This window comes from Siniperca chuatsi, linkage group LG18 (genome assembly GCF_020085105.1).
Source record: "Siniperca chuatsi isolate FFG_IHB_CAS linkage group LG18, ASM2008510v1, whole genome shotgun sequence".
NCBI lineage: Eukaryota > Metazoa > Chordata > Actinopteri > Centrarchiformes > Sinipercidae > Siniperca > Siniperca chuatsi.
In genome coordinates, this window is record NC_058059.1 from 8041342 (window position 1) to 8579967 (window position 538626).

At 40.3% G+C, this 538626-nt stretch overlaps 26 protein-coding genes and 2 non-coding genes across 82 annotated transcripts; 10 read left to right on the forward strand and 18 right to left on the reverse strand.

Annotated features, from left to right (window-relative positions):
- Positions 1–1191: 1191 nt before the first annotated feature.
- Positions 1192–7061, forward strand: phyhd1 (phytanoyl-CoA dioxygenase domain containing 1). Of its 2 annotated transcripts, XM_044174477.1 has the most exons (12): positions 1218–1350; positions 2565–2645; positions 3201–3359; positions 3729–3804; positions 3897–3944; positions 4017–4072; positions 4157–4219; positions 4336–4357; positions 4465–4593; positions 4785–4901; positions 5853–5979; positions 6680–7061. In XM_044174477.1, exons 3-12 carry the CDS (start codon positions 3204–3206, stop codon positions 6726–6728), a joined length of 843 nt encoding a protein of 280 aa, XP_044030412.1. In that variant the 5' UTR covers positions 1218–1350; positions 2565–2645; positions 3201–3203; the 3' UTR covers positions 6729–7061. The 2 variants fall into 2 exon arrangements, with proteins under 2 accessions (XP_044030411.1, XP_044030412.1); XM_044174476.1 differs by lacking the exon at positions 2565–2645 and having other exon boundaries at positions 1192–1350.
- A 24-nt stretch (positions 7062–7085) lies between these two features.
- Positions 7086–11337, reverse strand: dolk (dolichol kinase). The gene is made up of 2 exons (XM_044174475.1): positions 11110–11337; positions 7086–10611 (listed from the first exon to the last, which is right to left on the reverse strand). The coding sequence occupies exon 2, from the start codon at positions 10469–10471 to the stop codon at positions 8900–8902; it is 1572 nt and encodes a 523-aa protein (XP_044030410.1). The 5' UTR covers positions 10472–10611; positions 11110–11337; the 3' UTR covers positions 7086–8899.
- Positions 11338–11493: 156 nt separating this feature from the next.
- On the forward strand, positions 11494–28172 carry nup188 (nucleoporin 188). 2 transcript variants are annotated; one of them, XM_044174468.1, is made up of 43 exons: positions 11494–11637; positions 12818–12872; positions 13166–13239; positions 13322–13406; positions 13517–13597; positions 13752–13796; positions 13917–14009; positions 14099–14218; positions 14314–14525; positions 14709–14823; positions 15065–15265; positions 16107–16187; positions 16295–16387; positions 16476–16595; positions 16686–16812; positions 17005–17163; positions 18072–18198; positions 18322–18409; positions 18525–18601; positions 18712–18826; positions 19027–19147; positions 19250–19316; positions 20070–20195; positions 20346–20586; positions 20708–20914; positions 21036–21205; positions 21319–21388; positions 21481–21548; positions 21641–21836; positions 22343–22420; positions 22545–22630; positions 22760–22905; positions 23003–23181; positions 23649–23849; positions 24471–24563; positions 24679–24831; positions 25542–25679; positions 25793–25867; positions 25956–26171; positions 26306–26437; positions 26524–26597; positions 26838–26967; positions 27347–28172. In XM_044174468.1, exons 1-43 carry the CDS (start codon positions 11597–11599, stop codon positions 27524–27526), a joined length of 5256 nt encoding a protein of 1751 aa, XP_044030403.1. In that variant the 5' UTR covers positions 11494–11596; the 3' UTR covers positions 27527–28172. The 2 variants fall into 2 exon arrangements, with proteins under 2 accessions (XP_044030403.1, XP_044030404.1); XM_044174469.1 differs by lacking the exon at positions 11494–11637 and adding an exon at positions 11793–11889.
- On the reverse strand, positions 28173–64278 carry cdk5rap2 (CDK5 regulatory subunit associated protein 2). Of its 13 annotated transcripts, XM_044174461.1 has the most exons (53): positions 64060–64278; positions 60666–60721; positions 57831–57892; positions 56913–57023; positions 56367–56443; positions 56059–56182; positions 55428–55600; positions 55175–55322; positions 54943–54996; positions 51424–52257; positions 51159–51281; positions 50950–51069; positions 50706–50798; positions 50245–50463; positions 49919–50089; positions 49662–49772; positions 49444–49581; positions 49127–49306; positions 48771–48965; positions 48172–48363; positions 47873–48002; positions 47635–47774; positions 47424–47540; positions 47161–47301; positions 46932–47044; positions 46710–46849; positions 44523–44663; positions 44321–44430; positions 44013–44156; positions 43378–43479; positions 43057–43244; positions 42641–42968; positions 40959–42534; positions 40628–40729; positions 40028–40176; positions 38517–38920; positions 38180–38412; positions 37808–37859; positions 36228–36400; positions 35023–35352; positions 34251–34376; positions 34026–34142; positions 33615–33804; positions 32318–32439; positions 31342–31557; positions 31146–31235; positions 30778–31037; positions 30526–30675; positions 30292–30430; positions 29896–29942; positions 29711–29765; positions 28615–28688; positions 28173–28544 (listed from the first exon to the last, which is right to left on the reverse strand). In XM_044174461.1, exons 1-53 carry the CDS (start codon positions 64110–64112, stop codon positions 28503–28505), a joined length of 9675 nt encoding a protein of 3224 aa, XP_044030396.1. In that variant the 5' UTR covers positions 64113–64278; the 3' UTR covers positions 28173–28502. The 13 variants fall into 13 exon arrangements, 12 of the variants coding, with proteins under 12 accessions (XP_044030396.1, XP_044030393.1, XP_044030395.1 ...); XR_006375524.1 differs by lacking the exon at positions 29711–29765; XM_044174458.1 differs by having other exon boundaries at positions 28173–28688; positions 43378–43476.
- Positions 64279–66431: 2153 nt separating this feature from the next.
- col27a1a (collagen, type XXVII, alpha 1a) lies at positions 66432–136823 on the reverse strand. The gene is made up of 60 exons (XM_044174545.1): positions 136370–136823; positions 131528–131598; positions 123655–125162; positions 119553–119606; positions 113144–113197; positions 110969–111022; positions 110767–110820; positions 104279–104323; positions 101561–101614; positions 100983–101027; positions 99744–99797; positions 99000–99044; positions 95581–95634; positions 93536–93580; positions 91345–91398; positions 91023–91067; positions 89453–89506; positions 88980–89033; positions 88506–88559; positions 88364–88417; positions 88069–88122; positions 87876–87920; positions 85860–85913; positions 85709–85753; positions 85573–85626; positions 85420–85473; positions 83878–83931; positions 83095–83148; positions 79388–79441; positions 79040–79084; positions 78371–78415; positions 77968–78021; positions 76516–76569; positions 76058–76111; positions 75827–75880; positions 75669–75722; positions 75401–75508; positions 75232–75285; positions 75007–75114; positions 74842–74895; positions 74668–74721; positions 74105–74161; positions 73944–73997; positions 73812–73865; positions 73636–73689; positions 73349–73402; positions 72961–73068; positions 72274–72381; positions 71928–72035; positions 71764–71817; positions 70689–70751; positions 70548–70601; positions 70426–70461; positions 70283–70300; positions 70133–70168; positions 70002–70028; positions 69588–69756; positions 69367–69476; positions 69024–69242; positions 66432–68889 (listed from the first exon to the last, which is right to left on the reverse strand). Exons 1-60 carry the CDS (start codon positions 136420–136422, stop codon positions 68743–68745), a joined length of 5241 nt encoding a protein of 1746 aa, XP_044030480.1. The 5' UTR covers positions 136423–136823; the 3' UTR covers positions 66432–68742.
- A 28826-nt stretch (positions 136824–165649) lies between these two features.
- Positions 165650–167664, reverse strand: LOC122865529 (beta-1,3-galactosyltransferase 9). The gene is made up of 2 exons (XM_044174089.1): positions 167586–167664; positions 165650–167489 (listed from the first exon to the last, which is right to left on the reverse strand). Exons 1-2 carry the CDS (start codon positions 167589–167591, stop codon positions 166383–166385), a joined length of 1113 nt encoding a protein of 370 aa, XP_044030024.1. The 5' UTR covers positions 167592–167664; the 3' UTR covers positions 165650–166382.
- Positions 167665–169785: 2121 nt separating this feature from the next.
- Positions 169786–175134, forward strand: psmd5 (proteasome 26S subunit, non-ATPase 5). Its single transcript, XM_044174643.1, has 10 exons — positions 169786–170034; positions 170654–170798; positions 170917–171030; positions 171111–171239; positions 171702–171811; positions 172014–172156; positions 172457–172648; positions 172777–172886; positions 172994–173134; positions 173364–175134. The coding sequence occupies exons 1-10, from the start codon at positions 169862–169864 to the stop codon at positions 173619–173621; spliced, it is 1515 nt and encodes a 504-aa protein (XP_044030578.1). The 5' UTR covers positions 169786–169861; the 3' UTR covers positions 173622–175134.
- A 4424-nt stretch (positions 175135–179558) lies between these two features.
- Positions 179559–213389, forward strand: kcnt1a (potassium sodium-activated channel subfamily T member 1a). Of its 3 annotated transcripts, none has more exons than XM_044174881.1 (31): positions 179559–180044; positions 183272–183436; positions 190280–190359; positions 190695–190842; positions 192099–192146; positions 192506–192554; positions 192739–192798; positions 193100–193174; positions 194250–194333; positions 194742–194836; positions 195989–196169; positions 196255–196419; positions 196631–196767; positions 199195–199258; positions 199446–199554; positions 200741–200849; positions 202036–202185; positions 203249–203478; positions 203605–203821; positions 205045–205150; positions 205294–205466; positions 206418–206489; positions 206703–206837; positions 207053–207164; positions 207309–207458; positions 207708–207791; positions 207900–208028; positions 208576–208870; positions 208990–209052; positions 209133–209217; positions 210160–213389. In XM_044174881.1, exons 1-31 carry the CDS (start codon positions 179878–179880, stop codon positions 210275–210277), a joined length of 3855 nt encoding a protein of 1284 aa, XP_044030816.1. In that variant the 5' UTR covers positions 179559–179877; the 3' UTR covers positions 210278–213389. The 3 variants fall into 3 exon arrangements, with proteins under 3 accessions (XP_044030816.1, XP_044030817.1, XP_044030818.1); XM_044174882.1 differs by having other exon boundaries at positions 207357–207458; XM_044174883.1 differs by lacking the exons at positions 179559–180044; positions 183272–183436 and adding an exon at positions 187450–187671.
- Positions 213390–214694: 1305 nt separating this feature from the next.
- Positions 214695–239384, reverse strand: LOC122865630 (calmodulin-regulated spectrin-associated protein 1-B-like). 6 transcript variants are annotated; one of them, XM_044174323.1, is made up of 20 exons: positions 238996–239384; positions 238256–238437; positions 231987–232249; positions 230093–230254; positions 229810–229890; positions 227775–227834; positions 227245–227386; positions 226634–226773; positions 226440–226536; positions 226194–226320; positions 225136–225221; positions 223835–223919; positions 221319–223680; positions 221059–221195; positions 220736–220944; positions 220017–220079; positions 219563–219650; positions 218735–218856; positions 218157–218275; positions 214695–217952 (listed from the first exon to the last, which is right to left on the reverse strand). In XM_044174323.1, the coding sequence occupies exons 2-20, from the start codon at positions 238434–238436 to the stop codon at positions 217662–217664; spliced, it is 4815 nt and encodes a 1604-aa protein (XP_044030258.1). In that variant the 5' UTR covers position 238437; positions 238996–239384; the 3' UTR covers positions 214695–217661. The 6 variants fall into 6 exon arrangements, with proteins under 6 accessions (XP_044030258.1, XP_044030259.1, XP_044030260.1 ...); XM_044174324.1 differs by lacking the exon at positions 227775–227834 and adding an exon at positions 228359–228391; XM_044174325.1 differs by lacking the exon at positions 227775–227834.
- Positions 239385–241080: 1696 nt separating this feature from the next.
- Positions 241081–265636, reverse strand: notch1a (notch receptor 1a). Its single transcript, XM_044174037.1, has 34 exons — positions 265367–265636; positions 264108–264189; positions 256528–256790; positions 256090–256428; positions 254896–255018; positions 254536–254769; positions 254266–254421; positions 253963–254148; positions 253695–253808; positions 252957–253070; positions 252607–252840; positions 252396–252506; positions 250988–251180; positions 250730–250875; positions 250494–250607; positions 249757–249876; positions 249486–249638; positions 249159–249387; positions 248866–249067; positions 248605–248758; positions 248297–248481; positions 248008–248140; positions 247641–247898; positions 247429–247541; positions 246740–247311; positions 246175–246615; positions 245888–246033; positions 245561–245774; positions 245316–245400; positions 245029–245191; positions 244174–244472; positions 243918–244065; positions 243723–243820; positions 241081–243617 (listed from the first exon to the last, which is right to left on the reverse strand). Exons 1-34 carry the CDS (start codon positions 265422–265424, stop codon positions 242382–242384), a joined length of 7416 nt encoding a protein of 2471 aa, XP_044029972.1. The 5' UTR covers positions 265425–265636; the 3' UTR covers positions 241081–242381.
- Positions 265637–280676: 15040 nt separating this feature from the next.
- sec16a (SEC16 homolog A, endoplasmic reticulum export factor) lies at positions 280677–299489 on the forward strand. 5 transcript variants are annotated; one of them, XM_044175273.1, is made up of 32 exons: positions 280677–280791; positions 282528–284824; positions 285431–285955; positions 286135–286286; positions 286544–286632; positions 286812–286935; positions 287253–287451; positions 288333–288516; positions 288698–288840; positions 289556–289617; positions 290178–290316; positions 290421–290663; positions 290753–290850; positions 290968–291049; positions 291204–291321; positions 291440–291551; positions 291681–291786; positions 291982–292122; positions 292240–292353; positions 292676–292877; positions 292984–293444; positions 293600–293647; positions 294338–294502; positions 294588–294668; positions 294801–294857; positions 294992–295112; positions 295318–295455; positions 295609–295691; positions 296214–296285; positions 296712–296771; positions 297859–297927; positions 298025–299489. In XM_044175273.1, the coding sequence occupies exons 2-32, from the start codon at positions 282602–282604 to the stop codon at positions 298097–298099; spliced, it is 6486 nt and encodes a 2161-aa protein (XP_044031208.1). In that variant the 5' UTR covers positions 280677–280791; positions 282528–282601; the 3' UTR covers positions 298100–299489. The 5 variants fall into 5 exon arrangements, with proteins under 5 accessions (XP_044031208.1, XP_044031204.1, XP_044031203.1 ...); XM_044175269.1 differs by having other exon boundaries at positions 282528–285955; XM_044175268.1 differs by having other exon boundaries at positions 280705–280831; positions 282528–285955.
- Positions 299490–301468: 1979 nt separating this feature from the next.
- Positions 301469–305769, reverse strand: LOC122866086. Its single transcript, XM_044175274.1, has 6 exons — positions 305338–305769; positions 305108–305222; positions 304615–304727; positions 303503–303602; positions 303141–303262; positions 301469–302947 (listed from the first exon to the last, which is right to left on the reverse strand). Exons 1-6 carry the CDS (start codon positions 305426–305428, stop codon positions 302844–302846), a joined length of 645 nt encoding a protein of 214 aa, XP_044031209.1. The 5' UTR covers positions 305429–305769; the 3' UTR covers positions 301469–302843.
- Positions 305770–306006: 237 nt separating this feature from the next.
- On the forward strand, positions 306007–308312 carry rpl28 (ribosomal protein L28). Of its 2 annotated transcripts, none has more exons than XM_044175275.1 (5): positions 306007–306056; positions 306622–306709; positions 307307–307430; positions 307923–308041; positions 308178–308312. In XM_044175275.1, the coding sequence occupies exons 2-5, from the start codon at positions 306629–306631 to the stop codon at positions 308265–308267; spliced, it is 414 nt and encodes a 137-aa protein (XP_044031210.1). In that variant the 5' UTR covers positions 306007–306056; positions 306622–306628; the 3' UTR covers positions 308268–308312. The 2 variants fall into 2 exon arrangements, with proteins under 2 accessions (XP_044031210.1, XP_044031211.1); XM_044175276.1 differs by lacking the exon at positions 306007–306056 and adding an exon at positions 306090–306138.
- Positions 308313–312422: 4110 nt separating this feature from the next.
- On the reverse strand, positions 312423–328806 carry pdcl (phosducin-like). Its single transcript, XM_044175089.1, has 14 exons — positions 328574–328806; positions 328401–328484; positions 325759–325875; positions 324013–324153; positions 323775–323918; positions 322338–322519; positions 321655–321738; positions 320988–321234; positions 320148–320434; positions 319043–319190; positions 317921–318275; positions 315084–315268; positions 314399–314580; positions 312423–313509 (listed from the first exon to the last, which is right to left on the reverse strand). Exons 1-14 carry the CDS (start codon positions 328578–328580, stop codon positions 312946–312948), a joined length of 2727 nt encoding a protein of 908 aa, XP_044031024.1. The 5' UTR covers positions 328581–328806; the 3' UTR covers positions 312423–312945.
- A 2496-nt stretch (positions 328807–331302) lies between these two features.
- rpl37 (ribosomal protein L37) lies at positions 331303–334867 on the reverse strand. The gene is made up of 4 exons (XM_044174365.1): positions 334722–334867; positions 333813–333948; positions 333220–333304; positions 331303–331413 (listed from the first exon to the last, which is right to left on the reverse strand). The coding sequence occupies exons 1-4, from the start codon at positions 334722–334724 to the stop codon at positions 331344–331346; spliced, it is 294 nt and encodes a 97-aa protein (XP_044030300.1). The 5' UTR covers positions 334725–334867; the 3' UTR covers positions 331303–331343.
- Positions 332112–332191, reverse strand: LOC122866198. Its single transcript, XR_006375638.1, has one exon. It is a non-coding gene; the product is annotated as a small nucleolar RNA SNORD72 (small nucleolar RNA).
- LOC122866199 lies at positions 334022–334101 on the reverse strand. Its single transcript, XR_006375639.1, has one exon. It is a non-coding gene; the product is annotated as a small nucleolar RNA SNORD72 (small nucleolar RNA).
- Positions 334868–337072: 2205 nt separating the features above from the next.
- On the forward strand, positions 337073–354203 carry st8sia5 (ST8 alpha-N-acetyl-neuraminide alpha-2,8-sialyltransferase 5). Of its 5 annotated transcripts, none has more exons than XM_044174517.1 (9): positions 337073–337781; positions 342828–342935; positions 343258–343353; positions 347134–347226; positions 348757–348918; positions 349938–350082; positions 350271–350383; positions 351759–351851; positions 351981–354203. In XM_044174517.1, exons 1-9 carry the CDS (start codon positions 337636–337638, stop codon positions 352441–352443), a joined length of 1419 nt encoding a protein of 472 aa, XP_044030452.1. In that variant the 5' UTR covers positions 337073–337635; the 3' UTR covers positions 352444–354203. The 5 variants fall into 5 exon arrangements, with proteins under 5 accessions (XP_044030452.1, XP_044030453.1, XP_044030454.1 ...); XM_044174518.1 differs by having other exon boundaries at positions 337075–337781; positions 348832–348918; XM_044174519.1 differs by lacking the exon at positions 343258–343353 and having other exon boundaries at positions 337075–337781.
- A 2225-nt stretch (positions 354204–356428) lies between these two features.
- On the forward strand, positions 356429–389347 carry LOC122865908 (lipoxygenase homology domain-containing protein 1-like). 4 transcript variants are annotated; one of them, XM_044174928.1, is made up of 42 exons: positions 356429–357450; positions 360422–360536; positions 360798–360809; positions 362313–362393; positions 364106–364290; positions 365200–365298; positions 365818–365966; positions 366058–366181; positions 367652–367902; positions 367982–368117; positions 368277–368437; positions 368574–368660; positions 369051–369186; positions 369404–369558; positions 369663–369823; positions 371360–371436; positions 371554–371750; positions 371858–372050; positions 372196–372356; positions 372445–372781; positions 372946–373097; positions 374167–374300; positions 374710–374858; positions 374935–375039; positions 375128–375256; positions 375360–375527; positions 375634–375815; positions 375969–376085; positions 376976–377138; positions 377548–377702; positions 377856–378065; positions 378917–379043; positions 379188–379396; positions 379553–379738; positions 381080–381207; positions 381306–381423; positions 383936–384110; positions 385760–385945; positions 386714–386884; positions 387646–387784; positions 388075–388230; positions 388344–389347. In XM_044174928.1, the coding sequence occupies exons 1-42, from the start codon at positions 356718–356720 to the stop codon at positions 388822–388824; spliced, it is 7290 nt and encodes a 2429-aa protein (XP_044030863.1). In that variant the 5' UTR covers positions 356429–356717; the 3' UTR covers positions 388825–389347. The 4 variants fall into 4 exon arrangements, with proteins under 4 accessions (XP_044030863.1, XP_044030866.1, XP_044030865.1 ...); XM_044174931.1 differs by lacking the exons at positions 356429–357450; positions 360422–360536; positions 360798–360809; ... (9 more) ...; positions 369051–369186; positions 369404–369558 and having other exon boundaries at positions 369730–369764; XM_044174930.1 differs by lacking the exons at positions 356429–357450; positions 360422–360536; positions 360798–360809; ... (10 more) ...; positions 369404–369558; positions 369663–369823 and adding an exon at positions 369997–370032.
- Positions 389348–389753: 406 nt separating this feature from the next.
- Positions 389754–405888, reverse strand: rnf165a (ring finger protein 165a). Of its 4 annotated transcripts, XM_044173176.1 has the most exons (10): positions 405572–405878; positions 403141–404546; positions 402922–403016; positions 398176–398476; positions 397960–398088; positions 397686–397815; positions 396579–396683; positions 395980–396075; positions 395758–395858; positions 389754–394594 (listed from the first exon to the last, which is right to left on the reverse strand). In XM_044173176.1, exons 3-10 carry the CDS (start codon positions 402941–402943, stop codon positions 394477–394479), a joined length of 1002 nt encoding a protein of 333 aa, XP_044029111.1. In that variant the 5' UTR covers positions 402944–403016; positions 403141–404546; positions 405572–405878; the 3' UTR covers positions 389754–394476. The 4 variants fall into 4 exon arrangements, with proteins under 4 accessions (XP_044029111.1, XP_044029110.1, XP_044029109.1 ...); XM_044173175.1 differs by lacking the exons at positions 402922–403016; positions 403141–404546 and having other exon boundaries at positions 395980–396072; positions 405572–405880; XM_044173174.1 differs by lacking the exons at positions 402922–403016; positions 403141–404546 and having other exon boundaries at positions 405572–405876.
- A 2877-nt stretch (positions 405889–408765) lies between these two features.
- On the reverse strand, positions 408766–419331 carry lg18h18orf25 (linkage group 18 C18orf25 homolog). 6 transcript variants are annotated; one of them, XM_044173167.1, is made up of 5 exons: positions 419119–419331; positions 417222–418118; positions 412160–412330; positions 411606–411720; positions 408766–411526 (listed from the first exon to the last, which is right to left on the reverse strand). In XM_044173167.1, exons 2-5 carry the CDS (start codon positions 418051–418053, stop codon positions 411337–411339), a joined length of 1308 nt encoding a protein of 435 aa, XP_044029102.1. In that variant the 5' UTR covers positions 418054–418118; positions 419119–419331; the 3' UTR covers positions 408766–411336. The 6 variants fall into 6 exon arrangements, with proteins under 6 accessions (XP_044029102.1, XP_044029101.1, XP_044029106.1 ...); XM_044173166.1 differs by having other exon boundaries at positions 417222–418121; XM_044173171.1 differs by lacking the exon at positions 412160–412330 and having other exon boundaries at positions 419119–419330.
- A 2353-nt stretch (positions 419332–421684) lies between these two features.
- Positions 421685–427132, forward strand: atp5fa1 (ATP synthase F1 subunit alpha). Its single transcript, XM_044174546.1, has 11 exons — positions 421685–421837; positions 423154–423229; positions 423353–423522; positions 424042–424215; positions 424868–425034; positions 425485–425785; positions 425911–426135; positions 426214–426321; positions 426410–426554; positions 426658–426808; positions 426903–427132. Exons 1-11 carry the CDS (start codon positions 421778–421780, stop codon positions 426979–426981), a joined length of 1656 nt encoding a protein of 551 aa, XP_044030481.1. The 5' UTR covers positions 421685–421777; the 3' UTR covers positions 426982–427132.
- Positions 427133–428527: 1395 nt separating this feature from the next.
- hwa (huluwa) lies at positions 428528–432263 on the reverse strand. Of its 2 annotated transcripts, none has more exons than XM_044174093.1 (3): positions 431161–432263; positions 430394–430589; positions 428528–429111 (listed from the first exon to the last, which is right to left on the reverse strand). In XM_044174093.1, the coding sequence occupies exons 1-3, from the start codon at positions 431731–431733 to the stop codon at positions 428945–428947; spliced, it is 936 nt and encodes a 311-aa protein (XP_044030028.1). In that variant the 5' UTR covers positions 431734–432263; the 3' UTR covers positions 428528–428944. The 2 variants fall into 2 exon arrangements, with proteins under 2 accessions (XP_044030028.1, XP_044030026.1); XM_044174091.1 differs by having other exon boundaries at positions 430394–430592; positions 431161–432262.
- A 672-nt stretch (positions 432264–432935) lies between these two features.
- Positions 432936–437129, reverse strand: zgc:122979 (uncharacterized protein LOC641576 homolog). The gene is made up of 4 exons (XM_044174090.1): positions 436658–437129; positions 435722–435980; positions 434802–435355; positions 432936–433841 (listed from the first exon to the last, which is right to left on the reverse strand). The coding sequence occupies exons 1-4, from the start codon at positions 436763–436765 to the stop codon at positions 433608–433610; spliced, it is 1155 nt and encodes a 384-aa protein (XP_044030025.1). The 5' UTR covers positions 436766–437129; the 3' UTR covers positions 432936–433607.
- Positions 437130–442900: 5771 nt separating this feature from the next.
- On the reverse strand, positions 442901–451197 carry LOC122865533 (urea transporter 1-like). 10 transcript variants are annotated; one of them, XM_044174098.1, is made up of 12 exons: positions 450232–450881; positions 449973–450138; positions 449819–449843; positions 446911–447027; positions 446617–446806; positions 446279–446407; positions 444654–444783; positions 444483–444551; positions 444209–444356; positions 443835–443987; positions 443691–443740; positions 442901–443599 (listed from the first exon to the last, which is right to left on the reverse strand). In XM_044174098.1, the coding sequence occupies exons 4-12, from the start codon at positions 447020–447022 to the stop codon at positions 443333–443335; spliced, it is 1248 nt and encodes a 415-aa protein (XP_044030033.1). In that variant the 5' UTR covers positions 447023–447027; positions 449819–449843; positions 449973–450138; positions 450232–450881; the 3' UTR covers positions 442901–443332. The 10 variants fall into 10 exon arrangements, with proteins under 10 accessions (XP_044030033.1, XP_044030034.1, XP_044030032.1 ...); XM_044174099.1 differs by lacking the exon at positions 449819–449843; XM_044174097.1 differs by lacking the exons at positions 449819–449843; positions 449973–450138; positions 450232–450881 and adding an exon at positions 450949–451197.
- A 233-nt stretch (positions 451198–451430) lies between these two features.
- On the reverse strand, positions 451431–468449 carry thbs4b (thrombospondin 4b). Its single transcript, XM_044174094.1, has 22 exons — positions 468108–468449; positions 464525–464722; positions 463525–463775; positions 463306–463408; positions 463059–463141; positions 462893–462944; positions 462619–462770; positions 461148–461285; positions 459669–459746; positions 459404–459556; positions 459183–459287; positions 458983–459090; positions 458458–458617; positions 457080–457198; positions 456190–456242; positions 455885–456078; positions 454492–454670; positions 453812–453860; positions 453507–453703; positions 453186–453358; positions 452591–452730; positions 451431–452370 (listed from the first exon to the last, which is right to left on the reverse strand). Exons 1-22 carry the CDS (start codon positions 468184–468186, stop codon positions 452312–452314), a joined length of 2823 nt encoding a protein of 940 aa, XP_044030029.1. The 5' UTR covers positions 468187–468449; the 3' UTR covers positions 451431–452311.
- A 7214-nt stretch (positions 468450–475663) lies between these two features.
- Positions 475664–484061, reverse strand: zgc:73226 (uncharacterized protein LOC402792 homolog). The gene is made up of 6 exons (XM_044174583.1): positions 483843–484061; positions 480178–480328; positions 479838–479919; positions 479325–479398; positions 478252–478398; positions 475664–476442 (listed from the first exon to the last, which is right to left on the reverse strand). The coding sequence occupies exons 1-6, from the start codon at positions 483883–483885 to the stop codon at positions 476394–476396; spliced, it is 546 nt and encodes a 181-aa protein (XP_044030518.1). The 5' UTR covers positions 483886–484061; the 3' UTR covers positions 475664–476393.
- Positions 484062–492557: 8496 nt separating this feature from the next.
- LOC122865746 (proline-rich protein 36) lies at positions 492558–530575 on the forward strand. 4 transcript variants are annotated; one of them, XM_044174580.1, is made up of 5 exons: positions 492559–493134; positions 494436–494501; positions 498880–502693; positions 505627–505701; positions 529578–530575. In XM_044174580.1, the coding sequence occupies exons 3-5, from the start codon at positions 499725–499727 to the stop codon at positions 529765–529767; spliced, it is 3234 nt and encodes a 1077-aa protein (XP_044030515.1). In that variant the 5' UTR covers positions 492559–493134; positions 494436–494501; positions 498880–499724; the 3' UTR covers positions 529768–530575. The 4 variants fall into 4 exon arrangements, with proteins under 4 accessions (XP_044030517.1, XP_044030515.1, XP_044030516.1 ...); XM_044174581.1 differs by having other exon boundaries at positions 494460–494501; XM_044174582.1 differs by lacking the exon at positions 494436–494501 and having other exon boundaries at positions 492558–493134; positions 505630–505701.
- Positions 530576–538626: the final 8051 nt, after the last annotated feature.

Below are 538626 nucleotides of genomic sequence, written 5' to 3' on the forward strand. Positions count from 1 at the left end.
TCAAAAGTAAAAATACTCAATGCAGAAAAATGACCCCTGTGAGTGGTTTACTATTATATATTATATTTCTGAATTATCATTACTGATGCATGTGTTAGTAGCATTTTACTGTTAATCAAGGTGGAGGTAATTTTAACTATCAATATTATTTAAATATTCTGTTGGGTATTTTAATCTATAACAGTGCATCACGTTTATATAAACTCATCTATGTTTTGTATGTTTTGTAAAATCTTAATCTGTAAAGTAACTGTCAAATAAATTAAGTGGAGCAAAAAGTATTTACGTCTGAACTGTATTGGATTAGAAGTATAAAGTAGCATGAAATGGAAATCCTCAAGTACCATAACCTCACATTTGTACAGTACCTGAGTAAATGTACTTAGTTACATTCCACCACTGCATCAGTGGCCACAAGAAAGTGCTGTAGCTCATTTGTGCTTATTTCCATGTTACAGCAACGACATGAGCGACATCTAGAGGTCATCCTGGGCTACTACAGCCCCACCATGAGCGGCGCGAATGGGCCTCTGTTTTGCACCAAAAGAGTTAAAGTCCAAAATCCTATTACTGCCTCTGCACTTTAATTGATTTAGACACGTCACATGGTCGGAAATCAGGGCCTTCCAGAGTTGCCAATTTGGCGACTTTGTCACTAGATTTAGCGACTTTTCAGACCCTCTTAGCGACTTTATTTCTAAAAAGCGACTAGCGACAAATTTAGCGACTTATTCAGACCATCAGTGAAAAGGCGAGAAATATATTCAAATATATTGTAGTTCATCCTCACGCATGCTGCGGCTCTTCTGCCAACAGTGTCTCTCTTCCGCTCCTCAGGCAGGCAGTGTGTGCGACAGCTTCACTCTTTCTAGGATGTTATAGCGTGTAAACATGTAAACAGTTCGCCTGTGCTTCTCTCTCACTCTTTCTCTCTGGATTAAAATGTTACTACAAGTTGTAAATATTTAAATTGTTCGTTTGATCTTCTCACTCCCTTTGTAGATTTTTTAAATTTGTGTTTGACTTGTTTTTTTTAATTCAAATACACCATCGTGAGTTTGTGATTATTTTGGCCAAAGATTTCTCTATCTACGTTTTATATGTCTTGAATTAAGGAGATCTCTCCCTCACTGCACTAAACTGTAAACAGATTAGTGCGCGATGACGTCATCGATATGTAAATGAGCGTATGGCGTCATCTGGCGACGTTCAGCGACTTTGGAGCTAGTGCTAACAGTGGTCCCTTCACGCTGTACGTTACCCGGATAATACACATCGTATCTGTCACATGAGCTGGACTTCTCCAAGCAGACTACCATGGATTTTATGACAGATCGGGATGTGCAAAAGGTGAACGAAAGTACAGTGAGCTGTAGCTAACTAATATCCCGCACTGTATGCTATAACTTTAATTGCAAATGCTCAGATATATTGTTGTTAATTAGGCTATATTCAAACAAACGTGTAATAGCTGTGTAGAGACCTTTCTTCGTCTAATGTATCATATTCCTGCAAGAGTTTATTGTTTATATTCATGTAGTTTATGTGACAGTGTTTGTGCACATTTCAGGCTCATTACATAACATGCTGCAGCCACAAGTGGCCTATTAAAGGCAGTCCACACGACAAAACGCCTATTTATTCTTGCTGGTAAAGCACCAGATCAGCCTTTTAGAGTACATTTGCCGTTTTGTTTGCATTGCGACATTGAAGAGCACTTTTTCTTCCACCTTTATCTCTCCTATTAGTGTGACTATAAGCAGGGACACAGCCAGGACATAAATACTGAGATCAAGAGACTCTTACCTTTTGCACGTTAGTGTTAGTTCAAGAGCAGACGTCACAAAGTGCTTCATGATAATAATAAAAAAAACGGATCAGACATAAAATACAATAACAACAATTAGTTATGTAACTGAATTGAGAATGCATGAATTGCATCTTTGTGTGAAATGGTGGTGAAGTAGTCGATCCAAAAGCAAATTAAACCCAGACTATTTTGATAATCAATCAATTCATCAATTTAAGCCATTTATCAAGCAAAAATGTCAAGTACTCCCTTGTTCCTGCTTCTTAAAATTGGGGTTTTGGACTGTTACTTAAACAGAAAAAAGCATTTTGATAGCCTCACTTTGGGATTTGGAAATTGTGATGGGCATTTTTGCACAATTTATCTGACATTTTATAGACCACACGATTAATTGAGAAAAGAATTGGCAGATTGATCTATAATGAAAATAAATCTTAGTTACCGCTCTAGTCCCAATTGACAGCAGACTATCATTCAAGATTCACATTCGGCATTTGACTCAAAACTTAAAAATCAAACTAGGTTTCTTGTATAGAATTCTGTATTGTCGTGCTGCCTCATCAACACTTCAGCAGTAAAATCCTGTGTATCACAGTGCTTTATGCTATATCACAAATGACATCATTGTTCTCTGTATCACACGGTTGGATGTATTTCCTTGCTGTCAAGAAGAAATAGCCGTTTCATGTTATTCATCTATAAAGCTCTACTGTTGAAGCTTCCGAATTACCTCACATCTCTCATTTAAATCTAGTAACTACAGCACAAGGTCCAGTAACTACCTAACCTTAGATGTCCCTCATGTACGCACTAATGCTGGCAGAACTGGGTTCAGGTACTGTTCACCTTTTAAATGGAATGAACTGCAAACTGTCCTCACACTAGTCTTACATTCCCCTGGTTTAATTAATTACCTTGTTTATTGTGTGGTTGTGTTGTTTGTGTTTGTGTTCCTGTGAATGTTTCTTGTTCTCAGATCTCTCTTGGAAAAGAGATCTTAATCTCAATGAGACTGCCTGATTAAATAAAGATTAAATAAAAATAAAAGAAAGATCCCACTGCTACATGACTTGCATATTTGTGTGAAAGTGGAAGTGGAAACAGATCAGCTTGTCCCAGCTTTTAATTGAAACTATATAATTTACACTGAGTGAAACTTTCAAACCCAAGACTCCATCCATGATTTTATGGCCAAAACATTCTGTCAAATGGAAATATTCTACATTGAGAATGCACAGTGTGTAAATGCTGTACATTTCACCCAAGATTTGGCCTAAATTTGAGACTTGCATCTTTATGTGAAAAAGTGGAAATATACATGAAAGAAAACTAGTGAGGACATGTCTCGACTCCTCAATGATAGCTTCAGCACTTTCCTCCCTCTTTGTAGTACATGGAGGATGGATATGTGGTTCTAGACGGGCTGCTGACCTCCCAGGAGTGTGACGAGCTGAGGCAAAGGATGGCAGAGATAGTGGACGGGATGGCTGTCCCGGAGCACTGTCGCACCATTTTCTCCACCCATCATGATGAGCAGCTCAAAGCACAGGTGACCTAATGCGCAGTACACTGTGAGATGAGTTTTTACACAGTATCAGTGACTCACAGTTTTATCTCACAATATTTCTTACACATGCTTTCCATCATATTGCACTTAAAGATGCAGGTAAGATGCCCACTTACGTATGCAGAAAGTCAGAGTGTTTCCCCTCCATGATCAGGCTCCCGTAGTCTGGAGGTACATTACCCCTCCACCTCACAGTGTTTACTTCGACCCCAAGTGTCCTTCCTCCCAGGCTAATAGCAAACTTTTATGTCAACAGTCTAGTCAGTGTCAGTGGCAGTTGTGTGTCTCCCCTCTGTAATACAGTCATTCCCTGCTGGATCAGGTGACTGATGTTCACCTTTTGACCTGCAGGGAAATGCTGAGTATTTCATCACCAGCGGAGATAAGATCCGCTTTTTCTTTGAGAAAGGAGTTTTTGATGACAAAGGTGAGCTCTGTTGAAATTCTTTCTAGCCTGTCCATTATTTTTTTAATAGCGAAATGCCAAATTAGATGGGTAAAGCATTTCTTGTCTTGCAGGGGAATTCATCGTACCAAAACAGCGGTCGCTAAATAAAGTCGGACATGGTAAGATTTCGAATCTTCATGCACAAAGGGCTTTGCAAAAGTCCAAAACTAATCCCAGTTTTCATCTTTTAGCACTACATGCCTATGAGCCATTGTACAAAAAGGTTACACATTCACCCAAAGTTCAGGTGAGTGAGCTGTTGAACAATATCAGAGAATGATACACTGAGTCACAGAATAACCAACAATCACATTAAATGTCATTCTCTTAGGGCATAGCGAAGAAGCTGGGTCTTGTAAGTCCTGTGATACTGCAAAGCATGTTCATTTTTAAGGTAAAGCATTAAAATCCCTCTATCCATCTATCCATCCATGAAATGTCTTGTAGTGTCAGATGATGCTATATGGGTAGTTCAGAATAAGATATCATTTTTCTTTCTCTCTCTTCCAGCAACCAGGGATTGGTGGGGAAGGTAAGAAAATGAAATAGATTTAAAAAATACAGAAATCTGTATGAAAGATTAATGCAATAAACATTCTTTCCATGAAATATCCTTGTAGTAGATCTTTGTTTTCTTAGTGATGTCACATCAAGACGCCACATTTCTGTACACGGAGCCCCTGGGCAGAGTTATCGGGCTGTGGATCGCTCTGGAAGATGCCACTGTTAACAATGGCTGCCTGTGGTTTATCCCTGGGTCACACAACAGTAAGCTCACAATATAACTAACCTTGCACTGTTGCTTCTAAAGTACTCACTCCACTCAGTACCAAACACTGTATATAAAAATCATTCAGCTATTATTTTATTTCTCCATCATACTGTATGATTTGGTATGTCAGATCATTTTTCTGTACATATTTTTTGCATATTATGGTACATTCCACACCTTTTCCCAGGTGGAATTTCTCGGCGTATGGTGCGTACCCCAAAGGGCACCTTTCCCCTGACGGACTTCACCGGTCGAGAGCAGACCTATGATGATGAGAAGTTTGTTATCACACCTGTTAAAAAAGGTAATTTACTTGTGTCTTTAAATATAAATGGACAAATGACAGGTGATTGAGGAATTCTGACTGAGGCTGTACTGGGGTTATATAGTATGCTACAAAAGGAAAAAAATATCCAGTGATTTGTAAAAGCGCAGGCATTTGTCATGCATTCAGAGAGTTTGTGCATATAATGCAAAGTGTCTATATGCATTATATGCACAATGTGCATTGTATAGTCCTGACACAAATAGTAATTTAAATATTTAAAGGAATAGTTTGACAGTTTGGAAATACACTCATTAATTTTCTTCAATAAATTGTCCCACACATAAAACCCCCCATATAAAACACAAATTGTCATTTTTACAGTTTGGTTTTGTACAAATTAAACAAACAAGATAAAATGTGTTAATTAGTGAGCTTTATAGGTGGTGGTATGTGGATTTTGTTACCTTTGGACAGATCCAGGCTAGCTGTTTCCCCATTTCCAGTCTTTATGATAAGCTAACTGGCTGCTGTACCTTCATATTTACATACAGACACGAGAGTGGTTTCGATCTTCTCATCTAACATAATTCCCCAAATATAAAACAATTCCTTTAATGAATCAGCAGAATATGAACTATTTTATGATAATGGATTGACTATTTAAGGAAATTATCCTGCAAAATGCCAAACAATCGCTGTTTCCAGCTCCTGAAATGTGAGGATTTGATAGATTATATCATTGTAAGTTGTTGTTGGGTTTTTGACAGTTGGTCAGAAGAAACAAGCCATTTGAAGATGCCATCTTGGGCTCTTGGAAATTGTGACAAGAATTTTTCACTTTTTTCTTACATTTTATAAATTAAATGATTAATTTGATTAATTGATTTAAAAAAAACATCCTTAGTACTGTGTAGCACCAAATAAAGCTGTGAGAGTTGATCAGCTGTTGCACATTTCCAACCTATCCGTGAACTGCTCTGTGTTCAGGTGGTGTAGTCCTGATCCACGGGGAAGTGGTGCATCGCAGTGCTGAAAACACCTCAGAAGACTCTCGCCAAGTCTACACCTTCCACATCATGGAATCCCAGGACACCTGCTGGAGCCCTGACAACTGGTGAGAGTTTATTAGAGTTTGGTGGCCTTGTGGTGTTTCTTTTATCTCTATTTTTTGATGTTAATCTGTTCAACACAGTGGTTTTGCTGCTATCCTTACTTGGTCTGGTATGTCCAGTAGCTTATGGTGGCTAATGTCAGCTAATGTTAGCTAATATTAACAAACTCTAGTTACTGTGTAACTGAATATTACACTACTACTACTCTACTTGTGCTGCTGTTACACTGTTTTGGCATGTCACAGCTAAACAATTCAATGCTTTTATCACAAAAGTCAAACAAGAATTAAACATGTTGCGTGCAAACATGCAGAGATGTGTCATTATCTTGTAATTTCTACATTTAGCCCCAGTGGCTGCTGTTCAGCAAAAGTAAAGCAAGACTACGGGACTTTTGCAGCCAACGTAGCTTTAGTGAGACTACATAATGTTTGCTGAACAGCGACCACTGTGGCCACAAGTGACAATTGTGGAATAATGGTAAATGCTAAAACATACTCTAACAGTAACACAAGTAGAGAAGAGTCATCAAACTGACTCAGTAATGTCTGTCGTAGAGCAATACATATCTATAAAGTTAGCATGTTTCATTGCTTATGAATGCAACTTTTAATTTGTTGTCTTCTTTTAAAAATTACATTGTCTCACCAAGACTCAAGATTTAACCCATCTGTCATGTTTCCATCTCTTTGGTCCTTAAAGGTTGCAACCGACTGAAGAACTCCCTTTCCCACCTCTCTACACTAAATAAACGATGTTTTGGGCATTTGGTGCTGCAGTTCATGGAGAGACACAAGATCTTCTCTTTCCTGAAGAAGGACCAACATGCATGAACTGTTTTAACCATAGAAAAGGTGCTGCCATTTCTCATGGCTTGTTTTATATCCAATATGACACCATCTGTTTCTCTGAGCTACGCGTAGACTGGTTTGTAGCCTGATCCAGAATTATTTCAACAGCATAGTCAATACTAGAATTAATGGTGATTAAAAATGTAATTTTTTTATGAATGTATCAATGTTTTTAAATAAGGATTTTGAATAGACTGGAAAATTAATCTGAATAAACATTTTGATCAACTTTCCATGGACAACCCCACAATACAACGGATATTTAGATATACTTTTATTCAGCAACGCCTCATCAACATTGTCACCAACAGGCATTATTCTTGTTCAAGGTAATCTTTTTCAAATTTGTGTCAAAATGAGATGGCAGATTCCTATTTTTACAGAAACAACAGTAAGCATTTCTATTTTCAAGTATGTTCATTTTAAGACATAACTAAAATTGATGCATGAATGATAAATAACCACAACATCAAAACCTCTTATGTTCATTTTAACATCAAACTGCGAAACCAAAGAGTTTGTTGTCAAAGGGCAGTCACTCAATCAGTCACACAGGTCCTGCTTCTCAATCGTCTGATGAGTTTTAAACAAATGGATTAAATTAGGAGCCATATCAATTTTATATTTCTTCACTGATGCACTCAACATGCAATATCACATTTTAAAAAATGTAAGGATGATGGGAAAAACAACATACTAGTAGGATCATGCTAATAAATTGTTACAACATAAATTAAAAAAAAAAAAACACCAAAGAACTTTTACAGATGACCATAAACCAAAGGCTGTTAATTAATTCATGCTGAAAACACCTTTCAGGTTATAAACTGTAGCATCCTCATCTAAGAATGATGAGATAAAACCTGATGACATTTGAGGATATTTCTATAAAGCAAATATGATAATATGGATCAATTGTTGCAAAAAAAAAAGTTGGGCATATGTTCATCATTTTGGCCCAAAGCATATTTACAGACTCCAAAACTTTGCAGGGTTTGAAGGCTCAGTATCACAGGGAAATGTATATATTAACATTACCTCTAAGGGCTGTCCCATCAAACCTCAGAAATACTAAGCAAAGTCAATTTACCAAACAAAAATATAATGCAGGATACGTACATGTTACAGTACTGAATTTCACATTAGTGTCATGCAGGAGCATAATGAGTTTCTGCCATATTGAAGTATAAATCAGCCCTTATAAAGAAGAGTTGAGAGGGGCTGCCATGCTTTCATCTACAGCATCTACAATAGTAGGTAATGTGTGATAGAAAATATACTTCTTAAGGCAAATATTTTCAGCAGTAAGTACTTTATATTGCCATCAGGGAGGCAAAATAATAACAAAAACGTTGATCAAGAAAAGGACATATCAATAAGCTAACCTTAAATAATGTTCTTCAAAGGCAATACAAAAGGCATGTATCCATTTGGGACAAGATACGTAAACCTTCTCACTGATGATCAAAATGTACCATTTAGCAGCGTCTGTACTGTCCAGAATTCTGAAAGTGTTTAAAAGGACATTTTTGCACTTTGCTAAACTATCTCCTGTTGCATAATTCAGGAGTTGTTGGTGTTAGTGGTCGAGTGCCTCGTGGTCAGGACAGTGACACTCAAAGAAACCATACACTGCTGCCGTCACTACAGACGCAGCTCAAAGAATATTTATTAACTCTTGCTCACATTTCTTTGTAACTTATTCTGAAATGATCGTCTCATTTCTCAAAGCAACTGATACTGAAATTACTTGTGATCTGAAGGCAGCAGACTCTAATGTCATGCTAACATCAAGTCTGCCGCCACAAAGTAAGGAGTAGATTTTATTAGTGCCACATTGGTTTGTTGACATAACAATTACCCGGCTTGATTAAGCTGTCAGCTTTTAATTATTCCTTTCTTGTGCTAGTAAAAACGACTCCCCTTTTTGATCAAGTCCACTGATTCCTAAAAGGGACTTCTATGGTCATATTTCTTACACTGTTTCCCCCCATATTCACCATTCTTTCTTCCCCTCAGAAAGTGCTGAAGACAGCAGAGGGATCTGTTTTTGTTTGTGCCATCTGTCCAGTCAAAGCAACAGCAGGATGAAGAGGTAGAGTGGGAGTAAGAGGTTGTCTATTTGGGAGGTGTAGGCTTCCAGCATGGCCACCAGAGTGATGGAGCCAACAATCCATGAGTAGGTGGAGTTCAGATTGATGCTCCCATCAAAGATGAGAAACATGGCCACGGCGATGATCTGAGCAAACACAGATGTTGCAGTCCCCTCCATGGTTTTCTTAGTGCCGGGCCAACGGATCTCCCCCATGGTGCTGCCAAACACAGACGCCACGGTGTCTCCGACTCCCACGGCCAGCACACCTGCATAAGGCACCAGGCCTCCTGCACCAGGAAGTATCCCCTTGGGAGCGCAGGGCCCAGGGAACAGCCATATGGGCAGAGACATGCCCAGCAACAGGTAGATGTGGGTCAGGATAAGAGGCCCAGAGTCCCGCTCATCCAGGAACAAGGTGAGCACCTGCCTGAGCAGCTGACCCAGCGGCCTGATCCGAAAGTAACGCACATACTCCAGGAACAAGAAAACCGCCAAGCAACCCACAGACGCCACGTGGAGCAGCTGCCTGTCATATATCAGCCCTGGAACGTATGTGGCCACTACAATCAGATGGAAGTACTTCCTGACAATAGTGGAGGCCTGGTGCTTCTTGGACCCTGACTGCCGCTGGTAGTTCTGGTGTAACACAACACAAGTGGCCACAACAGCCAGAAACACCCAGTACCCCAGTAGACAGAGTCTTCTGTCATTTAACATGACAAAGTCCAACAGCCACATGATGGGGTGCCGGCTGATGAACAGGGAGAGCCACGGCATGAGGATTCCCAGACCCAGAACGGCTGTCATCATGTGAAAGAAAAGCGATGACACCCAGGTCTCGGACTCCATGAAGCAGAAGAGCAGGGCAAAAAAAACACCCAGCAACAGTGAACCCACCACTACGACTGGCAGGAAATAGTTCACTGGATCACCTTTGACCTCTGCCAGGTTCAGGGAGCGCTTGATGAGCTGGTTGACGATGAAACTGATTCCACCGACAATAAGGAGCGCCTCTCCAGGTGTGAAGCAACGTGGCAGCAGGTAAAGCACAATCAGACAGAGATAAACGAAGATCAACAGCACCTCTAAGACCTCAATGACCTCAGACACTGTCAGCGTCTGTTTTGTCGTGTAGAGAATTGCACTGCCGGCCATGCCTGCGATAACGCAAGTGTTGGTGGGTACGGGTCTCGTGATACCCAGCGCAATCAGGGAGAGAAACAGAGCCAGTATCATGCCTGTGATGGTGACCACCATGGAGAAGCGCTCAAAATAGACATTCCCTGAGGCAGAGCACTTTTCTTTCAGCGCCAGGCCCAGTAAAGGCAACACCATGGAGGCCGGGACGATGCCGCTGTTTGCCGCAGGACGGAACTGGAACACGGCGCCCCCTGATCTCAGCAGACGGTCCCATTTGTGCTGTACGTAGAAAGCCTGGATGAAGAGGGCTATGCTGCACCAAGAGTGCTGGTTCCAGACCGCCATGTGGACACACAGCACCACAGCCAAAACTACAGCGGACTCCACGAACACTGGGTTGATCAGCATGGCTGCGGGATGGAGGCTCACAGGGAGGGAGGAGGTTTGATCTTAACAGATGGTCTGCAACAATGAAGGCCTTCTTCTGTCAGTTCCTCTCTCTGGCACACTTCATCATTTGGCATGCATTTTTCACTTGCTGAGGATCTCTAGAAAAAAAGAGGAACCATTAAATCAGTGAGGTGACCATTCAAGAGTAAATATACAAATCACCACAAAATAGAATAATGAAAATAATAAACAGGCTTTACTGAATCCAGTAGTTGTGAGACTGTGTGCACTGTATTTAAGTCCATGAGTCATACTGGCTTATTTTAAAAGTGAACCTTGGTCATGCTTTATCAGCTTTCTGTCATGAACTATGGCCACAGTGAACATTCACCCAGTCACTGTGAAATCTACACAGCTATGCAAGTACATGGCAATCATGTCCAGTCTTTTGTTACATCCATGCTAATACAGTCCAGTGGGGCCAGCTAACCCTGACTAACGCGTCCTCCTGCAAGTCAAAGATGCTGCAACCTCGGGCAGCATCAAGCTAACGGCAAAATACAGCTGACTCTACCGAGTTAGCATAACGCTACAGAGCATAAAACTGCTGGCGAAATGTAAATAAAAGCCAGGTTGATAAACACAAGCGTACTTACCGCATAAGTGCAGTGTTATTCGGACGAAGGTGCGTTGTGATATGAATCAGTGCCGTCCTTTTTTGACAGATTTCTTTCCTTTGTCAGCTGTCGCTTCTCTCACACCCAGTAGGAGGGTGCCATATTTGACAGCCGGGTCACGTGGTACAACCGTAAAACTATCTCTTAAAGGCGTGGTTTTCATTGTTTTTAATTATTTTTGTAATATTAAATACATTGTTATGGTATTGTGCCGTGAAGAAACCGCATACCGAGTATTTAACATTTTTAATTGTATTTACCTACGCCCTTATTTGCATTATAGCTAGCTAGTTCAGTATAAAACATGAACATATATTAGCATACACGAAAACATAATTATTCTGTAGAATTATTCTTAGAGTACAGTAATGCAAGAAGAAGAAGAAGAAGAAGAAGAAGAAGAAGAAGAAGAAGAAGAAGAAAGTGCCTACGACAGCAATGACGACGCAGCACTACAACCAATCACATGGCAGGAACGAAGATGGCGGACTCGGAGATGAGCGTTAGGTAGGGAGTTAGCTACAAACTTTTGCTAACGTCTACATTGTTGATAGTTTTTTTTTTAGTATTTACCAGTGATTACACATTCCTACGCATCGTGTTTGTTTATTAAAACCTATCAGCAGTAACATTTATATTTGACAATGTTTCTTTTGAGCTGTTAGCACCACGCTAACTTAGCTTAGCAAGTGCTAGCAGTGAGACATTTGAATGGTTTTTCAGCAGCGTGGTGTGTCAGCCTCATGTCAACAACAGCATGTAAACTATAACTCTGGTTATTTAACTAGATAAGGAGCCGCTGCTCATGTTTCTAGGTTAAATGCTTCACAGTTAGCTCAATTAACCGACAATTGTTAGTTGTGACAAAGGAGAAGAAGCTAACGCTTGTGTTTGGGCACGGAGAGGACAATGACTTAGCTAACGTTGTATTATTTGAATGGAAAATATTTTCCTTCGCATTTGCACAGTTTGAAAATGGAACCATGAACCGCCACTGAAACTAACCTTCAACCTGTTAATAAATCGTATGAACTGGATTTTACAGTCAGTGAACTGACAATTTTTATGTTGAGGAAAATTAATGGAGGTGTAACATTAAAGGCTGGTGTTTAAAATGCATCAATGAACTTCACAATCTATCTACAAGTGCACCGCAACACAAAATTGCATGTAAACGCATATATCTGCATGTATTAATCTAATTTTTCAGTAGTTTTGAAGATGTAATGACACATACACTCCACCAAATGTCTGTATCAACGTTGACAAAAACAGTTTCACAGCTGGTACATGGAACTGCCTTAGGGGTGGGGAATATTGAAAAAACGTTATCCGGGTATATCTAATTTTATGTCACGATATTGGTATATATTGTGATATATTAAAATTAAAAGTTGAGAAACTGTTTATAGATAGAATTGCCATGCATACATTTTTCTTTTTCAGTTAAATAACTGACAGAGATATTAAAAGAATAGCTACAACAGTATAAATGTAATAGAAAAATCTCTGACAGCTGACAAAAAATATATCGTCTCTCAGTGTGTATCGTAATATTGCCCATCCCTAATCTGCATATTAGATCAAATTGTACTTTCACATGCAGATTAACTGATGGCTACTTTCCTGCTTCATGTACATTAATTTAAAATATCGCTATGCTAAAATATACCCATTATACTCTTAGGAGCTGTCGAGAATTATGGACCATACTGCTGGGAAGATCTGCATTGCGAGAGCCGGTATGTCTAGCTGCCACATGTCTTGAGGGGTTCAAATGGTCCCATTAGTAATACTTTGATTCTTGTATGTGTAATTGGTGGAAACAGATTTTTTTTTTTTTTTTTGGAGTGAGTTTGGATGTACCAAAATCAATAGTCAATCATTAGACAATTACTTTAATATACTTATGTAAGAAATATATTTGTTGTCCACTCACAGCATATTGTTATTTAGGTAGTACAGAAAATAACACTAGACTCTATGACCCAAGTGATTTTTCCCTCTTCTTATTATGAAATGTTTGACGGCACAGGCTCAGATAGAGGCAGAGCTGGATAGACACTGGGACAGACTGCATCAAGGACTCACTTACTACAAGCCACCCAGGTATCTTACAGTTATTTTGATCATCAAATACACTATTGTTTATTACAATTGAAAGGGTAATTGTCAGTATCACTCATTCTAGCTCATCCTCTGCTGGGAAAGTGAAGGAGAACAAAGATGTTGCACAACCATTGAAGGAGTTTGGCCTGAGGATCAGTAAACTATTGGTAAGTGTTAAAAATGTCTGTCATACGTAAAAGATGTGATTCACTGTCTTCATTTGGTGGTGCATTTCATGATGATTTGATAATGATTTAATGCTATAATAATGTTACAGGGTCTTGATGAGCAGCAGAGTGTGCAGCTTTTACAGTGCTACCTACAGGAGGACTACAGAGGAACCCGTGACTCGTTAAAGGTGTCTGTTTTCAGTGATACTGTGTTTTGTATGTGGGATTTAGTACGGCAGTCACTTGGATTAAGGTTACCATTTTTCATGGTGAACAAAAAAAGATTGTAAGAAGATATAATGAAAGATATTCAGATTGTGGCTAACGGAGTCTTCCATACAGGTTGTCCTCAAGGATGAGCGACAAAGCCAGGCACTGCTGCTGAAGGTCAGTACAGAGATCTGCAGTCATTTACACTTGCTGTATAGTTACACTTGATTTAGCATGACAGTTACATTTCCATATTTAATCCAATAAGTATGAGTGCCTATGTATGTGTATTCACAGATAGCTGACTATTACTACGAGGAGCGTATGTGTCTGCTCAGATGTGTCCTGCTCTTGCTGACATACTTTCAGGATGAGCGACATCCCTACAGGGTGAGAAGCAGCTGGATTTGGGTCACATCAGATAGTTTATTTTTTTATGCTTCTGTAACATAACTATGGGTGTGTTTGTTTTTGTCCAGGCTGAGTACAGTAACTGTGTTAATAAACTGGAGAAGGACCTGGTGAGCAACTACCAGTCGCAGTTTGAGAAACTCTTCAAAGCAGAAGCACCAACATGGGAAACTCACGGAAACCTCATGGTGATTTAGCTTATATGTTTGGTTCAATTTGGTTAATACTGTAATGTAATTTGTCCATCAAAGGATGTAAAATAACTTTTCTTTTGTTTTTTAAGACTGAGAGGCAGGTGTCACTGTGGTTCCTGCAGTGTCTGAAAGAACAGTCTCTGCTGCTGGAGATCATCTTTCTGTATTACGCCTACTTTGAGATGAGCCCGTCCGACCTGCTGAGCTTCACCAAAATGTTCAAAGAAGAAGGCTTTGGGTTGCGGCAGACCAATAGACACTTAGTAGACAAGAGCATGGACTCGCTGGTTGACCGCATTGGGTAAGGACCTCATAGTGTTTGTGTGTATGTGCCGTTCATGTGTTTAAAGTGAGTTGTCCTCCAGGAAGTATAAATAGTCTGTTTGTGGTATGTGACCTTAGTTGCAAACCATATCTAGTACATTGCTTAATGTTTCATTGCTTGTGTAGTATTTAATATCTTGTATGTTTCTCTGGCCTGCAGATATTTGAGCTCTCTCATCCTGGTTGAGGGAATGGACATAGACTTCCTGCACAAGTGTGCCCTGGAAGACTGTACAGAGCAGCATCAGTTCTCCAGTGCTCCTGACATCATCAAGGTTTGACCAGAGTCTTTAAATGCAGCAGACATAAATACGCTCTATTGCAACCGTAGAGCAATAATACCAAACAGTGTATGTGCAGGATGAAAAAACAAAAGCTAAATTAGGCTCAAGGTTGTGCAGAGTTGGATATAGCAATTATCCCACAAAATTGATCACAGACTGAGAGAACTGATTTAGGCACCTAGAATAAACCATACAGACATGTGAACCTCCATATATCCTCTGATTCTTCCAGGAGATGGATCAGCTGCTGCTGACATTTGGTGATATCCCTCATCATGGGCCGGTGCTGCTGGCCTGGGTCCTGCTGAGACACACTCTGCGACCAGACGAGTCCAGCCCCGTGATCAGGAGGATAGGCAATGCTGCCCTGCAGCTGGGGGTGTTCAAGTACATTTCAACCATGCTGAAAGGCCTTGGAGTCTCAGGGAATAATGTAAGAGAACATACATACACACTTGGGTCAGGTCAAACTTAAAGCTCTTAAGAAGGTGGAACGCTTTAGTCAAAGAAAAATTGTTTCTCTTTAATGGTTACTGTCTTGTCACAGCTACTAAAACCATTTTAGAATTTTTGGACACCCTTGCCTCTCTGCTGCTCCCATTACCTAAAACTGCTTAAATGATATCATGTTGCTGTACACTTTTGAATAGAAATACATGAAGTCAAGGAAGTAACATGCCCTTTCACAAGGCAACACACATTCCAATCAAAGGCTATAGAGCCATGGATCTCAAATCTTATCCTAGGGGGTTCAGAGTGCTTCTGGTTTTCTCTACCAGGTAGTTAAATTTAATCACATGGGGCCTCAGACCTAAATCAGTCTCTAATGAGATGGATAGAATGAAAACCACCTGGCAGTAGGGAAACATGCTGTACTGTTTTATAGTCGGAATCTAAGCTAAATCCGACTTTGGGTTTCATAATCATCCCCCTCAAGCTGTGGTTTATATCTGCAGTGCAGCCAGTCATTGAAGTGAAGAAAATGCACTGAAAAAACATACTTGCATTCTAAAAGTCAACAGCTTTGCTAAGCGTTGTTTGCGGGAACATTGAAAATGCCAAAACTGACCAGTGAAAATAACATGTTTCACTAAAAAAGCCATCACATTTTGTGCAACAAAAACTCAAATTTTTTCCTGATTTTTAAAATATATGACACAGCAACACAAACATACACATACCAATACGTACCAACGTCTATTCTCAGATACGTATTTATATTGTTATACTACATTAAATTTTGTCTGTCACTCTTCAATTCTTTTTCTCTCCAGTGCACAGCAAGCACAGCAAAGATGTGTATCTACGGCCTCCTCTCATTTGTGATCACTTCTTTTGAAGAGGAAAGCCTACAGGTATACACCCAGAGTTCACGTGTGTGTGTATATGTTAAATGTTCCTTACTCACATTCTAATTTGTGATCTGTGTTGGTAACTTGCCTTATCATGATGCATGTGACAGACTGACGGTGTGGTGACACAGTGCTCCCACCTAATTGATGCTGCCTGTGAGGTCCTCTCTGCTCCTAGTCTGGCTGAAGTCTTTTGGGAAATGGTGAGGAAAAAACAAAGAAGAGAAGGTTCTTTAGAGATAAAATGTCAAGTGTTGATAATCTGCCCTATTTGTCAAATTGGTAATCCAGAAGCCAAACATGGGATTGGGAATGATCCTGGACAGTGCAGTCGGGATGTTCCCTCATAAGATCGGACCACTGTTACAGCTTCTAACGGCACTTCTGTCAAACAAGTCGACTGTTAAAAAGGTAGATTTCACACACGCACAGACATATACACACTGAACTTTGCCTTATGTAAATGGTTTAACAATGTATTTTTTAACCTCAATGTGACAGGTGTACAACTTTTTGGATAAGATGTCCTTCTACACGCAAGTTTACAAACATAAGCCCAATGACATCATCTCCAAGGATGATGAGACACTGTGGAGGAGACAAACACCAAAACTCCTCTACCCTCTCGGTTCGTTTTTTTTTTGTTTTTTTTTTGGTTGTTACTCTGAGATTTGAATGTAGATACAACATTTAGTGTGCCAAAGAATTTCAAACAGTCTGGTGAATTTTTTGATGTACATTTGTGAATCTAATTATAGAAACTTTAAGATTTTGTTTTGAGTGATGTACCTCCATCATAACATTTCATCTCAACCATCAGGCACAGGGCAGACTAACCTTTGGATGCCACAGGGAGTGCTGGGCCAGGTGATGATTGGAGGCGGGCAGGGCTACATGGTTCGCTGGGACTACTCCTACAGCTCCTGGACTCTGTTCACCTGTGAGGTGGAGATGCTGCTCCATGTTGTTTCAACTGCAGGTACACAGCTGGTCGTTCATATATTCTAACAAGCAGATTGTTAAAGCCTTTAAAAGATAATAAGGCTGTCGATATTCTATGTTTTTGTTATTGTCAACAAATCCCATGAAAAGAGAAAAACCAGCAATGTCTCTCAGTGGTTTCTGGCTCCCCCAGCCTGTCTGTGGCTCTCAGCCCCAAGCCCATTCGTTCCTACTGCAGACATAAATCATTTAATATCCTAAAACAGATTGGCACTGTAGTTTTTAGTACACGTTACTCAAACTGTAGCGCATTTTGTATTTACTGGGGACTACTTGTAGCTGTGGATTTATTGCGGTTGTGAGTATTAATGGCAGCAGAAAGGTGTATGTGGGATCGACTCAAAATAAACTACAGTGCCAATCTTCATCGTAACGAAGGAATACGTCCCCCCGCTGCAATAGTGTGGCTCACTGATGAAGATAATGATGACAGTGAAGCACATAGGAATAAGCTATATCAGGCTTTGGATACACACACACACAGAACTTGTTTTTAGGATCAATTAATTGTTGGTTTTGGTCTTTCATGGGATTTGTTGATGGTAAGAAAACATAGAATGTCACCAGACTTATCCTTTAATTCCCACACAGAAATAATCAAGCTCAGTTACACAATGTTTGCACTATCTGATGTTTTTTTATTAAAGTAATTTAGAAACTTAGAAATCAGTTGTAATTCTTTAAATGAAGGATTTAAAGTCACTGGTTTTGAATTCTCCTTTATGAAATAAGAAAAATAATGCCCAATGATCATCACAAATTACCATCAGAGTCCAAAGTAATGTCATCAAACTGCTGTCTTAGATTAAGCAACAGCCAAAAAGTATTAATTTTATTATGCCCTATGTGTGTGTTTCTATCTTTTTTTTTTTGTGTGTGTGCTAGATGTTTTAGCTCACTGTGCACGTGTGAAGCCCATCCTGGATCTGGTCCATAAGATCATAAGCACAGACTGGACTGTGTCGGATTGTTTATTGCCTCTCACTTCACGCATCTACATGTTGCTACAGAGGTAAACTAACTTTAAAGAGACACTTATCAAACTCTTGAGTGTGTTTATTTTGTAGTTCCTATTTGAAACAAACTTGATTAGACACCAAGAATAAATTTGTCTTGTCATGTGTGTGTCTGTTAGGTTAACGTCAGTCATCAACCCTCCAGTGGATGTGATCGCCTCCTGTGTGAACTGCCTCTCCGTACTGGCTGCAAGGATGCCTGGGAAGGTGGGTATGCTGGGTACTTCCAGTGTGAACAGGAAGTAAAATGAAGGATTTAAAGCCACTGTTCTTGAATCCTCCCCAGACACCTCATCTATCTTTTTTTTTTTTTAACCTTCAGGTGTGGTCCAGTCTGCACCACACAGGTTTCCTCCCCTTTGCCTCCAACCCTTTGACCAGCATGGCTCAGTGTGTAAGGTAAAGTAAAAAGCTCAAACTGCGTGCTGCCTAATGTTTAATTTGCAAAAATCAGACTTTTATTTTTTGGAGAAGTAGTAAAAAGTATTGACCAAAACTGTCTTTTCTAGTGCTGAAGGGATGAAGGCAGGTAACTATGGCAACCTGCTGGTCCAGATTGAGCAGCCCAGGGGCGAGTATTCTGTGACCATCGCCTTCCTTCGTCTCATTACAACCCTGGTCAAGGTAACAACAGGTTTTACTAAATGAGATGTACACAACTGCTTTCTGGCCAGCATTCTGTAGTAGCAGCTGATTGGCCATTTTACATAAAATAAACGATAGAATGTTTTTTGTTTTGGGTTTTTCTTTTTTTTTATGTAGAAATGTGGTGTCCTGCTGCTATAATGTACATCTTATCTCTCTTCTCTCTCTGTTAATTTCAGGGTCAGCTTGGCAGCACTCAGAACAAAGGCCTTATCCCCTGTGTGCTGCTGGTGTTAAAGGAGATGCTGCCCACATACCATAAGTGGCGTTACAACACCTACGGAGTCAGGGAGAGGATAGGTAAGGGGCACATGTCTGACATGACAGTGATGGCAAGTTTCTGTCTTACAGACTAGAAAATAGAAGTTAAAAACTGAATAAACACTTTCTTTGTTGCTGCAGGCTGTCTTATTTTGGAGCTGATCCATGCCATTCTCAATCTGAGCCCAGAGGGAGAAGATCAGGGCAGGTAAGTTTTTTTGGGATTAAAGTGTCTTAATTCTGTTACCTGCACATTTTGGCAAGAAAAAAGAGAAAGAGAGAGAAGGGGTTTGGGGGAAGGGGATAGGGTTAGGGAGGCACAATGCAAAGACCACTTTAAAAAAAAAAAAAATCTTTAATTTTTTTTATAGTAGAATAGTAATTATAGTGTTAATATTAATACATTAGTAATAATAGGAAGGACAGCTATAGGAAGAATAGAAGAATAATGTCAGCATCAGTAACAGAGCCAATAACAACAACTGTAGTAGCAGTTGTCGAACAGGAGCACGGGGGCAGTAGGCGGTCCAGAACCACAGACCCAGACCCCGCAGCTCCAGAGGCAGAAATACCTGCTGAAAGCGACGAAAGGAGAGAGGAGAGAAATGAGAAAGCACAGAACTACGGGAGAGAGAAGATGATGAGTCTGCATCAATTTTAACAATCAATTATTTTTCTTTTTCTTTTTCCAAACAAAACTTAAAACTATTTTTCTGGTTCCAGCTTCTCAAATGTGAATGTGTTGCTGCTTTTTAAAATCTTTGATAGTAAACTGATCACAGATATTTTGGACAAAACAATACATTTAAATGTGTCAACTTTTTCCACTATTTTCTGATATTTTATTGACCAAACCATTAATCAATAATGAAAATGATTGTTGGTTGCCGCCCTGATTAATTCATGTGGTTGTTAATTTATATGTAAAGTTGTTGGTTTACTCTTTTCTTCCTTAATGCAGCACTCCCACCCTGCAGTCTCTGTGCATCTACAGTCTGGCAAACACTGAGGCTGGACAGGCAGTCGTCAATATCATGGGGGTTGGAGTGGACACCATAGATGTGGTCCTAGCTGCACAACCTAGCAGGTGAACAGATAAGAGTTCATACCTACTTTTTCCTTATTATGTTTTCATAGAATTAACCCCAAAACCTTCCATATTTTTGACATAGACTAATTATGTCATGTTTGGAAATTCAATAGTTATATTTTCTTCCCTCTCTCTGCCGTTGTCCAGCTGTGGCTCTGAGGGTCCCGGTCAGATCCTCATCCAGACAGTCAAACTGGCCTTCTCTGTCACCAACAACGTCATCCGTCTGAAGCCGCCGTCTGACGTTGTGTCCCCTCTGGAGCAGGCCCTGACGCAACATGGTGGCCATGGCAACAATCTCATAGTTGTCTTGGCCAAGTATATTTACCACAAACATGACCCAGCGCTACCTCGCCTGGCAATCCAGCTGCTCAAAAGGCTCGCCACAGTAAGGACTTCCAATATATTAATACAGTATATGTTGTAAGTGATGGGTTTGTTTTAGACTTGATGTTTTCTTGTTGTTTTGTACAACAGCACAAATTGATGTTTAATTTATTTGTTTGTAGGTGGCTCCTATGTCAATCTACGCTTGCCTTGGTAACGACGCAGCAGCCATCCGGGATGCATTCCTTACTCGGCTGCAGAGCAAGACAGAAGACATGAGGATCAAGGTCATGATCCTCGAGTTCCTCACCGTTGCCGTGGAAACCCAGCCTGGCCTCATTGAGCTTTTCCTCAACCTGGAAGTCAAAGATGGAAGTGAGGGGTCAAAGGTATGGACTGCAGGGATATGTGTAGTAATAAAAAGAAGTGTATTTGTTTTTATTTTTAGTAGTGCTGCATCTGGATTTAAAATATCTCTGTACTTTTTTTTTTTTTTTTTTTAACCTGTAGGAGTTTCTGCTTGGTGAGTGGAGCTGTCTTCATGTGGTGTTGGACCTGATTGACTCCAAACAGCAGGGGAAATACTGGTGTCCCCCGCTGCTCCACCGAGCGGCCCTTGCCTTCCTCCTTGCCCTCTGGCAGGATCGCAGAGATAGTGCCATCTCTGTCTTACGTAAAAAGTAAGCACATTATCTCAGACAAAATTCTTACTTTGACCTGGGAAAATATGTACAACTGGATGTTTTCAGAGACTGAATGATAGTTTGATAAATATCGCTGCTTTTTTACACAGAGAACGGTTTTGGGAAAATTTGACAACGCCTCTCTTTGGAACCCTCACCCCACCTTCAGATACCACAGAGGTATTTTGCTCTTTTTTACACTGATATAATGATTACTTAATCAGTAATTGGATGTCAAGTATGTCAACTCAAGAATTGTATTTTACCCTCAGCCTTGTGTTCTGGAGACGTGTGCTTTTGTCATGAAAATCATCGGCCTGGAGATCTACTATGCTGTCAGGTAATTTCAGAATCCCTAATATAAGTGTTCCCATATTTATCACTTTCGCTCAAATCTCACATAACTGATGTTAATTGTGTCTGCTGTTACAGTGGTTCCTTGGAGCAGTCTCTGAAGGACGGGCTTCAGAAGTTTTCCAATGCACGACGATATGAGTACTGGTCCCAGTATGTCAAGTCTCTAGTGTGCCATGTGGCAGAGATGGAGGAGGAAGGCATCTGTTACTTTCCCGAGACCCAGATGTTGATCTCTGCCTGGCGAATGCTGCTAATTCTTTCCACTAGCCATGTATGTTACAGCAAGCATAATCATGGTTTTAGTGTTGATGTAACAGCTGGGGTATACTCAGAACTAGTTCTTATGATGTGTTGTCCGATATTTTCTCTCCTGGAAGACATTCATAGTGTTGCACTCAGTTGTTCACATGAAAAATGAAATGAAAAATAGTGTCAAGAATGAAAAAAGAGAGCTAGATAGAGAAGTTCAAACCCTGGCTCCTTTTTCACCTCTGATCATGGCATAAAGTGGGTGTGATTGTTGGTTGTGGACCGTTACAGAAATGGTCAGACAACGTGTGGGGAGAGGGGGGTTTCTGAAGCAATTCGACCATCCGACAAACAATTCTGAGTATTTTAACCCCTTAAGCCTGCCTTAAAGGAATATTTCAACATTTTGGGAAATATGCTTGTTTGCTTTCTTGCCAAGAGTTGGATTAGAATATCAATACCAAGTATTGACTTGACAAAGTGACCTGACAAATTCACTAGTGCTTTTGGTGTATTTTATGCTTTCAGTCGGATGTGATGCAGGTAACAGAAGACTCAACCAAACTGAAGCTTTTTATGGATGTCCTGGATGGGACCAAAGCTGCTGTAAGTCATCATGGCATATCATATTTTCCTTGAATTTATTTCAATTCATTTCTCGTTTTACTACTTTTGTATTTTTCTTCCTTTTATTGCTTTTTTACTTTCTAATTCTTCCTGTGTCTTTCAGCTGACTACACCCATGTCTGTGCCATGTCTTCGTCTTGGATCCATGATGGCCACTCTACTACTCATCCTCCTCAAACAGTGGAGAAGGTGTGTATTCATGCATTTGACAGAGTTTATAGGTTTCCTTAATGTCGTAGTCTACAGTGCAGTGCACATTTGATATATCCTTACTCCTTTATCTCTAATAAACTGTTACTGCTCTCTTCCTGTCTCCAGTGTGGTGGCAACAGCTCCTGACATCCTGTCTCCCCTCTCCCTGATCCTGGAGAGTGTCCTACAAGCTGACCAGCACATGATGGAGAGGACTAAAGCCAAAATCTTCTCTGCACTCATTTCTGTGCTCCAGATTCAGGGACTCAACGGTAAGAGACGTGTATCTGTTGTCTGTGTTTGAATTTTGCAGTGTTTGCAGTAGTCTGTAATTCAGTCTTTTTGTTGATTCATGTTTTTGTCAACTAGGTGGAGATATTTCCCAGTTGCCCCAGCTGTTGCTGTCTGTGTGTGAGACAGTAAAAGACGAGGCCCTGGCACTTATTGACAATACTCGTCACATGAGCCAGACGGGAGACACAGTGGACGACGAGGACAGCATGGAGACAGAATCTCCCCGCGGCCCACAGAAAGACCAAAGAGATGGGGTGAGCCAAGGCAGGATTAATGGATAGAAGATTTTGTTTGTAGATGGTGGTTTTTGCACTTTAGAAGCCTATTATGGTTCCACATGTCCTTCAAGAGGAGTCAAAGAGTCAGTTTCATATTCAAGCCAATGATCTCAATTTTCAACATTTAGCTTCAATCTTTCTAGATGGCAAATGTTTTCTAGGTTATTTAATGGTGAGACACAATGTTGAGGCAGGAGAAAGGCGATGGATATTTGTTTGTTTCCCATTTACAGAGCCAGGGCTGTGTACAAACACCAGAGTTCTTTCAGCTCACACAGAACGGAGAGCTAGTGTACTGTGAGGAAATATGCACTGAATCTGACAAAAAGATGTGTACTGAATTAGAATCGCATACCCTACCTTTTAAACAATGAGTGCATACAGCAATAGTGTAAATCCAACATAAAGTTAATTTTATGCCAATTTCATTCTTTTTTAATCAGGTGTGTGTGCTAGCACTGCACTTAGCGAAGGAGCTGTGTCGCACCGATGAGGATGGTGAGCACTGGGTGTCTGTGATGAGGAAGGTTCCAGTCCTCCCCTCGGTGCTCAGCGCTGTTGAGCTCAGCCTGCGATCCAAACACAACCTCTACTTCACTGAGGCGGCACTTCACCTGCTGCTCACACTGGCCCGCACTCCTCAGGTAAACACAACTTTTCTACTGTGAAATTTAAAGAACAATTCTGATAATATTCCATATTGTTCTTATTGCCAATAAACGCTGTGAAAGGACCAAAACCAGCAATGCATTAGTCCGTCTCTAAATATTTCCAACTTCCCTCATTTGCTCCTTCTGAAGAAATAAATGCAAATAGTTTCATTTTTAAAAAGGCTCAGCAATTTCCCAAAACAGCTGGGCACTGTAGATTTTAGCCAACATTACTCAGACAGGAGTAAATAGTGCATTTTTAGGGGACTTTTTTCAGCTGCACACTAATACACATTTAGTGCTCTATTTTACAGCACCATATAGTGTATGTCGGATTGTCTCAAAATAAACTACAGTGCCCATTTTCATTATAATAAAGGAACATGTCACCCAGTGCAACAGCGTGGCTTATTAATGCTGAGCTCTGGCACAGAGCAATGAGCTGCATCAGGCTTTTGAGACAGACAGTACTTGGTAGTAGGATCAATTCATTGTTGTTTTCATGGGATTAACAATAAGAGAAAAATATAGAATATCACCAGCCTCATCCTTTTTAAATGTTTTTAAATCAATTTAAGATGTCGGATGTTGAGGGTGTCTTCATTTGTCCTCCAGGGGGCAGCAGCTGTTGCTGGAGCAGGAGTCATCCAGACTATCTGCCTCCCTCTTCTGAGTGTCTATGAGGTGTCTTCAAATGGAGCATCACAGGTAATAAAAATTAAATTATAGTGATACCTTTACAGAAACATTTTTCTGCCTTGCATGTAACATAGCACTGCATTAATATGATATAATAACACAGTATATCCATGTCTCTGAGCAGAGTTTTTCCCGAAAGTCCCAGGACACCGCCTGCTGGCCAGGGGTGTACCGCCTCTGCATGTCTTTAATGGAGAGTCTGCTCAAGACTCTGCGTTACAACTTCATCAACGAAGCCCTGGACTTTGTCGGAGTGCATCAAGAACGCATATTACAGGTATGGTACAGGTGATGGCATCAAAGTTGTTTTATTGCATTAATTGATGATCAATCTATTAAATGTCAGAAAATAGTGAAAAATGCTTCTCAGTTTCTTAAATCCTATATATGTTACGTTATTCAAACAACTTGTTTTGTCTGACCAACAGTCCAAATACACAAAGGTGTTCAGTTTAATATAACTCTTTCTACTATAAAAGACCAGCAAATATTCACATTTGAGAACCTGGAACCAGTGAGTTTTGTTTGCATTGTTTTTCTTTAAAAATGACTTAAACAATTATTTGATGATCAAAATTGTTGCTGATTAATGTTCTGTTGACCAAGTAATTACTAGACCTTTCAGCTCGATATTCTTACCTTAATCTGCCATTGCCGCACCCGTTTGTTTTTCTCCCTCTAAGTCTTTATAGCAACATAAATTAAGTCTCTATAAATTGGGCCTTTGTAGCGTATTTCACTAAGCAATATTTTTAGGAAAAAGCACTGAAGCTGCTCACAAGGGAACAAAATACAACAACCAGTAGTAAGACATTTGTAATTGGAGGACAAAAGGGGAGGAAAAACAACAGATTTATGCAGGTAAATTTCACACACCTGCATTCACAACGGTATTCAGGTACTGTTGTAAGCTGGGAGTGTGGGTGTCGTTTTCTTGTTGACAATAGTGTTTCTCATCTTCATGTTTACCTTTTCTCTCGTGCTCAGTGTCTGAATGCAGTGCGAACGGTGCAGAGTCTGGCATGTTTGGACGAGGCTGACCACACGGTCGGTTTCCTCCTGCAGCTCTCGAGCTTCTGTAAGGAGTGGCAGTTTCACCTGCCCAAACTGCTCAGAGATGTACAGGCAAGTCCAGAGTAAAGCTTCACCACAGCAAAGATAACAGCACAGCTCCACTGGTGCAGTTACACTTCAGCATTTAATTGTTCAGTATTTTTCTTTCCGTCTCCTCCATGCAGGTAAACCTGTGTTATCTGTGCCAGACCTGCACATACTTGCTCCACAGCAAGAAGATGCTTCATCACTACCTCCAGGTCAGAAACCAGGAAATGTTCTAGAATTCAGTTTAATTGTTGTAAGATGTTTATTCATTTAGATAAATAACAGCTTGATGTTTTTTAGGCTAAAAACGGTGAGGCGCTGCCCCCTGGTCCCCTTCCCAGGACACAGCGCCCCCCCCAAACCCCGTCTAAAGAAGTAGCAGGTGGAGGGGAGAGAGAGGAAGCCGAGCAGAAGGCCCTGCTGGCTGTGCAGTGCAGTCTTCTAAAGATCCTCAGCAAAACCCTGGCAACTCTGCAGCACTTCACTCCAGACTGCTGCCAGATACTCCTGGACCAGGTCAGCCTGCTTATTCTGCTCTAATAAGCACTTTTGTCTTCAAAATTAGTCTAGTTATTAGTTTTGAGCCTGATTAGTAGCATCAGATGTTGACTTTTATATAAAAGAGAATAAAATGCTGATTTCTGTCTCAGAGTATGGACTTGGCAGAGTATCGAACCCTGTTTGTGCTCAGCTTCACAACTCCAGCGTTTGACCCCGATGTGGCTCCTTCATTTGGAACCCTGCTGGCCACCATCAATGTGGCCCTGAGCATGTTGAGCGAGGTAATGTTCAACGTAATCATGAATAACTTCAGCTACAGTCAGTTTTACAGTAGATCCCTGATTGTTTTTGTGCCATTTGTTCACAGATGGAGAAGAAAAAAGAGCCAGTTTCCTTGAGTATAGCCTCACTGGCCTCATCAGAGGAGATACAAGCTCTGAAGTGAGTAAATGTCAGTCCTGCTACTTTAGGTATTATTTGAATGGAACTTTTTTACCTTCAGTCAGAGCCAGGCATGTTTCCTTCAGCTTGCAGCAAGCTAAGTTAACCGGCTGATGGCTGTAGCTTCATGTGTACAGTTATGAGTGGTATCAATCTTCTCAAGAAAGCGAACAAGCGTATTTCACTTCTTTGTATTGCTTTAGAACATTAAATTTAGATTAACTTTGTTTTTTTCTTCAGGTCATTGCTAATGTTCACCATGGAGAACTGTTTCTACGTGCTGATCTCTCAGGCTGTTCGGTGTCTCAAAGATCCCTCCATAATCCCTCGAGACAAACAGAGGCTCAAACAGGAGCTCAGCTCTGAGCTGGTGAGACATCACATCTCTCTTAACCAGTCTTTCTTTGAATTCTTCTGTATGCTTTTAAAGGATGAGTCTGTTGATATTCTATTTTTTTTTTTATTGTCAATGAATTTATTTTTCTAACAAGTATTACCTGTGTGGCCAAAGACCTTGATTGTTGTCCAAAAACTAGTGTCCAGCTGTTTCAGGAAATTACAGAGCCTTAAAAAAACAAATCTATCTGTCCTGTTAGCCACAGCCAGCAGGGAAGTCGTAAAGTATTGAGATGTACTAACACATTGACGTTATTTTGGATTCCTTTTATTGTCGACCAAAACCATCAGCCTTATCCTTTATAATACATTTAAGAGTATTACCTAACCTCTTTGATTTTCTCCACCACCAGAGCACTCTTCTCTCGAGCCTGTCACGCCACTTCCGAAGGGGCTCTCCATCGTCTCCGGCCAGCGGCATCCTCCCCTCCACCCAGTCCAAAACACCCACACCAGGTTCCAAGGCAAGCCATGAAGGTCAGGAGCCGTTCATCCAGCTTGTTCAGGCCTTTGTCAGACTTGTGCAGAGATAGATGTCCATTTCCAGTAGAAAAAAATGGATCTCAAATACAGAGGTTTTTTCCCCAATATAAATACTCACTGTAGTTTTATCTCCAGTTGTGCAATTGGAAAACAACTTTTTGGTGTTATGCCTAATTTTTATGTACAGTTATTGCAGTAGTTAGCACAAATATTTGACTTGGAGTGAGTGTGTTCATTCTAATATAAATGATTGGAGCCATATTGTGTTGAACATTTCATTTTGCCAAAACTGCCTGATTGTCCAGAAAAACATGTATTATTATATATCTTGAGTCTGTAGAAATGGTGGTGCTACTAAACATCAGTCACTGACTGTGTTCCATCTTTCCAAGGCCTAGTTTTATAGGTCACTTTGACAATACTTAATGACCAGACACGTTTCAAGTGCTACTTAAGAAATTAGACATTTCAAATATAACATTCTCATGTAAATTAACCAAGTGTTGCAGAAATGCTTACTTTGTAAAGCTGCACTATACTTTTTCTATTTCTCTTCATTTTCACTAAATCTTGATCTGAACTTTGCTATTTTCTTATCTCTGCTTATCCATGTACACATTTTTAAAGTGGCTGCCAAGATTTATACTAAAAGGGAAAAAAAAAAGGTATGTTAATAAAGGGACTTTTGTACCACAATTGGGTTTTGTCATTAAACTTTTCTTTACTGCATTTGCACATGATTCCTTGAACACATGGTAGTCCTGAACCATCCTATACATAAACTGACCAGTAAAAACATTAAATCAGTAATAAAATACATTTTCTTATATGCATCATATAAAAAGGACATTTTAAATTGCAGGAATTACTATTTACAAAGGCATTTTCTTTTAAAGGAAAACTTTTACAACTTCAGTACCTAAAATAAATCTAATTATAGGCAGGTCATGCAATTATAGTATAAAAAGGCTTTGATAGCTGGAGAGTAAGGTGACAGTTTTACAGCAGGATAAGGACCGATGAACATTAGGTAGCTACATTATCAAAAGCAGTGTTCGGCATTGAACCAGCAGTTTTAATAGCTGCAGTGTAAAGAGGCGTCACTATTGTGATCCTCTGAGGATCCAGAGTGTCCGCCTGCAGTTTGTCCAGAAACAGGGACACACATCTGCTCAGGCTGAGGGTCCCCTACACGCCATTGACTGGGACCTCCTGAAACAGAAAACACAAGTTGACAACATATTGTAACATCAGACTGAAAACAGGCATACACCAACAGTCACTTTACATATTTGGCCTTAAACATGCAGGGTAAAACCAGTTGGTGCTGAAGGCATTTAAAAAAAAATTAAAAATACTGACATTTTACAACTGCCTGCAGTCACATGCATCTGACATCTTGTTTAACATTTTGGGAAATATGCTTCTTTGCTTTCTTACTGAGCGTTAGATAAGAAGGTGATACCACTCTCATATGTGTCTCAATTTGAAGCTGGAGACAGTTAGCTTAGCATAAAAACTGAAAACGAGGGAAACAGCTAGCCTTGTCCAAAACTAAACAAATCTGCCTGCCAACACACTTTATATCGTTTGTTTAAGTCCTACAAAAACAGAAGTGTAAAGACAGCAGAAGTTATGTGCTCCTGGCCGGTCGCCTTAATGGAATCTTGTCAACACCGTGAGGTTTCCAGGCAACGAGTGGAGAGTCCCCGTAAAACTAAAACTTTTTACACTTGTACAGATAAACAAACGAAATAACATGTTAATAAGTTAGCTTTAGAGGTGCTGGTAGGTGGATTTTTTACCTTTGGACAGAGCCAGGCTAGCTTTTCCAGTCTTTATGCTAAGCTAACAGTCTCCTGGTTGTAGTTTCATATTTAATGGACAGCTATAAGAAAGAAAGCGAATAAGCATATTCCTCTAAATGTTGAACTATTCCTTTAAAGATGCCTCAGCCAAGTAGAAAAGGCTTATCATGCATCATAAATGCAGATTTTCCCAAACAATGATAAATTTCAAGTTTATTAGGTATGGCTGGCTAAATCCTAATGCAAGTAATAACGTGTCTAAAATAGACACACTGGTAGGATTTAGTCACCTCAATAAACTGGCAACTCTGAGTATCTCATGATACATTAATAGTTTGGTATTTGTTTCATGCAATAGATAAAATCAAATCAACAGGGTTTCATGCATCAGATCACCCTCAAAGCCTGCAACTCAACCACACTAACCTTCGTCTGGTCCTCCAGACAGGCCTTTCAGGCCAAAGAGGGTACAGTAATTTGTCTATCATTACATCACATAGAGGGTGAGAAGGAAAAGAAGATTTACTGAAGGAGAATTTACCACTGCGGGCAAGAACATTAGTTTGACAGTTTATAAACTGGGGCGTGTTTTTTTTTTTTGGTAAACTCACCTCTAAATTCCCCCTGGCTTTCTTCAACACTCCGTGGGTTACACACACTAGATTGGGGAAAATAATATGAAGTCACATATCTCTGTGTATGTATATAAGAGCTGAAACTAATTATTTTTCTGATTTATTGTTTAGTCTATAGAATGGAGGACATTTTCAGATTTTTTTTCCTCCTGACCACATAAAGATATTCAAATTTACAGTTATATAAAACAAAGAAAAGTAGCAAATCCTCACATTGGAGAAGCTATAAGCAGACTATTTTTGGCTTTATTAATGACTTTAAAAATGTACTGATTATCAAAGTAGCTTTTTTCAATTGACTACTTGTTTTAGGCCTACTATACAGTATAATAAACTAGTGTAAACTGTCTAAATAAAACAAGATAATCTTACACTGATCAATGATGACTCTTTCCATTCCCTCTTTGAGCTGGTTGGTTGTTCGGAGGCGTTTAACGGCTCCACTCAGCATCCTCTCCTGCTGTGACAGCCTGCTCTTCAGTCTGGCTATCTCATTTTTCAGCAGCTCATCCTGATATAGAGGATAAAAAGAATAATAAGATTTGGTTTCTGTAGATACTTAATTGGATTGGGTAGATATGGTAGATATGGTTTGTCCATGTCTACCTGCTGGTTGTTGCCGCTGTCCCCTGCTGTGTTACCAGCTGGCAAAGAGACTCTCCACACCAGTTTGAGCATTCGACCAGCCTCCTCTAACACTTGCTGCATGGTGTTCATGCTACCAGACAAACTCTTTAGATGCTGCTGTTCTATCACCTATGAAGATGTACACACAATGGAATTAACACTAATGACTTCTTATTAAGTACACCACAAAGTGCAACTAAAAACATCTTAAACATGATAGTTAGTCAGTACCTTGTTGTCAGAGCCCTGCTGTCTGAGTGTGTGCAGACACTCCTGCAGTTGTGTGTCCATGCTGCGTGACAGCTTACGGCCCTCTGAGATCTGCTTGCGGAGGGCATTGTAGTCCTCAATGAGACCCAAAATATGGCGGCCGTTGCGATTGGCCCACATCCGGTGGCCCGGCACCAGGCGAGAGGGAGTGCCAGAGATGCTGTCACCAGAGCTGCTGCTGAATGACCCGTCCACCTCTGAATGAGCATGACGTGTCTCATCTGAAAAGATTAAAGCAGGTCCAGGTGTTTTGAAATCCAATAATCTGTAAGTGCTTGTGTTTACTGCTATAATATAACATCATGCCAGCTCTGATGTGGTTTTCTTACCATGGAGGACACTGGTGTGTTCGTTGTGACTTTGAAATGAGCGACGGAGAAGATCGCAGCCTTCACGACCTGGTGACCTGCCTCCTTCATCTAAGACAATGAAAAACCAGCACTCACATGACTTGGCAGATTCCTGCATGTGTTTACATGCCTCTGTATATCCTTCAAAGGTAATTAACATGTGCCTTGTGTTTACCTGGGGAGGACAGCAGGTAGTTGATGTTGATGGTTTCAGAGCGGTTGGGTCCTCTGAGCAGCTGCTCCTCCAGTCTCTGTCGCAGTGCCGTGTTGGTCTGGATGCTCCTCTCCAGCTGCAGCCTCAGGTGTCTGATCTCCAACAGCAGCTCACTCAAGTCCACTGAGCCGGAGGAAGGGACAGAGACAGGCTCCTGAGTCGCCTCACTGGATTCTGCTAAGAGGGAAACATCTCATTGGTGTTACAGAACAGGAAATAGAGGTTCAGAACAGAAGCAAACTGGAGAGGAATGTGAGGATTTAAAACCGTCCAACAGCCCCGAGTAAGATACTTCGAGGTGAACACTTCTCTTGTTTTCTTTCCACCACAGAGATTCACTTTATTTAAGTCTACCTGTACATTATGTTTGCTTTCTGCAGACTCAATTTAAAATGTAGTCATCTAGATTATTATATGTGATGAGACAATTTCAAAAAACACAAAAACGATTAAGACATGTGCATCTATCAATCTCTGTGTCAGTACCCCAAAACTTCATATTGGTGATTGGTGAACACTGACAATGCCAATATCTGTGTGGCACATGCCTTTTAAACAGAACCTAAGATCACCATTCCACAATAATACACTACATATCTGTTCCACCCCGAACTGAACACAGGAAGGGGACATTTCAAAGAGTGCAGGGCTTTTTACATTATGCAAGATGCTTTTAAAAAGGAGTCATAAAACCTCTTTTACTGTGTCAAACACATCCCAATAGCAATATTACTGTAAAGTAATAAAAACAGAGGCCACGTCCAAGATAGAAATTAAAAGGAAAATTTGAGTTTGGCTACCAAAAATTATAAATAAAACATTGTAAAATTTAGATGATTTTTAGTTGTTGCTTAGTCACACTGTCTTGTCTCACGCTTACTATTTAAACTACATAACATGGCAATAGGCTCTAAAAAATTAAAATAACTTGCAGTACCTTTGTGTTTCTGAGCTTCGGTCTTCATCTTTTCATAGACATGCAGCTCCACCCGCAGTGACTGCAGAAGATGCTGGGAGTCAGACAGCTGCTGCCTCTGGAGCTTCACCTCACACTGCAATCTGGAAACATCCACACACACACACACACAAAAATATACACCAAATTCAATGATCAGAAAGGTTTAAAAACAAAACTATCAAATAAATGACGATTCATATATATCTACTAAGAGGGAATAGAGAGGGTCATCTACTCTTAACCCATCTATGCACAGAATATGTGGGCTGCTTATTTTTGCTTTTTATTTTTAAAAATAGATGACAATGGGATAAAAAAAATATTTTAATAATTTATTGGGGCATCCTGGTGGTTAAGCCACTTGTACCACACCATGTAATATGTACCATGTCGTATCCCACTCTCTCACCATGTTTCCTGTCTTTTTCTAAACCATCACTATCCAATAAAGGCAAAATGCAACAAAAAAAGCATCTCAAAATGTCTAAAGTGTAAACATTACTGTTTAAAAAATGTATTTGAAGAACTCTCACATAATCAGCAGCTCATTTGTGTTTTGCCGCAATTTTTCTTTTCTATAACCCGAAGAGTTTTCTGAACTAAATATTAGAAAACATCTCTCAGTACAACACAACACAATTCGGCAGCACCACAAACTGAATCAACACTGAGCATTAAAATCCTCATGATGGTAGGATTTATTACTGGACTGCTGTCTAAGACTATAGTATTTATTAGTTTTAGTCAGGTGTACTGGCAACTGAGGGTAAAATCAAATGAAAGTGAAAAATCATCTTAAAAATCAATCTGCTCCTTAATAAAATAAATTAAATACAAAGAAAGAAAAGAATCTGGGTATTTTTCTGCGAAAATCCCTAAAAACAAATACAATGAGCCTTGTGTATTTAGTACACCAAGTCCACAAAACAACACACTCTAAAGAGACAAGGTAAGGAAAGGGAGAGGAGAAGTGATCTGACAGTAAACTAGACTCCAGGTTTCAGGTGTCAGCCTCACTCAACTGTGTCAGTAGGACCCGGGGCAAGAGGTCACATACCACCATTATGGTACGTATGCGTGCATGTGTTCATGGATGAGCCTACAAATGATAGACTATCATGTTTCAGAGTTGTACTAATAGTATGAAATAATGGTAATTAGCGCATTGTGTAGTTTCAGGTTGCATGAAGGAGAGTAGTAATGATAGTATGTGTGTACTGCGAGTAGACGTTTAGTGTGTGCGGTAGTGATGCACTAATGTTACTCGTGTGTGTACCTGTGCAGCTCCTCCTTGCTGTAGTGCAGTGAATCCTGCAGCTGTGAGTTTTCTTGGCTGCTGTGCTCCAGCCTCTCAGCAAGTCGGCTGTTTTCTTGCCTCAGAGCTTCACACTCCCTCCTGCTCTGATCCAGTTTGGCCGTCCGTCTGGTCAGAGTCTCCCGTAACTTCTCGTTCTCCTTCTGCTTGTCTGGAGAAAATAAAAATATCTGTGAGTTAGTGTTGAGCGCCGTATCTGTGATAGATTTGTGTATGTTTTTGATAAAGGCATGGGCAAAACAGCACCAGCCAGGACGGACTGGCAAATGGGTATCTGGAAAAATATTGCCCTTCCACCTCTAATGGACAGAAATGGTGTGCGTGTTCCTGATTATAAGTTCAAATGAGCTTGAATGAACATGTGTGTTTTACCTCTAGACCCCATGTTGAGCTGTTCCTTCAGGGCTTGGTTTTGTCCCCAGAGGAATCGCACTTCATTGGCCAGCTGACCCTGGTCCTCGTTGCCCTGGATGAAGATGTTGGTGGCTGCTGAACAACAATCAACAAACAAGGGCATAAGTACTTTCTAATAATAACACTGATACACAGAGACAGAGAGAGAGAATGAAACACAGACAGATGATTTCAGGTGTGTACCTGGGTCTTTCTCCACCTCAGCTAGTCTCTTCTCCAGCTGTTCCCTGAGACGGTCGTTGGTGCGGATGCTCTCCTCCAGGCGCTGTCGCAAAGCTCGGATCTCCTGTAGATGTTCTGCCAGCAAGTCTGACAGACACACATGCACAAAGCTAGATTAAAAGGGGTACTTTAAGCGGATTTAGTATTGCACTTACATAAAAAAAAAAACAAAAAAAAAAAAAAACAGGGCTTACACGGGACAGAGTAAAAATAGAGTAGCCAAAATCTAGCAAGAGGCCAAGAGAGTTTTAGTCCCTAGGATGGGTCAAGCTACAAAAACACTAGATCCTACATTTCCCATAATGCAACTTCATAACCTCATTTATTAAACCCTCCCTGCATGGTAAATGTCCATGTCTTTCAAACGCCACACCCCAAGTTTGTGAGACAAAAATTTGTATTCAATTTCTAAGCCCAAGCTGAGATAACCCTGACAACATCACTGCGACATTATCAGGGTTAGTTTTCCCCCCCAGACTTTGGAAAGCTTCTCCAGAGCCACAAAAGACATAATTCAACTGTTTTCACAGGCTGAATACTCATTACCAGTAAATTGAATTTTATGTGTAAAATCGGTGGAGTGCCCCTTTAATAAATAATTCTGCATATGTTTATTCAAACAACAAATCAATAAATGGAATTATGAGAGCATTTTGCTTTCTGAATTTGATCTACACTATTGTTGTGTAAAGTGTATTATAAAATAAAAAGTCAAGCTAATATGATGATCAACCTGAATTCATCGTGCGAGGCTGTTCGGCAGCATTCTTTGTTGAGCCAATGTCTCCGTCTCGTTTATGTGTATCCGTCTGAGGCTCTGATCTGTCTTGGTCGTGGCCGGGATCCTGTTCCCGATGGTGGGAGCTGGTCTGGGCCATAATTGAGCGATGCAGGTCCAGTTCACTGCGCAGGGTGGCGTTGAGCTCCTCACTGCCCCTCAGCTGCTCCTGCAGTCGGCCGTTCTCCCTCTGCAGGCCCTGCAGTCTAACGGACACACCTTCCTCCTGAGCTCCTCCTACAGGAGAGACAGCTGCTCCCGTCCAATCAGTGGGGTGTCGCTGGCCTAAACATGTACAGGTAAATAGATTAATAATGAAAGCGGATAAAATAGATATATACTATCAGTTCTTGTGGTCTAAAGGACCTTTTTACATATTTTTTGTGTGAGACCATTCTGTTACCCCTCATCACTCATTATTAATCCCTAAATTAATACTAGGTCATGCTCCACCTACTACAGTTGGAGTTGGTAAATGAAAATGTCATCCACTGCTATATCCTCCACGCTAACACAAGTAGCAACAGAACAAGAACATGAATATTGAACATGAACCACGCTAATGTAAGGAGCAAAACAGGTTGGCAACTATACAGTATAGGGAAATGTGAGTTTGGGTCTACAGGCCCCTCTGCAGGACCTCTCACATATCTACATGCTTAGCTTGTCTCTGTAATAGCCTTCACTGTCTCTTTTCCCAAGGGAAACACAATTTGAAGATTGAACCGGATAGGTGCCACTGAATAATGTAACTTTAAGTGGAGGTGGATTGAAACTGGACACCTGCTCTGCCCTTGGCTGGCATGCTTTGTCCTGCGGGATGCCTCACTGCAACAGAATGGATCTGAGTGGAAAATAAGTGCCATTACAGGCTGTGACTAGGCTGGCCGGGACGGTGGACAAGGACTCAGGTAATCTCAATGATATACCACTGAGGCAAAAAAGAAAGGGGGAAAATATGCATTTTTAAATGGAGCAAACTGAGTTAGTCTTAGTGTGGCCTAAAATAACCAAACAGTCTAGTGCACACTATACCTGGCTGGACCCAGCGTCGGTGACACTTGTCACACTCAATCACAAATAAATTCCAGTATTAAGAGTTATGTTTAAGCATTACATCTAGAACTCAGCAGCTTATATGAACATATCTTTATGCTTACTGTGGGCTTGATTGCCACCTTGTGTGGCCGTGCTGCTGTAGCAGGAGGAGGACGTCTTGTCTGAGTGGTACAGATCAGAGTGAGAGCTGTGGTGGCTGCTGGAACTTTGGCCTCTTAACTGGTTCTGCAGACTCTGGATCAGACAGTTCTTCTCCCGCAGTTCTTTAGCCAACCTGGGAGGAGGAGGAAGAGGAGAGGAATTAGTCATGTTAATACTTGGTCTCCCAGAGGACCCAACAGCTGGATTTTATCCATAACATCGTCTTGCTGGGCATTGGAGAGCAAAACAATGTAAAACAGGGAAGATAAGTACAGAAATGTGAAGAACAGCACCCAAAACAGAGACACAACTTAAGACTGAATACATCAAGAAAAATATGTCCCTAACCAGAGGACTTGCAATCTTCAGTAGAAGCACACAGCTAGAAAATATGAAAGAGGAGTTCACAGCAAACGTCATACGGTCTCTGTCTGGATCAAACCCACTCACAGGTCCAGCTGCTCGCTGGTGCATTGAGCCAGGGTGAGGTTTTGCTGGAAAAGGAGGCTGACGTGCTGCTGCAGCAGCTCTCTCTCGCCCTCTAGCTCCACACGCAGATTATCTATCTCCTGCTGGATTCTAGCCGGGCTGTCAGGAGGATCTCTCATGTCCTCATCATAGGACAGCAGTGACTGTGATCCCTGCTGAAGCTCCTCAAGACTGCCCACATCAGTAATAATATGGATTAACGTGTGTCACTATGAGCAACTTTAATTTCTAATCTAATGATACAAGAGTGCTGTTGAAAAATTCAACTGTTCATGTCATTGTGTAAAGTCAATGTTAATGTGTCAATAAATCAAAATAAAATAGTAAAATTGTAGCATGCATGGTTCTAAGAATTATTATTCCTAATCAAACATAAGGGAAAACTGCACTTGGAGATCTCTGATCATATATTTCCTGCCAATGGTGGGAAATAAAAATGTGTCCAAAAGTGTTAGAAGTTTTGTCCAGAGGGTTAAACTGTACATATATACTTATCTTGGCGTTTTATGCAAATCTTAATATATAATAAGAATAATAATGATGAATTTGCTTTCCGGATTGTATTGCTTGAACTGTGAAGGACATAAATGGATGAACATTGACATGTGGTGTGTGTGTGTTCCACTCTAATTTCTCAGAGACACCAGTGACCCAGTTAGGGGCAATGTAACCTTAATGTTTTGGTTGTCACAGAAAAAAATTAGGTCAACAGCAGGACGCTATTCAAAACCAACAACACACGTACCGCCCAGGGTCATAAGGCAACTGGCTGGGCAGAGGTGGGGGAGGTCTTTAAAAGGGTCATGAGACAAACATCAAAACAGCATAGCTAACAACTCTCAAATCTCAAACAGTAACATGGACATATAACCTAAAAATAAAAAAAACATTCAAAAGAGAGACAAAAAAAACCCAGTAAAATAAATCTTATTAACTTTTAAAACTTACTCAGAACACTTAGTCATATACAGCCAAAACAAAACAAAACAAAAAAAAAAACCCTGAAGGAATTCCCCATTAACAGCATAAGCAAGTGCAGTATGAGACGTACCTGCGCGACAGTTCCAGAGCCGCCACATCCTCGTTATCCAGATGAGACTTTCCTAGCAGACAGAGGAAAAGATGCTGTCAAGGACCTGTCTGTAAAAATCTGTTACGAATGACTGCTCTTGTGTGTTTGTCTGTCTCTGCTGGTGACTCTCTCTTTGTTAAAGCATAAAGACATTTTTGCACAATAGATGAGCACTGTTTTCATATAGTACATTAGTGCCTTTACCTTTATTAAATATTGAGATCAAGTATAAAGTTTGAGAGTGCATGTGCGTTGGCTGGAGTTGTGTGTGTTTCGGCACAGTACTGTATCATGAATCAAATGATTAACTACGAAGACAACGACTGCAATTACGATCGAGGCAGCAGCTACCTTTGTCCAGCCGTCCCTCCAGCCTGTCCAGAATGCCCAGGCTCTTGTTCAGCTGGTCTTTGACCACCTCCCCCATGTAATAGTCGACTTCACTGGCCTGCAGCAGCTCCTTGAAGGCCTTGCTCAGCTCCTCCAGCTGCCGACGCTGCAGGGCTCCCAGCCTACGGCTCTCCTTGATCTGCTGCCTCAGTTGTGACAGCTCCCTGGCCTGCGACTGCACCAGGGAGTCCAGTCTGTGGAGAAGACAGAATGAGGGCAAGTGGGGGGGGGGCAATGAGTCAAGATTAAAAGGTAAAAATAGTATAATATTGATAATGCACTGAAAAAGTCTGTTGACCTAGCAGGTGATGTAGAGCGGCTGCGGGTCTGCTGCAGCGGTTCACTCCTGCTTCTGTTCAGTGTCCTCTCTCTTTCCAGTTCCATATTTAGATGGCTGGTTTTATCCTTCATCGCCTGGTTCTCCCCCTCCTTTTCCTCCCTTAGCTGCACACTTCTGTAGCTCCTATCTTGGCTATGGTCCTCTCTCTGTGTCCCCTCTCGATCTCTGGCAGTTGAGGGATCAGAGGTATTGGCAAATAGGTCACTGGAGAGAGAGTTCCTACGCAGAAGACTTTGCATTTGGACGATGACTTTGGTCTGGTTTTCCAGCTGGACCTTCAGCTCTCTGACTTGTCCCTGAAGCTCTAGAGGGTCCTCAGAAACACCGTACTCGTCATAGACCTGCAGGCTTTTCAGACTGACCTGAAAACAGACAGGAGAGGGTTAACACAATTAAAATATCAGTTTCCGCTGATATTTTGAGTTGCACAATTTCTACAGTGGCAAATTGTCCTTAAATGGTATAACATTGAAAGTGTAGTGTGTGAATTGTTAATTGACAGTCCACTAAGCCCTGCCCCCTTAGTTACTGTTGCTACACCTGTTAAGCCTTCCATTCTCACAGGGCACAAAGACAGTTTACACTTCTTAGTAATTTTGCAAACTGAAATGAAAAACTGTAGCTGGCTAGCTAGCTAATTAAGCTAATGTTAGCTTTGTTCAAAATGCTCCCTGGCTATATACATGAAACATGCTAAAAGACTGAGGCTAACGCCGCATATCCCAGGCAAAAAACATCCTCACCAGCTGATTGGAAGACATGGAAATAATGACATTATTGCAGCGTAGCGCTAGTTAGTCCTAGTATTACAAGTATGATAAGGAAAAATGTAAGATCAGACTGTTAACTTTGTTTGGCTGTTTAGCTTACATACTCGTTCGTATTTTCATATTTTCACTTAACGTAACAAAAGGATGAGGACAAACGTAACGCTATCTCGGGTAACATTTGCTGGGGTTGCTGGAATGCAAACTTCCTCAGATACAATAAAGAATAGGACAGAGCTGCTAACGTTAGCCTACACTCTGATATATTAGTGGCATCCAGGGCAGTGGGGAAATACTACACAGTGGATATGCTTGTCATGAACAAGGATTTTTTTCTTTAAACATAACCTATAACCCTACATACTAATGTAGTAAGTTAATGATGTGATCCTTGGCCTTGGAAGTAACACTTGGCTACTAATGTAGGAAATAAGCTAGTTAGCTGGACATGCTAACAAATTCAGTGTACGTTAGAGTTGACAAACACACTGTTAATGCATTTCTTACAGTTTTGCTCTTGTGTTTTTTGTTTTGGAAAGGCTAAAACTGAGACACCACCCTCCAAACTCTTTAAATATCAAGTATCTTTCTTCTACAGCCCTGTGCACTGCTCAATGTGGAGAAATCCAAAGACTTGCTGTGCCTAGTTACAGTTGCTAAGCTTGTTCAGGGGAGGGGTTTAGCAAAAAGTAAGCTGAATACCTTGGCTGAGCTGAGAGCTGGGGAACTGGGGTACGGGGTGCTGAAGGTTGAGTCCAGGTTTTCAGTAGAGGAGAAGGTGGCCTGCTCATGTTTCAGTAGGGAAGGCAGGCTAGAGGCACTGCAACTAGGATTCCCACCAACCTCTAGATCTGGCAACACAAGGGCCACAGAAACAATCAACTAGGGGACAGGAAAACATTACAAGTTGTGGAAAACAAATGGTGACAGTACCATGTGAGGAAATAAATCATTTAAGATGCACCTGAACTGTGAAATAAGACCAGAAATAAAAGTGAAAGGTTAATGAGTGCTCGAAAGACATTCCCAAACTTCAGAGTGGAAACATGCAAGAATTCGTCAATGCAAAATATTGACAGCCCATTCAAATTTGGGAATAGTGCAGAGAAATACTAGGTTAAAACCAGTAGAGTGTGTGTGGTTATTAGACCCAAAGAGAAAACATTTCCCAAGGTAAGAGACAGTGTGTTACAGTTGCCTTTGTTCACTCCTCATGCAGACATATAGAGAGAATCTATCCACATTTGAGATTAGTGTCCACTCAGCAGACAGACATGCAATGTCTGTCTAAAAGCCGTCTACCTGTGCTACTGCTCTCTTCCCTATCGTTCTCACTCTTGCCACTGGTTTCGTAACCCAGGTCCTGCAAATCCACCTGCACGCCTTTGTCATCATGCTCCAGAGCTGGCATTGGAGGCAATATATGTTTGGTTAGGAAGAAATAATTTAACGTGTACAGAATCTTGTCTCGCTCCTTTATGATGTTCCCGATCAATTTGGATTAACAGAAGGGTTTAACTTTGCATATACATGCCTTTACAGAATCACAAAAATTATTATAAATTTGAATTGTTCATGCACAATTCAAATACGTGTAGCAAAGACACAAACAGCTCAGCATGCGTTATCTTACCTTTCCGTGCAGTTTCAGGGGAGGGTGTCTTGGTAAGAGCAGTGGCCAGTTTCTCTTCCAGGCTTTTACATGCTTTCTTCTTCTCCCTCAGTGCCTTATGGAGAGTCTCCAGTTGGAGCTGAACAATCGGTGTTAATCCCCTGGCATCCTGCACTGTCCTGTGGACCTCACTCTCCTCTCTACGGCCCCTCTCTTCTAGGGAAGCCTGGAGTTCAGAGAGCCTCTGTGAATGATCACTGAAGACCTTGTACAAGCGGCAGAGGTTGTTATGGAGCTCTTGGTGAAGTTGTCCCTTTGTTCCAGATGAAGCATCGGACTGATTGCTGCTGGATTTGGTGGTTGGCTGGGTGGGTTCTCCCAGTTCCTTCCTCTTTTGCAGGGCTCTCTGAAGTTTGTCTAAGTTCATCTGCAGGTCAGGGCTGGTCTGTGATGATCTACCAGAAGCCAAAGAGCTGGTATTTGTACAGTGGGATGCCAGAGAGGCAACGGCAGACTCTGCTGCACTAAGGCAGTTCAATAGAACTTTGGTCGTCTCCTGATTTAAACTGACATTTTCACAACTTCCTATTTCCCATTGGTGTTCCTTTGACTCCTTTTCTGATTCTGCGACTATCTGCCTCGAACATTTACCATGCTGGTCAGGACTGTTACTGTTGTAGCCATGTTGAGCAGCAGCATCTGCAGCTCTAAGTTTTTCCTGCAGCTCTGCATTAAGCCTATTCTGCTCCCATAGTGCCTCCTGCAAAGAGTCTGTGTGTTGTTGCAACTCCTGCATAGAGTCCTCTGTGCTTCCAAAAACACCTCTCAAGCTCCTTCTATTTGAAAATGCATTGACCTGCTGCAAGGCCGTCTCTATCTTCAAACATAAATCACTGTTTTCTGGATTCTTTTCTTGGTTGTCAGGGGAGGTGATGGCTTTCTCTGCCATGCTCAGAAGCTGTATAAGCTGGTTGTTGAGCTCCTCCTTCTCCTGTAGTGCTTTTTGCAGCTCAATGCATCTGCCGTGGAGGGCAGCATCTGAATCCACAGGGCCAGAACCTGTACACGAATTGGTGTGCGTCCCAAATCCTCCCTGGCTGTCCAGACTGCAGGCAGTCAGGTAAGCAATGGTGGATTCTGCAGCCTGTAAGGCCTCCACGTATTGGCGATTGAGACGGTCCTTTTCCTGGAGCTGAGCGTGGAGCTCTTCCCAATCCGCTAACTGCTTGCTTAGCTTGTGGATCAGGGCTTCTTTCTCCTGACACTCCTGGTGAAGAAGCTCCAGCTGAGTGAAAAGCTCAGCAGAGTCAGCCTGGGTCTGATCCAGTGTCTCTCTGGCTTCAGAGCCCTTGTCTGATTCTACTGGAATACTGCTACAATGTGCATATCTGGGTGTGGAAGAAGAGGAAGTGCTGTGCTGGGGTGACATGGGGGAGTTGGAGTCTGCATGCAGTTGCTGGTCAGACCCATATACATCATCCATGTGAAGGTGCTGAAGTGCATCAGTTTTCAGACAGTCAGAGGTTACAGACTGCCTGCTGCTGCTAGCCTCCACTCTCAGCCTTACAGGGACCGGGAGGCGAGATTTCACACCAGCCTGCAATTGAAACAAATGGAACAGATATTAAAAACACTGAGGGTTAGACTTCATGCAGAAAGCAATGTGGTGTTTCTTTACACTCTTACCATAATACAAAACTTACCCCATGTCTTGGGGCATGCTGCTTTGCACTCTTACTGTGTGACTCGTCTTCAGTTTGTGGCCTCTCCGTCCCCTCTGTGGTACTGACAATTAGCTCAATGGTGACAGGGGTCTCTCCATCTGACACCTCCTTCAACAGATTGATGACCTTAGAGTGACCTTTTGACTCGGCCTGCAGAGTTTCCACACTCTTTCTCAATTCAGCCTGTCCATCACTGTTGTTGCCTGAGGCATCAGTGCTCTCTTTCTCTTTACACTCAGTAGATTGTTGTTCTTTCAGGAGACCCCGCAGCTCCACATTTTCAGATCTAAGTCTGAGCAGCTCCTGTCTGCAATAAGGGAAATTTGATTAGTTTACTCTTAAGTTAGAGTGAATATAAGGAGTAAGATCTGGACACTGCTGAAGAAAAGACCCACCTAAGGTGTGAGACTGATGTGGCCCCACATTCAGTCAGCAGGGATTTAAGTGCCATTACATGTGTGTTCCCCTCTCTAGAGTCTTTCTCTCTTGTGTCCAAGGTGTCGTTTCCAGACTGAGCATGCTCTCTACTCTGGCCAAGGCCACTGTCCATACTCATCTCAACCAACAGCTTTCCAGACACCATCTAAAAAGGGATAGTTTAGTACATGAAAGTTACATGAAAAAAAAGGGATTTCCCCGTAGTACTTACATTAAATTTTGTCTTAAAATATTTAAATAGCTCTTCAAAATTTAATAAACGATCATCTACTTCATACCTGTCCTATTTTGATGTCTGTCTGACTCTCTTTATCCTGACCAGATTGATGTGTCTGCTCTCTGTGAGCCACAGGCTGCATCTCCTGCATCTTCTCGAGCTGCTAGAGTAATGGGATGGGAGGCGAGTATGACACACATGGCTCGGTAAAAGAAAACTTAATGAGGGAACAGAATCCATAAAACACTGCACAGCAACAGCAGAATGGTATGAAGTGTCTAATGTGGCATGGTGGAGAGAGACCATTTCATGGGACACAGATAAAAAAAACAAAAAAAACAACAAAAAAAAACAGGGACTCATTAGGAAAGGTGAAGGAGAAAAAGAGGGTATCTTCTACTACAGACAAGTAACACACTTGTTAGAGAAATAAGACACACAGTACCAGAGTAAAGCAACATTAGCAACAGGCTAGACAGAGCAAAGGTTAAGATGTAGGTTCAAGGGTTATAAAGGAGCTTATAAAGGTGGATGTTAGACAATGACTCAGACATAATTTATCAAGTATTTGGAAATTGTGGACATACTGTACAAACATTTGCTGATAAACGACAGAAAGCTTTAGGAAATAAACTTTGACGTCTCAACTTCAAGTACAACTTCCTCCATTTGCAGCTGTCTTTTATGGCCTCTAACCTGTTTCCAGGGGCTATTGCTGGCCAAGTCTTTGTCTTCCTTGTCATAAGCGTCATGCTCTGACATCTCCAATAGTGACAGCCGGTTCTGCAGCTCGTTGTTTAAAGTCTGCAGTCTGCTGACACAATCCTGGAGCTCCACCACCTAAGGCCCAAAAGGACTCATTTTTATCCATTTGCATGATTGTCTTCCTGTTTTACGTATTTGGGTGACATGTCTTACCAACTTCTTAAAGTCTACTGTTATATTCATTAGATAGAGAGACAATTCTTTTTTCCAAACATTATTTGGTTTGAAAAGGAATTCACCTTGTGCCTGAGCTCCTGTGCAGAGAGTAGAGACAAGCTGTCATCCTGCCCCTCTCCCACACAGATACTCATGTAGGAAGTCTGATCTCCAATGAAACTCAAAGTGTCACCTGAAAAAAACATTAGAGTCACATGTAACAAAAGTACTCCCTTTTACCAAAACTCTGGAATAATATATCAGGTGTATTTTTTCTACTCTTACCACCATCATTGGCCCCACCAACCCCTCCTCCACGGTTCTGTATGGCTCCTAAGCGAGCCTGCAGAGAAGCATTCCAGCGCTGTGCATCTTCTAGCTGATGTCTCATGCTCTCCAGTTCTTTAGGATCAATCAGGCCCATACCTGAACAGACACACAGAGGGTTACACACAGCAATGTGTCTGGTGTGACAGGAAAGTACATTTCTGCATAGGTTAGTGTACTACTGTCAGAATGTTTCTAACTTAACATAGATTCACCATGATTCACACACTGCATCATTAGTAAAGTCTTTGACTTTATGTGAAAGGGGTCATTAAGTTACTGTACGCTGCAGTCATTTTTAAAAACACTGGCGTCATGCATGCGTAGACTCGCCAAGAGAAACAGATTTTACATAGGATGACATGAAGTTCTGGAGAAAAATATGAGACCAAATTGAAATTTTATATTTCATAGTTTATGGTATGTATCTGTGTAAAATCAAACTTTTGATCATTTAAATAGGGACTAAATTTAATCCAATTTCAAACCAAAAAATAAAAAATAAAAATCACATGGAGCATTTATTTTTGTAAAGTAAAAACTGGTACAAATACCAAAAATGCATAATTCTTCTGTACATCTATCCATGCCTTATGAATGCAAACTAAACCAGTTGATATTTTTTCTTGAGTCAGGTAAGCTAGTGGTGGAATTTAACAAAAAGCTGCAGAGTGTTAAGAGAAGTTTGGGATCTGCAGTCACAGAAAAATACATTCAAAAAATAGATATATTTTATATATATATATATTTAGCATTTATAAGTCTGTATATAAACATTTAATAAATGGTTCATAACACACTATAATGTAGTTGTAAGCAGATATGTGTTTATTAATGTAGTTGTTGACAACTTTTATGTAACTTCATTACATTAATAAACACTTAAAATGTCCTTATAGCTGCATACAACTACATAATGTGTTATAAACCATTTATTAAATGTGTGTATACTGCTTATACAGGCTAAATAGGGGGCCTTGAAGTAAAGTGTTACCATGTATACACATAATAACTATGTTTGTGTTTGTCTACATGTAGCATGCACACATAGTATGTACTGTATATTATAATAACCATATAACCATATAACCAAAACAAGAAATGTGGAAATTTAATCAGTGGTAATTACTGTAGCTACATCTATCTTGGATTCAGTGTGCATGTGAGCCTTGGGCCTGTTACTTACAGCTGACCTATTTATACACCTGGCTCTATTTAGACAGGGGCGGGGGATGATCATGCACACATAGGCGAGCACACACACACGCATTTGGACAGACACTGAAGTAATTTGGCTTAGACGACTACCTGAGCGTACAGTGACACTTTCAATCAGTCTCAAGGCTGCACCCTGATGTCACACTACATCTGAAGCACTAAGTGTGATAAATTTCATTAACTATGTGATTTCATAAAATAATAAACTTAAGACTAGGAGCTATTCTACAGTAAGATACCATGTGATTCTATAGCAGTATAACAACCTTTAATAACTTTCCTAAAGTAGTTATATAATGACATGCTTATGCAATGAAATCTAACTCATATGACAGATGGTTGGATTAATAACCAGAGGGGTGATAGAGAGGTGATGCAGTCAACCAAATGTTTTAATGGGACAGTCAAAACAAGCAGACAACATGTTAAAAGTGAGAGACAGGAAGACCGGCCAACAGCAGCCTTTATTCACTTTTCTTATAAAAAGGACAGAAAAACTGAGGGTGGATGAGTGTGAAGCCATTACATTTAAAGAGTGACAGAGAAAACAGGTAGCAACTCTACTATGGACAAAACATGCAGATGAGGAGGTGATGATGAAAAGAACAATGAACATAAAAGTGCACAAAGATGAGGAGTGGAAGGACCAGGTGTGTGCGTGCTGAATAAAGTGACAGATAAAGAGGAGATGTGAGCTTGTCAGCAGATATTACTGGAGTAAACACACAGGACAAAGACAGGTGTGCTTGTGCATGTGTGTGTTTTCCCTAGGAGCTATGGATACGCGTCTCAGTTTCCTAACTCTTCTAACAACTTTAGTGATAAACATGCTCTTTCCTTTTCTTTTTTCTTTCGTGTTTTTTATTTGTTTATTTTCTTTCATTCATTTCCCATCGTCAGTTACCACCCAGTGTGTTTGCACTGCACCTTCTCTGAGCTTCGCTCTCTGTATCTCTCTCTCCAGGTCGTCCCTTAGCTCCTCATTAGTTTTGATGCTCTCCTCTAGCTGCTGCCTGAGGAGCTGCACTGCTGTCAGCTCCAGCTGCAGAGCATGCAGACGCTGGGCACTGCAAAACACAAAGTAAGGTATATTCATCAAAAACGTCAAATCTTTTCATTTTTACTAACTGCAATGATTACATTTGTTACCTATCCTGCTCCTTTACAGTCCTGACCAGGCTGGAGTAGAGCTGTTGTTCGGCTCTCAGGGCTTTGTTCAGAGCATCATGCTCCTGTTGCAAGGCTGTAAGGTTAGGCAAAGCCTTAAGGGAGACAGAAAATGAAAAGGCAAATGGTTAATGTCAAAGCATTAAGTGTAAAGTATGTTGTTTTCTGGTTTTTCCATTCAGGAGAAAAGTTGGTAAAGTTTATAGTTTACTTCTTGCTGGCTGTCTCCACCAATCATGGTTCTCTCTCTCTGAGGGAGCCCGGGGAGTCTCTCCATGCCAGTGCCAATAACCTGATCCTGGGTATGCTCAGCCCGACTGTCCCCTCTCTGACCGAGGCGCTGGTGGAGAACCTGCTCAGAGACAAACTAAACATGAGAACTGCTGGAGAAGAGGCCACTGAGTTCAAATGCAGTCAGAATCAAAGTTGCTGTGTGTTTCATTGAGTGACTAGAGTTTGACTCTGAATCCTTACATTGATAATCTCATCCTTGGTCGTCAGTGTGGCAGTCAGGGACTCAATATGAGCAGCCTGACCTTCATTACGACCCTCCAGCTCAGATAGCAATGACTGTAGCTCTGCCAAAGAAATCTGGACATCAAGAAAATAAAATTACACAAAAAGACACTTGTTAGCAAGTTTCCTGATTATGGACAGTTAGTTAAAATGCTTATAAAAATCTGACCTTCAGTTCATTCTCCCTCTTCAGTGCTTTGTTCAGTGCCTCGGTTTTCTGTGCTAGCTCCTTCTTTAGGACAACAACTGTCTTCTTGGAAAGAGAAATGTTCTCCACATTATCCTCACTGTTCCTCCTGGACAGCTCAGCTTCAGTGCAGACAAAACAGAAAACAAATATAGGACCGACATGTACTCTTAACTTATAAATATCCAGTGAGAAGATTTAAAAGGTCTAAAGGCCTCACCTTCCCTCTCGTCCAACTTCTCCTGCATGATCTGGATAGTTTGTCTGAGCTCCAACACATGATCCGGCTCCTCCTTCTGCCTCATCTCTGTCAGAAACTGGTCTCTCTCCTGACCACGCTGCAGAAGCTTCTGCAAAATTACAAAGATAACAACACAGCCATGTACAACTGATAAATTTTGTCCAGAAATCAAAGGAGAGGAGTATTGTTTTTAGTGTTGTTCTCCTTGGGAGTTTTGATTTCCTAAGTCGAGCACATTTTACAGCTGAGTAACTGTGTTGTATCCCAGAGGAACTTACATTGATGAGGCTCTCTTTTTCAGCAAGCAGGGCTTTGAGCTCTGCAGTCTCTAAATAACCCTCTTGTGCTTTTGTGGAGCTCTGCTTCTCAGCAGTGGCAAGCTGCTGCTGCCTATCAGACAGCTGCTTCCTCAGTTGCTCAATCTCTTGAGCACGCTCAGACAGCATGCGGTTGTAGTGCTCTGCAGACTCCTGGGGGAAAAGAAAAAACAAATAAAAGTAATGAGAGTTAGTGATGTTTGCCCACATTATGAACATACAAATGCCCTTTTGTAGATCTGTTAATGTGAATACATACCATGCACATTGTATGTCTGTATAATGTGTAAATTCACTTTTCTAAAACTGTAAAGAATTTGTAATTTTTTTTTAATTAGCTGCACAAATTACATTTTTGTTCATGCATGCAGGCTAATTCATTTTTAAAAATATATTATAATCCATATGTTCATACCTAATTAATTATCTAACTTGCATGTTACTTTATTCTTATTGCTATTATGTTTTCTTTGCTATATTCTATCACTATTTGTTACAACAAAGTTTCCCTGAGCTGATCCCTGAAACCAATGAAAATGTTTTCATAATTAAATGTTGACCTTGAGGAGCTGGTCCTTGCTGCCGATTGTAGCCAACAGTCCTTCCACAGCACTCTCATTGTCAGCAACCAGCCTTTCCCTGGCCTTCACAGCCTCAGCCAACATAGCCTCTGTGACCTTTAACCTCTGGCCCATCTGTTCAGCGAGGTCACGTGCATGAGTCTGTGACTGGCTGAGCATTGATTTGGCCATTTCCTACAAACAAAGGTTGAGTTAGAAAAATTACCACAAAGAAAGATCTATAAATAAAGTGTTTGTATATGTAAACTTCTCGAGTCAGAATGGTAAAAAACACAATGAACATGGCTGAAAATACAGCAGAGGGTGTGTGAAGGTGGCGGTCTTTGTTAACTAACCTCCATATCCTTTGTCTTGCCCTCCAGGGAGAGCTGTAGCTGGCTGATGATGGAGTCCTTCTCCCTCAGTGATCTGTTCAAGTTATCTTCTACATCTTGCTTGGCTCTCTGCAGGTTCTTAAGTGTGTTTGCAAGATGCTGCAGTTCCACATCCTTCCCCTTGATCAGACTGTCAAAACTCTGAAAGGAGAGGAATGAGCAGACATCAGATTGAAGTCCAACCTCCCAAAAACAATTTCATCACTGATTACTGGAAAAGGCTCATTGCCTCAGTTTCTGATATTATTTCCCAATCAAACATGGTCATAGCTTCTTACATTGATGGTTTCCTCGTTGTGAGAAAGCAAGTTATTGAGCCTATCCAGGTCTCTTTCCTTCTCCCTAAGAGACAGCTGCAGCTGGTGTATCTCATTGTCTTTCTCCTCAATGGCAGCAAATTTCTCATCCAGCGCTTGCTGTGAGAGCGCAAACAGAAGAACGTCACAATCAAATTATAGTCACTTTGGTGAGAAGATTACACAGAAGACATGCCCACCTCCAGAGCCCTCTCCTTTTCTTTCAACCTTTGCCGCAGCTTGGAAAGCACATTATCATTTCCTCCTGGGCTTTTGCTTTGCTCGAAGTCTCTGATCATGTTTATGTACTCCTGATGAACACAGAGAAAAACAACGTAAAAAGCCAACTATCTGAAAATATTCGATGGCAGATTTTCCAATGCAAAAATTAATACACAAGAAAATTGTATGTTTTGGTCTAGAATCAGTCTGTATATGTTCAATGTTGTTGTATCACCTGTAGCTGCTGCTCTTTATCAGCCAAAGTGGATGTAAGCCGCTGGATGGTGACCTCATGGGCCTGCAGTTTCCTTTTGGTTTGATCCAGCAGTTCCTGGTACTGCTGCTCCAGAGCACTCTCCCTGTCCCCGATCTCACCACTCAGTTTTTTGAGCTGATTGTTCATATCCTGGGAAAGAATAATACCGTCACACAAAAGGTCTATATTTGAATGGTGACAGACGACAGAAAAGATTTTTGAAAATGCCTGATGGCTTTGTTCTGGTGACTCTGGGAGTTTTATTTGGAAATATTTACTAGACAACCACTGTCCAGCTGTCTTACATTCAGGGCCTTGTCTCCCTTCTTCTTCTGCTGTTGCAGGTCCTCCAGTTCCACCTCTAGCTGGTCCTTTGCCTGCTGCAAGTCAGCCAGCTCTTGCTCCTTCCTGTCCAGGGCACGCTGTAGCTTTTGGGCTTCAAGCACCTTGGCATGGTGTTCCCCCTGGAGTTGGGCCAGCTCTGTTTGCTTTTCCATTAATAGATTTTGGTGCTCTTCTACTCCCTGACGGATATATGCAAGAAATGTTTGTCTTTACAGAGGCTGCAATGTGTATTTGTCAATGAGATGGAGATAAAAAAAACAAACAAACAAAAAAAATCCAACAACCTCCTTTCGCTTTACTGTTTCTCTAACATTCTATTAGATACTCACCTCTTAGTAATATAATGCGTGAATGTACAGGCACAGAAAGAGTAAGGACTCTCTTTAAAGTATGGCTCTCTATAAAAAGGTGCAGGACTTGCCTGGTATTTCTGCAGTTGGGCTTTATGTGCTGCCTCTCTAGCCTTGGCCAAAGCATCATCCCTGTCCTCAATCTCATGACACAGTTCTGCAATCTGTGTAATACACAGAGTAAGACAGACAGGTTGGTGTTAGAGCACTGCATAATAGAGAATAGTGAGAACACAGACAGGTGAAGTCTTGTCACAGTTAACTGTTATGATCCCCACAATAAATAAAATGTGTTAATAATAGTATGAACCTTACCTCTTTTTCCTTTTCTCTGAGGACCTGAGTAAGCCCCTGGATTGTTTTGTCTCGCTTCAGAGCATTTTTCTTCTCAGAGTTGAGTTCATTCTCCTTCTCCTCCAACTTCCCTAACATGCTCTGTTTACATAAAGAAGTGATCTTAGACAAAGAAACTTCTCAATCTATTTCAAAAATATTTAACAGAGCAAAATGTTGCCTCCATGTACCTTGTTTTGATTCTGGGTATCCTCCAGTGTTTTAGTCAGGTTCTCATTGGTGTTTTTTTCCTGGGTGAGCTCTTCAGTCAGCAGCTTATTGCAGGACTCCAATCGGCTAACCTCACTCTGCTTCTAAACAAATCCAGAGATCACACAAAACAGGAAAGGAAAAAAATGTATTAATACCAGCAATGTTAAGCAGCAAAGCTGTTGTCTGTGACTCATTACCAGTACTATAGCGTTTTGCCCAGCTGGGATTACTGAAAAGAACTACCTTCACACTGACAGGAGTGTATTCATCATCAAATTCCTCTGTAAGGTCATGCAGAGACTTCCATTCTGCCTCTCTGTGTCTGCGCTTGGCTTGGGGGTTGTGAGGGCCAGAATTTAACCTCTTCAGGACAGGGATGTGGCTCCCTGCAGGGACAGAGACTTGCTGCTTGGAGATGCAGCGCAGGAGCTGGATCAGGTCAGAGATCACAGAAGGCTGACTTGAGGAGCTGCAGAGCAGCGCTCTGGCCTGAACCTTTCCTCCTGGGTCATCGGTGGCACCATGTCTGGCAACAGACACTGCCTCTCTGAGTTTTAGTTTGGGTGGAGGGTCTGGAGGAGTGTCTGAGGAAAAGTCTCTATTGAGGGACTGCAGGGATGTGGAGCGGCTTTTGAATCCAGGTCTAGGCAGTATGCCCTTACGGTGGACAAGGTCAAGGTACATGCTCTGTGAATGGTGGCGTGTGCCTCGGAGACCAAAGCTCTTCATAGAGCCATCGAGCCCTGCCGCTGATCCCAGCCTGCTGCTCCTGAGGCCTGAGCGCCCTGGAAATGCCCCTTTACTAACAATTTGATCCAGACTCACGCACCTTTTCATGCGATTCTCCATGTGACCACTTCCACTCTCCCTGAACTGCTGTCCTTCAGAGGCCAGCTGACAAACAGCCTCATCATCAGGACTGCCCACCCCAGAGGACCTGAGTAGAGTCTTGCAGCTGGTGATCTCATAGTCGCTCTTGTCCAGGCTTGGGTTGTTTTTTTTATAGATGTGGACGATGCACTGGATCAGGTGGTCTTTCTCCGCCTGCAGCTTCTGGATCTGACTGTTGTGTTCATCCTGCAACTGGCTGATGTTAACATCGCATTGTACCACCTTCTCTAACTGGAACACACATTTCCCACAGAGGAACTCTCCACGACCATCACGAGTCACCTCCCAGCCCAGCACATGGGACAAGATGACTTGTAACTTCCTCTTTTCTGATGAGCTGAAGATCCAGCGACACTGGCTTCCCACCGCACGAACACCACATATACGACACGGGTCCCTCATGGTACCTTAGATCTTTAGATTCCAGACTCACCCTCTTAAAACAAGCCCAAAAAGCCTCTCACTGACACACAAACTGTCCAGTGGCCTAATGGTCATCAGCCTGCCAACCAAGGAATAGGCATCTATCATTTTCTCTCACTGCATCAGCATGAGAAGCACAGAGGAGAATGACTGAGTGCAGAACGCTATAAGCCCTAAGCCTTTGATAATCCCTGCTCCCGCCTCTAGTCCACTCTCCCCCACACATTCAATCAGATCAAATCCTCTAGGACTGCTGCAGTGATCTGTGCTATGCCTGGTGCACGACCATCTCTTGAAAACCTTTTCCCAGATGCCCTGATAGGGTATCACATATGAAGGCCCCATACAGATGTTTCTCGAGGGGACTGGTGAAGATGGCAGCAGCCGATCATTCCTATAGTGTCCATCCTGCCTGGCAGTACATCTAAAACAAATCCGCATTAAGATTAGAGGAGGTGTTTTCTGGCAATTGTTGACATCACACATTCCATTACACCGCTATCCTGGAGAGGCCACTGAAAGTCCTGTCATGCCCCAAAAGCATCCCTGGTAGACACATTGTCCCCAATCTTTCAAAATCCTTTGCAATAGCACATTCATTTGTTTACCCAGATCTGACACTGGCAGTTTACAGATTTTTTTTATTTTTTCTTAACCCCATTAATAAAGAAGGATGGACATAAATAACTTTCAGACGAACTGTCTCCAGACAGCATGGTAATCCAGTCTTAACACTGACCTGAGTCCAGACGTCAAGGGCTGATGAGGAAACCATGGACACTTCCCAACTAACAGCTTTCTACTCTGAATGTCGACAACACAGTACTTTCACCAATAGCCTGCATAATGTTTTGATGACCACTTTTTAACTGCATTGCGTTGTCTCTATACAATGGACATTTCTTTCTAAAGTGACAAACTATAAGATATCTTAGATATTTAACTACCATCTATCAAACATTAAAATACATCATATCAGCCCAATCAACAGGGTTCACATTTAATGTTAAGGATGTGTCATTAGCCTGGCATCGCCAGACTAAATTGCAAATGTGGGACCTCTCTCTTACCCCTTTTTCATTTTCGATTTCCAATGGGGGTTTATCAACAGGCGCAGACCAAAATGCTTCTAGACGCAATTGAATAGACAGACAACATCAGAGCAATGAAACGAATGACGTAGCGCTGAGTGACATATGCAAGTTGGTCTGTTTTCAAGCAGGAAAAAAATGGCGGCCTGGTCACAAACTTTCTCACATTACAACTAAACCGTACACTAAAATGTGTTTATGAAAACATTTGAGAAGGGAAATAGGCAATGCAGTAACAGAATCTTGATTTGATTCATATTTGATCAGCACCGCCTAGTTTGACAGTTTGTTCTGAGTTTCATGAGCCTGGTGCATTGCGCTAGACGGACCTGCAGACTGGACGCAGGCCCAGACCTACAACCAATCAGAGCAGCAAACCGTGTGATGTGTGACTTTTCAAATCTGGACCAGTGACGTTCCTCTGTCAGTCATCATATCAAACCGGCCTCGTATTAGATAAAAGGTTGTGATTGACCAGACGGATGGAAATCTGTCAGAATGGGAGGGGGGACAGACGTATCTGCCAGAGCAAGTGAAACATGAGCTCAGCAGATTCTTCTGGTTCACAGGCTAATGTGTCAGTATATTCAGCCCCCAAACCCACAGAATGTAGCTGGTATCGAGAATATAGATAAGAGAATAATTTCCAGAAAAATCCTCCAATACAGGTTTACTGTCATTTAAAGGATTACGGGAAATTGAGAGATTACTCTATAGGTTACAAACATCAATCTAATGTCAGGCAAAACAAGTGATGATCAAGGAGCACCAGCAGTGACTTCTCTAAACTCCCTCCTTCACCAAACTTGTAATAATACAAGCTTCCTATTGTGAAACCAACATTAGACAACAAATTAAAGCCCCAAGATTAACACAACAAAGAGTACTCTGCCTCTTTACTAAAGCAGGAAACAAAAATAAAACTATACCAGGAGACACACAGAGGAAAAAAGCAAGCCATAAAACATGCCAAAGAACATTTCCTGTGACTACCATAGACTCCTCTGAAGTCAACAGTGCCTGCTTTATGCGCACAGCAAAGAACACAGCCCAGGTGCGTCTGTCGGTCTAGTATTTGGGTTTGAATGACACATTAATGCAGTTAAACAAGTTAGCTTTTGGTTTGAGGCAAGACTATTGCTAGGAACAGAATATGAAAATGACATAACACTGATTGACATAAAAAGTCTCCCGCTGGGCAAGACAAAAACAACAACAAAAGACATCAAAAACATGGATAGGTGGAAAGAATCCAAAAAAAAAAGAGGCTAAGCGGTCAGCCAGAAGTCAGTGTCAATGTGCAGTAGTTATGGCAAACCACAAAGAGATTTACTGAGGATATCAACGTTACACCAACCTGATGGTCTGGTGTTGTTTGGTCCTTCTCTCTATGTAGCTCGTCCCGCAGTGCCTGGAAAACGGACAGTCAAAGGTCACTCAACTGTCTTTTCATATTGCAAGTAATGCTGAAACTAAGTTTTAGTTATTTTGTGGCTGGTAATAGTGACAATAAATGTAATCTCTCTGAATATACTGCATGTACTCTCAAAACATGGCTTAAAATATTTTGTAACATACGAAAGTCATACCTCAAGTTCCTGATCTTTCTTGGCGATGAGATCAGATAGCTTTTTAACACAGTCAGGTGATGGTGCATCTGTTGCTTGGTCGGTACATTTCTTCTGATGGATCACAGCTTCCTGGTCCTTTAAAGTGATCTTGAGCTGCTCAATAATACTGGTGTGAGCAAAAAAACAACAACATTAGAAACACTTAGATCTTAATACAGAGAAAATAAAACAAAAAACATAATATGTCTGTGCTTATATCTTGTGTCCCTACTTGTCTTTCTCCTGCAGGGCCACCTGCAGGTCTTGGACTGGGCTGGGGACAGGGATGAAAGTGCTCGGTGGACCCAGGGCGTGAAGCTGCTTCTCCATGTTAATATTCTTAAGCTTCTCCTGCTCAGCGATGGCGGCCATATTCTCAACCTCTTCCTCTGCCGCTCGCAGACACTGACATGAGGCAAAAAAGACCAAGTGAGACAACTACCAAAGCAATTATCACCACATCAGTGCTGATTTTTATGACTGTTCAACACTGGGTAACTTTTTACTGTACTGCATACTGGATAACTAGGGTCTTATATCAGAACAATTTGGACAAATCTTTCCTCTGCAGATTATGTTCACCAACAGCGTGAACATAGGACCAAGGAGTGGGGTTCAATTTAACAACAAATGTAAGTGAAACTAACAATGAACATGAACACAATTTGGTTAATATGACCATTCAAACAATCTAAACACAGGAAACTGGGTTATTGTGATTTTTGAGAGCAAGAGACAGCACTTTATATGGGTTAAAACAGAAAATTACTGCCCTGTGGCAAGTAACAAGTATTTGACTTAACTTAAGTAACTTTATAAAACCAACTCTAACGTTCAATAGGATGAAGTTTTTTTTGACTCACCTGTTCTAGGTGTGCTATCCTCTTGTTGAATGCGTCCCGAAGTGCATCCATCTCTCTCTGAGCTTGCTCTCTCAGACGCTGGGGTTCTCCTGATTCTCGACCAGCCAGACTCTCCAACGCTTTCCTGAAATACATTCACAAGGGGAGGTTAGGTTAGTGCTCATATACATTTTTGCCACTGGGTTTCGACGACATCTTCTTGCCAACTAAGATTTTGTTTTTGTCTGAAATCTTAAAATGACACCAAATGTGAATTTTGCTGACACTGAACGTCAGTACAGTAGGACTGCATAGGAAACAATACTCACGATGCAGACACTAGTAGCTCCTGTTTCTCCGCCAGATCTCTCTTCATAGACTCCAACTCCACTTTCAGCTCAATGTTCTATAAACAGACAAGAGTCAGTCCATTATAGCACTAACTGCACATATGGAGTGGCACAGTGAAAAAATATTCTAGGAGATTCTTAGAGATTGTTCTCCCTGACAGTTGCATTGTTAATATGACCAAATTAATAAATCACAAGGTTTATCTTGGAGTGTATACATAAAGATAACATTCTTACATTACAAATCACTTCTCAAAAATGGTAAAAAGAAACACAATCTGCCCTAATGAGACCAGGAGATTCCAATGTTCTTACATCTCACACAAAAAGGAACAATGAAAAGGCAAGACAGCTGTTCTAAGATCGTAAATGTGGGATTTTGGTTGAACTAAATCCAGCTGCTGTTGTGGCTGAAATTGTGATCTCATTTAGCCCCGGTAAGAAACACTGAGTAACATGCAACCACATAAATGCATGACAAAGACAGGCTAATGCACATTTTGCATACTAAAGTAAATACAACACCGTTTTGAATATGTCCTCAGTGGAGTCGTCACATTTTTGCTGCATGCGCTCCTCCATGAAGTAAATGCGCAGCTTCAGGTTAAAGTTCTCTTTCTTCAGAGCTGTGATTTGCTGCGGATGATTGACAAAAACGTGTTAATATACAGGAAAATAACTAAACAACAAATAACGTTTTAACGTTAACATTTGTTGTAGTCTCCATCCAGCCCAAATTGAAATCTATGCATTTAAATTTACTTATATTAAATGATAACAAAATAATAATAATTTGGGTCAAGGAAAAACAGCAGTTGAAGCACTTTATCTGTGGAGAAAAGTGGGATAACATGTTTACACGGCAGAAAAGGATTGTGTGTATGGTTATTGTTAAAAAGAAGGGAGGCCTTCATGCTTGTGTGTTTGAGTGCATTTGTGTGTGAAGTAGACTGTGAATCATTGTGCTGCAGGGTCAGAACGTCATACATCTGGTAATGGGGGTTGGGTAGACTGTCAAAGGGAGGAGGTAGAAGTCTGGACCCCTCCGTAAACCTCTAATCATGCATCCAGCCAGGCGGCACAAGCCAAAAAATCTGAGCATGCATTCCACTCAAATGCTGAAATATAGGCTTCAGCCCATCTCAATCCTACTCCTACACACTTCATCACTAAATCTCCATAAATGGTCAGCGTGGCTTGGTTTTAGTCAGACTGAGGATCAGGTTTAATAAATTATAATACCCTGTTGGTTGACTGCATAACCTCATACTGACAAGTTCAGCGATTCAACTTATAAACAATAGCATAAATAAGCAAACTAAAATATGAGTCCTATTATAAGTTACCCCTTTTTTGTTATGGCTTTGGATGATCGAAGAGACATATCACTACTTCACAACTCCTCTTTAAGAAACATCATGTCACTTGATACAAATCACTCACGTTCTCATAGTCCTTCATGGTGAGAGCTTTGATTGGGGACATCTTGTCAGGGAAGGACGGAGCTGTAAAACAACAAATATATACATGATACACTTTTACTATAGTTTCTATAGCATAGAGATTCTACCCTGCTTACAAGAATAACACATTCCCCCAGCGTTCAGGAGTCTGTTTATTTTAGGGACAAAAAGAGAAAGAAAAAGCAGAAATGTTTTTCACTGCAGAGGCATCAGAGGTGAGACAGCTTCTGGAGAGCTGCCCTGTTATGACCAGTTGATGATCATGTAACACTCGTCGACAACACATTTCACAACACTAACTCATGATTCACAGTTTGACGGCCTGACAGGAAGAGCTCCATCTCCCCTCACACTTGTATCTGTTGCTTGTTTATGTACATTTTATTGCTAAATCATAGAGATGTTGCTTTCTTCCTTGTTGCCTTCAGTGTATGATAATGTCTTCAATGTAAACATAAATCTAGATCTCTACAGATGGTATTCATAACCCTTAATTCATTACTCCCTTAATTTCTGGATCTAGAATATGACAAAACTACTAAACTAGGAGCGAGCAAAAGTCAGGGACAGGTAGCGAGATAGCAACAAGAGACAAATGGATGCCTTACACTTTGATCTAATTTCTACGATTTAAGTCTGGTTATTTTAAGTATGGGCTATATTTTCCAAAACTGTGCAAACCCGATAATTCTTTAAAAAAATGTCATCACTGGATTTATTGGTGCATTTCATTTTCTTATTTGGACCACAGAGCCGAGGTAGTGTCAGTACAACTCTAGCTATCGGAGTTAAGAAACACATTTCAGAAACACAACACATCTACTATATATATTTTAAGGCAGGGTATCATTCATAATTTTTGGTACTAATGTCGATATGATACCGGAGTTTCAGAACGGCTGGCAAAATAATACTATTTTCAATACATTGCTCTGAGGAATATAAATGTTTTTCTACTACACCCTTTACTCATTTAACAAAAGAAGCCAAGGTTCTCAGATATTAAATGTTGTTTACAGTAAACTACTGTTAACTATTTTGATAACCGATTAATCATTTCTATCATTTTTCAGTCAAAAACTCCAAACATTCCCTGGTTTCAGCTTCTCCAATTTGAGGATCTGCTGCTTTTCTCTTTTTTATATATCATTGCGAACCTAGTATCTTTGGGTTTTGAACTGTTGGTTGGACAAAACAAGCAACTGAAGACTTCTGGGACACTGATCAACATTTTTTCCACAACTTTTTGACTTGAATTTCATAGACTAAACAATGAATCGAGAACATGATCGACAGATTAAATCGATAATGAAAAGATAATCATTAGTTGCAGCCCCAGTTTACACACACATACAAGAACTTTCCTCAGATCTAAGAATAATGGCAATCAGACTAGGGATGGGAAATATGGATAAAAACCTCCTTCACATACAGAGAAAGGTTAATATAGTATATTTTCTGGAAACTCAACTGAGCAACTGCAAATGGATAAAAGATATGGCTGTTATTGGCTAGCTAGCAAATTAAACACCTGATAAATCAAGGTACTTCATCTCATTGATTCAAAAATTATATAAAAATCTAATATTACCATATCCTGCAAATTGATTTGCAGCATTTCCCACAATGGCCGCATACATACAAATATTAAAGAGATAGCTATCATTTCAACTGATAAACCCACTTGGTACTTCACACTTATTTTATTTTATACTTACACCCACCTGGTACTTCATTTATTTTCTGACCTGTTTTATAGTGTATTGTATTATATTTTTTGCTAGTACTTTTTCCTGTGTGCACTGACGTAAAGGCGAGCTGCTGTAACAAAGAGTTTCCCTTCGGGGATCAATAAAGTATTTCTGATTCTGATTGTATCAACAGTATGGCAAAATCTCTGACAGTTGACAAATTTATATAATCTAATGATGTACATAATCATATCGCCCAACTATTTAGTGTATATACAGATGACAAACTTTTATTTTGGTCCCTTTTCTATAATACAGCTAGGGCTGCATGATATGGTAAAAAAAAAAAAAAAAAAAATCATATTGCGATTATTTTGACAGATATTACGATTGTGATATGATTCACGATTAGTGGAAATGATCATTTTTGCATCACAATTTTCATTTTCACTGAGAGAACTATTAAAATCTGTGACATTTGTTGGGGTCTGGGGTCTGTTTTCTTACATCTGGAGAACAAGATTTGCAGGCCAGGGCATCTCTGCAGCACTACAGTACTTCATTATAATGCTGTTTTGTCACACATTTACCTTTATCAAAAAATTGCAGCTTCTGCGATTTGGATATTATACTTGGCCATAATGCGATTTCGACAATATTTTGATTAATTGTGCAATCCTAAATACAGCTGTTGAAATGTGCACATTTTCCTAATATTAAAAAAATTTGAAATGAAAATGAGAATAATGTTATCTTTTAGCTGAACAGTACTATCATAATGTTGCAACAGTCAGTGTTTTGCCTGGATGTGTCTGTGTACTTGTCCACAGAACCAACATGACAGAAAGCGACAGATGCTGACCTCTATCTATAGATCAGTTGTTTACTGGCTTGTATGTTGTTGTAACCCTGAGTATATTGTTGGCACACTACAAGATCTTGACAGTGAATTTGAAACAGGATTAGCTAATTAACATCAACTAGCTAATCCCTCATCACAACTTTGGAGACACAACTGTGGGAGGTCACAGCAACGATTCAACAGCAGTATTAATTAATACACAGGGGAGACACAACCTGAGCAAGAAAAAACAAAAGGAGAACAAAAGAAAGTCTTACTGTACCTGTCATACTGTCTGTGGAATATTCTCCAGCATCTATGGAGTCTGGCAGTCTGCAGCTGGGAACAGAATCATTTTGTTAGCGATGCAGCCTAGTCACTATGAATATATGGAAAAGGGTTAAATTTTCACCACATTCAACAAAGACACTTCACATTTTTAAAAATCACAGGAACCAAATCAAGCTCTGCACTCTATCCTTGCTCAATGTACACACATACATTGATTATTATGGTTTTCGAACAACACAAATGCGCTGTGTTTATGTATTACTCACGCTGGCCAGTTCCACTGGGCCCGAAGAACGCTCCATAAATAGCTTAAGAATGACTCTCTGCTTCATTTACATCCACTCTGGCAGAAACCCTTTCAGTGTGTGTGTGTGTGTGTGTGTGTGTGTGTGTGTGTGTGTGTGTGTGTGTGTGTGAGCGTGTGTATGTGTGCGTGAGCGTGTGTATGCGTGCGTGAGCGTGTGAGACCATGTGCCAGTGGCAGCCTAGCTCTCATGTTCAGACAGACAGGAGGAGAGCAAACAGAGAAACCAGTGGACGGAGAAGGCTTTCTTTGGCAGACAAGTAGACTACTGTCACTCTGATCAGCTAAGCATCACACAGTGATGGGACAGTGGCGACACTCACAGACACACGGCACAATGCACCAAACATCAGCACCACACATCTGGATCACAATGACAAAAGGAACCGGGACTGTACTGCCACCAACAAAAATGTATCCCTTGCACATGTAATGTGCATTAGTGCAATTTTTTCCTTACAAATCTGTTTTAAGAAGGAAACTACTTGCATAAACAAAAGCATCAACTATTTGGGTCGAAGCTCATATGTCTTAACCTTGACCCACGTGTCTAATAATATATATAATGTGCAGCATTGCATAACCTGCCTCCCATATCTCCCCTGGCAGTGGAAGCACAGCCGCTCTGCTGCTTCTTTGGTATATTCCTCAGCAACGATCTACGGCTCCAGCATGATTTGTTTATATTTCATATCTATATATTGATTTGTTTTATGTTCTTTCTATATAGAACTTAGCAGATTGTGCTTTAGCTAAGTATCATAATAAAAAATGGTATTACTATAAAATGATTTTACAAAATAATATTGAAGGATGTATGTGCAAATGACACAATTTAAAACAACAATGTTGCTATTTGCTGTTTTGTATTTCTATAGAAAATTAGATGAGTCAGATGAAAATGACTCAATACATTTTACCCATTTTCACCCCTTTTCCAGGCTGTCTGTGACTCTGGGAACTCTGAATATCACTGCTAGAAATAAACTTTATGTATAGCTTGCACACTGTCAGGCTGCAACAATAAACCATAATGCACTGCTCTTCCCCATCTTTGTTTGTTTTGACCCTCAACACTACAAAGTTAACCAACACGAAACAACATAACACAGTACATTACAGTGGAGATACATGCCAAATGAAATCACTCAGCCGCCTTGGACTTTCACAACATTGAATCACAGTGGATGTCATTAGGATTTTTTTTTTTTTTTTTTTACACTGATCAACAACAAAAAAGACTCTTTAATGGAAAAGTTGTCCTACATTACCAGTGACACAATGTGAAAAATAGAACATGAATATGAGCAGTAAGAGCATAGTAATCCTCCCCAAAACACTGAAGGTCAGTAAAAACGTGTTGACAATTGCTGCATCACTGAGGTTTCACGTGCCAAGCAACCCCTTCCTGTGTTAATGGAGAGGAAGCACTCTACAACAAGAGCCATGATAAGAATAAAAACACCAAACATAAACAAGTGAAACAACTTCCATAGAAACTGTCCCAAATGAAACTCTCATAAAGAATAGATGACACTAAAACCTGTCTGTGTCAGTGTTATTGACACTGCATTGTAGTAACCCCTCCAGCACCCACTGGAAACAATGTAAGAACCTGTAAGCAGTGACTTCCTCATTTTTTCTCATTTTGTTCAACTGCTAGTGACAAACATGAAAGCAGCTAAGCTCAATTAGCTCTAAGCTCAGCAATAATATAAGCGACTAACAGTATGCAAAGCCATATTTTTTTTTTAATTAAAAGAGTAAAGTGAATCAGGTGTCACAATCACCGAATAAGTAATTCACACCACACATATCAAATAACGTCTTGGATTACTGAGGCACGCTTACCACCTGGATGACCGCTTTTACACAGAACTCAGCAGGACTAGGTCCTTTAAAAAGGAAACGAACCAAGGACACAACAAACTTAAGCACAGAGATACTATAACTAGCTTTTCAGTGGAGCAGAAAGAGCTGTAGACTAGCTATGTTAAGCAAACACTATCCAGCAGGAGCAGAGCTAACAATGCACAGTTCACCTACCACAATCACACTCTTCTATCATGCCATGGAGAGCACGCGGAGAAAAAAACAAAACAAATATAACATGTTAACTCCACATTTTGTACAAAAGTGTGTAGGGAGACGTCGCTGCTTCAGTCTGAACCCCGCTGAAAAACTGGCTCTGATAATTTCCGCTTTCTTTCTCTCTCTGAATGACAGGTCAACAAGCCGACCTACCAATCGCAGTAATATCACAGCAACATCCAATGAGCTGAATATGATTTACAACGGTAATAACTAACGTTACTGGTAGTCTATGTATTTCTGCACCAATGTTTCTACAGCACGTATGGTGTATCAGTGAAGGACGGGTCGTTTTGCTTTTTGTCCCCAAATCTTCTCTTAAATTTGGTCTCTGTTTTTGGAAACTGGCAGCAAACAACTGTTTTTTTTTTGTTTGTTTTTTAGGTAGAACTTTTACTAATTTTGATAAAAGCACTCGTTATGTAGTCAGTGTTAAAAGCTAAATTTCGTGCATCAGTAAAATAATGTTTTCCATTAGCTAATGTTAACTGTATAACTTGTAACAAATGTGTTGCCGCAGACACAAAAGCAACCTAAACTGGAAGATCATTGTCTATGTAGACACTAACTCATCTTATTACTAACGTGACCTAACTAGCGTAACTTTACTTTTCCCCAAATAAATAACGGTATCGAAACCGATATTACAGATAGCTTAGTTAGCTGTCATTTCAACATTATGTTAGATATGAAATTGTACAGATAGTTAGTTAGCTAACGTTAGTTGATTTCTCATGAGACCTGCCGTTTTAAAAACTGTAGTTAATTAACGTTACTGGTAGTACACCTGACGTAAGTTAGGGTTAGGGTCAGCATAACGTTAAATCAAAGACATGACCACTTGAAGTGTCTGTGTTGTTCCAGTTAATAGCCAGGGCCCATGCAGCGGTAACTAGTTTCTGATTTCGGATTAGTGTTAGCTATAACGTAACATTAAAGCAATGCTCTTACAAGCTAGCGTTAGCTCGCTAGCTATCGTTGGTAGGTTTACCTTCCGTTGATGTCAACAGGGAGCGTCAAATCGTCGCCAACGACGGAATCCATGATAGCAACTGAGTTATTTTTTCTTTTCTCCAGAATAATTAGACATTATACTGACTAGACGTAGTGTTAACTTCGAAAAGCGGGACGGAATTCAAAATAGTCCAGGCTACCGCCATCATGATATGGTAAACGTCACCATTGTGCACGTTGGAAACTGGTGATGCCTTCAGGCTGTGTAGGAAATATTTGAATTTACGACTGAACCCCAACAGTAGATGCCTTAAAAAGGTGAATATGACGATGTAAAGTTACAACAACAAAGGGTTATTTGCTACGATTATGTTAAGCCCTATCTTGTATTTGTTTACAATGGTGTTTAATTGCAAGTTTATTGTTTACGAGTTCAACATTAAGAAATTTCGTGCAGTAGAAAGGCAGCATAAAACTGGGTGGATACTGGGACAAAGCGATTGGCCAAAACAAACACTTCGGGGAGGTACATAGAGGCTCAAAAATAAAGACGCCGCGGATGAAGAATTTGCTCCTTTGGTATCCAGCCATATAAAAGTCATGTTACCGCCTCAGACAGCACACTTTTAAGAAAAGCGGACGTGTTGTTATTTAGTGGACCCAAGAATCCATATCTTCTTGACCTATAATGTTAACCACGGTCAAAGAGAGGACATGTAACATAATAAATAATACAAAAACTGTGAGTATAAATAAGCAGCATAATTACATTGCTTAAGAGAGAGGGATATATATTTGTGTCATGTGTTTGTCATGCATCCTTAACAAAATATAAACAAATAAATAGGACTCCTTGGATTATCTTGGACTGAAATTGAAGCAGTTTCAAAGTTAACTTTGTGTGTGTCTCTGACATATTCATTAAAGATTATATGCTTAAACATAATTTGTATGTGTGTGGCGAGTGTGTTGGGTGTGTTGCATGGACATTTGCTGCAGTGCGCTAATTATAACATTTAGTTGGAATACAGTCCACAGTAATGACTGCAGTCTGGGTATTTTATCATCCATTTAGCTCAGTTCAGGAAACGGCTGAGACATCTATAACTTCCTTGGTGGTGTAAACAGCTGGTTCAGCCACACATGGAATTTATCCAGACAACAATAGCGACATCAAGTGGCGTAACTCTTAATTTCAGCCAGGATAGAGTACAGTTTCACAATTGACTACTAGGGTGTAAAAATAATCATTATTTTATTATAAGACATAAAACTGTAGTGTGATGCCAGTGATAAAATGTTATATCTGTTCTTCCCCCGGATGCAGTATGTGAGTTTTGCATCTACCAAACTGATGTGCTATTTTATTTTTTTTAATTTATACAAAGTTGAAGTCCTCTGTCCCTCAAACTTTTTTGTCTGTTTTTGTCACACACTCATGCAACACTGGTGTCCAAGGCAAGCACATCATGATGACCATCATTATGAGTTTCTGTGAAACACCCATCACTCCCTTTTCTCCTATAACTGGCTAAACCAAAGCAGGATTACCAACTGAGCAATGTGGGCAACTGTCCGAGGCCCCAGACTCCAAGGGGCCCCATAAGCCTCAGTTTACTGCGTGTCAGTTGGTTTTGGTAATTTGATTAATTGCAAATGTGTTAGGGGATTTGCACCAATAAAGTACATTATCAACTAAGGAGGGTCTTGCATTATTAGGTAATTTTGTGGCCCTGTCATAGAGAGTGCTGTGTGTGTCAAAATGTGGTTAAAAGAGCATTAAAAGAGCATTTTTGTTTATATTGAGCTTACATGGTACATATTCTCAATAAAGTATTATTCCAATATAAGAGTACTGGTTGCACTGGATTTAAAGGAAACTTAAAGGTGGCAGGGTACATACACATTGCAGACAGGGAAGTAGCTGTAGGGTTAGAAGGGGCCCAACAGCAAAATTTTGCATCAGGGCCCTGCCTTACAGGTTAATCTGGCCATAGGCTCAACACATCCTCAACCCCCCCACACAGCCACCCCCCTCCAACTCCTCCATTTCTCCATTGTTTACTGCTGTGACTGCTATGAATCAACTGGAGATGGTGTTTATCTGTCACCTTGTGGGAAAAGTTACACCTGTCTGCAGTCACACAATCCAGCAACGTTAACTAGATGTGCCCATATCATAGTTGTGTTGCAAAACCATTTTAAGATCTTGAGTGAGCATGAATGTGAAATTTTGTTAAAGGTATGCACTTGTTAATTGTAACTTATTAGCCTCGTAAATATATAGTTAAGAGTTTAAAATCTATCTTCAAATTCCTCATAAAATTATTTTACACAAATCAGGTATTTTATTTGATTTGTTGTGGGTATTCCAGCCAGCCAAATAGTTGAAAAGTAATAATCCACACACAAATTGAAAGTATTTATTGAACAAATGGACATTGAACAATGAATAAACAGTATGACAGATAAAGCATGTTGGCACCAGAAATGGTCTTGTTCAGAGTTTGATGATGCTGATATTTCCAATCAGGCTTTAATTAGAAAGGCAACAGAAAATCTTTGCTCCAAGTCATGTGTAAAAATGTGAGGTATTCTTATCTCGTTTTAATGTCTACAACAGATTTACAAAAAGAAGAAATGTTCACATATTTGCATAATTCTTTAAAACACAAGTTATAGTATAGCACAGAGTCCTGGTACAGTACATGGTTGATTATCATAGAGGAAAAACAACATAAAGCAAAATAACAAAAATTAAAAAAATAAAAGATAATTAACATTGCAATAAATTTGTTCTCTGGAGCCCCAAATTTACACATAAAAAAATCTATAAACTCCAAGACCAGTTGGGCAAACTGATATATAAAGTTGTCAGAAAGAGTAGTATTGCTTCAACCAACAGAAATTTGCTCAGTCGGCAACCACGTTAACAACATTAAATAACATTAAATTAGCAAGAGGGGATCCACTGTATACAGCAAGGTTTGCACAATTATACACACTTGTGTCCAGCTACAACAAAGAAACTTTTATTTAATTAAAACTATCTCCACTAGTTGTGTTTCTAAAAATATTACATACAGCTGTGGGGGGCTTTGTACAAAAAAAAAAGAAAACTTTATTCTTAAAAAATACTTCAAACCCTGTGATTGTGATTGTAGTTTTTATAGTTATTTCAAAAATATTTTCAATCAGAATAAGCATCTCTGTAAAATGCAGCATTGGACAAAAACAGTTTTGAATTAACAACAGATGGTTGACTATTAAGGAATTATATAGTTTTGGATGGGATATTAACATTATAGTGCATTATGGAAGCTATGGCAATATATTATATGGACTTTTATATTCATCTAAGCATCATGCACTATAAACATCAGAATATTTTAGCAAAGTGGTGTAATTACAGCACTATGGTTAGCACCTTAGATAATTTACTTAGCACCATGCATTAGAGAGAGGATGGGATAGAAGATGGGGTTTTAATTTTGATTCATGGACCCACTCTCCTCTCTCCTGTGGCTCAGTTTTCCTCTAAGGAATGCCTGTACCTTTAGTCTGTCTATTGTAAGTGGGGTAGAAGAAGAGACGCCTGGTCCCGTGTAGTGCTGAGTAAATAACAACTATTACCCTCCTATCTTTTATCATATAAGGAAGCAAGGAAATGATTTCACACTCCACAGTTGCAGAGAACTTAATACTTAATACTCCATTTCACTCTGACCTCTAATCTCCACAACTGCAGATGTTCTCCCTAATCATCAGTGGCATCCGGTTCAATAATGTATGAGTAATAAGTATAGCAATAAGTATTTAATGTACTGACTTTCCATGTGGACGGCTTGTGTGCATCAGTGTGTTGCTTCAGATGTTATTACAGAGAGTTGACTGGGTGCCACTGGTTTTCCCGCATTAGAGAGGAAACTGAAAGCCATGATTTCCCACTTGGAGCACTAGTAAATACAGATGTGTTGTCTGCTCAAATGAGCAATTAAGCAAATGAGCCTGCCTTTGGATTAATTCACATGGGCAAGATCACAAGGAGATGAGCACCAATGGCAAATAAAATGGCACCCCTGAAAAATCCTTCCATATAAATTTAAAATATCAAATTATCTTCTCATTTTCTATTGCACTTGAAGATTATTTTTTTTTTACATAAGATATACACGTATAAACGTTAATAATAAGCATACATATATGTACATTTAACTGATCCCAATTACTTTAATTCTTCTCTTCTAACAGAATTGAATTCCTGGTATTTCCAAAAAAAGTACACACAGTATACAGACTGTATACAGTTAAAAAAATAAGTTACTGTAATGTCCGCTGATTAACTTGGCCTTGATCTCCCTTCACTTAGTAATGTTCCAGAGAGATTGTGTGGCATAGAGCCTTTTTTTCTCCAAGCGGGCGTACATATGGAGATCCTTCTTGAAGAGCTTGAAGAAGCTTTTGCCGTATGGAGAAGCTATTAGTGCAAGAACTCCCCTGCTCCTCTTCAGCTCTTATTTGTCCCCCCAGCTCCCCGTGCTTCCTCCCTCTGTGTCTGCAGTCCAATGGGAGTTTGGCAGAGTGAAGCAGGATCTGTTTGGAGGGAGGCTTGTACTCGCTTGGATTGTTTTGCCATAGTTAGGAGGAGACTGCTCCGACCTCCACACCTGCATGGGTGATGATCCATCCCTCCATACTCAGACGACTTACACTGCAGGCCTCACAGGAGGCATACAGGACCTACTTCTAGGTGGTAATGGGAGCCAGGAGTAGTATTGGGGAGGTTGTAGATGTCGACCACAGGGAGCAGGGTGGGGTCCAGGAAGTGGAACACAAAATGGGTCTGGTGCCAACGGCCATCTTTTATCTGAAACCCAGATACAGAAGACATTTTTTAGTCCAAAACATGAACGTCATTATTAGGTTAAGTTTGAAAGTCTGAAAGTCAAGAATGATGTCAAGTATAGGGCACAAAGCCAGATGACATCATGTTGGTCCTACCCAGCAGGAGTCTTCTATGACTTCTGGCTCAAGCTCTCCTCCCACCTCGAACACCTCCCCACTCCAGGCCTTGAATCTCACAGACCCCTGGGCAGCTGGCTGATCTTCAGCTGGCCTCCAAACAGAGATGTTCAGGCAGTGGATGATGATGTGCTGCACTGCCTCTGAGCTCAGCAGGTGCAGGAAGTTCATCTGGACACGACCAACGCTCATTGTTGGCTGCTCAAACAGGCAAAACAGGCGCTGGTTAACAAGTCTGGTATGTGCTCTTGTGTGTAATATTTACCATTCAATTCTATAATCTTTGCTGATGTAATTGGGGTTGTTATTATGTTTTAAATACCTTTGATGCTGTTATTGGTTTTAGGCAAGTCTGTCCACCTCGAGTAAAGTTGCAGGAGACTTCTATTGTATCTGATGAGCAGCCCAGGTTGGGATCAATCCAATAAGTGCCTGAAAATACGTAACACATTATAACACATTTGGGATAATTAGTCTTTAATTAATCTAAACATCAAATTGCTCTCCGTCTCTGTCTCCAACACAACACACACACACCCTCACCATCGTTTAACTTCTGTTCACAGCTGTGCAGGTCCCTGCAGATGCGGGCGGGGTTGTCCCGAGTGCCCAGTGGGTTCTTCAGGCTCTGGATCAGGTTACTGAGGTAGTGGAGGGTCTTAAAGATCTCTGTGCCCTGGTCCAGCATTGGCAGGTCCATCACTGGCATATTCTGGATGATAGACAAAAAGCCTGTGAGTCTGTGCAGTTTGCAACACCTTAAAAGACATAACAATACAGAGAAATGTTGACGTCATACTCAACTAACCTCAGTCCTGAGTGGGGTCAGCAAAAACAACAAAATCTTATAATATCTTATTTCATCAGTTTATCTTTCTGGATAACACGTTACAGTATATTTTAACTACTTTAAGCCTTATTAGATCTAATGAAATCAGTAAACATAACATGACTTACAAATGATGGAGGGATACTTGGGGGACCCTAAAGGGAAGAAAAAGAGTTATTCAGACAATGAATCATGCAACTTGAATATGACATTATGTTTGTTTGACATTTGCTTAAACCTATAAATGTGGAAAACTTACTGCAAGTCCAGGGGGTCCACGAGGTCCAGGAGATCCCTAATAAAGATGAAACACACATATGTTGGATGAGGTTATATGTTGTCAATCAAGTGTCCATAGAAAATACAAATGACTTGTAACAACAGAAAAAGACACACTGTGCAAACATACCCTTGGGCCTTGAAATCCCTGTTCAGAGAGAAAAAGGACATATTTTCAGCCTGAATCAAATCTGCTTTTCTTACAGTAGACAATGTAAACAAATTATAAAAAACTGAAAAGAATAGATGTGGTAAGAAGTCAAGAAGACATACAGTCTCTCCACGGTTGCCCTTCTCTCCTCTAGGACCCTGTAAAGAGATGTACACAGTCAGTTGTCTGTAGAATATCAGCAGAGAGAAATGTGAAAACTTATCTCAATCTGTATAATACATACTGCGCTTCCATTGGGACCAATAATTCCCATTGGTCCAGCAACTCCTCCTCTGCCCTGATGGAGAGAAACAGTCGAGAAAAAGAATGAAATATGAGATTCAGTGCATTTCATCAGTGTAATCTAGAACATTAGTCTACTTACTATTGTGCCCTGTGGCCCCTTTGGTCCCCGTATACCCTTTGGCCCAAAGTCTCCTGGAGGCCCCTGAAAACAGCAGTGATAAATATTTATACACACTCATTGCACACTCTCTGCACCTGTTTAAACCTGCAATACTAATGTCAATTTAGCAAAATGTCTTTTTGGACACCAACTCCTACTGTATCTTTAATTATATCTACATCTCATCATGGAACATCTGACATTCACTAACTGTTTCCATATTGAAGACAATGTTTCCAGCTGTCCAAAGAGGCTTTTTTGGCTTTGGGTTCTGTGTAGTGATTTCAGTACAATAGAATAGATTTTTTTACTACCACTGAACCACACGCAGTTGGAATGTGTTTATGGTACATGATGGAAAACTTTGCTTCACACTAGCTGTTGTGTTATTGTTTAAAATCACATGCTCTTAAAACTGGTGTTTGTGGGATTGTTACAGAAAGGAGCAACACAAACAGGTCATGGGCAGGAAGTGAGGAGAAAATTTGTTGGCTTGCTTCAAAGTGTTCTGTTTGTAAATGGGATCTGGTGATGGGAGAGAACAGCCCGTCATTTTGAAAAACTTGTGGACAATGTGCTGAAGCCATCACACAGAGTAACTGTCAATGTTTCTACACTGTTGTCATGTAATAGTAAAGCAGACTTTACACAAAGAATACACATACGTGTGCAAGCAAACATGTAATTATTGTCAAGGCCAGGCGTTGCAACATCCACGCTACACCCGAATCCCTAAACAAGCCATTTGTATAGAAGTGAACTTAGAACTTAGGGCCTAATCCACTTCCTAGGAAGATGCCCCAGGTTTAATTACTAAGGGGGGAGTGATAATGCAGCTGCTACAAATGCTTTGTTACACCTGTAGACTGAGTTCTACTCTTTTTTTTTAAGATCTAGGATCAAAACACCAGCTGGTTTTTAATGGTCATGTGGGTAGTTGAGTTGAGTGTGAAATGTCTGTTGTAGCTCTCATGGGCATTGCATTTTAACAGCCATGTTTTGTTTTGTGCACACAGAATGTGGAAGATGTGCTGCTGTTTGGTGCTGAACATACCCTTGGTCCAAAAACTCCCAGAATTCCTGGAAATCCTGGTTCCCCTGTATCACCCTGAACAAAAATTGTGTCAACCATCAGAAACACAGCGTCTCCAAAAAGAGAATGTCATGAAATCATATCGTTCATATGTTTAAGTGTATGTATCTGTGGCTGACACTCACAGGTTGCCCTTTGGGTCCTTGGTCTCCCTGTGGCCCTGGCAGTCCCATTCCACCTCTGAAGCCTCTTTTCCCTGGAGGTCCACTCTGGCCTCGAAGACCCTGCTCACCCTGGATGGATGAACAAGTGATCAAATGACTGTGTGTAGACCACTCATGGGAAGTTAAATAATTATTTCAACATTCATCTGATAATGAAAGCAGTCATACCAATATATCCCTTGCATGGCAGCACATTACATCTTACATTATATCTTGCTCACTCACTAGCATGTCATTACAGTTAATCTATTTTGTTATGCACTGTTAGCCTAAAAGCACTATACAGCATACTATGTTTGCCTCTTACCTTTGGCCCAATGCCCCCCTGATCTCCTGGGAGTCCTGGAACACCAGTTTTACCATGTGAGCCAGCTTTGCCAGGAAGACCAGCCTCCCCATCATCACCATGCTCTCCCTAGATACATATTATGAAAGCAAGATGAATGAACTTTTATCCTGATATAACTGGGCACTTAAAATGTCAATAATAGTCTGCCCAACTGTCCGTTCATTACTTTGGTCCAGAGCAGGATATCTGCAGGGCAGCTTGCCATGAAATTCACTTCATGCATTCATGCTCTCCAGAGGATAAGACCTTTCCATTGTGGGCACTCTTTAAGCTTTGTTCTAGCATCACTCTCAGGTCAAAATGTCAACTTTTAAAACAAGACATCTCATTATTAGAGATAGAGAGCCATAAAATTCGCTGATTACATTCATGGTTCCAGTGGGATAAACCATTTAGAGCTTCGTGACCCCGTCGACTTTCCTCTAACACCACCCTTAGGACAAACCTGGCATTTCTTTTGGACCACAACAAGTACGTCTCTAAAGATAGCAAATTCATCAAGCTGTTTTTTGTTCTGTCCAGCACATCTGCATTGTGTAGCATAATGAATATATAAGCCTCTAGGGCATGTTAGTTAAGCTAAAGACTCTTGTATAAATAGGATAACTAAGGTTAATGAAGAAGAGATTTCTTTATTTGTCTCACCGGCATGCCTTTACTGCCATCCTTTCCTGGGACTCCATCCACCCCGGGCACACCCTCCTGTCCCTCTCGGCCCACCACACCTCTGGGACCAGGAAGACCACCCCTGCCCTGAGGAGAAGAGAGAACTTATCAGAAATTTAGACTGTGTGTGACAGTGTGTGTAACTGGCTTCTTTTTCATCTGTCTTTACTTGAGTAAATTATCACAATCAGTTATAACTTGTCTAGGTTAATCTATTTACGACTTTTGTTTATGCCTCATTTCCAAGTATTCTAGTCATGAATACAAATTTTTCAAAGGTTGAGAGTATGTAAAGCATCTGCTTTTTGTAATGAAATACTGTAAGTCACTGAAGCAGGTTTGGATGTATGGAGAATCAGTGACTTACCTCTGGTCCTCTGGTTCCTTTTTGTCCTGACTGACCCCTTTTGCCTTTCTGACCCTTAAGAGAGAAACAACATTTCAAAGGTTAAATAAGATTATTATTGATTATTACTGTCCCACATCTGCTGGTTATTGTTTGTCACTGCCAATGACCTACATGACCTAACGCAATACAGACAATAAATAGGACTGCATATCAAACTTTAACTCTTCAAACATGCACACAGAGGCACAATCACCCTCTACCACACACAGCAAACACACAAAATGTTTTTCTTTTGACATCCTTACTTGATCTCCTTTGGCCCCTTTGGGTCCTTGTTGCCCGCGTGGTCCAGGTTGTCCCTGAAATTGCCAGTTATGTTAATGAACACACATAAAGACAACCTGTGTGAGCATGCCTGCAGGTTGTTTATGCAGACTTAATGACAGAGCTGTGTATGGGAATCACAGGTTTCGACACTCACAGGTTGTCCAGGAGCTCCTGATCTGCCTCTCTCTCCATCCACACCAACTTGACCCTGAGAAAGAATATAAACCTCATGAATCCAAATACCCAAATAAATCATTTTAAAATCCCCTGGAGTGATGGTACGTACTTTGTAACCCGGATCTCCTGGTTCCCCTCTCTCTCCTCTGTCACCTGGAGGACCCTGGTAAAACAAGACATATATGAGTAAACAGAAAATTATTTGATTTCTGCAACCTTCACCAGACAAACAGTAGAAGGAGGGAGAAAAGTAAGTCAGGTGTGACTTACTATGTCACCTGGAGGACCAGGAGGACCCTCTACTTTCCCATCATCTCCCTGCTCGCCCTGCAGATGAAAATCAACAGAGAAAATTTAGATGTTTTATATAACACACACATCCCTGATATTACAGTACACTGTATCCAGCTTTTGGAACATCTCCTACAATGTTACATATGTTGGAAAGTTTACTTTGTGTACGCTTTCTTTTAGATGACTGATTATGATGTTGGTGTTACAGTAAAAGTCTAAGACCCTCCTCATGCGTGTAAAATCAGTTCTCTCTGCCTTTGTGTAAAATAAAATCCATGATATATTAACAATGTGTCTTTGAAGAAGGCACTGAGGTATCAAAGCACAGTTGATCAGTACAAGCTGCTTACAGAGAGAGGTGCATTTTGGTATGCTTGTTTCATAGGTCAATGAAAAACATTTGGTGTTATTGATCCACCTTCAGGTGATTTGTGACCAATCCAAGCAGGTGCTGATATATACTGGGAACAGACTGAGTTACTGACAATAAGGAGGAAGAATAAGAGATCAGTGTTACACACAAAGTGAACGAGGTGTACCTTTTCACCTTTTGGTCCTGGAGGCCCCATAGGGCCCTGTGGTCCCTGATGGCCCTGCAAAGACAGACACAAGAAATTGTTATGTGAAATGATACACCAGATGTAAATAACCATAACAGGCCTGTTTAATGTCCATCCACATGCAGACACTTATTTATAATAAGGTAAGCTTACCTCATAACCTGCAAGACCAGGTTCCCCCTGTTGACCCATTCGACCAGGAGCCCCCTAAAGAGAACAAATGTTGTGTCATTCGATGTAATTTAGAATATTAGAGGGCATTCAAACTTATTATAAAAATTAATGAGAAATATCTATATCATTACTGTTCCACTTTACCACATGTCCAATGGTTCCTCTGGACCCCTTTGGCCCAACAAAACCTGGTGGTCCAGTCTTCCCCACTGGCCCAGTCTCCCCAAGGTGACCTTGATGACCTTTGGCACCCTAAACATACACAAAGGATAAGTTACAGAATAGCTGACCACACAACATTTCTATGTCATGAATCCTTTTGGTTTCTGAAGGATTAAACTATCATCAGAGATGATTTGATGTTAATACCTTTGACCCTGGTTTGCCTCTTTCCCCAATTTTGCCAGGTTTGCCTTCTGGACCCTTCAGAGAGAAAACAAAATTAAGAAACAGGTTAAGGTGGGGTTTGAGAGTCTGTGAAAGACAGTTTGAAAAGAATTTGTATGTATGAACTTCACCAGAAAGACAGAGCACTTACTCTGACGCCAGTGAGTCCAGGACTTCCAGGTGGGCCCTCCATTCCCTTTATCCCAGTTTCACCTTTTTCTCCTTTGTCGCCCTCCTGACCCATGTCGCCTTTTTCACCCTGAGCATATGCACACAAAAACATAACTCTATTTAAGTTTCTTCACCTAGAGCATGCAACAAAAAAAAGATTACTAGTGCAGCATAGGGCTGCGTTTTTGAGTTGGTGTCTACACATCCTAATAACATGACATCAAGGATATTTTGGGAAAACACGTCACCTTGGCTCCATCGGGACCAGCTGGACCAGCTTCTCCCTCTAGGCCTGGCTCTCCCTGTTATCCCACACAAACACACACATATACAAATGTTAATGAAATGAACAGCTCTACCTGTTAAGAATGCTAAATATTTGATAGTTTAATGCTGATGAACATACCCGCTGTCCCATTAGTCCCTGCTCGCCGATGTTCCCAGCAGGTCCAATGGCTCCCTGACACACACAGACACAGATATGCACATATGTGCATCAGGGTACAGACAATATTCTTTCTGTCTCTCTTGTGTATTTGTTTGATACTAATCAATGTAGTTTGATCAAATTAGGCATGCAATAGTTTATATTAAACTTTAATGTGAACGTAAAAACTGTAACAATATATTGTCTCACCTTCTCCCCTGGCTCGCCTGGCAGTCCTGGTTCTCCGACCTTGCCTGGAGGACCCTTTATAAACACGTAGAGGTTGGAGAAAGGAAAATGTTGAATGATTTTGGACAAAAATTAAGGGCTAATGACTCTTTGGCATTAGAAATGAACAATATGTCGGGGCTGAGTTCCATTACGTATTGTCATGAGAGAGGGGAGAGAGACAAAGAGAAAGAGGACACCTTTGTAATGTGGGTTAATTAGTTATAATTGGACAGATTACTTCAATCAGAGAGCATTATTGATTCCCTGGTGTAGGGTGTACAACAGATGTCACATATTTAATCATTTAGTCTTCACAATACCCTTTTTATGTGTGCACGGATGAACACCAGTGACCTTATCCATGTGGAATATGCATGCGTGCATATGCCTGAGTGTGTGTGCAAGTGTGTGTGAGCGTGTTTGAAAAAATCACTCACCTTTTGACCAATTTCTCCTAATAGTCCCACAGTCCCTGGTGGCCCAGGTGGTCCCTATAGATGACAACACAAATACAGACTAAAAACCAACATGGGATATTTCACCCTAATCGACATCAGATCTTAATAAGTACAAAACATAGGAAATCTCTGACTAATGTTAACTGTGGATAAGCCAACGGCAGATAAATCCATAAACCATCTGTACACAGTTTGGCTCTGAATGCAATGACTATGTCACTAATTATGCTTCTAAAATATTGATGCTTTGCCATGAATACTTCTTAATCTCAGTGCATATGAAAAACATTTGCTCCCTGGTTGACTTGGATCCAGTCCAAACAATAGTATAACTGAAGTCACCCATGTGGTCTTAAATTCATATTGCTGGTTACGAGCCCAAACAAAGTTAACAAAACTTAGTATTCAGCAAACTGTTAATAGCTCACAAAACTGTGCAGATGAAAACACATATTCTATAGCTTGTAGTCGACATGATCATACAAATGCATATTACTTATTAAAATGCTAATTACACCACTATAAACCAAATACATTTAAAATTCAGTATCTCACATATTTGTCTTTACTATTGTAGGTATAAACAGTCTGCTGTATGAAGTAAACTGCATTCACCTGTCTGAGTGTCCCCTTGAGATAGTAATGATTAGAGATCCATGTTTTATTTAATAGAAAACAGGAGAATATCAGGCTGTGATTCATTCATACCAATGAACACAAAGAGGGAATGAGTGTCTCTAATATTGGTGAGCTAAATTCAACGTGCATGCAAATTGACACATTTTTTAAAACGTCTTTTTCTGTTCCGCCTCTTTTAGTGCCCATAAAATAAAACCACAAGAAGAACAGCAAAACTTTTACAGGAAAGGTTTTATCCATCATGGCAATAATCACATATATTTTCCCTGCGAGTTCAGCAATTTAGCACTTCTATTAATAAGCTGTTTCCTTTTCAAAAAACAGTCTATTCAGTTAGTCACCCAGCATGCTTGCAATTCACTCCCCTGCCACTACAGAACAGATGTGTGAAGAATGAGACAATTCTCTGGCTGCTCTGGAGGAAACATTTAATACAGTCGAATATATTCTTAATAAGTACTAAAATATGTCTCATAAACTTCCTCCTGGCTGTGATATTTTGGAGCTAACAGGGCTGGGAAGAGAGACACAGGTGCTGTTTGTTGCCAAAAAGAGTCTAATAAAACTGGCAAGTATGGTTTCGAAAAGAGGAAAAGACTGATGAGCTGAAGTAAGAATACTGCAAAAGATTGGGCCTCAGCAAAGAAAACAGAGGGAGAGAGCGAAAGAGGGAAAGAGACTGAGGCAGATGAGGTTATCGAGATATGTCAGGGGAGGTGAAAAGATGCAGAGAAGATGAGGAAACAGGTGAGAAATATGTGAAAGGATGGAGACAGGGTTGGAGGGTCATACCGGCTCGCCTGCTATTCCCTTGTCCCCTGGAGGTCCTGAGGGCCCTTGGATACCCTGGAGACAGAACGGTAAGTGAGTTCAGTATACATGCACATGCCCATACATCATCTCACATTCATAAAACGCTGCATACGTATAGTTTTTATGAAGTTATATATATAGCTAACATAACAGTGTGGGTTGTTTACACAGAGCACTTTCACAGATACAGTACATGTCAGTCATTTAATAGATTCCAATATGCATTAACAATTAAATAATATAACTGTATTATATAGTATTTACATACAGTATACTGTATGTGGAACATAAACGCTTGTTTTGGGGCCCATCTGTGCATATAAGTCTCTTAAGTAGTAGAGTATTTGTATATTATTTTTATGTAGGAGAATAGTGAACTCACGGGAAAACCTTTAGGCCCAGTTTCCCCTGTCTCTCCAATCTTCCCCTGTAGGGACACAATAAAAGGAAGACAGGATCAGTTAGATCAGGGCTCATTAGCACATGAATAATACATAAGAACAATATCTGACCATTGTGCAACATAAAACAAAGAGGGGAAAGAGTGTTGTGGCTGTGTGGTCACAAAACTTTAACTTGACCTTGAGCAATGGCAAGTGCACTGGTTTGATAAGATACTTTCTTTTTTTGTATATACAATCTTTTTTCCTGTTTTTATCATTCCATGTCTTTCTCCATCTCTTTCTATTTGCCCCAAAGTTAATGTATTGACCGCTACCACATTAGATTTATAAACCTTTCTGTACATAAAGGTTATTAAAATTTTCAGAAGTGGAGTTTAATTGCAGGCTGAATACCACCAATGAGCCATGCTAAAAACATTGCATTCAACTGTCATGTATGTAAATCTGGCCCACAGTGTGTAGAAACCTCCAAAGAACAGTTCTCTCATCCAAAGTAATATGTTGTTTCTGACTGTGGGCCTACACACTGCTGGTATCATGTGGGTCTTCTAAATCATTCTGATGCCTCGCCTCTCCAGAGGAACATAAGCACCATAAAAATATGAGAGGAAGGACTAGAAAAGTAGAAAAGTACCCCAGTGCTTTACCTGTGGTCCAGGGAAACCTATTTTTCCTGGAGGACCATCAAGACCCTGTGGAGAGAGGGAAGGATGAGGGAAGGATGAGAGATAGTTGTGCGTTGAGACATGTTAGTTTACTGTATATTTCCGGCCTCCTAAGTGGATGGAGAAGATGTGCAGTTTGCTATTTTTGGTGCCCATTTTCCCTCTTAAGAATCTATTATGTATGCAGGACGATATCATTTTGACACTATTAAATGCTAATTTATGGTCATTACTCCTTCGTCTGCACAGTTTGGCTTTGTTAATTTTTCCAGTTTTATATATCAGCTAGGAAATTCCAATAAATACACACAATCAAGACAGAATTCTTACCATCTTGCCCTCTAACCCCATCTCTCCTGTTGGACCGTCAGGCCCTATCGCACCCTGAAACACAAGACAGCTGTCACTTCACCAACAGAGGTCACTGTAACACAGCCAGACAGCCAACAACATATTGTAAGTAAACATCTTTATATAGTGCATTGATAATACCCCCATGCCTGAGGCACCGTGAGGGTTGCTGTGCCAGTAAACTGCACTTTTCAGGGTAAATAAGGAAATAAGTTATGTATAAGTGTGTGTAAAAGTGAATGCGTGTGTGTGTACATAGAGGGACAGTCTGGAAAGAGCTACAAGTCTCTCTATAGGGTGTCACACATGGCAATGAGAGAGGGCATAAAGTCTTGGCACACAAAGACTTTTCACACTTAAACACACACACTGTCAGAATGTCTGACTGTTTAGATTACATGGGTGCAACTGTCAAACATAATCAGTCTAAAGTGCTTAAAGGCCTGCTAGTCCAGAGAGCAGTGATAATAAATGGAAGCCAGGCCATGGACCAATACAGTCCATCTGCTCTGTACCTGTTCCCTCACAGCTTTTCTCATCTATATTGTGAAAAATGCTGGGCTCGGTGATACTGTGAAGATCCTCAATGGCTGATAATGTGATACTCTGTGGGTCAATCTTAGCTAACAGTGATTATAAATAACACGTGGTAAAACATGATTTTCTCAGGATCATAAAGTAGACAACAAATATAACATGACACAGCCACACAGGAGTGTGAGTGGCTGATGACTGAGCACAGTAGGAGTTTGGCTCGTGGTGAACGCCGATAGCTGAAGTGCTATAAGCCTATTATACATAGAGCTGGATAAGCAGCGCTCATTAACATTCCTGTCTGGGGTACCTGTTACCTACTGCTTGCGTTTACATAGCTGGATTAGCCAATGTGTAGGGAAAATATTTCACCCTATCAGGTCCCTGGAAAAACATGTTCACTCAAATATTATGCTTCAAAGTTGATTAATTACACTGAGTAACATTAATGAGTTACATTGATTTGTAACACATGTGTCTGACCCTTTTTAAACAAAGGCAGAAAATGAACACCAGGAGCATGATTTCAAACCAATCAAAAACATCTATTTAAACTAGCTCAATAATAACCACTGACTGCCGAGATCGAGGGATGATGAGATTAATATGCTCTTCAATATGGAAAACATTAGCTGAGGATTTGTAGGTCAGACGTCATGAGGAGTTATTAGATACAAAGCATGATTAGTCAGATTGGTTATTCCTTGTGGCTGACATCCACAAATTTCAATTTCAACAAAGTTCAAATAGGCTTTATACATGCAAATAAAACTTAAACACAGAAAAAACAGAGAGACGATAGTGGTACTAGCTTCCTGGTTTTATCTCTTGTCTCTGATTCCACAGTATTTCCATGTTAGAAAACAGCCCAGTACCAATGTTTCTGAGAGTGAGGCCAGATGTTACATTGCTGTCAACATTAAGGCCTTGTGCCTTAAGCCAAGCAGCTAACATCTAAAAGACATATGGTGTTGAAGTCTGCGTAAAAGTTGTATACAGTCTCATTTAGCACTAAGATGTTTGAGTTGAAATCCACTTTTGAATGACGCAGTCCTTTGTGCTGGACATTAAAAGAAAAACTCCTTTTTGTTTTATCAAAAGAGACGTCAAACGAAACTGTGTGTCTTAACCTTGACTTTAGAGTGTTTTCGGTTATTACAGACAACTCAGTGAGTGGAGACAGCTTGTGTGTGGTTGGGGAGTGGGGGTGAGACACAAGTGTGTGTCTGTGGTTGCACACATTTATGTCTGTGAGAGAACCACCTCTATGTTTTCTGGCTTGCTACACTCAGGTTTCCAAGCTTGAACTACCCAACATAAGTCATGAAGCAGGAGGCAGATTTACCGGCAGTGGATGCTGCTGACATTACTATTAATTGAAAACACAGCTTGAGACATGTGAGTGTGTCCAGGCCAACCACAGTGAGGCCCATCTCCCATGGACACCTCAGATAGAGAAGCTCAATGCTATTTCATCCCACTTTCCAGCAGGCTCAGTAGACCATAGCGATAAAAGACATCTTTTAAAAACCTTTGCAAAAGGTCGGCGACTGGGTCTGAACTCCACAAGAGAGCAAATAAAGGACAGAGGATGTCACTATATCGCTAGGAGAAGCAGATGTGTGACACTGTCAAGCAAAACTGACCCCAAAAACATACATTTTACTGTGTTCCGCATCATTTCCATAGTTACAGCCATCATCGTTCTCAAAATTCATTATCGTCATTAATTAATTATTGCCATTACAGTCTCTTGGAGTCCACTTGAATACCCTCGGTAAACAAGAATTTATTTGCCATATGTTGTTCCAGAGGTCATATTATTTATCTGGTCTAAAATGTCTGTTGGTGGTATTTAGCCAGCTAAAATTCCAGCTTATCCCCTTGTTTTCACCTCTCCCAAAATACTCTGAAGTTGTATAGGATTTCACTTTTATTTAGACTGCAGAGTTGTATTTAACAATCTCAGGTGATTACTGGCATCTGTATCTATAGTGTATTCATTTTCTTTTTGTCGAATGTTCTTGAGTTATGTTACATTTACGTCGATAGACTTTTTTTCCCCAATCAGCAAATTGTTTGACATGTTTTAACAGGAAAAGCACAGGTGTATCTAATTACACTGACTGCTCCAATCACTTTAGGCATGCCAGTGAGTCACCTAAATGGAATGCAGCCATAATTAATGTTATTAGTCACACCTGCATAATGAAAATTGAGATTCTCATTAAGTTCATTTAATTATCATATCATCTATCATATTAGTACTGAAACTGCAATGTACAGTGATGTACAGTACAGGCACAATGTGTTAAGTGTTTTTGGTGTAATGTGAAACGCTTGACTATACTGGAGGCTTTCAGACATTAAATGTCTCAGTCAGGTGTACGCTACAGTGATATGATGAAAAATGACAACAATGAAAAGATTCCACCATTATCTAATAGTCCTTGAGTTGTATTTCCACAGCTGATACTAAAAGGTTAGAGCTGCTATTGTGGTTTTTGTGAATGAGGTTTTATGAGTTTGAAACCTTCTGCTAACCCAAAATGATTGAAAAACATAAAGCTAATGCAAGCCTTTCCAAAGCTAATCCCCACAAAAATCATATTTCCCCAGTTTGCTAGATTTAACTGCAAAGCAACCTCCAGAATAGCCACAAAAGCCAGAACACATTTTCTAATACAAATGTCATGTTGCTGGATTGACGGTGGGTCCTTCCTTTAACAACTATTCATTGTTCCATTAATATGGAATAAAGAAAATGAGCTGGAGCTCTTCCAGCAGTTATAATGAGCACTGACTTCTGAAAAGGATGAAACAGATTCATGCTTTGACTCTGAACCTGAGATTGTGTTATGCAAGAAGCCATATCTATTAAACACACTTGACCTCAGCTCAGAGGCAGTTCCATATGACTTCATTATGTTCACCCACTAAAGTTTTTCCAACAGCTCAACAACAGCAGTGGCACATGGCTCCTATACACATGCACATTACAGCATACACAAAAACAGCAAAGTGATGTGTTGCTACGCTCTTTTGCAAACATTATGATCTGTTCTTAAGGCTGGGAACTATGGTACGCTGACTGCAGAACACCAGTCAACAGCTAAGCTGCAAAAACAACAGGTGTGAAACTTCAAACTTACCCGTAAGCCTTTGGGTCCTCTGGTACCGGCTGGCCCAGTCGCTCCAGGAGGGCCCTGATGAACAAAGGAAAAGAGGGATGAAGAGGAAAAGAGAGGGGGGAAAGGAAACAGGGAAGAGAGATAAAACAAAGATTTACACTGACAGAGCACAGAGCCCCTTGGTTGTTGACCCTGGGGGGCAGCCTGACCTCGGGAACACACTATGGGGTTTGTTGTTAGATCTGTCACTCACTCCAATTAAAGGGCCTGCTCTGGAATCCTGTCCTGCTGCACCCCAGAGCCCCATATTTATGTTTGTTTTGGTCACTCAGTGGCCCCCACCTTCAACCAATGCTCAGTCCTCACTCTGTCAAACCTGACTGTGGCAAGGACACAGCAAGCGGAAATGAAGGGCAGGGGCAGCTTCTAATTGGTTATAGGTGTTGGGCTTTTGACTGACAGGAAGGTAATGCAGGTTCAGCAGGAGGCTGCCAGCTGTCATTATGCTCAGAGAAAGCTTTACTGCAGACTGTGGGACATACTACTATCATCTACAACCGCTAAAAAGATACCTTATTGTACACAGATACAAAGACATCTTTGTTCATCTGTTAGCCTTTTAGCAATTATTGTTTGTCAGTTTTCTCTGACACAGTCATACATATTATTCTAAGCCTCATTCAAAACCTACGTGGAGCCCCTGATGTTGATAGCCATACAGCTCATTGACTATACACTATCATCTGCAAAAGGAAAAGTGAAAAGTGGGGAGAAAGTGCAAAATGAGCAAAAGAGGTGACTTACTGGTCTTCCTGGTGGTCCTGTAGGTCCGATCTCACCTGGTGTCCCTGGGTGACCCTATCATACACAAACACATACACACAGCATAGATTACATAAGTATTGTACAAATGATTAACTCCAACACAATAAGAGTAAGGACTTGGGAAAAATAATGTCATTAGGGAGTATTTTTTGTTGCGACACAAAACTATGATGCTCTGAATTCTGAATTCTACATACATACATACAGTTTGAATTTGTTTGAGGTAACAAACTAGATTTCAGTCACACACACATGCAAACACACACTAGCATACAAGTACAAACATACATCTGCAGAAATGCTCTGCACACTGGAAACCACATCTACTGTAACAATAAGAGAGGAGATAATTTTATATCTGAAAATATACTGCTCTGGGCTGCTTTTCTTTCTCATTTATTGGGTCTCATTTTTTGGCTGGACCATTTGTAAAAGTATGTAATGGGGAGTATTTTCAGTCAGACCACAGTGCAATGAAATCTATCCAATATGCAAAACTATAGCACAGTAGGTAGCTCTGATCTCATGCATCCACAGGGATAAATCATAAATGCCTGCAGTATGAGCTCTCTGTTAGCGGCTATAGATGTCTGCTGGTCAGCTCCCTTCACTTTGTATGATGCAGTCTTTTCCAGAGGGTCTGTTTCTGTTTTGCAGCTGAGAGAGCGGAACAACAGAGAACTTCCTTATAAGTGTGTGTGTGTGTGTGTGTGTGTGTGTGTGTGTGTGTGTGTGTGTGTGGAAGTCCTGAGAGAAATCCAACTGGCTGTCAGCCAGCAGGAAACTTCTCTCTATTTCAGCAAGAATGACGACTAAATTCTTATCCACTCCAGCCAGTCTTAGAGTCAGTATACATTAGATGGCCCATATCTGATAAAGACACTACATGACAGAGAAGCCACTTACTCTGTTTGAAAGAACAAAATAGATGTGTGACAGCAGTAGAGTAAGGCCAATGAAACACAAGACCTTGGGGGGCACTCACGTGTCCTGCAGACTGAAGACATAATATGGATGGATGTCTGAAAATGGATCACCCTTTTTTTTCTTTTCTTTAATCTTTTTTTTCTTTTCTTTAATCTTATAAAATGATACCAGTAGCATTTGGTGTTTCAGAATGATAAGTCAGCACTTCCTGTGGCCATTAAATACTGTCAAGGAGGTAAATCATTGGAAGTGATCCACTGGAACTATTTTCTCCTTTGTTTAAACCAATGTTACGACTTTTTCCAGCAAACGGCCTCCTGCTGAGTGCCAAACCACTGCTTAAAAAACACAGCCATGGGTTGATATGCCTCCTTTCCCCTTTGGCATATTCTTGTGGTATTGACCTAATCCCACACATCAATATATTCCCATGGGAATAACACACACAGTTTAGTTTAAGATGACAATTTCTTAGGATTTTCTTAATGACACCACACCCAGAAAATCCTGTGTAAGCTCATATTTAAGCATTCTCAAATGTTACTCTTTATCAGACTTAAATCCCTTCAATCGACCTTGCTCATCGTGTCTTACCGTTGTTCCCTTTTCTCCAGGTGGTCCGGGAAGGCCCATCTCCCCTCGATCCCCCTAAATATACATGAGCACAACATTCAGTCTTCAAAGTCACCTTGTGAGGACTTGTAACATATAACAATAAATTTACAAGGAAAGAACAAGTTATTTTACCTTCTCTCCTGCCAGTCCTGCCTCTCCCACAGGTCCGATGAAACCCACCAAGCCCTGAAATACAGAGACTCAATGTTGGATGGATGAATGAATAAACATTTGAAAAAATGGAAGTGGTGATTTCAGGGTTTCTTACTCTTTCTCCCATGGTTCCAACTTTTCCTGTGACACCGGTCTCTCCCTGCAGAGACAAACATATTACTAGTAATTTGTTTACAATAATTAAATCAATATTTTTGATATTTTGAGAAAAAGAGAAAAAATATGTGAGCATTGACTTTATTCACCTTAACTCCCTCTGGCCCAACCTTCCCAGGAAATCCTTTTCTGCCCATTCTACCCTGAAAAACATAGCATAGAATAATGAATAGTGAGTTACAGTTATACACCTGCCAGTTAACGCATCATTAACATTCATCACAAATTCTCAATGAATATAAAGAATCTGCTTCCTATAAGATGACAGTTTGAAGAGAGAGCTGGGAAGTAGTCTGCAGCTGTTGCAGCACTGTGTACATGCCACCAAAATATGCAATGGCATGTACAGGTAATGCTGACAGTACATTTTGGCAGGCTGTGAAAGTGTTCAATGACTGTAATGTTCCTCTTGCACAGACAGTAATTCCCGAGGTTAAGAGGGGGGCTAAGTGCTTTTTTACCAGCAATAACTCCAGGTCACAAATGTCTAAGCCAAACTCCTAAAGACTGAGTGACTCAACAATTCCAAAGTTTTACTTCAGAAAGGTTGGCAGCTTTCATAAGACAGCACAGGCTAACACTGTATTTCCCTCAGAAGCACACAATAAAAGTGGATTGTTGAAGTAACATGAGAATTAATATGAGCTATCTAGGATTTGTGACTTCTTATCACCTGATTTAGATTAGATTAGATTTATGTCTGCGGCTGACCGCACTAACCAAAGAAAGAAACAAATACTTAGAGAAAGAATAGACATTGCACTAAGAGCGAGGGATGAAGAGTAACTGAGAAGGTGTGGGAGATGGTAAAAAAAGGAAAACAGATATAAAGAGAGGGTGTCATTCTGAGAAGAGCAGTGAAGCTAAAAGACAGCTGGCTGAGGAGACGGACGAGGTGGAGTAGTAGGAGGACCTGTGGCACCTGGCCAGAGATCAATCACAGCTCCTGAAGGAGTCATACACCACTTCCCCTCGGATGGAGGAGTTAGAGAATGAGATGAGTGAGTGGGTGGGAGACAGGGGGGAGTGTGTAGGGGGCTAAAGTGAAAAATAGTACAGGGTGACTGTGAGTAGGAAGTAGTAAAAGATGAACTGATGAAGAAAAACAGGTAGCATCTGGCATTATGAAAATAATTTGAAAGTTACAAGTATCTGGTTGAAAGCATATATGAAAGCAATTGTAATGATCAATTTTCTTTGTCATTCAATGAAGCAAGAGAAATAAAGTCAACAAATCTTATGTTTCTGCAGTGGCCCATTAACATCTTCTAGCAGTTTATGGCAGCTATAAATCTTGCCACCTATAAACATGGTGATGGCAGTTATCACCCCCTGGTGGCCACGAATATGGATTGCATGCAGTCCGTCGTGACAGTACTATCGTCCTGAGACAAGACATAACAACCTCCATAAAACTCCAACCATACATATCTACATCTTCTCTCGAATGCAAACCATAGAAAAATCTAGTTCATTAACCTCAAATAAATTTCAGATTAACTCTCACTGTGGCACAACAAACTTTGGGATGCATAATTAAAATTCAGCTATTAAATTATACTGCATGCTGTGTAGGCACTAAAAACGAGTTACACATGATTTAGAGTAAAGCATATATTGATCACAGTAGGCTGATATCATGCATCCAATGCCTTTACTGTTTACATTAATGGGCTTTCACTGCAGTGCAGACCAAATAGCGAGCACCATGCAAGGACTTCATTGTTCTGCTAAATCCTGTGAGTTTGTTTGTTGTACTGCAAAGCATGCAAACAGATTTAGCTTCATACTGCAGTTGGGTTTCCATAGACATAGATATTTCTGTCCCTTCCTCCCTCTCTCTCTCGCTCTCTCTCTCTCTCTGATTTGTTTACCCCAGACATACAAAGGATATGGAATGAAACCACAACAATGCACATGATGGTACAGTTTAAACAAACATGCAAACTTACATGAGTGCGTACACAGACACATGGACTCTTTCTTCATGACTAAACACACATGAATGCTCACATGCTATACTCGTAACAGTGATCCCTGTTATCAGCTCTCTCTGGTTCCTTTCCATCAACCACACAACACCAGGTGTTTATCTAATAACTCACCTCAAGTCCTGTTGGGCCTGGTGGTCCAATTGGGCCCTCATCTCCCTGGAAACAGATGATATTGATCTTAGCATGAATTATGTTTGGGGACATAAAGTAGCCTTCAGTAAAGAGACGGCTTGTGCCATAAAACTTTTAATGCCTTTTGGCGCTTTGGGGTCGTTCTGATGTGGGCGGTGTCTGACAGTCTTACCTCCAAGCCAGGCACCCCTCGTGGCCCTGGTAAACCTCTGGCCCCTGGCTTTCCCTAGATGGGTAAAAAGCAGTCAAATGAATGCTAATGTGTAAAGGTAAATGTAGTAATTACACGTAGGTTTTTAGCCACAAGTGCTGTGGCTCTAGAGAAGGCAATATTAGTCTATCGGTCAGTCCACCACTTTGGTCCAGAATGAAATATCTCAACAGGATGGATTACCATAACATTTTGTGCAGACATGAAACATACCCCAGCTGATATACTACTCAGCCAAGATTATGGTTTTACTCACCTTTGGTCCTTCAAGGCCATTCTCTCCCGGTGGTCCCATGTCACCAGGGAAACCCTGCCATGATCAATTAAAAAAAATAAGTTTTCTATTGTCTGTCTGAAATACAAACTCACACATTCAATGCAACAATGTAAATACAAACCTCAGGGCCTGGTGGTCCAGGTGCACCATTAGGGCCTCTCTCTCCTAGCTTGCCCTGTGACAAAGACAAATGAGAACATGAGAAATGTCTTAAAGGAATTGTTGGATATTATGGGAAACACACTTCGCTTTCTTGCAGAGAGTTAGATGAGAAGATCATTACCCTTGCCTTTCTGTCCATTAAATATAAGGCTACAGCTTATAGAGCTTTAGAGGTGCTGGTAGGTGGATTGTGTTACCTTTGAACAGAGCCAGGCTAACTTTTTCCCCTTGTTTCCAGTCTTTATGCTAAGCTAAGCTAATCGGCTGCTGGCTGTAGCCTTATGCTGAACAGACAGATATGCAAGTGTTGTCGATCTTCTGATCTGATTCTCGACAAGAAAGAAAAAACAACAACTAATCCTTCACATGAAAAGTATTACGTTAACTTTTTAGCATTTTAATGTATTGTTATGTCATTAAAGCCAGAGCTAACCTGTGGTCCTGGTTTCCCACGGATGCCTGGTAACCCTGGAGCCCCCTGGATGCCCTGTCCAATACAAACACAACACATAAAAACCAAGACAGACAGTCGGACAGTATTCAGAAGCAAAAAAATAGAACCCTGATTTCTTTTTTAGGGAAGCAGACATTAGACATGCACAACTCTGCTTAGTATTTCTGTTATCTCTTGGGATCACTCTGTTCTATGATGCTAAAAGGGTTAGATTTTGCTTACACACACAGACAAATGAGGAGGGTTTACATAAGAATTTCCACAAGCCGAACAGCACACATCTGGCTAAGTCATTTTGCAAAGGCACAGTCCTGTAACAAGGCTGTGTAACTCTGGATGTGTGTGTTGGAGGCAGCATGCAGGGCAGGGGCTGATGAAGAGGGAAAGAATGGGGGGTTATAGGATGTGTGAACATTTATAACGTGTACATTTGTGTTGTAATGGTGATCTACCTTGTCTCCTTTGTACCCAATCTCCCCTTGCTCTCCAGGAATCCCAATTTCACCCTGATGCAGGAAGGTCGGGGGTATGGACAGAAAGACAGAGAAATGAAGAACATTAGGGGGAATGGTAACTTTCTACTTTGTCAGTCACATTCAGCTTTTTCAACAGACAATCCTAATTACAGGTCTGTACATTATGAACATTCACACACAATGAATCTAGTTCATCGCATTAGCCAAGTTCTTCATGTGGTGTCAATCTGTCTTATGAAATGCATTGATAGAAATTACACCATTCTGTGCACCCACATGGCTTAGAGAATAAGCCAGTGCTCTACAGATTAGTAATCACAGACAATTAATAATTCTCACTCTGGTCTCCTTACAAATAAAAATGTTTTATTCAACTATGGTTCATCGCTAAGATCTTTTCTGTCATTTGCAAATGTGCATTTCTGCTTTGATGTCCTCCAGGCTCGGTTATTGTAATGGACCTTTTTTTAGGAGGAGTAACATCAACTGACTACAGCTAATGCAGAATGATTTTAAGATTTTACTTCTGGTCTTAGCTTAAATCTGTGATTATATCTATGAGTCTGATAATTTCTTGAGATTTTGTTTCAGAGCCTTTCAAGCAGTTCCCAATATTCGACTCGTCAAGGTAGAACAGGCTTTTGCTGTACAGACCTCTAAGTTGTGAATCCTCCTGCCAGAGGAACTCAGACAAGAAAAATCAGTGTTCCTATTTCAAATCTTATGTTCCTATCTTCTGGCATTGTCCTAATTCATTATCTTGACTTAGCTTAAACACTGGAAACAGCTAGCCTGGCGCTGTGTAAAGGTTTTAAAAAATCTGCCTACCAAAACTTCTAAAGCTACACACTTTATATCTTGTTTGTTTAATTTGCACATAAACCTGGAAATAGTCCAAGTGCAGTGACTTGCTAGAGTTTTGTCGTCACTGTGAGGTTGCCAGGCAACCAGTAGAAGTCACTAAGCCAAGAAATAGTCCCACACATACACATAACATCACAATTTTTTTTTACAGATTAAACAAACAAGGTATAATGTGTTAATAAGTGAGCTTTAGAGGTGCAAGTAGGCAGATTTTGTTAGCTTTGGACAGGGCCAAGCTAGCTGTTTCCCCCTGTTTTATGATATTTATGCTAAGCTAACGGTCTCCTGGCTCCAGCTTCATACTGATAGACAGATATGAAAGTGGTATTGGCAAGAAATCAAATAAACGTATTCCCCAAAATGTCCAACTTTAAGTTGATTCAACAGACTGCCTAAAATGAAAGTGGGGTGGGTGTAGGTTCCTTTCACACATATCACACAATGGATTTCATTGAAATGACATAGGACGGACTAATATTAGTGGAAATTAGAGAAACCTGTCAAATTTATGCTTTATATGAGTAAAAAAAATCATCAGAAGTTTGTATCGTGCAGTTGAAGTTAATGAAATCATGCTCTATGTCTAAAGGTTGGACAGAGATGGCTACAGTAGGATGCAAAGGATTACATATCCATCACATGCTGCTCAAACACAGGCCAATAACAGGAATATTCAGATCACCTTATCACCTTTCAGTCCTGGTTCTCCTGGATTTCCGGGCACCCCCTAGAACAAGCACCAACAGATGGGTTAGAAAGGGACCCACAAAACCAAACCTCAATTCATGCTCATAAGAACATACTAAACAGAACTGTGCAGAACTGAGGAGGTTACTCACTAGCAAATTTGTCTCTCAAACTTTTTCAGACATCGCCAAATACTGCTTATTGGCCACACTTGTATCATATAACACATAATAAAACTAAAAGCCAGTCCAAACAAGACAATACAAGATAAGACAGTGAAGGTAACAGTTTCTATGTGTGTGTGTGAGAGAGATTACCTTCAGTCCATTAGGTCCTGGAAGGCCCATCTCTCCCAAAGGTCCCATATCACCCTGATGCCAGAAGAGGGGACAAATAAGAAACATATTCATATTCAGTGATATCCTATGCATAAAGTACAGAAAAAACACATGGCTCAGACTTTCATTCAACAAATACACACACACACACAATGAGTGCACTTCACTTTGGCATTCATTAAACATAAGAATAAGCCTCATTGTCTAGCTTCCAGACTATCCACGCAGCCATCTCACTGCACACAACACAAAACAGTGGAGGATAATATACAACGAGATAAGGAATAGATCTTGCAGTCTGACGCCAAGATTGTGCAGCCTGAATCAAATGATGTGAATGTAACGAATAAATGCTTGAGGTAACATCTGTTCCATCACTGGAAAAGGAACCAGTACTGGGATTCACGCTCGAGAGCAGAAGAAAGACTGCAGACAAGATTGCAGTCGTAATGGCAAGTGAGAACTGGATTTCATTTTATTCAGTAAGGACCAATTATGCAGAGCGATTAAAGACTTGATTGGATTTTCTGCTTTCTTGTCGGCGTGTGAAAGGAAGAGAGACTATATTGTGGCCATGTTCATGAAATTGCTTGAGAAACATGTCCTCTCCACAGAGAAGCATCACAGGCTGCTAATAGTTATCTCATTTTCATTCTCTGCTGCTCTGCATTTTCTACTTGCAAAGCCCTACAGGGTGATCTTGGCATAGTGTGCTAGATATTTGTCTCTCTGTGAATACTGTAGTATCTGCATGTGTGACAAAGGATGTTACTGAATTATGTACTGCAGAAATGTCCCTCACAACAAGTCACTTCATTTGGTGTTGAGAGTTGAAAGGTTAAAAAGTTTCTACTTCTTCAGATGGGGAAATCTAATGCATTCAAATAAGTGAGAATAAAAAGCTTTATTCAGGATTCAACTGGAGTGATTTGCCTCTAAAAACAACAATATCTGTTCTATGGCTCCAGAGCTGTAGGCCTCTAGAGGGCCCACGGACACTTAACTGTCCCTATAAACCACATATTTCCTGCTTACCTGCAGAAATGCATGAGGAAATACAATATATTATACTATATAATGTTTGTAATTGAATTTTGATTTCTAGGTTTATTATCAATGCATGCCACAGAGGGCGCTCAGGTTCAGTTCCTGGCCAGTACAACAACCTTTTCAACCTCCATTATATCAAAGCAGGATAAGAGGACAACGGTGTGTGTACATGGCCCATGAAAAATATTTTACACTTTACATTTAGAAAGATAGAGAGAAACAAATAAATAAACAAGGGATACTGCTATTCAGAAAGCCCCTCCACTTCTTCTTGATAAGTCGTCTACATGCTAACACTTTCCCTTCTTCAACAATGGCCTGCCTTCACCCTAAGCTGAGGCCTGCAGTCCTCAGAGAAGGGTGTTTGTATATTTATATATTTGAAGTGCAGCTCAGTAGCACTGCACAGTTGTGTACTGTAAAGTATACTGTTGGGTCAGATGGATGCAGAGGACACAGAGCTCAGAGCAGAGCTGTAATCAGAGAATCCTCCAATTACAGGCCTACTACCACCACCGGTGGCCTAGAATAGACCGGGAGCAGCGGTAGTGACGGGTGAAGACGGGACACGACAAGAGAAACTAGGGAGACATTATAATCAGACACAATTATGTGGCTGTCGGGCAGGGCAGGCATGGAGGGCAAGGTGATGGGTGGGCGGGGCGGGGGTCCTGTTCCAAAATAGTTAATAAGAGAGAGATTCAAGAGGAAAACAAAACACTTTGTTAAGGTCTGTTTGATTGATCAAACAGTGGATCACTGTCATGTTTGTCATGAGAGGAAGTGGGAGGGAAAAACTGTATAATTCAGGCTTTACAGTCATGGCGAAAAATAACTTCTGTCTACGATTCTAAAAAGCAGTCACTTCCACTATTTTAAATATGTTTACAGTGGTAAAGAAGCTATGCAGAGTAGTTAGTTTCCCACAAAAGCGGCTGGCAGTGTAAATGATGATGGGAGCTAATTGAGAGTGTTTTTTCAATTAAGCAGGCATATTCTGTTTCGTTTAAATACAGTCCTTTACAGCTATGTATTTATGGCATAAGTGTCTGGGAAACTAGGATGTTTAAATTGAGGACAGCACACAGACTACACACAGAAACACACACAAACTACTCACAATAAGTCCAAGAACTCCGTTTGGACCGGGGGCTCCCATCTCACCCTAGTCAGAGAGGAGGAGAGAGAGTAAGTGAGATGACGGGAGAGGGAGAAGGAGCAAGTTTGCAAGTATTGGCTCTTTTTTAAACAAACATGCTCCAGAAGAGTGGCTCAGTGTTCATGACAGCTTATGAGAGGGGGCTGTGTGCATGTAAGTGTGTATGTGTGCGTGTTTGAGGTGAAGATGGAGGGGGATGTGTGCCCATCGTCCCACTGTGGCTTTTTCAAATCTGCAGGTTCCTTTTCCCTCCAAAAATGAAAGAGATGGATGGATAGAATTTGTGGTCCTCAGATGATGAATCCTAATGACTTTTCCTCTAGCGTCCCCAGCAGGTCAAAGTTTTCACTTGTCCTGTGAAATATCTCAACATCTATACCAGATGAATTGGTACAAACATTCATGGTTTCAAGATGATGTATTCTAGAGACTACTGACTTTTCCTCTAACGCCACTAGGAGGTTGACATATTTGGTTTTTAGTGACATGTCTCGACTATTGGACAGTTTGTCATAAAATTTTGTACAGACATTCATGTTCCTCACATGATGAATTGTTTGGTGAGCCTCTGACTTTTCAACCAGCTCCATATTCATTGGTTTACGACCAAATACCTGCAAAACTAATGACTTTCCCATGAGCCTCAGCTGTGCTTTGTGTTTAGTGCTATTTACCAAATGTTAGTCGCTAATCTATGAAAGTGAACACAATAAATATTATACCTGCTAAACATCCATATGTTAGCATTGTCATTGTGAGTCACTGTCATTTAGCTCACAGCACTGCTGTGCCTAAGTACAGCATCATAGAGCTGCCAGCATAGCTGTAGAGATAATGCTGAAGATAAAAAATGGGATTTTCTGCTTTTTCCTACTTTTTAATTTCCTAAAAAAATTAAGAGACATAAGACAGTAGAGCCTCCTCCCTCTCAGACACGTTCCCCTAGAGTTACCCTGGATGTCTTGCAGGAGAAGTAAAAAGCACAAAGCTTTCTTTTCTCAAATGTAGAGACAACAAATAGTGGCTCATGTGGGGCGGAAATATGTAAAGTATGTCACCTCAGATTTCATAAACCCATTGTATAGATTATTCAAAATATACGCAAACATCTGATGCGTCTGATGCATAATTCATACTCTGGAAGATGAGGCCTTACTCTCAGGAAAAAGAAAAGCAGCAGGACTAAAAAGGATTTATTAGGAGTTTAGTTGCCTGAGCTACAAGACTGAACCACTGGAAAAGTCAGGGATGTGTGAGCACAGTCTTTCCTCAAACATGAATACGCTTCATGTTTATTATGTATTTTAAGAGTTTGTTAAAGAGCAACCCGCTGATGTGTTTATGTTTTTATTTTAGAGCTTTCCACTCTGACTGATGAAGTGCTACATTTGTCAGAACGACAGTGAATATCCAGAAATAGAGAAAATGCCAAGATCAAATAATGTGATGCCTTCCATATGGACACAGACATGCGACAGCCTGTCAAAGAGTCTTTGCTGACCCATCGTTACTTAATTGGGAACAATTACTCAAAACGACATTGTATTACATCATTTACTATTCTTGGATATCACCTCCTAAAAATACTGTATGTGTGTGTTGGTGGCCAGTTTACATTGGTGAATGGAAAAGGTTGCATTTGAAAGCCAGGCCAGCTAACCGGTCCCCCCTTAATACTGTAGGTTTTTGAAAACGAGTGCCAAGCAAAATTATCTACAACAGAGGAAGGCATGGGTTGAAATTAAATACAGCAGTAAAGCTTGTCCGGAGCAAAAAACTAACTTCAAATAAAACTGCTGGACTGCCAGATGATTTACTCACCAGTGCTGCCAAAATGTCAGTACTAGAACACCAGGGTGTGGGTGTGTGAGTGAAACCACTGCTCTCAGTTTGTGTGTGTGTATGTGGGAGGGCTGTGTGTTTGTGCGTGTGAGCATGTGGATTGGTTATGTATTTAGGTATGTGGTTTGTTTGTGAGTAACTGTGAGTGTGAGTGTGTGACATACTGGCTCTCCATCTGGTCCAGGTGGTCCTCTCTCCCCAAAGTCCCCTGGAAACCCCTGAGGAGAGAGAGAGTAGCTTTTATGTTCCGCAGCACACAAACAGTGACAAACAAACTTTTAAAGTGTCCCATTGCTTTATTAAAGCACTGTCTGCTTTATTAAACCTGTAATTACTCCTTTTTTGGACACTTTGGGACAGCGGAAACAAGTTGTGAACACAACAGTCATCACCTTCTAAGTTGATATAGCAAACCTGTTTGCAAACAGTTGCTTATTTACACATCCAGCAGATACGGAGCAACATTAGCTTTCATTTTGAGTCAACTGTTGAATGTAAGTTCAATGTAAGCTCCTTTTCAGCTCTGTTTGGTCCAGCTAGTTGCTAAATTTGTCTGCCTGCTGTTTGGTGCTAGGCAGCTAGTGAACAGTTGGTTTTTTAAGAGCTTTTTTGATGAAAACAGCTGCCTGCTGTGTCTGAAAACAAAACTCTGAGAGCACTGAGAGTGAAACAAAACAGTAAAGTTACGGACCAGAAAACCAAAACAATGAGCTGAAAGATGCTATAAAGCTCCAGAGCTGAGACGAACTGCAGAGCTGGGGGATAATTCTTAGTGGGTTCATCACCACGAGCAATTCCAATAACATAAAAGAAGTAATTTGATATATAATAATATTTTATTTTGGTTGCTGTAATGTACAGTAAGCATAGTTAAAGGCAATGCTAATTGCATTGATTGTGTAAAAACTGCTGCAATAATAAAATCCCATTCCTCAATTACAGAACTAAAGAAACTCATTGTAAAATATGAGAAAAAATGCTTTGAGGAGGGTGCGTAAATCATTATGTCTTTAACTGAGTCAAATTTCCAGAGCATGTTTTCACAAATACCAATGACTGTTCTGCTACTGTAATTGCACAGCAATTATAACAATTTTACAAACATAACATTAGACATAAAGTAATCTGAAATATGTACAAAATAAGAGCATAATGGCCCTATTATACGCATTAAATCTATCAGCTGTTGGGTGTGGGCAGCCAACTGTTCTACTTAGGCTGAGTACACCTTTGAAATGCAACGAGAGAGACCAGCAGCAAAGTAATTACTCTGTCCATTTAGCAGTAAATGGGATGCTAATCTGAGCTATGCTAACAGTTGGTGGTGCTGCAAAAAGAAACATCTGCAGAAAGCACGAGCGCCAATGTATCTTAAACCCAGATCATTCAGAAACACTCGTAATGGCTAGGTTCTGCTATTGTGGCCTCCACACATTGTTTCAAAATGCTAATAACTGTAGATACCTTAAGAAAATGGCAGTTATTTTTGTAATAGAGATGTTTTAGATTTTATCTCTGACTTGCCTTAGAAATAGAATCTGCCGACTAAATGTAACTCTTTGTATTTGAGTTTGCTGTTTTTTGGTTTTTTTTGAAGAAAACCAGTCTGGGATAATTTGGACATTTAGACTTAATATTCAAACAATAATAAATCCTTGTGACTGATGGTATGCAAATGTTCATCTACCGACACATCCCATCAGTACATTTGGGATCCCCCCAAAAGACTGCATGGGACTGCTTTATGGTACTAAGAAATTGCGCGCACAGGGGGAAGCAGAAGTGCAACAGAAATCTATGAAGCATGACAGTGACCCAAAGGATGAATCATACAGCTGTCCCCACTGCCATACAAACTAAGGACAAATGTGGGAAATGTAGCTTTGCCAAGAACAGCACTTTAAAAAGCCTTTGAGGAGAGTCATATGAGCCTTTGGTGTATCTCTGCTTTTACATGATGTCAGAGAAACCTGTTCTTCAACGTCAAGATTAAATAGTAACACACAGTAGCAGCACTCACTGTCAGATACTGGGTTGATGCGAAAAAACGGCAACTGATGACCCTGATAAAGACAACCTCAAAAAGCCAAACAAAGCCAAACCCTAAACTAAATATGCAAAAAAAAAGTTACGTTGAAATGCAGAACTGTTGCCAATGCACTTCGGAAACTTTTTATGCTCGTCACTGTTTTAAATATATCTGTTCCCTCATCACTATTTGGTAGATGGCGGACTGTGTGTGTTTGTGTGTTTCCTCGACAGAGTACAAGCTCTGTGATTAAGGCCAATAAAATGTCTGGCTCCAGTTCAGGGGATTCTTCTGTTCTTTCTTCTCCGTCAGGGAGGAGAGGGATGATCTCTCAGGGATCATCTTATAAGTGTCCTAGCTTTCCATTTTCCATGCAGGAGCACTGAAATCAGATGACGATGACGATATGTGTGTTTTCCAGTTTCATTTAAAGGTCAGTTATCAGGGACTGTAGCAGTTAAAATGACCTTTTACAGAATTTAAAATGTTCAAAAATACAAGACTCCTCTGCTACTCTCTTCTCAGGACAATGCTGTTTAGTATGATTATGCATAAACAATGTTATGGATTATGATACATTGTCATTTTTTTCTTTTCGGTCTTGAATAGCAGTGCTGCTGCTGTCATAAAATCATCCAGGATGTGCTTGGAGCAGAAAAAGACCAAGCTCTGATGACAGCACTTCCATATGAATACTTAGCCTGCATGGCCTGTGCCAAAAACTGTGAAATGGCCTTAACAAGGCTTTTGCTGCAGAAAAGTGTCTTAAAAAGTGAATCCGCTCATGACTCTTATAATGCAGTGAAGAGAACTCACACACTACACAAAAATCAAATGCAAACATGTGTCACACATGGTGAATTTGCATCTACAGCTACTTCTTAATCATTTGTCTAATTACAGAATAAGCTGCAGTTCTCAAAACCTCACACTAAGCGGACACTGGCTTGCATGTGTTCAGACGTTTTGGTCTATAAATGCCTTATTTACTGAAAAGCCAATAAGCAACAGCTGCAGAATGATCTCAGCAGTGAGTTTCAGGGTTATACACTCTGAAACACTGTCAAACTGACTTTGAACACTATCTGACACACACAACAGAACCTTCCTCCAAATGGCTTGGCTCCATGCTGGGGGGGGCATAAGCCCTTTATTGCAACAAAAGCCTTTTTCTTGTTGCATCCAAGACCCCGACATGCGGCTGGTGGGACTACACAGTACTCAGGCTGCAGTTAACCCTTCCAACAGCCATGGAAATACTGAGCTGACTCAAAGAATGACGTAAATGCAAACCTTGTAAATTTTCACATGTAGGTGTTGGAGTCTTTGCACCAAAAGCCCTCAATATCACCCAAATAGAAGAAGAATTATAAAACTTAATTGTAACGCTAATTTATATGTTGTTTAATATCTGTTACAGTCTCCCAAACAGTCTTATCATTCAAAAGTCATTAATAACAGATGATACATTCACAGCCAACCGATAACACTCCCAGCACAATTCATCACACTTTGGAAAGATTATCTGTAAAGTATGTTGAGACAAAACTTTACCGGCCTACCCATCTTGCCCCTCTTCCCTGGTTCGCCAGGAATGCCCTGAAAATCAAAATAAGAGAGAGCAGAGACAGAAAGACAAAGAAGAAAGAGAAAGACAGACATTATGTAAAACACATATCAAAACCAAAGCATAACACTCTTGGGCATAACTGACTGAAGTTGAAAACACACAATTGAAAAACCATAACTGTGAGTTTCTCTCAACTTCTTCTTCAATAGATGTGAGGAACAGCTGACTGCAGCCTATCCAACATTTTCCCAGCCTATTATGAGGGATTTAGGCCTCCATCTCATACATATATATGTTAAATAAACACAAGTTTATCCTGGGAGAAGACAGGCAGACACCGACTCTTGTGTGCAGCTAAGGTGTGAGTCATCTTGCCTGGCCTGCACTGACGTAACCCCCCGGAGCATGTCATAAGTAGGCTAATCGCTTCATGTTTTAGAGGCTTTACAGAAGGAGGAGGCCTTGGTGAGTTCAGGCAGTTCAAAGGCTCTAAGAGGGGGCTTTTATCATATGAGTCATCAACACTCCCACACAGCCTTATACAGCAGCATCTCAGACAGCTGGGGACTGTTTCCCGCATTATAACAACAACAAGACAGCTGAATGAAATGGCAGGAGATGCACTCTTGTCATCTCATAGGGCCATTAGCTGGGTTCAGTTAGTCACTGTACATTTTTGCAATTATTGACTGTGCATGAGAGAAAATACACATTTGACAAGAACTCACTCTTTCGCCATCAGGCCCAGGAAGGCCAAAAAGCCCCGGGATTCCAATGAAACCCTGCAGGAGAGGAGAGGAGAGGAGAGGAGAGGAGAGGAGAGGAGAGGAGAGGAGAGGAGAGGAGAGGAGAGGAGAGAGGACAACAGGAAGAAGAGGAGAGAGGAGGAATATGGGATGTGAGTATTTGGACGCCGTAAAAGCAGCAGGAAGAACAGCAACTCCCATTGACTCTAGGACTGGGTTTCAGGGGCTGAAGGTCCAGCATGGATAGGGTGGGATTCCATGAAGAACCAAGCCATGAGGCAAGTGTATATGCCCATGGACTGCATGGTGCTGGCTTCCACGATGTAGTCCAAGGGCACATACCCTCACGCCAGGGATCTCTGTAGATAGCCAGGACATCAGACTGAGCTGTCGGTACAGGGGAAGACACACACAGAGGAAAACAAGCACAAACACCACAACAGTTGAACACTGGAGGAACAGTTACATGCTAGTTTTAAGGCAAGCACGAGCTGAGTGTGCACAATATGAAGTATGCTGCAAAAGAGAGTGCAGAATATTTGGAAAGGTGGCTCAGTGAGAGAGAGAGAGGACTAGAATGCCTCCTTAAGATAGCAGGGCCTCATACGGAGCTTAAACAGGAAATTCCAGCCAGTGGGGGCAGGGGAGGCTTAGGAGCAGCCAAGGGGAGCTGATAAAGAACCTTTATTGGAACGCAACATAAAAATCACAGTTTGTGTCCATGAGTGTGTGTTTTTTTGTTTGTGTACCTAAAGGGTGTGTGTTTGTACACAGAGGCTTATCAACAGCCAGTCTTTCAGTAAGTGTCTGTATACAGTAATACAATGTTTACATTACAAGTAAAGGCCCCTAAGTTTAGCATACTATTAATAGTGACACACAGTGATTGAGTGAGTGCGTATGAATGTGTTTATGTGTGCAGAGGTGGACGCTGGTGCACCTAAATGCATGCATGCTTTCATACATGCATGCACTTGGATGTTGTTGCATCCAGGTGCACACACATGTTCTCATGCAACAACAGGCTTACAGCACAACATACCACTAGTTTGCAACCTTTAATTGAACAACTTTCTGCATGATTTAACTGCTTCTATAAATATTGCGTAATAAAAAGTGTTAGAAAACTAGCAGGCTGATCGCCTTGCCTATAAATATACTCACCGGTCCTGAAGTACCAATGTTAGTAATTTAGACTGATAAAATTAAGAATTAACTTACCCGAACGCCTTTAGGCCCCACTGGTCCTATGGGCCCTGGTAAACCCTGAAAAACAAAGAGAGGAACTTTATTTCAGCGGTTTATACCTGAAATAACGTGTTTGTGAATGTGTTTGTCATTGTGCATCATGATGGCATTAAGAAGTATCAGGCCAAAGGCTGCAACTTACATTAAAATAAGGTGATACAATACTGTACATCCACATGACTTGCAAACACATGTAAAATGCCACCAGATTGTTTAAATTGTATTCAATTAATTTAGTTAATAAATTATTAGTCCACATACTGTAGAGGGGATGGACACAATAACAGGTAGTCCTGTACAATATAATACATTCCAATACAGTAGCTGTGCAATAAATACCCATTCAGCTTTATGGTCATTTATTAGGCTGTAGCTTGTGATGTTGTTCTCTTGGACCACTTTTTTTTTATATTCCTACACCTCTATACAGTATTTACCCAAATATTTTCCTCCAAGTCAGCTGTTCAACGTAACATAATTCCACTTGGCCCTCTGCCCTTACTATGGGCCTGACTACAACTGTACCAGTCACAGCAGAGGATTTACTGCACCTGCCTGCCAGGATAACCTTTGGCACCTGGGCTTCCGACTGGACCTTGCTCTCCCTGCAGGGAAGAGAGAGAGAGAGAGAGAGGGAGAGAGAGAGAGAGGGAGAGAGAGAGAGAGTAAGAGAGGGGAGAGAGATGGAGAGGTAGAGAGGTTGGGTGGGTGATCAAAATTACAGAAACACAAACACACAGGCAGGGCATTCTGCACAGAGCAGAGGGGACGGACTACAGTTAAAAGAGCCACACTACTGTATAATGAGGAGATGAATATGTTTGCTTTACATAAAAGTGGAGTTTTGTGTTGAGAGTACAAGTACAGTTAGCTGGTGCACTACTGCTGTCATATGAGTGTGTACATAATTTATTGGAATGGAATCTTCTTTGCTTTGATAGCTTAATATTAGGGATGAGCGATATGGAGAAATACTGTATACTGTGGGACAATATAAATGTATTAACCACTCATGTTTACAGGTAATTATCCCTTTATTATCTCTAGTTGTATTAGATGAGTAAGGAAATTATCCCATTGGTTTACTGTTCATTCTGTACATTAATTTATACTTACTGTGTACACTGACAATAAATTTGCATGTAATCTAATCTAAAATTGAATGAAGTGAAGTCATATAAAATTGCATATAGTAAAAGTAGCAATATCACACTAAAAATACTCTAATACAAGTAAAAGTTGTGCATTGGAAACTCTACTTTAGTAAAAATATGTAAGTATTATCAGCAAAATTAACTCAAAGGCATCAAAAGTAAAGCACTCAAGGCCCCTGTGAATGTTATTACTGATACATTGTAAACTGCATTCTTCTTCTGTAGTTAGGAAAGGTGGAGTTAGTTTTAAGTATTTTATATACTGCCAGGTACTTTAATTTATAACAATGCATGACCATAACTGTTAAATAAATGTAGTGGAGAAAAAAGTACAAGATTTGCTTCTGAATTGTAGTGGTGTAGAAGTATAAAGCAGTATGAAATGAAAATACTTAAGTCAAGTACATGTATCTCAAATTGGTACTCAAGTATGGTACTTGATAACATTCCACCACTGCATATCGCCCATTCCTACCAAGTATATCTGTTGGATACCAGGACTCATAGTTACTGCTTTTAGCTAAGTTTAGTTTATACATGTATGTGTGTGTGTGTGTGTGTGTGTGTGTGTGTGTGAGTGTTCATGTATAACTTCCTTTGACACACTCCGGACGTGCGGCCATGTGCACTGCTTGCTATTCCCACTCTTGGATAAATATAGTGCATAATGAAGCCAGTTAAAACCAGACAAGAATTTGGCTGAGTGAGGTTTGGATGTTTAACTGGCCCCGCACTGAGGAGGGGCGCAGAGCACGGCCCATAGTGTATTACAGTAACAAAGAGTCATCGACACTTCATGCACACCAGCTGGCCTTTGCTCTCAATAGCTGGAGAGTCCACACTGCCAAACACTTGTGCTTATTACTCTGTCAGTGGTGCTGCGGTGATTCAGAATCATAGCTAGAGCCGTGATCATCAGCAGCAACAGCTCTGTGGGAAAGAAGGGGGCGTTCGAGGATGGACAGAGTGGAAGGACATGACAGTGAGAGAGAAAAAGTACTCCTTCTCCATGATGAGTAGTGTGGGAACTCCCTGCACTGGTGACGTCACCCCGAGAACGGGGACTTACTTAAAACTGTGTGACAATGAGGAGAATGTTCCACTCTGCTATCCATGACTAAGGCCTTTCCTTAATACCAACAGTAGTAAGACCCAGCCCAACTGAAAATAGCTCTGGACACGAGGCTGGTTGCTCCTTACTTAAAATAGTCCTTTTGGGCTGGACTAAACAGCCAAAGTCATGTCTCCTCCCACTTGTGGCAACGAATAAAAGAGTTCATTGAACTGATTTCTTCAGTTTAAAGAAAGAGGGACATATAGAGGTGGAAGAGAATATAAGAGAAATTAAGTGCACGCTTGAGATTATGAGAGCATCAAGGTAAAATGCCATACGAGAGAGACCGAACATTGAATGACAAATGGCAGGGAACGGTCCAGAGAAAGAAAGTCAGACAAAGGAGAACTTTCTCCAAAGCTGCAGTGTAATAGCCGTGAGTGTATCACTGTTGGCCTAGTTGGCTTATTCCTGTTTCTCTTCTCTCTATTTTCTCTCTCTTTGGCACTGCTTTCTGATATCCTGGAGAGCATCGCTGCAGCACAGCACTTTGGCCAGATGTCTGTCCTCATCAGTGCTTCATAACAGGCTAATCTAATCTGGCTACCCTGCAGGCATGCTTGGTGCACGCATACATACACACACACACACACACACACACACACACACACACACGGACCTAGTGGATGACAACTGGGCTTTTAAAGAATCAGGTGAGATGTGAGAATATGAGAGAGATTCATAGATAAGGGCCTTGATGGTGGACACCATAAGAGCAAAACATTACTAAGACATTCATGAAGGCAAATGCATGAAGTGCACGTAATGGGGTGTGTATCAGGTAGAGGGATGATAGCTACAATATAAACAAGAAACAATGAATGTTAAGCACACTGTAAAATATTATAGAATAACCATCATTTTGGCATGAGTTGCAAGATTTTTCAAGTGTGGGATAAATGGAAAATGATTTGAAGAAAAGCAGTAGCATGGTAGGACAACATTTACAGAGTATCAAAGCCATGGAAAAAGGTATCTGTGAAATGGACAAAGATACTTACAGGCTCTCCAGGGAGTCCAGGTGGACCAGGGTAACCTTTCTGTCCCTAAAGAGACAAACATGAAACATGGGAGATGAGTTGAAGCATGAAATAATGAAGAGGTGAAAGAAAACACACAAATTCTGAACCAGTTCATAGACGAGGAAAAACCTGACAAGCATTGTTGCGGGAATGACAAGTGGAGTTTTGTGCAAAGTGAAATATGCATGTTAACAATAATAGCACCAACAGACAAGTTCAGTGCCATATGCAAGAAATCAATCTGCCCTTCTGTCAAGGGATCAGACTTTCCACTGGCTGTGTTCACTGAGAAACGGTGCTTGGGGAGGCCGCACTAGGATCATGGCATGCTGAGGATATAAATGCCTTCCTGTTTGAGTCAGATACTGTAGTAGGCCCTTCCCTCTGCCTGCAGAGCAGACTACAACACTGAAGACAGCCTGACATAGTGCTTTTCTACAGTTCTGCTGACTCCAGCAACACGGACCCCCAACAAAGAGCGGAGAAAAACTAAATCAAAGGTGGGAAGACATGCCTTTCCAGACCACAGTTTGATAGAGTGAGAGAGTAAGAGAGAAAGGAAAGGAAAGAGGGAGAAAACAAAATAAAAACAGAAGGGCAAAGAAAGGAAATACTCCTGTTGTCCCGTTTTCCTAAACCACAACTCCAGATTACCAAGCCAAGACTCCCTGAGTTCCTGTAAACCATCCTTTAGCCCTGTCATCTGACTGCAGCAGGGGAAGAGGACACAGCATCCCTCTTCTCATTATGTTACATGATCACTCTCACTGGCTTACACCTTCATACCAGCACTTTAAACTGCCACTGTCAGCATTATACTCCACTTTCAGTACTTAAATAGGTACAGCAACTGTGTCAACAATACCTTTGTTTTGCAATATATATACTTATCTATTTTAGTTAAGTTTTCCATCACAGATCTAATCCTTAAACATTACACAATTAGCTCTGTATCTAAGCCAAATCCAAGCTTTCTCTTGGAGAACTTCTATGTCTCACTATCACTTTCCATCATCTGTTGCACATCATCAAAAGACCACTAGGAGGAGACGCTTGGAGCTGGGATCAAAATACATGAGTAATACACATTAAACAAACAGAGATGTCACCAGGTGCTGACAGACCACTGCCATAAGACAGCAACACAAGCAGAAATGTGTGTGTGTTTTCTCCATATTTTTGTAAAAGCCCTATTGGTAAGCAGTGTTGTGGAGAGAACAGGGATGGATGCACTTGGAGACACATGGCGCCTGTGTGTGACCTTTTGAAAATTTCCACTTGTATATTGAACTATTATGAGTTGGGCCTGTTGGTCAGTTATAATATGTTGCTGAACTTGTGTTTGTCTGACTCTGAATGTACATCTGTTGCCATTGGCCTGATTTTCTCCTTTAGGTTGATTTCTGTTTTCCATCCACTTCTCCACTTTTCAGGAGATGTAGTGACCCAATGCCATTGTCAAGGCATGCAAACACATATGCACGTGTGGGCACACAAAGATACATGTACACCATCATCTTATTACATGGCTTATAGTACAAACATGTGTAGCGGCTTATGTTCCCAAGCTATGCTGTGAGGTCCATGAGCCACACACACACGCATGCTGTGGGCCCTGGGTATTAACCATTGCCTCCCAACCCCAGCAAGACCATCTCAGATCCTTATCTCACTCATTATGAGCTCGCTAATGAGAGCGGCCATTACCATTGGCCCGCCAGTGTTTACAATGCCACTTGCTTAACAAGCATGTGTGTTCCATCAGATAAACCCACCAGAATGCTTTTCATTTACAACAGCTCCCCGGTAGCACCCTGTAAGTACTCCCCCTCCCATCCTACCCCACTAAGCCAAAGAGTGCCCCAGATAACTTTAAGCGCATTTTGGCAGAAATAAAATAAAAGACACATTGTGTCTGCAGATGACATGTCATTCCTCTGACTTGTTACTAGCTACCCTGTACACACTTAACTTTGTGGGTGTTCAAATGAGCACAGGTCTGTTTACAACTATATACCACAAATGATGAATATGTGTCTTACACAGTCTGCCTCCATTGGACAGCGCCCTGGTAGCAGAAATATACCGCTCACCTCATTAATTTCCGCTTTCATCTTTCCACCTCTCTCTCTCTCCAAATTCCCTCTACAGCATGGAGCCAGATGATTGCTCAGAGCAATCGTCTGGCTCTATGCCTGTGCTGCATGTACAGCAGAACGTAAAGCCTCCACGTGGATGTCTGGCAGGAACAGACGTAACAAACAATATAACCAGACAATTTGGTTGAAATCGACCTGGCGGAAAAACATCCCTCATCTCATCCTTGAACCGCACTTCAGCAGCATGTTTGCTTGCATGCAGTGTCACTTTTAAACTACTAGCATGGTGGAAGACAGAGCAATGATTTGTTGTTCTTCTTGTGAAACATGCAAAGAAAATGATGGTTGATTTGAATTCTCCCATAATTACAATGATGATGAGCATGTGGATTTGTTAGTTTGAACAGTGGGCAGGAGCTAAATGGAGAGAGTTTGGTTTGGAACAGGTCTTGGGGAGCTTCAGACAGATTCATGTCGTACAATAAACTGTCTTGCATAAATGAATGAAATGAGTATGATTAATACACTGTCTAGCCCTAGGGGAATTTGGACTTAGTTTGAAAAGAAAATGATCTGTACAAAATCTAAACTAGGCAGCAATAGCATCTGGACTATCCACTATGAGGATTATTGTTGACCCTAAAATCGTCACACATAGACGTATGGCACATATGTGAAAAGCACATGTACGCACTTTTTATAAAAAAGGACTCAACATAATGTGTCTCAAGACAGTCATATTTACAGTCTATATGAGTGTTTATGGATTAGTTGACTGTTGTCTAGCTGCATACTGACGCTCTAACTGATCTTTTGGGACAACACTGTTAGTCTTTTCTTCTTCATAACTGCCTGCACCCCTGGCCCAATAACATTTTTTCAGATAGCTAGCTTTTAAAATGCACTGATGACTATGATGATATATGATATATGTTTAAGTTGATTGATTCATTAACTTTCACTTGATGCTGATGACATGGTAATGTTTCACCCACAGCACCTGCATCTGATAGGGAACTACAGCCAGGCTGGAAAAATACCAATGTTATCATAATTCAAAAGAAGAAAAAGACATCAGTTCAATGCCAGAAGCAAAACTATAGCATACAATACAGTATGGAAATATGGATGTTTGATTTCTTGCCAAGAGTTAGATGAGAGGATCTAACCACTCTCAGGTCCGTTTGTTAAGAATAGAGTTTGAGACAGGAGGCTTAGCTAAGCATAAAGACTGGTAGCAGGGGGAAACAGTTAGCCTGGCTCTTTCCAAAGTTAAGTGCCTACCACCACCCCTAAAGCTAACTAGCTAACATGTTGCATCTCATTTGTTTCATCCATACACAAACAGAAATGTAAAAATGGCAATTTTTGGTTTTACAGGGAGTTACATGCTGTTTCTTGGCAAACAACAGCCAGGTGCAAAGACTTCGTTGTGCTAAGCTATGCTATCTCCATCCTGACTCTAGCTCTTAGATGAGTGTCGTATTGATCTTCTAATCTAACTCTTGGCAAGAAAGCAAATAAGCGTGTTTTCAAAAATGTGCAGGAAAACATCTACCAAGGCCTACAGACATAATAAGATTAGATTAACTCCTGGGGTACTGAGCCATACAGTACATTAATATGTTAACAAACACAAACACAAACTGTTCTCAGACCAGCACTTCTTTTAAAGATGTGAAGAAGTTAACCAGATTATCGGAAATTGTAAAATTATGTACTCGAAACCCTGCAACTGAAAGCTAAGTTACGATGCTACTGTACAGTATGTCTTGGCTTTAAGAGAGAATAAGCAGTCGTAGTGTGAAAGACAGATGTAGAAAAGGCTGATAAAAAGAAGAGAAGAGACAGATCAACTAGCAGTGGGAATAGACATAGACGAAAGAAGGATGGAGGCAGTAAGGTGAGACATGTGGCTTGTAATGTGGCCTTGTAGTTGAGGTTTGGCCCTGTGTGTGTCCCCTCTCTCTGACCCTGGCTACCATACTGAAAAGCCATTCAACGTCTGCTTGGTAGAACAAATGTTGTACAGAGTGGAACATGCTTGGCTCGTCTCACGGTGTAAAATCACACTCCCATCGCACGTTCAAAGCACTACTGCTTTCTCCATTAAAGTTTTCCATGGAAAACCAGCAGCCAAATTCCAGAATTCCCGGTTGAAGTGTCAAGCTAAGGCTGATAAAGAGCCTCTATGCGTGTGTGTGTGTGCATCTGGGTGTGTGTGTGAGAGAGGCAGAGAAGGTGAAAGGGAAAAATACAGAGGAGAACAGAGAAAAAGCTGCTGTTGTCCAGTTTTCCTAAACCACAGCTTCAGAGTAACGAGCCAAGCAAGCAAGACAGAGCAAGTCAAACAGCAAGAGAGGTATGAAGAGGAAGAAACAGCACATGTGAGTTTCGGGGTGGCCCACTTCTGCGATGTAATTGTGATGAAAGTTATCATTGCTTTTCAATATTGTATTGACCATGCAGCAGGCCTTAGTGTCTCAGTGGAGAGACCTGCATCAGGACAGGACAAGCCTGGGACTTTCCACCTGAGCTGACTGAAAAAGGAGCGGAACAGAACAAAGCTTTTTTCTAGACAGTCTGCACTACCACAGCACAATTTGGACATTGACTCACATCTCTGTCATAGTAGGATCAAGATTCATTAAAACAAACGGAGTGAAGCACAGCTGAGACCTGAGAGAAGTTATTGTACATTGTTTTCAATGCAGGATGTAAATAGGATACTTAACAGCTCTGTGTTTGTGTATGGAAAGGAAGCTGACTCCTTGCGGTTAATTTAACAAGTTTCCTCTACAGTCATCATGTCTGTGGTTTGTTGACCAATACCTGCTGTAATGATGTCAGAGTTTGTGTTGATGAAGTTGCCATGGCAACAACTTCACAGTCATGAGGATGTGACTTCATTCTGATATACTCTTAAGGAGAAGCTATGATGTACCCTTGGGCCTCATGAGCATCTGCACTGCTCATCTCAGTGTAGACAGGTGGGGAGTGTTGGTATGTACCTTCAGTTTCTGTCCCTGCCAGGTGATTTTACCTTTATGCTAAACAATAATTTGTGGCTAATCTCAGAGTAGTACAAGAGGTCAATCAGCTGTCGGTCTTGGACCTGTACACTCTCACCTGCAGCTCTGATTCACATGTCACTGTCTAACTTGCTGTCAAATCACTGCCAAGACTCATTTAGCTTGAACGAAGTCTGTGAATGTTTTCCACCAGCTTTACATTTTCCATTATGACTGAGTGTGTGTGAAAGAGAGAGAGACAGAGACATACAAATGGACACAGAGACAAACACAGAGAAAAGCAGACTCCTAACAAAAGCCATATGTTAAGCTTGAAGCAGCCATCCAACTAGAGTCTGACACATTGTTACAGAGCACTGTGGCTCTGGGAAGACATGCAAAGGCCATTTACACCTCTGCTTAAATGCATACAATCAACCTGCTATATTCAATTACTTCTTCTACTTTGTTTAAAATGTGTGTTCAATTCTATTTGATACATAATGTGACTGCAAGCAGTTCATGAGGTCTTCTTCTGCCACCACGAGACGTCCTGGATGGGAATCACTGCTGTATTGTATCTAAATGTTTTATGTGCACACACACTGACAAGCACGCTGGAATGCATGCGCACAATCATGTACAAAGACACATACACAACTCAAACTTTCCTCTTGGACTTACTCTTGGTCTGAGCTTGTCCCACTACTGTCTACCAGAAGCTCTGTCCCACTTTTTCTTCCCTACACTCATGAATCACTCAAGTTTGCGACTTAAGTAACATCTAAGACGCTGGTAATTTTGTGTTTGAGCGCATGAGTGCATGCTCCCCATCCTCATTTCCCTGATGACAAAAACCTCCTGCTTCATCCCTCATGACATCCTTCCTGCCAACATTAAGACCCCTTTTTGCTGGATCCAGCAAACACAGATGGAAGAAATGGTAAACACAGCCCAAATGGAGAAAGAGAGATGGAGAGAATTAAGGAGGAGGAGACAAGGAGAGATCTTTACAAAGATGAGAGGGTTTACACACAGACACACACACACACACACACACACACACACACACACACACACACACACACGCATGAACGCATTACAACAGACATAATACAAAAACACAAGGGTTATGAAATGGTCACAGTGACTCATGCAAACCTTCTTTCCTGGGCTTTCCCAAACTTTTCAAGGGTCTCACTATTCAAAGTTTGTAGATGTAAGCACAATGCCCACTCAACATCAACTGGGAAATGGGAGCTCTTATGGTCAGCATTTTTAAGGACATTGAATTTCATTTCATTGGAAGGAATTTGGTGCAAGGATATTCAGAAGCTTTGGGGTGTGCCGGTCTTACCTTCCGACCTTCTTGGCCAGTCAGTCCAACCGGGCCAATAATCCCTGAGTCTCCCTGGAACACAAAGCGAGAATGTCAAAAGGCAGTAATGCAACAATGACTAGTTGTACAAATAGCAATCATAAATATGCTAGGAGCTTGCCAAACAGGACATTGTTACAAATGAATGTTTAATTTAAGAGGAAAAGGAGGGACACAGTACTTTCTCTCCTTTAGGTGCTGGCCCAGGTGAGATGCCAGGGTCTCCTTTTCTCCCCTGATGAAAAGAAAAACACAAAGGAGGACATTGTATAGGTGAAAATGACCCAACTGCACTTCAGTGATTTCAAACTCTGAAAGTATCTGACTAACAATCATATGAACAAAATAAGTTCACTGGCCAACACCTTTCATTTGGACTAAGGAAAAAGTTAAGGCTACAAAAGGTTGCCTCTATAAATACCATACTAGATAATAGGAAGCTACAATTAATGAAAAAGAATAGGACTGAGTTACCATGTGACTGATGAATTCACATAGAAAAATCTGTACAGATGCTTTTCTTAGCCACACAGCATTATGTGCCCCTCCAGTCACACACGCCAAGCTTCATTGTCAGCAGGTAACAATAATGGGGCTTCAGCACATCAAAGCTATGGATCGGAAATTACACTGAGTGCTGACTCCTTCTCTCCCCATGGACCCCTGCTATTTACAACTTTGTTTCATTTAATAACGATGAAAGACCAAAGATTGCAGTGAAAGCCCCAGACATCAAACACTTCAGAATCATTCTCTCAACACACCTGCCAGGTAGAAGAAGCCTACACTGCACCACTCTGCCTTGAATTTACTGAAGTGTTCATTCACTGAGGCAGGGTTTCAAATATTTGGCTTGCTGAATATGTCTACTCCACTTTTTTCCATTAGCACTCCATTAGTGTTCCGTGAGTACTCTTGGATCTGGCATGTTTGTTTGAGTGTAACTTATTATTATTATTATACATTTTTTATATAGTATATTACCATTATATTGTATTATTATGTATGATATGCGTCTTAAAGGAATAGTTCAACCTTTTGAGAAATACTAACACAATCTAATACAAAATCCACTTACTAGCGCCTATAAAGCTCACTAATTATTTTAGTGGCCGGGCATAATGACTTCCTAGAGACTCCAGGAGGTCACTGCTCCCAACCAAGAAATAGTCTGGCACATAACCCCACATAAAACCACAATTTGTCATTTTTACTCTTAGTTTTTTGTATGGATTTAACAAATGCAACCCAATGTGTTAATTAGTGAGCTTTAGAGGCGCTGGTAAGTGAATTTTATAACTTGGACAGAGCCAGGCTAGCTGTTTCCCCCTGTTTCCAGTCTTTATGCTAAGCTAAGCTAAGAAAGAGAAAATTATAAAAAGTGAAGAATGCAACTCAAAAGAAAAGCAAAAGAGAAGGAATAATATACAGTAAATTACAACAGGGAGACAAGGACAAACACGGCCCCTTTAGGATGGGTGAGCAGTGTGACCACATGCAGCTACACAGTTGTCATTTATGCAAAACATTTTTATAATGCACTTTAAATACAGGTGCTCCTCACTATGTACTCAGAGGTACACCCAGAGTTCAAGGGTGTTTGCTAAAGCATACATCAGTCCAGACATAAGATGAGGGATTCAGAGAATTTGTCTTGGGCAGGGTCATCTCCTGTTCACACGGTAAAATTAGACAGATTTATTTGTAGTTCTCATATTACCACTCGTAATGTCATTTCCTGGAGCTCTGATAAATCACTCCCCTGGTGTCGAACCACCCTTCTCTCCTCTCTCCGCTCGAGTTGAAGTGGTAGCACATAGACTCACAGAAACAGCATATAAATGCATAAACATACACACACATTAGAGCATATTTGGAGCTTAAATCGAGCAGATCTCCAAGAATCTGAAAAACCTTAATGAACTTTAAATATAAATGGGACTCCTGACATTCACCTCTGCAGCACACATGTTAAAGTGATACAGTGATACAGCTCTTCAGTATAAGTGCTGTGGTGTTCATAGTGTCTGAAACTGCCAGATGTGGCCGCGCTGCCGTGAACTTGGATGGCCCTGATTCTTCAGCCATAAAGCTCCATTACCCTTGTTGCACTTTATGGATTCCAGCTGATATAGAAAAACTGAAAATGTAACACATCCTCAAAGGATTGTCATTCACGTTAGAGGCAAGAGAAGATCATAAACGTCCTATTATTAAATTAGTAGTAGAGGCAGGTACATAATTGTGTAATGGTTTCATGTGGAAATATCACCATGGCTGCCAGGCTCTTGGCAAAAAAAAGAAAAAAGAAAGGCTCACTTGTGATCATGAGTTAGACTAAGAGTGTGTAAGATACCTTGAGCCCGGGTGGACCATGTCGGCCAGGGTTTCCATGGGGACCAGGGGCGCCCTGTGGAAAAGCCAGAGAGAGGAAAACATAATCAAACAGTGATCGAGCTCTCAATCAGTCTTCTTATTGGGATAGAGCTGATTCAGACTGTGGCTTTGCTACTGTGAATGGGACCAGAGAAGGCGGGGGGGCAAAGTCTGTCTGGAGAACCTCAGCCTTCATGCTACTTGCCTAATTTTCTATACATCAGCTATGTGTGTGTGTGTGTGTGTGTGTGTGTGTGTGTGAGTTGGGTGGTGAGGTATTTGCGGTTGGTGTTGGGGGTAGAAGTTTATGGAAAATGAGGCTCTGTGGAGCTGCTTCACCATATGGATGTGGTTTTCCTGCCCCCTGTTGCCCCCAAACACACACACACAAACAGACATTTGCCAAGAATCTTAATGAGTAATGCAGATCAACTAGTATCATAACATTTTGAATTCCTCCACTGGTGTGTGTTTCTGTCTGCATTGGCTGTTGCTGAGGAAATTAACACAACTGTGTCTAAAAGCAAACAAAGCGAGATCTACAGTAGCAGCATACTGGTAATGTGAACCATCTCTCCCTGTCCAGCATTCCCCATGGGAAGGTTTAGCAGAAAACCTTTGGAAGCCAGAGTATGAATCTACACCAATTTTTCTTTAGTTTAAACAGCAGTCGTCAGACAGAAGCACGGCGGTTGTTGCTATGTCTCCACCATACATTTATCTTTCTGTCTGTCTACTTTCTCATCCTCTGAGTGACTTTTTCCTGTGGATCTCTGACCTCACTCCTGCCCTCCACGTGGTACAGCACCCTTGGGCCCCTAACCTACTCCCGTAGTGGGTCAAGGGTTGAGCAAGTCGGAGAGGGTGGAAAAAGAGCCACGACTGCTTTAAGAGTCGGTCAGCAATTTTCACTGAGGTGTGTCAAAACAAATCAGGAAGCCATTATGTTAGTAATCTGGTCTGCAGCATCAAAAAACAACATCTAGTGACATCCAGACAGGCAGCTCTCTATATTATCCTACAGAGGAAAAAAAGGTAAGCTGGGGTTTGGACTGGGTTATACAGCTCAACAAAAAAGCCCTTTGAGCAAAGTTCAAAAACAGACATACTGGTCGGGTGCAGACATGACAACATAAATGCCTTCTGCTGTAACTGCTCTTCCTGTCAAAGGGTGCTTTGATGACATGTCATGTCTGAGTCACTTGAGACAGGGCTTCTCGTGAATTAAAGAGTTTCCCCTCGGGGATCAATAAAGTATTTTGGTTCTGAATGAACAAGACATTTCTAAGTGTCTGTAAAGGTGTCATCTCTCCATTGTGAATCACAGAACAATCAGGATTTCTACACTCCAAAACAATATTAAAAAAATAAGCCACAGGACTTAAAAATGCTGTTTTGATAAGATCTGAAATAATCGTAAAGCTTCTTGTGTTTTACAAACGACATACTTTCATTCCAAGGATTCTCAAGTTTTAAAGATCTTGCCTCTTTTCCTCTCGCATTCTCTTCCCTTTTCATTTTCAGTTTGTATTCAGCTCCCTCGACAGTTAGTGTGTCCAGATACTGTTGAGGGACGCTGTTGTGCCCTAAATAAACTTAAACAAACTAGACATGTTTGAATTACATGCTTCAAAATTAACCCTGTGGTTTACCGCAGTTTGGGCAGTACACTGGTAGGCACAGGCTGGCACCAACATTTGGCAATGTGCTCTTGCATCCATGTCGTGTGTCCCTTTCTCGCACAACAGGTGTCTAATTAGAGAAGACCAGGGTGGGGCACACACAAGCTGAGGGCTATCAAATGAAAAGCCACCAACCTCTGAACAGCGATTCAGGGCGTTACTGTGGTTCCTGTGGTAATATTGCTGCTTGCTCAATGCAACTCTTTCTAAATTGAGACAAAATGGTCAAAAACTAAACAAATGATAGCTCCTAATGTTTCATGTTATGGTAACATGCATGCTGCCTGCTCTGAGGTATATAAATATTTGTCCTTGAATCTACAAAATTCTATATCAACACCATATGTGTAACTTAAAGCCAAGACATTCTGTATATGTACTTATGGATCTTAAATCTGGATTCATGACATCACTCCCAAGGTTACATTCCCACACAGACAATTTTAGACGAGCCCTTTTAATGGGCTATGCTGTAAACATAGTTTGACTTGCAACACTAGCTTGTAAAAGACAGTTTAAATGTATATACAGTCACCATATTAAAGATAAAAGAGATTCTGTATGATACCATGCCAAATGAGAGCCGAAGGGGCAATGTCTGATAAACTAACATTAGATCAAGAGCATGTGAAACCACTGGACGACTGAAAATTTGCCTCTGAGGATTCAGTAGAATATTTCACTGTTTGTTAGTCGCAATAGCATGCCTTGCCATCACTAAGTGAAAATATCAGAATTTGCAGTCCATAAATTACAGTAAAACGTCATAATAATAATAAACAGAAGCAGACAGGGTGAATGAATTAAGCTGCACTGGTAAAAAGCTAATCATATAAATTTATTTGCATCAAAAGCCAAAAGTTTTTTAGAGCTGAATACATCATGCAGGGACCAGAGTATATGAAAAAGGAAATAGTAAGCAATCCAAAGTATTATTTAGGCATTTACAACAATAACAGTAATAACTCATAATGGCCATGACAAGTTTGAAAATTATGATGGAAACCTAGAGCTAACTTTATGCCAAACTTCTAAAACTTGGTATTAAAAAATGTATTAACGTGCCCAAAGGGGGGATTTCGAAAATAATGAATTGAAGCATGGTCTGTGATTTTTACTGTCCTGGAGATTATTACAGTAATGTTCCAGAGGAGAGATCCATATATACAGTTTACACTGGGGACTATAACAGATCCTTAAAAAGCTGATCTGTTGCCTGGTGTTACCAAAACAGCCCAACACACTGCCCCTAAGTAGAGCTCAACACCTTTACTCATTTTAAAGTTCTTTATAGTCTAGTTTCCCAGGTTTCTATATGAAATGCCCATCTGGGATCTGAATTAGCTTTACGTGCAGGTGAAGCAAGGTGGGGGAATTTGAGGAGAAGCATGAGGAAAGATGGGCGACAGACATTTTCTTCACTCAGACAAAGACCCTTTTGAGCCAGCAGGCTCCAGACGAATACATGCAGCCAGTCTTCAGATAGATACAGGCCTGTGTACTCATGATGCATCCACTGCACGTTTCCTCTCACACCCTTCTACCACGTCGTCATTATACACCTACAAAAGAGTTCACCCTGACTATTCATGGACACCTAGCAAAGGCTTCTGTACTGACAGAGGTTGCCATAGCGATGGCGTCTCACACTCACATGTGTGGGATCAGAGGTCAAGGTTCATGGGTGGTGCTTAGTGGGCTCAATGGTGCTCTGTGTGTCATCATACAGACTTCCAGTAATCCAGGGCTACAGAAGGTCATGCAAAAAACTGGCAAGGCTGCGAACAGCTCTCTCTGCAGCAAAAACCCTGTGAGTGGAATTTAATTTTTCACATAAAGAGATGATGCTTATGATCAAATGATGCCATGCCACCTGCGAGCCTGCAGCCTTAGCAACCTGCAGCGTGAAATCAGATTTGGAGTTAATTATTTCAGTCACAAGTGAATTATCTTTTCCCAAATTGAAACCACACTCATATCTGGCCAAGAGGGGAGAATTTGGACATGAACATGTGTTTGTGAGTGTGTGTTGCAAGTGTGTAAGTATGTGTATATGCAGCTCAGTGTTTGCACATGCACACATGCATGGCAGCAACAATTAAACTTGATAAATGCTTTTGTTTACAGGAAAGCTCCATAATCTGTCTCACTCTTTATATAGGCAGGTCATAAACACAGCCACATATGTCTGTGCTACACGGGCGTGGGATTAGTGCTGTAGCGTGTATACATTTCTGTGTGAGCGCTGGTGTGTACTTGTGTTTGCGTTAAACAAAATGACTGTGAGGTTAGAGTCAGACACTGCCGGCATGTTTGCAAGTGACCCCCGTTAAAGTGGCATCAAAACCAAAGGCCTTTACAAGTGCTTTTTTATTGAAGTGGCATGTTTTCATTGTTTGCGCTTTGCAAACCAACCACTTCCACTGACAATGCCACAGGCAGTTCAGCTGGTTTGCTATGGTTGACAAAGGCCACGTCTAAGACACCAGGATGTAAATCAGTATGAGGTGATTGGTCAATACATACTGCTGATGAATGAGGTTTGAGACAGGCATAGGGGCTTTACCAAGGACAAGTTTGAGTCAAAACTGTATGTGCAACCCTGTCCAGTCTCCAACCTAAGCTGGAGGAAATCTGTAGCAGTGCATATTTGTAACTGTTTTTTCTGTTCATATGTAAGGAAATTTGATTCATGACTTGCTAATCTTCAAAAGAAAAATTCTTCTTAGACCCTCAAATTAAACGTGGTGCATATTTTGAGAAAAAACGCTGCACGGTCACACAAAAATAGTTCCACTTAGAAAGGACTTATATAATACTTGACTTGACCAAGTTCACGCAGCTCTGCGCATAGATTTTTAAGCCCAATTAAAGTTTTATTCCAGGTAAATTTGATTTGGATCATAAGAAATCCACCTAAGCGGGGCTGATGTTGTGGAACTGCTACTGGAGACGGAATGGGAGGTGCTGCTGGGGCTTAAATATCTTTAATTAGAGCCAGACAAAGACCTTCTTATATGTCTATAGTGGTGGGGGAACACAGAGACTTTAGCTTAAGAGTCTCTCAGACACAGACAAACACAAACAGTAAGTAATAATTAAAAAACACACACATTAAAAAGACACAAGCACATGCATCCAAATAAAGCACCAATCATTTACTGTATATTTGATGTATTTATATTATTCTATTGTCTGGACTGATTGAGTAGCTTGTTTGTAGTGTGTCTATTAATTAAAATTGAAAAACAAGGAACCAGAGGCTTCTGTAGTCTGTAATATATATAAAAAACAAGACTAAGAGTCTACAGCCATGCTAGCATGCAGCAGTGCTTTGAACTAAATGCTAACGTCAGCCTGCTAACGTGCACAATGATAACGCTAACATGCTGATGTTAAGCAGGTATAAAGTTTACCATGTTCATTGTATTACTTAGTTTAGTGTGTTAGCATACTAACATTTGCTTAATAGTAAACACAAAGCTGAGGCTGATGGGAATGTCATTAGTTTTGCAGGTATTTTGTCGTGAACAGAAGTTTTGAGCAAATTAAAATTTTGACTTGATGATGGCGCTAGATGAAAAATACAGGGGATTACCAAAGTTATTATAATTCATCCAGAGGGGAACATGAATGTGTGTACTAAATTTCATGGTAATCCATCCAGTAGTTGTCAAGACATTCCAGTCAAAACCATACATTTCAACCTGCTGGTGGTGCTAGAGGAAAAGTCAGGGGATCACCAAAGTATTCAGGTTTCATCCTCTGGGGACCATGAATGACATGTACAAATTTCGGGGCAATTCATCCAATAGTTGTTGAGATATTTCAGTCTGGACCAAAATGGCAGACCAACCAACTGACTTAGAGCCACGTGTGGCTAAAAAACATGTCAGTTTGAATATATATTTTAGAGAGAAACAGAGGGAGTAAAAGAGAATTCCTTGAAGAAGACACACGAATGAGACTATATCTCTTTAACTGCCTTGGAGAAAGAGGCCTTTCACTAGTCCAGAATGGGATTCCTATGAAGTGTCGGTGCAGCCTGCTGCAACAGCTCAGTGAGGAGAAGAAAGTCCAGTGGAGCCATGTGTTCTCTGTCTGTTTACAGTGCTTTTATTAGGCATCCTGTGGCACGGGCTGCCTTTTGAAAGGCAGTCTTTATAGGAGCTTTCCTGTTTATGCTGAGGGGTGGGAGGTCAGCACTCGCAGCCCCGTGCTGAATATGGTCAATCTGCCTGCATAAGAAAACTTTGTGTGTGAGTATGTGTGACTGTGTGTGTGTGTGTGTGTGTGTGTGTGTGTGTGTGTGTCAGCTGGGTGATGGGAGGGATTTAAAGGGATGTGGGAGCCTGGCTTGGCAGGTTATTATTGTAACTTCAGAAAATGGTCCAGGAACACACAGATACAGTCCTCTCTGTCCTTGTCTGTCTGTCTTTCTGAGTCACGTCTCTGCCAAGGGGGTTATTTACTGACTGTTTGTGTTTGAGCTTTCAGTCAACATGTACGTCAGCAGCAGTAGCAAAAACAAAAAGAAACACACACGCATGCAAAGAGATGCCCACAATAAAACTAAATAAAGACACGCTTATTAACATGGTTCCATAAAAAAAAAAATCCTGGAGTCGAACACCAGATAAAATAATTTCTAGAGGTTACAAATGGAAGTGTGTTTGATGTGGCTGGAGAATGACCAAGGAGACTTACCCGAGGACCCCTCTTGCCTGGCAGGCCTGGCTTTCCTGGAGGTCCTGGCAGTCCCTGGAGGGAGAGAGCATTCAGTCAGTGTTGCATACTGACATATACCATACAGATGATCTTATTCAATACCTGAGCAATCTCCTTCTATCAAAACCATCAGGTCTTTAAGACTCCTTTGTATGCTCCCACAGACAGGCTGCACAGTGGCTGCTGGGTAAAAAGTCACAGCTTTTCCCTCTGAAGTAATTCCATCTCAAGGTGATGAGAGTTCAGCCTTATTCATCTGGAAGTTCTGAGCCTGTGTGGCAGGAAACCATAGAAGAACTAGAAATAACAGGTCATATCCTGTGCCACTCAATGCCCCTGTGTGGCTTTATCAGCCTTGTGCTCATTCGTTTTCTTTTAATCAAAAAAGGAAGGAAAAGGAGAGGTTAGGAAAAACAGAGGGCCTGTGGTTGCTGTGGCTAACAAGAGCTACCTGTAGGGCCATGATGTAAATGTGTGTTAAAACCTCTATATGGCATATTTAAAATGTTTTCTTCACTGTAAATAGATTACAGTATTTTTACTATGTTGAGATCTAGTAAAAAAGCAGCAGCATCTACCATAAAGCGCAGTTGTGTGAAAGTTGTTCCCTTTCTGTAGTTTCCTCATCTCAGTTTTCACAAGGCTATGAACTTTAAGAGACAAAGCACAACTTCAAAAACGATTTCAACTTCAAAACAACACCAACCCTCTCATATACACACAAACCTGAGTCTAAAGGTTATAGTGATCCATCCACCTGTGTATAGCAGTCTGTCTGCGATTTGGTTTATATCACTCTGAAAATTAGAATTGGACCCCCACCATCTCTTCCAGGATGACCTCCATGGTTGAGACCACCCCCATTGTTACAGGTGGTGTGTTCTATCAACACACACTCCTGTCTATCTTCACACTTCCACCCCCTGCTTTGGCCCTCCTTACACTTGTTTGTTTGGTTATTCCTACCCTTTTTGCACCTGTCCATCTTTAACATATTTCTTTCTTTCCAAAGAGAATTTGCTTGTTGACTGTTGTCTAGCCAGTGATGTGGCAGTTTCAGGAAATTCCCACATCAAGTATTTTCCAATCACCACACTTCAAACACAGTCTGATGGCAAAGGTTGTTTTCCGTTATGAGGTTTAGACTTGCTGACTGTGCCCATGAGGATTTTAGGGCATGATTTGTGCCACCTGACAACTGAATCGGAATGATGTATTCAGAGTTGTGCTGTGATTTGTGAAAGCAATTGAAAGTTTAAAAAGAATTACTAAAATGTACTTGTTCGACAAAATGATTCAAACAACAATTCAAAACTACTGGAATACACAGCACAAATTTGCAAACTCCCTATAATCTTTACTTCCATCATTTCAAATGAAGCTTTCCAATTGTGGCAACATTTAAGTACTAAGAAGCTTGCAGGTACAATTTCACTGAATACAGAAGTCAGTTCAGGTTTAAATTAAATTTAAACTCACAGCCAGTACAGCTCCAATTAAAAATTAATCAGATTAAAACTCCAACTCTCACTTTCAGCGATCATATAAAAATGCAGAACATATAAATCACATTCAGGTGTGCAGTGGAGCAGATCTCAGAGGAAGTAGTTTTTAAAGCAGCAGTGAGGAGCCAAAGGTGCTTCAGATGGGGAACTGTTGCCATATCTGTGCACTGGATGTTTCCCCTGGCAGTCAGAGTGCAGAATCTGCCAGTGGAAACAAGAGAAATCACAGTTCCATTGTGTCTTTCAGCAGAAGACTCTTAATGCTTTAGACAGCAAGAGTGATGAATGATATTTTAATATTTGTCAAAATGTTTGTGTATGTGTATATATAAGAAAGAGAGTGTGTGTGTACAAGACTGTGCTGTGAGAAGGTGTGAGAGACAGTATGCACATGCCACGTGTGTTTATGAAATCCAAACTATGCTGAAAAGAAAGCGTGACTGGGTTCATCTGGGATCTGCCAAGGCACTACATGGCAACACAGAGACACACACCCACCCACTCACACACACACACACACACACACACACACACACACACACACACACACACACACACACACACACACATATGCGCACACATCCATGCATGCATACATGCACACACACTTTGACAGGAAGCACCTGTTTAATCCCTAATATATTCTCAGAGTAAACAATCCACATGTGAGTCTAAATATGTGATTGTGTCAAATGACTGCATTTAAGTCAGAACCCAGACAAAACACACATTTTTACAAAGATAATGTAATAAGTAAGTAATGTAAAGCCTTGAACATTTATACAGATTCTGAATACTCCTGAGCAATAACTGGAGCACATGCTACAGTTTTTGTGCTGATCCTTTCGTTTCGTTTCGACATTCAGACACAGTTTCGTGTTGAAAGCACTACTCTCAGATTGGTGTAAATTTATGACAAAGCATAGTATCAGCACGTATAAATGTGTCAGACAGTCCTCCAGTAAATTACCTTATAACTTCCCTTAATCATCCTTTGACAATCTCTTTTCTGTGGGAGATTACAGAACATCATATTGAGATTGCAAGTAGTGCTTTCTAAATGGCAGCAATTTGGTTCACTGTAATGACAGTCAAGTCTGGTGTGGACATTAGTATAGATGTAAATTAGCCAACCCTTGACACACCGCACTCTGCAATCTACAGCGGCAAATTACAGACCACTACAAAGAATAAGAATGGCAAACACACAGGCCCTGCTCACACTTTTAAGTTGACTCAATCACAAGGGTAGCTTTAAATAAAAGTACAAACACACCCAGAACGTGCTGAGGAGACATTGAGGTCTGATTACTCAGGCCACATTTGAAAGTGAAGAACTGTGTAGACAATTATGCATAGCTTATAACATGATAAAACTCCCAAACACAGTTGATTCATCTATGCCAAACAACTTGGACAAAATAATGTTTTGGACAAAAAGTAGTTAACAAAGTCCTTTTCTCTGCTCTGTGGCCTAGCACGAATGTGAGTGTGCATGTGTGTATTTTCTATTAAGAAGCAGTCACAGTTTACCCACAAATAAAATCAACTATGAAGCTAAGTTTGATCTCAAGTGGTCAGTCAAGATGCAACTGAGATGCACTTGGATGCTGTGTGAAAATGTGAAAAAATAAGAAAGGTGAAAATAGACCTGCCTGCCACAGTGTTCCTGCTCCTTGTGATATACTATATGCCTGGCCTACCTTTGTGCCTGTATTGGGAAGCTGAATGATGGTGTTTACTGACTGCTTTGACCCTTGACCTAGCTTTGAAAGAGGGCCATGAGATCTCCACTAACCCTCTATGACAGAGGAATCTGGTGCAGAGACGGCAAGGCGTCAGACCTGACACGTCACACCCAGCCTGGAGGGTTCTGTGCACAGAAGGACGAAAGGAGGGAGGAAAAGTAGTGGAAAGGAGATAGTGCCACATTAACCTACATATCTCTGTGGTCTCTTATTTCCAGCCCCAGAGCACTAGAGTCAAACCTGGTCTTTCACTGGTGACAAAGACCAGCACAGACTGCGATGTCCCTAATGGAGCATACTTCACTCACTTTCACCACTTTCCTAAACCATCAAGCTCACCACCAACAATTGCCAACACAAACAGCCGAGACATAAACTGCATGTCTCTTCATCTTGGTTTTGCAAAACCTTTAGTGCTGCAAAATCTCTATATGTGTGTGCTCGCATGCCATCTCTGTCTTTCCTTTAGCAAGTACAAAATGCTACAGCCAGGCAACTGACCAGAGCCAAAAAGGAAACCATAGCACGTCAAATTAGCTATTCTACACTGGCACCTTGTCAGCCTTAGAAACGATTTTATAATGCTCTTTTATAATCCTTGTTTTTTCCATAGTCATCCATAGCCTGGGCCCCTTTTATACTGCTATGCTTCTATGTTCCCCAACAGTCCACCAGGGACCTTACATCTTTAAAAATTGTAGTGTTAGCCAGCCCTTGATCCAAGTCAGAAAAGAGTACTCAAGCACATAGATGCATATGTTGTAAATGTACTTAATTCGCCCTTTTTGTGGCACTAACAAACCAACCCAACAGAGCAGAGGTGCTTACCGCTGGGCCTGCTTCTCCTTTCTGTCCTATAGGTCCAGCCAGCAGGGAGAACTGAGTAGGTGGTACCTCCCAGCTCTGGAAGGCATCAGTAGCGGGTGGTGTTACTGGGTTATACGAAGGTCTGGTTGGTTTCGGGGTGACTGGAGCCTTGGTGGTTTTGACTTGCTTTGTTGATTTGATGACCTGTTTGACTGGCTTGGAGGTTTTAGCAGTTGTAGTTTTGGAGATTGTTGATTTTGAGGGGTTGACTTTGGATATCGTTGGTTTAGAAGGGACAACTTTGACAGAATTTGTTCTGGGTTTGGATGGAGTGGCATCGGATGGCAAAACTTTAGGCTTGGGAGATGTTTTCTTGGCTGTGGTGGGTTGTGGTTTCTTTGGGACTGCAACTTGGTCTGATAAGTCTGACTTTATCTTGAAGGGTTTGGTGCTGGTAGTGGCTGGAATAGTAGGTTTCTTCTTGTTGTCTATTCCGGCTATCGTCTTTTTGGAGCTGTTATGAGGAGTGGGATTTGTGGGAGTGGGTTTGGAGGGTTTCTGATTTGAAGCTTTAGAGGTGGAGGGTCCTGGGTTTGGTGGTTTTGTCAGGGGTTCTCTTGTCCTGAGTGGTGCTGTGACAGTTTCAGTCCTGGCCTTGGGAGACGGGGAGGCCAAACCAAGCTGGACTATGACTGGTATCACAGTTCCCAGCAGGGGTGTATGAATGGTCCCAGGGCTGGGCTTTATTGTTTGGGTGGGAGCCACATATCTGACAGCCGAGGCAGCAGCGGCAACACTCTTGGCAAGGCTCAGCCTCGTGGGCTTCCTCGCTGTTTCCGGGCTACCGCGTTTAGGTGTAGCAGCAGTAGCTGTGATGTTTGTTTCTCGTGGTAGGATAGGCAACAAGGGAGGAAGGTTAGGCCTGTATGTATCAGCTTCCCTGCACTGTTTCTTAATGTACTTGCAGTAGTTGTGAGCTGCCTGTGCAGAAGGGACCAGGTCAAACTGGCAGATGGCTCCTTCAAAGTGGGCTGAGGCTTGTTGCTGGCTTGTCCGCCCAAGCAGGAAGGAGCCCTGGAGCTCTGGAGCCAGTCCCTCCTCACTGTCACACCCAAAGTCTGCATGAACACTCTGCTCTCCGCAGGAGGCATATAGAGTCACTCGCTGTCCATTAATTCCCACCGCCAGCTGGTGCCACTGACCATCATGGGGCTCATAGGGCAATGCCACCGAGGTGTTTGGTCCTGTGTGAAGGACCAGATTGCCCGGTGCAAGCTGCAGACCGAGAAGGAGCTTCCTGCGGCCTGAGAGCAGGGTGAAGAGGAAAGCACTGTTGACACGGTGTGAGCGAACACTCAGGACCAGTGCCAAGTTGGGCCAGATGGCCGCTGGGAAGACTGAGCGCAATGGAGTTTCAATGTGCGCCCGCTGGTTGAGGATGATCCCCGATTTGAATGGAATGACCCCTGCTGGCACCGAGCGTGACGGCTTCTCTCCCTTGAGCCCCAACTTTTGGAGGATGTCCACATCTGGATAGAAGGGAGAGTGGTGTTAGAGGAACAAATACTTATAACATGCTTGTTTATGAAGGTTACAGACCAATGCAGTTAGACAAAAGTGAAAATGAAAATGAAATGAAGACTTCTTCTGATCAGATCTGTTTTGTTGATCCTTGATCATTCTTTTCATATTCCATTATATGTCTATGTCTATGTTCTGTAACCACAATTTACAGCGATGACAATATTTCCTGCCATAATCAGGAACCTGGGAGTACATCATCAGAAACAAGGTACATGCTCTTACATTTGCCTCTGTGAAAAAGAAAAATGGCTACATACATAAATGCCAAGGCATTAAAAAAATTTAAACATCACACAAGGACAACGGCAGGACACAGGAGAGCAATGACTTTTCCACTGAGCATCTGGACTGATAAGAAACTTTTTCTATTGTATGTGCCCAAACTGTGTTGTCCCTAAACGCAACACTAATTCATGCTAACTGTGAGTGAAACACAGGGAAAAATGGACAGGATTACTAGTCCCAGTTTTGTTGATGTAGTAACTCTCAGAAACATGGCTACTTGAGCAACAATTACACACACACATCAACAGTTAGCAGATATGAATGAGAGGAAAACATCTTAAAATTATTAATAGGACATTCTGGACTCATTGTGAGAATTTGCTCTTCCTGAAACAAGTGAGGTTCAGCAAAATATTTTAGCTGTCTTTGACTGTGGCAGTTGGACAGACTATTCTAGCTTGTGAGCCAATTTTCCAATAACTTCCTGATCTTTCAGCCAACACAGAACAGCAGTTCACAAAGTAATGGAGCTCAAAACACTGCAGGGTGATGAGATGGGAAAAAAGATGGTTGAAGCAAAAAAGAAAATACAAAGAATAATAAACTCACTGGGTTTTGAGGCCACCAAACTGCTTCTGTATGCTGTCTAGTGCAATTTTAGGCCAAAACAAATGACTATGTATAGGTCCAGACAGACAAAAACTACGCTGATGATAGGGGAGTATGGAGCGACCTTGACCGGTTGGTCAGTTCATGCTCTCTGAGTGGGTAGATGCTGCACAGAGGTGCTGTGGTGGCCTTTGTTTCAAATGTCAGTGGTTTGCAGCCTTCTCTCCAATATGGCAAGTTGTGGCATCATTTTGACTATATGACTCTCGTGAAGCATAAAACAGCTGGCCATATTTTAACAGCTCCAAAGGGTAACAAAAAACATTTGAGGTTTCAAAGCCGAACCAAAGTACTGTGGTTCCAAATGATTGATGTTTACCTAATTGTGCCTTCCTGCTTTTGGTCGTTGAATTTGGGTTTTGTTCTAGAAAGTGCCATGCTGTCAGGTTCTGCCATTCGAGGAGGCTAAATTAATGTCCAATAAACTTTTAATATATTTTTGGTTTACATGGAGAAAATAAATGAAAGAAGAACATTCATTTGATCGAGAACTCTGACTTGCACTTGCAACATGCAAAGTGATGCAATAGCTATTTAAACAAGAATAATGTCCAGCTTCTGATGCACTTCATGCTTTTTTCTACTTATAATCATGTTACATAAATTCACTAAAATTTGATTCCCCATGCGACAGTGAAAAAATAATGCAGGAAATATATTAATTCCTTCGTCATATCACCATATTCTTGGTAAGGACTGCCAATAACCGGCCCCTTCATCTCCATGGCCATGTGAGGCAGTGAGCAAGACAAGACTTTGTCATTGGTGTTCACTCTGTGCTGATGGAAACATGACGCTTGGTGGAGGTAATTGTGAAGGGAGCTCAGTCAAGGCCAAAGCAGCCAGTGCCAGGAACGCACAATCTAAAGCTAAAGGACCTAATCCTCTCTTACTAACCATCTGGCCAACACACTCCCCTATAAGGGAAAAAGAGACCGTGGATACTGTTTAAAAAAAACAATATGTGTTTGTGAATTTTGAGGCACAAGGGACAGAGTTCAGGTTCTAAATGTACATTTGGTGGCAAAGTTATATAATTTCCACACCAATTAGCACATCTGAGTGCTTGCTGTACTGTATGTTGAAATATATGTGCTGGAAATGTTTGCTTGACTGATATCAAGGCATGGCCTCATTGTTTTAAGGCTATAGGGGATTAATTAGCCAAAGGACGTCGGCATCATCAGACAGCCTCCCCTTTTCCCTTCTCCTCTCTGTCCTTCTCATCAATAGAGTTAGTTTGGAAATTCAGAACATGACCACAATCACCACAAATGTGTACAGCATCTCCCTGCCTGGAGGCAGAACACAGTTTCCAGCCTTTCAGCCAACTTTGACTCTCTTTTCAGTGTTTCAGTCTCAGTGGTCCCAGCGCTCATTCTCTATATGACCTGTGATCTCAGACCCAGGCCCCTCAACATTTTTATTGTCTTTGGGTTCACTCTGACCTGTGGTCACTGGGCCTTGTCTAATTGGGACATGTGTATAGAAGCCCTGCTTGTGAAAAGATAGAAAAAAGGGCAAGCAATGTTGATGAGATGACAGAAAGTGGGAAAGATGAGGGGAAAGACAGATGGGATGTCCTAACAGTTGCTGTACTGGTAAGCCATAGAGAGCAAGGACTTCAATGAGATGCTTGTCTTTCTATAATAGGCTTGCTTCATTAGACCATGGACAGGGGCTCAGACTTTGGAAATATATAATTGCTCGGAAAGTTTAAAAAAACGTTAAGAGTGGGAATCTGATCCCTAGTAATACCGGTAGTTATCAAGGAATTAGACCTGAGGGAGGAAGCAGCTCAGAACTTAAATGTTTTTTGCAGAAAGAGTTCTCACATGTATGATGTCAAACAAAAACTTCACTTAAACTAATCTGTCTACTCTGGAATTATTGAGTGTTATTGATACATACCAGGTTTTAACACATGATGAATCTGATTCCGTAGAACATTGTTCTCAATGACATCTAAACATTTTTTTTTTTGCTCAGTCAGACTGTCAAAATAAGGCAAATGTAGACATGCTTCTCCTATATAGCCAGTTCTTTATGGTCTTTCCATGTTCATGTATAGGGCTGTAAGACTTTCCCCTGCCTTAAAACATTAGGGCTTTATAAAATAGCCTGAGGAAACAAGACCTACATGGGGTATAGTGTATACCCATCCACACAGTGAATTCTCCTCTCTGTGTGGTCTCTTCTGCTGTAAAGGACAATAGGACATGGCAGTGAGGCAGAGGGTGTATTACATGTATCTGTTCTGTACATAGACTCCTGTCTCCAAACTTCTTTATTTAAATACCACTTGTACTATTACTGGGGCATACATTAACCATGTGGTTTTAGATATACAGCATACTGTATGGATGTGAACATACACACACACACACACACACAGACACACACACACACACACAGACAGACTTGTGTTTAACACATGGCTGGAGTTCATAGCCTTGCTCTGTGCCAAGTCACTCAAGTAGGACAGAGAGAAAGTCCAAGGCTCTTCACTCTGTTATGTTATCCCTTGTAGAGGATGAAGTCACAGATTCATTCGAACACACTCGAAAGATCTCTCTTTGGTTGGCCTACGCTACTCTACAGTGAGCCATTTATGATATCTCTGAGCGGAAAAATCATCCCCACAGCAATACATTGCATGTATTCCCACAATATCAGATTTGGAATCAGGGTTTATGATTCATGATTTAAATAAGGGAAAAAACTTCTTCTTTTAAGAGTAATTATTTGATATTTTGCCTTTATTTGGTAGCGACAGTAGAGATACAGACAGGAATGCAGGGAAAGATGTAGACATGCAACAAAGGTCCCTGGCTGGAATCAAACCAGGGACATTGTGGTAATATGGTATGCAACCTAACCACTAGGGCACCAGATGCCCCCATTCACATTTCTTGGGGCATTTTTGCCTTTATTTGACAGTTGACAGTGTAGAGAGAGACAGGAAACAAGGTGAGAGAGGCATGACAGCAGTAAAGGTCCCTGCGATCAAACCATTGCATAAATCGTTAGCCCTCCTCCTTTTACATTTTTCTTCTAAATGTATGCCATTGCAGTGCTGTTATGAACCACATAAAAGCTAACCCCAAAACTCAAAACTGACCATTTTCCCAAATAAAATGATCTTGAGATACAATATGCAGCTCATTGGGTTTGTGCTCCAAAAGGGAACGTTATACAAGCATTTGGTCAGCACTGAGTCAGCTGTCTGCCAAGGGTCCTGAGAATGATCCTATGGCATCCACTGCTTCTTAACAGGGTGATCAGAGAGCAGAGCTACTGTTTCAGAAACTGGCACAGGAAAAATCTTTAAAGAGTACTCCACTGATTCAGCTTTGCACTTCTATAACATGATGCGAATCACGATGGACAGTTTAAAAAAAAAAGTTAAAAATTGATGCAGCAGGACCAGGGTTGTCATCTTTTTTATTCCTTGCATTCTTCTTCCTTGTTAAAACCTGGCGCCTACATTATCCACAATGCAACTTGACCACTGACAGTTTGGTTGGAGATTCAAGTGTGTTATGCTAGTAGCGGCTAATGTAGCCTCGAGCTGCTAATCTCAAGCAGAAATGAGCAGCGGGCTACAGAGGTCTGGTAACCTCACTTCTTGCGAACCCCACACCCCAAGATTCCTTGCAGTCATCAAAGCCAGAAAAGGCTTTATACAACTTTTTTCACATATGCAAGTGTGTATACTCCCTAAAACCTGTAAACAGACCAAAACCAAAAAGATTCTCACTCCAAGCTCTGGTCTGTTTGGATGCCTTTCTCAGCATCTCTATGAGCAGCGCAAGAGTCAGACCAATTTTGACTGTGCCTGTTGAATCTACTCAGGTACGAAAACACTCAGATCTACACTCTTTGAGAAAAAGACCTAAAGCGATGTTTGTCATCAGTGTTTGCAGCACTGATGATGGAAATTCCTACACAGACAGCATCGTTCACCTTCGTTGACCGTGACTGCAGAGACAGTGTTGCCAGATTTGACTGATGCCAAGTAGCCCAATCAGAGCCTAAAACCAGCTATACTGCCATTTTTTATTTCCACTTAGGAAAAGGATTTTTTTTGTCTGTCTGAGATACTTTTAAACTCTGAAACGACAAGCCGGTGTGATGATATTTTCTTAAAATAACACACTAACAGCTTGGTCGCAAATACCTGCACCTAGACCAATCTACATCCAAAACCGTGGTTACAGCTATGAAAAATGATATCTACCAAGTATTTTTGATAATGTTACATCAAATATAAAAAGTTATCTTTTTACCACAGAGCTTTGACTTTATAACTGAATAATAATTGGAATTGGAAAAAAGATTTCAGCTCTGTTGTAATGAACTGAGATGACATTTGGATTTGTCGGTCATCAGTTTTCAGTGACTGCGTGTTGGGCCTATTGAACTCTGTGCCCTGTCAGTCTCAATCATGATAACTGGAGAAGAGAAGGGGCCGATTCACTGGACTGTATCTATAACTTTTCACCAGGGGAAGCCACCAAATGGTTCAAAAAGTAGCTCAAATGAAGTCTCCCAAAACAATTACCTGCCCAATCACATAAAAACTAGCCCAACTCCCAAACTGGCAACTGTCAGTGGACATTGAAACACACCCATTGTTGCACAAGAGACAAAAACGATAAGATTGTATTTTATATATTACACATCCAGCAGTTACAGACCAACATTATCATTAATTTGGGAAATGTAAGTCCAATATTCACTCTCTTTTAGCTCAGTTTTTGGTCTCTACCAACTTCCGAGTGAAATATCAGGCTCTTTAGCTGCTGAATGCTATGTTCGCCAGCTAGTCGCTAACTGTGTCTGTCTGCTGTTTGGTGTTGAGCAGGTAGTGTACAGTGGGTTTTTAGAGCTTTTTTCACTGAAAACAGCTGCTGCTGCCTGCTGCAGCTGAAAACAACGCTATGAGAGCGGTGAGAGTGAACCAAAACAGTAAAGTTCTGGGCCGGTCAGCTAAACAATGAGCTGAAACTCGCTATAAAGCTCCATAAAGCGGAGGGGAGCTGCAGATTCAGGTGATAATTCTCTGTAGGTTCATTACTGTGAGCAGCTCCTTTCACATTGTCACATTGTTTTCACATTGAGAGTATATTTTTTCTATAATGGTCAGCTTTGAATCTATGATCTGATCACTCCCTTGCTCACACAGCTTACTCAACACTTGTCGTCATGACAACGGTTGGCCCAATTCTCATAGCAATGTGTTTACGTGCTTGGGCAATGACCAAACAGGCAAAGAATAAGTCCAAAATCCTCCCAGTGCTCCAATAAGTTTCACAGATTTTTCCACTGGTAAATTTTCAGTAAAAAAGGAAGAGGTGAGAAAGTGAGGTGACTGAACTGAGAGAAGTGGAGGTGACGTTAAGCCATGTCTTACCTTCAGAGTGTACTTGTGTAAGTCCCAGGTAACAAGTACAATATAAAACTGTACAGAGCAATAGGGCTCTCCTGGGGGAAGAGAAGAAAGGACGTTAGAAAGAAGCAGCAGTCACACAGTACGGAATCATACAATTGTTTAACTCTTAAAATAATATGGTGCCATTTTCTAATAAGGAACCCTTTATATAGTTGTTTATGAGTTGTAACTAATGGCTTTAATACATGATTTAAATAATAAATGAAATCTTTACTAATGCTTTATTTACAAGGCATTAATAGGAATACATTTTGGGTTGCCAGGTTGTTAAAAATCCTATTGGCTGATGTTAATCCTTTCTATTATAATAATAATACAGTTATAAATGTTGGTAATCCATTAATAGAGGTTAATGGGTTTCTCACTTTCTATTAACCAATCACTGCTAGATGTTAATAAGTCATTAATTAAGAGTTTTAATCATCAAGTCTTCAGTTGTAAGTATTAATAAGTTGTCTATAAATTAATTTCGATTTTTGATTTTTGATTTTTTTGATTTTTCCAGGTGGTCAAACAGTCCAACAATTCAAAGGGATTTCTCATAACCTGGCAACGCAAAAACTGTCCATATTAATGCTCGTAACAGATCTATAAAGCATTAGTAAATTTTTACTAACCCTTTTATAAAGGGTGCCTTGTTAGAGAGTGGTACCAATAATTGCTTGCATTAGACCCTAAGGGGAACATCTTAAGGAATGCTTTAATCAAGACAAAACTGCAGTCATTAGGAAATATATGGCATGTGTCTTAATAGACTGAAATAGACCGAGATTACAAAACTGAAATTTTAAGTTTCATAAAAGGATAAGGTTAATAATCTGTAATCACTGTTTTTACATCACACCAAAATGCAGATTCAAAAAATCCATATGCTTTGCATTTGAGCTACTGATACCATATGAATAACAAATGGGACCTGGATTCTGCAAATGGGACCTGAAAAGCACTTACAACTCAGAGCAAAGAAGAGCACCTCTCTCCAAAACACACACACACGCAGCTTCAAGTTGTGGTTTGTAAGACAGAAATACTATGGTAGACTTATCCATCAACTCTCCTCCCAAAACCAACATGTGTACGCGCACACACACAAAACAAAATGGTCTCTCTCAACACTCTCACCACATTCAGGTGTGCAGCAGAGCCGAGGAGACTGACTGGCAAGTGGACTGAGCGCTCAGTGGGGGACTGAGATCTGGTGACAGGCAGGGGAGCCACTGTTTACCGCTGGAGGTCATCCAGACACACATGGTCACACATACACATTGGAGGAGGAAATGTGTATAGCAGCTGTGGCTGGAGGGCCAGAGAGAAGCAGGCAGATGGGGGCGTGGGCCAACAGCTCCAAATACATAAATATGCAAAAGACGGTAACTGTTGCATAAACTTATTTACCTGCACTATTCCAGGCAAAGATGTCTCTGTCTCTCTTTAGAAATATTTCTTCAAACAACCTCTGCACTATCCAGCCTCTGCCTCCCCTGCTGGCCTGAATGATTATAATCATGGTGTGTGTACATATCTAAGTGTGTGTGTGTGTGTGTGTGTGTGTGTGTGTGTGTGTGTGTGTGTGTGTGATGGTGTGCTTACATGTGTGTTTGTGGCGTCTATGTCTGCCTCTCTCCCAGTTCCTAGTTGCTAATAAAGCTTCATCACGATCAACCCCACACACAGCTGGCTGTGGTTACTCAGGATGCTTAGTGTGTGTGTGTGTGTGTGTGTGTGTGTGTGTGTGGGTGTGTGTGTGTCTCCCAGACTTCCAGCTGGTTACAGTCTTATTCAGTGTCTTATCAGCTGAGGACAGATCAGCTTTCTAAAAATGAGTCATGAATGCTGAGTTTTTTTACTGCCGCAAAAACGATGCTCCTTCTGTCCCTCAGGCTGTTTACATCTGTGCAAACTGGACCAAGTTTCCCGGGAAACAGCGCTGTTTTCTTTGGCTTTTCATATTAAAAGTTCTCAGTAGCTTATTTAGATTTTCATTAGGGTGCTTTTGAAGTGTATGTAGGGTTTTTTCTTCGGTGGAGCAGTTGAAAATGGTTGCACTGAGGTGGATTTGTACACAGTGGACACTTAAATCAGTGGGGCTGACATCTGTACACTGACCCTGTCTGCTGTGGTTTACATACTGCAACTATGACATGACTTCCTGAGGGAATTCTCGGCCTAGCTGAGTGGACAAAGTACAGGCCAGATGAACAATAACTCCTATTAGTCATCCATTGAACCAGCCAGTATATATTGTGCTTTGAGCCACTGAACTCTTATTTCAAAGACAGAAAGGGGAAGAATGCTGCTGTGTACTGCTGATAACATCTTTCGCTACTCATTAAACTTGTGTTTAGCACACATGTCCTTTGGTATCAAAAAGAGAAGTCGTTTAATGGAAGAAAAATTGTGCATAGACAGATACACAGCGATAAACAACGCAGTGTGACTGAGCAAAAAACTGATGGAGAAAGTGAGTCAGAGTATCTGGATGTTGGTTACAATGTCTGCAAAAGTGGCAAAGAATTTCAGTCACTCTAACTGACACATTGTACAATCTGCAGCAGACATCTACAGATGAAAACTGTCAAATATGTCTCATATTTCCTCAAAACCCATGTTCTCTTTCCCTGCTGTATTTTCTGGCATCATTGTCTTTATTTCTTTTCCTAAACCTGCATTGCCCATGTCTAAACTCTGATTCTAACCTCTCGACCCCCCACAACCACCTCCCTACACACTCCCAAAGAGCAGCCCGTCTGTAGGCTTGAAACCAGTCAAAGGTTGAGAAAAAAAACACTGATAAGCCAGTATAGTTTCTGTCTACACACACATACACACACACAGAAATACTCACACTTACACACACACACACACACACAGTGGAAAATTCCTATGGATGAGCTGACACTAACAGAGGCTGATGAGGAAGAAAGGGTAACTGGAATCTCATAAGACCAGTGGTATACTTGTATGTCCATCATCTGTTCTCTCTGCAGTCAAGTAATCTCTCACTTCAGACTGTTTACTTCCTGCCTCATTTCTACTTATCGAATGACTTACATCAGCCTTGTTTCAACTATTATTATGCCTAAGAGCAGATAAAACATAAAATTGTATGTGACTCATTGTGATACCCTGCTGTACTTGGATTTATTGGCTACTAAAACTATTTATACAAGTTAGAGCAAGAGTGATTGACTCAGAAAGCGTCTGTGTAGCTATATATGATTATATATAACTATATATACTGTTTATATATGGTTGTTTTTTCAATGTAAAAAAAATGTCAACATATAGGAATACATTGCCAGAGAACTAATTGCATGTGAAAAGCCAAGAGTGAGACATAAAGGGCGACACCATGTGGACATGTGGTGAACGATGCTCCATGCACCACGCAGGTATCTTTACTATGTCCCAATCCATGCACATGTTAAATAAATCATGTTGTACCACTGTTGCCTCACTGTTTGTGAGGATGGAAACCGCCTGGAGCCATTTTTTGTTTTTCTTAACGAACGACAGTTTCTGCAAAACATCCAGGCAGGTGTGATAAATAAAGCTGATACCATTTAGCCAACTTGTTTTAATGGAAAATTAGGGGAAGATTGGTCAAATCTCCGGACTTTCCTACTCCCTAGATGACTGCATCCCCACTATCTCGCCACTGATCCATTAACTAAACCAGATGTTAAGTGCGCAATACAACCAAATATCAATCTAAGGTAGGAATGACGCATGCATGTATAAATGAATGAATGAGTAAATGAATGAATGCATGACTTTTCAACGGGAACCGTGCAACAGCTGGCTGCTGCATGTACTTCCCTAAAAAAGTCAACACTGTAGCCAAGTCAAGATCAAATATTCGGTCCATTTATTACAACAGCCCGATGTGTTTTTCACTGTCTGTGAAATCTGTGCTGTAAACATCTGCATTTTATGTCACAGAGTAGTAAAACTCATGTCAGTTGCAGATGTTTTCTTAAACAAATTGATAAGTGGATGTTCTCGGGAAAACTATTGCAAAAGCTGATGTCATGGTAACTGTAACATAATTTTCTTTAAGAGTATCTCATACACATTAAAAAAAATCCCCCTTTGACTACGCTGCGTAAATGTGGCTGTTTACTCTGAATGCGTATAAGGGAAAACATGGAAAGCATCCTAACAAAATCTAACAAACGCTCCAGTGGATGCTGATGAACCCCATGAAACTTTATAGGTCTGGATAATTGCCTGTTTTGCCTGCTCTATCAGATGAGCCAGTTAAGTAAACACTATATGGCAAAGTTCCTGCATGCACCCATTTGCCAAAAAAAAAACAACAACTTTCAAACACTTAGATTAACTATATTTCTTTGAGCAATCACAATCTGTCTTGCACAAACGTGGACAGATAGGAGGGGGTATTTAACACAAATGAACCTGGTGATTATTCTTGGTATTTCTCGTCCAGTTTAATGAAAATAAAAATAGAAATACATATAGGAGAAACAAACATTTGGACAAATTGACTCATTTTGGCAAAGTTATGGTAAATGTCATACAACTGACAAATGACACCCATGGTCCAAACAGACAGGCTCAATAGTCCCCAGTGGACACCACTCCTGCATGGTGAGCTGGACCACAGCCAGTGGTGTTTGCCTCCATGTACCTGTGATGTGCCGGCTATCACAGGTACATGGAGGCAAACAGTTCCTTAAATTGTAGTCCCCGCCAGTGATCCGTCTCACCTCAGCTCTTTCCAACATCCTCTCGTCAGAGCACACAGACACAATCACATAAAAGAAAATAACTGGTACTTACTTTGTGTCTAGATGAGAGGTTCTGCAATCTCTCCTTCGGGTGCCTAAATTCATTTGTATTCATTTGTCCTGGCAGTCAAAAACCTGACCGTTAATCACAGCGTGACTCCTTTGCAAGGGGGGCAGAAGACACCGGTCGCCGTCTTACACATTTGACAAGCTTGAGATGAAGTTCCAGAGGAAAAAACTCATGTTGATTTGCCTGTCAAGCCCGACGTAAATTCCTTCTGGCAGGCTGGTTTGACAGAGAGTTGTCCTGTGCGATTGTCTATCGATATTCCCCTGTGTTTCATTCATTTATGCCGATCCAGATTGAGGGACGCGCAGCCGGAGAGAGAAAGCTGGGTTCTTTTGGAGGGGGGTTACGGAGTCAGGAGCGTTGGACTCATCCCTTTCCTTTTTAAATAGGCTTTCTGTGGGTAAAGCGATGGTAAATGCACCGCACAGCCAGGTGTCAAGTTACAAACCCAGCGGTTGCATCGAGCAACTACACGCCTTCTCCAGGGGGTGGCCACATGGATCTTACCCCGAGCCCCATGCCCCGGTAAACCATATGAATGAACCACGGTGACACACGGTGGGCAGCGCTTCACAGACTGACACTGCCATGCAGGGACGCCTACAGCTACTCCAGAGACTATCCTTTATGTATCCACCTTATTATCCCTCAATGCATGGAATGATTTGGGTGATTGCAAATCATATATGATAGCCCTGAGTCATTCAAGCCACTTCTTTGGAGAAGAACACACAAAGACACACATGTAGTCAGGTTTGAACACTGTGCAAAATCTTGGGTTCGGTTCATACAGATATTTTGCAACATTCTCCTATGTGAGACATCAGCTTTGACATCAGTCTTGCCATTTTGTTAGAGACATGTTAATGGAGGGGGAGCAGCACCTGGATCAGCTCCCATTACTGTAAGAGGGGTCATGGCCTGGTGCAGGATAAGGCCTACCAAAGACCAGGCGCAGCCACAAGAGCCAATAATTACCACCTGACATCTGTTTAAGGTGTTTCATGAATGTCTATGCCTAACAGGGTGATAAGACATTTTGTGATCCTTAAAAATGTGTGCTGAGTGGGAAAAGGGGGAGTCAACAGTTTTCAAAAGGACTATTTCTTAAGTTTAATGTTCAGATGTAAACTGCTCACAGCAAAGTCTGTGGATTATCCAGAGTAATGGGAACATTGTTTGTTGCTGTTGAATTTCTTAAATGTCATTTTTCAATGCACCAGAAAACACATTTTCATTCACCTCCATCATATTGGGGTGGAGGCAAAAATCTCAGAGATAGAAATCTCAAAACCTGGGCAAGTAAAACTAAAACTATTGCTTATTTTATTTTATTTTTTTGTAATTTGGGTGAACAGTTCCTTTGATTGACTGGACAAATGAATGAACAATACTAACTCCCACATCAGCTAAACTAATTGCCTTGGGCATTTCTTAGAAAAACACACCTGCTTGGGCCTCAGCCCTTCATCTCTTGGATCATTATATAAATAAGGAATAATAATTTTTAGCAATCTCGCTTTGATTGTAATTAAATCAATTTGTAGTGGATAAGTGGGTGATTCCTGAGATAGGAGGATGTTATCACCTAAACACCTTAAAGTCATTAAATCTGAATATATTTAGCCAAACAGTCTATGAATTGGTATTACAGCAAACTGCCTGTTCAGATGGATGCTGCACACAGCAACATCAGTGGACAAACAACTAGCTGAGGAGGCTACAGAATAAGGATGTTAGTGACTTGGCTCCATTAGCGCTCGCTCTTTGAGCTGACTGGCCAGAAGCCTTAAGCACTGAAAGGTCGCCTTAAATGACACTCTGTTAGGGTGGGGCCGACTGCGTGTGTCAGATATGGCGATCTCTCCGCATTTCAGCCTAGGGCCGTTGGTCAGCCAGCCCCAGGGGTGGGTGCTAATGGAGGCAAGTCATTAACATACTCTTTACAATCTCCTTCACACACTCTGTGCCTTGTGTTTCAGCGCTTGGTGCCACCCGACCCTCCCATGTACTTCCAATGAGCCACAGCGACTCTGCCCCCTTTCTTCCAAATTACAAACTCTGCGCTCGCTAGTGCGTTCACTGCCACCCCTTAAAGCTGCTTAATTATGGTCATTGGCACCAAGTCTGAAAGCTCCCTTTATCCCCCCCATGCTCCAGAAATAGGCCCTGCTGAAGCACACAGGCAGCCCAGATCAAACGCTCCCCATAGGGAAGGGGTCATTACTGGTACGCAGGGCGGACACAGCCCAATGGGTGCTGTGCCACGCCTTGAGCCCAAATTGCAGCCTGGGCCTAGTGAGGACACAAGACTGCTCTTTGATGCACGGCAAGAGTAACAGCAACACAGGCTGTTTGGATATCAATGTTTACAGTGAGCTGTGTACTGTACATACACATAAACAACCAATAGAGTGTTGTGCAGACTAAAAGCTAAGAAAACTGGGCGCTGGGCTTGGGTGGGTGTTCACATGTTTCTCATGGTTTATATTTATCTGGATGTCACAGCTGTCTTACATAAGTAACATGTTTAGAATTGTTTCCAGGTGACAACAACCTTAAGTAGTAAAAATGACTGAAATTATGCAAAAATGTAAATGATTTTATGAAACTTTTTTTTTAAACATAAGAAAAGATGCCGACTAACATCAACAGTAATGTTTTTAGAGCATGTGTGGACATAAAATAGCCTCATGTCACAAAACGAATAAATAGGTTGTAAAGACAGTCTCCTCTGTGTAGGTGTGTTTTCACGCTGGGCAGTGGCAGAGGTTATGGAGGTGGTGGTGGTGAACCAGACAGTGCTGTCTCTCTCAGCTCCACTGCACACAAGAAGACTGTTCATTCAAGGAATGTGTGTGTATGCCAGTGTGTGAATGTACATGTGCATGCGTGCATATGTGGAGTGTCACTGTGGTTTGTGTTTTTCCTTTACAGGTGGTTCTGTCCACTTGTTTGTGTTCCTGATTCTGTCTCCTTCCTGCGTAGGGATGGTTTGGTGATGCACTGGGAGGTGGAAAGTGGTCAAACAAGCTCCTATCTGCTGTGATTTCTGTCACACTCAGTTCCATGTCGAGATCTTTCTCTTTCTATTTCACTTTTTCTCTTTTCCCTTTTGTGTCACACCCTACTCTACGCTGACTCCTGTATCTCTGTCTCTGTCTCTCTCTCTCTCTCCCTGTCATTCTTTCACCACAAGCATTTCCAGTGCTGGCATACCAGAGTAGACAGCCACCCCGAAAGCAGTGCCACAACCATAATGAGCATGTTGAGTTCTCATAATAACACCAGAATAACCTGCTGAGGGAGACAAGCTCTTTTGGGGGCAGACTCTCAGACCTGGCCACCCTGGATTGAAAGTGTCAACACCACACAGACTTGCACTTGTTGAAGTGTGAAATATGGAGCCGAGTTTCCCCACTGTGTGCTGTTTTTAGATTGATTTCTGCAGTGTTAGCAATTTTCTTACTGTATTTTTGTGTACAGGGTTGAGATGTTGTTGTAAGGTGCTGAAATGATGCACATTTACTGTAATCATAACACAGTGCCTTTCACACCTTGCTCTCTGTTTAGGGACTGTACAAAAATTATTAGGCAGAGGGAGGAAGATTATGTATTTTTTCTTTTTGGTGAAAGGAGGGTAGTCTAAATTTTTTGGGAGAGTCAGGAAGTGATTTAAAGTGACAGTGACATCTCGAGGTTGAAAAAATAAAGAATCGTTGGAATATTTGATAAACAGGATGCATCATTTTGTTATGTTTTCACCTTTCACCCTCTTTTAGCTCTGTTTTTGGTCTCTACCAACTCCTGAGGGAAATATCTGGCTCTTTTTCTGCTAGATGCTCCACTATGTTCACCAGCTAGTTGCTAACTGTGTCTGTCTGCCATTAGGTTCTGAGCAGGTAGTGTACAGTGGAAAACAGCTGCCTGCTGTAGCCAAAAAACGACACTATGAGAGCATTGAGAGTGAACCAAAACAGTAATTTTGGGCTGGACATCTAAACAATGAGCTGAAACTCTCTATAAAGCTGCTTAAAGTTCAGGGGAGCTGCAGATTCAGGCGATAAATCTCTGTAGGTTCATCACTATGAGTGACCCCTTTCACATTGTCACATTGTTTTCACATTGTCATTTGATAAATTGCTAAAATTAAAAATATCTATTGCAATCACTTTAAATTCTTTGTGCACTTTTGGTTATAAATGGCAAAATTAATTGTACCAATTAAATAGTGATATTGTATATTACTTTGAAATATTGTGGGGAGGGTCAAAAGAAGATGTTAAAATTGGGGAGGGCCTGGCTTTTTAAAAAAGTGAAACATAATGTTAAGCCATCCTCCCCACCCTGATAATTTCTGTACAGTCCCTTACATTTTCCTTTTAGGAATACATTTTGTGAATACACTCAAGTGGCAGGTAAGGCTAGTCAGCCTGCAGAGGAAATATCTTGCAAAATGTAAAAGTGGGGCAGAAGGGTCCTGGGCAGTATAGCTTTTGCCTCTTTTCATTCCTGACACATTTTTTGGCAGTCAGAATACTGACACAGGACCAACTTGGCACCATCAGAAAGGTGCAACACACTAGCAAGTTAGTCTGCACCTGTGTGAGTACAACCATAGAAGATGTACTGTATATACATACTGTAAGTGTGTGCACAGGTATGCAGGGTCTTAGATGTGTGAGAAAGAAATTGGCTGGATTGGGTGCTGTGAAATTCCAACTTTCAAGCTCCTCCCTCCATAAACAGTAGACCCTGACAGCATGTACAGTAGGAGAAACACTTACTTTAAATTCCAGGCAAGTTTTTATTCAATTCACAGTATAATGAAATCCCACCTCAGTGTGCGATTCAGCTCGTGATTAAATCCAACTTCAATTTCCGATTCACTACTTATCATCTGTCAAACAGAGCCACAATTCATTCTTATTCTGGACACAAGGCTCTGTATTGAATTTGAATTGGGCCACCAGAGACCTGGGTAGCCTAAGTGGAAACAGCAGGGCCTAGTGAAACCTGCTCTCTCTGGCATAAAATCAGTGTCCAGATTCCAGTGATGCCCTCTGTAAAAGGACTTCATTATGCACTCAGAATATGGACTACACAAATATTTGGCTTGGTCATTATGATGCTGTATCCACTCCCCTCATGGAACCAGGTCCTACACCAGGCTCAGTGTTTCTGCATCCCAGAGATGGCTAGCCCTACGCCCCATCAGCTACTCTCTGTCATGAGCCAATTGGAAAGAAAGGAAAACTAAATACTAAAAACTTTTTTTCTCCACATTACAGGGATATTAAAAGAAAAGAAACAGAGGAACAGAAAGATATTACTGCCACCAGGGAATCATAAAATATTAGGAGTAGAATATCTGTTTTTAATAATCAGATAAAGACCAGTGTTGAACATTAGGGGGGCATTTTGAGGAAGAGTTCCCCTAAACTTTTGAATTACCCTGTAATCTCCATCATTCTGACATAATTCAGAAGTGGTTAGGAAGTGTCACTCCCTCAGACCCCTCAGACCTCCAAACAGATGGTCTTTCACTCGGATTTCATTTCTAAGTGACTGCTCCACTTCTCCTCTCTCTACCCTAACTTACCCTAACCTTCCTCTCTCCACACACACACACACAAACACACACACACAGACACTATATGTAGATTGTTCCACATTTTATAGTATTCGACAACTTCCCCAAACCAACCAACATTCATGCCCACTTCACACAACAATTGGCCAGGTGTGTGGTGAGAAAGTGAGCAGGGTTTGAACTTCTCTCTCTTCCCTCTTTTTTCATTCTTCACACAACTAATTCTGTTATTTTTTGGGTGTACAAATGAGTGCAACTCTATGCCTTCCAGAAGAGACCATGTGCGCCGTTATCTTCATATTTAAATGATTATTGCATCTCACCCCCTCTATGACACCTGGCTTTTCACTCCGCCTTTGAGCATGGCCATTCGGAACAACTATAAACACTTTTGCCTTCCAACATGGTCAGACAACATGTTGTAAGAGCTAGTTTTTACATCCTTTATATTTACTGGACAGATATGAGAGTGGTATCAATCCTCTCATAATCAAGAAATGTTTAACTATTTCTTTAAATAACAGTGACCAGCTGAACTTTTGATAAATATCTGACTGAATGTTCACTAGAACTGAGTGCAAAGATTGGAGACCAGTTTGGTTAATACAGGTACTGCTGCTTGTGTGCATATTACATGCATATTCACTGTTTTTGTGTGCAACCACACTGTACACAAAAACTTTGTGTGTGTGCGTGTGGGTGTGTGTGTGTGTGTGAATTTCTGCCATTAAACTGTCCTGTAAATCAAAACTGTTCTAGGCCACTGGCTGTGCCTGGGAATCACTTTCAGATGGTTCTGATAGTGGGATATTATCCGACTCACTGTGGCCGCAGTGAATGCAGGAAATTGGAGAATTTTCCTATGGACACGAGTCATGGGGCCATTCGACCCTGTGTCCTGCGCACACCAGTGAGATAACTTCCTTTTCCGGACGGTGACACAAGTCATCACCATTGGTATGGCCAAGATGAATGTTTCTTCTTATTAAAGAGACCCTAACTTGGAACCTGGAGTCCTTACACAGCAAAATGTGGCTTACTGTACTCTCTTAGCCTGAAGCACAGGGCTTTCCATTATTGTAATATCTAGCATATCTCATTGGTTTTGCAGATAAGAAGACTATATTTTTGTTCAAATCTGCTATTGTGTAAAATAAATTTGGTTTCCTGCTGCAAAACAAGCCCTTAGGTAAACCTTCCTCATTCACTCCCATTTAATGTATTTATTTCTAAATCTATCAGTTTAGCTTCCATTTATCAAAACCTCTGTAGGAAAAGGGAGAGATTGAACAGATTTAGGATCTATCCATTCAAATTAAAGCCTCCAAGCGGGGAGGTCAGGAGGCTTTTACTTGCTGCTTATTTGGGCAGATGTCCTTGTGCTCGGCTTTGTTGCGTCCAGTGGAGCACGTAGGCCAAGGCCCATGCAGGAGATTGGCAGAGCTCTGACTTTGCTGCCAATCTTAACTCCTTTACCCTCTCTTTCCTGCTCTTTCATTCCTTATGCTGGTTCTCCCTGACTATTTCTGTGACCCTACCTCTACCTCCTGCCTCATATGCCACAAGAGGAAGCCAAGTTTGGAGGGGAGAGAGGAAAAGCTTATCCTTTCTTAAAGTCCATCAAAACTCTCTCTGCAAAAGCCCTCAGGGCTATATAATAAACATTTCATTTCCTCTGGCAAGCAATAGGAAGGCTTATATGATGTAAAAGAGCAGAAATAGTGACTGAAAAATGCTTGTCATTCTGTGTTTCTCAGGCCAGGTTCATTCCTCCATTTGAAGGATTGGATCACTATATGAAGAGGCTTTTCATTCTGAAGGACATTTAGTTTAGAACTGCTTTGTTTTAAATAGAGTAAATAAAAAGGACATGTTTTATTCAAACAGATAGGCCCAAAAGAATCACACAAGGAATGTGTTGGTGTTAGTACACAATTACAAGCAGTAAAAAGTTCAAAGCTCTTCCCATCAGACCTCCACCTTTTTTAGGTCACTATTCCAGTCATATAAATTAGTTTAATTAGTCAGTAACATTTAGCAAAACGTTTCTTGACCAATTACAATCATTTCATGTGATATTCAAACCATTTTGACATGTTAAGTCTTCATCTTTTGACATTTGTTCTTAAAAACTGTTTCAAAATACCTTTTACAAACCTTTGACTATTATTATATATTATTACAGAGTTTGGTTGGCAGATGGGATTTTTTGGATACTGTAAGTTTTTGAATTTGTACAGAGCCAAGCCAAGCCGCACATCCCATGGTCGTGGGAATAAATAAATCTATCATTTTAGAAGGGGACACTAGAGCACTTTGAAGTACTTGGTGAGAGAAACCTTGCTCTGTGCTTTTCCCCATTGGTCTTCCATCATCTCCCACCAAGATCCTCCCTCCATGTAGTTTGAAAAATATTAAGGAAGCCACCCCATCCCATAAACATGCCTCTAGTTGAACTTAATGACCCTAAATTATAACTTTGGAGCATATATAAAGAAGAAGGTATTTTCCCCATCAAAATCAAAGCAATGTGAACAGCAGTGATTGAATTAAAAGCCAGAAAAACATGGAAAAAATTAGAACCAAGCTACCTTGTCAGCTATAGTGATTTTTAATGCCTGTGCAAAGATGCTCGCTTGCAGTTCTGAGCTGGTATTTTCCCGACTTTCAAATGTTTGAACGTTGCTTGCTCATTCACTGGCTCTGGCTAGACTAACACAGGGAACCTTCACACTCTTCTGCCAGACTGACAATTATTCTAACAGATTGTTACACCTCCCTAGCCAAAACTAGATACTAGTAATGATAATACTTAGGTTTCCTGCGTATACCTGCAGTGTATTTAGTTATGAAATACAGACATCTTCCATGCTGCTGCTAAACCATCACGCAGTGATGTGGGATGGCTAAAGGATAAGGTGAATATAATGTTTCCATCAGACTTTATGCTTATTTTCTTCTGGACAAATAAGCACCCATTGCTACTCTCACCCCTTAATTCTTATAGTTTCTAATCTGAGAGCTTCACCGTGCCCTTATCTGCTTTCTCTTTCCCATCTTCAAGGTTGTGTTGCATTATGTAGTCTCCATCTCCCTGGATTTCATCATCTTTTTAGCCACGCTGTCCTGGGATGTTCTAGCTCTAGGGATGGCAATTTTACTCTGTTGGTTGGTCAGTTGGTCCACCACTTTACCATCTCAACAACTATTGGATGGATTGCCATGAAAGTTTGTACAAACATTCGTTTGTACTCTACTGAGGAAATTTGCTTCAGAAATTCAAAGTCCCTTGAGGATGAATCCTGTTGACTTTGGTGATCCTCTGACTTTTTCTCTAGTGGCACCAGTAGGTCAAAGTTTTCATTGATTCAGTGAAGTGAAATAGCTTGACATCTACCAGATGGACTGGCACATCCTCATAGTTGTGGTGAACCTCTGACTTTTCGTCTTGTGCCATCATCAAGTCAAATTTCCACATTGCCAAATACTTGGTATGGTTTATGAACAAATACCTGCAAAACTAATGACATTCCCTCAGCTATACTTTGTGTTTAGTGCTAATTAGCAATTGACACATTGCTAACATGCTAAACTAAGATGGTGAACCATATAAATATTTCCTGCTAAACATCAGCTTGTTAGTATTGTTACTTTGAGCATGTTAGCATGCTGATGTTAGCATTTACTTCAAAGTACCGCTGCACAGCCTCATACAGCCGCTAGCTTGGCTGTAAACTCTTGGTCTTGTTATAGTGCTGTTCCTGAGAACCTACAGTACTATCCTGGACAGCACTAAAAGGTTTGAGTGTTTTTGTCTTTCTTTTTTTAAAAGCCATCATTCCTCTATCCTAAAACTCTTTTGTGTTTTAGCTGTAAAATGAGAGAAGAATTTTCATGTAGCCAGTGGAATACGCAGAGGCATGTCCCTGTGAGAGCATATAAATGATAATGATACAGCAGAATCCAACCTTTAGGATGTAGAGCGGAGAACGGAGGGAGAATTGCTGGGTGTGGAGGGTAAGCCCAGCATGATGTGCCCACAAAGACATCTATGAAAAGGCCTGAGGGCTATTGGATTGGAGAATGACAAAATATTTTAGTTGATTAAAAGCACCATAATTGCACTCATTCGCAGAGGATGTTTTGTAACTTTTTCGTCTTTCCAATAGCATCAGTTCCAAATATTCATATACCATACCATGCTTGATAATCAAATAGGTAATGTCAGGAGTCAGATCATTTCTGTTCCAGCTAAAAACATTATGATATAAAAGACACAAAGACTGTTTGTACAAGCCTGCAGTCATCAAATTAAATCTGCATGATTTCCTTCTTGTAAAAACATCGTTGAATGGTTTTATGACTCAATAAGTGTTAGAATCTGGAAATGATCATTTTTAAAACTCAGCATTAAAACATATGCAAGCTTGGAGGCGAGTAGTACATCATCAAAATATTTAGGAAATAATTACAACACAGTATGAATAATTGCCCTGAGAATAACTCTTGGACAGAAAAAATCAGCTTGTTCCATAACATCACTGTAACTGCTTTTATTGGACATTTCCACCATCATGCCTCACATTGTCTTTATTGTGAGTTTATGCTGGTTTCCACTTTCTCTTCCAGTGAATGACACATGAGAAGATTGATGCCAGTCCCCATACTGGGCAGGGCTAATCTGAATGAGACCATTTTGATGTATGGTGATGAACCTTTAAGCATGTGCATTGGGGTATAATGCACCAAGAATCTGATCTTGACATTTATTTATAGTTTACTTTGTTTTTATTGTCTTACTGTTGGTTCAATGGGTTTCTCAACCTTTTGTGGGATGTGGCCCCTTTTTAGGGCCCAAAAATCTCATAAACCCAAAAGTTTTCCTGCATGTTGAGTTGAGTATAACTTATATACTTATATATATATATATATATATACTTATACTTATATATACTTACATATATATTTTTCTATTCCATTTCAGGAGTACTTTATGCACTCTGACTTTAGGCATACTGCAATAAGAATAAGGGTAAAACTTCGGAGAAAATGCCACATTTTCAGCCTGACAGGAGGATTGTTACGCTGTTTAGTCAGAGTTGTATATACTGTGGTCACGTTATGGTCAAATGACACAAAGCAGGATAGGGCATAAACTACCATTGTGAAAGACACGTACTTCAAGTAATTCCAGTTTCTAGAATGAAGGCTTTTCTGAGTCACATTTTTGGAAATGAAAATCCAGGATTTCCCACAACTAAACAAATAAGGATAACTCTACACTCCTTCTCGCGGGAATAACTCTAACTTTTATGGTAGGGCCATATTTTTTCACAGTAAAAAGTTTAGTCACATCATCACTAAGACTATTTACTGATTCGCTTCAATCTGCAGGCACAATAGGCACACATGCCATTTACTCATTAACATCATTAACTAACCTGTGATGAAGTGTTTGCCATATTGAATGGCTGGGTCACACAGTTTACCATTTTCATCTTCTCTGTGGATGGCCTGAAGCCACAGATCTCTTCTTTTACTGTACTTTGCTGTTTGGGAGAAAAAAAATTATTGTAACTGTGTTTTTTTTTTTTTTAAACTGCAAAATGCGACGCAGCAGCTTTTAGGCTTGGTGCCACTATTTTTTTCAATTCGGCGCTGGCACTTTTACAGCGCTTGTTTTCACCCAAAAGGGGGCGTGGTCGTGCTGAAGACAAGAAAGTGACGTATGCCTGCTCTCATCTATGGCAGTAGACTCTTGTTGTTAAGCACATATTTTTCGTCGCATTTAATATTGACTATATGTATATCAGTGTTGTTCATTGAACGTGCTCATGTTTTTGGTGAATGGTGACCTGAACGTATCCGTTTGCAAGTAATGAACGTGAACGACGCTCACACACTGTGTTTTACAGCACGCAGCATTCCGGTGTTTTGGTACACAGAATCTGATGGGTCACAGATTTTTGAAATGACACAGCGAGCTGAAGCATCTGACCAGTCTTGGGAAATATCTGTGAGTGAATGATGATGACAAGAAATCATTAATGTCAAACACAGCATTTTGTAAAGGAAAAAAAACCCGGAAGAAATGAACTAGAACTAGTTAATTTTTTGGTAAGCCTACTGTAAATTTAGTTAAATATTCTAAATTGTCAACTATGAACGAGAACTAGTTAATTTTAATCTGTGTGAACTTGCACAACACTGATATATCTATGAACTGACAAATGGTTGTCTTGTTATTTCTCCCACAACAATTAGGAATTATAATATAAACATAATATCCTTTGTTCCCAGAGGGCCTCAGAATCATGTATTTATTGCCATAAAATGTATTTATGTATTAGCTACACTAATAAATATTTTCATATGACAATGACAATTTGAAAACTGGGATAAACCTACAGAGAATTATCACTTGAATCTGCAAATCCACTTTGCTTTACAGAGCCTTAGAGCGAGTTTCAGCTCATTGTTTAGCTGACAATGTTTGCTTTACTGTTTTGTTTCACTCTCACTGCTCTCAAAAAGTCGCAGCAGGCAGCTGTTTTCAGCAAAAAATACTCAAAAACCAACTGTACATTACCTGCTCAGCACCAAACAGCAGACAAACAAAGTTAACCACAGCTACTAATTAGTGAACACAGTGGAGCATTTAGCAACAAAAGAGCCAGATATTTCCCTCATGAGTTTGTAGAAACCAAAAACAGGGCTAAAAGGAGAGTGAATATTGGACTTACATTAGCCAGGTGGCCACAAACATGACAAATGATTATGTTGCTCTGTCTGCTCTATGTTGCATCTGCTGGATGTGTAAATAAGCAAATGTATGCAAACAAGTTCACCATGTCAACTTAACAGGTGATAATATGTCAGTTTTGTGTTCACAACTTGTTTCCGCCGACCCCAAGTGGCCAAAAAATCAGTTATTGCAGTTTAAAGGTGGGGTATGCGATTCTGGAGAAATCCAATACCATGACAAATACCAAGATATAGAGCGAACAACAACAGAGCAAGTAATATAACTAACTTTAGCTCGGCTGTGGGTTAGCAAACTGTCACTACAGTTGCTGCTGCGTAGCAGCCAGAGAGGACGAGACGGTTTCCCAGACAGCGATACTCACAACTCTCCTGCTACTATAGCAAAAATCACAACAACAGCATATCTGAGTCAGCGTCTTCTTTTAAGTCTCTTCTCAAAACACATTTTTATCAGAAAGCATATCCTGATTTTTTTCCTGAACTGGCTGTTAATTTTATTGCTTTTGTGTATTTTATGTATTTTATTTCTTTATATTTCATCATTCACTGTGGTATTTTATTTCTCTTGTTGTAAAGCACTTTGTACTTTGTTTTGATAAGTGCTCTATAAATAAAGTTTTATTATTATTATTGTTATTATTCATTATATCTTGGCAAACTAAAACTTAAGCTAAAAGTCACACAAATCATGGCTGGAATGGCATGATAATGGAATAGTGTTTATTTCCCATATACAGAGCCAGGGCTGTGTACAAACACCAACATTTTCTTTCAGCGCACACACAAAACGGACAGCTAGCGGACCGTGAAGAGATATTCGCTGAAATTGACAAAAAGACGTGTACTGGATTAAAATCGCATACCCCACCTTTTAAGTTGTGATTAAATTCAAAGTAATGTTTTAAAACTTATTTTTATCTAGAGAAAACACAGACCGTCCTCCCCAAATACGGCCTTGTAGGTCGCCTATGCAAGCAGCTTATTACGACCCATATTTACGTTTATTGTTAGGCTGCCGAGGACCTCTAGTGGCCGTAGTAAGTAGTAGTTTTGGTGCCTAAACCTAACCAAACTGCTACAGTTTCACAACATTAACCACGTGTTTATTACTGTTACCATGACGACGGTCATATATGTCATTTTGAGAGTTATTGGTAAACGACCTATTTTGTTGTTTATGTATGAGGATGGGTTGGGAGTGTGCAAGTGCACTTTTCAAGCATCATCTTGCATCTACATGCAGCATCTTCCTTGTCAGCTTATGAACTAGTTCAACAGACAGTTGAGTACTTTGCTCAAAAGAATAAAAAAATATTAACTGATGATGACATTTCCTTTTATTCGACATTTCTTTACCCAGATTTCCACAGACTGTCTGGGGATGTTTAACCTCCTGATGTCAGACAGGCTTATCTAACCTCTGGGATATTTCAAAACATGACATCAGCTCCCACTGTGATCCTCTATGTGGGGATAATACACTATCTACAGTTGAATTGGTCTTTATGGAAAAGCAGTGTCCACGCTAATGACAGACAGTATGATTCTCTTCAAACAAACAATCTGTCAGAGCTCATGACTTGCTTTGTGTTGGCCTGGACTCCCACTGTACATGGAGCCATGTTAATCTGTGGCTCTGGCACATGTGACTGACTGTAGCTGGAGTGACTTATACTTACATTGAATACAGTCTCTATGTGCCTCTGTTATTTCTGTGGGAGGGAGGGAGCCAAAGAGACGGGCCATACCAGTGCCATTTCCAGTAGCAGTCAACGAATGCTGGCCCTCTTGCAGAACAGGAGGCTGTGAAACGCTTAGAGCTCCTTGCGTGTTCGAGTAAACACCCTCTTTTGGTCTGGGGCCCCTCCAAGGGTCAATACACTGTTACATCACAAAAGCTGGATTCATGGTTAGTTGCTCCAAGGTCTAGAGGAGGAGAAGAAGGGCACAGTGCTGCCTCTCATGTGCTCTTTGTCACTTTTATATGACAATCTTAGGTATCTCTTCACATCGTTATCCCTCTAATCTCTCAGGCCCTTACTTTCTAATTAAATGAATGTCTTCATTTTATAAGGCTCCCTCCTTTCATTCATACTAATTTTGTCCATGCTGTTTCACTCCTCCTTTCCTGTCTCTTCATTTTTAGCACAACACACACCCTTTCACTGTTTCTTTCTGTCTTCCAATTTTCCTGGATCTAGGTAAATGAAGGCTCTAAGAGAGAGTTTGGTGACTGCGGCCACACGCTGCACACACCACAATGTAAAATGCATAAACCCTTAGGTAGAGGTGGAAGTAGGAGGGAAAAGATGTGTGTCTTTTGTTGACCAACAAATCAGCAGCATCACAACCAGTTTCAAACTTAGAATCGTGCTTTGGACACGTCTGAATCTTCTCTGAATGTTTTACTCAGGAAAATTTCAGCAACTAGAATATATATGAGGAAAATATTGAAGTAAAGACTTGTTTTTTTAAATAAATTTTGCACAAGTGTACATTTTTTTATATGCCTAAACACAGATCAGACTGCAAATGATTATGTACTGCTTTGAGAGTGATGGGCCCGTAGAAGAACAATGCTACCTCTAGTGGTTATATGTGCACAATGCATACTGCAGAATCTGTCAGTCCATTCATTTAAGGTTTAGATATTAGAAAAAAACTCTGGATTTGTGCACCTTGGGATAGAACACAGTTAAATATGATAAAGTGATTTCAGGAAAGAAAATAATCATCAAGTTGAAGACGGTGCATATGACTTTAAAAGCATGAAAAAGGTAATATTTCTACACCAAGAAGCGACTAAACAAATAACGTCCTATAATCCCCCTGTACATGGAGAGGGCTTGTTACAGAAAGTCTAATAGTCAAGAGACAGAGAGAAAATTAGTAGCTAGCTACAGCCTACTATATTTTTCTTTGAGCATATACAATAATTAACTTTATATATATGTTCCCAAACCCAATGCTTAGCCATCCCCAGCTGTGTATTTTTGGTACCAGCAACCAGGCGAGGCCACTGTCATTTCCCAACAAGGATTCAGTCTTATGCAGCCTTGTCTCATATGAAGCCTCATGGCTTAAACCGCCACACTTGTCCCAGTAAACCAAACCTTAATGACAGACTTGTCTAAAGCTGGAGTCTGTAAAAATGCCTCTGGGCACTTCTATTTGTCTATGTCTATTTCCTATATCTTCTGTTCTGAGTTTATGTGCACTTTTCTTCTATATTCCTGGTTTTTGCTTCCGGTTATGGGAGAAAATGTTATTTCAGCCGTAAAAAAAAACTGGCACCCGGGACATTTGTCTTGTGCAGTTTCTGGTTCCAGCTACTGAAATAGAAGATAAGTGTGCAATTTATAAAATTTGATTTCACTCCCTCCTTCTCTCAGCGGCAGGCAGGATGCAAATTCAACTGAAATCCTGTTTTTTTCCTCTTTTTTTTCAGTGCCTATTTTGAATGGGGCCTTTCTACAAAACTCATTAATATCATAGTACAGTCACACCTATATTCGCTAGCTGAACTTCCTGCAGAAATCCAAACAGGTCAGAAAGAGACAGATGGACTTTTGAGAATTCGCCTCCCACTAGAACAGCAGGCCTGTGTAGGGCCAGAGCTCTGCCTTATGAAGGGCACTCACTAAGACATCACTGAGACTCGTTTCACAGAAAACATCCATCAAAAGGCTTCATTTAACTAGAGATGAAAGATGATCCTTTTAACTCCTTCCTCTAACCTAAGCCTGGCCTGTTGACTTTCTCATCTGTTTATGTTTCGACACATAAACATCGAAAGCACCTTCTGTATGCAAGGCTCCTTCCTTCACATGATTAGTGATAGTCTGCATGAAGTCCTCATATTTTCTACATGATGAAAAACTATGGCCCCCACACTGGATCAGATGCTGGCTGTGTTCTGCACAGGGTACTCCTCACTATGTCAACATGCAGCATCACACTTGGTCATATGCACAGTACTTCAATTCCTGGACAGATTTCCTATGCAAGTTATGCGAGTAAAGTTTTCATGTCAAACTCTCCTATATGGTACCTATCACAAAAGTATAATAAGACAAACAAAACAAAACATGCATGTGTGTGAATATTTTTAATTCTTGTTTTATTTCAGACCAACTTGTTCTGTTTTACTGTTAGTGTCATGATGATGTAGCACTATTGTTTTCAACTTCTAGCCAATGGTCAAACCCATTGAACTGAACTGAGTAAGAAATGTATTGTCAAGAAAATTGCTAAGAAATTTCTGTCATTAATGTATTCAGTTTTGCATTTGATTCATTTTCACTTTGCAAATTAAGACAGGAAAGGAAAGACAGTGTCAGTATATAGCTGCCACAGAAAAGCCTCCTTTTCAATCCTAAACATGCATATTGTATTCAGTTAATGTCTGAATGAATATGTTTGAATAAAATTGCAGCAATGGCCGTTCGATCAAAGTGTCCCTGAGCAAGACACTGAACCCCAATTGCTCCCGATGGTTGATGCATGGTAGCTCGCTGCCATTGGTGTGTGTGTGAATGGGTAACTGAGAGGAAACTTGTAAAGCACTATATAAATGCAGTCTACTTACCATTATTTATTTGTTAAACAACATAAAGTAGACAGCAGTCACAAACTCAAAATCGTTAAAGCATTTCTTCCTTTATAGTCAGTGTATGTGAACTAAAGATAACATTACATTTACTCTCATGTTCATTGTGGTCACAAAACATCCCTGACACCCGCAGATGGGATTTAGGTAATTGGATGACAACCTACTCTACCTCTATTTTCATGTGTGTATGTATGGTAATTTCATGGCTCACCATGATATTGTTTATGGTAATGTGGGTGTACATGGTGTCCACAATGTGTCAGTTGTGGATATACGAGGTTATGAGATTAATCCAGAGTCTTCAGGAATCTCACAACAGTCTTGCTAGAATTCAATTCACCATTCAAAACTCAATATCCATTACTTTCCACACTCATCACAGCTATTTCCAGATTAAAAACTAGTTTTGAAATACTACATTTTGTTTGTTAATCAGGTTTGCAGTGCTGTAAACAACTCTATTTTCAAGTTTTTTTGTGTGTTTTCCTCTGTAAAATGTTCCAGTTAACAAGTTGCCATGTGGAAATATTTTGGCACAGCAAGATCATAGCCTTTAGGAAAGAAGGATGTTACTTAGAGTTGGTCAGAGATGGTCAGAAACAGCACAATCATCAACAGACTGTCACAGGGTTGACACATATGACATGAAATTAAGGCTCTTTTACTGAAACAAGTACATACAGTATCCAACATATTCATAAAATTTAGAGCTTTGTACTTAAAAGGGTGGAGCTCTTCCTGCCATTAAAAGACTATATTCAGGCTACCACAGGGTACGAAGGAATTCATGTGGGTGTGTCTGGTGCGTCCACACTGTATGTATAACATAAACTCCAAACATGCATCAAAGGAAATGGCACCCCTGAAGCTAAATATCTAAGCTAAATAACACTGCTCAGACACACACAGCCAAAACTGGTATAACTTGACTTTTATATTCAATACATGTTTCTAAAGCTGCAGTTGGAGAAAAATACAGAGGCAATAGGAAATACAGGTGGAAACACAAAACACCTTTTCACACAGGACATTCTCAATCCTGGATAATATTCAACTCTGAGATTATTGGTTTATATTGATTTATTTAGAGATTAGTGTAATTATATTCACATCACTTGTAGGAGCAAGGTTGTTAGAAGCAACACTTGAGTTGAAAATAGTTCATATAATTCTTCATACAACTCTAATTCATACATTAATTTGTTAAGAGACATGCCAGCTGGATCTTCAGTGCAAAGATTGCACAGTGTCTTATCTGCTAATCACTATACAGTAAACTACACCAGGTCAGTTAAAGGGAAATATTACAGCCATGTAAAATGAGGAGAAACAGACATTAGGGTAAGACATTAGAAAATCTGTATCCCCTTGGTAGATATCTCTGTAGCCAAAAGAATAAAAGCTCTTTTGTGAGAATTGTTGGCTGCTGCATTATCAAAGCTACCTTTTGGTTAACAAGACTTAGAGTCTGCAGCCATGCTAACAGCTCTGTGAGTCTGTAGGCAAAGCAATGCTTTGAGCTAAATGCTAACATCAGCTTGCTAAAATGCCTATACAATGACAATGTTAACATGTTGATGTTTATCAGGTGTAATCTTGATAACATTTGCTAATTAGCACTAATCAAAAAGTACAGCTGAGGCTGATGGGAATGTCATCAATTTTGCAGGTCACAAACCAAAGTATTGGACAAATTAACATTTTGACCTGATGATGACGCTAGATGAAAAATTAAGGAATCACCAAAGTTTTTACAATCCTTATTATTACATCCTGATGGGGGACATGAATGTTTGTACCAGATTTAACCATCCAATAGTTTCACTCACGTCAATCAAAATCACAAATGTCAACTTCATGTTAATGCTAGAGGAAAAGTCAGAGGATCACCAAATTCATTAGCGTTCATCGTCTGGGAACCATGAATGTCTGTACTAAAGTTCATGATAATCCATCCAATAGTTGTTGAGATATTTCCGTCTGGACCAAAGTGGTGGATCAACTGACCAACTACATTGCCATCCCTACGCCACGCTACACCGCGTGGCAAGATCAAGATGTTACCTCAATTTGAATCAGGTTATACTCTACACAACCCTAGAAGCTCTAATCCTTTTTATTTTTTGTCTGGTTTCTACTGACATTACATTAGATACATTACACTTTAATGTCAGATTTCTCTGTTGGCTGTAGAGCATTTAATGTCATTGCTCATTGAACCATGCAACATGACCATACAGTGGAGCAGCCGTGTGAAATGCTGACTCTGAGCCCCAGAAATCAACATTTGTGGTTCTCTACCTGAGATGTGACCTCTGTGTTTGACCTGTTTACAGTTTGTGTTTAATGACAGCTCTCATCTATATTCACTCCTCAGTGGGAAATGACTGAAACAGACAAATATAACAATAGAGTAGCATTTCTGCAGTTGAATAACACACACACACAGGGAGTCTCTAAGAACCTGCATTTACTTGTATTCCCGGAACATGCCCCTAAACTGAGCTGACAGTTTGTGGATGAAGTCGTGCAATTTCCATACCTTATTGTACATCCTTGGCCAGCTTGTGGTCAGTGTAAAGACACAAAGCTTAAAGAGTGTTTTGAGGATGAGATGACTCTCAGAAAATCTGACTTGAAAGAATTTCCCTGCTCACTATAGTTTTTTGTTTAAGGACCCTGCACTGGTACCCCTAAAGATACCTACTGGACTGTCCACCCTTATGTTTACAAAGGAATCACAATAGATGGAAAGCCTTTATAATAAAAAAAAGTAATAATAATTGTCACATTTGGAAATTATAACAACAGTGAATTTCCACCAGAGTTCCCCCTAGCAATGAGGAATTTGGTAGTGTCTAGTGTGACAACATTTTCTTATAAAAATGATTTTAAATTAAATGTTGTTTGTGGGAATTTTTATCCTTTATTGGACAGCCAATAGTGGAGAGATGACAGGAAACTAGGGAACGTTGTGGTTCATGGTCTCCGCTCTAACGTCTAGGCCACCAGGGTGCCTAATTTTAATCATGCTCATGTTCAGCCTGTTTCTGACATAAAGAAATACCCCTAATTAATGACATATTCTACCAAATATTCCTTTAAATGTTGGCTGAAACATCATAACCACAACAATCAGCTTCACTCAGTTGCTGAAAGAGGGAGCTATTTTTGCATTTTTGACATTACGAAAGAAATTAGCTAGGATTAAAGGGGTACTCCAGCAACTTTTGCACTTTCATTAAGTGGGGAATTTACAAGACATATTAAAAAAAAGATTCAAAATTGAAGCACCAGTGGCTGATATATTGTGACTTTTAGCCCCTATATATGGGTCCAAAAACATTGGATCCTACATTTCCTATAATACCATTTAGTAGCATCTTTCATTAGACCCTCCCTGACTGGTAAATGCCCACATCTTTCAAACTTTGTGCCCCCAGCTTGTAATGCTTTCTTTTACACATTTAAAGTCTCCAAGTCCTAGCCATGATAACACTAATGACATCATCAGGGTTGATGATGTTGGCCTAGTGATGACATCTTCAGGATTATTGTCTCAGACTTTGGAAAACTCCCTCCAGAGCCACGGAAGACATTATACAACTGTTTTCACAGGCTGAGTAACACTCTTCGGGACAAGTAAACTGATCTTCATGTGTAAAATAGGTGGAGAGCCCCTTTAAGAAATTAACTTCCAGCAGTGGCCAGGCTGTTGTGGATGAGAGCTAGATGAGATGAGTGAAGACCATTTGACCAGACAATAGAAATGCATGCCCAGCATTCTTTACATAACAGCTAACCAGCGAGGAGTGGACCGGACTACAACCAAACTATCAAACCGGACCCTAAAACATCCCTGGAGCCACAGGAAACAGACTCTGCTCATAGTGCAGCATCACACTGGTACTTGCTAACTGGTCTGTTCATCTTTCTGTTTCACTTGCGTCATTGCATGTCTGGGTGTGTGGATGCAGACATGCAAACGACTGTGAGAAAGACAGCAGTGAAAGTGAGGAAGCATCTTCCAGGATTAAAAGAAGAAGAAAACAGAGACAAAATAAGAGGGTTAGCAAGTTACAATAATCCCAAAACCAGTTCACTGGCACCTGATCCAACAGACAGAATAATTTGGTTCAAGAATAGAGCTTGCATAGCTGAGTGCACCAAGTCAGAGCTATCATTACAGAATAGTTGCTTCTCTTTCACAACAAGAGACAATGGACTGGGTCCAATTTAGCACAGACATGTATTTTCTCAAGCTGTTAGCATACACTGAAAGCTCGATCAAATAAAAATGAAGCTGAAAAGGAATCTCAGTAAAAGAAAATTACAAACACAAGATAAAGTTCTGGCAGGAAGACCAATAAAAAGTATTATAAGATGCCCTATGATATAATGCACAGATAAAAGACACCAGTAAAACCCATTGACCAGCAGAAGCTGCAAATCGCAGTGCTATGAAACCTCTGCCTGCAGCCCTCACAGTGGAAAAGCAGCTTACTGCAGTGTGTCTCACGTCTGGCTGGTTGAAAGTCCTCTCTGAAACAAAACTCTATTCAGGTCAGATTAAGATCACATTCTGATGGAGGACAATGGGACCACTGATCTGGGGCCAGCAGAAATAGAGAAGATTGCTTCACTGACCTCAACATGAGATACACTTTCTTCCAGACGACTGCTGTTGCTAGAAAGCAACCAAAGACAGTGTTACAGACACTTAAGTTAAATCTTCAAGAGTGCAGGGAGTCTAATAGATCCAATTCCACTAATCGTATCAGTTAAACTGACTGTGAAACACTTTTTTGATTACATATGAAGTAGTAGAATGCGTGTAACATAAAAAGGTTTATTAGTTCATAGCAACAATACCCATACAACTTTTTAGTTGATTGTTTATGCTTTGCAGGGCACCCAGGAGAAAAAGATACATCTCAAGTAAGCACAGCTAGATGATCTGCACTACTGACTCTTCAACTATTTAAAGGAATAGTTTGACATTTTTGGAAATACACTTATTTGCTTTCTTTGCCAGAGAGTTCAATGAGAAGATCGATACCACTCTCATATCTGTCCATTAAAGATAAGGCTACAGCCAACAGCTGGTTAGCTTAGATTAGCACAAAGACTGGTAATAGGGGGAAACAGCTAGCCTGGCTCTGTCCAAAGGTTACAAAATCAGCCTACCTGCACCTCTAAAGCTCATTGATGAACACATTATATCTGTTTAAACTGTCCAAAAACTGAGGTGTAGAAACATCAAATTGCTCTTTTAAGGGGCGTTATGTTCTGGACTATTTCTTGGCCTGAGCAGTTGCCAGGCAAGCAGCAGAGACTTCAGGGAGTTACTGGTTGTGACCAAAAAAAAGCTCATAATATCCATGAAACGGTGAATTGTTGTTTTTAACAATTCAGTTTTTGTCCAAATTAAACAAACAAGATATAACGTATTAATTTCCCCGTTTCCAGTCTATGCGCTAAGCTAACCGGAGTGGCCGAGAGTGATATCAATCTTCTCATCTAACTCTCTGCTAGAATACTGTTCATGTATCATTTACCCTGCCCTTCCTTCAGGATCTACAACCAAATGTAAGTAAGTCACTTTAGTAAGTAAGTAACTTTATTTATATAGCACCTTTCAAGAGCAGAACGTCATGAGACAACCAACATAAGTTAAAACACCATAAAACAGAAATAAATTAAAATAAGAGTAAAGTAGAAAATAAGATGCCATGCTGCGGGAAACAACATTGTGCAGGCTGGCAAGCAACATAAGAGTAGGGTGAGATGGTAACTCTTCACTTGAGGCATCTTTTATGTGAGGTTTTGGCCACACTGTGACTTATCATGATGAGGCAGCGGTATTCACATAAACTGCTGAGAATTACAAAACAATATTATAAAAGGATATGGTTGTAGGATGGATTTAGTTCCTATAGTCACACAAAAATAGTAGTGTAAATATGTGGTCAGTTTACTCTATTGGATCTCTAAACCTCAACCATAACCACAAAAGTTAGCTTACTTTTGATATACAGATCCTAAATATGTGGTTAAGGACAGCTATGTTTGACACTGTCATGGATTTTGGACACTGATAACCCATCAGTTCCTGGGGAGCCGCTGAGGAGGAAGCTGTAATGAGACGTGTTGTATGATGAGGTGGTTTTATTGGGAAACCCAGCTTTATAATTACTATTATTACAAGTCAAGCATCCCTGTAAAACACTTACACACACGTATGCTGTCTCTCGCTCTTTGACTCTTTCCTATCCAGCTCGACTATGGTGAATACAACACAGCAGCCTCGTGACTCTTGCAACATGCTACAATGCAAGGCAGGTGAGGGGATGTCACATTATACTACCTCAACCAAAAACCAATGCAATGACAAAAACTGTTACGTATAAAACCATATCTTAGTGGAATAGTGTGCCATATCTTTATATTTCAAGAATCATTAATACTTTACTTTAACCCCCAACCCCATTTAGCAGTTATGAGCAGTATATAAATGACACATTATAAGGACATTTTAAGTGTTTACTAATGTGTGAAGTATCTGTAGCTGGTGTCTAAATAGTAAATGAATGATAGACAATATAACAACACAGTTGTAATCATTTTATGTATATCTACAGTGGTGTGAAAAAGTGTTTGCCCTCTTCCTAATCTCTTATTTTTTTGCATGTTTGTCACACTTATATGTTTCAAACAAATTTAAATATTTGTCAAAGATAACACAAGTAAACACAAAATGCAGTTTTTAAATGAAGGTTGTTATTATTAAGGGAAAACAAAACCTACCTACCTACATGGCCCTGTGTGAAATAGTGATTTCCCCCTGAACCTAATAACTGGTTGGGCCACCCTTAGCAGCAACAACTGCAATCAAGCGTTTGCAATAACTTGCAATGAGTCTTTTGCTGTGGAGCGCTGTGGAGGAATTTTGGCCCACTCATCTTTGCAGAATTGTTGTAATTCAGCCACATTGGAGGGTTTTTGTCCATGAACTGCCTTTTTAAGGTCATGCCACAGCATCTCAATATGATTCAGGTCAGGACTTTGACTAGGCCACTCCATAGTCTTCATTTTGTTCTTCTTCAGCCATTCAGAGACCCCACAACAACATCCAAAGAACTGCAGGCCTCACTTGCCTCAGTTAAGGTCAGTGTTCATGACTCCACCATAAGAAAGAGACTGGGCATGTATTATGTATTTATGAAGTTATTCATCATTATATGTGTTGTATTTATTTATGGGGTATTTATTTATTTCTAAATACTTCACTTCACTCTCATGATAACTGAGCAAACTCTGTCACTGATGAAGGCCATGAGATGTGTCTGAAAGCCCTGGCAGAAATCTAGTAAGTAAACTTTGAGTTAAGATTTTTTTGTCAGATTGTTGTTTCTGAGGTCATGTTTGAACATGTTTGTATGCGTTTTAACTACATTTTAAACAGTTTTAAACTGTGAATTACTGTGAATCATATACTATATAATTAAATATGACAGCCGTGTTACATTGTTTTATTAATCATTCATTAACTGTTTCTAGACCAGTTATGGGCCAGTTATATCTGTGTACAATTGCATTATGGTGTATTATAATAATAATAATAAAAGTGTTTATATACTACTTATAAATGTTCAATAGAGGGGGTTAGAGTAAAGTATTACCAAAGAAATCTTAGCACAAAGACTGGTAATAGGGGGAATCTAAAAAATAGGTTTTGAGAAACAACTAAAGAGATAATTTAGAAGACAAGCTTACAAAACACATAACCTAAATAAGTATTCTTTAGCTTTATTTGCAATATACAGTAGATGTGCAAATGAATTGAGATTTGTTATTTTTTATGTTTTACTGTCAATCATTCTTTTTAATGGCTGTATGTCAAATGTTTGGATGATATTGTAACTGTTTTATTTACTGTACATAGTGTTGGTGTAAAAATTAGATATCAGATATATTAGATATTTTATTCTCACTGACTAATAACACTGTAAAGTAGTCAATGGTTTTGAAAGAAATACACAACCCAAACATTTCTGTTAAAGGGTTAATAGCTGAAAGAGAACAGTGGAGCATTAGTGTTAGCAGATATCTTGATCATCTGGCAGTGAGCATAAGAGACAAAGTGGAGGGGAAGATACCACATAACCACACCAGAGTCCATTAACATATACACTACAAGTCTCTAATAACATGTGATCCGATATGCTCTATTACAGACTGAGTCTCCACCCAGCACTGATCCTGACAGCAGTGACTGATGATCCCTTTGATAAATCAGTCAGTGCCTCAGTACACTGACAGGTCCAGCCCACTGGAGTAAAACTAGTAGTACCAGAAGCAATTCCCAGAAGATTTCATCATTTTGAAAGTACTGCTCACAAATGTCCAGACCTTGGCACTACACAAAAAAGGAGCCAACCACATGTGAACCTGCCAGAAATGTAAGAGAAAACATTGAGGACATTGAGGACACTGAGGTCATATCTTTGGTAATATTTCTGGAAATAATTTGGGGAGAGTATAATGAGTTGAAGAGAAGTTTTAATTCTGAGACTACACACATAGGACACATTACATGTTTTTTGTTTTTTAAGTTTGATTCTGCCATGCTACCATTGTTGCTCAGGGGATGGCAATGTCGTGTTGTTAGACTAAGCTTGATTGTGTTTAAGCAAAAAAAAACTGAATGCATTAAAATCAGAATGAAATGAATTTAGTATTCTCCACCAGACTTACATACCTGGCACCAGGCTAATGCAGGGAGATAGCATTTACAGAAGATATAACACAGTTGAATGCATAAATAAAATGGTTATTACAATGTTTATATACAAAGTTTGGAAGATGGATACAATTTTTTTTAAATGGGTTGGGTTCTGGTGAGAAATTTGGACTAATGATCTCAGTTTTTCTAAAATCCTGCCTATGGCCCTGGGAGTTGCCTATATTTTTTGTTCAGCTGTATCTTGCCATGACTTTGTATGACTTCAGGATACAGACTGTCTCCTGTACAGCCAGTGATTCTGAATAATCTTTCAGCAAAATGGCAGGTTTAGCTTAATAAATGTTATTGTCACCCAAAATAAGAAGTTTATTAATTGTTAAATATTAAATATAAATATGTTTAATACTATGAGAAGTCTTCAGCTGTACTCGTGTTCACCCTAGACCAGTTAGATAGAGAATTTTGCTGAAATATTTTATGTTTAATGCACTGAATTTCATCCAGATGGAGTAGTGTTTGAAAAAAAAAACAGCCAAAAGCTATAGAATATATAATTAAAACACAAGAAATCAAAAGCAACTGCACTGTACGAGAGGCAAAAAAACCCTACTGGTTTGGCAAAGTTACCAAAACCTCAAAGGAAAGATTATGGAGTTTACAAAAAGGGAAAGGAGAAGAAACCACAGATGTCGTCAAAAAGAGGGTTTATCCTTGAGGTTACTGCTTCTACGTAAATGAACGTGGGCTGTAGGGCCACATGAACACTGAGCCTCTGATCTGAACAGAAAACTCACAAGAATCTAATAGGATTGAACACTCGTATAAAAACGCACACTGTATGGTCTCACAAATGACACATGCAAAAACATACAAAATTAAAATGACAGACAATTATTTCTTTCATCAGTTGAGACATTAACTTCAACTGACCCTCCCCTCAAATCAGTGGCCGTGGCTGTGGAGCCCCAGACTTGTTTCGTCAGTGTAAACAGTCCAAATAAAACAGTGTTTCTCTGGTTTGATGCAGAGAGATGCATCTCTCTGAGGGGAGGCATTCATTAGAGCGCTGCACCACCCACATGCAGTTTACCGACCCCTCGACCTCACATTAACAATCTCTGCAGGCTGTTATGAGTGTGTGTGTACGTGTGTGTGCGTGCATGCGTTGAAGTGTACATGTGGTTTGGTGGGTTTGATGGCTTTCCCGCTCTGCAGACCCTGTTTCCACTTTCTCTTGGAAAATCCTGCCAGACCTCGACAGAGTTTTTGAGCCAGTAGGTTATATTGATGACTTTGTATAAAGAATAACTGCACTCACAAATGCTTTTGACAACATTTTTAGTTCCACAGTAGCAAAAAAACAAACACGTTTTAGGTTTTGGTCTTAAGTAAAGTATGTTTTTTTTGTAAGTGTGGACATAAGGCCACAAACCCTGTCATGGACCTTACCTTAAAGTAAAGGTTCAAGTACAATAGTTTTTGGAAATGTGCTTATCCGCTTTCTTGCCACGAATTAGACAAGAAGATACCACTCTCATATCTAACCGTTATGACTCTAATCTGACTCTATTGAAGGTAAAAGAAAATCCAGCTGCTCTAAAGCTAACTAATTAACATCTTATATCTCATTTGTTTAATATGTATAAAAACTGTGTAAAAATGACAAGTTGGGGTTTTATGGGAGGTTAAGTGCTGGTCTGTTCCTTCGCTGGGCACAGTGACTTCCTGGAGTCTCCAATGGTTGCCTTACACAGAGCCAGGCTTAATGTTTCTCCCTGATCACATATGCTAAGCTAAGATAACCATATCCTTTATATTGAACTGACCGATATGAGAGTGGTATCGATCTTCTCAATTAACTTTCTGCAAGAAAGCAAATAAGTCTACAACTATTCCCTTAAGTGTTGACATGCTTCCTTAATGGTTTCTATTCACTATTAGCAGCCCAACAAAAGAGAAAATATATTCCATTCTTCCCAACAGAGTATCCAAACCTGTTGCTATCGGGGTGCTTCACAGGAAATGGCATAAGTGGGATGGTGGCAACGATAAAATGACAACAGTCTAAAACTAAAGCATCATGGGGCCAGTTGTTTGGAATAGACAGACAGAGAGACAAGGTAGAGAGGTTAGAGGCCAGGGATCACGTGGTGCTGAGGCCATGGATGGAAGGTGTTGACGCTAATTAATTCAGATTAATCTTGGAGAGCGATCTGGGTTCACACTGATGGTATGCTAGTCAAATTGTTGCTATGACTGGTCACCAGCCAGAATGATTATAGACATGCTGAGATGTTATTCTTTGAATACCTTGGCCTGATGTGGTGAGACAGGCAGCCAGGGAAAGCATTGCAGACACAATGGAACCTGGCCAAGGTGGAGTAGAGAGTTGTAGTGTGAACCACTGGCAGTAAAACAGAAGAGAAAAAGTTTGTAGAACACCCAAACATTTTGTTTGGTCAGCTTGCGGTGGTGGGATAGAGGCCAGACTTTCCTGTTGTGGAATTTAGCGAAAGAAGCAGTGGTTTGAATAGCATTTAAAGGACATAAAATTGCTGGAAATCTAAAATGGAAGTGAGACAGACTCATTTCCTGCAGAACCAGTACTCACACCTTTCAGTCATGCTAAAACAGTAATGAAAATAATAAGGCAAATCTTTCTACTCTAAAAAAGGGTGGCACACATTTATGTTAATACTAAATGCTGAAAACATTCATGATGATTCTGGTAACTGTTCCCTGTTGATTGATTATTGACTGAAATATTCTATAGGGGGATATATGGCTCCCATTTCCAAATGAGAGATACCAACATTTGGCATAAAAGATTTCAAATGAAGACCCAATGACATGTTCAATGAGAGTGCAAAGCATTTCTGTGAGTTTTCCTCACAGGCTAAACAAAAACTACACTGAGGCAAACATACAGTGTGTGACTTGGTTGCACAGGCAGTGTGCTGCTTTACCTCATGTTGGGCACTAGGTGTCCCCCTTGGTATGGTGTAGTCTGAACTGTATCACAGCCTGGAATTGATTTATCAAATAATATCGTTTCTTCAGTCCATCAGGTTGGTTGGTCCTAAACTGTTTTTTCGGTCATAATCTATTATTCTACTGCTAGAATAAATTAAAATTTCCCTGAAAACAGGAAATACTGATGAAAGAAATGGGACCATGTCTTCAGATAAATTTTATTCTGTGAAATTTTATTGACCAATGTATCAGACCTAGGTCAGATTCTTATGATAAATACCTTATTTTATATTCTATTCTAATTTATTTGTCAGCGGTACGTTTTAAGTAAAAGTGACCTAGATGTCAGAATTCATATTGTACCACAGTTTTTTGTCGTTGTTTTAAAGGGTCTCAACACCAAATGTCCACCCACATAGTTGTTGGCAATCATTTTGCCTGATTACACCTCCTCTCAGGACTGTGTGGGCATGTACAGACTGTGCTTCATTGACATCTCCCTGACTCACCTGCTTGTTCTATTGCATGTGTAATAAGGGAAAGACAACATCTTAAGGCCTTTTTCAAACCAGACATTATTTGTCTTGTCATTAACAGGAAAAGTGCAGGTGTAATTAATAACATTAGTAATTCCAGTGTGCCATGCCTACCATTTTATTATCACATTATAAGTATGGTGAACTCACATAACAGGCCCATTCACAGCAGACAATTTGACGTGTCATGGTAGGAAAAACACAAGCGCTACTAATAACATTAACAAGGGCTCTGTTCCATTCAGCTGTCCCAGTAAGCCATGACAGTGTGTAACATTTTTATCTCTCTGGGCATGTCCATCCCCTCTGCAATGGCTCTGTGCCCCCCAGTTTAGACCTTAGAAAATGACAATGTTGTCTGCTTGGAAATAAACATAACAACTGAATTTTATTTACGTAGCCAATCTGATGTAATATTCACTCGAGGAAAAAAGAATTAATGCTTTCTCTATTGGAGCTCCTGTCCTGTTAGAAGTCACATTTGCACAGAACTTTTATTTACATAAATCTGGCAATGTGGATATACAGTATATTACAGTGTTCCAGGATGAATGTTTCCTTTAGTCATTATAGTGATCTTAGCTGTCGTACAAAGAAATTAACACAGATTTATCTATCAACTATATTGACAGGCAAACGCAAACACTGGTTCACGCATGTGCACAAGGAAAACAAACTTATTTACACACTCTTTCAACCCCACTTCCCGGCAGTCTCGGTTTCTCTTTCACTCCCAAGCACACACATGAACTAACCACACACTCCGTCAATTAACCATGTGATTCAGCTTGACCCTGGGATTTGAAGAAGGACAGTTTTTCCAGGTATGTGAGGACCTTGCAGGTTACCACGCCATAGTAGGTGTGTAACAATGAGCATCTTCCATCCTTCTGTCCCAGGTCTGCCCACACTATATCTAATTCGTGACTTCCCATTCCTGCTGAGCTGAACAGATAGCGGTAACAGCAGGCGTTGTAGCGGATATGTTTCTCTCCTGAGAACCTGGCACTGTGGGTTGGTGCCACACCAGCCTTCTTCGCACAAATGCCCACAAAAACATCAGCTGGCACAGGTGCGCGGACTGCTGCAGATGCTACATACACTTTTCGGACCACATCCTGGGATATAACATAAGTTGTCCCGTCACAGTATTCAGGCAGGTACTTGTCAGGGTAAAGCGCTGGAAGCAGGTATCCAGGACTGTTGGGGTTCCTGTCAGGGGAGTCTCTCTGGATCACCCTACCTAGATATAAGTCCTCTGGGTGTCTGTGCAGCCCGAGTAGGTAACCTCCGATGGCAGGGAGGTTGACAAACACAGAGTCCTTGGTCAGCAGAACAAAGCGTGCCACAGGACAGAAGGTGATCACCCAGCGGAGGGCCAGCACTGTCCTTTCTGTTGGGCCACGGAGGGACGAGTAAGGCACAGCATGACCCTGGACCATGTCCCCATGGCGGTCAAACTCTCTCATGAGGGCCTTTTGTCCAGCAGAAGTCTGAGATGATCCTAAGAAGAACAGGATCCGCACTGGGAAGCCTTGGACGAGTGTTTGGTTGGCCCAAGTCCTCCTGACTGCATCTCTTTGGGTGATATTAGCTGTGGAGCTGAAGACTAGAGTGAGGAGGAAGAGGTCAGAGTTTCTGCAGGCATCCGGGTTAGCGATGCGGTAGGCCTGAGACATGTTCTCCCTGGCATTGCTCAGGTCTAGTTTCCTTGCTTTCTCTCTTACATCAACAACTATGCCATCAGTGTAGACCCCAGGCGTGGGCTGCAGGAGGTACTCCTCGACAAAGTCTGCCCCAAACAACAGGGCATGGAAGAGTAGAACGTTGAAGAGGAGGAAACACCACTGGTGGGTACGCAGCTTGCACAGAGAACACTGGAGCATGAGACAGAAAAAGAGTGTGAATTATCATGAAGGTATCCAATCATACTTAAATTAACATTTATAAACTGTAAAGAATGAACACTGTACCTGCATGATGCCTTAACAGCCTTGTTGTTTCTCTGTGTTTATTAGCTGTATGTGCAGAGGACTTCCAGCTGTAGTCAGTTCTACAACAATACTTGCTGATAGACAGGGTTTCCACTTTCATGAAACTCTAGCAGGATGTAACCCTGCACCCCAACCCCAAAGACGCATGCTTCATCAAGAGGAGTGTATCCTGCATCATGCATACAACATTAATGATACTGAGAAGGAATAGTTTGAATATACCACAAGGACATTAAGGATCCCCTCCTTATGTTTTAAGGCATAAAAATACTCTGCTTTGATTAATGATTTGTGTCTGATATGTTTTTTCCACAAAAAAGTTCAATTACCATGATAGAAATTCTTAAAATAACATCTACTCCTTTTCTCTCATTGAAAAATCCAGGGGCGCCCCGGTAGCTCACATGGTAGAGAGTGCGCACCATGTACTAAGGCTGAGTCCTTACCGCAGCGGCCCAAGTTTGGTTCCAGTCCGGGCCCTCTCTCCCCAGAATCTATGAAAATGCTAATATTTTTCATTTCAAAAGTTTAACTACTGGACACAAGATGTCTCCTACTTCACTTAAAAGTCCATTGTCATTGCACTGTATAGGCTTCAAGATTCCACATCTCACTTGTGTAAGTAGCAAAGTGGACCATGATTGGCTTTGCATCACAAAATCATGCTTGTACGTATACGTGTTAAACTCATATTTAAGGTAACAGAGAAACTTTCCCCTTTCAGCAGATACATGTGAAAACAGCCTTCTAGTGTCAAACTAGACTAACAAGGCACAATAAGCAAAACTAATTTTTAAGTGGAAGGAGAAAAAAATACATTTGACTAAAGCAATCTCTTAAATTTGCAGGATCTTTAGTTGTTACTTGAATATTTTTATCCCACAGAGCAGCAAAGACTCTCGATTTACAGTATGTGCAGAATAGGTCATAGAATAATCTGCAGCAAAAACATAGGTTTGATTATAAAGTTGATTTACTTTTTTGCCCCCTTATGCAATATTAAGCTTTCATGTTTCTAGTCATTGCTTTCTTTGTATTTCTTCATACACTGCATGTATGAATGTATATTTGTATATGTGTTTGTGTTCCTGTGCATATTTATGTTTGTGTGTGTGTGTGTGTGTTCATTAATATTTGCACTATAACATAAAGATATCTTTTGAATTAAAGTCTTAAAATGACAGACATTCACTGGCACTGACTGTGAGAGAAGAGGTTTTTCAAAAAAGAAATATGTCCTTTTCAGATTGATCAATTATTGATGTGTTGATTTTGATTTTGAGTAGCGATCCAGACGCACGTCAATGGTATGGCAGTAAAACTGTTGCTATGACTGGTCACCAGCCTTTATTGTCTGAGCTCTGGCCTGATGTGGAGAGACAGGCAGACAGACAGAAAGCTTTGCAGACACAGTGGAACCTGGCCAAGTTTCAGTAGAGTGTTTTAGTCTGTGAGTCGCTGTGAATCAGAGAAGCAGGGAGGGTCTTTAAACCCAATTACACCCAGCACAAACTAATGCAAATTTAATGCTGATAACAGTGGGACATAATATACAGATGTGATACTTTAAGGAAATCAGCTGTTTCAGGATCTAATTTATTCAGGTTTAAGTTTTATAGCACTTTAGTACAAATTAAATCCATTTACCTTTATCAAGCAATATTCAAAAAAAGACTAATTCTTGTGTTAATATGTCACTTCTCACAGGTAAATCCAATGTTCCCATAAATGAACAGGACAATATCTGGAAGCACTGCAGAGCCCAAACTACATGTAGTAAAATTATATGTTTTCTACCCAATAGTGAAAGAGAGCTGATTTTTCATTTGTGGTTAGTATTTATTTGCGTTTCCTCTATGACAAACATTGGATTCATGAGCTTCAGGTTGGGTTATTTGTTAAAATTGGTCTTAGGTTGAGTATAAAAAGCCAACGTTGGGGAGTATAGCCTGCTTTGGTATATACTTGATCACTATATATATATATATACAAAAAAAAAGAGAAAATGTAGTACCTAACACAAATTTAGGGAGTGGTGGATGAAAATGTCACTTGTATTAGACTGAAGTGGACAGGTTGAAGGCATATCCGAAAAGAAATACTTCATCTGAATTCAAGTGGAGCCTCCCACTCAGTCCAGCAGGTGGCAGAAACGTTTAATGTCAACCGCCATGAATTATGAAGAAGAAGAAGAACAACAAGAAGCAGAAGTCGGCGGATTCGTTTGTCGGTAGTTTCCCCAAACATTGACAGTCATGGCTGCTTCCATCGAGAGTTTACTGGAGGAAATCTCCGGTGTTGAAGATCCAATTGAAGAGCTACAGAGTTTAAAAACAGCTTTATTATCGATACCTCTCAGCGCTTTGAGAGACTCAGTGAGCGGACAGCGTTTCAATGTGATATTCTCTCTGTTAACCTCAAATCAAAGGTTGGTTTGGCACAACGCATCTTGTTCACACTGTTTAGCAAACTGATGGGTGTTAACTGAGTCAGTCACCTGTCAGTATATATAATTAGTACCATTAACAGTTACCTGAACAGTAGGTTATCATGCCAGAAGGGTAAGTTAGCTAGCTGAAAAGGCTGCGTTTACTTGTGCTAGTTATTAGTAAGCTAACTGGCTACAATGCTACCAATATACAGTGCAGTGCAGGTGTGGACAGTGACACTTTTCCGTCATATAGCCATATATTATTTAATATAAAATGAAAATTACATTACTGACTTTCATATTGAGGCGGTTTGGGGGGTGTTCATATGTATATCAGAGCTGGAATCGTTGCCTCAGCGGTTTCACCTTAAATGTGAATATTTTCTGGTTTCCTGAGAATAACATTGGGCTTTAGTGGTCAGACAAAACAAGCAATTTCAATGTCAACTTGTGATCGTATTTTTCATTACTTTATTACATTTTATAGACCAAATGATTCATTAAAGAATTCAGAAACAAATCGCTGAATTAATCATTAATGAAAATAATAATTAGTTGCAGCAATAAAACAAATGCTTAGCAGGTTTAAAGTTACTAATGTGAGCTGTGTTCACAGGGAGCAGGTTGAGCTGTGTGTGGACATCCTTGAACGCATCTTAATGGCCCTCAGCCCTGTAAGCCTGGCCCAGAACTACAGAGTGGAGTTGCAAGAGGGTCTGACTCATCCTAATGAAAAGGTTAAGATACTGGCCTTGACACAGGTAGGCTGCTCGCTCACAGGACACACACACACACACGCACCCACCCACACACACATACACATACACAATTGCCTTTAAACCACTGACCTTGTCAAGTTTTTATGTTTTTCTGTGTCAGATTGGAAGAATAGTGGAGCAACCCGACGCTGCCACTGAAATCCTCAACAACCATGACGTTCTTCGAGCGGTGATCCACTGCATCAGAGAAGAGAAGATGGCTGTGGCAAAGCAGGTGATGACTGAAGCACTGAAATATCCTGGATGAGATTTTAATTAATCTACAGTGGGTGCAGTAATTGTTTTATTTCTTAGGCCATCCAGTCCTTGTCTAAACTGAGTCACTTCAAGCTTGGGCTAGACAAATTGTTCCAGAGCGACCTGCTGAAAGTTATGAAGGATGTGATGGCCACAAGTGACATTGTCAGGTACAGAATATATGAGGTATGTTCAACTGTGTGTCACTTTTAAATTACATTTATTAGGATGGAATCAGTGGAAAAGATGACTAATCATAACAAGAATCCATGCCAGAATGTGTGCACTTAGATTCAATTATATTTAGTTGAGTTTTGTTTCTCTCAGTGTATATTTTTTTCTTTTCATAAAATCATCTTGTAGTCATCTAGCAGACTCTGTAACCTGCTGGGAGATTGCAAACACTACATCACTCAGTTCTGTTTGATGTTGATAATCTTAATCTGTTGCCATGGCAGCAGCAAGGTTGTCTGATAGAAAGACGTGGAGCGTGCCAAATGCAGATTCTCTCTATTGTTCCTGGTTCAACGATTTTTGCTCTGTGACATCTCATGAAATATATGCATGTGTCTGTAATGCGTAGACATAACATACATAAAACAGCTCTCATATTGATTCCCTAATAAAGACTTTTCTTGCTGCTTGTAGCTGGTGGTGGAAATCTCGTCTGTATCTCCCATTTCCCTTGGTTACTGTGCCAACAGTGGCTTCATTTCTCAGCTGATTGGAGAACTGACAGGAGATGATGTATTGATCAGGTAATAAGATTAATCATATCTTAAATACAGAGACGGTAACAGAGAAGTTGTGTGGAAAATTATAATGTAGTTACTGCAAATTAAAAGTTGCTGTATTTTAATGCAAGTTTGCCCGACTGCTTTCAGTCTCTCCCTTTTTAATGAGTGTCTTTACTCTTCTATCATTCTGTAAATTTGTATCTGTTGTTGTCTTTTTCTCCAGAGCCACAGCCATTGAGATGGTGACCACTCTAGCCCACAGTCAGCATGGCCGGCAGTATTTGTCCCAGCAGGGTATAATGGACAAGATCTCCAACATGATCAGAGGAGCAGAGACTGACTCCTTCTCCTCCCTCTACCTTCCTGGTGAATCTCTTTTAGAAAACTGCTCCAAGAAAATACAGAAATACAGTCAGTTCAGTGTACACTTGGCTTTAGTTTTAGGTTCCTTTTATTCGTTTTTATCCATTTAAGCATTCTGTCTAGAACCAATGAGAATTACTGTGTTTTTCCTGCTGTGTTTTTCCAAAAACAAGGGTTGCCACATTTAGAAGCTCTGTTTTCCGTAAAACATTTTTTATGTTTGGGTGGGGTATTCCTTTATTTAATACAACAATTAAATGCTGCATTATTCAGTCCTTTACAGTGCGAATATTATTCTTGTAGGTTTGGTGAAGTTCTTTGGAAACCTGGCCATTATGGACAGCCCACAGCAGGTTTGTGAAACCTACCCGGCCTTCCAGAACAAGGTGTTTGAGATGGCTCTGGACCCGGACCCTGCGATGATCGGCGTGGCTCTGGACACTTTGGGATTACTCGGATCTACTGTGGAGGGGAAGCAGGTGCTTCAGAAAACAGGTTAGTTCTCCCAGGCTTTATTTAATAAAAACCAAAGGTGCCAAGGGCCCCTCTCAGAATGTTTATTTTTCTTGTAAATCTAGCTGGTGTCTTGGGATCTTTGTGACTGATTCTCTGTATGTCTGCAGGAGAAAAGTTCAAGGCTGTGTTGTTAAGAATGAGCCAACTTGCCAGCTCTGGAGCTACAGATCTCAGAGTGCGCAGCTTGGACGCCATATCACACCTTCTCACTTTACAGGTATGTGTGTGCACACTTAAGGAATATTCATTACCATACATTGTCTTTTAAATGCCATCTTCAGAAAAAAAAAGTTGATCAGTTTATGAATCTATAATTCATTGCAGCCAGAGCAGCAGACAGAAGACCTCTTGGCCCTGACAGAGTCCTGGTTCCACCTTTTGTCTAAACAGCCCATGGACATGATTTGCGACATTAGCACTCAGCCATTCCCAGAGCTGCATTGTGGGGCTCTGCGGATATTCACTGTGAGTGCCCAGCTGTTTCTAACTACCAGAATCTCCTCCCTGTGTCACTGACCTTTTGATAACCTGTTAAAAAAAAACAAAAAAAAAAAAAAAAACAGTAGAACTATAGATATTGGAATATTTTGTCTTGTTGTTTGTATGATTACACAAAAGCATAATGCCATCAACATTGCTGCAGTAATATGTGTATCTTCATCAGTGGATATCTTTGTGTGTGTGTGTTTTCCAGGCCATTGCCACTCAGCCATGGGGTCAGAAGTTAATGATCAGCACTCCCAGTTTCATGGAGTTTATTCTGGATCGTTCAACGGGTCAGTCAAAGGAGGCCAAAGATGCTAAGTTTGAACTGGTGGGGTCACTTGTGGGCTCATCAACAGCAGCAGAGATACTGGGCAGCCAGCATTACATCCGTCTGAAGACTTATCTCAGAGAGGGACCTTACTATGTTTCAGCTGTGGCCACAGTGAGCACAGAAGGAGCAGACTGATTCAAACAAACTCAGATACACTTCATGGATTTCTAATTAATGCTTAAGTAAAGGGTAACTTCCTGAATAATCTAACCGTGTGTTAACATATTATACTTTGTCTATTTGTTTTTGTCTATAACTATTTCTCTGATAAATACATAAATAGTTCTAACAAATCAGGACATGGTGTTAACTAGCTCAGTTGATTAAAACTTCTTAATTTTTCAACATAAGTTGACAAAAATGCTTATGAATGTTCACAACTACGACATTAACTCGTAAAAGGATGATTTAAAGGATTGACTTTGAAAGTATTTAGAAACAAATTAGTAATTCATCTTAATTACTTGCTTTGCTTGAGCCTTCAGCTGTTCTTCATTTAGGTTATCTACAGACATTATATTTATCAGTATTTTCTGATAGGACATTAACATTTAACATCTGATCATTATCTTCAGTCATTTTTCTTTATTTAACTAACATGAGTAAATCTAGTATTGTAAATATGTGTATCCTCTAACTAAGGGGGAGTAATGAAAATAAAATGTAAGGTTTCCAAATGTAATTCTACCTTTAAAATTCTTTTGAAATGGTGAAAACAGTGTTCAGGCTAATTCAAGTGGCTGACTCACTTTTAGTAGCTTTATAAACATATGACATGTTGTTTTGGGCAGAGTTTGTTTTTGCCATATTTAGTAACTACAACTGTGGAATAAATATAGTAGAGTGGCAAGTAAAGTATTGAAATGTGAGAGTAAAGGGACAAAATCCCCTCAAACAGTTTTTATTATCAGTACTACTACATTAAAGGGGCACTGTTTTATACATGAAGTTCAGTTTATTCATCATAAGGAGTACTACACAGCCTGTGAAAACAGTTGTATAATGTCATTAGGGTTTTCTCACTTTGGGCTTAGAGACCGCAAATTTTTAACAGAAAGCCTGCATTACAAACTGCAGGCTTGGTGTTTGTAAGACTTGTGCAACTGGAAGACAGGAAAGGTCTAATGAAAGATGTTATTGAGTTGCATTATGGGAAATGTAGGAGCCAGTGTTTTTTGAGCTTGATCCATATTAGAGACTAAAAGTTAAGATATCTCGGAATCTGCTGCTTTGATTTTCTCTTCTAAATCACCCAACTTTATAGAAATGCAACACTAAATCGCTGGAGTGTCCCTTTAACAGTTAATTGCCGTAAGTGCACAAGCAGAATTGGCATTATAAGATGATGGATACCAGTGCACATCACTGTATCTCCACATCATATGACAACAAGTCAGCCTGGTCCACATGGTATGTTAACACATGTTTACATACTGAGTCTTTACCAATTACTTAAGCAATAATTAAAGAACTTACCCTCAAATTATACAGTATCTTTCAAATCAAACTGGATTTGACCAAAAATGCCTTGTTAATTAGATCTCCGCTCTCCAAGTCCTTCAGACTTAATTTGTTTGTATCATATATATTTTTGTTTAGAAAATGTTTTGTTTTTTTGTAATTAAAGAAGATGCATTCTGACAACTGATGTTTGTTTACTTCTTGTTTAATCCCCTCATACATCTGTCAGATTATTTCATAATTTCTTGTGATAATAATAAATTGAACCTGAGTGGTTCATTGGAAGCTACAGTGTCCTGTGAGGACAAAAATATTGATTGAGATGTCTGGATCTATTAATACACCCGGGAATATTATCAATGTGAGGCTTTTCTCAATTAGTTTCACAAAGGTGACAGGAGGAGTTTCCAGTGTTTCTCTGAACAGACAAAGCATTAATCACCTGAAACTGGATGGAAGCAGTATTACATGTGGCTATGAGCAGCAGCTTGACATTGAAAAGCTTCTTAGTTTTGTTCTATTAAGTTTTTGATTCTCCAAAACCATGGAGAATTAACTGCACACGTTTAGTATGTTTGACTAGATTGGTTAAACTTCATTGACAAATCATTTAAGAAGAAATATGATGAAACTATGCTACTTGCCAGTCGCCTTTTATAATTTTCAGATGTTAAAACGTGAGGTGATTTCTATTTGATATATTCATGTCATATACTGCTGTGTATAAAGTAAGTGATACAAAGATACAGTAGCTATAGTTAGCTATCTTTGGGTCTGACTTTGCGATTCAACTGGTGTTCTTTGTTGTTGCCACTATAGGATGACAGTTCAGCTCTGCCTCCCTCAGACAAATCCAGTTTCAGATTATTAATACTTAGTGGTGGAAGAAGTACTCAGATCCTTGTGGTAAAACCACACTGTGAAAATACTCTATTACAAGTATAATTATTACCTTCAAAATCCTACTTGAGTAAAAGTACATAAGTATTATCAGTAAAATATACTTTAAGTATAAAAAAAAGTCCTCCTGTGACATTATTAGATTGACAAAACTGTTGCATCAATGCATAAGCAGCATTTTGCCAATATGTACGCTGAATCACAAATGTCAGCCCCATGGTGGTGCTAGAAGAAAAGTCAGGGGACACCAAAGTCATTAGGATTCATCCTCTGAGAAACATGAATGTACATGTTTTGAGAAATCAGAATCAGAAATACTTTATTGAGGGGAAACTCTTTTGCTACAGCAGCTCACTATCATGTCAGTGCACACAGGAATAGAAGTACTAAGCAAAAAATAGAATACACTATAATACAGGTCAGAAAATAAATTAAGTACCAAGTGGGTATAAGTATAAAATAAAATAAGTGTGAAGTACAAAGTGGGTTTACCAGTTGATGATAATACGGTATACAGTAATAGTGCATGAACTGCCAAGTTAAGTGTAGCTTATTAAGATGATTTTGAGAAGGTGGATATTGCACAGCAGTAATAGAGGTATGAATAAATATCAATAAATAGGGAATTTGAAAGAGTATATTGCAAGGGAGTATTAACAGAGAATATTGCACAATTATGTAAAGTATTGCAGAGATGTAATGATCAATGTCCAGTTTAATGACTTAGGGTCATACAGACTAACCCTTAGAGGGAGGAGTTAAAGAGTTTGATGGCCACAGGCAGGAATGACTTCCTGTGGCGCTCTGTGGTGCTTTTTGGGGGGACGAGTCTTTCGCTGAAGGTACTCCTTTGTTTGACCAGCACGTCATGGAGTGGGTGGGAGACACTGTCCAAGATGGCATGTAGTTTGGCCAGCATCCTCCTCTCTGACACCACCGACGGAGAGTCCAGCTCCACCCCCACAATGTCACTGGCCTTACGGATCAGTTTGTTGAGTCTGTTAGCTACAGCAACAGGCAGCATGCACGTTGGCACATGCACACTAAATCATGCCATATGGCAATCCATCCAATAGTTGTCAAAACAAAAACAAAAAAAGGCAAAAACAAAAAAAGTCAATCTTATGGTGGTGCTAGATGAAGTTAGGTGTCATCCTCTGGGGACCATGAATGTCTGTACAAATTTTCACGGCAATCTATCCAATAGTTGTTGAGATATTTCAGTTTGGACCAAAGTAGTAGTAGTAGACTGCCTGACACTGCCAAGCCATTAGCATGGCTAACTTATATTTCGATTTTATATCAACACCATCTTCTCCTCAAGAATTCAGGATTTCTGATGGGTTTTTTTTTTAAAATCATGTTCTATGATGTTTTTAAATTAAGCTATTTTAAATTACATATAGTTATTATTGTCACGTGGATCTATATGAACATATTCATATTCAACATTATTTCCTTCACAGCGCATCTCCCCTAGTGGGTTAATCTCACAGATGTGGCTTTACTCCTCTCAGCAGTAAAAAAAGACTTCCCACTTTAGTCAGAGCGACTGACTCAATCCCAAACATCCATCATAAGCTTAAAACTCTTCAGCGACCTCATGTCACCGTCACCCCAGTGAATCATATCACCTCTCCCACGTCTCCTCCATAGTTGCTCCAGTTTGCGTCATCAAATAGACAAAGAAATAAATAATAACTTTAAAAAAAAACACCCATTCATTCATTTCATTTCTTCTTCTGGCACTTCTGGGAGCGTAACTCCTTCTCGTATCTTTTAAGATTTTCCTTACTGACCTTCAGTTTTTGTGTCCTTCTCCTGAAGGATAAAACGATTAAATTTATTATTAAAACAGCTAAAGCCATCTCATGTTGCAAAACATTTTTTAAACCTGGTTTGTCTGAAAATGTCATATTCAACTGTTATGCGATTCTTCTTTGTGCAGCTCCATATTTACCAATCTCAGGCTGTGCTGCAATCATCCTCTTTGGTATTTCACAAAAATATGAACTGTAAGCAATCTTATCCCAAGAGCGGCCTGATAATCCCGGTGATGCTGCTGGCCTCTCTACCTTCCCCTGCTGTCTGTCAGACTATGAGACGCCTCCTGGGTTTTTCTCTGTGAGAACGGTGGGACGATCTGCTGCTTAAGCTCAACACACCTGAGAAACACTGACAGCAGGCACAAGGTGGAAGGAAATGTGCAATTTTCAGATTTTACTTGAGAGATGAATCATCCTATCTTCAAGCCATTGTACTTCTTATCCAGCTGTCCTGAAACACACATGGCATATAACTGTGTCGTCTGGGATTAGTTGGTTTATTAGGATCCCCTTTACTTGAGGAAGAAATTCCTGAAGAGCCCCATGTACAGTACAGTGACCTAAGAAGTTGTCTATTTAAAAAAATCAGTTTAAGAATCCTGATTGAGTTGTCTATATGTTGAGTTAACTGAGATTGTTCTTTTGGAAAGATGTATACATTTTTGTTATGTACATGAAATATTTTGAAATATTTATTTTTGAATTTGTGCATCTGCACATTTTGATTTGCCATGTGATCATCTTGGTTGTTGTTTCTGTCTTGTAAATAAATAAATCATTCTCCAACTAATGTAAAAGCTCCTGTTCTGGTCCACACAAAGGTATAAAAATAACACGTTGTGAGTCATTTTTGTATGTGTATGCATCATATTGTTGTATTCTGTATATTAAGCTGAAAAAAGTTATGTTTCTTGTCTAAATTAAGTGGTGGAAACTAACTAAGTACATTTACTCAAGTACTGTACCTAAGTACAATTTTGAGGTACTTGCGTATTTCCATTTTATGCTACTTTATACTTCTACTCCATGACATTTCAGAGGAAAATATTGTACTTTCTACATCACTACATTTATTTGAGAGCTTACTAGTTACTTTTCAGACTCAGATTTGACATTAAAAAACATAATAAGCTTATAGAATACAATACATACAGTAGTTAAAGATTAAACCAGTAGTTCCCAACCTTTTCTGTTTGTGGTCCCTCACAGAAAAACAGTGTGTGGTTTAAAGGGACCCTGGTCACCTTTCAGATATCTATGAATCGTTAGCAGTTCTACCAAAGAGTGATTTCCCCTCTAAACATTACAAATGGTTTCATTTAAATGAGTCTTCGAGGCCCAAAGAGGTACAATTATCCAATATTTCATAAAAACAGCAAAGATTACAAGAATAAAATGCTACTTATGCCTTGATACATCAGTATTACAACCTAATAATATAATATATGATTATATATCAGTCAAGCAGCATTTTGAAATCAGGACTTTTACTTGCAATAGAGCATTTTACGCTGTTGTATTGTTACTTTTACTTAAATAAAGGATCTGAGAACTTCTTCCTCCCTATGTTTGTTTGACATAGAGTGTACACAATAAAAACACTTCTACAATATAATCCAGTAATGCTGTGAGAAATAATAATCTTTTGCTAGTAATTGTATTTTTTTCTCCATTTATGTCACAGTGTTGATTCAGCTCTGTGGTAATTCCTGTCATGTTTTTATTGTGCAAAGTTTGTCTAAATGTCAATGTTCCCTTTCAAACTTCATATTTTCCTTCTAGAGAACTGAAGTTTCCCGCAGCCTCCGACAGATGGCGCTAAATCTCTCTCTCCTCCTCAAGAGTTGGGTGATAATTCAACAGTTATGTCATTAGGTGTACCGCTACCTCAGGAAGGTAAGCTGTCATGTTCACTGCTGCAGACCTGTCCTCTGCATCTCACAGAATATTTTACCCTCACATGTTTTTGACACCCAAATGATTTAATTTGCATCTTTCAGTTCGTCTATTTAAATAGTTAATTAGCCAGTTGTCACTTTGCTCGCAGCTTCTTATCTGCGTAGATTGACAAAAACTCTTCCATACCTCCAAGATGCACCTGAGTAGGTGAGGTGGGCATCCGCACAGGGAGATATCACCCGGGCTTTTAAAAGAGCGCGTCTTTCTCTCCGGGAGTCCGCTCCTTTTTGGCAGATCACCCTCCGATGCAATTAACCCAGGAAGACGACTTTGTCAAGGGGGATTCAACGCCGACCACCGCAGCTCTCCAGTCCGACGGCAGCGCCCGATCTCCGGCCAAAATGTGCAGTGAATGTTACGAGAATCAGTCATTTGTGAACGATGATGGGACCGTGAACGAGCACAAGCCACGGTAAGCAACAACAGCAAACAGACAGGGAAGAAGTAAGAAGACAAACTTTAGGTATCATATGTGGAGATTAGCGATGAATAACTTTTTGGTTATTACTCCTCACATCTCTTAAAGTTGTCGTGTTCACAATCACAGGCGTGCTTTGTAGATGAGGGATTTGTTTGATTAAAAACTGTGAAAATTGTCAAACATCTTTATGAAATATGAATATTTTGTATTCATCCGTTAGCTGTGGTAAACATGCTTATTTTAGTTTGTATCAGTGTTTTTCCAGAGCTCCATCCGCACACTGTCTACCTGTCACCAGTGTTGTTTGTTCAGCTGTTCACTGGCTTGCTCTCTGTCTCTGTCTCAGCTTTCGTTATTACAGCCTGGATATTATTTACTGTAATGTTATGGTTGCATTACTAGAACTAATAATAAACACATAAAATAATGTTATAATTGGACATTTGTGTCACTTTTCTACTAAAAACCCTACATGTTGTGTTAAAATAATGAACATTTAAGGTCCCAAAGAAGACATATAGATGAGTTGTTAAATGACACATGAGCTCAACAATCTTACCATAAAACTTCTCACTCAACATGTTTTGTTTTCTGTTCTGTTCACCTTAAATGGCCCTTAAGCACCAGTGTGTTTTATGAGATCTGAGTGATGCTCTTTGCCATTGGGTTTTGTTTGGTTAAGTTAGATGGATGGATTTCATAAAAAACCACATGGGAAATATACCCTTCATGTATTATGCAATAAGTTTGACAAGCTTAATGGATGACTATAGCAAACAGACAGACACAGAGATGGAGGAAAGAGAGGTTCAAGGCTTTTCTACATTCTGCCTGCCTTGCCTCTCTATAGAAGTTTAGCTGCTTCTTCAGTGATCCGTTTGGAAGAGACTGAAAAAAAGAAAACAGCACCTGCTTCCAATCAAGAGGATTTCACACTAAACCACTTACACTTCATTTGAATCATAAAATACATCTCCAGGGAGAGATGGGGAGTTAATATGCAAAAACTTTAAGTAACTGAAGCTTGTAATCTCTCAAAAATACCCATCCATGCAGTGTACTCAAAATACTAAGGTATAAATCTACCATTCACTTAACACTGGGGTTTCTAATTCATCTCATTCCTTCAAGTGACAGACATCAGTTCATCTAAACAGAGCTACTTATCCTGGGTTCAAAGGTAACAATCAACTATACTGTACTCCTGCTTTGCATGTTACTCACACTGTCGGGCTGTGATTGAATATTGCGTGAACTAGAAGTGGTGACTCAACATCTGCAGGCATTAACGTTACTGTAGAAAATTCAGTTAACCAGATGTTTCTATCCTAGTTTTTATGATTTGATATCAAGATGAATCTGAGTGCGGGATCTATGATTATTATTATATAGGATTATCGATGCATGCCTCAAGCTGAGTGATAGCATGAGTTGAAACCAGTGGTGGAAGAAGCACTCAGATCCTTTACTTAAGTAAAAATACTAATACAACAATGTAAAAATAGTCCATTACAAGTAAAAGTCCTGCATTTAAAATCCTACTTAACTCAAATAAAAGTATTATCAGCAAAATGTACTTAAAGTATCAAAAGTAAAAGCACTCATTCTGCAGTGAGTAAATTATTCTATATTACATTATTAGATTGTTAATACTCATGCAACATTGTGTAAGCAGCATTTTACTGTTGCAGCAGATTGAGGTGGAGCTGGTTTTAACTACTTTATATGCAGTTTGGTATTTTAGTGGTTCTCAACTGCATATAAAGTTGGAAAAGTAACTAGTAAATATAGTTGTAAGATAGTGTGTAAAAAGATAGTGTGTAAAAAGAGTAAAATGTACAATATTTCCCCATGTTATGTAGTGGAGTAGAGATATCATAAAATGGAAAAACTCAATTAAAGCGCCAGTATGTCAAAATGTTACTTAAATACAGTACTTGAGTAAATGAACTTAGTTACTTTCCACCACTGGCTGAAACCTTCCCACACCAAAATAAACAGTAGACGTGATGGGCACTAACTCTAAGTCTACTCTAAACCCTTTATTTCTGGCACATTGAACAGATTTATTATGAGAAACAAAAAGTGTTTCTTTCCATATCAGTGAAATACCTGTGTATATACAATAAAGTCTAAAAAAACAAATTGTACGCTTCTGCTAAAGGTGGGGTATCTGATTCTGGAGAAATCCAATACCATGACAAATTCCTAATATAACTAACAGTAGCTAGGTTGTGGGTTAGCAGACTGTCACTACAGTTGCTGCTACAAAGCTAACAGCCAGAGAGGACGAGACGGTTTCCCAGAGCCAGCACACCAGCTCCAGACAGCGATACTCACAACTCTCCTGCTGCTATAGCTAACGTCACAACAACAGCATATCTTGGCAAACTGGAAAGTAAGCTGAATGTTCGCGGGCAAGTCATTTAATGTTACCTGACACACAAATCATGGCTGGAATAGTGCTGTGTGGCTCGGTCCGAGCCACTTTGTTTATTTGCCATTTACAGAGCCAGGGCTGTGTTCAAACACTGGAGTTTTTTTCAGCGCACACACAGAACGGACAGCTAGCGGACCGTGAGGAGATATTTGCTGAATTTGACAGAAGGACGTGTATTAGATAAGAATAACATCCCCACCTTCAATAGAGTTAAAACCATAAAATCAAGTTGTGGACTAAGAAACAGGATTAAGACTCTGTTCACTCTATGTACCTTACTGCATTACTCTATAATGCATGTCAACTTCCGCTTCTGCTCATTGTGCTTAAATTGTCAAAAATGTATGCTTACAGCCACAGTAGCTGCATTTTATGCCTGCATCTGCAGGTTAGTAAAGCAGTCGATATGCATGATGCTTTAGATGAACATATGTAGGCTGGTTGTGCTTTCTATTGTCTGTATGGCTTCAGGATGTTTTTTGAACAGCTCATATTACAGAACAAGCTGCAAACAGACAGCGAAAGGGGCTCTTTAAATGTAAAGAGCTCTGTGTGGAGAATTTTCTAGACTGGGCTAAAATACTTTCTATTAGTTTGTGATAGTATCTTTTTTCTTTCATATTTTCTCGAACCCTTTCTGCATTTCTGTATCAGTCCACCACCTGCACTTTTACATCCCATGTTTCCTTTCCTTGCTTCATCTCTTTCTCCCTGCGCACCAGTCTTTCTCCTTTCATTTCTCTTCTGCATCTTTACTTTTCTCCTCTCCCTCCTCCAGCTCCTCTCCAGCGCCACTCCAGACCACCATCAATACCAGCGGGGTTATCTTAGACATCTCCACTCTTAAGATGGAGCAGCTGGAGAGTGAGGTGCCTCCGCTGCCGCCCCGCTTCCGCTTCAGAGACCTGCTCCTCGGGGACCAGGGCTTTCCGAATGATGACAGGTAGGCAGCAGTGTGGACGTGAAGAGAAATGGTAACTCACAGAAAGAAGGTTGAGCAGAGCTGTTTGACACGGTCAAAGACATCAGATAAACTCTTAAGAAGTTGTTGTTTTTTATTGTTGTTGTTGATTGTTTGTTTGTTGGTGATGGCCAAAAGTGAAAAAAATTGCTATTATGCTATTTATCCATCTAGATTGTTTTGGTGTGAGTTGCCGAGTTTTGGAGATATCGGCCGTAAGGATGTCTGTGTTTTGTTTTTTAATATAATGGGACTATATGGCACTCAGCTTGTGGTGCTCAAAGCGCCAAAAAATACATTTGAAAAACTCAACAGCAACGTCTTTTTCCAGAAATTATGACCCGGTTACTCAAGATAATCCACAGACCTTGTTGTGAGCTGTTTAATGTAGGCAGAAAGAAAATACATCAATTATTTTAGCTGTTTCACCATTTATTCATTACTTTTAGCTAACTATTTCAACTGTTTAGCCATTAAATGTAGCTATTTTACCATTCATCCATTATTTTTAGCTATTTCGACTGTTTATCCATTACTTTCAGCTAACTGTTAGCTAACTTCTCTGCTTGCACACTAACTAGTGTCATGCACTGTCAACATATGGTGTTTTTATGGAAGCCCATTTCCGCCTATGTGATGAAAAAAAAAGATCTTGTAAGTCATTATAATGGGAAAAATAATGACTTATTATCTCAAAATAATGAGAAACTTTCTCAAAATAATGACTTAGTATTTCAAAAAATGAGTTAGTACCTCAAAATAATGAGAAACCCATTAATCTCATTATTTTGTGATACTAAGTCATTATTTTGAAAAAGGTTTCTCATTATAATGACTTACAGGATCTTTTTTTCATTACACTGGTGGAAATGGGCTTCCATATGTTCGGGTGTTACAGCTGACACAATAAGTGGATGTATTTTTTCAAATGAGCTACGCACAATCTTTTCATGTAAAGTTACTGCCAAGCAACTGCAGAAGCACCCTCGACCAGTGATTCCCAGCCCAACCAGCATGGCTGGTCGATCAACAGAAAATTAATCGGTAACTACGTTAATAATCGATTAATTGTTTAAGTAATTGTTAAAACAAAAATGCTAAAAATTCACTACTGTTGGTTCGGACTGTTGGTTGGTCAAAACAAGATATTTAAAGACAGTACCTCGGGATCTTTGTGATTGGCATTTTTTAATGAAAAAGGATTTGTAACTTCAAAATGACTAAATTGCAAATAGGCCTACTGCTACAAAGAAGGAACATATTGGGCTGTAAGCAAATTAGTCTAGTAGCCTATTTGTCCACCAAACCTCTTTATAGTCTAATAGTCCATCTTCTACTGTTCCTCTTTGTTGATGCCATTTGTCTGCATTTACCATATGTTGTAATTTTTCAGACTATTTCCTCTTTCATATGAAAAAGCATTTTTATTTTGACCAGTGGTGCAGATTATTTGACCTCATTACAGCTCTGTTAGTCATCTCATGTTATTTTCACCTATCAAGAGTGCTGATTACCAGACCTCCCTCTTCTCTTTTTTTTTTTTTTTTTTACAGCTGACAAATGCTCATAATTAGCATTCAGCCCCACTTGACCCACCTTTGAGGCAGTGTTTGTAGCTGTTTTAAAGTTACATCAGAGTTATTGTGCATGGAGTGTTTACCTTGTCTACCCCCTGCAGCCTGAGCATACACAACAACATACACAAGTGCAGTTTGAAGTGTCATCTATCTCTGTTATATGGTCTAAGTGGTGTTTGTGCTTTGGATTTTGTCAGCCTTGAAAGAGGAAATGAAGGCAGAAACATGGCAGAGTTTGGGATGCTGTCCATGATGCTGAATCACTGTGGTTTTTTGAGAAGAAGTTGTGAAGTAGGTTAGGTGTGTGTATGTGTGTGTTTGATACATTCTCCTAAGAATTTGTTTGAAACTTGAAAAAGTTGGATTTGAAACATGTTTTTCAGCCAACAACACTGTGACCTAATTCACAATAAGAATTTAAAATGAGATCTCACCATCCGTCCCTCTGTTAGCTACATTTCCTCATCCACACTTTCTCCTCTTTTACCTTAAGTGCTGTACTCTGCTGCAGCCTCTGAGCGTGATAGACAAGATCAGTAGCAATCTTCTGTTTTCTGAGATCTGCTTCATTTGTTTTCGTCCTGAGATTTGTAACAGTGCTACAGCAAGGATTTAGATAGCTTCTGCTTCTAAAGTCTAAAATAAAGAGTCAAAAAATAGCTTGAAAAAGAAAAACGTGTTCCTTTTTCTGTTATTGCAGTGGTTTTGAAGAGTGTTGAATTCAACAATCTAGAGCAGTTAGTTATCAGCTCATGTTTGCTTTTCTAAAGATATTTATTCAGTATATAATCTGGGGTTCTGCCAGATAGACCTCAGGAGAGTGATGATCAAATGTAATTTTAGATGTGATTACAGCAGCAGCAAACCTTTGAGACCGCAGTGCTGTTTGTAATATTTGACATATCTGTTTGACGAGGAAAAACAACAAGCTCTGCCAACGCTTTCAGTCAAATGTGACCTTTCTCCAGCTGTCCTTGCAACAACCACTCTTTTCTCCACGATAAAGCTGTCTACATTTTCAGCTGCTATTTAGACAGTTATTATCATTTTTCTGTTCTTTCCCTGCAAATTAACCCGTCTCATGTCCCCGGTAGATAGTGTTGTTGGAGGTGAGTGATGCCTCAGGTTAGATTTTCAGTGGTCAGCTTCCAGGCTTGTGTTCAGCAGCTGTCTGTGAACTCCCAAATGTCACTGCCCACATCTGTCCAGGGATCATCCATCACTCAAAGGTTCCTTTTCTCAAAGGCTGGCATGCATGAGAAGAAACACGCAAACAAATATACACAATATTGTCAAACTATTAGCCTTATTTAAACGCTGTCTTTCTCAGGCCCACATTCTCTTTTCTTCTATTCTTCTGCCTTCTGTCTGCAATTCCAGTTTTTTTTTTCAATTTACTGTGTTTATTAAATTTTTTTCCATTTAAAATCTCTTTATTATTCCCAACTAACTCAAGTCTTTCTGAGATAAACGTAGCGATATATAAATATAAAATGCATAAATGAAAATGTCACATATTATACAGGCAGGAGTTATGCCATAAGGGTCTTCTCATGTAACCACATTAAGTGCCGCTACAGTAATAATGTGGGCGAAGGGGTTTCGAGTGGAGTGGCCTCTTCCGGTATTTTCAAAAGCACTGACTCATGGAGGAGGTCGTCTATAAATTACTACTTCAGACCCTTCAAATTAAGAGAAGACAAAAAGGTGGGAGGGACGCAGAAGAGAGAGTGAGACAGACAAAGAGAGAGCAGAGCCTCCTACTTTGTTCTTGATTTTGTTTTTGTCTGCATTTTCAAAATCCAAAAGGAAAAAGCATCTATCTTTCTGTCGCTGTCGTCTGTCACTTATGATGCCAAAACCTCCACATCATCAGCAGAGAGAGCCCGACTACCACCTCTTGTTGCTTTCTCTTGACAGAAGATCAAAACAGAAAAACAGAAAGACAGACGGCGCGTGTCTTTGGGCTTTGTAGGCTATAAGACATGAGGGCTTCAGATGACACATTTGAAACACTTCCATAAGACCCTGTAAATACTGACATGCTGCAGCTCATGATGCCTGATGCCAAAAAAGACAAATCTGTGTTTATCTGCAGCTGATCCATCAGACCATTCCTCCAGTGTGTCACAGTGAATGTTTACATCTCTGTCAGGAGCTGCAGTACTACTGGAGAGGACCATGCTGCAACAGCATCAGTTAGGGTTATTCCTGTCATCGCAACGTTGCTGTGGCAACAGGCCTGCTCACGAGAGAGAAGGAGAGAGAGACTGTATTTCTAAAAATATTCCAATAAGCACTTCATTTCTCAAAATAAATAATTAATCAAATACTGCTTTGTCTTTGAAATCTTTTTTTCAGAGCTTCTTGTTGTAATAGGCGTGTTTTGATTTTTTTCCTTCCCAAAGCTCAAAAATAATTCATTTTCCGACAAACACAGTTAGTGCTTGTGTTATTTTAGAGCTGCGGGGAGGCGTGTTGGCATAAGAAGCTTATACTGTAGGAATTAAGACTGACTGCACGACGCAGCTACAGGTGTCAATGGACAATGGATCATCAGAGGATCATCATCCCAACCTGGATCAATCCGTCCGTGGACACTTGGAGGTTGGACACTTTTGGTAGTGATGCCGGGCAGAGGTAGGGCCACATGGAGCAGTGTCCCTCATTATGGGTTGCCTGATGTCAGTGGAGGGGAGCTGAATTGGAAGCGAGGGTACCACACTGTGAGAAGTTTTTACTGTTATTATTTCTTATTTTATGTTATGCAATATATTCACAGATGAACGATGGAGGAAGTAAACAACGTGCACTCGCTCTAAACAATTTGATAAGCGCACCCAAAAACTGCTGAGATGCACAGGAATGCCTACGTGTTTATTTATTTATAGTTACAAGAACTTGAAAGCCATTTATTTATTTTATTCATGGACACAACTGCTGTTATATTAAGTAGAGCTGCAAAAGTGTCAGAAAATTGGGAATAATTAGGCTACACACAAATTGAAATTAGACCTACTTGTTTTGTAAATAAAGTGTTTGATATTAGGGCTGCAACTAACAATTATTTTCAGTAGCAATTAATTTGCCAGTGTTTTTTCTCAATTTATTGATTAATAGTTGGTTCTGACATGTCAGACAATGGTGAAAACTGTTGTTTCTTAAAGCCCAATGTGATGTCTTCCTATTGCTTGTTTTGTCTGACCAACAGTCCAAAACCAAAAGATATTCAGTTTACTATCACATAAGACAAAGAGAACCAGAAAATATTCAGATTTCAGATGCCACAACCAGTGAATTTTTAGCATTTTTGCTTAAGAAATGAATTAAAAAATTAATCGTTTTTAAGAATAGTTACCAATTACTTTTCTGTCAATTGACTAATCGACTAATCATTTCAGCTCTATTAGGGCTGCGACTTATCTTCCCATTGCTTGTTTTGTCCGACCAACAGTCCAAAACCCAAATATATTCAGTTTACTAACACATAAGACAAAGAATACATAAATTATTAATCAATTAATTTTCTGTCGATTGACTAATTATTATTATTATAATGAATCAACTAATCATTTCAGCTCTCTTTTATATGGTGTCAAAAATATTTTCACGATCATTGCCAAACTCCCTGGTTTTATTTGAAAGTTTTTGTATTCAGAGCAACACGTTTCTTTCTGTTGATGATGAACACCTTGAGGTAAACTGATTTGATAAAAGTAGACCTGTTTCAGAGCTGCAAAATGATTGTACTTGCAGAACTTGCTCAGCCGCAATTGGTAATTTTAAAAGATCTGATTACTCCCAGAGCTATGCATCTTGCATTGCCTGAAACTCTGAAACGCCAATGTGACACCGCAATATGACTAATGTCAGACCTCTTCAGCTAGTAATTGTGTGCTCAACAGGAGCTGATTAAGGGTCATTACTTGCACCATTATCTGTGTGTGTGTGTGTGTGTGTGTGTGTGTGTGTGTGTGTGTGTGTGTGTGTGTGTGTGTGTGTGTGTGTGTGTGTGTGTGTGTGTGTGTGTGTGTGGTGGGTGGGTGGATGGGTGAGACATAAAGACAGATAGACAGAGAACAATCTGTAGGACCCTCATATGTCAGCCAGCTCTCAGTTGAAGTGCCTTTACCTCCACAGCTCATCTCTGCCCTGCTGCTGGCCAGATGTGACAGCTGTTTTCAGATCGCATCACAGAGGATTTCTCTTTTCAGTGTTCTCTGTTTCACCTCTGAAGGGTTTTCTTCACTCTGTGGTGTAGTTTTAGCATCATGAAGTAGTTGTTGCAGTGCACACTGAAGGGATGTCAGTGCATCGAACAACCCACACTGCCTTTTCCTTCCCACGGTGAACCTTTCAGCCACAACACTGAAATTGGGATTACTGCAGCAGCTCAACCTCCCTCAAATTCTCCTAATCTCTCTTATGCTTGCCCTTTGTCTTTTTATTTTTCCCTGTCTGCACTCTCTTCTGAAGGCAGCACTATGAAGATTATACTTAATAATAGTGTAAAGATTTTCCGTCTGTTGCCAAGCTACCTGCTATATGAGTTGTACTTATTCTCTCAAACTTAGAAAAGATAAAATGTAAAAGTTGAAATGAATAATTGAAAGAGGAAAATAAAAACATTTGAAAGAGAAAAATAATTATTAAGATATTAAGTTATGCTTTTGGGTTTTTTTTCATTTTCATCCCCTCTTTCTGCATTTGCCCTTTTCCATTGAACATTTAACACTTTCAATTGTCTTTTCAAGCTGTATGTAAATGAGGAGGCGTGGTCTGAAGAGTGGATGGAGAGTAGCAGAGAAAACTTGCTATTTCACAATATCAGTTTGTCATTTCATTATTTAATGTCCTTTTTCATTTTCATTTAATTATGGCCTGATTTTCCTGGGAAATATAATAATAATACTAATGTGTATACAATTCTTTCTTTTAACTTTTCATTTTCTCTTTTCATTTGAATTCGGGGTAAAATGATCCTCCATACTGTAACAGCAGCTGTTTGGCTCCTTTGGTTTAAGCTGCGTGTCCTACAGTAATCTTGTCTTGTAATTGGGGAACAAAATCAGAGACAGATAATGACCAAACTCTCCTGTGGCAGATGATTAGAAAAACAACATTATGAATATTCATGCTGTGTATAATTTCATACTGTAAAAACTGCTTCGAAAAACATCTGCGTGGCTCCTTCTGTTTCTGCTGCTGATTCTTGTGTGACAGTTCCTCTCCTTCTCTTCCCTGTTAGGGTGCAGGTAGAGTTTTATGTGAATGAAAACACCTTCAAAGAGCGTCTGAAGCTCTTCTTCATCAAAAACCAAAGATCAAGTAAGTAGAAGGTGTAGGCCATCTTCTCACGTCCCGAAACTGGTTGTTGCATAATTGAAAGAGTTCATTAAAGGACATTGCAATAAAAGCAATACCCACAAATTCATGCCTAATGAGACTTGCATATAGAAAACCACAACAGCACTGGAAAATCCTAAAAATTTCTTTCTTAGCAACCACTGTGCTGCACTTACTGTAAATCTACACACACGTGTAAGTGCATAAACACACTGATGTTGCTTAAGAGTCACAATAAATCCCTTATTTGCTGCAGTGCTATAGTGTTGTTTGTGGTGAGTATTTGTTTGGAAAATGGGTCCCTTTCTCGCATTTAGGTCTTAGGATTCGTGTGTTCAACTTCTCCCTGAAGCTGCTCACCTGTCTGCTGTACATCATCCGAGTGGCGACAGACAACCCTGGTCAGGGCGCCAGCGCCAATCACACCGCAGGACAGCAAAACGCTCCCAGTGGCAACAACAAATGGTTTGTTCACACTGAGAGAAAAGTGTCATAAGTCAAGTCAAGATATATTTAAAGCACTTTATCACACAGAAGTGTCTTAAAACCAGTGGTGGAGGAAGTATTCAGATCCTTAACTTAAGCAAAAGTACTAATACCACACTGTAAAAATACTCTGTCACAAGTAACAGTCCTGCATTGAAAATGTTACTTAAGTTAAAGTATGTAAGTGTAATGTGAAAGTGTGAAATGTAGTTAAAGTATTAAAAGTACTCCTTCACCTGTGACTGTTATAGTATTATATATTATATCATTAGATTATTATTACTCATGCATTAATGTAAAGGCAGGATTTTACTGTTCTAGTTGGTTGAAGTGGAGCTCATTTTAAACAATTTTGTGTAGGACTAATGATTTATTTCATTTTGGATCAATCTGCTGATTATTTTCTCAATTCATCGATTGATTGTTTGGTTTGTAAAAAATCACAATTACCCAGAGCCCAATAGTACAAACCTCACAATTATTTTTTAAAAATTAAATTAAGTAAAAGGAAAAGCAACAAGTCCTCACATTTGAGAAGCTGGCACCATGAAATGTTTTTGCATGAAAAATTGATTATTGATATTGGAATGATTATCAAAATAGTTTCTAATTAATTTTCTGTCAATTGACTTTTCAGCTGTACTTGTATTTCATATTGTCACTAAGCTGCCAAACAATTGTTGTAATGAGGTAAAACATTTCCCTCTGAAATGTAGTGGAGTAGAAAGTAGCATGAAATACTCAAGTAAAGTACCACAGTACCACAGTAACAGTACTTGAGTAAATGTACTTAGTTACATTCCACCACTGCTCAACATACAAAGTACAGTGAAAACAACAGAACTAACATACATTACAAATTATAGATTATTGAAAGAAAAAAGTAGAGATAAAACATTAAAATAATGGTAATAAAATGCCAACAGAGTACAAAGAGATGATTTAAACAAACACAGGTGTTTTAACTGTTTTGCTTTGAGAAATTACACAACCATCAAGCAACTAAACATCTTTAAATAAATGTTTTTAGTTTTTTTTTTATCAGTGTTTAACATAAAAAAAGTAGGAAGACATCCAGTTTTTAATTTCAGACAGGCAAGCGTAAATACTTAAGAGACTGATGGATTTACTGGGTTGAATGTATGTATGTATAGAATCTAATGAAAACACTGCTTAAAGTGCATAATTCTGTATCATTTTGTTCTCTTTTCCTTACCATTTTCACTTTTCTGCAGTGTTGACTGCCAGTGGAACGGATCAGTGCAGGACAGAGAAATTAACTGGTAAGCAGCAGAAGGTGTGGCTTCTGTTAATATTATGTAGTTAAGAGCAATATTCTGTGTGTGCACTTTCAGTGTCTTACTAATTTCCAGCACTCACCTTATTACTTAACCTGGCATGAGATCAGTGTTTTTCTTATGAGATCAATGTTGTGGATTGTTAATTGGACAGAATGTCATATCTGTTATCTCTTACTCCATTAATACACATCTAAAGATATAATATTACAGTCTTATTTTGACTGTGTTTATCTCTCCCGGATGGTATAAAAACAGATAGTAATGTATTTCTTCTCTGATGTAGACGATATTTATTGTTAACTGTTAATAAAAGAGTTTCTGTTGTATGCTTTGCGTGACAGGGGGTTAATCTTCTGGGTGGATAGAAAGGTTCCTGTCTGGGCCATTCAAGTGAGTATATATATACAGAGAAGAAGAAGAATTAATTTAAATAAGCAAAACTTTTAGAAACTGAAGTATATGACTTGAGGAGATCAAATATTTCATAAACTACAGATGCTTGACCATCTAAACAAGTGTTAAAACACTGAATTTATGAGTTTGTGTTTATTATTTTCTGGTTTGGTTTGCGCAGGTAATTGTGGCCATCATTAGTTTCCTGGAGACTATGCTACTGATGTATCTGAGCTACAAGGTAACACACACACACACACACACACAGACTACAAGCACATTAGTATGATTACAGAATACAGTCTGTACAATTAGTCACTTACAGTCTGTAAGATTGACAATCCTTAAGTGGCGTAATTAGTCATTTGTCACGGCTACGTTAAGGATAGACAGTGATTACAGGATCTGGTTGATGAGAAGGATAAGGGGTCGTGGAAAGTGACTACAATTAAGAAATGTATCTCTGCAGTGATTCACTGTCTACAGTGTGCTTACAGGTAAAACTTGTCTGTCTAAAAGTCTGTGCATGTTTTTAACTTTAGGGGAACATTTGGGAGCAGATATTCCAGGTGTCCTTCCTTTTGGAGATGATCAATACAGTTCCCTTCATCATTACGGTAAAACTTTTACCATGACAACACTAAAATACTCATTATCTTAACTATCTCCCTCTAGTTAACCACATACTTTTATCTTAAAAGAAATGTTTACTCTGTTTTTTTACTATACTATTTCATATTATTTACAATGTTAGTCATATGAGGCCATATGAATTATTGAGTCAGTCTCTGTTTAATGGACACAGAAAAGTGAACTATACACATTCAAACAGCTAGAAACCAGAGACTGTACAGCTGCACCACAGTTGTTTTGGGTGTTAGGTGTTATAATAGCAGGTTGCAATTTGTACAGGTGAAAAATCTAAATTACAATACATATTTCCCATTAGTGTGGAGTTTTTAGACACGCTGCTGATGGTCTAACACTTTGGTCCAGACTGAAATTTCTCTGGATGGATTGCCATGAAATTTTGTACAGACATTCGTGTCCCTCACAGGATGAATTGTAATCACTCTGGTGATCCCCTGATTTTTCTTCTAGCATCACCATTAGCTTTTAATTTGTCCAATACTTTGGTTTATGACCAAATACCTGCAAAACTACTTACATTCCCATCAACCTCAGCTGTACTTTGTGTTTACTGCTAATTAGCAAAAAAATAGCATGCTAACACGCTAAACTAAGATGATGAATGTGGTAAACATTATACCTGATAAACATCAGCATGTTAGCATTGTCTTTGTGAGCATGTTAAAGTCGCATGCTGACATTAGCATTTAGCTCAAAGCACTGCTGTGCCTCAGCCTCACAGAGTCTCTAACTTAGCTGTAAAATTAGTCTTGTTTTCATATTTGCACAGTGTTCGAGAATAGCAGCCATAAAAGGTATCATAAAAGGTCAGACTGAGCTACATATAGAAATGTAAATGGTTGTACCCCTGCACCACAGTAATTTTGGGTGTTAAAATGTTAGATAATAAGAGCAGGTTGTAATTTTTTCACAGGTGAAGCATTTAAGCCACAATGCATACAGTATTTCCCATTAGTGTGCAGTTTTTAATGCGTAACTGACATGGTTGAAGAAAGGTTTAATTCTGAAATGTTATCCATAAGTGTCTCACTTTCTCCTCAGATCTTCTGGCCCTCAATAAGGAACATCTTCATTCCTGTGTTTCTCAACTGCTGGTTGGCCAAGTGTGCTTTGGAGAACATGATTGTGAGTCAGCAGCATTAGCTTAACTGCTTCTGTTAATGACTTGCTTTTAATCAACATTTTAATGACTTTGTTAAGGCAAGACACCCTGAGTCACAGTTACTGCGGCTGCAACAACACATCCTTCTCCTGCTTTGGTTCTGCTCTGATTGTGTGCACCCTAGAGGTCTTCCACTGGGGGATCATTTGCAGTCGTCTCTGTATTTTATCATTTTGTTCTGTATTTGGAAGCATCCAACAGTAGAACCCTAATGCCATTCTCTATTTGTAATAAATAGCTAAACTAATGATGTGAGAACTGAACTGACATCAATGATCAGAAAAAACATTTAATAGATGCAAGTAGATATCTTTATTTTGTATGAGTTTGTAGCTTCAAAGTCTTTAAAGTCTGCTGTTGTTATTGCGTAGAATGATGTCCACAGAGCAATCCAGAGGACCAACTCAGCCATGTTCAACCAGGTCCTGATTCTCATCTGCACCCTGCTCTGCCTGGTCTTCACTGGGTGAGGCTGCCTCTTAAAGAATCTTTTTTTTTTTAGCTGTTTGTAAGGTCATGTGTATATTTAAATTAACAGGACTGGATGCCAAAAATACTTATAATTAAAAATATATAAAATACTGTCTTATGTAAGTTATAATATAAGTTGTATCTAATGTAATAACCAACACCTCTCTGATGCAGTCTCAACAAGAAATTTACATTTTAAGCTTTATAGGTTGCAGAGCTTTTGTATTATATAGCATTACATTGGAAACATGTCTATGGTAGTGTACATTGTTGCACAGTGATTTGCCAGTGACCATCAGATAGTAACTAGGCATATGCCAATCTCAGCGTCATAAAAGCAACAAGGAAAATTCATCAATGTTGTTGAAACTTTCTTTTTCGGGAGAAAACAGAGCGTGATCACTTGGTACACTTGCAATTAATTCCAAATAATAAGCTAGCTGAGATTTATGGTTAGTTCACTGCAGGTTAGTTGAACATGAAAAAATGGGACTTTTTATACAGGCAAACAGGCAATTTTCCGAATAGATATGAATAGAAATTAGTAGATATTTTTTTGGTTTAAAAGGAATAGCCCTTTAAAGGAAATTCCTGTGGAAATCAATGATAAATTCAACACAACAAATTGAACTTACTAATATAACAGTCTCAGTACTTTGTCTATCTTTCCAGGAAACCTTTAAGAAATAATTAGTAAATAATAGACCTGTAAATACATATAAAGGGAATTGATAAACCATTTGTGCAAAAGAAAAACAGGAAAATGATGGAGTTGAGGATAAAATAAGATAAAAATAATACTAAAAACTAATCAAGTTTTAATTTATTAAGTGACTGTAGGTAGAGGAAGTCAAATCAAGTAATTTTTATTTATATAGCCAAAAATCACAAGCAAAATAAACAAAAAAATAGAAAGCGTTTCATTTTTTCCAACTGATCGTAAGTTCATAAAGCTTTTAATTTCTTTTTGCAATGCATTTTAAATATGTAGATAACTGTATTATTTATTAATATCTTCCATTATACTTCTGACACATCAGATACCCTATTATTGCTTTATGTTGCTGAGTTCATAGTGAATAGTACATCATAAATGCTGGCATCGGGTTTCTTTGTATACATGGTTTATCTAACCTGTTCTAAACAGCACATGTGGAATCCAGCACCTGGAGCGAGCAGGCAAAAACCTCACTCTCTTCAATTCCTTCTATTTCTGCATCGTCACCTTCTCCACCGTGGGCTTTGGAGACGTCACTCCCCGCATATGGCCCTCCCAGCTGCTAGTTGTCATCATGATCTGCGTGGCTCTGGTGGTGCTGCCTCTGCAGGTAGGAAGATGTTGAAATAATCTTTGGTAACTTCTGAGTCTTCCTTTGTGAGTTTTAGTTTCACTCACAGCTTGTTGTGTGTCAGTTTGAGGAGCTGATGTACCTGTGGATGGAGAGACAGAAGTCAGGAGGGAACTACAGCCGCCACAGAGCGCAGACAGAGAAACATGTAGTGCTGTGTGTCAGTGCACTGAAGATAGACCTGCTCATGGATTTTCTCAATGAATTCTACGCCCATCCAAGACTGCAGGTATCAGGGTACACATTTAGGATGTGATAATGGATTGCATGGTGTCTTTCTAAGGATATTTAAAGGGAAAATACTTCTTATGATTCAGACAAGACTGACTAACTGAGACACAGAAGGAAATTTGTAGCCAGATTTTGACATTAACGTCTTCCACATGGTTCTTCATGCATTCCACAGTAGATACTAAAGTTGTTCTTGTGTAATATTAAAGGATTACTATGTGGTGATCCTGTGCCCAAGTGAAATGGACCTCCAGGTGCGGAGAGTGCTGCAGATCCCTTTGTGGTCTCAAAGGGTCATCTATCTGCAAGGATCTGTTCTCAAAGACCAGGACCTGCTAAGAGCCAAGTAAGTGACAGATCCTAAAACCTCTGGGCCCAGAGAAGGACAACTTTTCACAGTTTTGATGATGTATTCACAAACAAAATAATTACATAAATAATAATAATTAGAAAAGAAACATAAAATTATAATAAAAATTATAATAAATAAAAAGGGGAAATAATAATAATAATACGGTTATGGGGTCTTCCTAGCACATTTTACTCTCCATGCACTAAAGTGACAGCTTCTCTACATGTTCCAGGACAGGGGACCTTATGTGTATTGTGTTAAATTTAGCACCTGTTCCACGCAGATAATACTTTATCTTTTCTGACCTCGAAAAAGACAATGCATCCTGAAGCGAGTGTAAGATCAGATTTCTTCCAATGTCGCAACATCAGACGTCTTGCAATTAAGGTCATGAAAGCAAGATCTAATTTGTGTCTGGGTACACCTGTTGCCTTAAGAGAGCAGTGATTGATGATATATGGATTGGGAATCTCACCACCTCAATGACGATTTAAAAACAGACTTCCAGTACAGAGTTATAGAAGGACAAGACCAGAACATAATGTTCCGCCAGGCCCTGGTGGCATCGGCTACATGTAGGGTCAACTTCTGACTATATTTTAGATAGTCAAAGTTTTGTCCAGTGCACCCTGTGTACTATTTTGCATTGAATCCAGAATTAATAACTTTGGTGATCCCTTCACTTTCCATCTAGCGCCATCATCAGGTCAAAATGAAATTTGTCCAGTAGTTTGGTTTAAGACCAAATACCTGCAAAATCATTGGCATTCCCATCAGCCTCAGCTGTACTTACTGTGTTTAGTTCTGATTAGCTAATGTTAGCATGCTAAACTATGGTGAATATGGTAAAAGTTATACATGTTAAATGTCAGCATGTTAGTATTGTCATTGTGTTGTTGATGTTAGCCTTTAACTCAAAGCACCGCTGTGCCTAACCTCACTGAGCCGCTAGCGTGGCTGCAGACTCTAGTCTTGTTGTTGCTGAGACACTGCCAGACACTGGCTGGCAAAGACTTTTCTTTACCACACAAATCCAGCTGTTCTGAGAAATTACACAGATTTTTATAATTGCTATAATTAAAGTTGAAACAAATCATCTAATTTTGATGTCTCCATTACCAATAGGCCTCCTGGAAGGATGATAGATCTTAGTGATTGGTCTGAACAGTGTCTGTATCATTTATATGAATATATGATATTCCTGATGCTTCAGGAAAATAAAGACAACTTCATGGATTCCTTTGATAGTCAATCTGACTTTGCAACATGCACCTGCACTAGCTGCACAGCTTTGTCTCAGATCACATTGTCTATAGTGAATGCTAACATTTTATATTTTGCATTTTGGGCAGGTATAAATAATTTCCGCAAACCATCAGTAGGATATGAATCTCTCTTGTCCTTCCATTCCTTAATGTCACCCAGATATTCTCTCATTCCTTACTCAGTAAATAGGCTTGTCAGAGCTATTGTGTTGCTTCATATTTAAACTACATTGTAATTATTCATTCAAGCTATACCCATTTCTTTTGAGACTCAGCTCTTAAATGGACCACTTACTCTGAGGAAAGCAAAACATGATCTGTCTCAATTTCTTCTGATAATTTTAAGTCATGAAAGTGTTTTGAAAAATGGGGGAAAATTTAACACTGATGAAAAGGACTGAAAAACCTGCTGTCAATCTGTCAAGTTTATTTCCGTAGCCTTAATCACATGCATGTTTCTAAGTACTTTACAGATATACAGCCAAGCTTAAAGGGTAAATCCAACTGATTTTACACATACAGGTCAGTTTACTCGTCATTGGTTGTGGTACACACACTGTGAAAACAGTTAATATCGTATGTGGCTCTGGAGCAATTTTCTCCAGTCTAAGAAAATAACCCTGGCGATATCATCAGAAACCCTGCATTACCAGGAACTAAAACTCCAGGATATCTTCGCCTCTCCTGCTTCCATTCTTTCTTCTCTTTTGAGTCCCCCAAATTTATAAGTGCAATACTAAAACAACAAAAAGCAAAGATATTAAATGGCATGTCAAAAACAATATCAGTCCTGTGCAAAAGTTGTACCATAAGGTATGGAACAACTCACACCAAACAAAGTATTACTTTGATGAAATCGGTTATATAACTTCACTGTATACATTTGGCAAGGTTGTGATAGAGCAATTAGAAGTAGAGGACTGGGTGTGTGTCGAGCTTACATCCTGCATCTGGCACCGTTTCAAATCCTCCCACACTTGTTTTGCAGTCTGCACTTTCCCGGCTGTGTTAATCGTATGCAAAAACAGTTCCACATTCACTGCACATATACAGTACAGAGCATTTTAGATTAATCTTTGTGTGTTTGTTTATATGCAGGCAATGCTGCCTTTGTTTTTCATGAATTTTGACTTGCCAAATTGTCTCGCTGCTGCAGAATGGATGACGCAGAGGCTTGTTTCATTCTAAGCAGTCGTAACGAGGTGGATCGCATGGCTGCGGTAAGAAGAACAACAATGAATTAACTCTCTGCAATAACTCTTTATCAATTATGAGTTGTCGTTCATTTGTTTACAAAGACTCAAGTCATTAATGCTGTCAGTCATAAAGGCAATTACTAATTAATTAAAGGAGATTCATTAGAAAATGCAAGAGTGAAAATGTAAATCTTTGACTGTTTCCCCACAGGACCATCAGACTATCTTGAGAGCCTGGGCAGTGAAGGACTTTGCTCCAAATTGCCCCCTTTATGTCCAGATACTCAAACCTGAAAATAAGTTCCATGTAAAATTTGCAGGTGAGAGTTTCTAATCGCCATTCGCTTTCTGGCCGAGAGTTAGATGAGAAAATTGCTTCCTCTCTTATTTCTGTCCATTAAAGATACAATAGTCATTATTTCTATGTTGATGATGGATCACATGACTAAGAGAATTATCACAGAGAATTATCAGCAAATCTGCAGTTCCCCCAGCTCTACAGAGTCTGTTACATCATAAGGAAGACCAAGCAACTAGTTGGTGAACATAGTGGAACACTTAGCTGCTGAAGAGCCAGATATTTCCCTCAGGAGTTGGTGGAGACAAAAACAGAGTTAAAAGGAGAGGGAATATTACATTATATATACATTCATCAGGCAGCCAGAAACACGACTCCAAATGAATTCTAATGTTGCTTTGTATTTGCTGGATGTGTAAATAGGCAACTGTTTGCTAACAAGTTTGCCATATGAACTAAAAAGGTGATAATACATCAGTGTTTGTGTTCACAGCTTGTTCCTCTTCTCCCAAATGGCCAAAAAATCAACAGGATTAAATATGAGGCTAGAGCTGGAAGTCAATTAGCTTAGCTTAACATAAAGACTGTAAACCAGGGGAAACAGCTAGCCTGGCTCTATCCAAAGGTAACAAAATCTGCCTACCAGCACCTTGAAAGCTCCCTAATTTATATGTTATACCTTGTTTGTTTAATCTGTTTCAAAAACAGAAATGTTTAAACAATAAGTTGTGGTTTTACGGGGAGTTAGGTGCTGCAACTCTCTCTGGGCCAGGTAACCAGTGAAGACTCCAGGAAATCACTACACCACGTAACTCCACACAACATTTTCAAACTTTTCAAACTTGATTTTTCTAAGGATTAAACAAACACAATATAATGTGTTAATTAGCTAGCTTTAGAGGCGTTGGTAGGTCTGTTTCTGAACTTTGGTGAGAGCTAGTCTAATTTAAGATAAGATAAACTTTATTGATCTTATGCTAAGCTAATCGATTCTAAGCACTAGCTAGCTTCACACTTAACAGATGGATAAAAGAAAGGAATCAATCTCCTCATCTTACTCTCGGCCAGAAAGCAAATAAGCATATTTTCCAAAATGTCTAAAAACTATTCCTGTAAAATTTGTTTTCCACCTTTCCAGTGTAACACATGATAATATAACTTCTACTTCTTGGACAGCCCCTCTGATCAGCTCATTTGCTTCTTTTCAGATCATGTTGTGTGTGAGGAGGAGTTCAAGTACGCCATGTTGGCTCTCAACTGTGTGTGTCCTGCCACCTCCACTTTGGTCACACTCCTTGTACACACCTCCCGCGGACGGTCAGTCATCTTGCATAACCAGGGGCCTCCTCTGGCTTTTTCATTTCTCCTTAGTGTGATTGCAATGTTCAAGTTTCTTCACATGTTCATGTCTGCTCTTATACAACGTCCATGGAACTAACACAAAGAGGTGAATAAGCCCAAGCAAAAGTCTTAGTTCGTTGTGGAAAACGGCAGGAAGTAATGAGAGTGCATTACACCAAATGAAGAGAACAGGCGGCACCTAAATGGATTTTTTAGGATACTCTTTAAAATAGTGTGAAAAGCTCTCTGGTGAAAAATTATTTTTCACAGCAGGCAAACAGATCACTTTTAAAAGCTGTTGTCAATGACTGAGGGAAACTGCATTAAATGGGAATCAATTGGCTAAAGCACTTACTGTGTTCCTGACAATTCTTTAGAAAGTGAAACTTTGTGTATTTTTATTAGACAAAGGCCTATGAGCTTTGAGATTGCATACATTAGCCACAAAGGTGTATATGAATGTGTATTATAGTTGATTATAGTCTGACTGTGTATGAGGGAGCATGTTTATGCAAAAGTGCACTTTATGTGTATTGCATGTGTAGACGTCATTGGGTGCACAAGATTTAGAGACATGCAGATCACAAAGGATGTTCAGTGGGAAATAAGTTTAAAAGCGACCAGGAGATATTGATAATAATTAGCATATTGTTTTGTCTTTTACGATGAGTTACAGTATGGAAGCCAGAGAGTGTGAAATAACATTTAGAAGTCATGTTATGTAAATATTAATAGTACTCAGTACTAAAAAACTATTATGTAAACCGCTACCTTGGGGTTGTTCTGAGCATCTCTCGTAGCCCATTAAACTCCATCAAAGCGCTTGAGCAATTACAGTAATTACCGGAAGTCATTGCAAAGAGCATATTAGAGCCAAGCCGACTGACTGACAGATGGATCAAGCTGTCTGCTTTCACCAGAGAACCCAGGAGACCCAGTGCACCCCTAAGGGAATGAAGGGATGTGGAGAGAGGAGATAAAGAGTTTTGCAAATTTTGTTAATGATTGTTCCAGAATAGATGTTCTCAAAAGCAGGGTTTCACTGTTCAGAGTTTGTCAAGACTGCATAAAATAATAGCATATGTGGTAAAAAATAAAAATAAAAGTATCAGGTTCACTGATCCGTCATATGTTTGATTGTATTTTCCCTGAATGAATGCAGAGAAGGACAGCAGTCGCCGGAGCAGTGGCAGAGGATGTACGGATGTTGCTCCGGCAACGAGGTCTACCACATCCGACTATGTGACAGCAAGTTCTTTGGAGAGTATAATGGCAAAAGCTTCACATATGCCTCCTTTCATGCTCACAAGAAGTGAGTTGACATGTAAGCTACAGCATCTTCTTCAGATGCTGACAAGCTGAAAATGTGCCAAAACATTTACAGGGGTTGTTACATATTTCGCTACCGCTCGTTTGTCTGTGTGACCTGGTATAATCTTGTATAATCAAGTACAACAGTAGTGCACTACTATTCTTTTGCCTGATCCTAGTTTGATACCTGTTGTATGCAGATAAATAAATGCAAAAAGAACAACATCTAACTTTTTGATTATACTGTAGATGTTTTTTGTCAAATACGCTGCAGACCACAAAAAAAATTTCAGCTCCCTGCTACAAAAGTTAGCTAAGTCTATCATAAAGACTAAAAACAGGTGGAAACAGCTAACGTTAGCTTGTTTCTTTCTGAAGGTAATAAAATCCACCGAGCACCACCTAATTAACACATTGTATCTCAAGTTTAAAAATGACAAATTGGGTTTTTTTTATGGAGAGTTACGAGAGTTAGTATTTTGGGGAACGCTTAACCGCTTTCTTGCCGAGAGTTAGATGATAAGATTGATACCCCTTGTAATGTCTGTATGCTACATGCTACAACGAGCAGCTCGTTAGCTTAGCTTGGCAGAGAGACTGAAAACGGGGAAACAGCTAGCCTGGCTCCCTCGGACAGTAACAAAATCCACCAAGCAGCACCTCTAAAGCTCACTAATTAACACGTTAAATCTGGTTTGTTTAATCTGTATGAAAACCGAAGTTTAAAAAATGCTGATTTGTGGTTTTACGAGGCATTATATGCCAGACTGTTTCTTGGCTGGACACAGTGACTTGTCTTGACTTCGTCTTGTCGTCATGATGAGGTTGCCAGGCATATAATGTGTTAATTAGTGAGCTTTAGAAGTGTTGGTGGTCTCCAGTCATTATACTAAGCTAAATTTATTTAATTCTCTGCAAAAAAGCGAATATGTGTAAGTGTATTTCCCGAAACATCGAACAGTACCTTTAAGCCCCATGTTTTTATGGCTTTAAATGTAATGACCATATTCTGCTGTCAGATATTTTCCTCAATTGTATGGTAACAGAAGGTATGTGACGTGCAGGTACGGTGTGTGTCTGATCGGTATAAAGAGGGAAGACAACAAGAGCATTCTGCTGAACCCTGGCCCGCACCACATCATGGCTGCCACAGACACCTGCTACTACATCAACATCACCAAGGAGGAGAACTCAGCCTTCATCTTCAACCAGGAGGAGAGGAAGGGCCGCACTGCCGGGGGATTCTATGACGGACCCTCACAGCTTCCTGTGCACAGCATCATCGCTAGCATGGGTGAGAGAGGATGTAGACTGCTCTTGTTGATGTAAGAGGTCTGAAAGGTACTGATGAATTTGGATTGACTGTGGAGACACTGGTTCATTATGTGTGATTTAAAGCTCAGTTGAAAATAATTTACAGGCACTGTTGCCATGGATCTTCAGAATACGAGTCCACCTGACGTCTCAGGTGGTAAACTGGTCCCACCTACAGTGAATGGAACAGGGAGCCGCCGGCCGAGCATCGCTCCAGTTCAGGAGATCGCAGACTCCTCCTCAATTCTGCCATGTGACCTCCTCAGTGACCAATCAGAAGATGACTCTGTCTTCACAGATGAGAAAGGCCACTCGTCTACTGAGTAAGGTTTCTGTTTCTCTGTGTGTACATAAATATCCATACCTTAAGTGTCAGTCTATATGACCTTAAGTCACTAAACTGGACATTGGATCATTAACATCACTGCAATACTTGAAATATTGTGCAATATTCTCTGTTTAATGCTCCTGCGCATAATACTTACTATATACTATTTACTTTGTAAATAAAACTACAAATGTAGTTTCTTCAGATTACTTTGCGCAATAGTTACTAATTTGTCTCCTAGAATTAATGACCCTGATATTATAGACAGGTTGTCTGTATCTTCTAGTGATGGAAAGTAACTACATACAAATTTGACATACTTCAGAGGAAAATACAAATTTACTTAACAGCTATAGCTACTTGTTACTTTGCAGTTAAGTATTTTATACAAAACATAAGATCAGTTTATAAAATATGATACATTGTTATAAATGAAACTTTTCAGCAGTATTAACTGTAAAGTGGTTAAAATTGGCTCCATCTCAACAAACTGCAACAGTACAGCTACTTATTAATGCATATTAATTGAACATATAATCATATAACCTTCACAAGGGGCCATTCTTCTGCACAATTACTTTTACTTTTGATACTTTTAAGTATATCTACAGTATATATCTACTGTATATCTGTACTTTTACTTAAGAAAGACTTTGAATGCAGGACTTCTGCATGTAATGGGGTATATTAACATTGTGCTATTGCAACTTTTACTTACTGTAAGTACCACATCACCACTTTTGTATAAACTGGTCATTTAGTTTTTGTATAAAGTCAAACTCAGCTTCAATCAATTCATTGAAGGTTGAGCCAAACATAATTCGAAACTACAGTCATTTAATATATGCTAAATCTGCAAAATGCAAGATGCAAATTAAGCAAACAATCGTACATAATCCAACTGAGTCGAGTTTCTTTAAAACTATGCAACTTCCCGAAATATGCAATAACAAAATATTTTCCTTACCAGTTCTGTGAATAATTTACCCAGCATGCAGTTGAACATGAATGCTAATTTCACAGGTAACATGAATAAATTTGTGATTTCTGCATATTCAGAAAATGACCTCTAAATGTTCTCTTAACTTCCAAATGGCTTATCTCTGGAAAACATTTTTTGTTACAACAAGAAATTACAACAAGAAAACCTTACCAATTTTTTAAACACAGTATGTTTCCATGAAATGTGTCATTCATGCCTTTTGGATTTGTTGCCAGGTACGTGAAAGGTTATCCCCCTAACTCTCCGTACATTGGGAGCTCGCCCACCTTGTGCCATCTGTTGGCTGAAAAAGCCCCGTTTTGCTGCCTACGACTGGACCAGGTGGGCAGTCACTGTTCCTCCAACTTAGTCACTCAATTACTTACTGCCTCCATCATTCCTTCCATTCCTTCCCTCCTCTCTCTGTCCTTCACTTCATAAAAGCAAACCTAAAATACCTGCCTGTTTTTTTGGTCTCTATGCAGGGTTGCAGGCACAACAGTTTTGAGGATGCTAAGGCTTATGGTTTCAAAAACAAGCTCATCATTGTGTCTGCTGAGACTGCAGGGAATGGTCTCTATAACTTCATAGTGCCTCTCAGAGCTTATTACAGACCCAGGAAAGAACTCAACCCCATTGTCTTGCTGTTGGATAACCCGTGAGTTCACTTTAACACACACACAACACACACATCGTTCTTTTCTCTCCCCTTCACTCTTTTCTTTCACCATCTCACGTCAGCACAGTACTTAGGACAAGGCTGTGGAGGTGGAACTTAATTGTCGGTCCTGATGTTAGGTTACTGCTGCTGCTCACAGTGACAGTGTGTTTTGAGCGACAAAGAAAATAAAAACGCTGCACTCTGTAGCTCCAGACAGTAACCATAGCAACTTGCTTTGCCTTGAACCTGAGTGATATATATTGCTAAAAGGGGAGAAAAAGATGAAGAATTATTTCTTTGGAGAACACCAAGCAGGCTTTCATTGACAACCCTGATGTGTCCCTTTTCAGCCCCCACATGTGAGCTCTCAAGACACTCATAGAAACGCACACATAACAATAAACTCTTTCCCTCCATGCAGCCTCCTCTCCCTGCCTTCCTATCACTGTTGCGCATACACAAATACAAACACCCACACACTTGGATACACCATTCAAGCACTTACGACAGCCTTGGGTCTCTAATCAGCAAGACTGTGCAGATGCATAATGTTCTGTCAGGGGTGGTGGTGGTTGAATACAAGCAATAATAAAGCAACTAAATCTCTCTAAGCACGCTCAGTACCGGACGGACCCATTCCTCAGCCTAAAGACACATCAAGTAGGGACATCAGCCATAACATTATATTTACATTTACGTTACATTGCAAGTAACGTGTTTTAGAGCAACATTTCAAATAAATTGTGCGGCAGCAGAAGAAAAGAAACGCTACAAGACTAAAGTTGATCCTGATTCACTTTTTGTAGTCATATTGAAGGCTTTTTCCTTGAATGACTAACTTAAATGTTAATTGTGTGCATTGTCCATGTTTACAAAATCAATTTCTTTTTGTTTTATCTTACTAAGCAATGTATCGTGACATTACCATATATCATATGTTTCCCGTAGGCCAGATAATCACTTTCTGGAGGCCATCTGCTGTTTTCCTATGGTCTACTACATGGCTGGGACCATAGACAAGTAAGACTGTCACATAACCTTCTGCTTTTCATTATAAATGTATTATATATTACATTTATTTGCTCATTAAAATATATTGAAGAGGAGTTTGGAATTCTCTGAGATTTAATTGGTTATACAGTTATGTTCCAGGTAAATTAGCATCTGCTGTTATTATGCTCGTTGTTTGTGTCTGACTGTTTGCGTGCCTGTGTCTGTGTGTGTGTGTTTCAGTCTGGACAGCCTGCTGCAGTGTGGCATCATCTACGCGGATAATTTGGTTGTTGTGGATAAAGAGAGTACAATGAGTGCCGAGGAGGACTACATGGCTGATGCCAAAACTATTGTCAATGTACAGACAATGTTCAGGTAATTAATCAGATTATATTCATGACATGGTCTTTAATTTTGTAACATCACTTTATCATTAAATTGTTGTGTGTTTATGAGCAGCTGCATTGCTACAAGGCTTTTGAAAGTTTAGTAATAAATTGTGATATTTAGTCTCATCCTCTGACTCTGGTTCACCTGTTTCCTCTTTTTTAATCACTTTGTTTAATGAACATCCTTCTCTCTCGTTGCAGATTGTTTCCCAGTCTCAGTATTATCACAGAGCTTACTCATCCATCCAACATGAGATTCATGCAGTTCAGAGCAAAGGACTGCTATTCACTGGCCCTCTCCAAGCTGGAGAAGGTAAGACATAACAAGAGGGCTTACAGTGAAGTGTGTAGTATGAAAGATGAACATGAATTGTAAAGAGAAGACGTAGAATATAGTATTTTTTATGTGAACATTTTTTAAAATTCACACTGTCATCATGACTTTCTCCACTGTCAGAAAAGTGACAGACTTTTAAATGATGTGGACCCTGGCTCTCCCCCACAGAAAGAGCGTGATAAAGGCTCCAACTTGGCCTTCATGTTTCGCCTACCCTTCGCTGCAGGCAGAGTGTTCAGTATTAGCATGCTGGACACCCTGCTGTATCAGGTTGGTACAAACCTACAGCTAAGCACCTCAGATGACTTTTTTAAATACCATGTGAAACAAATGAATGTGTCTTACAGCAGCAGAGAAGCAGTATCACCTGAAGAAACAGAGCAGCATTACCATCACAAAGCAAAAGTGCCCTCTTGTGTTCAGTCATTGATAGAAAACTCACTTAAGTTTCTTTATGTCCACTGTTTTTTAAGCTGTTACAAAGTTATAAAAGTGTTTTTTTCTGTGATTCCATGTCAGTCTTTTGTGAAGGACTACATGATCCTTATTGCAAGGCTGCTGCTGGGGCTGGACACCACTCCAGGATCAGGATACCTCTGTGCTGTGAGTTAGACAGAAGAAAATAATCTGAAAGAAGAAAGAAATGATCTGACACAATGCCTTACTCCAGTTTATCTAACTAATAGTATACCCATGTATCACTTGTTCCAGATGAAAGTAACCGAGGAAGATCTGTGGATTAGTACTTATGGCAGGCTGTTCCAGAAACTCTGCTCCTCTAGTGCCGAAATTCCTATTGGGATCTATCGGACAGAATCCCATATTTTCACGACTTCTGAGGTGAGATCTCTGACATGATACAGTTGTATCAAGCTAAATATCCATCTCGAATGCAAGAACATGTTTATTATAAATAAGCTTGTAATCTCTGGTTTGAAGCAAAATCTTGAGACAAATAATGTATTAAAGTATATAACAAGACTAAGGGTCTATAGCCATGCTAGCGGCTCTGTGAGGCTGTAAATAGGCACAGCAGTGCTTTGAGTTAAATGCTAACATCAGCATGCTAACATGCTCACAATGACATGCTAATATGCTAATGTTTAGCAGGTAATGTTTACACAAGAGGAAAAGTCAGGGGATGACCAAAGTCATTAGGCTTAAGCCTTTAGGGACCATAAATGTCTGTACAATATTTCTTGGCAATCTATCCATTAGTTGATCAAATATTTCTGGACCAAACCGACATTGCCATCCCTAGAACCATGGCGCTAGCAAGGCTAAGATCTATTATTTACCTCACCTGAGAATTAATGTTTCAGTTTTTCTTAACTTATTATGATGAGCATCCTGGCCGTAAAGTTAACTTCCTGTCTCCCCACCCCAGTCGCAGGTGTCAGTCAGTGTTGACGACTGCGAGGACAACAAGGACAGGGGGGACGAGTCTCGCAGCAATGACCAATCAGATCACCCCCTTCTGAGGAAGAAGAGCATGCAGTGGGCACGGCGTCTGAGTAAGAAAAGCGTGAGGTGGCAGGGAGTGAACCGGGACTCGAGCAAGGACCACGCCCAGCGCATCGCTCAGCAGCGCCTCAATCTCTACCGACGCTCTGAGAGGGAAGAGCTGTCTGAGCTGGTCCGCAACCGCATGAGGCATCTGGGCCTCCCCACCTCCGGATATGGTGAGGATGGACACATCTTTAACTGAGAAAGCCAACTGCTCAGAGCTTTCCTTTCCCAAACTTTCATGTCTTCTTCTGCTTAAAAGTTTGTCTGTTTCATGTCTAACTGCTGTTTGTAGAAGACCTAACTAATCTGACAGCCAGTGACGTCATGAACAGAGTCAATCTGGGATACCTACAAGGTAAGCATTTAAGTTTCGATCCTATGGCAGGCTGAAATTAGATCATAACACCGCTGATTGAGGTGATTTTTCTGTTTCAGATGAGCAGAATGATCACCAAAACACCCTGTCCTACGTCCTGATTAACCCTTCTCCTGACACCAGGCTGGAGCTCAATGACATTGTGTAAGCATTACTCCTTTATTTTGCTCCCGCTGTGTGTGTGTGTTTGTTTTATAATAAACAGACGTGCAAACCCATTGAATAAAATGTATTTTGTGCCTGCACAAAGGGTAATTTGAGGTGTCCCATTGCTGCTGTTTATTTTTCAGTTTTCTCAAAGCTGTCTTATTTTGTAGATGTTCTTGCATGTGTATTACTGTGTACATTTTTTTAAATAATTTTCAGTTGATAGTAACATTGCTCCATGTCTACTGGATGTGTAAATAGGCAATTATTTGATAACACATTCAGCATAAGAACTTTATAAAATATGTCATTGTTGTCCTTACAACTTGGTCCGCTACCCAGTAGGCGATTTGTTTGTGTATTTCTAACAGGGGAGACGGAGGGTTTCCCTGTTCGTTTCATTCACCTGCAACTAGCAAACCGACTCATGGTACCCCCACCCTATATAGTTTAGAGAATATTATAGATCCAAGACGAAACTGACAGAAGGGCGGGACTGAGACAAAAAGTCGCAATTACAAATCCTTCTGCTACTTCAGCACCATGGACAACGCCATGGTCGGGACCATAGATTCTAATTTGCACAAACCTCAGTCAGATAAAGGATCAATGAGTCAGGCAGACTAATGGAAATAATATACAATCACAAGGAAACAACATGAATTATAACACAACAGCTGAGTGAGCAAGGCACCTATCAGTATCCATGGCGACGGCTGTTTCCTGTTCATGATGGAGAGTGGCGAGTGCTTCCCACAGTTTACTTGTTTATTTATCTCTACTTTTAATACAGAGTGCCCTTCATGGCTAAGAGTGTGACTTCTGTAGTGAAGGGTTTGCGACTAGGGAACGGTTTAGGAAAGTGCCTGAATGCTGAGCTCCCAGGTGGCAACTCGTAAAAACTGATGGACATGCTTATGTTCTCTCTCTCTCGCTCAGGTACTTGATTCGTTCAGACCCTCTGGCTCACGTCCCAGAGGAGCCTCCTGTCCACAGCAGCAGTCTGAAAGAGAGACATGAGTCCAGCATAGACACCAGAGAGGACACCCAGCTCTGATACGATGCTGACCTTCACTGGTACTTCATAATGACCCCCTTCAGCTGTCATGGGGGTCTGACTGCTTCCATGCAGGTCCAGTCTGAAAGAGGACAATTTGTGCTACAGTGTTCCAGCATTGCAGTCTACAACTGTATTATATGTAGGGTTGGGTACCTTTCACATTTGAACCGATAACAGTACCGGTACCTGGAATTCGATACCCAACGGTACCTTTTTTCTGTACTTTACTCTCTCTGTAGTAACAAAAATGTAATTTCAGTTCAAACTTCTCAATTTCAACATTGTTATTTATTTAGAACATTTTACCTCACTGCCTCACTTAACGTCATCCATGGAGAGTAAGTTAACTTCTCCCTGCTGGCGTGCTAACATTAGCTGCGGCTGCTGCGGGGGACTTGGCTTTCAGACTATCAAACACAATACCCTCTTCAGCTTTTAGATATATTTTGTGTTTGACCAGGTGTTTCCTCAGGTTAGACGTGTTGCCCTGGCCAGCTTATGCAGTGAGTGTTTTCTGCCTTGAGTTTTGAAAAATGTAACCACACTTGCAACCGCTTTCAGCTCGCCATTGCCCTGACTCAGTAGCCCCCCCCTTTTTTTTTTTTTTTTTTTTTTTTTACACAGAGATCGTGCAATACTGCCGTAAAGAAGAGCCGTCATTATGCCTGCTTTGTTTTTTTTACACTGAACCAAACAACGCAAGTATAATGCTGCCCCAGTGTGTGATTTAGATAGCGGAAAGTCAACGTAGGCGGAGCTGATCGTCATAACTACGCTATTCCAGCAGTTGGGAAACAACAAACAAACACGGGAGCTTTACTTTGGTCTGCTGCCTTTATTCACTGACTGCTTACCTTTACTTCTGCACCACTCGCATTCACCGTCACTCTCTGCCGCTCGCTCTCTCTTGTTCAACCAGCCTCACTAGGCACCCACGTGTCCCTGTGACAGCAGGGGTGACGTAGTCTCACTCTCTCTCTTTCTTTCTATACTTTACTCTCTCACCCAGATGCGCTCAAGTACCAAAATTTGGCACCGATTGATTTAACATGAATCGGTACTCCGTAGTACGGAGTTCGGTCGGTAACCTTAAAGGACAGAGTTCGGTACCCAACCCTAATTATATGAGTGCCTACTGTTTGGCAGATGACATTTGACGTCATCTGTGACATTTTCATCCTCTTGCCACAGACTGTGTTAAGAACAGTGTATTCATGTCTGTGAAAGCTCTCTCAGATGAGCAGTGATGGACAAGCTTGAAACTTTAACAAATGTATTCAGCTAACAGTGTTCCCCTTGGTAAGAGTTAATCTGATCACAGGACCACCCTTATGATTTTCATTGTCATTGAAACCTCATGAGTTTCGGAGTGAATTGTATATTTTGTTTCTGCTCTTTTTGGTTCAGGAAAAGTGCAGGTTGAACATCAGGATCAGATATTTTGTAATGCGGAGGTTAGTGGCCCAGAATGTATCCATCTTTTCTTGACTTTTTGAGATTTCCAGAAAACAGATGCACATATTCTACATTTCCCCTGGGCCATACACTTACCTATTTACCACCAATAACATAAAATCAAACTTAACCTTCAAGACACTTCAACACTATGTGACTTAAATAAAATATGTGCATTGAAGCTTTCCTTCCAAGCTTATTTTTGTAGCTGAACCATAGAAGTAGTTATTCAGTGGTGTAGAGGTCTTAATTAGTAAATCATGTACAAACAATGATGGTTACTTAAATGTTTGCTACTGTACATTTCTTAGTTTGGATGAGGTGTTTGCACTCCAATAGCAACCCTTTAAACTATATGCCATGCCTTATATTCAGTATTGTGCCATAAAGGATTTATTTGATTTGTACTATATTAGTAATCAGAAAACCTCATTTTACTTTCAGCGTTGGTCAGTGAAAGAATTAGCTTATTAAGTCACATTTGTGGCTGTTTGGTCAAGGTATGTATTTCTAAACTGCTACATCCTGTACACAAGAATGTTTGACTTTGATTCTTTGACTTCATACATATTTAAATGTTGTAAATGAGTATTTGAGTTTCATTTTATTTTAATTTGCACATTAAAGTGCTATATTATGAAAAAAGCATGTTAAAACTGTTTTGAGTTGTCTAATAATTTTGCCTTGGTGTTGCTATATGTATTTAACCTAGTAATGGCAATTTAAAAGGAATAGTTTGACATTTTTGGGATTTGCAGAGATTTCGATAAGAAGATTGGTACCACTCTTGTGTATGTACGCTAAATATGAAGCTACAGCCAGGAGAACAGTAGCTTAGCATAGAATAAAGACTGGAGACAGGGAACTGGCTCTGTCCATAAATCTGCCTACCAGCACCTCTAAAGCCCATTAATGTTGAATATCGTTTGTTTAATCCGTACCCAAACCTAAGTGTAAAAACGACAAGTTGTAGTTTTACTGGGGATTATGCATGGATGTATATATGTGCTGGACTATTTGTTAACTTACAGGAGTCTATGGTGGTTGCCTGGCAACCTCACGATGACAACACTCCGGGAAGTCACTCCGGGAAGAATAAGCGTATTTCCCAAAATGTCTATTTAAAACTAAAACTAAACATAATATAATATATGAAACTATTTATTTTACTGGATGTGGATTATTCTTATAATTTTAAAATGAAATATCTCAAATGAATTCTCTCTGACATTGTCTTCTCTACATTTAAACCAGACGTAATTTGAAATATATGTTCATTATGGTTAGAGAAAACAAAAATTTCAAGATGACTCATCAGGTTGAATAACTTGAATTTGAGTAAATGTCTGTTTTGTATTGTTTTTGAGTTGCAGTGGGGATTTAACCTTAAAACACAGTGATGTAGACCTCTTTGCATGATGTAGTCTGAAATCAGACAGTAGATTATCCAATGCAATATTTATATTTACACTCACTTTCTGTTCATCTGTCTTCACAATCAAGCAAACAATTACCACATGATATATAACGATAAACATTTAGACCCACTTACTTTAAAAAATGCTTTCCTTTATTTGTTACATAGGTTAAACCTAGTTATTAATGACTGATGAACACTGATGACTGATGGATAGAGAGGCGCCACGTTTTTACCTTCATTGCAGAGTAAGTCTTAAATTCTGTTAGAGACGTCAGTGGGTTCTTGATTAACTTCCTGACCACGACAATTGTTAGTCTCTTGCTCACCTGGGGCACGTTCCATCTGAAAACGGTTTGCACAGTTTTGCTACTGTTTCCGGGTTGAATGACATGTTTCCTGGTCGTGTCTAGATGGTAACCCTGGATTTGTGAAACTCTCGCGAGATTTGTACGCGTTGTTTCTTCTTTGTGCGCGTTCCTAAACCTAACCAAGTCGTTTTGTTGCCTACACCTAAATCTCGCGAGAGTTTCCGCAAATCGGGCTTTGAGGCACGTTTTCTCTCGTTTGGTGGGTGTGTCAGAGGTGTTACCCAATCACAGCGGCGTCTACATAAACCCACCGTATTAAAAAGGGAGTGGACAACAGGGTGTTTTGCTACATTTGGAAACTGTCAAACTACTGTTTGTATGCCTCACCTTGCATTTTCAAAACTTTTAACCACATGCCTAACCACGTTTACTTTAAAAGTTCAACTCTGTAATTTCAGATTTCAAAGAGCTAAATGACCTCTCAAAATTAAAAATACTCCTAGAAGTGTGTGTGGCCACAACCTGAGGGACAATGAGTGACCTAGACACACACACACACACACACACACATTTACATTCATTAAAAAAAAATAAATGTTGCAGTGTTTATATAGTTCTCTCATTTGTATTCTTTTTTTTACAGCAAGACTATACATTTATTATCTTATTTTATGTAACAATTCTTCTGTTTATGCACATGTTTTTATTTCACACTTGCTTTGGCAATGTAAATGGTCTGTTTCCCATGCCAATAAAGCCCCATTGAATTGAAATTGAATTCCAGTGAGAAATAGCAGCTACTAGTACCCTTAATGCTAACTAAGACTACACACCAAGTTAGCTCCACAAGTAATGAGAAATTAACGAGTACCCCAAAACATCAACTGGCAGCATAGGTTGAAAGCGCAGAAGACCCCTCTCACACGTTAGCGTAAAAAACAGTAATGGTACAACTATGAAATTCCTGCTGTTTGCAGTTAAGAGCACATAACTTTCCTCATTCTGGATATTATATTTTTAATGTGTGAAAATCATGCTGTTTCCTCAAAATATAATAGACACTAGATATGTCAGATATGTTAACATTAGTGCAAATACTCAGAAGACTGCAGTGTGAACAGGCAAAACATCACTCATAAACTGTCAACTTCTGTCAGCTGTCACCAAGTCCCACTGAAACTCTAAACACATGTCAAACTGATTACCAAAGCATTGATCAGAGAGACTGACAAACGCTTGCACAGTTTATTTAGCACCATAAATACACAGTGTATAGCTGTCATACCTTAAAACGAGTTGACATTCCCGTCAGCCTCAGCTGTACTTTGTGTTTAGTGCTAAACATTACCCCTCCCCCCAAACACCAGCATGTTAATATTGTGATCATTATCATTGATCAATTTGAGCATGTTGAGCATATGTGAGCATTTAGTTCAAAGCATGGCTGTGCCTATGCTTTGCAGAGCTTATAGCTACAGGTAATTGGCATAAATTTAGCTCTTCTGTGAACAGAGCTCTGTGGGATAGACAGGTGTGGGCCTTTCTACGACAGTCAGGCAGTTTAATTTGGCACACAGCGTGCTAGTTGTAACAATGGATGGTCAAGGAAACAGTTTGAGCTCAATGTAGATTTGTCAAAGTTAACGGCCTAAATGAGACAACAAAGCTCTGTGAAACTCAGTTCTGTACTAAGAATACTGAATGATAAAATAGCTGGTGAAAGAAAAGGAGATGTTAATGGAAAACAGGAGGGAGAAACAAAGAGAAGGGTGAAGAAGTGTTGATGTGAAAAAAGAAGGAAGGAGCTGCATGACTAAAGTAATGGGAGTCACAGAACTAGCATTGGAGATGAGGTCTAATCACACAGCTCAAGTGAAAACACCTGTGCTGTTTTACTGTGGGTGTAGGGGCTTGATATATTGAATGTAGACGAATTAACAGCAAGAGAGAGAATAGGTGAAGCAGTATGACCTGTAAGAGCAGAGCTGTGTCTAAAATCACCTCTTATTTACTATATAGCACTCTATTTACTGTCTGCCACTTTATTTGAGTGTGAATTTTATGCTCTATGTAGTGCTCTCAAAAATGTCAAACGAAACGAAAAGTAGCGTCCATGGTATGGACAGAGCCATGGTTAAAGTGGCCATAATCAATATCTTTATAATAACAATGTATCAAATGATGTGAAAACAATGTGACAGGAGTCACTTGATGAACCTACAGAGAATTATCACCTTAACTCCCTCAGCTTTACAGAGCTTTATATATATATATGTGTGTGTGTGAGTGTGTGTGCAGGACTGTTTCTTGGCCAGGAGCAGTGACCTCACAGATTTACAAACAACATGTAAATTTGTGAGCTTTTGAGGAGGTAGGTAGGAGTTACACTTGTGCTTTTCCTGAAAAACGCCTATACTGGAAGGAAAGAGTTGTTCTGCCTTAACTGTGTTGTAGAAATTATTTATGGCCCAAACAGAAGTGTGAGTGAGGGTATGATTGTGCATAATAGTGTGTGATAATTTATGTGTGAGAGTAAATATGGTTTATGACCTAAACAGCCTTACAGACCTTTCATAAGCACACTTTTTACCTCTATCACATCCGGAAGAGACAGAGAGAGTGGGAATAGAGAGCAGCAGAAAAACAGAGCCAGAGACAGATGTGACTAAAAAGAGGAGAGTGAAACAGGAAGGCAGATGGTCAAAGAAAGAAAAGGGGAGCAGGAAGGAACAGATGCACATACTGTATGCACGCAAAAATACCCACAGACCACTACAACTTTAGCAAGCACACACATTTCATCAGAAAACATACCTAGTTGCATTTTATTATATCTCTTCAAAATAAATAAACAAAGGAACAATATAACACAATGAAATAAGACTCATAACATCTCTGAAAGCCTGTAACAGAATAAACCTCAAAATAGTGCCTGCTTTTTAGTAAACATAACTTGTACATAATGTACAAAAAATACTACTCAAAAGTGTACAAAATGCAGCAGACAAATATCAAGTATTGTGCAGTTCCCCCTCCACATTATACCAGCTGCTGACAGTCAGTCATTACAGGGAAATTACTAGTGTTGAGCGCCAGAGGCTACATTAAAATCGTACGTCTCAATCAGAATCCAGTGAGCAGTTAATGAGCAGCAAACAGCTCAGTGGCATAGCTGAGTTCATTTTGGTTCAGCAATATGAGCCAGTCAGGGATCTCAGATGGCTCATTTGGGTGGTGGACTATAAATATGAAGTTAATACAATATAATGCACTACTGAAAAGGTATAATGCACTGAGTTTCAAAAGCGCTTCCTGTTTAGAATAAATACTAGTAGAATTTCCCCTACTGTAAAAACATTATTTCTCTTTCACTGTAACAGCAGCACGCAGCTCCCAAACTAGAAAGAAAAAGTTTTGTTGCTTTGCTCTATTGTTCTGTTGCATGACAGACGTTTTAAAGCATAATCAATAGAGTGAGAGAACACATTCAGAGCAGTATGCACAAGCAGTGCATTCAGCTCTCCCCTTCCCTAACACAAAGACTCACACACTTCCCCAAACACACTAAACAGAAAACAAGACTGGACATAATCACTCACTAACATCCATTCCATACTTAGATAAAAAAGTTTGTTCAAAGCTCCCTCTCTTCTTGAAAGCACTGACCAGTAATAGCTACTGGTGAATAATAGGGGCTCTGTATGTGGAGCCTGGATTAATCACAGCAGTAGGGTGTTTTTTTGCCAAGCTGAAATAGCTTTAACTTTACAAGACATTATCAAGTGACTGTTCACCACTGCCTGTCTGTAGTTGCACTTGGTATCAGCAGTGTGCTTGATTCTGAAAGTAGATTCAGTAGTATTTGACTCGAGAGTCCATCTCCTCTTCAATGCTACATAAGAATCAGTCAATCATCAATAGTGCTTAATTAATGTAGGACATACCCACATTTAAGTATGACATGCAAAATAAAAAGCTAACGAGACAAAAAGAAAAAAGCATTCAGTTGGCAGGTGTTTCATATTCTCGCACTGCCAGACTGACATCTCCATTAATGAGAACATCTGATGACCCCCCACCGTCTAATTACATGTCACATGATCACATGTCAATCATCTCAGAGATTATTGGGTCCTGCCCAACAGTAGTAGATAGAACAAAAATTATAACAAGTGTTATTTTTCCCTCCTCCTCTTTCTCACTTCCTCCGTGCACTCCCTGGTCTCTTAACCTGCCAGAGGTGATTGTGGATGGTCAGGGCGTCAACGCTGACCGACACAGACTTGGCGGGGATGACGGTGAACTGCTTGCGGTCCGAGCTGTATTTGTAGAGCTTGTCAATCATCTTCCGGCTGATAGCACGCGGCCCTGTACCTGTGAACTTGATGATCTCCTCGGTGTCCGGTGAGTACGAGTAAATGGCGCGGAACTGGCACCCACCGTCGCGGAAGAGGATGATCAGGTGATTGGACTCGCACTTTTCCAGCTCCTGTGATCAGTGAAACAGACACAAAACATAATTTCTGAATATGGCAAAACATGAGTGAAAAATGTAATGTATGTGAGAGTAATAAGTAATTATAAATAACAACTTACTTTTGCCATGAGTTCACTGATAGCTATATAGGCACAGCTTCTACATATTCACAATAAATCCACCATCAATAAATTCATTTCAAATGATCACACTGACCTCCAGAACAGCATTCTTCTGGGCCTCATTAACCCTTCCAGCCAGACAGCAGTGAGCGATGGCATTGATGATGATTGGCTTGTTGGACTTGGAGCTTGGCTCCTTGAAGAGTTTAGGACCTTTTAACAAACATAACAAAATGATTAATAAGATAAATAAAAGTCTGTAAGTGTTTACAGGAATAGTTTGGGGGAAATACCCATACTTGCTTTCTTGCCAAGTTAGATGAGAAGATCGATACCACTCTCATTACTCTGCATTAAGTATGGAGCTGAAGCCAGTTTAGCATAAAGACTGGAAGCAGGGTCAGGTGCAGTGACTTCCTGGAGTCTCAGTTAGTTTAGTTTTTTTATGTATTAAATAAACGTGTTAAACGCTGAGCTAATCGGCTGCTCGCTCTGGCTTCATATTTACCGGACAGATGTGAGAGTGGTATCGATCTTCTCATCCAACTCCCGGAATATTTCAGAAATCAGAAATATTTTTTATCTTTAGCCTTGGCTAGAAATGTTTCCGCACAAATGATTGCTTTGTGATGGTTAAATAAATATTTACTCTTTTTCTGCATTTCTGCTCACCATTGTACTCCACTGAAGTGATGGAAGAGGCTATAGAGCCATTCTCCCAGTCCCTCTCCATATTCCTGCTAGACGCCCTGCTCAGCATAGGGAACGACTCCATAGAGCACACAGATCCAGCCCTGGAAGACACACTTATAGGTCAATCAAATGACTACATGGATACACAATAGAGATTATCTCCTCTGCTCTTACACACAACACTAATCTCTTTTATTTATTTATTTATTTATTTCATTAATAAAATAACAATACAGATTCAGTATACAGAGGATAGTATACAAATAGAAGAATAACAAAAGAGCCAGGGGTATATCACGCTAGACAAAAATATTATAAAACACACAGATATTAAGTGTTATGATAGCCTTTTTGTTAGTTGAATTAGAAAGTAGTTTCACATATTGCTCAACATCCTTCCGGAAAACAAAAAAAAGTTTTTTTAATTGCTAAATTTACATTTATTAATGAAAAATGTCATCAAAAACATATGGTGCATATGTGAGCTGAGATATTTCCTCAGCCTTAGTAAGACTCTTTGCAACCTCTGATTCAATTTCTTTTGAGTTTTTTGAATAATAGGAGTAAAGTTTAAAGAACAACTTGATTTTTGGTCTTTAGAAATAGAGAGCCCCAAATATATTCTTCCCTTGCAGGGTTTTTAATAGTTAATAGTGTATACAACACAGTCAGCTAACAGCTAAAAGTTCACATTTTTTTATATTCAAACATAGACCAGAAGCCTTGGAAAAGTCATTAATTATATGAAGTGCAACAGGTATCTATCTGCCTTGCATCTTTCAAAAAAAGTATGTTAGGAAGTCTCACCTCTGTGACTCTGCCCCTCCAGAGATGACACTGTCTGCCTCAGTCGCCAAAGAGAGCGTCGATCCTCGATGACTGCAGCTCAGATCAGCTGAAAATGACAGAGACAAAAGGGTTTAGTACCAGTTACTTTACTAAACAAAATAACATTGTTGTTTGCCCATCCCCCACACCTATTCTACTGTATTTTCACATGACAAGCAGTGACCCAAATTGATAATGTAATGTTACTCTAAATACTAAGTTTACAACCTCGTAATTTAAACAAGGGACAGAAGCTGCATAATAGGCAAGACAACAAAATGACAAATGGATCATAGATAAGTCAGCTACTCTAAAAAGACTGATTGATGTTCCTAGTATGTAATACATAGTTGACACCCCAAGGCTTTGTCACTATTTTAATGGGCTGCGTATGGTTAATATCACATCATGCAGAGCAGGTTAGAAGGTTCACCTCCCCTGCAGCCTGCTGCTGAGCTCTTCGCTTTGATCAACATGGACACCTCAGGAGAATTACCTGCATAACACATGTACACACTAAGAGGATGACGACGAATGTACACAAAAGTGAACTAAACTGAAAATATCGTAGAAAAGGTTTCAGTCATATCGTAGAAAAGGTTTCAGTCATAGTCATCTGGACACTGTTTTCAGAATCAAGACGTTTCGACTCCCATCTGGAAGTCATTCTTAATTGTAAAAAATGGACCGGGAACTCAGAAATTTAAGCTACTCTGTGTTACTTAAGCCCTGCCCTCAGGAAGGAGTCTTCCTGAGTATCTGCTGATTACTCTGCCTAGTTTCACCTGAAACTGACCTAATTGTTTCCATGATGGCCCAGTAATCAGTAATCAGGCCTATTGTTTTCTGGCTGCACCTCCCTCATCACTGTTAAGTACCTGATTAGCATATGCTAATTTTTCATAATTGAGATTGACTTCCGGATGGGAGTCGAAATGTCTTGATTCTAAAAACAGTGTCCAGATGACTACGACTGAAACCTTTTCTACGATAGAACACTCCTGGACGAATGAGGGACTACACTATCTAAACTGAAAATACACGCACAAACACAGCCTATCAGCATGCAGACAAACACACTACTCTAAGTTGACAACAAACATAAAGACAACATGAAACACTAGACAAAAATAGTACTAAAGGTGTTCTTACATGTGGTGGATCCTTTGGAGAGGCTGTTGGACTCTTCACGGTGCAGTGATTTAGGCCTGCTCCTGCGGGATTTAGTCCGTGGGCGAGGCTTGACCAGACCCTGCTCTTCCATCAATGCTTGCTGCTTCCTCCGCAGGTATTCCTGCTTAATTAGCTCTCGTCGTGCCTTCTCCTCCTCCTTACGAACACGCTCCTCTTCTGCTTTGCGCCTTGAAGAAAGGGAAGGAGAAATGACAAAGATACACCCTTGCACACACACCTGCAGACTTAGACAATTCCTTATCCTTATAATCAATTTGTGAGCGTGTGAAACCAAAACTTACCTGGCCTCATCACGTTTGAGCTCACTCTCAGCTTCTTGCTGTTGTTTGCGTAGTCTCGACTCTTCAGCTTTGCGTTGCTGTTTGAGGAGGAAGGCAGCACGACGTTTAGCCATTTCATCCTCTGCTTTCTCTTCATCCTGGAAGATAAACAACGGTGGTCATTGATCATTGAATTAGTAGTTATGCTTCTCAGAGGGTACTCTTGATATTCCAAATCACAAGTTACGCACACAAGAAAATGCAGAAATGCTGAATTTTACCTTAAAGAAGAAGCCTAGCACATTCTTCTGCTCGCCCTCTGCTGTGCAGTCTGTAACATCTGCACTGCCATTTTCCAGTGGATCCTTAAGCTGACCTGATAGGTCGACCTCAATCAGTTGACCCTTGAACCTGGTATTCTCATGTCCACCCACAGCCTCTTGCCCTGAGTTGGCAACATTGTTCTCCTCTTGTTCTGTAGCCTGTGTCAGCGACATTGGGTCCTGTGACTTGGTTTCGTCCAAGAAGTCTCCAGTTCCCTCTCCAATGCTGCATTGGTTGGGGTCATCATGGACTCTGAAGGTGGTGTTTCTCTGAATGTTTCTCTCTAGTCTGGAGCTCTCAACAATACTCCCTGTCTTCTGGTCTTCAACAGAGTTTTCTCTAGGAGACTGAATAGTAGACTTGATAGAAACCATCTTGCTGTTGTCTTTACTCTGTTTTTGCTCCGAAGCTTTGCTGCGTTGGCTGGAGCTAAACTTGGGAGGACGGCGAGCAGGGGCAGAGTTGCTGCCACTGATATCTACAAAGTGAACCGCAAAGGATTTGGAGTCTGAGGTAGAGGATGCTGATTGTGTTGTGTTGGGGGTTGTGCTAGGGCTTGATTCTACCTGTTCTGGAGGTGACACCACACGCTTCATCAGCAGGTCTTGCTGTAAAGAGAGCTGCATCATCTGGTGCTGAATGGAACTAATAGCTTCATTGAGTAGATCTATGGAGTGGGAACACTCATTTAAGTCAGGTTCAGCCATATTATCCTGGGACAGGGTGTTCAACCTGTTGTCTCTGTTCATCTGTCTTCCCACTGTTTGACCTGCCTTTGCCTGGACCTTCAGAGCATCAAGACAAGAGTCGTCCTTGCACGGGGTCTTCACTCTACTCCTGTCAGCTAGTTCTGAGGATTCCTGGGAGGGTTTCAGGGGCAGGGGAAGTGTATCACTCTTTCCTCCACCCTTCTTAACAATGTTCAAGAATGCAGCCTTCCCTAGCTTTAGTCGCTGCCGTGCTGATAGGGTCTCCATCTTCTTCTTCTGATACTCAATAGCACGTCTTTGCTCTTCTAGCTGCATGTGAAGTTGCAGCAGCTCTGAAGGCACTACCGGGGGACTTACCACCATATTCTTCCCCAACACAGAACTAGGCTCCTTCCCTATCCAGCTAGAGGTGCAATCACTCCTCAGTTGCCAGGGAGGGCAGGGGGCAACCTCAGAGCCATCTGGTGTGGTTTTCTGAGAGCTGCTGGTACTTGAGAATCCATCACGGAGGCCAAGTTTAAGGAGCTTTCTCTCTGCAAAGCTGGTCATCTTGACACTAGTGCTGCCTGAAGCACTGCAGCTGCTCACCCAGGATATGGTACTGAGGCAAGGGCTTGAGCGTCCACTGCAGTCTTCCTTATCGTCCCGCTCACAGTCTTCCTTATCGTCCCGCTCACTAACCTTCAAATCTTCTCTCAGTTTAGCTGACTCACCCTCTCCAAATTCACACACCTCTCCCCCCTCTAAGTATTTTCCCTTTCCTCTCTTTACCACCTCTTTAGTCAGCTCCATCTGATCGTCCTCCTCATCATCTTCCTCAAGGTCTGCAATGTCAGAGTCAGAGTCTTGCCCTACCTCCAGCGTAGTGGAGAAAGGACTGTGGCGGTCTGGCTCTCCTGACGAATGAAGGAAAAAGCCTTGGGACTGTTTCTTCCCAGACTGAGAGATGTCTATCGACCCCTCTGTGGGTGGCCTAAGAGTGCTAGGGACTGATTCTACCACAAGTATGGGTGTAAAGGTATTTCTGTTTGACTCGGCCGCTGGGGCTTTCCTCTGTGAGGTGCTTGGGACATTGGTGGCTGCTTTCCTGGCAGCAGCTGCTGCTCTACAGCAACTCTCACCACTCTCCTCCTCCTTGTTTAGGCTGATGCTCCTCTCTTTGGCTGGCTTAAGGATGGCAGGCATCAAAGGCTCCAGATAGTAGCTGTCAGCCTGGCGGTCGGGAGTTAAGGGACCCATGTCGAGGCGGGGAGAGCAACGACTATTAGAAACCCTTGAGGTGGAGGTTGCACACTGGATTTCCAGCTCATCCTGCTCCATGTCGCTCCCAAGTCGACGTCGAGAAAATGCAGAAGGGTGGATTATAGAAACCAGTTCTTCCTCCTCTATTTCCTCCTCCTCATCCTCTATGTGCATGTGACTAAGCAGGCTTTGACCACTGAGTCTGTGTTGAGGCAAATGAGGACCTGACCCCAGCATGTGTTTAGGGGTGATGCTCATTATGTTGGAGGCCAAGCTGTCTTTGCTGATGGAGCGAGCAAGACTGATACTGTCTGCATCGTCTTCCAGGGGACAATGCAGGGCGTACGGTACTGGCTGGGATAAAGGCCTGGATAGGAACAGAGGGAGGAATACCATGTATGTGAGCTAAGTATAAGAATCATGGAACAACAACTGTCTGTTATGTCTGTACCAGCTGATACATTAAATTGAATAAGTGTAGTCTGCACAGTAATTGTGAAGGTTGTAATCACACTGCTCACCTTGGTCTCCTCTCTGGCCAGGCCAGTATTGAGCCCTGATGCTGCCCGTCTGTATGTGTCATAGAGTTGGACCTATTTCTCAGTTCTGTAAAAAGAAAATATAATCCACATTACAAAGAGAACTTCTCAAACATGCTAAATTAATTGTGGACGATTTTAATAATCTACACTTGGGGAATGAACTCTCTAGATAGAATATAAAACTGACTCCAAAAAATATGATATAAAAGAAGTGTACTACTTGAAATGTTATTAACACTAAATATTCCCACGAAATGCTTTAATTAACTTATCAAGTGAGGACCTTGTTGTTTTTGTTAGAAGTGGACATGCAAATAAGGAAAGATACACAAACGCAACTTAGGTACATTTCACCTTCAAAGAACAATGTTCTTCAGTTCAGTTCAATGGGGCTTTATTGGCATGGGAAACAGACGTTAACATTGCCAAAGCATGGGTGAAATAAAAACATCTACATAAACAAAAGAAATGTGCTATTACAATATCTATAGATAAGTAGGATAATATAATAATAAGAAGAAGAATCATTATTATTATTATAATGAGAATTTAAAAACAATGTAGACTTGCAGTTAAAAAAATACTGAAATAGTGAAAACCACATAAACACTGCAAAAAAAAGTAGCTTTTTTTAATGTGTGTGTGTGTGTCTAGGTCATTCACTGTCCCTCGGGTTGTGGCATGTTGATACATATTGGGCAGCAAGATATGCTCTATCTCCTTCTCCTAGGAGTATTTTTAATTTTGAGGTCATTTAGCTCTTTGAAATCTGAGAATACTGAGTTGAACTTGTTAAAGTAAATGTTTCCTGTGGAACAGTGACCACATTTTCTGTTTTCTTTTGGTTGGCAGGATTTTTTGTGTCTTCCTTTTTCGACTGCCAGTTTGTGGTCACTGAGCCTGTACTTGGTTAGGATCTGTCTCTGCTTTCTATCTCTGACAGTGGAGAGATATTCTGCCACTTCATAATCTCTTTTTAGGGCCAGATAACATTCTGATCTACTTTGGCTTTAGTGTCGTCTTTCCAATGTTCCAAATAGGTTTCTTTACATTGCGTTATAATTTGGTTTACTCTGATTGGTGTTTGGAAAGCAGTGCTGTTGTGAGACTGGTCAGAGTGTGTCTGAGAGGGGCCAGTTAGTCTCATCACCAAATGACATAGGGGGCTCTTTTCTGGGTTCTTCCTGCTGTCTATCTTCCCTGTACCTTTTCAGTGTTTGAAGAACTTTGTTTGTGACTTAAGCCAGCAAAAACTCTGCACTGGAGCAGGCGGAAATTACCTGAAGTGCTCTCCTCAGCCACTTTCTGTTGTCTCTGTCTCAGAGGCAATAAAGAGTGAGATGGGCTTAACGTGCTTGGTTTAGTGCTGTAAGGGAAAGACAGAGAGGTTTGAGTTTTAAAATTAAATCTGGTTTGATTTTGGCTGCTGAGATGTTAAAAAATGTTATCATATAGAGAAAGCTTCTTTTCCTCGAATAGTGTATATCCAAATTAACACTAATGATTTTACACTTAAAATATTTGTGAAGCACCACACTGTATGTTAAAGGTCCAGTGTGTAACATTTAGGAGAAGCTACTGGCAGAAATGGAATATAATATTTATAAGTATGTTTTCATTAGTGTATAATCACCTGAAAATAAGAATCGTTGTGTTTTCATTACCTTAGAATAAGGCGTTTTTATCTACAGAGGTCGCAGGTCCTCTTCCACAGAGGTCACCATGTTGCACCACCATGTTTCTATAGTAGCCCAGAATGGACAAACCAAACACTGGCTCTAGATAGGGGCGTTCGTGTTTCACGGCCAATGTAGTTTCTCCTACACACTTGGAAGGGGATGGTGAGGCAAGTGGTATTCAAATGATTGCAATCTGCAATTTCACCACTAGATGCCACTAAATCCTACACACTGAACCTTTAAGTGCAGAGGCATTTTTAATATTACAGTTAAAGTGCTGTAATGAACTGTGGGAATGAAAAAAAAAATATTGATACTAACACAGAAAATTACCGACATACTTCAGATTTAAATGTACGTCACACATAGAGGTTGTTCATATTTGTGACTTTTACCATACTAACTTGTGTATGAGTAGTGAGAATGTATCATATAATTCTCTTTAGTACTGTGTTCTATAGTACGTTTTACATTACAAACATAAAAATGTGCAAATGGACAAATGTCAATAGAAAGAACAAAACAAGGTTTAGGCATGAGGCATTTCTCAGAACTCTTATGTGAAAATAAAAACTACAGTACATTAATCAGTAAACCTGTAACTTTAAAGTAAAACTGTCTGTGTGGTGTTGCTGGAAAACACAGTTACTGGATAATACCTGAGGTCAGGGCTCGGGGGCGTGGTCAAGATGTCGGCAGAGTTTGATGAAGTCAGGAAACTACGTTTGGTGACGTTGGAGATGGGAACATGGGGTCGTGAACTCTTAGGCTGCAGCAGCAATCTCACTACAAAAATAGTAGAAGGGGTTAACCATTAGAAGGGATCCTATAACATAGTACGCCATTGTTTAAAAGAACCATTAGCAGTTCAATAAATGACAAGAAAAGTAGAGAGTGTGTTATACCATCTCTGATTTCCTGAAGGTCCCTGGGCTGTACAAACTCTGGCTTCACACTCTCAAACCACCAGAAGAGCTCAGCAATGAAGACCATCACGTTATTCTGCAAGACACAATGATCAAGTTCAATAGAAAGTCATGACAATGTCGTTTGAGGCTGTTTTTTGTAATTTCTGGTTGTAAAGTGTTTGCGGGCTCACCTTTAGTACTGGTGGAGAATACAACATGTCCTCAGGCTTCAGATAGAAGCATTTGTTCAGGTATTCATTAGAAAACTCCTTTAGTAGCTGGATGTTGTACACACTGTCTGCTATGGAGGGAACCTCCTTCAGACAGATGTCTGCACAGAAGACAACAATGGTCATTATTATCAAGTTAATACTGTATACTCTAATAGCTAAGTGGTAAATCAAGATCAATACCACTATCATGTCTAAATATGAGGCTAAGGCCAGCAGGTGATTAGCTTAGTTTAGCATAAACACTTGAAACTGTGAACTTTAGAGGTGCTAGTAGGCTGATTTGTGTACCTTACCCTTACAGCTAGCCAGACTAGCTGTTTCCCCCTCCTTCCAGTCTTAAAACTGAGCTAAGCTCCTGGCTCTAGCTTTATATTTAGTGTCCAGACATGAGAGTGGTATCGATCTACTCATCTAACTCTCAGCAAATAAGCGTATTTCCCAAAATTGAAAACTTAGGCAACATCATATAACCTTCGACAACATAGTGGTGGACTATGGCTCCAGGGAGTGAACAACTATAGTATCTTGTACCTTTCTTCAGAGGATCTAGCAGTCCCATGCTACCATACCTTCCAGTCTAATGAGTTCTGGGCAATAGAAGTGGATCAAAGCCAGCAGAGCCGTGCCGTCAGACATATCCTTCAACAGGTCATCCAACAGAGGGAAGTGCTGAAGTGTCCGACCTGACAGGTGATCTCTGCGGTAACGCACCTACACAGCAAGAGAGGGAATAAGTTTAAACAAAGTACCCAAATGTATCTAATCAGAACACTGAGTCACATGCTCACTTGTCACACACAAACACAGCATTTCTCACTACCAGTAATTCTCTGGCTCTCTTTAACACATATACTGTAGAGTAGGTATCTGTAACTATTTATCTGGTATCAGATTATGTCAGGTGTAGCTTTTCAAAGGCTTAGAGAGGAGCACCTTGTGCATCTGACCTGTCATGGATGTTAACCACTTTCAGGTATAATAATTTAACTAAGACTAAGGTGGGTTTAGTAGTTGGTTTATGTGATAAATGATTAAAAAAAGGGAAAAACAATAAAGGTCAGGATGAAATTAAGACAAGGGTCAATGGTCAGTACATTACCATGTGAGAGAACTCCACAGGCTCCAATAAGCAGTGGGCCAGAGCATGCAATATATCAGGCTGGTGAGGGAAAAGAGAAATGATTGGGAGGAAGTTAATGAAATGAAGCAAGCCGTGACTGGATGAGTGGACATTTTTAAACAGTGGACTCCAGACAGATTACTTTATGGCAACAATGAGTTAGAACTGCCTGGTAGTTCACTTCAGCTTTGGTGGATAAAAAGTGAAAGTGATGAGAAAAAATTGATGAATGTGAAAGCTCAGCTGAAAATTGAAGGAACTGCTTAAGGATTTCATGCAAAGTAAAAGCAAATGAGCAGGGAAAAAAGTCTTATGAACTTGTTATTTCTTCCTTTGCCACCAAGGGGCACTGTGTCATCTTCATTGTATACATCATTGTATTTATACAGTACATCACTGCATTCTCTGTAAAACTGTATTTAAACCATGTTGGGCTTTTTTTGCTGTGTATCACATTAGCTATTATTTTTAGTTTGGCTCCTTTTTGTGCTGTCTGACACACACACACCTCAAACAGACATATACATACGCTCACACAGGCGGTTGCGAGCGGTTGCACTTACAGGTACAAGCTTCCAGTACCATTTGGAGGGAGACTAGTATCCAAGAAGCAAGAAGGGGAGTAAAGTTTGGGGAGACACAAACAGGAAGAGCAGCACACAAGTCAAGGGTCATTTACAGTGACAGTAAATCAGATTATCCCCTGTTACCATGGAGACAGATCTGATCTTAAAGACAACTGGAAAGGGGTAGACAGACAGAGTCAAGAATGTCTAGTTTTACAGAGAAGAGGCAAATGACGAAAAAAACTACAGGCGTTTGTGCATATTGTAATTAAAAGTTCACTTTGTGTTGTCACATTATTTCAGACTAATGCAACCCCATTACCCTCTAAGAAGCAACCAAACAAGACACTGTGCTTACATTTGTCTTTTAACAATACGCCTTTTCTGACTGGTTGATTGGAAACAAGGCAAATCAACATAGTGCAGAGGTTTTCAAACTGTGAGGCGTGCCTCCCCAGAGAGGTGTGGGAGAGTTGAAGGGGAGGCGCAGAGTCATAACTCAATCAAAAATGAACACACAGACATGACAAACATATTTTTAGATTCGCATGACTTACACTTCCCGAGGATATCACTATCTCTAGCTCCTTATGACTCCAGAACTTGCCTGAGAATCATCATGTTTTTAAGTTTCAGTATAAAGTAATCCTGTGATAGATGCAGGAAGAGGAACAGAACTGCTAATAACTAATTCGGCATACTTTTAATGGCGCTAATTTGGCAAAATGTATACAAATATAGGCTAAAAACACAGGGCTCAAGTTGTAGCCCACAGCTAACTAACTAATTCCATTGCAACATTTTACCTCCTGTTTTCATCCCAAAAAGCCCCCAAAGTATGGGAGCTGTAGTTCCAAAACTACAGTTCAGTAAAGTTTAATTCCATTAATATTAACTTTTTTCATGTTACACTATCAATATTTTTTGACACTGCTAAGGCTCAGAATGTCTCAACAACATGGTTCTTATATACCTGGAATACAGACATTCTCCTCTATCTAGAAATATACTTGCCCTGTGTTGAAAACCTGTGGACATATAGACAAAAAGTCAACAATTTAAAATTGCACCTGGGGTGGGGTTGTCTCAATTTTGTCCTGGGGGGGAGTACAGTGTCAGACTTTGAAAACCCCTGACATAGGGGGTCCACACAAAAGACAGAAACGTCATCACAAGGTGATGTGAGGTATTCATCAGATCACAATGCAAGCAAGATCCAATGACTAAACCTACACACCTGACAGTTAATGTACCCAGTGAGGAAAGAATGCATGCGTATGAAATCCAAGCCAGAAGGACAATAAACAAAGGCAACAACATCACTAAAGAAAGACACTATTCAGCAGAGAGGAAGCTTTCTTTCTGAAGCAGTGAGAGAAAGAGACAAAGTGACAGACAAAGAGAGTGTGATACAAGGCTATACAACAAAGAGACACATAGGGTGTTACCTTCTGGTGACCAGGTGACTCCAGCAGATGTTGCTTAATTTTCAGCTCTTTTTCCATGATCTCCCTCATCTTTATGTTCACCTAGAGCGACAAAGATACTGTAGGTCAACACCATAGACTGTAGGTCACCATGTTGCGCTGGTTACATCAGTTGGAGCCAGAGTCTGCGCAGTAGTGATTGGAAATGGAACTGACATGTCGTCCATCTATATATACAGTCTATGGTCAACACAGATAGACAAACGCACAAATGTAAACATTAACACCCCTGTCTAGTTCTTACCTTGTTGATCCAAAAGACCATTGCATCTTCCAGGTCAAAAGGCAGCTCCTTGGAGGCACTGAAGTTGGAAAAACGCTTGACACTGGACACCACCTTCTCTATGCTAATCATCTCCACTGTATAGGCCATCATCAGAGCATCAATAAGGTGGATGTGGGAGCTCTGGAAGAACACGGATTTTGAGCTGTCTTTGAACATTACATCAGAAACATAATTATGGATTTGGCAGGCACTATGTTCAAATGACATTTCCTGCCCCATGTCATGATAATCAATCTCTGCATTAAGTAAAATGTCTGATGTGTACACCGTAAATCTGTATTAGAAACCGTTTATGTTGTATACAATTATTGTACTGCTTTAATAATAATAGTACATGTGTGTGCTTTTCTGCTGACAGTGAAGACAAAGCTGATTTTACAATCACAAGAGATGCTCCATCACTGAGTTGCCATGGAAACAGGGCAGAACTTCTTGACTGAAACATGCAGAGTTCTAACAGCAAAATGCTTCTCAGCCTACACGTGAGACGATCAGAATCAGAATCAGAAATACTTTATTGATCCCCGAGGGGAAACTGTCATCATTGTATGACTCACACACTGTTTTATATGTACAAAAAGGCCAGGGGTGAGCTAAAGCTGTACAAAATGAGTGTGTGTGTGTGTGTGTGTGTGTGTGTGTGTGTGTGTGTGTGTGTGTGTGTGTGTCTTGCTGGAAGCCTGGCATATGGATTTCTTTTTACTTAAAAATGTCATTTCAATATAATGGGAAAGATAGATGTCACCAGATAAACAACTCATTCTCAAACACTTCAAAAGATGACAGTTGGATAGACAGTCTGATTAATGGGTGTCAAAGAATCTATTACATGTAATGATGGTCTCAGAGTCGCTTCAGTGTCTCCACTTGAGCTTAGTACAAATCTATGTAGCAAAGAGCAAAGACTACATTCATATACTGACACATAAACACAGCAAAAAACTGCTGTGTCTCAGCCAGCTTGTTGTCTTTTGTGTTTTGACACCTGTGGGATATGACTAATACCTCTGAAAAGTGGGTTCATATTAAATGACAAATGCTGAGCCTTTGGTTCATTTTACTTCATGAATATTTTAGTTTCACAATCTAAAACCTGCAAAACACTCACATCCACTTGTGCATTATTTATTCCAACTCTTGGCTCATATTTGTCTCTGGAAAGCAAAGTCACATTACTGTAGCTTGTTACCAGATGGCAAGTGTGGGTTGCCAGTTCACTGGGTTATACTACTGCAGAGAATGCACCCTAATTTACATAAAAGTGAACATTTCCTGACCAACTAATTATCTAATAATTTTTAAAGCAGTGTTCATACTTTTTTTTGCAACTTGCAAGTGGAACAAGCTGTAACCCCAACATCGACATATTATCACCATATAAAGTTGTTAAAGTGAATGTGTTGGCAAACTGTACCTAATACACATTCAGCAGAAACGCCGCAACACTGACATTTATTTGGAGTAGTGTGTCTGATCACCTGATGAAAGTAATTCCAACATTCACTCTCCTTTTAGCTCTGTTTTAGTTTCCACTAACTCCTACGGGAAATATCTAGCTGTTTAGCTGCTTAATGTTTCACTTTGTTCACCAACTAGTAGCTAACTTTGTCAATCTAGCGTTTGGTGCTGGGCAGGTACAACTAGATATTGTTCGAAAAACGGTTTTGGCTTTTTAAGATGCAATTAACGATAGCATATATTAACGTTAAAACAAAGTTTGAAAGGAAGGAAATCAAATATAGCCTATAGACAGATTACAGGTTTCAGAATACATTAGGCTAGGTTAAGATACAAAGTACTAATATGCTGAGTTAATGTTTGTCTATAACTACATTAAGATTAAGATACCAACCATTTTGATGGGAGCCGAGCTGAGGTCCAGATCAGAGACAGGTGTGTTGTCTGTCTGCAGGACATAGATGCCTTTCCTGGACAGGGCCTGGATAACAGACTGGTGATTTTGGAGAGAGGCGGCATGCTCAGCGTGTAGGATAAGCCCACACACCCGGCAGTACAGCTCTCCAGACAGCAGCAGGCGGATGATGGGGGGCTTGATGTGTTCTTGCTCATACTGGTCGGTATAGAAGGGGTCCCGCAGGTCTGCAGGGATGTGATCTGGAAAGAATGACAAGCATGCATGTATTATTATATTAATGTCTACTTCATGAGACATTCAGGGTTAGCCAGTGAGGTTTTTTTTACCTATTAAAGTTGTATTAAGTCAGAAATCACACCATGCATCCACATTCAAACTATTTTTGTGCAGACACGTGTCTACCAATGCCTCACTATGTTATGTAACAGAGAAGCTTCCAAGACACAGACTTTCAAGGTATTAGACTGTCTAAGAAGAAACCAGTGCAAGAGGAGAGCACTGAGACAAAGTCAATGGTTAAACAGCATGCTAGGTAGCAACCCTGAAGGCCAATAGGTGGACCAGAGGCTTTAAGCCAACAAGCTAACAGGAATTAGTGGTGATACTTAAGCTGATGGTGTTGTCCCAGCCAGCCTGGTGTTTTCCTGTTCATGGACACAGACATGGGGCAGCTATTTTTATATGCCTTGGACATGTTAATCCAGAGTTAAGGCCTGAAGCACTCATGAAATTTAGCTTCTAGCACTTTCTGGGTAGATTTAGGCAGGAATAAAGAGGCTGTCTGATAGAGTTAGCAACTGGTATAGTTATGCATATGATGAGGACAAAAGAAAAGACAAAAAGAGAAATTGGAATTAAAATAGTTTTGTCCACCACAACAGTCAGTATTGATTAGATTTTACCATCCTGATAAATTAAAGAGATATAGGGACATGCCCACTCCAGTCAACATAGCTTGAAGGAATAGTTAAATATTTTGGCAAATAAGCTTATTCTCTTTCTTACCAAGATTTGAAAAAAATTAAAATATCGATACCACTCTCATGTCTTTACGCTAAGTATGAAACTACAGCAGCCGATTAGCTTACAAGACATAGTCACAAATTGCCATTTTTACACTTTTGTTTTTGTTGTGAGTAAAACAACTAGACATATAACATGTTAAATAGTGAGCTTCAGAGGTGCTGGTTGGCAGATTTTTTTTAACCTTTGGTCAGAGCCAGGCTAGTTTCCCGGCTTCTTCTAGTCTTTATGCTAAGCTAGGCTAACCGCCTGCTGGCTCTAGGTTCACAGTTAAAGCATAGACATGAAAGTAGTATTAATCTTCTCATCTAATTCTTGTCAAACTATTTCTTTGACAATAGAGCAAGCCACATAGGCAGCCAGACTGTTTTAAACCTCCATTAGATTGTGCTGTGCTACGTTCTGGTGCTACTTTGACCTACCATAAAAACTGTAGTTGTGCACACACAGTGTTTTATAATGCATAATGGCCATTTTGTAAACATTCACCATTGGTTTCACTATCAAAATAAGTGGTTTTGAAAAACTGGGTTGTGTCTGTCAAAGTCATGAGTCTCAAGATCTCAGAAATGACACACATTAATAAAAATGTATCTTAAATGATAAGAATCAAGACCAAAACTAAGGAAATAAGATGTAGGCTTTAGAATACCCACATTTAAAAAGAGGATAAATGATGACACAATAATATTCAACCACTTAACAACAGCATCTTTTCTCATTTTGCTTCACATAGAAGCCAGCTGACTGAGACTAAATAAGAGATCCATTAGTGGAAAACACACACACGCACACACAGCAGGCTCAGATTAGAGCTACAACACACTGTGAAAACCTTAGCTTTCACAACAGACTGCTTGCTTGGCACAGTCTACCTACAGTATCTATCTCACTCTCTGCTGTTGTATAGTGCTGCCATATGGCCATGAGAATCCCAGATCATGTGAGAAAATGCTTGTTATACATCCTTCCATGTCTGTCATGAGCTTTCTCATTTGTGTTTCTCAAAAAGCAAAACAAAAGCAAATCTTGCATGTCTTCCTCCCTTCCTCCCACTTCCTCAGCCTCAGCTGTCCCAGAATGCCCTCTCATCCTCCCTGGTTGCCATGGAGATGGTGATGGGGGATGCCAGCATGGCCGGAGGTGGGGGCTGGGTTGCTGTCCCATCCCCTCACCAAGGCATGCTCACTGGATCATTTTATAGTCCCTGACATCAGGAGGTGGGTGTGTGTGTATATGTGTGAGTGGCGTGAAGAACTGGAGGGGGAGGCAGGAGCTCCTCTCCAATCCTAGTTGCTAATACACCTTAGATATTTATTATCCACCTGATCCAAGCGTTAAAGCCCACCCTGGTGTGCATGTGTGTGTGTGTGTGTGTGTGTGTGTGTGTGTGTGTGTGTGTGTAAGAGAGAAATCAAGAGGAGGGGGTGCAGGGAAAGCCTTTGTTCCTATTCTTTCAGACTGATCAGCAGAGATCTTGCTGACAGTCAGGGCAGGGATGTCAGACTCTGGGCTCTGCAAGGGAAAGACTCTCTCCAATAAGAAGGCTTAATGGAGTATCTTGGGAAAACATAGCCTTTAAGCCAATGCACCCTATGGGCACACTCAGAAGTCTGACCCTGCAGAAAAAATAAAGTCTTTATGCTTCATATTTTAGCTAATGGTGTGGTTATTATTCTAACAATAATTCTAAAACATAATTTGGGAAAGAGGAAAGTTTGGCAAAGGTATGTGAAATATGAAACAGTCAGGCTGATCAAGCTTGTCAATATATTTGAGAGCTTCTCACAGCTGTTTGAATGCTTAAATGACAAACTTAAAAGTACAAGAATTTATTCCATCTCTAATCAGAAATAAAATAAAGATGAAGTAACTAATGGCCCTGGTTTCTGGTAATAACATTTAGAAGAGATTTCAAGGTTTCTCCAAAGGCCATCAATAAAACTCATGAGTCTAAACAAACAGGCTGTGTTGAACAAAGAAGCCACAAGCCTTCAGGTCCAATCCCATTAAACATTTAAAACATGTGACTGGCTGACTTTCACACCAGCACACACAGACAACACAGTCCTCCCAGCACTGCTGTGTTGGTTGGTTTGCATGCTAATCTAATTAGAGTGTTTTGGTTCTTCTGACCTCCACACTGACTGTCAATGACCAGGGATTGTATGACAGAAAACAAACATAAAACAGACACATTGTATTTCAACATGAGATACTGTTTCAAAACAGGAACACACCACTGATAACTGTTGGGCTGTTTATTGTAGATATTATAGGATTAACAGGAATATAGCATTCTAAAGCTTTTTAAGTATATATAAAATGCAATTCTGGATTCAGTGCATCAGGTGTCTGTAGGCAGTTTGCCCAAATGCTGCACAGTCCCAGTTATCTGCATTACCTACTATAGACTCAGGATTACCACATAATTCACCAATATGTTGCGAAGAACAGATGAACTAAAATATATTCATAAGCTCCAGTCAATTAACTGTTTTACGGTATCATAGCCTGTTAACCAAAATATTTAATTCCTGCCTAAACCTAAATTCCATATCTGCATCATTGTGATGGTAACACTGAATAAGCAAGTAAGATGTGAGAGAAAGTTGAGTACTAGTCGTGAGTAGGATGCACCAATCCAATATACCGGAATCAGTATCCGCGTTGGTACTGACTGATCCACAGAAAATGCAGTTTCTTTGTCACTGACATTATAAAATTCAGTGTTTCCGCAATCAGTTACATTCATTTAATCATGGCAGGCCGCCAAGACATTTTGACATGCCACAGTAATCCCTGGCCTCATGTTAACTCACATTAAAATTATTCTTTGCAGTGAGGTATACAGAATTTAAATGTCGGAGAAAAGAGCACTGGCATCAGATCGGTACTGGAATCAGTATAAAACGTTGGATCTAGAGCTGTAACAATTAGTCGATCAACAGAAAATGAATCAGCAACTATTTTCATAATCAATTAATTGTATCAGTCACTTTTCAAGCAAGAATGCCAAACATTTCCTGATTCCAGCTCCTTAATTGTGAGGATTTGATGCTTTTCTTTGTGTTATTTGATCGTAAACTAAATATATTTGGGTTTTGGACTATTGGTCGTACAAAATAAGCAATGTGAAGACGCCATCTTAGGCTTCAAGAAACTGTGATTTTTCACTAGTTTCTAACTGGTCTAATTTTGTAGACAAAGTGACAAAATAATTGGCAGATAAATCGATAATGAAAGTAATCATTAGTTGCAGCCCTACACAACATTAAGATGAGCAGGCAAAAAGTCTGAGTAGCATCACTGGCACCTCCAAAGGAAATCAGTGTGAAGCAGGAAGGACTGATAGCTTATCAATTTATTCAGTATGAAGGAGGGTTGCGGAAGGTAAACAAAAATTCTAGTAAGGTTAGGTGAAAATGTATATCTAAAGTGGTATCTACGTGTATTCAAAAAAGCTAAGCTACAGTGCAAAACTAAATGTACTGTACCATCTCTACTCTATGAACTTGTTAAGAGTTATGATAATTGTCAAATCATATAACACTAGTACTGTATTTTCTGTGTGAAAAAGGAGATAGTGTAGTTCGTGCAAGAAATCAGTCTCTTGCTGTAAAAGGCTTCCAGGTGTCCCTGGCACACTGACGTCAGGAGGCGCCAATCAGATTAAGGGAAGCAGGAAGCTAGATGGGGGAAAAGGTGATGGTTTGGTGTTTATTATGGGCATCTGATCTCTGCCCTGGAACAACATAGTGTTGGGTAACAAGAGAGGTAAAGCTTTGACCAGCAAGACAGCGCTCAGGGTATTTTCAACATCGGGGTTAAGCATAAATATGCTCCAGCTGTTTGGAGATTAATGTGATGTCACTCATGCTGATATGGTGCAATACTGGTAGTGGATATTTAAAATTTGGGAAAGTTACATTTAAAAATGAGGTGTGTCTCTGCTGCTGTTTACCTCACCACGTTACAAACTTTGAATTTTAGGGTTTTGCTCCGCTCTCAGTGTCAATTTACTGAGTCATCCACTGCAACACAGGAGACAGCACTGCAGGGCAGGAAACACTTACAGTATGTCCGGCTCATAAAATGGATATGATGACAAAGAGTTTTTCTTTACTGAATCACTGTCTCTGTGTGTCCTTCCAAATGCCTCATTGTCATACTGATAATAAAATCACGGAGACTAGTAGAGGCTTGCATGAACAGCACAGCTGACCCCCTGCTCGCACTCCCCAGAGAGCAATCAGTGAATGACACAAAAACCCACATTCAAGAAGTAATTTCCAGACATTTGCTCACAGCCTGGTGATGTGGAGCAATCATTTTTAATGTTTTAGTAGACCTCATCAGAGCTGTCTTCACTCACAAACATGAAGGACTGGACAGCGGCTATGCTGTCATGGTATGAAAACCTTTTTGACAGTGAAAGACAACAAAGCAAATGGCAATCTGAATGATACTCAATAAGTTTGTGATGACTTATAAATCTATCAATGTAAACAGGAAGGAAGGTATTTCTAAATCACATTATGCATAGTCACATGCATTTGACTACATTATCTACTGCAAAATGGTTTTCATTGATACCAAACTGATGTTGATAGCAGGGTTTTATATCTCACCTTAAAACAAAGACCACTACATACACTTTTATAAAATAAAACATTCATTATTACGAGAGAAGAGCAGATGCACAATTTCACAGAGCAAACTGCATCTATTTAATGAGTGAGCTGCAACTCACATTCGAGAAGCTGGTACTAGGTAAAGTTTGGCATTTTCAGTTGAAAAGTGACTTGTTGTTGTTGTTTTGTTCTTGGCTTAACATTATAAAGGTGTGTTGTTTTTGTTGCTCTCCCAGGCAGCATGCCAGAAAAAGAACTGGTGCAATTGTTCAGGCTCAATTAACAGGACTTGCATCTAGCAAAGTGTTCATGCAACTACAGTACAAATACTACTATACTACATATACTATATTACACAAATACCATACATGTGTAGTAGCTGATATTTTATCAGGATATACACATTTACCCTCTCTAAGTGAACCAGGGCTACATAGCTAGACTAGACAAACTGTCTGAGTTCAGTTCATGCGCATTAGATGTTTGCTCCAATAAATAAATAAATAAAAACACACCATAATATGACTACCATAAGAGAACATGATTCAAAGTCTCCATAGTAAGAGGAAAACACAGAGCAAGCCTTACCTGTACCATGAGCTTTGGCAAACAACCAGCGGAGATTTGCGTCTATTTTGGCTCTTGCAGAGTCGTAGAGCTCCAGCGGCACGACCTGAGCCTCCATGCCCCCTCCTCCTGCATCATCATCTGCTGCTGCTGCTGCTCTCCTCCAGGTATTGTCCCTGGCAGCACTCACCTCCACATCCATCCTGCACGGAGGGACACAGAAACATTACTGCCAGTGGCAACCAACTACATTACATCATCGATATGAAGAACAACAACCAGGGCCTGGCTCGCTGACAGCACCTGCTCTGGTGATTATATGAAATATTACACATAGACTCACCTCCTGCTGGTACTGTAGGTGTCTCTGCTGTCAGTCACCATGATTCGTATGCCTTAACCATATGTATGCACTTTTAAATCCCACACAAACACCATCTATTTGCATATTGTAGCTAACTGATGATCAGCTGATTATGTGTTAGATTGGAGTGAAAGAAAAGCAGCACTTTTGGACATAAATGAGAGCTGCTCTAGGTTTAGTAGCTACCAAAAATTAAATAAAATATTAGCATCTTTGACAGCCGCTGTAAATTATTTTCGAGCTAGGTCCAGTCGAGGATGGACAGGGTGACCAATGAATGACCTGACATTAACCTAGCACCATTAAGTTCATAGTATTAACGTTAGCTAGGTTAGCTAGCTAAACTGCGCACACACACACCCCGAAATTTCAGCCGACAAACATGACAAAGACTCACCTCTAAGAGTGCATTGGGTCCTCTTCACAGCTTTATGTTTGAGATGGACGTGTTGTTAAAACGCCAACATGCTGGCCTGGCTTCAGCTTAACGGTGAAATAACAGAGGACTCCTCCCTGCCCAGCGACACAAATCTCCGGCCTCTCAGGATAAAGCTGCGGCTGACGGCTGGTGGTTAATCCAATAATAAAAAATCTGTTTGGCAACCATCCGGAAGTCTGTTTTCGAGGAAATTATTCATATCCAAAAGCCGGCTGTTTCATATTGACGCTTGCCATCGCCTCCGAGAGAGGACTAGCAGGTCTAACGGCGCACGAGCAGCCCTGTAGTAGGAGCCTGTCTCTATGGGGACGACTGTCAGATCGGCTGCAACACACCTGTTCACCTGCTGGGGGCGCTGTATGCCCATACAGAGAGACAGACAGTTTTTCATGTTTATTTCTGACCTACACCAAAATGCAGGCATTGCATCTGTATAGAACATACAGGAATTTCTTCAAGCAACAATAATCTATAAAATAAATACAACAATAATAAATTAATAAAATAAAAAATAGTTTGTGAACAAAGAACAATAGAAAAAGCAAAAAGAGAGAAAGCAGAAAATTTTGTGGGGGTGGGTGGATTTAATTTGTTGTTATTGCATAATCAAAATCATTGGTGGAAGAAGTATTCAGATATTTTACGTAAGTAAAAGTAGCAATACCACAGTGTGTACAAGTAAATGTTCTGCTTTCAAAATTTTACTCAAGTAAAAGTACAAAAGTCATCAAAATATGCTTAAAGTACCAAAAGTAAAAGTACTCATTATGAAGAATGGCCCATTTCACAATAACGTATGTTATATTATTCGATTATCATTATTGATGTGTTAATGTGTACATCACTTGGATTATTGTCCAACAACAATGGACAACAATTGCATTTTATAAGATGATCATATGTTGATATGTAAAATCTGTAAAGTAACTGTAGCTATAGCTGTCACTTAATTATCGAAGAATAAGGGGATAGAGGGGATACTGTATAATCCATATTCGAGTGATATGGAAGTCCTCCTGAAAATCTGTGAAGGCTGATGGGATATTTTGAGCCCCAAGTAAGCTATAAAAGGTGCTATACAAACCACTAATTACATTTAACACCACCCCCTTTCCCATACATTGTGAATTTCAATTTCAGCTGAAAAGACTGTTAAATAAAAAGCAATAGCCTTAATCAATGGCATGTTTAAGCGATGAATGAATCAAATCTATTGGTTCTATTGTTATGTCTTCTAATTAAACAGCACATATAGCACAGATTTCTGTGATGTGCATGTGCTCACAGCAAGAGGTTCACACAGACTAAGGTCTAGTGGCCCTGGGTTTTCTCAGTATGATTGGAGAGTTGCTCTAAATGGGTTCAAGACTCAAATTAAATTTTAGCTGTACACAATTAGATGTTTTAAATACAATTATACAATCAAGATTCCAAATAGCCCATGGCTTTAATCCATAGATAACAATGCAACCTCAGACAAATATGAAATGCATATACAGTAGCTATTCCAGGTAACCTAAACAATGCCATTTAGTGTGGAGAAATGAGCATGAATGTATATAAAGTATGTCTTTGGGGCTCCATGTGTAGACTCCCATTCTAGCATTTGTTCTTTTCCAGATCAGTCTGAACTAGCTATTTCTGTCTTTTTCCTAGGGATCAAGCACACATCTTTAGAACCACTGAATATCTGCTTTAAGGTATATTTTGTAGGCAAAGGATATCATAAACAGACTGTTACTGGTCGACTGGCTATGTTTTTTATGGTGGCATCCACACATTAATTCAAGTCAAAAATTTCAACTGAAATAAACTGGAATGATTTTCAGCAACAGCAGTGACTTTGTCTTCTCTGTGGTACTATCAGGCTATCACCACTAGAGGGCATCAGACACCAACACCTGTAAGTGATAGAGTGAGTTTAGCTTAACATTAATGCAATGGATGTTGCATTCAATTTGAGGAACTACAGATGAGTTGGCGATACTGTCAGGCACATAATATTTCAGGAAATAAAATTAAAACAAGAAAGGAAGCCATATCTTAAAGCTTAACAGCAGCTTTTATTGAATCAAGACAATTTTTACAAAACATTTTTATCAGGAAATACTTCTTTGCAAACTACAACTTTGCATGAACATTGATTTTGAATTACATCTTTTCTTAAAAACATCTGTATCTCTGAATTAGTTTATAAAACATGACATTTAGACACTTAAACCACACTCCTTTACAAAGTACAGGTGATGTCATTAAACACACAAACATAGGTCACCATTTCTTTCACAATGTTCTCCACCACGAAGATATTTTTTATACAAGAAATCTCACAAATACGTTGCTTTTCTTAGGAAAATCGAAAATCACACTGGCACTAACTGTGGCGAATGTAACATTTCAACTTTCTGCAACAGGTCTGCAATTTAACACTTAACAGGTTAAACATGGTAGCCATAATCACTGATTTGGGATACAATACGAAATAAAGAAACAGTCCTTGCATCATAAATGATCACAAATCAATTACACAGCACCAGCCCAGACCATTATTCAATAAAAAATAGACTCAGGTTGATTTAGATGCATTTTCCACTCATTCTGAAAAGCATCTCTCAACTGATAAGGGATATTTGTTCTGTGCTTTAAGGTCCCAAATCTCAGTAAAGTAAGTAAATTACAAGTTCTCTGTTACCTTCGCTCAGTTACTCTCTTTATCATTTTGCCAAGAGAGGACAGTGTAGCAAGCAACATTATGAAAGGTGACATTTTATATATATATTTGATCATCATCTAACACAGACTCAGTGATAAGACTTAGTGAAATGTAGTTCAGTAACAAAACCTGCGTCGCTTAAAAAGACAAAGGTTAAAATATAATTAATTAATACTGAAAATTTTAAAATAATCTATCAAATTGAAAAAAAATCTGTACAAACATAATGCAATAAAAATCCCAAAAATAAAATTTGGGAAGGCCAAGGCATCAAAAGATCAAAATAAATCCAGTGAATATAGCAACATAAGACACAAATAAATAGCCAGTGTACACATCTAGGAGTCTGTTTTCTGATATACACTCCTTTTAAACAGTTTCTAATCTTCCCATACTTAACAGAACAAAAAAATAAAAAAGCATAAATATAAAAGCATCTTCTTTATATTTCAGGTCAAAAAAAGCACATAAATAAATACAAAATTACTAAAACTCTTATCGTTAGTATAAAAACTGATAATAAAAAAGGAGCATATTCAGTCTTGAGACAGGTTTGTCACTCTCTTTCTGTATGAAATTTGTTTGTTTATATATTTTTTCCACTAAAGAGTTCTGTCCATTTTACAAGTCTCTACTTAAACTGGTCTGGGATCAGATTCATCTGCGAATGGATACTTGTAGGTGGGCTGGAGATGCCTTCTGACCAATCGGACATGTTGGAATGTGGGGACGAGCTGGACCACTGGTCAGGGGAGCCAGGGGAGGGAGTTAGAAACGGGTGGTCAGGCACCTGTAGTTGGTGGTTAGGTGTGTTGTCCATGGGGCCAGAATAGCTGTGCTGGGAGGGAGGGGTGAGAAATTGGGTGCCGAGGATCTGCGTCTCCTGGGGCATTACAGTGTGGATGGGCATAGAGCAGCCGTTGTTTTGCTGCATGTCGGAGCCGTTCAGCTCGACGTTTGGGAAGCTCTGGTTGAGGGACTGCCCGGCTGTGGTGGAGTTGGAGTTCTGGTGCTGGAGCTGCCGCGAGTGAGCCTGCTGCATCATGTGTGCAGATGAGCCGAGGTGGCTGGTCTGCAGATTCTGGTAGCCCATGATGTGAGACAGAGTGGCAGTGCTGACGCCATGCAGAGCACCCATCATGTTGTGGGATATGGGTGGCGCCTGGGTGAAGCTTCCTTGCTGGCCTACACCTGGGTGCATCCTGGAGACCCAGCCACCTATGGATGTTGTGCCCTGGTTGCTGGGGCTGGACACAGGCAGGTGGGAGAGACGGGGTGGGTTAGGGTCAAAAGACATACGTCCCATATCCTTACCCATGCTCATCTGGCCCATATGGGAGTCTCCATTGCCTTGTAGGTGATTTAGAGACATAGGTGGGGACTGCTGGAATGGCGATGTCATGGGAGGAGAGGCCACATCAGACAGGTAGCCATGCGGTGACTCGAGGGAATCAACCGGGGAGAGGACAGCTGATGTGTCTAGCAAATTACCCTTCCCATCCAGTGACTTTTTCTTCTTCACTCTATTATCTTTGCCCCCATCCTTCCCTCCTTTTCCGCTGGAGCTAAGTTTGCGAACCTTCTTGACAGACAGGGTGGGCTTGAGGTTACTAAGGTAGTCATTGGGAGAGCAGAGAGGTGGGGAGAGGCTGGAGGTGCTTAGGGGGATGCTGTGAAGCCCGGGACTCCTAACCACGTTGTACTCATCCAGAAGGCGGACAATGTCATGGTGCATGCGTTCCTGGGCGATATCTCTTGGCAGCTGGTCGAGATGGTCGGTGATCTCACGATTGGCAAAGTGCTCCAGAAGTACCTTGGCTGTCTCGTAGCTTCCTTCACGGGCTGCAAGGAAGAGTGGTGTCTCTTCCTAAAAAGCAAACAAAAAAGGAAACAGTTAATACACTAGGTATACTACTATGAATGTGTAAATACTTGTCAAACAGCTCAATCACAGTCACATCATTTCACATACCTTGTTATCTTGCATGTCTTTGTTGGCACCATTTTTCAGCAGCACCATAGCAGCCTCCACATTGTTTACAGCAGCGGCCCAGTGAAGAGCAGATTTGCCTGCAGGGAGAGTGAAAAGGGAGAGGGTTGATTATCATAACAGCCCAGAACACTGAGGGATCTTTATGGACTGTGGAGATGATAAAACGTTAGCTACCAGAATCATCGGTGGCGTTAGCATCAGCATGGCAGTTGATAAGCTCTTCCACCATGCCCTCAACCGCCAGTCGGGCTGCCAGAATCAGCGGTGTTGTTCCGTCATGCATGCGGGCGTCAAGATCAGTGGCGCGGTTTCGGATTAAAATCTGCAAGGACACAGACTTGTTTAGTTAAGTGCTTTTAAGCTGCTGGACAAACTTTATCAGAAATCAAAGCCTGGAGATATATGAGACTCCTCTAGAGGAAGCAGTTACCTGGAACACTCCCTGTGCATCTGCAGCCACAGCAGCGTGAAGCGGCGTACGGCCCATGTTGTCCTGAACGTTGGCATCGGCGCTGGACTCCAGGAGGCGTTTGGCAGCATCGGAGCGGGCGTACCGAGCGGCCAGATGGAGGGCAGTCTCGCCTGTGCGGTCAGTCTGGTTGTGGAGGTTGGCGCCTTGGTAAATGAAGTCAGAGATGATTTCTGCTGAGGGATCCTCTTCCTCTTCACTATTACCAGTCTCCAGTCCTCCACCACTGCAGGAAGCGATCATCAGGGGAGTGAAACCATCTGAAAAAGGAAGGAAGAGGATTAAAATGTGTCATGTGTCTGTCATTGTTCATAGAAGATTCCAAAATCTTTTAGGGGGTTTTCATGGTGACGACTGATAAATTGGGGTGCACGGTGGCAGAGCGGCTACAGCTCCTGCCTCCCAATAAGGAGATCGTGGGTTCGTGGGTTCGATTCCCGGACCGGACCAACATCACACAATCTCTCTGGGTGGAGTCTGCATGTCCTCCCCGTGTTACCGTGGGTTCTCTCCGGGTTCTCCGGCTTCCTCCCACCGTCCAAAGACATGCATGTGTAGGTTAATTGATAACTCTAAATTGCCCGTATTGAATGAATGTGTGAGTGAATGGTTGTCTGTCCTTGTCTGTGTCTGTGTTCGCCTCTGCGACGAGGTTGGCCACTGTCCAGGTGTGTGCCCTGCCTAAGGCCCGAAGTCACTGGGATAGGCTCCAGTCACCCGCGACCCCCTAACGGGGACCAAGCGGTAGAAAATGGATGGATGGATGGATGGACTGATAAATTATTCTGTAAATCATCCAATGGCAAGTGTACACACCTGGTCCTCTGACATTGACATCCATGCAGTCATTCTCTATCTCTCCCTGAGGAGGGGTAGGAGCGATAGATGCAATACGTAGGTCAGCTGCATCCAGATGCTGCTGTGTCCATTTCCTGTGGTCAGTATGGTCACTCAAATCCAACATGGCTTGTTCCTCAAACTGAAAGACACACCAATCATCACAACGTCAGCATCAGGTAGCGCACATGAAAATGGTTGAGAAGAGACAGTTTGGTAAAACATTTATTTAGACAAGAGGAGTCTCATAACATTGTTTGTCTTACCCTGAACCGCCTGCAGTCTGGATCCTCATCATCCCATTCATTTTGATTGTCATCCATAAGATTGATGTCAGAGTTCTTCATAGGCCTGTTGAAAAGAGGAGGCAGGTTAGACTAGTTACATGACATCAAATAGAAAAGACACATAATGCAGTTCGCTGTTGCCAATCAGGGCTTAGAAAACACCCAGTTGCAGGTTGACTTTAAAGCATAGTTGTCTTCGTATTTCACTTTCAAAGTCTACTTACTTCAATCCAACAGAATCCTCTCCCAATGGCTCTCTGCGTTTCTTTTTGCTGGGCTCTGACACTTTGAATCCCTCAGGAAACCAGAGCTGGCCATGCTCTCGCCGCCGTTTCCGGGACACCAGAACACCAAGGCAGATGAAACCCAAAGCAGCCAAGCCCAAGAAGACTACGTACATGGGGTAGAGCTCTGAACTGGAGGGAGTAGGTCTCACACCTGGGAAGATCGTCAAATTCACTGTGTGTTACTTAGGAGTTCAACTTGGTGACAATTTGTAATATAACAAGTTGAATATATATATATGAAAGGACTGGAGATGAGTTACATACTGGTGACAGCTTCAATATAGGGAACGTTGAGATTCCCACTGGAGGCCAGTGCTCCAAGGAATGCAGCTACATCTGTGGCACTCTGGAAGCATTCACTAGACTGCTGGTAACACTGACGGTTGTCAATCTCCAGGTACACCACTGACCTACAAGCAGAAATGGGTGGAAAAATTAACATTCAACACTTTTCTGTAACTTAAATGCAAATAATTTTATTGCTTAAAATATTATAGATATGTTCTGCTATTGAAAATACACAAGAATTGTGATTTCTTTGTGGTGCCTACCCTTTGACTTGAACAGGATCCAACTCTCTGCGTTTCCGAGGGCTGACCATGGCGGACACGCTTTCCTTCATTTGACCCAAAACATTGGCTGGCATCGAGGCCCACTCAGGCCAGCGATCTGCAGAGCGCTTCAGCACGTTATGTTTAACGAGGTCCTGTTCATTGCCATAGTAAGGGAAGATCATTGGTTCTCCTTTGGCGTCACGGCGAAACACCACGTTGGTGTGGAGAACGCTGCTGAGGTCTCTAAGGAAGGCTGAAGAATGATTTTTAAGCTGCTCTGGGGGAATATGGACAACCAGAACTAAGTGCCCGTCTGCCAGCTTCTCTGGCATGTTGTTGGCACAGTCCAGGCCGTCCCATTCGCATTCTGCATTGTTGCAGCCCTGGTCACAGTGACCGTCAGCATAGTGGTCTTTACAGTACTGGTCATACAGCGGGCTGGAAGAAAGAAAGGAGATTGGGTTAGTATTCTGACTGGCATTTCTGCAAGAACACAAATATATGACAAATCCCAAAATATTTCTACGATACATGAGCATGTTTCTTTGTTTTCTATACTTACTTGCATTGTCCTTCCTGTCCCTGACAATCAAAGCCATCATAGAGACACCCAGGGCTGTTGCACTGGCCATCACACTTCCCATCGTTGAAGTAGCGCCAACACTGCAAGGCCGCGGAGCAGTTTTGCCAAGGATCATCAAAATTAAGTGAGCAGTCTCCTCCATCCCAGCCGCAGGCGTGGTTGTTGCACAGCGAGTCACAGATATGGTTCCCTGCCCACTCGTCACACTGAGGAATCTCGCAGCTCACCTCCACTTCCGGAGGTGGGGTGATGTCCCGGCCAAAGCCTCCGACAAAGGAATAGTCCAGGATGTGGCATAGCAGGCCGTTGAAATTGCTGGGGCAGCTGCACTGGAAGAAAGGCACGTCTGGGGTGATCTGGCAAGTGCCACCATTGTAGCAGGGGTTGGAGATGCAGAGGCTGTCAGTGGGGGTCTGGCACTCAGGCCCTGTGAAGGTTGGTGGACACAGGCAGCGTGGGCCTAGGTGGCCTGACACACATGTACCTCCATTCCTGCAATTCAGACTCCCACAGGAGCGAGAATCATACTCGCAAGAAGAACCGGTGAAGCCCTAGAGGGACAGAAATGGACTGAGGTTATGATCATTGTGCTACACTTGAGAAAAAAGGGATATCAAAAGTATCTCTAAAGACGCAATGGTCTAACTGGATCACACGGCTGTACTCACAGGCGGACATTTGCAGATGAAACCATGAGGTGTGTTACTGGCAACGGCACATGTTCCTCCATTCCTGCAGGGTTTTCCTTTACAGCCATCAAACACCCTGTCACAACGCTGACCTGGAGAACAGAAGCAAAATGTACGTTTCACCATTTGTGCACTATTTAGACACCATTTTATTGCAGTCTTATTACGTGCTGCTAGCTGCACATCTGTACCTGTATATCCAGTGCGGCATTCGCAGCGGTAGCTGTTGGTGAGCTGAATGCAGTTGTAGGACCCTCTGGGGTCACAGGGGTCTGACAAGCACTCGTTGACATCACCTTCACAGCGCTCACCTACGTAGCCTGACGGGCACACACATTGGTAACCTCCAATGCGGTCCACACACTTGCCATTGTTAAAGCACTTGGGCTCGTTGGTCAGTGGGTCAGTGGAGGGAGTGCAGTCATCCAAATTAATCTCACAGTGGACACCTACGGGAGACAGAAACCTATTAGACAATATCCATATCCTAATTTTTCTGGTTATATTTGTTTTCAAATACATTTTTTGCCAATGTGAATGTGCTATGCAGGTATATACCTTGTGTTCCTCTGGGACAGGAGCACTTGTATGTGTTGATGAGGTCGATGCAGGTGCCTCCATTCTGACAGGGCTGTGACTGACATTCATTGATCTCTTTGGAGCAGTTTACACCATGGTAGCCAGGGACGCACTGACAGAGAAAAAGAAATTATAGTTGTTATAATTTGTCATTTAGTAATTTTTTTATGATCACATTTTGTACAATAACTCTCAACTGTACAATAATCTCCCATCATATCTGTAGATTTCCATGCGATTTATTTCATTCCAATTTAAATCAACCTACCTCACAACTGTAGCCTCCCAGATAATCAGTACAGGCAGCGCCGTTCTGGCAAGGATTGGGTGAGCACTCATCCACTTGTTCTTGGCAGTAACTCCCAGTGTAGCCGGCCTGGCAGCGGCAGTAATGTGTGTTTCCAGCATCCAGACACTGGCCTGAGTTCCTGCACAGGTGAGCCACCTCCACCCCTGAAATAAAATGGGAAGAAGTTACAGAATGTACATATCACACACAGGACTTGTAGATTTAAGAAATTTAATATAAAAAGCTATATCCCATGATGGAAAATAACTTTTGTCTAGCTATCGTACCTTGCTGTTTGGCTGCGACCTCACAAGACACACTGGGGATATCACAATAGAGACCAGTCCACCCAGTCTGACACTGGCAGGTGTAAGAGGCTCCCTGCTGCCAGCATGAACCTCCATTTTTACAGGGGGATGAATCACACCAGCGCACAAGATTCTAACAAGGAAACAAAGAAATCAAATACTTAATAAACTGTCTTAGTTGAGACAATGCATGAAACCACCACAGAGCAATTAGCCTGACAAAAGATGATGTCACCCTACCTGACAATTGACTCCTGTGTAGCCATGAGGACAGGTACACTTGTATGTCCCATAACTGTCAAGACAAGTGCCTCCGTTGAGGCACGGTTTGGAGTCACACTCATTGATATCATATTGGCAGTAGCTGCCAGTGAATCCAGGTAGACACAGGCAGGTGAACGCATTAATTCCGTCCACACAGGTGCCACCATTGAAGCAAGAGCTGAAGAAACACAAGAAAATCAAAATGTAGACTTGCTTTGGGTTGATTATTCATCATAAGTACAGTCAATATTTTTGACAAAGTGAGCTACCTGTCAGTGCAGTCGTTGGTGTTAATCTCACAGTTGATGCCACTGAAGCCAGGTGGGCAGGTGCAGGTGTAGCTGTTGACACAGTCGGTGCAGTTGGCGCCATTCCTACAGGGGTTACTCTCACACTCATTTATGTCCTGCTCACATCTGCCGCCACGAAACCCGAGCGGGCAGGTACACGTGAAAGTGTTGATGCCATCATGGCACAGACCACCGTTACTGCAGGGATCTGAAACACAGAAAAGAGGAAATAAAATCACTGTTTCTACTGATGTTTTGATTTGTAAAAAAGGTGTGAACTTGCAATGATGTAAATCTATTCCTTACTTGGTTTGCAGTCATCAGTGTCTGTCTCACACTTCTGGCCAGTGTAACCTGGCTGGCACTTGCACTGATAGCCACCCATAGTGTTATGGCAAATAGCACCATTGCGGCATGGGCTCTTCACACATTCGTTGATATCAATCTCACATGTTTGACCTTGAGGGGAAGAGAAAGATTGTTAAAGAAAAGTTGATCACATTGTCCAGTGGATGGATAGATTAATGGTGACAGATTAAGAGGTGAAACAGAAATGGATGCATGGTTGGATGGATACCTTGCCATCCTTCAGGGCAGATGCAGGAGAAGCTCTGGTAGTCTTCAGCCTCCTTACATACTCCACCGTTTTTACAGGGTCTCGGGCTGCAGGGTGCCAGCAGGGTCTCACAGTTTTCACCTGGTGGCAGAGAAAAGAAAACATCAGTGTTTGCATTGCACTGGTAATATGGAGCAACTGCTTCAGACTTCAATTTCAAACACCAAGTTACACAATTAATTTTGAATTTCCATATGTTTCTAGAGCCCTGTGAAAGATTTCATTTTGAAGAGTGACATCAAATTCTAAATCCCAGTTTCAATCCCATTTCCTTATCCATTTCCATGATGACTTAGCCAAACAGGAAGGTCCTTCCTGTTTCCTGCTATTGTGAGATCACAGACAGGAAACAGGACGTGGCGGAAGTGGGAATAGGGCTTGGAGCAGGATCCAGTTCTCCGGCTTATATTAGCCACTGTGGCTTGTTATTCCAAAACACACACACATACTGTTATCCCTGCAAAGCAGACAGGCAGATCTTTCCACACATAGAAGCCAAAAACAGACATCTCTGTTAGTGGCCATTGGGTGATGTTTTCTAAAACAACATGAGATAGGAGAGGATAAGCCTTCTGTGTGGAAAGTAGAAGAGTGTCTTTACATTTTCAGACCTGTGCAAACAGCTGAGTCAGCAGCTAACTAAATTAAACAATCCATTTAGCAGTCTGATCCTTTGCGTTAAAAATAAGCAGTCATACCAGTGTAGGGCAGCAAACAGTTGCACTTGTATCCAGCCACATCATCAATGCAGGTGCCCTGGTTGAGGCAGGGGTTGGAGGCACACTCGTTGATGTTAGTTTGGCAGTTAGGTCCTACAGTGGCAGGATTAGAGAACACACTTGGCTTAGACAAAGGGTTACAGGACACACACTCACTCTCTATGAGCAGAGAAAAAGAAAGGGAGGGACAAAAAGCCATAAGGGTTATAACTGACCTGTGAAGCCGGCTCTGCATGTGCAGTGGTATCCGCTGGTCATGTCCTTGCAGGTTCCCCCATTCATGCACGGGTTGGACTCACACTCGTTGTTATTGATGTCACAATTTGGGCCACTCCAGCCAGAGTCACAGGTACATTTGTAGCTTCAATGCAAAGGAAATGTCAGGTCAGTGGTGTTTTTTTGTTTTTATTTAATGATTTTTGTCTGTGCCTCTTTTTGCGGCTCACTCATCTTAGAATTGGATCTGTGCTCACCCATTGATGAGGTCTTGGCATCGGCCATGGATACAGGGGTTGCTGCCACACTCATCCACCTGAGACAAACAGGTGGCATCGTTGTAGCCCTCTGGGCACAGGCAGGTAAAGCTGTTAATGCCATCAACGCAAGTGCCCCCGTTGTGACAGGGGTTGATGGCACACTCATCGATGTTGATGTTACACATTGCTCCTGAAATACAATAAGATATGACTTTAGGACAATGCAGCATGAATTCCTTTTGAAAGAATTATGAATTGATAAATATCTACACTGGTCATTATGAATACCCCACAGCTGGACACTTTGCTCTCTGGTGTGGTATTCTTTGAGCCTTTATAAGCTGCTAGCTGAGCTACAATGTGTGGCTTTTAGACAATAGTGAGAGCTAAAGACTCCCTAAACATTCAACATGCAGAAGCTGTAGCAGCTCCCATGTGTGCCTAGCCTGGCGGCCCCTGGAGGCCCCTTTGCCTCTCCTCCATTGATTGAATGGGGCCCTGTTGAATAGGCAGAAGGAGGGTTTCAGCTGGATCTGAGAGGGGGAGGTACTGCCAGATGGGGGGGGGGGTATAGCTACCCTCCCTATTCACACACACGTACCACCCCCCATCCAGGGAGAACTAACCTCACCCAGGGCTGTTTACAAGTACAGAAGGCCAGACCCATTTCACACACAACTAAGTAACAATTAAACCCCCCTCTGATCCCCTACCCAGCTCCCTCCTCCGCTGCTCTTCATCAATCAGGAGAGGAGGGCCCAACTGCCTGATCTTTAGTTACAATAGTCCTCTGTCCCTCTGTGTCTCAGTCCTGCCGTGCCCTCCACACTCACCCCGTCAGCACAAAAAGATGGAGGGGAGGAAGGAGGAGGAGGGATGCACAGAAGCCTGCACACACACACTTGTTCCTCCCTGCCCCCTTTCTAGCATAATCACACAGCCACTACCGGTCAGAACCGGCTCTGCTGGGCCATGAAAGGGAGGAAGACAAGAGCGGTCCACTTGTTGGGATAAGACTAAGTTTTATATATTAGTACATTACAGGTAGGCATGTGTCAGTGAAGTAAGCAATTAAATCTGAGCTATTTATGGGATTTGTCACGCAGTTACACACTAATAAACATCAGATATGCGATTAAAGGCCAGGCTCTTCCTTTTAAAGTATCACCTTACAACTCTTTCCAGGCTCAACGTCACAGCCTTTTCAAATGGCAAACAAAGTTAGTGCTTTGTGTGTGTGATTGTGTATCAGGTTGTGTTCTTTTCTCTATTCTCCCCCATCCCACACAGGCAATCTGACACCATTGTTCTGCAGGAGTGGACCCGCCAGCCACCTGTCGTGCCTGCCCCTCCCAAAGCTCAGGGGACCATCCCCCTGCACCTGTAAACTCCACCCCGTGCTCACCTGTGTAGCCGGGCTCGCATGCACACTCGTAGCCATTGATTTTGTCAATGCACCTCCCGTAGTCGCAGGGTTTGCTCTTACAGTCGTCCAGGTTCACCTCACAATTGAAACCTGTAGATTGGAACACATGTAAGCAAAGGATATGAGGAAAATCTCAAAATCTTAACTGGAAGAGTCCAACAGAGTTGAATGCTGATGTCTAAAGTCTCACCTGCAGTGCCTTTGGGGCAGGCACAAATATATGTGTTCTCCCTGTCCTGACAAGTGCCCCCATTCTTGCAGGGCTGGCTTAGACACTCATTGATGTTGGTCTCACACAGGCGGCCAGTGTAGCCAGGACGGCAGTAGCAGGTGAAGGAGGCTAGGCCATCCTTACAGGTGCCATAGTGGCAGGGGTCAGAGTAGCACTCGTTGATGTCAGTCTCACAGTGCTGCCCTGTGTAACCTAGACAGGAAAAGAGAAATATTTAATAGAATAATGGCAATGTTCATTTGGAGAGAAACTAGAAAAAATGGAAGAAAGTCGCAAAAAAAATCTAAAAGAATAGTTGTTTGGTTTACCTTCAGCACATTCGCAGGTGTACTTGTTGGGACCATCTGTACACTTAGCTCCATTCTTGCAGGGTGTGCTGGCACATTCGTCAATGTCCACCTGACACAGACTCCCTGAAAAACCTGCATGTGCATTGAACAAAATACAGAATTAAACTTTTCTTCAGATTATTATTACTTTAAATGTGTGAAATTTCCAAAAAGTAATTTTGCTCATTATGTTCTGTATATCATGGCTACCGTGTGCATAATGTGAAAATTGAGAACAAAAAAACTAATTTGCATCTGAAGTAGGTCTGCAGGGCACTGAAGGTCCTAACGAACCATTCCACAACACTCCTTCCACCTCCACCCCCCTCCTCCTCAGCTCTTACTGTGCAGTGAAATCTTTCTTTCAAACTACAACACAATGGCCTCCAGCTTACCAGCCAACCAATCCCTGCCCCCCAATTTTGGCGCTAAACTCTAACACAAACTCTCATGCCCGCCAAATATGCTAATGTTTCTGCAACCTGATCCACTCTGTCCTTTTCATCCGAAAACCCTTCAGTGACGAGATTAGAAGAAGTAAATCATTCACATTCAATCTGTGAACCATATACGGTGTGCTATACTCAAGTTAATGATCCACTCCTTTATAGCCTCTTCTCTATCCTTTATAGCCTCTTCTATATCCTAGGATCCAAGAACATATTCCTTTTACTCCATTAACTCTATCATTTTTCACATTCCCTGATATTTTCTCACCTTTGGGGCACTCGCAGTAGAAAGAGTTGATCTTGTCGATGCACTTGCCATTGTTGAGACAAGGTTGGCTGGCACATTCATTTGTGTTGATGTGGCAGAACACACCCTCATATCCTGAAATCCCAGACACATGAGGATAAAAGAGTTATTAGTCAAATCATGTTTATTTTCTTACCCTAGTCACTGTCCCATTGTTTAATAATGATTTAGATTTGTGCATTCAACTTTCCCCTTTCCTTCTCTATGCAATATAATCCAATGCTCTTACCTGGCATACAGATGCAGTGGAACCCTCCAATCTGGTCCAGGCAGGTGGCATCATTATGGCAAGGATTAGACATGCATTCATTGACGTCCATTTCACAACGAGGTCCTTCATATCCTTGAAGACACTTACACTGGAAAGAGCCTTTGGTGTTGAGGCAGCGACCACCGTGTTCACAAGGGTTGGCACCTACAACATTTCAGATGCAAGTTGTCATACATATGTGGTAATCTGTGCATAATAACTGTAAAGGATTTAATTTCTAAACTATACCAGATGAAAGAAACAGCTGACTTTATAACTTACCGAGGGAGCACTCGTCAATGTCCAGGTTGCAGGCTGACCCAGTGTAACCTGGGGGACAGGTGCAGATTGCCTTGCCATTGACTGGGTTGGTGTCACAGTTGGAACCCTTTTGACATGGATTGCTGATGCAGGCATCATCAAGGTGACACAGCAAACCTGTGAGCACCACAAGAACACATTTTCATCAAACTGTATCATTACATTTAATCACTTCATTAAGATCATACACTGTGCATACAGTATGTCTGGAACAGCCATGGATAGTCGTACCTGTGCGCCCATGAGGACACTCGCAGAAAAAGGAGGCTACACGGTCGTGGCAGGTAGCACCATGGTAACAAGCTGCACTGGCACAGTCGTCAATGTTCTCACTGCAGTCGTCACCCGTCCATCCGTTGACGCAAACGCAGTGATAGCTGCCATGAGTGTCATGGCATGTCCCTCCATTCTGGCATGCATTGGGCATCAACTCACACTCATCCACATTTTCTGTGCAATATTGACCTGAAAGATTTATAAAGAAGAAAAAAAAGGGCATAAGCACAGTGTGAGGGGCAGTTTACACTGTAAATGTTTTCTTTGTACTTTTCTGATTTAGAGTACGTAGTTATTCTCTTAGCAAAAGGTCACCTGTGTAATGAGGTGGGCACTGGCAATTGTAGGTGTTCACACCATCCACACACACACCACCATTCTGGCAGTTGTGGCCTGGACAGTCATCAATGTTGTGCTCACAGTGCTGACCTGTGAAGCCTGACAAACAGGGAGAAAACAAGACACAAAGACACAAGATGTGAAAAAGTGGGGAATAACAAAGATACAGAAAAAGATCTGGCAACATTTGCTTTTAGTTAATAATCAGACCCTTTCTTCCTGTCGTTATCACTGTGCACTTAAGCGAAAGATAAGCACTCTACATCCTCGTGGCAGATTGTTTTAATGCCCTGTAGATGACAGTGCAACTTGTGTCCTCCTCAAACATCAAAGGCTTGAGTGGGTGTTTTATAGCCACGATAGTCTGACTAACTATCAACCCGCAGCTCAGCAGGTGCATGTACAGCTTCGCTATCTATCCGCATTCCAGCACGGACACCCACGAGAGAGACACAGCATGGGTTAAACTTTAACACACAGTCCCACAATATCCTTCATTCATCTGCATATCTAAACAACTTGCTTTGTGCTGGTCATAAGTACTCAATCAGACAATAACACAGCCAGCTGAGAGCTTAAATAATGACCAAATATTGAAACGTTCAGAAAGTATAAATGTGCATAGTACGATGTGGTTTGGAGAGGTAAAGTTTCTTCACAGCTGCTGCCCCACCTCTAACAGCAGTAACCACAATTGCCCAAGATTAACCAAAGTTTTACACAACACTGCAACGGTTTTGGGAGCCAACACAATAAAGATGCCAAACAGACAACAGGCTGAATTTAGCTGAAAAACAAGATAGTTTTTGTGTGTGTGACCTCATGAATAGGGTGTGTTTATCTATACGTTTATGTGTATGTGCGTATCCCTGGTGTTTTGGGAGCTTGCTGGTGATTATCAGAAGGAAACGTCTGTGTGACTGCATCCTGCCAGGGCAGGCTAGCAGAGAGAGATGGGAGGGTGGTAACCAGAGACTACTGGTTACTCATTCCACCCATAAGATTTTACTACCATAACAGACATTTTATATTATATTTAGGTCAACTCATACAATAGGAAAACAAAAGTGTGTGTTTTGTTGCTGTACTAGCCATATGCAACTCCATATGTCAACAGAAAAGCTACTAATGTTCTGCTTATTTATGTGTATGTATATGTTTGTGTGTTACCTGGCAGGCAGCTACAATCATAGGTGGTGTCTCCCTTCTGGACACAGGTGCCTCCATTCTGGCATGGTGAGGGGCTGCATGGCATGTAGAGGGTCTCACAGTGTTGGCCAGTGTACTCTTGAAGACAGCGGCAGTTGTATGAGCCCACCTCATTCACACACACACCACCATTGAGACAGGGAGAGGGAGTCTGGGCACACTCGTTGACGTCTTGCTTGCAGGTTTGACCGTGGAAGGCGGGTGGGCAGGTGCAGATGTAGGTGGAATCGAAGGCTGAGCACTGACCACCGTTTGCGCATGGGTTGGAAGCACATGGATTGGCAAGCTGGCAGGTTTTACCTTGAAAACAAAACAAAAAGAGAGCTTCATTAATCATTATGGTCCATGGTGAAATGAGGGAAAGGAGAGTACAAAAAAGGTCAAAATTTATCTACATACCTGACCACCCAGGCGGGCAGCGGCATCGGAAGGCAGTGAGGGTAATGAGATCACATGTTCCTCCATTGCGACAAGGGGAGCTCATGCAGGCATGGTTGGTGGGGGTCAGGCATAGCCGGTCGGTGAAACCCAGGCGGCACACGCAACGGAAATCAAACGTGTTACCATGGGAAACAGCGCGGCACTCGCCACCATTGCGGCAGGGTGAAGGGCTGCAAGGACTTGGATATTGGCACCGATTGCCTACGTAGTCACTGGGACACCTGCGAGTAGACAGTGAAGGGGAAGTAGTGATGATTAGAAAACAGGTATCTTTTTTTGTTTAGGCCTAAATCATGGGAACAATTATCTAAACAAAAGGGGAATAAGGGGAGGGAGTAGTGGAGGGGGACTAAAAGTTTCCCGCCCAGGAAAAGTCCCACTGCAGCGGGACTGGAACGGCATGTTGTTCTAGTGTGTCTCTCTGGATTAGACTCCCTCAGAACCTTGAAAACACATTCTGCTGGGACAACAGACACCACAAAATAGTCTAACAGTAACAGCCCGTTCCTATCTACCTTTCGGCCCCATGCTGTCCACACTCATCCTGAATGACCGTAGAGATCAAAGGGACAGTGCCAGCTCTGGATGTCCTACATGAAGCTCTGCATTCAGGCCCTAAGTCCCTGGGTGCTTCCCTCCCATCCAGACTATGGATGTATGCTGCTACAGTCACACAGTTCAAACTGGCTGATTGTGAGGAGTGAAGACACAAGAAACTCAGGACAGAAACTCAACAAAGATGTGGACTGACCTCCCCTTTTGTATTGTCTGGGGAGTGATACGTTTTCACCCCCAAAAAATAAAAATTTAAGAAATTCAAGAAAGCAATACAAGAAAGATATTAATTTCCAAACTACAAACTGCTTAGACATAATTTGATTTGCAGCTTGTGCATAATGGTGAAGTCCTATCTGTCACATGTAGGAGCATTTAAAGTCAGCAAAAAAGTGTTTATGTTTGAATTGGGGCTTGTGTGAGTGTGTAGTTGTGCATATGAGCGTGTTTATGTGTAAGGGAGGGCATCTGTTGGCCTCTTAGTATCTCCACAGGGAGCAGGTGTGCATGTTAATGAAGGCAGCTGTTGGGCAGGACTCCTCCTTCTCCCCCCTTATCCCTCCTCCCTCCCCTCTGTCCCCTTGTCAGATGGGGGTGTCGACAAGCCAGCCTCTCCTCCAGGGACATAAAGAACCCATGTGAAGTCAGCTGTTGCAACTTCTGTCTCTTCACCCCTGCCTTAACCAACACTCATTCTTAATTCCGCTCTCCCTTACCTGTTCCTCTTTTGATTTCCTTTTTTCCACACTGACTCTTCTTTCCCACTAGTCTTTCACTGCTCTGGTTTCACATTTCTCTCCTGTGTGGACTTTTTTATAACTCGCAGTTTGGTTTTTACAGCATTCCCCTTATGTCACACAGGACTGCTGAAAACTCCCTTGTTGACTTAGTTAGGTGAGACCAATCATGTGCCCCACAGGGAGCCCAGACAATTGGCAGAAGATTGTAAAAGCATTTGGGGTGGCTTTGAAGTTTCCCTGCTTCCCATTTCACTTCACCATGAAAACACACTGAATAATCCCTAAAGGAATTCACTGTTTTGGTATAAAATCCTCAGTTTTGTACAGTATAATGAAACATATGTTATTAATGGCGTGTGTGAGTGTGCACTTGTGTGTGTGTCATCCCACGCTAACTAACTGTAATAGATCCTCTTTGTCCTGAAGTCAGTCCAGTCTGAGATAAAGATCCACCCACATGCTGAAAAGCTAAGCAGCACACACCACGGCAACAGGTCTCTCCCGGCAATGCAATGTCCCCTCAGGCCGGAGCAGATGCTTCCCCGACCTCTGACCCCAAACACTTTTGTGACTGTGGGATGGCCTCTTTGCCTTCTCTCCCTTCTCTCTTGTCTCCCTGCTGGGCCTGATCTACCATCTGCCACTCTGAGGGTGACTTTATCCTCTGACACAAAACCAGACCCACTGTGCGTTGGAAATGCCACTGCTGTGGAAAATGTTATGTAAATGGCTGAGGGTGGTGTACAGTAAGTATGAGCATGAGTATGAGTTTTATATTCTTGGTTTTTCTTACATGTTGTTTATGAAAGTATTGCATCACCATTTCTCTTCTCTCTCTGCAACACTAATGCCCCCCCTTTTCTCTTTAATTTGTTTCTGCCCTTTCCTCCTCATTCATTTTGTCTAGTTAGCTGATGTTCCCTTCAATGTGTCTAATCATTGGCCAAGGTCTGGCCCCTGCGGTCCACATCTGTGAGTAAGACCAAGAACAGAACAGTGAGGCTCTGCTAGAGGAAATGAGAAATGTACTTGGTCTGAAAGGCTCTGAACTCCCACCACAATGATTGATCTGCACTTTACTAGGATCAGTGGGTTTGATACTGCAGGAGGAGATCAACTAAAAGTATGTATAATAGCCATATATACACTAGAATAAGTGAATTATTGAAGCAAGTGAATGAATTCTTATTAAGAGTTCTCCTGTAAAACCATCTCCTCTCACAAGCTGTAATTTTCTAACAGTATAAAGTTTAAACAAAATGCACAGAAATCTTATTTATTTAGTCAATTCCAACAAAGCCATTTAAAACACACTCAGAAAGCCAATGGGAAATTTTAGTATAGTATAGTATTTCAAATATTGTATTGGCTTAGTGGAGTTAACTCTTGCAAAACAAAACAGTTTCTATAAGCAACGGTGTCATAGAAAACGAGGCTCATAAAGAGATCGTTTAGATAGTGATTGAGCTATTTGCTGTCTCACTCTCTAAAAGGAGCGAAGTGGGAAGATCTATGAGGCTCAGTCACAGTGACGAGGACTGAGCACCTGCTTGACTAATGACTGCAAGATCACTTTCACGCACAAAATACCAGTTAACAAACAGCAGGCTCATAACTTCAACAGTGTCTGTGTGTGAGTGAGCGATACACCTTGTTCTACTGGTGGCAGATTAATTTCAGTGGCCGTACTCTCCCAACACTGCGGAGACAAGGAAAAACACCTGCCTTGACACTCCACTTCTTATGGTGGTTATCAGTGACAACACATGTGTTAAAGTACCTCATGAATCAGGTCGCTACATAACATGTAACCACAACATCCTCAGTTTGGAGCTGAACTGGGACCATTATAACATGTAAACCCCCTCTCTTCTTCCCAGTCTTTTTTTTGTTTCTCGTAGCAGATATACCAGTTTGTAATATGGTGACATTACGGATAATGAACGGTAACTAACTGCCCTAACTAATAACATTTCCTCTCATGGAATTAATATTAAAACATAGCAAAGAAAACATGCACACACACGTATGCATCTAACCCATTTACCCCATTGTCCCATGCCCTGTAGTGCATCACTGACCTGCCAGAAGAGTTAGTGTTTCTACATTTGACAGCCTGTGCTGGTGCATGTGAACTTTCAACACCCACTAGAGCCAAATAGCCTCTTATCTCTGTGCTCTGACACAGCTTTGAACGCCCCGCTCTGAGGATCTCCAGACTTACAGGATCCTGATCACTCCTCGGTCTACTCTGAGGCCCCTGTCAATACTAAATGTGGGGAAATATTTTACTAGGTATGGAAGGTTTTCTCCACAATAGCTTTTTGGGGTTGTTCTTAAGACTGAAACTCAAAAGCAACATAAAGTTTAAACACTGCGTCCCACCAACCTCATTCACTGCTTTATCAGAGGAGGCCTGGCATCTAGGGAATGGGCCCGACCAGGGGAGTGGCAGCCTTGGAGCTTAAACTCCAATAAAAGCCCAACAGCAGCAGGCACACTTGACCCAGCCATGCACTTGCATGCTCCTGATTTGCTTAAGCCCACATGGAGCTGAGCCTTAACAGAGACCTGCCCGGTAATCCTATAGGAGGACAAATGAAGAGCAGCATTCCTTGAGGGAGAGTGGAACATCATTTTAGTGGTGCTACGCTCACTCTAGACAGTCTTTACTGGTGAGACATTTTATCATCAATATGCAATTCCAGACAGCTCTGTGCAAGGTCAGAGAGGTCTGATCACACCAACCACTGCAGCATTTCACTCAATTTCCTGTCTCGAGTCTACTCTGTCAGACGTCTTGCAGTATTTGAGACATGTAGCGAGAGAGTTGAGATGTTTTCTGAGTTTATTATTAACAGTCACCTCAGACCGAAACAGTGTCTATTTCAGCAAAGCAGCTTCGACAGTCAGTCAGTCATGCAAAGGCATGGCTGAGGGCAACAACCTTTCAACCTTGCAGTGCCCTCATTACTGTCTCACAAATGGAAACTAAATTTGACTCACACAACGCTGTGCCCTTACACGTTTTTAAGCTGCCTACATAATAAGACGACTACAGCGCCATGGGGAACAGGAAGCCAGACCTTCAGATAACCTCTCACAAATACATCAACCAAGTGCTTCCCCATCACGGTGGCTGGTTGTTTTTCCCATGTGTCTACCACCACACACTTTTATGTCTAGATGAGATTGTGATTTCCCCTGAAGGGAAGCCTGTTATGGATTAATCTCTTGAGTAAATATGATTTTAAAAAATAAGCATAGCAACTGTAAAAATAGTTAGAGTCAAGATAACAATGAGTTGAACAAAATTTCTAAAAAATTCTCTCTGTTCATAGAAATGTAAAATTTCAAAGAAAACAGAGTCAGTAAAGTGAACAGTAAAATTTGCTGTCACAAATAAACACAGCTAAAAACCAAACCATACAGTAAACCACACAGCTAGCTTAAAGCGACAGAGCCAAATCAACCTAAAGCTAGCTGATGAGATAGCCACTGCTATTTTTGGCTAAAGCTACATTTACTCTGCCTAGTTGTTTCCTGTACTAATTGAAATATATCCGTTTTGATGAACAAACATCTCAGTGGTTTGTTATCCCACATAAATACAGCAGTAGCAAAATCCAGTCATGGAGAATAAAAACAGTTAAAAACAGTTATTCTAAAAGGTAAGTAGCCTGGCTTAGCAGACAAACCAATGGTAGAAAGCTAGAACATGTTTTGTTTGTTGATACTGTCTCATTTATGGTCTATACCAATGTTTTTTTTGTTGTTGTTGTTGCTGTAAAATAATGAGCCTTATAATTCATAAAATGAAGGCATTACAAGTTGTCTGTTACCAAGTTTGCCAGACATGGAGCCTGAAAACTTTAAACCCTTTTTTCTTACCTTTAACTTTTCTATTGTTCGTGCTCTCTGTCTTTGTAGGGCAGATACAGGTAACTAGCCTACCCCAGAACAAAAGCTGAGCCCAATCAACCTCAGAGAGATAAATATACAGCAGTTAAATAAACGGGTCACAAACCAGTTCCTGTTTTAGAGATGATCCGTATTGAAAAGATTTAAATTAAGGGTGACTAATTTTAGAGCCAGACAGGACAGAAAACATACTTTCTGCAGGAAGGGGCAATGGAGAACCAGTTTTGTCTCAACAGAGGCTTAATCCCACTAAACCCATCCATAAGACATCTGATTACCACAGTTTACACCAAGCCTAACCTTGTTCTCTCTGACAACATGTGATTTCATTCTCTGTTCTCACACTCATGTGAACTGTGCTGAAAGAGGATTTAAATCTACCTTATCACTCAAATCTGTCACCAATCACCATATACTTACACAGCACTGCACAAACCACAACGCACAACTTGACTCACTAGTGACATCAAGAGCTGCATATGTGGGTTTAAAGCATTTCAGCATTTAAACCTTTGACGTTCCATTTAACATTGCGTGACAGGAACTTCATCTTAACCTCACACAACTCATGCCTAGTCTGAATTTGTGGTGTTGTTTTGCCTCGGTCATCACAGTGCCAGCCCCTTCTTCTTTCCCCAAGCGGACTTTCCATCTATGCCACCACACATTTCCAAACTGAACTTGCAAAGACAGTGTGGCACAAAATTCAAATCATGATGATAAAAACACAACCATTATTGGAAGCCCCTACCCCGGTATAGACGCTACACTCTGACCCCTGAGCACTGGTGCAGAATCTCCCAGTGCACCCCGTGACTGATGGTTGCTTGGCTTGGCAGGGGTGAATGATTAATGAGAGGAAAAGCAAGGAGGAAGAGAGAGAGCGGGTGGGTGAAGTGATGCTCTTATCCTGTCTGTTTTTAATTGGACTGAGCAGAGATGGAGACCACAATAACAGCTTTGTGGAGGAGGAGGGTGGAGGGAGAGTTTCTGTGTGCGAGTGTGTGCACACGTGTGGGGGTCTGTGCGGAGGTCTGTGTGTGTGTGGAGTGTGCAGATTAGATATCGTGAATTGGTGGCCCTGGGCTCGTCAACAGCTCCCCCTTGTCCCTGCAGACCGGAGAAGCGCCTGCCGTGACCACATACCCTGAGGGTAAACCAGGCCACCCCTGAGTGTCTTTAGAGATGGGTAAAAATTATGCCACAACTAGGAATCACAATTAAAATTTGCTGAGTTAAAAAAAACCCTCCTTTGTCTCCCCTTCAGGGCTGTCCATGAGTAAAACCTAAAAACTGACATCCTCTTTTCACCGTGTCTTTTGTCTTCTTGCATCAGAACATTCAATGTGAATCAGCAACCTCACAGACTTACGTGTAGGTCAGCTTAAAGGGAATATGTTGGCATATTAAGTGTCTCACCCACAAACTATTAACTACAGCCTAAATAAATAACGCACAATCTGCCTATCTGTCTGTTCCCACTTGTTTGCCTTCAAATTTCTGCACTTTATTCCAATTAATCTCACTCTCTTGACATCCAATCCAATTACATTTCACAGCCATCTGGCTTTCTAATGGAGATCATAAGCGGGTAAGTTGGGGTGGAGTAGAGGGGAGTGGGGGCTGGGGGTGTATCTATTCAGAAGGCAGGAGTTTGGTGTGTGTTGTGGTGTTTGGGGTGGCTGTGGCATGATGGGAAGCCCCACTCAGATTAGTCACACAGCATTATTCTGACTGCAGGACAATGGGCGACGGGCGGCAGGCGAGCCCCAGCTGTCGCCCATGAAAGGGCAGAAAAACAAGATTTAGGACTGGACGCGTCCTCTCACTTTGCTGGTGAAGGGTCTTGCATTCATTAACGAGCCTACTGATGGGGGTGGGGTGTGTGTGTGGGGGGCTTTTGTCCAGCTACCCTCTCTCACCTCTCTGGAACTGCACTCTTTTTTATTTCTTCACTTCTTAAACTCTTTTCTTTTTAGGGAATGTGTGCAGCCTCACAGAGCAAAGTGGCTCCTAGAGGGGTACAGATGCACACCAGCCCAGAAGAAACTCGAGGGCCTCTGGTTGCTGGGCACAGGGCCCGCTCAAAGGCTGGAATGAAAGGGAGAATATGTGGCCCCTTTTCTTTGAAAACCAAAAAGCACTTTCAAGTACCAAAATTACACTACACTGCACTTCTAAGACTGCAAAAATTCCAAAACACAGCAACAAATGACACACAACACAAAAAAACAAAAAACAAACAGGAAATGCTAATGCTTTGTGGTGGTCTGCAGTGCAACATCTGGTGCTTCAGATGTTGCTGAAGCACCTGTTACTTACTTGCATTCTCCATTTCCATTAGAGGTGGCTTCACATCGTCCTCCATTTAGGCATGATTCAGTGGGTAGGGCACATTTTAGACCTGTTGAATACATGAAGAATATTAAAACAACATCTTTAAACCAACATCAACTCACAAGGCAGCCAGTAGGCTATATGTGACATCTATACTGTTAAACAAGATGTTAGGATTAACAGGGATTAGGTACAGCTGAAATTATTAGTGGGAAATTATTCATCAGTGCGATTTTTAACATATTTATTCACTGGAATTACATTTTGAATGCACATGCGCGCGTGCACATCCTGATATTTAATTGATTTGTTACACAGTTGTCCGTGGGGGATATTGGGAAGCCTGGACACCGGTGAGGCCAGAGCGCGTGGTGCCTGGCTTTTTTGGGAGCTCACGCTTTTGCGGGGAAAGCGCAGCAGCTGCGGGGCTCAAATGCGGAACAAAAGAAATCAGAGTCCAGCACGAGCCATAAAACACTCTCCTCGGGCATTGTTTACCGGCAGACGGGAATAACAGCACCTACTCCACCCCCACACCCTCCACCCGCCACTCACAACACTCTCCCACACATGCAGACAAAAGATGCCCTCCCTCCCCCCTCGCGTCCCCCTGCCCCAACACATGCACCCGCTTCCATTATCTCCCATGTTATTTAAAACCGGTTCTCAGAACAATTTAAAAGTTATAAAGGCCTACATAACAAGATTTTTTAAACTGAGTATAACCAATTAAATATAGTTACAAGCCAAAACAGCCAATACAATTACGTGTTTTGGTCCACATAGTAGGCTAAGTATTTGATCATTTATTGTTGCATTAAAAGTATATAGCTGATTACACTAGAATGAATGGCCTGCCTGTGCAGACAAGGTAAACAGTTAACTTGCGTAAAATAACTCGCAAGCGTACACAAGTCAGCAGCCAAGCTCACCGCAGAGTTTGCACTTGTTTCCACAGTGTTGAATTCATTCCCACGACCAGGAAAGGCTTTTAAAGTAACCCAATAAAAGTTTCTAAGAGATTTACTAGAATTTTTCAGTTTCTTATCTTCAGCTTGTACTTATATAGCTGTTCTGTACTGCTGTATGAATACAAATGAATACAGTTATTACCCATCCACTAATAATTCACTAACTTCTTCAAAGCCCAATTTGAATTGTTCGAGTTTCCTTGCAGCCCCTCAGTCATGCGTTGAAGCCTCTATCGTGATTCTCTGCAACAAATCTTTTTTGAGACATTTTACCTTGTGAGATGACGATTGCAGGAATCAGAAATGTTAGTTTCACAAAGAAACGATACATTCCTCTTCTTCAACTTCACAAATGTGGTTGACTCCCACGTAGGGTTCGCATAGATCCGCAGTTTGGTTATACTCCAGGTGATGGCTTGAAATAAATATCCTTTGTTTAAAAAAGGTAAATCCAGCCGAGAGACAGAGCAATGGTCTTCAAGAGGACTCAGTTCATAGATGTTAACCTGGTGCTTTCCGAGTTCTCAATGAAATCTGCATGCAACTCTACAAGTTCCTCCCACTCCTCCTCCTCCTACTCTCTCCTCCTCCTCCTCAGGCCAAATAAAAGCTGTCCCCCTCTCTCGCTCTCTCCACACGCTGTAGAAGGAACAAACACTCATTCCCCCCTCACTGTAGAATTATTAACATTAGACAGTGGTGGAAAATAATAAACACTTCATCTAATGAGTCTTTCCTGTTGTCCCTATAGGCACTAACAATATGTTTAACACCTAATGAAATCTTTCAAAATACGATTTCAGTGTCATAATAAAATCTCATTTGCTGATGTAACTAAAAATAATTAGATAATTAACTTTTTTCTTAGTGAATAACTGAACCATCATTGCAGTTATCAATGTCACGGTTTTTTCGGCAAATGCATTAATATCCTATTAACTATAATTCAGTTACTGCCAACCCGAGTTTCTTTTCATTATCCTATCACTTAATCGCCTGTGTTTAAAGGCAGGACAGTTGTATATGTTTGTATTAGTAAGAGGATACAGTAAAACTGCATTATAAAATCATTCTGATTAAACAAGTCTGTCTTCTAAACTTTTGGCACTACTTTGGTGTTTTTTGAAAATTACTAAGCCATGTTTCTTATATTATAGAAATTAATTTTTTTGGCTATTGAATGAATAACTACAAAGCTCTTATTGAAGTAAAACCATTGTGTAATTTATTATATTCCATATTACATGTATGTTATATTAACCTATTTGTTGGATAGAGTTCATCATTTTAACACCAATCACACATTAATATATGGATACAGTGGTAATACAGCTTAATACAATTGGAAAAGTTGGACACATTCTTGATGTCTTACAGAATTTGATGTCTTTTTTGTGACGGTAAAGTAATCCTCAGTGTCCATACTGTAACGTTACTAAGGCAAATTTGTGATATTGGGCTATATCAATAAATACGAATTGATTTGAAAAAAAAGGAAAATAATAAGTACATATGCTCAAGTACTGTTCTTAGTTAAGTACAATTTAGACATAGGCCTACGTCATTATTTCCATTTTCTGCTCAACTTTATACATCTACTCTATTTTAGAGGGAAATAATGCACTTTTTACTCCACTATATTTATCTGACAGGAATAAATACATATTACTTTACAAATTAATATTTTACATTTAAGCTTAAGGTACAACTGTAGAAGCCAGTCCATACTACTTTGGTTTCAAAACTCCACACTCCCCATTGTATCTGATGTGAGAATCCTAATCTTAATGTATCTGCTTGAAATTTGATATTTTTGACTCAAAACCACAAAATCTCAATATCAGTACACATGTCAGTTCCTGTTACAGTGTCATTCAAATGTCATAACTGGCTGCATGGTTCCTTGTTCTGCAGAATCTTCACCACAATACTTATCTTTCTAGTGAAGTCTTTCCACAAGCATAGCATCATATTACACTATATTTCTATAGTATTTCACTTACTACATACAGTATTGTACAGACACTGAGAGCATGTCTGTGCCAGATTCCTATTTTCCTCATTTTTTTCTCTCTCTCGGGGCGAGTGAAACTGTCAGGGAGTAGCTGCAGAGTTTCAGCACCCCAGGGCAAAGATTATTTTATTATGAAGCCCACGCACATGCTGGTCCTTCTGTTGGTGTGACTGCCAAATGGACCAAAGCCAAAAGGGGGTAGGTCTCTTGAGGTGCATGTAGTGTGGGAAACACCGGGAGAACAGAGAAGGAAAGAGGGAGTGTAAGCAGTCAGCTACAAATTTATTGCATAACAGAAAGGCAAATGTGAAGGGTTGAGGGAAGGTGTTGGACATATGAAATTGAAGAGATATGTACGGGCATGTACTGTGATAGTAGGAAAACACCTGACCCACCGTGAGAAATGTCAAATCTATCAGGCACACACTCAGCTCAAGTCATGCCTGCTGTTAACACATGCCCTCCTGCATCCTCAATACACATAGTAAGGTGTGGTTTGGTCTTTAAATCACAAAAGTGCTGATTTGTCAGAAGGGCTGGCAGAGCATGCTGTCTTTTATCTGTCACGAAATCGGAGCTCATGTTTTTGCTTGTGAGACTCTTTCTGACTTGAGATACTTATTTGTTTTGGGGGAAAATTTAAGGCCATGAGAAAATGCTCTGTAATGGATTCACAAGGTTGAAGAAGGGAAGACCCAAAGCTCGGAAAACAAACTCTATCAAAGCTTAATATAGAAACAAAACCCGGAGAGGCCAACACAAAGTGCAAGTAAACAGAGTAATTTCATTTGAGATTAAATATAAATGCGACTGCCCTCTGCAGTATGAACCCTGGTCGCTCAGAGCTGCAGAGTCTGACCTGGAGCACGTTGCTATTCCTTTAACTCAGACTCCCTTCCTTCCTTCTCTGGGAGCAGGAATGGAGCGAGGCCAGAGGTTATGATAAAACGTAGCTCTCCTTGACAAGGACTACATGATGTCATCCTACTATCAGACCTCAAAGTCTGACCAGAGCTGAAAGTATTATTCTTGGTTAACACCCAACCAGTTGCAGCAAAGTCTCAAAAAAGCACTATGACACAGAGTATATAACTGGACAAAGCAGTCATTGAAAAGTGTTATTTAGTGTGCAGAATATTATGTAATTCTCTCTAAAACAATGTTTAAATATGGCTTCCAATTACATGAATAATTTAACATGGTTTAACAAGTTTTGCTTTTTTCTATTAAAGTAGAAATGAAAAAAGTTTCAAATTTTCTTTCTTTCTTCTTATATTAATATAGAATACATTTGACGACACAGATTTGACTTGATTTGATATATGAATGTGGCATAAATATGATTTTATTACAACAGTCTTTGTCTCATCACTTTAAATAACACTCAACTTGTATTTCTGTTTGTGTGTGTTGGTTTATTTGTGTTTCCTGAGCTGAACATTAAAACTGACCATAAAAATCACTGAATCACTGAATAAACAACTGAGTGGTTGATCTACCTCGATTATAGCAATATAAATATTGAGATAAGACTCAGGGAAAGTTGCAGGTTTTCTAACAGCTACTGATTTTCTAAAGGCAAGATTTTCTAAATTAAAGGTTATACAATTCCCCAATAATTTAAAAACCCATCATATCAATTTACAACCAAAAAACAATGCCTCTTCTACAGCAATGCTCAGAGATAAGAAAGGCTTTGTGCCTAATCTTGTCTCTGCCAAGCTGATGGCCCAATATTTACCCAAGAGTTTGAACTGAATTGGCTGCTGTTTGTTGGAAAAAAAACCCTCTGTTGGTTATTTTTCACCCCCCCCCTCCATCAAGGGTGGAGCCTCTCCTTGCTTTCTTTCTGGAGTATAGGTGCTGGAGAAGAGAACAGAGGTCCTCAGGTGTCCTAATTATCACCTTCCTCTGATGGCCTTCACATTCTGTTTTTAGACAGGCCTCTCAAGTGTATGTAAGTCATGCCTAGACACTCATTAATGAGAAGAGATCTTATCATCAAGGTGACAGTCTGAGACTAGTCAGACCCCACTTATCACTAATGTATTTTGCTGCATATCTGAATATTGTTAACATTTGAATGTGATGTTTAGAGATATGAAAAGAGCACTCCACTGATTTTGCATTGCACTCCAGTGATATTGTCGGACTGGTGATGTACAGTCAAAAAAAGGTATCAAAATGTTTATTTCAAGTGACATCACTTGAGGCAATTTATCAGATTTTGCACAGCTCCCTCTGGAGCCACAAAAGGCTTTATACAACTTCTTTCACATATGCAGTAGTACTCCCTAACACCTGTAAACAGACTTTGACATGTAAAACTGTTGGAGTTCATCTTAAATATTCATTGGCTACATGTATGTGTTTGCATGTGTAAGTGTCCGTATGTTTGCTAAAGGACAATGAAACGCAGGAAGGGCCTGGCCCCGTGCTGTCCTAGACAAGGCATACATACCTACACACACACAAAAGACAACACTGTTATTTTGGGTCCTTCCCCCACCTATATAGCCCAGAGTGAGAACAGTGCAGGAAATGGGCCCTCATTCACAACCTTGTGACAGAAAGGACAACTGGAGAAACACAATCACACACACCAAAAACAGAAATCAACTGTATCAGCAAATCACCAAAAAAGAACATAAATTAGATTTGCTGCCCCACTAAGCAGATGTACAAGGCCTTTAGAGGGGAACTTTGCCTGGTTTTGGCTGAGGACTGGAGCAGTGCAGCAGGCCATGCAGTTGGCCTTTACAGGCCCACTGATCCGATCCATAATAGCTGCACGAACAGGTCATGGTCACACAGTTGGAGGCCTGTGCTCTGCTTTGTGGCTCACTAGCAACCCATAACCATTCTTGTCTGTCTGCCTGTCTGTCTGTCCACCCAGTCTTTCATATCCACCTCCCCATCCCACCCCAAGGTCTCTCTCTGGGCAGTGTGTCGGTGTGGGTCTCTCCTGCAAGCCAAATGCTGCAAGACTGGAACAAAGATACTCGTTATCCTGCTGAACCCACAGCCCCCCACAACCCATCACACCAAACCCTGAGCCCCTCTAGTGCAGCCAGTCTGTAACTGGGTCTGAATCGTGTCATTCAGTTAAGAGAAATGAGGAGAAAGAGTGAGTGAGAGGCAGACAAGTGAAACAAAAGAGAAAATAAAAGAGAGAAATGAGAATGCGACCTCCATACTGATTTCCTGCTGTCGTGCTGCAAGTCCACAGCAGAGAAAAGACGTAATTTGAAGTCTCAATCTACCAAAGGGATCAAAGACAGGACAGAGCCAGGAAAACTAACTGGAACTGTGTGCCTGGAAGCTCTGTGTGTGTTTGTGTGTGTGTGTGTGTGTGTGTGTGTGTGTGTGCGCGCGTGTGTGTGTGTGTGTGTGTGTGTGCGTGTGAACACAAAGAGTGGGAATATTCACTATGAGAGGAGATATTTGTTCAGCCGAGGAATTTACTGATGAGATTAAGCGCTGGAGCTCTGGTTAGGGGGTTTGGGGGTGTGGAATGTAAACAAGAGGCAAGCGGAGAGAAAGACTTTAGGACAAGATTCAGCCCCCCACCACCACCACCACCACCACCACAACCACCATTATTCTTCCTCCCCCTGTGGCTCCAAAGACATGTGGGGTTCAGGGACTAGCCCCTGTAGCTTGTGTTAACTTTATAAAGTGTGTTTTCTGCAGACATTTGTGTGTGAATTTATGAATACACATATGCACAAGTGAGACGAGGGAGCAGGAAATACTAAAAAACCACAATAGCAACTGAACTAGAGTGGCTGTGCACAGTAATGATGGTGTAGTGACGATACAGCTGGACTGTGTATTAGTCTTGAAAGAGCTCTGAGTACAGTCTAGCTTTTCTTCTCTGTCATAACTAACTGAATGTTGGTGTTCTTCCTACACTTTAGAGAACAGTGACAGTGAATAATGATCTCCCTCTTTCACATACATCACCGATGTTGGTACTAATGGACACTAATGGATGCCAGTACGCTTTCTCCCTCTGTCTTTGAGAGCAGGCCAAGTTTTGGGGTACAAAGAGAGGGTTCATGCTGTCTCAGCCAAATGAGGATGGCAAATTCCATCATTAAAGGATAATTCTGCTGTATTACAACTTGAGTTCGTATTTTTGGCAAAGATAACATTGTACTCACTGGAGAAACACGGTGACATAGCAACAAGGTTCGAGAGGGTAAGAAATGAGCAGACAAGTGACCAGATTTGTGAAACTACTTTATTTGAAGGTAAAACTGAAAGTGAATGCACCCGAAATGTCAGAAATAGCCCTTATTGCACAGGAAAACTGTGTGTGTGCACATCTATGGCAGGTACAGTAGGTCAAAACTGAACCTGGGTAATAATTTTACAGTTCACCTTTGTTTTCTCTTTCCCAAAGCACAGTTTAGCTAAGATGGGGAAACCTGATTGTCTGACTGCTCATGCCCCCGCTGACTTCTTTTTAATTTTGCCGCTTTCCCAGATCTCAGCAATTAACTTGGTAAGTACAGTTTTACTACAGTAATACAGATAGAAGGATGGTCAAAAATACATCAAGAGTGAGAGCCTACAGCCACACTAGCACCTCTGTGAGTTTAAGCACAGCTCTGATTTGAGCTAAAGGCTAATGTGGGCATGCTAACATGCTCACAAAGACAATGCTAACATGTTTAGCAAGTAATTAATTATTTTAGCATGTTAGCTAACTAAAATTCGCTAATTTGCACTAAACACAAAGTACATCTGAGGCTGATGGGAATGTCATTGGTTTTGCAGGTATTTGGTCATAAACCAAAGTATTGGACAAATTAGAATGTTGACCCGATGGTGACCCTAGATGAAACATTAAGAATCACCAAACAACAATTCATCCTGACTTTAATGGCCGTGCCAAATGTCGTGGCAATCCATACAATAGTTGTTGAGACATTTCCTTTAAAACCAAAAATGTCAACCTCACAGTGGCATTAGAAGCATAAATCAGGGGATTACCAAAATCATTGTCATCATCAAATAAATTGTCTGAGAACCATGAATGTTTGTAAAAAATTGTGCCAATCCATGCAGTAGATGTTGAGATATTTCACAGATTAAATTAAAACTGTTATCTGGGCGCTGGTGGCAATATCTCTGGTTCAAAATTGATGCAGCAGAACCAGAGAAATAATTTTTCCCCACATATTCTTCTTCCTTGTAAAAACCTGGCGCCTACATTACCCACAATACAACTCGACCACTGACAGTTCAGTCGATGATTTGGGTGTGTTAGGCTAGTAGCGACTAATGTAGCCTTGAGCTGCTAGCCTCAAGCCACGATGAGGAATGGAATACAGACATCTGGTAAACTCACATGTTTCTAACTCCACACCCCCAGACTTTAAAAATGTTTAAACTTGTAGTCTTCAGCCCCAACCGTTGCTGACTCAAGTGACATCACTTGGGACAATTTATCAGACTTTGCACAGCACCTGCTGGAGCCACAAAAGGCTTTTCACAACAACATTTGCAGTAGTACTCCCCAAGACCTGTAAACAGACTTTGATGTGTGACATCAGTGGAGTTCCCCTTTGACCAAAAAGGTCAACCTCATGGTGTCGCCAGAGGAAAAGTCGGGGCATCATCAAAGTTGTAACACACCGGAATTATCCTTTAACAAAGACATCACTGTACATCAATACACACACATTTCTGTTCAGTCATTGAAACTTGAACATGTGACGTTCACAAAGAGAACATCCTCTACAGGGAAACAGAACACGCACTGTACACAACATATTATGTAGTATCACCCATTATCACGCTACTGCTCAATTCATCCCCTTTATATCTCCTGGAATCCACATGCTGGCACTGAAGGCGTGTGTGGAACTTGTTGGGTCCCATTTGGAGATTGAATATCTGGTGTACAGAGAGCCTCATCCCATTTCCCCGCTGTTTATTTTAGGGACCTCCTGATATGCAGCCTGACTGTGATGAAGGAGGGAAACATTCACCAAGGGTCTCTCATCGTGTCTCCGGGCCCAGGGTGTGCGTGGGTCCAGCAGGATGTATGCAGGAAAGTGACAGGGCTTTCCACAGTGAATATGATTGAAAGAGTTATGGGCACCACATGACTCTGTGGTTACAAGACAACTTCAAGAATCTGTTCTGTGGCCTCAAGATGTTGACTGTAGTGTGAGTGTATGTGTGTGAAAGAGAGATGGGGGAGAGGTAAAGAGACACAGATGCTGAGATTTCCATTTACCACCCAGTTCCACGTTCATTACAAATCCGTCCAGAGCAAAGTGAATGTTAAGACGCTCCAAATTAACCCTGAGAGGGACAGTAGCAGCGTCAGCTGTCTGTGGTATCACTTTCCATCCAAATGGTATGGAAGGGGGTCTGACAACTGTCACCCTGACCTTGCTTTGCTACACCACTCTCCCAAGACTAACTAGACTCTCTGGGGTGGGGTGGGATGAGATTACCAGCATTCACAATCTCCCCTGACTCTCCAAAAACACGGCCATCTGCCAATCACAGATATATACTCATGATGGAATATTTCAAAGCATATGAAGACACTAACAAGTTGGGATCTCAGAGTATGTCTTCAAATGGGTTTATATTTAGGAGAATTGTTTGTGTGCCTCTCTTGCATGTCACCTTGAATCACAGCAGAAGGTGACAACAAGTCCACCAGAAATTGCTGACTGGTTTATTGGCTGATTAGCGAGCCACATCTGATTTGCAGAACTAAATGTCACAGAGATAAGTCACATACTTTCCTCTTTCCACTCTACATTTTCACAAAGTAGCATATTACTTTGCTCTCTCCACTCATCTTCCCTGTACCTTCATTCTCATCTTATCATCTGTCCACGATTGGAGCAGAACTTTTCATAGGTCTTTTATTCCTCCTCTGTCATTATCTGGATCTTATCCCATATCTCTTTCTTATCACTAAACAAGACTGAGAGTCTACAGCCATGCTAGCGGCTCTGTTTTGGGAGCTAAATGGTAACACATCTTAGTTTAGTGTGTTAGCATGCTAACATTTGGTAATTAGCCATTAGGTAACTTTATATAGGATATCTGTACCAAATTTCATGGCAATCCATCTAATAGTTGTGGAGACATGTCACTAAAAAACAAAAATGTCAGCCTGCTGGTACAGCTGCAGGCAAAGTCAGCGGATCCCCAAAGTCATTTTTTGGGAACCATGAATGTTTGTACAAAATTTCAAGACTTTCAATAACTGTCGAGATATTCAGTCTAGACCAAAGTGGTGGACTGACCGACAGACCGAATTGCCGTGCCACTATCTTGGCAAAAAACAGAGGCTGTCATATGCAATCTTGAGCTTAAACTTCACATTGGGTTTTTCCTTGTGCCCCGGTGGTCGTTACAGTAGTCAGGCCAATCAGTGAGAGAGGTGACACCGAAAATGCAGTGACAGGAGCCCTTAATCCTGCTAGTGACAGACATGATATTAGCTGTCACACTAGAATGAATAAAGTCTGTACATGTCCGATGTATACTGTACACACAGAAAGTGGATGCTCTTTGTTGACACTGAATTTACATCTTCAAGCTCAAGCTACATTGGCTGCAGACTGAGTACCATCCGGGAGCAATCAATTAAAGCCAGAACCCTGTCTTCACATTAAACTGGTATCTGATATCCGATCGAGGCTACTGGTTTCAACCAAGGCCAAGTGAAGGGGGCGAGAGGAGGGAGGGCAGGGTCCTCAGGGGGATGCTGGAGGGTGTGTGAAGCAGTGGCCTGCGTGCCGTCGGCCAGCCGCCCGAGGGGGAGGCACATGGTGCCAACAGCTGCCATGGTGAAACGCTAACCCCTCTAAATGCTCAGTCCAGTAAACAACGCTGGGCTGAACACATGCCAACCGGGGAGCCTGGGTGAGGAAGGGGTGAAGAGGGTGAATGGGGCGACCCAGCTGACGCCGTGGAGAAAGGAGAATTGACCCCTGTGAAATGGCTTATTAAAGTGTGGTGGTCACCATTCTGGGGGGCCAACGCAGGACAAGACAGTGAGGGAAACTCAAAACCCTCTTTGGCAAACTGAGCACTGTGCAGGCCACAAGCCGCAGACAGGAAGCCCCAGATTCAAGAGATACTTTTATTGGATGTATTTTCATAGACAGAACACACTGCATGCATGAAATGCTGATGACAGATGCTTTTATTTTCCTTGCCGTACCCAAAGACTAAGCATGCAGAGTTTATTTTATCTCACAACTGGATGATGGGTGGAACAGGATTTTAACCCTGCAAAGTATTCATCCTTTACCCCCTCCAAAAAATACAATGCCTTCAGTCCCATGTATGGCATTTTTTACCTTTTAAATCGATGAATGAAGCGCATTCTGCGAAGCCTGTTGCAACCACTGGAGCTTATGACGGTTCCCATGCTCTCAGGCCTGCTAGGGAGTGGCAGGAACAGATGTGACACACTCCTCCGCTCTGCCTGTCCCTCCTACCCTCAGTCTCTCCCTCTGCTGCTTGTAAAACAATCCATCTTCCACTTGTAAAAACATTACTTTCTACATTGTCTCTTCCCATAACTCTCACTTTCATCAACATGAAAACAAAATTATCCCTAATCTTGTAATAAGATAATTGCATCCAGTCCTCAGTGATGGTTAAATGTGATACAGGACCGTTACAGTAATCTAATAAGTGCCCTTCAATCTGTCATTTTACTCTCACTACTTCTTTTCACTAACATATGCTCTCAATAATGTGCATACACACACAAACACCAAAAAAAACAGGAATTCAATAAGCTCAACAATTTAAAAGAACAAAATTCATACCAATCTTTAACTTCTCTTGAAAATCTAAAATTAAAGAGCTCATCGTCCCAGGCAAAACTATTTCTAAATCAGCACTCTTAATATGTGGCATTTATTGTGGCATTATTCCAGTACTTTTCGTCTGTGTATATTGGCAAGTCAGCTGAATTAACAATTTTTCTATTATAAATCACCTGAGCAACAACGCCCCCATCTGGTAGTGATTTTTTCAAGAGCTATTAGTGACACCTGTGCTTTTCTTGCTACTACAGTACAAGTCAAAATGTATACCGGGAAAAAGGTATTTCTGAAACACTACTATTTATTTCCATTTGAAATGTATCAATGCTACTTATTTTTTAAGAATATTAAAATTCAAAAGCTAAGTCAGTGATTTTTCTACTTTTATTAAGAAGTTAGTAGGAGAATCAGAGATGACCCGGGTTCTCGTAGACAAGAGCCCCAATGGGTTGAGCTTAGACAAGATTTGATTGCATCAAACATCCTCATCATGTTGTGTTACGGTGGCAAACACAAGAATATCTCTAGATAAAGGTGGAATGTAACTAAGTATATTTACTCAAGTACTCAAGATTTGAGGTACTTGTTCTTTATGTCAGCATTTCCATTTTATGCTACTTTACACTTCTACTCCACTACATTTCAGAGGGAAATATTGCACTTTTTTTTCCAATTCTACTACACTTATCTTACAGCTATAGTTACCACTTAGTTTTCAGTTTAAGATTATTTATACAAAACATATGATACGTTTATAAAATATGATGCACTGTTATAGACATTATATAAAGCAGTTACACCATGACCAGCGACAGCTTTAAAGCACTGCTTACATGTTAATGCAGCATAATAATGATCCAATAATATAATGATATAATATTGACAGGGACCATTCTGCATAAGGAGTACTTTTACTTTTAATACTTTTAAGTACATTAAGTACATTTTGTTACTAATACTAGTACTTACTTACTTTTGAATGTAGGACTTTTACTTGTGATGGACTATTTTCATAATGTTTTATTGCAAATCATACTGAAGTAAATCATCTGAATACTTCTTCACTCACTCAAAACACAAACTGAATATGCAATATGTGTTGTGTATTGTATTATGTACAAGACATTTTAGGCCAGAAATTGTGATACTTTCAGTAGTTCTGTTTCATTCTGCTTCCTTCTAAAATGCAAACAGCAGTAGCATGACAGGGGTTTCTCATGCCAGCAACTTGAACACTGGTCTATTATGAAGGGATGTGAGAGATTCTCTGATAGGAGGAGCTCTATACCATCATCCTAATCTTTGCATCCTGTAGTGTAAAACCAGGCCCACACCTGCCCATACAATCTTTTCTATCACTTTATTAACCACAACTGTGTGTGTGTGCGTGGGCGCGTGTGTGTGTGTGAGAGAGAGAGAGAGATAGCGATTAAGAAAGACAAAGAGGATGGGACTCTAGACCTAAATATTTGTTATTCCCTATTCAAAGCATGATCTCTCTGCTGAGCTCCTATCTCAGTCATCACACACCTGCCAAACCTGACAGCTGATTACAAGCATACCTGCCTCAGCAAGGATAAACTCACTTCGGGGCTATTGTTCAGAGACCCTGTGCCATTAACAAACCACAGGGCTCATCAGGGGCTTATCAGGAGTTTAGACAGTGGTTAACTAAACATTAACCACTCTCCTGGCTTTCCTGTAAACACAACCTTAATGTAACGAGTAGCCAGAGTCTCTGAGGACAAACATTGTTTGTGTCACTGTGTACCCACAGGAAGTGATGTAGGCCTCAGATATCGCATATTGGCCATGAACAGCTGTGTTGAAGTGATGAGGTTTGCAGAGTGCCTCTTCATCGGGAGGTACAACTACCACTTTTCATTGAAATATCAACCATGAGAATTAATATGGGTCCCTTAAGAATTTTCAATTAATTTAAAATTAGGTATTTCTACAGTAAGTCATTCATACAAACATGTAACTTACTTTTTAAAATATATTTTAATTTAAACAACTAATTTCTAAGTCTAACTAAGTCTAATTTCCAAATCCTCTTGTATTTCATTCTTCATCACTGCTCTTGAAAATGGAATAAAATTGCCTGTTACAAACTGAGCCAGGGGAAGATGAAACATGAGAACAACGGGTCGTGTGGTTGTGGTGTGCATCTATAGGTAGGGTTGCAGATGTTGTTTTACTGTGGCAGGTAGGCATGTGCATACTGTGTCTGTATGTAAAACCTAAAGTCAATTTCAGTCACAGCACTACATCCTGAGTTGTGTGGTTAGCATTTTATAAACACTACACACACTATAATGTAGGCATATTTTACATTTATATATATATATATACAACTGTGTTTTACTATATTGTCACTTATTATTTGTTTATACAACAGCCTTAAAAATACCTTATATCTGCTTAGAACTACTACTACTATAGTGTGTTATATACAACCATTTATGAAATATTTATATACTGCTTTAATGCTAAATAGTGGGATGGGGGGTTAAAGTAAAGTGTTACCAGTTATGTTTGTGTTATTAATTTCTGTGTGAAGCACTTTTTATTGTGATTATGTATTAAAAAGTGCTATATAAATAATGTTTGATTTATTTAATTTTACAGTGCAGCACCTGGATAATGTAATAATTTATCAAAAAAATTTCCCTCCAATAGCTAGAAAAACCTGACTTTACTAGACTGTATTATAATAGCACATTATTAAATCAAGTAATTATCACTTTAGAAGCGATGGAAAATATTAAGTAATAATATTGAATACTTAAATAGTCACTTGTGTCATTACACATGTGTTATACTTACATGGGATTCCTTACATGTGCATCCTATTATTAACATCCTGACAAGCTGTTACATTATCATCAGCTACAAAGCTTCACACAGATAGAGTTCAGGATTACTCAACACACTCATTCTGCACCAAGAGGACAAGCCAGGGGATTTTAGGTGTAAGCGTGAAGGTCTGTTCCAACCTGCTTTGTGGCCAGTAGTCTCCAGACACATTCTAGTGGGAGGGTAGGTTTCGGTTGACAAGTCTGAGCAAAAGTAGAGGAAAAGGAGGTGTGTGAACAAGACGTAGATCTGCGTGCATTGTGGGAATTCTGCACTGAGAGTTTGTGCTTTCTCTCATTTGTGTTATCTGACCGAAGTTTTTCAAGGTGGATTATTCCAATTCCTTTGAGACAGGGGATGACTTTTATGAATTTTCAAAAGTAGACTACTATTGGATGGAAAGTTAGATAATACATAACTATTACTAAGGTGGAACATATATTTATTATCACTGAGTATTTAAAAACATTTTAGTACAATTGTTCATTTGGATACATACATACAAAATGATTCATTTTGAAATGCACATACATAGAATGAAATATTATAATGTATCAGAATATTAGAGTGAGATGTTTTATAAATAAATCCCAGTTCTCCATATTCTCCATAAATCCCAGTTCCCATATTTAAACAAATCAATCACAGAACCCAAACATTTGCAGTAGTAACCATGCCTTCATTTTTTTATTTTTATTTTTAGATTTTTTCAGTCATTAGTCAGGGATTTAAGAAAAATGCCTGTCTTGCTGATATATTGCTATAAGTCTGTTGCTTTATTCTTTATCAGTGTACCTAAGCAAAAGAGTACTTTGAACTTGCCAAAACGTGTTTTTGATGGCAAGGGGGCCAGGTAGTATTTTAATACACTGCTAGACTACATACAAATATCCAGTGTTCAGTTGCATGACACTAATTAGCAATGAATCAAAACTATTCAAAAAATAACTTCAATAAAAACTGATTTTCCCCCCTATTGGTATGGTTTACCCTCAGTTAGATGGTGGATAATATGTAGATAACACCATAGCGCCCCCAGTGGACGAATGCCATGTCCACATTGCCTGCACTCATTAAATGTTGCTTGTCTTTGAAATTGTGGCTACTATATACACTGTTGTTGCACATACAGATATATCTTGACTTTCTAATGTACAATGATGTGATTTGTGTACTGTTCTTATATAATTTAGAATTTGGTTTTGTTGTATTCTGTTATCTCATATTTTATATATCACACGTTAATGCCATATGTATTGTTATTAGTTCTTATTATATTCATGTTATTTTATGTTTATACATATTATTCTTGAATATAGTTACTATGCATAAATATAACTTTATATAAAAATATATACTTCAAATATACTGTATCTACTATATCACTATATCTGATCTGGAATACAAGGAAACTGCTCTATATGTTTCATTTCTGCACACTGGTGTAGGGTAAATAGCTTTCTAACGTTATTTATTAGTTATTTACCTGTGTTACCTGTGAACTATTGTAACACTTAAATTTGGCCCCATTTGGATAAGTAAAGTCCTATAATAAAATGTGCACATGACATAACAAAGCTGCCTTAGCATTTCACTGTGGACAACCCTTCAGGCATGGACATCTTTTGGCATGCACCACACACACATGTCCACTCCTTGAGAACAGCTAGGGTCAAGAATAAGACTGTTTTTTAGAATTCAGATTCTGGTTTCCATTTGGACTCCAGTTTGCCACACTAAATGGGAGACAACCATTTGCTTTCTGTGGAATGCTAAAAAATGTACTGGGATGACAATAACATAAAACGGCATGCCAATCAATTCTTGGATGCACATTAATTGATTGATTGAGATAAGTACACAGAGATGACCTTTAAGAGGCCCCGCCCTGTGATGACGCAATCGTTGTTTGGCCCGTGACGCTGCTTGTACACGTAGCCTAGTAGGATGTGTTCATTGAAGATGGTGGCGGTGTGTCAGACTCACTGTCCTGCACATTTGTAAGAATTTATTTATATCTATACACATTTCCGACATCGGGTAAGAGTAACTATATACCATCATTAACAATGTTTTACTCTCAACGTTTAAATATGGTATCTATAACATGTAAGAAACTGTTACCCCTTTATAGGCTGGTTAGCCAGCAATGCTAACTAAGCACCAATGCTAACGCTAGCTGACCAGACAGTGAACCTGTTAAATTATGCTCGACGAGTGGCCAGCGACCTTTAAATGCTCGGTGTGTGCCCCTGTTAGCGTTTAATATGTACAAAAATGATAAGTCATTCGGTTTGGATAATCTCTAGAAGTCCTGGCTTCGGGCAAAATCAGGCGACTTTCAGTATGAGTGTTTTGCTGGGTATGGCGTTTATGACATGTAGAGCAATGTAGCGTTACCGTTAGCTGTTGAGTCAAGCACTCTGGACCTTTCCTCGTAGGCAGCTTAATGTGTAACGTTAACTTAAAGTCGTGCCAGATTAAAAGAGTTAGCTACCGGTAAGAGTTCAACAGGTGTGGGATAATGATCAGAAGTCGATAACGTATATCTCAATAGGCTAACTTTGTGAGTTTTGTTTAATGTTGACTGTCGGCGAGTTGTCAAGTCGGCGGTGCTAACGTTAGCTAACTGGGTTGCAACAGTTCCTGCCTAGTGAATTTATAACTCGGGGCGCATGAAAGATCCGGGATCCCGTTGGTAGAGCTCATCTGGCCAAGACTTGCCTACTAGCTCTTTCTGTTATTGATGTTTCTAACATTTCAAAATCTCAATGTCAATCCGTGTTAGCTCCCCTGTACTTCCCACTTGACAGATGCGCATTGTATCTGTCTGATTGATAAAATAATCTCATCAGGGCATAGTCATCGGTTTTACGATCCTATGTTTTGATTTTGTGGCATCTTTATTAAAATGTTTCGCCAATAACTAACGTTACCAACAAAAGCAGTAAAGCTGCACAAGTTAACAGCTGGACTTATTTGGCACTTGTTCTTAAACAGGAACATCTTCAAGTTCCTGTTTAGAAAGGTTCAATCATAAGATCAGCATTCCCTTATATCTTAACAGATTAGGAGTTCTCATCCTTACCAAAACTCAATAAATAACAATAATTCCAATAGCACTATGCTATCTTGTCAATAGTTTCTAGATTAATATTCAAAATTACCTTCTGGCAAAAGCTGACTGTGATCCAAAAGCAGGTTCTTTTCTGATTTTCGTCTGCTGTTGAAAATTGACCTTGTGTTAAAGCAGCTGCACTTGTTGAGGTGATATTAACTTAATTTTATACAAAAAACATTTTCATATAACTGATATTTTTTTCTCATATGGGACATTACAGATATTTTCTTCTCATATGGGACATTACAGTCATTACAATTTTATTTAAAAAAAAATCCCTACAGTATAAAATAAATGTTTACATCCATTTATATTAACATGTTTCTTTTAATTGTTTGAGTAAGACAAGCACCAGACTTTAAAAGAAAAACCATTTGACTCAGATTGTGTGATGTAATCAAAGTTGGCATTCATTACAATCAGTCAATTGTGTTTTACTTAACATAGTACTGTATGTATGTATTCGTGATAACATCTTAGAGCTCATGTAAAAATTGCCACGTTGTACCCTTCGTTTAAATAGGATCACACTATCATACAAATAAAGGTGTGGTAAAGTCCATCAAAGAGGCATTTGTAGCTTTTTGTTAACCACTCCCTCTTTTCTTTACCCAGCTTCGCCTGACTTCACTCTCTTCAGTGACATCTACTAGAGTGACCTGGTCCTCAGACCTGTTAGCTCTGCAGTCATGCAGCCCCCTCCTCGGACTGGACCTCCAGGAGCCTCTGGCCCTCCTCCTTCTGGGCCCAATATGTTCCGCAGGACCAGGCCTCACAAGCATACAGCAGCAGCTACTGCCACAATGCCACCTACTACTCAACCCATGACAAACCCTTTTGCTTTTGTTAGAGCTCCTCCTCCTATGGCTGCAGGTGGTCCCCCAACAATACCCAACAGCAACGCTCCACTAATGCAAGCCCCACCTAACACCATGTACTCTCAAGCTGGCTCAGGGCTGCCTCCACAACCACAGACAATGGAGGATGTCCCAGCTGCTCCCCCTGGTCCCCCATCATCCTCTCTGCCAGGGGTTACCCTTTTCAACCCTCACAGTACAGCATCCACTGGTGTTTTCCCAGCACCTAGTCCCACAGGATATGCATCCTCACATAGTGAACAGGGCTATTTTAATTCAAGAGAACAGACACCATCCATGGCCACAGAGCCACCACCTGTGGCCTCAGCCCCACCTCTTTGTCAGACACCTTTTAACCAGGAATTTCAAGGACAGCCTCCTCCCCAGCCTGTGCCCTTCCAGCCAGTACCTCCCACCACCTCCTCTTCCCAGTGGGCCCCTGATCACGGAAGTCGACCTCCATCAGTTCAGAATTATTTCCAGCCTACTAGTGACCCTCCACCACAGTCTTTTAATTTACCTCCGCACACCCAGATGTACCCCTCCCACACCCCATCACCCCATCACAACACCCCTACCCCTCCAACACAACCTGGACATCCCCAGATCCAGGCTCCTCTTCCTCCACAGAATCCTGTAAATGCCCCTAGTTCTCAATGGCCTGACCCAAATGCACCCCAGCAGCATAATTCCCACTTACAGAGTCAGAGCTACTTCAGTCAGAGCTCTGACCCCCAGGACTCATGGTTCTACCAACCTCCACAGGACCCAGGCTACCACCAAATGGGGACTGGCCTGGGCCATCCTCAGCCCCGGCCTGACTCTGCTGGATCTCAACATGCGTCCAACACTGGGCCTGGGCCTAGTTCTGCCCCTGCCACTGCCCCAGTCCCATACTCTCAGGAGTCTGGAACACTCTCAATGTTCTTCAAAGACAACGATGTGGAAAATGAAGAAACACTGGCTGGAGAAAGAAATAAGGCTGTAAATGGTATTCCTGGATCCTTTCAATATCACAGCAGCCCACAAGCCCACAGTGACCAAGCAGATGTTTCTTTGGATTACCAAGGACCTTCTCTGCAAGATCATTCACACCTACCATACATGAATGATGGCAATCATGCATCCCAGAAGGCCCCTGATTCCCAGTATGACCATGTGGAGAATTTGGAGTGTGTCCCGAACCAGGAAGTATTACCCAGTGAAACCCATGGCAGCCCTGCTGCTACTGCAGCTCATGGAGGAGACCAGTTTGAAACCGGGCCTAACCTGGAGACACCAGATTCTATTCCAAGACCAATGAGATCTGCCAGTGTGTCATCCAACTATAGCAATATGAGCCATGGAAGTGGAACTGGCACTCGTCGGCATCAGGGAGTAGTAGGTACCTTTATTCAGCAGGAAAGTCCACGTCTCACTGATGAAGCTAACCTGTCTGCAGCCGCTGGAGGCTACTTTGAGCAGATTGACACATCTCCAGCTGGAGATATGGGTGCGCAACAGAGCTCCCTGGAGCAGATGTGGCTCCCCACACCTAGCCCTCCCAAACCAACTGGTATCTTTCAGGCCAGTGCTAACAGCTCTTTTGAACCTGTGCGCTCACATGGGGTTGGGGTGCGTCCTCCTGAAGTTGATAAGGCTAAAATGGTAGTGGAAAGGGGTGCAGATTCTACACCTGGCAACCTGGAGCAGCCACCAGATAATATGGAAAATATTTATGGCCCAGGGCACCCCCTACCTGCTGGGGCTGGAGGTGGTATACCTCATCTGACACACCCAGTGGTTCATTCTCACTCTCGACCTTCATCCCGTGCTTTTGGGGCCAGTCAGCCCTGTGAGAGCCCTGCCGCCAGTCTGTGGGCTCAGAGTGATCCTGCTAGCTTGGGTGCTAACATCCTCCTAGCCCCTGCTGCCCCGACAGTTCTTGCCCCTTTACGAGAGCCTAGTGCTGATGTCATCCAACCTCCAGAGGATGGCCCACTGGACCTGCAGCCCTCCCAGAGAATCCAGCCAACTTCACAGCAACAATCAGAGAACCTAGAGAACCCACCAAAGGTGAGTGAGGCAGAGCCAACTGACTCACAAGGCAACCTGGGCTATGCGTCTCTCCTTGTGTCTGACTCGCTCCACCAGCCTGTTTTGATTGCCCCACCAGTTTCCAATTACAGTGTGATTCCCCCCAATATGCCTATTCAAGCAGCCAGTCAAAGTAGCCTTAGGGAAACTACCCCGCCTGTGAGATCACCTGCACAGGGGCAGGGTGCCAATACTTCCCAAACACCTTTATTAACCTCTAATCAGAATCCACTGTTTGCCCCTGGACCATTAAGCTTCATTTCTTCAGTCTCTAACCAGGGCCCGCTCAATCTGACCCGAGACAACACAGAAGCAGCAACATCAGACATCACAGCTCCGCTGCAGTCTCAGCCAGTCCGCCCTCCTCTTTCAAGGGGCCAATCATTGGGTGGAGACAGCCACTCTGCTCTCCAAGTTAATCCACAGGCTTCTCTTGTGACTGCTTCTCTCTCTAATCATAATCAGCCATCAAATTATGAACTACTTGATTTTTCTATGCACCAATCACAAGCCCAAAACCAAGCATCTGGCCATCCTTCCTCTCTGCACGAGTCTCCACAATCTAGTAATGGATTTTACCTACAGGTCACCAAAGATGCTCAGCAGGGGGTAAGAGTGAAAGGGAATGCCCCTGTCCAGACCCTGGCCTCTGTATCTACCCCACAGGTACCACCAGCACCTTCACAAGCAGCTGCAAACACCCAGCCGCCACCAGCTGAACTTCCTAAAACATCAGTTTCTCAGGCTGCACTGCAGGGACAAAATGATGCTCCTCCTGTTCCGGTGAGTGGAGCACAACCCTCCCATGGCCAGTATCCAACTCCAGCACCGGGGCCTGCTGCAGGGAGCACTCTTCCTCCTGCTGCTGCATACCCTCCAGGGCCTCGAGGACCATTACCTCCAGGAGCTTCCCAGCCACCTCCTGCGGAGCCACCTCGACCACCCTCCACCCATAGCCAGCAGGGCTATGGGCCCCCTGCTCCAGTGCCAGGGCAGATGTATGCTGGCTATTATGGTAATTATGGAGAATACCCTGATTGCAGAGCACCTTATCCTCCTGGCCAGTACCCACCTCCACCTGGGGATCCTAGAGCACAGCAATATTATCAAGTATGTGGAAAGTCCTTTTTTTTGTATGCTAGCTTGTGAATGTATTCATCTACCACTTTTTTTGTGAAGATGTACATTTCAAAATGCACGAGAAGATCATACATAGCATGTCAGCAACTGCTGCCATGAAATGTAATAATGTGAACAGAAAATCCCTTATTTTCGCTTTGATCTCTCAGGATGGTCAATACAGGAGCAGAGCGGATCCTTGGTATGGCAGATATGAAGGGCAGACCCCAGCTTATCGTGATCCAAACTACCAGTACAGAGAGCCTCAGCCAGACCGACCCAGCTCCAGGACCAGTCAGTACTCTGACAGGCCCTCATCCAGGTCAGTGAAACTGTTTCTCAGTCTTACACTATCATTTAAATGGGATGTACTTTAAGTCAAGTCAGCACTGTTTTTATCTTAGTCGTTAATTTGTTTATGCAGTTTGAGGTGTCTTATTAAGAGAATATTGAGAACTAGGTAAGGAATCCCTCACAGTGAGTTTGGTTTTGTTTGGAGTAAATGTCTTTTCCAAGTATGTTTAGATGGTTCTTGTACCTGATCTGTAAATCTCACCTTTTGCTTGCTTTCTCTCATAGGCAAGGCTATCCTGACGAGTACCCGAGAGCAAACCGAAGTGCCTATAGTGAATATTATGCAGATTACGCCAAGCACTATGATTATGGAGGTATGAACCACAGAGTTGGAAGCTGTGATTACTTACTACTAAAAATCTGAATGCATTTTCCCCTTTTTGTTCTCTAAATTTGAGTAAATTGGTTCACAAAACACATTAATTTTCTTGTGTATATAAATGGTTTTTGATATAAATCTCCCTCTCTTACACTTTATATTTTCTGTGGGAAGGATACAACTATGGACAGTATGACCCGCGATACAGAGGATACTATGATCAGTCCTACTGGTCTAATTACGATGAGAACTACAGAGGCAGAGACAACTACTATAATCAACAGATGTATCCTGCCAGGTATGCAGAGAAAACCATTTTCACACTCTTAAGTTGTACATGTGAATAAAATTGTTGCTGTGACATTGATGCATATTTGGTAATAGATGGAGCTGTGTTAGAAGGTGTTATAGCTGTTTAGCTGTGCAGTTATGGTGTATAGTTTCTGTCAATGTGTGTGTCTGATACTTTTAGCCTTGCTAAAAATGTTTACTTCTGCTGTGTTTGTTACATTTATGACTTTTCATGGACTATATGCTGCATTGCAACAGGTAGTTTTGCCATATTGCTTGATAAAAAATGTAGTGCTTTACAAACACTGTACACTCTACTCACAGGAAAGAGGGCTATGATGATCAGTGGCGGTACTATCCTGGTTATGATGCCAGTTTTGATGATGATTACCGTCGACGTGGAGAAGTGTACGGCGATGAGTTTGACAGACGCAGCGTCCACAGCGAGCAGTCGGCACACAGTGTGCACAGTTCTCACAGCCACCACAGCAGACGAAGCAGCTTCAGCTCACAGTCACAACAGGTAAATGTGCAGATGTTTCTTGTATGCATTGGTGTTTTTACCTGTTGCAATTATGTGGCATAACCACAATACAGGGGCCCCAAGGATGAGTCACTTGTGGACATACTCTAGATGCCGTGCTCTAAACTGCTGTCAGACAAAAGATGGTGCTCCTCGCACGCCACACAACTTCCTCTTTCCTTCTTTGACACCAACACTCCTGGCTCTCTTTAGCACCACAATGATGAACTCATTCAACTGAAATGCAGGTAGTTGCTGTTAAGGAAAACCACCTTTTACCGTCACAGGCAAATTGTCCCCTAAGGGCTGACACCTCAGTGCTTTCTGCTGGTGACTCCCCACAACTCCGCTTCTCTCCCCAATCCCCTCAGCACTCCCCATTAGTGCTGTTCTTGTTGAACCTGTCCCAGTGACCTTATATGCCTCAATGGGTGGGATTTCTCAGAAAAAGATAAAGACGACATTGTATACACTGCAAAACTCACTTTAACACATGAAAATGTCTAAATTTCAATGTTCTGAAGATTATAGTTTTCAAATAGGCTTTATTCAGTAAGAGTCATGACACCTTGAGTATATGTTGACAGTTCAGACTAACCTCCTTCCACCCTCACTCTAAATGCTTATCAGAGCTGCACCATCTACTCCACACTTACACTATCTGCTTAAAATACAGATACCGACCTGACAGCTCATTCTGAAAGAAAAATGTTTTTGGTATCATACTTAACAAATGGCTAACTCTGCTCTCTTGACATTAGTTAGTGGTGTATTAATTGTTTGTTGTTGTGCAGCTTACAGTATGTGGGTGTTTGCTTCTATGTTTTATTTGTCTTCCTATTTGATAAGTATCTCTGTCTGTTTGTCTTCCCACCCTGCAGAGCCAGGTATACACAAGCCAGCCTGACTTAGTGTCAGCAGTCTATGACACTACAGCATCCACTTTGGCTGTGGACTACTCCTATGGACAGTACCCGAACCAGACTGATGCTTCCCAGAACTACGGCCAGTACCTCTATCCCTCTGAGTACACCGCAGACAGCACCTGGATTGCCCCTGAGCAACGTAAGTACACAATCCTTGGTTTAAAAAAAAAAAAAAAAAGGCATGTATTGATTGGTAATGCTTTAAAAACGGCAACAGAATTTACCAGAGTTCAGTCAAATACTGCTAGATTTGGGCTATTATAAACTGGTTCCTTCTTTTATCTATCCTGCGCTTAGTCTGACCTATGTTTTGCCTCTAGCTCCTCCTCGTCCTGCAACCCCAGAGAAGTTCACCATACCCCACCGTTGTGCCCGCTTTGGACCTGGTGGTCATCTGGTCCAAGTTCTGCCCAATCTCCCCTCAGCTGGACAGCCTGCTCTCGTTGATATCTATAACATGGAGGTACATTTTTAACCGATTGTATTTCAGCACCTTACTGCAGGAAGTTTTGGTCCATTGTGTTTATTTCACGAAGAGCCAACAACAGCAAGAAGTGATTTAAGCAATATAATAATAATATTACTGTTACACTATTTTGATGTTGATTCAGTGTCTACAGAGTGGAAAACAGAACAGAATAAGATGTTTCTGATTCAGGAGTGTTAAAAGATTGTTGTTGTTATGATGATGATGGGTGGATAAGTCTAGCTAGCAAGTGGGCTGATGTGCCATTAAGAAGACTAGTTACTCTTTTTTTTTTTTTTCAAGGAAATGATAAATACAGACAAATAATCTTCCTTAGCAGGCTGAAAATGTATGATTTATAACAGTAAATGTACTAAAACCTTAAAGACTAGTGCTTTTTAAGCATGGTACTGGAAAAATACCTCGTAACCTTTAGCAACCTAACTCTATCTATCTATCTATCTATCTATCTATCTATCTATCTATCTATCTATCTATCTATCTATCTATCTATCTATCTATCTATCTTTCTTTCTTTCTTTCTTTCTGTCTTTCTGTCTTTCTGTCTTTCTTTCTGTCTTTCTGTCTTTCTGTCTTTCTGTCTTGTCTTGTCTTGTCTTGTCTTGTCTTGTCTTTAAGTCAAACATTTCTGCAGTTAGACAATGTTAAGGCTAGGTATAAACTAGTATTTTGAACCATGTCTATATTGCAGACCATGCTGCAGGATACCCCAGATCAGGCAGAACTACGAGCCTTCCCTGGACCTCTTGTTAAGTAAGTATATTCTGCCCTTTTTATCCATCACAAATAGCTTTGACTCACTAACCCTTAAAGGACAAGGCTGGCAAGATTTTATATTTTTGTTATTGTCAACAAATTCCATGAAAAGACCAAAACCGACAATGCATTATTCTCTCTGTCTCTCAGTCCAAAGCTCATTGGTTCCTATTGTAAACGTAAATCTTAAAAAAGTGTCAAGAATATATATAGTTTGTTTATTTATTTTTTTATGTATTAGCAAACAGGAGTTTTGTTGGGGCTTTGGCTACAGAGACAATACTTGGATCAATTCATTGGTTTTGGTCTTTTCATGGGATTTTTTGATAATAAGAAAAACAAAACACTTTATCCATAACACTTTCCCAGCACTCTGCATATTCTTCTCCAAACTACCTATTTACACCAACCTTTAAATAATGCTACAATTATTTGTCCATATCATATATAAATGCGTACAAAACTGTTGTTGCATTCTAGTGTCTTTATCAGTATGTATAACACTGGTTTGAGTGGTCACTGCTAACCCGTCTCACATCTTGTGTCCTGTCTCTCAGGGAGGAGACCCATAAGGTGGACGTGATAAAGTTTTCTCAGAACAAAGCGCTGGAGTGTTCTCGTGATAACAACCTCTTGGACAAGGACTCTACCCGCCTGCTCTGGGACTTCATAATGCTGCTCTGTAGACAGAATGGGGTAAGACTGTGCAGACATAACTGGGAATCTGTCAGACATAGAATTGAAAGCAGGAATGTGACTTTGTATATTTGCCTGAAACAACTCCTACTCTGTTTCTTAAGACTGTGGTCGGCACGGACATCGCTGACCTCTTGTTGAAGGAGCATCGCTCTGTCTGGCTCCCGGGCAAAAGTCCGAACGAAGCCAACTTGATTGATTTTAACAATGAACCACTGGCACGAGCTGAGGAAGAGCCGGGAGCCGGACCGCTATCCCTCCTATCTGACACCTTCATGACTGTCCCAGAGAACGTTGGCAAGGAAACAGAACGCTTCAGGGAGCTGTTACTGTTTGGCCGCAAGAAGGTAAAGAAATATCCTCTTTATCTGTATTCTAGTCATTTAACCAGTATCATGTGAAATCTGAAATGAGTTCCACTTTGTCTGTGGAATAGGATGCGCTAGAAGCAGCTATGAAGGGAGGTCTGTGGGGCCACGCCCTGCTGTTGGCCAGTAAGATGGACAACAGAACACATGCACGTGTCATGACAAGGTAAAGTACCAGTGACATAAAAGGTTGTGACTCATAAACTTGGTTGCACCTTTTATTCTGTGTTAATTTTTTACAGATTTATAGATAATATTTAATTTGTCTGCGTTTCTTGTTTAGGTTTGCCAACAGTTTGCCTATCAATGACCCTCTCCAGACAGTGTACCAGCTGATGTCAGGGAGGATGCCTGCATCAGCCACTGTAAGTATTACTTTGGCTTTCTATCTTTAACCCCTTGCTATTTTTGCACAATTGTTCTGAAGAAGTTGCATAAGCAGTGTATGTTAGGTGTGCAGTCCTGCATGTATTTATTGCCACTTTAGTTTTAGTTTAGATATTTTTTGTATTCATATAGTGCTGTGGTGAGGAGAAGTGGGGTGACTGGCGCCCTCACCTGGCCATGGTGCTGTCTAACCTTACACACACCCTGGACCTGGACACACGCACAATCACCACCATGGGCGACACTCTCGGTAGGATTGCATCAAAAAGACAGTCTCTTACTGCACTGAAATAAAAAGGATTTTCATTCTTCACCACAACAAACACGTTACTTCACATTCTGTCTGCACTCATTATTTATTGGGGCAGCTTCCAGGGGGCTGATTGATGCTGCACACTTCTGCTACTTGATGGCCCAAGTTGGTCTGGGAGTTTTCACAAAGAAGAGCACCAAGATGGTTCTGATTGGCTCCAACCACAGGTTAGAGACAAAGGCAGGCATACACACAAATACACACAAGGGACCTTTGTAAGGGACCTTTTTAGACCACAATACAGTTTGCACTTTATATGCCACACATGTAAGAATATCTTTGTCTCTTCACTTCAGTTTGCCCTTTTACCAATTTGCGACCAATGAAGCAATCCAGAGGACTGAGGCCTATGAGTATGCTCAATCTCTGGGCTCCCAGCCATGCTCACTACCCAATTTCCAGGTAGATTTTTTTGGTATTTACCAACAAATGAATATACCAACAAACACAGTTGGTCTCTTATAGAGGTGTCCTAAAACCTAATAGTTAATTGCACTGACTATAAAGTAAGTTTTTGCATTTCCCTACCTGTATGGCATAGCACATGATTTTGATATTATACTACTAAGGAATAACACTGTTCTCTGCTCTTATTAGGTGTTCAAGTTGATCTATGCATGCCGCTTGGCTGAAGCAGGCCTGAGTGCTCAGGCCTTCCACTACTGTGAAGTTATCTCTAGGGCTGTCCTCACGCAGCCTTCCTACTACTCTCCTGTTTTAATAAGCCAAATCATACAGGTATGTACTTACTCTCCGTCTTCTTTCCCTCTGTACCTCCTCTATTCAGATATGTATAGCTATCTACCAGTTTCAGCATTCTAACCAATGTAATTGTATGGGGTTTTTTGTTGACAGATGTCAGAAAAGCTGCGATTCTTTGATCCACAACTGAAGGAGAAGCCAGAGCAGGAGTTGTTCGATGAGCCTGAATGGCTAATCCACCTCAGACAGCTGGATGGACAGATCAGGGTGAGGAGGAGGAAAAGTGTTTGTGTAATAAAAAAATTAACACATACAACTACAAAGGATATTCAAAAGAAAGCATTTTGTTTTAGTAGTATTTTTTGAGTATTTCCAGTGTGCTTCTTGGACTTAATTGTAACTATAGTCGGAGATGTAGGGCAAGAATTAATCTGTTTTCAAAAATGGTTGTATTTGAAAATTAATTTTATTTATCAGACATTTTATTTGATGCAGTGGTTGTGGAATTTTAGCTTACATTCATGGTATTTGAATAATTCTCTGTAATTTGCATGTAACAAATGATGCTTGTTGTTTTTTGTTTTTTTAGACGGGGGTGATTACATACAGTGAAGACAGAACAACTCCTACACAGTTCGACTGCAGCAGCCCCAGCTCTGACTTGGACCAGCACAGTCCACCTGAACCTTACAGCATGCCTGTGGAGTTGGATGGCCCCACCCCTGACAACCCACTAATGAGCTCATTAATGCCAGGGCCTCCACCGCAGGCAGTACAGCTGATGCCTCCAGGTGTGTAATTGTATTTGTGTGTTCGAAATAGTGCTCTTGTGGTCTCCTTTTTACTATGAGCCAGATTCAAAATGCATCAGATCTGATCTCTTCTACTTTCTCTCAGCTCCGACCTCCATCCTCCAAGATGGGATGGCCCCTCCTCAGCCTTTACCCTCCAACGATGTGCCCCAGTTCTACCCAGTACCCCCCAGTGGACCACCAGGCCAGATCCCCATCTCAGGCTACCCTCCACAGGATCCTGGCTTCGCCCCTCCTCCCCTCCAGCCTCAACCTGAGCAGTCAGAAATGTATCCAGGAGCCCATCAGCAGCCGTGTCCCCCACCTCTTCAAGTGGGCCAAATGTCACCACACATGCCCCCTCAGGTGCCGCATTCACCTGCACGGGTGAACCACCCACCACCCCAGATGCCTCAGCACATGCCTCCTTCTCCTGGGCATATGCCACCCGTACAGCAGATGTCCCAGGCCCCACCAGAGATGATCAGTGCTCAACCAATATCATCTTCCCCACCCAGAAGCTCCTTCACACCGAAGATGGACTTCTATGACCACATGGCTCACATGGTCAGTATCTGGCTGTCTGAATATCTACAAAAAAGGTCCTTAAACCTTCTGTCTTTCAGCAACATCACAATTCTCTGTCTATAGAAGTGTACTTGCTTTTGTGTTGCATACATTTTATAGAAAATGCTAACTGTTGTCTTTTTTTGGCACTGCAGGTTCCTGGAAGGAGATCAAGGACTGCTTCACAATCTTCAATGCATGTGGTGCGTTTGCGTGTCACATATAAACTGTTAAAATACTGCATGAATGAGGGTTCTTCTGTTTAATCTGTCCTGGGCTTGTTTGTCTTTGCACTTGATTTCAGAACCGATATGGAGCAGGTTGTTTTTGCTCATGTGCTCAGTATATAGGGCTGAACAGCTAATCGTACAGGGTATTTTAACTTGGCTTTAGTTTCCAGAAAATGAATTGAATCTCTATAATTTGATTGTTAAGAGTACTCTGTCAATTTAGCATTGCACCTTTAACATTGTCGGACTCACGATCGACAGTAAAAAAGGAAAATAATCAAAATCGATGCAGGAGAACCAGAGATATCATCTTTTTTAATTCTTCCTTGTCAAATCCTGAAGAATATATTTTTTATTGTCCTGTGGGAACATGGAAATGTATCTGTAGTTTTTATATTTTATTTGTATAAACTGACACATAAATGCACAAAACCAGCAGCTTGATTAGTTAGCAGCATATGCAGCCAAGTTAGGAATTCAATATCAGTATCAAGAATTCAATTCAATAATGGCATATGGTATGAAATACCTTCTGTATACAATTAGAGAAAAGGGAACACAGGAACCCCGTCCATGTCAAGGCACCCCAAAAATAAGCTCTTTCTACATCAGTTTAAAAGAAATATATGTATATTTTTCCGACCATTATTTTCTGGTCTACAGACTTCAGGACGTCGCTCTCGCACCACATCTGAATCTTCCACTCACTCTGGCGGAAGAGAGCGGAGCAACTCGTCTGTCAAGCAGGCCTCTCCACCTCCGCCTTCAATTCCTGAACAGCCCCACAGAGAAGAGGCCAAGAAAGTCAAGAAAGACTCCCCGAAAAAGGTTCATATTCACACATAATCATTCAGATTTTCAATCCATGCTCCTAAATCGTTCACTAGTGATCAGTGCAATTTCGTTTACACAGACTGGTGGTGGTGGCTGGCTAAACTGGCTCTATAGGAAGGGGAAGAATGAGGCTCACTTGCCAGATGACAAAAACAAATCTGTAAGTTATAGCAGTTATATGTGCAGGTCTTAATTTAGCAATTTTTCCTCTGTATTCAGTTTCACATTTTTTCATACATATTTATTAACATATGATCAGTACTGATAACAGCGCTATGTTCTTTATTGTCAGATTGTGTGGGATGAAAAGAAGCAGAAATGGGTCGACTTGAATGAGCCTGAAGAGGAGGTCTGTAATGTTGTAAAATTGGTCTACAAGACAGAATTTTTTAAGCAGACTGGCCTTTGTTGTCTGAGCAACTGAAACTGAAAGCTTTATAGATCAACCAGTTCTGATGTTATGGTTTTCTTATAATCTGTCAGAGCAAGCCCCCTCCACCACCTCCCTCTGGCTTCCCCATGATGCCTCAGATGCCTGGCCCTGGAGGGCCTGCCGCACCCCCGAGTGGTGGTCCTGCTGTCAACATGTTCTCCAGGAAGGCAGGTGAGATGAGCGTTATACGCTGTGGCTTTTGACTTCACAAACACCATGCTTGACCTTGCATGATTCTTTTGACAGTTGAATTACAAGTTGTGGAAAAAGCAATCAAGGAGACACCACACATTATAATCGTCCAACAAGTCAGTCAGTCAGCGTTCACACACATTTGCTCTGTTTCTTGCCACTAAGATGTTTTTTTTTTTCTCAGGCACGAGGAGCAGATATGTGGATGTTCTGAACCCCAGTAGAACTGCTAAACCGGGTGGATTAGCCCCTGCTCCTGCAGACATCTTTGCTCCTTTGGCACCAATGGCCATGCCTGCTAACCTATTTGTGCCTAGTTCAGGTGCGTGTCAAAACAAACAGTTAAATGATGATTGTAAAATAAGCAAGGTACCCCTGATGGTTGCAGATGTTTTTTTATTTGATTTTGTAAGGAGGAGCCACTGTACAATTAAGGATTGAAGTAATTAAATATTTGTCTGTATCTCTGGTGTAGCTCCTGACGATCAACAACCTCTAGAGGGCAGTGAAGGAGGAAATCTAGAGCAGAATTCACCAAACACCAGCGCTGCTCCACAGGTTTCTATTTCTCTTTTATTGATGAACCCTGAGTTTTTGTTTTAAAAAAACCTTTTCACATTGTCTGTCTGATGCTGAGATATTGCGGATTTAGATATGTGTCAACATTTTGACGTAATTTTCATCATTCTTCTCAAATAGTGTAATTACTATTGTTGAAATGTGAAATCTCAGAATAAGTTCACTACAATATCCTGTATGTGCTGAACGAGATACATGTTAATTCGTGAGCTTTAGAGGCGGATTTTGTTACCTTTGGACAGAGCTAGGCTAGCTGTTTCCCCCTGTTTCCAGTCTTTATGCTAAGCTAAGTTAGCCAGCTGATAGCAGTAGCTTCATATTTTCCATGAAGATATCATCTAACTCTTGGCAAGAAAGCCATGGAACCATGTCAATATGAAAGGTGATTTTTGTAGAAGTTAAAGGCAGATTAGAGGTAATTTAGGCAGTCAACATGAAGTACAAAGCTGAAGCTCTACTCATCCAGATTCCTTTTTGTTGCACTTTAATTAATCTGTTTAGATGTTCAACCCAACGTTGTTACCACCTGCCCCAGAAGGTCCTCCCGTGCCTGATGGCTCACAGTCCGGAGAGGTAAGACAAATTGTTCCTATTAACTGCTTCTGTAGCTACCATAGTACCATCATGCCACCACTGAATCATGATGCTCGACACCCTAACAGCCAGTGTGTGCAGTTTCCTTATTTGTATGAATGTAAGTTAATGTAAGCGGGTGTATGAAAGAAAATGAGAATGCATGCATGTCAACTTCCCCATAATCATGCTAAATGCACAGCCTTGGTAAAGTGTTAAATCTCTGTTCCATTTGCTGTTATAATCTAATTCTCTCCATGTCTGTTTTTTCAAGAATCATAATTTTCTAACGCTGATTTATTTATGTTCATTCTGAACTGCTGGATAGTGGAAACAGATCTAATCCAATGCATGGGAAATTATTAATATGGGTTTGTGGTTTGTGTTTTTGTTGTCTACTGTTTATTTCCCCTATGCTGTCTTTAGCTCTCACGTTCTAGCTCAATGAGTTCTTTATCACGCGAAGTGAGTCAGCATTTAAACCAGGTACCTCTAGCTGGGCCTCAAATGGTCAACTCTCGCACCTGCCTGCCACCCACCTAGCTCACCACATCACTAGTAGTACGCTTCACCATTTGCACCTGAAGCTTCACTGCCCATCCAACCCAGGATGTCTGTCTGCTCACCTGCCTGCTGTCTCCAGCATGACTAACTTAACTCTTTTATTTTTTATGAACAACCAAACCTGCAAATGTTCAACAAATTAAAACTAGACTTACAGTGACTACAATGAAGTTTCTTATTTTATGCCTTGCTAGCAGTGTGACTCTGTGGATGGCAATGTCAGTCCGTCATTCCACCACTTTGGTCCAGACTGAAATATCTCCGCAACTATCTGAAAGATGGCCATAAAATTTTGAACAGATATTCATGTTCCCCAGAAGATGAACCCTAATGACTCTGATGCTCCCTTTGCTTTCCTTCTAGCACCACCACCAGATCAAAATTTTATTTGGCCAACACTTTGGTTTTGACCAAATACCTGCAAAAATAATGATTTCCCATCAGTGTCAGCTGTACTTTCTGTTTAGTGCTAATTAGCAAATGTTAGCATGCTAACATGCTAAACTAAGATTGTGAACATAGTAAACATTCCCTACATTGTCATTGTGAGCATATTAGCATGCTGATGTTAGCATTTAGCTCAAAGCACTGCTGGCATTAAGTACAGCCTCACAGAGCCGCTAGCATGGCTGTAGACTCTTGGTCTTGGTTATACTACAGTAGTGAACCATCTACTTCACTTGAAAGTCGCTAAGTAACTTTGAGCCATAGATCAGAGTGAAGCATGCTGGAGACTGTTGCAGGACAACTCCCTTGCTTGTTGTCATGGGAACACACAGCTTCACTAACCTGTCATAAAGCTTGCATGGTTATTAAAATAAGTGAAACAGTGGTTTGTAATGCTGCCTCACTGTGGATCCAAGTCCTCATGGCATTACGTTTCCACTTTTCCTTGGCTTGTGTTTTAAAATGTTGTCAAACCATTGTGTGCATCCTCCTCTCTGTCTCTGCCCATAGAAGTAATGGGATAGTAACACTGCACACACTGTAGTAACTCTGTCCTTTGCAGAGTCATCCTGCCCAGGGACCTGCACCCGCTGGAGGCGTCACCTTTTATAACCCTGCACAGTTTGCACAGGTGAGTATTTAAAAAAAGAAAGCTTTAATAGTTTTGCAGTTGTAAAAGGCCTCTCTCATTTGTCTTCCTTTTCACTTACACTTTACCCTTTTCCCAGACAAGTGCACCAACAGGAGGCGGACACCGATCTGGTCGTTTGGGCGGTCAGCGCCAGTACCCAGTGATGAAGTAAACATCATCTTGCAGAGAGATTGTGTAAACAGACTTGTTGGATAGAGTGATATCCTACCTGGTAGCAAATGAAGCACATGGACATACTGCTTTCTGTCTAAAGGACCCTTTCTTTTTGCCCGCACCTAAGAAGAGCATGATCACGGTCTCCATCATGTCGATCTTTGTCCAACAGCTTAACCACTCTTGCATCTTTTTCTTTGGTTCGGTAATTGTCACTGGTGTATTTTTAACAGGCACAGTGTTTCCTTGAAGGGCTTTTGTACAGACAGTTGTAAAATGGGTTTTAACACACACGTAAAGGCTTATCCGTGAATGCATTCATACACAAACTGTATGTTAATGGAGGCATCATTTAGTGTACAATAAATATGTTGCTCCTCTAAGCTGTCCAGCTTCCCCTCAAACATAACACTGTTAACAGAATGAGCATCCCAGGTCCTGTTTTAGGTTTCCCTTTGTGTCTAAAGTCCAAATGTCCATGTTTGATTGACTGTATGTGTGATGGATAGAAAGAGTGACACCTTTTTTTTTTATTGTATATTGTGGACTTGTATGTGCATCTGCAGCTCCTCAGTGTTCCTCTGTCAACTGGAGATAGCAATTGGTGTGAGAATGAATTGTGTCAATAGTGCATTGTCTGCTGTGTTGTTTGCTTTTCCTCAGTCACCCTCCAGTAAAGGAAGGATGTTGGATGATACAGGAAAGAGACTCGTACCTGAGAGTTGGAGAAAATCTGCATTGTTAGGATGCTGCTCGTTTCAGATATTTATTTAAATGTCCTCCCTGCCCATCAGCAACTGTTGACTTTAAAGGTGCGTCAGGGTCTTTCGTCCAAGTTAGGCTTCAAGTTTCTCCTCTGAGAAAAATGACTGTCACTGAAACCAGTGGTGGTCTTCAGAACAGCAGGAATTGGGATGAAACTGCATTTTAAATATCGCTAAAAATAAATCTATCCAAATATTGTTTATCAGATTGATTGTATTTATGAGCTGTTGGCATAAAGGTGTGTGTGTGTGTGTGTGTGTGTGTGTGTGTGTGTGTGTGTGTGTGTGTGTGTGTGTGTGTGTCAGAACTAATTTTTTCTGATTAGCTTTGAAAAAATGGATTTATGATTTACTAGAGATGATGATGATTCATATTCTTGTATTGGCCGCATCTGCAGACAAATAAATCTATCTAAATTGTGAAATGAGAGCTAATTGTACTCTAAGTAATTCCTTTACTGATATGATTTTTAATTCAATCATTTGTCACCCCAAATGTTTCTGATTCAGTTATTTTGTAGACACCAGATTATGGTTTTAAAGAAGTAATTTTCCCCGATGTTTTAGAATTCCTCATGTAAAATTCTTGACATAAAACCGGAAATATTAAAGGTGGAAACGAAATGGTAAAGTTATTTTTTGCGTTCTGTAGCACTTTGAAAGAGATGTCTATTGGTTACATTCAGAATTGTGTGTTTTAAAATAAAGAGATTTATCATTAAATTAAATATTAGAAATGTGTTAAATCTCGAATGCTTAACTTTTTGGCAAGCATGTGTACCTGAGGAAAGTCTACCTGTCAGAATAACAACAAAACCAGTGGAGCTGCAGATATGACTGAAAATAGCTCCAATATGATCAATAACAGTGAATCATACCAAAGGCATTACCGACGCTAAGAAACGAAATTACTGTTGTGTGTGGGAGAGGCAAAGTAAGGCAAATCTTACATGGTGCCAGTGAGGAAATGCAAGCACAAGCTATGCAAAAACATTTTCCCCACATTAATACACACTTAAATATCATGTATTCGATGAAATGATGCAGCCTAGCATTTGGATGGCTGGTGAAGTGATGTAAGGGATTTACAGTTCAATTCCAATATACATGTAAATGCACTGGTGTGACCAATCTAGGGGTCACCATTTTTTAAAACACTTTCACTAAACATTAGCCCTAGTTTGTGTCTGTTTTAGCGGTAATATGAGACAACCATCCATTTAGCTAAAAGATAAATACTCAGGGATGTTTGAAAAAACCCAAAAGGTTGTTTTGGATAAAAAAATGTTAATCTAGTGCACCAGAAAAAATACTTTTAACCCGTTTCCCAAGTTGCAACTTTTGTTTCTTATCCAGGTAGCCACTGGCTGCCATCTTTGTTTGGATAGGAAACAGGCACAACAATGGAAAGTGGTTAAAAAAATATTTTTTCTTCTTTCTGGAAATACCGTCAGAACAACATTAAGTGTTGTTTAAAGACCTTCTGGGTTTTCCAAGCATTGCAGAGTATTTACCTTTTAGAGAAACTGATTCTTCTCTGTGACTCAAAAGTTATGCTAAATACATGAGAGCATAGACTGCATGAGAGGCGCAAACTGGGGCTAGCTAGCTACCAGTTAGTTGACAATTAGAAATACCTGTTTACCCTCAAAAATGAATCCACCATTCTGACATGTTAAACCACTTTAAAAGACTTTATCCACAAACACTTGTGATTTATTTTTTTCTGATTAAATGTTCATCTTGCAGTTGCCAGCCCCTCCAGGCCTGCAGTACACACTGCACTACATTCATCTGTAATTATTCAATTGGCACACTCTAGTCTCCATACTCATGATCTGAAACGCACTGATTATATGTGGATATGAGGCCGAACCAGTAGCTAATGTGATGTTTTGGAGAAATGTAACTAGGCCCTAATCAGGCCTCACACTGTCGCTACAGGTCCAGTCTCGCTCCTCATCTTGTGGACATCAACTTATTTCAAAAAAGAAATAAGTGGATCAGCTCGTAAAATGTTCCTGTCCTGTTTTTGGCAAACTTGTTTAAAGAGAGGCTATGTAACTTTTAAAAGAAGAAAAAACACAATATTTGCAAAATACTTTGTATTGTCACGCAAGGCTTACTTCCTGTTGCCAGTACGTGGCGCAATGACTACAACTCCTAACTGGCATGTAGATATCCTCAGGCCGGGACTCTTATCAAATGTGAAATTTGGAGCCATGTACACTCAAATTACAGCAACTTATTTCTTAGTGAATAATGCGCCGCCATGGCAACGGCGTTTGATGTAAACTCACAATCTTCACAATGAAGCATCATCAAAGTCTGATGACTTTGCTGAACAAATTTGGGGTGGATCTGGTTCATCTGCAGGGAGCAGTATGTAAAACTATAGGGACTGTAACTTCCTGTTGCCAGTAGGTGGTGCTATGAATATGACTGAATATTGGCATGTAGATGTCTTCAGGGAGGGACTCTTATCAAACGTGAAGTTTAGGGCATAATTGAATGTGTACACTGAAGTTACAAGTTACCATTATTGAAATTCGATGCCATGCCACGTACACGCTCTTCAACAAAAAACTCACACTTAGCACAACTTTTAATTGTGAAGCTCTTTAGATTGCACTGCGAAAATCATAGATCAATCAGAAAGTCAGTCTGATTAATTCTCTAGGAGGAGTATGTTAAAGTACAGAGCCTGTAAGTGGCGAAAAATGGCCTAAAATTACACTTTATATTCAAAATGGCTGACTTCCTGTTGGGTTTAGGGTATGGCTCCAAGAGGCTTTTTTGAATGTCTTGAGGCGATACATCGGCCACAGAAAGAGCACATTTAGGCCCTCAAAAATGCAAGCACTTGATAAAAATAATAATTCCTTGCATTACAAAAGGGCCTGTCTGGCCCTAACAAGACAGCCATCCTAGTAGCTCTGCGAGACTGTACTGCTTAGAGCTAACTACTAACATTAGCATGCTAACATGCTCCCAATGACAATGCTAACATGCTGATGCTAAGCAGGTATAATGTTTAGCATGTTCACCATCTCAGTTTAGCATGTTAGCATGATAACATTTGCTAATTACCTAGAACACAAAGTACAGCTGAGGTTGATGGGAATGTCATTAGTTTTACAGGTATACGTTCATAAACCAAAGTATCTGACAAGCTGAAACTTCAACCTGTTGATGATGCTGGATGAAAAGTTAAGGGATCGCCAAAGTTATTAGGATACATTGTCAGGGAACCTGAATATCTGGACAAAATTCTGTGCCGATCCATCAAGTAGATGTTGAGATATTTCACAGGATAAGTGAACCTGGTGGTGCTGCAAAAGTCAGCAGGATTGATCCTCTGGGGACCATGAATGTCTGGACAACATTTCATGGCAAGCCATCCAATAGTTGTTGAGATATTTGGACCAAAGTGGTGAAGCGACAGACCAGCATTGTGGCTAAAAATATGGAGCTTCCTTAGTTTATATATAATCTGCTGTATTTTCTGTTAGCAAAGACATTTCACCACTTTACAGTTACATCATTATGAGTACAGTACAAAAACAAAATCTAATAAATTGTCATAGCATAACTGTTGGCAACACTTAGATAAGCACTTCTTTTATAGCCTTACAAGTAAATCCTCTCTTACAGCCCGCTGTAAACATTTTCATCAAGCAACAATGATTCTGAGCACCCGTATTAGAAAGGGGCAATATCAGTTTCTGCTAAGAAGAGGTTAAATAGACTCTTCAGTTATTTACAGTAAGTCCTGTCAAACTTAGACTGTCCACAGTCCACTCAACAATCAGTATAATACAAAGATAGCTGGTTATGTAATAGGTAACTTGTATTACCATAATCTCCTGGAGTGATATGTCAGCTCTTCCCAGCATTATATTTTCTGAGTTCATTAAAGTCATTCATTTATTAATGTGTTATTCGGTGTGTAAAATGTTGTTGTCTCGTAGAGAGAGTTCAAGTGTCCAGTGCTGCTTGTGCTTTCTGAACAGCACCCTCCAGCATTGTGTGGTCACTGAGCAGCTGCTGGAGAGCAGCTGGGTCCATCTCCAGTAGCATACCTGCACAAATAGATGCATATATCATATGCAATATCATTAGTGATATGCTTATGAGCTATATAGACATTTAGTCTTCATCCACACCTTACAAGGACTATACAATAAGAAAAATGATAAACTTCCAAAGATATTACATCTAGGAAGATGGATGATGTTTACAGAGAATGTCGCTACAGACAGAGTATCAGGTCACCTGTAATATCATTGGCATGAAGTGGATCCAGCTCCTCCACCAGTGAGAAGATCTTCTCTCCCAGCCTCTCTGTGTCATCAGCGTCCGACGAGTCACTGATGTCTGTCTCCTCCACGTTCTGCCTGAAGGGCGACAGCATGAACATTATTTCAAACAAGTGGTTTAATTGTAATTTATCAATGAATATTGGTTCTTTTGTAATATTTTATCTTTAGATTTAAATTGCAAGTGGCCTGTAAGGTATATTCATGATTGGGCTAGAAATGTATGAAGAAGCACTTTGAGAAGGAAAAGAAATGGGTGAGAATGTGTGCTCTTGTAGGCAAATGAGTATATTCTACAATCAGTAATAAGTCACATACTCTTTAAGTGTCTTCAGGGCGAAATTCACCTGCTCTTCCAACAGTTTTGGATTTGAAACAAGGTTTAAAACTGCCTCTTTGTGCTGCTCCAGAAGCATTCCTGTTGAAGAACAGCATCATATTTTAATGCATTACACATTAGTTGCTCATACATTAATTTGCACATAAATTATAACAAGACTAAGAATCCACAGACATGCTAGCAGCTCTGAGTGCTTAAATGCTAACGTTAGCATGGCAACATGCTCACAAAAACATGCTGATATTTAGCAGATGTAGTGTTTACCATGTTCTTAGTTTAACGTGTTAGCATGCTAACATTTTCTAAGTGGCACTAAACACAAACTACAGCTCAGACTGATGGGAATGTCATTAGTTGTGCAGGTATTTGGTAGTGAAGAAAGTATTGGACAAATCAAGATTTTGACCTGATGATGGCGCTAAATGAAGAGTTAAGGGATCACCGAAGTGCTTACAGATGGGAGCATGTATGTATGCACCAAATTTCATGGCAATCCATCCAATAGTTGTTGAGACATTTCACTCAAAACCACAAATATCAACCTCATGGTGGCACTAGAGGGAAAGTCAGGGAATCACCAAAGTCAGTAGGATTTTTTTTCATGGAAATCCATCCAATAGTTGTTGAGATAATTCAGTCTGGACCAAAGTGGCAGCCCGACAGACTGATTGCCATTGCCATCTCTAAAGCCACGCTGCTTGCATGGTTAAAAATGTACTTTGGTTTAAGTGCCTTTCTTAATGCTAGGGTAGCCACAGATACTGGATTTTTTTCATGTTGTTCCCCAGAGCATTTGATTTATTGATTGCTCTCAGGATGTAAAGAGAATTTCAACAAATATAACAAAAATGCTTCTGAAATACATTATCTACCCTAGCTTTAAACAGTTAGTTAAACAGTAAACTGGAAACTCAAACTGAAAAACCAAAACCAGTGTTCTATTCAGCCATTTACCAAATGAAATGAGAAAATTGTTTTAGACAAACCTGTTCCAAAAAATGAAGTGTGTGCAAATTACTCATTAGCTGCATCATGTCTAAGTGGTATTCTAATATTAGGTGTTTGTTGAGTGACAGGACTGGTTGCCTACCTGTGATTTTCTGTGAGTGGCCAGTGTTGTAAACATCCACCAGCTCAAACAGCTGCTCCCCCAGAGAGTCAGAGGACACAGACACATCATCCTCGTCCTTACATGTTACCTTGCTGCAAAGAGGTGCAGTGACATGAGAATACACAATTTGAAAGGCTTTTGATACTCACATATATTCCATACTGTGCCATTTTTAAGAATCTGACATACAGCATATACATCTATTAACTGTTTCTTGTTCCCAAAATAATACACTGACCTAAACTTGGTTGTAAATAGCGTGAAGCATGAAGACATTTCCTCGGACTGTTCAATGGTATAATAGTCTCTGTTACATTAAATATGCACCTAAATACTACCTCACTCCTTTGCTGGGAATGCATCTGGCTCAGAAATGATGGCCTATGAGAACCCACTGCATACTGTCTAAGACCAGCCTAATTAGGATGGAGGGAGGAGATCAGGTCAGGTAACCCCCTGCCCATTGCTGTACCTGGGCTCCTGTGCCAGCTGCAGAGCTCTGAGGGCTTTCTCCACGGCTGCAGTCAGCGTGGCCTCGTCCTGCAGCATCTGACTCAGGACAGGACCTGGCAGCTCCAGCAACATACCTGGAACACACAGGCAGGCTTGGGAACCTTGTTTTTATGTCAGATTTTTTATATAAGAAAAAAATATGTTTAATAATGTCACAAAACAAACAATCTGCCCTGCAGGTCACCTCACCTGTGAGTTTTCCAGCAGTCTCTTTGTGTTTGGGGTAAATTAGATTGTACAGTTGCTCACCAAGTGTCTCCAGGTCTTCTTCTTCATTCATGTTTGACTTCTCACATTAAGACACCGCTTGCAGATGCCATGTTACACCACACTGTAACTTTGTAATGAGCAGTTTTACAGAGGACTTTGACCTCTGACAACTTTTTGGTTTATAGCTTCCAATGACATCAACATTCAGACAACATCCACAAAATACTTAACAAAATCTGCGTCCAAAAAGGCAGATTTTCTCTACAATGATCGTCTTATTTACTCCGTGCTTATCCTCCACATGCACCAATGTTATAATCTAAATTAGGACTGCCGTGTTTGGTGTTAAAACAGGTGACATTTGGAAACTGAATTTTTGACGGCTGGCTGTAAACACGAGGCGCGCATTAATGACGTCAGGCTTTCACCGAGAGGGGTGAGGACGTGTTACTCCGCTGTGCTTGCAGATAACTAGTACTCTGTAAAGTTACATTCAAAATATGGTATAGGGTCATGCTGCTAATGAAACAGCTACTGTGACGATAATGATAATTCCGTGTATGTGTTTTAAATGATTTAAAATGTTGGTTCGATAGCTAATGTTTGATAAAAAAAGTAGCTGTAGGTGCGCAATGATCTGTGACAGAGGTTCCGTAAAGCGGTTTCCGCTCTCTCCGGTCCTTTTCCTCCGCTAAAAGGTAACGTGGTCGCTTCGGCGGCTAATAGCCGGTTACTAAAGTATATTTGTTGTGTCTACTTACTTGCATTTAGTCTCAGAAAGTAAGATACTGTTGTTGTGTTGGTTGTTGTGTACATCCCATGTGGCAGGAAATGTCCTTGTACAGTGTTGAAATGGAAAGATACATTTGTGAACACGTCGCCCAGATTAGGCCTCGTCGTGCTCCATCCGTCCCTTGCGCTGAGCTGTGGAGCTAACTTTAGCAAACTGCTTCAATGTAACAACAGCGCTACAGTGTTTTATAGACATTGGCACAAACGTAAAATACGCAATGTATTTTGTGTTACAATACTTAAACATTGGCTCGTAATTTCTCCACTCAAGCGGTGGCAAACGAAAAAATCGTGAATCCAAGTGAACACGTTTGACCTAGCTGACGTTAGTTGCTAAGAACATGGTAGCAAACATAAACGACGCTTTTCACTTGCAAGCAGTGGCTTTAACGTCACGTCTAATCGCAATTTAAAGTTACTTTCAGCTGGCCTTTTATGATGTTTAGTAACACCTGGTCCTGTTTTGTCCAGGTTCATCATGTCGTCCCATTTGCAGTGGATGGTCATCAGGAACTGCTCCAGCTTCCTCATCAAGAGGAACGGACAGACCTACAGCACTGTGAGTACACTGCCTGTCTCTCTGCTCAGACCACCTGCCTGAAAGACCTGACCAGACCAGTGTCCCAGCTTAACATTACATACCAATTCCAATCAGGGTTTTTCAGTATGTGGTGTGATGATAGTGTTAAACTTGTTCTCAAAAAGTCTGTATTAATACTAAAAGACAATTTGAGTGTGCAGTTAATGTGCAATGTAGTATTGGTCAACAGTGCAATACCCAGAGGTAATGGAGGAAGTGCACAGTTGTAAAATTGCTCGAGGAAGATTTTGTAAAACATTACACATAAAATCTGTTTTCTATTTGAACTTAAATTGGCAGTGGCATTAAAGTCACAATTTGATTGATGTCTGATGGCACTGGTATTGCATAATTTCCTACATTGTACTTCTATTTCTTGCATATTAACAGCAAAGCCTATATACTACTGTAATACTGTCAGTACACTGCAGCAAGTGGTCAGTATGGACCCTGTAGCTAACAGGATATGACGGGACTGGTCTTCACAGTGAAATAAATATGTAATTGTCAGTCAACTGTGACAACAATACAAGCTGTCCAGTGGGGTTATCTGACTTAAATCTATTTATGTGACAGGAGCCCAACAACCTGAAGTCCAGGAACTCTTTCCGCTTTAATGGTTTGGTGCACAAGAAGACTGTAGGTGTGCAGCCAGCGGCCGATGGCAAGGGAGTCGTCGTGGTGCTGAAGAAGCGTGCAGGTAAATATTTTATGCTGTTTCCATCTTCAGGCACTTTGTCTGTAAAAACTGGCTTTACCTAATGTTTACAAGAGGTTCAATCTTCCGACTGAAAACACTGTACATTGCACAACCTTTTTAAGGAAAAATTGACCTGTAATTGTAATCTGCATCTTTCATACATCAGTTGCATTTTTAAGGAACAGCAGCTATTTTTTATGTGATGTATTGATGCTTCCTTGAAGTAGAATAGCTCATACCCTGAAGTGTAGAAAGTCAAGAAATCACATTGACAGTTTTATAAGGTTACAGTCATTGGCAGGAATTTAAATGATGCTTGTCTTTGCACTCACTGTGGATTCCTGGAATCAATTAACATGCACTGAACTGTGAGGGCAAGACACATGGTGCACTTAACGTCAGGCTTTTTGGTCTCAGGTTGCTTGTTGTTTTTGGATCATTAGAGCTAGGGCATTTACATTGGAATATCTATTTTGTTTTCTTGTTGCACAGGCCAGCACAAACCTGCCGGCTCTTACGAAAAGATCACCATCAACAAGAACTCCCGCGCCACCCTCAACAGTCTGAGGCACATCATTCGCAAGAACAAGTACAGGAAGGACCTGCGCATGGTGAGTTTAATCTGTGATTTTACACAGCAAAATTTCAAATTAAATGACCACATTGGTTTGTATGATGGTCTTTTTTTATTTGTAGTTTGTTTCAAAGTTGTCAAGAACATAATTTGAGTCTAATTTGTTTCCCCAGGCTGCCCTGCGTCGTGCCAGTGCCATTCTGAAGAGCCAGAAGCCTGTTGTGGTCAAAAAGAAGCGCACCAGGGCCGCCAAGACAGCATAAACTGATACATGATAAATAAATAAAGCTTGTTGTTTTGAAAGAAAACACCACATTGTTCTGAGTCTTAACTTGTCCCAGGATCCTGATTACATATATGGTTTGTAATATGCAGTATTTTGCAGATATCTGACAACACATTTTCTATGGTAATGAATCAAGTTATTGCATAATTGTCATAGTTATTAATACTTTGGATTTGTGTAAATCAGCACAACTTCTTGGTACGATCAGCCACAATCTGATCAATGAAGGATAAAGTCAGTGTTTAAAAATAGAAGATGCAGACATTTTGTGGTCCAGTTGAGAAAATTATGCATACAAAGGAAAATTTAGGTTTCCCCCCTCTAGCTTGATTGAGTTTTTCTCATGCATGATGATTTTATTGTACAGGTCCTGGATATACATGATTTAAAAAAAAAAAAACAGCATTAGAACAGACAATAAATGCCTGATAAGCAGTACGACTTCATATAAAACACGTTTCTGTAGTATAAATATTTTTTAAATAATTTTGTTGACTTGCTTTTGAGGCATGTGGTATTTCCTGAGCGCCAGACATCCCAAAACCTGATGTAAGTCATTTGGCTGTTGTGGTTAGAAATAGGTCAGTAAGGGGGCACTTAGTTTTACTGATATTTTTGCAGTGATGTTTGTTGCACACTCTGTTAACAGATGTCAGCACCAGACCAACCTCTAGAGTTTGTTTAGTTGAAATCTACACAATTATTCGAGGACTATAATTTCAGCATTTTTTTATGCATGTCAAAACTCAAATATTTATACATGTAGGGACTGGAGACACCTGGTTTCAGTCCGTCCTCTTGACCTCACTGCCCTGATGCCCTGATGTGCATGCTGTACTGCACATGACTGAAATGAGCTGCAACTAATTAACCACCAGGAGGATGTCTGTACTGATTGTCTGTGCACCCAGTTGGCACATTGCTTCCTTTTTTACCCATATATTTGGACTGTATTTTACAAGAACTGAACACTTAAGTTTGTTTACACAGTATAAGTTTAAAGCATCATTTTCATTTGAAGTAGATTATACTGAAGCAAACAGGGCCTCTGTTGCTTTAGTCACTGTGACCACTGATGTGGAAACATTGGATAGATTTTAAAGCAGCCCACTGGCAGCTTTCCACCCAGGGCTTTGGAAAGAAAGAACAAATGGTTGTCACCTCCCCTTGAGTTTAAGCTGATAAAGTATACTGCACCAATCATTTCTGCAGTGAAGCACATCTCTTTCACACGGGATTTGGATGTACCTATGAGAGGGATTGGTGTCTGTGAAGATGTGATAGAGGCTGCGTGCTGTGGTCGCTATGAGGGCACTAAGGCCAGTGCTTTTCTTTATGCCCCTGGCTCTGTTGGTCCTGCAAAGTCAGAGCTTTGAACTACAGGATACAATTCATGCACTGATAGAGGAAAATATCCACCTTCATGACCAGCTGGAGAACCTCACCCAAGCCCTCAGGGAACTCAAACGGATGCTGTGGCATCACTCAAATGGTACTCAAAGTCCTCTTTAACATTTATATATATACAGTATAAATACAGTTATGAGTAAAAACAAAAAAATGTAGAAGCTTTAAGTACTTGCTTTAGTTATTTAAGGAAAATAATTATAGCAGAAAGTTATTTAGGGGTGCAATATTTTTCTATATTGAATAATCTTACATTTTGTTTTCTTTGAATGTTTATCCTTTATATAAATTTTTTCTAATTCTTATTTTTACTCTCATTATTATTAGTCATTGCACCCTATAGTCTTTTAGCAAAACTTTAATAATATGCTAGTCTGCATTTCACTAGACATATTGCTTGTGAAAATGCAAATAAAACCTTTGAATTGAAATTAAAAACACATCACATTATTTAACATTATTTTCTGTTACCACGGAATTTAATCTTAAGACGCAGGATGCTCTAGTCCGTTGTGGGATCACTATTGAAATGCATATTAGTTTTATAAAACGTTGTCCCAAGGTCAAAACAGCTGTTTGCTTTCTCCTTTCATTTTTGTCATCTCCCATACTTTAATTTCCTGTTTGTGTCCTATCTGTTTTCTCTTAATCTTTTCCTTGCTGTCTTCATTCAATCATGTTCTCATGTAGCGTCCTCTTTTTAGTTGTTTGACTTTACCCAGAGGTCTGATATATTTATTCATGTTTTTTTTTCTTTACTTTCCATACATTAGTCTTAAGTGCAGATATTGCAATACGCTTGCATATCTACATCTTGACAAAGCCACTCTGTGTGTTTCATACAGACCCAGATCATCATGAGCACCACGAACATCACAATGAGGATGTCCAGCATCTGTGGGACGAATGGTCAGAACACGGTTTGTATTATGACTAAAACATTTCAGTGAATTCAGAGAGGTCAGGTAGCAGATGTGAAAAGTTTCCAGCAGATTCATTGCATTGAGCGTGCAAGATGTGGCAGCACACCACACCATTAGCTTGCATTGATTTGATGGCCATGTAGGCTGCAGTTAGGCCTACGGGTCAACTGTTTTGTTAATCAACTCACAAATGAGCCTTCTAACAGCAAATAGGGTAAAGGTGATAAATACACCCTGCGTAAGATGATGTAACAGTATTTCTCCTTTCCTGGCAGGCATCAGTGCAGAAACCCATCTCCTGTTGGAACATGCCTTTTGTGGCTCAGCTGCTCCCCTCCTTGAAGAAACAACTCTCCTGCTGCTGGCGTTACCCTGTCTCACCCTGCTGCTGATTCGCAATTTGTAGGCTACATTAGCCTGGTGTCCACTGAAGAGCTACACACAACATTAGCTCTTGTCCATGTCGCTCAGTTTTTCATTCAAATCAAAGTTAGTATCTTGTGCGCAAAGTGCAAACTATACTGTGTAATTTAAAATAATTGAATAGTGAGTTATGGTTACAGAGATTAGCTCTAGCCCTGGCTCTTCCTGTTCAGAGTGATTATTGAGTGGACGGGATTGGATGAGTTGACCTATCCACAATCTGTTAGACTAATCACCTCTGGGGAATTTACTGAACTGGAAAGGAGCCTGTTGATGCTGGTGTATCATCACAGTGGAAGTTGAATTATAGCAGGTTAAACCTGGTGACTCATCTAATTACTTTTTACTAATTACAATTTTTTTTTTTTATTTATCAGTTACTTGTGCAGGAGCTGTTTCAGGGACCACATTTGTGTTGTTATGATAGTGATGATAATAGGATAATTACAGAAAATACTCAACTTTTGGCTTCTCAGTGTACCCAAAAATCTGATTTCGGCTGCTACGCGTTAAGTCCAAATTCCAAGATGTCAAAAAATAAAAAGGTTACTTTTACTATTATTTTTCCAAGTAATTAAGACTACTTATTTCATGAGTATAGATCTTTTCTCGCAGCAGACATTTTGACTTGACAGGAAAAGCACAGGTGGAACTAATAAGATTAACAATGGCTTTGTTCCAATATTTAATAACATTAATTACACTGGTGTTTGACAAGTCAAAATGTCTGCTTTGAAAAAGGTCCATAATGTCTGTAAATACTAGTATTCATCAGAGCTGATCTGTGAATACAATAAATGGCTACAAATGGGATGAAGCAGCAGCCCAATGTGTTTAACCTTTGATTACTAAAATGCTGTTGACTTAACATTGACCAACTGAATGAAAAATTAATATTAAAGTTGCATTTGTTTACTTTTTTTGGCCACGGAGGGACAGCAGAGGAAGCTGTAAACACAACACTGATAATTATCACCATATAAAGTTGGGAGTCATGTTTCTGCCCACCAAACAAATACCAACAATGAATCCCTTCTTAGCGTTGTTTTGGTCTCCACCAACTCCTGAGGGAAACATCTGTCTCTTTTGCTGCTAAATGCAGCACTATGTTCACCAGCTAGTCGCTAACTTTGTCTGTCTGCTGTTTGGTGCTGAGCAGGATATGAACAGTGGGTTTATCAGAGCTCTTTTGCTGAAAACTCAGCTGGAAACAAGGTTGATGAGAGCAGAGATTGTGGGTTGGAGAACTAAAACAATGAGCTTAAAAAGGCTAAAATGCTCTGTAGAGCTGAAGGGAACTGCAGAGCTGGGTGACAATTATCTGTGGGTTTGTTACTACAGGCGACTCCTTTCACATTAAAATAAAAATACAACAGGCAGTGAGTCCAAATATTTGTTTATTTTTCCACTATTTGAAATGGTACAGCACATATAAAAGTTATAAAATTAACTAAAAGCCAGTTTGGGCTAAAGGTTTCGTATTCTACAGAGTGAATACAATGAAGATGCACATGAAACAAAACAGGGAAATGTGTTTTAACACAGAATAAATAGTTGACAGTCATATCTCAAACAAAACATTTAATCTACACCTACATCATTCTCACTGTGTATAACAAAAGGTCCTCGATATTCATAATGGCTAGAATTTACTCTTATTAAATATAACTCATCTTTACCATGGATTGATGTCATCGTGAAACTCACTGGGTCGTGATGTTTTGTGTGCATTTACTTTTGGCTTCAATGCTGGTTGTATGTTGCTGTGTGAGTGGTAACATGGCAATCCTGGCTCAGTCCGTCATCACTACGGGGGTCCACTTACACAAAAATTATCTATAGTCCATGCAGACTGTGTACGCATGTTTCCCAAGAATATAACACATGTTAGATATTACGGCTCTAGTCTATATCAAGGTCGGAGTCCTCATCACTCACAGTGTTCTGTATGATGGCTCCATTGCGAATTGTCTTCGGGACGACGGGGGGCTTGTCAGGCAGCAGGCCGTACTCCTGCAGCAGGGCCTCCAGGTCTACAGCAAAGAAGTCTTCCCCGAGCTGGTCTGTGAGCCGCACGAAGTTGCCGATCAGGTCCCCTCCTTTGTAAACGAGCAGAGCAGGCAGAGCGCTGTCTCTGAACAGTGCGCTGGTGCTGATGGCTGAGCTGCGTACGCTGCAGAACTTGACCAGTGGGTATTCCTGAGCCAGACACAGCAGGCTGCCACTCATGGCCTCACAGCCCGGGACATCCAGCTCGTAGATGTGGATCATGACCAGCGTGCTTTTGTCCTCGTTGTCCAAAGCCTCCAGGAAGTCCTCTCCACTATTAAGCTCATAGACCTGCGCAAAGCGTTTGCCACGGCAGAGCTGGCGGCGCATCTCTTCAATGCGCTGCATACGGTAATGCTGGAGGAAGTCTTCATCATCCTCTTCTTCCTGGAGCATGTTGTACTCTTGCATGGTCATCTGTGAGGTAGAAAAAGAGGAAAACACATAACACATAAGAAATATGCTTTCTTGCCAAGAGTTAGATTAGAAGATTGATACCACTCTCATGTCTGTGCAGTAAATATGAATCTACAGCAGATGGTTATCTTAGTTTAGCACAAAGACTGGAAATGGGGGGGAAACAGCTAGCCTGGCTCTCTCCAAAAGGTAACAGAATCCACCTACCAAGACATCTAAAGCTCATTAAACACGTTATATCACGTTTGTTTAATCCGTACAAAAGCCTAGGCGTAAAAAAAATTATTTTCCGTTTTATGTGGGTTATGTTCTGAACTATTTCCTGGCTAGGACCAGTTTCTAGGCAACCCACAGAGATTATAGGAAGTTATTGGTCCCAGCAAAGAAATAGTGACGTTTTAAACTTCGTAAAAGGATATGTCCCACAATGTTGAAATTTTCCTTTAAAAAGGGCAATCTTTTTTAAAAAGAGCTTCTTTTACAGATGCTCCGATTAATCCAATTTTTCTTCTGTTAGATTGCTGGTCTCTCAATTGGCTAATTATAACTCTATGACAAGAATATATTTGTTTCTCAGGACATAAGATATGTGTATATGTCAAATAGTTGGCAGGTTCATTAACGCAAAGTGAAATCAAGTGTGTCACATATTTCAGTAATCCATAATTAGACTGTGTCTGAAAATAGGGGATGAACGCGCAGGGATTCCACTATGTTAATCAGGTTGTCTTGAATTAATATCTTGCCTGTATTTAGCCTTTTCCCACAGCAACTGTTCCATTTAGCAAGTGTGGCACCCATGCACTGCCAGGATGGTGTGAGAAACATGAAGGGAGCTTTTCACAAGCATTTCTTTCCCATGTATGTATTTTGTCCCCATCATACTTACTTTGCCTTTGATTTTCTCCTGCAGCTCTTTCTGTTTCTCTTTGTCTTTTTCCAAGTCGAGGTCAGAACGGCAGGTCATCGACAGCTTCTTGATCAGTCTTTCCATCTCTTTCTTCTGCTCTTGTTTCTGCTCGACCTCCAGCTGCTTGTACTTCCTCCAGTCATTGATGACACCCTTTGGTCCTGAGAAAGAATAGCCATTGTAACTGCCATCATGGTAACTACTGTAAATTTGTAGTATGCTGTAAGTACTACATTCATATAAATGGATGACCAATTCAAGTGAAAAACCACTACAGATCAATGATGGAAAATGTGTAATTTTTGACAAAAACAAACAAACAAAAAACCTTACATACTAAGTTTACAGTGTCTGTTTTCAAATATTTTGTACTAACCAAAGATTTTCACTATTACCAGTGTTCAACAAATGTTCAAGAACTAGACTGCTTGACAGGACAAAATAGGATCAGTTTATACATTTTAATATCTTTAATACAACGGTGTATTAATAAAAATTGTTTCAATACTGTGGTTTATTGGAATTTTTTTTGGTGATTTTACTGACACTGTGGAAATGATGTGAAGCATGGCCACTGAAAATCTTACCTACTGTTAATTCCTATACAAAATGATGCAGTGGTCTTATCAGGATTTTTTCAGTGTGTATGTGCTTGTATTAGTACCTGTGTTGATAGCACTCCCATCGGCACTGTAGTCTATCTCAGGCTCATTGACGTTAGCGTCCCGGATGGTCTTGTTCTCCCCATCCTCATCCTCGTTGTCGCTGCCTTCGTCCTCACTGCTGCTGTAGTAGTACTGCAGCTTCTCTCCCAGAATCTTGTCATCCAGAGTCGTCATGACAACGGCTCACCTGAGGGGCAGTTATTAATGTGTTAGATAGGGCACAGGTGCAACTCACTTACAACTTTGTCCAGACACAATGCTAAGCTTAATGCTTTCATATGAGATGGTATCATTATGTTTCTGTTTATTAACACGACTGAGAGCTCATCCTTCATCTTAGTACTGCATGCAGAGCAAAGTCTGTGTATTAAGCAACATCAATGTGAACTAATCTAATACATTTATTCCTTAAATTCAGAGTGCATTTAAATATGCACATGAATCTCCATTTTGTTGGGTAATTTGACTAATAATTTGCATGAGCATGGCAGCTGACAGTGAGACAATACTGCCATTTGCTTTATCTTTAAAGCCTCGTAGATAAACCCTCTTCAGATTAACAACAGTTTTGTCTCATAATAGTCCGGCAGAGCACATTAGCCAGTGGAGCATAATAATCCAGACTGACAGCCATCCAAGCTGTCATAGGTCGGGTAGAAAGGGCTTATTTTGGAAATAGGACATCCACAATATTCATAGCTTATACTAAGTGTGTCAACTGACAAAACTTGGGCTGAGATGCCTTTAATGATGCACTGAGCCGTAAGTAAGCCAACCAATGTGCACAGATGGAAAGACAAGGAGGCAGACACCCTACATAAATCCTCTCACTTTTAACAGTGTTCAGGCAGCAAAATGAAAACTAATAGCATGCCGTTTGTTTGATTTGGTTGTCATTTGATGACAATACAAAACGACTTCTCTCACTGCCTTTGAATATAATGTCTCCAACACATAACCATTAGGAGCGAAGGCCTACAGCCAACACCTTAGTTGTCTGAGAATCACTGCCGATGTGACAGCTACGATAGCCAACTCAGCTAGTTATCGTTCGCAACTTCTTAACTGGTATTGTTACTTCCTGAAGTATCTAAACGCTACTGGAAGGAGGATAGAGACAATCCAATTAGCTTGTTTATTAAGTAGGACAAGGGCCGAACCAGTAGGCACTGCTAGCATTTGTGAAAGTGAGCTAGCTAGGTTAGCGTTAGCCAACTGAGCTAGCTTTTCTTACGCTGACTTCCCGTGACAACCAGTAAACATTAGCTAGCAATAAACCGAGTAAAGGTTAAATTTACTTCACTGCTATACAATCATATAAAAGTCAATTACTTATGAATGATTGGTTTTGATCTTACCTTGATTATATGACCAGCTAACTGTAGTAAGATATCACCAACTCCAACTGTTCACTCCAGCTAATCTGCTAGATAGCTGGCTACCGCAAACCACTCTCCCGGAGTGTGATGCCTTAATGGTTCACGGAGGTGTCGTAATTATGATTTATAAGCGCAAAGATAACCGACATTTAGCTCTGAGTTGCAATTTGAGCTATATTTATGGTGTGTGGCTATGAACATACTGAAAGCCGCGTCAATAATCAGTGTTACTCAATCAGTGATGAACATTGTAAACACAAATATAGCCCCAAATGCGCATGTTTGCATTATTTTTGTTACAACTGAAAAACTCAACCACACCACAGCCACTCAAAATTGTTGAGTTGCACATTTTATTCTGGCGTTATTACCACCGAAATTACTATTTCAAAGTACGATATGTGACATTCTGAAGTGATGTACTTTACTGTAAAAAGGATTTTACTGAGAGCACTTAAAGGCAACACGATACCATGAGTTCATCCCACTGACGTAGAAAATGTGGGAAGATGCTGGAAGTGTTATGATGCAGTTCCCACCTCCACAACTAGATGGCGATAAGACTATGAAACATTGCACATACTACTACTACTACAACCACTGCTGGCGGGCTGTGAAACATCATTTACTCACTTTTTTGAAAAATATTTTTACAAAAGGTACCATGATACTAATAATAGAATATGGGTTCACTCTCCTTTTTGTTAATACAAATCACTACAGAATTTAAATAATCTGAAAAGACAGATAGCACACATGTAAGACCAAATGTTGTCAAAAAGTGGATTTATGTGCATTTTCTGGTTGGTCCCTTACATAAATAATCTCATATGTATCCCAATATACCTAAATGTTCTAAGCCACAAGGTAATTGTGTTTCGCTTTAATGTGTTTCTAACCTTGCTGTGCATCATGTTTATTGAAAAAAACGTACACCCTGCTATTGTGTGAGTCTTTCTTCTGTATTCAACCTCAAGCCAAAAGAAACACTGGATTTATGAGAAGCACTAGCTGAGAAGTGGACGTGGGAATAGAGACTCATGAAAGAACAATGGATAGTCAAAACACTAATCACTTTTTTATAATCCACTTTGTGTCTATAGTTTTATTTCATTGAATAGTTATATTGCATTGCAATCATTTCTTTTAAAATAAATCTACAGACAGTACATAATCTTTATTACTGGACTGTAAGAACATGTATTTTGACAGTATTTCAGTCATCAAGCACAAAGTATTTACCAAAAATCATATGTTTACGTCCTCACTGATGTGTTTAAGACACAAGTGTTGAGCTCTGAGTCCCGTGTGATTCTCCAGTGCCGTTAAAACAAGCATTTCTGTATGTTCCCCACACACACATCTTCAACACTTGTTTGTTTTTTAACAGTGGCCTCTTTTACCTTCATATAGGGATCTCAAACCATAAACTTCCAGTGTCTGCTAAGGGTCATAGCTCATCAGTTCTTACTTTACTGTCTACATTCCCTCTTTGCGATCGATCCTCTGTTGGTACTTTAAACGCCACGTAAGGACACGTTCTGGTGTTCAGACAGACCAGCTTCTTCAGTGTGGCAGAGTTCACTATGTCATAGCCGACTTTGCCTCCAAAGGTGCTGGGCTTCCAGTAATCTGGAGAACATATAGGGTTTCCCAGGAGGCCTTTAAGGGAGAAGGGGGCACCCATCTCCACCATGCTCTCTCCAAATATGGCCCCTGGTCGTGTTTGCTCCAACATCATACCAGGGTAAAATTCAAGAGCATCAATGTCACCGTAGAACTCTTCAAGCTCACGGGCTATTTCCTTGTTATCTGCAAATGGTAACCATGAGAATTGCACAGTTAATAAAAATATGTACAATACAGTGGATAATTTATAGGTTTTTAGCCATCCCAGCAGCATAGCACTAGGGATGCCAAAGTCGGTTGGTCCAGACTGAAACATCTTAGCAACTATTGGATGGATTGCCATGAAATTCATGGTCACGGTCCCCAGAGGATGAATCCTACTTACTACGGTGAAAGCTAATGACATTCTCATCAGCCTCAGCTGTTCTTTGTATTTAGTGTTAATTGGCAAATTAACTATAGCTAACATGCTATGCTAAGATGGTGAACACGGTAAGCATTATACCTGCTAAACATCATGTTAGCATTGCCACTGCGAGCATGCTGACATCAGCATGCGAGCATGCTGACATCAGCATTTAGCTCAAAGCACCGCTGTGCCTCTTGTATTCACATATTTTGCTGTGGCAGGGAACTACATGTTGCAAGCCAACATGAAGATAAAATACATAACTGTCCAAGTTGTGCATTTAATGCAGTGAATGTCAAGAAATTCAGAATACATCAACAACTGAAGAATTTTATACAAAAATGTCTTGGAAGACATTGTAATAGCAATTGAAAGCAATGGAGAACAGTGTTTTAAAAAATGCCTTAAAAGGGAGCGGATGCCATTTATTCCAAGAATGTATGTCCAGCTGCTCTCATGGACTTGTAAAAGTCATAAATCACATGCTTTGAAGGTTGCACTTCGTGTTGTGTGGTCTGTACACAGACCAAGTTTTTCTTACCAGTGAATTGTCTGAATGATGTGTACGGCTTAAGATTAAAACGCTTCCTGTACTCATTGAAGGACTGCATGCGGAGTTGACGGGACTCCTTTATGGTCCCCACAGCCACTTTGGTCACCATAGCATTGATGTTATGGCCACCGCCAATCTGTAGGACAAAGGTGTGAGAATTAAGTTTTTCAAATAAAAAATTATTCAAAATACAAAATCTTTTTAAAATCTGAGATGTTTAGTTTATTTAGACTGATTTAAATTCCAGGTGAATATTTAAATGTTCAATAGGAAACAAGCACAAGATTTTTTTTAAATGTATACATCTTTAAAATGTATAAATAAATATATATATATTAATCTTTATATACAACATAATGCTTGTCCTTCATACACAAACTGAACCAGTATAAAGTTTTTATTTTATGAAGTGTTTTGTTTCTACTTTGTTTCTAAAAAAATCTTTTCATTACTGGTTGCATTATGTAACCAAAATGGCAAGGCAAAATGATGGTGATTTTGTTCCACATCACAGTGTTGAATTATGCCTAAAGAATTTTATTATCATAAAAGTAATTCATTAAACAAAGCACTTTGGACACAAAATATTAGAAATGAAATAACTTCAGAGAGACAAGAGCATGTTTTAAAGCTGTCTCCTGATATTTCCCCACAGTGCTAAGCAGCCCATGTGGATGTGCTTTGATTTGTCTGGATGCTGCTGGGTTGTATTATGCAGAAAAGGGAACCCAAAAACAATATTAATATTTGTTTCTGTTCAGCGTATAAGCCATTTGTGTAGCTACGACTGTTATCGCCTTGTCTTCCCTCTTTTTAAAAGGTCTACTTTGTGGTCATATTTATGCCCAACAAGCATAAGCATAAATATAACAATTCCCACCAACCTCAGTTAATCACACAAAAGTACAAACACATTAGCCAAGTCAGTTATCAACAGGATACACATTCAGCAAAACAGGAAGACTAAGTGTGAATGCCAAAAAACACTTTACATGGAAAGCTAGCAATACTGTGGATTATATCCCAACTGTACACAAAAAATGGAATTGATGTCTCTGCATATTTATTATGTTACATTGTCTGTGTTTGTTACCTGGCCAGCAGCTTGCCGAGAGAAGGCATCTACCAGCTTCTCAATGCCGTAGTGTGTGAGAACAGAAGTGTTGAAGAGGAACTGTGTGTATGATAGTTCATCTCCGTTAACAAAGAAGTTGTCAGGCATCAAGGGGTGCCAGTGGTAGAGCTGGCTGAACTCCAGAGAGATACGGTTTGCATATTGGAAGGGGGTGTTAAACAGCAGGGTGGGATCAAACTTCAGCTGCAGCAGGTATCCACTGAGGTGCTGCACATACTCCTCTATCACTATTTTTATTGTCTCACCTGAGAGAAACATGCGGAGACACAAAGAGGGAGGGAAGATAGATTCAAATTAAACCTTGTCTTGTTTGTTTAATCCGTTTTAACAACCAAAGTGTAAAAACAACAATTTGTGGTTTTAAGGGGGTTATGTGCGGGACGATCTCTTGGCCAGGTGCAGTGACTTCCTGGAGTGTAGTCATCACTATGAGGTTGCCGAGCAACCAGCAAAGACTCCAGAAAGTTCCTGTGCCTGGCCAAGAAATAGTCCAGCACATAACCCCCCGTAAAACCACAAATTGTAATTTTTACGCTTAACCAAACAAGATAAAATGTGTTGATTAATGAGCTTTAGAGGTGCTGGTAGATGAATTTTGTTACTTTTGGACAGAGCCAGGCCAGCTGTTTCCCCCTGTTTCCAGTCTTTGTGCTAAGCTAAGCTAACCGGCTGCTGGCTGTAGCCTTATATATAGCAGACAGATATGGAAGTGGTAGCAATCTTTTCATCTAACTCTTAGTGAGAAAATGAGTGTATTTCTCAAAATGTTGAACAATTCCAAAACTGTGTCAAGCTCACCAATGATGATGAGGCGTGTGGTCTGGAAAAGCTGTTCATCATCCCAGGTGGGATGCTCTGACTTCAGGATATCACATACTCGGTTATGCTCCCTCAACCACAGTGTGGCGTACATTCCCAAACCAGGGAGGAGTCCAAACACTTCCTGACCAATAGCCATCTGACTCTCAGGAGGGATCCCGGGGGGGTAGCTCATCTTAACAGGTGCATCAGCTACAGAGGGAGGGTACATCTCGCCATCAATTAACTAATTGGAAAAACAATAAATAATTGTATGATAATTAAATAATTATACATTACAACTCAATGCAAAATCTGTCTTTCCCAACCCTCTCCACTTTATCTGATAGTATAGTGTACTCTATATTCCTACAGCAACATGTCATGGTAAAAAGTATTCAGCATATTGACATCTATGACATTTGGCAGATGCTTTTCAGAGTTAATGATTAAGGCAACACCAGCAGATTAAGTGAAACAATAAAATATTGACAGCACCATTAGCGAGCAACAGATTTGTCTGACGTTGTTTGACATGCTCGTTTGATTAATGAAAATTATATAATATTGTTTCACTCTTCCCTTGGAATGGAAATTACTTGTTCCAATCTTTGTGTCTAAGTCTTTGTGCACATACTTTCTCCATTCACAGTTGTGATTCTTTCACCTGATACTTGAGTTTTCCATCTTTGTGAAGCCTGAGCTGGAGCTGACGTTTCAGGTTGTCTCCATAAATGTGCCCTGCATCTACCTGTATGCGTCCAAGGACAAGACAAAAAATGAAGTGAGAGAATGAGAGGAAATAAATAAAAGTATGGCTAAATATTAGTTGGTGACATTATGATTTACACAATGCAGAGCTGTCACCAGATTTCCTTTTCTATTTCTAGAATAAATCTAGTGCAATTTTATCTCATTTATATCAGCCTCACAGTTCACAGTTCACTCTTTTTAACACTGTATCAGAGCTGTATTATGTTACTGGCAACAATTCTAGCAGTCCAACAGATTTTCTTGTCTGCCTAAATGACATGAAATACTGGATGTCCCGGAAATCCTTAAAATTAAAATTATGATAAATTTGAGGTCACACTGATTGGACCAGCAATTTTTACCAGCCAGTTCAACTACTGCAATGCAATTTTTATTATCATTTAATATGTTGAAAATGATTTAATATTGCCACTTTTACTATTTTATGTTTTATCTACTTTGTTTTAAGTTTGATTTTCATAATCCGTTTTTTTCTTTTTTTTCCCCTTGGAAATTACTTTGTAACTCTGTTAAGAGGAGTGCTATTCAAATAAAGTTTGTTATTATTAAATGGACAAAAGCTATAAATGCACTAACCCCATGCGCTAGAGCCTTGGTGTAGCCCAGACCCATGCGATTGTAAGTCTTAAAGAACTGGTGGGTGAAGTGCTGTGCAAAGAAGGCGAACATGAGGTTGGAGCCCTGGGGGTCAGGTCTGAACGTCCTTCTCTTCAGCAGCCTCTCAACCAGCAGCTCAGGGTCAGGCAGCCCAGCCTTGCCTGAAAAGAAACACAGCAGCGTCAAACACAGTGCAGGGAAAAACACAGATACACCACGCCTCTAGTCATAATACTGAAACAGTGCATCTGTAAAAACAGTACTGATACAGTTAACACATCACACTGCACTTCTGAACAATCCAAGGTCAATAATCTGCATGCATGTGGTTAAAGGTTTAGCTTCAGCTGAAACAACACTGAGCAAAAGACATGTTCTGCATTACATATTATTGATAAGTGGTCACATTTGCACCTCATAATGCATTATAATATCATAATAATGCAGTGGTGGTAAGTACATTTACTCAAGTACCGGACTTAAGTATAATATTAAGGTACTTATAGTTTACCTGAGTATTTCTATTTTATGCTACTTTATACTTCTACTCCGCTACTGTCTACACTTGTCTTAGCTAGTAGATATAACACAAGATCATCTTTTAAAATACAGATTTAACTGTAATTAAACTGTTATAGTTTAAACTACCTAATAATATTCAACATAGTAAAATTAGCTTCCCTTAAGGAAATTATCATAGTATTCTCTAATCTAAGATTAGCAAATTTGATTGATTTAAATCAGGCATAAAAAAAGTAAACATGATGCATCTGACCAGACATTAGTTGCCAGCTTTCTGTAGTTGACAGTGTTCAGTACTGAGCTAAATTTCATTTGCTCCAAAAAAAGTATTGGGGTTCAATACTCAACCCGATAAATAGGAAACATCATTCCACAAACAGAGCTCTTGATTTAAACCTGCATTAATTGCTTTTTTGGCCACTTGGGGGCAGCGCAAAACGTTATTGGGTTACCTATTTACACATTCAGCAGATACAGAGCAACATTAACAGCTGTCCAACATTCACTCTCCTTTTAGCTCTGTCTTGCTCTCCACCAACTCCTGAGGGAAATATCTGGCTCTTTAGCTGTTAAGTGTTCCACCAGCTAGCTGCTAACTTTGTCTGTCTGCTTTGGTGCTAAGCAGGTAGTGAACAGTGGGATTATCAGAGCTTTTTCAATGAAAACAACTGCCCGCTGTTGCTACAAACAGGGTTGATGAGACCAGTGAGAGTGAACCAAAACAGTAAAGTTGCTGGCAAGAAAACCGAAACGAGTTGAAAGATGCTAAAAAAATGCTCTGTAGAGCTGAGTGAGGCCAAAGACTACCTACAAGTGACACCTTTCACATTACACTTAGTGCTTTTATCCGTTGATGATATAAAAATATTGATCAATGCAGCTTAAGTGGCTAACCTTTGACCCCTAGAGGTGTAGGGCAGTCCTCTGGCACTGGGGGCAGAATCCGAGTGTAGTAGCTCAGATTGTAGTAGGATTCCCAGCTGAGGTAGCCATATTTTGAGTTGAAGGTTGGAGGGCTGGGTATTAAGTTGGACCTAACTGTTCATTTAAATAAAACACAAAAGGTTATTTAAAACAATGAATATGTGACAGCCCTGAATTAATTTCTTTGAAAGAACAGCTGACTCTGGACCTGTTAGAACAAGTCGCATGAGAACGTCTCGTAGGAAGGTGTAGTTGATGATGTCCCAGAGCCAGCGGAAATGGGTGAGAATGTAATGCACCACATCTGGGCTGGGTTTCATGAACTGACGCACTCTGGTCCAAAACTCCGCTGTGTTGAAAAACATGACAAAACAATCTTCTTGTTACTGGAAGTCAGGGTGGCTGGGAATTTAAAAATGGAAATTTCCTCAGTATAACAAAGCCATTATACTCATAGTCCAACAGCACTGGACTCAATCCAGACATCTGAATTGCTCAGATTCATTAAATGAAGTGAAACTAAATGGGAATTCAGTCTGATTATTATTATTAGCATCCTGGGGGCAAGGCTGGGTTACCAACCAGGCTACCAACTCCTGAAGGAAATATCAGGCTCCTAGCTGCTAAATGCTCCACAGTGTTACCAGCACTCCACCAGCTAGTCGCTAACTCTGTGCTGAGCAGGTAGTGTACAGTGGGTTTTAGAGCTTTTTTGCTACTTTTTGCTGTGACTGAAAACAATGCTATGCGAGCGGTGAGAGTGAACCAAAACAGTAAAGTTGCCGCACAACTAAACAATGAGCTGTGACTTGGTATAAAGCTCCGTAAAGCCGAGGGGAGCTGCAGATTCAGATGATAATTCTCTGTGGGTTCATCACTACGAGCGACCCCTTTCACATTGTTACATTGTTTTCACATTGTCACTTTATACATTGTTATTGTATAAAACTATCGTTTATAGCCGCTTTAACAGAATAACTAAAATGAAACGCCCAAATACTGTATTAAAGGTGGGGGAATGTGTTTGGGGGGTTTGGATTCATGACTTCAGTATTTCTAAAATCCTGAAGCTCCACAAAGATGTTTCAAAGTTGATTTAGTTTGTCTCGTCTATCTCCTCTCTCCTTCTGTCGCTTTCAGCAGGTATTTCTGCCTCTGGAGCTGCAGAGTCTGGATTATTATTTCATTAATATTAATATTACCACTACCATTTCATTATTAATCAGAATCAGAATCAGAAATACTTTATTGATCCCCAAGGGGAAACTCTTTTGTTACAGCAGCTCACCTTTACGTCAGTGCACACAGGAATAGAAGTACTAGCAAAAAATATAATACTAATAATTAAGTACCAAGTGGGTATAAGTATAAAATAAAATAAGTGTGAAGTACCAAGTGGGTTTACCGGTTGATGATAATACGGTATAAGGTAATAGTGCATAAATAGGTGGAATCCACCCCCCCCGCCTCCACCCTCTCCCCCCTTGCCTTTTCCTTCCTTCTTCTCCCAATCTTTCTTTCTTTTTTTCACTGCACAATCTAAGCAACGGTTAATTGTTATTATGCCTGGCGACTGTGATGTAACTGCATAACTCTCAGCCAAATACATCACATCTGATTAAGGACTAGAGTGTGTGAGGGTCCCTTGTTACTGAGAAGCAGACCGGCAGAGTTAGTAGGTGGTTCAGTAAAGAGATCAGCTCTGATCCAGATGGTCTCTTTCTGGCAGTCTCCTGTTTCTTCAGTTTTAACAAATATTTGGGTCTAGACAAGAAGCCAGGAGCTATCTTGCACTATTTCCTGATTTAACAACAACAAAAGGAAAGAGTCTTTTTCTACCATCTAACCCTTTGCATCCTGTGTACAAAGGAAAAACAGAATATTTCAAATTCCTTAAAAGTGCAATAATATGGGAGGATTTGAGAAATTGTCTCATGAGGATGACTGGACTCACGGATTGTGCAATTTTCTCCATAGTAGCCAGTACGGGTGCAGTCACACTCATACTTGTCTTCACCATACCTCACACACACACTCCAGTGCTGACAGGGGAAATAACAGCATGGGTTCACTGTGGATAACAAGAAGAAGAACTCATGTCAAAGACTGTGAGAAATACATACATGAACTCAGGCAGGCAGATCATATATGATGCTGTGACATTGAAAAAGAGATCAAATATTGACTTGACTGCTTCCTCACCTTACCGCTTTTGGATTTCTACACATTTGCACATTTTTGTATATCAGCTACCCTGCTGTGCACGCTACAAATTCTGCAAATTACATACTTCTTTCCAGGAACATTCCTGGGAAATTATTAGGAATTTATCAACCTGTAAAATAAAGCTTTAAAGCATTTTTTTTACCTGCTTTAAAGCAAAAGTTTGATTTTTTTAAAAATACGCTTATCCACTTTCCGGCATAAAGTTAGCTAGATGAGAAGATCGATACCACTCACATATTTGTTCGTTATATATAAGGTTACAGCCAGCAGCCAGTTAGCTTAGCTTAGCACAAAGACTGGAAACAGGGGGAAACAGTTAGCCTGACTCTGTCCAAAGGTAACAAAATCCCCCTACCAGCAACTTTAAAGCTCACTAATTAACACCTTGTATCTTGTTTGTTTAATCCACACAAAAAACAAAGTGTAAAAACGACAATTTGATGGTCTATTTCTTGGTTCTGAGGAGTTGCCCGAGAGCCAGCGGAAACTCCAGGAAGTTACTGTGCCCTGCCAAGATATACCCTGGCACATAACCCCCCATGAAGGGCAAATTATTGTTTTCACACTTAAGTTTTTGTACAGATTAAACAAACAAGATACAAGGTGTTGATTAATTAGCTTTAGATGTGCTGCAAGGTGGACTGTGTTACCTTTAGATAGAACCAGGCTAGCTATTTCCCCTGTTTCCAGTCGTTATGCTAAGCTAGCTAAACTAAACAGCTACTGGCTGTAGCCTTATATTTAACGGACAGACATGAGAGTGATATCAATCTTCTCATCTAACTCTCAGCCGCAAAGCAAATAAGCATATTTCCCAAAATGTCAAACTATTCCCTTAAGAAGATAAGATTTTAGGAATCAGCAACTTTTTACAATAGATTCTGTATCTAAAACTGAAATTTACAACCACACAGATGTAACAAAGAAAGTTTATGTCTGTATAATCCCTTTACAATTCAAACAAATAAGAAAAAACACTTTTGGCCAATTAAGTGAGCCACATGAAAAGGCCTTTGTTCTTACACATAGAAACAGAGGGAGGAAGAGGGCTGGGGGTTGTCTTACAGCTGTTCTGACAAGATACAACAAGCAACAAGTTCTTGCATGCTAGTTTACGAGTGAGAAAAATTACCTTTAATTACAGCATGATGACAGATAAGACTATTTGTATTAGACATTACTCCATCCTAAGAGTTACGCACAGATACCTTAAATTTGAAATACCTTAGTCCAGGGTGTAGCATTACAGATATGAACGTGTGATAAACTGTAAAACATCCACATAAGGGGCAAGCTCCACTGACAAAAAGAATTACTGCAGAGAACATACACTTCCCTGCACATTCAAAAACATGCCTCTTCTTGCTCGCGCAGCCCCCATCCTTCTCTGTCTCCTAGCAGCACACTCAACAGATCATTAACATCTGACTGCTATGTAAACTACACGGACACTATGGTATTTAACAGGTCAGAATGAGTTCAGATCATACACTTTAACAGGTAAATTCGCCCTACATGCGCCATAGTACTGAAGATATAAAATTGAAAATGAATCACTGTCACTGACTCAACAGTTTCTCCTGTGACTCAGTCTGAGTGCAAGACTTCCTGTTTGGGCCTTAACTTGAAACAGTGACACAGCATCTCATTCAGAAAGCACAAATCTTGCCATCACATAAAAGCATAAGTGAGATGAGAAGAAGGTGGTGAAATGTTTTGTTCACGTGTGCGAGCTGATAACGTTGTCCTGAGGGCAGGGTGGTGTAGTGTATGTAAGGGGGCTGTGGGGAGGGGTTGGTGGGGAGGAAGCAGACATACAGGTCTGTTTGGGGGGCTTCACTACTAGAAATACATGATTTATTCATCTGTCAGTGCTGAGTCTTGAAATTGTATCTTTAGGGAACAAAAATATCAAATACTCCTTTAATTAGTTAAATTAAACGATCTTACTTTAATTTAAGGAAGACCTTTGTAGATTCTGAAACAAGTTGATATGCATTAATAAAAATAATTGGGCCTTTCAATAGTAGGGTTTCCTTATTATAATCAACTTTAAAAAAAAAAAGTTTTCAAACATAAAAAATTAAAAAATTAAAAAAAAAAATTAAAAAATATCTTTTTTTCAGAGCCTCTTCTAGCTGATGAAGTCATGCTATTGGACCAGGAGGAAGCCAGGCGGGGCCTGTCTTTGTTATCAGTATTGCTGAATAGAAGCCTGGTGGAAGACCTGATAAAACCACAGGGATAAAGAAAACGCAAGCATGTACGCACATTGATTCATACCATAACATGCGTTTCCTGCGTCTGACCAGTGGCAGCTGAGACTAACATGTAATTATATTATAGACATAAGACACTGTCCAAACATACCGGTGTTGGAGGTAACCTCATCACCCTGGCATGCAGGCTCCCGCAACAGCATGAGAAGAGCCCAAACTGATCCTAGGACAGAGGCTTCAACAACAGTTTGAAATCAATTTGACTTTAGAAACAGAAAGGTAAAACATATAGCAGACACACAAGCAACAATCAGACATACTTACATCTCATTACAGCAGCCTCAGTTCAGGGAAATTTCATTCAAACAAATAAAACTGTAAGAAAAGTCCAGACTTCGCAGACTTTGCTTCAGAGATCTGTGAGGAGGAGATCCAGCTGATGACAGACAGAGAGTGAGAGTAACAGCCCAGAATTAACTCCTGTCTTCTGTCTCCTGTGAGTGCTGCAGCTCCGTCGCACTGCGCCTTTACCTGCCCTCACACGCAAAAGGAAAAGAGGGACTGAGTATTCAGCCAAGTGCGTGTTTCCAGTTGTTTATCGCCACCTGCAGGCGCACTCTCGTGGTTGAACGCTGTACTGTTGCACTCCTGTCTTTCTATTTAGTATTTAATCAAAGCCTCACTGCAACTTCGTGCTTTCCCATGTTTCATCAGTAGTGGGCTAGACACAGTGGGCTTCAATAGGCATGAAAAATACACATAAAAAGATAGATGTAAAAAGTGAGAAGCAGAATATTCACTTTATTTATTCAATCAACAATGTTTCTATTAAAACAACATGGCAATCTTATTAACAATGCAGAAAATAAACAGGTAAGCTGTAGTGAAACTGGGAGAAGCACAACATTAAAATGTGGAAACAATTCTAGTACAATTATATAGCGCCAATTCATAACTGAAGTTATCTCATTGTACTTTCCTAGAGCAGGTCTAGACCGTACTCTTTATAATATTATCAGAATCAGGATCAGAAATACTTTATTGTTGCCCGAGGGGAAACTCTTTAGTTACAGCTGCTCACTGTCACGTCAGACAGGAATAGAAGTAGCACTAAGCAAATCAAACAATAATACACTATGAAACAGCTAAGATATTTACAGAGATCCAATAACATTATAAAGCTTCATACCGCTTTCACAGAGATGGAAAGTATTTTTGCAACGCGGAGGAGAAACCCCGCGGCAGTAGCAAGTGGTATGTTGAGAAATAACTTACTGCTGACGTTAAATGCTTGAAGGCTTATCTGTGATTGAACGCTCCCCCTCTGCAGCGTGAAGTTGCATATCATGTTACACTTGCCAGATTCATCAACAGATAAAACGATTGCTTTTGTTAGTAGTGCACAGGCAGGTACTGGGTATCAGTGAAAAGGCATCATTTACTTTTTCAGTTCAGTGACAAAGGCTTTACTGTCGTACCTGCCATGTTTTTGAACACACATTTTCCCCAAAGTCTTACGACACATTTTGGTTTTGGATATTCCAAAGACTCAAATGTCTGTGAACTGGAAAGCCAAACACTTCAACCCCTTTTGCCTGCTGTTTTCTTCACTGTGGTCTACTCAGATGCTTTCCAGCTGCAACCATATAATTCAAACTTTTGACTCATTTGTAAACTGACTTCCCCTCTTGTCGTCATCGGAGAGATTTCAATATTGTTTGGCCCCTGGTAAATATTTAGACTCGTTTTGTTATTGAAGATGTTTGGAAACTGCTGCTCTGCCATTAAAGCTGCAGATTGCAAATTATCTTCCAGCAGCATTTTTACTATTGTAGGCAGGAGCACTGCTAGAAGATCTGGACAACTTGAAAACAACTCACCTGAGGCCCTGTGTGTATGTTGCAGGGCCCCTGTCCAGCTTTGGGCCCCCTCACTCTGCAGCCACAGTAGCAGGGCAATGTCCGCTGTTCTGTCAAAGAGCTGTATGGTTGATGTACTGGTATTTAAACGATCTTGCTGTCAATAAATGGCATGGTCTAAATCAGTCTCCAGTGTGTGAAAGAGATGTTCAGTTCAGCACTGAAACAGTTTTTATTCAGCGCTCAAGTGAATAATTTGACTTCACAAGTTTCTTGCACACCCAGACAAACTAGACTGCAAAAATAGTTTTAAGGATGTTATTTTCCAAGGGCCATTTTAGTCAATATACAGTATATTTGATGTAAAAGGATGAAATACCATCACTCTGTTCATTAGGAGCCCTTGTATTGATGTTTTCTGAAATAGTGTTATCAGTGAGGAAGCTTTGCCAAACTGTGAAATATGACTCAAAATGTCCTACATGCCATTCTCAGAGATCTTATAAAACATTGTCTTGCTTCAGTTCTGAATAATGTATTTAACCAACAGCATGAAAAAAATATTTTTGATAAAGTAGCTGTTGATATGGATATTGGACCGAACTCTACCAGAATACAGTTAGTTTGTGCCATTTGTTGCATCTTTGTTTTTGATTAGATGTAATGAGGTACAAATAATTATCATTATCAATAATCATCAAGACTTATTGTCTTAAGTATTTATAATCAAACTTCTCATTTCACTGTGTAAATGCTTTGACGTACACATCTTTCTGCATATTTATTACCCATTCGAAATCTCTGCATCAAACGTTAATTTTCCTTGGAACTACAACTACAGGACTAAAAGAGCACTAACTTTCTTTCCTCCACAATCAGCAGCTTGGCGGAGTGTTCATACATTAATTTTAAGTGTAGCAGTATTTTTAACTCCAAACAGCTCACATCCCACTACAAAACTTTAAAACATTAATACATAAGTTCATGTTTCTGAAAACACCATTTATTTAAAAAGGTTTGTGTTCTTAGTTTTGACAAAACAACTGAAACTTGATTTGCACAAATGAACCAAGTGAGAATAAAGTCTTATCACCCTGTGTATATTAAATCTGTTGATAACATCAATCGTGACCTTTGTCTTTAGCTATGGCTGGTCAGACAATAAGGCTTAAGAGATAGAGACAACACAGAAACTCCTGTTTAACATCACATTTATTTAACCAAAAATGTGTCTTTTAGGATGAGCTGGAGGCGGCCACTGCAGCACGTCTGGGTTTGGGGGTGGTGCCTTCCCGGAAGCCATTCCTTGAAAATAGAAGAAAAATAAAAGTGAGGTTGATGCTGACAAATGCCATGTACGTAGAGTAATGTAACTTAGAGGTAAATGCTGGTGAAAAAGTCACAAGTCACTATACAAATACTTAATCTTTCTTAGATTTATTATCAAATGTACTAAAGTCTTTACTTTGTGCCACAGTTTGCAGTCTACTGCCAGTAGTTACAGGCTCGACAGCTGACTAGCTAGGGAACTGGCTAAAACTACTGCAGCTGATGATTAATTCTACCAACCCTGACCACAAATATTTCTCCTTCACTTGTTTAGACCAAAGGATAAACAGCAAGTCTATGGCACAAATGATGATGTAAGCAAACGCAAATGGCATTTCATTAAAAACATCTAAAGAAACGAGTCATCCAAAAAGAGCCACGAGTTCGACAAATTCAGGTTTACTGAGAGTTGGCATCCAATTTCAGTAAATGGGCCTTTTTCAAAGCAGACATTTTGACTTGTCAGGGGAAGCACAGGTGTAACTGAGAACATTAATGATGGCCCAGTTCCACCGAGTGTCCCAGTTAGCCAGAGAGCCAGCATACACAACACCAGGATCCTGGAACAGCTAAATGAAATGCGGGCATTCAAAGCTTAAGAGACACTGTCTGGGCTCACAGGCACTCCACAGCGTCCATTTTAATGCCACTGCTGTTATTTTCTCTTATAATGATGCTTACCTCAGAGAGAACACTGATATCATATTGAGATCATTTGTTCAGACATTTTTTTCTTCACCATCATTGGTAAGCAGCATTGACAAGTCTTATAACAGGACGATGGACAGGTTGCTAACAGACTCAATACTGTATTTGGCAAAGCACAAACTGCATTTCTCTGCCAAATCGGTTACATTTTTATAGTATTGCTAATGTAATGTGGCAACACAGCCAGCAAACAATATGTTGTGAAAAAGTTGAACTGTTCACAATAAAGTTCAGACTCCCGGCCACTGTTGGGGTGAAAGACACATTACAGATATATACTGTCTTTTATCCCTCTTTCTGACTGAGTGGAAGTGAGTAGGTCGTCTAGTTGAGGCACACTTGTGTAACAGGTCGTGTTATCACAGATATTTAGTTTACAGCTTCATGTTTATAGTCTCCCAGTAAAAAGCTGTGTTGTTAGTACACTCAGTTAAACTATCAAAGCAGCTCAGTAATGACACTAATCTTGAAGTTTTTGTAAACATTTGTTTAAAATTGTTTATACCCATGTTTGTTTGTTTGTTTATATACCTTTTAACAGCAACGTGGGTGATCATATGGTGCTATAATCCAGCATTTTTTATAAACATTTGTCTTTTAACCATTTCACATCACTGCCATGAATTCAATATAACCCACTGAATGGAAAAAAATGATTAGCTTCCTCTTGGCAGTTAAAAGCAAGATGCAGGAAGCGAGATGGGAATATGTCAACACAACTCAAATGCAGATCCAGTGTTTGTAGTTCAAGTTAATAAATCAAAATTTACTACAACCGGGTTTACTTAGGGTTTTTTTTTTTAAACAGTTTTACAAGTGATTTTCACTGTCTTTGAGTTAATTACATTTAACAAAGTCTTTAAGATCAGCATTAAGATGACTATTACTGATGCCAAGTCAATAAAACCCATTTAACCTTTCTGAAATAAAACGCCCAATAACACTAAACTGAAACACAGACAGCAAACAAGTTTTTAATAGAAGAACAGACATAACTAGCAGCTCATCTACATACACTTGTAGTTCTGCTCTGTGTTACCATAGCTGACTAAATTACATCTAAAAAGATCTTACCTGAATCTGCGGTAGACAACCTTCAGGTGTCTCAGACGGCCGGTCCCAGTGGTGTTCCTCCTCTTGGCCTTAGCGCTCCAGTTGTCTACAAAAACAAACATCTGTATCCATAAAGGCAGCCTGGCCATTCACATCAATGTAAAGCTGGACAATGTACCAACAGTGTTATTGTGTAAAGACACTGAGTATAATTTGGAATTTAAATGTTGACTTTCTCTGGTCTGAGACTGTATTATGCACAGTTCATGAGAACTAATATGTTCTACCTGGAGATCATATCTGAGAATAATAATGATATCTTCTCAAATGCAGAAAAAAAAGCCAAACACTTAAGAGTTAATTATTCAGTGAAAGCTCCAACAGCAAAATATCACAATATGTTGGGGCACCATGTCTTAACTAAGACACTGAGGGCTGTTTCACCACACTAAGCCAGTCAAAGCCAAAATCCAAGACCTCTATTTTACATAATTTAAAGAACTGTATTCACCTGCATGTTTACCTGCTCGTTTTAGAGTCAACATCACACTCACATGCAATGTTTTGAATCGAAGAATAATGTTCTTATCAAAACATGTCATTAGGTGCCTTACACTTTCTCTTGCGCTTCTCAGGGTAGCCACACTTGCCACAGGAGGACTTCTGCAGGTGGTAAGCCTTGGACCCACAACGACGGCACAGGGTGTGCGTCTTGTTCCGGCGCTTTCCGAAAGATGATGTTCCCTTCGTCTGAGAGGTAAGAGATTTAGAGGTCAGGAACAACTCTCAAAGACTTCACTACAGTTCAAAGATCTGACAATAGGTCTTGTCTCAGCACAGAAGAATGAATCACAGGAAGTCATTTGTTCAGACATTTGTGTTTAAAAACATCACTGACAAGACTCGTGTGGCAGCAATCACCACTTGATGTTGGATGCGAGGGATGCAATAATATTTAACGTAACCTCAGTGGTCTGATATTTAGGTTGTTATAAAGCCCCGAAAAGGTCGCATTACGTCCAAATTCCTGTTTTCGGGCACAAAAATGCATTTAAGTCTGCATTTGCCACAGTAGCACGCTGGTAGTGTGTACACTGAAGAGGCAGCACATTCAGTGCTACATCAAGTGATTAGCCAGTTATGCTAACAGCTATGGAAAAGCTAGCAAGCCATTAAATTATGTTATTACTTTTATAAGACGAACAATAAAACAAATTCATTCGTGGACACCTGCGGATTTAACCGAAGATATTCGACAGTTATCTTAACATTATCTGGTCGTCTCCCGGCTAAATCAGGCCTATTCAGTACACTGAACCTCAATGCTATGAGCAGCAAATAAACGCTGGAAGGATGCAACAGGAACATCGTTAACTATATTAAAATCAAGCTTCATCTCAAAAAATACTTGGCCCATACAGTAACAATGTTTATGCGACATCGAAACTCCAACAGTCGGCGTCAGATAAACGGCACATTACACAGATGTTAAAAGATTTCTCTCTGCCAGCGTTACAACTTACCATTTTCGTCCGGTGGCTAAGGGAAAAGAGACCGGAAGAGGAGCTTGCGCTGCATCAAATTACATCCGTGCTGCTTCCTGTGTAACAGAGAAATGTGTCCCCATGTAGCATTTTCCTCACCGATCAATTCGAATATATCAATGGAAATATTCAGCGAAAGGAGACGTTAATTTGATTTACCTGCCTATACCTGTATTTAAAGAAAAAATCCGTCATTTCCATATGAAGTGGCTTATCAATTTTATGTAGGCCTATTTAATTATGAACACAGACGGCATCAGGATGCGCCACAAAACCTCATAACCTACTTTATATAGCATTTTAACAATATAGATAAACCAGTGTCATTATAACACCCAGAAATTTAGCCTATTTATTAGGGATTTAGTTGTTTGTGAGGCAGAATAAATACTGAAAAGAAACATTTTGGGACACTCCCTCTCTTCTAAAACTACCTCTACACTTATCCTCAACACATAGGCTACTATAAAAAATTTTTTTATATTAATCATTAATCATAATGTCGAACACAATTAAAAACAGGTAGGCCTATGTTTGATAATTTGTGAATGATCATTCACTGTGATGGTTTGCAGCTGAGAGTGAAGCAGTTGGATGAGGGTAAAGCCACGGTAGGCTACTCGCAATATGATGGATTGGCCCCGTCATTTTGGGATGGTGTTGCTGCCCCAACTGAATGGGTTCAAGTCATGGATGTAAGTATGTTGGTCTTGTTTATAAGTGTAAAATGGAGCATAAGATTTAAAGGTGGATTGGTGTTGTGTTGGTCCTTCATTATCTATCTACATCTTTTCTTGATGACCTTAAAGGTCCCCATGTCAGAATATAGTTTATTATCTTAGTTGATATTGTGCTTATATGGTGCATATTTGAAATTTGTGCTTGAATTAAATTACAGCATTGACACACAGTTTGAGCTTGACAAAATAATCTTAACACAAAGTCTCGCTTTTTCTGGGGCGTTTAGCCATATCTCACATCCTGAGTTTGCTTAGTTGTCATGGAGATGGCTCAGTTGTCATAGGTTCATAATTCTTATAATGCTGCCATGTGTTGTCTCCTTTGTGAACTGTACTTGATGGTACTTGAAACCAACTGAATACGTACACAGGTAGGAAGTGGGAGTCAGGGTTAGGGCCCAACACCTCATTTTTTACCTCAGAGAGGTTAATGTGGCTATATGTTTCAAGCCCATGATGACAAACTCTAGGTAGTGACATAAAGAATAAGATTGTGGATACAAGGCAGAAATGAGCTTCCTTTTGTGGGGTGTCTGGGCTCACTCTGTCAAGAGGAGTGGTTGAAGTCTCTTTCACGCTTGCTTTTGGAGATATTCTGAGCATGTCCAACTGGGAGGAGCCCAAGGGCAGGCCCAGAACGTGCAGGAGGGACTACATATCTAATCTGGCCTCAATCAGGGAGTGCCTCAGGTCCTGAAGGCCACGGCTTGAGAGAAGGATGTGTGGGCTTCTTTGCTCAGCCTGCTGCCTCTATGACCTGGACCCAGATAGGATAAGTGGCAGAAAATCTGGATGGATGGCTAAAAGTGTAATTAAAAAAAAGATTTCTAATTTCACTGACTCCATCTCACTTCTACATAGTTCAATGATGCAGATTACTTAAAGTAACACTACTAAATGATGTGTGTCCCTTGTACAATATGTGTCAGTAAAACTAAAGTGGCAGGCTTAACAGATTTGCAAACACACTCACTCTTGTTAAGGTGTTAATGCATACTGCTGAAGTAACTCAGACTGCACCAGATGATCAAAGTGGACACTGGCAGAAATCAATGGCGCTAATATACTTATCAGCACCAGTGCTAGAAAAATCTGCTGATTTCTGTCAAGAGTTTGGCTCTGAGATGGTGCTGCTGTTGTGGCATCAGGGTTTAGCTTGCCACAAAGTTGCTGTCAAGGTTTGAAATTGTCCCCAGGCCCTAAAACAGTGATTGGAGACATTAAAATTTTGCATGAATACAGTGGAGAAAATCTTTCACGTTGACATTAACTACAATGAATAAAAAGCATAAAGAATACCTAGACATAAAACCAGCTACCTGCCAAAATCTCATTGTCAGTGGTGTTGCAACAGCATCAGATCTGAAGTAATTACAATGAAAGGTAATTTTATATTAATCTACAGTTTAGTGGCTCTGGTAAGGTTTTACCAGCCTAAGGAGGTCAGGTGAATCTGGCTGTTTTCTATATTTTGAGCGCGCAGGTGCATTCATGTAAAGGAGACCACGACCTTGGGTTTTGGCTGAGTGAGCATCCGAATGAAACGCGGCGCGCCCCCGGCTGCCAGGCTGGGAAAAGGCGCACCCTCCTCCTTTTTACATTTCAGTCACGCAGCCATGCTCAGATTTGAGATGTAGCATGAAGGATGTGTTTTTTTTCTGTCGCAGCTCGTATCAGTAATTTAAAGCAAAACATCGCGCTTGGCATCGATATCTTTGATTTATCTGATTTAACATGTAATTTTAGACAAAAAGCCTTCTGAAAGCGTTATTTTGGATCATCTGCATTGCTTGCATCCGATCGACCGACTGCACCTCGTCGAGACGAGTAGCGCGCGATATCCGATAGAAATCAAGAATTTCCTCGGGACATTTCATATTTTTACACCCGTCCATTTGCAAATTAGGCCTATATAAAGATATAGGAATTATTATAGCAGAACTGGGCACAGGTCCATTAATGGTTTGGATTTGAGATCACAACTGGCGATAAATTGCGATGCTTATCATCCAACACCAATGATGCTGCGGTATGAGGAAATAGCCTAGAAAGGTGATGGACAATGACCTGTCCAGCGGGTATAAGACACCGGCGCTCCTGGTCTTGAATGCAGCGGAGAGAGACACCTAACCGGGTGTCACAGTCAGCCCTGGATGCTGCGCCGAAGAATGGGATACTCCGACCCATCGTCGGGTAAAGATATACTTGGCAATAGATCTCTTTGTTTTATATTTATTTGCGCATTTGGACTCGTCACACTATTGCAACAGATTCTCTATGGAAAGAACTACATTAAGAGGTAAGTGTCGGTTATTTCTGTTTGGTCGTCATTAATAATAGGCAATTAGATCGCAGGCCTTGCTGTTGATAGCAGAGTTGTACACACTGTAAGGATAACATTCAGCCTTAAAAAGCATGCTTTCGTAGCCGTTTTGTGTGAGGCTTATTGCTCAGGTTTGATCCCAATTAATGACTGAATGGTGGAAAATAAATTGTGAATGATAAATTGATAAATTGTTCAGTATAAATGGGAGTAGTCTGGATGAACTACATGTCGGGACGCATGGGGAAAACAAGCTTTAATGGCTGGAAAGAAAAATAGCAATTAACCATCCATCTTTCTTCCTAGTGGCATAGAAACAATTTCCATTGGATTTATGTTTTTGATATTTTCTGAAAATGAAGCATCACATTCATACCATACACAGTGCTCCAGCTGTGTATGGTAATGTTTTCCCTTTCTTTTTTCCAAAGATCCTTATTTGATTTTCTTCAGCCTTCTTGACTGGTCTTAGCCTACATCTTACAGAGGCATCAGATTATCATAATGCAACTGAAAGCTTTTGGAGCTGATGATGATTACAGATATCAACATGATGAAGATGATGTGTATTTCTTATTGGTCCCTGTTAAATAAATCATTTTACCAGGCTGCACTCAGTGTACTCACAGCCGCTGCAGAGCCATGTTTTATAATACCTCTGCAACAGCATTCATCTCTCTGGGTTCTTGAGCTCAACCCTGGTTGGAAGTCTGCTTTTGCACTCATCCAAACCCATTTAAAGACCAATTTATCTATTAAATTGCAGCCCCCTTTCTTTTACATTCTGAGACAAAGTTCAGTGTGAGACGAGCAGATGCTGAGAAGCTGGGATGTTTGATCTTTAGGTGGTTTAAAGAATCTCACAAAGAACACCAAATCTCACTCCAAACAAAAGGAACAATCTGAAAACTTTATCCCCACCTCCAGATGTTTTACAGACAGCACATATACAGTATGTTTACTTCAAAGCAAACATATATGTGCTGCAATCTGAAAGCTCCCCACAGCTAACCCCCTCCCCTGCCACCCTGCTGGGCTGGTCTGACAATAGACAATGTGGATTCATGGCATCCCGACCTCTGCGGTAAGATGCATGAATCCAGACCCGACACATGCACCTTTCTTCGCCTGTGCCCTTACTTTGCTCCTAGCGCTCAGCCTAGGAGAGAGGGGGGAGCAAGCTGCACAACAGAAACCAGTGGGCTCAGCGGCAGCCATTTTGCTACAGTCGGTCTGCACACACACCTCAGTGCAAGTGGGGGAGAGAGAGGAAGGAGATGGCGAAAGACTGAGAGGGAGTGATAAAATGACTGTGTGTGTGTGTGTGTGTGTGTGTGTGTGTGTGTGTGAAGCAAAGAGAGAGGGAGAAGAGCAAGAATATGTCATCTTATGATGTCTCTCCAAGCATAAACAACCAGAAGTTGTTGTCCACATGGGTTTGACCACACCCAGCCTCTTCCCCTACCAAACCCAAGCATGAGAACATGCTGGCAGAGTGTTTATCATGGTGTTTCAGGGCATCACAGAAAAATCAACCAAAAATCTAAGCTAGAATGGCAGCAGAGGAGACATTTGGGTGCTTTGATCGAGTAGGGAGTAACAGTTTAGATGTATCATCAGTCTTACACCAGCTGACCAAAGGGCAAAGGGCTCTCCTCTAAATGTATGAGGACGCCCATTAAAGTCAAACGAAGTCACGAACATTGTTGTACTTGATAAATCTGGCCATTGAGTTTCCGTGGAGTCACGTTATAGTGTCACATCAGTCAGCTCCCTGCCTGCCTTCACTCACATGAGGATGAAGCCGATTGTAAAATGGCAGTGCAGGATTCAAGAGGGAAGCTTTTTATATTATCACAGTGAGTGACACACTTATCTAGGAAGGAAGACATAACTTTCACCTCTATGTGACTTGTAGAGGGTGATATCTAAAAATACTCCTCGGCTATAAGGAGTAGCAGCAAAGGCCCCAGACTGGAGTGGGTTGGTAACCATCCCAAAATTAGTAGCTTTGTGAACTGTGAATTTGGCTGCAACTAATGATTCTCTTCATTGTCAGTTAATCTGTCAATATTTTTAATCTATAAAACATCAGAAAAAAGTTTAAAAAAATGAATGAATGAATGAAGAAAAGCAGAACACTCTTCATTAGCATTCAAGATTTGAGAAGCTGAAACCAGCAAATGTTTGGCATTCTTGCTTGGCAAAAGAAATAAAACGATTAACCAGTCATCAAAATTGTTGGCTTTACAGTAAATACTCTGCCAATCGACTAATCGATTAATCAACAAACAAATCACTTCAGCACTTTTGTACACGTGACTGTTTATGAGCTGTTCTTGGTGCATTATGTATTTGGGTTGTATATCCCTGATTCTTCTTCAGATTCCTGTGTTTTTTAGTTTCAACATGCAGTTAACCGAGCTATATGTGGATATATTCATTCTAGCACATAGGAGCACATACAACTGCTAGTTAATAATTTATAAGTCACAGGACTTTCACCATTTACAGGAGTGATTCCCTGTTAAAAGTTAATGTAACGAGGAAACAAGAAAGAGATCAAGAGGAGATCATCTGTTTTCATCAATAACAGCAATGCATCTCCTGTTTTGATAAAGACAACAAAGTACCTCCCCATCTTAAGGAGCCTTTGGTTGATACAGGAAGTACCCCTGGACGTACTAAATGGACATCTGATTTGATGTGCCTGGTCTACCCTAAAACCCAAGCCACATAAACCAATAGTATATAAGTCTTTCCTGCTTCCAAGTCCAATTAACGATGCTCAAGGGCAGAATCAGAGCACATTAGGGCTGCAGAGCAACTTTGTGCTTGTTGTTTGCCTGAACTAATGCGTGGATTACTGTCTGAACTGTGCTCATAATTGAGTCAATTGGAGATAAATGGGCTCATTGAACTAAAGACACTGGATTGATCTGTAAGTCAGAAGTAGTCACATGAGATCGATTAGGGTTTTATTGGTAGCCACAATATTGGAAAATATCAGTATTGTATAAGCTTTATGTGATATTGATCAACCCACAGCATTTTAAATAGTGTTTTGGTGATGATTAATGGTATAAGTGACTAAAAAGGCTGGTTTGATTAGCTTTTCTGTGTAACAGACCTCTTTTAGGCATTAAACCGAGGCACAAACATCTCTCTGATTTTAGTGTGTTCTGTTCTGCAGCCGGTTGCAGAGTGCTATTGAGATGTTGAAGTGGGGCTTAGAGAGGCCAAATGTGCCTGCAGATCAGTATTGACATGAGTCCTCGATGATGAATGTTCTATCACATAATGCACCCAGAAAGGCTCTTTGGGTTCAGTTTCCCTGCTGAATTTAGCACAACGCCTACAGAGCACTCATAGAAATGAGTCACACATGAATACTTGCATAATAATAAGTCAATAATAGGGAAAGTTGTACACTCACTGATATTTTGATGTATGGGATGCAGATATTCGGTTTACAAATGAAGACATCATCACACATCTACCCTTTAATATGTCGAGCAGATTTTTAAAGGCCAAGTCTGGTGATATTCTATATATGTCTTATATATACAGTATAACCCATGAAAATACCAAAACCAAAAATGATTTGATCCCAGGTGTATCCAAAGCCTGATATAGCATATTTCTCTGTTCCATAGACTTCCGTTGTTGTACAAAAGCCAAGTAAAAATAATACATAAATGAACACCATTGCACCAGGTGACATTTTCCTTCATTACAATGATGTTTATTTCGAGTAGAGCCCCACATACACCATCCTGGTACTGTAAATACCAGCCAACACAAAAAATCTGTGGCTAAAAATAGTCCCAACAAATACACAATGTTTGCTATAAACTGCTCAAATGTCCAGCTTTTTAAAGCCTTTTTTTAAATAAAAGTATATTGATCAATGGACCTTGGTGCTGAGAGCCACAGACTAGAGGCTGGAGAACTCAGAAAGTATTGAGAGACAGAGTTACGCATGGTTGGTTTTGGTCTTTTCATGGGATTCGTTGACAATAACAAAAATGTAGAATATCGTCAGTAAGTGTAAGTTTTCCCTTCTTCCAAACCAAAAAAATCTTTGTAGATTACTGTAAACAGGCTCTGAGCATACTGATGCCCCTCATCTCTCTAAAATGAGTTGGTTCATTCAGAATGAACAACATCCTCATGATGTGAGGGCTATGAACCACCTGCACCAAATGGCCTCCTCTGATAAATTCACTGTGATGGTTTTAGTGAAAACCGATGCAGCAGAGGACAAGATATCCTGACTTATAGTCTCTAGTATGGGTCAAGCTTCAAAAACACTGGAACCTACATTTCTGATAATGCAGCCAATAGCATCTTTTCAACAGGCACAGACAAATTTCTGTTACAAATGTGCAGCCTTCAAGTCCAAGTCGAGATACTGTAACCCCTTGGGTTATTTTCTCAGACTGGACAATGCTCCTCCAGAGCCACAGAAAAACTGTTTTCACAGGCTGAGTAGTACTAAACTTGTCTAGTAAACTCATTTCTAAACTCTAAACTCATTTCTATGTGTAAAACCCCATTTAACTAATATCTGCCTGAAACATGGCTATTTTTATACTATCTACATCTGGCATCTCTTCCTAATTTGACATTGGCAGCAACACTGGCAACGATTACTGTTCTTCCCTTAAGTCACTGTGACTTTAATATTTTGAACTACAAGTCTAACACTCCTGCAGACCAATATTGCAGAGTGTGAATGTTTGAATCACACTCAGGATAGTGGCAACAGCCCAGCAGAGCATAAATTAACCATTCAAACCATGATGTCATCAACTGAAAATTCATTCTAACCATGTTTGGTGTCATACTTGACTGTTTTTCTTGAGCCAAAAAGCTGGTCCCCTTAATGCATATGTGTATGTGTGCGTGAATGTGCAAATGTGAGTTTTGTGAGTGAACACACGGGCTTGGTTGTATGTGTTTGACATTTGCACAATGAGGACAATAAATCCCAAATAAACTGACTCATTTTCTTACTAGTGCACAACAGTTTAGCCGACTCAAAGGGGACGAGACAGGAAATTGGACCGGCCCCGTTAATTTCTCGGATGATGGATCTCTGAAGCCTGCCAGAAATGGAAGGAAAAGGTACCTTTCCAGCGTGACTGACTGCACAACACCTCTGAGAAAAGAGAGTGTGAGGGAGAGAAAGAGAGAGATAGCGTAATAGACAACATAAGTTTCAAATCCATCACAATGACGACCCAGCCCTGCATGTGTGGACCGGGCCGCTGATACGCCCACCACTCTCCTCAGATGCTATAGAGAGAACACAAGCTGCAACATATTTACACTTTTTTTGCTCTACTTGTTTTGAAATCTGCAGGTTTAGGAAGTAAGCAGGGGTGGTGATGTCACAAGAACTACATCACACATTTAACTCTAACTTAACCTGTCTGCATGTTGACAGATGTTTCCGTCAGAATTTTCAGCCAGATTCACAGATCTCCGTAATAGTCACACCCTGCCTAGCCGATATTAAGAAGAAAAAAAAACGCTCTCAAAGGTAGGCCAGTTTGAAGGCATTTTTAAGCATTTTCACAGAAACCCAAGAATGCCTCTTTCTTTTTCATTAGTTTGAAAGGTATAAACTCTCATATTTTTTCAGTGGTGGTTGCACTCCAGATTTGCTCTTGCATGTTGTCTGATCCCGTTCACCTCGACCCCAGATTCCCAAACCCCATCCCCTTCAGAAGCTGGTAGAACCACCGTCTCCTGTTGATGTACTGGCTTCTCCTCGTACCTTTGTGTCCCATCAAGCACCCATTTCCAAATGCCTTGTCCTCCTCAGTCTGTGTCTCATGTGTTCTGCACAGCTCTGTGTGTATGCCATGTACATAGTATGGACACTTCTCTCTGCTCCCCCTATCTCCCCTTCTCACATCTGCATTGTCTCTCTCTGCGACCTGGATTTACCCCCTTTTCAACTTTACTTTACTTGTTACAATAAGACAGAAATTTTTCCAAATCCTCATTGCACTGAGCAGTAGATGTCAGCATCTGTGGTAAAATGCTGGTTAGTCTTTCTCATTATCAGTTGGTTTTTAACCAGCACTGTACGGTTAACCTAAGATGCGAGATGAAAGTCATCTGAAGTGAATTACTGCTTTCAGAACTGAACAGAGAACACTTGCAAAGGTTTCATCATCTTAGCTAAAACAAGCATGAATAGCCCTATTCAAGTGTCATATAGATTATATGAAAGAGATCCTCTTCTCAGTAGAACCTCAGAAATACACTGCATCATCAGGTGGATGTAGACAACCAGTTTCATTGTTCCTTATTTGTACAATCATCCCAGCATCTTGTTCCTTTAATGCATCTGTCTATTGTAGTGCTTGTTGTGTTATTATCATTATTAGCATTTTTTTTTAACTCGCCTCATTTACCTCCACAGCCACAGGTAATATTTTGCAATATTATCCATCTTCCAAAACACCACACTACATCTGATCTATCTGATGTGACACCATTCATTCTAACAAATACACATTGCAATTGCTGCGATTTTGGCATTAAATTCCCTCACATTCCCTCAAGAAATGAAAATCTGGAAAACATATTATGACATTTAGAGCTTTCCAAGATTCAGATGTAACTCAGAAGAGGTATATTTTGAAACTATGATTACTCTAGGGATTACTGATTTTAATAAAAGTCAAATAGAAATGTAAAATTTGCTTTATGGATCAATATCTTTATTTATATAAAACACGTTTTTTTTTAATGCAGCCAGAGAGAGATGTTCTGTGGCCTTCTGCCCAAACCTAAAAAGAAAATTATAGATCAGAGCTAAAGAGAGAAACCCTCTCAGGGTGAGACTAATGACAATTGGAACGGGAAAGAATCATTTGGCTGATATAAAAACTTCATGTACATTTCTCACATTTTAGTGCCTGTTGACTCAGGCCTGTGTAGCAAAGATAAACAGCATATTGAAACAATGTTGTATTTGCATGTAAGTTGAAAACATTTCAAAGGCTTTTTCAAGTTATATTTTGAAGCACTTATTTTAGTGATTAGTCAAATGGAATTACAAAACCAAAATCCATCATATTGTTTCCTGCCTCAGATCAAATTAAATTAAATATTTCTCAAATGTTTAGCTTCTATTTTGTCTTCTTATAATTTTTTGCTTTAACTTGAAGTAGCACCTTTCTGTGGTAATTTTACAGTAGACACTTTAGTTTAATTTCCCTCCAAGCACTTGGTTTAAATCAACTGGCGATACAAAATGGTAAAGAAATAAATACAAACAGTTAAGTGTTCAGAATTTGGAAAAAGTCAAGCAACCTTTGGTCTGTAGCATCCAATAAGAAAAATATATTGAATTTAAACTGATCAGGACAACACTAAAGCGCTATGTAACGTTTGCTAAACAGCGGCCACTGTGGTAACTACAAGAAAATGGTTTATTGAATTTGCCTTCATTTTCCAAGATTCTCTTGAGTCAGCTGGTTTACAGACATCATGTTTATCTGTGACATACTGAAATATAATGTAACAGGAGCACAAGTAGAAAAAGAGTCTTAAAGTCACCGAACATACTCATTAATGTCAGTTAGACAGCATATATCTAAAGTTTGCTAACAATTAGGTCAGTTTCAGGTGAAACTAGCTAATCAACAGATACTCAGGTAGACTCCTTCCTAAGGGCAGGGCTTATCTAACACAGAGTAGCTTAAATTTCTAGTTCCCGTCCCATTTTTTCACAATTGAGAATGACTTCCGGATGGGAGCCGAAACGTCTTGATTCTGAAAACAGTGTCCAGATGACTACGACTGAAACCTTTTCTACGATTTGCTGACATTAGTTAAGATAAGCTGGTCATTCCAGACCAAGTAAAACTGTAGCAGCAACAAATTCTGATTGTAATGAAATGAGCAAGTTTTTTTTTTTTTTGTTGCTTATGAATTCAACTTTTCATTTACAAAAGGAAGAATGTGATATTTCTTCTTTCAAAGGTTACATAGTCTCGCTTTAATGTACAATACTCTAAAAAGCAGAAAGCAACTCCAAATTTCAGAATATACATCTCCAACGAGTAACATAGTGCTCCAACTGAACCACTCCATCAGCAAGATGAGTAATTTACACTTCACATTCACATCCACCTACTCCACAAATGTTTCAGCAAAGTGCAGTTATGAAAATTAGCTGTGCTGTTTATGGTTAATCTTTGTAGCTTAATAAAAATCCTAAATTTCCTCTGCCCAACATGATTATAGCACCTTGTAAACATAGAAACCTCCATCCTAACCAACCTCACCCCATCCCAATACACTAACACAAACTCACACACACACATTTTATCCAGACTGCACACTGATTGCATATAAATACAATGTTGTGAGGCATCAGTGCACAGATAAATGGCAACTTATGAAGTCTGAATCCTTTCAACTTTCTTTGCAGAGCCATTTTGTCAAATCCACCAAAACTCAGTCACACCACCCTACTGAGGACATTGTTTTTGTGTGCTTTTGGTTAATGTTGCCATTTCGATGTAATGATTGTTTGAATTTCTCAGATTCTTTAGCTCCATTTAAAAATATTTAATTCAAAGTTTTATTGGTTATTGCCTCTATGATTACCTGTTTGCATAAATATCTGTGCATGTATTTATGCGCACAGTGTATCAAAATATCAAGAAATTAGCCACTGAGTCATACAGTTTTACTTTTATATAAATGTATAAATATATTGTACTGCCTCACACAAAAGCACAGTCACCCTCATACTCATATCCACCAGACGCTACACTGCTATAACCATCCAATCCACCATTTTACCAAGCTATGCACTGGAATCAACCCCTTTCCCCTTTCAAACTGTTTTCGGTTTCTCTTCTAAATTAATACTCAGCATATTTACACATTTTAATCCCAGAATACCTGTATTAAACCATGCAAGTTCTCATCATAACCAACTCAATAAGTGAAAATATGAGAGGTATTATTTTTCTTCAGTTAGTGTATCACATTGGTTTAGACTAAGATGTAATAGAATCTGGTGCAAGTGTCCAGTAAACAGTACGTTACTATCCCATATGTGACACCGAAAATCAGTTTCATAACTTCTGTCATTTGTCATCCCACAATGCTATACTGATATTCTAGTATTTCATAAAGTCAAACCATAGACATTTTGTAGTACATATAAGATATTTTTCTTTACACACTGTTTTATATATTGCGTTGTATCTCCACTGTTTGTTGTTAATTCTGTTGATTCTCTTGTGTGTGGAGAGATTTAGGCAGAGGATGACTGTGTCTATCCCTCCAGGTATCTGGAAAACTATGATGGCTCCTTTGAGTACAACTCCACTGCATGCAGGGAGCTCAGACAGGAGATTATGGACGTCAAAGTCCTGACAATGTGAGTGTTCATTATGACATCGCCAACACCTGTGGTGGACAACCTTATTTAGAAAAACGTCTTTTTTCCCCCCTAAGGTGATCCACAAGCACCAGTCAGGTAGGTGGAGAGAAAATTCACCACCTGAATCCTAAAAAGCTACCAGAAATATTGTCTGTGGGACCTTAAAAAGAATGATGACAGCCTTTAAAATGTTGTCTGTGTTCAGTGAGAACTGTGAAATACATTACTCTTTCAGGTTTAAGCTTGTTGATACCACATTTTTGAGTTCATTATGAGGCTGGAGGTTGGATCATGAATGTCTGCACAAAATTTCATGGCAATCAATCAAATAGTTGTCGAGTTATTTCAGTTTGAACCGAAGTCGTCCAGCTGACTGACAATGCCATCCCTAGAGCCACGCCGCCACCGTGACTAAAAATACACACAAGAGACAACAGAAGTGTATATAGTGTCAATAGATTGGCAGTATATTATTTTGTATACTTTTAAAACCCAGTTATTCAGTTTAGAATTTAATAGTAAGCATGTTAGTTTCAAGATAATGTATAGTAATAATTGACTAAAAATGTGTTGCGATTTGATATTTATGCACATGACAAATATTCTGCTCACAAATATTTACATCATAATCATTGATACATACTGACAATCATTATTTATTGTATATCACTATTCTAGAGTCTGTCAGGTCTTACCTTCGATGCAAACATTTTCCATGACTTTGATAGTAGCATTTTATTAATAAAGAAAAAGATGAAGAACGTGTTGAGCTGAATTCATCTGAATTGATGTTGTGACCTTGAATGGATTTGATGAATATTTCATAAGTTATTTCACTCTGTTCTTTTAAATAATCACTAAGGGATAAAGTGGCAGAGAGTCTATTATTATCTAATACACAGTAAACAGTTGCCCACTGCAAATCTGCAAAAACTGAAGTAAAACTGAAGGAGAGAACAACGCTTAAATCTTGCCACATGACATTCATTTTATCGCAAACATTTTACATTTTATTAACAGCAGCACACTATAAGTAACAGAAAGCTTCACATAATGCAGTAGATTACTGGCCAAAGTCATGGCACTCCTCAACGAGCCAGTTGTGTTAATGGAAATTTGAGCTGCACATTTCCTCTTGTATGAATGTGAACATTGTCCAGTGACCTTTTGTGCGTGTCCCTCAGGCTGCCAAACATTAATGTCGAACGTATTCTTGGAGCTTGATGAAGGGCCATGAGCCACTCTGGCTGAGGCAGAGAGCAACTGCTGTCACTCTGCCAGACAGTCAAAGTAATTGTGCCACCCTGCCTCCCAGAGCAAATCACATCTCCGAATCATCTCAAAGGAAATGCCAGTTCAAGGGCAGCTATTTACAGACATGCTCATGAAGACACTGTCTGTGTATTAACAAGATAGATCGAGTGGCATCAGTAGAGCCATTACCGAGTAATCACTGCAATTTTCTGTCCCCTTGTTTGTCTTTTTGAGTCGTTTTTATGATGTTTCTTCAATTTACTACCCTTGTAGAAACATGGGTAATCGGAAAATACATGGCCATGGGTATCCTTCCTCATTCCACAAGTCTCTCTGCCTGTCTGCCAGGGTGAAAACCTCAGAGCTGTTTGAAAGATGGCGAAACCTGCAGGTGTGTAGATGGGAGCAGAACAAGGAGGAGACAAGCAACTTCAAGTAAGCATTACTCAGTCTCAGCAGAAGAAATGTACATCTGAATGTCTTCATTGCCGCTTAGTTTGCACACTGCACATACCTCTTTTTGTTGTTGTCTCTGTTTCTGAAATGCATTTGCTGCTTTTAACCCCAGTATTCTCATTGGTGTCCTAAACAGTTCAAAAAACATACTTAACAGTGTTTTATCACTTTATCATCACATCACTTTATTTTCTAAAATGTCCTAATTTTTATATGAATTGTTTATAAAACTGAACTAATGATGAACTAATGATAATGTTTCAGAAGTCCGCTGTTTCAGAAGTCCGTCAGAGAAAATTACACATTACTTGTGTTTGAAGTCTCAGAGACTCCAGCTGTAAAACATGGTTAAATACAGTGGATTTTCTCTGTATCTGTGATTGGTGTTAACATAACCTTTTGTGCAGGACTACCCCACCACATCCTAAATAAGTCTATTTTGATTTTTGTTATTGGAGTTTTATAAAAGTTTGCTCATAAGAGGTCAAACAGGGAGTTAGACTCCTGCAGGGTCTAATTGACCCTAAACATAAGTAACATCACTATGTAGGTTAACATACTGTACATTTCTTTGTCTGTAAAAGAGTTTTTGGCAAACAAAAGGATTATATTTGTTCATGCATTGCCCTATAACATATTAAACATAAAATAATTTCTTCACTTGGTGTAATAATAATGCTTTATAGTAATTTTTGCATTTTGTCAAATGTGAAAGCCCAGTTTGTAGCAAAGAGAAGGGTCACCACTTTAATACTGCTCCACATAACATATTGGGTCTAATAAGATCAAAAGAAAAAGATATTTAAAGCAAAAAAAATGGTTGATTTTGCAATTATTATTTTTATACATGCAGAAGTGGGGTCTGTGGGACTCCAGACAATGAGGGGCAAAGCCAATGTCAGCACAATACAAGGGATAAGCTAGTTTTGGTCCTGATGCTGACATGAAGTCTCTTACAAATAAACTAACTCAATCCTCTCCTTGGTGTCCTCCTAAAGGATGTCTCTGTCTCGCTGCTGTAATGCTCCTTCCTTTCTGTTCACCACCAAGAGGAACACTCCTGCAGGGACCAAACTGAGGTACGAGGTTGACACCAGTGGTATTCTTCCCATCACCACTGAGGTCTTCAAGATGTTCCCAGATGTGAGTTCATCGCCTGTTTATGAGTGTTTGCTATGTTAAATATTATTATATATACTAAATATTGGCTTTTTTTTAACTTTACATACTATTGGTCTGATGTTACTAAACCTGGTGATAAGATTAATTTGCTTTCAAGAGCCCTGAATGCTGTCTGTCTGACATTAACAACATGTGTCTGTTTCATCCAGGATATGCCGTATTCCAAATCACAGTACAAGAAATGTGCTGTTATTGGAAATGGCGGCATCATCAAGAACAGCAAATGTGGAAAGGAAATTGACTCAGCAGATTTTGTGTTTAGGTATACAGGATATAATCCTTCAGTGTTTGTTGTGTGAGGGCTGCACAATTATTACAATTAATTTTGCTCACTATTAAGATTGTGAGTATTTATCATGATTGTACATTAACTTTGAGCAGAATAAAATTGTTCTATTGCACTTGGCAGAGAATTACCCTCAGTTTCACTGTGTAATTATGAATCTAAGTAACAATGCCAGCAGAGCAGGCAATCACATAAAAAGACTGACATAGAAAATCTTGTAACATTACACTCTTGTTTGTGACTGGGCAGCATTTTACCTGTGAAAAGGGAGCACCTGATTTGCACCAGAGGAGCCAAGTATTGCACCGAATTTGTCGCTAAGCCCCTTAGTTACTGTTGCTACGCCTATCAAACTTTCTGCTCTCACACATATGGCATTTACAATGATAACGGTGGCAGATTCAACACTTGAAATTCTTTGAAACAATGGGTATTTGATTTCAGACAGAAATAAACAAAAGCAGCTTCTCATTTCTAGCTGGCAAAAAAAATCTTTTGCTGGCAGATTTAGTAGTAGCTAGCTAGCTATTTAAGCTAACGTTATCTCCATGAGTTTATGTGTTAAAAACACCGTCAATGACTGACTTTTACTATTTCAAGGTGACTCGTTTAAAATGGGAATCCTGTAAAAGGGTCTTGAATGTGCACTTGATGGCTACGTACATGATATCATGCTAAAAGTCTGAGGCTAAAGCAGCATGTCCCAGGCAAAAAGTCAGTGGATGAGAGAACAAAGAAATAAAGAAACAAGATTGTTATATTGCACTTTAGCATTAGTTAGTCCTAGTATTACAAGTATGATAAGGAAAAATGCAAGATCGGACTCTTATTTATAGTAGATGTGCTGTTGTTTTTTTTATGTAACCTGTAACTCCACAAAATAATGATGAATTGGAAGCAACACTGTTAGGCTTCTACAGTAGATAGTAAGTTAGTTATCCAAACATGCTAACTTCTGCAGCTTACGTTAGAGTGGACAAACTCACTGTCAACAATTTCTTACACTTAAAGCTCTTGCATTTTTGGTTTTGGAAAGGCTAAATAACATACCACCCTCCAAACTCTTTATACGGACTATCGCTCCACTACAGCCTCATGCAAACTGCTTCAACATGTGGAGAAATCCAAAGTTTGACAGACCTTTCCTAGTTAAGGTTGCTAAGCTATGATTGGAGGGGTTTAGTAAACAGTCAGTTAAGTTTGATTTATTGTAGATGCTCAACTCCTGATCACAACTATTATATGATTAATTGTGCAGCTCTACATTATGTCTTACCAGCATGCCTAGTTTGAAATGTGTCAAGTCAAATACATTTGAACTCCTTTATCTGTGGTCTTTTCTCTCTCGCAGGTGCAACATACCACCCATTAATGAGAAGTACACAGCTGATGTTGGCACTAAAACAGATCTGGTGACAATAAATCCGAGCATTATTACTGAGAGGTACTGTAAATATGGGTCTGAGTGTGAGATCACATCTCTCTCTCTCTTGCTCTCTCCCCCAATCTGTCTCTGTCTTTAGTCTCCTTCTCTTTTTAGCTTTCGTCATCTCATGTTTCACTTCCTCTGCAGATTTCAGAAGCTGGAGAAATGGCGCCGTCCATTTTATGAAGTCCTCCAGAATTACGAGAACTCCTCAGTGGTGCTTCCCGCCTTCTACAACACCCGCAACACCGATGTATCTTTCAGAGTCAAGTACATGCTGGATGACTTCGACTCCCAGAGAGGCGTGTTCTTCTTCCACCCACAGTACCTGCTCAACGTGCAGCGTTTCTGGGCGGTGCAGGGCGTTCGGGCCAAACGGCTCAGCAGCGGCCTGATGCTCGTAACCGCTGCTTTAGAGATGTGCGAGGAAGTCCACCTCTATGGTTTCTGGGCATTTCCCATGAACCCCTCTGGCATCTTCATCACTCACCATTACTATGACAACGTCAAGCCACGGCCGGGCTTCCACGCGATGCCCCATGAAATTTTCAACTTCATTCACATGCATACTCGTGGGATCATCAACGTACACACGGGGCAGTGCACGTGATCCCTTACTCCAACATTCAACAATTTTACCTTTTTAGTTTGTTTACTTTAAATCAGGTTGTGTTTTATGTCAGTGAGACAGTTTTCACTATTTCCTCCCTATTTAAAAAGAGAGTTCAGAGCGTACGCTTCTTTGCTCTCACCAATTCAACGACACGTTGAAGGTTGCTTGCTTTAATTGCCAACATACTTCTCTTTTCAATGTGTATCTTAAGTTGTTTATTTAGCCAATCAAATCACTATGGTTATCTCTGACTCTCTAACCATAGGATGCTTGTTTATAATGTGAAAAGTGGTCTTCATAGTGATGTTGTTTCTGTGAAGTTTTCTAGTGGCTCTGCTGTACAGAGGTGTTGTTTTCTACTCAACGTTGCACAGATATTTATGCTGAAATGGGCCGCAGTGGGTGTCTTTGTGCCCCGTCATTCCCCCTTTCTTCTCTCTTTATCTCGGACACTCTGTGGCTGTGGCAGCTTTTAATGTTTGTGTAGAAGAAAACCTGAACCTTGAAATTAAGCTAATATTAAAAAAAGATGAAAAAAATATTGTAACATCCAATTGTCTACTTTTGTAATCTGTTTCCTATTCACCAGAGTCACTGGTGAATATTTTAAAACACTATTTTTCAATAGTGTTCACTGTTTTCAGTGGCCTACCTTCTCCCATTTAAAAATGTCCTCTGATATTTCTGGTGAAAAAAGGGTGTTTGAGAAGAGGAGTGTTTTGGACAAATGCCAGATAAATATTTTGCAATGACACCGCCTCAGCAAAACTTTGACTTTCCAGGCCGTCCAATTTGTAAAGCAACATAGCACTGTTGAGGGACTCTAGCTGTCATTCATGTCTTAAGCCATGCTGCCTTATGAGATAACAAACCCCTCTATATGATATGCAATGCACCCATGTGTTTTGCTTATCTACAAATGCATTAACATAAAACTAAATCTTAGTTTGTCTCCTTGAATCGAAGGACATTTAAGACCCTCTAAGGTATAGAAATTCATGTGAGGTTCTCAGCTTATAGGAATTAGCAAAGTCTTACTCCCTGTAAACTCCATTCATAATCATGTAATGCTCTGCATGACTTTATACTTGGCTTTGTGTGTGCCTGCTTCAATGATCACTGAAATATGTTTACACTCTACTGAAGCTCACCATGCCTGTGGAGATATATACACAAACCTTTTCACAGAAAGATGAATGGACTCTTCGAAGTGAATTGTATAATAGTGAATGCAGTTCTCATTGATTAAAGATGCAAGAATGAATAATGTTGCTGCCATTTTTGTGAGGTACTACGACACTTTTATTACTAATGTATTATTTCACCTTGCCCTTTGAACTGTGGACATTCAGTTTAGCACTGGAATATTGTGTGGATTTTACTGTTTATTTTGTTGTACACTGAAAAAGAGACTGTAAATTCATATTTTGTCACTCCTCTGTCCATGCTTGGCTGTCCTTTGTAATTGAAGGACATCATTGCTAATAAGATTTAAACATGCTGTTTCTTTCACCATTTATTCAGACTATTGTGTATTTATGCCTAAGAGATATGAGTTCATACAAACACCAAAAAACTTTTGGCTCACCCACTAAATTGTCGTACAGACACAAGTGAATCAAGAATGGAAAAGGAAGGGAACTGGTCTGTGTACTGAATGGAGGTAATATATAACAGTGCTTCTTAACTGACTCTGGATCATTCTTTATACTGGTATTGTGTTTGTAAATAAACTTGTTTGGATTTTCTCACTTGTATTTAATGGATTAATTATTATTGTGTGTGTCCATTAGTGTGAGTGGGGATAGCATATGAGCACTCTGCAGTACCTGAGCTTATTTCATTAATATATTAAAATAATACATTTGCCACAAATAAGGACAGGCATTAATTAATATGTTGCCTGATTTACAAAAATTCCTGATTTTGTGCTGACCACCTGTGCTTGTTCAGGGCCACAGTGGATGCTAATTTAGCAGTCTCATTCAGACCAGTTAACCTGTGGTGTGTCTGCTCGAATCAGCTCATTAAGCAAAGCTACTGTCAACACCTCAATTATTAAGCAGCATCAGTGTCCTCTCACTGGGAGTTTGGCAGATCATATCTGAGTTGTGCTGTATCTGTTGAGGTCTTCTGTCCTGTCGACAAGCACAAGAAAGGTGAATGAATCCAGTTAGAAATTAACATAAGTGAAGCAATTAAAGTTTTATGATGACTGAAGACGGATTTTAGATGGATTTAAGATAGAGAAGTTGAAACTGTTAGCTAAAAGTAATGGATAATAGTAACGGTTGCAGTTTGCTAGAAGTAATGTATAAATGGTTGAAATAGTTAGCTAAATGTAATGGAAACAGTTGAAATAGTTATAAAAGAAATGGATAAAACGTTTAAATAGTTACTGTAGTTATAATGGATAAAAGGTTGAAGCAGATAGCTAGAAGTAATTGATAAACGTTAGCTAAAAGTAATGGATCAAAGGTTGAAATGGTTAGCTAAAACTAGTGGATAAACAGTTGAAATAGTAAGCAAAATAAATTGATACAATGTTTAAATAGTTACTGGTGACTAGTTAAAAATAATGGATAAACGTTAAACTCACTTTAACAATATCCACAGATAATTAATTTTACATTTAAGTGTATTTATATCATCTGATCCCATTATAAAGTCTTATTAGATGAATATCATATATGTGATTAGTTAGGAATGCTGTATCATTTTGTCTTTAATGTTAGGGGAATGATTCCTCAGTGACCTGGGTCAAATGAGGTTTGACTCTCTGCTGTCATCCCTGAGTTGGGTAATCTGATGTTGAAAGATCAATATGACCAAACTCTGCCCTTCCCCTTGATGCCTACATTATCAGGTGTCAGGTGGCAGCAATAAGGCTAATGGGATGATTTGGCTCATCTTCAGGTGCAGATGTGTACGCCAGTGTGATGGAACTGCAATAAACATGTGCATAGAGGAATATTTGCTATTATAAAAACCATCTTGCTAAAGACAAAAGTCACACAAAAATTATTCTGTTGTCTTTCTTACTTTTTAATGTTGATATACAGTTGAAATTAGTCAATGTAATAAGTAAAACTATGCTGGGTAAACATCTGTGGTAAAACAGTACAGTACTGCAAATTAATTATCCATAATTTCTATTATCTATAAAAACTATTTTTCTTCTGATTCATACTGATTATTACTTATTTCAGTGAGAAATTTTAAGCAATTTATGCATTACTGAACTATGATTTCAGATTAATCTTGTCTCAGTAAATTTGGTTAAATCATATTTTGGGGGACAAAATAATAATGTAAATGCATTATTGTGGAAGGCCAGTGCAGCTCCCAGCTCACACTTGAGCTCTTACAGAAACACTTTTTTATGGTGCAACTTAATTTAAATACAGTTACTTCTCCAGACAATATTGCTCTCTCATTAGCCCTTTAAAGGAAGTTGTTGTAGTTGTAAGGTATAGTTACATTAGACAGAACCAGGCTAACTGTTTCCCCCCTGTTTCCAGTCTTTATGCTGAGCTAAGCTAACCACCTGCTAGCTTTAGCTTCATATTTAGGGTACATATATAAGAACTCTCTTGGCAAGAAAGCAAATAAGAATATTTTCCAAAATGTTGGACTGTTCCTTTATGTGGACACCGACGTTGGCTGAAAGCAGCCATGAAAGAAATAAATCATTGCTGCGTGGACATACAGATACAGTCAATTTGTTGCCAGTCATGAGTTTCTTTCACTCAGGATCTCTAAATGTGATTTATACACATTGCTGCACATTATATCAGAATAAACTAAGAGGAGTAGTTGTAAGGGAGAGTTTGTGTGTGTGTTCATGTATATGTCTATCTTTCTGTGTCCGTGTGACTGCATGTAAAAGCGAGATGCCCCCACCCCGTAAAGCGATCCTAACACCATGAATAATGGAGAGTCCTGTTGCAGAGAGGATAAGTTCTCTGTTCAAGGCTCCTTTTTCACAGGGCTTTCTCCCGTGGATCACGTGAGTGCTGAGGTGTAATTTTTCATGAGTAGTGTGTGTTGTATGGCCATAAATTGCCCAGGTAGGGGACGTCCAGACAGCCATCGGTCCCTCTGCGTGTCCTGAGTCTATACACCTGCAGCCGAACACACACCCAGGCTTCTCTGAACCCCATGATCCCAGAACCTCCCTGCAGCCAAGGGTCAAATGAATTGTCTTACACCATTAGAAACTCAAGGTAGTACTTACGAAACTAAAGGCCAGGGAAGTGGATGAATAAAAGATGCCGTCGAAACAGAAAAAATCCACAGCTTCAGAAGAAACCGAAGAGGTCGATGACGAAGTGGAGGAAACCAAGCCAAAGTTAAAGGAGAGGAGCAACGGTGTGACCCATGGGGACACCGCAAAAGGAGAGAAGAGTCGGAAGAAACACAAAAGCGCAGAGAGTACAGAGAATCAGGTGGCCCCAGAGAAAGAGAAAAAGAAAAAAGAGGGTGAAAAAGTAAAAGAGAAAAAGAAGAAAAAGAAACCAGATGATGATGAGGAAGCTAGTGCTGTGATTGAAAATGAAGCTGAGGAGGGTGAGCAGAACAATAATGACCCCACGACCAATTCCAGAAAGAAGAAATCAGAGAAGCTCAAAGAGGAAGTGACTGAGGGAGCAAAGGAGGAAAAGAAGAAAAAGAAGAAAAAATCCTCTGCAGTAAGTCCAGAGGGAGAGGAGGAGATGGGGTCCAAGGATAAGAAGTCAAAAGATGGCAAGAAGAAGAAGAAGTCTCACAATGACGATGATGAGGAGCCCTTGATTAAGGAGCAGGAAGAGGAGGAGGACTCTAAGAAAAAGAAAAAGAAGAAGGCAAAGAAGGGATCGGCGGACAGTGACGAAGATAAAAAGAAAAAGGGGAAGAAATCCAAAAATAAACAGGTGGACTATGCTGCAATCTACCAGAATGAGCTGCTGGACTACAACACAGACTCATCTGACGGATATGAGGATGAGTACTACAAAAAGAAAGGTAAGGATTTGACATTGTAGAGCAGACAGAGAAGCCTCACCTGTTGTATTTTAGGTAAGTCTCAGTTACATGACATACATATGTATGTACCTGTTGGAGTGTCCCAATTGGTCAAATCTTGAATACAGGTTTCCTCCAGTTGCTTTCAGCTCTGAGCAGGAGCACCCCGGGGAATCCCTCTGTGATTGTTCTTGGGTGAAAGCTCAGTTATGTTCCACATGAATGGAGCCAAACAGAAGCTCTGGGGCAGACAGGTGCTGGGTGCCGTCCCAGTCTCAGGGGCTGGGATAAGCGCCGGGTCCAGAGGCAGGGACAGGAGCCCTATCAGAGGTTTCAGGTTTTTCTGACAATATCTGCTCTTGCAATACAATATCCACTCAGCAACTAATGCACAATATTGATTTTTATGGTTATGTTAAGTCACTCACAGTTTTTGGTTACAGTTTGGAAAAGATCGTGGTTTAATATTGAAAAAGTCAAGTGAGTTGAAGCACGAGACAGGAAGTGTTGTCTGTATTAACATTAAACCAAAAACCACAATCTTTCATTAATTTTAACTAAATTCCAGAAACTAATTATTAGTACATAAACGCTACTTCTAGGAGACAGGGTTGCCATAAAAGAGCATTTGGAAAATGCAGCACTCAGCTGTATTCAAAGGTGCTTTGAATGAGGAAATTGCACATAAACATTAAAATGTCTGAACTTAAAAGATTTATATCTCCTTTCCTCCATCATGTTGACAGACAAAGTGCTGTGATATTTCAGTTTATTTTCCTGCATTTTCACTGCCAGATAATTGCTACCATAAAGTAACTGATTAAAGTTAATGTACTTGTAGCGCCTGATCTGTTGCAGATTATGAAAGGAGCAGTAAGTATCATTATTTAGCTTCAGTAGCAGTGATACAGCCTGTGTCTTTCTTACCTCACTGGCTCACTCAGGTCTCTGACACTCCAAGGAGTTTATCAAGGCTCAGTTTTACCAGGCCACCGTCTATCTGATTTTATCAGGTGTCTCTCTTTCTCTTTAATCCGGTTTTAATAGCTCTGCTCACTGTTAATTAGATATCCATGTCCCTATCGGATCGACTTTGGTCAAATTGCTCTTTATCAGCTCTCTGCCTCTCCTTTCCTTCTCTCCTGGATGTTTTTAGGTAATGTGTCTGGGTCTTCTATCTCTGATTCTTCTACATGTCTCCTTCATTTATCCTCTACTTCCAGTTCCTTTATGCATTCCTTAATGGAATTTTTTATACTTATTTACTCCTTCAGTCCATCCTAACTTTTCATAACATTCACCCAGGATACCCTTCCGAGAACCAAGTCTACCAGTCTTCAGACTGGACACCACTTTATCCCTTATTGTTTCTCTGATTAAGTATGACCCAAAGTCCCATAGAGTGTCCCATACCTTCCAGTCTGTCTTCCACAACGCACAGAGAAGAGTTTACATTTACGTACAGTTATACAGCAGGACTATAGAATTACCACTATATAGACCAAGCTATTGAGTCACAGGCAACAGCCAATTGCTGACTAATCTCCTGCTGAAGATTTAATGTTGTTACTGTAACTCAAACACAGGCTGTTTCACAGGTGTGACTTTTAAAATCCTCTCCCAAAAATACACATTCTTTGTTTGTGTGTTGGGAATTACAAATAATTTGAGGAGTCGTTATCAGCTCATTGGATTCATGGTGACAAAATTTGAGTGAAAAGTGACTCACACAATAAGTAGATCTGATTATACGGACCATGATGCATGTTTGTAAGTAAAAAATAGCCCCAAGCATCATCTTACAAGACTAAGAGTCTACAGCCGTGCTAGCAGCTCAGCTTAACATGCCGATGTTAAGCAGGTATAATGTCGACCATGTTTTCCCATCTTTGTTTTGTTAGCATGCTAACATTTGCAAATTAGCACTAAACACAAAGTACTGCTGAGGGTGATGGGAATGTCATTAGTTTTGCAGGTACTTAAGTAATAAAACTATAAAATAAACAAATTGAAATTTTGTTCTGATGGTGGTGCTAGTTGAAAAGTCTGGATACCACCAAAGTTATTACAGATAATCTTGAGAGGGACTTGAATGTTTGTACCAAATTTGATGGTAATGTGACATTTAACTAAAAACCACAAATGTCATGGTGGCACGAGGAAAAGTGAGGGGATCGCCAAAGTCAGTAGTCTTAATCCTCTAGGCACCACCAATGTCTCTATCAAATTTCAAGGGAATCTATCCAATAGTTGTTGAGACATTTAACTAAAAACCACAAATGTCATGGTGGCACAAGAGGAAAAGTGAGGGGAATCGCCAAAGTCAGTAGGCTTAATCCTCTAGGCACCACCAATGTCTCTATCAAATTTCATGGCAATCCATCTAATAGTTACTGAGACATTTCAGTCTGGACCAAAGTGGTCAAACATTGCCATCCCTAGAGTCACCCTGCTAGCGTGGCTAAAAATGTAAACAGACAGTGACCTCAGAAATGTGTGTGTCCACTCTTCTCTTCCCCTCCTCCATACAAACACCTTAAATGACACAAACTGAGGCAGATTTTACAGGCTGCTGAGTCTTCATCCTGTTTACCTTCCCATCAACTCAGTGGCTTGGCTAGACGAAGAGACACATTTGTGAAATGTGAGAGAGGCTTTGCTGGTGTATCACACCAGACATGGATTCGCTGCAGATTCGCCGCATTGAATTACCTGGCAACCGTGCATGGAAGGAAACATAATGCTCCCTAATGTTTATAGATTATTGGACACTGTCTGAGGATGTGACTTTGTGTTTGTCCTTTTATTCAAGTTTTTACTTTTTAAATGATTAAGTCCTTGTTAGACCTCATATAATTTATTTTCTGTATGTGCTCTCATTATTTCAGAATTGTGATATTTATTACAACATGGACACACACATTTTATTCTCTCCTTCTCTTTCTAATCTCCACTCTCCCCTCTCTTTCAGTGTATGAGGTGGTCACTATCACTGGTGATGTAAAGGGAGCTGGGACAGATGCTAATGTGTTTGTTACCCTTTTTGGAGACTTTGGCGTCACTCCCAAGGTGCACCTGGCAAGCAAGTGAGTTTAAAAGGGTTTATGTTGACGTAATTGAATTATAGGATACTTTGATAAATATGTTGTCTCTAAGACTCTAAATCAGATCTCAATGACTCACTCTGCTCTGATTTGCACTTATTATATCAGGTTTTTATGTATAATGCTGTAGCTTTGAGTCAAATGGACTTAATTATTTTTCAGTTAATACATAATGTATGATCAGTAAGCTTTTCAATGTCAACTGTTAACTTTTGATCTTTCTATTCCTCTCTGATCCTTCAGCACAGAAAAGAGGTATTTTCTAATCAGTCTGCTAAAGGATGGTTATGATTCTGTCCTTGTGTTTGGTTGTATTGTGCACATAACACTGTATGAGAGAGCATTCCTGCTCAACATTAACCCAATGCCTGTAGAGCCCATGAATCAAGACAAAATCAGTTTGCACACCAAGGATCTCTTTGACCTGTTTGTCAAAACGGAATCAACCTGAAACTTAAAAATTCTTTCATGTAAGAGAAGCAGTGCATGTTCATAACCAAGGTTTGGTTGTGGTGCAGGAATCTCTCCTCTATACAGTCGTATAAATTGTCGGACACAGAATATCTGGAGTAAGGAGGAACTATGTGACATGGCCGGTCTTCTTTTCTATTCAGAGGCAAATGAAAGAAGACCACGATGTCATTTCTGTGGATGATCAAATGACTCTCAGGGGATCTTATCAGCAGCAGGCACCCTTTATCTCTGCACACATTGATTGACAGATAAGGTTACCTGTGGAGTATATAGGATATACCAACTTATTGTAAGCCACACTGGACCATGTCACCCACACCTTGTGATGGTCTCATTCATCCACTTCAGACAGCATCAACATGCTATGTATTCAGTATCTCCATGCTGTGTGGCTGTAGTGTTGCTCAGTTGATGAAATACTATACATGGACGCTGATGAGTCGCTTTTGTCGTGTAATAAACATACTGCATATTAAGGAGTTTCACCTTACTCCAATATATATTAGGTCCTGCCTGTATTGTGTAATGATCGATTAAAACGTTACAGCATGATACAGGTAAGGGAGGGCTGCTAGCATATTTGCCTGATTGAACAATCGAGGCAGATTAAAAATGCAACTCTTTGGAAATTCAGTGTGATTATAACAAATTCAAATTGCATGAATTCCAAAGTTTGCGTTGGGTTTGCTTTTTCACATAATCAGTGTCTCCCCATCATTCTCTTACAGGTGATTTTACACGGAAACAGAGAACAAGGGCATGTATTCATGTGTGTTGGACACACACATTTCACTCTTGGCAGTTTTATTTTTTTTTACAGTAGATGATAGCATGCACCTTAATTATGGGAGCCTTGGCATTGTCTGTGGGTTGAATATTGCTGGGAGAAGGGAACAGATGGAAATGTGGGTCAGAGACAAAGGCAGGCATTCTCAGTTAATGAAAAAGAGGGTGTCTGATTCGCTGTGGCTGGCAGAGGGTTCGTCTCTGTGAGGGGTAGAAGTCCGTGAGGGAGGAGGATGAGGGAGCGTTGAAGTGGCCGAGCCTCAGGAGGTTTCATATTATACCACTGCCATGAGACCACCAGGGTACCCTAAACCTGATCAGTCAGGAGATGTAATTTACTGTACCAGGGCTCAGTTCAGTTGTCTGTATAGACGGCGTATCTTCAACCCCAGTAATCTCTCCCAATCAAATAGAGCATCTTTCTCTCTCATACACACACACACTCAATTAATCCTTCTCCAAAATTCTGACATTCTTTAATGTTTTCTCAATTTACAGAAGCCGAACTGCATTTGAGAAGAATAAGACTGATATTTTCCGTATCAAAACACACAACGTGGGGCCTCTGAAGAAGCTAAGGTACTGTATAGCAAATTTAATGTGGCAGAAACCCCCTAAGTGTTGACTGTGTGTGATAACTGTCACTATAATGCCCCTTTGGTGTTTGCATGGCTGCAGCAGATACCCAGAATGCACAGCTACAGGTCATGGACAACATCACAGTTTATGCTTCAGTGCTTCATAGTTAAGTATACCTCGCACAGGATAACAGCAGCTTACAGAGAGGATCACACAGGAACATTTCTCACTTATTTTCCAGCTGTGCCGCTGGCCATCAAAGGATTTCATCCAGTGACAGAAGGTTAAGCCCCATCTGTTGTTGGCAGTTAGTGTCTTACTCCAGAGGAGTTACATCACAGGCGCAACACATTAACAGTGAAATGAGGCAGCAGGATACATTTAAAGTCACTGATTGCAAAAAGTGGATATGCTGCACTATGGCTCACAAAAATAAGAATAACGGAAGTGTTGCTTTTTCCCCAGAATGTGCTACATTTTTTGACAAAGCAATCCCAACTCAAAGTTAACTTACCTGCAGTTTTCGTCTCTTTTAACCATATCACTGGACGGAGTTTGCTCAGTTGTCATGGAGATGGATCTGTTGACATGCGAGCTCAATAGCTGCTCTTGGCCATTCTTGACCCCAGAAATAGTAGTTTGTGAAAACAGACAAACAACAACAACAAAGCAATCCTAAATCAAGGTCCACTTACTAACTTTTTCCAGAACATTCAACTACTGTCTTCAAGGTCAAGAATGAACTTTCATGCTTCACTTTTAAGTAAACATTTGCAACATACATTACTATTATTTATTAATTTTTTAGCATCAAACTACTCCCAAAGGATTTGTGCAATAAAAATCATGTGAATAGCAAATTGTGCAGCTTATTAAGCAAATGTGGGCAATTACTTTTGGAATATCAAGTGTATTCCAGCGATTTTATATTGGTTTTTGAAAATCATAATTGTAAGATGGAATTCTATGAGAGGAAACCTACTCAACTTTGAAAGCCTACTGCTCTGTCATACTGGCAGCTACAGAATCTGTTCAAACTTTAAAATGCTCATAAGACGTTGAACTTTCAAAGTTGTAATATGTGTTGAGCAATTTAAGTCAAACATTACTGTTTTTACAGCCATTTTGAGACTTGTATGCCACGTTAGATTTCTTCAAATGCTACCAAAATTGATTTACAGATTGTTCAGATTCTGGAGATCAAATGTTGTAAAACGTTTTGAAATATGTCCACAATTGAGGATGCAGTGACAATAAATGTCTTAGCGTAATATGTACTATAGAAACAACATGTCCTAACTGGCCAAATGTCAGAAAACATTTCTGTGTTGATCACAATCATGTCTGATTTATTTATTTGAGTTTTATCTGTAAATTTGAAATTTTGGTGAATATTTGAACTTTCCACTGCATTAATTCTCATAGTTGTATGTTGTATTTATAATTCAGCCTGTGAAAACAAAAGACATCCAGTAGAAACAATGTGCTTGTATTTCATTGTGGTATTCTACTCCATTTTATTCAGTCCTCATATATTTCTATGTCTGAAGAGCAATGCCTGAAAACAATCTGTCTCTATTGTTTGGTATTTACCACTGCAGAAATTCAAACAAACTAAAAAAACAAAGGCCTTGGTGCATGTGATGTGGAAAACTCATTTGTGATTACCTGCAGGGTGAATTCATGTCACACTATGACGGTTGACTCCCCAGGATCGAGCATGACAACACGGGGATGAACGCCAGCTGGTTCTTGGACAGGGTGGTGGTGACCGACATGAACCGGCCCCATCTGCGCTTCTATTTTGCCTGCAACAACTGGTTGAGTCGGGAGGAGGCTGACAACCTGTTTGTCAGGGACCTGCTGGGCAGCCTGAACCCCATGGACGTCCCGAAATGTAGGTCACTCTGGGACAAACACATAACACAAAGCAGACACAAAGGTTCACAAAGGTTAAAACAAAACAACAGTTGATTAAAATTCCAAATACCTCCAACACATTTCTGAGAAACCACTGGGGTTGAAAATTTCACCAGAAAGACTACAGTTTCTGTAGCCAATATAAAATACAATATACATAAGCCTTGACAGCTCACAACTAATCAGACAGAGCTCTAACTTATGCGAATGTCACTGTCTCCAATTTGACATAAATGTTATATAGGTACCGTTCTTTCTTAATTTAAAAATGTAAGCCCTTTTCAGTTATTTTGCACCACAAATTCTCTGATCAGTTGAATGAGTTGAACCAAATAGAAAGATATATTTTGAAATATTGCCGCCACAAATGAACAAAAAAACTTGACGTCAGTCCCATATGTCTGGCCAGTTGTACACAAAAGTGCCTGATAGCCTACAGATCTTCCTACTGTGTCAGGTTGTAATCCTCAGGTAAACTAGCCCATGTGTCCTCTGTTGCAATGTGATCTAACATCTTAATACCTGCAGTCAATCAAGCAGAGCGTTGTGAAGCCAAGGCTCAGGTAAAGAGATGAGGACACCGTGCTGTGAGGGAGTGGTCAGAGGAATATGGCTGTAACTCACACAACACACACACACACACACACTGTTATGAATATTTAACCTGGAAACCATCTCAGTGTGGATTAGCAAGGAACCTGCCAAATCACAATAGAAAAGTCCAACAAATTCTGATTGATTAGTGCTACTAATTACGTAACTCGCCTAGGTAGAAAATTGGTTTTGACAGATACTGATAATCAACATTTACTACACTGTTAGCCTTTCTGGTGCATTGTAAATCACTGTATTCTTGATTTCCTGTTTCATATTTCATGTTTTGCAGTAAATAAATACATAGTGAGTGTGTTCACTGCTGACATGAAGGGAAGTGGAACTGATGCTGATGTCTTCCTAAACATCTTTGGAGAGAATGGTGACACAGGTACGGCTGCAACTAATGATTTTTTTCATGATCTGTTATTCTGTAGATCATTTTTCTATTAATTGATTAATCACATAGTCTATGAAATGTTGAAAATTGCTTATCTTAATATGCCCATCTTAATTTCCCCTGAGCCACAGGAGACATCTTCAATTGACTTATTTTGTCTCATTTACAGACCAAAACAGTCCAAGACATACAATTTACAATGATATAAACAGAGAAAAGTGGTAAATCCTCACATTTGTGAAGCTGGAACCAGCAAATGTTTGGCATTTTTGCTTGATAAATGACTTAAACAATCAATTGAATATCAAAACAGTAGGCGTTTAAGTTTCTGTTGATCAAATAATCCATTAATCGACTAAATATTTCAATGCTAGATACAGATGGCCAATAGCCCTGACAAATGCTGTTGTATATTTATTGTTACTGTAATGACTTTGGCTACATGTATGTCCTCATTCTGATTTCAATGTGTTTGATTCCCATTCCAAAATTCTTTGTTTAATATGAAAGGAGAGAGACGACTGGACAGTGACAAAGACAACTTTGAACGCGGGTCAGAGGACAAGTTTACGATAGAGTCGCCAAACCTGGGAAGGCTGAGGAAAATCACCATTGGCCACAACAACAGAGGTTCATCAGCTGGATGGTTTCTAGATAAGGCAAGTACAATCTACACATGCATACATAATCTTTACAGACCTGCACACATGCATAAAAACACTCATGATCGTGTATTATGTGTCTCTCTAGGTGGCAGTTGATGATATGGGGAATAAAGAAGTTTATGAGTTCCCAGTTAATCGTTGGTTTGCCATGGATGAAGATGATGGCAAAATACAGAGAGATGTGTTGGTTGGATCCGTGCAACCAATGGGTGAGAACAACACAAGCCATTATTTCATGATATTGAAAGTCGAACTGAAATTTGAATTCTCCACACTTTTTGTGTAAGGAAATATAATCTAAAATTAGACTGCAGCTATTGTGCATAATTTTCCAACTTTCAAAAGAGGATAAAATCGCTTTTGGACATATTTGTGGAAACAGTGTCTAAGCTTCAGGCCTCTGGGGAGGCGTTTACCATGGCAGTGACTGACTTTTGAGGGCAGGAGACGCATTGTCCATTTCCGCAGTGCATTACCGACACGTCATAGCCCTGTATAGTCTATAAACGTTGATACAAGACAGGTTTTCTCCTTTATCAACAAGCCCACATAGTGTTGGTTATGTACTGATAGCGATTTACAGTGGTTGAATGTAACGTAGAGTAAATTTACTGTTACTAAATTTTGAGGTACTTGTACTTCAACTACTTTCTACTTACACGCCACTACATGTTTTTGGATAACTTTAGGTAGTAGTTACTTTGCAGATTCAGATTATTAATACAAAATATAATCAACTAATAAATTATCATATATTAGGTTAAGCTACCCGGCAGTATATAAAGTAGTTGAAATTAGCCCCACCTTTACAAGCAGCAACATTAATGATGCTTACAGATTAATGTATCAATAATTATAATCCAGTGATATAATATATATAATTCTGAAATGGCCCAATCTACATAATGAGTACTTTTACTTTTGGTACTTTAAGTATATTTTGATGCTAAAACTTGTGTACTTTTACTTAAGTAAGATTTTGAATGCAGAACATTTACTTATAACGGAGTATTTTTACACTGTGGTATTGCTTTTACTTAAGTAAAAGATCGGAGTACATTTTCCACCACTGGTGATTTAGGACGTCTGACTCTTTACAACATTCAACATTTAGGAGAACCCATTGTGCCGTTAAGTTTGTATTTCAAAGCTAGACTAGCTTGCTAATGTTAGCACTGATTTCCATTAGCACTATGTTTGTGCTGCATTATAAAAAGGTGGGGGGTCTAGCTAATGTTAGCTGTCTGTAGTGATATTATGAACTATTTTTAGTGCCCGCCTACACAGATATTAGACCAATCAAATTACAGTACTGACATCGTCACCATCGTTGACCAAACAACTACACAAATTATTTTTAATTTCATTATCTATAACCACTTATCCTTACAGGGTCGTGGGGGGCTCGAGCCGATCCCAGCTGACATTGGGCAAGAGGCGGGGTACACCCTGGACAGGTCGCCAATCAATCACAGGGCTGACACATAGAGGCAGACAACCATTCACGCTCACAAACACACCTTCGGCAATTTTGACCGCCAATTAACCTAACTTGCATGTCTTTGGACTGTGGGAAGAAGCTCAATTTCAGTTCGACTTTAATATATGGTCACAGGAAATTCTGTTAGAATTCATTGATAAATTGGCAATTTTTTGTATATTTTCCCGCATCTACTTAGGAATCGTATACAATGTACAAGTGATGACTGGAAATGTGAGGGGTGCAGGCACCAACTCTAAGATCCACATGGTCATGCACGGTTCCAAGGGCTTAAAGAACAGCGGCAAAGTCTTCCTGGAGGGTGGTGCTTTTGAGCGTGGTCTCATTGACATTTTCAATGTGGAGATTTGTGAGCTGATCAGCCCGCTCAGCAGGGTTACCATCGGGCATGACAACGGGGCTGTTGGTGCTGGATGGTACTGTGAAAAGGTACTACACATCTGATTTTGGTAACTGAGTGATTCTCAAAGTGTCATTCACCCACCAAGATCACCCATTTCCTTTCTAGGTGGTAATATATTGTCCGTTCACGGGCATTGAGCAGACATTTCCGTGCGGGATGTGGCTGGATGAGAACGAGGGGGATGGACTGATTGAGAGGGAGCTGTACGAGATGGTCTCTCTTAGGCAGAAAAAACAGAAGAGTAGGTGGCTTCATTCAACTCACAGAAAAAAAAGCAAATCACACATATTGCATTTACTGAAAAAATAACTCAAGTTGCTTTTTATTGAATTATGACCATTTTGAATTCTTAAAAACTAGACTAGCCTACTTTAGTATCAAATCTACTCTTGTACTCCAGAGTACCCATGGTCCCTGTGGATTTGGACATCAGATGTGAAGGGGGCAGGGACAGATGCACAGGTGTTTCTGCAGATCTATGGAGAGAAGGGCAAGTCTGATGAGATCAAACTGGAAAACAACTCAGACAGTTTTGAACAGGCCCAGCTTGATAAATTCGTGGTAAGCCCTGGATCTTCTGATAAACTGAGCACATTACAGCTTCTTCCACTATTAAGTTCTCACACTGATCTACACTAAGTTTCTAAGAAATCTTTTTCTATCTGTTGTCATTTTACATTTTTTGGGATCACTATAGATTGAAATGCCAGACATGGGAAGACTGCTGAAACTGCGCATCTGGCATGAGAAGAGACACCCATTCTCTGGCTGGCATTTAGCGAAAGTGAGACCCATTGTTCTGTCTTTCTGATCTGTCAATGTAAGCTGTTAAGTCTGTTTTATTATGTCCCCTCTTAGCACTAAATTTGACACTACAGTTTAATCTTGCACCTGATCTCATAAATAGAGAAGAGAGACTATGTGTAAATGAGTTTGCGGTGCAAATGGTTTCACAGACAAAAAAATCCTTTTCTCAGTTATCAACTTTCAGAAAAAGTGGCCAGTATACAATACTAGGAAGTAGCTTAATCTATTTTACTGTAACTTGTTAATTGCTTAGAAAATGTGTGTTAATGTCACTGCTGCAGTCTTCATTCGTTTGAAGGTTAAATCATGAACTAGAGATGAAGATGAAGACGTGTATCATGACACATGAGGCTGTGAATTTCTGCAGGTCACTTTGCTCAAGACCCTGACAATGGAGAAATATTCTTTCGAATGTGGCCGTTGGCTGGACATCAATGAAGATGACAATGAGATCGTCAGAGAGCTTCCAGCTACCGGAGCGCTCATTGATGAGCCACTCCCCTGTAAGAAACACTGAGGACATACGCATGCATATTTACTCGGTTGATCTTAAATGTATGCAGCTTTTTTACTGAGAGTCAGTGCAGATGTTCAAACTCCATGTTAACAGTCAATAGTGTCAAGTACCTTTACAATGGTCATGACAGTATATGAGTCCTGAGTGAATTTAGGTGCTTTAAGTAATATAATGTGAGTGTCCTTCTCTGTTTTCTTTTTCAGTGATAAAGTATCGTATTACCATATGCACCGGCAACGTCAGCGGCAGTGGCACCGATGCCAGCGTCTTCCTCAATGTTATCGGTGACCTGGGTGACACAGGGGAGCGACTCATGATCACGAGCAAAAATAATGTGAACAAATTTGAAAAGGGCAATGTGAGTGCATCATTAATACACAACGAACACAAAAAATAAATAGATATTGTCAGGGAAATGCACTGCAAGAATCCTTAACCAGTTTTCTCTCTGTCTTCACTCAGCATGATGAGTTCCTCATTGAGTCCGTGTCCTTGGGCCAGGTGCGCAGAGTGCGTGTCGGTCATGATGGCCGCGGTGGAGGCTGTGGTTGGTTCCTTGATAAGGTGATGGTCAGGGAGGAGGGCCAGCCAGAGACTTTGGCCATTGAGTTCCCCTGTTTCAGGCAAGGCAGTAATACTTTACACATGACTTAAAGGAATAGTTTGACATTTTGGGAAATACAGTTATACACTTTCTTGCTGAGAGTTGCATGAGAAGATTGATACCACTCTCATGTTTGTACTGTAAATATGAAGCTGTAGCCAGGAGACAGTTAGCTTAGCTTAGCATAAAGACTGGAAGCAAGGGGAAACAGCTAGCCTGGCTCCAAAGGTAAAAAATGCACCTGCCAGCATCTCTAAAGCTCAGTAATCAGCATGTTACATCTTGTTTGTTTAAAGTGTAAAAATGACAAATGGTTTTGCAGGGTGTTATGTGCCGGACTATCTATCGGTGTAGTCTCTGCTGGTTGCCTACAGCCTCAAGGTGACTACTGGGTGTAGCTTCATAGTTAATGAACATTGATACCGCTCTCATATCTGCCAGGAGACAATTAACCTAGCTTAGCATAAAAAGTCGAAGCAGGTGGAAACAGCAAGCCTGACACTGACCAAAGTAAAAGAAATTGTCATTTTTATACTTCGGCTTCTGTACGTATTAAGCTATTTAGATGTTATTTAGTAAAATTTAGAGGTGCTAGTAGGAAGATTTTTTAAACTTTGGACAGAGCCAGCTGTCTTTCCTTGCTTCCAGTGTTTACACCAAGATAACCAGCTGCTGGCTGTAGCTTTTTATTTAAATAAATAAGTGTATTTCCCAAAATGCCAAAGAATTTCTTGAAAGGGGGAAACATATGTATGTTTTATGTACAACAATTACATGTCATTTTTATTATTGAATTTTCTTCTTAGATCTTTATTCTGTAACCCACCAAAACACCCACCACCTGGACAAAATCATCCAAACAGCCCTAAAAGCCTCAAAAATTGGCCACACTGATGTTCACTAGATCTCCAGTGGCATGTGTTTAAGTAGTTAGACAGCTGATGGATAAGTTTGCCACTACAAATAGGCACTAAATGCACAGTGGTCAGCCAGCTCTCTCCTTCAGTAGCTGGAGCCAAACCACAAGGCTGTGGTGCAGTGTTACATCTGAAAAGAGGCTCTTCCTGTCTGTCTGTCCTGTTAAAAGGGAAACATTTGGTAGCTTCCAATGCAAAACAAAGTAGAACAGTTGTTTGAGTGTTTTGTGTTGCTTGTACTTGTTATGTTCTGTTCTTTCTTTTTTCAGATTAATCACATTCATTTTGAAATCAAATTTCCTCACAATGATCAATAATCTTAGGTTACTTAAATGTTTAGTGATTTTAAATGGGAGCTCATGCATTAGATAAACAATGTAATTGTTGCATAGCTTGTGTAAACTGAATATATTGCCATGTTTTTACCTTCTTGCCTACAAGAATAGTTTCTTGAATTGAGAGATTCTGTGAATTATATGACACCACTCTGGCAGAATAAAAGTTATAAATTAATAAATGACATTTCATTTTCTTTCCACATATTTCAATTTTCAGGGAGGTTTGGTGGGAGGGTTGATCTCATCCTATGTTTACTGCTATAGGATTCAATTTGTCCATGTCTTTGTGTTTTTCCTCAGGTGGTTAGACCGTAATGAGGATGATGGACAGATTGTCCGTGAGTTAGTTCCAGCTGGAGACGGCCTGCGTCTCTTTAGTGAGTGCATTAAGAACATTTTAAACCAAGAACAGGTTAAGCAAACTAAAAAAGGACAACATATCTTTTTAATGCTTCTATAAATTACGTTAATGTACTAATTTCCGTCCTCCTAAGATGTTAGCTACCACATAGCAATCAAGACGGGCAGTGTGAGTGGGGCCAGCTCGGACTCCAGGGTGTTTGTCAAGCTGTATGGGCAGAAGGGTGATACTAACAAGATGATACTGGCAGTTTCCGACAATGACCTCAGGAACTACTTTGAGACGGGACGCACTGACATCTTTACCATAGACACCTTTGACATCGGACAGGCAAGATCAGACATGTATACACTTCACAGAGAATGGACTTTTTAGTTCAGACATTTATTTGTGTTTTCTAATTCTATTTAATCCTCTAATATCCTCTGTGCTTACAGATAAACCGTCTGCTGATTGGTCACACTAATGAGGGCTTGAGGGCCGGATGGTTTCTGGACAGTGTGCAGATCTCTGTACCAGTTCATGGGATGCAGTATATGTTCCCGAGCCACCGCTGGCTCTGCAAAGACGAGGCTGATGGGAAAGTGGAGGTTGAGATCTATCCCAGTGAGATCTTGGACATCGAAAAATGTAAATAACAACAGCATAAAAAGTACTGCACAGTCAGAATTCATCATTGTAAATACAGTAACAGTGATTATGAGTTGAAATGTATTGCTCTGCTCTACATGATCTTTCTTCCTGTCATAATACTGTGGTGTCCCTTCTCTAACAGTGATCAACTATGAAATAACAGTGGTCACAGGGGACGTGCGTGCCGGTGGCACCAATGCTAATGTCTTTTGTCAGATCTACGGAGATGAAGGAAAAACTGAAGTTCTCGCTCTCAAGAGTCGCTCCAACAATTTTGAACGTGGCACCACTGAGATCTTTAAGGTCTGTATAAAGCCTGCGTCGTGTTATGTAAACTTATGTGGGAAAGTTAAGTTCCTGTTTTGACCACTGTTTTATACCTACAACCTAGATTGAGGCTCAGGATGTTGGTAAGATCTACAAGATACGTATCTACCATGACGGTAAGGGTATTGGAGACGGCTGGTTCCTGGAGACAGTGGACATCAAGCGGCTGACGATGGCTATGGTGCTGGTGGAGGTGAAGAAGGAGGACACCAAGAAAGACAAGAAGAAGGACAAGAAAAAGAAGAAGAAAGAAGAAGAAGAAGATGAGGTGGAGATAGTTGAGGAGCTGCAGGAAGTGGTGGAGACATTTACTTTCTCCTGTAACCGCTGGCTGGCCAGGGATGAGGAGGATAGGGAGATTGTAGTTGAGCTGCTGACTGAGGACAATGAAGACCTGGACAGTAAGTAGAGCATGAATGGAATTTGATGACCCACTGTTATTTGCTTCCAAAGACCAGATGGTTTGTTTTAATTGTGACATTTTGAATTGGTGAATTAGGCAAATGTCATCAGGTGCACTGTTAAAATGTCACTCATGATGTGTCTAACTGTGTTTTCCTCTAAGTGAACTCATATGAGGTTCATGTGTTTACTGGGACTATGTGGGGGGCGGGGACTGATGCCAATGTTTACATCAACATCTATGGAGAGATTGGCGACACAGGGGAGCGACAGCTCAGGAAGTCAAACAACCTGAACAAATTTGAGAAAGGCCGGGTAAGCTTTGTTTCTCTCAGTTCTAGATGTGATAATCTGGGTGTTGATATAAATGTTTCTATTTTAAAGGAATAGTCTGACATTTTGGGAAATACACTTATTCACTTTCTTGCAGAGAGTTAGATGAGAAGATTCATACCACCCTCATGTCTGTCCGTTAAATATGAGACTAGAACCAGGAGACACTTAGCTTAGCATAAAGAGAGGATCAGGGGTAAAAAGCTTGCCTGGCTCTGTCCAAAGGCTACAGAATCTCTGTAAAACCACAACTTTTTGTTTTTACACTTTGGTGTTTGTACAAATAAAAAAATATAATATAGATATAATGTGTCAATTAGTGAGCTTTAGAGGCTTTTTAACCTTTGGACAGAGTCAGGCTAACTGTTTCCCCTGTTTCCAGTCCTAATGCTAAGATAATCGTCTCCTGGCTGTAGCTTCATATGTAACAGACAGTCTAATTCTTGGCAAGAAATAAAAATAAGCATATTTCCTAAAATGTTGAACTATTCCTTTAATTTTCCTACTACCTCTGTGACTTGTCATCCTTGACTTCAAAATGCATAACTTAAAATAACTGCAAAACTATGTCCACAGGGGGTTGCCTCTTAATATGTTAAGGCTTCTCACCCACTTTTCATACTGTTTTGGGTGACACAGAGCTGAACAGGGGCCCTGTAACATGCCAGAGATTATAGATATTTATTGTTATTTATATATTTCTAGTAGTGCCCCTGATTGTGCACCCTGGGCATGTCATCTTCTCTTCAAGACTCCTCCACAAGAAGTGTTTTGTGGCCTTTAGTTCTCTACAGAAGCTTCCTTCTTCCACTGTTCATAATGTATTGTGGATCTATTTGTTTGATCTGCCATGTTCTACATGGTCATGATTGTTATCAATGATACTGTTTTCCTGAATAAGTCTCTGTTGTCAAACAAATGTTGGATCTAAGGAGCCTTGCAGGTTAAATAAAGACGCATTGAATAAGTAATGAGCTTCTAGTGGACTGCTAACCTAAGACCTGCAACCTTTTTTGACCCTTTGTCTCTGGTTTGTTCGCGTGTGACTCAGGAGGACATTTTCAACATCACAGCGGTCGACCTAGGGATCCTGAAAAAACTGAGGATCCGGCATGACAACAGCCAGGCCAGTGCCGGCTGGTTTTTGGACAGAGTGGAAATTGTAGACGACAAAGATGACACCACGTAAGTCACGATGATGTTAGAAAGAGAGCAGAGATCCATTTAACCAATTCATTACAAAAAATAGTTAATAATCATTTATTTTGTTGATAAGAAATTATTTACACCTTGCTGAGTCATTCTAGACACCAAATCAATGCCACAGGTTTCAAAAAACAACACCACCCTACATAACAGACAGAACCTTTGCACATAAAATGTCTGTAGAGCTCCACAGTGTGGTGTGAAATGGTACTCTGAAATATTCTGTCTGTGGAGAGGATGGAGGATCAATCTAAATAGAGAGGTAAAGGGAGTATTTTGGGACACAGGAACATTTTACAGTACTAAACAGAGGCTAAATAGAGATTATTGTGTTGTTACTCTGCAGATTGTACACTGCGCAACATATATTCTATATATTGTATTTTAGGTACTTTTTCCCTTGTAAACGCTGGCTGGCTATTGATGAGGATGATGGACAGCTTGCCAGGGAGCTTGTTCCTGTGGACGAGGCCTTTATGAAGAAAGGTGACGATGATGAGGAAGACTCTGAAGCCACTCTTGGTCTGGAACAGAAAGGTGAGAGCAACTTTATGGCTAAATTAATAAATAGGAATAATAATTACAAGATTGCCTAATGTTCTTTTTATTACAGCCATGTCAACAACATACACAATGAGGATTAAAACTGGTGACAAAAAGTACGCAGGAACTGATGCAAATGTCTTTATGATCCTGTACGGCACCAAGGATGACACAGGTAATTCTTCAGACTATCATACTGCATTTATATCTGTGTGCATGTTTATTTAAATTATTAAATTACTCTGTGATGTGTGCATCTACAGGGATAATTAACCTGAAGGCTTCAAAGACTCATAAGAATAAGTTTGAGCAGGGTATGATTGATGAGTTCACTGTGGAAGCTGTGGATATCGGACCACTGAAGAAGCTACGTATTGGACACGACAACTGTGGTAGAGTAGAACAGACTCCCGCACTGCCTGTGCAGTGCATAATGCAAAATTTGTCAGAATACGTCTACATATGTGATGACAATAATTTGTGTTAATGTTTAAGGAGGAGGATCGGCAGGCTGGTTCCTTGACTGGGTGGAGATTGATGCTCCATCTCTTGGACAGAAACTGCGCTTCCCCTGTGGCCGTTGGTTGGATAAAGGGGAGGATGATGGGGCTATCATCAGGGACCTTTTCCCTAATCCTCTACAGACGGAGCATTACACGCCATGTAAATCACACTGAGTCACTGCATGACAGTCTACATCACACTTAAGATATTTGTCATTTGATGCACATAATTGGTTGTGTTGGGTTTTTTTGTTTTGTTTTTGTAGTTGTTCCTTATGAAATTAAAACCTTCACAAGTGACGTGTTTGGAGCCGGCACAAATGCAGATGTCTTCATTGTCCTATACGGACGGGATGCAGTGTGCACCCAGCAGAAGTCTCTGTGTGTCAACAAGAGGGAGAGGAGGATGTATTTTGAGAGAGGAGCTGAGGACATGTTTATTGTTGAGGTACAATAATAGTGTATAGTCATGAATAGATAAATAAGTAGAATAGGTGCATTAAGCAAGCTCTGGAGACCAGGGCAGTGAAGTTACAGCAAGGCAATCGGTGTATTTCTAAATACATTGTTAATTTATTGACGTTTTCTGTTTTCTGTGCAGCTAGAAGATGTGGGGGATGTAATTGAGAAGATCCGTATCGGCCATGACAACCGCGGGGTCAACCCAGGCTGGCATCTGGACAGAGTGGAGATCAGACGTCTGCTCAGGAAGGGAAAGGTACTGCCTATGGAGGACAGATGCAGTGGTGGAGGAAGTATTCAGATCCTTTAATTAAGTAGCAATAATGCAAAATAAAAATACCCCATTACAAGTAAAAGACCTGCATTGGAAATGTCATGAGCAAAATGTACTTAAAGTGTCAAAAGTAAATGTACTCACAATTCAGAAAAAATGGCACCAGTGAGTGTTATACTATTATATATTATACTTACTATTATTACTGATACATTATTATTATACATTAGTAATTTTAACTATTTTATACACTGTTGGGTACTTTAATCTATAACATTGCATAATATCTCATAAGATGATCATATGTTTTGTATGTAAAATCTTAATCTGTTAAATAACTAGTGACTAAAGTGGAGTAAAAAGTAAAATATTTCCCTTTATAAAGTAGCATTAAATGCAAATACTCAAGTAAAGTAAAAGTACTTAAGTACAGTAGTACAAGTAAATGTACATAGTTACATATCACCACTGGTCAGATGATTGATAACACTACCACAATATAAACACTGGGTCATCTCAAAAGCTCCACAGACTAACAACTGATATTGATTTCCATACTTACTTACATACCTTAATGCTTAATATTTTCAAATATTTGATGTAGAGGATTTGCAGTACATTTGTCTTTACCAACATCTTACTACTCACATCTGCTGGTAACACAGAAATACTATTTTTGGTCAGTAGGTGGAGGTAGATGTTCTCTTCACAGATAGATGAGGGTAATCCAGCACTGTGATTCACACACTCACATACTAAGCCGAGGCTCAGACAAAGACAAGACACTGTTCACTGATTCTCCTCTAAGGCACAATCACACAAATTAAATCATGGGTATGTCTTAGCCCTGTACCCCCTCTCTCTCTCTGTAGGGTTCAGAGACCGTCATCTTCCCATGTGGGAGCTGGCTCGCCAAGTCTGAGGATGATGGAGAAACAGTGAGAGAGCTGGTGCCATCTGACATCATCACTGAGAAACTTTCACGAGATGGAAGCCTGAAAGTCACTGAAGTCGAGGTGGAAGATGCCCTGGAGAGTACGTTAACATACACAACATACGCAGACAAACAATACATTCACTTGCATGATTTGTTGGGTCTCTGTAAATAATAATATAAAGAGTACGGTCTAGACCTCCTCTATAGGAAAAGTGCAATGAGATAACTTCTCTTATGAATTGGTGCTATATAAAATAAATAAATTGAATTTATACACACAAATATGCAGAAATATCTGCTGTGTTCTGTCTTTTACCCGCCTTTCTGAGCATTAGTTTGGAAGCCAGAGACAATTTTCACTTCAGGTCCTTTCTATCCTTGAATGAGTCTCTGTTATGACAGTGGCTTCAAACAGAGATGGAAAATTGCTTTCTTTTTCACTCTATATTCTGCCAATTGCCTCAAACCGATCCCCTGTGTGCTTGTCTGTGATCATTCCCGCTACAGCTCACACATACCAAGTGTCAGTGATGACAGGTGATGTGTATGGAGCCGGCACAGACGCCAACGTCTTCCTCACGATTTACGGGGACCTGGGGGACACCGGGGAGAGGAAACTCAGCAAGTCTGAGACAAACAGCAACAAGTTTGAACGGGGCTCTGTAAGAAAGTGTACATTTTGTGACCCCTTTTCACCATCTGTATTTTTTAATCTGGAGAACTGAATTGCAGCAAATACATCATACAAAAAAGTACAAACTACATAATTATACTTGTGTTATTATTTCACCAATGGTCACGTTTTATCTCCCCAGGTGGATAAGTTCACTATAGAGGCTGTTGACCTCGGACAGGTTTTTAAGATAAAAATCCGCCATGATAACAGTATGGTGAGTGCCGACTGGTACTTGGACCAGGTGGAGGTGGTTGACGTGGATACGGAAGAGGTCTTTCTCTTCTTATGTGAACGTTGGCTGTCCAAGAAGAGGGAGGACCGACGCATTGGAAGAGTCTTTTATGTCAAGGTAGCATGAAAGACATCCAAGACTAACACTCTACAGCCACGCATTTAATACATCCTCACAGATGTACTGCTAAATGCTAACGTCAGCATGCTAGCATGCTCACAATAACAGCATTAATATGCTGAAGGTTAACAGGTAATGTTCACCATCTGACTTTAGCATGTTAGCATTAGTTTTGGTCACAAACTAACCAATTTTGACAGTCTGGTGGCGCTAGATGAAAGGTCAGGGGATCACCAAAGTCTTTAGGATTCATCCATTGGGCACCATGAATATCTGTACCAAATTTAATGACTATCCATCCAATAGTTGTTGAGATATATCAGTGTGGACCAAAGTGGTGGACTGACCAACCAACACTGCCATCCCTAGAACCATGGCGCTAGCATGGCTTAAAACTAAAGAGCAACTTTCCTTTCCATAAAGAATGTCCTGGTTATTCTGGACAATCCACAGTTTGAACATTTTTAATTAGAACACAGTGTTCACAGACTGTGAATTATCACAACTCCAGCTCCACTGTATTGGGGTTTCAGAGGCGAATATATGAAAACCTCAGCTAATTAAACTGCAACTATTTGCATGGCCAACACCACTGGGGGTAAATACATATAAATATGTTTTGTAATTTGGGTGACCTGACCTTTTATTAGCATGTTTTATTACATACATTGCTGCCAGAAATAGAAATGAATGCTAGAAATGAATGGTCATGAATATCATTGCACTGAAAGCTCATAAATATAAGCTCACATATAAACACACATAGTCTTTGTGTGTTTCTATAGATCGTAGCATGTGTCTGTGTTGGTGTGTTTTTCTGCATCACTGTGTGTGGTGTGTTCTTTCAGGGTTATGAAGGAGTTAGAGAGAGCCTAAACAGTAAAAAGAAGAACTCTGTCCTGACAGTGAAGAGTGTTGACAGTAACATGAACAAAAAGAAAAAGAAGAAGGAGGAGGAAGAAATTGATCTCCCGAGTAAGAAAAAGCAAGAATTTTCAGTACTGCATGCCTGATTGATCCTCTACTCTGTGAATATTTCTCATTAATATTCCAATACAGACATCTTTCCATATTCTCTTGCTCTCATGAATGAATGAGCGTTGTGCCCTTCTTGTGCAGTCATACCATACCACATCACCATCTGTACTGGACTGGAGCGGGATGCAAGCACCACCAGCAGGGCTTATGTGATCATTATCGGGGCCAATCACACCCAGACAGAGAGGTTGTGGCTGGACCTACCGGACGGAAGGAAGGTCTTTGAGGCCGGCTCTCTGGAGAGCTTTGAGTCCCACGGTTCAGACTTGGGGGAGATCAAAAAGGTTGAGGTGAGGAAGGGGGGAAGCTTTTTGAGTTTCATTGAGGATCGTGCACTCTCATCCACACACACACACACACACACACACACACACACACACACACATGAACATGCAGAAAAATACACCCACGTTGCTTGAAGTGATTGTTTCTCTCCCTCCCTGCAGCTCGGCCATGATGGGGCCACTCCTGAGAGCTGCTGGCTGGTTGATGAGCTGTCTGTTGCTGTGCCAACCAAAGGGGTCAAATATATCTTTGCTTGCAAGTGCTGGCTGGCCAAAGATCGAGGAGATGGTTTGACTGCTAGAGTATTCAACGTGCTGGATGCAGAGGCCATTTCCATCTCACAGAAGGTATGTAAATGTGAGCACAGTCATATGGCAGAGAACATACGTAAATCACAACACATTACCGCAATAGACTAGTGATAATGAGTTAATAATACTGTCACTAATAAAACCAATGGAACAATTTCCATTAAGTAAAATGTACGTAAATAAAGACTAATTTGCAAATGCGGGACCTCTCAGTTAATTTTTGATTTCCAAGGGGAATTATCAACCAAAATGCCTCTGGACGCAATTGGATAGACCTACAACATCAGAGCAATGAAACGAATGACCTAGCTCTGAGTGACACATGCAAGTTGGGGCGGTGCTTGGTCCGTTTACAAGCAGGAAAAAAATGGCGGCCTGGTCACAAACTTTCTCACATTACAATTACTGCAGTGCAGTAACAGAATCTTGATTTGATTCATAGTTGATCAGCACCGCCTAATTTGACAGCTTGAGCTGACTTTCGTGAGCCTGGTGCGTTGCACTGGATGGACCTGCAGACTGGACGCAGGCCCAGACCTACAACCAATCAGAGCAGCGAAATGTGTGACGTGTGACTTTTCAAATCTGGACCGGTGACGATCCTCTGTCAGTCATCGTATCAAACCCGCCTTGTATTAGATAAATGGTTGTGATTGGCCCGACCAGATCCAGGATGGGTGGAAATCTGTCTGAATGGAAGGGGGGCCAGACGTATCTGCCAGAGCAAATGAAACATGAATCACTAGAATCTTACCGAAACGTATTGCCACTAGAATTAATAGTATAATTCACAACATTATTGTTATTTATTTAATAACATTTATTTGTGACGGTTTTAGAGATTGCTAGAAAATGTGTTATTTTTTATGAAAATGAAAATTTCCTACAGCTAGATGGGACTATGTTTATAAATGTGCGGAGCCTTTGAACTTTGGCCCTTCAGTAAATTGGGTGAAAGTTACGTACAATAATATGTCAAGTAAGATTATAGACGACGAGTATCTACCTCAAGATATCTTATTATCAAGGGGTGTCAGACAGGGTTGTCCCCTGTCTCCATAGCTATTTCTGTTAGCAATAGACATAAAAAAATTAGAAACAATAAGACAGTTACTTCATTACAATCTCATTGATTTACAACATTGGCAAGTTTTGAATGGTACCTCCCCATGTTCTGCCCCTGTTTTAACTGTATCACTGTAAAAATACTTTTTCCATATACCATTCACTATTATTTTATGGATGTTTACAGAATAACGGTCAACCTTATAATTGCTAAAAATTAAACTGTATGCATATTGTTCATTAAGATAAATTCACATCCTTGTCTAGTGATATTTTATATAATGAGTACAATGTCTAATATTGTCATGTCAGATCATTTACGAGGTAACCGTAGTAACAGGAGACGTGCAGAACGCAGGAACAGACACCCTGATCTTCATGTCTGTGTTTGGAGTCAACGGCAGCACAGAGGAGATGCTGCTGCAGAAGAATGAGGACAGGTAGCCAAACATGGACATCAGAAACAATATAAAATAAAGAGACTGTTTAATTATGCGGCAGATTATAAATTCTGTGTTGTTTGCGTGGTGGATAACAGGTTTGAGAGGGGTCAGGAGGACACTTTCAACATGGAGATCGATGATATTGCCCCACTGAGGAAAATGAGGCTTCGTATTGATGGCTCCGGCAGTCGACCTGACTGGTTTCTGGATAAGGTCAGCTCAACTTAAAGGGGAACTCCACTGATTTTACACATCACAGTCTGTTTACAGGTCTTGGGGAGTACTACTGCACATGTAAAAAAAGTTGTGGTAAATAAAAATCTGGGGGTGTGGAGTTAGAAACAAGTGAGGTTACCAGACGTCTGTAGCCCCGCTCCTCATCTCTGCTTCAGGCTAGCGACTCATGGCTACATTAGCCGCTGGTAGTATAACACACTGTCAGTGGTTGAGTTGTATTGTGACTAATGTAGGTGCCAGGTATTGACAAGGAAGAACAATGCGTGGAATAAGAAAGACGATATCTCTGGTTCTGCTGCATCGATTTTGATACTGTTTTTTAATACTGAGTGAAATGCTAACTTGGTGGAGTGCTATTTTAACTAACCTAGAACAAAGACAGATAGATATGTCTGTTCAGGAGATGCTTACATGCAAGAAAATTGTCAAAGATTGCAACAAAAGGAAAGCTTTAAGCAGGTTTAAGTCTCCAGAATGAGCTGATCACGCAGTATGCACAGGTTTCCTTCTTCTCTTCTTGTCAAGAGCCAATTGGTTATCAAGAAGAAACTGCAGAGATCTCATCCATAAAACATGAAACCAGGAGCATAAAAAGCAGAACAGTCACTGTTAGTTTCTTCCAAAATCAATAGTAGAAAGCAGTCACAGGTTTGTGTTTTTACCCTGGCACTGTATGCTGTAGGTCACAGGATCATTCAATCTATTATATCACACAGACAAATACACACACACACACACACATCTATCCCTGCCTGCAAGAGAATTGTCAATGATTCATCCACCCACAAAGACACAGACACAGACACACACACACACACACATACACAGCAGGGCCCAGAGTTCCTGGAGTGAGCATATTGACCCATTTTATTCACCATGCTGTTGTTGCTAGCATCACGGACACACATACAGTACACACACACGCACAGAAACACTGTGTCTTTCTGTATTCAGTAGAGAGAGAAAACTTTTCATTTTAACTTTCCTTTTAGTGGGAAATGTTGTAGATTAGTGCAAATATCACACGTTTCTAATGCATAATCCAGCAATATAATTGCCAGCATTAATATACATAGTTTCCCAAAATGATTCAGTACTTTATCTCTTCGGCTGACCCTGTGAGGACAACATCACTGCTCACCTCCAGATTCAGGCCAAACGCTTTGATGAAATAGAACGCATTTCCTATGCAAATGTCTTCTCTGATAAAGGCACCATGCCTGCAGAGCAGCAGAGCAGTCAGGAACAATACTAAGCCCTGTCCGTCCGTGCCTGGGACTCAGCGGCTGCGAACATCTCCTTGACTTGACCCTGCACAGAGCCTTGTGTGTTCAGCATCACAAGCAGATGTGCTGCCTTTATGGATTGCTGGGTCTGTGTATTGAAATGGACACAACAGTGCACCGGGCGAACTGCCAGCATAGTAATCTGCCCAAATAAATATGCAGAGTGGAGAGCTAATACGAGTGTGGCTGCCTGAGCCGAGTCTTTTCCTAGTAATGAAATGTTTCCCAGGACTAGTGTTCAGATATCTTGGAAGAGGCAGGGTTTGTGTACATGCCGGTAACACATTAGTATCCACACTATGACAATGAATGACACGACCCTTATTCATATAATCATCTTGTCTTTAGCCATGCTAGTGGAATGGCTCTCAGCACTTTGGTTCAGACTGAAATATCTCAACAACTATTTGATGGAATGACATGACATTTTGTACATTCATGGTGTCCAGAGGATGAATCCTACTGACTTTGGTGATCCACTTCCTCTACTGTCACCATGAGGTTTTAAGTGAAATGTCTCAACAACTATTGGATTGCCATGAAATTTGGTTCAGACAGTCATGTCCCCTTAGGATGAATTATTATAACTTTGTTGATCCCTAAACGTTTCCTCTAGCACCATCACAGGTCAAAAGTTTAACTAGTCCAGTACTTTGGTTTGTGACTGAACACCTGCAAAACTAAAAATATTTCACCCCCCTGTGCTTATTAGCAAATGTCTGCATGCCAGCACGCTAAATTCAAATGGTGAACGTGGTAAACATTATTCCTGCTGAAAATCAGAATGTTAGCCCTGTGAATGTGAGCATGTTAGCATGCTGACATTACCATTAGCACTGTGCCTAAGTACAGCCTCACAGAGCCACTAGTGTGGCTGTAGACTCTTAGTCTTAGTTCCACATTATACCAGAATTAATGGTTAAATTTGACTTTTACTGTTTTGATATTCTTGCTAGGAATGGATCCATATTTGTTCCATAAAAGCTGACATCACTTAATCTTTCTAACTATAATTGTTAAATCTAAGTTAGATAAAGTGTGCATCCATACACTTTTGGAGTCATACTTTTTATTACACTTTAGTTCTCAAGTAAATGTTTGTGCTTTGAGTGTGACAGTGGATCATAAAAATCAATGTCAGGATTCTGAATGACATTTAGAGAAATTTGATATTATTTTTGAAGAGCTGACTGTGCATCCAGGTGATCATGCGTAACCTGACCACAGAGGAGGTGTCTGTGTTCAGCTATGAGGAGTGGCTGTCCAAGATACGTGGACCCAGGAAAACCATCTGCGAGATGGCTGCTGTGGTGGACGAGCAGGTGATGGTGGAGCACACCACCTATACCATCCAGGTCAAGACCAGTGATAATGCAGGTAAGTCTTCAACACATATTGCCTGCTGTAAGCTGGCTCATAAAAATATTTACAGAAATCCAGTAACATCCTCCAGCTCTTCCTTGGGGATCTTGAAGTCGGATTCTGACATCAGATGAGAGATTTCATCTGTCAAGTGTTTCCTGGGTCCACCATGCCATCGCCTCTCTGTTGATTGTTTTCTGAATCCTTTCAAAATAAGGCACCTGAGGGTAACCTACAGGTGATCAAATGGCTAAAGTTCAAAGTGGATGGTGGCTCAGATCAATGAACTCCTCTCCCTGTAATGAGGCTATTAATGTCTGTAATCTCATTCTTTTAATCACTATCCAAAGCTCAAGGCTGAGTTAGATGGATATGTTACATAGCATCATCCTCATTTCACCTGTCCTCGTGCAGAGGTTTGTCTTTTCCAGGAGGAGAGAAGGTGTAATAATTTATGTTTGACTCCAACATTGTAATGAAAGAAATCCTCTTCAGAAACCCTCCGCATGGCTTCGCTCCCTCCTTTCTTCATGCAGTATTTTCTGTAGCTCAGTAGTGCTGCTGATCAATACAATAGTGTGGCGAGAAGTCTGAGCCGACTTCAAAGGACTGCTCTCTGCCCTTGGCAATTACTGGAAGCTAAGATGTAGCCCTGCACCACCACTGAGGTTCAGGGAGGAATAATGAGCCTGGCTGATAGACACACACACATATACAGACAACATTACATAGGCGATTCTGTGCATAAGGTAATGGTCTCCTTTGGGATCATTGTGTGATCTGCATGTATTGACTGAATGTCAAATATGTTTGTGTGCATATAGGGAGGTATATTAAAAGAAAATCATTTAAAGGTAACAGCAACATAAATGTAATTCTTAAAGTAACTAAATATCTAAATTTGTAATGTTGCCGATACTTTTATTGCTCATTAAAACTATAGGGCTGTTAATTCAAATATCTGATTTCTAGCTTTGAGAACATGTGTAAAACTAGGACACTGAAAACATTCTGCAGACTGAGTGAGGTTTGTGCTCAGCATTGCCTAATACACATTCACTTAGTGTCTAACCCACTGTAATGAAATAAAGCACAGAGAAGTTATAGATGTGCTGTCTGAGTCAGAGAATGTATCTTTCTCTGCTGTACATTTTATTCTTTGCATAGTGTGGTTGGTTGTTAGGTGATAAGTTTCCTCAGGGCTTTGCAATCTCAGTAATTATTTCCAAAAATAATTCAACAAATCCCTGCAATAGTTGAGATGCAATGCAGTTTAAAAGATCTACAACAAAGTGCAAGCACTTATAAATTTATAATCACCACACTCTAAAACTGCTCACAGATGAGAGCAGTTTTAGAAGTGCATTTTTTGTATTTTTTTATGAGCATTTTTATGAGCTTCAAGCTGTTTAGTCAGAATAATATACAAAACATGCTTAGAAATTAATTAAAATTATATAGTTTATATGAAACTATACCATGTAAGTCTACAGACCTAAATCTAAGCACAGTTAATCCAGTATATTGCCAAGCTCACAGTTTGTCACATTGTTCTTTGTTTAATCCAATATGTTTTTGTGTTTAAAAAATTGAAACAAGACATCTAGGGAAGCAGAAATCCAGATAAATTTTTCTAAATGAGTGAGTCTCTCCTGTCTCCTCAGGGGCAGGCACTGATGCCAATGTGTGGGTCATCATTTTCGGAGAGAACGGAGACTCTGGGACGCTGGCATTGAAAGAATGCAACAAGTCCAACAAGTTTGAGCGCAAGCAGGTGGACACATTTCGCTTCTCGGATATTCTCAGCATGGGAGAGCTCTCCAAAGTACGAGTCTGGCACGACAACACAGGTCAGCCACTCAGATGAACAGTCACTCTGCATGGTGTGCTAATTAAATCTGGGCTTCATAACAGTCATTATGAAAAGGGCTATACAAATGAAGTTTACTTCACACATTACATGTTACAACTTAAAGGTCCAGTGTGTAGGATTTAGTGGCATCTAGCATTGAAATTGCAGTATGCAACCATTTGAATACCACTTGGATCATCCTCCCCTTCCAAGCATGTAGGAGAAACTAGCCAACTAGCCAGTGTTTGGTTTGTCCGTTCTAGGCTACTGTAGAAACATGGTGGTGCAACATGGCGAACTCCCTGGAAGGGTACCCGCTCCCTCTGTAGATAAAAAAGGCTCATTCTGAGGTAATGAAAACACAATGATTCTTATTTTCAGGTGATTATACACTAATGAAAATATACTTTATATTCCATTTCTACCAATCGCTCCTCCTAAATGTTACACACTGGACCTTTAAGTTACAGTCACATAACCTAAGATAAATCTGGCCACCGATATGTTAGTCTGACATCACAGGTGATGTCTGAGTCACCACTTTGTCTGATTTTGATGAAACCTGGACAGTTGACGGCTTAATGGAGCTGCTGTTCAACACTAACAACTGCTACATCACTGTCTGGCTTTGAGGAAACCTGAAGGGGTGACGCAGATTTTTACTCATTGGCCTGAAAGATTCCTGCATCACTCTGGGCTCATCATTCTTGACAACATACTGTATTTACTTACTGTCTTTTTTGTTTCCTGATCCCATTACACCCAGGCCTTGCTCCAGGATGGCACTTGGAGTATATCGATGTGAAGGATGAGATCATGGGCAAAACATTTCGTTTCCCCTGTGACCGCTGGCTTGCCAAGAATGATGATGATGGACAGATAATGAGAGAACTGCCCTGTGCTAACAACGACTATTTAGACCTCAACGAGAAGACAAGTAAGGCCAGCACAATTAAAAGTTGTAATCGTTAAGATTTCAGTCCTGTTTGATTTGGTGACACCTGTGGTTACTGTGGTAACAGCACGTGCGGTTTAATACTACAGATCCCCGAATTCTAGAGGCAGCAAACACTCCTTGAGTAGCTACTCTGTCAGAAATACAACAGAAGAGCAACTGGTGTATCTGTTTACAGTGCAGCCAAATAAACTCACTGTATTTTAATTAAGAAGTCTGTCAATAATCGGCCTTTTTCCATCATGCCATGATCTCATTTCATGAGAGTAGTTTTCCACACAACAGCAGGGCACAGTAAAGTCTGTTACCTTGCCACCCCAGTAAAAGCCACCCTGTGTTTTGCAATGCTTTTAATGTGAAGGAGCAACAGTAGGATGGTCTGTTTGCATTAGTAGTAACTTACAGTAACAGTGTAAAGAGAGTGAAGAGTAAACAAAGAGGTTCACATCAATGAGACAACATTACCATTTATCGTTTCCAGTGCGGGAATGGTGGACTCCACCACTAACAATGACAACTACTATATAGAAAGATAATTACTGAATGTAAATATAAAAATGGCCATTGCAGACCATAAATAGTATCAAAAATGGGGTTTGATTTTATGATTATAACTTTAAATTATCCTATATATTTTTGTACTAAGGCATCTTTATGTATGCTGTATATTCTGTGTGGAAATGATGCAATGGACAACTGAGACAATTTACTTTAACTGTAATGTAATATTTTCCCTCTGAAAGAGTATGAAATTTGTGTCACAACTGGAGACACGGCTGAAGCTGAAACCAAAGAAAATGCCTGGATTGTACTTGAGGGGAAGAAGGCCCGATCAAAAGAATTCGTAATGGAAAACTCCTCAAAGAAGAAGAGGTTCTTGCGGTAGGTACTTGGTGCAAGATTAACTCAGTGAGCTGCAGCTTATTTGTATGAAAAAGCTTACAGAAATGTGCTTTCTCTCCCTCTAATTCTCCCTTTACACTTATTATGATAATCCCACCAAGTACTTGAGCTCAGACCAATGCTGCAATCCACTATCATGACATTACACCATCCTGTAGAAAATTAATTCTGACACAGAACAAATTGGCAGTGACATAAATTTAAAGTATGTGGGCCAATTAAAGAGAATAGCTACTCGCTCTAACATGATTATTTTCCTCTCTTTTTAGGGGAAATGTTGACAGGTTTGAATTTTCGTCAAAGAACCTGGGTGATATTGCTGGTATCTGCCTGGGCCACACACCCAAGGATGGAAAGAAAGTAAAGGGCGAGGTTTACTGGCGTGTGGAGGAGGTTGTCGTCACTGAAAGGGAACTGGGAAACAAGTAAGACATGGGTTACTGCTCAGTGACCCACATCTATGTCCCTGCAGAAGTCATTCAATTTTTTTGTGTTGGTAACAAATGATAGTATTTCTTCTCTGTATTATCACCTCCAGGTACATCTTCATTTGTAATGCCCTCATCCCTCTCTCTCCAAAGAGGGATGATTTCTTCACCTTTGAGTGCTCAAAGGCCATTGAGAGCTTTGCCAGTAAAGCTCGAAGCCTGGTGCCCGTCAAGTACGAGATAATCATCATCACTGGTGATGAGAAGGGAGCAGGTACAGATGCCAATGTTTTCATCACTATCTACGGCTCCAATGGAGATTCAGGCCGTCGGCAACTGCGGCAGAAGTTTCGCAACCTTTTCGAACGTGAGCAGACAGACCGTTTCCTGCTGGAAATGCTGGACATGGGAGAGCTGCAGAAAGTTCGGGTAGAGCACGACAACTGTGGTCTGAACCCCGGCTGGCTGCTGGATCGCGTGGAAGTCACTAACACGGCCAACGGTGTCACCACAATCTTCCTCTGTGGCAAGTGGCTGGACACTAAGAGGGCTGACAGGAAGATCGCCAGGGTCCTCTACCCGAAATATTAGAAAAAGTATTATTTATAAAAAATCCCATTGCAGAGAGATCTCCTCTCATGTTTAAAAGTAGTGACCAAAGAGATTCTACTCTAGCACGTTTTGTATCTCAGGAACTGAGACAGATTTTTACGTTCATAGTTTTTTAAAAATTATATTATGGTTTGATATTTAATACTACCTGGTAATATAACCTGCAATGAAATACTGTGACATCTTCTTAGTTCAGGAAACTGAATGTGCCATTCTTTTTAAATGTCATATGTCAGGGATGGTTTGTTCAGTTGCTTTGTTATAATGAAGGTTTTATAAAAGATTAAACTCTTTTGTAATACTCTCAGGCTTTCAACCTGTTTGAGAATTATGAGCTGGCTCTGCAGTTCATTGCAGCTCTACAGGGCATTTTAGCATCTTTTAAATCATTAAACTTTAATGTTTTGGTTTACTTTCACCTCTCGCATCAGTCCTTTTCTAGCAACAGACAGCTGTTTTCAGCAAAAAAAGCTCTGATAAATCCACTGTACACTACCTGCCCAACACCACACAGACACTTAGCGACTAGCTGGTGAAAAAAGTGGAGCATTTGGCAGCTAAAGAGCCAGATATTTCACTCAAAACAGACCAAAACACAGCTAAAGGGAGAGTGAATATTGGACTTATATTCAACAGTTGACCAGAAAAACAAGTCCAAAAGAATGCGTTTGTTGCTCTGTGTCTGTTGGGTGTAAAAAAGGTGACTGTTAGCTATTGTGTTAGCCTCAATAAAGTATATGATAAGAGATAATACGTAAATGTTGTTTACAGCATGTTTTGCTGCCCTCATGTGGCTGAAAAAGCCTATTATTGCTGCTTTAAATTAGTGAAGATTCTAATTTACCAAATATCTGGGGGAAAAGCTGAGACCATATTACACCACAATATAAGACACAAAAACACAAAAGTACTTGTCCATTTTATCCAATTTATTACAAAAAGAGCACATACAAAAGGATAATATACAAGCAATGAAATAAAATTAAAATTAAAAAACAGAACAGGGTTTAGGTTTAGCAATGCAACTTTTGAAATCATTATCATCATTATTAGTAGTAATAATAAATAAAGTACAAAATTCCACCACATGTGAATCTAACATTTATCCATAATATGCTCATCCATTTCTTCATCAACACACTCATCACCATTAATGCACTATTGCTTTAATATTAATGATAAATAGTTCTATTTTCAGATAAAATATCCTATATTGAAAAACATTGCGCAGTCACAGCTAAACAGCAGATTTTCATACAAGGATGGCGGCAGCCCTTTCACTGGCACTTTTTGGGATATTTTCTCCTCAGCTTTGTTTTTCAGTTTCAAACAGCAACAAAATTAATAATTTTTTTTCTGTTATATTCTTTGTATATATTTTCACCATATACTATTAAACCATTGAGACTATATTGAAACCTGAGAAAACATGCATTTTTAGAAAAGGTTGTGCTTTAAAATCCTTGCCTTCCTTTGAGACTGTGAAAGGAAACAGAGGATAGATTCTGAGAGGAGAGATGGACGGTAAAAGAAAAGGTAGGAGATAGAAAATAAAACAGAATAGTACAAGCCCTGGAAGGATCACAGATTAAAAAAAAGTATATTGAGGCCACGAAATGCTATTGTGTGGCCACGAGATACAATTCGTTCGCACGTTTTAAGTAACTTGTGGCCACGAGATAAGTGTAAATAGAGAGAACCGCTTAAAGTGCTTAACCAGCCAATGCGCAAAGACAGATCTCTCTCCATAGCCTTCGTGAAGGGAGGAAAAGGCCGCCGCCAGGGTTTAAAATGGAATATTTAATGTTATCTCTTCAGAATTACATCATCAAACCAGTTTTCTGTGTCATCCTCCCTCTAGCTGTAAACTATAAACAGCTGTTTATCTTCTAACACCTTTCCAAGTGGTCCTGTTCAGCGACCAAACCCACAAACGCTGGCCTATACCTGGAAAGTGTAGGACTGAGCTGTCCAGCTGGGAGAGCGCCTCTCCCATGATGTGCTTGTGCGTTCAGGAACCACCAGAATAACTGCCCGGCTACATTGAACACATAAAGTATGCAGAGCGCTCGGAGCGGAGGGAGGGAGGTTAGCACTGAAAAGTGGTTTGATGTCATTCTGAATAATAATAAGTAATGCTCTCAGAAGCACATGGCTACCTAATATTCAGAATGATGTCATATGTCCCTTTTCAGCACTGGGGAGGAAAGTTAACACAAGCGGTTAGTAGATTTTTTACAGTCAAAATGTGTACTTTCTTAAAGGGAATAAGAGAATGAGATAACGTTAAATATTACACTTTAAATCCTGGCGGCGGCCTTTTCCTCCCATCATGAAGGCTATGGAGAGAGATCTGTCTATTCGTATCGGCTGGTTAAGCCCTTTAGGCGGTTCTCTCTATATACACTTATCTCGTGGCCACACGTTAATTAAAACGTGCGAACGAATTGTATCTTGTGGGCACGCAATAGCATTTCGTGGCCTCAATATACATATTTTTTCTTTCTGATCTGTGATCCTTCTGGGGCTCCGTAGAATAGAGAAATGAACTAAAGAATTTCTGTAGTATTTGTAAAGCCCACAGTGAAACATGCCTCTTTATAGAACTATTTCCACAATATGTAATGCTTCAGCACTACAAACCAACAGCTGTTTTGGACAGTTTGACTTGAATTTTGAGGATAATGGCTTTTGTTAGACACCTGTCAAATGTTGTCTTAGCTCCTTCATGACTCATTCTTTTAATTAATTATGCAACCAATAAGGCATGGTGGCTTCATGGACTGATTGTTAGTATTGGTTTCAGTAATATGGAAATATCTCCTAACGCTTACAGTGAGGCACTTGTTATGCTTAAGTCTACAAAATATTCTGGAAGAAGAACTGAAGAGAAACACCAGAGATGAAAATTAAGATAGTTAAAGCGAAGGAACATGCTTCACAGATGATCATTATTAAGACCCATAGTGCATTGTGAGAAGCAGAGCATAAAAAAATGAAAGCCAGAGTTCTTAGTGATAATATTACATTATCTAAACTAACTTTTTTTTGCCAGTGAGAGGGTTCCCATATTTAAACAAGTGCAAAACAAAAAAAAAAATTAAATCACAAACTAAAACCAATTCACTTCATTGCAGTTTGTCCACTATATCACAGCATGGGGGATCAGAGAAATTGCATTGAATGGAATGTAACCAAGATCCACAGCACCACATGAGAGAGAGACAGACTGAGAGAGAGACAGACTGAGAGAGAGCGAGAGAGAGAGAGAGAGAGAGAGAGTGAGCGGGCTCAGTAGCTCAGCCTTGGACAGTAAACATCGCACAGCCAGCTTGTGGAGATCAAACAGCAGGGCTAATTTTTTTTCTTTAAATTTAGTGTTCCAAAAAGTACAACTGCATGCATGCAAAGCATTCCCATTTAAAACAATGCTAAAATGAGGTAATAGTTTTTTTTCATAGCATTTTTGTGTTATTTCTAAATAAATAAATTATGATTCAGTTGCCCCCCAAAAAAACTATATAAAATTAAATACATACCCACAATATCTACAGTTAGTAATAAATTATGATTGTTAAATACTTAAGGCATCTCAACTGACAACACCCTGTGTAAACTATGAAAACTTCATCACAGATGACTCCACTACAGGAGGAGGCAGTGTCAACACTGGCAGTGCACAAGACAGAAGTAATCCTTGTTAATTGATCCTTGACCCAATGAGGCTAAAAGAGACTCGGGACCAAGTCTTCTCCTTTACTATCACAGTGACACACGGCCCTGTGGAACTGAAATGACGAGCCGACACAAAGGGTAAAAAAAAAGAAGTTAAAACTGGTCAGACCAAGTAGTGAGTGAGGGGGTCAACTTGTTTTAACAGCCTGAATGTTTTCCTGCTGTTGTGTCATCTTGTGTCTGTGTGCACTGCGAGAGGGAGGCTGCCTCCGTCGCACCACGTTCTACATGTTCTAGCAATACAGCATAGCAACCAGCATAGCAACCACGAGGGGAGGTCTGTCACACAAACACACAAGATCAATACGCAAGCTCCTCTCTGCTGAAACACTGCATGAATCTATACCTAAATATAAACCAACGCAAATGCAATACCAAGGAAAAACCTTTTGTTGCTATATCTATTGTCACATGTGCTTGTTCTTTAGGCAATAAGGTAAACATCAAAAAGAGGACCCCATCGTTGCCACCAAAGGGGGCAGGATGAACACACGCTACAAGTCAGGGGAGCAGCCACTGACACCGTGCTCATTTTTTCCCATTTGTTAGTGTTGAGAAGATAGTCACAGCTCAGATTAACTAAGTCATGCAAAGCCATCTCTGTACCTTTTTTAATTGAAGAAACGCTACCAAAGCTAACAGCCCAAGTCGACGATGAAACATGCATTTTTTTAGTACACACTGTTCTGCCACTGGCCCTGCGCCAGTTGAAGATGCAGGTACAAGGGCAGCTGAGTCTTCCTCCCACCTCGCTCCGCAGTGCACGATAGTTTCCTTTTTTCATCCCTTTTTTTTGGCTTTGTGTTGTATAAGCACTCCAGTGGCCATGCTATTAACCGACAGTGAGTTAACATCTAGGAGTTGCCTCAAACCCTAGAAACACACTCACATTTGCACTTTTTGAACATCCACACACTTGTTACACACATTCTTTAAGTCACACACAGCAGGGCAGAGCACACACAGGTGAACCTGCGCATCAGGTTCAAGCTACACCATGACAAAATGCATTTTGGTAAAAACACTTTCTACCTATTTTTTTTATTTTATTTTAAACACACAACGACTCGATCACTGGGCTCGGTCTCCACGGCAATGAAAGAGGCCTACTCACATCACACCATCTCACATGACACCAACCCAAGGTAAATGTACAACTGTATTGCAAAATGTCAAAGCTGCATGATATAATTAAAACACTCTGATAGCTAGCTGGTGCTTGTCCCCAAAAAGGCAACAGTGCACCAGGTATCACGTGTTGGTTGCTGCTACTCTACTACGACCACAAATGATCTTTAGGTAAACATGGCATCAGAGCATTTAGTTTCTGTTAAGTTTTGTTGTGTGGCAGAATATTAATTTTGATTGAAGTGTGTTTGAAAATATATATATATATATATATATATATATATAGAAAGAGAGAGAGAAAAGAGAGAAAGTAGTAAGCTCAGTGTGGGGTTATGTGTTTTCCACTCTCAGGACATATTAAGTCATGGCTTTGAGGACATGCTACACAGCCCGGGGCTACCTACAGTACAACACTACAACAGCAACAACACCCCACTTACAACCAGCAAGCTACAAGTAAACCCTGTGTACATGAGTATGTGTGTGTGTCTTTTGCCTCCAGAGGGATGTGCTTCTATATAAAGAGAGTCCTTTACGGCCTCTCGTGCAGTTAGTTATTCTGGCTTGGCTCAGTAAAGTGTGAGTCAGAAGGGGTGGTGATGTCACATGAAGTCTGGAGACATTTGGCAAAGCACCCAACGGGGGTGTGTGGGGTGTGTGTGTGTGTGTGTGTGGGGGTGATGGGGCAAGCCGGGGTGGAAGAAAGCAGGAACCACAGAGGGTGATTGACCGGGGGGTGGGGGGGTGGGGGGTGTTGGTTAAATCTCATCAGCTGTCAGGGTTCAGCTGTGTTTCGATGTCAACTCGACAGATTGGACACTTCCTGCTGGTGGCCAGCCATTGGTCCACGCAGCCCTGGTGGAAGAGGTGCATACAGGGCAATCTCCTGGAGGACAGAGAGACAGAGAGACACGGGGTCAATGTTGATTCACATTGGCAAGCATGACTCTCCCGGTGCATAGTTATGTGCTTCTGAAACCAGCAGGGAGTTAATTTTGTTCATTCAGGCACGCAGAGACGACTTCTGTTGAGTCATCAATCCTACGTGCTCAGACAACTGAGACTCCATATGCTGTAAACCGACCCTCTTTCCTCAACCCAAGGCACAGTTCTTATCCCCTGAGTTTCACTCCCCAACTTCGTTTTAAATGCATGTGTGTACATGCTCATGTCTTAAATTTTGGAAAATACGCTATTTGTTTTCTGGTGGAGAGTTAAAAGAGGTCGATACCACTCTCATATCTGTCAGTTAAATACAAAGCTAGAGCCTGCAGCTGGTTAGCTTAGCTTAGCACAAAGACTGGAAACAGCTAGCGTGGCTCTGCCAGACAGTAATAAAAAAATTCTCCTACTAATTGTCTTATCAATTGTTGTGTCATCTGTACAAAGCTGCGCTTGTTATAGTATTGCCTGACACTGTTTGTCTGAACAAGACGGAGGATTTGGCTATTAGTTAAAAGTTTGTGATATATTTAACATTTGCTGACAAATTTGATTAACTGTAGATGGTTTACTGAGTCAAATTGTAGTTTAAAAGAACAGTTTGACATTCTGGGAAATATGTCTATTCGCTTTATAGCAGAGCGTTAGATGAGAAGATCAATTCCACTCTCAAATCTGTCCGTTATATATTAAGGCTGTAGCCAGCAGCCGGTTAGCTTAGCTTAGCTTAGCACACAGACTAGAAACAGGGGGAAACAACTAGCCTGGCTCTGTCCAAAGGTAACAAAATCCACCTACCAGCACCTCTGAAGCTCACTAATTAACACGTAATATCTCGTTAGTTTAATCCCTACAAAACTGAAGTGTAAAAACTTCTGCAGAAATTCTGCATTTTACGGGGTGTTATGTATCAGACTATTTCTGCGACAAGTAACGTCGCAACGAAATTGGTATCAATCGTCTCATCTCAACTCAGCTCAACTCTCTGCCAGCAAGCAAATAAGCCCAAAATGTCAAACATTTGTTTTAAGCTTTTAAAATCTCCTTTAAAGAAAAGTGATGTTTTCATGAAATAGTAGGATTCTGGGGCTACGAAGCATTTCTGACCTGACGTCCTCTCCGTCCTCCAGCATGGACAAACAGATGGTACATTTCTCATCCACATCTGTTTCCTCCTCCTCCCCAATCTTCAGATGTAGGGGCTTTCTCTGTTAGCAGGTCAGATTACAGACAGACAAAAGGTAGGGTCAAAAAAGCCAAATGTGAATATATTCAATAGTTTATGTCTCTGTGTTATTAACATCCAGTAATTACTGTTATCTGCCATACCTTCTTGTATTTGTGTGGAAAGGTGAATCTCTCTATGGTTGTCTGAACAGCTCCTCTGCTGACACTCCCCAGCCGGTCTTCTAGCTGCAACAGCTCCTGACGGAAAAGTGGACATTCAGTTGAGAATAGTATAGAGTAGAATAAAACAGAATACTAATAATAAAACAGCGACTAAATGGACCTTAAGGTGAAATTGTTTTGTTTGCTGATGTTTCCAAGGTCAAGAATGAACTTTGAAGCTCAAATTTTAAGCCTGTTTTTAGCATGAACGAGAAGTCCTTAAAGTGCTCACAAACTGGAAATTCAATTACAATACAATTCCATGACAACTGAGCAAACGCCACCTGCTAAAGAAGATCATGCAATATGATTGAAAGCACCAAAACAGCTATCAAGTGGAACTTGAGGTGAGATTGTTTTTTCAACTAGAATAGAGTAGTATAGACAAAGTTCAAGTTTTCTCATACACTAAATAAAAATGCAGATGGGGCAGCAGAGTGACACAAAGTTTAACAGTGTTTCCAAAGAGACAACAGAGTCCTGGCTTTGATAGATGGATGTGTGGAAAGTGAATGAAATGGTTTTAGAGATAGATTTACCTCATAACTTTCTCGCACAGCGGTGGCGTGCCTCGAAGGATTCAGACTTTGCAGTGCCAACAAGTGCAGCTGGGGGTACGGGTAGTTTCTGATTTCATGCACAACCTAGCAAAAGAGAACTCTTCATCATATTACAGCAATGTTAATCCTGTAGTCAAGCACAGTTTTTCTGCATTGTTTTGATGCATTGTTAGAAACAAAAAACAAATTTTTGAGAATACTGAAGATGGCACAAACACCAAAACTGTGTTTCCATTTGCACATTCTAGTGTGTCCCTTTATGTGTCTGATTTAGACATTTTGTATATTCTGTATATTCTCACACAGTGAATGAGCCGACACAACAGAAACAGATTTCTCTTCATTAGGAACAAGATTGAGAATATTGTGAGCAGGAGAAATCTGAACTCAGTGTTTCATCAAATGTTTTGCAAACCATGGTGTCTATGTGGTAGTTATGTGAAAAATAAAAAGAACTGTGTGAAAATAACAAATCATCATTATTTAAAGGGGAACTCCAACTTTACACTGCAAAGTCTGTTTACAGGTCTTGGGGAGTACGACTGCATATTTTCCCGTAACATTCATACATCAGTTGGGGCTGAAGACTACAAGTTTGAAAATGAATAAAATCTGGGGGTGCGAAGTTAGAAAGAAGTGAGCTCAACAGACCTCTGTAGCCTGCTCCTCAACTCTGCTTGAGTCTAGCCACTCAAGGTTAAATTAACCGCTACTACACCAGTATCTCCTATTGAACTGTCGGTGGTCGAGTTGCATTGTAGGTAATGTAGGCACCAGGTAGTTTTTGACCATGAAGAAGAAAGCGTGGAATAAAAAAGACGATATCTCTGGTTCTACTGCATCAGTTTTGATCCTTTTTTTAAGCTGTCCATCATGTGTCTGACATTGCTATAGGAGTGCAAAGCTAAATCGGTGAATGTTGAAGTTTTGATCACTACATTTGCAGTCTTAGTTGACAGAAGTGCATCAAATCAATGGAGAAAAACCTTAACTTATAGGTTGAGATGTCTATGGAGCACAGGACAAATAAAAAAAAAATTATGATAATAAAATTCAGATAAAAAAATAGCAGGGTGGCCAACATACCACTTGTGCAGAGGATGTGTTCCTGGGGAAGTGGTGCATTCGAGGGGAGGCCAGGTAATGCTGATAGTGCTGCGGAAGCTGCTGAAGCTGGTACTGGTGGTGAGGGAGGCCAGCATCAACGCTGAGATCCCTGCAGGCAGACAGACAGGCGACTTAATCAACATCATCATCCATGCTAGGCAATGTGACAGACCGACAGATGGGTGCAGAGATGAAAAGACAGGATCATTTCTCGACTCTACAGGACTCTCGTTAATCTCCGACAGTGACTCACCAGTCGGTGCCTTCGGCCAGGTACCGTTGCTGCTGCTGTGTCATTGGCTGGGGAACATGGAGAGGAGGGGAGTACTCATAGCCAGAACGCAGTCGGTGAGGGTTCAGGGGAATACGCTCCTGGGTTCTTCTGCAATAAGATAAAGATAAGATAAAAATGTTTGACTTGGTTTTCCGTTCGTGTGTATCTGTATTTGCATGCAGGTGATAGTTATACCTGGAGTGCGGGAGAATCCTGCGGTGCTGCGCTTCGAGAAGCTGCTGCTGGATGAGGTATTGCTGGTGTAAGGCCTGAGGTAGGAATGGAGGCCCCGGCACATCCTGAAACTGAGGGGGTGCAGACAGGGCAGTGAGGGGCGGATGGTGTGCCGGGGGCAGGTGGGTGGCCAGGCCGCTCTGAGGCGGCTGGCTGGCGTGTCCTAGAGGGAACTCTGCTGAGATGGGTGCCTGGGGAGCGCCCAGGTGAAAGTGTCGGCAGGAGGTAGCATGGCTGTGTTGATGCCTGGTGAAGTGTGCTCCTATGGGAAATAAATGCAAGTGATCAGAATTGAGCCAGATAAGCCTGAGATCACTTTCATTCAAACACACACCACACGGAGAGACCCAGACAAACCAGTGAAGAGTTCATTATGACACACATAATTGCAAAAACAAGAACTTTCTGGCTTCCTCACGCACACAAAAACATTTAACAACCAATCATACAGAGCGAACATTACAATAGGAGAGACCTGACACAGGAAGAGACAAGACAGATAGCAGATGGAGGACACGGACATTGAGACCCCTGTGGTGCACCATCTAAACCAGACACAGATTATACCCAATGGCCTGGATGGATCTTCACTAACAGCCTGGTGGGTTTCCAAGACGATCTATAGCACAGAGGGTTGTCTGTGGTCCACTGGTAGTCAATTGAATAGATTAAGGCTCTATATTATGTCTGCTGTTTGAGGGAACATCTATTCAACTGTAGATCTCTCATTAAAACCCTCCACAGCAACAACAAAAGATTATCTGCCTCCATTTCTACCTTCCTATCAGGGGCGGAGGAGACATGAGATTAAATGGTAGTCCCACTGAATCACCTCGGTATGGAGTTGCACAAAACAATCAATACAAATTACTCCGAGCTCAGAGAGAAGAGGGCTGGAAGGAGGGTGAGGTGGGGACAAACAGTTACTACTTCAGCTTCCCATTACAGCTTTCTCGCTTTCTGGAACAGGAAGCAGACAGCAGGGTCTGGAAGACAGACTGTGCACTGTGTATAATGAGGTACCTGAGTATTGTGCCTTTGCATAGCCCAGGGAAATGTACAGTCCATTCAAATCATTATATAGTGGAAGAATTGTCTCATCTGTCTCATGTACTGAGACAGGCAGATTGAAGCTGTTAAACAGTAATATGGTGTGACAGTGTATGTTTAATATGAAGAGGATGGAGAGGATTTGGCTATTAGTTAATGGTTTGTGATATATTTAGCATTTGCTGACAACAGTAGATGGCTCACTGAGTCTAATTTACAACTTCATTTTTTTTTTATGTAAACAAAAAATCCCACCAAATCCCTTAAATACATGTGCATTTATACAGTTATTTTAAGGAATAGTTTGACATTTTGGGAAAATACTTATTTGCTTCCTCTTTCTGAGAGTTAGAGGAGAAGATCGATACTACTCTCTTACCTGTCCCTTATAAGGATACAGCCAGCAGCCAGTTAGCTTAGCTTAGCACAAAGACTGGAAACAGCTAGCTTGACTCTGTCCAACGACGATGTCATACGCCTTCCAGCACCTCTAAAGCTCATTAAATAACGTGTTGTATTTTGTTTGTTTAATCTCTACAAAAACCAAAATGTAATTATAATATTTTATGGGGCTTTATATGGCGGACTATTTCTTGGCTTTGAGCACTTGCCAGGCAACCAGCGGCGACTCCAGGAAGTTACTGGTCCTAGCCAAGAAATAGTCTGGACACTTTGGTTTTTGTATGTATTAAAAACATATAACGTGTTAATTTTAGATGTGCCAGTGGGCAGATTTTGTTACCTTTGAAGAGAGCCATGCAAGCTGTTGCCCCCTGTTTCCAGTCTTTGTGCTAAGCTAAGATAAGCTAACCAGCTGCTGGATGTAACCTTATATTTAACAGACAGATGTAAGAGTGGTATCAATCATCTCATCTAATGCTCCACCAGAGAGCAAATAAGAGTATTTCCCAAAATGTCAAACTATTCCTTTATTTGTTACTAATATGACATATTTGCATGGTTGTTGTTTTGCATATAGCCTATGCATATGGGAAATGGGAAGCCAGTGAACCTTGAGAGCCACTAGCAAACTGAAAACATTTGCCTGAAGAAGTAGAGCAGAAATGTCAGGCTAGCTGTTTGAATTGGTAAATTGCTTTAAATCACTTTTGTATAAACCCTGTGACCCGGTAAAACTGGACTAAATGTGAAGCTCAGAGTAAATATCAAATTATTTGTCCTTGAGCTCTTCCACAGCATGAACCGCTGACATTAATATTTTATATATTGCAGTGGTGCCAGCAGTAACAGCCCTGATGATGTTATTGTTACATCTCTACTCAGACTTGCAGACATAAAATGCCTGATGGGTATAGAATAGACCCCCACCCATCCACACACACATACAGCACACACATGCATACACTCCCATCCACTTCTTCTCACCCCTGAGCTGCTGCACAGGCAGCCCCTCCCCCACGGTGTGGCTGCGGCAGGGTGTCCCTGTGTGAGTGACAGCCCGTAAGCCCTGCCCAGCCCCGACTGCAGCAGTCTGACATTGAACCTGTCTCTCTCTACCTCACCCCTCCTCCCCCATCACTGCAGCTTTACAATCACTTCTTCTCTCCAGCATAATCCTATCTTCTGCCTAGTGCGGTGATCTTCCATCATGTGAAACTGTGAGCCGTGTGTGTGCAGTTTTTCATTTAAAAATCCATCACCAGACCAGCTGATATCACTGATTAGCACACACAATTAGAGTGAGGGACTAATGAGTGAAATCAGCCTGTGTGTTGTACAGCTGGACTGAAAATCTGCATACAAATGACTACATGGCACATGCTTGCACACCACTCACTGACCTTGATGCTAAACATTAGTCAAAGTACAGGGAGATGCTGGGTGGAAGACAAAACATCTGATATTAATGTGGTCTGTATGAGTGCAGCTACTGTGAAATAACATTTGCGTTACGGCTGTTGAGTTATTTAAAGGTCTGTTGCTGTAGTCGGTGGAGAAAGTTGCCAAGCACACAAGACTGTGTCTCAGACACATAAATAACTGACTATTTCAGATATTGTGAACAGATGTTAGACTCAAGTGGCTGGAACGAGACTTGAAACTCTTTAAATTGCTGACACCAGAGCCTGTGCTGCATGTGGTGACCAAATGCCCCATTTTCACAGAAGAAAAGGCTTTTTAATGCATTGTTTAAAGTGAGAGCAACACTGAAACCAAGATGGCACATTAAAAAATAAAGGAAGGAGGAAAAATTTGAATTTATAAACCAAATTATTTTGTAGGTCTAATATAAACATTTAGAACTTGTGTAATTTAATATTCTTGTTAGATAAAAAATAGTAATATTGTACTTTATGTTATTAACAAATATAATGTAAACTCTAAGCCTTTGATTTAATGATATTACTGACTTCCTGCAAAAAATAATCAACAGCCTTATCTGCACTTGTAATGTGAGCTAAATTGGGTTTAGTTATGCTGTTGTCACAAGCTACAAAAAAGGTGCAACTGGATGACTTACGGAATTAATTTTTTTACATTATGAAACCGTGAGCTGCTGCTTTCTGTGATTTAAGAGTTTATTTGTATGGCTGTATCAATGTCTGTTCTGCTAATTAACAAGACAAAGGACTAAATGAAAGAGGTCAGTAGTTTACATCATTACATAGAGACACAGATATTACACTTCACAGATGAAATAGTTGTCATTTGGTGAACCAGATTTCTCATTATTCTACAGATTTGGAGACTCTGGCAGAGGGTTAGATGAGAAGATTGATACCACTCTCATATTTGTCAGGCTACACCCAATAGCTGGTTAGCTCAGCACAAACACTGGAAACAGGTAGACTGGCTATGTATAAAGGCAACAAAATCCGCCTACAGCACATCTAAAGCTCAATAATAAACACGTTATCTGTCTTTTATCCATGCAAAAATTGAAGTGTAAAAAGTATACATTGTGGTTTTACGGAGGGGGGGTTATGTGCCAGACTATTTGTTTTCATCGCCAAGAAACAGTCTGGCACATAACCCCCCCTACCTTTTTTTTATTGTTGTTGGACAAAGCCAGGTTAGCAGTTTCTCCCAGTCTTTGTGTTAAGCTAAGCTAGCCGGCTGCTGGCTGTAGCTTCATATTTAGCGTACAGACATGAGAGTGTTATCGTTCTACTCATCTAATTCTCCACCAGAAAACAAATAAGAGGATTTCACAAAATGTTTCTATTCCATTAATAACACATTGGACAGAACTGCGCAACCTACAGAAGAATGTAGCCCAGTGTTTAATGTATATGTAATGAGGAGAGTCTTCAAAGGTTTTTTTGTGTTTAGCTACTAAGCAGTCAATACCTCGAGGTAGAGTTGGCGATATCATGATATATACCATGAGATGATTCATTTGCCATACCGTTTATACCGTGGTGTATAACAGTTTATTATCTTTGGGTGTATTAGGCCATTTTAGGCAATGCTGCAAATCAGGTGCTTTAAGACAATATTGGATTTTTATATGATTTCTGAAGTAACTTGATGTGTTAGGTTTTTTTTCTGGATTAGACAAAATACATACATTGTGGTTGTTTTATCCATACAGTTTCTCTATAACTTTTTACAAAAAATTGACTATGTTACCATATATATTGGCATCAAAATACAAAATTATGTAATTATTATATGTTTTTTTATATAATGTACCATGGCAGTGGATTCTATCCATATCATCCAAGGTTGTTCCAATGTTAACTCATCACCAATGAACACCAATGAGTGGATGTGAGGGAGGCTGTGTTCTGTTTTATAAACAGTGTATGGATTAGGAGGGAATGACAGCGTGTCACATTAAATTTCAATGCTGGTCTGTTTCAGAATAAACATGCTTTTTTTTTTTAGGATAGGAAATTTGGTTGGCCCTACTCCAAAAGTTAGCAGAGCAACAACTTGAAGAAACTCTGTCAAAGACAGCTGAGAAATGAGAGCACAAAGAGTGAGGGGACCGTCTCAGTGACAGCACAGTGTGGAGGGAGGAGGGGAGGAACACATGGAAATCAGCAAAAAGCACACTGAAGGTTAGAAAGAAAACTACAGTCTTTATTGGAAAATATTAGTATGTGTGGCACTGTGTGATAATAGTAATAATAAGAGTAATATCTCCTATATAACCATAATAATACCATGCAAATAAAGACCAAAGGCAAGGCCCGACCATGCTCTCTGTAGGGTTAACAGAACAGAAGCAGCATCCAATGAGTAGATGTGTATGCTTACAGCACATTTCAGTATAGCAGGGACATCTCTACACAAAGTTTACATTGGAATCTGCTGTTCAATGTGGAAAAACAAAAGTATAAAATGACCATGCATTAGGATCTAATACAAGAACATAAGGTAGAAAACCACAACCAAAGAATAAAAGACATTTTCATTCTAAAAAGGAGTTCTACAGCAGTGCAGGATATACACATCCCTGTAAAATGGATAGCATTCTGGAGGTGTCTGAGGAAAGACTTGAGAGGGGGCTGTGCATGATAGTGAATCAAAAAAGGGGGATTTTTTTTAAAATGGCACGATGAGTTAGACCTGAGTCTCGCCAATTTATTGTGATTGGGTGAATCGATTCAGCTAGCAGGGACAAAGGCTTTCACACATGGATAGGATTATGTCCAGCCGTTTGGACGCCACTATAACAGGTGCAGTGGACCATCAAAGGTGAAAATAACGTCACAAATGACTGATTTTAGTACTACATTTATTGGCCAATTGATGAATGTTAGGATAACAAGATTATTGGCATGATTTAGAGAAGGTGATCATACAAGTGCTTTATTGATGACAAAAGCTGGTACAATGCACCTTTGCAAATAGGGGATGGAGACGAAATTCAAAGAGTTTGATCGATCAAGCCTGGCTGTAATCGAATCAGGGAGGATCAAAATGTATCCACTTTACAGAAATTTACAGCAGAATGTAGTCTATCCACACTGAATGGGAGAATCACAATGACAGTCTGTAGTAAAATCTAATGCTACAATGGGTTATTCACTGAAGAGCAACATGACAGTTTAAATAAAGACAAACTGTTTTCTACAGAAGGTGTTATTCTTTAGTCTGTTACACAGAAGGATACGGTATGAGTGGGAACTCGGTTTTAATGCCAATGTCGTCTTCAGATGGAAAGAGGAAATGAGGAAGAAGGGGTTCACAATACAGCTAGATGCAGAGAACAGGCAGAGGCTACGGCAGACAGCAGCAGATGATCGTTAGCTACACAATGGAGGGGGACAAAGGTCTGAGAAATGCGGAATGTAGAGCCAGCCTCGATACTATGGAACAGGAAAAAAGAACACAAATAAAAGCACAATGAAATCATTGGTGCTACTGCATGTAGTTTTAACAATGCACGTCAAATTATTACCACTATTATTATTACATAATCATCACATAGCCTACTGCAATGGAGGATGATGTTATTGTTATTATGCCCAATTCAGCGAGTGTGATTATTCATATTTATGCGGCGCAATTTGCAGGTTTCATTTGACGCTTTTCATCGGACAAACATTTTTGAGGGTTCGGGGCAAAATGCCACCATTTTATAGCCTATTTACAATAGCCAGCCAGAGCCCCTTATCTGAGGTACGACCATTACGCTACCTGTCTTTAATAGAAGAACCTTGAATTGACACTAACTCATAAATATCAGAGTAAAATGAGACAGACCCCATGCCAGTTGCACACAAAGGGGCAAACATCCCTTGTCATGTTATCAGACGTCAGCTTCGATTCAGATACAGCTGCTTGCTTGGCCAAATTAATGACAAATCCAGACAGATCTGTGGCCATTATTAGCTAAAGCTGAGCTAGTAAATGAGACCATATCAAGCTACTGCTGTTATTCAGTAACGTTAGCTAGCGGTGACTGCACACAACTGCTGCAAACGCACGTAAACACCGCGCAGTGAAAGATAAACCAGACCGCGCTAGCCGCTGAGACCACAGCTGAGGATAAAACAAAACCGGGGCTGCCATTTGACAGCTGCAGTCGTTTGGTGGAGGGTTACAGGCCCCTTAAACATCCTAACACACATGTGCATGGCTCTTATAAGATTAAATGTCTTCAGTCACGGTAACACCGTTTTAACGGTCATGGTTCGGCTACATTCACGCGACGCTACAGTTAGCAAGACAGCTAATGTTTTCTACGTCGCGATTTTGCTGCCTTGCGTGTTTGCTAGCAGGTGTCAGCTCTGTTTACATCATTTGAGGACATTTAAAAGAAGGAATGCCGAGAAATATGTTAGGGTTATGATACAGAAATATATATATATATATATAGAGCTAGTCATACCTCTATTTCTAACTGAGCCGAAGACGGGGAGAACCAGATATCCAACATGTACTAACACCATCCTGGGTCCTTCTTTGTTGTGTGGGTAGCCAGTGAGACAGATGGTCCATGGAAATGATCCCCTCCAGTCCCCAGCACATTCAAACGGACAGGCTGCGCTGCCTGCACACGCATACCCGAGCAACCAATCACTGGCCCCCTCCGAACAGGACCCTCCGGCTTTGGCACCCTGCTACACCAATAAGATGAGCGCCGGGGCGGGGACATCTGTGTTTTGGACAGCCCACCCCCTCCATGACTGAATCCACCAGCCCAGATAAGGTACTTAGTGGTGCTGGTTTCTTATCGAGGACCCACAAATAGACACGAACCCCACCTGGTTAGATTTCATCCCAGCACATCCCACATATACTGTTTATTTAGAATTTGGCATGTAAGCCACTGAAACAGGGGCCTGCTTTTCAAAGGAATTAAAATGGAAGTTAAATATTAACCAGTAATCTGTAAAATTATTCAGCAACTTCCAATCTACTACATTTCAGAAGGAAATGTTGCACTCTACATTTGGACTACATTTATTGACCAGCCATAGTAACCACTTACCTTGATTTTACACATAAAACATATGATGCATTTATATAATATGATGCATTATTTAAGATTAAAGGCCCTGCATACCCACACAGGTGTTTTCAGTTATTGTGGCTGATAAGACCTGTTCAGGTTGGACCCGAGCAAAGATATGCTTGGATTTACATGAGGCCACAAATCTCATATTTATCATGTATACCTCAGAAATAAGGACCTGCGTTCCAAAGGGATCGAAATGATCAGATTTTGCGCAGCTGCCTCTGGAGCCACAACAAGCTTTATACAACTCTTTTCACAGCAGTACTCCTTAATACCTCTAAACATACTTTGATATGTAAAATCAGTGGAGTTCCCCTGAGTACTTCTTCCACCACAGTTAATGTGTAACAACTATCTTCAGTTCATAGACCTCTGTCCCAATTAGACTATTTTTCACAGCCCATATTGGCAACCACATTTGAGGGAGACAAGTAAATTCGATTCAGTCATCAGACTTCAATGTAACGGTAAAGAAAAATCTTCACCAGTTTAATTTCCCTTCCCTAAGCTTGACACTGGACAGTTGACACTCCTTTTCAGTCTCAACACATAGACAAAGACTACATAGCCTGTTTGTAATAGGAATCTTTGAGTTTTTTAAGGACAAGAAAACACATTAGATTAAATTATAGTTTAATCTTATTCCTCTTCACTTTGGGACCCAGTGGAGTAGTTGTCTCAGCCAGGATCATCACAGATCATTAGGTAATATTTAATTCTCATCATAATTCCTTTGAAAAACTCCCTATGTTGTACCATTTTCCTGTACAGCAGATATTCAGAAAACTGTCTGTGTCCTGAAAACCTCTCTGCCTTTAGTGTTAAGCCTGAAGGGGGAAGGAACAGATGGGCATTGGGAGGCTGAGGGGGTCACAAAACTCTTAGTCCCATATGTCCTCGTCTTCCAGTTCCCACCATCTAAGCTTTAAGCCTGCGGTGCCACACAGAGAGCCTTTCAGTGCAGGTCAAACTACCACAATCAGTTCCCTTTACTCACAAATAACTACCACTTTATACTACAAAACTTTTATAATACATAATATGAAAACAGTTGCTACTATACTGTCATTGATTTTCTTTGTCCTCGTGTTCACGAGTCACATTGCCTTCTATTTCAATGCAACATGTTATTTTCATTATCGATTATTTTTCCAATTAATCGTTTAGTGTATGAAATGTAGAAAAGTAAAAAACAAATGCTCATCACAACTTCCCAGAGGCCAAGGTGACATCTTCAAGTGTCTTGTTTTGGCTCAAAACTCCAAAACCCAAAGATATTCAGTTTACAATGATACATGACAAAGAAAAGCAGCAAATCCTCTCATTTGAGAAGCTTGAGCCAGGAAGTATTAGGCTTTTTTTCACTATTCTTGCATGAAAAATTACTTATCAAATCATTTCAGATCTAAATATTTTACATTAGTTCATTAGAGTACTAACTTGTCTTTTACAGAAATGATCAAGATCCATGACAGAAAGAAGTTGGTTACAAAACTGCTAAAAGTTTGAATTCTCTTTAGCAGAGCATGCAAGTAAAAGTTTATGTTGTGCTCACTGTAATTAAAAGTAGTCACATGCATTATTTTTGTTGGTGTAAAGCCCTCTGTTAGCAGCTGGAGCAGTTATTAAGTGAGCTGTCATTTAGAATAAACCTGGAAATTATCTGGAAAAGCACTTGTACAACACAGAATGTAAAGCTGCATCATTCAGACTAAAAAGACATCTGCAAGAGGAAGGATAGCCTACTTATTTCTGGCTTTTGAGAGAGCCAGCACACTCACTGCTCTGTGAGGCCACCACTGCCCTGTAAAAATTAGCATACAGCTGATGTTCTGCCCCGAGGGTGAAAAGAGCTGGCTAAAGGGCTTTGGTTTTAGGAGAAGGCCCCGCAGATTGAATTGCTCCACTCCCTCATTGTCCTCTTCATGTGAACTCCATATGTCCCCCTAGCGGCAGGTGTCACAGTATGACCTCTGATCTGGCATGCCACTTTTGTGGGTGAGGGTAAAGTTGTATTGTTCACAGCGAGGCAGTTGTCTAGACTGTTTGGCCACAAGATAAAAGAAAAGAATGAGACGTCTCATTAAGTATTATAGTACCTATGATGGCAATTATTCTCACTCGTACACACGAGATCATACTTGTATAAAACACTTTTTGATATACGAGACTTTGGGCTTCATTTATCAGTGTGCTGCCATTATTATACTATCTATGTTTGAGGGAGAACTTATAAAAGTAGAATTTAAGTAACATTGTTTGCTAAAGTTGTAGTTAAAGTTGTCTGAAAGGATGAAAAACTTGCAACAAATTTCATTGTCTTCACTTCATAGACTTCAGTCTCAATTAGACTACCTTTGACAGCCATGTAGACATTGATTCATCAGACTTAAATGAAACAACAAAGAAAAATCCTCATCAGTTCAATTTTCCATCCCTAAGGTCGACACTAGACATTTGACATCCTAACAATCACAGCACACAAGCAAAGACTTCATGGCCTGCTTGTAAAATGAATCACTGCGTTTTCTAGTGACAAGAAAATAAATTACTGTACAAAGAGGTCATTAAATAACGCTCTATTTATTTAGTTTTAAAATAGTTTCTTTTTGTTCTACAGACATAATTTCAAGGAGGTCAAGGACTTGCAGAAGCAACAAAATAAACACATTTTTTGTTAATTTAAAATACTGACAGTAAATTAAAACAAAAATAACAGAAGAGCAAAGCTAAATTACTGGTAATGAGGATAATATCTGACATGAGGTTAAAGATGTGACCAAACATGCTATGTGCAACCATAGAGCATCACTGCCCTAATTTTCTACCAAACCTCTATCACTAAAGACATGAGTCTTACTAACATTTCATAATAATCCTAAGGAACAATAGCAAAATGGACTTTGCAAGCAGAAGTGGTCTGGTAAAAGAATTGTCATTACAGTGGTAGCTGCATATAGTGGTAAGAACTGGCCAAAGGAAAACAAAAATATCACATTATACTAAACTGTATCTTGAGTTCGAAACTGAATTCATGTCACCTCATTTCACAACAAATACACTTCCAAATGAAAAGATTTAGACTTACAGAGCAAATTTAAAAGAATAAACTGGAAGTAAAATTCAAATCTGGAAAGAAAACAAAAAATCCATTTAGACTTTGGTTTGGTTCCTTATATTTAGGATTTTCCCTTCCCTTCTGTGACCAGCAGAAGTAAAATAATTTGATTCTACAATATGCAAGCATCACTTTATAAAGTAGGTGTTATTCAAAATGCAATAAAACAAACTAAATGTTAAAACAGTGTGTGAAGTTGGATCATTGATAAAAATTTACCAGCATGGCTGCAGTCTCACCAGGGCTGCAGTACTGCATGAAGACAAAAATAAGACCACAGGGAAAGAGAGAAAGCAGGCCCTGAGGATCAGGGTTAAAAACAGTTCATACAGTAAACGTCTCTTCTATAAACGCCCCACGTGGGCACAAACTCAACACCACTTTTACTCTTTTTATGTGCTAAATTCACATCTATTATTAAAATATTTATTGTTGAGATAGCAAAATCCACTGCTTTGTAAGGTAAAAGAATAAGCTTTATACGATCTTAAAAGAAAATAGTGCACATTTCAAGGCATTCAGGCCATCTTGCTTTGCAGTATTCAGTGGAAAATACATTTCCTCAGTTGTTATAAAGGGGTCCCCAGAGTTTTAAAGGTGTTTGCATCCACTCAGGATAAGAATGCAAACAGTAAGTACACCCAGTCAACACTGCAGGGTCATACATTCACTGATAACTATGTCACCTGGGACACTCGCAGACTCTGTGGCTTCCAACATAAAATATGTCTCAAAACAAAAGATACATACATTTCCATTGCCAATACACCACCACATATAGTAGTGCTGTGGTGGAAATTAGTTGTATTTTGTAGTGTGCTTGTAACTAGTGCGTTTGTATTTTCCCTTAATTTAACCAGCAGATTTCTGTTTGTTTTCATAAAAAAGGATAAACTTATATGGTAGTAACAGAAACAAAAGCTGTGAATTTAAATCAAGACATTTTGAGAAATACGCTTATCCACTTGTTGGGGAAGAGTTAACGCTAGATGAGAAGATCCATACCACTCTCATGTCTATCCATTAAATATGAAGCTACAGCTAGCAGCAGGTTAGCTTAGCTTTGCACAAAGACTGGAGACTGGAAAACAGCTAGCCTCGCTCTGTCCAACTATTTCTTGGCTCTGAGCAGTTGCCAGGCAACCAGTGGAGACTCAGGGAAGTTACAGTGCAAAGCCAAGAAATAGTTCGCCACATCTCGTCTAACTCTCTGCAAGAAAGCAAATAAGTGTATTTCCCAAAATGTCGAACTATTCCTTTAAAATAACCCCAAACTCTCCCCGACAGCACCAGAGCATAGGCTGTACCTATGCTGGACAGTATAGTAAAGCAAAGCTATCAATGCAGACTGAATAAATGTGAAACCAGTGGTGAGACTTTTGAAAACAAAATTGACCTAGACAGGTCCAAAGCAAACTTTGCCATCAATCTATGGTCTAACCATACAACAAAAAGTGTACCAGCTGCCGTTTTTGTCTTGACTGCAGGTGACTGCAGATAAAAATGCCAAATCAAATCTGAAATCAAGTCTGAAAATATGCCGTTCAGAGTCTGTAGTGAAGCAGATCAACAGCCATGTTGTGATACTGACCTGCTCTCAAGCATCAACTTGAAGTTTTCCCTATACAGCTTGCAAGCATACAACACAAAATGACTACCTACATCCATTATCATAGGGGTAACTGAGGTATTAAATGAAGATAGGATATTGCTATCATTAACAGATAAATCACTCTTAAATTTCCACCTGCACTTGGTGTGCTGTGCATTTTATTACACCTAAATTCAGAGCTGACAAGCCAAGATCAGGAAATCACGTCAGTAGAATGGCTTTGATACATATGATTGTTTAACAGTAAGTTAAAAACAAACAGTGCTCTAGAGCAGGAAGAGTCCATGAGCGGTTACAGGTGAGGCCGCAACTATAGGAAGGATTTCAGCCATAACATGGAGGCAAGGCAAGAGGGATGATGAGGAGTGAGAGGAAGAAATAATGAGTCTTCAGTGTAGAAGTTGTTTAAAGTAGGTATTTGTGTCCGGCGTCCTCGTCGAGTGTGAGGTCCACCACTTCAGGAGGGGACACCCAGTTGGACTGAGGGGAAACAGTAGTCCAGAGCTGTGGTTGATTTGTGCTGTTCAACTGCTCCACTGAGTTTTCCTTCCAGGAGGACAGACTCTTTATCACTCCTCCGCATGGGTGGGCGCATCTGGTTTTAGAAACAAAAAATTAAACGGTGAACCTTTTTTTTTTTTTGGAAATAAAGTTTCACCACTTAAAGTCTTTACCGTGCTTTCTCTTGCACTCCAACTATTTCCACCTCACTGTCGGAAGAAGCAATGTTAATCTGGCCCTTGTTGTGTTGAGAACTTCCCTTGTGCGACAGCTCTGCCTCCACGTGGCCTGTAACAAATAAGAGGAACAGAGTCACACATTGTGAGGACCACCAGAGCAGTAGAGAGCTTCAGGCCTTGCTGACACATATAGACTGCAGCTGCTTTGACACAGACAAGAACAAAACAATGATCACTTGTGTTTGCGTGACACATTGGACAAAACATACAGTGTGGACTTTATAATTCATGTTTTGACAATGCCGGCTAGTCATAAAAGGTCAATTCTTTTGTCTTGAAGCAAAGACTTTTTTTTAATAGCACCAAATGCAAGCCAGTGGTGTGTGGGATGAAGGCAGTAGTACTTCAAAGGCATCTTGCTGAGATTAATAAGACCATTTCCCCCACATAGCATGTTGCTTATTGATGACACCCATGCCACTAAATTTCCTGTCTTCACTGAGAGGAGTGGAAATTATCAGTTTGGATTTAGCGGGTTTGTAACTGACCTGCGATAGAGCTCAGAGCTCTTATACACCCAGAGTGAGCTGCCATATCCTGGCCTCTGTGTGTTTTTAGCTCATGCTTTATCACCGTGGGCCGGACTGTCTCCACACTCATACTCTCCTGGTTAGAATCAGTGTCTGAAATATCATAGTGACCCACTACTGGAAGCCCGTCTGCAGAAAACAAAGAAAACACTTTTCATTATTCAAATCATGCCTGGGAATAGTAGGACTGTTTGGAACAGAGACTGTAGTCCTGCTAACTGCAGCATCTACAATATACACAAGGAAACACACCCTATTTTCCCAGATGCAAAGATTTACACCAAGAGTGAAGTGAAACATTTTGGCTTATAGCACTAGTTCTGCTGTAAAACATGAACAATTAGAGAAACCTCAGACTGAATAAGATTATGATTCCTTTTCCACGCTACACTAATGAGGCTTTTATACTATAGGAATGGTTGTGTTCGCTGTGAATTAATAAACCTTTTGCAGCAGCAGTTTTTTTCTCTCCATTTATTGCTTTTAAAATAACAGCCATTCACATAAAAACTACACTAGAATACAGTCATTACAAAACACTTCAAAATGATCTTACTCAGTGAATGAAATGTAATGGGATAATAAAAGCCAAACAAACAACAGAAGAATAACTCTGTGGAAGAGCGGGAACGTGTATCTTTGTTCTACCCTGTAAAGGAGTCCCTGGGAGAGAGGGAGACACACACACACAGTGCTATCCAGACAAGTCTGTGGGTGTGTGTGAGGGGGTTCGTCTGGACAGCACTATGAGAGAACACTGCCTATGAATAGCGGATTGGGCTGAAATAAGTAGGTACCAGGGTTACCAGAGAAACCGAGGACTTGCCAATGTAAAGACCATGTATTAAAAGATAGAAAAAGGACTAATGTAAACCAGGAGAGTCTCTTTGGTAAACAATGGACTGTCCTTAGTGTTGTTTCTAATGCACACAGTTTGAGATTGTATGCATGAGGCTCTTTTTACCATGTTGACAAAACAGTTGATTTAAAGGTAATATCAGTTTTACCAAATGCATGACAGCAGTTGTTGGATCCATTTAAACCCAAAGTAATTATGCCCCATGAAACAAAAACACTAATATTCACACAATTTGAAACAAAACCATTAGGCCAAGAGAAAACAACTAAATAGATAAAATGTTCCGTCAGTCACCATTTATCAGCACAAGCAAAGCTAAACCTTGCACACATGCTGCTGATGAAAACTAATTTGGCCTTGCACAGTCTATATACTAATATAATCACATGCAAACAGGTGGGGAAACGATGCTTCCAGCTTTCAGTTCTGTAAAACTGACATAGGGCTACATATACACACATACAGAAAATGTAACACTTTTTTTTTTTTTTTAAAACATCCTAACTATAAATATGATTAGGCCAAAGATTCCTTCATCAATGTCTGTGATGATTAGATATAGTGTTAGCAGTGTTAAGAACTGTGAGGAGTTGAGAAGTGTTTCCACCTCAAAGACCACAGGATCTGAACCAGAGAAGGCCACTTGATCACTCAGATCAGTCAGTTTTTAGGAAATCAGTAAACATTGCCATGCACCATACTGCAGCTGTATTACTGCTGTATATTTGTTAGTTTGATGCCTGGCTTTTCAGTTTTAAAGTCAAGCTGCGGAACACACAGTGCCTTGTGGAGACAAAGGCCGAGCTGGCAGACCAGTGCAAATAAAAAAATTAACTAGACGAATAATATACAAGTGAAGATTTGAGGCTCTTGACATTGCAGCTAATAGCCACAACATATGAACCCATGCCTTATCTGACGTCCATAATCTATACATAGGCTACTAAAAATAAACATTGGGAGTCATTCCTCCCTCACTAGTTTCTTGTTACTGCACACAGGCAGCGATAGCAGCAAATGTAACAGAAAGGCAAACGTTAAAAAACCGCATCTAATCTAATTACGTCATAGAATTTTAGAAAGCAAGAAATCGTGTGGGTTAGTATATGGTGTTTATATTTATAGGCAAATCTATGTTTAAATGTTTTGATGTTAGTAAAGCTATGCCACCAAAATAAAGGTTGTTACAAGATTTTAAAAGACCTGAACCATTTACAAGCAAAGTGCAAACATAGTTCAGAGGAAAGAAGGGTAATGTAGAGTGGTGATCCTAAGAAACTTAAGAAATAGTACTAAGCTCTATCATTTCCAGCATGAAGTCAGAATGACAAGGCACATGCTATTAAGCAGCAGCACCCCACCTAGCACTGTCATGATGGCTGCCCAGGTGCTGGAATGCACATTCTGCATGAACGACATAATCAGCTACTCTGTGTATGTGTACAGCTGGTCAACAAAAACAAACAAGTCATACAATAAGCAATAAAATAAGAGCCCTGACTCGACAGTCTATTGAGATATGCCTTGTGTCCGTGTCACAGATGCTGCAGAAATCAAACAGGTGAGTTGAATTATTCAGAATGTCAAATCTCACAGTGATTCAGTGCCAGCAGATGCACTGGGCCTCAGGTCTGCACATTGTGAAGTTCAAATGACCAGCTCAGGCCCAGCTGCTGTTGATGGTGTATCTGTTTAGTGACCTCACATCATTTACCTATTAATACCCATTGCCATGCTTTCTGCATCAACTAGTTCTACACTTGGTAAGATCAAAATATGAAACAGCGAGGAGTAAAGTAGAAGTGTAATCTAAACATTCAAGAGACCAGGGTCTGGAACACCTAGATTTCCATTCTGAGTGACCACTTCAGGTAGGATGTTGTTGTTGTTTATGGGGGTGGGGGTGAGACTGTTGTTCTCTCGTGCCAACATGTAGGCGGCCATAGTCTCTGCAGACTCTGACGATGGCAAATAGGAACTGGGTGGGGACGGCCGTGCCCCCTGGGAGGGATGCTGCTGCCCCTCTGGGGCATCACTTGAGCGTTTGGATGAGTCGTTGTCCGAGTCGAGGTGTGCAAGCTTTTCCATCCAGATGCGGAAGCGCTCCTCAGTCTGGCGCTGCATCACAGCAAAGCGTGTCATGGCCTCCTCCAGAACACTGCCGATGCCGTTCCTGTCCCACGAACCGCTGTCCAGCAGCCCATGAATGTGGGCGCCCACTCTGGATCTCTCCGATGCACGTCTGAAGCCAGCTTTAAAGACATTGAGGCCAAGCCATAAGAAAATACAGTAGCATGTTCATGCTTCGGAGGTGGACTTTTGTATTAAAAAGAGAAAATGAGTTTGTTTTTGGTTACGTGCAGATCGACTCTTTCATGCTGATGGACTACATCATGCAGTTGTAGCACTCAAATCTGTGTGCGGGATGTAAAAATGGTTGAAAACATTTCATGTAGTACGGATCCCTAAAGTAAGATAACTGGATGTCTTGGGCGACTGATTCAGAGTTTGTCGAGAGACTTTGAGGTAAACACACTCATTTGAGGCAAATTCATTACAAACCTATGATGAAGGGCAACAGATATGTCCAACTATATTTTCTGCTAAAACTTCAATCATCTTTGTAAAATATGTGGTAGGGTTAGTATCAGCCAAAATAGACACCATGTATAAATCTTCTATAGTATTCCTGAACAAAAATATAAGATTAGATAAACTACTTCCACTCTGGAAACAAACTAAACAATTATTTACTCAACAAAAACCTTGACACACCACAAGATAAATTCTGAATTTAATGGAAAAGAAAAACTGCCTACCAGAACCAATCCAATAGATTATATTCTAAGAAATGCAATCACAGTGACAAGATAGCAGTAGGCCTGTAAATACACTCTGCTAGTAGCTACTTATGGAGAACTCAACTCACCCAAGAGATTTCTACAATCATCAGGAAGCAATAGATTAACTAAGGGAACAAACATAGGACCAATGTGCAGACAATATTGTCAGTGTTTGTGTTTATTCTTGTGTTTACCAGTGTTTATTCTTATTACACACTTCTGTGTCTGAGTTTAGTTTACAGCATACAGCCATCCTCAGTCAGAGCTGTATATGCATTAATGCTCTCTAGTCGATGACACAAGAGCTATCTGACTAATCAAAGGTGTTACAGAACCCATTATAGAGAAGAGAACCACCTGTTGGCAATTCTAAAAAGCTTCATCGCCTCCAGTGTAGGCAGAGTCAAGTGTATGAAAGACCTAAGGAATATTCAAAAGCCACAAGCGGAGACAGAAAAGCAGGATATACTAAATGCCTTGCAGTCTTCGGGTGATGCAGACATTCACTAAATCCTCCTTAACAGAAAAGATGATATAAATCTTTTGAATTGACTTTTGAGCATTCTAATAAAATGACACAATAAATATGATTTTGAGTCTAAACTCTCAGGTACAAGACTGTATTTCTACCAGCACACCAAAACTGAACAGTAACTGTAGAGTCTTGCAACTCAAACTAACACAGTGAGATTATACACCATTTGTCTATTTACAGCAAAGGCTGAGGATATAAATGGCTCACTTGTTGAATTGCAGAACTCACAATATAGGTTAGATTAACACAACTCTGTTCATATCATTCCATGAGTTGAAGAATGTCCACTAGACTTCCACGGCATGCAAACGATGAGACAAAGTTCCAACATATACTGTACTACATCGTGACATGGCATAGGCCCTCTAAACATACAGTCTATGTATCTAAAAGACAGGGTGAATGAAGACAGATGATGAGTGAGAAAATAACAAAAAATAAAGAACGTGATTGATAAAAAACAAACACAAACAAAGCGGTGCTTGTACTGATCTGATATTGCAAAAGCTTTACACAGCCCTATCACATTTTCTTACTATATGTGGAAAAAGAAACATTTAGTTTGGGTTGCCTGAAAATTTAAAGTCATGCAGGCACCCTCTTATTGTTAAACTCTGTGTTTGACTGATGGCTAATCATCTTTGACTGTCATACACTGTAGGCCTATATGTTTTTCTATTACTATGTGATACAGCATTTTACATGGGATATAAGTGGCTCCTACTGTTACCCTGGACAGTGGTAGTAGTACTATAAGCATGTGTAGTGAACATTGGATGTTACCTGAAATATCTGTCTTGATTGTCTTGCTACCTCCTGAAGTGTCATCATCCTCGTCCTCAGAAGAGCTGGTGCTGGAGTCACATGTGAGCTCGCTGTCACTTGTACTGCTGTCCTGCAGCAGGTTATACTTCTTCCGTGCTGCTGCTTCTCGTTTTTGCCTCAGCAAACGCATTCGCTCCTTATGTTTCTGGCTCCGGTGACCTTTCACTTTTGCCAGCTTGCCATTGGTTTGTTTTTCCTGCCCTCCGGCTGCTACCATGATGGGCTGGCAGCGGTTTTTCTTTGCAACCATCGCATTAGGAGGCATCTCGCTTTCCGAACGTGACCGCCGAGACTTCCTCCCCCCTGTAGCTGAGGCAGATGTTTGCCTTCCCGCTGCCTGGCCAGGATCATTTGAAGCTTCCATGTTGCCCTCTTCTCCTGCGGGAGGAGCAGCACCTTCTTCCCCTGAGGAGAGTGTGTCTGAGTCGGCAAGGTGGCCACTGGATGAGGGGGAGAGCATGCAGGGGTTTGAGGAGTCACTCTCATAGATATGATGAGATACAGGCTTGTCACTCCCAGTAGAGGCATGCTGGGACTCTGGGGAGTCTCGGCGGAGCTCCTTCATCAGGCATGGCATGGAGAGGAGACTCTGCTCGCCCTCTGTATGGAAGGGGCTGTCTGCCTCCTTTTCCCTCGGTGGTGAGCTGGTGCTGGTGGTGGTCTCTGTTTTCAGAACCTCATCCTGCTCTCCCTGAACAGAAGCCGTGGCTGACTGTGCTTCATCAAGGCACTCTAGGGGGCACTCAGCATCCACAAATTCCTCTGCCTTCTCTGAATCAGCCATCTTCATGCTAGTTAAGCCCAGAGCCCAAAGGTCCAACAAACATGGACCAATGTGCCTGGACAGGAGCTCACCTGCTGGAAGAAAAACACAACACTAATTCCAAATCACAGTCTAAATCTGGGCATCTGTGCAAGAGGCTGGATGTCTGAAAGCATGGGGCATAATATCTTTTTTTTTTACTAGGCAAACTTTCATTTGCAGTAAGTAATTGTTTTTAAAAATGTGCTACCACCCTGTCTTTCTGCATCTGAGGTGAGTACTTCAAATACAATGTGTGAAATCACCGAGTTAGCATCAAATACAAGTTCTTTACCATTACTTAAATTTCTCATTTGGCAATATTTAGGGCACTAATACATATAGCGGACATTTCTGTATAAACATGTAGATCTCCAGTTGAACTATATTGGTAAACAATGGTGGCATATTCAAGCATTTTCTTCTTCCTCTCCACACTCGCATTATATTGTACTCGGTCAACATGTTGCGTAAACACTGACTGTTCACATATCAAAAACAAAAATAATCAAATTAAATTGTGTGCAACAATTTGGCCAGAAATTACCATTAACGATATTACTTGTGAGCAATTAACGTTGGCTAGCTTCTAAGAGCAATGAACGCTACTTTTACTTTGATTTTTCTTCTACTATTACGTCTCACAGTTTGAGAATGATTTCATGAAAGTCTGTTCAACCTCCTCGGCCACATTAAACTAAGTGTGTGTACTATGAGAAGTGTATTGGTGACTGAATTAATGACTTTAGTTAGTTGTGTCTGTGGCTAGCTGAGGCTACCGCAGGCTCGGATCTAGATGCTACTTTTAGCTGCGTAGTGAAGCTAACCTCGGTCATAACCTTACACTGCAAACTTGGCGAGAAGAAGACAAGTCATGGAAAAATGTTCAGGTTGCAGGACAGCTGCCTCGCAAGATACTATAAATGGAAACAGTATCTAGCCGCCCAGAGGCGTAACAAGCAGGATAATGTCAGCAGCTAACAGCTAACGGTATCTCAGTCAAAGCGATAACCAACTTAGCATTTAAAATCGGCTGCGCTAGTTACAACTTACCGCGGCGTTAGTTATATTCTTCTTTTCCCAGTGTCAGACTTTTCCACATCTTCGGTAATTTGTAACCTCTTTGATTTACGATGCACAAACAATGCACTGCTAAATATACTTCAGTTCTTTACAACTTGGAAGAATTTGAACGTGTTTTGGCGCAGTGTGCTCGCACCTTCGCGAGCCCTGTTAGCCGTTAGCAGCTAGCTGTGTGTTTATTTTAAAATGTCTCCATCAGCCGTCCTTCTTTCACAAAGCTACATGCGCCACTTCCGGGCGTTTCTTTATGGTAGAGCGACCCTGTGGGTCGGATATTAATACTACAGGGTGAAAAGGGGAACATACCACAGGACAAGCATGGACAGCAGAGGGACAGAGCAGAGGTGATGTATCCCTGCTAGTTGTGGCCCAGGGGTCACCATAATTTCCCCCACATTACAGTAATAGGAGTGTATGAGGGTGTGCTGGCCGTTGGTGGTGGAAAGTTAGTAACTAAGTACATTTACTCAAGTACAGTACTTAACCACAACTCTGAGGTACAGATTATTTCAATTTTATGCTACTGTATTCTTCCACTCCACTATATTTCAGAGAAAAATATTATACTTTTTACTCCACTACATTTATCTGACAGCTTTACTATATAAAGTATATATTGTATACTGTATGTATTGTGGCCTATATATGCTTATGTATTTTATTTACAATGCATTATATTTTGTTATACAGTATATTAAAGAGTTGAAAAGAGCTCGACCTCGACCAGGTACAACATTAAAGTACTGTTTACGTGTTGGTGCATCAGTTATAATAATAATAATAATAATAATCCAATAATATACAGTAACATTGACAGGGGCCATTTTCCTTACATGGTTACTTTTACTTTTGATACTTTAAATACATTTAGCTGTCAATACTTCTGTACTTTTACTTAAGTAAAGTTTTGAATGCAGGACTTTTATTTGTAACCAAGTATGTTTACATTGTGGTATTACCTGTGGTTACTTTTACTTAAAGGGACAGTTCACCCCAAAATCAAAAATCCATATTTTTACTCTCACCTGTAGTGCTATTTATCCATCTGGATTTTTTGGTGTGAGTTGCCGAGTTTTGGAGATATCGGTCGTAGAGATATCTGGATTTTTTTTTAAATAAAACAATCTATATTTTTGGTGTAAATTTGGTTAAATCTGGAGCAACAGAAATCTAAATTATTTTTAAATACCCTAATTAGAAAATATATCTTTTTGACTAATTTTATTACATTTCATTGGAAATAACTGGAAAATCACCTAGCTAAATTTTGATTACTCTAATACGACCAGATGGATCATGATGTAAGTTGTTTTATGAAAGAACATCTCATCAACCGCACCATGATGTGATTCAGCCCAGGTCCTCCAGCAGGCTGATGTGGTCTATTGAGCTTCTGGCCGCAGCTGCAGACCATTCATGGAGGTCTGTGGGGCTTTCTGTGATCCAGAACCCAAACACCTGTAAAGGCTTATTCTGAAAACCAATCAGATAAAACAGCAGTATACAGACTAACCACAAGGAACACCTGTGGTAGACGTATGGAGACTATGACTCATTTGCTGCTGTTTGTTGCTATGGATACTCGTGTTTATCCTTTTAAGTGGGAACATCAACCAGCCACTGAGACTTGGCTTTTATTGAATTAGTGATTCATACAGATTCAGTATTTTCTTTTGTGCTCAATGACAGTTGCTCACCCATGGAATAAGGCTCTTTTGGCTTAAAAATAAGATGCAACACTCAAAGAGAAAGGGAAAAACAAACATCATTAAGACCTGAGCCTCCTCATCTCTGCCAAATGTGGCAGGTCGCGTGGTGCCAGACATGCTGACGACCTGGAGGCCGTGTGAGGTAGATACATATCTCTATATAAAAATCTCTCACTGAATTTCATTAATGAGTAGACAATTAAATAAATACAAAATCAAGTAAATACATTATTTAATTGTTTTTAAAAAATGTAGAAAATAAAGTGGGAATGGAGTTTTTAAGTAATTTATATATTCATATATTTATTTCACTGGATACAGATTTATTTTCTTTGATATATATTTATTTGGTTATTTAATTATTTAATTGTCTGCTTATATATTTAGGGAGCTATATTCAAATGTTTTCTTTGATATTTCGTTATTTAAAGTCTTATTAATATAACTTGATATATGAACAACTTGTGATCCTTACAGTTAACCTTGTTTATGTTTTTGGCATTGTGTATATTTTGGATTTTGGGGATTTTAGATATCTGTTTATTGGTATTTTTTTACTTGCACCTTTATTGATATTTTATATTTGCACTCAGCTGCATCTACTTTGTACTGCAACTGCTGCACAACAATTTCCCTCGGGATAAATACATTAATATTAACGTATATTAACGTATTTATCACTTATTTATTTATTAATATAATTATGACCCAACCGGCCTTTGACAATATTACACAATATAATATATAAAAAAAAGGAAACGTAATATAAAACAAAAAATAGAAACATGGAAAAGTACAGAAGAAGAAGTAGTAGTTTATTTTGAAGTACTTCCGGGTCACTGTGACCTTTCTATCGGTTGCCGTGTCCGCCATCCTTCTCTCTCCGCTCCGGAGCAGGACAGACCCAGCAGGACGCCAACATGCTGTCAGTACGCGTTGCAGCGGCCCTTGCCCGCAATCTCCCTCGACGGGCTGGATTTGTAAGTATTTCTAATTTCGTTGAGTTTCAATTTGTGTCGACTTTCTTCAGAAAAATCCCGACTTTATTGAAATAAAAAAACACGGCGGCTTTGTGCATGCACTGGAGGACACCGGGCCCTTCACATTGCGAGTTTCCTCTGTTACCGTTTGTAGCTGACAGACAGCAACACGCCGCCCTCAAGACAGTACAGTACATTATTATGGGTGACTAGAGGATAAAATTAATCTCTCAGATGTGTCATGGTGTTAATGCATTGTCATTGGATATGACTAAGCTAACGTGTAGTAATGACGATGTAATTTGGTATTGAAGGTCAGGTTTGTCTGACTTCACATGCCAGCTTTCACTGCAAATTTGCCAGGCTAAGCTTTGAATAGTTGTTTGTGTATATGGGGTGATATTAGGCTGGATATTCTGGCTGGTAACTGTTATTGGATGGAGTCTGAGGACTGTCCTGTGACTCTGCAGGCTGCATGACCTGTTGCCCTTTCTCAATTTTTAAAAAATATTTTGGAAGAAGACCCAAGTCATGTTGTAGTCCAAATATATATTTTAGCTACTAATAGTAATTTACAATGTAATGTGAGTGGAAAAGGCTCATATCAACTCAAAATTTGGGTTAGTCCCAGTTTGTGCCTCTCATGTACTAACATTATATGCGAGTCACAGAGTTAAGCATATCCCTTTCTCTGAAAAATAAATACCTGGAGATGTTTGATAAACCCAGTAAATCGTTTAACAACACTTACAGCTGTTCTATAGGTGTTTTTTAAAGTCCTCAAAGACTCTTCTGACAATCTGGATGCTTCCCTCTGTGACTCAAGTGTACTGGTAATACATGAGAGGCACAAACTGGGGTTATAATTGGGTTAGCTTTCTTAGTTCTGTGACAAAGTCACTAGGAAGGTCAGTCAGTAATCTTTATTTTGTTATATTTTCTTCTCTTTGCTGTGTTTTAATATTTTTCAATCATCACTGTTGAAATGTTACAGGTACCTGGGAAAACTCACTAGGTTATTTGAAAATAGTCTATCCTCTGTGGACAAAATATTCGAAACACCTGTCAGTAATAATAAAATTAAATCCAACAGCACCACAAACTACAGCTAGTTTCTCAACAAAAACTGAAGATTGTAAGACATATTGCAGGGCTGTTGCATTAGACTGCATTAGTTTTAACTCGGTGTACCTAATAAATTGGCAACTGATTTTATATTCGATTTTACTGATTTAAATAAGTGATTAAATAGAAAATGCTGCACTTATTTGGTCTAGATAAAATTGATTTATTTACTCTTTGCCATTGTCTTAAAGGTATCCAAGAACGTTGCTGCAGCATGTGTAGGAGCCAAGAATCTACACACCGCCCGTCCATGGCTGCAGAAAACAGGTCGGTGTTTCCTGAAACCTGTATTGGCCTACTGCTTAAGAAAATTAATTCACTGGTAAGGTTATTACCCAACAGGGTTTCCAAACTTGTTAATTAGAAATTAACACTTTACATACTTTAAAGGCACAGCCGAGGTATCGTCCATTCTGGAGGAGAAGATCTTGGGAGCTGACACCAGTGCGGACTTGGAGGAGACTGGGCGCGTCCTGTCCATCGGCGATGGTATTGCTAGAGTGTACGGCCTTAGGAACGTGCAGGCTGAGGAGATGGTGGAGTTCTCCTCTGGTCTGAAGGTAAGACTGACGATGTAACCCTGAGACTCTGACCTTTCACTGAATGGGTTGATGCTACAGCTTGAATGTTTGAGAAGATTGGATTCAGACATCAGCGATTGTATTCGTTTAACCAGCCTCTAAATGATTTTGTAGTCATAGGTAATTGGCAAATGGCAATGCTGTCTACTTTCTCAGAAACTGCTGTCAATGGTCCCTTCAGGTAAGTACATAGCGACTGCTACTTAGTGGACACTAATATAAGTCACTGTGTAGTGTCCATATGTAAATGTACTGTATAAAAGACTGTTGCTAGAGTAAAGGAGTCTGCGCATTTCCCCCCCGATGGGTCAAAAAAACAGTAATTTCGCAAAACCAGTACATGTATATAGAATTGTTAGTGCAGCATATTAATTTGCTCGGGTTTCAATTGTGTACTTGGTGATTATTAGAGGCTAATTGATTGCCATGTCATCAGTAATTTGTAAACTGGGAAAAGTGGTAGTAACTGTTGTTTTTTTTCTTTTTTCTCTCATCCAGGGCATGTCTCTGAACTTGGAGCCCGACAATGTTGGTGTTGTGGTGTTTGGTAACGACAAGCTGATCAAGGAAGGTGACATTGTCAAGAGAACAGGTGCTATTGTAGATGTGCCTGTTGGTGAAGAGCTCCTGGGCCGTGTCGTCGATGCCCTGGGAAATGCTATCGATGGAAAGGTAAATGATGATGATGATGATGATAATAATAATAATAATAATAATAATAATAATAATAATAATAATAAACAACTGTATTTTTTATAGCACAATTAATAAATACAATTACATAAAATCAATTAATCATGACATTTACGATAAAACAAAACATGAATAAATATAATAGGATAAAATAATTGGTTAAAACACTTGAGGAGAAAGCAATATTAAAAAGATGTGTCTTAAGATTTCATTTAAAAGTGTATATAGATTTGGAGTCCCTTAAACCCTCAGGCAGACTGTTCGATAGTTTAGGAGTGTAACAAACAAAAGCTGCCACTCCATGCCTTTTAGTTCTGACCTCAGCAACAATTAACAAGCCTGAGGGACCTAGCAGGCACATATTTCTTAGCCATGTCAGACAGATAAGATGGGACAAAGCCATTCAATATTTTAACCAATAAAAGAATCTTAAAATTAATTCTGTTACAGACGGGATTGGAGTAATGTGGGTTCTTGTGACTAATTTTCATAAATTTCCCTCTTGGGTTATTATATTAGAGGGGGTTTTACAGTATCATCATGCCTTTTTGATTGAATAGTTTATTAGCCAAATGTGAGAAAGTAGGTCATGGCAATACTGATCGTTTTTGTTCCATTATTTTCCTCACAGGGCCCCCTTGGCACCAATACCCGCAGGCGTGTGGGTCTGAAGGCCCCTGGTATCATCCCCCGTATCTCTGTGAGGGAGCCAATGCAGACTGGCATCAAAGCCGTGGACAGTTTGGTCCCCATCGGTCGTGGACAGCGTGAGCTCATCATTGGAGACAGGCAGACTGGGTAAGAGGATTCTGCTCAAAGTGAATACTGGAACACATGGCAGCATTTGATGTTATTCCTAGTGTCTTTGAAATGCTGTTGGAGTAGTGGACGTGCTGACAAGGGGTGGGACAAAAATCAGTATTGCAATATGTTATATGTTTTAATCGTTCTGATTTCTGGTAGATCAACCTTTAATCAGTTTGTGGTTTTACATTTTAACACTGACATATGAATAAACATTAGTGCATGTCAGATAATAATAGGAATAATATTTTAAGTGGTTTGTTGCATAATGTTTCATCCCTGTTGTCTTATAAATTTATTATACAACAGTCTGAGTATTTTTCCTTCTGTGGTTATGATTTGTTAATTTAAACCTGAAAGCACAAGATTGAGATTCCCTTATGTACAACATGGATCTGTAAGTCGGTGTATCCATGGTGCTTAGTCTTTATATTTGTGTTGCAGCAAAACCGCAATTGCCATCGACACAATCATCAACCAGAGGCGCTTCAATGAAGGAACTGATGAGAAGAAGAAGCTGTATTGCATCTATGTCGCTATCGGCCAGAAGAGATCTACAGTGGCTCAGCTGGTGAAGAGGCTGACTGATGCCGATGCCATGAAATACACCATTGTGGTATCTGCTACTGCCTCTGATGCCGCTCCGCTGCAGTACCTGGCTCCCTACTCTGGCTGCTCCATGGGAGAGTACTTCAGAGACAACGGCAAGCATGCCCTGATCATCTATGACGATCTGTCCAAGCAGGTAAGTTTTATTTAATCGGATTGTTGGAGGGGATTTTAACGCAGGGAAAACCAGTTGCTGTAAATAATTTTGACAAAGTTTCGTTTGCAGATAAACCCAACCTCGTGTGTGTTATCTTTCTACAGGCTGTTGCCTATCGTCAGATGTCCCTGCTGCTCCGTCGTCCCCCCGGTCGTGAGGCTTACCCAGGAGACGTCTTCTACTTGCATTCCCGTCTGCTGGAGAGAGCTGCTAAGATGAACGACAACTTTGGCGGCGGCTCCCTCACAGCCCTTCCCGTTATCGAGACACAGGCTGGTGATGTGTCAGCCTACATTCCAACTAATGTCATCTCCATCACAGATGGACAGGTAAGTGTGTCACTCGTTGACTCGCTTCATCCCAATGAAAATCTTAAACCAGTTACTGAATGTTGTTTTCTCACTCAGATCTTCTTAGAGACTGAGCTGTTCTACAAGGGTATTCGTCCGGCCATCAACGTCGGTCTGTCTGTGTCACGTGTCGGATCTGCTGCCCAGACCAAGGCCATGAAGCAGGTTAGCCTTCTTTGTAATCACCCATCTCCCAGCTTTTATCACAATTAATGTCTTTGATTCTGACTTATTGACTTCTGTCCATCACCAGGTGGCTGGTACCATGAAGCTTGAGCTGGCCCAGTACCGTGAGGTGGCTGCCTTCGCTCAATTCGGTTCTGATCTGGACGCTGCCACTCAGCAGCTGCTGAACCGTGGTGTTCGTCTGACTGAGCTCCTTAAACAGGGACAGTACTGTGAGTATTTACATTTAGTATTCAATTTCCCTTAGTAGGCATCTCTTTCAGAAAATGTATCCATTCCACAGTTGACTTGTGACTGTATGCTTTCATCGTTCAGCTCCAATGGCTATTGAAGAACAGGTAACAGTCATTTATGCTGGTGTGAGGGGACACCTGGACAAAATGGAGCCTAGCAAGATCACCAAGTTCGAGAAGGCGTTCCTGCAGCACATACTGAGCCAGCACCAAGACCTGCTGGCAGCTATTAGGTAAGTTAAAGAGCTTCTGGGCAACAGCATTTGGGCTTTTGCATTGTAATTGATGTTCTGTATGTATTTTGTAACCATCTCTTCTTGATTTCAGGACTGATGGCAAAATCTCTGAGGCATCTGATGCTAAGCTCAAGCAAGTTGTGTTGAATTTCCTCTCCAGTTTTGATTAAAGTTATGCTTCTTGGCCTGGCTGTTTTCATGTTTGCATTGTGCAGCGTCAGTTATACTTTCTATGAACTTTAAAAAAAAAAACCCAAGAGGCACTTGATCTTTAATGTACAGATATCTCTTAAGAGAGAATAAAGTATTCCAACTAGTTGACTTGATTGCCTCTTTTTGTGTTTGGTGCACTGTTGGATCGCTTTATATTTTGATATACGTCAATGGTGTAACTGTTGTGATCTCACACCACAATTTGCAGTTCCTACTGATCCTATAACAGTGAAAATAGTGAAACCAATGCTTATATAGTGCACAGCCACACATCTAAACTGTTTGTTTCTAAAAATCCTGCCTCATTTGAGCAGAACGATTAAGAAGCAGATGATGGTGTGTGGCTGTTCTGGTTGCTGTCTTCCCTGCCTTTGATGAAAGCATTTCAGATCATCAAAACCAACAAAATCAATCGCACTGAAAAACGACAAAGGCAAATGGGACTTTCATGTGTATACACACACTGTCATTGACTGACAGTGAGCAATAGACCCTGTTCCTTTATGATTTTAATGTTGCATTCTTTGCCTTTGTCATGATTAAAGAGCTACTGTATGAAACCATCCTTTAAATCTTCACAACAACTTGTTTTTTAATGCAGCTTGAGAGGATGTGTACAGCTGGTGACTTTGTTCTCTATTTGTCCAGAAATGGTAGAAGTGAATAAACTAGTGAGAGGCTCACTGGGGCTTTACCAATTGATTTACATAATGGAATGGCTGTAATACTACATGAAGGTAGAGATGACAAGCTTTTATGTTATAATACTTGGCTAATCCCACAGATCAGTCACGTTGCAGAAAAGCATGTAAAATTGTGAGAAAGGAAGTACAGACAGGCTGCCACAGGCTGAGTGAATTAACTGTAATGGTGGCAATTAGGAAAGTTAATGTTACAACCAGTAATTAAACTAAAATGTCAAAGAAACGGACTGACCCTTTTTAAATGTGTTCTGAATATTCTTGCAGCCCCATTCTCTTGGAGGTTGCTGTAGTTGAATTTGCTTTTTTTGGTTTAAGACTTCTAGGTTCTACTTTGTGAGTTGTGATGGTCAACAAATTACAGGAACTCTTAGTGTAATGTGGGCTAAAGCATCCTGCATTACACTGGGCAAGATGAATTAGATGAAGACTTTTTACTTGTTGACCACCAAAGGCAAAGTCTTTTCTATACTCAACTGGAGCCATGGTGCTATATTTTTTTCTTTATTGTATATATGACAAGCAACCATCAAGTGTTAAATTAGGTTATCTCTCCTAATATCTCACAATGTAGTGTAAGACTGTAAAGGCTCACTATCATCAGTTATCTACTTGCATCTGTCTATTCCTACAGGGTAAAACTGTAAGGCAAAGGGCAAAACCTACCAACCACACTACAGGACCCTCTGCTGGTGATGGTTGTACATGGCAGATGTCAAAATCAGAAAAATCCTCATTATTCATTAGCTTAAAAACATGTTAGATGGTTGTAAAGATAAAAGGTAATCAAGAAGCATTTAACTAAATTCCAAATTAGTCTTTATTGGTCAGAGTGAATCAAAACATTTCAAACAATAGCAGTGAATGGAAATCTTAATGTGAATATTTATGAAAGCCAGAATGGGCTGAACAGCCCTGTTCATATGAAATAGTGACCATTATCTACATCAATAAGTGAAGAAGTGCATAGTAAACATTACACAATAACTTAAGTGAAGGTGCATAGTAAATATTTTGCAATTTGAACAAATGCAGAAGCTGAGTGCATTTTTAATCAAAATTATGTCAATTTAAACTAGTGTAAAGTCATAGTGATTGAAGTTAACTATTGACTCTGTCTTGCCAAAAAATAAAACATGCATAGAATATTTAAATTAAATAAGTAATAATAAATAAATAAACATTAAAAATTACTAATCACACCGACAGCTGGGACATATTACACCCAGTACTGTTTAGTGTGCATTACAGGTCTGTGGTGTTTATGTTTGGGTACATTATTCTGTTTGACATAGCAGGGGTCATAATAATCCCACTCCAAGGCTGAAGCCAAAACACCGTTGGACAGACCGTCACTGTCTGCTGACAGAATCCGCAGGGAGACACCTGAAAAGAAATCGTGCGTATTTCAGAACTTTTGTTTAAAGATCCCCTCGTTATATGTTTTAAGTCATATAAAAATACTCTGAATAATTATTTGTGGCTGATATGCAAATATTATTCATTTCCAAATTTTGGATGTAAAATGTCTCCAACATCACTGAAAAGTCCAGTCAAGTTTCCACATCACACTTGTGTAACTTGCATACTGGACCATGATTGGCTTCCAAACTAGTTGTGATGTCACAAAATCATGATTGTACATACATGTTAAACTCAGATTTAAAAAGGTAACAGAGAAACTTTCCCTCTTCAGCACATTAATGTAAAAACGACCTTTGAGTGTCAAACTCTGCACATACATCATTCCGCGCAGTGAAGGTCAAACATCCAGGTGAAGTAATATTTTGAGTAGAAGGGACTTTAAATAAAGCAGTTCAACTTTGAAACTTGATGACAGTGAATCCCTGAGTCCCTTTGTAATACTTCATTCACTGTCATTAGACAACTTGCCTCTTTCTTAGGTGTTAGTATCAAAGCTTTGCAAATGCAATGACAATGCAAACAAATATTTTTTTTCTAGGCAGATATTGTAGTGGAGGTTATACTGAGCAATAGCACTTTTACACAACAGATTATATATTTCAGATGACAAAACATTTTGACTTAATTGGAGGGAAAATTGCAGCTACAAGAAAGAGGTTAGTACATAGCTGTACTTGACTAGACCCGTTTTCTTGATTAATCCAGTGCTAAAACAACAAATGACTGTCTAGCATTTGGACTTTTCCATGTGTATTTGCCTACAAAGAAGCAGATTGAAATTATTTACAGTAGCCTCATTCAACATTAAAATATACTATTCAAATTATTTAGATATATATTGCATACATAGCTTGCAATTGGTGCTCCACCTTGTTATCCACAAACTAATACATTACTCATAACTTGTTTTTTTTTATTTAAAAAGAAATGCTATAACTTTACACATGACTCCTTTGAAGCATTTGTTAAAAAACAACTCTTTATATGACGTTACCATTAAACCAGCAAAACTGCTCCCTACAAGTTTTCATTCATTCAGAAAGATAATTTATGTTCCTCACTGGTGAGATTCTGTGTGAATGATCAAAATAACCAAACAGCACTGATGTACAATGCTCTCTCTCGTCACCCTTTTTACTCATCATACTGTACCACCAGTTGACTTGTTTTTGCCAGCTGGATGCAGCAGTAACATTAGACAGCCATAGTGATTACAGTGCAGCTGAAGGAGACTGAAGCCTACCTGCACTGGCACCAAAGTCGCTGTCTAGTCCAGGACCCACTGCAGATGTGTTCAGGCAGGACGTCTCTGAAGGCGGGTTGGTGTACTCGCACTCCAAGTCTACTTTGTCAAACACGTGCACTGCAACACCTGGGTTCACGTCTGTCAGCATGTCGTAAGTACTGCTCCGATGAATGTAACCCACATGTTCCGTCTCCTGCTGTGAACAAAGTTAAAAATATAGATCTCACACTTTGGATTACGAATATTTTATTATAATGCTTTAAACTGGAAGTTGGATCAGGTGGACATGCATTGTTGTTATTTTTAAAGTAATAATCTGAGTTTAGGATGCACGTTTTACTTTTCCTTTTTGATTGGAATAAACCAAAAAAGCAAGATGGGGCAGTTAGTATAAGCAGTGACACAGACGAGAGCTACGCAAACTGGATGGAAGACACAGCAGGTATTATGATTTAAATACATTTTTATATTTTACAGCAATAAGCCGAAATATTTCTATGTATTGACAACCAATTTGTAGGCTATATATGCAGGTCAAGCAATGAGTGAGAATCACAATGTTTATTCTTGTTTCAATATTTTAAAATACCATAAAAAGTTTTCAGGTTCACTGTTGAGTAGGCTACATTACTAGAATCTGGACCTTCGTGTATTGGCATCACCGGCCTAAAACATGGTCAAAATGTGAATATTTTAGTAATTTGTCAACAACTTCACAATGGTCCTTGACTCCAGTTATTATCCAGTTATAGTGGACCACTCACCGTAGGAGAGTTTGGCGGAACAAGGTTCACTCTGGTTTCAGCCTCTGAATCACTGGACTGCGGTAAAACTGGTGCGCTTTTACACCAGCCCGCTTTGCTGATGCTGTATGTCCGTCTTGGGGTGGAACCAGACGCAGAGGAAGTGACCCGGATGGTGCTCGGCGCCCTCAGGGACCCTGAGCCAGTGGCGCCATCTGGCCTCAGGAGCCGGATCCTGTGATCCACCCCGGCCCTCTCTCTGGATGAAGCCCTGGAAGATGTGACAGGATGCGGCAGGACAGGCTCCGACAGAGACATGTAAGCTCTCCTCCCGTCCTGCAGCGGGGAGAAGGCTACGTCGGATACTCTTCGGACTCTTTGCAAGGTGGACTGCAAAAGCATCTCCTCCGTTTCCTCTCGCTTCTGTCTGTTGTTCTTCTTTGACAGGATCAATAACTTGTAACCCAGGAACAGACAGTTCAGCAGAAGCAGAATGACCACACAGGGTATGAGCAAAAGGACGACTAAAGTCAAATTTGTCACAGGGTAACCTCCAGTCAGATCTGATGGTGTGGTCTGACTTATTTGCGACATTTCATTCCAGAGGACATAAAAGGTCAATTTTAGAGAATTGCTGATCTCAATTGAGATTTCACGTTGTCTCTGAATGCGCAGGTGGTTTGTTGTATCAATCAATGTGGACTACTTTGTGTTTGAGGTATTTTTGATCTAATAGCAACATGCCAGCCTGCTTCTCAAATGTAAACAGTCTCCAAATGTGAGTGTTGTCCTTTATCACCCTCGTCTTCATGACTGTAGACTAATACTGTAAGTGTTAACAAAGCAAAGGCTTGATCTGAGACGACTGTGCAACGCTCACTCAGTTAGCAGCCGCATAGATTACAGATCAACAGGTGTGTCCTATTAAGTGCAGGATGTTTTGCGTTGTCATAGCAACCAATCACCTCTAGATGGCAGCAGGTGGCCAGACTCCTGCATCACTGCATCTGAAGTTCTGCAAGTATGATCTTCTTGCTCTAAATTCGTGATTTTATGGACTGCATTGTCTGATACACTGATGGAAGAAGTATTTACTAGGCCTACTAAAAGTATGTAAGTATTATCGACCAAATGTACTTAATGTATCCAAAGTAAAAGTACTCATTATGCAGAAAAATGCTCCCTGTCAGTGTTTTACTATTATATATGATGTTTTTGGATTAATATTACTGCTGCATTAATGTGTATGTTGCATTTTATTGCTGTAGTTATTTAAGGTTGAGTTAATTTTAACTACTTTATATACTGTTGGTTAGTTTAATCTACAGCGATGCATCATTTTCAATAAGATCATTATATGTTTGTAGAGTCGCCGTCCTGTGAGAACCCTGTATCTTTAAAAACTCAACTTTTCATGAGCTCAGAAAAACACAACCCTGTTTTCAGCTTTGTGATATTTTCCAGCTAATCCAAAGGGGTTTAAATAGTTTATTTTTCTTAAGAAGTAGGATCATTTTCTCAACTCATAAAGGAACACTTAATCCTCCTTTAGTGTATCAGCAACATTCAAAAATCACCAAATTTGGAGATAAGTGGTTTTAACTGGACAGGATTGGTATGAAAATGTGTAATCTGAAATGTAACTAAAGCTGTCAGACAAATGTAGTGGAGTAAAAAGTACAATATTTGCCTCTGAGATGTAGTGTTGTACATATCTGATAGTTTGAGGACTTTTGTAGTCCACTTATACAGGTACGCTGTCTTGCAAAATACATGTTTATCACAAAGAACAGAAGTCAAATTCTATGTTTTCCTTTATTTTTCATGCTTCCAAACATGTCTCTCAGGTAATAATACATCAACGTTGCAGAATATATATATAAACATTTCAAATAATTCAATAGAACATTTGACAGATGAATCTCTCTTAGAGACAATGTTTTTGCATTTTGTACACAAAGTAGATCTTTGTACACAAGTACATTTTGCTATTGTAATAAATCAATGCAAAAGATCAGTCATATGAACACCATATAACTATAATAAAGTTGTTTTTTTTTTGTTTTTTTTACGTTTCTACCATTCAGGTTTAAGGAAGTCTATACAGACTTGAATAGCACACTGATATCCTGCCATAGGTTTGCAAGCATAACAGTACAAATTACCTTTTCACTCAAGAGAAAGGCTATTGAGTCAATGGACGCCCTCAGATACCAAAGACCCCATTCATCAGTTCTGAACTCACTGCTCCGTGTAGCATCATAGTTGTTGTGCATCATGCCTAACACCTGCAGAAAGTCATCTACTCACTGAACTACAACTCACTTAAGCGCTGCTTGCCATCTCCAAACACAATAAGAGGTTGTGATTGGTTGTGATACTAGCACCTTGGGCAAGGCTGTGTTTTTGTGAATTGATAACAACACACACACATGGTGAAGCTGTGTCAATCAGGTCAATAAAGCAGGCTAGCACTGGGCCAGGCTGTGCTTGATGATCTCGCGGGACTGTGGTGGGATCCTGTCGGGGAAGAGCACCTGGAACTCCACCACCAAGTCGCCTCGCTGGGACGGGCTCTTGGGCAGGGGCAGACCTTCGCCCCTCAGCCGCCGAACAGCACCTGGTTTAATAACATCGCTGCATGGTAGAGGCATCATTCGGTTGTCAAGTGTTGGGACGTTTACTGTGCAGCCACAGAGAGCCTGGAGGGGAAAAAAAAACAAGAACAAGTTAGTTCTGTAGACCTGTTATATTTAGAGTTTCATAAGGCTTTCTGAGTGGCCTGACTGGGGTGAAGTACACTTGGAACAAAAAAATAATCAATTAAATGCCTGATCTTTAAAAGTGTCAAGTTACATAACAGATAAATGTCTTTCTTCTTTCAACGATTTTCTGTGTTATACAACAAACCGGTGTTACAGATGTTATAATCGCTGCTCCATTTACTGGCTCTGTGTGGGAGTTAAGTGCTTTAGTGAGTGAAGGGAGCCATTGGAAGATGGAGGAGCTCTTTGAAATGCCAGTCTCTCTGACTGCTACCCTGCTAATCTGTGTGTGGGTTGGTAGAAGTGAGAGCCAGTGACAGAGCGAGCCAAAAAAGCTGCCTCTCTGCCTGCGCTGTAGAGGCAGAGGAGTCTGCAGCACACATAGTAGCTGAGAGGGAGAGTGAAGTGGGGGCAGTCAGCGCTGAGGCTAAATTTAGCTCCTGCTCTCTCTCTTACTCTGCAGGGGCTGGTGAGGTAACGGAGGCGTTGGCAGGCTGCTGCTGCTGTTCTGTTAGCGGGGGTCTGTCAGCCCATTGTAAGCTGGGGGCTCAGATGCCCACAACAGAACACTGTGTTCTGTCCTAAGACTGCAATCAAAGATATTACCCTCCCTGGATTTGGCAGAGATTGTACCTTCTGCCTTATGTCTTATTGATGCCTTTCAGTAATCGATTTTCTTTGGCATTTCAGAGAATGCATCATTCAACAGTTATGTAAAGGACAAGATGTGGTGGATAGATTTAGCCTTTCTCTGAGTAGGTATAGGTGGTTGGCAAAATGACATAGTATATCTAGTTATAGACCGGTCACGTGTTTTATTATAAATTTGGCCTCTCTGGGAGTCAAACTCTTAACCCTGATGGACCTTTAAGCCTGATGTAAACGCACCAAACTCACCTCTTTGAGGGTGATCTTGGCTGTGTAGACGATGTTGGAGCCGTCTCTCTTGTACTGGGTGTGCTCTTTGTCCCTGAGAATGAAGGTGATGTCTGCAGGGGTGCTGTTGGGCGTCTCATCTCCCTCCCTGGGGAAGGTGATCTTGGTCCCCGCTCTCCAGCCTTTCTTCACCACCACATTTAGCACCTTGTCCTCAGATCGCAGGCTGCGGCCGTCAGGGTTGAGGCGGCTGCGGGCGATCTTCACATGCTTCGTGCAGCCGTGCATTACCTCGTCTAGGGTCACCAGTAGGTCGTGCACCACCTCATCGCCCTGCAGCCGCCGCTGGCCTCTTCGCAACCCGCCCTCGTAGCCGGCGAACCCGCCCACATGGCTGAAGGGGAACCGTCTGAAGGGGTTGAAGAGGTCATCTTCGCCATCAACGTCGGAGCCAAAGAAGATGTCAAAGTGGTCGGAGCCATGGAAGAAGGAGGAGAAGGTGGCGTGGGGGTCACCGTGGAAATTATTGCGAAAAACATTGCCTTGGCCCGCCATTGACATTCCATTTTTAAGGCCTAAAAACACAAAGAAAACAGAAAGAGTTAAGTTAAATTCATTAAAATCTGCAGCTTTATCTGATGCTTCATTCTTATTCTAATATTGATGCTGCCTCTCCTTCTAGATGGTTTACTAAACATCAGCTATTTAGGAATTTTCAGGAAAACTACCTCAACTTCATTGCTCCCTGAATAATTTATCAGCCTCACAGCTGTCTATGCTGCACATGTTTAGCTGGTTTAATAGGAGTCATGATCATCCCACTGCACATCAGTATTTAGCCTTGATGATGACATGAATATTTAATGCATCAGCCTATGCTAGAGTAATTAGCCAAATTTCAGTTACTATTTGAGCTATTTAACTATTAAACTCACTCTCACCTTCTTCTCCAAACTGGTCATATATGCTTCTCTTTTTGGGGTCAGTCAGGATCTCATAGGCCTCTGCGATCTCCTTGAACTTGTCCTCTGCATCAGCATCGCTGTTCTTGTCTGGGTGGTACTTGAGAGCCATCTTCCTGTAGGCCTTCTTGATCTCATCTTCGTTGGATTCAGGGGAGACACCCAGGACTTTGTAGAAGTCCTTGCCGGTGGGTTTGATGGACAGGCAGGGCGTGTCCTGCTCAGATTTGGAGCTTTCCTGTGGAAACAAAAACAGTCAGTCATTAGACCATTTACTTGTCATATCTCCATTCATAAAAGTCTGGTCAACGAATTTACTTTGTTTTTTGCATGTGTCTTGAATTCTCATATTGTCATTGATGCATGGACATCTCAGGTGTTACATGCTGCAAAAAGGCTGATGATGAATAACTAATACAAAACAGGATGATGTACCGGACATCCTTCACACCAACTGCTGCACAGTATCTTTAAATATGCAGAAAGTCAGCCCCAGGCAAAGACACTCTCTGGGAAAACACCCTTATCTCTGTGCCGCTGCATTTCCATGAATTTCATAAGCTGATGCACAGCACAACGCGAGAGAAGGGGGCAAATCGTGTGGAGCAAAAGATTTCCCCCAACGACCGAGATTCTCTGCAGCGATTGGCTGAATGCGAAACAGCGACTCTTGCATTTGAATGAATCCACAGCAACAGACATAAGTCAATGACGATTCAATACAGAAAGATGCCGGTACATCAAAGGTTACTGTTTTACAGCGAATTTACTTGTTTAACATGCCTTATATGAAACTTAAGTATTCTAACAGCCTGTTCAATTTACTATAATTTGAGTACATGATGATTTAATTAGTGATTTACCGGCTTTTAAAAAGGACAAAAAGGTGAAAGAAACTCTCAGAAATGTACTTACCGCTGATGATGATGAGCCTGAGCTGTCACCCCTGTGCATAACTCGCACTTTGCACTTGACATTCACATTTTTGTGCTTCATACCGAACTGGGTCCAGATGAGAACCATGATGGCTGTTGGATAGTTGGGTTTGTTTGGGCTACGTGTCGCTGTCCAGTCGCGCTGGTGCTGAAATCGCTTCGCTTTGTCGGGCTACGCTTCGTCCTGTCTGAGCTCTCCTCGGCTCTCTGTTAAATACCAGCGCGGCAGCTCCGTTACTATACACTCACCCGCCCACGCAGCGTGACCGAGCTTTCCCCGGACCCGCCCATTTCCTCACGCGCGGCAGGGGATACCGGTGTCCTCAGTTTGCTCGGTGGAAAGCCATTGGTGCTCCGGCGATGATCACGCGGATGTTGCAGCCTCCTTCTCCATCTCGAGGCTTGTTTCCGGAGTTCTTGAAGGCAGAGCCGAGCAGACAGTCACGACACAAGGTACAGAGAGTCCTTTTTTCCCCCCACAGACGGAACAGAACAACCAGACATGCAGTTAAAACATCCTGCTGGCTGCCCAGACAACCTCCAGACAGTCACCTGATGGACCCCCTGTCCTCAAGTACGTTTTTATGCACATTTTGTACATTTGAACATCAGCCCACGCGTTTTAAATATTAAGGCTATATAACTTTGCTGTGGATTACAGAATGCAGGGAATTGAACTACCCACAGTGGGTTTTTAGGGCTACTTTAGAATAGCTATAGCTCCGTATATATAAAGTTGTTAAACGGTCAGATATGTGAAGGAACACTCAGGTTACAGTATATGATCAATTAGTGTTTACACAGGGTCGACACAATAACATGAACGCCTATACCGTTTAATGCAATTCAGTGAAATATCACCAGTGATGGAAGAAGTATTCAGATCCTGTACTTAAACAAACGTTTAATGTGAAAGTACTCCATTAGAAATAAAAGTCCTGCAATCAAAATCCTACATCACAGCTACTATTCTAGCTGGTTGAGGTGGAGCTAGTTTTAACTACTTATAAAATATATATATTTATTAATTTTTTGGAATTTTGTCCAGGTGTTCCCAATCTAGGGGTTTCCTGATGAGACAGGAAAGAATGAAAAAACAAAGTAAAGTTTTGCTTGTACTAATTTATATTAACTTCTTGGACTTTTCTCTAATCATGATGAACCATTTGAGAAGTCTACAGGGGAAATTTCTCTTTGGTGAAACCGCAAACAACTCATATCTGAAATGTGACAAGGGGCTCCAACTACTGTTTTCCTGTAAGAGGTCACAAGCCAAAAAGGTTGGGAATCACTGGTTTAATCTTGAACAACGTGTTGTATTTTCTAAGCTTATGTTTTTTTAATGTAAAATCTTAATCTGAGATGTAGTGGAGTATAAGTATATAGTAACATAAAATAGAAATACTCAAGTAAAGTACAAGTACCTCAAAATTGTACTTAAGTACTGTACTTGAGTAAACGTACTTAGTTACTTTCAGCCACTGAATAGCACAGCAGTATATACTACCTTGATGACATAAACATATAATTGCCTTTTTTTTAGGCTCCTTTGTTGTGGTGTTGATAGGGGGTGTTGTGATGGGGAAAAAAAGTGTGTGCCTTATACTTTAACATTATCCGACAAACAAAAAGTGAAGCTATTTACAACCTTAAATTTTTTCCATTGACCAACACTCTAAATGTGTCCAGGTTTATTTCCTGTTGCTGAAATGAACTTGGACCTAAACAGTTCTGTTAATGGAGTTTCACAGAAAAGGTCTAAGCTTTACAGGGGGAGTATTTATTGAATGGTTCCTGTATCCATTAGATTGTGCAGGTGTTTATGTAAATGCATCCACCCCCGTAGTTCTGCATAGAAACTGTGTATAGTGCTACAGACAATAAATGGAAACCAATGCAAATGAGCCACTTCATAACCAACAGTAAACAGCTGTGGAAGCAAAGGGCAGCTTCAAGTTATGTAAGTGAATGTGTTAATAAAAAACCCTGTGTTGTTTGGTAAGTGTTCAAATACCTTCCTCCTGTGAAAATTCAAGATATCACCTCAAAAGCACATTGACTGACTGAAGGATGCCGACTGCCTTGCCAGAAACAATGATGAACATTTTTTTAAGAGTCTGATGTTGAGTCCATAGTAATAAAGACCTGTATAAAAATGATTGGCGTATTTGACTTTTCAAAAAGAAAGACCCTTCTCCCTAATAACTCAGCCCTGTTTTCAAATTAAATCTGTTGATGGAACAATAATTTTCACTTCGCACATTACAATTGGTAATTGCCAAAAACCTAACAAATGTGGTTCCTGTTTGGCAGAGTATTCTAGCCCCTCGCTATTTTTGAATATTTTTGCCTCACCCATTAATAGAACAGGCTGTGTTGTGCTGAACATGCATTAGATCATAGGATAACTCTATATGATACATTTAACTTTACCACAGTTCTGTTATGGTGCAGAATAAAGCAAAGGCAACTGTTGGCTAGTGAAAAAAATGGCACGCCCTCCACTAACTATAAAAGAGCCATGGCTACTGTTTCTCAAAACTGACAATATTGTTTTACTAGCAGTTATACAGTATAGTTAGATTGTTGTCCTCTGCATATGGCAAAATGCACCTTTGTGGTGGCACCATGGTCCATGGTGCACACAAAAGGCATTTTTTCGGACTTACATATTTTGTTGTAAGTCTATTTTTCAGTAAAACTGGAAAGAAAAAGATGAAATAGAAAAAACTAAAAACCCTCCTCTGCTCTCCCAGAGCAATCAGACAACCCTCCCTTCAGCAGAACAAACAATACATGCTGCTTTTCTGAACCCACCTCCCCCCAATAATGTCTCTTCAGTCCCTAACCAAGAAGATACTTTGTAAACATGAGAAAAATAATAAGGGAAAGTCTATTTATGAGGGCTTGTGTGATGATTAAGAAATAAACATGGGGGAAAAAACCCCACATAATCTTGTTGACTTAAAAATCATCACCACAAGTCACTCTTGATGAAATCCAGCAAGTCATCTGCTTGAATGCTGATTTTTACTCTCATTGAAAAAGTCACTATTTCTATTTAGAGATCATACTACAGGATTACGACACAGTTGACTCTGATATAGAAATCAGTGTCACAGGGAGCGTACATACATGGCAGTGCTTCCTCTCCTGTGATGCCTCATACATCCAATGGGGGCTGGAGTTTCCTGGGGATTCTCCTTTCGTCTTACAGGAAACGACAGACAAATTTGGTATGAACATGTTGAGCCCGGAGCGTCATGCACCAGATAGCAGCTCTTACATAGTATTCACAGATTGAGCAGGATAGAGTGAATCAGAACAGCCTCTTACACAGCGTTCATTCTTCCTGCCCACGGGAACAGTCTGACTGTGTTTGGCCTGTTTTTCACACATTCACACTGTCGCTCTCATAGAAACACATACAAAGTTGCCTGTCAGTCTCAGCGATAATAATGCTAATTAAAGTACCAAGCTGCACTGACACTGTTATTGTTAGGCGGTGAGAAGGCGGACAGCTTACATGCAGCCTGGTGTTCTTGTGGTGTTGTTTGGTGTTCTCACATACTGAGTAGTAGATGCATTGAACAGCCACTGTCTTTGCTTTTGTTTGTGCCCCCGGATTTTAACTGCAGGGTTAAAGTTAAATGTGTATTCTTTGTTTTGTAATCAAATATTTGTTTTAGAACTTGAAATAAAATGGACACAGGTCAGTAGAATACTCCCTTTTGGTCTGCTTTAATACATAGTCAAGTGTATCCTACTCAATACATACACACACCAGATTCTTTATGTTGTGTTAACATAAATCAATACATGCCGACTCACCTACATGGCATACATACCAACTCTTAAGTCGGGGCAACTGTGGCTTAGTGGTAGAGCGGGTCGTCCACCAATCAGAAGGTCGGCAGGTCGATCCCAGCTTCCCCCAGCCTACATGTCAAAGTGTCCTTGGGCAAGACACTGAACCCCAAAATTGCTCCCTTGTGAGTGTGTGAATAATTAGTTTCTTTCAAGTGATGAGCAGTTGGCACGTGCCATCAGTGGGTGAATGTGATATGTAGTTAAAGCGCTTTGAGTAGTATATAAGTACAGTCCATTTAAGTAAAAAAATAGAAAGTAGAAAATAGAGTACCAGGGCTGTAGCCATAATTTTAGGAATACTGAGGTCCTGAGCCCAAGTTCCCCAAGCAGACCCCCTCCCCATTTTTTAAATTTGGACCTTTAGCCTGTTAGTGGCATGGCTCTGGGGTATGGAGGATATTTTTGATCATAATTCAAATTAAAAGTCCAAATAGTAAATTAAAAAAAGAACATTCAAAGAGATTATTATTTTATTACACTACTAGGAGTAATCAGGCCATAATTAAACTTAAGGAAATTGAAAAAGCAAATTTAGAATGATTATTTGAAATGTAAAGTGACAATGAAAAAGTGAAATTTAAAATGCAAAAGCTTAAATGGAAATGCTCAAACTGAAAGCTTAACTTGTAAAAGATGAAATTGAAAATGGCAATGGAAATAAAAAGATAAAAATCAAATATGAAACTCAGAAATGGGAAATGGAAGAGCTTAAATGGAAATACTTAAATTAAAAGATTAAACAGAAAAAACTAAATTCATTTTTTGCATTTGAGCTTTATCATTTTGCAAATTTGATCTTGTCCATTTTCCATTTGGCATTAAACATTTGGCTTTTCAAGCTGTATGGAAATGAGGAGGCGTGGCCCAAAGGTAGGAGGAAGGGTTTGAGACGGCTGGGGCGCAGAGGCTCAGCCTCATACAGCCTCAGAGGCTCTAGGCTACACAATACAATGAATGAGGTTGCACCCCTGTGGCTTAGGGGTACCATTAACAGCAACTTCCCCAGTTTGAATCTCTCTCTCATTATCTCTCCACTGTTGCTATCTAATACAATACAATTAATAAGTGGTGCAACACTCGCAGCCTGTACTACACACCTAGAACCACAAATCTATACTGCTAACTTGTACTACCGTTATAAAACCTACATTGTTATTTGAGACTTGCTATTCTTAACTGACAGACACTGGAGTAGACAGACAGTACAGAGACACAAGCGCACGCTTTTTTCTCTGCATGTATGCAGTTATACGTGATTGTGTGGTGAGTTTTCATCCTTCACAGGTTCAGCTAGTTATGTTTTGTGGGAGCAGTAGGTGCTGCCTGCAGGGGACTTGGGAAGGTGAATCACACTGCTGTGAGCACACGGCACTAACACAAGGGAGGCGACACCAACCTCATCTCACATCGTCCCACTGCCAACACTTATCCTGTCCTTCAAAGGTCGCTGGATGAATCAACATTGTATAAAAAGCCACAGAAAAATCCAATGACTATGGTCACTTTTACCTAAAGGCTACAGTGGATAAGAGAAAATACTACTGGCAGCATCGAGGAAAGTTTCCCTTTGTAATGCCTTTAGAATATTAAGTAGAAAACTGTTTGATTTGAGTGGGTTCAAATGCAGAGCATAAAAATTGCACATTAGAGTTTCAAGGAAAAAACAGTCATAACAAGTCATATTTTATCACCAGGCAAGAAAATGAGATGTTCTCATTTTGAACCTCTTCCCCTTCCCTCGTCTCGCACCTTCTCTCCCGATGTACCGCAGCTCCCACACATGTCTGGGAGTGTGACTGTCTCTTGTGTGTAGCACTGGCTAGACTAAAGCCATGTGCCTTGGTGCACCAGATACACAGTCAGATGGCAACACAGACAAACAAAGATTTACTCATAAATGTAAATATAAATGCAGACACAGACCCAGACAGAGCTCTGTTTTATCAGCTCACATCTTGGGAGCACGTTTTCACACAGATCAAAATCTTCTTGCTTGAGGAAAAAGGAAGAAAGGTTGTCCTAAAAAGAAGCGATGAGGATAGAAGACAGATAATGGCAGAAGAGAGAATTGGAGGAAAGGGGAAGAAGAAGAGGTAGATAAGCAAAAAGGGTTATAAAAAAATTGTCAAATTGAGGGAGAGGCACAGCAAGCTACCAAAAGAGAGGTAAAGAGAAACGATAAGAGAAAACAATAGGACAGATTGGAGCACAGAAGGCGGTGATGGATTATGCCTGGCAGAGAAGAGGGTGTTTTTGCTGGGGTAGCACTTTATGAAATCTCCCCTACAGCTCGCTGTCTGCACTGATGAAATGCTTTGCTGCATTTTAAATCAACTCACAGCAACCACTAAAATTGTGCTGTTGAGACTAGAGGAAATGGTTTAATGTTAAATTTAAACAACTGTATATGAATAACACAAGACTACATTTAATGTCATGTATATTATTGCTTACAAAGTTGGTATACATAATTGCATTTACATTCAAATCTGCTCAGTATTTTTACATTTACACGCAACAACAGTGGTTCCATATTTCCTTGGAAAGTGCTGCCCTCTGCTGTGTAGAGTAGCTATATTGCATAAGAAAACATTTACTATATTTATATAGTAAATTTATATTTCTTATTGCAATTCCAGCCATTTTATATAACCAATATTTATTATCATGCAAGAGAGGAAATACCAAAACTGTATATCACCATACTGTTCCTACATTTCCAACAACAAGTGCAACATGTGTACTCATAGAGGTAAATGTCAGGACAAAAGAGCATCTCCTCTAATCATACAGATTCACTGCAGCCCCCCTTTACTACCAACTGGATATTTGGCCCTCCGTTCGCCTTCAGTGGGGCCTCGTCTTGGCTGCTGCTCTGCTGACTGTGCTGAGCTTTCTTGAAGGCCTTTAATTGTCTCTGGTAGCGCCGATTTTCCTCGGGGTAGGAGACCACAGACAAAGGCAGTCTGCAGATGGCTGGGATCTCAGAGGAAATGAGGAGGAAGATGAGAGTGGACAGGCAGAAAGGCCACGTGCAGGCTGGTAATGCAAGCTGAAAGATGACGTCATATGAGAGGGGTGCATGACACAAGATATGAGAGACATCTGGGGGGTTTATCTAGGGAAGAAAGTTTCTTACATACCACAGACATCAGTTTTGAGATCGCTGCAGTCATGTATGCACAGAAAAGTGCTGGAAAGAAACATATTTTTACATTTTTAATGAAAAACATTTTCTGTGCAGCTACCTGAAGAAGGACAGTGATCGTGATGCTCGTCAATCTTACCACATACTAGAGCCAGTAGATGGGTTTGCCATGTTATGACGTAGAAGACTCCTCCAATGGCAATGCAGGATAGAGCACTGTTATATCCCCACAGCCCTGAGTAAATGTCCTTGTGAGGAGCAGCCAGAGCATGTCCTGTACCACAGGGAAGACCTCAATAATCCCAACGAAATTCATTATGAAGTAGCAAACAATTACACAAATGTCAGATTTCAAAACTGAATCAACAATCACAAGCTATACAGCATTATTTGAGAAAACATGCCATGGTTCATTCACCCAAATGCCATGGTGCCCTTTGAGGAGCCAAAGCCCCCGCTGTAGCCTCAGCAGACATCATGCATATTTCTGTGCAAATGGGAGAGTCTTTTTACCAGACAGCATGCCAGCAGCAGAGCCCAACATGGCATGAAAACAGATAGTTGGTGAGGAAAGCAACAGGGCCAGAAGGATGAGACCTCCTGTCCAAGGACTGTCGCAGCCATACACCTGGCCAACACCAACTGGCACAGACAGGAATAGCTGCAAATGGAAACCCTCCGTTTACTTACGTTTTAAACAATTAACACACTTTATTAATTAAGATGGCATATGTGCAATATAATAAAATATTTTCAAGCTAGTGGACCAATAACATTCCTGTTATACCTGAGAGATACTGAAGCCTTTGATGGAGTCATTAAGAGGGTGCAGATGGTAATTTGGCTGGAAAGCCACCTAAAATTGCAGAAAAAGTAGGTTACATTTTATTTTATATTTGCATGTAAGCACTCTATGTACATCCTTGTTTGAATATAGCAGGGCTGTATTGTAGCCTACCTCTGGAAAGTAGGGGTGATTAGCTCCTGTAGCTGCAACATGTAGACACACCAAAATATTAAAAGGGAGGGTGAATATTGGGAGGTCCCATTTGCTGGCAACTGAGGACAAAGCACTGGAGACCACTGGGCTGGGAACAGAAGCAGGAAACGGATTACTGATACCGGCAAACCAGTGTTTAAGGCAAACCATAACACGCTGACATTATGATAAGTGGTATGCATGGGCCTGAAGTAAGACATACTAAGCACTTTAGAATTTGCAAACTCTACAGCTATGCAGCTAACTACCTTACTACCTGCAATAGTAACCTAACCCAGCTTTACTTCCAAGGCCCAGCATTACGTTGGCTAACTTTTGTGGGATTGTTATGTTCACGGCTAGTTTACTCCACCACCCAGCCAAACTTGTTAATTGAGATATTACCTGAGCATTACGTTTGCCAAACAGATCAGTTAGTCTGCATCCTCAAAGCCTTCTCTTTTGTAATGTTAAATTGAAAGAAAATATGAATAGTAAGCATAAATCTAACCTCTGTCTTTTTGGTCCAAGTATGTAAGCTAAACATTCAAAAGGGGTGAAATAAGAGTCTAATCTTAATTTTTTTCCTTATCGTACTTATAACAATAACAAGCTAACTAGGTCCACACTGCTATACAAGAACACTGTTGTTTTCTACACAGGCCATCAACTGAGGATGCTGACTTTTTTTTGCCAGGGCCTCAGTCATTTATGTATATGTGGCCATCAAATGCATATTTACAACCCTTTTGAATCAGCAGGAGGGGTTTTTAACCATCTCATGGAGCTAATGTTAGCTTAATTAGCTAGCTTATGGGCGATAAAATCTGCAATCAGCAAAATCGACGGTCGCAGACTAGATACTATGGGGATCAGGGCTTAGAAATGGTCAATTTGGGATTATTTCTGACATTTAGGGTGTGTTCTTTTTAGGTTTCACCTCAAAATAAAGTGGTTTACAGTAGTTAATCTGGCTAAAGTGTTGTCTGATCATCTGGCTGCTCCTTTCCCGGACAGACTTTGTTGTAGCGATGTCACTGTTTTCCCATATTGCAGTAATCATTTTTTTGAGTACAATGTTATCATAATCGATAGAAATGATGTTCATGAACTACAAAAATAAGACCCAAGTTGTAATAAACCAGAAGTGGAGGCTGTACTTAGGAACAGTGGTCTTTTGAGCTAAATAAATGTCAGCATGCTAACATGCTCACAATAACAATTCTAACATGTTTAGTAGGTATAATGTTTACAATGTTGACATTTTACTCAAAACCACAAATGTCAGCCTCATTTTGGAAAAGTCAGGGGATCACCAAAGTTAAGATAATAGAAATTCTTACAAAGGATTCTTGCTTTAAAATGAGAGGGAGGCACAATGCAAATACCACCTAGATTTTTTTTTTTAAATAGTAGAATAGTAATTGTAGTGTTAATATTAATAAATTAATAATAATGGGAATGACAAGTCTCCTTGGGTGAGTTTGAATATGATTCCTGACATTTGCTGCATGCTGTTGCCTTTGTCTCTTTCCAGTTTATAGTGTGCAGTTACCAAGTGTGTGCAATCAAATGAATCAGATGAATTTTAAGAGAACACTTACCACAACATGGACATGAACACATTTGGCAATAACAGCCACCAGTACCAGCTTCCTTTGGCAGAGAAAACAGCCATCAGTATGCCGACCAAGGTTCCATTGTAGCCATATAAACCCGCTGATATGGCTTCCCTGAGGTGAATGTGACAGATGTAGACAACATGAGTGCAAAACACAATTAAATGAGAAACACACTGTGAAAATAGCATAGTGTGAAAGCTAAAGAAAGTGTAGCCCCAGGGAATTTAAGTGGAAGACAGCGATAATGGCTTTATGATAGAAGAAAAATGCTTTTCTTTTGTACAATGAAGTCAAATAAGGATAAGGAGATGCCATCTGACCTGTTTTGTCCCAGTAAGATGGCAGACACAGTGGACACAAGGGTACCCAGCAGACCATTCAGAGCCCACCAAGGGTTCTGTAGGAAGAGGCCGGCCGTGATGAGGAGCCCACTGAGAGGGTTGTTGACAAACATGACCTGGGCCACCCCTCGGAAAATCCAGTCCAGCAGTTGGATTACCACAGCCTGTCCTGTCATAGATAGTGACTTCTTTTTGATCAACGGTCATCATCTACATTACAAAAAGGCAAACTGAACCAATATGAAATTATATTAGATTAGACAGATCACCTACTTTTCACCCAATCTCCACAGAGACGCATGTCCCCGGTGAAAAGCCTAACAGCTCTGAAGAGAAAGGAGTGAGATGGAGCTTCTTCATGTGAAGGCTGTTTGCTGTTGTCCATACTTGCTGTCATTAGAGTTCAACACAATTGTCATTTTAGTACAGTATATGATAAAGCAAATCAGGTTTTCAGTATACTAATATACTATAACTGATAATATCAGCTTGCTAATTTTACTCAAATACTCATTTTGGCTGTTACTATACTGTCAGTCGGTTCATCACTTTGGTCCAGACTGAAATATCTCAACAACTATTGGATGGATTACATTTGGTACAGATATTCATGGTGCCCAGAGGATGAATCCTGATGACTTTGGTGATCCTCTGTCACAAATAGGGAATTTAGGCAACAAAGGGAGGAGGACTGAAATGCAAACAAATGCACACACACACACACGCAGGCAAGAAAGTAGGATGAAAGAAGAAATTTACTAGAGGCAATGGTCAGGAACAAGCTAACAAGTTGGCAGCAGGATGGCAGCCCGAACAGTTGAACAAATCCAAGAGGGCACAACTGGACACAGGAACAAGAACAGCTAACAAGGACCAGGTGGCCTGATGAAAAGGCTATAAGCAACATAACTACATTGACAATCTGGCAGGAAATTAGTGGAAATGGGCTGGTTATATACTGCAGGGGTGTTGAGGGAAAGTGGAAACAAGTGAGAGGGTGGGTGTGGGAGTCAGGTGACTGGGACAGGTGGAAAAGTCTGAGGACATCTGGTGGACAGGTAGAGAATGGCAAGTCCGGAGAGTTCCTATGAAATGCATGTGCCTGATCCAATCCCAATCTTCGCACTCACAAACTTTGAGTAAGTGGTTAGTCCGCGAGTTCTTAGAGCATGAGGGCTCTCTTGCAGACTTTTTGAGCCATTTATGCACACTTTCTGTAAGTCCGCATCTCTGCAGATTTTGCCTGAGGGAATAACCAACAGTTCATAGTGTTGTAACGTTAAACATGGGGTTACCGGGGAAGCCCGGAGGCGTAAAAAAAAAAAGATAAACAAACATGGAAGGAACAACTGCAAGAATTTTTTTTTTACATGTAAGTGTATGATGCTGTTTTGATAAAAACATGTAAATTGATTATTTGAAAATGACCTCTCGTCCACTCTGTAAGGAAAGAGCCTGGAATATGTTCAAATCAGGTAGTTGGTTCTTTAAAGGTGGTGTATGCGATTCTAATCCAATACTCCAGTGTTTGTACACTGGCTCTGTAAATGGGAAATAAACAAAGTGGCTTGGACCGGGCCACACAACACTATTCCAGCCATGATTTGTGTGTCAGGTAACATTAAATGACTTGCCCGCGAACATTCAGCTTACTTTCCAGTTTGCCAAGATATGCTGTTGTTGTGACGTTAGCTATAGCAGCAGGAGAGTTGTGAGTATCGCTGTCTGGAGCTGGTGTGCTGGCTCTGGGAAACCGTCTCGTCCTCTCTGGCTGTTAGCTTTGTAGCAGCAACTGTAACGACAGTTTGCTAACCTGCAACCTAGCTAACGTTAGTTACATTACTTGCTGTGTTGTTGGCTCTATATCATGGTATTTGTCATGGTATTGCATTTCTGCAGATTCGCATACCGCACCTTTAAGTGCCTTGGCTGTGAAGAAAGTAAAAAACGTCAAATAAAAAGTCCTAAACCCATAATTGTACGTAACGTGCTATGTCGCAAAGTGCTGTACCATTATACCATTTTGGGCCTTTGCAGACTCTCACACTCACTTAACAGGTGGCGTCAACTAAGCCTGCGAGGGTTCAGCGTTTAGGCTTTAGGGTGGAGATTGGGATTGGGCTAAAGTGGCTGAAAGGAGGGACAGAGAGGCAGAGGTTGTGACATCTTCTGACTTCTGACCCCCCACACACACAGCTGATGCTTTTGTATTTATCACCACAGGTATGAAGATGTTTCCCTGTGATTAAATGTTAAATGTTTCTTTTGGAAATGTTAGTTCTGAATGTATTTACTGTGCAATGAAAGGTTGTAGCCTCATAGCCTTAACTGGTGTGGTTGCTATGGTAACACTACAGCGTTGCCTGTTAATGTAATTTTAGTGCACCGTTTTTATTTATACTAGTTAAAGTAATGAAATATGGGGGTTCTGCTTACCTAACTGAATCTCATTGCTCATTGTCTAATTATTTAATTTAATTTGTTATTTTTTGTTATGCTAGCTAGGTGGCGAACTCAGCGTTCTAACGTTAACTTTAGCCCATTTTCTCCAAGACGAAACTTGTTAAGAACTTGGGTTAGCGATCTCAGATCTCGACAGGATTTACACAGAATGAACTGGATATTATATAGAACAAGATACAACAATTAGGTCACGTTTAAATCACAAATTACATTTTTTATAAACATTTAGGCTATCAGGCGGAGTGTGACTCCTCGCAACCTACCTCGCGTCAGTTGGAAAAAGCTTTGCGTGAGGAGGCCGACCTCAGTAACCACACCGAACACACACAAACCCCAAAACACACATTCAGACCCAAAATGACAGAAATAATGAAATGAAAGGGAATGTTTTTGGTAAAATTCACCCCTCCTGAATGAACTGTGTCCTCAAATCCTCTCCATTTCACTCGGGCAGCTCATAAACTGTCTTTGTATGGATCTGCATGATTCACGTGGGTCACATTTTCAGGTCGGAAAATTAAAGAATTCCGGACCAATCTGGTAAAATCACATCCCTATGCTCTGTTTGATGCTCAACAAAGAAAGTTACAAAGCCCCCCATCACCCAATCTCTATGATATTATTCAAATGTCATGTTCATTAGTGTTTTTGTTATACTCATAATTTAGACCCGCAGATATTGCCAGATATTGTCATCCACTCTTCCCCTGCTACTCACAGATTGCAGACAAGCCGACGCCTCCCTGCACACAAACAAAATCAGTGTGAACATTATTCCCTTTGCACCCGGAGGAGGAAACAATTCCAACAGAGAAGTGTGAGCTAAAGTCTAAACCGCACTGCAAGTTTTATCTTCTTTTTTATTTTTATACCGTTTTGAGGGAGTGATCAAAGCAGATTTCCCGAAGAGCTTCCCACTGTTACCGTCAACATCCCCAGTTCTCTGCATGAAAGCCCGGGTGTGTTTATGTTGTTCAGTGAGCCGTGAACCTGTGATCTCTCAGCTCTGTCGGTGTCCTCTTTTCTTCTGTGCTACTTCTTAAGAATCAACAAATATAGAATTTACTGAACACAACTCTGCAGTAACTTTTTGTGATTACACGTGTGATCAAATATAAAACAATCACTAACCTCTCTTATAAACTGTGTCCAGACGAGGTAGTTCAGGCCATGATACTGTTATCTTCAAACCATCATATTGTCACGGCTTTGCAAATCTTGATTTCTTGATTATTGCTTTGTTTTATGTTGTTTGTTATTGTTTAAGCATTTTGGCCCTTGGGAGATTTATTTTTTCACAGTACTGCAGATTGCTGCTGTGGCTGTCAAACTGTGGTCACACTCATTCACTCTTGAATAACAGGTGCAGGGTCAGTGCTTAATTCGTGTTTGGATAAAAATATCTTGTTGAGTGGTGGCGGCACCTCGTCTAATTGTCTACTTTTATGCAAAGTTCAGCCAAAATCTGGGTTCAACGGTGATTCTCCAAACCAAACCAAACATAAAACAGCAACAACAGTCTTCACATTCAGTCAATCCACCAATAAATCAATCAGTCAATAGATAAATAAATACAATTCTTAAAGGGGCTCTTCCCCAGCAAAGCAGAGCCCAGGAAAGATCTGTAAGATCACTGTGCAAAGAAGTTAAAAATCTGTTCAAGGTTTTATTAACTAGCTTCTACTGGATTACTAATACAGAGTGGGCAAATGTTGTGCTGTTATTAAATTAACCAGTTACATTTCTGATTAATACAATAGGACTTTTAGCAAAACGAAGCCACACTGCATCTGTCTGTTCATTTAACTTCTTATATAATAAAAATCAAAGAAGTGATTTTTTTCTTACCTTCCTGAGTTGAAGAAAAATCACAGCTGTTATCTATCAGCAACTAAGTTAAGTAATGAAGGCATACATATTTGATAAAAAAAATAATCTACATGATGTTATGTAACCTCTTCTTGTCTTATATTAAAGCCTAAAAAAACACTCATTGTCTCTTTTCCTGAGGACCCTTGCCTGGAGCAAAGAACAATGTCTCTATTCTTCTCAGCAGCTAATCAGGAAAAGAATGTTCTTAAAGGTATTTCCTGCTCACGCAAAACAGTGGCCTTGTTTCTATCAAGTATCAGCCTCTGAGCAGAAGGAGAATGTGCCCGTTTTACGGGGAAGCAGGGGATTGTTATGGGTGGTCATTTTCATGCATTCAAGTCGTTGATTGGTGGTATGCATGAACAGTATGTATGGCTATATGATGTCTTGTCCTTTGGCATCTTCAAACAAACAGTGTCACATCATAGTATCACATTTTAAATCAACATGAATTCCAGTATATTTTAAAGCCCTTTATTTTGACCAGGTTCATGACTACATAGATATGAAATTATCAAGATCTTAAGGACCAAATGATGGAAAGAGAAAACAAGGTTACACTGAGCTTTAAGTTAATCGTCTACAGTAAGTGAGACAAGGCACAGTCTGAAATTTGAGTCATACAAAACTTGGTCTGTTCATCCTCTCCACAAAAGGAGTAAAAATACCATGTTGATAGTTGAACAAATACAACCAGTTTATGATCAAAATATAGGAAACATCAGTCTGAGGCTGATCCAAAGCAGGTTCTGGTGGTGATAACTTTCCTTCCAGTTGTTTGAACATGTTTATAATACTACATATATGCTACATAAAATCTTCTCAGTAACTACTGAGTAACTACTTTTATTTTGAAAATGTCTACTGTGTATGGGAAACTGGGGGCCGCTGGGGCCTCTTGTGCTAAAACTATATGCAATGATGGCACAGAAAATCACTGAATATTAGGATGTCCATTATTAGCCGTATGTTGTCTTATGTTATCTTATGTTATATGTTCTGTTTCTTCTTATGTCATGTCATGTTGCATCATGTTTGGTAAAAATCATTATAACTTACAGTATTTAGCATAATCAGTCTTTAAGAGATGATTAAACAGGAAGACACAACTGGAAAAAGGAAACAGACATGATAATATGCACATACAGTACGAATCGTGTGGCCATATGCACAGAAACTGTACATATCAATACACAGATGGACAGACAAACACACAAACACACACACACACACACACACACACACACACACACACACACACACACACACACACACACACTTAATCACCCACACACAGAAGCATTCTTTAGGGATCTGGTGTCATATTTTTTTCTCGACTTTAAAGTGAGTCAACGCCGTGCTGAGTGCTGAACTCCTGGAAATCCTCTGGGATGGTGTCTGTGAAAGTGACAAGTAAGGTATCATGAGACAAGCTCAGAATCTACAGATAAGTGAGGCCAAACTAATTCTATTCACAGCTGTAAGTGATTTGATCTTTAACAACAAGATAAAATGAACAGCAAAAAGACAAGTCAAGTGTTTCTTAGCATGTCATCACAGTAATTCAAAATATAAAAAATTATGAAATATGTGGATTTTTTATCAAGTGTTTCCTTACCATTGCAGCGGTATTTCAAATTGGACCAGATGATGTTTTCTTGAGAGAAACAGAACACACCAAGTCTTCCTCCTCTCATGGTTGTGTCAATAGTCACACCAGAGTCTGCCACCAGCTCAGTTCCCTCATAAAACCGTGCCCTAAACAAAACACAATAGAGGATTTTTATTTTTATAAATGTGTGTTCCACTCTGGGCACTCTGTCGAGAGCTAGATGAGAAGATTGATACCACTCTCATGTCTGGACTGTAAATATGTAGCTGGAGCCAGCAGTCAGTTAGCTTAGCTCAGCATAATGACTGGGGGAAAGGTAAACAAATAGCTTACCAGCACCTCTAAATCTCATAACTAATTAAACCATACTATTTCTTTGCCAAATGCAGTTACTTCCTGGAGTTTTGTTGTCACTGTGAGGTTGCCAGGCAACCTGCCGTGATTCCAGGAAGTTACTGAAGAAATGAGACAGACACAACGAGAGTGGTATCAATCTTCTCATCTCACTCCCGGCAAAAAAGCTAATAAGTGTATTTCCCAAAATGTCGAACTATTCCTTTATCGATATGTATACAAATATCTAGAACATGTTTTGTCGTACCTGATGTATCCAACCTGTGGGCGGTGCTGCAGGTACCAGCGGTAGGACACCTTGTCCTTCCAGCCTACGTTCCTTGGGTCCTTCCACAGCAGACGAACCTGGTCGTTGGTGTCTCCTGTGTGCCACAGTGAGTTTCTCAAGTGCTCCCCAGGGCCTGATCTAGACTTCACAGCCTGACGAACAGCGACAGAGAGAAGTGAGGGGAGATGTGAATGCAGACAGACAAGAGAAAGGCAGAAATGTGGAAAATATGTCGAGGGATAAAAATTGGATGAGTATGAATCTACTGCTGGGGAGTTGTGACATGACTTGTACTTTCACCTTAAGCTGGATGCCGGGCTCGGCCACGGCTCTGAAGGGTGTCGCCTGCCAGTAGGTCTGTTCAGTCTGCTTCCACATCACCACGTAGAAGGAGGATGAGTCCTGGTAGCCAAAGATGAAGCCGGCGTAGTCGTCGTCAGTCACTGTATTTACATGAAATGTGCCCTCAAAGTCCACTCCACTGAAAGCAGTGTAACCTGACAACAGAAATTGTGATCAGTATATTATTTATGTTCAGATTGGTGTTTTTTTTAAAGAGAATGTTGTGTATAATAGTGACTGATATTCAACTCAATATATCTTACCAACAGCAAGTCCTGGGTCACTATTCATGGTCTGGACAATTTCCATTCCCTGTGTGAGAAAGAGCGAGAGATATTAATGAGGAATTTTGCACTTTGATGCCTTTATATGCAAACTTAATTAATTGCAATTTCTATTTTAGTTCTATTACAATTTGTTTTGCATGCACTGTACATTTAGTTTTTAGCAATGGATTAAACCTGCAATAACTGATTTTTTGGCAACTTGGGGGCAGCGAAAACAAGTTGTGAACACATTAACAATCATCATCACCTTTTAAGTTGATATTATGAACTTGTTAGCAAACAGTTGCTTATTTGCACATCTAGCAGTTACAGAGAAACATCATTCATTTGGAGTTGTGTTTCTGTCCACTTGACGAATAAGTTCAATATTCACTCTCTTTTAGCTCTGTTTTTGGTCTCTACCAACTCCTGAGGGAAATATCAGGTTATCTTTAGCTACTAAATGCTCCACTATGTTCACCAGCTAGTTGCTAACTGTGTCTGTCTGCTTTTTGATGCTGAGCAGGTAGTGTACAGTGTTTTTTTTAGAGCTTTTTTGTTGAAAACAGCTGCCTGACCCTACATATATTTATATTATAAAAATATTTATTATAGTTGCTTTAACTTCTAGCCACTGTACATGAAGAGGAGAAGCACTCAAGTTTCAGTAATCTCACCTGGTTCAAAACAACCCAGTTGGGGTCAATCTGGGCGTCACCCTCAGGGTCCAACACCACCGTCTGATAGGCCCTGAAGTCAGTCAAGGTAACCTCTGCATTCTCAGGACAGTTGTCAATCCTGTCAATCACTTTGTCCTGGTCGAAGTCAGACTCACACATGTCTCCAACTCCATCATCTGAGGGACAACAGAGGGGGGATTTATACTTAAATTAAAGTAAAAAAAAGACACTGGGTTATAGTTTCATGATCAAGGTACAGGTGCAGACACACTGCAGTTTTTGACTACAGACTAGCATAGATTGTGTTGTGTTATTTATGCAAAGCGATCCTTTTCATTCCTTTTAAAACCAGCGTGTTTCCTGCCGTGTCACCATGAGGAGATTTTAGACTGGCTTTAACAAAAATGTCAAAAAGGCCTGTCGCCAAAAGGAAACTGGTGTCCTTTTTAAGAAGCTGCAGAGCTGCAAGGCCTGAATATAAAACATCCCAAATATGCTGGCGACGTGCCGAAAATGAAGGGGCTATATTCACATTTTTCTTTAATTTCGATGGATTGTTTTGAGGCTTACTCTAGACTGCACCGTGCTGTGTGAGTGTGTTCTCAGAATTAGAAATTGCTATGCTGCATTTGTCATGCTAAAAAGTGCTATGCTGTAGTTTATCTAGCACATTCGGTGGCGTGTGTTTCTTGTAATATGTCATGTGCAGTTCTGAATGTGTCTGAATGATATGGATTATGGTCATGATACACTATTAAGACTGTAAATGAGAGCTATGACATAAAAAAGGTCACAAACTTTATGGTTCTTGGCATAAAAGCTTCATTCTATGCTACTGATGCTCATTTTGTGTGAATGTCTTTCCCAATGTGAGCATCTTGATAATTGTTTAAGCTCCAAAACAGGTAAATAAACTTTTTGTGTTTTTGTATATTCCAAACTGTTGGAATATATGGGTAAAATGGCTATTTCTACATCGTGCTTATAGAAGCACAAATAAAGATCTACCATAGTTAGGGTCACCCTGAAGGTCTCTCTCCATTTTACATCACCGAACTCCCTGACCTGCCTTGCCCTACTTAATATGAATTGACACTTCCACTGACTTGAGAGCACTCTGTCACAATGAGTCACAAATGGGTGCAGGTGCTTTATCTAACAAAACCGCCACTTAATCTGCTCAAGGTTGCTTTAGATTGATCTGCGTGGGTGTGAAACTGGGGCTCAAAACTGCATGTAAAGGTCAGTCAGCAACAGTTCAGGGAGAATATGGACCAATCATAGAGTTGGTTTTCAGGCAAAGATATCAATAATAATATCTGAACATTACAGTAAACTGTTTTGATTGTGTGGTATATGAAAGTGTGATGTATTTTAGACTAGTACTCACTATTGTCGTCGATCTGGTCAGGGTTTGGTACCAGCCGGCAGTTGTCTGGTCCCGGTGGCAAAATGTCAGGGATCCCATCGTTGTCGTCGTCATCGTCACACTCGTCACCCAGCCCGTCTTTGTCGGTGTCCAACTGTGAACTATTGATCACGAGTGGGCAATTATCCTTGGTATCCTGGTGACCATCGCCATCACTACAGGGGAAGTGACAAGATCACACGACATAAGTAAAAATTGTAGTTTAGTAGTAGCAGAAAAAACAGTTGTCTGCAAGAACAAAACAGAGACTGTGACAATTTGATTACCTGTCTTGGTTTGTGTCACAAGAGTCTCCAACCAGGTCATTGTCAACATCAGACTGAAACAAGAGCAGAGAGTTCACTAAAAGCACAATTTTCTCAAAAAGTGCAAAAGTATTATCAGCAAAATGTACTTCTAATATCAAAAGTAAAACTAATTGTTTCACTGTAAAATGGCCCCTTAGGTATGACATTATTAGACTGTTAGCAGCATTTTACTGTTGTAGTTGATTTTAACTACTTTATATACAGATTGGTAGTTTAATTCAGTGGTTCCCAACTTAGGGGTCAGGCCCCCTCCAAAGGGTCACAAGATCAATCTGAGGGGTCATGAGATGATTAATGAGAAAGGAAAGAAGAAAAAAATGACACAAATTTGCATTCGTTTTGTGGACTTTGGCTTTTTTGTGAAATATTAGATACTTTTACCTCTTCGTGCCTCAAAAAAGTATTCAAAGGAAACCATCTGAGAAGTTTCCTAAAGTTTAAAGGGGAAATATCTTTTTAATTTGTGGAACTGCTAACAACTCATAAACATCTGAAATGTCACTGGGGGCCCCAAATAGACACTGATTTTTTTGTAAGATGTCACAAGCCAAAAATGTTTGAAACCACTGGTTTAATCTTAAACAGTGTGTTGTATTTTATAAACTCATCACATGTCTTTATGTAAAATCTCAATCTGAAAAGTAACTAGTAATTAAAGCTGCCAGAAAAATGTAGTGGAGTAAAAAGCACAATATTTCCCTCTGAAATGTGTATAAGTTATCATAAAATGGAAATACTCAAGTAAATCACAAGTACCTCAAAATTGTACTTAAGTACAGTTCTTGAGTAGGCTGAAAGTACTCAGCTACTTTCCTCCACACCTATCCATCTATCTTACTGTGACTGACCTGGTTTGGGTTGGGGATGTCGGGGCAGCTGTCGCAGGCATCTCCCACTCCGTCTCCGTCCCGGTCCAGCTGGTCTCTGTTCTTGACACGCTGACAGTTGTCCAGAAAGTTCGTCAGTCCTGCTCGCCAAATAACAAGAGGAGATGGTTATTGTTATTTGGCAGTCTGTCTGACTCCTAGGGAATACATACTGTTTTCATTGTCAGTGAGCTGTGACAATTAGTTGTTGATCAACAGAATATTAATCTGCCACAATTTTGATAATTAATCACATAAGACATTTTTCCACCAAAAATAGGCTACCAGATATTCTCTGGTTCCAGATTCTCAATTGTGAGGATTGGCTGCATTTCTTTCTCTAATATGATAGTAAATTAAAGATATCTTTGGGTTTTGGGCTGTTGGTCCGACAAAACAAGCTATCTGAAGATGTCACTTTGGCTTTTAGGAAATTGTGATGGACATTTTTCACTACTTTCTGTCATTTTATAGACCAATCGGTTAATCGAAAGAACAATCTGCAGATTGTCGATAATGAAAATAATCGTTAGTTGCAGACCTATTACAAAACAAACCATGTTACTGCCCAGTGAAATTAACAAATATGGAATGTGCCAAAATGGAATGATGATTACGTGGATTTCATGGGATATTTTGTGTTAGACTCAATGAAAGTGATGTATTCCAGTATGCAGGATATTCTTACTTTCTGTCATTTTCTTGACAAACAGTCTCACACTGAGTCATTTGTATTCAAGTAATTGAGAAATTTAAGTCAATCAGTGAATTTATATTTTGATTAAGGAATGCATAAAGAAATTGAGACATTGTATCCATACTACTGTTTGATCCACAGAATGATTACATGGCATGTTATTTGTAATTTCACCACTAGGTTGTACTGTTGCATTTGCTATATCGGTGAACACCAGTTTGTGTTCAGATGTTATTTTTTATTCATTGCAGGGAGGCAGCAGCAGCACCACAAATGCATAAAGGTCAAACAGCAGGGATGAGTAAAAACTATCTTGTGTCCAGTGGGGTTTTTTGAGGTGTAATCATGCTGGTGAATGATCAAAGCTTGTGTTTCGCTCTGGGGTCAGGGTGCTACTGGCCTTACCTCTTCTTTTTTTTGGTGTGCTCAACTGGCTTATAAAAGCATCCATACTACTACACAGTGATATATTTCTGCAACATTATTTAGAGAGATGTGTAATTTACTGTCTATGTGAATATTCCTGTAATTCCTGTAATTTAATGTAAGAGCAGGGTGGAAATCTGAAGGAGAGAGCAGAGTAATAAGTCATAACAGTGAGCGTCTTCAGTGATGCTAGTTATATAAGCATGAGCGTCAGTGTGATGTAATTTCTCTCCATACCATCTCCATCCATGTCGTCATCACAGGCATCCCCTTTGCCATCGTTGTCAGTATCCCTCTGGTCAGGGTTCTCCACCATGCGACAGTTGTCACAGGCATCCCCATGGCTGTCCTTATCGCTGTTCCTCTGGTCCACATTGGGCTTTAACCAGCAGTTGTCCTGAGACACAGAGAACACAAAGGTCTCATTCACAGCATGTGTATTTCTGTAAGCGCATTTGTGTCAATGTACAAACTTGTGTGTGCATGTGTTAGGTTATGTTTGGGTGATGGTGTAAAGTATGTCCCTCTATGTGCTTCAGAGCTGAAAAAAAGTTATTTAATTTATTTGTTTATTTGATAGAGACAGAGCGTGTTAATGAACATCAGGATGAAAATACAAGGCGTAAACATGCTGGAGTTTAGCAAAAATGCTAATTAACATCCATAGTCCCTAGGCTGGTAATAAAAACAGAAACATTACAAGTGTGCAAATATACAGATATATATGTGCTTGCATGCATTTGTTAAAACAGTTCCACCAACCTGCCCGTTTGGTATACCATCTCCATCTGCATCATCATCACAGGTGTCTCCTTGACCGTCCCTGTCGGCATCCTCTTGACCAGAGTTAGGAACGTAGACGCAGTTATCCTGTGAAGAAATGTTACAGTAAAAGAATGGAGCAAAAAGGGCCTGCCTATCACAGCAGAGTTGCATTTGCTGACAATTTGCACTTTGCTTACCTTTTTACAGTTTATGTCTTTGCATTTGAGCTTCTCATCTGGGTATCCATCAATGTCGGTGTCCTTCCCACACAGGTATCCGTTACCGGCCCAGCCAATTCCACACTGACAAGACAAATGAAACTCTTCAGGAACTCAGACAGCATGTATATGGAGTTGTGCAGTCTGTGTGTGCAGGTAGTATGTAAAAGTGTGTGTGTGAAAAAAGTGTGAAATCCTACCTGACAAGACACTGACCCGTCCCTCTCTACAGTACACAGAGCGTTGATATCACATGGGTTGGTCAGGCTGTTGCCGCAGCTGAGCTCTGGTTTACAGCCCTTCACCTGATCTCCTGTGAAACCTGACTTACAGCTGCCGCAGTGGTAAGAGCCCTGTGCAGGAATGAGGACATCTGGTTTCTTTGGACCGCAATTGGAAAGCCACACAAATGAAATAACTGTCCTGCATGGGTAGTGTTCAGAGAATATTTGACAGTAGTCTTACCACAGAGTTGTGGCACATTGAGTTTGCAGTGCAGCCTCCGTTGTCCGGTCTTTTGCATTCGTCGATGTCGTCACAGACCTGAATTGGGCAATATGATGAATGTAAGACGTGAAATCATCCAAATTTTTGTTTTTGTGGCAATTTACCTTCTTTCCTTATTTCAAGGTTACAATAATAACTGTATAACATATGCAATGAACAGTGGTGGAAAGTAACTAAGTACATTTACTCAAGTACTGTACTTAAGTACAATCTTGAGGTACTTTTTATGCAACTTTATACTTCTACTCCATTACATTTCAGAGGGTGATGTTGTACTTTTTACTCCACTACATTTATCTGACAGCTATAATTACTAGTTACTTTTCAAATTAAGATTTTCAATTAAAAAACATATGATGGGATTATATAATACAACAAATTGCCAAAGATTAAACCAGTGGCTCCCGACCTTTTGACCTGTGATCCCTTACAGAAAAAGAAATACATTGTTGTCACGTTTCAGGTGTCTATGAGTTATTAGCAGTTCCGCCAAAGAGACATTTCCCTTCTAAACTTCTCACATGGTTTTATTTAAATAACTGTTCAAACCCATAAGAAGTCCAATTATCAAATAATTCACAAAAAATCAAAGATTAGAGAAAAATCCCAAAAAATCAATACAGATTGGATTATCAGAATTTTGGTTTTTCTTCTTTATTCTCCCAATAATCATCTCATGACCCTTCAGATTTATCTGGTGACCCACTGGAGGGGCCTGACCCCTGTTGGGAACCACTGGACTAAACTACCAAACTGTATATAAAAACTAGCTCCACCTCAACCAGCTACAACACTAAAATGCTGCTTATTCATTGAAGCATCAGTATTAGCAAACTATAATTTTATATATAATAATTTATCCCTCACAGGGGCCATGTTTTCTTCAGAATTATACATTTATTTTTAAGAGGGACCTAGAGTACTTTTTAAACTACCTGTTACAAATTAAATACACACATATTACAGCCCAATATTTACTTTGGAATTACCTTAAAAAGGGGATGAACAAGGGACTGCTTTAATTTGCAGCCTGCAAATCCTGTAACTACATGGAAACTACAGTGAAAAAAGCATGAACAAGGGACCACTATATTTTACTGCTCACATACCGCAAACTTAGACTGTCATAAAGGAACTTTCCTCCACATTCTTCCTCCCCTTATTCCTCCCCTGTTGTCCTCTCCCTCTTTACTTAAATATTTGTCCTGGTATAGGTGACCAGTAGATATTTTATCAGTATCTTATATGTACTAAATAATTACACCATCTAATCTAAAACATTACACTGTATTCTCTTGCAGCACAATTACATGGGAAACCCTTTTTATAATAATTTTGTTTGTCTTTTTTGATCTATGCTGTAAATTGCATGCTTTCCTTTTTTTAGTCTAGTCTCATTTTGTCTTTGTGTCCTCCGTATTTTATCCACTCTTTTACCTGCTTGTTGGTCTGGGCGAACAAAACGCCCACACCCTCCACTGCCAGGCCGGTGAAGCCCAGCGGACAGGCGTCACAGCGGTAGCCCGGGGCAGTGTTCACGCACTTCACTCCAGGGAAGCAGGGGTTAAACTGGCACTGCAGAAAGGAGGACATGAGCTCTGTTGAAGCTGCAAAATGTATGTGGTTCTCAAAGGGCTTCTCTCCAAAAGCTTTTAGGTTTGGTGACACTTTAACTCATGCAAAAAAGAGAATGCTGAAGGGGCCAGTCCTTAGAAAAGGGGTCAGTGCAAACACGAAAAGACAGACAGGCAAACACACACGTGCACACACATACATCCTTGTACTTCTATCCTCATGAGGACCTCATTGACAACAGTCATGCTTAACTTTAACTGAAACTTTTACCTTTACCTGTGGCTTTCATTCCAGAGCCCCATTACACCATGTTAGCATCTGTGAAGTGCCTTTAGACCCTGTGTGCTACTTTGGTGATCCCACGTTCTAATGCCCAAAAACACCTGGGGTAATCTGTGTATACAATTTCTCATAGCCCATTAGGAGCCTGGAAATCCCTGCTCCAACTTATTAAAATTATAAGTCTTGTCACCTCATTCAGTACCCACGCTTGGTGAAACAAAACCCTTTAATCCAAATAGGACATAAGGATTTGGTGACAACATTACACGTTGTAAGGCTTGAAGACCATCCAAATGAGGGCATCAAGGTGGCCTTCTGATTAAGATGCATACCATATATTCGATTCCTGGCCTGGGATCTATGTTGCATGTTATTCCCCCTGTGTCTTATCTCATTTCCTATCACCTCTCTGCTGCCTACCTTAAAAAATACCCCAAAACACTTCAGAAAAGACCATCCAAAATAATCAATACTAACTGCGGGCTCAGTTTACTGCTATGTCTACACAGTGTCAGAGTCTCTGTGTGGAAATATACAAATTTTGTCAACAGTGCAGCAGCCTCAGGCCCACGTTTACCTCATGGTAAAATTTGCACATTACCCATCCATTCCATTAGATGGCTATTTATCTTCTTTTTGGCATCTAACATATATATTGCTTTATTGTACACAGGATATATTATAAGTAAACACAAATACAGTGAAGATACACCTCTTTAAGTTTACGCTGGAGGTAAGGGTGGATTTAATAAGCTGTTTTTCACCTGGATCCAGAACCAGAATATGAACATGTTGCTATGTTGTCACCTGGTAATATATACAGTGCTTATGATTTTTTGTCTGTATAGGCCACGTTTACCTAGCTTAAACTAACTAACTATAATCATAAACATATACACCCAAGTTCTAGCCCTAAAATACAAGGACTGAGGTTGGGCCAGGTGGCCATACTGTAAAAATGTACTTACTCTGCAGGTCTTTAACTCATGTTGATTCTCACAAACGTAGTACAGAAACACACACACACACACACACACACACTGAGCCTTACCTCATCCACATCATCACAGTTGAAACCGTCACCAGTGTACCCATCAGGACACGGTCCACACTCGACACCATCCGCTGTCTCTATACACATATCGTTACGGAAACAGACACCTGGGGCACACCTTTGTTTCACCACCTCAGTACCTCCCAGACCTTTAAATAATGGAGGAAAAAATTAATTGTAATTTTATTTAGTTTTTTAAACAATCCCAAAATAGTCATTAAGCATCATATTTACTGGTGAGTGACATGACTGCTATTGGACATGATCTTACCACAGGCCTGACACTCTGAGATGGTGTTTCTGAGAAATGAGGTCTCTTTGACCTGGAAAAGGTCAAACATAAACAAGTCTATATGCAGTCAGGCAAGCTGTTGGGGAGGTCAGGGGTGAGGAAGCAGGGATTAAGTGGCCTCAGAGGAACTGTTAGTGGTAGTTACCTGCTGAATGAGGACATCTTTCAGCTCATTTATCACCTTCGTTAACTCCAGCATTTGATTGGACAGCTGCTTCGTGTTGACCCCTAAGAGAAAGGGACTGTTATTTTGTTGAGGTGGGGGATTCTCTGAGCCTGTTCTCAAGTCACTCTGACAAACACTGACTGTTGTTTTCCTACTGCTGGGACTGTTTTCCTAGGAAACACTTGGCCGTCTCTGTAGACATTTCTTTCCACAGACAGGATCTTACCCAGAGTTTGGACGGAGTCTCTTTGTTGTAAATAGCAGTCTTGTAATGAAGCAACATTCTCAAATGAGTCCCCAACCACCAGCTTGAGCTCGTCTAAACTCTCCTGTTAGAATAAAACAGGTCAAAGTGGACAACTAAGCCATTTGGAAACTTCCAGATCCATTATTGGGACAGAAACATATTCATTATTGTATGGAAATACTGTAAGTGATGGGTCACCTGCTCTCTGGCTTGCATGGTCTTTAGCTCCACCATACCATAGCCTGCTGGCAAACCCTGGAAGGCAGCAGGGAGATCCCTGACCGTCTCCACCAGCCTGCAGTCCAGATGCAGCTCCACCCCGCCTGGCCCCTGTTGCTGCATCCCCTTCAGGTGGAACAACAGTCTGTGTTGTTGGCCATCTGCCAGCACCAGGTTGTTGAAGGTTACTGAGCTCATCCTCCTGTCACTCCGCAGGTAGCGTAACACAGCTTTTAGAGGACAGAGCATGGAAAGAGGAGGCGATGGTAGCAAAGAAGAGATAATAACAAGAAATAGAGGAGAGGATTTATAGGGAGCATTTACTGTAACTGGTCGATTCATCCAAATTACAACAAGACTAAGAGTCTACAACCTCGCTAGCGGCGATGTGGGGCTGTACTTTGAGCGAAATGGTAATGTCAGTATGCTCACAATAACAATGCCTGCAACCCAATACAATGGAGGCAAATTACATTTAATTTTTCACAGCATTGAATAATTACATTTAAAAAATTCAGCAGCAACTTGTCTTTCCAGAAAAATGTCCGGATTAATAACCCACAGACATCACTGTGACATATGTGTGAAATATCTAAAATCTCTTTAGCTGCTAAAGGCACCAATAGGTTCACTAGCTAGTCACTAACTGTGTCTGTCTGCCATTTGGTGCTGAGCAGGTAGTGTACAGATGGTTTTTAGAGCTTTTTGATAAAAACAGCTGCCTGCTGTGGCTCGAAACAATAAGAATGAGTAAAATAATAAATAATAAGTAGAGTTGTGGGCTGTAAAACTAAAACAATGAGCTGAAAGATGCTACAATGCAGGGGAACTGCAGCTTATGATAATTCTCTGTGGGTTCATCATTATAAGCGACCCCTTTTACTTTACACCCAATGGGTCATTTAACCCATTATCAATATAACAAACATTGATTAGTGCAGCTTTAAAATGTACAAGTGCCTCTTTCATGTTCTCCTACCTCTATTGAGCTTCCCCATCACAGTGAACTCAAAGTACTTGCTGTTGTCCCTGGGGTTGAACAGGCCAAACACAGTGGTTCCGGTCTTGGGCTGCAACTTGAAGGACGTTAGGATGAAAGCCTCGTTCACCCCTTGCTCAGCCAGACCCCCCTGCAGCAGGTCTGGCAGGCAATCAGGCGAGGTGAGCAGATCATAGACTGTTGACAGAGATGGGAAAGAGAGAAGTGGTGAAGCACACAAGTAATGGATGATGAGATATGAATATTTACAACCTGCAGCCACGCGCCGATCCCAGAGTAAACACATACTGAGTCGACAAGAAGATGATGATGTTGACCCAGTGTTTGTTGCATTCAGCACAAACTTGGCAGACAGAGTTGGCTCAGAGAAATCACAAAGATGTGGATTTTGAAGCAAATCAGAGCTACAGTATGTACTGTGAGGTTTAGGTGCATGCTGTTATTATTATTTTGTGTTAGATCCACATCAAAGCTGTTTGGCTTATAAAATATATGTGAGCTCTCATTTTCAGCCACAATTAATTTGTCTTGCAGGCAGAAATATGGCAGAATTTAGACATATCTACTGACAGGCTGCTGAGGGGGAGTGAAATGCCAGAGAGATGCTGTACACTTGTGCTCATGGTTAAAGTCTTTAATACAGTGACTTGGGAGCTGGGCAGGCCACGAGAGGATGTGCAGTGAATCTCTAGTCCGCCATCTGCTCACATCATGAATGCACAAGTACCCTGGAAGCAGTCTGCAAGGTCCACTGTCGTGAGGGAGCAAAATTGCTCCCAAATGCTCCCAGAGATTGGCTGTCATCAGCCAAGACTGCAAAGCATGATCCACAGATGAGATCTCTCCTTTTTTCTTTTATCTCTCTCCACGGTCCCTTGTGTTTCGTCCGGCACATGCCGTATTTCAGTGTAACACGGTGGATTTAAAAATGTGACTAAGCCACCGAAAATGCCTGCTTACACAGTGTTTTCATAAATGAGATGAGTCTTTTATAGTCATGATCGCCAAGATCACCTGGTGAGTATTACGCAAACAGATAGATCTCTTTTTGACTCCATGTGACTTATTGGTCCATTAAATTGACAAAAGTCCAAAAATGAACAAAACAACAAGAGAACAAATGAACCTCAGTGCATGAGTCATGTTTTTAGAGTTACTGTAACACTACAAAGACACAAACAGATGCACACTTGCACATAAAGCACATAGTCCTACTGTTCATAAATCTTCTGGACACAGGGCTTTGAGGGGGTCAGGGTCGTCTTACACCAGAGATCCTGAGAAAGTGCCTCTTTTCACCCCCTGATTAACCTCAGATTTCAAGCTTCATAAAACTAGTTTAGCTGAATGCCATAAAGTAATCCAGTGTCTTGTCCTCTCATTAACACTAGCATATAAATCTATCACAGTTACAGATTACTATAAAGTGTACAAATGGTAAGCATTCCTCATTTTACTGCTTAACAAATACTTCACATTTGAGGACTTGCATGTTGAAAGCTGTGATTTATTGTAGTGTTATGGTTAGAGGTACCTAGCCAACCATTGGTAATGATGAAGGAATTACATCATTAACATCAGCATGTAATTTACATAAACAGTGAAGTCACATTTTCACAATAGCCACGAGGAACCAACCAAATAGGAGTAGAGATTCATTATTGCATGATGTAAAATAGTGTAATAATAATAATATTATGCTCTCAGTTGCTTTTTTTTTTAGCTTGAGACAAAAATATTTAAACCTCCAATACAATACAGATACTTCTGGCCATATGGGGCCAATGGAAACAAGCTGTGAACATAACATTGACATACCATCACCTTTTAAGTTGATATGTAGAACTTGTTAGCAAACAGTTGCTTATTAAACATGCAGAAGTTACGGAACAAAATTATCATTAATTTGGAGTCTGTTTCTGGTCAAGTCCAATATTCACTCTCTTTTAGCTCTGTTTTTGGTCTCCACCACCTCTTGAGGGAAATATCAGGCTCTTTAGCTGCTAAATGCTCCACTATGTTCACCAGCAAGTCACTAACTGTCTGTCTGCCATTTGGTTCTGAGGAGGTATTGTACAGTGAGTTTTTAGAGCTTTTTGCTGAAAACAGCTGCCTGCTACATCCAAAAACAATGCTATGAGAACAGTGAGAGTGAAACAAAATGGTACATTTGTGGACCGGACAGCTAAACTGAAACTCGCTATAAAGCGTAAAGTCAAGGGAGCTGCTGATAATTCTCTGTGGGTTCATCACTATGAGTAACCCCTTTCATATTGTCACATTGTTTTCACATTGTCATTTGACACATTGTTATTATAAAAATATAGATTATAGCCGCTTTAAAGATGTGCTTTGTCCCTGGGCAGGGAGTCTTTCTGCCAAGAGTAGAAAGTGAGTTTCGAATTCCAGTAATCCCAGCTCCCGGTGAAGTCATCCTTGAGGCATCAATATTGATCAATAACCCTTTACAGAGATAGAATGGCTGTTTTGTGCTACTAAAATCTTACTTACTGCAGCTCTAAATTGGTCTCTCTCCTACTGAACACAGTGAATTCCAGTCATGCAGACAATGAGGCATTTGCAAGGGAAATGATAGATGATGAACGCCATTAATCTGGACTTGTTTTATACACAACATCAGGGTGCTATTGCCAAAAGATTGTAGGGATTAATGGGTGCATGACAGCTCTGCCATCAATCACTGGAGTGATTCGTAAGAAGCTGATAAACTATAAACACCAATACTTCTACATGTCGTCTGCAGCTCTGGTTTGTGTGTGACCTTGAATAAGTTTGTGTGTGACTGTCAGTGTGTGTCAGAGATAGAGAGAGGAGAGTCTGTGAGTATGTGTGACTTGAAGTTCAATATTGCGCCCAGATCATCCTTGATTATTCCCATGTGTGTGACCTAGCTGGGACTTTGTTTGAATTAATACGAGCCAGAAAGCTGAACCTCCTGAGCTGGAATAATCAAGCAGATCTGGCTGGAAAGAAATGAAAAGCAGGGTGACTTTACTTCAGCAGAGAGTTGGTGGCTTTAAAACTCTGTCTACTTTTATTCTTTATCTTTGTCTACCTCTTGTCACAAAAACAAAAATGTATTCGACTGCGTCATCTCTTCCACAACTGACGTGGATATTTAGCATTTCATTCGTACTTCAGTGAGTATCACATGCCATGTCTAATCCTTTGTGTTCTTTGGGTCTGCATATGATATTCTCTTTCACAGTGTCTGCTTTATCCATTATGCATTGAACTCATACATAGTGTGTTAAAATACACAGTGGTGGAGCCATTAAATCTTTTTTGACAGATAACGAAAATGGAGGATTACATCACAACCAGGATGTCAGAAAAATGCAGCATTCAAATAAAATCAAAGACATCTGTCTTGTGTGTGTTAAAATTTAAACAACAGAAACCTAAAAAGATGATTTTCATTTCTTGATATGTTTGTCATCCCCAGCAGCAACCACAGCTGCTGCAATCAGTTATCGCCAATCAATATGATGCATTTTGTTAAAACTGAAAAGCAAATTAAAACACTTCAAATAACACTCACCCAAAGCCTGGGCTTCCACGTGTAAGCACAGTTTTAAAAGCAGCTGCGAGGCCAGAATCAGGGCTGTCCACACACCCATTTTGTCCTTCCAACTGGTCCCAGATCAGCAGTTTTTCTGTAGTGACTTATCAGTATGTGACACAGTGGCAGTTTCCCGTATGTCTGTGCCTGCTGTGAGTGGTGCGTTTGAGTCCTTGCCTCCTTTTTGAATCAGAGGTGAGACAATACTGTCATGGTAAGCCTAATAGAAGCTGCTGACAGTTTTTCTGTGTGTGTGTGTGTGTTTCTGAATTGGTGTGTGAATGTGAAGATCGCAGGAGTCTTACTGAAGGAGGAGCATCAGGGCCAGAACCTGCTTTTAAAACCTTCCTCAGACGGCCCCATACAGAGAAGGAGTGACCTGGGAAACTCTTTGCATTGGCTCCTACTGGCTGCTACCAATTCCCACACAAATGCTCTTACACAAATGTACTGTACATGAGTAGCTTCTAATCCAGTCTAGGAAACCATGTGTCGCCACTGAAATCATGTTTCAACTCAAATTGAGCCCAGAATATTTTTAGGCACTTGAGTTCATGCTTGGGGTGAATTTCCAAAACAATTTCTTTTTTTTCACACTGTCTGAAACGCAGGGAGATTATTTCACTTTCCTTCCAGGGATCAGATGTGACACCTATGTGCCCTTGCTTCCCCCCTCCATCCCCAGGCAAAGTCAGGAAATGAGTGCTCTGGAGCCCGCACCTTAACAAGCCGTGTTAACCGGCCAGCAGAGCTTCAGACAGGCTGCTGGCTCACACGGCCTCCAGGTCGTCAGCATGTCTGGCACCACGCGACCTGCCACATTTGGCAGAGATGAGGAGGCTCAGGTCTTAATGATGTTTGTTTTTCCCTTTCTCTTTGAGTGTTGCATCTTATTTTTAAGCCAAACGAGCCTTATTCCATGGGTGAGCAACTGTCATTGAGCACAAAAGAAAATACTGAATCTGTATGATGTTTGAATCACTAATTCAATAAAAGCCAAGTCTCAGTGGCTGTAAGTTGATGTTCCCACTTAAAAGGATAAACACGAGTATCCATAGCAACAAACAGCAGCAAATGAGTCATAGTTTCCATACGTCTACCACAGGTGTTCCTTTTGGTTAGTCTGTATACCGCTGCTCTGGTCTTTTGTTGTGTACTGATATGGACTCCATCCTGTCCGCAACAGGACACCCAGAGTTTTATCTGATGTCTGATTGGTTTTCAGAATAAGCCTTTACAGGCGTTTGGGTTCTGGATCACAGAAAGCCCCACAGACCTCCATGAATGGTCTGCAGCTGCAGCCAGAAGCTCAATAGACCACATCAGCCTGCTGGAGGACCTGGGCTGAATCACATCATGGTGTGGTTGATGAGGTCAGACAGTGAACGCTGCAGCTGGCTCGGAGATAAAACCAAACCCCAAATGTCTCTGACACCATCTCCTGACTATTTTTATTTGTGATACCAATATGACCGAATCCTGAGACTCTGATATTCACACTCGTAACTCAGCTTCTCCTCATATGTTTAGATGGTAACAGACACTGAAGATTATAGCATTTCTGTGGTTACAGCAATGCTATAGTCCATGGCAACAAAATGTACTGTGTTACCAATGAGTAATACGCAGCCGAGCTGAAGCAGTGGTTTTATGCAATATAAAAAGACAGTAAGGGCTGTTTGTGCTCTCAGGGGAAGTCTGACAATTAGCATTTTTCAAAAGCTTTGAACCGAAAAAGAAAACAAAACAAACTGGTCAGAATGATTAAAGGTGCATAATAGGAAACATGTGGTACATTAGTCGCAAAACAATGGAAGATGTTTTACTCTAATCCAAGGAAAGGAAAAGAAGAAACATGCATGACCATGACAAATATTTTATTAATTGTCTTTATTCTCATCAAATCCACCCGCAGAGGATTTTCTTTCTTACCTTTGTTCAAGTTTCTTCATCTACTCAACATTTGCTTTAACTCATTCTAAACACTTTTTTTTTTTTTTTTTTTACAATCAAGTTATATAGTGTTTATTATTCTATTTCTGGTACATTATTGTAGCATCATTTATGGAGCTCTTTATTTGTAAATGGTATGCTGTGCAGACATGTTAGTATGATTTACTTATGGACTATATATAGTAGGATTAATCACTGTCACAACAAGTATTGTGCCTTTTCTTACTTATACTTAATCTATACTATTTGATTCTCTTGGTACACATAAATATGCTATATATTACACAAATGGTACATGGCACATAAACATAGAATTTGTCTCTTCAACGTTACATTTTCTGGCATAACTAAAAAAGATTTACAGATGTGTTTTGAAAAATTATTTTATGTCAAAGAAATTACAGTAGTAAAGCAAATAATTACATTCACCACATAAAGGTTCCTCTTCACAAGATGTTCTTTCATAAAACGACTTACATCAGTATCCTTGTGTCTGAGGAACGTACACAGACTTTTACAACTCAGCAAACCACAGCTGGTGGTGACCATAAGTCTCCTTGCTCCTGCGCTGACTGCTTAAGTGCTCATTACACTGTGGGATGCAGTGTCTTACAAGCTCGGCACTGTCTTACCTGATGAAGTTATGTAACAGCAGCCCATCAACAAGCCAGAGAGGTCTGATCCAGCACCTCATTAAATCTGCAGCATCTATCAAAACCTCTACCCTGTCTGGTTGAGGAGACTCACTCCAAACCCAAAATTACAGCATTAAATTGCCTGAAGTTTTGGTATTAGACAGACTGTAACTCTGAACTCAAGGCAGAGACTTAATAAATGGACCCACATCCTGCAGCATATTCAGACTGCTAACTCTTGAGCCAAATTGGTATGTCATGGTGGATAAAGCTGTCAAGTTTCCTGGAATCGTCTAACACAGCGTAGAGGGCATGAATACAAATTATACATCAAATGTTAGAGATCCAAAATTAATCAGAAAATTTATTCTGAGCTATTACGGAACAGATTCTTTTTTAGAAATGAGGCACTGCTCATTACAATTGTAGATTGTAATTGAGTCCATGGCTTTGAGGTATTCAAACCAAAATGATGCATAAATACACATTTGTTTGAGCTGAATGTGAACTACTACTCTGGGTTGTGTATAAAAAACAGGATTTTTCTAATCTTTAGACATCAACCTCGGAAAATAACAGGAAACGAATGAAACCATTGCTATTATTTTTTCAATTCCATTTACCTGACCAAATCGCCCGCCTTCACATCTCTGCAAAATCATTCAAAATGATCGCAGTTGTGGACACTGTAACATAAACCTGAACGCCCTTCTTGGAAAAACATGGCCATTACGCTAGAAGATTGATGATAGGTGAGCAAAGGTATTCTCAGAATAGCCTCAGTGCGATGGGGGGAACATATCGTTTCTAAAACAACAATGTGGTTTCAGTGTCTTACTAAATATTTTAGTATTATGCGAGGGTACTTGATGAATGCCCCCGCAAAGCTGCCGGTAGAAGTTGCGGTTGATGGTTTTGCCATATGTAAACTGTGAGTTCACTCTCAGACCATCTCAGACTGCCCAGCTGCTCCTTCAGTCACTCACACCAGCTGGATGTGTTCACACTCACTCACTCCATCTCAATGCATGTCTCACCTACACCTACACACCTCATACCGTTGATGGAGACTGCTGTAAATCAGCACTTCAGATACTTGACACTGAGAGAGCCACGCAGCCCTCCCTCTCTCTCTGTTTTTCACATGAACACCCCCAATGCTACCTTGTCCCATTTTTCTGACCTTTCTCTCTTTCTTTTTACTTTTTAAGCCACACTAGCAGCATGGCTCTAGGTATGGCAATATCAGATCACCACTTTGGTCCAGACTGAAATATCTCAACTATTGGATGGATTACCATGAAATTTTATATAGTAGACATTCATGGTCCCCAGAGGATGAATCCTACTGACTTTAGTGATCCCCTGACTTTTCCTCTGTTCTGAGAATGAGGTTTTGTGTGAAAGGTCTTGACAAGTTTTGGATGTATTCCCCCTAAATTTGGTGCAGACATTCATGTCCCCCTCAGGATGAATTGTGATAACTTTGGTGATCCCCCTTAACTTTTCATCTTGCCTCATCAATTCTTTCACTACTGTTGTTTATGACTAAATACCAGCAAAACTAATGAGATTCCCATTAGCTTAAGCTGGACTTTGTGTTTAGTGCTAATTAGCATATGTTAGCCTGCTAAAACACTAAATTGTACAGCCATGTACCCAAGTACAGCCTTAAGGAGTCATTAGCATGGCTGTAGACTCTTATGGCCAGGTTATGCTAGAAAAGACCTAAATACGATGTGTTGTCCATGTGTTGGAAATCAAAAGTGTTTATAGTTGTTCCCGATGGCCACCATAGAGTGGGGGCAGTTGTCCACATGAAAAGTGACAGTTGTTTAAGGAAGGAAAAAAGAGAGCTACAGAGGGAAGTGCAAACCTGGGCTCCTTCCTCACCCCCAAACAGCTGGCCAATCACAGCGTGAAGTGTGAATGTGTGAATGTCGAATTGTCAGTTTCAGAAAGTTACAGAAATTGTCTGACACAGCCCCTCCAATTCTGACATTGGAAAGGTGTGTATGGGTAGGGGGTTTCCGAAACTGTTTGATGCAGCATTCTGGCAGCTTTAGTCTTGTTTCCACTCCTCAGCATCTATTATAAACCTACATAAATCTAAAAAATACTGTATGTCCCATTTCACTCCGCTCAACGTGTTCGTAAAGAATTCTTCATAGAAAAACACGTATCAAACAATTGCTTCAGGATGTGAGGACAAAACACACCTACACTATATTGAGCAGCTTGTTTACACAGTACGAACAGCGCTGCATTGTGCTCCACTGAGTCTTATTCCAGGTGCTCTCATTAATCCTTCATAGTTCTGGCACATTGAGACCAAGCATGTCTGGGCTAGAAAGGTCCGCCATACGGTAGGAAACAGCACATAGTGGGAGAGCACACTGAGCCATTTGTTCAGACACAGTCAAATCGCTGCTGTGTTCGCAAGAGTGACAGAGAGTACGAAAAATGCAAGAATCTCTGTCTGAAAATGTTTCCGGCAGGGCATTCATTGTGCATATTGAATGTCAAATCACATCTGAAGAGACACAGTGATCTCCCCCTATAAACATTAATTCTTTTTTTTTACCAGTTTGGTAAACTGTGTGCTATTATGTGTCTGATATTTGAGTGTCAGTACGCCATTCTGTTATGTGTTATGTGTAATTATAACCTATTATTCCGTATAAGTGGTTCATGAGGGGGAAGTGGGCCACATGTGGTAAAGTGAAGTTACTTGAGATGGAGGCTCAAATTAGTGACCTTGTTTGAATGTCAAGGCCCGGATGCCGTGCCAATTGAGCTGAATTTCTTTGTTACATCTAAACTCTTTGAAACTGGACTCTATTTCCTGTCTAGCAGTATAGGGGCAGGAAGATAATGCATTTCCCAGAGAGACAGATGTCCGATCTCTAAAGTGTAGTCCAGGAAATGAACAGATTTCTTCCACATTCTGTCTCAGCCTCAGTCTCCTCTGAACTTCAACAGTTCAACAAGAGACAAATCATGAGGATAGGATTTAGATTTTCTTTTGTAACATCAAATGCTCAGACTCCATTTTATCACTGTATTGTCTCTGAAAGTCTGCTATTTCACTTTTATGCTCGGAAAAACCACATGTGGCATTTAAGGCTGTTTGCTGTAGTAATTGTCCCCTTTTTCAGGGAGGATATTACAGGGTCGACAGATCTTAATACAGTCCCCTGCTATGAAGAAGTCACTAAGGTTCACAACAACAGGGGATATAACTGTGCGAGAACATGGTGATTTACAACAGCCTGTCCAACCTGTGACTGCCTGTTTGCCTCAAGCTGAGGATAAAAGGTTTGGGGGGTTGAATCTGGGACAATCCACAGGCCAAAATTCTTATCTTAAAGGATACTTTTGGTCTGTTTTCATAGCTTTCACTATAATTTCTCTCGGTTATGACACATAAAACTGTACTCATCAAAGATCTTTGACAAAGCTACAGTGTCATCTGATGGGGCAAGAAACTACTAGAAAGGTTGTAAACAAGCCAACAATTAAACCAGATTATTCTGACATAGTTTTCTTAACCTTTTGATGTTTTTATTGACGAAATGAACATTGATCTAAAAAACTTTATTGAGATGTAAAACCGAAAATGAGCACACTTAAAATGTTGATAATAATCTCTCACTGGACAGAAAACCTGCGCACACAACTACAGTAAATTCAGTAGGTCAAAGTTGAAACAGGAAGACAGTCTGTAAACCATGATGGATGTTCAAAAAAATTTAATTTACCTTTCTCTTCTAAATAAATTGTGCTAATCTGGGATATGTTTAAACCTATATGATCGTCAGACTGCTCATGTTTCTTTCCCTGTTCTTTTTTTTATTTGGTGAGTACAAAAACTACAAAAATAAGACAGAAGTTGTGATAACCCAGAATTTAACCATTTTAATTTCAACATTGCAGCCAAGGATGATGAATGGACATTTCCTAAGCACATGTAATCGTTTAATTTACAGACAAAGTACTTCCTATTGTTCCTTGTTCCATGTACTAGTAACTAGGCATAGTTTGCATGTGGGTGTGTTACGTGAGGATGTCTGTGAATGGAAACCAGGTGCTTTTGTGCTCTGCCAAGACAGGCTTGTTGTTGCATCGTCAGCTTGGTGTGTCTAGAAGTAGCTTAACGAGCTCAGCGGGACTCCTCACATCAAACACTCTGCTAATGGCTGATAAACTCATTGGGCTTGGTCAGGCCGGACAACAAATGGGCACGTTTACGTTCAAGGCAGCACAGCAAAACCTCAGTGTGCTTCTCAGGCCCTGCATTCAAAATCCAGGCAAGCTATTTTCATGAGATGTTAAGAGGAAGCGGGTTTCTGGTTTATGGGAAAGCAATAAAATGTCAAATCCTTGACAGGTCAACGCAGCAACTTGTTTAAAAAAAAGAGAAAAGAAAGACTTATGTGAGGTAAGGAATGACAAAGGCAGATGGAAAGAGACAGGCTGGTGTGATGTCATAACATTTCAGCAAGAGGTCGGTTAGAGAAGAGGAAGAGTCATCACTGGTGGAGATCGGGTATAAAAAACACTAGTGGAATACACACCAAAGAGCTTATCAGGACAAATCAACACAGTGATTTGCAGTGATTTACCTCATATGGAAAAGGGAATACATTTTAAACAGATGTTGTGTTCATTTGCAGGTTGTTAACAACACAGTAGGTTGTCTTTCCATTTAGTTTTCTATGAATACCTGCAAATAATCGCCAGACAACCATAACCCAAAACTAAAATTATATTATACACATACAGTATAAGTCACTAGCCCAAGCTTACGTCAGCAAATCTTTGTGCTCTGCTGGCTAAAAAATGCTTCACTTTCCTGCATTTATTAAACGAGATGAACATGTGTACAACAAACACTGCGACATACAATGAGACTGGAGGAGAAGAATAAAAGACCCAAGAGGCACATTAAGGTTTTGAGGAGTAAAGTTTAATAGGATCATGATTGTCTTTGTCGGAGGTCAAATATTTAATTGGTTTATGGGACAAAAAGCACAACCAGAGCCAGTCCTACATTCACTCAGCCAACTAAAACTCTCTATGTTAGAAACACCATCAGGCAGAAAAAACCCATGAACCACTTTTACTGTAGCAGCTCAGTCTTACAGAGGGTCATTACTTTTGACAAATGACAGACATTTTGCTTTTTCAAAGGTTGGGCGAAAGGCTACCACTTATTATCTTTCTCATTTCGTCTGAACATACTGTTCCCAACTAACCATTTTCATCTCCTCCTACCAAAGGGATTTATTGTTCTAGCTGGGTAAAATTCTCTTTCTCTCCTTTCTCTTGTATCTGGGCAATCTCTCCTCTCTGATTATGCTTTAGCTGGTTGAGATCAGTGTTACTCTCCGGGAGAGTAAAAATGACCTCAGTCTGACTCATCGGTCGGCATCCATCCGCTCCCTGGGCCCTACGACATGCACAGACTGACAGAGAGGCTGACAGAAAGACAGACTGGCAGAGTGCTGCTGGGTAGACAGATGTACAGATGAACAGAGAGACAGAGGTACAGACAGGCAGGGTCCTAAGGTTGCCCCATGACAAAGAAGGAAGGAGGCAAATTAGTGCGGTAGAGAGGGCGGACTGTGACCTTATTGGCCAGACTGCGAATAGGGGCACTGGCATACAGCCGACGTCACAGCGTGCTGGTTGTGGAAGCAGCCAAACGCTTTCCTATGTAGATCCTGAAAAGAGAAAACAGTAATTGATAATTGTCCATTTGCCAAACCCCTCCCCAAAACACCACTTCACTCATAGCTTAGCAACTGTAACTATCTTCAGCAGGCCTGTCAAGCTTCGGATTTCTCAACATGTTTAAGCGGCGTGCATGTGGTTAAGAGGGTTAGTAAGAGTGATACTCTGTATACAAGGAGTTTGGAGGGTGGTGTCTTTTTTTAGCATCAAATCACAACAGCAAAAGTGTAAGGAATGGATTAAACAGTGTGTTTATCTGCTGTAACATAAGCTGCAATTGTTAGCATGTCCGCATAACCAGTTACAACCTAAAGTAAGCATTAATTCCTAATCCAAGGAGCACTTAACTAACTACATTAGTTTGTGGAGTAACAGGTTACATAAAAAAAGCCTTGTTCACTATTAGCTAGGACTGACCCAAATGTTTTGAAACTTCTGAGCCTACCGTTGTCATGGTAATCAACGTCCAAATCAGTATTTGAAAGCTGCAGGTGTTTATTATTATTATATATGCATTACCCCAAATAGCCCATGAAATAAGAAATAGTAATAGCAGAGTAGAGACAGGTGAAGTGAACGTTACTTGAGTTGATGACAACTCGTTATGTTATTTAATGCTGAAATTCAACCATGGTGTTCTGTCGGGAGATGCAGTAGTGACTTAAACCAACGGTGAGTAAAGGTATGAATAATATGTAAATTATTAAAGGTTATATTGATAAAATTTTTATGTAGACGAATATTTAAAAAAATCCACTCAGCTTTTAGAAAGATGCAGAATAAAATGATCACTTTTCCATAAAAAAAAATATTATGATTGTGAAAAATGAATGTTTAACTCTGTGTGAGATGTCTGACGTTTGGTTCCTGCTTCTAACAAGGCTTGTGAGCCAATAGTATAACGATATTGGTATCACATGGTATAGTTGCCAGCTAGTGTGGAACAAACGGATACTGACAGTCGTCATTGTTGCTGTGTGGCACTCAGAGGTTTTTTATAGTCCACTATGAGATTTATTTTCAGCAAGAAAACACTTTGACTAATGTTAGGTCAACACTACGCTAACACTAATGCTAGCTAATGTCAACTTTTACTGTAGCTGCCTATCTAATGTGGAGCGCTGTGGGTTTTAATAGTATCCCTTCAATGTATTGTACTCTTTGATTGGATTAAAATGTAAATATTTACCTAATGTCTTATAGTGTAAGGATGATTGAAAAGTTATTTTATGGTTAAGTGTTGCTATATTGGGCCCCTATAATTGTTAAACGATGAGGAAAAAGGGATAGCTAAAGCTAGCTAGCCATATCCTAGGATTACCATAGATAACGTTACCACCGCACAAAGTAACCTAAATCTATGGCTACTGTATGTTGCAAAATTAATTCATTACTCTATCACGAAAGATTCATCACTTGATATGACTGAGTCTGAGTCTCACTCCACACGACCATGAAATATGCAGGTTGTGCAACGAACTGGCAACCACTGGAATGGAATGGAAGGGGGAGAGTGTCATCTAGTGGCTGGATGTTATCAATAGCACCTTTAAGCCGCTAGGCTAATTTATGCAGTGTAAAATGCTACAGGTTTAAGCTAATAATGGCGACTAGCAAAAACAATTATTTTGTCTATGAACCTTGACCGTTATATTTGCTTGACAGGCGCAACAATAGTAATTAAGAGGGGTGTGGCTTGGCGAACTGTTAGATTTCTTGCAGTGCTGTAATGCATTTGCTACAGATATTAAGTAACATCAAATGGAAAAAAAGTGAGTCTATGTGTGTGAGTGTCTCACCCGACTCCAAGTGTGAGCAGGTGTGAAGCCAGCAGTGACGGACCAAGGATGAGGAGAACATCAGAGGAGAAGATTCCTCTCTTCATCACCTCTGTCTTCCTAACGCTGAGGGAGCCCTGCTGCTTCGGGTGCTGAAACACAAACTCTCTGCAGAGAGAGAGGAAGACGAGGAGCCAGAGATAAGAGATGCAGGGAGAGGGAAGATAGGAAAGGAGAAAAATAAAAAGAGATAATGAGAACACAAGAGAGAAGACAGAAAATGCAAAAAAGGCAGCGAAGTGCTGCGCGTCTGAGACCATTAAGAACTACTACTTCTCAAATAGGTATTCCTCAAGATTATATGTCAAGTGTGGCGGTGTAAATAAAAATGAGGGTGATTCATGTGTTTCTCAACACTCAAAGGTATAATCTGTAAACAAAATTTAAGACACAACATTGGAACATGCTGTCAAAGTCAAACTGAAGAGACACACTAGACAACAACTAAATCCCAACTTTTAATGTTTTGTGGGGTTTTGAGAGTGAGTAAAAATCTTTTTTTAGTTAGATATGAATACATTTGTTTAGAGGGAGTTACGTAGGTTAACAATTTCTTCACAAACAAGTTCAAAGGTCTCCTTTGGTTGTCAGGCAACCTCACGGTGATGACAAGAAATAGTTACAGCACTTAACTCCCCATGAAACCACAAATTGTTTTTTTTATATTCTGTTTGACTACGGATTAAGCAAACTAGATACAACATGTTAATTAGTGAGCTTTAGAGGTGCTGGTAGGCAGAGTTTTGAACTTTAGAGAGAACTAGGCTAGCTGTTTTCTTTATGCTAAGCTAAGCTAATCGCCTCCTGCCTCCAGCTCCATACTTAATGCACAGAAATGAGAGTGCTATCGATCTTCTTGTCAAACTCTAGGCAAGAAATTCCTTTAAAAATGTTACACACTTATCTTCACAAGTACTTAAAAGCATCCTGACAACTTAGGGATGTAGTAAAATATCACAGCAAACATATATAAGTGTAAAATAAACTAAAATCAAATAAATTGCAATGAATGACTTTAAAGGAGCTGGTCTTACTTTGGTGGCATATTTTCAGGTCTACTGGACCAATCCCACACCCAGTCAGTGTCCCCTCGCCGCTCACTTTCCTCCTGCAACATAGATAAGGAATCAGATGATGTGCAACAGTAGAAAAAGAAGAGGAAGAAGAGTAGACACAGAAGAGAAAATCAAGACAGAAACAGTGACATTAACATGCTATCCACTTACATCTTAAATTTGAACATGTGACATAAATCGACAAACCTTTCAGGGAAATCTCAAACAACATACCATTTAGCAAGAAGCAACTGCTCAAAGACATTTCAATAAAACAGAAAACAACTTGGTTGACTCTATCTTGGATAAGTGTGCCACTAATGAGTTTTTAAAATTCTGACAAATAAATGCCTGAGTACATAAATGCATGTCTCCTGAGATAGATTATCTAGCTCAAGCAAGTTTCATGTCTCTGTAAACCGATTTGAAACTGTATTGAAATAAAGGGAAATGAGTGCCTGGAAAGTAGAATATCAGTAAGAAAATCAATACTTGTATGGTGACACAGTCACTGTCCTGGTCACTAGTGGGTCTTGGGGAACCAGTGGACTGTGGAGTCCCCGCCTGTGGAGGACTGTGGACAAAAAACAGACATTTACAATGTGGGTTTAGTATCAAGATTTGGACAGACTGCAATTTAATAATTCAAAATTTCTGGTAAAGCAAACACACAGAGAAAGTAAACACATTGTGATAAACAAGCAAAGTTCCACTGAGCACAGAATGAAACTCATTACTGTGCAAATTATTTTTACACCTCGCTGTGCAGCTCAAACCCCCAAACCCCAAAACAAAACAAAAGAAAATCCACACAAACAAACTGCACCATTACCTGTCTCTACTCCTCTCACACTCGAGCTGTGCCTCCAGAAGGATCCTCTCCAGCTCCCCCTGCAGGGCGGAGGAGATGCTGTCCTGCGGTCCCGCCAGACTCTCCCTGCGGCTCACGGCAGCGATCAGCTCCTCAAGCTCGACCCAGGAGCCTGATGAGGAAACAATACAAGCAGCAGAGTTTGTAATCAGGCAGTCAGCAAAGATGCAGAAAACGGTAGGGCTTCATGCACATATATGAGACTGTAATGAGCTAGAAAGGAGTCGTGATGAGGAAAGTAAACAAATCTATAGCCTTAAAATTGAGAGTTACATTGAGTAACTTTTATAGAGCACTCTGCTGAGTAGATCTGTCACTGGGAATCAAATTATGACATGATATTAGTGATGGGCATTAATTAAATAAAAATCAACTATCAGATGAATTGTATCGTGCAGATGTGATAAAATAGTGTTAGTTGTTGACATCGCTGTTGTCTGTATTAATGATTCTGAGCAGACTGTAATTAAAAAATAACAAAATCAGTTATTTAAGTTTTTGTTTCATTTCTTGTGTAAAGAGTTTTGTGATATATGTCAAAACACTGGAGCACAGTTAATTGTAAAGTGTATATATGAAAAATATTCTTATTAATGAATCAAACTGCATTACATTTTCTCTGAATGATGCAGTCTGTTCTCCGTTTGAACACACATACACACACACATTCCTACTCTGACTTGAATTTCTGCATAATATGTAATACATTCATTGAATCTTGTTTTTTTCCCCAAACTTTTACTTTATATAGTCCAAATTATTGGGGCTTTTGTTTGTCAGACCAACTCATTTGAATTGTTTTTTTGTTTTGTTTTTTAGCTTTTCTTAAATTACTGACCACCACAATTCATATTTTTGTTGGACCAATTCTAATATTGTGATACTTATTTTAACCATAACAGCCGATTTGTCTCCCTCTAAAATGTTATATCTTTGGTGTGGAATCGACAGTGAGTGGACATGTTTGTGTTGTTGTACATATGGCGACTTATAAGCAGCACCATGGATGTCCTGACATGACATGATGACCTGAGAGACGCTGAATGCAGGATGGACATTTGGCTGCACTGTGCTGTGTTACACACGTATAAAAACACACTCAGACAATGAATGAAAGCCAGACTCTGTTTCTCTCTATCAATGAGTTCTGGACACACACACATCATATGAATGAATGGACACACAGATTCATTTGGTACATAAGCAGGAATAGATTTACACATGCACTCATGCCAAACAGTAGGGCAGGGCTAAGTCAGGCTGACAGCATGCTTGCTTACATAAGATCCTATTTCTGTTAGAGATTAGCCATTCACCCTCTCCCTTCCTCCCCTTGTTTCTCTCTTGTCATGCTGTCTGTATCCCTCTGTGACATAGGCAGCATTTACAAAATATCAACACCTCATCTGCCTACCAAAGTATGCTTCCCTCTCATGTGATCTCTCTAATCTTCACTTTACCCAGGTTTATGACACTGTAATCACACAAACAGCAGCAGAGAGACATGAGTGGGCCCAGAGCTGGAAGGAGGGGGGTGTGAGGGAGGGAGGGCAGAGTGGGGAAACTGTGCCATTGCCCTATTTATTTATTTATTTATTTTTTAGAGAGGGGAGTTATGACATAACAACTGCCTTGTTGCCTGACTTATCTATCTGTCACCATTCTGCAGCACTAAATCAGTTTCTATGCTGCAATCCTATACACATTAATCTGTGCCACTGCCAAATCAGCTTTATGTAATGTGGACAAGAGCTGGATGCTAAAAGACTCAATGAACTGCATCACAATAGATTTTTGATTTGCCGGGCTATGAATGTCTGCTTCCAGTTTAGGGACAGTAAATAAATTATAATTATGAGACCAGGCCGGGGTTTTTTTTTTCTTGCAACAGATTTATATTTTATTTCACCTTTTTCTTGCAAGATTTACTGACAAAAAGACTGAGTAGTTACACTGAAATAGTTATGACCAAAAAATGCCTTTTGTGCGCATCATGGACCACAAAGCATTTTGTCAAATGAAGAGGACACAATCTAACTATAAGTGCATTTCCATCCATGTATTTTATGCATATTTACAATTTGTGCAAAAAAACCTGAGTGGAAATGCTGGAAACTCGCAAAAAAAGTTTAAAGTTTAAAGATTACAAAAAGGTTTTTACTCTTGGCTGAGATGGAGAAGTTGATGTATCACGAAAAACAAAATGCAACAAGTGCGATGGAAACAGACTTACAGCGAATAAATCATGATGTACATGAAGCATGTGACTTAAGAGACTGTAACTTTCCTCACATTAATACATGAAACAAACTAAAATGCCATATTTCCATCACGTTTTCCCACATGGTTTTCAATCGTCGAGGTTTGACTGACACACTGACACTTTATCTCGATGAGCCCACTCCTAATAATCATATAACAGTAGTGGGTGGACACTGTGGATTAATTCTGGACATTTCTGGAAATTTAAATTTGTGCTACATTTGGATGGACACTTGACTAGTGGTAATAACTGTTCATGTAGTAGCTTTTAGCTCAAAAATAGAGGGCATTTGCTACATTTTGAGTAATTGCTAATCCACTCCTAATGTGCAGTTTGGGCTATTTAGAAAATTGTTCTATTGACATATTTAACTTGGAGGGTGTTGTACTATTTTCTTTCTTTATATCAGTATCTGGTGTGTATGTCAGCGGATATTTTTAGCTGATAGGTAAAAATAAATTGCAGTATAGAAATACCAAACTTTTGAGGTAATTTAGAGACAGTTTCACCATTACACAGCTGACCAACAGAGAGCACTGACAAGTAGATTTTTCAACTTTAAAATGTCCCTCTCAGTATGTATCTTGGTCACTATTCTTTCAAAAAATAAAACTAATCGACAGGATTTTTTTTTAATCAAGATTGATTGTTTATGTTAGGCCTATGTGTTATTGACAACAATATTAACATATATAACATAACATAACATATATCTGATAATTGGTCAGGCTATAACTGATAACCCCATCTTGCTTTTTAAAAAGCCAAATATAATCTTCAACCCCACATCATTTTCGTACAGTCCCTTAGTGTTCTGCAACCCATAACATTGTTCCACATGTTTTAACCAGCATCCTATGTGCCAAGCAATGTGCACACAGCACAGTGGAGCTATTAGCGTCAGGAAATCTCCACATCTTAATTGGCTTACAGAGATACAAACAGATGAGTCAGGGAATCCGTTTATACAATGACGGTGCTAGTGGCAACAACAATGCCAACTATAATACTAGCAGTGCCTTCTTGCCTGTGTGGTATCCTCTCACACCTGCTCTCAGTCTGACATGCTGTTAGTATCATGTCTCCACTGATGAGCAGCTGGATATCTGCACATCAGACCTGTAAAAACACTGAGCTAGTGAATTGGGTCATTGCTTACATTGTTTACTCACTTTGTTGATATTTGCATTGTGAAATTAATCTGTGCGCACACAAAACAGCCTTAGTAATGATCTCGATTAGCTGTTTAAAATAGCTACATATGAGCAAAAATATGCTACGAACATGTTTGTAAAGGCAAATAAATAAATGTCATGATATAACAGCAAAACAACGGCCTGGTTCATGCACCACCATCACTCACCGTAGAGTCCGTCCTCTGGTGTCTGCGAGCCGGACAGAGACATGGTTGAAAGCCGGGTGCTGGCTGGAGAGAGAGAGCTCGGAGAGATGCTGACACTGACCGAGGAGGACAAGCAGGTGCAAATGGATTTCTTCCCTGTACGCTTTTCTCTCAATCACTCCTGTGTTTGTTGTAGTCTACCGACACTGGGCACCGACGCTGCGTTAATCCGCCCCCCCCCCCCGATCCACCCCTCCTCTCCTCCCTCCCTCCCTCCCTCCCCATCCCTTCCGCACGTGTCAGGAGGAAGAGGTAAACAAAACAAGCTGAGAGCTCAGCAGGTAAAAAGCCACACCGATAACAAGGTGCATGACGCAGCAGCGAGTGTGTGCCCTAAAACCTGTCCCTTTACCACCGATTTGTGTAAAGTGGACACAAATCAATCTCCAGTGGGCTCAGATGGAATTATAAAATATTAATATCTGATTTGCTTAAAGTTATTCATAAGATGCTTATGTAATAAACTTTGACTAAAACTGTAATACTGTTTTATAATGCAAATTTGACAAGAAACTATCCACCACAGAAAAATTTTACTCATATGTAAACGGACCTACCTATCTACCTACCTATCTCTCAGCTCACGGTTGATGATGTTGCATCATCTATTGCGAGTTATTACAAAATTGGAGAGATGAAGTATGGTCATTTTAATTTAAAGATTAGGTACCTATTCCTTTGTAAAGAGTTTATAAGTAGTAACTAATGGCTGATGATGGTGATCAATAATGGGGTTTCCAGGTTTAGGAAAGTTCCTCTGGCAGTTCATCAAAAAATACTTTCACACTTTATACGTCAATACAATACAATATACAATACGTCATCAGGTCTAGAGTTATACATTTTAAATCTTAATAAGTCAATTCATGGATTTTGTTTGTCCCAAAGGGTTAGTGGTTCATTAGAGTGTCTAGCTGATGAACTAAATAACTAACAAGACAAATGTTCCACTCATTTGATGAAGCAACCATTTGAACAAAAACTGGCAAATTCCAGAAAAAATATTGAGGACACAACCTCAATGTCCTCAATAACAACTACAGCCCTGAACATATCGGGCTACTTAATTATGGTATCTCTGTCTTGCAACTTGATATTGCATAGTTTCTGATAATATGTACAAACAACCACTCAGCAGAATAAAAAAAAGTGAAAAGTGAAAAAATGAAAGGTTCTGATGGTCACATTTTACTGTTTGTCTTTGAACATTAACATTTAATTTCATTTTTCAAAACTTTGAGAGTGGATTCATTTTTAATTTAAATGAAAGGTTCAATAAAATGTGGGGTATGCGATTCTAATCCAATACACGTCTTTTTGTGAAATTTAGCGAATATCTCCTCACGGTCTGCTAGCTTCAACACCTAATCATGCTATAAGCAGGAGATGTGCATGGAAATAATATTGAAAATAAAGACCTGTGTACTCTTTTCTGTCAGGTTCAAGTTCCTCCAGTTACTCAGAGCAACTAGAGCTTCACGATGATCAAGTCCAGTCAGCACTCGGAGGAAATGCAAGGTGCAAAACAAACACTCCAAAAGTGCACAAAATATATTTATATATACAGTATATATGTGAATATTTATTTCTATAGCCTTAATCATGGAAGTGCAGTTAACTAACTCTTGAAACAGTTTAAAAAAAGTCCTCACTTCTAAAGCTCACTAACTAACATGTTATATCTTGTTTGTTTCATCTGAACAAAAAACGATGAGTAAAAATGACAAGTTGGGGCTTAATATTTAGCAAACAGACTCGAGAGTGGTATCGATCTTCTCATCTAACCCTCTGCAAGAAAATAAATAAGTGTATTTCCCAAAAGGTATTTCTTTAAACCTATTGCTTTAAAACGAATGCACACAGATTACAAAATGTGTTTTTATTCACCAAACTACATTTGCATCAGTAAAAATTGTTTGTAGATTAAGGTCACCTTGGCATCAGAGTTTCTGCATTTGACACATTTACATTTCTGCACCCGACAATACACTTTTTCACAACTAAACGTTTTGTTGCTTGTAGCTAATAACACCTGCATGGTATTTGACTATTTGGTTATTGTTATGATTACAATCCAGTGGTTACTGGTGCTATTTTCTGTCTTTAACAGAATAATATCTCATTTGCTGATCTGTATGCAGCATTAGTAGCAGTAGTGGTTGTTTATTGTGTCGTTCACATAAAAATTCTCAACCCACGAGGACTTATTATAAGACACCAAAAATACTGTTGTAGTAAATTAATATTTGTCAGAAAAGAACAGAACTTATATATAATTCAACCAGAAGTAATTTTACTGAACAATGTTGCCCTTAAATCATCAAACAATGAGCAATAAAACATAAAATGGATCTTGTCCTTAGTCTCACCTAAATCACATAACATACAATGCCTTTCCTGTTGAGGGAGACCATTAGACTACCTGTTTCTATAACTAATGTACTTGAATGTAACTCTGCATACAGAGATTTTGACTTTTAGTTCAGTTCTTTATCACATAAATATATTAAACAGTCAAATTAGACTTTGTCTTTACACATAAATAGTGAGCAATTTGTACTGAGCATAATGAATATTACACTGTAACCTGTTTTAAAAAATAGAAAATAAATTAATCATACAAGATAAAGAAAGTCACGTCTCTAGTCCAGGGATGACCATGCAAAACGTCCTAATTAAAGATAACAGTGTAATGTTTCTATAATAAGTATAAAGTTTACTAAATCCAAAATCTAGAAAATATAAAACATTTTTTTTAAAAGCACTCCCTTTTTAATCTTTGGCAAGCTGCATAGACTGGAGAGTACCCTTTGATGTGTGCCTTAAAAACATCACTGAAATGGACCAAAGCAGATCAGGATGTTCATGGTTTCTGCATCATCACTTTATCAGCATCATATACCTGGAGAACATGTGAGAACTCAGTGCTATATTTAAACATTTTTTAAATGAATTAGATCAGGAATGTGTTTCAGATTTTTCTGTTTGTATCTGTATCGAATGAGCCCCGTGGCCAATGATTCATCTATTTCTGTGACATTTCTTTAAGACGCTTGGCATCAGTGACATCAGCAGTGCACAGACTCAGTGCTGGATTTCATTCATGTAGCCAAGAGCAAACAGAGACAGGATGCACACACTACATGTATACTATCATGCAAAAACAGTGCTCATTGTCATAATGGTGTTACCCCTTTACTAACTTCTGATACTAACTAATAACTATCAGATCAGTGAACACAAAAACAATGAGTATCAAATGAGACATTTGAAGGAAATAGATTTTTTTCTTTCCTGAATCATTTGAAAAGTGTTTTGTAACGTAACATTGTTTGATACTTTAAGAACAACATCACCACCTGGTGGAGAGAGATACCAAAAAGCACTGTCCTGAGGCAATTTCATCTACCAGCAACAAAATTAAAACTTTCATATGTTACACAGCTCCATACTCATTGAACTATGACTGCTTTAGATCCTTTAAACTTTATTGTAAATCACTTTCTAAGACTTGTTTGAGGTGGACAAGAAGACCAAGCATTAAGAATGATGCAATGTATTGTTAGTGCCTTCTGATAGCAGCAGCCACAAATCTCTCTACTTTCACAGTCTATCTTTTCACCAATTTATTATGTTGCCAAGCAGCATTTCTCTTCTGACCTCCAGCCTTGTTTCTAGACAAGATGACAGGCACAGAAAGTCATTAATCGGCCCAGAAACAAAGCAGGAAAAGTTCCCTCATCCATCAAAGGAACTTAAGTTCTTTGACAATGTCCTGGGCCGGGCTCAGATCAAAGACAGAGGCGCCAGCTGTACTCAGGTCGGCAAATGACTGCCCACCTCATTCATCCATCATGCTTGGAACTGAGATAGCAAAATAATAAAAACCTTTTCAGGTAATGGCCACAGTTAGGTCTTGCCATTAGGCACGTCCCTTATTCTACAGGCTATGATTGATGACTTGATCTGAATGTACATTAAAGGATCTGCTTGAAATTCACCTTTTTGTAGCCGGTCAGACACAGAGGCTGATTAATGAGTGCCAGAGAAACAAGTGGTGTTCTTTTGGTGACTCTGTGTGCACTGTGAAAACAAGATCTGATTGGCTATGTGCAGGGAGCTTTTGGATTATTTTGATAAATAATAATTACAATTCCTGGGCTCACCCAGAGGGGATGGTAACTGATTCATGTGGACAACACAAAGCCAGAGAAAGAGAGAGGGAGCGATACAGAGAAAAAGAGGTTTAAAATAACGGCTATGATGTGTCCTATGCACAATTTAATTACTATGATATGTTGTTGATTTGTAGGATAATAAGACTTTATAAGAAGAATTTACAACTAGCTAACATGCTTACTGTGACTAACATGATGATGCATTAGGCTACAGGTATAATTCAATTTCTTAAAATTTAGTTAGTTGATCATTTAGGTATAGGTTACCATGGTCACCATCTTGGTTGAGCGTGTTAGCATGCTAACATTTGCTAATTAGCACTAAACACAAAGTACAGCTGAGGCTGATGTCATTAGTTTTGCAGGTATTTGGTCATAAACCAAAGCAAATGAAATATTTGACCTGATGATGGCATTAGATGAAAAGTCAGAGGATCACCAAAGTTGTTGCACTCCATCCTAAGATGGACATGAACATGTTGTTGAGACATTTCACTCAAAACCACAAATGTCAGCCTCATGGTGGCGCTAGAGGAAAAGTGAGAAGATCTCTCTTGGGACCATGAATACCTGTTCAAATTTTCATGCCAATCCATCCAATAGTTGTTGCGATACTTCAATTTGGACCAAAGCGATGGATTGACCGACCAACTGACTGAGCGATTTTTAAAAAATCACCAAACTAGGAGATACTTGTATTTTTTTTACTGGATAGCAATGATATGCAGTAAATATATGATCAGTAAACAGGCCTACATGATTTTATTTCTAGCTCTTAAACTGTTATGATTAACTAATATTGTTTCTAGAAGGTCATTACTGTCTAGGAAAAGCAACATCAACAGTATAAGTTTATTGTGACGTATTAGAGCTCTCATTTCTGTTTCATCTGTCTGTGCCTGAAAAGCTCTAAAACTATAAAGAACTGCTTTTCACTCTCCCTCTCTCATGCCCTGACCCTCACACAACTCCAATATAATCACCAGTGGGACAGCTGCAACAGTGGAGAGCATCAAACATCACCAAAATATAATGGACAATAAACTAAACACCACCTATAAACACTGCCAGCAGAAACTCTTTGTTGTCTGTAAACTCAAGGTCCTCTCTGTAGCCAATGGGCTCTGCCTGTTTGGAAGCCTCATAGAGTCTGTCCTCCTTTCATTATCCTCCACTGCTCCATCTGCTGCTTCACCATGCTGACAGTCTCCAACAGCCACAAACACGCACTGATTCTAACATCACTCGTCTTTCAACTCTCACAGACGTCAAAGTTGCTGCAGTCGTGCAAAGCAACGCTCTCAGTGCAGCACATGACCCTGAACACCACATCAGCCAATGCGTCACTCTGCTTCAATCCAGCTGCAGGTGCAGATCCTGGGGGACTGTTCCTGAGTTATCTGGATAAATTGGTACAACAGATATTAGTTTTTATATTAGTCCATGTTATAGATTTATTGGGAATCCATGTTTTACTTAGCAATAATATCCAGATAATGGTAATCCTATTTTTTGGAACAAGCATGTGGTTCTGCAATCAATCATGTTTTGTGTATATATATTTTATGTATTTTTTATATATATATATTTTTATAGAGTTTTTCAAGGTATGTTGTTTTACTTTATTTTTAGTGTCTTTTTAGCAGTGTGGCTCTAGGGATAGCAAAGTCGATTTGTCGCGCACCACTTTGGTCCAGACAGAAGTATACAACTATCTCCTGATAAGTAACATTTACTCAAGAACTGTACTTAAGTACAATTTGAGGTACTTGTACTATATTTGAGCATTTCCATGTACTCCAGTACATTTCAGAGAAAAATGCTGTACTTTTTACTCAACTACATTTATTTAAAATCTATAGTTACTGCTTTGCAGACTAAGATTTTACACACATATAGTTAACATTAGCTCCACCTCGACTACAACATTAAAGCACCACTTACATACTAATACATAAATAATCATGATCCAGTAATATAACACTGATAGGGGCCATTGAACATATTGAGTATTGATACAAAATTCATTTTGTTGCTAATACTCCTATACTTTTACTTAAAGGAGCAGTGTGTAGGAGGGTGAACGGCCCTATCTAGAGCCAGTGACTGGTTTGTCCATTCTGGGCTACTGTAGAAACATGGTGGTGTTTCTACACTAATATTCCATTTCTGCCAATAGATCAACCTAAATATTACACTGGTCCTTTAAGTATAATTTTGAATGCAGGACTTTTACTTGTAATGGAGAATATTATTTTATATTATATAGTGTATACTTTTACTTAAACCTGCAATAGCTGATTTTTTCAGCCACTTGGGGGCAGCAGAAACAAGGTGTGAACACAGCATTGACAGATCATCACCTTTTAAGATGATATGGGGAACTTGTTAGCAAACAGTTTTTTTTAAATTTACACATCTAGCAGTTATGAAGCAACGTTATCATTCATTTGGAGTCATGTTTCTGGCCACCTGGGGAATGTAAGTTCAATATTCACTCTTTTTTAGCTTTTTGTTTTTTTGGTCTCCACCAACTCCTGAGGCAAATATCTAGCTCTTTAGCTGCTAAATGCTCCACTATGTTCACTAGCTAGTCGCTAACTGTCTGTCTGCTGTTTGGTGATGAGCAGGTAGTGTACGTGTACAGGCAAATGTTAGCATACTAACAGGCTAAAATAAGATGGTGAACATGATAAACATTATACCTGCTAAATATCAACATGCTAGCGTTGATTGTACCAAAGTACAGCCTCACAGAGCTGCTAGCTTGGCTGTCTTGTTTAAACTACTGTTTTCCAGGTCAAGAATTAACTTTCAGTCTCAGAGATAATTACAGTGGAGATCCAACAAATCTTTCCAAAATTGTCAATAGATTTGTATGTGTAGACATATGGGATGAAGTATTGCTGCCACTATGACAAAAAATATTTGCTCAGTTATTTGCATACTTATTTTCACAAGATCGTTTTCATGTTATAACAAGATATTTTTCATGTTATTATGACATGTTTTATTATTCAATTTTTCCAAGAAACTTGACAACATATTACTTTATCTTGTTATATTGCAAAACTTTTTTGCTATTTCACAAAATCAGCAAATCCCACTAAAACAAACCTTTCTCGCTATAACATGATACATTGGCATGTTTTTATAACAAGAGACTTGTGATGGGTCCCATCAAACGGTCTGCAGATTTATTTTGATCACTGTGTGCTGCTGGATAGTTACCACCACTATGTGTAAGAATTGTGTATGTAAAATATATGCAAAGTTGTGCATGTACTGTATGGGATATTTACTTAATAGCTAAAAGGATTGACTCTATATTCATATGTATACTCCATGTATTCTATTGGTATATCCCATTATGTAGATATATTGCAGCGGATGGCCTGTCCATTCAGCTCTTATTACTGTAAATTCTGTGGGAGTAATTGTGCTCTTTCCATGAAATTGTATTTGAATCCATTCAAATGACGATTCCCAGAAATGGGGTCTGAAAGTGTAAAAGGAGAACATCTGAGAGATGCAAAAACAAGATTCACTGGGATGTTAATGTAAGTGTGATGGAGAGAGAGGAGATAGGAAAAGATATGTGATCAGAGCTGATAAAATGGGATGAGATGTCTCAGCCGTAAGGCATTTAGGTGTAGATTTTATCTTTCTATTTCTGCTGTATAGAGTGGTTTCTACTAACCAGCCTCAGGTGACAACAGCCAGTGCAGTGATGATGGGGTCGACGTACAACAATAAGAAAATAAAAGTAAAAAAGAAATCAGTTTGTTATAGTCATCAAGCCTGGAAAAAAACTACATGTTCCCCAATGCCAGAACTTCAGACAGAAGACAACCTGAGCAAAAATACATGATTAATTTAATACAGATGATGTTTTGCCTTTTAATTTACATGCACAATTGCAAACACTTAGGCATTTTAATTTAAAGAGGCCTGAAAACACTGGAGCGGTTTAACCTTCGATGACTGTGGATCTGCCTCTGCTTCAGAGGGCCATTGTCCATGTGTCTCTATTATCCTGCTGGTCACGGTTCCCCGGCTCTGCCACCGCTCATATGGGAGATATCTGTGGAATAATTCTACCTGTCTGTTCCTGTCTCCTTCTCCCTCCTTCCCTCCCCCCTTCTTCTTCCCTCTCTCTATGCATGACCTTTCTGCATACCTCTCCAGCTGACCGTGGTGTCCTGTCAGCTCTTTCCTTTTCCTCACCTCACACTAGTAGCTGCTCTCTACCACCACCCCCAGCACCATCCCGTGCCCCTCATTTCTACCCCCTACAGACTGCTTATTCCCTACCTGTCCATTGGTTCCGCCCCCTGGATCACTTTGCTCCCCTCTCTCCTCCCCTCTCCTACTCTCGCAGTCTCCCTCTTTGCCCTCTGCAGCTGTACATACTCTGCTTTTTAATTAGATCGACTCACTAGCTCCACCTCCCTCTGCCTCCTACTCTCCATCCCACACTAGCCCCCCTCCCTCCCTTTGCTTACAAGAATACAGGGGCTTGCATGGTGACACAGAGAGGGGGTCATGATGGAGAGACGCAGAGAGAAAGGGGGAGAGAGGAAAAAGGAACAAGACAGGGAGAACTGAGAGGAGCATCTGAGAGGATAACTGCCTGTTTGCTCACTCTTGTCTTCTTGCTCCCCCTCCTGTCCATTCACTTCCACTCACAGCACAAACGCTCAGACAGCTAGGTAGGCACAGCGGAGCTCAGAGCTCTGAGGGATGGATAAAAAGGTTCCCACGTGAAAGGCATGAATCCACGGAAGAAGAGGAGGGTGAGATAGAAGAAGACACAACCAGAGAGGAAAGGAGAGAGAGGTGAGGAGGAGAGGAAAGGGAGACAAGAGAGGAACAGATGGACTCTATATTAGGGGAAAGGAAACGGTGTGAAGCTCACAGAGCAGCAGTGACAGAGAGGTGGGAATAAAAGCAAACATGAACGCCAGAGGGATGGAAGAATGGGCTGAAGAGACGTGAAGGAATAGCAGAGAAGAGGAGCGAGCATTTGTGGGAGAAAGAGACAACACAGAGGGAAACAGGAAGAAAGAGATGTGGTATGTGTGACTCAGTTCTGTGTCCTGATGGAAGATAGTACAGCAATCTCCCCACCAGCCTTCTCTCAGCATCACCATAGAGATAACGAAGTGAGAAAGATCAGAGCTGAGACAAGATTTAAAAGCATCACAGAAGTATCTGTTTTTATTTTGTGCAGTGGACATTAGCAAAGAGTATCTTTTACTTACTGTTTTGTTTTGACTCTTTTTACATTCTGCTGAACGTACAATGAAAAAAGAAAGGCAGTGAATGTCCCTGTGTGCATTTTGTTTATGTGTTTGGCAGGTGTGTGTGTGTCTGCGTGTGTGTGTATGTGCACATATTTATTCTGACAATGGGGGTGTGTTCATGTGCTCATAGTGTGCCTGTGTTTGTGTGCGTAAAAATATAGTGAAATAGGATTGTACGTGTGTGTTTGGATACTGGGATTTGCTTTACTGCAGGTGTGGGAGTTATTTTCCGAGATTGTGCAGCTTTATGAGTAGCTTTCAAAGAGTGAGGAGCTTAGATTGGACTGTCAGTGATGTAGCTTTGCAGATTCCAGCAGCGTGCTTTCATTGCATATTTGTCATGAGCAGGACTGTGTGTGTGTGTGTGTGTGTGTGTGTGCGTGTGATGGGGGGGTGTTGTACACAAAAAGTTTGAGGAAGAGGAGGCACTGAGTGAGGGAATTCCATTTGTATGGATCTGTGTGTGTATGTAAGGTCCAATGCATGCTGTTCTGGCTACATGAGCATTTCATTTTCAAGTAATGTGTGAAATTGTTAATGCATTTCAATAATAATGTGCTTTAACATTGTGATAACACATATAGGAGTAATAGTTTATTGTAGTTTGCACGTCCTTCATGTTTCTCAATTAACTTATCGCATAGTAATCTTGTCATTGACACACATGATACAAATGCACATGCATTCTCTCATGCACACATGCACACCATCAAATACACATGCATGCAATCACCATGCACAGGTGCACATTTACACACATACATGTGCTGTGTGAAGAAATACTGTGCTGTTAATCCTGCCTGTCGCCGCACAACTCTTTTCTCTTGTTCTCCCACTCCCTCTGCTCCACACTACAGTATATTTCCCTTTTATCTTATCTCATCAACGTGTCTTTTAAGGGGTCAGCTATCTCCATCTCCCAGCTTCCTCTTTTCTATCTAACATTTAATTCTTTTCTCACATTGCTTATAAATCAGTCTTCTGTCTCCACCACTTAATTTTCTCTTTTTACCCAACAGAAGTTAATGTAATCCTCTCTTTTACTTTTACTGTCTTTTACTTTCTCCAAGCTCTAAGAATCTGTCTGTCTGCAGGCCAGGTGTTTTCGTTGGACTGACAGCGGCTTGGCTTTATAGGTAAAACACTATGATATACTCTTGGGACATTAGTTTGGACAGGGACATTGCAGCATGACAGCCAAGTAGAGAGTAATCCCCAGGAAGCGGACTGCGCTGTACGTATGTACCTACATGTAGCGTGCTGCTGTACATTCGACATGTCAATCAAGCCACTCGTTCTGTTTTGCTGCTAATATTTCACACAGAGCTGGAACATTTAACCTCTTTGAATCCTGTGGCAGAGCGGAGAAGAGAGACACAAACGCTAGAGCATAAAAGAATTAACCAGCAAGAGAAAAACGACAATTAGGCTGCAGAATGCGCACAAGAAAGAAAACAATGTTTACTCTGGCTTTCTTTCACAGATACTCAAACATCCTCAAATTTGCTCACAGTTGGCTAAGTATGCTTATCACAATCCATTGGCCTACATATAGGGATTTCATATTAGGCAGAGGATTTTGGTCAAAAGAGGACAGATGGAGCAAATCATTTCTGGCACTCACACTCTAAAAGTTAGAAGTAATCCAGCCATCCTTCAAGGAAACTGGAACAAATACAGTGGCCGCACCGTCCTATTTAGTAATGAGCTGTCCAGTGACTTTGCAGGCTGAGATTTGTGTATGTTTGTGTGACAGTGCAAGTGATGTTTAACCTTGAAATATTTGCATGCTGTGCTGCGAGTTGTGAATTATAATGGTCTGTCTCGCTAAAGAACAGTCTTGAGATACAGAGCATCAAAGTTTTCACATCCCAACCGGCAAATTTACGCACAATAAGACGTATTTTTTATGTCAACTCTGAAGATATTTTTAGATGTCTGACTGAAAATTAGAGAATCAACTGTCTATAAAAAGCATGGCATGCACCAACTTTTCCAAGTAATTTGAGCAGATTTCATTATGACGTAATGAACCTCTTTAGCCCACTTCCTCTGTATTGCCGCCCACCTTTCCAAATTTTTCAGTGATTCAAATAGATATGAAAAATGGTGTATGAGGTGAAAAGGAAATAGCAGAACTATCAGGCTTAAAACCCTTTAGCTATAAACATACATGCTAAACTGACCAGTACTCTCTTAAACCTGGAATAACTGATTTATTTGGTCACTTGGGGGCAGTGGAGACAAGCTGTAAACACAACAATGACATATTATTAATATAATAAAGAAATATGACTTGCTGTGATGGCTAACTGTAACTGGCCAAATTGGATGCCAGTACACAGTCATAAACAAGCAAACCAGCATTTACATCTTGCTGCTATTACACAAGTGTCTGACAGGAATAACAATGGTTGTGTTCACTGTGTTGCCTCAGATATATAATGAGTTAAGAATCATAATTAAATTAGATTTTAATTTGTGTTTGTTTAATTTAATTTGCTGTTGAGCATGATCAGGCTTAAGATTGCATCAGTCAGAGGCAGCTAACTAAGTAACACTGTTTGCAGCTCTAGGTATCAGCAACAGAGGATTTTTTTTCTCTACAGCAGATCCCAGACCAGTGAAGACGATACCTTTACTTGTTTTAATTACGTGCTTTACTTTACTTATTTCTAATAACAATTTGTTAAAGCTAGGTTTTGGTTGACTTCTACTTCAGCATTGCTTATGTATGCATGTGGATCTGTTTACATACAAATCTTCAAATCCCACAAAGTCCTTTATGGGCTAACATCTGCATTTTCATAGTGTGTTTGTTGGTTTTATTGTATCAAATAAAAGGTAACATCCCCCTGTTTGAGACATTGCTGTGCTGCGCTGTGCTGCACGCAATGCTTACCTAACAAAGTGTTAATCTACAGGCAACTCTAAAGGAGTTGTTCCTGAATTTGAGAATGCAAACACCACAAAGGCTCCTGCACTTTGCATCTATTCTGTAAGCTGACTGTATTGTTAATTCCTCTGACAGAGCGCAGGTATAACTCTTACCCTTCCTTTTGCTCACAGGGCCAATAACTGATCATATAGCTTTTCTTAGTTCCTCTCCAGTTCCCCCTTAAATGCCCTGACACGCTGATGCTCCTGATTTACCACTTCACTGAACCCCGACCGTGACATTTCCTCTGCTGCCAGGGGTTGTTCCCTCCTGCTTGGCTCCTTGTCCCCCTACCTCTGCCTGTATGTCTCCCTCCACCTCTTCTCCCTCCTACTGATTCAGATTCCTACTCCTCTCAGTTTGCTATGTGTCTCATAGCATCTCTAAATATAACCAAGCATGTCTACCTCCTCACCTTCCTCTTCCTCTTTGTGCCTCCTCTTCATCTCAGTCCTGTCTGACAAATTTAAGCGTGCCTAGACAATGTGATCTGACATGCCTTTACATAACAATTCAATCCACAGCACCTTCCACCTCCTCAGCACAGTGAGACCCAAAGGTGTGTTATTGGCATGGATGCAATTCTCAACATCCCTGAAAGACTTAGAATATTATTAGATCTGCGCAACCGGAGTCTTGGGTTCTTGTATTTTTAATGCATCAGAAATGTTTCTCAGAGTCAGTACAGCTTAGCACAGGGAGATCAGATGTGACCTTAGCATTATCATCACACACACACACACATACACAGCCATAAAACCACACACACAAGAAAGAGGATAGAAGCCTATATTCACAGTAAAGCCTTCTCTGAGAGGTAGGCAGCTAGCAAGGAGGCTGTAGTAAATCTTGAATAATAACCGCAAAGAGTTACGACCCTTACTGACATTATGCCGTTGCACACCTTCCTCCCCCTGCTTGGTGATTTATCTCTTGTCTGCCAATAAAGCTCAACATGAAAATGTCACATGTGGGAAAGAGCTGGCCTCAGCCACAGGAGTGAGCCCATACAGCAATAAGAGGGTCTGGATTCATTAAACTGTCAGCGTAAATTTTGATCTGAGGGTAGTTTGCAGAGAGGGAGGAACGGTGGGACAAAAAGAGGCAGAGGGCAAAATTGCGGTGGTGCAAGTGGTGATGGAGGAAGGAAGAAAGGTACGAGTGACAGGGGTGAAAATAAAAATGGAGAGGGGCCAGATGGAAGAAAGATAGAAAGAAGGTAGGATCAGGATGACACCCTGTAGAATGAGTAAGGGTAATGATCCTGTGATTTTGTCATCTGTGTGAATCATAGTTAAATAGCTCATCTGTATACACTGCATTGATAAGAAAGTAAAATGAGAAGGAATCCCGTGGTTTCTTTCTAAATCCATTAATATATCTGAGTGTGTATGGTTGATATTTCCCCTCAAGGCTCATGTCTGCTGTGACTTTAATCATAATTTATCCTAATAACCGTGCTTTTAAAGGGGTTGACGGTGGGGGCGCGGTTGTGACAAAGATCCTCCTCTTCAGAGCTGGAGGAAGAAAGAGAGAAAGGGAGGAAAACAGTGGACGTAAATTAAAGTGGCAGCCCCTCGGGTATCTCTCTCCCTAAATAACCTGGGAGCTGTGAAGGAGTCACTAATTACCCCTCCCACGGAAGAGAGGGGAACAGAGTAACGGACAGTCACACTCGCACACAAAATTAGCCCGGGCCTGTCAGTGTCAGAGGCAATCACAAGGAGATAACAAGGCGCAGATCCATAGATCGTGTAAGGCAAACGACAGCATCACGCCTGACTGCCAGTGGCACAGACAGGAAATGGAAGTGATATATATACGTATCAAGGCCATAGATCGTCAAAAACAGGCCACAGAATCAGACTGACGAGAACATACTACTAAATACAGTGAGGCAGACAGACTGTCACACAGTGACCAGATGAATCAGAAAGGATGTCACCATGGCAGATCATCAAGCACTGATAACAGGGCCACAGACTGTTAAACATGGAGGAAAAGAAAAATCTGTAAGACACACGCATACAAGGAATACGATAACAGTCACACGGAGCACGCATGAGCAGGAATAATACTAAATACCACCAGTACTGTTGCTGCTGCCACTACCACAATACAGCTACTTTTAACAATAATGTTAGTAATACCTACATGCATACATACAAAAGAAAAACATTAAATATAAAAAAGGAATCACAGAGAGAGGACTATAAAATACACATAAAACATAAGTATCCCCTTCAGACAATGTGAATAGGCCTTAATTACAATCTCTTTTCACTTGATTTGGGTGGTATTCATCTATTGCTGATGATATACCTAGTGTTTTTTCTATACCCTGTTTTTCTTTCGCCACCTACATCCTTTCATTACTTTTTCTGAATTGATATCCTCTTTTTTCATTCTGTGTTGACCCCAGCTCTCATGCATTTTTAAAATAGCTGCCTATCTTATATCTTCCTCATTATCCCGAGGAACAAACACATTGTATTTCAATGGAAATGCAATAATATGGAAACAATTACAGTCTCTTACTTGTTTTCTTTCTCTCTTTGTCTTTCTGCTCTCTTTAGGAGCTCATACTGTCTTCAGCCATGAGAGAATGAGTCACTGAGAGAAGAGCTGAGAAAAGAAAGTGATAAAATCAAAAGGAAGGGAGGGAGAACAAAACAGTTGAAACAGATAGGCCATTATGGGGAAGTACGCTGGCCCATCCCATACTTTGGCCATCCAATCTCCTGAGGGCCCAGGGGACAAAGCAGGTGGGGAAGGAGGGGCAGCCAAGTAGACAAGCCAATGTGATGGACACAGAAAGGATGGGCAGGCTGCATTCCCTTCTTCCCTGCTTGTTTGCCGATAACCTCTCTGGCCTCATCAAGAGTTCATCTCCCTGGAAAGTTAAAGAGAAATGGGAATAAAGAGCAAAAGTGCACAACTTCAGAAGACATGGAGCAGTATGGACACTTCTCACATGCTCATTTAAAAAAATATCTGATGCTACATATATTTATTTTTGTACGAAGGTAAGAGTAGAGACCCTTAAGGTTATTTGGGCTAGCATTTATCACAGTGATCTATGCTTAATTTTTACTTGCTGTGCTTACTACACCTTGAACTGTGAATATGATAATCCATCCTTCCTAGAGGACAATCTTAGTTGCAAAGGAAGTAATTGGTGTATAGATTTGAGATAACCTGAGCAACTGCACCCAATCCTATAAAGAAAAGGCTATATCCCCAGTGTGTTCTATGATGAAACTGGAAGTCAATCAATTGTACAGATCACTCACTGTTATAATGAATATATATTAAAGGGGAGATCACTTTCCTTGTTGACGCACTAACACAACTTGGCCTTCACAACATCAAACTGCCTGCAGAGCCTGTGGATGTTGGGGGAGCGAGAGAGACAAGAGAAATGGTGAGCAAAGAGCCCAACCACTTGCTCACAGGCCAAACCAACTGCAAAAGCACCTTGGCGGACAAGTTGCCCGGGACAATGACTGTGCGTTCTGTGCTGCTCAATAGAGACTCCCCAGATATTGAGAGCCGCCTCAAGCGGCGCCGCAACCGCACCCACCAGGTCCGCTTTAAAGACCTGGAGGATGGCAGTAGCAGCAGTGGCAACAGTGGAACAGGAGAAAACAATAGCCATCAGAGGCCTGCCACAGACTGTGACAGCCCACATCCTCTTCGCAAACACAGCAGCAGGTCCCCCCAGCCATGGACTGGCAAGGATGGGCCACGGACTGAGGGTCTACCTGGCCAAACCTCTGTGGTCGGGGCTGTGCGTGGGGACATGGCAAGTACTATAGAGGTGGTGGCTGCTTTCTTAGCCAGGGCCCCTCCTCATCCATTGACACCGGGTCCTACACGTCGATGTTGGGTACCACCACAGACTAACTCCCTAACCTTGCCAATGACACGCAAGTCCAGTACAAGCACCAGCACAGCCATCCAGACCTCCCCATGCCTGAAAAAGCCCCAGTCCCTCTCTTCCACACACACACGTAGCCACAGCCTCGGGGACTCCGTGGGCGTGGATGGGGATGACGAACATGACTCTCAAGATGAGTACCTTACGCACAACCATGTGTTGTTGCCTGTGTCCAAGGACCAGAATGGTCCTCCTGTACCTGGGGATCGAACTGTGGTGGAACGGAGGTCTAAAGCCTCTAGGACAGACATTAAATCAGCTGTTAGTGTGGTAAAAAGCTCAAGGCACAGCTGTCCCCCTTCAGTCCTTCTCAACACTGAGCCATGTCACTGTCCCTCTGTATCCTGTCGAGATGGCCCCAAGCGTCAGGGAAGCAGCACTCCCTCAGTGGTCAGGAGGAGAAAGCGGCTGAATAGGACAACAAGTGATCCTGGAAAGGAGGTGCACTACTGCACCACTCTCACTCAGACTGAAAGCCCCAGGCCATCCCCGCAACCCTCAAATACCAAACTCTGTACCACTCAAGTTTATACTGAGAGCCCTTCCATACCTCTAAATTCAAAGTATTGCACCGCCCAAAGTCAAACTGAGAGTCAACATCAGTCTTCACCTTTTAGTGACAAACAGTGCACAACTCAAATTCAAATCACCAATTCTCGTCCAACCCTACCTCAAAAAGCTGAACAGTGCACCACTCAAATACAAACAGACTCGCCCTGTCACTCTCCTCCAAATCATCAACCTTGCACTACCCAGACACAAACTTGCAGCCCCTGTGCTTCCCCACCTCTGACAACATCACCCAGCTCAATGCAAATTCAATCTGAGAGTCCTGTATCCCCAACTGCGACTCAAGACCCTCCCACCACCCAAATAACTACTGTGCCTTACTGTACCTCTCCCCCACCTATAAGTGCACCAACACAGACCCCTGAACACTGCACTAAGCCACCTTGCTCCTCTCCAGCCAAGCCAGCTTGCACCACCCCATCTCCACCCATAGCACTGTCCATTCCTTGCTCCACTTCTGCACCTTTTGTTGTCCAACACCCTATCCCCTATTATACTGTCGTGTCGCCACCAACAACCCCCAGCACAGCTGTTGTCTGCTCCAGTCCTTCCTCAACTGCCTCAGCATGCCCCACCCAATACTGCACCTCCCCAATCTCAAACATAGTATCATCAGCCCCCCTAACTTGTTCCACCCCTACCCCAACTATAACCCCCAATGTAACTCCCTTTGACCCCACCAGACATCCAACCACTGCCCCAAATGTAACACATCAACCACCACCCAATGCATCAACACCTCCTACAAATTCAACACCCTGTACATTTGTGACTCAAACTGCCCTGTCTTGCACCTCCATATCATATTACTCTACCACCCATTCGATCGGTTCCCATGCCCTTCACCCAAATTCTACTTCGCCTTCTTATGCCACTCTCATACAAACTGTATCTCATTGCAACATCCCATGTCAAGCTCTGCAAAATGCCTCTTCTGCCAACACAGGCATAACCCCCTACTCCTCCCCAGTCCCCAAACTAAAATCTTGCACTTCTCCTCCTCCACTTGTGAAAACATATGCGTCCACTCTTCCAAATGCACAACCATGTGCAACACCAACTAAAGCTGTTCCTCTGTACTCTTCCACATTTCGTGCTGCGCCACCATACACCCCCCCCTCTCAGGCCCCCTACAATGCTCAGGATAAGAGGGGCATTCGACTTCCACCTCCTCCCCCACCACCTCCACCTTACACACCACGCAAAAATGGAAGTGATCCACCAGGTCCTGTAATCCGAACACCCATGCTCAGGGCAGACAGCAAGGGCAACAAGAAAGATAAAGACAGGGAGAAGGAGAAAAAGGAAGATATAAAATGTACAGACTCACCCAAGCTCTGTGAGAGAGCCAGTTCTCTGAAGCACAGAGCTCAAACTCCGCCAGTTGCTGTGATGAAGGGAGAGAAGCAGTCCTCCTCCTCCTCTCCTGCCAAGGCCTGTTTTAAGCCCAGCTGTCTCAGCTCAGCCCAGGCTCAGCTTGGGGCACTACACAAAATGCTCTGCTCAGGAGCCAGCGCAACACCCAACACCCCCAACAGCCAACACCCACTCCCTCCAAACCAACAGGGTTGCTCTGGAGCCAGGGGCTGCTCTGCTTCTGGAGAGCGCCCTACAGCTGGGCCCCTGACTGCCACCCAGGCTGACACACTAAGACAGGTCCAGGAAATTCTGGGAGGGTTGGTGTCTGGGGCAAGGTGTAAACTGGACCCATCCAGGGTGACAGAAAAGCTCCTGAGTCCCAACGGGCCCCTGCATGATATTCGTAGCCTGCAGAACCAGCTCCACAGCCTGGAGGGGGTCCTGGAGACCAGCCAGAACACCATTAAGGTTCTGCTGGATGTCATTCAAGACCTTGAGAAGAAGGAAGCTGAGCGAGACGGGTGAGGCAATATTTCATTTTGGTGGGCAGTTTACATTGTAAGAACGAAAAGGTAGTGCCTGCACACTGACTCAAACCACAAATCTAATCAACAATGTTTTGAGCTCAATCAGACCTTTGTCAAGTCGTAATACATATTACGTTACATAATGGCATGCTTTCCTTATTACTATAAGATTATCAACATCCAACTGCTGACATTAGTTACTCTGACAGCTACGTTTAGACCAACCTTAGCCCTGCATGAAAAAACGCAGCTCTTTCATTCACTTGAATGTGGCCAGCCCATCAACACAGAGGGGGTGACAAAGCAGAGAGCGCCGGCAAAAAAAATACAGTAGGACGTGGGATTGTTTTCAGTCTTAATGGCGTCTAAGTCTTTAGAAAGGCTAGCTTAACTTTGTTTCACACTAAGGCTGTGTTTAGACAGACAAAAGCATTGCATGAAAAAACGTAGTCCCATCGTTCTTGGAATGAGGCCACTGCGTTGCCTCAGCAGGGGTTTGGACACAGAGTGCTTCACCAAAGAAAAGCAGTGTTGTCTGGCAAAAAAGTTGATCCTGGCCCACTTTTGTAACAACACGATGCAGCTTCATCTGGCAAGATGCTACGGTGGCCTGTCAAATACCTGTAATGCAGACATTCCTAGTAGATTGCTTTGTAACGTGAACACCGCATTTCTACTGTTTACCTCACTATCATCATGACAAAAGATAAACAACTGCTGACAACTTTCTAGAGTTATAAAATCCTGTCACATAGTATTATAAACTGCTGTTCAGTGTTTTGGCATCTGAAAAGCCTTCAATCTCATGGATCTACTACTCAAACTGGCCTTCCTGCATCATATTTCATTGTCTCACCAGTACCTAAAACAACACACCCACACTTAATGCAGGGCTTTTTTCCAGGAATGTTCAGCACTGAAACTTGAAAATCAGAGCCCAAAATTATGGTCTTCGGGGGCTCACTCCACACAGTTTAGGTACACAGTAACCATCTCACGGCAATTTGATTGGACAATGAAAGTGCTGTCTTCACTGAACTGTTGTGAGAACTGTTCTAAACTCAATTCACACAAAATGATCTTAACCATGTGTTTGGAGTTAACCTTGAAAAGTCAGGGATAACCCTGGTCTGGAGTGGGGTTTAGTATGAGGCTTCACACTTGCATTTGTTAGCCCAGGTGTTTAACTTGAGTTAGACTATTCCTGGGTCAACTTATACCAGATTTCACATTTGAAAGGTTAAGAATTTTCCCCAGGTGTAGCATTTAAGAATTTCACATTGCAGGGTAGATGACCCAGGATCACAGTATTGTTCTTTGCACCACATATCCAAGGTGGTGTTCAAAGGTAGCGTTAACAGTAGTGTGAAATGTTGCATAGCCCAAGGTTAAATCAAGGGTTTTGAAAGGGGTTTGTCTGGGTTTAAATGTAGTGTGAATGCCCTGGGCCAAAAGAGGAGCTATCCCACATTTGAAGTTGAAAATGTGAAATGACTGGAAGCCGCAGGATAATGGAGCTGTAAACCCAGGGCTAACGGGGGCTAAGTGTAGTGTGAAAAGCCATCTGGTAATCTGTGGCCAACTTTAACATGCAGTGTTATGTTAATCCTTATTAAATACATTAAAATGCTTAGATAGATAGATAGATAGATAGATAGATAGATAGATAGATAGATAGATAGATAGATAGATAGATAGATAGATAGATAGATAGATAGATAGATAGATAGATAGATAGATAGATAGATAGATAGATAGATAGATAGATAGATAGATAGATAGATAGAAAGAAAACAGGGAAGGAGAGAAGAACAAACAGTGGGACTACGTAAATTATGAGTACCTGGTATTTTGGAGACCTGGAAAGTAAATGTCAGCATGTAGCCTAAGTGCCTGCTGTTTTATTCCCAGACAGTTAATTTCTCAAGTGAGAATGTGCTTCTCTGAGGGGCAACAAATGAGGGGCAGACATGATAATGTGATCATAGCTTTACACAAAAAGATTGTCTCCACTCGCAACAGACAGACAAAAAGAAATACCAGATTGAATGCAAGACAGAAGGCAACGGAGCATCTGTCGTTATTTTTGTGAAGTCATGCAACTCTCAATCTCAATCTCAACTCTCGATAAAGAATTTATGTCATGTCAGACCACAGGGAGCGGTTTGGAAGCTTTGGAAGTTTCACCCATTTTGCAGCAGCTCTTTCGTCATGCATGTATGCAGCGATAGATAGAAATCAGCATTTGGCTGTCATCATGTTGGTGGTGCCATGCCTCTTAGAGTAAACCCTTTACCATTCTCATCAAGTCTTTAATTAATCTGATTCCTACATTGTAAGCTGCTTAGTAATTTCTCCCTCCTTATCACACCAAAATAGTACATGATGTGGGGACGAGAGAACTCTTGGATAGGAAACGATAGATGTGGATGGATGTGTGTCTATGAATCCATGAAAAGGCTTGACAGATATCTGAGCAGCATAATCCAAATTACATGTTAACACTAATGCCAACACTATACTTTGCAGACATTTCAACATGTGACTGCACAGCCTTCTGTCTTATAAAGTGACATATCTTGCGTGTTCTAGTATAAGAATTCAGTGATAGTGCTAAGTCTAATGCATGCAGGCTTGACTTTTACCTCATAAGCATTATTTTATGCCTGGAGTGATATAGTGACTCATGGTTTACGTAACAGCCTGAGCCTGTTGGAAGGGGTATTGTTCATTAAAAAATTATCAGGGGTGATTTCAGAGAGGAGATTGTTATGTTTGCAGGGATGTGTGTGCCAGAAATCCGGTTTAACAAGGGAAACGATAACTTAAATATGTCTTTGTGGGTTCACACAAACACACACACACACACACACACACACAATATCACTCTTTTACCCCTGATATGTCATCTCTGTGCTTCTCAACAGAAGACATTCCTACAGGACCGGACAGGACATTGAGAACTGTGGGACCTGCAGGGACTGTGCCTGCATCATCTACAGGTATGTGGATGGATGTGTCCTCCTGTGAGTGTGAATTTCTGCATATTTATCGCTTGTTTTACATGTGAGCACTGAGAGCACAGTGCGTGTCTCGGTGCACATTTATGTGCATCACGCTGTCATTTCGAATCATATCAGTTTTGAGAGTTCAGTTTTAAGGCTTGGTAGGATTGTTGTTGCTGCTCTGTGTGACAGCACAGCCAGATGCAGCACTTTGAGTACGGCCACTCATTGCACAAACACTGCTTCAGGTTTGATCACTGAACACAGTTATAAGAGATTTATTAAGACTTATCACACACACACACTCTCATGCTCTTTCTCTCTCAGATTAAATGAGGTGAACAACACAGTGTGCCCACTTGGTTTCCTCCCTTCTCCTCTACGCTTCTCATTTTTCTGCTCTCCTTATCTCTCTTTTACACACATAGATGCACACAGGCACACAATGTCAAATACACACACACACACACACACACACACACACACATACAGAGTTACTGCATAATCATTCCGCTCCGAGATTTGAATTGAAATCAATCAATTAACAAACAGGATTTCACACTTTACAGGAGGGTGAAGAAAGGCAAAAAGAAAAGTGTGGATTGCTATGAAATTGAAATCCCTGTCTCTTAGTTGTAAATGTCAAAATTGCAATAAAATAAGGGTTATTAGTAGAAAAAGCAAATCTTGCAGCGGCAGAGGAGAAATAAATAGTGGAGATTGAGAGGAGGGATGACATTTAGAGTGCTAACATGCACACGTATCATTTGAGTATCACTGGATTAACCCTAACACATGAAGTAATTATTACAAAATAAAAAAGTTTTTAAATTGAGGTGTTTGTTGAACCTTTTGACAAAATGTTTAAAATGACTATGCAATACTTTTTCACTAATCCTTTACATATATGTAATTATTTAAAAGTATATACTATATTCATATTACATTTATATTATATATGTATACAGTAACACACGTGCATATTCTAAATATTGATTTGTTGTATTTCTATGTATTTCATTATTTAATTTATTTATTGCTATTTTAATATAACATATTTCACTCCAGTAATAGCATATAATTTGTATTACATGCTACTATATCACTATATCACTATCCTCAGGAATATACACTACTGGTTAAAATCAGCGTTTTACACAAATATTAGACTAATGCACATAAAAAACCTTTATGTACACTTACTTAGGGGACTGCACATAATTTAGATTTATTGTATATTGTCTCTACTTATTCTTTACTTTTCTCTACTTATTGTATCTGCACATAGCTTGGTAAGCCTTGATTTATAGCGGTTTATCAGTTGTGTTGTGTCAGTTGTGTCTTGCTCTATACTATCAAATTGTACTCTCCTCTGCCTTTTCACTTTTTACTTTGCCACTTGCTGACTTCTGAAGAGAATCTGGTGTTTCCACAATTATCACAGGGAAGATTATATATATATAAACCTAAACTTCCACGTTAAACTTCTTATAAAGTTACCGTTTTATCTTTAATTGGTTTAATTAAATAATTAAAAGACTGCATGACATTTAAAACCACAAAAGCCTTATGAAATGCAAAACAATAGTGTGTGTGGGGATTTTCAAAAGAATACCTATAAATACCTACTGTATCATATTTGATCATCATGATATTGCAACAAATTAAAGTACACAGTTTTTGGTAATTACATGCTACTTCAATCAAGCAAATATTTATCTTAAAATATTGGTAAAACACCAATCTTATCACAACTTTCTCAATATTAGCAAAATGACTAGCTTGGTAAGGCAGCCATCTTGATTTTGGTATATAGGGGTCCTCCATTTCCTGCATTACACTGATAATCCACTGGAGGACAGTTAACATGTGCCAGATTGTATGCAATAGGTTTGTCAAGTAATTACTGATCTTGTTGATTATGTAGAGGTCTTAGAAAGTCGTGTATCAAATATAATACAAATGGCTTTATGGGTGAAGGCAGTTCTCTGATCCTTAGAGCTGTTATGTTCAAATTATGTCATAAATCTGAGAAAGTATAACCCAATAAACAGGCTAAATTTCATCATCAATCTTTTTAATTGTGGACTGGAGCTGTGTGGCATGTATACACCGTAGACTTAGACTGCTTTCAGTGATTTGCTTGTGCATACTCACCTACTCATTTATTATTTATTATTCTGTTGTGCTAACAAGTTGTTTCCTGTAGCTACAACACATCCATGACATTAACCTGATTAAAAAACAAATTATATTATTGCTGAAGTTTAAATTACTGTAAACCACATAAATAATTCAATCAAACCAGTATCCTAATATGGTTACTTTTAGTAATTTATTTATAGTGTGTATGCAAACCTCCTCAATCAAGAAGCATGGAGAAGAAGAAGAAAGACAGGGAAGGACAAGAAGAAAGACAGTTGAGGATAAAAGAGCAGAAAGCAAAAAGATCTGTGAGAAAAGATCTGAGATTTAGAAATGGAACAAGAGAGAAAGAGCAGAGGGAGAAGAAGCCCATGAAGAAAATGATTCATTCAGAAACTAAATACAGCTTCATCTTGAAAGATTAGAATATTGCAGTGAGGGTTACTGCTTAGGAATTTTAGTATGATCAGCAATAGTACCTCATTTTGAAGAAAGGGAATAAGATATACAGATGAGGACTGTACTGAGAGAGTAACATGACAGAGGATGTGTTATCGTTGTCGTAAGTTGTACCATCATGTGTTTTAATCCTTGGTGGCTGTTCTGAAATATTACACTTAATATTACACTCCTCAGTCGACATCCAGAGCCACTTTTTTACGGCCAGATGAGGACTTATCACTCAATCGACCCGTCAAGTCGACATGCTTCTTTCATGTGCGACAAGAGGATTTTCCTGCTTTGAAAAGGGAGGAGATTTTCTTTTCTTTGAGGCTCAAGTTGAGCTGAGTCTAAAAAAGAGAATTTGGCCGTGATAGAGAAAAAGGTGTTGGAGGAGAAAAAGAAGATAAAGTGAAGTCTGAAAAGGAGTGAGTGATGGAAAAGCCATAAAATCTGACAGGACAGATTCCATCAATTAAAAAGCCTCTTGAAGAAGTCTTCACCTTCAAAAAAAAGCACAACTCAGCACACCACACAGTATCAATCTAGTTGAAAAGCTCAGACAGGAACTTATTTGGAAAAATAAGAATTAAGTTGCATGCAGGAATATTTGTCCTCGCCAAACCACTAAAAAATGTGAGTAAATCTAATGTCTAACTATATTTTAAAGCTGCTATATTAATTGTCATATTAACAATAGATCAAACGACTATGTATAATGTGAAAAAGGTCGTCCTTACAGGAGTGATGAACCCACAGATATAATCACCTGACTCTGCAGTTCCCCTCAGCTCTACAGAGTGTTTTAGCATCTTTCAGCTCATTGTTTTGGTTTTCTGGCCCACAACTTTAATGTTTTGGTTCACTCTCACCGCTCTCATATTGTTGTGTCAGCCATCAGCTGTTTTCAGTAGGGATGTAAACAAATACATTAATACATTCTTTGGATATGAACAGATAATGTGCTCTGAACAGATACAAAAAACATCCTAACTTTTGTGGTATTTGTATATTTCATCTGGGCTTTGTCCCATTATAGACACAGTTTGTTTTTTCTATCACGCTCAATGCAATTTTGACTTGTAATCCTCCTGTTCTAGTTTCACCATTCAGTAACAGTTACACAGCTTTTATTTAGACTCAGTTCAGGCTTACTTGTCTTAATCTTCCTTTTTTTTTTTGTCTTTTTTAAATTATGTTTCATTAATTGATTAATTCAGGGACGTGGTTAGAATATTATATTATTTTCTATATTTTGTTGGCAGCTATACTTATACATACAGTATACTGTATGTATGAAGAGTATAAATGGCAGTAGAAAACAATTTAAGGCCAAGTGACGCAGACTATGCAATTTCTAACAACTTCCAGTATAGGCCATGTCCACATGTATAGATACAAATGTACTGTATATATATCTGTATATATATTTTTGTGACATAAACAGATACATATAGTTACACCTTTAGTTATCAATAAAAAAGCTCTGATAAACCCACTGTACACTACCTGCCTATCAGCATAAAGTGGAGTATGTAGCAGCTAAAGAATATTTCCCTAAAGAGTTGGTGGAGACCAAAACAGAGCTAAAAGAGAATAAATATTGAACTTGCATTCGTCAGGTGGTCAAAAAGGCAACTCCAATTGAATGCTAATGTTGCTCTGTGTCTGCTTGATGTGTAAATAGGAAACTGTTTGCTAACAAGTTAGTTAACTTCATCAGGTGACGTTCATTTTGTGTTTACAGCTTGTTGTGCTGCCCCTAAGTGGCCAAAAAATGGCTTTAAATTCTAGTGGAAATCCTAAAGTTTTCAAAGATAGCAAATATGTCAGGATGGAGTTTGGATTAACATTAACATGCTGTATTTAGTTTGAACGTGTGTGAGCATTATATTATTATTATTATTCAATTAATTGGAATAAGCACCAATTTATTAAGTGTATGATAATATCGACACATGTAGATTGTTTTTTATTTTGTTTGTTTTAGTTTAAAAAACCGAAATGAGAAAATTAAGCGGAAAATCAAACCTTTTTACTTTAAAGTAGGTAAATAGCAGGAAATAGCAAACATTTCTTTAAAAAAATAAACAAATAAAAGTCTAACAAAAACAATATTAATATGTTAAGTACAAACTATCATGATACGTGTGTTTAAGTGCGTCTTTTTGTGTTTGCACACAGAGCTTTGTTCTGCAGTTACTCAGGATATCTTTCAGGGCAAAGCTTATATAAAAATGCAAATGACACTTTAAGCATGCAAATGTAGATACTAGTGGCTACAGAATGTTAAATTTTGAACATTTTGTCCCCAACCAAGACTCATAAATACGCACTTCATTTGTTCTGGTTTTTAAGGGTCTCACAATACAGGAAGAATAATGCATGATATACCTGATGTTATTTATCCAGCACCAGTGGCACAGTAACTGCTTGTTAATATGGGAATCTGATTGTGTGGCCGTGCTGGACTATTAATTAGTAAGTGGAGTTGTGATTTTCTCCCTGTTATTCTTTTTGCTTATGGCTGTATGGAACAAAGTAGGGAGGTCTAACAAGGAACTGTGCTTAATCCCTGTGGAGTGTACGGAGACGGCAGCCTAATCAGATCTGTACTCTGCTGCTTTATCTCTGCTGCTCTGTCTATTGCTCGATCACGCATTTCACTGGAGGAACTCGACGGGCTGCTACTCTGAGATGGATTAATGACTCTCTGAACCATACGTTTTCAGCTAAACTATGAGTCCACTAAGAGTTTTTTTTTTTTCAAACACAATCCGTCATCGCCTTCACTGAACAGCCAATAATTGAGAAAAAGGTTGCTGAGGAAGCATTCTTGCTCTTTCTCTCTTTCCTGCTGGCTGACTGTTATCTGTGGGGATGCCACTCATGCTTGTTTGATATCAGCACTGTGGCCTCATTTCACACTCGTATTGTTTTCTCTCTATTCCTCTCATTTTCAGTCTGTACTGACTCTTTTAAGCATCCTATTTGTCAATGAATGCCTCTTCACATCAGTGATATGCATGCATGCCAGGCGCGGTGGTGGTGGTAGGAGGGAGGATTCCTTTACTGACTGTCCAAGACTCGTAGGACGAAGGGTATAGACTTAACCATTGGGAGGGCTTGAGAGGAACATTTTGTGACAGCGCCTACAGTAACAACTCATCACTCACCATTGTCACCACACACCCATCATGAATCAGCGCTTCCTGACGCACATCTCCACTGACACAACATCGCATGACAGGATTGGATACTCGCACGGTGTCCTTCGATTGCGATAGACCAGAGAGTGAGTTGGTGGAGCATAAGAGACTCTGGAGACTGGGCACAGGGAAGGAAATTGGTATGACTCTTCATGCGTCTCAGTATCTCCAATTTTTTTTCTTTCATTCACTCTCAGCACCTCTCCCCCCCTCTCTTTTTTTATTTATTTTTTTTTTACAAATGTCTTACTCCAGTGTGCAGTGAAATAGTCATCCACATAAAAAATTAATCACATCAGCTTTAAAAGATTTTAAAAAGTAATAATAGTGTTAAAGGAGACCCGGAGACATCTCTCCATTGGCTCAGTGCGGGTGAAGGATGGCTGCCACACACGTTTGTCCTATAGATCCCCATGATGGAGCAGCGCAGCATGTCTTGCATGGTTAAACAGGCAGTATAATGTAGCCTGATAAGTTTCAGAGAGAATTAATTGATTGCATTAAAAGAATTCGAAACAGCGTGTGGGGGAACTAACATGAATACAAGTTTTTTGTGCATCTGAGTCACGGGAAAATTGAGAATTCATACTCTAAAGTGCAGAATCTGGTAACAACAATGTATAGTGTCTTTGCTGTCACTCAAGGCCGTGTTAAGAGCTGTGGGCTGCGGTGCATGCATTCACACTACTCCTGCCTTCTATAATGTGCTTCTGTCTACTTCCCCATCTCCAGAGTGCTACTTCTCAGCTCACGTTTCCTTTCACCACCTTTGATTCACTTTCTCATGTGGCCTCCAATTCAAATACTGTCTACATGATGCCAACACTGGCCCATGGCTACTGACAGCTTCTCATTGTCCTGGTTTTATCCAGAGGAACATAGTACTTTACAGACATCAGAAAGAGGCGCCTTTTCCAGTAGATTGCTTGTGTCACTTCCTCCACTCTCTCCCCCCATTTCTCAGTTTTTCTGCGCTTTCAATATAAATACATTTCACACATAAATGGGGTTGAGAAGTGGTGCAAACTCGCAGCACTGGATTCGGTATAGGAGTAGCAGGAAAGAGGGGTGAGAGCAGCGTCAGAGAGGAGGTGAGTAGGAAAGATTGTCTAGGCAGCTACTTACAGCTTTGCTTTCCCTTACACAGCCAAATGAACCAGAACTCGAGGTGTTTCTGTGCACAGTTTATTCAGGGAAACCAACATCTGCACTATACATACAGTGTGCAGAAACGTGTCCAAAATAAATCTGTGCCTCAGTGTGTGCACATTTAGCTGAGCTCCTCTGAAACACAGTGATGTGTGAGCAAATTATAGATGAACTGTTCATGTTCACGGTCACAAGGATATTTCGGAACCTGTATCCAGCCTCTAGCCATTCATTAAACATTGACAATTCTCTGCCATTATCATAACAGGGAGTGAAAAGACCTGACTGAATAGAATATAAAATGAATTCCCCAGAAAATATGGAGGTTAAGAGAAAGGAGGAGAGGGAAAGTGCATCTGTATTTGGAGAAGCAACAAAGAAAAAGAGACAGAAAGAAGAAACAGAACAAAGTATATTATAGTGACAGAAAAACCTGTGAGTGTGTGTGTGTGTGTGTGTGTGTGTGTGTTTGTAAAGGACAGAAGACATAATATGAATTTTAAATGCAAATTTAAAAAACAAATCAGGCAGCCCAGTATTCATAGAAATAATGTTCATATTGGACTATTCTGCACTTCACAATGTATATCCAGTGCAAAAGTTCAGTGTCAGTGCTGGAAGTAGTGTGTCCTATATGTCAGGGTGGTGGATGGGCATGTAGGAAGTCCAACTCTCATGCATGAAAGTGTTTCAATTAATGTCGCCTCTTTATTAACCATAACTACAATCTTTCCCTAACTTTAAAGCGTCTATAATCAAAGTTTATATATTAACAACATCACCTGAATCTGCAGCTCCCTTCAGCTTTATGGAGCTTTATAGTGAGTTTCAGCTCGATGTTAAACTGTCTGGTAACTTTACTGTTTTGCTTCACTCTCACCGCTTTCAAAGCATTGTTTCAGCCGCAGCAGGCAGCTGTTTTCAGTGAAAAAGCTCTAAAAATCAAATGTACACTACCTGCTCAGACAGACAATTGTTTTTCCAATTACGTTTTGTAGGAAATGCTTTGTAGCAAAATTGTTGCCTGGCTTTTGTTCCCCAGCAACATTTATTCAAGAATAAGCACTACATGACTCATCAGGAGGTTGTTGTGGGGGTGGATGGTGGGCATACAAAGTGCAGGGGTTTGACACTGGAGACCAGGATTCAAATCCTGAGTCCTGCATGTGGTTAGGTTTAGGCAACAAAAGCACTCTGGTTAAGGTTGGGGGAAAACTGTGATTTTAGTTAATAAAGTAAACACATACTGTCTTGTGCTTCAAGTCCCTTTTGACTTTTTCCATATTTAACAAGACCGTAATCTTTCCCTAACCATAACCAAGTGCTGTGACTGCCTAAACATAACCATAAAAAAGTTTATTAAAGCTTTGTTTGCTACAAGTAGATATTGTATTGCAAGAGTGGATAATGTAGGGAAAACAAATGAAATCTGTTGTCACAACAGATTTCAACTTTTTGTGACTTGGCAGATATGTTTTTTAACAATGTGTCCTCATTATGTTATTATGTTAATATAAAATGTAATCCGAGTGGCATTATGTTTACTTCAATACATGTTTGCTGCTGCAAATTAGTTGTATATAAACGTAATTTAATTTCTAGGAGACAGGGTTGCATTTCCTGTAAATCCCTGGTGTGTGCATGCAATCCCACATGGGAACGGTGAATCATATATAAGGGTATAATATAGAGGCAATTACAGAATGGAAACACATTGAATGAGTATTGTTGAAAATGGCAGCCATAAATAGTATCAAAATGAGGGTATATATGTGATAAAAAAAATATGAGCACTATCTAAAACAAATAAATTCAAAATAGTGTGGAGTATTTATGCTTTAAAGAAAGAAAATAAACTGTATAAATCTTAGACACCAAATAATCAAAAACTGCCTAGCTTATCAATCAGTCAATAATGCACTTTTTGAATCCTGAGGTTAAGTCCTCAGCCAAGCAATATCAGGATAATCTTCTGACTGCAGAGCCTGAATTTGCCTTTCTCTGATATTTCAAATCACCATGTTGTCCACATCTGACAGGAAATTGATCCAAACATGAACAGATTTCTTCCTCGCTGTGTATCTTATAAAATAAAGAGAGAGAAACAAAGAGAGACGATGATAAATAAAAACCGATTGAAACACTACAAGAGAGGAAAATAAGAGCTAGTGTATTTTCAGTTTAACTGGATATGAGAGGTTTTCGTTTCTCCAAAGAAAGATTTGTCAGATTCTTGACTCTGACCTTTTGCTAACAACCCTGTCAGAGCTTTCAGACGTGTCTCTGTGTGTGTGTGTTTGTGTGTGTTTGTGTGTGTGTGTGTGTGCGTGTGCACATGCGCACCGCTTCCCCTGTGGATGAGGCTGATAATGGAGAAGTGGTGTGTGTGAAATGTGTAAAGGGCAGGGCAGGCAGTTCTTCTGCAGTAATCCATCTTTACTTCGGGGCTGAGCCACGGAGCAACAGGCATCTCACAAGGGAGAAGGAGAAAATACACTGTTGGCATCACTCTCATTCATATGAAACTACACAGAGGAAATGCTCAGCCAGCAGGGGCACGAGATTTTCCCAGCAAGAAAACAAGAAAATAGAAATGAAGAGTATTATTTTTTTCTCTTGCAACACTGACAGCACGACAGTTACCAAAAAACAGGCACAGTGGTATGTGAAGTGTTAGCAGGCATACATATGAAAACCATATTCGTCTCAGACCATTCACTGGAGATGTGAAACTGTAAAATTGTTTTATGTCCTTACAAATGTGTATCCATCCACTCGTGAGTTTGTTTGTGTGAAGAAATGACAGATATAGGGCTGGGTGTGAAAGGGAGGGAGAGCGAGCGAGAGACACAGCAAGAGAAGAGGGAGAGCGAGATCCCTTGTTCATGCTGTTTGGCAATAATCACAGAGCCGAACTCGTGCCAACAGTGAATGCCAGATGGTGCCCATCACCGATGTGCCACGTCTTTGAAACGGGGAGGAGAGAGGAAGATCAAGAGTGGCATGTGGAAAAGGGAAGCACTGCCTACTGTGGATGATATGTCATATAAATACTAATCACGCTAGAATCACACCCACAGCGAAATTAGATCCCTAAAGCTCCTCCACTGGCACCCAGTCTCAATCTTCTCCCTGCTTTGGCACTGCGCTTATGTCAATATCAGAGATCATCGATACATGACACATTAAATGCTAAATGCTAACATGGGGGAAATTCCTTTGTTTGTTTGTGCCATTCATCCACCCCACCACCTCCATAAATAAGCAGACTTTCTCAAGTTTGTAACACTGCAGACCAGAGACTTTGAGAGGGCATGGTAACTGTCAATGATTTTTTGGCTTACAATCCACTGTCAGTCAAAAACTAATTTTACCAATATACTGCCTGAACCTGTTGTCTACATGTCTGTATAAGAAAGATAACAGCCTACTAATGAAATAAGATGGTTAATAAATAATTACGAAACTCTATACCGACATGTAAAATAAGCTATATTTCAATGTGGGCTCATTCGCGACCGGCACATCACTAACTAGAACGCTGCCCTGGAGTTTTCGAAAGAAAACGAGGAAAAGGTTTCAGAAAGTTACAGAAAAGGTCAGACACAGCCCCCCACACCTTACCTACATTGTAACTTTCCGAAACGTTTTCCTCATTTTTGCTCGAAAACTCCAGGGGCTTACTGAGGCCTTGACACTTGCTTTGTCTTTTTAGTTAGTTCTTTAAGCTCTCAGCATCGTTCACCATCTCCTCTGCGGCTATGTGGACACTGTCGGCAACAATTAATGCGTACATACTCACTCAGCAAATCACTCTCTCATCTGTCTTCTACCAAAACCTATTTCAGTATTGAAGGTTACTTTAATTTGTTTTGTGCAAAGAACAGAGGACCCTGTGCAAAAACACAAAAAGCTTTCCAACATGCGTTGGTCTGCATTCTTGGTGTATCGCTGCAAGTGGTTCAATGCTGTCTGCTCTTTCTGTGACAGATCCACAGACTCTGCAGCATTTCAGTCACCATCTTGTTTGTTGCTTTTTTTGACTTATACAAATACAGCACATTAACTTTATGAAGTAGATTCAACTGCACATCTGTAATTCCGCCTCTAGAGACGTCTCCTTTTCCTCAGTGAAACCCCTCTGGGTACAGTACAGTACAGAGTACAGTAACTGTTCACAAATGAAACCAACAGCATCCTGCAGATTACTGTACTGTTTTCTTCTGGAGAGACCTCTTGATCTAAGAATTTGTTTAATTTTCCTTTCACTAATTACATAACCATGCATGCCTATTGACCAGTTGTACTCTATCAGCATACTTAATGCCCAGTTCAAACATACTGTTGAGGAGCAGCTGAGTGGAAATAGACATATGGCTCATAAGGAATGGAAGAAGAAAAGTATTGCAAGGTAACGCAAAACATATTGCAAGGGAACGCAAAAGTAGTCCTCAAAGAAATTCTCACCGTGACCTTTAGGGTGCTCCGTAACATCCTGACCACAATCGATTTATTAACAAAATGAACATCTAAAACATCTAAAAAGCGAGAAAACCTTTGTCCTTTACTAATGCCCTAAAAAAATGTATTGTATACATGTATGTATGTATGTCTTATTACTAATCTATAAAGCATTAGTAAATGGCTTATTAATATTATTAACACCATTAGTTACCACTTACAAACCTTTCTAAAAGGTGACTTATTAGAAAGTGGTGCCATATTTATTTACAACAAAAGTGAACACATTTATGTTGTATTTACACTAAACTAGTGCATTTACTGTGTGTTTACACATTTATTTAATTGTGCATGCATACTTTACATACAGATGTGGATTAAAATCGCCCAATCTAAAAAATTCATAGACTCTGGGGATTTATTAATTTCCTCAGGTTTTTTCTAATGATCTATGATTTTTTTGGGTACAAATTAAATACAGCTGCTATTAAAAAATATATTATCTCCAGACACAAAACCTACATGTCTTGGCAGAGGCAACAAAACAAATATCAACAAAACAAACCACTGTTATTCTGTTAAATATGTCTCTCATTTATTTTTGACCTCTTTAGTCATCCAAAAAAATCCATTTAGGTAAAAAAAAAAATCAAGATAAACATTGGTGTTAATCTGCTCTCCATTTTCAGCATCTATGCACGTCTTCCAACGATCCTCCTCGCGTCACCTTAGCCCTTAATCTTCATTACCCTTTGAGACTGTCGTTATCCATCTTACCTCCAAATGTTAGAGAGGTGAAACAAAAAACACACCCCTTTCACACAAAGAAAACTATGAAAAAAGCCTCAATGTGTTAGTGTGTGTTTATGAATGGGTGCGGCAGAGATAGATGGATGGATCCTAACTGCTAGTTGTTGTTTTTTTCAGGTGGCAAACTGCCACCCTGCCGTCACACCCTCTCCTCAATAGCCACTCATCCATCAGAGCCTTCCGCTCCAGCAGCTATCACTCAATATCTCAGTGGTGCTGAGGACAAACAGGTACTGTGTGCAACTGTTTGCCTTTTAATTCACCTTAGCTGACTTACTGTACAGTTCCTTTATCATGGTAATATCTAGGTGACTTTTGAACAAATTATAACCCGGTTACAGGAAAGCAGTACTTTTGTGTCTACCCAAATCTGAGCATTAGATAAAGATCCATTGTGGGCGGGTGCTGAGGAAAAATCTTGGCTTGAATGTTAGGACAGACTGGGTAAGCACACCTCATCACATATGTTGCACTATATTTGGATCACAACAGCCCCGGGAGGCCGAACAGTAAATTTTGGTCCAATTTCCTCAATGCCAGAACTCAGCTATTATCGACACTGATCTGCACTGACTTGAGTTTAACTGTACTGAAACTATGCTTATGCTCAGACAGTTCTGACTGAATTGCAATGACATGTTCTGCAGTTCATGGCCCACAATAACAGGGAATGTTAACCATGCTAGCGCAAACTTTCCTGCTCAGAGGTTTAGAAACATACAGCGATCACAGCGAGAATTTTGAGGACTACTTTTGCGTTCCCTCACAATATGTTTTTTGCGTTACCTCGCAATATTTTGTGTTCTCTCACAATTCTCTCAGAATGCTTTTGCGTTACCTCACAATACTTTTCTTCTTCCATTCCTTCTGAGCCATATGTCTTTTGTCGTTAATGGACACCTCAACTTATCTGATGTCCATTGCAAAGAAGTTTCAGTTGGAACATTATCAAACTTCTGGGTAGGAGCTGTATGCATTTGGAACATCAATTATTGCTCCACACTTATAGCAACAGTCCTTCTACCAAAACCTGTTTCAGCATGGAAGGTTACTTTAATTTGTTTTGTGCAAAAAACAGAGGACCCAAAAACGCAAAAAGCTTTCCAACTGGCGTTGGTCTGCATTCTTGATGTATTTCTGCAAGTGGTTCAATGCTGTCTGCTCTTTCTGTGACAGATCCACAGACACTGTTTGTAGCATTTCAGTCACCTTCTTGTTTGTTGCTTTTTTTTTTTGACTCATACAAATACAGCATTTGCATAATTCTGTCTCTGGAGACAGTACAGTAACTGTTCACAAATGAAACCAACAGCATCCTGCAGATTACTGTACTGTTTTCTTCTGGAGAGACCTCTTGATCTAAGAATTAATTTAAGTTTACTTTCACTAATTAAAAGTACATAACCATGCATGCCTATTGACCAGTAGTACTATATCAGCATACTTAATGCCCAGTTCGAAGTAAAATTCAGTGAGCTGATATACTGTTGCGGAGCAGGGGGGGGGGCAGATAAAATGAGTGGAGAGTGAATATTGGACTAAAAGAGAGTGAATATTGGGCTCACATTCGCCAGGTGGACACAAACGTGACTCCAAATGAACGATAATGTAGCTACGTAACTGCTGGATGTGTAAATAAGCATCTGTGTGCTAACAAGTTCACCATATCAGCTTAAAGGAATAGTTTGACATTTTGGGAAATATGCTTAGTCACTTTCAGACGGAGAGTTAGATGGGAAGATCAACAACACTCTGTCTGTTAAATATAAGGCTACAGCCAGCAACCAGTTAGCTTAGCTTAGCATAAAGACTGAAAACAGGGGAAAACACCTAGCCTGGCTACACAAATGTAACAAAATCTGCCTACCAACATCTTTAAAGACCAAAAACTAACCTCATCTTGTTTATTTAATTCCTACAAAAAACAAACTGCAAAAATTAAAATGACAATTCACCGTTTTACGGGGGGTTATGCGCATGTCTGAGAAATGGTCTGTAAAACTTGTTGTTTTTTCACTTTATGCTTGCTTCATATTTACAGAAATGAGATGGTATTGATCGTTTAATCTAACACTCCACCAGAAAGCAATTGTATCATGCGATGGTCAAACTAATACTTAAAAAATTAGATAGGTTGGTATTGTGTTTACAATTTGCATTGTATTTTATTTGAGTTAGGTCTACGTCTCACCTACCACTACTTCTGTTATTCTATATTTAATAATCAGGCGTCTCAAAGCAGCTACTGACAGAGGCAGTTAGGTGATAGCAGCATGCATGCACTGAGAACTCCCAAAGTAAACCAGTAATGAGTGTGAATTCACAGTGAACAGCTTTTTCCCCACAAAGCAGATCCTGGATGCTCAGGACTGCCAGCCTCGCTTTTGGCTGCTGGGTCGGTGTATGCAAGCTTGTCTCATTTATACACTTTGTACAGCATCTTCCCATGGTACAATGAGCTCTACAGAGTAAACAAAGCACTGAGAGTTAGATCACAATAGTGGGTCAAGTCTTAAGCTGGTACCGGCTAACTCTGATGGGACTGTAAGCTTCTTGCCTACATCTGCTTTTACTTCCTCATCCCTAGCTTATGCTTCCCTAGTAATCAATCTTAACCTCACTTGCTCTTTATTTACAAAGCTATTTGATGCAGAGGATTTTCTCTGATCTTAAGCCTGCCAGGTTCTTCATCTGGTCTCTTCAAGAAACAACATTTTATGTTACTTATTCATACACGTGGAGAAAAATACAAACAAGGTGAGACTCTAGTCTGCCCTTTCTCTCACTGGGCTGTGCTGTTGATTTTAGAAAAACAAAGCACTGTGGAAAGTGCCAGAGGTCACTAATAAGGTCACATTAGTAAAATCTATGTGGGTAATTGTTATGAAAATGTAAATATAAGACATTTATTATCACACAATGGAAAAAGATGCTAGCAAGAGGCCAGAGATGCAGTGAGAGACGATAACATTAAAGCTACACAAGGTTACGTTATTTAAAGTCATCCACAACAGGTTTCCCTTTGTTTATTCTGAATTGCTGCCAAGCACTTCAGCACTTATTATGAAGCCAAATGTATTGACCTTGAAAAGATTTGTGCCCTAGCACACATAGTTTCAATACAATGTATTGTTCTGTCTTATGCTGAGAGATGTTGTCGTGTAATGTGATCAGACTGCCGGTGATGTGCATTTAAGCTTTTAGCATCCTGTGATTAGCATAAATTATATTGCGTAGTCAAACCCGACGTGGATAGCATAAATCATATGATGATGTGTCCCTGAGGTATTACTCATGTTTACAGTGTCAGTGTCTGTCTTTTCCTGCCGTGTCACACAGTCTCCTCCCAGTGATACATACTGAAATAATACTTTGCATCACCGTTCTTGGCCTGTTGCTGATTGGTTCTTGCCTTAGTCTACTATCTTGTTAGTGATATTCTTGTTAGTGAAGCCTTCTGTATACCTTCAGTTTCTTTTTATGAGGTTTTCTCCAGACCTTTGTGAGCTTGATGAATGGAGGTATGGATACACAAGATTAGTGATTTCCGTATTTTTCTCCAAAATAAAACATCTTCCGATTGCTCTGTGGTTACACTGGGACCGACCTTCTGTCAATCACAATCAGTTCAAGCCTCAGCTGTCAATAAAGTGAACCTGACAACAACAAAACTTGATTGTAGACGAGCTGACTGGGTGTCTAGCTTGAGATCACACCTTAATTATCTCATTATCTTTAGATGTAAGACAATTTCTCATCATCACAACTTAATTATCTGGAGCGCATATTTTGTTTTTAAGCCTGTCATCCTGAGATACTGATTTAATTATATTATTTACAGCTATCAGACATTGTTCAAAAACTTACTGTAAATGTCTCATTGCCTTGAGACAGTTTGCTCGATGGTTGGCAATGTCAGTCCTGACTGAAATATCTCAACAACTATTGGATGGATTGCTGTGAAATTTTGGACAGACATTCATGGTTTCCAGAGCGCCACCATCAGGTCAAAATTTGTCCAATACTTTGGTTTTTTACTAAATACCTGCAAATCACATCAGCTTCAGCTGTACTTTGTGTTTAGTGCTAATTATCAAATGTTAGCATGCTAACACGCTAAAGTAAGATGGTTAACATGGTAAATGTTACCTGCTAAACAGCATGTTAACATTGTCCTTACGCACATGTTAGTATGCTGATGTTAGCATTGAGCTCAAAGCACTGCTTTGCCTATAGTACAACCCCACAGAGCTGCTAGCATGGCTGTAAACCCTTAGTCTTGTTTTATTTTGTGGTGCTCTTAACTCTTTGTTAGGAGCTTGCTTGTGATTTCACTTTAGTGGTGTAACTGACTTACCACCAATTTAATAATTTTTCTGTTTCATTCAAGTTGAATTGCTTGGCCAAATTCTTGACCTGCAAAATGTAATTACCCTTAGTGTACAATGTTTCTAAATGATGCCCACAGAGTTTCTGCTTGTCAAAAACTTCATCTGACAGCCTTGAATGACTTCTAAAGTACTGATCAATGCTATACCCCTCCTCTGTCACAAATCTCTACTTTTCCTATATTTTAAGGCACTATATCCCTTACCTTTTCCTTCAATAGCAGTAAAAAATGAGGCTTGCACTGTGGCTAAACCTACAGCTAATTACTAGAATTCACACATACAGTGAAAATATATACAGTATGTTGACAAACACATAGGCCTACATGCTGTACTCAAACAACACTGAGGCAGTGCATGAATTAGTATTTGATGAAGGTCTTTAAAGCATTCAGTATCATACTGTTGCAGGGTTTATTGAAATGGATGAGCTGAACAAAATCACACCTGGTTGGATAGATTACCATCAAATGCTAGAGTCCGTGACACTCTTTTTAAAGTACACACATGTTTGTTAACATCACACTCCCAAATCAGTGCAATCTGAATGTTAATGCAGGTATCGAAGAAGGATTTTTAAAGCCAGACCACAGTTTGGGACGCTCTGTGACAGCCAAGCAGCTGGTGGGACCATCTCAGAATAATAGTCTGAGGAGAGTGTAATACCTCAGGGTACAGCCTGTTCTCCTGAGTAGTAATAGGAATGTTGTTGTGTGTATGTGTGTGTGTGGATGTTGAGGTTGCTGGGGGTTAAAGTAGATGGTGGAGTGTCGATGTGCACGCGTGCACACATACACATTTGTCTGCTGTATTGTGTGTTGGCATATACATGCATTTGTGGGTGTGGTACCTCATCACAGATGAACAGCGCTCTCTACAGAGATCGACTGCCCATGTAATTCCTGCTGAAATGAAATGTTCTGTCTTTTTTTAAAAGGATATTCAGCCTATAGGAGAGAAAATTGCAAAGATATTTCGAGTTGATTGCCTTTGCACTGCTATATTTCTGCTGACAGTCCTCCACCACTCAGCAAAAGCACAGAGGAGGAGGAATGATGATCTCCTGCTGGTGCTGTTTTATGAATGTTTTATAGATGGAAGGATGAAAAAGAGATGAAGCCCTGTTCAACCTCTATGCTTATATTATTTTAAATATAATACTGTTTTAAAATGTTGTTTTCAGCTTGTCACATTTTTTGCCTATATCTAATCTGACTGCACTTAATATCCTTATTTGCACAAGTGCAGTACAGTGCAAGTATCCTGCTCTTTCTTCTGACCACCAGCACACTCTACTCTGTGTAAGTTCATCTGACTGCAGTAAAAGCTACAGTAGACAGCAATATTATGTATAATTTGTAAGTAATTGTAATACATTTAAATGGCAGTTTTAAATGACCTTGAATTCCAGGCAACTTATGTGGTAACTACAAATCTGCTGATTCAGTCCCCTCTAGAGAGGCGCTGGGGTAGTGCTCTTGGGCAAGGTCGCTGTCTCCCAAACTGAATGATTAAAAAAAAGAGGAGATTTATACAGTAAATCTCTAAGGATGGAATAACATGTGCAAAGTAAGGTCACACAGTGGGAATGGATAGTGTTGTACTGACACAAGCTTTACAGCAAGTAATATTAACTTTTACAGCTGATGTGTAGTTGACTTTGGGGTCACTTTGATCCTTCCACTGAAACTCTGAGGTCATAGCTGTTTCAACCAAGACTTGGAGGTGTAATACAATTAGATAGAATAGATGTAAGGACACAAAAAAGATCCACTCCGGACATGTTTTAAGACATATAAAAATACTTTGCTGTGAATAATCATTTGTATCTGATATGGTTCTTCCACAATAAAGTTAAATTACCTTGTTAAATATTCTTAAAATTACATCTACTCCATCCTGCCTTATTGGAAATCCATAATATATGAATATGTAAAAAATGTTCATTTCAAAAGTTTTACTGCTCAACACAAGATATCTCCTACTTCACTGAAAAGTCCATTCTCTGTGTGTGTGAAGTCAAGGTTTCAAGTTTCCACATCACACACATCAAGATGACAGCAAACTAAGCTCCATTGATTTCGTGGCAGCACCGAGGTTTCGACCACACATGGTCAATACAAGTGACATCATCAACAAGTTCCAAGAGTACATCTGAGTTAATCACTTGGCTCTGTCTTTTTTCCCGATTGATTAAATTATTTTTAGATTGTTTAACTCTGCATTTTTTGTGATAGCTAAATGAATACAGTCCCATGAGTCCATTTCTTTGTAAGCCTTACTTTTAGATTGTCCACTTTAATCTGGGTTATTGAGACAACTGAACATTTTTGGGACCTATTCTAAAAATTACAGTCTTTATGGTTTGTCTCTCTGTGTCAAATGGATAAAAATGTTGAATCTCTTTTTTTAATGTTCAGTGATTGTGATGAACTCAACAAGGTATACCCTTGTAACTTGTTGATCATGTCACTGATTGTGGATTACCAACAGGTGTGTGATGTATATTATATAACTTGCCTTGAGAAAGTGTGGCCAAGCGTTGATAATAAAATCACTGGAGTTCAGTGTGCTGTCATCTTCCCTTTAATGTATGCCAGACAACTCCTTCTGAGTCTAAGTAGCATATTGGACCATGATTGACTTCCATACTACCATACATACCTTTATGGTCTTATGAGTTTTATCACAGAACACGAGGTATACACACATCAATTACTGTGAAACTACTGTGAAAACTCAGTTCTTTCTACTTAAGTTACACTAGTGTTAGAATGAGCTTGCAGCTGCCACGTATAAGCTTAGGTCAACACACTAGCACCATTATTCTCTTCCACACTTCATTTCTAAAACCTATATTATGGTCTGCATCATCCGTTCTCCTGAGTAGTAATAGGACCTGAGGTGAGGTGCAGCCTATAGCCAAAAAAGCGGAGATGTGAGCAGAGGACAGAAGAGGAGCAGCGGAGAACTGTGTTAGGTTCACAGCTTCCTGTCTGCCACAGTTTGTGGGCTCAGTGTGCAGATAATTAAGGTTGAGGGTGGACAGCTCCTACAGCGCCAATGTGCCTTCATCACACAGAGCTGTGGACCAGGGCTATTCATTTTCAATATTATATTCAAGAGGGAACACAGCGGATGTGAGGCAAGAGCCACTGGGGAGCTCTATAGGGAGCTGAGCTGTATGGTGGCACAAATAGGGAGGCTGTGGATATGGGGGAATGGAGTAGGCCTACTTTATGTACTCTATTCATTTCGGGGTGGTACAGCAGCAGAGACAGACTCCATCGCTTACTTTCCCACTGACTAGCGCCTCATTTAACGCAGCTTTGGAGGTTTTTTTCAAGCGGTGAAGCAGTCCCAGCTGCCACAAAGAGGTTTAGTTAAAGTGGCTTTTTTCCTACCTACTGTAAATATTGCAGAGGGAAGAAATCCTCTCCACTGATCTTTGTACCCACTCACTTTTTTACTGTTTACTCTGTCCATACCCGTTGCCTGCACTGTGCTCCAGTCTGGAGTTTGATGTTTCATTTGCTTTTTTGTGCATTGCCTTTGCACTGCTATATTTCTGCTGACAGTCCTCCACCACTCAGCAAAAGCACAGAGGAGGAGGAATGATGATCTCCTGCTGGTGCTGTTTTATGAATGTTTTATAGATGGAAGGATGAAAAAGAGATGAAGCCCTGTTCAACCTCTATGCTTATATTATTTTAAATATAATACTGTTTTAAAATGTTGTTTTCAGCTTGTCACATTTTTTGCCTATATCTAATCTGACTGCACTTAATATCCTTATTTGCACAAGTGCAGTACAGTGCAAGTATCCTGCTCTTTCTTCTGACCACCAGCACACTCTACTCTGTGTAAGTTCATCTGACTGCAGTAAAAGCTACAGTAGACAGCAATATTATGTATAATTTGTAAGTAATTGTAATACATTTAAATGGCAGTTTTAAATGACCTTGAATTCCAGGCAACTTATGTGGTAACTACAAATCTGCTGATTCAGTCCCCTCTAGAGAGGCGCTGGGGTAGTGCTCTTGGGCAAGGTCGCTGTCTCCCAAACTGAATGATTAAAAAAAAGGAGATTTATACAGTAAATCTCTAAGGATGGAATAACATGTGCAAAGTAAGGTCACACAGTGGGAATGGATAGTGTTGTACTGACACAAGCTTTACAGCAAGTAATATTAACTTTTACAGCTGATGTGTAGTTGACTTTGGGGTCACTTTGATCCTTCCACTGAAACTCTGAGGTCATAGCTGTTTCAACCAAGACTTGGAGGTGTAATACAATTAGATAGAATAGATGTAAGGACACAAAAAAGATCCACTCCGGACATGTTTTAAGACATATAAAAATACTTTGCTGTGAATAATCATTTGTATCTGATATGGTTCTTCCACAATAAAGTTAAATTACCTTGTTAAATATTCTTAAAATTACATCTACTCCATCCTGCCTTATTGGAAATCCATAATATATGAATATGTAAAAAATGTTCATTTCAAAAGTTTTACTGCTCAACACAAGATATCTCCTACTTCACTGAAAAGTCCATTCTCTGTGTGTGTGAAGTCAAGGTTTCAAGTTTCCACATCACACACATCAAGATGACAGCAAACTAAGCTCCATTGATTTCGTGGCAGCACCGAGGTTTCGACCACACATGGTCAATACAAGTGACATCATCAACAAGTTCCAAGAGTACATCTGAGTTAATCACTTGGCTCTGTCTTTTTTCCCGATTGATTAAATTATTTTTAGATTGTTTAACTCTGCATTTTTTGTGATAGCTAAATGAATACAGTCCCATGAGTCCATTTCTTTGTAAGCCTTACTTTTAGATTGTCCACTTTAATCTGGGTTATTGAGACAACTGAACATTTTGGGACCTATTCTAAAAATTACAGTCTTTATGGTTTGTCTCTCTGTGTCAAATGGATAAAAATGTTGAATCTCTTTTTTTAATGTTCAGTGATTGTGATGAACTCAACAAGGTATACCCTTGTAACTTGTTGATCATGTCACTGATTGTGGATTACCAACAGGTGTGTGATGTATATTATATAACTTGCCTTGAGAAAGTGTGGCCAAGCGTTGATAATAAAATCACTGGAGTTCAGTGTGCTGTCATCTTCCCTTTAATGTATGCCAGACAACTCCTTCTGAGTCTAAGTAGCATATTGGACCATGATTGACTTCCATACTACCATACATACCTTTATGGTCTTATGAGTTTTATCACAGAACACGAGGTATACACACATCAATTACTGTGAAACTACTGTGAAAACTCAGTTCTTTCTACTTAAGTTACACTAGTGTTAGAATGAGCTTGCAGCTGCCACGTATAAGCTTAGGTCAACACACTAGCACCATTATTCTCTTCCACACTTCATTTCTAAAACCTATATTATGGTCTGCATCATCCGTTCTCCTGAGTAGTAATAGGACCTGAGGTGAGGTGCAGCCTATAGCCAAAAAAGCGGAGATGTGAGCAGAGGACAGAAGAGGAGCAGCGGAGAACTGTGTTAGGTTCACAGCTTCCTGTCTGCCACAGTTTGTGGGCTCAGTGTGCAGATAATTAAGGTTGAGGGTGGACAGCTCCCTACAGCGCCAATGTGCCTTCATCACACAGAGCTGTGGACCAGGGCTATTCATTTTCAATATTATATTCAAGAGGGAACACAGCGGATGTGAGGCAAGAGCCACTGGGGAGCTCTATAGGGAGCTGAGCTGTATGGTGGCACAAATAGGGAGGCTGTGGATATGGGGGAATGGAGTAGGCCTACTTTATGTACTCTATTCATTTCGGGGTGGTACAGCAGCAGAGACAGACTCCATCGCTTACTTTCCCACTGACTAGCGCCTCATTTAACGCAGCTTTGGAGGTTTTTTTCAAGCGGTGAAGCAGTCCCAGCTGCCACAAAGAGGTTTAGTTAAAGTGGCTTTTTTCCTACCTACTGTAAATATTGCAGAGGGAAGAAATCCTCTCCACTGATCTTTGTACCCACTCACTTTTTTACTGTTTACTCTGTCCATACCCGTTGCCTGCACTGTGCTCCAGTCTGGAGTTTGATGTTTCATTTGCTTTTTTGTGCATTAGAATGCTAGTGGGCATCAAGAGTGAAGTGGTTGAGTGACTGAGGGAGTGGGAGTTATGAAGCCAGATGGATATGAATGTGAGAGTCCTCATTGTTCTTGCCTGAAAACTCCAGGCCCTGCTGCCGCTGCTGCTGAGCTCAGTCCTCCTTGCTTCCTCTGCAGCACTTCTTTCCTCGTATCCTCAACCGAGGGAGTCCTCTTTATTTCCAGCATCTGTGCTGTGATGAGAAACACCAGCTAACTAGGCCACTGCATAATAAGCAAGAATAGCAGCAAAGTAAAATGAATTAAAAAAAGAAAAGGGGGGAAAGAATCAGTTCATGGGGGGAAAGCTTACCCAACATGTAACTGCTGACAAAAGTAATTCAGCAAGCAAATATTGTCCTTATTCCTTTATTGCAGATGCATTCATTTATTATTGCTTACCTTTACCTATAGCTTCTGCAGAGGTGCATCAGAGTTCACATCTCATTTTGGCAGTGAAGCCCCTGAGCTATACTGTCATGTGACTGACAATGCACCTTGCTGACTTTTTGTTTGGTGTGTGTGTCAACTGCAGTCTCGGGATCCCTCCTGGTGCTGCAACATTTCTGTGATACTCAGCATTTTAGCACTTGATTCACTTTGTCAACAGCTTCATTATTGTCTACAAGGAAGTGGCAGATGCAGGAGTTTTCGCTGTTTCACACTAGTTCTTCCTTGTATCTGGTGCTGTACACACTCTTGTTATTTGTCTTTATATCTTCACTGTTTAAAGTGGCTATAATTAATTTTTTATAATAACAATATGAAAACAATGTGACAATGTGCTCGTAGTGATGAGCCTACAGAGAATTATCACCTGAATCTGCAGCTCCCCTCGACTTGTATAGCAAGTTTCAGCTTACTGTTTAGCTGTCCGGCCCACAACTTTACTGTTTTGGTTCACTCTCATTGGACTTACATTCACCAGGTGGCCAGAAACACGACTCCAAATGAATGATAATGTTGCTCCATAACTGCTGGATGTGTAAATAAGCAACTGTTTGCTAACAAGTTGCTAACATATCATCTTAAAAGGTGATGATATGTCAATGTTGTGTTTAACACACCAAAACATTATTGCAGGTTTAAACACACATAATTGAAACTTTCCCGCATTGTCTCTCTCTCTCTTTCTAGTGTAGAGCATGACTTTCGTCTGCAGGAAGGGCAGGTGGTACGCACATGGAAGGTGGGGGACCCTCCTGAGGGCTCGCCACAGCCCGCCACTCCCCAGCCCACCACACCCAACCAACAAGACTCCCCTCAACCAGTGCGACCCCCTGCCACCACTAAGAAGAACAGGAAGAAATGTTTCTGGTTCCTCTGAGTGCTAGAGGATGGAGAAAAAGACATTTTGATACTATAATGCACTGCATACCCTTCTTAGAAAAACAACAAACGATGAACTGTGGGGATTTGACTAAAAAACAAGCCTGGAATGAACTGGAGAATTAAAATGCAAACATAAAACTGTGGGAGGAGAAAGTTACAAAGGCTATGATTTTAGCTGTTGCTGTTGGAGTTGATGAGAATGGTTTGACTGGGGCGCACATGTTGTTACTGCTCTTAAAATGCCTCTTCAGCACTTATAGGTTTGATACTGGTGCAGGAAAGTAAAAGTGCTGAAGTCAAATAAAAGCAAAAGTTCAGTCCACAATATGACTCACAGTTAGGAAGCAATCAGGAGATATAAAGAGAATATATAGCGGGTGGAATGGGGCAAGGGGCACAGTACAAGAGGCAATACAGCAGATTGGACAGAGAATATTTATAAAAGATAAAATTAAAAGAGTATATAGGCAAAGAGAGAAAAAGACAGAGAGAAAGGATTCATCTTCATTAATGGACTAATGAGGGTCAGAACACCAGCTTTTATATCCAGAGACATTTAAAAATAATTATTATGACCTGTATTTAAAACTTTTAATATACTGTAATTGATGAAAAACTACTACACACGTCTACATGCACATACAGCACACACAAACACATACATAAACAAATGAACACGGCATATTTACATAAAAAGCATATATAAATTGAGAAAATGAGTTCTGTACCTATCAGAGCTATTCTGCTAGGATGCTATATTTCAGATATGGATTACTGCTCTATAAAAGTATTTTACCACAGCAGGTTGTGTTGGTTTTCATTCTGGGTTCAATATGTTTTAAGCCATTTTTAGTGGAGGAAGAAGTATCCTTCTTCCAGATCCTTTACTTTAAAGCAGCTATAATCAATATTTTTTATAATATGTATCAAATGACAATGGAAAAACAATGTGACAATGTGAAAACAGTGTGGCTATGTGAAAGGGGTCGCTTGTAGTGATGAACCTACAGAGAATTATCACCTGAATCTGCAGCTCCCCTCGGCTTTACGGAGCTTTATAGCGAGTTCCATCTCATTGTTTTGATTGGTTCACTCTCACCGCTCTAATAGAGCCACAGCAGGCAGCTGTTTTCAGAAAAAAAGCTCTAAAAACCCACTGTACACTACCTCCTTGGCACCAAACTGCAATCAGTACATCAGAGAGTTAGGGACGAGCTGGTGAACAGTGTGGAGCATTTAGAAGCTATGATCTAGATATTTCCCTCAGGAGTTGTTGGAGGCCAAAAACAGAGCCAAAAGGAGAGTAAATATTGGACTTACATTCTTCAGGTGGCCACAAACACTACAAATGAATGCTAATCTGTTGGAAGTGTAAATACAACTTTTTGCTAACACTTAACACCTTTGCCATGACTTAAATGGTATTTACAGCTAAATGCTAAAGTACCAATACATTCATGAAAAAATACTATATTACAAGTAAAAGTCCTGCATTGAAAATACAGTACAGCACAGAAGTATAATCAGCAAAATGTACTTAAAGTATCAAAGTAAAATTACTCATTCTGCAGAAAAATGGCCCCCTGTGAGTGATATATAATCTTACACATCACATTATTAGACTGTTAGTACTGATGCATCAATGTGTAAGCAGCATTTTACTTTTGTAGCTGGTTGAGGGGGACTGGTTTTATATACTTTATATACAGTTAGGTATTTTTGTCCAGAGGTTCCCAACTTAGGGTTTGGTCCCCCTCCAAACGGTCACAAGATAAATCTGAGGGATCGTACATTTTTGGACTTTTCTCTAATATTTGCTTTTTTTTTTGGGTCAAATATTGGATAATTTTACCTCTTTGGGCCTTGAACAGTTATTTAAATGAAACCATCTGAGAAGTGTAGAAGGAATCCCTCATTGGTGAAACTGCTAACAACCACAACTCATAGACATCTGAAATGTGAGGCTCCAAGTAGAAATAGCTTTTCTGTAATGATTCATAAGTCAGAAAGGTTAATCTAGAATAATGCATTGTATTTTATAAGCTCATCATATGTTTTATATGTAGCATCTTAATATGAAAAGTAACTAGTAACTACAGCTGTCAGATAAGTGTAGTGGAATAAAAAGTACAATAATTCACTAGGAGGAGTATAAAGTAGCACTGCAAGTACTTCAAAATTGTATTCAACTACAATACTAGTAAATTAACTTTCATTTCCACCACTGGCTGTTATTATTAGCCATTTTATCAGTCACTTTTAGGACACAAAGATAGGTAAATGATTGTGGATCTCTAGTAAAACAGAAAACATGTTGTACATTTCTAAGATATCTTAAACAAATGCAAGGAGCGGACGCCTCTCCGTCCTCAGATGGCAGCTCAGGCAGCCCACTTTCCTGGACACTCCAGGGCAAGTCTCAGGAAATTAAGCCTCAGCTGTTTGATGGCTGAGAGAAGCCCCAAATATTACTACTTAGTAATTCATGACACACATAAGCTGCTTCTATGAGACTCTGAGGTGGTATGAGATCCTGGCCTATTTATTCCAAACTTTGGAAAGTGTTAGCTCTCAGTTTGTTTGCCTGCTTGTTTGGATTTGTACAACTACTGCCAGCTTCCACTTTGCCTCAAACAAAGCAGTTAGAAACAGACAGTTTTTGTTTTTGTTGGTAAGAGTTATTGGAGGGAATATGCATCCATGTCAGGCAGGAGTCCACAATCCCTTACTGTATATACTGGACCTGTAACTGGGCTCTCAAGTCATGAGTACACAAACATGCATATGTACACATGAGCATACGCACGCACACACACACACATACACATCAACCTAAGCTTGTTCTGCTGAGGCCCCATGTTCACGGACTATGTCCTGCAATGCTGCACTGAGGTGTAGAAGTTGAAAAGCTTTTGCTCCACGTACCACCGCTTCAAAATAAACAACACATTTACACACAAACCCTGTCAAACACACAATTGCACACACAGTCTCACAACCACACGATTCCACTTCACACACACACACACGCACACACAGCTAACATATTGTCCTCAGACCAACACAATGCATTATCTCCCCCGCAGTTGTTCCTCTCTCCCTCACTACCAGGCACACGCTTCCTCCTAGTAGCTCTGTGTGCACCGTGCAATGTTGAGAGGAGTGTAGAGATGTCAGTCATTAATCTGCTACAGCACAGCCTGTAATCCTGATGACAGAGCAGAGCGGGCTTACGGAGAGCAGAGAGGATCTGAGCCCAGCCTGGAGTGGGGAACAAAGGAGCCGGAGAAGACTGGCTTTGAATCCATAAAGAGAAAGGAAGTGTGTGTGTGCGTGTGTGTGTGTGTGTGTAGGGATTCTGGGGTGAGGTAGGTAACTATTTTGTCAGCAATGCTGCAGTGCTATTCAAGAATGCTGGCACACACAAAAGGGAGAAAAGCTTTACATGGAAAGCGACCCGGGTGTGTCACACTGACACATCAGGTAAATGGCCTCCAGTCCAGACTGGTCATTATGGAGCTCCGGCAAAAAAAACACAGAGGCCTGCAGAGAAAGAGAGAGAACAAGCCTATTTTTGAGGCCTCTTCAAAGAAACATCAAGGGTCAAAGTTGGCTCACGCAATTCAGTGCAACATCAGTCGAGGCTAGGCTGAAAAATGGAGGAGAAAAAAATAACCATGTCTCGAGGCATCAACAAGCATGCATAATGGGCATGTGAAAACAACTACAACTGCCTCTGCATGCTGAGAGGAAGCAGCAAAGCTAATACTGCATGAGTCATTGAGCTTAGGCTGCTATAGAGATATTATGTTTCACTTTACCACATTACAACTAAAGAGGTCATTTCACAGTCAATCAGACCGAGAAGTCAGAGGTGCTGGAGACATAACCTGTCCGCAAGTCCAGCAGCGAAATAATATTATTTGAAGGCTAATGCAATAAATGATGCAACATAAATGGTGTCTTTTCTCAATGACTTAATGATGATGCTGATAAACAAGCCCCAAAGTTGCAATGATACTTGAAAGAATTTTCTTGTCTTTGAACTGAGATAGGAGCCTCATTAGTGACCAAATAAAAGAAAAATATGGATTGAATGTGGACCAGGGGATCCAAATTAAAAATACATCCATACCCATGTACACACAAACACACACACAGACAGACACCTGCCTGAGCGCATCCTCTGGCTTGGATCTGTAGATTTCAGAGGAATCACACACACACACACAGTATCCCAGTTATATCTACATGTGTAGCACTGCAGCACTGTGCATGTGTGTCACTGGGACATGGTAAATGATGAATTAAAAAGTACCCATTTCCAGACGACCTGCCAAGTTTCTGAGTCAACTGCGATAGCTGCAGATTGGTTTAATAAAATATGAGCTAAATTCTCCCCTGCCACTGCTGTCACTGATGCAAAAATAGGCAATGAAATGTAAATACATCGTGGCTGGGCTGAGAAGGACACAGAAACACTGTAGACCTGCGACACCAAGGTTCTCCATACGAGGAAAAAGATACGATCAGATGTACATGGCACACACAAACAGTAACACTTCATTCTAGAGGAGTTCTCTGGCAGACTGGGAAGGAAAAACTTGTGTGCAGAATATGTCAGTAAACTTCATAAGTTTTGATTAGTTTTGGACATTTTGCCTTCGCAAAAAACTTCAAAGTAGACTCACACAGCAAAGATTTTAAGAAAGAGTGGGATGATATTCGACAAGGGCCCAGACTGAACCAGAGATGTTGGAGGAGGTTCAGAAGAACTTCCCAGATGTACATAGTTTGGGCTTCGGAGGAACATCAACATAGGAGCTGGGCTGTGAGCGAAGTTTTGTGTGCTCATTCTTTCACTTGTAATGATTTTTGTTATATGTCTTTGTTACGATATGTGAGCAGCATCACGGTGTGCACTGCCTCAAATGCACTCATACATTAATCTTAAGGCTGAAACATGCTTTTCCGATTCTCCGAACTGCATTTGGGGGAACGGAGGTCATTCGACATTCATGTGGTTGTTTCTTATATACATGTACATACTAATGTATGTGCTTTTGGCGTCTGGGAAGAATTTAAATTTATGTATCTGTTACTCAAACTGATCGTCCTGGGTCCTATTTCATCGTCTCAACAGTACCTTAAGCAACACACCCCTACCAACGCAGCCCCTTGTGTTGTCTTAATGCAGGGCTATTTTCGGTCTGAATGCCCACTTTTTTTGCTTCTGCAAATACACATGTAAGTGTCTCTCCGAACCTACGCAGCAAACTGTGTTATGGGTAACCAGAGGTCACAGAAGAGCCCTACACACCCCAAACCTCAACAATGATGCATTGTTGAGATTTGGACGGTGTGTGTGCGACCGACGTAACACCGTTCACTGTGCAGGGTCACAGAAATATTGACGTCTTCACAGAACTATAGTTTAGATAGATATAATATAGATTAACAACTAACAAGTAACACACGTCTTGGAGACTGGTTACAACACTTGGTGGTAAGACAGAGTTTTTTAAGTCAACATACCGTAGTTTCAGTTAATCACTTACCCCATACACAAGAAAAAGATCTGACAGTTAACAAGCTAAATAAATAAACTCAACAACTCTGTTAAATCCACACTATGGATGACAGTAGTTTTTTGAACTTCTTACCACAGCATGTCATGCAGCAAAACTCAAGACGCCGAACAATGAGAGTTTATAAAACAGTGAGAAGAAATTTTGAACAGAGAATAAACAAGAGTTCATGCCTATGCTGCCTGCAGGGCAGTCAATGTGCTCAGGAACACGTTTGACAATTATTTTCAGGGGAATGTGTCACTGTTTGAGAGGAGTTCTCTGAACATCAAAGTCAGTCTCTCTGAAGACATGTTAGATAACTTCAAAGTCCTGTGACTGCTTTGCCGAGAGGTGCTTTTCCTTTTTTTCAGCTAGTTTGTTTTCTACTCTATTGTGGAGTAGATGATAAAGTCTGTGCGTGCATATTACATCATGAACCTGTTCTTTGTAATTTACAATTCAAGGACACAGTGGACATTGAACATGATTTTAAACACCAAAATATTCTGACAGGTTGGCATCCAAGCAAGAAGCTTGGAGAGACCTTAGGCTCTTCATTTTCTGAATTTCTGATTGTTATTGGGGGTTTGCTGCTTGCATTTACCTGCAAGTCTTGTGTAACAAGTTAGCTCAGAGGGGATCATAGCAATCAACATACTGCTTTTACTAACATTACCTAAGTTCTCCAGAGTGTCCTTGTTGTGAACAAAGGTTGTATCTAAGTGATATTAAGTTATGTGTAAATCAATTAAAAAGCAGGGGAAACAGCTAGCCTGGCCAAAAGGTAACAAAATCTGTCAAACAGCACATCTAAAACTCACAAATTAATGTTATATAGAAATAGTCTGGCACACAACCCCCCAGTAAAATCACAACTTGTCATTTTTACACTTTTTGCACACAGGTTTTGTACAGATTAAACAAACGAGATATAACATGTTAATTAGTGAGTTTTAGATGTGCTGTTTGACAGATTTTGTTACCTTTGAACAGAATCATGCTAGCTGTTTCCCCTTGTTTCGGTTCCTTATGCTAAGCTAAGCTAACCAGCTGCTGGCTGTAACTTTATATTTACCGTACAAACATAAGAGTGGTATCGATCTTCTCATCTAACTCTCAGCAAAAAAGTGTATTTCCCAAAATGTTGCACTATTACTTTAATACATATGAATGGTTCATAGTTTTGAGCAATATTTACAGCAAGATCTGAGTTTTCAGGGGATAAATATGTGATATTAATACCCACCTGGATTTACATACATTACATTTTTCTTGAGTTTTTATTTATCAGATTAGACCAGCTGCTGCCCCATCAGAAACATTCAGCTGTTGTGCTGACTTTTATTTCCCACAGCATCAAATCAGCAACAAGAGGCTGATGCCTACAACTCCTCTTAATTAGTCGGGGATCCTCCAACAACATGCAATATACATCACATTATGAACCTCATCTATCTGCCACACACTAGGTCTCTAGTGACATAATTATATGACTAATGCTGTAGTATTAATTGGAATCACTGTCCCTGAAGGTCAGTGTCAGTGGATATTATAGAACTATCTCCTAGATGTTTAGGAATGGAGCCCATTCACGCAAGTAAAGTCACAGCATGTAATCTAAACTATGAACCAGATCAATGAAGAGGAAAGACAGCATTTATGAAATTGAAAAGAAGGATCTGTCCAGTCTGTCTATATCTGCCATGAAAATTAAGCATTGTCTGGAATTTACGCTGAGCATCTATATTTTGTTTCACTTTGTATCTCTGCAATTTCATCAGTAAAATAACAGTAATGTATACTGCTGACTTACATTTTGAAATTAAAATATAAAAATCTAAAAGAAAAAATTATCATGAAATGTTTAAATATGATATGTAAGTATACAGCAGAACTGTAGAATAAGTTACAATGCCAGTCATTTTCACCAGGCTGGGTCTGATGTAATGCAAAACAGGCAACATTTCATCTGAAATAACTCACAAATATTCAACAAAAATAACATACTGGGACATGTTGCATCACATATTCTGGTAATCCTCAAATTCCTATCAACTCCAGCCATTTACATTTCTCCATGTAATACAGCATTGTAGCGTATGTTACATGCAATCATAAGCTACTTTGGCACTAGATGTTTAGTTAAGACTAGCTTTCTCTGTAGAATATAACAAGATGAAATAGAGCTCTCCAGCTTTGTGGATCATACAGAGTATTTCATTTAGAGCTTCCCCTCTTCTAGCTTTTCTCACAACAGTTCTTCACTAGTAACTGTAAGCAAAACAAGTTGTTTTACCAATATGCACCCAACTAAATACAATACTACTACAAAAAATCTCCAAAAATAAAAAGACATGAGAACTGATCATCAATCAAAGCTAAAGCAGTAAAAGTCAGTGCTCTTTGTAGTAAATAAGGAAATACAAAGTTATTTATTGAGTTTTAAAAGTTAATTGCTGACATTGGAAATGGAAATTTTAATTTCGTCAAACATTTTTTATATAACATAACAATATCAAAAGAATCAGGTCTCAGGTGAAGCAACAGCCAGCAGCTGGTTAGCTTAGTTTAGCTAGCATGGCTCTGTCCAAAGGTAACAAAATTCACCTAACAAGACATCTATAGCTCACTTATATCACATTATATCTTGTTTGCTTAATCTATAGAAAAACCAAAGAACAAGTGACGTTTATGTGCCGGACTATTTCTTGGCTGAGACCAGTTGCCAGGCAACCCTGGTCTGTGTTAATTAATGAGCTTTCTTTTACCTTTGGACAGAGTCAAGCTAACTGTTTCCCCCTGGTTCCAGTTCTTGAGCTGAGCTAAGCTAACTGTCTGCTGGCTGTAGCTTAATATACAGAGAGAATGGTGAGAGTGGTATCAATCTTTTCAGCTAACTCTCCCACAGAAAGAGAATAAGTGTATTGGAACTATTCCTTTAAAATGCTGTATTGTTAACATTAGAAACATGTGCAGAAGTCAACAACTCACAGATCTGCATTTATGATCCAATACATATATGCAGTAGGTGATTTCTCAATTCACTCACTGCAATTTATCACCACTCAAGTTTCTAGTCTTTCCCATCTGTGTAGAACAGCAACATTAAAATTTAAGAATATCTTGATGGTCTTCTTATACACCATGAAGGATTTTTTTCTGATTGCTTCAGATTGACCCAGTTAAAGCAGTGAATTTTTAAATGCAGGGATATTACTTCACAATGCACAAACTGCTGTAGTGCCAAGGGGATAGGCATTTGGCCAAAAAAAGGAATTTAAAAA

Excerpts from the sequence above, each read along its gene's own strand:
- psmd5 (XM_044174643.1), top strand. The coding sequence starts at position 169,862 with ATGGCTGCTTCCATCGAGAGTTTACTGGAGGAAATCTCCGGTGTTGAA. Across the intron at positions 170,035-170,653 it reads CTGTTAACCTCAAATCAAAG|GGAGCAGGTTGAGCTGTGTG; the intron begins GTTGGTTTGGCA and ends CTGTGTTCACAG. Across the intron at positions 170,799-170,916 it reads AGATACTGGCCTTGACACAG|ATTGGAAGAATAGTGGAGCA; the intron begins GTAGGCTGCTCG and ends TTTCTGTGTCAG.
- zgc:122979 (XM_044174090.1), bottom strand. The coding sequence starts at position 436,765 with ATGGTTCTCATCTGGACCCAGTTCGGTATGAAGCACAAAAATGTGAAT. Across the intron at positions 435,981-436,657 it reads CAGGCTCATCATCATCAGCG|GAAAGCTCCAAATCTGAGCA; the intron begins GTAAGTACATTT and ends TTGTTTCCACAG. Across the intron at positions 433,842-434,801 it reads CCAAGATCACCCTCAAAGAG|GCTCTCTGTGGCTGCACAGT; the intron begins GTGAGTTTGGTG and ends TTTCCCCTCCAG.
- LOC122865533 (XM_044174095.1), bottom strand. The coding sequence starts at position 447,034 with ATGACAGCAAGTATGGACAACAGCAAACAGCCTTCACATGAAGAAGCT. Across the intron at positions 444,784-446,278 it reads GTGTTCATGTCCATGTTGTG|CCCAGTGGTCTCCAGTGCTT; the intron begins GTAAGTGTTCTC and ends TTCTGTTCCCAG. Across the intron at positions 444,552-444,653 it reads ATCACCCCTACTTTCCAGAG|GTGGCTTTCCAGCCAAATTA; the intron begins GTAGGCTACAAT and ends CTGCAATTTTAG.
- phyhd1 (XM_044174476.1), top strand. The coding sequence starts at position 1,318 with ATGGATTTTATGACAGATCGGGATGTGCAAAAG. Across the intron at positions 4,358-4,464 it reads ACCAGGGATTGGTGGGGAAG|TGATGTCACATCAAGACGCC; the intron begins GTAAGAAAATGA and ends TTGTTTTCTTAG. Across the intron at positions 4,594-4,784 it reads TATCCCTGGGTCACACAACA|GTGGAATTTCTCGGCGTATG; the intron begins GTAAGCTCACAA and ends ACCTTTTCCCAG.
- LOC122866086 (XM_044175274.1), bottom strand. The coding sequence starts at position 305,428 with ATGAATGAAGAAGAAGACCTGGAGACACTTGGTGAGCAACTGTACAAT. Across the intron at positions 305,223-305,337 it reads GACTGCTGGAAAACTCACAG|GTATGTTGCTGGAGCTGCCA; the intron begins GTGAGGTGACCT and ends TGTGTGTTCCAG. Across the intron at positions 303,263-303,502 it reads GCCCTGAAGACACTTAAAGA|GCAGAACGTGGAGGAGACAG; the intron begins GTATGTGACTTA and ends GTCGCCCTTCAG.
- rnf165a (XM_044173173.1), bottom strand. The coding sequence starts at position 405,632 with ATGGTGTTAGTACATGTTGGATATCTGGTTCTCCCCGTCTTCGGCTCA. Across the intron at positions 398,477-405,571 it reads CGGCTCAGTTAGAAATAGAG|GAGCACACTTCACCAGGCAT; the intron begins GTATGACTAGCT and ends TATTTCCCATAG. Across the intron at positions 396,684-397,685 it reads ACACATCCTCTGCACAAGTG|GTTGTGCATGAAATCAGAAA; the intron begins GTATGTTGGCCA and ends CTCTTTTGCTAG.
- dolk (XM_044174475.1), bottom strand. The coding sequence starts at position 10,471 with ATGCTGATCAACCCAGTGTTCGTGGAGTCCGCTGTAGTTTTGGCTGTG.
- LOC122865908 (XM_044174928.1), top strand. The coding sequence starts at position 356,718 with ATGCCGTCGAAACAGAAAAAATCCACAGCTTCAGAAGAAACCGAAGAG. Across the intron at positions 377,703-377,855 it reads ACAAGTTTGAACGGGGCTCT|GTGGATAAGTTCACTATAGA; the intron begins GTAAGAAAGTGT and ends TTATCTCCCCAG. Across the intron at positions 379,397-379,552 it reads GGGAGATCAAAAAGGTTGAG|CTCGGCCATGATGGGGCCAC; the intron begins GTGAGGAAGGGG and ends CCCTCCCTGCAG.
- zgc:73226 (XM_044174583.1), bottom strand. The coding sequence starts at position 483,885 with ATGTCTCTGTCCGGCTCGCAGACACCAGAGGACGGACTCTACG. Across the intron at positions 479,920-480,177 it reads TGTGAGAGGAGTAGAGACAG|TCCTCCACAGGCGGGGACTC; the intron begins GTAATGGTGCAG and ends TTTTGTCCACAG. Across the intron at positions 478,399-479,324 it reads CCTGAAAATATGCCACCAAA|AGAGTTTGTGTTTCAGCACC; the intron begins GTAAGACCAGCT and ends CTCTCTCTGCAG.
- rpl28 (XM_044175275.1), top strand. The coding sequence starts at position 306,629 with ATGTCGTCCCATTTGCAGTGGATGGTCATCAGGAACTGCTCCAGCTTC. Across the intron at positions 306,710-307,306 it reads ACGGACAGACCTACAGCACT|GAGCCCAACAACCTGAAGTC; the intron begins GTGAGTACACTG and ends TTTATGTGACAG. Across the intron at positions 307,431-307,922 it reads GGTGCTGAAGAAGCGTGCAG|GCCAGCACAAACCTGCCGGC; the intron begins GTAAATATTTTA and ends CTTGTTGCACAG.
- hwa (XM_044174091.1), bottom strand. The coding sequence starts at position 431,733 with ATGTCGCAAATAAGTCAGACCACACCATCAGATCTGACTGGAGGTTAC. Across the intron at positions 430,593-431,160 it reads TTCCGCCAAACTCTCCTACG|CAGGAGACGGAACATGTGGG; the intron begins GTGAGTGGTCCA and ends CTTTGTTCACAG. Across the intron at positions 429,112-430,393 it reads CGACTTTGGTGCCAGTGCAG|GTGTCTCCCTGCGGATTCTG; the intron begins GTAGGCTTCAGT and ends ATTTCTTTTCAG.
- st8sia5 (XM_044174517.1), top strand. The coding sequence starts at position 337,636 with ATGCTGCGCCGAAGAATGGGATACTCCGACCCATCGTCGGGTAAAGAT. Across the intron at positions 342,936-343,257 it reads GCCAGAAATGGAAGGAAAAG|ATGTTTCCGTCAGAATTTTC; the intron begins GTACCTTTCCAG and ends GCATGTTGACAG. Across the intron at positions 350,384-351,758 it reads TCAGCAGATTTTGTGTTTAG|GTGCAACATACCACCCATTA; the intron begins GTATACAGGATA and ends TCTCTCTCGCAG.
- rpl37 (XM_044174365.1), bottom strand. Across the intron at positions 333,305-333,812 it reads TGAGAAGCGCAAGAGAAAGT|ACAACTGGAGCGCTAAGGCC; the intron begins GTAAGGCACCTA and ends TTGTTTTTGTAG. Across the intron at positions 331,414-333,219 it reads GTTGTCTACCGCAGATTCAG|GAATGGCTTCCGGGAAGGCA; the intron begins GTAAGATCTTTT and ends TCTATTTTCAAG.
- notch1a (XM_044174037.1), bottom strand. The coding sequence starts at position 265,424 with ATGTATCGTTTCTTTGTGAAACTAACATTTCTGATTCCTGCAATCGTC. Across the intron at positions 250,876-250,987 it reads TGCCAAGACCTCATCAATGG|CTACAAATGTACCTGTGACT; the intron begins GTGAGCACAGAT and ends TTTGCATTGAAG. Across the intron at positions 249,639-249,756 it reads CTGCCCTGAAGGATGGCAAG|GTCAAACATGTGAGATTGAT; the intron begins GTATCCATCCAA and ends CTTCCCCTCAAG.
- LOC122865746 (XM_044174580.1), top strand. The coding sequence starts at position 499,725 with ATGGTGAGCAAAGAGCCCAACCACTTGCTCACAGGCCAAACCAACTGC. Across the intron at positions 502,694-505,626 it reads AAGGAAGCTGAGCGAGACGG|AAGACATTCCTACAGGACCG; the intron begins GTGAGGCAATAT and ends GCTTCTCAACAG. Across the intron at positions 505,702-529,577 it reads TGTGCCTGCATCATCTACAG|TGTAGAGCATGACTTTCGTC; the intron begins GTATGTGGATGG and ends CTCTCTTTCTAG.
- pdcl (XM_044175089.1), bottom strand. Across the intron at positions 322,520-323,774 it reads TACACCTCTAGGGGTCAAAG|GCAAGGCTGGGCTGCCTGAC; the intron begins GTTAGCCACTTA and ends GTTTCTTTTCAG. Across the intron at positions 313,510-314,398 it reads AGGAGAAAATCAAAGGCAAA|ATGACCATGCAAGAGTACAA; the intron begins GTAAGTATGATG and ends TCTACCTCACAG.
- nup188 (XM_044174468.1), top strand. The coding sequence starts at position 11,597 with ATGGCAGGAACGAAGATGGCGGACTCGGAGATGAGCGTTAG. Across the intron at positions 13,407-13,516 it reads TGAGGATCAGTAAACTATTG|GGTCTTGATGAGCAGCAGAG; the intron begins GTAAGTGTTAAA and ends ATAATGTTACAG. Across the intron at positions 16,388-16,475 it reads CTGAAGTCTTTTGGGAAATG|AAGCCAAACATGGGATTGGG; the intron begins GTGAGGAAAAAA and ends TTGGTAATCCAG.
- col27a1a (XM_044174545.1), bottom strand. The coding sequence starts at position 136,422 with ATGAATTTAGGCACCCGAAGGAGAGATTGCAGAACCTCTCATCTAGAC. Across the intron at positions 89,034-89,452 it reads TTGGGTACAAAGGAGACAAG|GGCATCCAGGGGGCTCCAGG; the intron begins GTAGATCACCAT and ends TGTATTGGACAG. Across the intron at positions 73,403-73,635 it reads AAGGGGCCAAAGGAGATCAA|GGTCAGAAAGGCAAAAGGGG; the intron begins GTAAGGATGTCA and ends TTCTCTCTTAAG.
- lg18h18orf25 (XM_044173167.1), bottom strand. The coding sequence starts at position 418,053 with ATGAAGATGGCTGATTCAGAGAAGGCAGAGGAATTTGTGGATGCTGAG. Across the intron at positions 412,331-417,221 it reads AATCAAGACAGATATTTCAG|ACGGGCTTCCAGTAGTGGGT; the intron begins GTAACATCCAAT and ends TGTTTTCTGCAG. Across the intron at positions 411,721-412,159 it reads AGCTCTGAGCTCTATCGCAG|GCCACGTGGAGGCAGAGCTG; the intron begins GTCAGTTACAAA and ends TATTTGTTACAG.
- atp5fa1 (XM_044174546.1), top strand. The coding sequence starts at position 421,778 with ATGCTGTCAGTACGCGTTGCAGCGGCCCTTGCCCGCAATCTCCCTCGA. Across the intron at positions 423,230-423,352 it reads TCCATGGCTGCAGAAAACAG|GCACAGCCGAGGTATCGTCC; the intron begins GTCGGTGTTTCC and ends CATACTTTAAAG. Across the intron at positions 425,786-425,910 it reads ATGACGATCTGTCCAAGCAG|GCTGTTGCCTATCGTCAGAT; the intron begins GTAAGTTTTATT and ends ATCTTTCTACAG.
- sec16a (XM_044175269.1), top strand. The coding sequence starts at position 282,602 with ATGCAGCCCCCTCCTCGGACTGGACCTCCAGGAGCCTCTGGCCCTCCT. Across the intron at positions 290,317-290,420 it reads TGCTCTGTAGACAGAATGGG|ACTGTGGTCGGCACGGACAT; the intron begins GTAAGACTGTGC and ends CTGTTTCTTAAG. Across the intron at positions 292,123-292,239 it reads TAATAAGCCAAATCATACAG|ATGTCAGAAAAGCTGCGATT; the intron begins GTATGTACTTAC and ends TTTTGTTGACAG.
- cdk5rap2 (XM_044174456.1), bottom strand. The coding sequence starts at position 64,112 with ATGGATTCCGTCGTTGGCGACGATTTGACGCTCCCTGTTGACATCAAC. Across the intron at positions 48,003-48,171 it reads AAAAAGAGAGCCTCATCAAT|AAGCTTCTGCAGCGTGGTCA; the intron begins GTAAGTTCCTCT and ends GTAATTTTGCAG. Across the intron at positions 34,377-35,022 it reads GCCTCGCACGATGAATTCAG|ACTTGCTGGCAGAACATCTA; the intron begins GTTGATCATCAT and ends TGTGTCTGTCAG.
- thbs4b (XM_044174094.1), bottom strand. The coding sequence starts at position 468,186 with ATGGGTGTGTGGACAGCCCTGATTCTGGCCTCGCAGCTGCTTTTAAAA. Across the intron at positions 459,091-459,182 it reads AAGACATAAACTGTAAAAAG|GATAACTGCGTCTACGTTCC; the intron begins GTAAGCAAAGTG and ends ATTTCTTCACAG. Across the intron at positions 456,243-457,079 it reads ACATCCCCAACCCAAACCAG|TCTGATGTTGACAATGACCT; the intron begins GTCAGTCACAGT and ends CTCTTGTTTCAG.
- kcnt1a (XM_044174881.1), top strand. The coding sequence starts at position 179,878 with ATGCAATTAACCCAGGAAGACGACTTTGTCAAGGGGGATTCAACGCCG. Across the intron at positions 193,175-194,249 it reads CAGTTCCCTTCATCATTACG|ATCTTCTGGCCCTCAATAAG; the intron begins GTAAAACTTTTA and ends CTTTCTCCTCAG. Across the intron at positions 206,490-206,702 it reads ATGGCTGGGACCATAGACAA|TCTGGACAGCCTGCTGCAGT; the intron begins GTAAGACTGTCA and ends TGTGTGTTTCAG.
- LOC122865630 (XM_044174323.1), bottom strand. The coding sequence starts at position 238,436 with ATGGATGTGGAGGTGAGTGCTGCCAGGGACAATACCTGGAGGAGAGCA. Across the intron at positions 232,250-238,255 it reads TGCCAAAGCTCATGGTACAG|ATCACATCCCTGCAGACCTG; the intron begins GTAAGGCTTGCT and ends CATTCTTTCCAG. Across the intron at positions 226,774-227,244 it reads AGAACTCATTAGACTGGAAG|ACATCTGTCTGAAGGAGGTT; the intron begins GTATGGTAGCAT and ends TCTTCTGTGCAG.